Source organism: Odontesthes bonariensis, chromosome 24, assembly GCF_027942865.1.
Source record: "Odontesthes bonariensis isolate fOdoBon6 chromosome 24, fOdoBon6.hap1, whole genome shotgun sequence".
Lineage (NCBI taxonomy): Eukaryota > Metazoa > Chordata > Actinopteri > Atheriniformes > Atherinopsidae > Odontesthes > Odontesthes bonariensis.
Genome location: NC_134529.1, coordinates 29,378,786 through 29,955,501, shown reverse-complemented (window position 1 = coordinate 29,955,501; position 576,716 = coordinate 29,378,786). Strand labels below are relative to the sequence as shown.

At 45.4% G+C, this 576,716-nt stretch overlaps 14 protein-coding genes across 29 annotated transcripts; 5 read left to right on the top strand and 9 right to left on the bottom strand.

The window, feature by feature from the left end:
• Positions 1-66,251: 66,251 nt before the first annotated feature.
• On the bottom strand, positions 66,252-134,810 carry cdk19 (cyclin dependent kinase 19). 2 transcript variants are annotated; one of them, XM_075458852.1, is made up of 13 exons: positions 134,558-134,810; positions 130,061-130,136; positions 101,700-101,810; positions 101,420-101,560; positions 81,758-81,815; positions 80,082-80,213; positions 79,415-79,558; positions 79,171-79,240; positions 79,013-79,085; positions 76,973-77,070; positions 76,810-76,888; positions 74,758-75,003; positions 66,252-71,664 (listed from the first exon to the last, which is right to left on the bottom strand). In XM_075458852.1, the coding sequence occupies exons 1-13, from the start codon at positions 134,683-134,685 to the stop codon at positions 71,539-71,541; spliced, it is 1,482 nt and encodes a 493-aa protein (XP_075314967.1). In that variant the 5' UTR covers positions 134,686-134,810; the 3' UTR covers positions 66,252-71,538. The 2 variants fall into 2 exon arrangements, with proteins under 2 accessions (XP_075314967.1, XP_075314968.1); XM_075458853.1 differs by lacking the exon at positions 134,558-134,810 and adding an exon at positions 102,243-102,286 and having other exon boundaries at positions 130,061-130,084.
• Positions 134,811-135,636: 826 nt separating this feature from the next.
• Positions 135,637-143,193, top strand: amd1 (adenosylmethionine decarboxylase 1). Its single transcript, XM_075458643.1, has 9 exons — positions 135,637-135,952; positions 139,619-139,705; positions 140,111-140,237; positions 140,364-140,466; positions 141,906-141,948; positions 142,241-142,385; positions 142,509-142,601; positions 142,683-142,838; positions 142,958-143,193. The coding sequence occupies exons 1-9, from the start codon at positions 135,843-135,845 to the stop codon at positions 143,099-143,101; spliced, it is 1,008 nt and encodes a 335-aa protein (XP_075314758.1). The 5' UTR covers positions 135,637-135,842; the 3' UTR covers positions 143,102-143,193.
• A 13,221-nt stretch (positions 143,194-156,414) lies between these two features.
• Positions 156,415-166,925, bottom strand: LOC142374766 (P2X purinoceptor 7-like). Its single transcript, XM_075458571.1, has 3 exons — positions 166,653-166,925; positions 157,339-157,493; positions 156,415-157,099 (listed from the first exon to the last, which is right to left on the bottom strand). The coding sequence occupies exons 1-3, from the start codon at positions 166,662-166,664 to the stop codon at positions 156,937-156,939; spliced, it is 330 nt and encodes a 109-aa protein (XP_075314686.1). The 5' UTR covers positions 166,665-166,925; the 3' UTR covers positions 156,415-156,936.
• A 152-nt stretch (positions 166,926-167,077) lies between these two features.
• Positions 167,078-188,550, top strand: rpf2 (ribosome production factor 2 homolog). Its single transcript, XM_075459247.1, has 10 exons — positions 167,078-167,206; positions 170,202-170,334; positions 170,463-170,500; positions 173,025-173,064; positions 173,143-173,224; positions 175,320-175,396; positions 178,786-178,885; positions 178,971-179,073; positions 179,186-179,330; positions 188,137-188,550. The coding sequence occupies exons 1-10, from the start codon at positions 167,184-167,186 to the stop codon at positions 188,320-188,322; spliced, it is 927 nt and encodes a 308-aa protein (XP_075315362.1). The 5' UTR covers positions 167,078-167,183; the 3' UTR covers positions 188,323-188,550.
• Positions 188,551-192,920: 4,370 nt separating this feature from the next.
• slc16a10 (solute carrier family 16 member 10) lies at positions 192,921-247,211 on the top strand. Its single transcript, XM_075458975.1, has 6 exons — positions 192,921-193,384; positions 232,689-232,833; positions 233,753-234,176; positions 240,292-240,435; positions 242,787-243,015; positions 244,218-247,211. The coding sequence occupies exons 1-6, from the start codon at positions 193,111-193,113 to the stop codon at positions 244,445-244,447; spliced, it is 1,446 nt and encodes a 481-aa protein (XP_075315090.1). The 5' UTR covers positions 192,921-193,110; the 3' UTR covers positions 244,448-247,211.
• A 9,089-nt stretch (positions 247,212-256,300) lies between these two features.
• On the top strand, positions 256,301-260,756 carry mfsd4b (major facilitator superfamily domain containing 4B). Of its 4 annotated transcripts, none has more exons than XM_075459558.1 (4): positions 256,301-256,783; positions 258,434-258,602; positions 258,722-258,838; positions 259,234-260,756. In XM_075459558.1, exons 1-4 carry the CDS (start codon positions 256,511-256,513, stop codon positions 260,529-260,531), a joined length of 1,857 nt encoding a protein of 618 aa, XP_075315673.1. In that variant the 5' UTR covers positions 256,301-256,510; the 3' UTR covers positions 260,532-260,756. The 4 variants fall into 4 exon arrangements, with proteins under 4 accessions (XP_075315673.1, XP_075315675.1, XP_075315674.1 ...); XM_075459560.1 differs by lacking the exon at positions 256,301-256,783 and adding an exon at positions 257,873-258,078; XM_075459559.1 differs by lacking the exon at positions 256,301-256,783 and adding an exon at positions 257,873-258,090.
• An 898-nt stretch (positions 260,757-261,654) lies between these two features.
• Positions 261,655-337,299, bottom strand: rev3l (REV3 like, DNA directed polymerase zeta catalytic subunit). 3 transcript variants are annotated; one of them, XM_075459632.1, is made up of 32 exons: positions 336,643-337,299; positions 309,844-310,033; positions 309,650-309,724; positions 306,603-306,763; positions 304,304-304,445; positions 304,112-304,206; positions 303,134-303,238; positions 302,396-302,480; positions 294,786-294,922; positions 293,484-293,612; positions 290,391-290,628; positions 288,522-288,664; positions 283,924-287,647; positions 282,760-283,637; positions 282,554-282,642; positions 282,328-282,453; positions 281,229-281,433; positions 281,017-281,131; positions 280,713-280,828; positions 279,767-279,885; positions 278,823-278,941; positions 278,389-278,530; positions 275,039-275,283; positions 271,463-271,571; positions 270,862-271,068; positions 269,357-269,466; positions 266,017-266,131; positions 265,653-265,790; positions 265,256-265,446; positions 264,651-264,897; positions 263,871-264,086; positions 261,655-262,592 (listed from the first exon to the last, which is right to left on the bottom strand). In XM_075459632.1, the coding sequence occupies exons 1-32, from the start codon at positions 336,779-336,781 to the stop codon at positions 262,452-262,454; spliced, it is 8,991 nt and encodes a 2,996-aa protein (XP_075315747.1). In that variant the 5' UTR covers positions 336,782-337,299; the 3' UTR covers positions 261,655-262,451. The 3 variants fall into 3 exon arrangements, with proteins under 3 accessions (XP_075315747.1, XP_075315749.1, XP_075315748.1); XM_075459634.1 differs by having other exon boundaries at positions 281,017-281,128; XM_075459633.1 differs by having other exon boundaries at positions 282,554-282,639.
• Positions 337,300-341,285: 3,986 nt separating this feature from the next.
• traf3ip2a (TRAF3 interacting protein 2a) lies at positions 341,286-350,389 on the bottom strand. 2 transcript variants are annotated; one of them, XM_075458740.1, is made up of 10 exons: positions 350,287-350,389; positions 349,827-349,918; positions 349,268-349,723; positions 348,025-348,163; positions 347,721-347,905; positions 347,561-347,649; positions 347,416-347,484; positions 347,234-347,338; positions 346,986-347,060; positions 341,286-342,354 (listed from the first exon to the last, which is right to left on the bottom strand). In XM_075458740.1, exons 2-10 carry the CDS (start codon positions 349,840-349,842, stop codon positions 342,208-342,210), a joined length of 1,281 nt encoding a protein of 426 aa, XP_075314855.1. In that variant the 5' UTR covers positions 349,843-349,918; positions 350,287-350,389; the 3' UTR covers positions 341,286-342,207. The 2 variants fall into 2 exon arrangements, with proteins under 2 accessions (XP_075314855.1, XP_075314856.1); XM_075458741.1 differs by lacking the exon at positions 350,287-350,389 and adding an exon at positions 350,004-350,251.
• Positions 350,390-350,579: 190 nt separating this feature from the next.
• Positions 350,580-355,790, bottom strand: LOC142374879 (putative G-protein coupled receptor 139). The gene is made up of 2 exons (XM_075458742.1): positions 353,376-355,790; positions 350,580-352,131 (listed from the first exon to the last, which is right to left on the bottom strand). The coding sequence occupies exons 1-2, from the start codon at positions 353,452-353,454 to the stop codon at positions 351,074-351,076; spliced, it is 1,137 nt and encodes a 378-aa protein (XP_075314857.1). The 5' UTR covers positions 353,455-355,790; the 3' UTR covers positions 350,580-351,073.
• Positions 355,791-355,852: 62 nt separating this feature from the next.
• fynb (FYN proto-oncogene, Src family tyrosine kinase b) lies at positions 355,853-435,035 on the bottom strand. 6 transcript variants are annotated; one of them, XR_012768828.1, is made up of 14 exons: positions 434,854-435,035; positions 408,140-408,208; positions 381,542-381,798; positions 377,267-377,363; positions 373,354-373,452; positions 372,333-372,436; positions 371,906-372,055; positions 369,177-369,341; positions 367,514-367,693; positions 365,721-365,797; positions 363,374-363,527; positions 361,663-361,794; positions 357,805-360,250; positions 355,853-357,414 (listed from the first exon to the last, which is right to left on the bottom strand). XR_012768828.1 is itself a non-coding variant. In XM_075458736.1 (13 exons), exons 3-13 carry the CDS (start codon positions 381,786-381,788, stop codon positions 360,042-360,044), a joined length of 1,614 nt encoding a protein of 537 aa, XP_075314851.1. In that variant the 5' UTR covers positions 381,789-381,798; positions 408,140-408,208; positions 434,854-435,035; the 3' UTR covers positions 355,853-360,041. The 6 variants fall into 6 exon arrangements, 4 of the variants coding, with proteins under 4 accessions (XP_075314851.1, XP_075314853.1, XP_075314852.1 ...); XR_012768829.1 differs by having other exon boundaries at positions 357,866-360,250; XM_075458736.1 differs by having other exon boundaries at positions 355,853-360,250.
• On the bottom strand, positions 425,521-427,161 carry LOC142375146 (RNA-directed DNA polymerase from mobile element jockey). Its single transcript, XM_075459075.1, has one exon. It carries the CDS (start codon positions 427,159-427,161, stop codon positions 425,521-425,523), a length of 1,641 nt encoding a protein of 546 aa, XP_075315190.1.
• Positions 435,036-443,175: 8,140 nt separating the features above from the next.
• Positions 443,176-538,593, top strand: ccn6 (cellular communication network factor 6). 3 transcript variants are annotated; one of them, XM_075458609.1, is made up of 9 exons: positions 443,176-443,253; positions 443,492-443,758; positions 471,330-471,576; positions 503,563-503,612; positions 504,130-504,355; positions 533,481-533,760; positions 534,238-534,474; positions 535,985-536,178; positions 537,860-538,593. In XM_075458609.1, the coding sequence occupies exons 5-9, from the start codon at positions 504,338-504,340 to the stop codon at positions 538,139-538,141; spliced, it is 1,011 nt and encodes a 336-aa protein (XP_075314724.1). In that variant the 5' UTR covers positions 443,176-443,253; positions 443,492-443,758; positions 471,330-471,576; positions 503,563-503,612; positions 504,130-504,337; the 3' UTR covers positions 538,142-538,593. The 3 variants fall into 3 exon arrangements, with proteins under 3 accessions (XP_075314724.1, XP_075314723.1, XP_075314722.1); XM_075458608.1 differs by lacking the exon at positions 443,176-443,253 and having other exon boundaries at positions 443,351-443,758; XM_075458607.1 differs by lacking the exons at positions 443,176-443,253; positions 443,492-443,758; positions 471,330-471,576; positions 503,563-503,612; positions 504,130-504,355 and adding an exon at positions 519,041-519,833.
• On the bottom strand, positions 462,534-504,738 carry LOC142374786 (solute carrier family 22 member 6). The gene is made up of 10 exons (XM_075458606.1): positions 504,084-504,738; positions 491,876-491,979; positions 491,549-491,703; positions 490,490-490,658; positions 490,202-490,325; positions 474,413-474,519; positions 471,350-471,561; positions 471,116-471,224; positions 469,321-469,533; positions 462,534-467,128 (listed from the first exon to the last, which is right to left on the bottom strand). Exons 1-10 carry the CDS (start codon positions 504,432-504,434, stop codon positions 467,059-467,061), a joined length of 1,614 nt encoding a protein of 537 aa, XP_075314721.1. The 5' UTR covers positions 504,435-504,738; the 3' UTR covers positions 462,534-467,058.
• A 1,183-nt stretch (positions 538,594-539,776) lies between the features above and the next one.
• Positions 539,777-558,187, bottom strand: tube1 (tubulin, epsilon 1). 2 transcript variants are annotated; one of them, XM_075458859.1, is made up of 12 exons: positions 557,989-558,187; positions 557,757-557,830; positions 551,336-551,388; positions 551,206-551,260; positions 550,811-550,926; positions 549,747-549,868; positions 544,213-544,400; positions 543,939-544,111; positions 543,061-543,201; positions 541,969-542,109; positions 540,711-540,885; positions 539,779-540,299 (listed from the first exon to the last, which is right to left on the bottom strand). In XM_075458859.1, the coding sequence occupies exons 1-12, from the start codon at positions 558,011-558,013 to the stop codon at positions 540,141-540,143; spliced, it is 1,422 nt and encodes a 473-aa protein (XP_075314974.1). In that variant the 5' UTR covers positions 558,014-558,187; the 3' UTR covers positions 539,779-540,140. The 2 variants fall into 2 exon arrangements, with proteins under 2 accessions (XP_075314975.1, XP_075314974.1); XM_075458860.1 differs by lacking the exons at positions 557,757-557,830; positions 557,989-558,187 and adding an exon at positions 551,791-551,835 and having other exon boundaries at positions 539,777-540,299.
• Between the last annotated feature and the right edge of the window lie 18,529 nt (positions 558,188-576,716).

The following is a 576,716-nucleotide window of genomic DNA, read 5'->3' as shown; positions in this document are numbered from 1 at the left end:
TTCGGTTATCAGGCCCCTCTCTGTGGAACCAGCTGCCAGTTTGGGAGGCAGAGCCTTCAGTTATCAGGCCCCTCTCTGTGGAACCAGCTGCCAGTTTGGGAGGCAGGAGCCTTCAGTTATCAGGCCCCTCTCTGTTGAACCAGCTGCCAGTTTGGGAGGCAGAGCCTTCGGTTATCAGGCCCCTCTCTGTGGAAAAAGCTGCCAGTTTGGGAGGCAGAGCCTTCAGTTATCAGGCCCCTCTCTGTGAAACCAGCTGCCAGGTTGGGAGGCAGAGCCTTCAGTTATCAGGGCCCTCTCTGTGGAACCAGCTGCCAGTTTGGGAGCCAGAGCCTTCAGTTATCAGGCCCCTCTCTGTGGAACCAGCTGCCAGTTTGGGAGGCAGAGCTTTCAGTTATCAGGCTCCTCTCTGTGGAACCAGCTGCCAGTTTGGGAGGCAGAGCCTTCAGTTATCAGGCCCCTCTCTGTGGAACCAGCTGCCAGTTTAGGAGGCATAGCCTTCAGTTATCAGGCCCCTCTCTGTGGAACGAGCTGCCAGTTTGGGAGGCAGAGCCTTCAGTTATCATGCCCCTCTCTGTGGAACCAGCTGCCAGTTTGGGAGGCAGAGCCTTCGGTTATCAGGCCCCTCTCTGAGGAACCAGCTGCCAGTTTGGGAGGCAGAGCCTTCAGTTATCAGGCCCCTCTCTGTGGAACCAGCTTCCAGTTTGGGAGTCAGAGCCTTCAGTTATCAGGCCCCTCATTGAGGAACCAGCTGCCAGTTCTGGAGGCAGGAGCCTTCAGTTATCAGGCCCCTCTCTGTGGAACCAGCTGCCAGTTTGGTAGGCAGAGCCTTCGGTTATCAGGCCCCTCTCTGTGGAACCAGCTGCCAGTTTGGGAGGCAGAGCCTTCAGTTATCAGGGCCCTCTCTGTGGAACCAGCTGCCAGTTTGGGAGGCAGAACCTTCAGTTATCAGGCCCCTCTCTGTGGAACCAGCTGCCAGTTTGGGAGGCAGAGCCTTCAGTTATCAGGCCCCTCATTGAGGAACCAGCTGCCAGTTTGGGAGGCAGAGCCTTCGGTTATCAGGCCCCTCTCTGTGGAACCAGCTGCCAGTTTGGGAGGCAGAGCTTTCAGTTATCAGGCTCCTCTCTGTGGAACCAGCTGCCAGTTTGGGAGGCAGAGCCTTCAGTTATCAGGCCCCTCTCTGTGGAACCAGCTGCCAGTTTAGGAGGCAGAGCCTTCAGTTATCAGGCCCCTCTCTGTGGAACGAGCTGCCAGATTGGGAGGCAGAGCCTTCAGTTATCAGGCCCCTCTCTGTGGAACCAGCTGCCAGTTTGGGAGGCAGAGCCATCGGTTATCAGGCCCCTCTCTGAGGAACCAGCTGCCAGTTTGGGAGGCAGAGCCTTCAGTTATCAGGCCCCTCTCTGTGGAACCAGCTTCCAGTTTGGGAGTCAGAGCCTTCAGTTATCAGGCCCCTCATTGAGGAACCAGCTGCCAGTTTGGGAGGCAGGAACCTTCAGTTATCAGGCCCGTCTCTGTGGAACCAGCTGCCAGTTTGGGAGGCAGAGCCTTCGGTTATCAGGCCCCTCTCTGTGGAACCAGCTGCCAGTTTGGGAGGTAGAGCCTTCAGTTATCAGGGCCCTCTCTGTGGAACCAGCTGCCAGTTTGGGAGGCAGAGCCTTCAGTTATCAGGCCCCTCTCTGTGGAACCAGCTGCCAGTTTGGGAGGCAGAGCCTTCAGTTATCAGGCCCCTCTCTGTGGAACCAGCTGCCAGTTTGGGAGGCAGAGCCTTCAGTTATCAGGCCCCTCTCTGAGGAACCAGCTGCCAGTTTGGGAGGCAGAGCCTTCGGTTATCAGGCCCCTCTCAGTGGAACCAGCTGCCAGTTTGGGAGGCAGAGCCTTCGGTTATCAGGCCCCTCTCTGTGGAACCAGCTGCCAGTTTGGGAGGCAGAGCCTTTGGTTATCAGGCCCCTCTCTGTGGAACCAGCTGTCAGTTTGGGAGGCAGAGCTTTCAGTTATCAGGCCCCTCTCTGTGGAACCAGCTGCCAGTTTGGGAGGCAGAGCCTTCAGTTATCAGGCCCCTCTCTGTGGAACCAGCTGCCAGTTTAGGAGGCAGAGCCTTCAGTTATCAGGCCCCTCTCTGAGGAACGAGCTGCCAGTTTGGGAGGCAGAGCCTTCAGTTATCAGGCCCCTCTCTGTGGAACCAGCTGCCAGTTTGGGAGGCAGAGTCTTCAGTTATCAGGCCCCTCATTGAGGAACCAGCTGCCAGTTTGGGAGGCAGAGCCTTCAGTTATCAGGCCCCTCTCTGTGGAACCAGCTGCCAGTTTGGGAGGCAGAGCCTTCAGTTATCAGGCCCCTCTCTGTGGAACCAGCTGCCAGTTTGGGAGGCAGAGCCTTCGGTTATCAGGCCCCTCTCTGTGGAACCAGCTGCCAGTTTGGGAGGCAGAGCCTTCAGTTATCAGGCCCCTCTCTGTGGAACCAGCTGCCAGTTTGGGAGGCAGAGCCTTCAGTTATCAGGCCCCTCTCTGTGGAACCAGCTGCCAGTTTGGGAGGCAGAGCCTTCGGTTATCAGGCCCCTCTCTGTGGAACCAGCTGCCAGTTTGGGAGGCAGAGCCTTCAGTTATCAGGCCCCTCTCTGTGGAACCAGCTGCCAGTTTGGGAGGCAGAGCCTTCAGTTATCAGGCCCCTCTCTTAGGAACCAGCTGCCAGTTTGGGAGGCAAAGCCTTCGGTTATCAGGCCCCTCTCTGTGGAACCAGCTGCCAGTTTAGGAGGCAGAGCCTTCAGTTATCAGGCCCCTCTCTGAGGAACGAGCTGCCAGTTTGGGAGGCAGAGCCTTCAGTTATCAGGCCCCTCTCTGTGGAACCAGCTGCCAGTTTGGGAGGCAGAGCCTTCGGTTATCAGGCCCCTCTCTGTGGAACCAGCTGCCAGTTTGGGAGGCAGAGCCTTCAGTTATCAGGCCCCTCTCTGTGGAACCAGCTGCCAGTTTGGGAGGCAGAGCCTTCAGTTATCAGGCCCCTCTCTGAGGAACCAGCTGCCAGTTTGGGAGGCAGAGCCTTCGGTTATCAGGCCCCTCTCTGTGGAACCAGCTGCCAGTTTGGGAGGCAGAGCCTTCGGTTATCAGGCCCCTCTCTGTGGAACCAGCTGCCAGTTTGGAAGGCAGAGCCTTCGGTTATCAGGCCCCTCTCTGTGGAACCAGCTGTCAGTTTGGGAGGCAGAGCTTTCAGTTATCAGGCCCCTCTCTGTGGAACCAGCTGCCAGTTTGGGAGGCAGAGCCTTCAGTTATCAGGCCCCTCTCTGTGGAACCAGCTGCCAGTTTGGGAGGCAGAGCCTACAGTTATCAGGCCCCTCTCTGTGGAACCAGCTGCCAGTTTGGGAGGCAGAGCCTTCGGTTATCAGGCCCCTCTCTGAGGAACCAGCTGCCAGTTTTGGAGGCAGAGCCTTCAGTTATCAGGCCCCTCTCCGTGGAACCAGCTTCCAGTTTGGGAGGCAGAGCCTTCAGTTATTAGGCCCCTCATTAAGGAACCAGCTGCCAGTTTGGGAGGCAGAAGACTTCAGTTATCAGGCCCCTCTCTGTGGAACCAGCTGCCAGTTTGGGAGGCAGAGCCTTCGGTTATCAGGCCCCTCTCTGTGCAACCAGCTGCCAGTTTGGGAGGCAGAGCCTTCAGTTATCAGGCCCCTCTCTGTGGAACCAGCTGCCAGTTTGGGAGGCAGAGCCTTCAGTTATCAGGCCCCTCTCTGTGGAACCAGCTGCCAGTTTGGGAGGCAGAGCCTTCGGTTATCAGGCCCCTCTCTGGAACCAGCTGCCAGTTTGGGAGGCAGAGCCTTCAGTTATCAGGCCCCTCTCTGTGGAACCAGCTGCCAGTTTGGGAGGCAGAGCCTTCAGTAATCAGGGCCCTCTCTGTGGAACCAGCTGCCAGTTTGGGAGGCAGAGCCTTCAGTTATCAGGCCCCTCTCTGTGGAACCAGCTGCCAGTTTGGGAGGCAGAGCTTTCGGTTATCAGGCCCCTCTCTGAGGAACCAGCTGCCAGTTTTGGAGGCAGAGCCTTCAGTTATCAGGCCCCTCTCCGTGGAACCAGCTTCCAGTTTGGGAGGCAGAGCCTTCAGTAATCAGGCCCCTCATTAAGGAACCAGCTGCCAGTTTGGGAGGCAGAAGCCTTCAGTTATCAGGCCCCTCTCTGTGGAACCAGGTGCCAGTTTGGGAGGCAGAGCCTTCGGTTATCAGGCCCCTCTCTGTGCAACCAGCTGCCAGTTTGGGAGGCAGAGCCTTCAGTTATCAGGCCCCTCTCTGTGGAACCAGCTGCCAGTTTGGGAGGCAGAGCCTTCAGTTATCAGGCCCCTCTCTGAGGAACCAGCTGCCAGTTTGGGAGGCAGAGCCTTCGGTTATCAGGCCCCTCTCTGAGGAACGAGCTGCCAGTTTGGGAGGCAGAGCCTTCGGTTATCAGGCTCCTCTTTGAAGAACCAGCTGCCAGTTTGGGAGTCAGAGCCTTCAGTTATCAGGCCCCTCATTGAGGAACCAGCTGCCAGTTTGGGAGGCAGGAGCCTTCAGTTATCAGGCCCCTCTCTGAGGAACCAGCTGCCAGTTTGGGAGTCAGAGCCTTCAGTTATCAGGCCCCTCATTGAGGAACCAGCTGCCAGTTTGGGAGGCAGGAGCCTTCAGTTATCAGGCCCCTCTCTGTTGAACCAGCTGCCAGTTTGGGAGGCAGAGCCTTCGGTTATCAGGCCCCTCTCTGTGGAACAAGCTGCCAGTTTGGGAGGCAGAGCCTTCAGTTATCAGGCCCCTCTCTGTGAAACCAGCTGCCAGTTTGGGAGGCAGAGCCTTCAGTTATCAGGGCCCTCTCTGTGGAACCAGCTGCCAGTTTGGGAGCCAGAGCCTTCAGTTATCAGGCCCCTCTCTGTGGAACCAGCTGCCAGTTTGGGAGGCAGAGCCTTCAGTTATCAGGCCCCTCTCTGAGGAACCAGCTGCCAGTTTGGGAGGCAGAGCCTTCGGTTATCAGGCCCCTCTCTGTGGAACCAGCTGCCAGTTTGGGAGGCAGAGCCTTCGGTTATCAGGCCCCTCTCTGTGGAACCAGCTGCCAGTTTGGGAGGCAGAGCCTTCGGTTATCAGGCCCCTCTCTGTGGAACCAGCTTCCAGTTTGGGAGGCAGAGCCTTCAGTTATTAGGCCCCTCATTAAGGAACCAGCTGCCAGTTTGGGAGGCAGAAGCCTTCAGTTATCAGGCCCCTCTCTGTGGAACCAGCTGTCAGTTTGGGAGGCAGAGCCTTTGGTTATCAGGCCCCTCTCTGTGCAACCAGCTGCCAGTTTGGGAGGCAGAGCCTTCAGTTATCAGGCCCCTCTCTGTGGAACCAGCTGCCAGTTTGGGAAGCAGAGCCTTCAGTTATCAGGGCCCTCTCTGTGGAACCAGCTGCCAGTTTGGGAGGCAGAGCCTTCAGTTATCAGGCCCCTCTCTGAGGAACGAGCTGCCAAATTGGGAGGCAGAGCCTTCAGTTATCAGGCCCCTCTCTGTGGAACCAGCTGCCAGTTTGGGAAGCAGAGCCTTCGGTTATCAGGCCCCTCTCTTTGGAACCAGCTGCCAGTTTGGGAGGCAGAGCCTTCGGTTATCAGGCCCCTCTCTGTGGAACCAGCTGCCAGTTTGGGAGGCAGAGCCTTCGGTTATCAGGCCCCTCTCTGTGGAACCAGCTGTCAGTTTGGGAGGCAGAGCCTTCAGTTATCAGGGCCCTCTCTGTGGAACCAGCTGCCAGTTTGGGAGCCAGAGCCTTCAGTTATCAGGCCCCTCTCTGTGGAACCAGCTGCCAGTTTGGGAGGCAGAGCCTTCAGTTATCAGGCCCTTCTCTGAGGAACCAGCTGCCAGTTTGGGAGGCAGAGCCTTCGGTTATCAGGCCCCTCTCTGTGGAACCAGCTGCCAGTTTGGGAGGCAGAGCCTTCGGTTATCAGACCCCTCTCTGAGGAACCAGCTGCCAGTTTGGGAGGCAGAGCCTTCGGTTATCAGGCCCCTCTCCGTGGAACCAGCTTCCAGTTTGGGAGGCAGAACCTTCAGTTATTAGGCCCCTCATTAAGGAACCAGCTGCCAGTTTGGGAGGCAGAAGCCTTCAGTTATCAGGCCCCTCTCTGTGGAACCAGCTGCCAGTTTGGGAGGCAGAGCCTTCGGTTATCAGGCCCCTCTCTGTGCAACCAGCTGCCAGTTTGGGAGGCAGAGCCTTCAGTTATCAGGCCCCTCTCTGTGGAACCAGCTGCCAGTTTGGGAAGCAGAGCCTTCAGTTATCAGGCCCCTCTCTGTGGAACCAGCTGCCAGTTTGGGAGGCAGAGCCTTCGGTTATCAGGCCCCTCTCTGAGGAACGAGCTGCCAAATTGGGAGGCAGAGCCTTCAGTTATCAGGCCCCTCTCTGTGGAACCAGCTGCCAGTTTGGGAGGCAGAGCCTTCGGTTATCAGGCCCCTCTCTTTGGAACCAGCTGCCAGTTTGGGAGGCAGAGCCTTCGGTTATCAGGCCCCTCTCTGTGGAACCAGCTGCCAGTTTGGGAGGCAGAGCCTTCGGTTATCAGGCCCCTCTCTGTGGAACCAGCTGTCAGTTTGGGAGGCAGAGCTTTCGGTTATCAGGCCCCTCTCTGTGGAACCAGCTGCCAGTTTGGGAGGCAGAGCCTTCGGTTATCAGGCCCCTCTCTGTGGAACCAGCTACCAGTTTGGGAGGCAGAGCCTTCAGTTATCAGGGCCCTCTCTGTGGAACCAGCTGCCAGGTTGGGAGGCAGAGCCTTCAGTTATCAGGCCCCTCTCTGTGGAACGAGCTGCCAGATTGGGAGGCAGAGCCTTCAGTTATCAGGCCCCTCTCTGTGGAACCAGCTGCCAGTTTGGGAGGCAGAGCCATCGGTTATCAGGCCCCTCTCTGAGGAACCAGCTGCCAGTTTGGGAGGCAGAGCCTTCAGTTATCAGGCCCCTCTCTGTGGAACCAGCTTCCAGTTTGGGAGTCAGAGCCTTCAGTTATCAGGCCCCTCATTGAGGAACCAGCTGCCAGTTTGGGAGGCAGGAACCTTCAGTTATCAGGCCCGTCTCTGTGGAACCAGCTGCCAGTTTGGGAGGCAGAGCCTTCGGTTATCAGGCCCCTCTCTGTGGAACCAGCTGCCAGTTTGGGAGGTAGAGCCTTCAGTTATCAGGGCCCTCTCTGTGGAACCAGCTGCCAGTTTGGGAGGCAGAGCCTTCAGTTATCAGGCCCCTCTCTGTGGAACCAGCTGCCAGTTTGGGAGGCAGAGCCTTCAGTTATCAGGCCCCTCTCTGTGGAACCAGCTGCCAGTTTGGGAGGCAGAGCCTTCAGTTATCAGGCCCCTCTCTGAGGAACCAGCTGCCAGTTTGGGAGGCAGAGCCTTCGGTTATCAGGCCCCTCTCAGTGGAACCAGCTGCCAGTTTGGGAGGCAGAGCCTTCGGTTATCAGGCCCCTCTCTGTGGAACCAGCTGCCAGTTTGGGAGGCAGAGCCTTTGGTTATCAGGCCCCTCTCTGTGGAACCAGCTGTCAGTTTGGGAGGCAGAGCTTTCAGTTATCAGGCCCCTCTCTGTGGAACCAGCTGCCAGTTTGGGAGGCAGAGCCTTCAGTTATCAGGCCCCTCTCTGTGGAACCAGCTGCCAGTTTAGGAGGCAGAGCCTTCAGTTATCAGGCCCCTCTCTGAGGAACGAGCTGCCAGTTTGGGAGGCAGAGCCTTCAGTTATCAGGCCCCTCTCTGTGGAACCAGCTGCCAGTTTGGGAGGCAGAGTCTTCAGTTATCAGGCCCCTCATTGAGGAACCAGCTGCCAGTTTGGGAGGCAGAGCCTTCAGTTATCAGGCCCCTCTCTGTGGAACCAGCTGCCAGTTTGGGAGGCAGAGCCTTCAGTTATCAGGCCCCTCTCTGTGGAACCAGCTGCCAGTTTGGGAGGCAGAGCCTTCGGTTATCAGGCCCCTCTCTGTGGAACCAGCTGCCAGTTTGGGAGGCAGAGCCTTCAGTTATCAGGCCCCTCTCTGTGGAACCAGCTGCCAGTTTGGGAGGCAGAGCCTTCAGTTATCAGGCCCCTCTCTTAGGAACCAGCTGCCAGTTTGGGAGGCAGAGCCTTCAGTTATCAGGCCCCTCTCTGTGGAACCAGCTGCCAGTTTGGGAGGCAGAGCCTTCAGTTATCAGGCCCCTCTCTGTGGAACCAGCTGCCAGTTTGGGAGGCAGAGCCTTCGGTTATCAGGCCCCTCTCTGTGGAACCAGCTGCCAGTTTGGGAGGCAGAGCCTTCAGTTATCAGGCCCCTCTCTGTGGAACCAGCTGCCAGTTTGGGAGGCAGGAGCCTTCAGTTATCAGGCCCCTCTCTGTTGAACCAGCTGCCAGTTTGGGAGGCAGAGCCTTCGGTTATCAGGCCCCTCTCTGTGGAAAAAGCTGCCAGTTTGGGAGGCAGAGCCTTCAGTTATCAGGCCCCTCTCTGTGAAACCAGCTGCCAGGTTGGGAGGCAGAGCCTTCAGTTATCAGGGCCCTCTCTGTGGAACCAGCTGCCAGTTTGGGAGCCAGAGCCTTCAGTTATCAGGCCCCTCTCTGTGGAACCAGCTGCCAGTTTGGGAGGCAGAGCTTTCAGTTATCAGGCTCCTCTCTGTGGAACCAGCTGCCAGTTTGGGAGGCAGAGCCTTCAGTTATCAGGCCCCTCTCTGTGGAACCAGCTGCCAGTTTAGGAGGCATAGCCTTCAGTTATCAGGCCCCTCTCTGTGGAACGAGCTGCCAGTTTGGGAGGCAGAGCCTTCAGTTATCATGCCCCTCTCTGTGGAACCAGCTGCCAGTTTGGGAGGCAGAGCCTTCGGTTATCAGGCCCCTCTCTGAGGAACCAGCTGCCAGTTTGGGAGGCAGAGCCTTCAGTTATCAGGCCCCTCTCTGTGGAACCAGCTTCCAGTTTGGGAGTCAGAGCCTTCAGTTATCAGGCCCCTCATTGAGGAACCAGCTGCCAGTTCTGGAGGCAGGAGCCTTCAGTTATCAGGCCCCTCTCTGTGGAACCAGCTGCCAGTTTGGTAGGCAGAGCCTTCGGTTATCAGGCCCCTCTCTGTGGAACCAGCTGCCAGTTTGGGAGGCAGAGCCTTCAGTTATCAGGGCCCTCTCTGTGGAACCAGCTGCCAGTTTGGGAGGCAGAACCTTCAGTTATCAGGCCCCTCTCTGTGGAACCAGCTGCCAGTTTGGGAGGCAGAGCCTTCAGTTATCAGGCCCCTCATTGAGGAACCAGCTGCCAGTTTGGGAGGCAGAGCCTTCGGTTATCAGGCCCCTCTCTGTGGAACCAGCTGCCAGTTTGGGAGGCAGAGCTTTCAGTTATCAGGCTCCTCTCTGTGGAACCAGCTGCCAGTTTGGGAGGCAGAGCCTTCAGTTATCAGGCCCCTCTCTGTGGAACCAGCTGCCAGTTTAGGAGGCAGAGCCTTCAGTTATCAGGCCCCTCTCTGTGGAACGAGCTGCCAGATTGGGAGGCAGAGCCTTCAGTTATCAGGCCCCTCTCTGTGGAACCAGCTGCCAGTTTGGGAGGCAGAGCCATCGGTTATCAGGCCCCTCTCTGAGGAACCAGCTGCCAGTTTGGGAGGCAGAGCCTTCAGTTATCAGGCCCCTCTCTGTGGAACCAGCTTCCAGTTTGGGAGTCAGAGCCTTCAGTTATCAGGCCCCTCATTGAGGAACCAGCTGCCAGTTTGGGAGGCAGGAACCTTCAGTTATCAGGCCCGTCTCTGTGGAACCAGCTGCCAGTTTGGGAGGCAGAGCCTTCGGTTATCAGGCCCCTCTCTGTGGAACCAGCTGCCAGTTTGGGAGGTAGAGCCTTCAGTTATCAGGGCCCTCTCTGTGGAACCAGCTGCCAGTTTGGGAGGCAGAGCCTTCAGTTATCAGGCCCCTCTCTGTGGAACCAGCTGCCAGTTTGGGAGGCAGAGCCTTCAGTTATCAGGCCCCTCTCTGTGGAACCAGCTGCCAGTTTGGGAGGCAGAGCCTTCAGTTATCAGGCCCCTCTCTGAGGAACCAGCTGCCAGTTTGGGAGGCAGAGCCTTCGGTTATCAGGCCCCTCTCAGTGGAACCAGCTGCCAGTTTGGGAGGCAGAGCCTTCGGTTATCAGGCCCCTCTCTGTGGAACCAGCTGCCAGTTTGGGAGGCAGAGCCTTTGGTTATCAGGCCCCTCTCTGTGGAACCAGCTGTCAGTTTGGGAGGCAGAGCTTTCAGTTATCAGGCCCCTCTCTGTGGAACCAGCTGCCAGTTTGGGAGGCAGAGCCTTCAGTTATCAGGCCCCTCTCTGTGGAACCAGCTGCCAGTTTAGGAGGCAGAGCCTTCAGTTATCAGGCCCCTCTCTGAGGAACGAGCTGCCAGTTTGGGAGGCAGAGCCTTCAGTTATCAGGCCCCTCTCTGTGGAACCAGCTGCCAGTTTGGGAGGCAGAGTCTTCAGTTATCAGGCCCCTCATTGAGGAACCAGCTGCCAGTTTGGGAGGCAGAGCCTTCAGTTATCAGGCCCCTCTCTGTGGAACCAGCTGCCAGTTTGGGAGGCAGAGCCTTCAGTTATCAGGCCCCTCTCTGTGGAACCAGCTGCCAGTTTGGGAGGCAGAGCCTTCGGTTATCAGGCCCCTCTCTGTGGAACCAGCTGCCAGTTTGGGAGGCAGAGCCTTCAGTTATCAGGCCCCTCTCTGTGGAACCAGCTGCCAGTTTGGGAGGCAGAGCCTTCAGTTATCAGGCCCCTCTCTGTGGAACCAGCTGCCAGTTTGGGAGGCAGAGCCTTCGGTTATCAGGCCCCTCTCTGTGGAACCAGCTGCCAGTTTGGGAGGCAGAGCCTTCAGTTATCAGGCCCCTCTCTGTGGAACCAGCTGCCAGTTTGGGAGGCAGAGCCTTCAGTTATCAGGCCCCTCTCTTAGGAACCAGCTGCCAGTTTGGGAGGCAAAGCCTTCGGTTATCAGGCCCCTCTCTGTGGAACCAGCTGCCAGTTTAGGAGGCAGAGCCTTCAGTTATCAGGCCCCTCTCTGAGGAACGAGCTGCCAGTTTGGGAGGCAGAGCCTTCAGTTATCAGGCCCCTCTCTGTGGAACCAGCTGCCAGTTTGGGAGGCAGAGCCTTCGGTTATCAGGCCCCTCTCTGTGGAACCAGCTGCCAGTTTGGGAGGCAGAGCCTTCAGTTATCAGGCCCCTCTCTGTGGAACCAGCTGCCAGTTTGGGAGGCAGAGCCTTCAGTTATCAGGCCCCTCTCTGAGGAACCAGCTGCCAGTTTGGGAGGCAGAGCCTTCGGTTATCAGGCCCCTCTCTGTGGAACCAGCTGCCAGTTTGGGAGGCAGAGCCTTCGGTTATCAGGCCCCTCTCTGTGGAACCAGCTGCCAGTTTGGAAGGCAGAGCCTTCGGTTATCAGGCCCCTCTCTGTGGAACCAGCTGTCAGTTTGGGAGGCAGAGCTTTCAGTTATCAGGCCCCTCTCTGTGGAACCAGCTGCCAGTTTGGGAGGCAGAGCCTTCAGTTATCAGGCCCCTCTCTGTGGAACCAGCTGCCAGTTTGGGAGGCAGAGCCTACAGTTATCAGGCCCCTCTCTGTGGAACCAGCTGCCAGTTTGGGAGGCAGAGCCTTCGGTTATCAGGCCCCTCTCTGAGGAACCAGCTGCCAGTTTTGGAGGCAGAGCCTTCAGTTATCAGGCCCCTCTCCGTGGAACCAGCTTCCAGTTTGGGAGGCAGAGCCTTCAGTTATTAGGCCCCTCATTAAGGAACCAGCTGCCAGTTTGGGAGGCAGAAGACTTCAGTTATCAGGCCCCTCTCTGTGGAACCAGCTGCCAGTTTGGGAGGCAGAGCCTTCGGTTATCAGGCCCCTCTCTGTGCAACCAGCTGCCAGTTTGGGAGGCAGAGCCTTCAGTTATCAGGCCCCTCTCTGTGGAACCAGCTGCCAGTTTGGGAGGCAGAGCCTTCAGTTATCAGGCCCCTCTCTGTGGAACCAGCTGCCAGTTTGGGAGGCAGAGCCTTCGGTTATCAGGCCCCTCTCTGGAACCAGCTGCCAGTTTGGGAGGCAGAGCCTTCAGTTATCAGGCCCCTCTCTGTGGAACCAGCTGCCAGTTTGGGAGGCAGAGCCTTCAGTAATCAGGGCCCTCTCTGTGGAACCAGCTGCCAGTTTGGGAGGCAGAGCCTTCAGTTATCAGGCCCATCTCTGTGGAACCAGCTGCCAGTTTGGGAGGCAGAGCTTTCGGTTATCAGGCCCCTCTCTGAGGAACCAGCTGCCAGTTTTGGAGGCAGAGCCTTCAGTTATCAGGCCCCTCTCCGTGGAACCAGCTTCCAGTTTGGGAGGCAGAGCCTTCAGTAATCAGGCCCCTCATTAAGGAACCAGCTGCCAGTTTGGGAGGCAGAAGCCTTCAGTTATCAGGCCCCTCTCTGTGGAACCAGGTGCCAGTTTGGGAGGCAGAGCCTTCGGTTATCAGGCCCCTCTCTGTGCAACCAGCTGCCAGTTTGGGAGGCAGAGCCTTCAGTTATCAGGCCCCTCTCTGTGGAACCAGCTGCCAGTTTGGGAGGCAGAGCCTTCAGTTATCAGGCCCCTCTCTGAGGAACCAGCTGCCAGTTTGGGAGGCAGAGCCTTCGGTTATCAGACCCCTCTCTGTGGAACCAGCTGCCAGTTTGGGAGGCAGAGCTTTCAGTTATCAGGCCCCTCTCTGTGGAACCAGCTGCCAGTTTGGGAGGCAGAGCCTTCAGTTATCAGGCCCTTCTCTGTGGAACCAGCTGCCAGTTTAGGAGGCAGAGCCTTCAGTTATCAGGCCCCTCTCTGTGGAACGAGCTGCCAGTTTGGGAGGCAGAGCCTTCAGTTATCAGGCCCCTCTCTGTGGAACCAGCTGCCAGTTTGGGAGGCAGAGCCTTCGGTTATCAGGCCCCTCTCTAAGGAACCAGCTGCCAATTTGGGAGGCAGAGCCTTCAGTTATCAGGCCCCTCTCTGTGGAACCAGCTGCCAGTTTGGGAGTCAGAGCCTTCAGTTATCAGGCCCCTCATTGAGGAACCAGCTGCCAGTTTGGGAGGCAGGAGCCTTCAGTTATCAGGCCCCTCTCTGTTGAACCAGCTGCCAGTTTGGGAGGCAGAGCCTTCGGTTATCAGGCCCCTCTCTGTGGAACAAGCTGCCAGTTTGGGAGGCAGAGCCTTCAGTTATCAGGCCCCTCTCTGTGAAACCAGCTGCCAGTTTGGGAGGCAGAGCCTTCAGTTATCAGGGCCCTCTCTGTGGAACCAGCTGCCAGTTTGGGAGCCAGAGCCTTCAGTTATCAGGCCCCTCTCTGTGGAACCAGCTGCCAGTTTGGGAGGCAGAGCCTTCAGTTATCAGGCCCCTCTCTGAGGAACCAGCTGCCAGTTTGGGAGGCAGAGCCTTCGGTTATCAGGCCCCTCTCTGTGGAACCAGCTGCCAGTTTGGGAGGCAGAGCCTTCGGTTATCAGGCCCCTCTCTGTGGAACCAGCTGCCAGTTTGGGAGGCAGAGCCTTCGGTTATCAGGCCCCTCTCTGTGGAACCAGCTTCCAGTTTGGGAGGCAGAGCCTTCAGTTATTAGGCCCCTCATTAAGGAACCAGCTGCCAGTTTGGGAGGCAGAAGCCTTCAGTTATCAGGCCCCTCTCTGTGGAACCAGCTGTCAGTTTGGGAGGCAGAGCCTTTGGTTATCAGGCCCCTCTCTGTGCAACCAGCTGCCAGTTTGGGAGGCAGAGCCTTCAGTTATCAGGCCCCTCTCTGTGGAACCAGCTGCCAGTTTGGGAAGCAGAGCCTTCAGTTATCAGGGCCCTCTCTGTGGAACCAGCTGCCAGTTTGGGAGGCAGAGCCTTCAGTTATCAGGCCCCTCTCTGAGGAACGAGCTGCCAAATTGGGAGGCAGAGCCTTCAGTTATCAGGCCCCTCTCTGTGGAACCAGCTGCCAGTTTGGGAAGCAGAGCCTTCGGTTATCAGGCCCCTCTCTTTGGAACCAGCTGCCAGTTTGGGAGGCAGAGCCTTCGGTTATCAGGCCCCTCTCTGTGGAACCAGCTGCCAGTTTGGGAGGCAGAGCCTTCGGTTATCAGGCCCCTCTCTGTGGAACCAGCTGTCAGTTTGGGAGGCAGAGCCTTCAGTTATCAGGGCCCTCTCTGTGGAACCAGCTGCCAGTTTGGGAGCCAGAGCCTTCAGTTATCAGGCCCCTCTCTGTGGAACCAGCTGCCAGTTTGGGAGGCAGAGCCTTCAGTTATCAGGCCCTTCTCTGAGGAACCAGCTGCCAGTTTGGGAGGCAGAGCCTTCGGTTATCAGGCCCCTCTCTGTGGAACCAGCTGCCAGTTTGGGAGGCAGAGCCTTCGGTTATCAGACCCCTCTCTGAGGAACCAGCTGCCAGTTTGGGAGGCAGAGCCTTCGGTTATCAGGCCCCTCTCCGTGGAACCAGCTTCCAGTTTGGGAGGCAGAACCTTCAGTTATTAGGCCCCTCATTAAGGAACCAGCTGCCAGTTTGGGAGGCAGAAGCCTTCAGTTATCAGGCCCCTCTCTGTGGAACCAGCTGCCAGTTTGGGAGGCAGAGCCTTCGGTTATCAGGCCCCTCTCTGTGCAACCAGCTGCCAGTTTGGGAGGCAGAGCCTTCAGTTATCAGGCCCCTCTCTGTGGAACCAGCTGCCAGTTTGGGAAGCAGAGCCTTCAGTTATCAGGCCCCTCTCTGTGGAACCAGCTGCCAGTTTGGGAGGCAGAGCCTTCGGTTATCAGGCCCCTCTCTGAGGAACGAGCTGCCAAATTGGGAGGCAGAGCCTTCAGTTATCAGGCCCCTCTCTGTGGAACCAGCTGCCAGTTTGGGAGGCAGAGCCTTCGGTTATCAGGCCCCTCTCTTTGGAACCAGCTGCCAGTTTGGGAGGCAGAGCCTTCGGTTATCAGGCCCCTCTCTGTGGAACCAGCTGCCAGTTTGGGAGGCAGAGCCTTCGGTTATCAGGCCCCTCTCTGTGGAACCAGCTGTCAGTTTGGGAGGCAGAGCTTTCGGTTATCAGGCCCCTCTCTGTGGAACCAGCTGCCAGTTTGGGAGGCAGAGCCTTCAGTTATCAGGCCCCTCTCTGTGGAACCAGCTGCCAGTTTGGGAGGCAGAGCCTACAGTTATCAGGCCCCTCTCTGTGGAACCAGCTGCCAGTTTGGGAGGCAGAGCCTTCGGTTATCAGGCCCCTCTCTGAGGAACCAGCTGCCAGTTTGGGAGGCAGAGCCTTCGGTTATCAGGCCCCTCTCCGTGGAACCAGCTTCCAGTTTGGGAGGCAGAGCCTTCAGTTATTAGGCCCCTCATTAAGGAACGAGCTGCCAGTTTGGGAGGCAGAAGCCTTCAGTTATCAGGCCCCTCTCTGTGGAACCAGCTGCCAGTTTGGGAGGCAGGAGCCTTCAGTTATCAGGCCCCTCTCTGTTGAACCAGCTGCCAGTTTGGGAGGCAGAGCCTTCGGTTATCAGGCCCCTCTCTGTGGAAAAAGCTGCCAGTTTGGGAGGCAGAGCCTTCAGTTATCAGGCCCCTCTCTGTGAAACCAGCTGCCAGGTTGGGAGGCAGAGCCTTCAGTTATCAGGGCCCTCTCTGTGGAACCAGCTGCCAGTTTGGGAGCCAGAGCCTTCAGTTATCAGGCCCCTCTCTGTGGAACCAGTTGCCAGTTTGGGAGGCAGAGCCTTCAGTTATCAGGCCCCTCTCTGTGGAACCAGCTGCCAGTTTAGGAGGCATAGCCTTCAGTTATCAGGCCCCTCTCTGTGGAACGAGCTGCCAGTTTGGGAGGCAGAGCCTTCAGTTATCATGCCCCTCTCTGTGGAACCAGCTGCCAGTTTGGGAGGCAGAGCCTTCGGTTATCAGGCCCCTCTCTGAGGAACCAGCTGCCAGTTTGGGAGGCAGAGCCTTCAGTTATCAGGCCCCTCTCTGTGGAACCAGCTTCCAGTTTGGGAGTCAGAGCCTTCAGTTATCAGGCCCCTCATTGAGGAACCAGCTGCCAGTTCTGGAGGCAGGAGCCTTCAGTTATCAGGCCCCTCTCTGTGGAACCAGCTGCCAGTTTGGTAGGCAGAGCCTTCGGTTATCAGGCCCCTCTCTGTGGAACCAGCTGCCAGTTTGGGAGGCAGAGCCTTCAGTTATCAGGGCCCTCTCTGTGGAACCAGCTGCCAGTTTGGGAGGCAGAACTTTCAGTTATCAGGCCCCTCTCTGTGGAACCAGCTGCCAGTTTGGGAGGTAGAGCCTTCAGTTATCAGGGCCCTCTCTGTGGAACCAGCTGCCAGTTTGGGAGGCAGAGCCTTCAGTTATCAGGCCCCTCTCTGTGGAACCAGCTGCCAGTTTGGGAGGCAGAGCCTTCAGTTATCAGGCCCCTCTCTGTGGAACCAGCTGCCAGTTTGGGAGGCAGAGCCTTCAGTTATCAGGCCCCTCTCTGAAGAACCAGCTGCCAGTTTGGGAGGCAGAGCCTTCGGTTATCAGGCCCCTCTCTGTGGAACCAGCTGCCAGTTTGGGAGGCAGAGCCTTCGGTTATCAGGCCCCTCTCTGTGGAACCAGCTGCCAGTTTGGGAGGCAGAGCCTTTGGTTATCAGGCCCCTCTCTGTGGAACCAGCTGTCAGTTTGGGAGGCAGAGCTTTCAGTTATCAGGCCCCTCTCTGTGGAACCAGCTGCCAGTTTGGGAGGCAGAGCCTTCAGTTATCAGGCCCCTCTCTGTGGAACCAGCTGCCAGTTTAGGAGGCAGAGCCTTCAGTTATCAGGCCCCTCTCTGTGGAACGAGCTGCCAGTTTGGGAGGCAGAGCCTTCAGTTATCAGGCCCCTCTCTGTGGAACCAGCTGCCAGTTTGGGAGGCAGAGTCTTCAGTTATCAGGCCCCTCATTGAGGAACCAGCTGCCAGTTTGGGAGGCAGAGCCTTCAGTTATCAGGCCCCTCTCTGTGGAACCAGCTGCCAGTTTGGGAGGCAGAGCCTTCAGTTATCAGGCCCCTCTCTGTGGAACCAGCTGCCAGTTTGGGAGGCAGAGCCTTCGGTTATCAGGCCCCTCTCTTAGGAACCAGCTGCCAGTTTGGGAGGCAGAGCCTTCGGTTATCTGGCCCCTCTCTGTGGAACCAGCTGCCAGTTTGGAAGGCAGAGCCTTCGGTTATCAGGCCCCTCTCTGTGGAACCAGCTGTCAGTTTGGGAGGCAGAGCCTTCAGTTATCAGGCCCCTTTCTGTGGAACCAGCTGCCAGTTTGGGAGGCAGAGCCTTTGGTTATCAGGCCCCTCTCTGTGGAACCAGCTGCCAGTTTGGGAGGCAGAGCCTTCAGTTATCAGGCCCCTCTCTGTGGAACCAGCTGCCAGTTTGGGAGGCAGAGCCTTCAGTTATCAGGCCCCTCTCTGAGGAACCAGCTGCCAGTTTGGGAGGCAGAGCCGTCGGTTATCAGGCCCCTCTCTGTTGAACCAGCTGCCAGTTTGGGAGGCAGAGCCTTCGGTTATCAGGCCACTCTCTGTGGAACCAGCTGCCAGTTTGGAAGGCAGAGCCTTCAGTTATCAGGCCCCTCTCTGTGGAACCAGCTGTCAGTTTGGGAGGCAGAGCTTTCAGTTATCAGGCCCCTCTCTGTGGAACCAGCTGCCAGTTTGGGAGGCAGAGCCTTCAGTTATCAGGCCCCTCTCTGTGGAACCAGCTGCCAGTTTGGGAGGCAGAGCCTACAGTTATCAGGCCCCTCTCTGTGGAACCAGCTGCCAGTTTGGGAGGCAGAGCCTTCGGTTATCAGGCCCCTCTCTGAGGAACCAGCTGCCAGTTTTGGAGGCAGAGCATTCAGTTATCAGGCCCCTCTCCGTGGAACCAGCTTCCAGTTTGGGAGGCAGAGCCTTCAGTTATTAGGCCCCTCATTAAGGAACCAGCTGCCAGTTTGGGAGGCAGAAGCCTTCAGTTATCAGGCCCCTCTCTGTGGAACCAGCTGCCAGTTTGGGAGGCAGAGCCTTCGGTTATCAGGCCCCTCTCTGTGCAACCAGCTGCCAGTTTGGGAGGCAGAGCCTTCAGTTATCAGGCCCCTCTCTGTGGAACCAGCTGCCAGTTTGGGAGGCAGAGCCTTCAGTTATCAGGCCCCTCTCTGTGGAACCAGCTGCCAGTTTGGGAGGCAGAGCCTTCAGTTATCAGGCCCCTCTCTTTGGAACCAGCTGCCAGTTTGGGAGGCAGAGCCTTCAGTTATCAGGCCCCTCTCTGTGGAACCAGCTGCCAGTTTAGGAGGCAGAGCCTTCAGTTATCAGGCCCCTCTCTGTGGAACCAGCTGCCAGTTTGGGAGGCAGAGCCTTCAGTTATCAGGCCCCTCTCCGTTGAACCAGCTGCCAGTTTGGGAGGCAGAGCCTTCAGTTATCAGGCCCCTCTCTGAGGAACCAGCTGCCAGTTTGGGAGGCAGAGCCTTCAGTTATCAGGCCCCTCTCTGTGGAACCAGCTACCAGTTTGGGAGGCAGAGCCTTCAGTTATCAGGCCCCTCTCTGAGGAACCAGCTGCCAGTTTGGGAGGCAGAGCCTTCAGTTATCAGGCCCCTCTCTGTGGAACCAGCTGCCAGTTTGGGAGGCAGAGCCTTCAGTTATCAGGCCCCTCTCTGTGGAACCAGCTGCCAGTTTGGGAAGCAGAGCCTTCAGTTATCAGGCCCCTCTCTGTGGAACCAGCTGCCAGTTTGGGAGGCAGAGCCTTCAGTTATCAGGCCCCTCTCTGAGGAACCAGCTGCCAGTTTGGGAGGCAGAGCCTTCGGTTATCAGGCCCCTCTCTGTGGAACCAGCTGCCAGTTTGGGAGGCAGAGCCTTCGGTTATCAGGCCCCTCTCTGTGGAACCAGCTGCCAGTTTGGGAGGCAGAGCCTTCGGTTATCAGGCCCCTCTCTGTGGAACCAGCTTCCAGTTTGGGAGGCAGAGCCTTCAGTTATTAGGCCCCTCATTAAGGAACCAGCTGCCAGTTTGGGAGGCAGAAGCCTTCAGTTATCAGGCCCCTCTCTGTGGAACCAGCTGTCAGTTTGGGAGGCAGAGCCTTTGGTTATCAGGCCCCTCTCTGTGCAACCAGCTGCCAGTTTGGGAGGCAGAGCCTTCAGTTATCAGGCCCCTCTCTGTGGAACCAGCTGCCAGTTTGGGAAGCAGAGCCTTCAGTTATCAGGGCCCTCTCTGTGGAACCAGCTGCCAGTTTGGGAGGCAGAGCCTTCAGTTATCAGGCCCCTCTCTGAGGAACGAGCTGCCAAATTGGGAGGCAGAGCCTTCAGTTATCAGGCCCCTCTCTGTGGAACCAGCTGCCAGTTTGGGAAGCAGAGCCTTCGGTTATCAGGCCCCTCTCTTTGGAACCAGCTGCCAGTTTGGGAGGCAGAGCCTTCGGTTATCAGGCCCCTCTCTGTGGAACCAGCTGCCAGTTTGGGAGGCAGAGCCTTCGGTTATCAGGCCCCTCTCTGTGGAACCAGCTGTCAGTTTGGGAGGCAGAGCCTTCAGTTATCAGGGCCCTCTCTGTGGAACCAGCTGCCAGTTTGGGAGCCAGAGCCTTCAGTTATCAGGCCCCTCTCTGTGGAACCAGCTGCCAGTTTGGGAGGCAGAGCCTTCAGTTATCAGGCCCTTCTCTGAGGAACCAGCTGCCAGTTTGGGAGGCAGAGCCTTCGGTTATCAGGCCCCTCTCTGTGGAACCAGCTGCCAGTTTGGGAGGCAGAGCCTTCGGTTATCAGACCCCTCTCTGAGGAACCAGCTGCCAGTTTGGGAGGCAGAGCCTTCGGTTATCAGGCCCCTCTCCGTGGAACCAGCTTCCAGTTTGGGAGGCAGAACCTTCAGTTATTAGGCCCCTCATTAAGGAACCAGCTGCCAGTTTGGGAGGCAGAAGCCTTCAGTTATCAGGCCCCTCTCTGTGGAACCAGCTGCCAGTTTGGGAGGCAGAGCCTTCGGTTATCAGGCCCCTCTCTGTGCAACCAGCTGCCAGTTTGGGAGGCAGAGCCTTCAGTTATCAGGCCCCTCTCTGTGGAACCAGCTGCCAGTTTGGGAAGCAGAGCCTTCAGTTATCAGGGCCCTCTCTGTGGAACCAGCTGCCAGTTTGGGAGGCAGAGCCTTCGGTTATCAGGCCCCTCTCTGAGGAACGAGCTGCCAAATTGGGAGGCAGAGCCTTCAGTTATCAGGCCCCTCTCTGTGGAACCAGCTGCCAGTTTGGGAGGCAGAGCCTTCGGTTATCAGGCCCCTCTCTTTGGAACCAGCTGCCAGTTTGGGAGGCAGAGCCTTCGGTTATCAGGCCCCTCTCTGTGGAACCAGCTGCCAGTTTGGGAGGCAGAGCCTTCGGTTATCAGGCCCCTCTCTGTGGAACCAGCTGTCAGTTTGGGAGGCAGAGCTTTCGGTTATCAGGCCCCTCTCTGTGGAACCAGCTGCCAGTTTGGGAGGCAGAGCCTTCAGTTATCAGGCCCCTCTCTGTGGAACCAGCTGCCAGTTTGGGAGGCAGAGCCTACAGTTATCAGGCCCCTCTCTGTGGAACCAGCTGCCAGTTTGGGAGGCAGAGCCTTCGGTTATCAGGCCCCTCTCTGAGGAACCAGCTGCCAGTTTGGGAGGCAGAGCCTTCGGTTATCAGGCCCCTCTCCGTGGAACCAGCTTCCAGTTTGGGAGGCAGAGCCTTCAGTTATTAGGCCCCTCATTAAGGAACGAGCTGCCAGTTTGGGAGGCAGAAGCCTTCAGTTATCAGGCCCCTCTCTGTGGAACCAGCTGCCAGTTTGGGAGGCAGGAGCCTTCAGTTATCAGGCCCCTCTCTGTTGAACCAGCTGCCAGTTTGGGAGGCAGAGCCTTCGGTTATCAGGCCCCTCTCTGTGGAAAAAGCTGCCAGTTTGGGAGGCAGAGCCTTCAGTTATCAGGCCCCTCTCTGTGAAACCAGCTGCCAGGTTGGGAGGCAGAGCCTTCAGTTATCAGGGCCCTCTCTGTGGAACCAGCTGCCAGTTTGGGAGCCAGAGCCTTCAGTTATCAGGCCCCTCTCTGTGGAACCAGTTGCCAGTTTGGGAGGCAGAGCCTTCAGTTATCAGGCCCCTCTCTGTGGAACCAGCTGCCAGTTTAGGAGGCATAGCCTTCAGTTATCAGGCCCCTCTCTGTGGAACGAGCTGCCAGTTTGGGAGGCAGAGCCTTCAGTTATCATGCCCCTCTCTGTGGAACCAGCTGCCAGTTTGGGAGGCAGAGCCTTCGGTTATCAGGCCCCTCTCTGAGGAACCAGCTGCCAGTTTGGGAGGCAGAGCCTTCAGTTATCAGGCCCCTCTCTGTGGAACCAGCTTCCAGTTTGGGAGTCAGAGCCTTCAGTTATCAGGCCCCTCATTGAGGAACCAGCTGCCAGTTCTGGAGGCAGGAGCCTTCAGTTATCAGACCCCTCTCTGTGGAACCAGCTGCCAGTTTGGTAGGCAGAGCCTTCGGTTATCAGGCCCCTCTCTGTGGAACCAGCTGCCAGTTTGGGAGGCAGAGCCTTCAGTTATCAGGGCCCTCTCTGTGGAACCAGCTGCCAGTTTGGGAGGCAGAACTTTCAGTTATCAGGCCCCTCTCTGTGGAACCAGCTGCCAGTTTGGGAGGCAGAGCCTTCAGTTATCAGGCCCCTCATTGAGGAACCAGCTGCCAGTTTGGGAGGCAGGAGCCTTCAGTTATCAGGCCCCTCTCTGTGGAACCAGCTGCCAGTTTGGGAGGCAGAGCCTTCGGTTATCAGGCCCCTCTCTGTGGAACCAGCTGCCAGTTTGGGAGGTAGAGCCTTCAGTTATCAGGGCCCTCTCTGTGGAACCAGCTGCCAGTTTGGGAGGCAGAGCCTTCAGTTATCAGGCCCCTCTCTGTGGAACCAGCTGCCAGTTTGGGAGGCAGAGCCTTCAGTTATCAGGCCCCTCTCTGTGGAACCAGCTGCCAGTTTGGGAGGCAGAGCCTTCAGTTATCAGGCCCCTCTCTGAAGAACCAGCTGCCAGTTTGGGAGGCAGAGCCTTCGGTTATCAGGCCCCTCTCTGTGGAACCAGCTGCCAGTTTGGGAGGCAGAGCCTTCGGTTATCAGGCCCCTCTCTGTGGAACCAGCTGCCAGTTTGGGAGGCAGAGCCTTTGGTTATCAGGCCCCTCTCTGTGGAACCAGCTGTCAGTTTGGGAGGCAGAGCTTTCAGTTATCAGGCCCCTCTCTGTGGAACCAGCTGCCAGTTTGGGAGGCAGAGCCTTCAGTTATCAGGCCCCTCTCTGTGGAACCAGCTGCCAGTTTAGGAGGCAGAGCCTTCAGTTATCAGGCCCCTCTCTGTGGAACGAGCTGCCAGTTTGGGAGGCAGAGCCTTCAGTTATCAGGCCCCTCTCTGTGGAACCAGCTGCCAGTTTGGGAGGCAGAGTCTTCAGTTATCAGGCCCCTCATTGAGGAACCAGCTGCCAGTTTGGGAGGCAGAGCCTTCAGTTATCAGGCCCCTCTCTGTGGAACCAGCTGCCAGTTTGGGAGGCAGAGCCTTCAGTTATCAGGCCCCTCTCTGTGGAACCAGCTGCCAGTTTGGGAGGCAGAGCCTTCGGTTATCAGGCCCCTCTCTTAGGAACCAGCTGCCAGTTTGGGAGGCAGAGCCTTCGGTTATCTGGCCCCTCTCTGTGGAACCAGCTGCCAGTTTGGAAGGCAGAGCCTTCGGTTATCAGGCCCCTCTCTGTGGAACCAGCTGTCAGTTTGGGAGGCAGAGCCTTCAGTTATCAGGCCCCTTTCTGTGGAACCAGCTGCCAGTTTGGGAGGCAGAGCCTTTGGTTATCAGGCCCCTCTCTGTGGAACCAGCTGCCAGTTTGGGAGGCAGAGCCTTCAGTTATCAGGCCCCTCTCTGTGGAACCAGCTGCCAGTTTGGGAGGCAGAGCCTTCAGTTATCAGGCCCCTCTCTGAGGAACCAGCTGCCAGTTTGGGAGGCAGAGCCTTCGGTTATCAGGCCCCTCTCTGTGGAACCAGCTGCCAGTTTGGGAGGCAGAGCCTTCGGTTATCAGGCCACTCTCTGTGGAACCAGCTGCCAGTTTGGAAGGCAGAGCCTTCAGTTATCAGGCCCCTCTCTGTGGAACCAGCTGTCAGTTTGGGAGGCAGAGCTTTCAGTTATCAGGCCCCTCTCTGTGGAACCAGCTGCCAGTTTGGGAGGCAGAGCCTTCAGTTATCAGGCCCCTCTCTGTGGAACCAGCTGCCAGTTTGGGAGGCAGAGCCTACAGTTATCAGGCCCCTCTCTGTGGAACCAGCTGCCAGTTTGGGAGGCAGAGCCTTCGGTTATCAGGCCCCTCTCTGAGGAACCAGCTGCCAGTTTTGGAGGCAGAGCATTCAGTTATCAGGCCCCTCTCCGTGGAACCAGCTTCCAGTTTGGGAGGCAGAGCCTTCAGTTATTAGGCCCCTCATTAAGGAACCAGCTGCCAGTTTGGGAGGCAGAAGCCTTCAGTTATCAGGCCCCTCTCTGTGGAACCAGCTGTCAGTTTGGGAGGCAGAGCCTTCGGTTATCAGGCCCCTCTCTGTGCAACCAGCTGCCAGTTTGGGAGGCAGAGCCTTCAGTTATCAGGCCCCTCTCTGTGGAACCAGCTGCCAGTTTGGGAGGCAGAGCCTTCAGTTATCAGGCCCCTCTCTGTGGAACCAGCTGCCAGTTTGGGAGGCAGAGCCTTCAGTTATCAGGCCCCTCTCTTTGGAACCAGCTGCCAGTTTGGGAGGCAGAGCCTTCAGTTATCAGGCCCCTCTCTGTGGAACCAGCTGCCAGTTTAGGAGGCAGAGCCTTCAGTTATCAGGCCCCTCTCTGTGGAACCAGCTGCCAGTTTGGGAGGCAGAGCCTTCAGTTATCAGGCCCCTCTCCGTTGAACCAGCTGCCAGTTTGGGAGGCAGAGCCTTCAGTTATCAGGCCCCTCTCTGTGGAACCAGCTGCCAGTTTGGGAGGCAGAGCCTTCAGTTATCAGGCCCCTCTCTGTGGAACCAGCTACCAGTTTGGGAGGCAGAGCCTTCAGTTATCAGGCCCCTCTCTGAGGAACCAGCTGCCAGTTTGGGAGGCAGAGCCTTCAGTTATCAGGCCCCTCTCTGTGGAACCAGCTGCCAGTTTGGGAGGCAGAGCCTTCAGTTATCAGGCCCCTCTCTGTGGAACCAGCTGCCAGTTTGGGAGGCGGAGCCTTCAGTTATCAGGCCCCTCTCTGAGGAACCAGCTGCCAGTTTGGGAGGCAGAGCCTTCGGTTATCAGGCCCCTCTCTGTGGAACCAGCTGCCAGTTTGGGAGGCAGAGCCTTCGGTTATCAGGCCCCTCTCTGTGGAACCAGCTGCCAGTTTGGGAGGCAGAGCCTTCAGTTATCAGGCCCCTCTCTGTGGAACCAGCTGCCAGTTTAGGAGGCAGAGCCTTGAGTTATCAGGCCCCTCTCTGATGAACGAGCTGCCAGTTTGGGAGGCAGAGCCTTCAGTTATCAGGCCCCTCTCTGTGGAACCAGCTGCCAGTTTGGGAGGCAGAGCCTTCAGTTATCAGGCCCCTCTATGTGGAACCAGCTGCCAGTTTGGGAGGCAGAGCCTTCAGTTATCAGGCCCCTCTCTGTGGAACCAGCTGCCAGTTTGGGAGGCAGAGCCTTCAGTTATCAGGCCCCTCATTGAGGAACCAGCTGCCAGTTTGGGAGGCAGAGCCTTCAGTTATCAGGCCCCTCTCTGTGGAACCAGCTGCCAGTTTGGGAGGCAGAGCCTTCGGTTATCAGGCCCCTCTCTGAGGAACCAGCTGCCAGTTTGGGAGGCAGAGCCTTCGGTTATCAGGCCCCTCTCTGTGGAACCAGCTGCCAGTTTGGGAGGCAGAGCCTTCGGTTATCAGGCCCCTCTCTGTGGAACCAGCTGCCAGTTTGGGAGGCAGAGCCTTTGGTTATCAGGCCCCTCTCTGTGGAATCAGCTGTCAGTTTGGGAGGCAGAGCTTTCAGTTATCAGGCCCCTCTTTGTGGAACCAGCTGCCAGTTTGGGAGGCAGAGCCTTCAGTTATCAGGCCCCTCTCTGTGGAACCAGCTGCCAGTTTGGGAGGCAGAGCTTTCAGTTATCAGGCCCCTCTTTGTGGAACCAGCTGCCAGTTTGGGAGGCAGAGCCTTCAGTTATCAGGCCCCTCTCTGTGGAACCAGCTGCCAGTTTAGGAGGCAGAGCCTTCAGTTATCAGGCCCCTCTCTGAGGAACGAGCTGCCAGTTTGGGAGGCAGAGCCTTCAGTTATCAGGCCCCTCTCTGTGGAACCAGCTGCCAGTTTGGGAGGCAGAGCCTTCGGTTATCAGGCTCCTCTTTGAAGAACCAGCTGCCAGTTTGGGAGGCAGAGCCTTCAATTATCAGGCCCCTCTTTGTGGAACCAGCTGCCAGTTTGGGAGGCAAAGCCTTCAGTTATCAGGCCCCTCATTGAGGAACCAGCTGCCAGTTTGGGAGGCAGAGCCTTCGGTTATCAGGCCCCTCTCTGTGGAACCAGCTGCCAGTTTGGGAGGCAGAGCCTTCAGTCATCAGACCCCTCTCCGTTGAACCAGCTGCCAGTTTGGGAGGCAGAGCTTTCAGTTATCAGGCCCCTCTCTGAGGAACCAGCTGCCAGTTTGGGAGGCAGAGCCTTCAGTTATCAGGCCCCTCTCTGTGGAACCAGCTGCCAGTTTGGGAGGCAGAGCCTACAGTTATCAGGCCCCTCTCTGTGGAACCAGCTGCCAGTTTGGGAGGCAGAGCCTTCGGTTATCAGGCCCCTCTCTGAGGAACCAGCTGCCAGTTTTGGAGGCAGAGCATTCAGTTATCAGGCCCCTCTCCGTGGAACCAGCTTCCAGTTTGGGAGGCAGAGCCTTCAGTTATTAGGCCCCTCATTAAGGAACCAGCTGCCAGTTTGGGAGGCAGAAGCCTTCAGTTATCAGGCCCCTCTCTGTGGAACCAGCTGCCAGTTTGGGAGGCAGAGCCTTCGGTTATCAGGCCCCTCTCTGTGCAACCAGCTGCCAGTTTGGGAGGCAGAGCCTTCAGTTATCAGGCCCCTCTCTGTGGAACCAGCTGCCAGTTTGGGAGGCAGAGCCTTCAGTTATCAGGCCCCTCTCTGTGGAACCAGCTGCCAGTTTGGGAGGCAGAGCCTTCAGTTATCAGGCCCCTCTCTGTGGAACCAGCTGCCAGTTTGGGAGGCAGAGCCTTCAGTTATCAGGCCCCTCTCTGTGGAACCAGCTGCCAGTTTGGGAGGCAGAGCCTTCGGTTATCAGGCCCCTCTCTGTGGAATCAGCTGTCAGTTTGGGAGGCAGAGCTTTCAGTTATCAGGCCCCTCTTTGTGGAACCAGCTGCCAGTTTGGGAGGCAGAGCCTTCAGTTATCAGGCCCCTCTCTGTGGAACCAGCTGCCAGTTTAGGAGGCAGAGCCTTCAGTTATCAGGCCCCTCTCTGAGGAACGAGCTGCCAGTTTGGGAGGCAGAGCCTTCAGTTATCAGCCCCCTCTCTGTGGAACCAGCTGCCAGTTTGGGAGGCAGAGCCTTCAGTTATCAGGCCCCTCTCTGTGGAACCAGCTGCCAGTTTGGGAGGCAGAGCCTTCAGTTATCAGGCCCCTCTCTGTGGAACCAGCTGCCAGTTTGGGAGGCAGAGCCTTCGGTTATCAGGCTCCTCTTTGAAGAACCAGCTGCCAGTTTGGGAGGCAGAGCCTTCAATTATCAGGCCCCTCTTTGTGGAACCAGCTGCCAGTTTGGGAGGCAAAGCCTTCAGTTATCAGGCCCCTCATTGAGGAACCAGCTGCCAGTTTGGGAGGCAGAGCCTTCGGTTATCAGGCCCCTCTCTGTGGAACCAGCTGCCAGTTTGGGAGGCAGAGCCTTCAGTCATCAGACCCCTCTCCGTTGAACCAGCTGCCAGTTTGGGAGGCAGAGCTTTCAGTTATCAGGCCCCTCTCTGAGGAACCAGCTGCCAGTTTGGGAGGCAGAGCCTTCAGTTATCAGGCCCCTCTCTGTGGAACCAGCTGCCAGTTTGGGAGGCAGAGCCTACAATTATCAGGCCCCTCTCTGTGGAACCAGCTGCCAGTTTGGGAGGCAGAGCCTTCGGTTATCAGGCCCCTCTCTGAGGAACCAGCTGCCAGTTTTGGAGGCAGAGCATTCAGTTATCAGGCCCCTCTCCGTGGAACCAGCTTCCAGTTTGGGAGGCAGAGCCTTCAGTTATTAGGCCCCTCATTAAGGAACCAGCTGCCAGTTTGGGAGGCAGAAGCCTTCAGTTATCAGGCCCCTCTCTGTGGAACCAGCTGCCAGTTTGGGAGGCAGAGCCTTCGGTTATCAGGCCCCTCTCTGTGCAACCAGCTGCCAGTTTGGGAGGCAGAGCCTTCAGTTATCAGGCCCCTCTCTGTGGAACCAGCTGCCAGTTTGGGAGGCAGAGCCTTCAGTTATCAGGCCCCTCTCTGTGGAACCAGCTGCCAGTTTGGGAGGCAGAGCCTTCAGTTATCAGGCCCCTCTCTGTGGAACCAGCTGCCAGTTTGGGAGGCAGAGCCTTCAGTTATCAGGCCCCTCTCTGTGGAACCAGCTGCCAGTTTGGGAGGCAGAGCCTTCGGTTATCAGGCCCCTCTCTGAGGAACCAGCTGCCAGTTTTGGAGGCAGAGCATTCAGTTATCAGGCCCCTCTCCGTGGAACCAGCTTCCAGTTTGGGAGGCAGAGCCTTCAGTTATTAGGCCCCTCATTAAGGAACCAGCTGCCAGTTTGGGAGGCAGAAGCCTTCAGTTATCAGGCCCCTCTCTGTGGAACCAGCTGCCAGTTTGGGAGGCAGAGCCTTCGGTTATCAGGCCCCTCTCTGTGCAACCAGCTGCCAGTTTGGGAGGCAGAGCCTTCAGTTATCAGGCCCCCCTCTGTGGAACCAGCTGCCAGTTTGGGAGGCAGAGCCTTCAGTTATCAGGCCCCTCTCTGTGGAACCAGCTGCCAGTTTGGGAGGCAGAGCCTTCAGTTATCAGGCCCCTCTCTTTGGAACCAGCTGCCAGTTTGGGAGGCAGAGCCTTCAGTTATCAGGCCCCTCTCTGTGGAACCAGCTGCCAGTTTGGGAGGCAGAGCCTTCAGTTATCAGGCCCTTCTCTGTGGAACCAGCTGCCAGTTTGGGAGGCAGAGCCTTCAGTCATCAGGCCCCTCTCCGTTGAACCAGCTGCCAGTTTGGGAGGCAGAGCCTTCAGTTATCAGGCCCCTCTCTGAGGAACCAGCTGCCAGTTTGGGAGGCAGAGCCTTCAGTTATCAGGCCCCTCTCTGTGGAACCAGCTGCCAGTTTGGGAGGCAGAGCCTTCAGTTATCAGGCCCCTCTCTGTGGAACAAGCTGCCAGTTTGGGAGGCAGAGCTTTCAGTTATCAGGCCCCTCATTGAAGAACCAGCTGCCAGTTTGGGAGGCAGAGCCTTCAGTCATCAGGCCCCTCTCTGTGGAACCAGCTACCAGTTTGGGAGGCAGAGCCTTCAGTTATCAGGCCCCTCTCTGAGGAACCAGCTGCCAGTTTGGGAGGCAGAGCCTTCAGTTATCAGGCCCCTCTCTGTGGAACCAGCTGCCAGTTTGGGAGGCAGAGCCTTCAGTTATCAGGCCCCTCTCTGTGGAACCAGCTGCCAGTTTGGGAGGCGGAGCCTTCAGTTATCAGGCCCCTCTCTGAGGAACCAGCTGCCAGTTTGGGAGGCAGAGCCTTCGGTTATCAGGCCCCTCTCTGTGGAACCAGCTGCCAGTTTGGGAGGCAGAGCCTTCGGTTATCAGGCCCCTCTCTGTGGAACCAGCTGCCAGTTTAGGAGGCAGAGCCTTGAGTTATCAGGCCCCTCTCTGATGAACGAGCTGCCAGTTTGGGAGGCAGAGCCTTCAGTTATCAGGCCCCTCTCTGTGGAACCAGCTGCCAGTTTGGGAGGCAGAGCCTTCAGTTATCAGGCCCCTCTATGTGGAACCAGCTGCCAGTTTGGGAGGCAGAGCCTTCAGTCATCAGGCCCCTCTCTGTGGAACCAGCTGCCAGTTTGGGAGGCAGAGCCTTCAGTTATCAGGCCCCTCATTGAGGAACCAGCTGCCAGTTTGGGAGGCAGAGCCTTCAGTTATCAGGCCCCTCTCTGTGGAACCAGCTGCCAGTTTGGGAGGCAGAGCCTTCGGTTATCAGGCCCCTCTCTGAGGAACCAGCTGCCAGTTTGGGAGGCAGAGCCTTCGGTTATCAGGCCCCTCTCTGTGGAACCAGCTGCCAGTTTGGGAGGCAGAGCCTTCGGTTATCAGGCCCCTCTCTGTGGAACCAGCTGCCAGTTTGGGAGGCAGAGCCTTTGGTTATCAGGCCCCTCTCTGTGGAATCAGCTGTCAGTTTGGGAGGCAGAGCTTTCAGTTATCAGGCCCCTCTTTGTGGAACCAGCTGCCAGTTTGGGAGGCAGAGCCTTCAGTTATCAGGCCCCTCTCTGTGGAACCAGCTGCCAGTTTAGGAGGCAGAGCCTTCAGTTATCAGGCCCCTCTCTGAGGAACGAGCTGCCAGTTTGGGAGGCAGAGCCTTCAGTTATCAGCCCCCTCTCTGTGGAACCAGCTGCCAGTTTGGGAGGCAGAGCCTTCAGTTATCAGGCCCCTCTCTGTGGAACCAGCTGCCAGTTTGGGAGGCAGAGCCTTCAGTTATCAGGCCCCTCTCTGTGGAACCAGCTGCCAGTTTGGGAGGCAGAGCCTTCGGTTATCAGGCTCCTCTTTGAAGAACCAGCTGCCAGTTTGGGAGGCAGAGCCTTCAATTATCAGGCCCCTCTTTGTGGAACCAGCTGCCAGTTTGGGAGGCAAAGCCTTCAGTTATCAGGCCCCTCATTGAGGAACCAGCTGCCAGTTTGGGAGGCAGAGCCTTCGGTTATCAGGCCCCTCTCTGTGGAACCAGCTGCCAGTTTGGGAGGCAGAGCCTTCAGTCATCAGACCCCTCTCCGTTGAACCAGCTGCCAGTTTGGGAGGCAGAGCTTTCAGTTATCAGGCCCCTCTCTGAGGAACCAGCTGCCAGTTTGGGAGGCAGAGCCTTCAGTTATCAGGCCCCTCTCTGTGGAACCAGCTGCCAGTTTGGGAGGCAGAGCCTACAGTTATCAGGCCCCTCTCTGTGGAACCAGCTGCCAGTTTGGGAGGCAGAGCCTTCGGTTATCAGGCTCCTCTTTGAAGAACCAGCTGCCAGTTTGGGAGGCAGAGCCTTCAATTATCAGGCCCCTCTTTGTGGAACCAGCTGCCAGTTTGGGAGGCAAAGCCTTCAGTTATCAGGCCCCTCATTGAGGAACCAGCTGCCAGTTTGGGAGGCAGAGCCTTCGGTTATCAGGCCCCTCTCTGTGGAACCAGCTGCCAGTTTGGGAGGCAGAGCCTTCAGTCATCAGACCCCTCTCCGTTGAACCAGCTGCCAGTTTGGGAGGCAGAGCTTTCAGTTATCAGGCCCCTCTCTGAGGAACCAGCTGCCAGTTTGGGAGGCAGAGCCTTCAGTTATCAGGCCCCTCTCTGTGGAACCAGCTGCCAGTTTGGGAGGCAGAGCCTACAGTTATCAGGCCCCTCTCTGTGGAACCAGCTGCCAGTTTGGGAGGCAGAGCCTTCGGTTATCAGGCCCCTCTCTGAGGAACCAGCTGCCAGTTTTGGAGGCAGAGCCTTCAGTTATCAGGCCCCTCTCTGTGGAACCAGCTGCCAGTTTGGGAGGCAGAGCCTTCAGTTATCAGGCCCCTCTCTGTGGAACCAGCTGCCAGTTTGGGAGGCAGAGCCTTCAGTTATCAGGCCCCTCTCTGTGGAACCAGCTGCCAGTTTGGGAGGCAGAGCCTTCAGTTATCAGGCCCCTCTCTGTGGAACCAGCTGCCAGTTTGGGAGGCAGAGCCTTCGGTTATCAGGCCCCTCTCTGAGGAACCAGCTGCCAGTTTTGGAGGCAGAGCATTCAGTTATCAGGCCCCTCTCCGTGGAACCAGCTTCCAGTTTGGGAGGCAGAGCCTTCAGTTATTAGGCCCCTCATTAAGGAACCAGCTGCCAGTTTGGGAGGCAGAAGCCTTCAGTTATCAGGCCCCTCTCTGTGGAACCAGCTGCCAGTTTGGGAGGCAGAGCCTTCGGTTATCAGGCCCCTCTCTGTGCAACCAGCTGCCAGTTTGGGAGGCAGAGCCTTCAGTTATCAGGCCCCCCTCTGTGGAACCAGCTGCCAGTTTGGGAGGCAGAGCCTTCAGTTATCAGGCCCCTCTCTGTGGAACCAGCTGCCAGTTTGGGAGGCAGAGCCTTCAGTTATCAGGCCCCTCTCTTTGGAACCAGCTGCCAGTTTGGGAGGCAGAGCCTTCAGTTATCAGGCCCCTCTCTGTGGAACCAGCTGCCAGTTTGGGAGGCAGAGCCTTCAGTTATCAGGCCCCTCTCTGTGGAACCAGCTGCCAGTTTGGGAGGCAGAGCCTTCAGTCATCAGGCCCCTCTCCGTTGAACCAGCTGCCAGTTTGGGAGGCAGAGCCTTCAGTTATCAGGCCCCTCTCTGAGGAACCAGCTGCCAGTTTGGGAGGCAGAGCCTTCAGTTATCAGGCCCCTCTCTGTGGAACCAGCTGCCAGTTTGGGAGGCAGAGCCTTCAGTTATCAGGCCCCTCTCTGTGGAACCAGCTGCCAGTTTGGGAGGCAGAGCTTTCAGTTATCAGGCCCCTCATTGAAGAACCAGCTGCCAGTTTGGGAGGCAGAGCCTTCAGTCATCAGGCCCCTCTCTGTGGAACCAGCTACCAGTTTGGGAGGCAGAGCCTTCAGTTATCAGGCCCCTCTCTGAGGAACCAGCTGCCAGTTTGGGAGGCAGAGCCTTCAGTTATCAGGCCCCTCTCTGTGGAACCAGCTGCCAGTTTGGGAGGCAGAGCCTTCAGTTATCAGGCCCCTCTCTGTGGAACCAGCTGCCAGTTTGGGAGGCGGAGCCTTCAGTTATCAGGCCCCTCTCTGAGGAACCAGCTGCCAGTTTGGGAGGCAGAGCCTTCGGTTATCAGGCCCCTCTCTGTGGAACCAGCTGCCAGTTTGGGAGGCAGAGCCTTCGGTTATCAGGCCCCTCTCTGTGGAACCAGCTGCCAGTTTAGGAGGCAGAGCCTTGAGTTATCAGGCCCCTCTCTGATGAACGAGCTGCCAGTTTGGGAGGCAGAGCCTTCAGTTATCAGGCCCCTCTCTGTGGAACCAGCTGCCAGTTTGGGAGGCAGAGCCTTCAGTTATCAGGCCCCTCTATGTGGAACCAGCTGCCAGTTTGGGAGGCAGAGCCTTCAGTCATCAGGCCCCTCTCTGTGGAACCAGCTGCCAGTTTGGGAGGCAGAGCCTTCAGTTATCAGGCCCCTCATTGAGGAACCAGCTGCCAGTTTGGGAGGCAGAGCCTTCAGTTATCAGGCCCCTCTCTGTGGAACCAGCTGCCAGTTTGGGAGAAAGAGCCTTCGGTTATCAGGCCCCTCTCTGAGGAACCAGCTGCCAGTTTGGGAGGCAGAGCCTTCGGTTATCAGGCCCCTCTCTGTGGAACCAGCTGCCAGTTTGGGAGGCAGAGCCTTCGGTTATCAGGCCCCTCTTTGTGGAACCAGCTGCCAGTTTGGGAGGCAGAGCCTTTGGTTATCAGGCCCCTCTCTGTGGAATCAGCTGTCAGTTTGGGAGGCAGAGCTTTCAGTTATCAGGCCCCTCTTTGTGGAACCAGCTGCCAGTTTGGGAGGCAGAGCCTTCAGTTATCAGGCCCCTCTCTGTGGAACCAGCTGCCAGTTTAGGAGGCAGAGCCTTCAGTTATCAGGCCCCTCTCTGAGGAACGAGCTGCGAGTTTGGGAGGCAGAGCCTTCAGTTATCAGCCCCCTCTCTGTGGAACCAGCTGCCAGTTTGGGAGGCAGAGCCTTCAGTTATCAGGCCCCTCTCTGTGGAACCAGCTGCCAGTTTGGGAGGCAGAGCCTTCAGTTATCAGGCCCCTCTCTGTGGAACCAGCTGCCAGTTTGGGAGGCAGAGCCTTCGGTTATCAGGCTCCTCTTTGAAGAACCAGCTGCCAGTTTGGGAGGCAGAGCCTTCAATTATCAGGCCCCTCTTTGTGGAACCAGCTGCCAGTTTGGGAGGCAAAGCCTTCAGTTATCAGGCCCCTCATTGAGGAACCAGCTGCCAGTTTGGGAGGCAGAGCCTTCGGTTATCAGGCCCCTCTCTGTGGAACCAGCTGCCAGTTTGGGAGGCAGAGCCTTCAGTCATCAGACCCCTCTCCGTTGAACCAGCTGCCAGTTTGGGAGGCAGAGCTTTCAGTTATCAGGCCCCTCTCTGAGGAACCAGCTGCCAGTTTGGGAGGCAGAGCCTTCAGTTATCAGGCCCCTCTCTGTGGAACCAGCTGCCAGTTTGGGAGGCAGAGCCTACAGTTATCAGGCCCCTCTCTGTGGAACCAGCTGCCAGTTTGGGAGGCAGAGCCTTCGGTTATCAGGCCCCTCTCTGAGGAACCAGCTGCCAGTTTTGGAGGCAGAGCATTCAGTTATCAGGCCCCTCTCCGTGGAACCAGCTTCCAGTTTGGGAGGCAGAGCCTTCAGTTATTAGGCCCCTCATTAAGGAACCAGCTGCCAGTTTGGGAGGCAGAAGCCTTCAGTTATCAGGCCCCTCTCTGTGGAACCAGCTGCCAGTTTGGGAGGCAGAGCCTTCGGTTATCAGGCCCCTCTCTGTGCAACCAGCTGCCAGTTTGGGAGGCAGAGCCTTCAGTTATCAGGCCCCTCTCTGTGGAACCAGCTGCCAGTTTGGGAGGCAGAGCCTTCAGTTATCAGGCCCCTCTCTGTGGAACCAGCTGCCAGTTTGGGAGGCAGAGCCTTCAGTTATCAGGCCCCTCTCTGTGGAACCAGCTGCCAGTTTGGGAGGCAGAGCCTTCAGTTATCAGGCCCCTCTCTGTGGAACCAGCTGCCAGTTTGGGAGGCAGAGCCTTCGGTTATCAGGCCCCTCTCTGTGGAATCAGCTGTCAGTTTGGGAGGCAGAGCTTTCAGTTATCAGGCCCCTCTTTGTGGAACCAGCTGCCAGTTTGGGAGGCAGAGCCTTCAGTTATCAGGCCCCTCTCTGTGGAACCAGCTGCCAGTTTAGGAGGCAGAGCCTTCAGTTATCAGGCCCCTCTCTGAGGAACGAGCTGCCAGTTTGGGAGGCAGAGCCTTCAGTTATCAGCCCCCTCTCTGTGGAACCAGCTGCCAGTTTGGGAGGCAGAGCCTTCAGTTATCAGGCCCCTCTCTGTGGAACCAGCTGCCAGTTTGGGAGGCAGAGCCTTCAGTTATCAGGCCCCTCTCTGTGGAACCAGCTGCCAGTTTGGGAGGCAGAGCCTTCGGTTATCAGGCTCCTCTTTGAAGAACCAGCTGCCAGTTTGGGAGGCAGAGCATTCAATTATCAGGCCCCTCTTTGTGGAACCAGCTGCCAGTTTGGGAGGCAAAGCCTTCAGTTATCAGGCCCCTCATTGAGGAACCAGCTGCCAGTTTGGGAGGCAGAGCCTTCGGTTATCAGGCCCCTCTCTGTGGAACCAGCTGCCAGTTTGGGAGGCAGAGCCTTCAGTCATCAGACCCCTCTCCGTTGAACCAGCTGCCAGTTTGGGAGGCAGAGCTTTCAGTTATCAGGCCCCTCTCTGAGGAACCAGCTGCCAGTTTGGGAGGCAGAGCCTTCAGTTATCAGGCCCCTCTCTGTGGAACCAGCTGCCAGTTTGGGAGGCAGAGCCTACAGTTATCAGGCCCCTCTCTGTGGAACCAGCTGCCAGTTTGGGAGGCAGAGCCTTCGGTTATCAGGCCCCTCTCTGAGGAACCAGCTGCCAGTTTTGGAGGCAGAGCATTCAGTTATCAGGCCCCTCTCCGTGGAACCAGCTTCCAGTTTGGGAGGCAGAGCCTTCAGTTATTAGGCCCCTCATTAAGGAACCAGCTGCCAGTTTGGGAGGCAGAAGCCTTCAGTTATCAGGCCCCTCTCTGTGGAACCAGCTGCCAGTTTAGGAGGCAGAGCCTTCGGTTATCAGGCCCCTCTCTGTGCAACCAGCTGCCAGTTTGGGAGGCAGAGCCTTCAGTTATCAGGCCCCTCTCTGTGGAACCAGCTGCCAGTTTGGGAGGCAGAGCCTTCAGTTATCAGGCCCCTCTCTGTGGAACCAGCTGCCAGTTTGGGAGGCAGAGCCTTCAGTTATCAGGCCCCTCTCTGTGGAACCAGCTGCCAGTTTGGGAGGCAGAGCCTTCAGTTATCAGGCCCCTCTCTGTGGAACCAGCTGCCAGTTTGGGAGGCAGAGCCTTCGGTTATCAGGCCCCTCTCTGAGGAACCAGCTGCCAGTTTTGGAGGCAGAGCATTCAGTTATCAGGCCCCTCTCCGTGGAACCAGCTTCCAGTTTGGGAGGCAGAGCCTTCAGTTATTAGGCCCCTCATTAAGGAACCAGCTGCCAGTTTGGGAGGCAGAAGCCTTCAGTTATCAGGCCCCTCTCTGTGGAACCAGCTGCCAGTTTGGGAGGCAGAGCCTTCGGTTATCAGGCCCCTCTCTGTGCAACCAGCTGCCAGTTTGGGAGGCGGAGCCTTCAGTTATCAGGCCCCCCTCTGTGGAACCAGCTGCCAGTTTGGGAGGCAGAGCCTTCAGTTATCAGGCCCCTCTCTGTGGAACCAGCTGCCAGTTTGGGAGGCAGAGCCTTCAGTTATCAGGCCCCTCTCTTTGGAACCAGCTGCCAGTTTGGGAGGCAGAGCCTTCAGTTATCAGGCCCCTCTCTGTGGAACCAGCTGCCAGTTTGGGAGGCAGAGCCTTCAGTTATCAGGCCCCTCTCTGTGGAACCAGCTGCCAGTTTGGGAGGCAGAGCCTTCAGTCATCAGGCCCCTCTCCGTTGAACCAGCTGCCAGTTTGGGAGGCAGAGCCTTCAGTTATCAGGCCCCTCTCTGAGGAACCAGCTGCCAGTTTGGGAGGCAGAGCCTTCAGTTATCAGGCCCCTCTCTGTGGAACCAGCTGCCAGTTTGGGAGGCAGAGCCTTCAGTTATCAGGCCCCTCTCTGTGGAACCAGCTGCCAGTTTGGGAGGCAGAGCTTTCAGTTATCAGGCCCCTCATTGAAGAACCAGCTGCCAGTTTGGGAGGCAGAGCCTTCAGTTATCAGGCCCCTCTCTGTGGAACCAGCTACCAGTTTGGGAGGCAGAGCCTTCAGTTATCAGGCCCCTCTCTGAGGAACCAGCTGCCAGTTTGGGAGGCAGAGCCTTCAGTTATCAGGCCCCTCTCTGTGGAACCAGCTGCCAGTTTGGGAGGCAGAGCCTTCAGTTATCAGGCCCCTCTCTGTGGAACCAGCTGCCAGTTTGGGAGGCGGAGCCTTCAGTTATCAGGCCCCTCTCTGAGGAACCAGCTGCCAGTTTGGGAGGCAGAGCCTTCGGTTATCAGGCCCCTCTCTGTGGAACCAGCTGCCAGTTTGGGAGGCAGAGCCTTCGGTTATCAGGCCCCTCTCTGTGGAACCAGCTGCCAGTTTGGGAGGCAGAGCCTTCAGTTATCAGGCCCCTCTCTGTGGAACCAGCTGCCAGTTTAGGAGGCAGAGCCTTGAGTTATCAGGCCCCTCTCTGATGAACGAGCTGCCAGTTTGGGAGGCAGAGCCTTCAGTTATCAGGCCCCTCTCTGTGGAACCAGCTGCCAGTTTGGGAGGCAGAGCCTTCAGTTATCAGGCCCCTCTATGTGGAACCAGCTGCCAGTTTGGGAGGCAGAGCCTTCAGTCATCAGGCCCCTCTCTGTGGAACCAGCTGCCAGTTTGGGAGGCAGAGCCTTCAGTTATCAGGCCCCTCATTGAGGAACCAGCTGCCAGTTTGGGAGGCAGAGCCTTCAGTTATCAGGCCCCTCTCTGTGGAACCAGCTGCCAGTTTGGGAGAAAGAGCCTTCGGTTATCAGGCCCCTCTCTGAGGAACCAGCTGCCAGTTTGGGAGGCAGAGCCTTCGGTTATCAGGCCCCTCTCTGTGGAACCAGCTGCCAGTTTGGGAGGCAGAGCCTTCGGTTATCAGGCCCCTCTCTGTGGAACCAGCTGCCAGTTTGGGAGGCAGAACCTTTGGTTATCAGGCCCCTCTCTGTGGAATCAGCTGTCAGTTTGGGAGGCAGAGCTTTCAGTTATCAGGCCCCTCTTTGTGGAACCAGCTGCCAGTTTGGGAGGCAGAGCCTTCAGTTATCAGGCCCCTCTCTGTGGAACCAGCTGCCAGTTTAGGAGGCAGAGCCTTCAGTTATCAGGCCCCTCTCTGAGGAACGAGCTGCGAGTTTGGGAGGCAGAGCCTTCAGTTATCAGCCCCCTCTCTGTGGAACCAGCTGCCAGTTTGGGAGGCAGAGCCTTCAGTTATCAGGCCCCTCTCTGTGGAACCAGCTGCCAGTTTGGGAGGCAGAGCCTTCAGTTATCAGGCCCCTCTCTGTGGAACCAGCTGCCAGTTTGGGAGGCAGAGCCTTCGGTTATCAGGCTCCTCTTTGAAGAACCAGCTGCCAGTTTGGGAGGCAGAGCCTTCAATTATCAGGCCCCTCTTTGTGGAACCAGCTGCCAGTTTGGGAGGCAAAGCCTTCAGTTATCAGGCCCCTCATTGAGGAACCAGCTGCCAGTTTGGGAGGCAGAGCCTTCGGTTATCAGGCCCCTCTCTGTGGAACCAGCTGCCAGTTTGGGAGGCAGAGCCTTCAGTCATCAGACCCCTCTCCGTTGAACCAGCTGCCAGTTTGGGAGGCAGAGCTTTCAGTTATCAGGCCCCTCTCTGAGGAACCAGCTGCCAGTTTGGGAGGCAGAGCCTTCAGTTATCAGGCCCCTCTCTGTGGAACCAGCTGCCAGTTTGGGAGGCAGAGCCTACAGTTATCAGGCCCCTCTCTGTGGAACCAGCTGCCAGTTTGGGAGGCAGAGCCTTCGGTTATCAGGCCCCTCTCTGAGGAACCAGCTGCCAGTTTTGGAGGCAGAGCATTCAGTTATCAGGCCCCTCTCCGTGGAACCAGCTTCCAGTTTGGGAGGCAGAGCCTTCAGTTATTAGGCCCCTCATTAAGGAACCAGCTGCCAGTTTGGGAGGCAGAAGCCTTCAGTTATCAGGCCCCTCTCTGTGGAACCAGCTGCCAGTTTGGGAGGCAGAGCCTTCGGTTATCAGGCCCCTCTCTGTGCAACCAGCTGCCAGTTTGGGAGGCAGAGCCTTCAGTTATCAGGCCCCTCTCTGTGGAACCAGCTGCCAGTTTGGGAGGCAGAGCCTTCAGTTATCAGGCCCCTCTCTGTGGAACCAGCTGCCAGTTTGGGAGGCAGAGCCTTCAGTTATCAGGCCCCTCTCTGTGGAACCAGCTGCCAGTTTGGGAGGCAGAGCCTTCAGTTATCAGGCCCCTCTCTGTGGAACCAGCTGCCAGTTTGGGAGGCAGAGCCTTCGGTTATCAGGCCCCTCTCTGTGGAATCAGCTGTCAGTTTGGGAGGCAGAGCTTTCAGTTATCAGGCCCCTCTTTGTGGAACCAGCTGCCAGTTTGGGAGGCAGAGCCTTCAGTTATCAGGCCCCTCTCTGTGGAACCAGCTGCCAGTTTAGGAGGCAGAGCCTTCAGTTATCAGGCCCCTCTCTGAGGAACGAGCTGCCAGTTTGGGAGGAAGAGCCTTCAGTTATCAGCCCCCTCTCTGTGGAACCAGCTGCCAGTTTGGGAGGCAGAGCCTTCAGTTATCAGGCCCCTCTCTGTGGAACCAGCTGCCAGTTTGGGAGGCAGAGCCTTCAGTTATCAGGCCCCTCTCTGTGGAACCAGCTGCCAGTTTGGGAGGCAGAGCCTTCGGTTATCAGGCTCCTCTTTGAAGAACCAGCTGCCAGTTTGGGAGGCAGAGCATTCAATTATCAGGCCCCTCTTTGTGGAACCAGCTGCCAGTTTGGGAGGCAAAGCCTTCAGTTATCAGGCCCCTCATTGAGGAACCAGCTGCCAGTTTGGGAGGCAGAGCCTTCGGTTATCAGGCCCCTCTCTGAGGAACCAGCTGCCAGTTTTGGAGGCAGAGCATTCAGTTATCAGGCCCCTCTCCGTGGAACCAGCTTCCAGTTTGGGAGGCAGAGCCTTCAGTTATTAGGCCCCTCATTAAGGAACCAGCTGCCAGTTTGGGAGGCAGAAGCCTTCAGTTATCAGGCCCCTCTCTGTGGAACCAGCTGCCAGTTTAGGAGGCAGAGCCTTCGGTTATCAGGCCCCTCTCTGTGCAACCAGCTGCCAGTTTGGGAGGCAGAGCCTTCAGTTATCAGGCCCCTCTCTGTGGAACCAGCTGCCAGTTTGGGAGGCAGAGCCTTCAGTTATCAGGCCCCTCTCTGTGGAACCAGCTGCCAGTTTGGGAGGCAGAGCCTTCAGTTATCAGGCCCCTCTCTGTGGAACCAGCTGCCAGTTTGGGAGGCAGAGCCTTCAGTTATCAGGCCCCTCTCTGTGGAACCAGCTGCCAGTTTGGGAGGCAGAGCCTTCGGTTATCAGGCCCCTCTCTGAGGAACCAGCTGCCAGTTTTGGAGGCAGAGCATTCAGTTATCAGGCCCCTCTCCGTGGAACCAGCTTCCAGTTTGGGAGGCAGAGCCTTCAGTTATTAGGCCCCTCATTAAGGAACCAGCTGCCAGTTTGGGAGGCAGAAGCCTTCAGTTATCAGGCCCCTCTCTGTGGAACCAGCTGCCAGTTTAGGAGGCAGAGCCTTCAGTTATCAGGCCCCTCTCTGAGGAACGAGCTGCGAGTTTGGGAGGCAGAGCCTTCAGTTATCAGCCCCCTCTCTGTGGAACCAGCTGCCAGTTTGGGAGGCAGAGCCTTCAGTTATCAGGCCCCTCTCTGTGGAACCAGCTGCCAGTTTGGGAGGCAGAGCCTTCAGTTATCAGGCCCCTCTCTGTGGAACCAGCTGCCAGTTTGGGAGGCAGAGCCTTCGGTTATCAGGCTCCTCTTTGAAGAACCAGCTGCCAGTTTGGGAGGCAGAGCCTTCAATTATCAGGCCCCTCTTTGTGGAACCAGCTGCCAGTTTGGGAGGCAAAGCCTTCAGTTATCAGGCCCCTCATTGAGGAACCAGCTGCCAGTTTGGGAGGCAGAGCCTTCGGTTATCAGGCCCCTCTCTGTGGAACCAGCTGCCAGTTTGGGAGGCAGAGCCTTCAGTCATCAGACCCCTCTCCGTTGAACCAGCTGCCAGTTTGGGAGGCAGAGCTTTCAGTTATCAGGCCCCTCTCTGAGGAACCAGCTGCCAGTTTGGGAGGCAGAGCCTTCAGTTATCAGGCCCCTCTCTGTGGAACCAGCTGCCAGTTTGGGAGGCAGAGCCTACAGTTATCAGGCCCCTCTCTGTGGAACCAGCTGCCAGTTTGGGAGGCAGAGCCTTCGGTTATCAGGCCCCTCTCTGAGGAACCAGCTGCCAGTTTTGGAGGCAGAGCATTCAGTTATCAGGCCCCTCTCCGTGGAACCAGCTTCCAGTTTGGGAGGCAGAGCCTTCAGTTATTAGGCCCCTCATTAAGGAACCAGCTGCCAGTTTGGGAGGCAGAAGCCTTCAGTTATCAGGCCCCTCTCTGTGGAACCAGCTGCCAGTTTGGGAGGCAGAGCCTTCGGTTATCAGGCCCCTCTCTGTGCAACCAGCTGCCAGTTTGGGAGGCAGAGCCTTCAGTTATCAGGCCCCTCTCTGTGGAACCAGCTGCCAGTTTTGGAGGCAGAGCATTCAGTTATCAGGCCCCTCTCCGTGGAACCAGCTTCCAGTTTGGGAGGCAGAGCCTTCAGTTATTAGGCCCCTCATTAAGGAACCAGCTGCCAGTTTGGGAGGCAGAAGCCTTCAGTTATCAGGCCCCTCTCTGTGGAACCAGCTGCCAGTTTGGGAGGCAGAGCCTTCGGTTATCAGGCCCCTCTCTGTGCAACCAGCTGCCAGTTTGGGAGGCAGAGCCTTCAGTTATCAGGCCCCTCTCTGTGGAACCAGCTGCCAGTTTGGGAGGCAGAGCCTTCAGTTATCAGGCCCCTCTCTGTGGAACCAGCTGCCAGTTTGGGAGGCAGAGCCTTCAGTTATCAGGCCCCTCTCTGTGGAACCAGCTGCCAGTTTGGGAGGCAGAGCCTTCAGTTATCAGGCCCCTCTCTGTGGAACCAGCTGCCAGTTTGGGAGGCAGAGCCTTCGGTTATCAGGCCCCTCTCTGTGGAATCAGCTGTCAGTTTGGGAGGCAGAGCTTTCAGTTATCAGGCCCCTCTTTGTGGAACCAGCTGCCAGTTTGGGAGGCAGAGCCTTCAGTTATCAGGCCCCTCTCTGTGGAACCAGCTGCCAGTTTAGGAGGCAGAGCCTTCAGTTATCAGGCCCCTCTCTGAGGAACGAGCTGCCAGTTTGGGAGGAAGAGCCTTCAGTTATCAGCCCCCTCTCTGTGGAACCAGCTGCCAGTTTGGGAGGCAGAGCCTTCAGTTATCAGGCCCCTCTCTGTGGAACCAGCTGCCAGTTTGGGAGGCAGAGCCTTCAGTTATCAGGCCCCTCTCTGTGGAACCAGCTGCCAGTTTGGGAGGCAGAGCCTTCGGTTATCAGGCTCCTCTTTGAAGAACCAGCTGCCAGTTTGGGAGGCAGAGCATTCAATTATCAGGCCCCTCTTTGTGGAACCAGCTGCCAGTTTGGGAGGCAAAGCCTTCAGTTATCAGGCCCCTCATTGAGGAACCAGCTGCCAGTTTGGGAGGCAGAGCCTTCGGTTATCAGGCCCCTCTCTGAGGAACCAGCTGCCAGTTTTGGAGGCAGAGCATTCAGTTATCAGGCCCCTCTCCGTGGAACCAGCTTCCAGTTTGGGAGGCAGAGCCTTCAGTTATTAGGCCCCTCATTAAGGAACCAGCTGCCAGTTTGGGAGGCAGAAGCCTTCAGTTATCAGGCCCCTCTCTGTGGAACCAGCTGCCAGTTTAGGAGGCAGAGCCTTCGGTTATCAGGCCCCTCTCTGTGCAACCAGCTGCCAGTTTGGGAGGCAGAGCCTTCAGTTATCAGGCCCCTCTCTGTGGAACCAGCTGCCAGTTTGGGAGGCAGAGCCTTCAGTTATCAGGCCCCTCTCTGTGGAACCAGCTGCCAGTTTGGGAGGCAGAGCCTTCAGTTATCAGGCCCCTCTCTGTGGAACCAGCTGCCAGTTTGGGAGGCAGAGCCTTCAGTTATCAGGCCCCTCTCTGTGGAACCAGCTGCCAGTTTGGGAGGCAGAGCCTTCGGTTATCAGGCCCCTCTCTGAGGAACCAGCTGCCAGTTTTGGAGGCAGAGCATTCAGTTATCAGGCCCCTCTCCGTGGAACCAGCTTCCAGTTTGGGAGGCAGAGCCTTCAGTTATTAGGCCCCTCATTAAGGAACCAGCTGCCAGTTTGGGAGGCAGAAGCCTTCAGTTATCAGGCCCCTCTCTGTGGAACCAGCTGCCAGTTTAGGAGGCAGAGCCTTCAGTTATCAGGCCCCTCTCTGAGGAACGAGCTGCGAGTTTGGGAGGCAGAGCCTTCAGTTATCAGCCCCCTCTCTGTGGAACCAGCTGCCAGTTTGGGAGGCAGAGCCTTCAGTTATCAGGCCCCTCTCTGTGGAACCAGCTGCCAGTTTGGGAGGCAGAGCCTTCAGTTATCAGGCCCCTCTCTGTGGAACCAGCTGCCAGTTTGGGAGGCAGAGCCTTCGGTTATCAGGCTCCTCTTTGAAGAACCAGCTGCCAGTTTGGGAGGCAGAGCCTTCAATTATCAGGCCCCTCTTTGTGGAACCAGCTGCCAGTTTGGGAGGCAAAGCCTTCAGTTATCAGGCCCCTCATTGAGGAACCAGCTGCCAGTTTGGGAGGCAGAGCCTTCGGTTATCAGGCCCCTCTCTGTGGAACCAGCTGCCAGTTTGGGAGGCAGAGCCTTCAGTCATCAGACCCCTCTCCGTTGAACCAGCTGCCAGTTTGGGAGGCAGAGCTTTCAGTTATCAGGCCCCTCTCTGAGGAACCAGCTGCCAGTTTGGGAGGCAGAGCCTTCAGTTATCAGGCCCCTCTCTGTGGAACCAGCTGCCAGTTTGGGAGGCAGAGCCTACAGTTATCAGGCCCCTCTCTGTGGAACCAGCTGCCAGTTTGGGAGGCAGAGCCTTCGGTTATCAGGCCCCTCTCTGAGGAACCAGCTGCCAGTTTTGGAGGCAGAGCATTCAGTTATCAGGCCCCTCTCCGTGGAACCAGCTTCCAGTTTGGGAGGCAGAGCCTTCAGTTATTAGGCCCCTCATTAAGGAACCAGCTGCCAGTTTGGGAGGCAGAAGCCTTCAGTTATCAGGCCCCTCTCTGTGGAACCAGCTGCCAGTTTGGGAGGCAGAGCCTTCGGTTATCAGGCCCCTCTCTGTGCAACCAGCTGCCAGTTTGGGAGGCAGAGCCTTCAGTTATCAGGCCCCTCTCTGTGGAACCAGCTGCCAGTTTGGGAGGCAGAGCCTTCAGTTATCAGGCCCCTCTCTGTGGAACCAGCTGCCAGTTTGGGAGGCAGAGCCTTCAGTTATCAGGCCCCTCTCTGTGGAACCAGCTGCCAGTTTGGGAGGCAGAGCCTTCAGTTATCAGGCCCCTCTCTGTGGAACCAGCTGCCAGTTTGGGAGGCAGAGCCTTCGGTTATCAGGCCCCTCTCTGTGGAATCAGCTGTCAGTTTGGGAGGCAGAGCTTTCAGTTATCAGGCCCCTCTTTGTGGAACCAGCTGCCAGTTTGGGAGGCAGAGCCTTCAGTTATCAGGCCCCTCTCTGTGGAACCAGCTGCCAGTTTAGGAGGCAGAGCCTTCAGTTATCAGGCCCCTCTCTGAGGAACGAGCTGCCAGTTTGGGAGGAAGAGCCTTCAGTTATCAGCCCCCTCTCTGTGGAACCAGCTGCCAGTTTGGGAGGCAGAGCCTTCAGTTATCAGGCCCCTCTCTGTGGAACCAGCTGCCAGTTTGGGAGGCAGAGCCTTCAGTTATCAGGCCCCTCTCTGTGGAACCAGCTGCCAGTTTGGGAGGCAGAGCCTTCGGTTATCAGGCTCCTCTTTGAAGAACCAGCTGCCAGTTTGGGAGGCAGAGCATTCAATTATCAGGCCCCTCTTTGTGGAACCAGCTGCCAGTTTGGGAGGCAAAGCCTTCGGTTATCAGGCCCCTCATTGAGGAACCAGCTGCCAGTTTGGGAGGCAGAGCCTTCGGTTATCAGGCCCCTCTCTGTGGAACCAGCTGCCAGTTTGGGAGGCAGAGCCTTCAGTCATCAGACCCCTCTCCGTTGAACCAGCTGCCAGTTTGGGAGGCAGAGCTTTCAGTTATCAGGCCCCTCTCTGAGGAACCAGCTGCCAGTTTGGGAGGCAGAGCCTTCAGTTATCAGGCCCCTCTCTGTGGAACCAGCTGCCAGTTTGGGAGGCAGAGCCTACAGTTATCAGGCCCCTCTCTGTGGAACCAGCTGCCAGTTTGGGAGGCAGAGCCTTCGGTTATCAGGCCCCTCTCTGAGGAACCAGCTGCCAGTTTTGGAGGCAGAGCATTCAGTTATCAGGCCCCTCTCCGTGGAACCAGCTTCCAGTTTGGGAGGCAGAGCCTTCAGTTATTAGGCCCCTCATTAAGGAACCAGCTGCCAGTTTGGGAGGCAGAAGCCTTCAGTTATCAGGCCCCTCTCTGTGGAACCAGCTGCCAGTTTAGGAGGCAGAGCCTTCGGTTATCAGGCCCCTCTCTGTGCAACCAGCTGCCAGTTTGGGAGGCAGAGCCTTCAGTTATCAGGCCCCTCTCTGTGGAACCAGCTGCCAGTTTGGGAGGCAGAGCCTTCAGTTATCAGGCCCCTCTCTGTGGAACCAGCTGCCAGTTTGGGAGGCAGAGCCTTCAGTTATCAGGCCCCTCTCTGTGGAACCAGCTGCCAGTTTGGGAGGCAGAGCCTTCAGTTATCAGGCCCCTCTCTGTGGAACCAGCTGCCAGTTTGGGAGGCAGAGCCTTCGGTTATCAGGCCCCTCTCTGAGGAACCAGCTGCCAGTTTTGGAGGCAGAGCATTCAGTTATCAGGCCCCTCTCCGTGGAACCAGCTTCCAGTTTGGGAGGCAGAGCCTTCAGTTATTAGGCCCCTCATTAAGGAACCAGCTGCCAGTTTGGGAGGCAGAAGCCTTCAGTTATCAGGCCCCTCTCTGTGGAACCAGCTGCCAGTTTGGGAGGCAGAGCCTTCGGTTATCAGGCCCCTCTCTGTGCAACCAGCTGCCAGTTTGGGAGGCAGAGCCTTCAGTTATCAAGCCCCCCTCTGTGGAACCAGCTGCCAGTTTGGGAGGCAGAGCCTTCAGTTATCAGGCCCCTCTCTGTGGAACCAGCTGCCAGTTTGGGAGGCAGAGCCTTCAGTTATCAGGCCCCTCTCTTTGGAACCAGCTGCCAGTTTGGGAGGCAGAGCCTTCAGTTATCAGGCCCCTCTCTGTGGAACCAGCTGCCAGTTTGGGAGGCAGAGCCTTCAGTTATCAGGCCCCTCTCTGTGGAACCAGCTGCCAGTTTGGGAGGCAGAGCCTTCAGTCATCAGGCCCCTCTCCGTTGAACCAGCTGCCAGTTTGGGAGGCAGAGCCTTCAGTTATCAGGCCCCTCTCTGAGGAACCAGCTGCCAGTTTGGGAGGCAGAGCCTTCAGTTATCAGGCCCCTCTCTGTGGAACCAGCTGCCAGTTTGGGAGGCAGAGCCTTCAGTTATCAGGCCCCTCTCTGTGGAACCAGCTGCCAGTTTGGGAGGCAGAGCTTTCAGTTATCAGGCCCCTCATTGAAGAACCAGCTGCCAGTTTGGGAGGCAGAGCCTTCAGTTATCAGGCCCCTCTCTGTGGAACCAGCTACCAGTTTGGGAGGCAGAGCCTTCAGTTATCAGGCCCCTCTCTGAGGAACCAGCTGCCAGTTTGGGAGGCAGAGCCTTCAGTTATCAGGCCCCTCTCTGTGGAACCAGCTGCCAGTTTGGGAGGCAGAGCCTTCAGTTATCAGGCCCCTCTCTGTGGAACCAGCTGCCAGTTTGGGAGGCGGAGCCTTCAGTTATCAGGCCCCTCTCTGAGGAACCAGCTGCCAGTTTGGGAGGCAGAGCCTTCGGTTATCAGGCCCCTCTCTGTGGAACCAGCTGCCAGTTTGGGAGGCAGAGCCTTCGGTTATCAGGCCCCTCTCTGTGGAACCAGCTGCCAGTTTGGGAGGCAGAGCCTTCAGTTATCAGGCCCCTCTCTGTGGAACCAGCTGCCAGTTTAGGAGGCAGAGCCTTGAGTTATCAGGCCCCTCTCTGATGAACGAGCTGCCAGTTTGGGAGGCAGAGCCTTCAGTTATCAGGCCCCTCTCTGTGGAACCAGCTGCCAGTTTGGGAGGCAGAGCCTTCAGTTATCAGGCCCCTCTATGTGGAACCAGCTGCCAGTTTGGGAGGCAGAGCCTTCAGTTATCAGGCCCCTCTCTGTGGAACCAGCTGCCAGTTTGGGAGGCAGAGCCTTCAGTTATCAGGCCCCTCATTGAGGAACCAGCTGCCAGTTTGGGAGGCAGGAGCCTTCAGTTATCAGGCCCCTCTCTGTGGAACCAGCTGCCAGTTTGGGAGGCAGAGCCTTCGGTTATCAGGCCCCTCTATTAGGAACCAGCTGCCAGTTTGGGAGGCAGAGCCTTCGGTTATCAGGCCCCTCTCTGTGGAACCAGCTGCCAGTTTGGGAGGCAGAGCCTTCGGTTATCAGGCCCCTCTCTGTGGAACCAGCTGCCAGTTTGGGAGGCAGAGCCTTTGGTTATCAGGCCCCTCTCTGTGGAATCAGCTGTCAGTTTGGGAGGCAGAGCTTTCAGTTATCAGGCCCCTCTTTGTGGAACCAGCTGCCAGTTTGGGAGGCAGAGCCTTCAGTTATCAGGCCCCTCTCTGTGGAACCAGCTGCCAGTTTAGGAGGCAGAGCCTTCAGTTATCAGGCCCCTCTCTGAGGAACGAGCTGCCAGTTTGGGAGGCAGAGCCTTCAGTTATCAGCCCCCTCTCTGTGGAACCAGCTGCCAGTTTGGGAGGCAGAGCCTTCAGTTATCAGGCCCCTCTCTGTGGAACCAGCTGCCAGTTTGGGAGGCAGAGCCTTCGGTTATCAGGCTCCTCTTTGAAGAACCAGCTGCCAGTTTGGGAGGCAGAGCCTTCAATTATCAGGCCCCTCTTTGTGGAACCAGCTGCCAGTTTGGGAGGCAAAGCCTTCAGTTATCAGGCCCCTCATTGAGGAACCAGCTGCCAGTTTGGGAGGCAGAGCCTTCGGTTATCAGGCCCCTCTCTGTGGAACCAGCTGCCAGTTTGGGAGGCAGAGCCTTCAGTCATCAGACTCCTCTCCGTTGAACCAGCTGCCAGTTTGGGAGGCAGAGCTTTCAGTTATCAGGCCCCTCTCTGAGGAACCAGCTGCCAGTTTGGGAGGCAGAGCCTTCAGTTATCAGGCCCCTCTCTGTGGAAACAGCTGCCAGTTTGGGAGGCAGAGCCTTCAGTTATCAGGCCCCTCTCTGTGGAACCAGCTGCCAGTTTGGGAGGCAGAGCCTTCAGTTATCAGGCCCCTCTCTGTGGAACCAGCTGCCAGTTTGGGAGGCAGAGCCTTCAGTTATCAGGCCCCTCTCTGAGGAACCAGCTGCAAGTTTGGGAGGCAGAGCCTTCAGTTATCAGGCCCCTCTCTGTGTAACCAGCTGCCAGTTTGGGAGGCAGAGCCTTCGGTTATCAGGCCCCTCTCTGTGGAACCAGCTGTCAGTTTGGGAGGCAGAGCTTTCAGTTATCAGGCCCCTCTCTGTGGAACCAGCTGCCAGTTTGGGAGGCAGAGCCTTCAGTTATCAGGCCCCTCTCTGTGTAACCAGCTGCCAGTATAGGAGGCAGAGCCTTCAGTTATCAGGCCCCTCTCTGAGGAACGAGCTGCCAGTTTGGGAGGCAGAGCCTTCAGTTATCAGGCCCCTCTCTGTGGAACCAGCTGCCAGTTTGGGAGGCAGAGCCTTCAGTTATCAGGCCCCTCTCTGTGGAACCAGCTGCCAGTTTGGGAGGCAGAGCCTTCAGTTATCAGGCCCCTCTCTGTGGAACCAGCTGCCAGTTTGGGAGGCAAAGCCTTCGGTTATCAGGCCCCTCTCTGTGGAACCAGCTGCCAGTTTGGGAGGCAGAGCCTTCAGTTATCAGGCCCCTCATTGAGGAACCAGCTGCCAGTTTGGGAGGCAGGAGCCTTCAGTTATCAGGCCCATCTCTGTGGAACCAGCTGCCAGTTTGGGAGGCAGAGCCTTCAGTTATCAGGCCCCTCTCTGTGGAACCAGCTTCCAGTTTGGGAGGCAGAGCCTTCGGTTATCAGGCCCCTCTCTGTGGAACCAGCTGCCAGTTTGGGAGGCAGGAGCCTTCAGTTATCAGGCCCCTCTCTGTGGAACCAGCTGCCAGTTTGGGAGGCAGAGCCTTCGGTCATCAGGCCCCTCTCTGTGGAACCAGCTGCCAGTTTGGGAGGCAGAGCCTTCAGTTATCAGGCCCCTCTCTGTGGAACCAGCTGCCAGTTTGGGAGGCAGAGCCTTCGGTTATCAGGCCCCTCTCTGTGGAACCAGCTGCCAGTTTGGGAGGCAGAGCCTTCAGTTATCAGGCCCCTCTCTGTGGAACCAGCTGCCAGTTTGGGAGGCAGAGCCTTCGGTTATCAGGCCCCTCTCTGTGGAACCAGCTGCCAGTTTGGGAGGCAGGAGCCTTCAGTTATCAGGCCCCTCTCTGTGGAACCAGCTGCCAGTTTGGGAGGCAGAGCCTTCGGTTATCAGGCCCCTCTCTGTGGAACCAGCTGCCAGTTTGGGAGGCAGGAGCCTTCAGTTATCAGGCCCCTCTCTGTGGAACCAGCTGCCAGTTTGGGAGGCGGAGCCTTCGGTCATCAGGCCCCTCTCTGTGGAACCAGCTGCCAGTTTGGGAGGCAGAGCCTTCAGTTATCAGGCCCCTCTCTGTGGAACCAGCTGCCAGTTTGGGAGGCAGAGCCTTCAGTTATCAGGCCCCTCTCTGTGGAACCAGCTGCCAGTTTGGGAGGCAGAGCCTTCAGTTATCAGGCCCCTCTCTGTGGAACCAGCTGCCAGTTTGGGAGGCAGGAGCCTTCAGTTATCAGGCCCCTCTCTGTGGAACCAGCTGCCAGTTTGGGAGGCAGAGCCTTCGGTCATCAGGCCCCTCTCTGTGGAACCAGCTGCCAGTTTGGGAGGCAGAGCCTTCAGTTATCAGGCCCCTCTCTGTGGAACCAGCTGCCAGTTTGGGAGGCAGAGCCTTCAGTTATCAGGCCCCTCTCTGTGGAACCAGCTGCCAGTTTGGGAGGCAGAGCCTTCAGTTATCAGGCCCCTCTCTGTGGAACCAGCTGCCAGTTTGGGAGGCAGAGCCTTCAGTTATCAGGCCCCTCTCTGAGGAACCAGCTGCCAGTTTGGGAGAAAGAGCCTTCGGTTATCAGGCCCCTCTCTGTGGAACCAGCTGCCAGTTTGGGAGGCAGAGCCTTTGGTTATCAGGCCCCTCTCTGTGGAACCAGCTGTCAGTTTGTGAGGCAGAGCCTTCAGTTATCAGTCCCCTCTCTGTGGAACCAGCTGTCAGTTTGGGAGGCAGAGCTTTCAGTTATCAGGCCCCTCTCTGTGGAACCAGCTGCCAGTTTGGGAGGCAGAGCCTTCAGTTATCAGGCCCCTCTCTGTGGAACCAGCTGCCAGTTTGGGAGGCAGAGCCTACAGTTATCAGGCCCCTCTCTGTGGAACCAGCTGCCAGTTTGGGAGGCAGAGCCTTCGGTTATCAGGCCCCTCTCTGAGGAACCAGCTGCCAGTTTTGGAGGCAGAGCATTCAGTTATCAGGCCCCTCTCCGTGGAACCAGCTTCCAGTTTGGGAGGCAGAGCCTTCAGTTATTAGGCCCCTCATTAAGGAACCAGCTGCCAGTTTGGGAGGCAGAAGCCTTCAGTTATCAGGCCCCTCTCTGTGGAACCAGCTGCCAGTTTGGGAGGCAGAGCCTTCGGTTATCAGGCCCCTCTCTGTGCAACCAGCTGCCAGTTTGGGAGGCAGAGCCTTCAGTTATCAGGCCCCTCTCTGTGGAACCAGCTGCCAGTTTGGGAGGCAGAGCCTTCAGTTATCAGGCCCCTCTCTGTGGAACCAGCTGCCAGTTTGGGAGGCAGAGCCTTCAGTTATCAGGCCCCTCTCTGTGGAACCAGCTGCCAGTTTGGGAGGCAGAGCCTTCAGTTATCAGGCCCCTCTCTGTGGAACCAGCTGCCAGTTTGGGAGGCAGAGCCTTCAGTTATCAGGCCCCTCTCTGTGGAACCAGCTGCCAGTTTGGGAGGCAGAGCCTTCAGTCATCAGGCCCCTCTCCGTTGAACCAGCTGCCAGTTTGGGAGACAGAGCCTTCAGTTATCAAGCCCCTCTCTGTGGAACCAGCTGCCAGTTTGGGAGGCAGAGCCTTCAGTTATCAGGCCCCTCTCTGTGGAACCAGCTGCCAGTTTGGGAGGCAGAGCTTTCAGTTATCAGGCCCCTCATTGAAGAACCAGCTGCCAGTTTGGGAGGCAGAGCCTTCAGTTATCAGGCCCCTCTCTGTGGAACCAGCTACCAGTTTGGGAGGCAGAGCCTTCAGTTATCAGGCCCCTCTCTGAGGAACCAGCTGCCAGTTTGGGAGGCAGAGCCTTCAGTTATCAGGCCCCTCTCTGTGGAACCAGCTGCCAGTTTGGGAGGCAGAGCCTTCAGTTATCAGGCCCCTCTCTGTGGAACCAGCTGCCAGTTTGGGAGGCGGAGCCTTCAGTTATCAGGCCCCTCTCTGAGGAACCAGCTGCCAGTTTGGGAGGCACAGCCTTCGGTTATCAGGCCCCTCTCTGTGGAACCAGCTGCCAGTTTGGGAGGCAGAGCCTTCGGTTATCAGGCCCCTCTCTGTGGAACCAGCTGCCAGTTTGGGAGGCAGAGCCTTCAGTTATCAGGCCCCTCTCTGTGGAACCAGCTGCCAGTTTAGGAGGCAGAGCCTTGAGTTATCAGGCCCCTCTCTGATGAACGAGCTGCCAGTTTGGGAGGCAGAGCCTTCAGTTATCAGGCCCCTCTCTGTGGAACCAGCTGCCAGTTTGGGAGGCAGAGCCTTCAGTTATCAGGCCCCTCTCTGTGGAACCAGCTGCCAGTTTGGGAGGCAGAGCCTTCAGTTATCAGGCCCCTCTCTGTGGAACCAGCTGCCAGTTTGGGAGGCAGAGCCTTCAGTTATCAGGCCCCTCATTGAGGAACCAGCTGCCAGTTTGGGAGGCAGGAGCCTTCAGTTATCAGGCCCCTCTCTGTGGAACCAGCTGCCAGTTTGGGAGGCAGAGCCTTCGGTTATCAGGCCCCTCTCTGAGGAACCAGCTGCCAGTTTGGGAGGCAGAGCCTTCGGTTATCAGGCCCCTCTCTGTGGAACCAGCTGCCAGTTTGGGAGGCAGAGCCTTCGGTTATCAGGCCCCTCTCTGTGGAACCAGCTGCCAGTTTGGGAGGCAGAGCCTTTGGTTATCAGGCCCCTCTCTGTGGAATCAGCTGTCAGTTTGGGAGGCAGAGCTTTCAGTTATCAGGCCCCTCTTTGTGGAACCAGCTGCCAGTTTGGGAGGCAGAGCCTTCAGTTATCAGGCCCCTCTCTGTGGAACCAGCTGCCAGTTTAGGAGGCAGAGCCTTCAGTTATCAGGCCCCTCTCTGAGGAACGAGCTGCCAGTTTGGGAGGCAGAGCCTTCAGTTATCAGCCCCCTCTCTGTGGAACCAGCTGCCAGTTTGGGAGGCAGAGCCTTCAGTTATCAGGCCCCTCTCTGTGGAACCAGCTGCCAGTTTGGGAGGCAGAGCCTTCAGTTATCAGGCCCCTCTCTGTGGAACCAGCTGCCAGTTTGGGAGGCAGAGCCTTCGGTTATCAGGCTCCTCTTTGAAGAACCAGCTGCCAGTTTGGGAGGCAGAGCTTTCAATTATCAGGCCCCTCTTTGTGGAACCAGCTGCCAGTTTGGGAGGCAAAGCCTTCAGTTATCAGGCCCCTCATTGAGGAACCAGCTGCCAGTTTGGGAGGCAGGAGCCTTCAGTTATCAGGCCCCTCTCTGTGGAACCAGCTGCCAGTTTGGGAGGCAGAGCCTTCGGTTATCAGGCCCCTCTCTGTGGAACCAGCTGCCAGTTTGGGAGGCAGAGCCTTCGGTTATCAGGCCCCTCTCTGTGGAACCAGCTGCCAGTTTGGGAGGCAGAGCCTTCGGTTATCAGGCCCCTCTCTGTGGAACCAGCTGCCAGTTTGGGAGGCAGGAGCCTTCAGTTATCAGGCCCCTCTCTGTGGAACCAGCTGCCAGTTTGGGAGGCAGAGCCTTCGGTCATCAGGCCCCTCTCTGTGGAACCAGCTGCCAGTTTGGGAGGCAGAGCCTTCAGTTATCAGGCCCCTCTCTGTGGAACCAGCTGCCAGTTTGGGAGGCAGAGCCTTCAGTTATCAGGCCCCTCTCTGTGGAACCAGCTGCCAGTTTGGGAGGCAGAGCCTTCGGTTATCAGGCCCCTCTCTGTGGAACCAGCTGCCAGTTTGGGAGGCAGGAGCCTTCAGTTATCAGGCCCCTCTCTGTGGAACCAGCTGCCAGTTTGGGAGGCAGAGCCTTCGGTTATCAGGCCCCTCTCTGTGGAACCAGCTGCCAGTTTGGGAGGCAAGAGCCTTCAGTTATCAGGCCCCTCTCTGTGGAACCAGCTGCCAGTTTGGGAGGCAGAGCCTTCGGTCATCAGGCCCCTCTCTGTGGAACCAGCTGCCAGTTTGGGAGGCAGAGCCTTCAGTTATCAGGCCCCTCTCTGTGGAACCAGCTGCCAGTTTGGGAGGCAGAGCCTTGAGTTATCAGGCCCCTCTCTGTGGAACCAGCTGCCAGTTTGGGAGGCAGAGCCTTCAGTTATCAGGCCCCTCTCTGTGGAACCAGCTGCCAGTTTGGGAGGCAGGAGCCTTCAGTTATCAGGCCCCTCTCTGTGGAACCAGCTGCCAGTTTGGGAGGCAGAGCCTTCGGTCATCAGGCCCCTCTCTGTGGAACCAGCTGCCAGTTTGGGAGGCAGAGCCTTCAGTTATCAGGCCCCTCTCTGTGGAACCAGCTGCCAGTTTGGGAGGCAGAGCCTTCAGTTATCAGGCCCCTCTCTGTGGAACCAGCTGCCAGTTTGGGAGGCAGAGCCTTCAGTTATCAGGCCCCTCTCTGTGGAACCAGCTGCCAGTTTGGGAGGCAGAGCCTTCAGTTATCAGGCCCCTCTCTGAGGAACCAGCTGCCAGTTTGGGAGGCAGAGCCTTCGGTTATCAGGCCCCTCTCTGTGGAACCAGCTGCCAGTTTGGGAGGCAGAGCCTTTGGTTATCAGGCCCCTCTCTGTGGAACCAGCTGTCAGTTTGGGAGGCAGAGCCTTCAGTTATCAGTCCCCCCTCTCTGTGGAACCAGCTGCAAGTTTGGGAGGCAGAGCCTTCAGTTATCAGGCCTCTCTCTGTGGAACCAGCTGCCAGTTTGGGAGGCAGAGCCTTCAGTTATCAGGCCCCTCTCTGTGGAACCAGCTGCCAGTTTGGGAGGCAGAGTCTTCGGTTATCAGGCCCCTCTCTGTGGAACCAGCTGCCAGTTTGGGAGGCAGGAGCCTTCGGTTATCAGGCCCCTCTCTGTGGAACCAGCTGCCAGTTTGGGAGGCAGAGCCTTCGGTCATCAGGCCCCTCTCTGTGGAACCAGCTGCCAGTTTGGGAGGCAGAGCCTTCAGTTATCAGGCCCCTCTCTGTGGAACCAGCTGCCAGTTTGGGAGGCAGAGCCTTCAGTTATCAGGCCCCTCTCTGTGGAACCAGCTGCCAGTTTGGGAGGCAGAGCCTTCGGTTATCAGGCCCCTCTCTGTGGAACCAGCTGCCAGTTTGGGAGGCAGGAGCCTTCAGTTATCAGGCCCCTCTCTGTGGAACCAGCTGCCAGTTTGGGAGGCAGAGCCTTCGGTCATCATGCCCCTCTCTGTGGAACCAGCTGCCAGTTTGGGAGGCAGAGCCTTCAGTTATCAGGCCCCTCTCTGTGGAACCAGCTGCCAGTTTGGGAGGCAGAGCTTTCAGTTATCAGGCCCCTCATTGAAGAACCAGCTGCCAGTTTGGGAGGCAGAGCCTTCAGTTATCAGGCCCCTCTCTGTGGAACCAGCTACCAGTTTGGGAGGCAGAGCCTTCAGTTATCAGGCCCCTCTCTGAGGAACCAGCTGCCAGTTTGGGAGGCAGAGCCTTCAGTTATCAGGCCCCTCTCTGTGGAACCAGCTGCCAGTTTGGGAGGCAGAGCCTTCAGTTATCAGGCCCCTCTCTGTGGAACCAGCTGCCAGTTTGGGAGGCGGAGCCTTCAGTTATCAGGCCCCTCTCTGAGGAACCAGCTGCCAGTTTGGGAGGCACAGCCTTCGGTTATCAGGCCCCTCTCTGTGGAACCAGCTGCCAGTTTGGGAGGCAGAGCCTTCGGTTATCAGGCCCCTCTCTGTGGAACCAGCTGCCAGTTTGGGAGGCAGAGCCTTCAGTTATCAGGCCCCTCTCTGTGGAACCAGCTGCCAGTTTAGGAGGCAGAGCCTTGAGTTATCAGGCCCCTCTCTGATGAACGAGCTGCCAGTTTGGGAGGCAGAGCCTTCAGTTATCAGGCCCCTCTCTGTGGAACCAGCTGCCAGTTTGGGAGGCAGAGCCTTCAGTTATCAGGCCCCTCTCTGTGGAACCAGCTGCCAGTTTGGGAGGCAGAGCCTTCAGTTATCAGGCCCCTCTCTGTGGAACCAGCTGCCAGTTTGGGAGGCAGAGCCTTCAGTTATCAGGCCCCTCATTGAGGAACCAGCTGCCAGTTTGGGAGGCAGGAGCCTTCAGTTATCAGGCCCCTCTCTGTGGAACCAGCTGCCAGTTTGGGAGGCAGAGCCTTCGGTTATCAGGCCCCTCTCTGAGGAACCAGCTGCCAGTTTGGGAGGCAGAGCCTTCGGTTATCAGGCCCCTCTCTGTGGAACCAGCTGCCAGTTTGGGAGGCAGAGCCTTCGGTTATCAGGCCCCTCTCTGTGGAACCAGCTGCCAGTTTGGGAGGCAGAGCCTTTGGTTATCAGGCCCCTCTCTGTGGAATCAGCTGTCAGTTTGGGAGGCAGAGCTTTCAGTTATCAGGCCCCTCTTTGTGGAACCAGCTGCCAGTTTGGGAGGCAGAGCCTTCAGTTATCAGGCCCCTCTCTGTGGAACCAGCTGCCAGTTTAGGAGGCAGAGCCTTCAGTTATCAGGCCCCTCTCTGAGGAACGAGCTGCCAGTTTGGGAGGCAGAGCCTTCAGTTATCAGCCCCCTCTCTGTGGAACCAGCTGCCAGTTTGGGAGGCAGAGCCTTCAGTTATCAGGCCCCTCTCTGTGGAACCAGCTGCCAGTTTGGGAGGCAGAGCCTTCAGTTATCAGGCCCCTCTCTGTGGAACCAGCTGCCAGTTTGGGAGGCAGAGCCTTCGGTTATCAGGCTCCTCTTTGAAGAACCAGCTGCCAGTTTGGGAGGCAGAGCTTTCAATTATCAGGCCCCTCTTTGTGGAACCAGCTGCCAGTTTGGGAGGCAAAGCCTTCAGTTATCAGGCCCCTCATTGAGGAACCAGCTGCCAGTTTGGGAGGCAGGAGCCTTCAGTTATCAGGCCCCTCTCTGTGGAACCAGCTGCCAGTTTGGGAGGCAGAGCCTTCGGTTATCAGGCCCCTCTCTGTGGAACCAGCTGCCAGTTTGGGAGGCAGAGCCTTCGGTTATCAGGCCCCTCTCTGTGGAACCAGCTGCCAGTTTGGGAGGCAGAGCCTTCGGTTATCAGGCCCCTCTCTGTGGAACCAGCTGCCAGTTTGGGAGGCAGGAGCCTTCAGTTATCAGGCCCCTCTCTGTGGAACCAGCTGCCAGTTTGGGAGGCAGAGCCTTCGGTCATCAGGCCCCTCTCTGTGGAACCAGCTGCCAGTTTGGGAGGCAGAGCCTTCAGTTATCAGGCCCCTCTCTGTGGAACCAGCTGCCAGTTTGGGAGGCAGAGCCTTCAGTTATCAGGCCCCTCTCTGTGGAACCAGCTGCCAGTTTGGGAGGCAGAGCCTTCGGTTATCAGGCCCCTCTCTGTGGAACCAGCTGCCAGTTTGGGAGGCAGGAGCCTTCAGTTATCAGGCCCCTCTCTGTGGAACCAGCTGCCAGTTTGGGAGGCAGAGCCTTCGGTTATCAGGCCCCTCTCTGTGGAACCAGCTGCCAGTTTGGGAGGCAAGAGCCTTCAGTTATCAGGCCCCTCTCTGTGGAACCAGCTGCCAGTTTGGGAGGCAGAGCCTTCGGTCATCAGGCCCCTCTCTGTGGAACCAGCTGCCAGTTTGGGAGGCAGAGCCTTCAGTTATCAGGCCCCTCTCTGTGGAACCAGCTGCCAGTTTGGGAGGCAGAGCCTTGAGTTATCAGGCCCCTCTCTGTGGAACCAGCTGCCAGTTTGGGAGGCAGAGCCTTCAGTTATCAGGCCCCTCTCTGTGGAACCAGCTGCCAGTTTGGGAGGCAGGAGCCTTCAGTTATCAGGCCCCTCTCTGTGGAACCAGCTGCCAGTTTGGGAGGCAGAGCCTTCGGTCATCAGGCCCCTCTCTGTGGAACCAGCTGCCAGTTTGGGAGGCAGAGCCTTCAGTTATCAGGCCCCTCTCTGTGGAACCAGCTGCCAGTTTGGGAGGCAGAGCCTTCAGTTATCAGGCCCCTCTCTGTGGAACCAGCTGCCAGTTTGGGAGGCAGAGCCTTCAGTTATCAGGCCCCTCTCTGTGGAACCAGCTGCCAGTTTGGGAGGCAGAGCCTTCAGTTATCAGGCCCCTCTCTGAGGAACCAGCTGCCAGTTTGGGAGGCAGAGCCTTCGGTTATCAGGCCCCTCTCTGTGGAACCAGCTGCCAGTTTGGGAGGCAGAGCCTTTGGTTATCAGGCCCCTCTCTGTGGAACCAGCTGTCAGTTTGGGAGGCAGAGCCTTCAGTTATCAGTCCCCCCTCTCTGTGGAACCAGCTGCAAGTTTGGGAGGCAGAGCCTTCAGTTATCAGGCCTCTCTCTGTGGAACCAGCTGCCAGTTTGGGAGGCAGAGCCTTCAGTTATCAGGCCCCTCTCTGTGGAACCAGCTGCCAGTTTGGGAGGCAGAGTCTTCGGTTATCAGGCCCCTCTCTGTGGAACCAGCTGCCAGTTTGGGAGGCAGGAGCCTTCGGTTATCAGGCCCCTCTCTGTGGAACCAGCTGCCAGTTTGGGAGGCAGAGCCTTCGGTCATCAGGCCCCTCTCTGTGGAACCAGCTGCCAGTTTGGGAGGCAGAGCCTTCAGTTATCAGGCCCCTCTCTGTGGAACCAGCTGCCAGTTTGGGAGGCAGAGCCTTCAGTTATCAGGCCCCTCTCTGTGGAACCAGCTGCCAGTTTGGGAGGCAGAGCCTTCGGTTATCAGGCCCCTCTCTGTGGAACCAGCTGCCAGTTTGGGAGGCAGGAGCCTTCAGTTATCAGGCCCCTCTCTGTGGAACCAGCTGCCAGTTTGGGAGGCAGAGCCTTCGGTCATCATGCCCCTCTCTGTGGAACCAGCTGCCAGTTTGGGAGGCAGAGCCTTCGGTTATCAGGCCCCTCTCTGTGGAACCAGCTGCCAGTTTGGGAGGCAGGAGCCTTCAGTTATCAGGCCCCTCTCTGTGGAACCAGCTGCCAGTTTGGAAGGCAGAGCCTTCGGTCATCAGGCCCCTCTCTGTGGAACCAGCTGCCAGTTTGGGAGGCAGAGCCTTCAGTTATCAGGCCCCTCTCTGTGGAACCAGCTGCCAGTTTGGGAGGCAGAGCCTTCAGTTATCAGGCCCCTCTCTGTGGAACCAGCTGCCAGTTTGGGAGGCAGAGCCTTCGGTTATCAGGCCCCTCTCTGTGGAACCAGCTGCCAGTTTGGGAGGCAGGAGCCTTCAGTTATCAGGCCCCTCTCTGTGGAACCAGCTGCCAGTTTGGGAGGCAGAGCCTTCGGTCATCAGGCCCCTCTCTGTGGAACCAGCTGCCAGTTTGGGAGGCAGAGCCTTCAGTTATCAGGCCCCTCTCTGTGGAACCAGCTGCCAGTTTGGGAGGCAGAGCCTTCAGTTATCAGGCCCCTCTCTGTGGAACCAGCTGCCAGTTTGGGAGGCAGAGCCTTCAGTTATCAGGCCCCTTTCTGTGGAACCAGCTGCCAGTTTGGGAGGCAGAGCCTTCAGTTATCAGGCCCCTCTCTGAGGAACCAGCTGCCAGTTTGGGAGGCAGAGCCTTCGGTTATCAGGCCCCTCTCTGTGGAACCAGCTACCAGTTTGGGAGGCAGAGCCTTCAGTTATCAGGCCCCTCTCTGTGGAACCAGCTGCCAGTTTAGGAGGCAGAGCCTTGAGTTATCAGGCCCCTCTCTGAAGAACGAGCTGCCAGTTTGGGAGGCAGAGCCTTCAGTTATCAGGCCCCTCTCTGTGGAACCAGCTGCCAGTTTGGGAGGCAGAGCCTTCAGTTATCAGGCCCCTCTCTGTGGAACCAGCTGCCAGTTTGGGAGGCAGTGCCTTCAGTCATCAGGCCCCTCTCCGTTGAACCAGCTGCCAGTTTGGGAGGCAGAGCTTTCAGTTATCAGGCCCCTCTCTGAGGAACCAGCTGCCAGTTTGGGAGGCAGAGCCTTCAGTTATCAGGCCCCTCTCTGTGGAACCAGCTGCCAGTTTGGGAGGCAGAGCCTTCAGTTATCATGGTCCTCTCTGTTTAACCAGCTGCCAGTTTGGGAGGCAGAGCCTTCAGTTATCAGGCCCCTCTCTGTGGAACCAGCTGCCAGTTTGGGAGGCAGAGCCTTCAGTTATCAGGCCCTTCTCCGTTGAACCAGCTGCCAGTTTGGGAGGCAGAGCCTTTGGTTATCAGGCCCCTCTCTGTGGAACCAGCTGCCAGTTTGGGAGGCAGAGCCTTTGGTTATCAGGCCCCTCTCTGTGGAACCAGCTGTCAGTTTGGGAGGCAGAGCTTTCAGTTATCAGGCCCCTCTCTGTGGAACCAGCTGCAAGTTTGGGAGGCAGAGCCTTCAGTTATCAGGCCCCTCTCTGTGGAACCAGCTGCCAGTTTAGGAGGCAGAGCCTTGAGTTATCAGGCCCCTCTCTGAGGAACGAGCTGCCAGTTTGGGAGGCAGAGCCTTCAGTTATCAGGCCCCTCTCTGTGGAACCAGCTTCCAGTTTGGGAGGCAGAGCCTTCAGTTATCAGGCCCCTCTCTGTGGAACCAGCTGCCAGTTTGGGAGGCAGAGCCTTCAGTTATCAGGCCCCTCTCTGTGGAACCAGCTGCCAGTTTGGTATGCAGAGCCTTCAGTCATCAGGCCCCTCTCCGTTGAACCAGCTGCCAGTTTGGGAGGCAGAGCTTTCAGTTATCAGGCCCCTCTCTGAGGAACCAGCTGCCAGTTTGGGAGGCAGAGCCTTCAGTTATCAGGCCCCTCTCTGTGGAACCAGCTGCCAGTTTGGGAGGCAGAGCCTTCAGTTATCAGGGTCCTTTCTGTGGAACCAGCTGCCAGTTTGGGAGGCACAGCCTTCAGTTATCAGGCCCCTCTCTGTGGAACCAGCTGCCAGTTTGGGAGGCAGAGCCTTCAGTTATCAGGCCCTTCTCCGTTGAACCAGCTGCCAGTTTGGGAGGCAGAGCCTTTGGTTATCAGGCCCCTCTCTGTGGAACCAGCTGTCAGTTTGGGAGGCAGAGCTTTCAGTTATCAGGCCCCTCTCTGTGGAACCAGCTGCCAGTTTGGGAGGCAGAGCCTTCAGTTATCAGGCCCCTCTCTGTGGAACCAGCTGCCAGTTTAGGAGGCAGAGCCTTGAGTTATCAGGCCCCTCTCTGAGGAACGAGCTGCCAGTTTGGGAGGCAGAGCCTTCAGTTATCAGGCCCCTCTCTGTGGAACCAGCTGCCAGTTTGGGAGGCAGAGCCTTCAGTTATCAGGCCCCTCTCTGTGGAACCAGCTGCCAGTTTGGGAGGCAGAGCCTTCAGTTATCAGGCCCCTCTCTGTGGAACCAGCTGCCAGTTTGGGAGGCAGAGCCTTCAGTCATCAGGCCCCTCTCCGTTGAACCAGCTGCCAGTTTGGGAGGCAGAGCTTTCAGTTATCAGGCCCCTCTCTGAGGAACCAGCTGCCAGTTTGGGAGGCAGAGCCTTCAGTTATCAGGCCCCTCTCTGTGGAACCAGCTGCCAGTTTGGGAGGCAGAGCCTTCAGTTATCAGGGTCCCCTCTGTGGAACCAGCTGCCAGTTTGGGAGGCAGAGCCTTCAGTTATCAGGCCCCTCTCTGTGGAACCAGCTGCCAGTTTGGGAGGCAGAGCCTTCAGTTATCAGGCCCTTCTCCGTTGAACCAGCTGCCAGTTTGGGAGGCAGAGCTTTCAGTTATCAGGCCCCTCATTGAAGAACCAGCTGTCAGTTTGGGAGGCAGAGCCTTCAGTTATCAGGCCCCTCTCTGTGGAACCAGCTACCAGTTTGGGAGGCAGAGCCTTCAGTTATCAGGCCCCTCTCTGAGGAACCAGCTGCCAGTTTGGGAGGCAGAGCCTTCAGTTATCAGGCCCCTCTCTGTGGAACCAGCTGCCAGTTTGGGAGGCAGAGCCTTCAGTTATCAGGGTCCTCTCTGTGGAACCAGCTGCCAGTTTGGGAGGCAGAGCCTTCAGTTATCAGGCCCCTCTCTGTGGAACCAGCTGCCAGTTTGGGAGGCAGAGCCTTCAGTTATCAGGCCCTTCTCCGTTGAACCAGCTGCCAGTTTGGGAGGCAGAGCTTTCAGTTATCAGGCCCCTCATTGAAGAACCAGCTGCCAGTTTGGGAGGCAGAGCCTTCAGTTATCAGGCCCCTCTCTGTGGAACCAGCTACCAGTTTGGGAGGCAGAGCCTTCAGTTATCAGGCCCCTCTCTGAGGAACCAGCTGCCAGTTTGGGAGGCAGAGCCTTCAGTTATCAGGCCCCTCTCTGTGGAACCAGCTGCCAGTTTGGCTTCAGGAAGCAGACACCTTCTCCACTTTTAAGACCAGGCTTAAAACTTTCCTTTCTGATGAAGCTTATAGTTAGGGATGGCTCAGGTGATCCTGAAACATCCCATAGTTAAGCTGCTATAGGCCCAGACTGCTGGGGGGCTCATCTGTCACACCTCTGTTCGCAGGGCTCTCAAGTCTCACGCAATGAGCGTGAGACACACGCATTTCAACAAGTTCACACGCTCACACGCCACACATGCCATTTCTCACGCTGAGAAATGATCAACTTCGTCGCACAGAAATTCTAATGGCCGATACTATAAACGAGTCAATGGCAGGTTTCTGTGCGCTCTACAGCTCAGAACTATAGCTCTGGTACAGCTGTCTTGATTTAGCAACCCATCGGCAAATCACAAAATAGAATTTCTCAGCCAATCAGAAAACAGAATTTCTTGTTGCCGGGTGTGAAATAGCTTTCAGCTGCAAGCACGTGTCCCATGAATGCACAGAGGACATAACCTATTATGCTCTGAATGCGTGCAGAAGTTGTAGACGAGCTGGAGGTGGAAGAGAACCGTCAGGATCATCAGCAGGTCATATCTTCATTTATTTTAATCTTTTATTAGTTACTATAGTTTACCTACTTGTAAAAGACCAATACCTGCCGATTAAAGTGTTCGTTGGAGTAGTAGACCTAAATATTCAGCACACACCCTTTGACATGAGCAACTTAATGAAAAATGAAAAATATGTAGGAGTGTAATTAGGCTTCCGTGGTTAATTTTTTTCAAAGGTGACTGGTATGAACAGATTCCCAATAAGGCTATCTACAATTGCCAAACTGGTATTAGTTCTGCCACACTGAAATGTTGATGCAGAGAGGGTTTTTTCCATGGTGGGGCTCAATAAAACCAAGACCAGGAACACTTTGTTTCTGAATGGAACTCTGTCATCCATCATGACTGTGAAAATGGCTGACATTGAGCCACAGTGCTTTAAATGGGAGCCCCCAATATCAGTCATCAAGCATCAAAATCTGCCACAAACACTTACAACAACACTCATAAACAAACACACAAAGAGAGGGACTGCTCAAGGGGCCCATTTGGGGTTATGTTTGTTTTTCTTAATTTAATTTGTCTGTTTTTTTGTTTGTTAAGACTTTGCATACCTAAAACAATTTATTTTAAAATATAGCAGAATTTAGTGTAAAAGTGAAGATTTGTGATTTTGGTATAAATAAAACAATTTCTTTGTTCTTTAAGTAGCTAGTTTATGGCGATGGGATACTGCAAGGGACCCCCCCCCCCCCCCAAAAAAAAAACCCCGAAAGAAACCCCCCCACGCACATGGCCCGGCCCCTGCCCCGCCCGAATCTCACTCCAAGCAAACTTGAAAACTTGAGAGCCCTGTCTGTTCTCTTTCATCTCCATGTACACATGACATCCTTGTTGTCATTAACTTGTGTTTCTCTCAGCAGGTATCCTTGGCCTGGTGTTACAGTGTTTGTTGTCCCCTCTTTTGTGTCCTCTCAAACCCCAGCTGGTCGAGGCGGATGGCCACCCTTCCTGGTTCTGGTTCTGATGGAGATTTCGTCCTGTTCAAAGGCAGTTTTTTCTCTCCACAGTCGCCTCAGGCACGCTCAGGACGGGAGATTGGATCAGAGAGAAGTTTCAGTGCAGTCTGTTGGTTTCCTTAGCTAGGCTACTTTTTAAAGTTAGCTTTGTATGAATTTGACTAATTTGGCATGTATTCAGTTTGATTGGATTATGATTGCATTAAATTGAATTGCATTGTAATTGGCTTGAAGTGGCTGTAGCTCAGGAGGAAGAATAGTCATCTGGCAATTAGAAGGTCGTGGTTTGACTCCAGGCTGCCCCGGGCCACATGTCGAAGTCTCCTAGGGTGAGAGACTGAACCCCATGTTGCCTTCTAATGCATCCATTGATGTGTGTAAAAGAGTAAAAAAAATCCCTGTTTACCGTTGTTTGACTAAGACATGCTGTAGTGTAAAAGCGCTTTGGGTGGTCAGCTAGACTATATGAATACATTTTGAATTTTGAAGTGCCTTGAGATGAAATTTGTTGGGATTTCACGCCAAGTGAATAAAAGTGAATTGAATTGAATGTTATTTTGAAAGGTAAAATATAATTCTTTTTATTCTAATTCTGTAGCTCCCCACCCTCAACGGGCTGGTGAAGGTACAGACACTGTCTCCACCACGCAGCAGTGTCTGAAGAGGAGTACACCAAGACATCATCCCAGCATCCCACGCCAGCCTTCAAGCTGCTCAAAGATTTGGCTGCTTGCACTGTAAGTAAGTAAGTAAGTAATTTTAATTTCTAGAGCACGTTTAAAACAGTTTCCACTGACCAAAGTGCTGTACATATGATATGGCTAAAAAAAAAAAAATAAATAAAATAAAAAAAAAATAGAAAAATAAAAGCAAATCAGAACAAGCAAAATATAAAAGCAAACACAAAAAGAGTAAGAAAGACAAATACAGAAATACAATTGACAAATAGACAGCACTAACAAATAAATAGCAACAGAACAGAAGACACTTGAATATAAAGCTAGGAAGCAGGGAAGGCCAGGGAGTATAGGTGGGTCTTGAGCCTTGATTTAAAGGTGGTCACAGAGGGAGACAGTCTAACATCTGGGGGGAGACAATTCCACAGACGTGGGGCTGCTACTGAAAAAGCTCTATCGCCTTTTTGCTTGAGGCGGGTGCGGGCCACAGAGAGAAGACCCTTGTCGGCAGATCTAAGGGACCTGGATGCTGAGAGGGGATGGAGGAGGTCTGAGATATATGAGGGAGCCAACCCATGCAGTGCCTTATATACAATCAGCAGGACTTTAAAGTGGATCCTAAAGCTAATGGGGAGCCAGTGTAAGGAGGCCAGTACAGGGGTGATGTGTTGATATTTTTTGGTGCCAGTTAGCAGCCTTGCAGCTGCATTCTGTACCAATTGCAGACGAGAAAGTTGGGACTGGGGGAGACCAAGATAGAGGGAGTTGCAATAATCTAACCGGGATGTAACAAATGCATGAATTACTGTTTCTAAGTCCTTGGGAGACAGGGAGGGTTTGAGATGGGAAATAATTCTCAGCGGATGGAAGCTACTCTTGATAACAGAGCTAATCTGCCTTTTAAAACAGAGCTCTGAGTCAATGGTGACACCTAGATTTTTGGCATGTGGCTTAACAAAAGGGGAGAGGTGGGCTAATTGTCCTTCGATCAGGGGCCTAGCTTTAGGAGGGCCAAAAATGATGACCTCTGTCTTACCATCATTTAGCTGAAGGAAGTTACTACTCATCCAGCGCTTAATATCCTGGAGACAATCCAGAAGAGGCTGAATGGAGTTATCAGATTTTAGGGGCAGGTATAGCTGGGTGTCATCGGCATAAAAGTGAAAAGAGATGTCATAACGCCGGATGATGTCGCCAAGGGGGAGCATGTATAAACTGTATCACTGTAAACCTCCAACCAGGGAATGCTGCAGTTTTTACACATGCAGAAATGATTCGGTTGATCAGGTTCAACACAAATTTATGTTGCAGTTAATGCATGATTTAATTGTAATGATAAATTTCAGGTTTCCTATTTCAGGAGCCATCTGCGCCCGTTTTAATGATTTAAACTCATTTCCTGGACATAAACAGAGCCCAGCATCGACACATCTACTCATATATGTCATCATGCTGGCATCAGTCTGACTCATACCAGCTGTAAACATCATGTGTACTGTGTGCAATGCATGAATGACCTACCAGCAGAAGCTTGAGAATTTAAAGCTGACTTGGGGCTTATTTTGATTTTCTTGAAGTTAAAAAAAACTGGTTTCCTTCTCTAAAGCTAAAAAATTGAAATCAGATATCCAAAAGAGTAAATGTTAACCAACATACATTTAATGTGAGGGAAAAAATGATGAAGGACATGATAATCTTATTGCTGAAGTCAGTGAGTGTGCCCCTCCATCATGCTGGAGTCCATGCAGATGCCCCCATTTGTCTAATTACAGCTGGTTTTTAGTTTGTGACTGATTATCACTGTTTGGGTAGACCAAACACTTTACTGTTAATATATGCAATATGATATCACTTTATGCTTATTCAATTTTTCGCGTTTCTGCCAGGCGTTACTACAGACTGCCATCACATCTGTTTGGGCATGATTTGGAAGTTGGGTGAAACTATAGGTGTTGGTAGGACTAAAAGGAGTAATCAACTGCAGCAACCAAACTAGAAGATGCTGTTATGTCTTCATAGATCAAATCATTTGTCCTTGTACTAAACTGAATCCCTCCTTTGCTACACTGGCTGGCAGCTACAACTCCAAAGGTGACCATGTAGATTGAGTTGGGACTTTCTGTGTGTGGGAGCATGTTCTTCAGGAGCTCCAGCAGCACCCAACGCAGCACCAGAGTTTCTATCTGTATTAACACATCATAACGCATTAACACCCCAGGCTGATCCACGTCTCTGCCAGCACTGGCTTCACTTGTCGTTCCAGCCTGTCCTCAACAGGACTGAATGTAGTCCTTACCCGACACAGCTTGAGTAATATCTGTACCCAAGTGATCAAATCATCCTGCGGAATGAGTTTGTGTCGAACCTTTTAACATGAGTGGGATCAGGAACAGGGCCCAGTTTTTACAGTTTGTAGTTCTCTACACAGAGGACTGATTATACAGATGATCAGATCTGTCTCACACACACACCTTTGTCTTCAGAAGATACACAACGCTCTGAGCTAAAGGGGATTTACTTTCCTTTTTGAGTAAATCTGTCTTTGGGCTGAGCCTGATGCAGGAACATGACATGAAAAGCCCCCCCCCCAAAAAAAAACAACTTGAGCACCTCTAAAGATTTGAGCTCGTTGATAACTTTGAATCAGGGCCTGTGTTGAAATCACATTTGATGTATAAATGGTTGTTTAGCAAAACATTCTCATTCTTAATTGGATTTCATCAAAAACAAAAATGTTTATGGGTGATTGATACTAATATACTTATTACTGTACTATACTAATTTTGCATCAAATTTCCTACTGTAGTGGAGCTGATACAGAATGCTTTGTGGCGTCTGATCAGGAGCAGACTGAGCAAAGCTTCCATGAGCCCTCTGATTGGTTTGTTAGCCATATGGCTCATTTACAGTCATCATTAGCAAAGAGCAGGTGATGCATACTTCAAAGCTCCAAAAAGAATCAGCTCCTCAGACCTTCCCAACAATCAGCAGACATGCAGCTAAAACTCGGAAAAGGAAAATGAAGTCCACAGACCAGGAGAGAACTGGGTGCTTTCACAGTCATCTCCTCAGTCCTGGAGAGGAAACGCAACTTAATGTGGAGGATGAAAATGTCCGACACTAGAACAGAAATCTAAAACCTCTGTTTGAAAGCAAAAGAGCCTCAGGAAGCTTCAAACTCTAAAAAGGTTCCTGCATCTTCATGATAAAAACAGCACTCAGAAAGCATGGACTGAAGTGAAAATACCTTCCTGGCAGCCATTAGCAAAACTGTGGAAAAAAACTTCCAAAAAATAGATCATCTCACTGGAAGAGTAGATTTCATTAGAATACAGCAACATCCCACTCTGTAAGATGATGAACAATCAACATGGAAGCTTCAGCTTCTGTCATGACTCATAGTCCATAATATATTTGGAAATCTGTGGAAAGATCTGGAAAAGAAAGAAAAAGCAACAACAGTCTCAGCTGTGTAATGGCCAGAGATCTGTTGGGAGTGAAACACACTTAACAGTAGAGGCAGTTCATTATCCATGTTTTTCAAATGTTGCAGTCGGACTAAAAAGCATCTTTCATACGGAGCAGTGAAGAAACACTCACATCCCCGAACAACTCCTTCATAAAAGGAAGTGATTGAGACAAAAGAGCTTTTATTATAGAGGATATAAAATAAATATACATGACTTTTTTCATTTAACAGTCATTTGTACAGTGAAATCTGGTTCGCTAAAAGCATCTGAATAAATGTTTCCTGCGCTGGGCTATCGTTCCCTTATCTACAAACGCTAAGAAAAGACGGTACAATTGGGTCATACGTATATTTTGAAGTCATGTGTACACAAACATACACACACACACACACACACACACACACACACACACACACACACACACGTACACACACGAACACAACACAGAGGAGTGGAAAGACACTCCAACCTGCAAAGCATGTTCTGCTGCAGCTCACTGAGAGCTTTGGGAGGAAACACAAGAAGATCAATTAAAAAGTGATCAGTAAATAAGAGCTGAGAGACAACACTGGCAAAAATGTCCTCTTCATTAAAGATGTGAGAGATGGTTAGTGACTTGGCACCGAGGGGATCTCAGAAGTTGAGCTTTGCAGGTGGAGCATCTGTCGTCTGTACAAACGGTGGGACAATAAGTGCTTATGTTCTCCATTGGAAATAGACAGGCACATGCAATACTATTAAAAAACTGTGAGAGGAAAGAGTGGCCTAGAAGTGCACTAGATTTCATAATAGTGTGAACTAATATTACTCTGTCCATATCTACACACAGGAGCATCATCTGCTCCAGAACCTTTAGAGCACTGCCAGAACTTTAGTGTCTAAAGCAACACATTAAAAACATTAAATACTGTTTGATTTACCACTACATTATTGAGAAATAACAGTGCATCAAAAGACCATTACTGTATCAATATCTCAATGCAAAATGTATTTTTATGTACAGCATTTCCAAACAAACTTCAGTAATATGTGAGGAAAACATCTGCGAGCAGAAATCAAGCTCTAATCCTCCATCAGGAGTCGTTGCAGCTTTCACAATGACTTTATGCAACATGATATGAAAATCAAAAGAAAAAAGGCAAACAGAGAAAGTGTGAAAAGACTTGTTGATGAGGAAAAAAAGGCACCATCCACTCAAATGAAAAACATGGACGCATGTCAGCACCGTGGCAACACTGACACAGAGGAATATCTGTGTGAGAAAGTTCAAATAAGTCACAAGAAGCCGGTGAGTGATCCAAAACAACGACATCACCTTCATGCTCCCGTACAGTGAGGTGCCGTGTACACATTCAGTAACTACCAGCCGTTTCAGGGAGGGAAACAACCAGAAAAGGACAAGAAATGCAACCTAGTGATGCCTGCTTTGTCCCACAGGTTCTGCTCCAGAGCTACTATATTAAAGGCAGAAGAACATTTACAAAATGTGTATTATTCATAGATGTATGGAAATAATAAATATGATTGTATATGTATGTGTATATATATATATATATGCATTTCTTTACAATAGATCATTTTGAGTACATTTTAAAAATGTGACAAAAAGGACAGAGCTGTTTTGAACTGCTGTACTCCATATTACACAAAGAGTGAACACACGTCACCCATCAAACACATTCAAACCTAAGCACAGGGGAAAGCTTCTTTGCATAGGAGTTGTTTGACAGAAACTTGTCACTCACTCGAGCCTTGCGCTCAATAATACTTATGAAACCTCGCTTTATGGAGGTGGAAATATACAGCAAAGTGTCTTCACCAATCTTTGCTGCCGCTCACTTCAAATTCACACAATAAAGGGAAGAAAAGCTCTGAATAGCTGCTGGTTCTGATTGCCCCCCCGGATCTGTGGGCTACACTGTCAGAACACATGGTGAACACGTGATGAAGAGCTGTACACGTTAGGTGGAAAAGTACTTCATTAGAATTCACATGGTGCTCAAGCTGCATTTCTGGGTCATTTTACATGTCCAATGGCTCAAATAAGATGCTGTGACATTCCAGCAGCCGCTCACAGCGACACAGCTCAGAAAGAAGGAACTGTGTGCTGTGTGTTTGCATGTCAAAGTGACACAGAGCTGGAGTGAATGTTTAATGTAACCATTAAAACTCTGTTAACCTCCCACTGCTAACAACTAAAAGCAAAGCCTGGAAACAGCGTGCTCACCACATGGTTCGAATGTTCCTCATGTCACCATTAAGTGTTGTAAAGTTTGAAATAAGGTTTGAATGCCAGTGTTAAATCTAATTTGATGAGGAAGAAAACAAACTGCAAAACTGGAGTGTTGCTCCCCCCAAAAACCCTGCACTGTGGGGCTCTGAAGCTCCAACGCTCAGGGAACACTGAGGTTCTTGTACAAAAATCAACTAGAAATACCCCCCATCCAAATATGGGATTTTGGAATGAAAACTGACAATGAAACCTTTTAGCAGAACTCACACAGTGAGAATGGAAGTGACCCCAAACCGACTGGAATAATCCTCCCGGCTGCTGTTAGTTCCAGCAAAGTCTGAGTGCAAAGCTGGGAGACATTTTCAGCAACAGAGAATTCTGGACACAATTATATGATCATATGATCATCTTTACTCTGAAACATTTGAGTTATGCTGTTCAACAGAGGTCCAGTTCCATTTTCAGCCACAAGGTGTCAGTGTTTCCTTATCCCACTGCAGGTCACTGTCTGTAAAATATTACATTTTTTTATTTCTACGTTTTATTTGTCTTTGTCTGTGAGGGGGCAAATGCAGATATAGCAAATGTCAAATCACTGGGTGCGCTCTTTAATACAGTCTTCATAATGGCTGCTCGTGTGACTGAGTGTGGTCAGCAAGGAAGTGGTCAGCTAACGAAAAGGTGTCAATATTATTTTCAAATAGCTCCAGAACAGAATCATTACTTGAGGGTTTTTTTTTTAAAGAACATGTATTTATGTCTAAAAGGTACATTATAAAAATCCTTTTACTTTGGCATATATCTGAGGTGCCACAGCTATTTAACAACTGCTGACTAAAAACTCTAAAAGAAAATTCTGCATTAATGGGTTCTGAACACCTTCACGTTCAAAAACAATTTGGATTAGATTATAGATATTTTTGTAATTAATAAATCTTTAATCATTTTCATGACTTTTCATCATATTCTGAATTAGTGGGGGGTCTCTGCTGCATTTAGCTGCAACTGTTGCTAACAAATAAAGGTTAAGAAACCCTGTGAAATGTTGTGGAGCAGTTCCATGGAGCAAAACATTGAAATACTAAAGTAAAGTACAGGCACCTATGTACTGCAATTCAAGAAAAAAAAGAACCTTTCATGATTTCTTTCATTGCTTTTGCGGTCCACTCTCAGGCTGAAGCCTCTTAGCTTAGCTTAGCTTAGCTTTGCACACAGTTCAGAAACAGAGGAAACATCTAGCCTGACTACAGTCAAAGTCAATAAACCACTTGGCATGATAATGTTCTGAACTTATTTTACTCAACCAGTAACTAGTAAAATAGATTTGTGTACCAGATCATGGTCTAAGAATTAGTTAGAAGAAATAGACAGTAAATGGTCACTTTCATGTCTGTTTTTTTGCAGATAACATAATGTACCATCTAACTTCATGATCCTTAGATGTGTAAGTGGTTGGATTTGTTGACCTCTGTCAGGTTCGATGCTTCCCCTCTTTCCGGCCTTGATGCTGGGAAAAGCTAAGTAACTACAGCTAGAAACCTCCTATGAAGAATACACACACGACTAGGGTTGCCACCTGTCCAGGATTTTCATGGTCTGTCCAGGAAAATAAAAATAAAAATCCTGGACACTGAATGTCCCGGATTTTTGTACATGATGCGCAAAATGTGTATTTCAGTTTAATTGAAGTGTGCCTACGTCCATAATACACAGCCTTATTGGCTCTACAAAAATGACGTAGCTCTACGGCACTTAGATTTACTATCTAAGTGCCTTGAGATGACATTTGTTGTATTTGGCGCTATATAAATAAAAATGAATTGAATTTAATTGAATTAGCCTAACATGGGTGGTGGTGGTGGGGGCACGCACCGTGGAGGTTCATTAGAAATGGTAAGGTGGAGACGGAGAGTGTGTGTGCCCCCAGGTGTCCACAACTAAAAACTGTTGAAAATATAACAAAATAATAAAGGTCTGCTATTAAATAAAGCAATTAACTAAACAAATAACTAGAAATTGTCATTCTTACTCATTTTAGCTATACAATTGTCGCTTAGAATGACGGTTTTTATCTTGGGTTAGATGTGCGAAAGGCGCTGTCGCTTACAAACATAAAGGTCGATTCGATGGTCAAAATGTCCAGGATTTTTGTCAGACACAGGTGGCAACCCTACACACGACTGAAATAAATCTTTCATCTTTGCAGAAATAAGTATTTCCCAAGAGTCTAACTGTTCCTTTAGCTGCTCACTTAAGTTGAATAAACTTTGTTTCACAACTGAGGTTTGGTCATGGAAGAACAAGGCATACAGGGCAATTAATATGTATACATAAATATATAAAAATAGATATATGATCGAGGAAGTTGTGATGTAGTGAAGAACGCACCCATTGTCTTGAAATGCGCTCTAATCTAAAAAAGAGGGGTGGATGTTCAGTTAGTTCCAGCTTTCAGCAGATTGGTTCAGCGCTCAGTGCAGATCGAGTAAGTAAAAGCATTAACAACATACACACTCTACACACACACAGGGCAACAATAGTAACAATCAAACTCTAAAAAAACAATCTGGCATCTGGCAGTAACAGTACACTTAGCTGCCCCGTACATTATGCGCACGTTTGTTAAAGTTTGGAGCGTCCACCAGCACCTCCTAAACATGACAATCCTCAGAGCTGCAAGCCACAAACCACAAGTGTCATCAGAGGGAAGCCAGCTCTGAAAGTGGCGGAGTCATCAGAATATATACAGAGTGGAGCTGTAAGAAGACCAAGCAGTGGTCTTCTCTTGCTTTGCAAATCCAAATCCAGAAAAAGTTGCCTTTCTAGAAACCCGAAAATAAGAAGATTCCAAGAAATTGCGCTTTAAATATTTCCCTGCAATGACATCAGCTAAAGAGCTGATTTTTTTCCTTGTAGAAACATGTGTCTGTCTACTTTATTTCTAAAAGGACAGGATTAGCTCAAACTAACCTCTTTGATTATCCAGTAATGATACACTAGAGATGATGGTAAAGGGCTTTTCCTCCTGTTTTTCATTTCATCCCATGGCTTCCACATGTAACAATCTTTGTAATGACATCAACTATCAAGCTAAACTTGAAAAGTCTAGCAAACAAGCAGGAGAAAAGAAATCAGCTAGAAAAAGGTGCCATGTAATATACAGATGTGGTTCTTCACTGGTTTTGTAAGTGACATGATTCTCAGTCTGTGGGATGCCTTCACACAAAACTAGTTTTCTGGTTCGATTGTTTTGGTTCCTATCTGTGTTAGCCTTCATGTCCCAGTGTTGCTGAAGGCTTACAGGGAAAAGATGAAAGGTGAGGGCAACTGGAAATGGAGGATGGCTGAGTTGGAATAATGTAAAGACGGGGTTGAGCTGCTGAAGATGAGGAGGAGCGGACTCCTCTGCTGGTTCCACGGGCAGCCTCAGTAACGGTGCGTCTGGTGCGAGTACTGAGCGCTCTGCTGGGAAGAGGAAGAGTATCCCATGGTACTCTGAGGCTGAGAGGAACCTTGGACGTTGCTTTGGTAACCAAGGCGGGAGCTGGAGTGCTGACGGAGAGACAGAGACAGGTGGAGAAAAAGACACAGTGCTCAATCTGACATCAGATTAGACAGTCAGCGTGCAATCCACACGGATTATTCTGCTGGGAAATATTTCAGTCTTGCTTCATTTTACAGATCCAGTACTTTTCACATTATTCTCTCTAACCCCCCCTCCTAAAAATGAACAGTTAATCACTCGATTTTTAATTTGGTACAGAATATAAGAAAAAAGGATAAAGTGTTCCACAGGAACATTGTTGCTATATTCAAGTTTTTAATAAAACAACTGAATTTGTATCATTGAATCATACATTGTATCCATCTTGTATCCAAGGAACTCCATTAGGTTTGTTTGTTTGTTAAACTACAATCTGCTAAACTCAGACAAAGCTAAAGTTACAGCCTCAAAGGAAGGCTAACCATGCAGCGGCAGTAATGAATAGGTCCATTCTAAATGTGTATGAATAAAAAGGAATAGATGAATGGTTGTCTGTGTCTCTGTGTTGGACCTGGGCTGGACAGGCTGGACCCCATCTCTCACCAGTGGCACAGAGACAGATGATGCTGATGATGGTAAGCAGCTGATCATGTTGCTGACTAACACCGAGGCACAACCACTGAAGCACAGCCACTCTGGCGGCCTGGCCTAGCTTGGAGAAACATGTCTGTTTTCCCGTAAATGGTGAATGGACTGTACTTCTAAAGGCCTTTTCTGGTCCAGCTGACCACCCAAAGCGCCTTCACCCCACCCATCACGCACACGCTCATACAGCCCACCTGAGAGTTCTGCAGGCTCCACCGTGCTTTTCTGTCATCTACCACACACTGATGGAGCCACTGGGAGGCAACGTGGGCCTCAGTGTCTTTGACCTGTGGCCTGGGGAAGCCGGGAATCAAACCATTAACCTCTTTGATTGCTCTTCCTCCTGAGCTTGAGCTGTCTATGATGCAGTCATCAGATTTGAAAACTGCTACTTTATTTTCCTGGCTGATACGCCTTTCTGTGCTAATCACAGAACAACTTCACAAGCTAACAAAGGACGAGCTCTCAGAACAGCCAGGTGTGGGGGTTCTCCCCGGGTCCTCCGGCTTCCTCCCACCACCCAGAAACATGCATGTCAGGTTAACTGGTGACTCTAAACTGTCCTTAGGAGTGAGTGGTTGTGTCTGGTTGGTCTCTGTGTGGCCCTGTGATGGACTGGTGACCCGTCCAGGTGGACCCTGCCTCACACTCAGTGACAGCTGGGAGAGGCTCCAGCCCCCCCGCGACCCTGCATTGGATTAGACGGGTATAGAAAATGGATGGATGGGATGCCTGCACTGGGGAAAGTTTACCTAAGTAAAAGTCAAACGACTGAAATCTTACTGAAAGTCCATTCAACTTTTTCTTTGTGGCAGCTGTAGCTCAGGAGCGTCCGTCCTTCAGTCTGAAGGTTGCTGGTTTGAGCCACATCTTCCCTGGTCCAAGCATCCCCACTTTCCCCCCAATGTGTTTTTCATTTGTGTGTCCCTTTGGAGAAAGGTGTCTGCTAAAAGAATGGGATGAACATGTAATTCTCCTGATTTCTTCTACAGAAATATGGATACTTCCCAGAGACTGTCACCAGACTCCTGCTGCTCCGTGCAGTTCCATATACGACATGCTGCATCTACTCACAATTAGTCAGAGGATGACAAGAGGCTGTCCAAATCTCAGCCCTCAGGTGAACTGATTCCATGTGCAGACTCCACAGTCACATGTGCAACAACTGCTACTTTTTGGGAGAATGATGGTGCCCAGTAGAATGTTCATATGTATGTACTGATCAATGAGGGGAAAGTAGGACAGTTAAAATGAACTGCTGGCCACCCTGCTGGTGTGTTAGTCCGCTCTACTCGTTCATGTGTGTGTGTGTGTGTGATATAGCTCAGCCTGGGATCCAGCCTCCATGTGGCCCTGCTGAGACAGAGGCAGGAGAGGTCACCTCCATCACACTGCAGCACTGACACATGATCGCCCTGACTTTGCACCTCCAAGCTGAAATTCATTTCTTTTAGTCAGTGTCTGTATGTCATCTCACTGTCCAGCACTCCGAGCTCCCTTCTCTGTTTGACCCTGTGATAAGAGTCGAGCCGCTGATAAAACAGACGCCTCAGGAGAAAACAAGCTCAGAAAACAGAGCTACGCAGAGATTTGATATCAACTCTGTCAGCAGGACGATGTGGAATGGAGTTCTTATCAGCTGGACAACAGACTGCTGTTATCAGGGGTATATGTTTCTCAACAATAGCCCTTTCACTGGTGAACAGTAGCTCCTTCAGCTTCTGATTGCATCAGGTCAGGGATGTAAAAGTGACCAGAACTTGGATCAATGAGATCATAAACAAACTTTTAATAGATCTTCAATAACACTATGCATATGACTTACTTTAGTATGGGACACTTTTTTATACACCAATCTTGCTGACAAAGATATTGACAGATAACGGATATGGTAATTGATATGTGGAATTAAGGTGACATACTTAAATCACTTGTGTTCGGGGACCCTGACAAGAGCAATGCTGTGGACTTATACTGAACGATGTGGAAATGTCACCAAGTAGTCTGCTGTTTGAGCTCGTCACCGCTTCTGAAAACTTTTTCTTTTGTTGTCAAATCTTCAAAAATGAAAGGAGACAAATGTAAAAATAATTCTGCAACAAGTGGAGAATGATCTGATCTTTAGCTCTCAGCCCATTGGTCCTTCTGAGGATGACAACATTTACAAACTGATTATAACATGGAGATAGGCTCCGCCCCCCGCCACCCGACGGACAGATGGATGGATTATAACATGGAGATAGGCTCCGCCACCCGACGGACAGATGGATGGATTATAACATGGATCTCTTTCAGTAAAGAAGGACTTTTAATGCAATGCTGCTGAAACGAGTGAATTTAGTCAACTGTTTGTGGACTATTCTTAGAAGTGGATAAAAACCCACTTGGGGTTCTGATGAGTACCTCTGGCAACAGGATGGTGACAGTGGAACTGTAGAAAATGTGTATGTGTGAGCGCCACAATGGGATTCCATAGCACAGAGGAATGGGATCCATCAGCCTTATTCCACACTGACCTGGTACTCTGACTGCAGTACACCCGTCCCTGAGGAGGCCCCAGAGGGCCCGAGCCGAGGTTTCTTGTTGGGCGGACCCTGATCTTGGCCATGCTGCATACCCCCACCTGCAGTGGCCCCAGCGGCTCCGGTGGTGCCATTGGTTTGTGCTGAGCTCTGCTGGGAGGGGGCCTGCTGGCCTGCTGTCTGCTGCTGGTTCTGGGCCTGAGTCTGGCCTGTCGTCTGCTGGTGCTGCTGGGTCTGGTTCTACACAAAACACAACCATGGAACACTTCATGAGAGAGAGTGTATTTTGGCAGGAACCAGATGAAAATCCCCACTCAAAAACTAAATCCGCAGGTACTCACCAGGTTGTAAAACAAAGTAAATCTGACCTCAGATGAACAACAACAACACATGACATATCACACTGTGTCATTATGTATTCAGACAAAACACAGAAGCAGTGTGTGAAAAATGTAGATCAAAACTAAACTTTAAAAATGCCTTTAAGAGGTCAGTCCGACCAAACCTGTACAAAACTGAGATCTCAACTTAAATGACAGCACAGGTAAAACAGTCGGGGATCCCATCACTTCTGCATGTATGCACTCAACTGGACTTTGATGCTGCTGGGCACTCTGTACACGATCCAAGGCTTCATCTTATTGTAAAGACAGTAAAGTAGAAGTCTATATTAATCCAGCTCAATTTCCCAATAAAGCTGTTCTCGTTCACATATTTTTCTATCTCTTTTGACAGATGACTAAACACATGACTGGGACTGAGAATGCAATGCAGTAGTGGAAGGGTGCGTCCGTTTCATGGAGATGAGCATTAGGGAGGAGGTTTTGTCATGCTTGTTGTCAGCAGATGATGTCAGGCTGGACATGGAAGTGAGGAGTCCATGTCATGTGCCTGAATCGCTCACCTGCATTATTTTCTGCAGAACTCCTGCATGTGATGCCATCACAGCAACACTCAAACGCATTCATGGTGATCTCAGAAGCTTTCCAGCACACCTGTCTCTGGTACAACTTTCCAACAGCTTGTCAACTCATTCTTTTATTAGTTCCCTATTTTGATCATTTCATATTGTTATTGATGTATTTTCCTCAATATGTTTCACTGCAAGAAAATAACTCCCCTTTGGTTTATTATTAATATAACGCTGGAATAGTTCCCAAAACATCCACATTAAAGCCTGGAGCCTGAGACAGAAATGAAAGTTACTTTTATCCACACTCATTTTTGAGAAAGTTACAAATGGTGTTTAATAGCATTATAAAAAGGACTGATCTTAATCCATCCACTGGTTGGGACTTCTGCCAGCCCGACAATAGGAAGCAGCCTGAGCCTGACCACAGATGTTCTCCCTCACGCGGTGCTGTGGAGGTTGGCACCGTTGCCTCACAGCAGGGGGTTCCTGCTTCTCATCTCTCCCTGCGGATGCATGGGTTCTCTCCGGATACTCCAGTTTCTTCCCACAGTCCAAAAACATGCATGTTCAGTTAATGGGTGCCTCTTGAGTTGATTAGAGACAGATAATTAGGACTCTGCTGGTGTACCGTTTCTGACTGGACTGCAGACGTCAGCCTCATAGATGGACAGAGAATATTGAAATATTCAGTCTTGTCCCTATTTGTTGCAGTCGGTGTTTGAGCCTCTGTGTTAGGTTTGGTAGACATGTTTCTCCAAAGAACATGGAAGTTGTGTCTCTTTGTGCTGCCCAAACAGCAGCTGCCGCAGTGAAACCCGGGTGCTGTGCACCCGCTGAGCCCAGATGATAAGAATGTATAACACAGGGTCATTTGACACTGGGCCGACTGCTGATTAGGCACTTTCACACTGCTCTCAGGAGCCAGGTGTTAGTGAGGGATATTGGGTTTTTTGGACCGGTTAAAGAGTAAAAAAAGTTGAGTCTTAGCCACACTCTTGGCCAGAGCGACAATAATCACTCGATGAAATATTCTTAAAGTTCCTAAGGATGGAAACGTGGACTGTTATTCTCTTCATGTGCTGTTGATCCAGTTGTGATATTTTTATCTCAGTCAGTGTCACGTTATAAATTACCTTTTCCGCTTTCTCCTCCGGCTCATCTTCATTGAGAAACTCTCGTTTTGGGTAAGGGATCTGACATCCAGAAAACACACTGGAGAAAAACATCCAGCGATCAGTCACAGCAACATACTGCACCACTCCGGCTCCACAGCAAGACAAGGTCACAAAATCTCACTCTGTGGTTGGTAACGGGTCCTCCAGGAAGTAGGGGTCCTGCAGCGCCTGCTCGGATGTGATTCTCTTTGTGGGGTCCATGGTGAGAAGTTTCTGGAGCTGATGGCAGAGAACATACAGTGTCAGTAGAAAGGTTCCTGAGTGTTGGCCAACAGTTTCAGTTCTCAGTGAATGTTGACCCTAATATAGAAATAATGAAAAAGACGTGTCGGTGTTCAGCAGTAATCTCTGCGGTCGGTCCCAGGGTTGTTGTTTCAGGTCCATCTGTGGGACACCATTTTCAGACTGCACTAAATCATCTAATTCAGGTAAGAAAACTGGGTGTTTTATAGTTGTAATGCTCTTCTAAAACATCAAATAATCCTCAGGTGAAAAACCTGTTGCTGTGGGCTGCATCAGGCGCCGACTGAGAGTCCAACCATCAACCCTCACCACTGTGCCGCCCAGTAGAGAACAGTTCGATATGCCGTAAGCTTTTACTGGGGCACAGGCCCCCCATTACTCTCATCACATCACATCAGGCCTGCAGCGTGTATGAAAAGTGCAATAAAATATGTCACCTGAACTTCCCTGCCTTAGAGCTGCTGCTGAAACTGAAACAACCAGTAAAAATAGAAATGGAGCCGTAAAAAGTGTTTCTGCTGTAAAAGCAATACCAAAATCCATGAGAAATCATGAAATGATTGTGTATTTGCAAAATACTAACTGAAATATGGGACCAGATTTGAGCACAAAGTGTGAAGCTCTCAGCTGGCCCTCAGTCTACAGAGTGACTGTTCCAAGTTGCATCCTGCAGCCGGCATCCTGCAGCCGGCATCCTGCAGCTGGCAGCCTGCAGCCGGCAGCTGGCTGCCGGCAGCCGGCAGCCTGCAGCCGGCATCCTGCAGCCGGCATCCTGCAGCCGGCATCCTGCAGCCGGCATCCTGCAGCCGGCAGCCTGCAGCCGGCAGCCTGCAGCCTGCAGCCGGCATCCTGCAGCTGGCAGCCTGCAGCCGGCATCCTGCAGCCGGCATCCTGCAGCCGGCATCCTGCAGCCGGCAGCCTGCAGCCTGCAGCCGGCATCCTGCAGCTAGCAGCCTGCAGCCGGCATCCTGCAACTGGCAGCCTGCAGCTGGCAGCCTGCAGCCGGCATCCTGCAGCCGGCATCCTGCAGCCGGCAGCCTGCAGCCTGCAGCCGGCATCCTGCAGCTAGCAGCCTGCAGCCGGCATCCTGCAACTGGCAGCCTGCAGCTGGCAGCCTGCAGCCGGCATCCTGCAGCCGGCATCCTGCAGCTGGCATCCTGCAGCTGGCAGCCTGCAGCCTGCAGCTGGCTGCCTGCAGCCGGCATCCTGCAGCCGGCATCCTGCAGCCGGCATCCTGCAGCCGGCAGCCTGCAGCCGGCAGCCGGCAGCCTGCAGCACACTGGACTGCTGCCTGGGCATCACTCGCTGCATAATCAACGTCACAGACAGCTTAGTGCTCACTGCACATTGGATTCTAAGTTCCACTGCACTGTGTAACATTGGTGATCATAAAAGCTAAGTCCTCTTCTGCTGCTGAAACTGAAACAACCAGTAAAAATACAAATGGAGCCGTAAAAAGTGTAACATTGGTGATCATAAAAGCTAAGTCCTCTTTCCCAGTTTCCCACACAGTCAACTTGTTCAAACTTCTGTGTGACAACCTAATCTGTCAAGAAGAATTCCTCTCACAATGCTTCATCTATAAACTAAAAAAATGGACATTTTTCTGATTTGTGCAGATTACTTTTCTGAAAAAGTGTGTTTGTGTCCCCCCGAGCCTCCCCCATTCCCCCACGCCTGGTGTTCTGGTTTTTCATTAGTTAAGTTTTGGTTTTCCAGCTTGGCTGCGTTTTGGTTTTTTTGTTTGAATAAGGTCACCAGTTAAGTTTCCATGTCTGCTGCTCTGCATGTGGGTCCTCATCATCCACATCACAGCATCACCAAACCACTGCAGCAGAAGGTTGGGGGCAGAAATGAAGTGATAATGATGGTGTGTGTGTGTGTGTGTGTGTGTGTGTGTGTGTGTGTGTACACTTACCAACAAGAAAACCTTGCTGTCTGGTTTGACTTTATGTTTCTCCATGTATTTAATTAAGCTGCTGTTTGCGTACCTATGCGATAAAAACAATGACACCATATGAGATTTTTTGTTTGTGAGAGTCAAATGACGGTTGGATCATCATGGCATTGACTCACGTTGTCCTCCTGAAGTCTTTCTGCAGTGTGGGGTACTCTGGCATCTTCCTAATGTCTTCCCAGTCTTTATCTGTGGAACACAGAAGATGAACAACAGGAAAGGCTTGAGGAAACACTGTGGAACTGTGTGAACCTTCCCTGTGTGTCAGTAAGCTGCTGATTGTTGTCGTTATTACATGTTAAGTGTGTAGGAAGGGTGAAGTTAGCCTTTAAAATCAAACAGCTGTGTGCACTGTGTGCAGACCTGCAGGGAAACCCATCACACTGAATATCCGGTCCAGTTGGTCGTGATGGAATGGGTTACTTGTCTTGATATCTTCCTGACGACAGTGAAAGATGGGCTCTGATGTTAGCAGTTCCGCAAAGATGCAGCCAATTGCCCAAATATCTGCATACAGACACACACAGGCACCACTTAGTGGTTGTATTCTTGAGTCATGCCCAAACAAAATCCGTAAAATGGCGACTTATCATTTTAGCACTTTGGTTTTAAGGCTAAGCTAACCCGCTGCTTGTTTAGTCTTGCATCTAATGGACAGACATTCTAAGTATCGAATTTATTTCCCATTCACGTTTCCTTTAAGCAGTTCTGTACCTGAAACTTTCCCACTTCTCATAGATCCACCAAAAGCCCAGTGAGGGCTGGAACACTCAGAGGGTGTGAACACTGACCGACTGTTTCTCTTCCCAGTTTGATAAATATAGACTTTGACACACACTGATGAACACCATGGATCATATGAGCACTTAGGCCTTCTCAGCCATCACTGTCAAAGACCTTGGGAGGGAGCCCGACCCCGTCAGTCCACATGCTCCAGCTCCAACCAAACAACAAGGGATCGAAGAGAGGTGCACAGAGTTTGACCTTTAATACAGGGCTCGCCTTCACGTGGGACATCCATGCCACTCACCGATAGCTTTGGTGTAATGCCGGGCACCCAGCAGCAGCTCGGGGGCCCTGTACCAGAAGGTCACCACCACAGGGTCCAGGTCTGCCAGCGGCTTGAGGGGAGAGTTGAAGAGTCTGGCAAAACCCATGTCAGCTGGAGGAGGTGTGTGGAGAAGACAGATGCAGTTAGCAAACAAAGACTTTATCAGAGAGTGATATGGGTGGAATCAAGGCTGGCCCCAGTCCAAGGCTTCTGTCAGGGCCACAGACAGCACCACAGGCCTCCTCCCATGCACAGAGGAATCTCACTTCAGACCAGCAGCTTTCACACATGAACACCAAAGATGTTCAGGAAAATGTGCGGAGGATTAGCTTTCCTGGTGGGGGGTGGGACTGACTCTGTGGGAGTCTCTGAGTTTCCTCTGAGGCTCCTTATTGTGTTGATATGTGTGTTCTGTGTGTATCTGTGCGTATCCACGGCAACGAGGACAAACTCTCAACAGGACACACACACACACACGCACACGCACACACACGCACGCACACACAGGCACACACATGCACACACACACACACACACACACACACACACACACACACACACACATGCAGGCACGCACACACACACACACGCACACACATGCAGACACACACACACACACGCACGCACACACACACGCACGCACACACACGCACACAGGCACACACATGCAGACACACGCACGCACACGCACGCACACACACACACACACACACACGCACACAGGCACACACATGCAGACACACACACGCACACGCACACGCACACGCACACACACACGCACACACACACACACACACAGGCACACACATGCAGACACACACACGCACACGCACACACACACACGCACACACACACGCACACGCACACACACACACAGCAAAAGCTCCGGAACATTTGCTGACACCTTCATGCAGCGTCTCACCTGCTGGTGTTCAGCAGATAACTTCACTATGAGCCTGGGTGGAAAATCCTGCAGAAATGTTGTGAACACTGGATTTTTCTCACATACCACCTCTCCAGAACATCTCTACAACATTCCAGGTGTGTGTGAATGCGGCTACTGATATTATTCCCTCCTAAGAAGTCATGAAGTTTTCCACTAAACGTGACACTTATCAAGTGACTCACTTCAGTTTACAACAAAAATGATCATTAAGATCAGATCTTATCTTACTCTGCAACATGTAAAAGTGTGAGCTCATTTGATTTGTCTGAGATAAATGAATATTTGCCATTGAAATACCTGTCTGGGGCTTTGTTTTCTCTGTTGATGCTGGGATCTCATATCTGTTCCTGTTGCCAAAGTCAGAGCAATCAGCCTCACAAACAGCAACAAGAGGTTTGCAGATTTTCTCTAGCTCAAGATATGGTCTTGGTGGTTCAGCATTGTGAAGCTGCTGTAAAAACAAGTAAAATCTTCCCCAACACTAGTAGTGGAACAGTAGTGGAGTCTGGCTTTACTGGAACAATATAGGGTCTGAAAATAGGCTCAGTCCCTGGAAAGCTGCTTTATGTAACCTTCAAAGGGAAGGTTCACTGCTGCAGCCCCTCGACACACAAAGAAGTGAACAACATCATTGATCTTTCTGGAAGATTAGACCATCATCTATAAACTGTATAATATACAAATCTGAATAAATTCATTTTTTTCTCACCAATTTTAACTCTTCCTCGTTCAGGACCTTCTCCCATCACCAGGATGTTAGCTGGTTTCTGTGTGAAACAGAAAAAGAAAGAGTAAATACCATTTATAATACACCTCTACTTACAAGTGTAATGAGTGCAAAGTAAGTCTACATGTCACACATACACTGCAGCATATTAACAAGATTTTTCTTCTGCCTATCCAGGAAGCTGGTGTCAGACAGCAGGGCCTGTCATGATGTGGCAGCCTGGAGCCGATAAGTGAAGGCTCTTTCCTCAGTGACCAGCACAGGCAACTTGGCTGTGCTGGGACTCAAACCACTGACCTTCAGATCAGAGCTAAGACTAACCTGTAGTCTATACTAAACCACATGACTATTTGACCATGTCTGTCAAAAATGTATGAGTACACATAAAGCTCAGCACCCCACACACAGATGTGGAGTGAGGTCACACACACAGGCACAAGGCTATGTTTGTCTAGTCATAGTGAGAGACCAAAGAAAAAAAGCTTGTGGGAATCAAAAGTGTGTTAACCTACTGACAAGACTATAAAAACAATACAGCAGCTATGAAGAAAGATCTGCTGTAACACTGTTCTATATGTTTGATTGAAGGAGCTCTTGGGGGAACTATTTGCCTTTATCACTGCTTCAGTTCAATTATGTTTTCTTTATATAGTGCCAAATCACAACAAATTCACATATACAGTCCAAGCCAATTAGAGTCCAATTCATTGCATCATAATCCAATCAAATCCAATTCGTTGAATTCAATATTAGTCCAATTCATACATACAGAGATTCAAAAACGATTTCCTAGCAAAGGAAACCAAAACTTCTCTCTGATCCAATCTCCTGTCTTGAGCATGTATGAGAGTACTGTGGAGAAAAACAACTCCCTTTGAACAGGAAGAAACCTCTGGCAGAACCAGAACCAAAACCAGGAAGGGTGGCCATCCGCCTCCACCAGCTGGGGTTTGAGAGGACAGAAAAGAGGGGACAACAAGCACTGTAACACCCGGCACAAGAGAAACACAAGTTAATGACCACAATGATGTCACATGTACATGGAGAGGAAAGAGAGCAGAGGGAGGAGAGGTGCATCATGGGAGCTCCCCCAGCAGTCTAGGCCTATAGCAGCTTAACTATGGGATGTTTCAGGATCACCTGAGCCATCCCTAACTATAAGCTTTATAAAAAAGGAAAGTTTTAAGCCTGGTCTGAAAGGTAGAGAGGGTGTCTGCTTCCTGAAGCCAAACTGGCAGCTGGTTCCACAGAGAGGGGCCTGATAACTGAAGGCTCTGCCTCCCAAACTGGCAGCTGGTTCCACAGAGCGGGGCCTGATAACCGAAGGATCTGCCTCCCAAACTGGCAGCTGGTTCCACAGAGAGGGGCCTGATAACTGAAGGCTCTGCCTTCCAAACTGGCAGCTGGTTCCACAGAGAGGAGCCTGATAACTGAAAGCTCTGCCTCCCAAACTGGCAGCTGGTTCCACAGAGAGGGGCCTGATAACTGAAGGCTCTGCCTCCCAAACTGGCAGCTGGTTCCACAGAGAGGGGCCTGATAACTGAAGGCTCTGCCTCCCAAACTGGCAGCTGGTTCCACAGAGAGGAGCCTGATAACTCAAGGCTCTGCCTCCCAAACTGGCAGCTGGTTCCACAGAGAGGAGCCTGATAACTGAAAGCTCTGCCTCCCAAACTGGCAGCTGGTTCCACAGAGAGGGGCCTGATAACTGAAGGCTCTGCCTCCCAAACTGGCAGCTGGTTCCACAGAGAGGGGCCTGATAACTGAAGGCTCTGCCTCCCAAACTGGCAGCTGGTTCCACAGAGAGGGGCCTGATAACTGAAGGCTCTGCCTCCCAAACTGGCAGCTGGTTCCACAGAGAGGAGCCTGATAACTGAAGGCTCTGCCTCCCAAACTGGCAGCTGGTTCCACAGAGAGGAGCCTGATAACTGAAAGCTCTGCCTCCCAAACTGGCAGCTGGTTCCACAGAGAGGGGCCTGATAACTGAAGGCTCTGCCTCCCAAACTGGCAGCTGGTTCCACAAAGAGGGGCCTGATAACTGAAGGCTCTGCCTCCCAAACTGGCAGCTGGTTCCACAGAGAGGAGCCTGATAACTGAAGGCTCTGCCTCCCAAACTGGCAGCTGGTTCCACAGAGAGGAGCCTGATAACTGAAAGCTCTGCCTCCCAAACTGGCAGCTGGTTCCACAGAGAGGGGCCTGATAACTGAAGGCTCTGCCTCCCAAACTGGCAGCTGGTTCCACAGAGAGGGGCCTGATAACTGAAGGCTCTGCCTCCCATTCTACTTTTAGAAACTCTGGGAACCTCAAGTAAACCTGCAGTTTGGGAACGAAGTGCTCTGTTAGGAAAATATCTTACAATGAGATCTTTAAGATATGATGGAGCTCGGTCATTAAGAGCTTTATATGTTAGGAGAAGAATCTTAAATTCTATTCTGAATTTAACAGGGAGCCAATGAAGAGAAGCTAAAACTGGAGAAATATGATCTCTGCTGTTAGTTCTCATCAGAACTCTGGCTGCAGCATTTTGGATCAGCTGGAGGCTTTTCAGAGAATATGTGGGACAGCCCAATAATAAAGAATTATAGTAGTCCAATCCTGAAGTAACAAATGCATGGAGCAGTTTTTCTGCATCACTCTGAGACAGGATGTTCCTGATTTTAACAATATTACGAAGATGAAAGAAGGCAGTCCTGTTTTATATGCGAGTCAAATGATCAATTCTGGTCAAAAATAACTCCAAGGTTGAGGAAACCCTGAGGAACTCCATGACTTACTCTGGTGTGTGAGGAAGATTCTTCATTTACAAGAACAAACTGAAATCTATCAGATAAATATGACTTAAACCAGCCTAATGCACTTCCTTTAATCCCAATAACATGTTAAAGTCTCTGTAATAAGATACTGTGATCGACCGTATCAAATGCAGCACTGAGATCCAACAGGACAAGCACAGACACAAGTCCGCTATCAGAGGCTAAGAGGAGATCATTGGTAACTTTCAGCAGTGCAGTTTCTGTGCTATGATGCACTCTGAATCCTGACTGAAACTCTTCAAACAGATTATTACTGTGAAAATGATCACAGTGTAAATACATCTGCTGATACAACTGGACACATCGTTGTCAGTTAGGGGTTGGCAGGACTCGGATGCGGACTTCAAAGGTAAAAGCAAACTTTGTTTATTTTCAAAAACAACAAAAGTTAAAACAAGGCGTGGCTGAGCCGGATGATGAAACTAAACTGTGGAAAATTAAATATGGCTAAGGCAAAACAAAACAAAGAACATGACTTGACATAACATGAAATAACTTAACATGGTTGATTTGGCGTAGCGTGAAAGTGCATGGTGAAAGGATTTCACCCACTTAAGGGGAAACCTGGAAACTAAATACCGAACAGGGTGATTGGTAAATGAATGCAGCTGAAGACAATGAACACAGGTGACGTGAGTGAACTAATGACCAAAACATGGGGACTGAGGAAAGAACAATGGCAAAACATGGCAAAACTTAACTAAACATGAACTTAAAACTAAGACGTGACATAAACTAACACACGATAAAACACAAAAGAACTAAAGACATGGGGAAAACCCCGTGGACATGACAATCGTCAGGTGACTAACTGACTAGCTACCACTACTCCATGTCTCTCCACTCTTGAGCCACAGCCATCTTGAGAACCTATCTGCCCCTTTGGTGGTGTTGCGGTAGGCTCTCCTCTTCTCCTTTGATGCCTAAGCTACTTCAGGCTCTGGGCAGGGAACGGGCCGCAAAGCCTCTGCATCCAACCTCCACAGGGCGGCACCTCGCTAAATCCGGCCTGCTGACAGTGGCTAACCAGCCCTGCGTACTTGGAAAGCTTCCTTTCAAACATTTCTTCCAAGTGGTCTTCCCATGGAACTGTCAGCTCCAGCAGCACGACTTGCTTGGTCGACTCAGACACGAGGACAATGTCTGGTCAAAGGGTGGTGACAGCGATGTCGCTGGGAAACTTCAGCTGCTGTCCGAGGTCCACCAACAGCAGCCAGTCTCTAGCAGAGGTCAGGATACCTGCCGTTGATCTTCTGAAAGGGCCTGCGTGCTCCCCAGCTCTGACGAAGACGATTTTTTTTGTTGGAGGGACGAAACTGCTTTGCCCACACTGCTGTCCAATGCTAATAGCTTCAGCGATGGTCTTAAAGGCTTGGTCATGCCTCCACTGGTATCGTCCTTGTCCAAGTGCCATTGTGCAGCAGCTGAGTGTGTGCTGTAGGGTACCTCTCTTGGAACACAATGGACATGCTGGTGTTTCTGCTATGCCCAATGTGTGCAGTTTAGATGGGCTTGGGAGCACAACACAAAGCTGAGCTGCAACTATTTTTTCAAGAACTTTAGACATAAAAGGGAGATTGGATATAGGTCGATAATTAGCTAACACTTCTGAATCAAGAGTAGGTTTTTTAAGTAAAGGTTTAATTACAGCAACCTTAAAGGTCTGAGGTACATATCCTGTCAACAAAGACAGATTGATCAAATCCAATATGGAAGTGTCAATTAATGGGAAAACCTCCTTGAACAGTCTGGTTGGGATTGGGTCTAAAACACAAGTTGATGGTTTAGAAGAGACTATTGCTGTTGTTAGTTCAGAGAGATCAACTGGGCAGAAGCCGTCTAAATATAAATCAGGTTCTAAAGATACTTCTAAAGCTGCTGTACTTGATGATACATCACTGATAATAGTGGGAAGGACTCCATCAATCTTCTCTCTGATAGAAACAATTTTATTGATAAAGATGCTCATGAAATCATCCCTGCTGAGAGTTAAAGGCTTCAGACACAACGTGACAGCAGCCATTTTGACATGGAATAAAAGGTAACACTGATATTGATTTAGGCATAGGACAGGACAAAACCTCTGTTAATACAATTGGTAACATCTCCTTAACCAATATTTCACATCAAAATCACTGCTGTGTAAAATGTGTATTCATTCTATCAGCGAGTGACAAATGTTTTAATGTGCATTTTGATGACATGTAAAAAAATATAACCTTTATCAAACATAAAGGTGTAATGAGCCGAGCGTAAAGGCCAACTCGTGTTTTCTGCACGTGTGTGTATGTGTGTGTGAGAGCTGATTGTGGCTCTGTGCACGTGGTTCTATTCTTTCTACAGTTTGGATTGTCTTTTCATGCCTGTGTATTAACAGAGCCACAGTTTCACACTCCAGTCAGGTGGTTTGCCAACAGCTTGTCTCCAAACAAAGGAAATATCTGCAGGCATTTTCATCTCTCCAGGGTTTTCCACAATACAGTATCTCACCTGGAGTCTAACACCATCCATGGGTCCTTATACTTTTATTACAGAAGTGTAGAATTGTGTAACTTCTGCTGCAGACTCTTTCATCTAAACAAGTTCTCCTTTTGTGTTTATGTTGTCAGTTTTTGAGTGGTAAGTTGATCCATGCCCATGCGTAGCAGCAGGCACAGTTTATGCATTCACGAGTGTTTGAGATACATGCTAATAGCTGAGTAGGCATACCGTGGACTGGTGCAGATGATGTAAAATACATTACTCAGGCCTTATGCATCAGCAGGCAAGGAAACTATGAACTGACCTTAAAAGCTGAGACTTTGTCTAAATGTTAAAGTTATGAGCTTCTACATCAGAACAATACATTTTGAATCAAACTCAATTTTTCCATACAGCTGATGGGAATTATAGAGCAGAGGTGACATTTGCTGTTAGTTTGTCACCACATGCAAACCCTTTCAAGTTAATGTACACAGAGATCAGTACAACATACCAACAAAGAAAAAAACAAACTGACATTTCATCTAATTTCTCCAATTAAACATAAACTAGATATTAAGCAAACCAAAAGATTTTCACTAGATTTGTTTCTGTAAAGCATATCAATCAGCGAAGGCACAGGATCCACAGAGAAATCCACAAAAATATATCATCGTCTGTGTTTTGTCATTTGAAAAGCCGTGCACCAGCATGTGTAAGTGTGGTAGATACTTGGACCACAGCACAGACAGAGAAGACAAGATGGAGATGAACGCATTGGGACTGATGTCTTTTTGCTTTTTGCCAATCAACACACATCTGCCATTTAATTTGGAGTAACAAATACTGCACTGTCACTAGATCACCCTGTAAATAAGAAAAAAGAGCTTATCGCTGCACATTTAATCAAAGAGGAAACGTCATTAGAGGTTCACAGTTGCCTCCTCGTGCAAGAGGATTCAGTATCTGCTTATCGTCAAACAGTCTGTTGAATCTCCAAAGGTGTCATTTTAACCCCCTGGCTCAGTAGACTAAGATCTGGCTGGCAAATACATCTTGTTGCTATAGAAACTGTACTAATAAGGGGGTCTATTGCTTACACCAACAACGCGGCACACCACGATCATCAGCAAACACAAAGACAAGCATCTCTAAAAAATCTAAGGAGCTCCTCTTTCAAATTCTAAACAGGCCTAAATGAATTCATTTGTCTGGCCTGAGCATATTCATTTACCTCTTCAGTGTTCTGTATAAGACCTGAAAAACTTCTCCAAAATGCAAAATGAACATTATCCAACAGCTGAGGAAAAGAAGCTCATGGGTGGAACTGAACAAGAGGCACAAAACATTAGCAAAATGACATGAAAACATTGTCAAATCCCGTTGTTACTCCACTGAAATACAGTATGTATAAAAAATCTGTTCAGAAATATGCACTTAAGTTGGAACTTCCTCTTAAATTCAAGCAGTAAATTTTATCACTAGAAAATTCCTAAAGAAATTTTGATGGGTGCCAATCTACTGCCCGTCCAATAATTAAAAAATGTTTAGTTTAGTTAAAGTCGAGAGTCTCCTGTCATATATAAACTTTGAATGAGGTCTCTGCGATGTCGTAAGGCTGAGTTATGGCTACTCCAAAATAGGGCAGTTTCTGGCATTTAGGCAAAAGTGCCTTCTATTTCTCTCCTATAACCATGAGTTTTAATCCTGATGCAGATGCCTGGAACAATCCCTTTAAAGTTGAGAGTCTCCTGTCACATATAAACTTTGAATGAGGTCTCTGTGATGTCGTATGGCTGAGCTTTGAGGCCTCCAAAACAGGGCTTTTTTTTTTTAGCATTTTTGGCTCGTTAAGTGCTTTTTAATAGATTTTTCAATGGAATTTTGGGTCTCTGCAAGACCCAAAATTCTCTGAGACAGGTCTTCTGAAGATAGTTTGTAGATATTAGATGAATTTGTAGCGGCGAACTGTCCCTTTAAAGAGGCGAACTATCCCTTTAAAGCGGCGAACTGTCCCTTTAAAGCGGTGAACTGTCCCTTTAAAGCGGTTAACTGTCCTTTTAAAGAGGCATTCTGTACCTTTAAAGCTGCGAACTGTACCTTTAAAGCGGCAAACTGTACCTTTAAAGCGGCGAACTGTCCCTTTAAAGCGGCGAACTGTCCCTTTAAAGCAGTGAACTGTCCCTTTAAAGCGGCGAACTGTCCCTTTAAAGAAGTGTTCTGTACCTTTAAAAAGGCGAACTGGGCCTTTAAAGCGGCAAACTGTCCCTTTAAAGCGGCGAACTGTCCCTTTAAAGAGGCGTTCTGTACCTTTAAAGAGGCGTTCTGTACCTTTAAAGCGGCGAACTGTCCCTTTAAAGAAGCGTTCTGTACCTTTAAAAAGGCGAACTGGCCCTTTAAAGCGGCAAACTGTCCCTGTAAAGAGGCGAACTGGCCCTTTAAAAAAGCGTTCTGTACCTTTAAAAAGGCGAACTGGCCCTTTAAAGCAGCAAACTGTCCCTTTAAAGAGGCCAACTGGCCCTTTAAAGCGGCAAACTGTCCCTTTAAAGAGGCCAACTGTCCCTTTAAAGGGGAACTCCGGGGCATTTGAAGCGTGTTTCCATTGCTAGAGGTTGTCAAATAATGCTAGTATGACACAGAGAGATGCGTATCTGCGCTCCCTGTGTGGAGATTGCTCTGTCCGCACAGCATGTCATGCGAGGCTAATACGTGGTGGCTAAGGGGCAAGCGCTAACCCTTCCACGTAAAACAACAACTTGCACACTGCAGAAACGTCACACCACTTTATAACCCATCCGACAATAAAGTCACAAGCCTTACCATCAAAACCATATGCATGGTTCTCACATTACTGGCATGGGGACGTTACAAAACAACTTTATAAACAGCATGTCACTCACCGGCTGGTTGTAGGCTCGCGCATGTGAAAGCCCAAAAGAGTCGATGGAGAATAATCCCATATACAAAACAATTATATTCTCTAGAAAAACTGCGTTCAAGTATTTAAAACATTACAACAATACATGCCCAGTAATATTGTTGTAATGTTTTAAATACTTGAACGCAGTTTTTCTAGAGAATATAATTGTTTTGTATATGGGATTATCCTCCATCGACTCTTCTGGGCTTTCACATGCGCGAGCCTACAACCAGCCGGTGAGTTACATGCTGTTTATAAAGTTGTTTTGTAACGTCCCCATGCCAGTAATGTGAGAACCATGCATATGGTTTTGATGGTAAGGCTTGTGACTTTATTGTCGGATGGGTTATAAAGTGGTGTGACGTTTCTGCAGTGTGCAAGTTGTTGTTTTACGTGGAAGGGTTAGCGCTTGCCCCTTAGCCACCACGTATTAGCCTCGCATGACATGCTGTGCGGACAGAGCAATCTCCACACAGGGAGCGCAGATACGCACCTCTCTGTGTCATACTAGCATTATTTGACAACCTCTAGCAATGGAAACACGCTTCAAATGCCCCGGAGTTCCCCTTTAAAGGGGCAAACTGTCCCTTTAAAATGGCGAACTGTCCCTTTAAAGCGGTGAACTGTCCCTTTAAAGAGGCAGATAAGGCATCTGGAAGGCACAATATGGCTCCAGAAAGGCTCCATCTTGGATTTTTCCTCCTAAGCAGTCTCTGTCAGCCCTGAGCAGGCTGTTAAACTTGTTGCTAGGAGACCGCTCGTTAACAGTGCCTGCTCAAACTGACAGGTGCATGAAATGACAGAGACTATTACATGTTAAAAAGGGAGCTTTTTTGAATTGAGCCTACTTTCTCGAACAAACGGTCACAGCTCGAAAAGTAAAGCTCGTATCTGAATCATTTTTGTACCGTGAGCGTCACAAGGAACGGCCGAATCCAGCGGTGTAATTTTCATTTGGCTACCCCCTCGGGCTCGTTTTAAATGGCAGTTTTAAAATCACATTTAAACACTGATTTTAGGATTTTAGCCATTTATAATGGGATTGAGGGACGGAACTTTGCGCTCAGAGGCAATTTGTGATAAATCTGTGTGGCAGAGGTCAATGAGTGTGACATTGTGTGAAAGAGGACAAAAATACCTACGTTTTGTGATAAAATTTGTCCAGATCGGCCAGATATTTCAGACATGAGAGAGTTTTGTTTGACGAATCCGTGATTAATGATTTTTAGAGTGAGGGCTTGAGTGCGAGAGACGCCAGATCTGAGATTTTGGCACCCTCAAACGTAAACTGCCGTCGTGTCAAAGCCGTATTGAATATATTCAAACCCTTCGATTCAGTTATAGCCGAGAGTCTCGTGTCACTTACAAACTTTGAATGAGGTCTGTACGATGCTGTATGGCTGAGTTATAAGGCCTCTAAAAATGCCTTTTTCAAGCTCGTTAAGGGTCCAAATCGCCATTTTTTGAGTTTTTGATGGGGATTCCTTGTTTAAATTTTCCGACGTTTTCCCATTTTTCCGGAATTCCTTTTGACTAATGAGAGAGAAAAGTCATTGCACACTATTCCCGATCAATGCGCACCTAACGGTGCACTTTTTATGTCGGTGGGACCATCGCTGCCAGACTAGTAGCGCGCCGAACTTTAGGACGGAAACCGGAGAATAATAATCTGGCACAATAGTAAGATGTTTGCCTATGCCTTTGGCATTGGCACCCATAATTAACAAATGGTTAGTTTGATTAATGGATCAGGGCCAAGGAAAACCTTTTCTGTCTCACTGTGGACAGTAAAGTCAGTCCTTCAGGACATGAATAGTTGTCACCAAACCATCTACATCTTTGTCTCAACAGCTGGGACAGCTCTGGAGCCACAGGAACACTCAGGCTGGATTCACATATGCGTTTCAGTTGAATTTAATTGGATTGGATTGAATTGAATTTAATCTTTTTTTTTAGCGGGAATCGAACCAGTCAGACTTGTCGACCTTCTGGTCGAGATGACCCGCTCTAACCACTGAGCCATTACATATTGTTGATATCTTCCTTATTAAGTTGGTAAAGCACGTGGGTTGTGGGTATATCATTTCCCTTTGGGATATTTTAAGTGCATGTAGACGCCTTAATCTGACAAGAAATTGGATCGGATCGGGTTAAGACCCCGAGATAACTGGGTTGAAAGTCACTCTAAACCTGCTTGTAGACGCTGAAGCACGTGGTGAATCAGACTTTGCGTTCTGCGCATGCTCCAGATGTTTTCCCGGGGTCGTGACCCGGAAGTCAAAGGAGACGATATTCCTGTTGTTGTCGCCGTCAGAAAGAAAGAAACAACGCGATGGAGAATGCTCCGTTGGGCATCGCGTTTGTGCAACAAGCAGCTCATCACAGACCAAATGTAGAGGGACGTAGCTTCATCTGGCTCTGCGTTCTCCATCTTTCTCCAATGCCTGAGTTTGTTGTTGTTGTTGGTGGTGAAGAGGTCAACAGGAAGTGGCTCTATTAGCAACAGTTAAAATGGGTACAGCGCCACCTATCATACCGGGGTATGACACGCTTTGTGCCAATGATTCGATTCATTCACCGCCATATATCCAAGGAGAATTACCCTCGCTCAAATAAGGAGCAACTCAGTCTGATTGTAATTTAGCCAATAATCCGATCCTTTCAGTGCCATGTGACCCCACTGACTGAAAGCTAATCAGTTCACAGATGCATCATAGCAGCGACGCTGCGGCAAAATCCTCTTGTATTGTTTCCAGCAGCCAAATGATCAGTGACATGCACATGCACAATAGTACATTACTGTAAAAAACAGTAACCTTCAGAAAGGTTATCTGCTAAGTCAGCAGCTTGACTCAGCTTGCCATGTAGGGTGGTGCACTCGGCACTAGCAGGAAGCTCTTACATAACACTTGAGGGGGATGGTGAGGGAGGCATTCCAAGCACCTCTGGTGTGGGGGTGGCTGGTGAGACAGTGAGAGAGAAGTGGAAGAGTGGCAGGACAAGTAAATGGGGGATGGGCAATATGCACTGGTGCAATTCAAAGCACAATGCCGGAGTCCAGAGACATAGAACGTGCTACACTCCAGCACAAGCAGACGCTTATGTAACAGCACAAGTACTACGACCACGAAAGATGTACTGATAGGATCACCACAGCAACACAAAGATCACATGGCTACTTTGTCACTCCTCCTCTAGCATTAACAATAACACAACCCCAGGCAAGATTTCATCTAAAGCTTGAAAGCAGTTAGAGAATGCATTTTCCAAAAGGAAGATAAGTACGTGCTATTAACTCGCCCATCTCTTTTCATTTATTATACATACCCACAAAGAGAACTGACAAAGTGCCAGCCACCTGCAAAAAAAACATGATAATCTGACAATATTAAGAACTCTAGAGTATGAATTATACAAGCGAGACTCTGAATAGTTCTGTGGCCACAATGGCAGGAAGCCCTGGCAATGATACAGTAACACAATGACACTGAGCTCCATATATCAGTGCAGACAGACAGAGGCCGCAGGGAAAATAACTATGAGGGCCGGAAGTGTTGGTGCACAGATAAGACTGGTGTGACCTTCAGGGACCAAAACAGCCAAACTACTACTGTGGGAGAATTTCTGTTCTAGGTTTCTCTTTTCATCACTTCACTGTGACTGATTTCAACTCATTTCACAAGAGGTTTCAAACCGAAAGCCTGGACCAATATAGAAAATACAATGTGGGATCTTGACACACTGAACAGCCTTGTGAATGCTGTTAGTAGCACAGGTGATTTTTCCCTACAATGACAAGTCAAACAACACGCAGTGAAAAGACCAACATGTGAACCTCTGCCACGGCGTGTTGTCCCCAGCAGGCATTACGGTTAAAAAGAGATTGACAAGTAAGGGTATGCCTTTTATAGATAGTGTTGCACTGAGCTGAGCTGTGAGCAACTTGAACTGTTGACGCCATGCTGTTACAGTGTGAGTGTTTTTCCACAGCAGTGAAGTGAAGACACACAGCAGCCAGTTCATTCAATTGAATTTTCTCATTTCTCTCTACAGTTGCTTAAGCTTGATCTATTTCATACTGTATTACTTGTAAAATGATCTACTTAGTAAACAGTGATGAAAAAATATTCATAGTCAGTTGCACAGAGCTGCTTTTACTGGTGATTAACGCTGCTGATTAACCTTTTACAGACGCTTTTACAGAAGCTTTTAAAATCCATTTAAAATGCTTTTAAAATCCAAGCGTTCTGCTGAAGTAATTTAATGGCATTATGACACAAGAGGCCTGTCTACAATAAAAACAGAGGTGGGAATCATAACATGTTTGTTTCGAATGCTTTCAGGCAGTTTATTTTCTTGTATTCTCTGCTTAACTGGATGACCTGTGTATTTAACATAAGTCCTGTCAGCAGAAGACAAATTAAGATTGTTGGGACCCCCTTGAAAACGAGGTGATTCACCTCAAGGGGTTTATCCTAATAAAGAAATTTGAATTAAGATTCAGTCAAAAGTTGGCTGAGTTTATCCCATGCAACCAATTTTATTACAACAAAATGCAACTAAATATCTTACTTGTGTCAGTGTTATCAATGTAAAACATTAGTTTGGAGGTGTGAAAATTCATTTTTGCAACAGGACAACAAAGTGTATGACACAAAACATATCCTGGACTTAGAACTCAAAATCTGTAAAAGACTTGCTTAACTCACCAACTGGATCCTTCAAATCTGAGAGTCAGCACTTTTTAAACTCACAAGATATCATTTCAGCTAAGTGATAGCCCTCCAAATACAAAAAACAATGCAATAAAAAAAGCTTAATGATTTATAAAGGTACATTTTATTCAAGCATTTAATGCCCAAAGGGAGTCCACTTAGAAAATGCCCTGTGGATTGTTCCAAGTCATCAAATATAGTGCAAAAGACTGAGTGCTCTCCATCATCAATGTAGATTTACATTGCGTGTTATCCAATTCCCATATGACCATCAGGTATTGGTGGGGATTACACAAATATGGACAATCTGATTTAGCATGTACAGAAATGTATAGTACTGGAGATGCCTGAACTGTGTGAGCGAATCTGCCCTCTTAACCCAACTTATTCACAAGCAACAGCTCAGCTAACTCTCAGTCAGACCCCTGAAATCTATCTGAGGCAACCTCTGTATGGACCATGAGACATCAGAGTAATGAGAGCAGTGATCAAAGTTCTGCCTCACAATCTGCTGTGTTTGGTTCCTTTTTCCTCCGAGGCCCAAATGGCCTTCGGTATGAATGACAGATAAGAGTAACAGAGGCCACTCATACAGGTGGGAGTTTACAGTGGACATTCAGATATGAGACACAGAAAAAAAAATCTCAGTCATTGCTAGATCCTCGCCGTATCACCTCATGTTACCTCAGCCATATGTGTTCTTGTTCTTGTTTTTGTTCTTGTTCGTGTTCCAGTTCTCAGTCTGGTTAACCCTAACCTTTGGCAAGTCTGAAAATGGCAGAGGAACTCCTGGACATGAAGCATTCCAGGCCTTGGCTCTCCTCTTCGGATATTGCTATGTGGTATATTGCTATCAAGGGGTCCGGCACTCCATACTCCCGGAGCACCCCCCTTGGAGAAGTGACACGGTCGAACGCCTTCTCCAAGTCCACAAAACACATGTAGACCGGTTGGGCGAACTCCCATGCACCCTCCAGGATCCTGCCGAGGGTATAGAGCAGGTCTACTGTTCCATGGCCAGGACAAAAACCACACTGCACCTCCTGAATCCGATATTCGATTATCCAGCGGATCCTCCTCTCCAATACCCCCGAATAGACCTTACCAGGGAGGCTGAGGACTGTGATCCCCCTATAGTTGGAACACACCCTCCGGTCCCTATTTTAAAGAGGGGGACCACCACCCCGATCTGCCAGTCCAGAGGCACTGCCCCCCGATGTCCATGCGATGCTGCAGAGGCGTGTCAACCAAGACAGCCCTACAACATCCAGAGCAGCGGCGGTTCTTTCACACCACTGATTCCTCTTCTCTTCTACTCACACTCAGCGGCGGTTCCTCCATAGGGGCGATTTGTGCGACGCACTACCAAACACGGAGGTTTTTTTTTTGTTTTTTTTTTGTATCTAGTTGCGAAGGTGGGACTGATCTGCTGTAGGCAAACTGGTTGTATATGTCATTGTCCGATCAGATTAAGGTCGCGCCTGGTGTTGCCACGCCAATTTGGGGCGATTTCTGTCAGGGTCGAATTTGCACCAGAAATCTCTCATTGACATGAATGGTACGTCAGTTTTTTTCAAAAATCATGCTCCCAATACATTTTCTATTAGGGTTTATGTGCTCGCACAAATGACGTGCTTTTGTCATATGTCTGTTGCGCGGGACCATGAACATTCTACGAAGAAGATGGCGAGTGTCGAGTGCAACAATACGTTAGTGTTTCTGAAAGAAGTACCCTTTAGTCGTCGTGCTAATGCGGAGAAGGAAGTTTGGAAGAATTTTGTGGGATTTTCGAGCTAGCCTTGCGAGGCAAAGATGAAACCCAGGGCTCCACCAACCCTGGTATTTTTCGAGGTAGTATTTGATGTAGCTAAATAACTTAACCTTTTGTGCTCAGTCATTGATTCGTAATGATTTAAATCTTTTATATAATGTTGACAAAAATAGCAAAATGTATAATGACGCATTCATTGTTAATGGAGCAGTATTATATTTAAAAAAGAGAGAAATCTCACATAAGTAAGCTGCACTTAACCATGTTTGACAATTGGTTATGCTTTTCTAAGTCATATTTTCCAAAACTTCAATAAACACTTGACTTGGATTTATATGCTGTCATTTTAATTACATTCTTTAGAATGAAAATTGAATGAATCTTATCATTAAGAGCTTATGTGTTTACTTATTTCATAGAATCCTGGAACAATATGAGGAAAATAAATAAATAATGGTTAAGGTGTAATATTAACTGATTGGCAAATTATGCAAAAAATAACAAAAAATTATTACAATAAATTATGCTACCTAGACAAATATTCCTCAGTCCTATGGACTTTTACGGTACTTATGGACATGACGGGGGGAAATTGCAGAGTCACTTTGGTTATTTGGCAGACCAAATAACCCCTCGACTCTGCGTTGTGTTCATTTAAGGAAGACAAGGAGTTTCTGGACGATTGGACATTTTATTTCCTGCGGGGGAACATAACAGGTTTGCATCAGTGCAATCGGTTCAGCTTCGCACAGCACACTCTGATGCAGCTTTCACAGACTGGAATTGCACTACCTAAAAAATATGTCAGGACCCGCCACTGATCCAGAGCCTTGAGGAACTCAGGACGGACCTCATCCACCCCCGGGGCCCTGCCACCGAGGAGCTTTTTGACCACCTTGCCAACCTCAGCCCCAGAAATGGGAGGCCCCACGTCCGAGCTCTCCAACTCTGCTTCCTCATCGGAAGGCGTGTCGGTAGGATTGAAGAGGCCCTCGAAGTAATCCCCCCACCGACTCACGACGTCCCTAGATGAGGTCAGCAGAGCCCCGCCCTCACCATACACGGTGTTGACGGTGCACCGCTTCCCCCCCCTGAGCCGCCGGATGGTGGACCAGAATCTCTTCGAGGCCGTCCTGAAATCATTCTCCATGGCCTCCCCGAACTCCTCCCAAGCCCGAGTTTTTGCCTCAGCAACCGCCGAGGCCGCGTTCCGCTTGGCCTGTCGGTACCCATCAGCTGAGTCCCACTAGCCAAAAAGGCCCGATAGGACTCCTTCTTCAGCTTGACGGCTTCCCACACCACTGGTGTCCACCAGCGGGTTCGGGGGTTGCCGCCACGACAGGCACCGACCACCTTACGGCCACAGCTCTGGTCAGCCGCCTCAACAATGGAGGCACGGAACATGGCCCATTCGGGCTCAATGTCCCCCACCTCCCGGGGACATGGTTGAAGCTCTGCCGGAGGTTGGAGTTGAAACTCCTTCTGACAGGGGATTCCACCAGACGTTCCCAGCAGACCCTCACAATACATTTAGGCCTGCCAGGTCTGACCGGCTTCCTCCCCCACCAGTGGAGCCAACTCACCACCGGGTGGTGATCAGTTGACAGCTCCGCCCTCTCTTCACCCGAGTGTCCAGGACATACGGCCGCAAGTCCGACGATACAACCACAAAGTCGATCATCGAGCTGCAGCCTAGGGTGTCCTGGTGCCAATTGCACATATGGACTCATTTGGGACTCCAAAAAGGGTGGGTACTCTGAACTGCTGTTTGGTCCATAAGCACAAACAACAGTCAGGACTCGTCCCCCCACCCTAAGGTGGAGGGAGACTACCCTCTCGCTCACCGGGGTAAACCCCAATGTACAGGCGCACAGCCGGGGGGCAATAAGTATGCCCACACCTGCTCTATGCCTCTCACCACGGGCAACTCCAGAGTGGAAGAGAGTCCAACCCCTCTCGAGGAGGCTGGTTCCGGAGCCCAAGCCATGCGTCGAAGTGAGTCCGACTATATCTAGCCGGAACCGCTCAGCCTCGCGCACCAGCTCAGGCTCCTTCCCCAACAGAGAGGTGACATCAGTAGCCGAGGATCAGACCGCTTAGGTCTCTGCCTTCGGCAGCCACCCAGCTCACAATGCACCCGACCCCCTTGGCCCCTCCCACGGGTGGTGAGCCTGTTGGAAGGGGGACCGACATCATATTTTTGGGCTGTGCCCGACCGAGCCCCATGGGCACAGACCTGGCCACAAGGCGCTCGCTGCCGGGCCCCACCCCTGGGCCTAGCTCCAGGGGGAGGCCCCGGTGACCCGCGTCCGGGCAAAGGAACGTGTTTTCCAATCATTTTATTCATCATAGGGGGTTTTATGAGCTGTTCTTTGTCTGGTCCCTCATCTAGGATCTGTTTTCCTTGGGTGACCCTACCAGGGGCTTAAAGCCCCGGGCAACATAGCTCCCAGACTCATTGGGGTACGCAAACCCCCCCACCACGGTAAGGTAACAGCTCATGGTGGAGAATCAGCATCTCCAAATCTGAGACCATGGTCCTCGGCCGGAAAAGGGTGGAATTCCCTCTCCGGGTCGGGAATGAGATCCTTCCCCAATGACTGAACCTTACCAATATCCCTTACCACCCACTGTTAGTAGAGGAAAATAAAATAAAACACAGAAATAGGATAAAGAAAAACTAAATAAAAACAAAAACAAGAAAAGAGGGAGGGGCATCTAGTCACTTTCTGGGTAAATAGTAGTTCTGTCTAGATATTCAATAAAGGGCTGCCAGGTTTCGTTGAAAACATTACCAGAACCCGCAAGTGAGAATCTAAGTTTCTCAAGTTTGATATGAGTTAGGACCTCCTTAAGCCAGCTATTGTGTGAAGGGGGGAGAACATGTTTCCACTTAAACAAAATCAGGCGTCTGGCCAATAGGGTTGTAAAGGCCAATACCCGGCGCTTTGTCACAGGGAGATTAGGTTAGAGCCCTGCACTCCCGCGGGAGTCCCGCGGGACTCGCGGGACCCAACGCAAAGCAGTGCGGCGCGGGACACATTTTGAAAGCTCATTGCGGGCACGGGCGGGAGGGGGAGAGCCCAGTGCGGGAGCGGGCGGGAGCGGTGATAAGCTGCAGTCCCGCAAACTAAAAACGTGTTTAATATAAAAGCTATAATGATCTCCTGCTGCTGAAAACAACTGAGAAGAAATAAAGCCTAACTAAAAGAAGTTCAAAAGCGCGATCCATCTCTCCTTTTATTCAGGAGATGCGCATTGCACAACGACGAGGGACAGGGCATGGTTAACCTACTTAAATAATAATTGGATTATATGTTACATTTTCAACATTCTGGGTTTAGAAAAGGTAGGGTAATTAATAACACATATTGTTTTCATTCCACATGTTTGCATTTAAATCAATGTAACGTGAGCTGTAGGCTTAGATATTTATGCTCAAATCCACTCAAAGTAGGGGGCGGGGCTCCATCACGCTGTGTTTAAAATCATATCAACTAAAAATATATACTTTTACTTCCAAGAATGGAAATGTGAGGAGTGGCATATAACATATGTACAATGTATTATTCTTAATATTCGCGGTAGATTTTGGTAGGTATGTTGGGTAGGCTTATTGCTGTAAAGCCTCAGCTGCTTGTGCCATCTAATGCGCTCCTGCACTATGTGCCCCACGTGAAGGATCGGACAGTGTGTGCAGCTAAGATCATGTTTCTTTCCTCAAGCCAATGACAAGAACGTCCGTGAGAAGTAACGCGAACGTCTGAATCATACGGGAATTGCGGGCGGGAGCGGGACAAAATATGACAGGTGCGGGCGGGAGCGGGACTAAAAATCCTATCTTTTTGCGGGAGCGGGCGGGAGCGGGCGGGAGCGGGCGGGAGCGGGCGGGAGCGGGAGTGCACAATGCGGGAGCGGGCGGGCAGGCCTCTAGATTAGGTGTTGTAAGTGGGGGGGAACCAAACAGGGAGGTAGCTGAAACCAAGAGAAGGGGACAAACAAGAGGAGGAACCATCATGGAAGGATAAGCTTCTACACAGCAAGTACCAACAACAGATTGAGAAAGTGGTTGATATCATGAAATCATATCAGTATCTAGAAAAGCCTGGTCTGAAAAACAGTAGGGACTAATCATTGCAGCTCAAGAACACGTCCTGAGCACAAGTGTAATAGAGGTGCTACCACACTAGACTCGACCTCAGGTGCAGCCTGTGCAAAGAGGCCTCCGAGATGGTCCAGCACATAGTAGCGGGATGTAAGATGCAGAATGCTCCAGCATAGCCATAACCAAGTGGCAGTAATGGTGTGCAGGAACAACTGTTCCAATTCAGGGTGGGAGTTACGTCCATAAGTAATGGAGGATGACCGCGCTAAGATCCTGTGGGAGTTTCAGATCCAGACATTTTGGCATTGACAAACTACAGAAGAAGGCAGAAGTGATTTTATCTGATTCTATCTATTGTTCTTATTTCTTTCTTTTTTGTTTAAAATTTAAATCGTGCTTTTTATTTCTACTGTTTTAATGTCTCTGTAAAGCACTTTGAATCGCCTTCTAGTTGAATTGTGCTGTACAAATAAACTTGCCTTGCCTTGCCAAGAGGAGCTGGAGAGTGATGTCTGAGTTCCTCAACCTGTTATCCCCTCTACCCAACTTTGGTAAGATAATGAATGGATGGATAGATACATTAGCTGACAGAACAAGCTGGCTAATGAATTAATTAGAATGCAGCACTAAACTATCTGATGATGACAGCAACTATCTGGTTAAAAAAAACAAAAATTTGGCAAACAGGAAAGACTTCCAACAATTACAAAATGTCTTCATTTTTGCAGCAATGTTTTTTTCTCCTATTTGTTTGTGTGCTTATTATTACCACATTTTTATCCATGTCCACCTAACGACAGCCTAGACAAGCTGATAACACCATATGTGGCTGCTACAATGCAAATTTGAATATAGCTGCTCACCAGATCCCTGTGGAGTACCCAGTTGGCATGGAGGTAATGGATCCCATCCAGAATCTGATACAGGAGAGACTTCACCATCCCTCGGGGCAGCTGCATGGGCTTCTTGTTGGCTTTAGAGGCGCGGTGGAACTTGATGATGTGCTATAAAGCAAAGGCACAAGGCAAAGGTACAACATTTTCTCTAGTTGTAAGGAAGCCCTGTTGACAATAAAATAGCAAATTAATGTGTTAAAATTGGAATTAATGTGTTATGTTTCTGCAGCAGTGCAGAAAGACTTACCCAAAGATCATGTTCAGCATAATCGAAGAGGAGCCACACCTTTCTGTCGCTATGAGACAGGAACACTTTCTGAAGGGCTATCACATTTGGATGCTTCAATTCTCGTAAAAGCTTCAGGACACACAAGCGAAACAATATAGTTATTTGGAAGGGTAAAAAACAGACATAATACAGTTTTGTGCACTGTCATTTTAAAATTTGAGCAACAGTGATGTCAAACTAGCAAATAAAAAGAAATTAAGAGTTTTTTTCTTTTTCATTAATTCAAAAACTAAATGTTTGAAAAAATACCTTAAAATTTTTTTTGAATACCTTAAGAAATTTGTAATCTCTAGTTTTAGGACAAAAGACTGAGGAATAACTGCAGTACTTTACAAAGCAAAATTAATAATGTGCAAAAATGTGAGAAAAATTCTGAATGTGACGATGTACTCTCTTCTCAAGCTGAAGAGAAATATAGGCAGATCAATTACACTTCCTTGGAATAATTGTGCACAACAGCAAAAACAGATGGAATAATGTGATGGGTACTTATATTAATACCATTTAAAGGCTCTTGTCCAAAAATCATCATGATTACTAATTTCCTGTAAAACACAAAGAGCAATTATTACCTGAAATGACACAAACCTGCAGTTGATATACTGTATGTCTCATTGAATATGCCAGTTCTCAAAGGACTAAAGCACAACATACCCATTCTGTTTGCATTGTTAAACAGTGTATCTTACTGCACATGCTGATATGCTCCTGGGTAATGCTCCAAGATTATTGAGAAAGTTGTATTTAACCAGCTCAACGACTTTCTGAATGAAAGTAGAAGTCTTGATAACTTTCAATCAGGCTTCAGACGTCATCACAGCACTGAAACAGCTCTGGTCAAAGTGTTAAATGACATCAGGTTGAATACTGATTCTGGTAATGTTTCAGTCCTGGTTCTATTGGACCTCAGCGCTGCGTTTGATACTGTAGATCACAGAATCCTGTTGCACAGGCTGGAAAACTGGGTTGGAATTTCTGGAGCGGTCCTTAACTGGTTCAGGTCCTACTTAGAAGGCCGGAGTTATTTTGTTACAATTGGCAGCTATGAATCTGAGCGAGTGGCCATGACTTGTGGAGTCCCCCAGGGGTCAATTCTTGGACCTCTTCTGTTTAACTTGTATATGCTCCCTTTGGGTCAGATATTGCAGAACTTTAACATGAATTATCACAGTTATGCAGACGATACACAGCTTTATGTGTCTCTGTCACCAGACGACTGCAGCCCAGCAGATGTACTGTGTCAGTGTCTGGAGGAAGTAAACACCTGGATGAGAGAGAATTTTCTACAATTAAATGAAGACAAAACTGAGATCATTTTGTTTGGGAGCAAAGAGAAGAGGGTCAGCGATGGTAATTATCTTGAGACTCGGGACCTTACAATCACTGACCAAGTTGGTAACCTCGGAGTGTTGATAGACTCAGATCTGACTTTCAGCAGCCACATCAAAGCTGTCACCAAGGCAGCTTTTTACCATCTCAGAAACATCAACAGAATTAAAGGTTTCCTCTCCCAAAAAGACCAGGAGAAACTCATCCATGCATTCATCTCCAGTAGACTCCATTACTGGAATGCTCTTTTAACTGGACTTCCCAAAAAGAGCATTAAACATCTGCAGCTCATCCAGAACGCTGCTGCTGGAGTTTTAACCCGGACTAAGAGATCTGAACACATCACACCAGTTTTAAAATCTTTACACTGGCTTCCAGTCAGTCACAGAATAGATTTTATGATTACAATTAATTGAATTCCAATTGGCTTGAATTGGACTTTACTATCTAAGTGCCTTGAGATGACATTTGTTGTATTTGGTGCTATATAAATAAAAATGAATTGAATTGAATTGAAATTTTAAAAGCCTGCTGATGGTTTACAAATCCCAAAACTGTTTAGGCCCAAAATACATCTGTGATATGTTCAGAGAATATAAAGCCAGCAGAGCTCTTAGATCCAAGGACTCAGGTCAGCTGGTCCAGTACAGAGTCCAGACTAAACATGGAGAAGCAGCATTTAGCTGTTATGCTGCAAACAAGTGGAACAAACTGCCAGTGGAGATTAAACTTTCACCAAATGGAGACATTTTTAAATCCAGGTTAAAAACATTTCTTTTCTCATGTGTCTATGCATGAAATCTGCACGATATCTTTTAATTTATCTGGACTGTTGCTTGTTTTTAAATTAATTTAGATTATCTTATTTGTTTCTCTTTATATTCTTTTAAGTATTTTTAATGCTTCTTACACTCCCTGCTGTGGTGCTTTTATTTTATGTGAAGCACTTTGAACTGTTTTGTACAGGAAATGTGCTATAAATAAATTTGACTTGACTTGACTACACACTGTACTGCAGCATTCAAGTAGCAATACAAACAGTATGCTACATACTAGTATTGCTACATTGGGCATTTACCTTTTTTTTTCCAAAGGTAAAAAAAACCCATATTTTTCTACCTTTGAAACTTATTAATTGATTCATCCTACTTCCATTTGCACTGAACCATCTGCTGACCCAATACACTCAGTCCATAATCAATCATGGCCTTTAGACAGGTCTCCATGTCTGCAGGGTATTACAGTTAGGAGGGAGACAAAATTAAAACGGTGTGCAATGAAACCCACCCTCTTCATGAATTATTCATTAGTACACGAGACTTATAGTACCTCATATCAAGAAGGGTGCAAAGAACAGACAACTGAGATGATCAGTTTCTCAACCTGTCGAATTAAAACATTTAATTTCCCTCTGGGATAAATAAAGTATTATCCCTTTATTTATTTATTCCCTCTGGTATAAATAAAGTATTTTTGAATTTGAATTGAATTTGAATTGAATTTAAATATCTCTGAAGCTATCAGTAACTGGGGATTTTATATACAATATGGTCATGCAGCAATTTTAAATCCATAGTTACTGCACTGCTACCTTTCAGTTTTTATCCGCACTATACATGTTCTGTACATATACTGACTCACCACATGCATTTCACATTGCACTATGGGGAATAACTTCTGTCAAAAATATCCCAAAAAAATGGTCTAACATGGGAGACTCAATTGCCCAATTAAACTAATAAGAACACAATCAGTAAAGAATGGTGTTTAATTGATAATTCATGCAGCAATTGTATGTATAATGTAATTGCTACTTTGAGAGTATCTTCAGCTGATTAAATACATCATAGCTGAAACCAGGTCAGTGTCTCACAGGAAAGTGTCAATAAATGTGCTCTTCAAAAAATGTCATTAATCCCTCGGGCTTGTAGAATTTCAGAAAGGTCTTATTTTTCCTGGTTATGGAACAATAAAACAGAAAATCTGATAAGTGATCTTGAAGGAGGCTGATTTTGTTCTCGTCTTTGTGCTTTGTGTTTGTGTCTTACATCTCATTTCCCTTGTAATTAGCCCCTTTTACACAGTAGATGCACTTTAAAAGAAGACAAGCTCATTCAGCTATTGACCACATCAGCATGTGCTTTCAGACAGAACGTTAATTGGGGGTCCTAGATGCAGGAACCCATTGGATTACAGTAGTAGCTTTTCTTATTATTAATCCGTTTCCGCTGCAATTGAAGTCTATGGCAGCCCCATGAACGCAATGGTAAAAAGTTGTGAAATTTGGCACACGTAATCAGCCAAGTGCCAAACATAAACCCAAGAATTTTCATGCCCCAAGAGCGAACTCTCTAGCGCCACCAACACGCCAAAGTTCAAAGTGCATTCAGCCTAATAACTTTGGACTACTTGGTCCAAATTTCACAAATGAGGCATCATTGGAATCCTTGGATCATGACGAGTCCTATGACGTCAATTTGCGTATGCCTAGATTTTCCGCCATTTTGAATTTAATCAAAAAGCTTAAAAAAGCATTTCAGGTCACAGAGATTGTCCAATTTTCACGAAACTTGGCACATAGACTCTTAAGACCAAGCCGCACAAAAGTTATCCAAGGGAATTTTTAATTAGGCTTCCGTTTTCCAATAAAAGCCAATCAAACTCGAGGTTGACGCCGCCAAACCGGAAGTGAGGCCATATCTTGGCAACCATTTGATGTTATGACGTCAAACTTCTAACAGACTCAAGACTGCTAAGGTAAGAGGCCCAAGAAGTTTGGTGACGTTTGGCCTATAGGTGGCACTATAAGTATTATAAATTTATTTTTGCTCACATCTTTGGATCCCTTGGTCCAAATTTCACAAATAAGGTACCAATGGAATCCCTGGATGCAGACGAGGCCAACACACCTCATGACGCCATGAGCGCCATCTTGGATTATCCGCCATTTTGAATTTAATCAAAAACCTTCAAAAAGCATTCCAGGCCACTGAGATTGTCCAATCTCCACGGGACTTGGAACATAGAATCTTCAGACCCAGCCGCACATAAGATATCATGTGGATTTTTTTATTTCACTTCCGTTTAACTGCAGCACCCAATCAAACTGTACACCGACGTGCAAATGGGACATTTGGCCGTATCTCTGAGATGCATTGATGTATCGATGCCAAACTTGGTGCATGGACTCATGACGCCTTCCTGAGCAGCCCAAGCCTTGCCTATTGTGCCATTCTGCTAGGACCCCCACATCGCTGCTTGCAGCTATATTTTGGTTCTGTGACTACAGCTTTGACCCACCATTCCTTCTCCACACCTCACAGACAGAATATCAAAGCACAACGAAGGCACAGCAGCCGCATCTACAACATGTGGCGTGGAAAGATGCCTTGTCTTGAACTACAGAGATTTACACAGCAAATAAGTGGAACAGCCATAACTGATAGCCTATAGTCATGCTAATAGCTCTTTGCTTTTGCTAAATACTAATGCTAGGAATGTTAGCATGTAAACAAGTATAAATCTCACCAAAACAAAGCATGGCTAAGAGGAAAACATCTGTTAGTTTTGCAGCTATATGGTTTTAAATCAAAGGGAACAAAGTTGTTAGATTAAAGATGAGATGATAGTTATCTCAAATGATCCTCTGGAGAAAAAGAAAGGCTGCATCAGATTTCATGTTTTTTTTAAAAGGAGATATCTACCACATGAAGTCATCTCTGTGTATGTTCTTTGCATTTCTCGATAAGCTTTTATTCCATCTTATTTAAACTTGAGAGCTATTTTACGGGGAATTGAGGTGCAAGGCCCACTTTGAAGTTATTCTAATCAGTATTTTTTTCTTAAAAGCCTTTAATAGAGAAACATAAAACAACATATTGTAACGTCCAGATGGACCTGTTGAAAGGATATCAGCGAACAGCTGCTTTATTAAACAGAACTGGTTACTGTGGGCCGTCACCACGCCAAAACAAACAGCAACCGTAAAAAAAGAACAACAGTGCGTCCTCCCCCGGTCTCCTGCCGTCACTCACACGGGGGCGTGACTCTCTCCACTCACAGGCCCATCTCAGCCCTAAATGCATTCAACATAACCCACACAGACAAGAACTACAGAACATTCTCAACATTAACACAGTCAGAACTAAACATAGATGCAGGAACACTGCAATATTAGGGGCGGCCGTGGCTTTTTTATTTTTATTATTTTTTATTTATTTAAATATGCACAATGATAAAACAATAAAATACATTTACTAATACAAAGGCCAAAAGAATGTGCAGGAGAGGAAAGGAAGCCCAATGGCTTATATAAACCCCCCCCCCCCCAAATACAAAACACTAAATTAAATCAACCAATAAAAGAAAAGAAAAGGCAGAAAAGAAAAGAAAAGAAAAGAAAAGGCTCAGTGGTTAGAGTCAGTAGTCCAATAACCAGAAGGGTGGCAGGTTCCATTCCCACTCTCGCCACTCAAAGATTGGTGGAACTGACAGCTGGAGGGGTGTCAGTCCACCTCACGGCTGAGGTGCCCTTGAACAAGGCACTGTACCCCCATGCTCCCCGGGCGCTGTGAATGGCTGCCCACCGCTCCAGGTTGGCATCTGTCTCTGTGACCCTGTGCATGTGTGTGTCAACAGGTGCCAACCTGGATGGATTAAAAGCAGAGGACAAATTTTGTGTGTATGCCTGACCAATAAATTTAATCTTAATTTCTCTTGTGACTGCGTCAGATTTAGGCAATTTATTATCCAATGGATTTTTCCATATATGTAACTGTGTGAAAGTATTTCAGAGAACCAACAAAGAGGTACTTTATAAGTCTATTGTTTAGGCATTAACATCATGTTGCAAAGAATGGCAGTTTTGTGAAAGTAGTAATGCTTCGAGTGGTCAGATAGACGTGAAAAGCGCTATACAAGTACAGTCCATTTATCATTTCTCTTGTGTTACTGGATCTGATACTGACTGATATGCTGGTGTGATCTAAAACAGATAAATACACAGAAACTTTAGAGCTGTATCTCTCCTGTTAGGCTAAAAAACATGGAAAAGCACTTAATCTTTAAATCTATTCAAAAACGCTTGTTGGGATGTCTGTAAAAATGATACCTTTGTGAAAGGATCCAGCAACATCTCACAGATGTGTACTGTGCTTAAACACACAAGACTGAACAGCTTTACTGAGAGTTTACATGCTGGCATGGTCACATATGTGGGATAAAACATCATTTATTCTGTTCAGTTGCTGTGGGTTCATGGGTGCAAAAACTTTGAGAGCAAAGAAGTAGTTTAAAGTTTAAGCAATAGCAGTCAAAAACACCTCGGCAGCAATCTGCTGAGCCATTATCAGAAACAATACAAAAATGTTTCCCTACTTGGTCTGACATATTGGGAGCAACAGAGAAGAACGAAAGAAGCTGATTCTTTGAACTCATCTGAAAAAACATAGAAAACCAAAATGACCAATCCTGGGACAACGAGACTAGGGTTGCAAAATTCCCGGAATTTTCAAAGACGGAAACTTTCAATGGGAATTTAAGGGAATTAACGGGAATTTATGGGAATTTGTGGGAATAAACTGGGAATTTTCAAAATTGAAGGTTGGCTCTTCTAGGGAACTTAAATATAGTTGAGGAAAGTATATTTTAGCATAATCATGACTTGAATCTGAGGCCCTTGCACCTCACCCCTCAGACATCAATGATTACAGACCTGTTGCACTGACATCCCACATCATGAAGGTCCTGGAGAGACCCCTGTTGACCCACCTGTGTAAGCAAACCAGCACATATCAGGACCCCCTGCAGTTTGCTTATCGCCATGGAGTTGGAGTTGAAGACGCTATCATACACCTGCTTCAACAAACCCACTGTCATCTGGATAAAGCAGGCAGCACTGTGAGGATCATGTTCTTTGATTTCTCCAGTGCATTTAACACAATCCAGCCTGATCTGCTTCGTCTGAAACTCCAGAAGACTCAGGTGGAGGCCTCAACAATCACCTGGATTAATGACTACCTGACAAACAGACCACAGTTTGTCAGACTGAAGAATTGTGTGTCTAACCAGGTGATCAGCAGCACAGGAGCACCACAGGGGACTGTACTCTCACCATTCCTTTTCACTCTGTACACTTCAGACTTCCAGTACAAGTCAGACTCCTGTCATCTACAGAAATATTCAGATGACTCTGCAGTTGTCGGGTGTATCAGAGATGGACAAGAAGCTGAGTACAGAGAGCTGGTGGACCGCTTTGTGGCATGGTGTGGGAACAATCATCTCATCTTGAATGTTAACAAAACAAAGGAGATGATTGTAGATTTCAGGAGAAACAGGGTCAGATCAAACCCTGTTTCCATCATGGGAGAAGAAGTGGAGGTGGTTGAGGAATATAAATACCTTGGTGTTCATGTGGACAACAGACTGGACTGGAGACACAACAGTGAAGCCATCTACAAGAAAGGACAGAGCAGACTGTACTTCTTGAGGAAGCTAAGGTCCTTCAAGGTTTGCAACAAGATGTTGCAGATCTTCTACAAGTCTGTTGTTGAGAGCGTCATTTCCTCTTGCGTCATCTGTTGGGGCAGCAGCATCAGAACCAGGGACCTAAAAAGACTCAACAACCTGATAAGGAAGGCTGGTTCTGTTCTGGGGACGACTGTGGAACCTCTGGAGACAATAATGCAAAGAAGGATTTTGCATAAAATCAAGAGAATTATGGACAACCCTGAACATCCTCTCCATGAGACTGTTATCAGAAAACAGAGTCTCTTCAGTCAAAGGCTTCTTCAGTTTGGATGCAAAACGGACCGCTACAGGAAATCTTTCCTGCCCACAGCCATCAGCATCTATAATAACTCTTTGATTTAATTGAGCTACATCAACATTTAATTTCCCTCTGGGATAAATAAAGTATTTTTGAATTGAATTTGAATTTGAATTGAATTGAATTTAGCCTCCATCATCCTCCAAATCCCACCATCATCAGCCGCCTTTGAGCGCAACTGGTCACTGTTTAGCAACACCCACACAAAGGTTTGCAACAGGCTCACAAATGTGAAAGTGGAAAAGCTGGTTGGCATTGGCGCAAACCTAAGGCTCTTTGAGCCTGACACAGAGCCATCCTCAACAAGGCTGGAAAGTGACACTGAAGAGGAAGACTCAGTTGGATGTTGAGGAAGGGGACATGTTGTTGGATGTTGATGAGGCCCAGGAAGAGTCTGTTGACTAAGCAAAAATGCAGAGGATTGCTTGAAGGAAGATTTGCATGTTTAATGGGACGTTTTGGAGGAAGAGTGGCATTTTTCATTTAACATTTTGAATGGGACTTTGTGGAGATTTTTGGATGGGGGGGTTGCATTTTTGAATGAGCGGGGTTAGGGGATGGGTAATATTGAACCCAACACTCCTGTTTTTGTTCATCCATGAAACAAGTAATTAGAACGTGTTCTCCTCTATTTACAAATAAATCTGTTGAAATATCTGTTGAAAACATTTTGTATGGATGTTTTCTTATGACTTCTGTTTATATTTATGCTTGGATATAATATATTCCCAGTTAGTTCTCCTAAATTCCCATTAGTTCCCATAATTCCCATTATTCCCATGGAAAGTTTCCAATATGGAATATATTCAAAATTCCCAAGCTTAACTTCCCATGGAAATTTACCGGAAACTTTCCGGAAATTTTCCGGAAATTTTTCGCCCCTTTGCAACCCTAAACGAGACTGCAGGCAATCATGACACAGCTGTAATACAGCTAGCTGGGAAAATGTCTCATGTGCAGAAAATCTTGTGACTCACTTTCATGCACTATTAGGTAAAGAACATTTAGGTCATTCTTCAGTTTGTGGTGAGATGGAGGACACGTTGTGAACAGACTGGCGAATGCTGCCGTCATACTGAACTGTTTTTCAGAATTCAAAATGAAACCTTCCACAAAGTGTAACTTCACAGAGCCACTCGACCCATAACTTCAAGTTAACATGGATCACTTTGACTTAGTGTTGTTATTGCATTCTATTAGACATCATAGTCAGCTCAATTTATTTTTATTATTTATTTCTATTTGATATATTTCTCTTTTTTATGCTTAGTTAGTTTTAGTATAATTATTTGTATATTCTGTTCCTTTTCATATTCTTTAAATGATTCTGATGATTCTGAAAATCCAAACATTCTAGCGTTTGTGAATAATGAGATGTTGCTCATTTAATAAGAACAAAATTCTTTCTTCAAACATCATAGCCCATAAGCATGATGGTTACCCTGCTTACCACTGGTTAAGTAATTGAATATATGTGTGCTGGGCTTTTTGGCTCTGTTCAAAGCAGAAAGTTGATCTACTTCTTTTTATTAAATGAACTCCTACTGAGCAGAACAGAGGTGTGGTGGTTAGCTGTTGCCTTTCCAGTTTAAATGTCAGCTGAAACCACACTATGTTGAGTTTTCCCGCCTGTCTCCAGCTCCCTGCCAAGGCCCTTAAACACTCGTTTCTAAACTGACAGTAGGTGTGAGTGTTGAACTGGTGACCTATCCAGGATCCCACCACTTGCCCAATCACAGCTGGTATGGGCAACTCGGAATTGGATGATACGGCCATAAAATTGGATTTAAAGGGATAGTTTGCCTCTTTTGACATGAAGCTGTATGACATCCCATATTAGCAATATCATTTATGAACATCTTCTTACCCCCTGCTGCGTCCTGTGAGCGGAGTCCCAGCTGAGTTTTGGTGTTGATGAAGGTAGTCCGGCTAGTTGGCTGGGGTTTAAAAAATAAAGCGTTTTGCTTCTCAAAAAAATATGCGTTCAAAAGAGTAATACATTTGCATCACAAAATCGTTCTCGATGAAAAAGTCAGAGCTCACAATCGCTTGGCGCTATTTTTGCCTCCCTTGATATCAATGCATCCAATGTAAACTGTGCAGACCGAAGTGCAGACCGAGCAGTCCCCTGCTTCTGAGCAGCAAACACCGTAACAGGTGCGGTTGTCGCTAGGTGGCTGGACGCATTGATATCAAGGGAGGCAAAAATAGCGCCAAGCGATGTGAGGTCTGACTTTTTCATCGAGAACGATTTTTTGATGCAAATGTATTACTCTTTTGAACGCATATTTTTTTGAGAAGCAAGACGCTTTATTTTTCAAGCCCTAGCCAACTAGCTGGACTAGCTTCTACCCGTGGACGCCAAAACGAGGCTGGAACTCGGCTCACAGGACGCAGCAGGGGGTAAGTCAATATTCATAAATGATATTGCTAATATGGGATGTCATACAGCTTCATGTCAAAAAAGGCGAACTATCCCTTTAAGGAATTCCAAATCCTAAATAAGTGTCATAAGACGACTAAGTTAATGGCTTTCAAATTTGTAATTATTTTTGACAGTTCAGGACCATGGACAGGGCACAAAACGGGACATTAAAGCCTATTGTATTACATTATGCAATAAGAAAAACATATTGAACCCAACTATCTCCGCTCTTGTAATTAATGTGATGAGTGCAGGCTTCTATATCATTCTCAAATCTGCTTAAAATTGAAAAAAAGGGAATCTGACATGTGAAGAAGAGAGATATTCAAAATAATACAATATACAAAAGATTCCGGTGCAGAGGGTGTTGGAAGATTGACTTTCAGGCTTTATTCATTTTGTAGAGCACTTTGTAAACATGTTAACAAAAGTTCCAAATAAACGATTATATATACTCATATCATTTTTCATCAGTATTGCAGTTGAAGATCATTCTAAATTCCCTCCAGCAAAATGAGAATACTATGGACGCAGTCTACAGCTTTAATGAGGAAGATCTCATGGATATCACAGATCCCTTTTTCTAGGGAGTCCAGAGGTCCGTTTCACGTAGCAGGTTCAGTGAAAACTCTGAGTTTATTAACCCTGAAATGAGGGAAACTCTGAGTTTTCCGTTTCACAAAGGGAGGTAACTCAACCCAGAGAAATAGGGGTAACTCTAGCCTGTTTCACAAAGAGAGGTAACTTAAGCTCTCGGTCAGTTACCGTAGTAACAGACTCTCTGAACCTAACCTGGTCGGGACCAGGTTTTACTCAGTGAACCTGGAGTTTCTCTCTGTCTCCGCCCTCTTTCAGCCATTTGATTTCCTCATTCATTCAGTCAGCAGAGCGAGTTCTTCTACTTCTAGAAGTCCATCAGGCACAGCAGGAGGCGACTTTTTCCACCAACATGTCCTTTTGACAACGATCCCGGGGATGAAGGTGCAGCATTACTGCGCAGAGAATTAAATATTCATCAGGAGATGGTTATCAGACCATCATAGATGTTTTAGCATTTCCAGACAATTATCTTTTTAAGCGGCACCATCAGAATTTTGTTGGGACAAAAGAAAAAAAGATAAATTCCAATATTCTGGCTTAGGGCCAGCTCCTCTGCCTCCATTAGAGGTGGCGGTGCTGGGCACCACCCGTTTTACGGGCATCTGCCTTCTTTCTGTTGGCTCAGTAGAAGTCTGTGTTAGTTTAATAGGCTTAATTATTTAACAGAACATGATTTAGCTGAGAAGACATAGTTTATGTGTGTGAAAACAGCATTATGTTGGGGATAAAACAACTGCACAGTCAAATAGCCACTTAATATTTATTTTACAGTGTAAAACATGATCAGAATGAGGTACCTCCATGCTGAGGTCTCACCTGTTTGAACAATGTTTTTATATTTCATCTTAAACTGCTGCCAAGTGCGCTTCTCCCCCGCAGGATTGCACCTAAATGAAATAAAAGAATGGGCTACCATTCAAGCAGTTTCCCTGTAATATTATTGTGATTGCAAAGGACTACATTTAAACTTACGCTTTTGTTGCTGCAGCAGTGTTGCACTTATTTCCAAAAACGTGTTGAAACTCGCCGTATGAGCGCATTAAGATTTCCAATTGGAGGTTGGTGAAAAACGTAGCCCGCCTCTTCCCCGTTGCCATGGTGACTCGTCGAATCGGGGCTCCATTGAGGCTTTTTATAGTTGTGGTGCACGTGCTAAACTCAAGGTGAACCTACTCAGAGTTGACTAAACTCACTCAAATCAGCGTTTCTGGAACCGAAAACTCAGGGTTTTCTATCTCAGAGTAGATCAACTCAGAGTTCAGGAATAGACTCAGAGTTGGTTGAACCTGCTTTATGAAACGGACCTCTGGCCAAGAAAGAGCAGCAACACAACCCAAATACAAGAGACAACCACAGTTAAAGCATAGTTACAATAAAAAACAGACGACATAAAACAAACTAAGAAACTCACCAATATTAGAATGAATTTAAAACAGTAACAGATTAGTGACTGCATCAGGTCTTTCAATATCGATTAAAAATGTATTCAAATAAACAAGCTTTTGAAGTACGGTGTTTTGTGAACTGTTCCAGTCTGAAGAAGCACAATACTGAAATACTATTTTCCCACTCTCTGTACGAACACGGGGGACGGTCAGTGTGTCCAGGTCCTGAAAGCGCAGAGCATAAGGACCATCAGAATTTTGTTGAAGATACACTCACAGCTAAGGCAGGAGCACACCTAGACTCACTTTTTAAATCAGTTGAGTATGTTCCCAATATACCAAAGGCTGAGTCCTTGCTGCAGCTGTCTCGGGGGCCTGCGTTGCATGTTGTCCACACTGTCTTCCCATTTTCCTGTTTAATACTATGCAATCATGGCTGAAAATTCCCCTAAAATATATATATTTTTAAAAACATTTCCTATTAGTTAGTATATTCAGATGGTTTCCTCTGGTAGTCAAAATTGAAAATAAATTTTCCACGTTTACAACCCATTCTCTGCTACCAGTGCTTCCTCCTCCTCTTCACAGCAGCTAGCACAGTCAAATAAAGACGCGCAGCAAAGCTCCTTCACTCCGGTTAGGACGTCCATCGTACTCAGAGTCGTCGTCAGAATCTGATAAATATCCTGCCATGTTGCACAAAACTAGCAGAAGCAAACTCTGTGTGAAGTTAGCGACCGTCACAGAGCACGGAGTAAATAAGCTGTGCTGCAACGGCGTGATGACGTCATCCCAGTAGACACGTGTGTAGAAAGCCCCCTATAAGCCCCCCGATAGCACCGGATAACAACAACACAGCAGCTCTGAGCTAACAGTGCAATAGTACGCGTTCATTCATTCATTCATTGGTCTTAAAGTATTGGTGAAATAAAGACAGATAATGCCTTATTCAGAGGCTGTATTGTCTCTGTTCTCTCTGTTATATGGGTATACGCCGATCTCCAGTGATATAAATATCTTCCGAAGGACGCCGACTTTCACCAAACTGTTATCAGTGAGTAGATGAACGGATTTTATGCCAGAAATAAGGTCCAGGTTTAAAAAAAAAAAAAAAAACGAACTTCCCCTTTACCTTATCACAACGCAGTAAATCCCAACAGCAGTTTCTTTACAACAAACCAGGATTTTAACAAGGCTCATATCCTTGTATCTCACATGGCACACTAACACCACACTAACAGAGCCTTTGGAGAACAAACAGTCCACAAGATGCTATCATCTTGCTCCTGATGAAAGACTAATGAACTTTCTCATGTGGCTAGTAAGCAGCAAAGTCCACTGCAGAATGTTCTGTGCCTGGTTCAACACTGCAGCTCTGTGTGCAGAGGGAACAGTAAAAGCCCTTTGCTTTCAGAATGAATAACCATTGTAGCAGAAACAGCACCCATGTGGTGTTCTTTAACATAAATACTGGTAACTGGATCAAGTGATCAACTTTAACCTTCAAGTGTGATAGTGCAGGATTGAGCAGAATTAATATCAATGCACTATTTACGCGGCCGTGGCTAGAGTGGGTCGCCCAATAACTGGAAGGTTGGCGGTTCGATTCCCACTTTTGCAACTCAAAGATTGGTGAACTGACAGCTGGAGGGGTGTCAAAACAATATGCGTTCAAAAGAGTAATACATTTGCATCACAAAATTGTTCTCCAGGAAAAAGTCAGACCTCACTTCGCTTGGTGCTATTTTCTCTCCCTTCGTATCACTGCACACTGTGTAGACCGTGCAGACCGAAGTGCAGACCGAGCAGTCCGCTGCTTCCGAGCAGTAAACACCGTAATAGGCGCGGCTGTCGGCAGGCGTCAGCAGGCAGTGATACGAAGGGAGAGAAAATAGGGCCAAGAGATTGTGAGGTCTGACTTTTTCCTGGAGAACGATTTTGTGATGCAAATGTATTACTCTTTTGAACGCATATTGTTCTGAGAAGCAAAACGCTTTATTTTTGTGGCCCCAGCCAACTAGCCGGACTACCTTCATCAACACCAAAACGAGGCTGGAACTCGGCTCACAGGAAGCAGCAGGGGGTAAGAAGATGTTCATAAATGATATTGCTAATATGGGATGCCATACAGCTTCATGTCAAAAGAGGCGAACTATCCCTTTAACTAAAACAGCTCTGCAAAAACACTCTGCTGTACGTTTGTTAGAAGAGTCTGAATGGAAACTCCTGCTTTTGACTGATAGCAAAACACCAACCTTGTTCCCGAGCAACCATGTGTTGTTTATTTCTACGCCCTCTACAAATACAACTAAAATATGTCCCTACTTATACACTGATCAGCATGCTTAGGAAAAATGGCCGATGTGGGCCAGAATAAACATGGAGGATGAATCAGTAAAGATGAAGCCTCAGATTTTTTATAGCTGTCTCTTTAAGGTGAAAGGCAAGGCCAATTTACTACTGTGTAATTTTCTAGGAGTAGATCATCACTATCTCAGGAGTGATTGTGCACTTATCTTGACAAATACAAAAGCTCACAAACAAAATAACATCCTTTAGTCATATAAGCCAGCCATGTGCTGCTGTGTTGGAGGGGAAATAGGGAAAAATTATGGGGAAAGGACATTTCGCAAAACAAAAGCCATTGTGACACAGCAAGGAAAACAAGACTCATGTCATGGGAATAACAAAACACATGGACAATGTTTCAATTTATGAAGGCTAAACTTACAATAATGAAGGGAACAGATGTGATACAGCAGCAGTTGGGTGGAGGTACCTCCATGTTAATGTTAAAAAAACACTGACAGACATTTAATTTTAAGGACATTGTGGGCAATGATGAAGTGACTTGGATAGGAGTGATGGGGAGGAACGGCCTCCCTGATCTGAACCCGAGCTGTGTTTTGTTTTTGGACCTCTGTGCTAGTCATGGACTGTCCATTATAAACACAAAATTTGAGCACAAGGTGGTTTATAAGTGTACCTGTTACCAGGTCATCTTAGGCCAAAGGTCGAAGATCATCAGCATGGTGGCCTTATGTCTTGAACACTCAGGTGAAGAGAGGGGCAGAACTGTCAACTGATCACCACCTGGTGGTGAGTTGGATCCGTTGGCAGAGACAGACCTGGTAAGCCCAAATGGGTAGCGAGGGTAAACTGAGAATATCTGCACGAGGCCTCTGTCTGCTTCCAGGAGATTTTTTTCTCATCTACCGGGGGAGGTTGGTGACATGAAATCTGAACCGATCATGTTCAGGACGTCCATTGCGAATGTGGCTTCCAGAGGACCCGCTGGTGGATGCCAGTGGTGAAGAAAACCATCAAGCTGAAGAGGGAAGCCTTTCGGGCTTTGTTGTCCCAGAGGTCACCTGATACAGCTGGTAGGTATCGAGTGGCTAAAAGGACTACAGCGTTGGTGGCTGCTAAGGCTAGAACATGGGAGGAATTCGGTGAGACCATGGAGAAGGACCTTCGGTTGGCCTCAAAGATGTTTTGGCAAATCATTCGGCGGCTTGGAAAGAGAAAGCAAGGTCGATCCCTGGTTGTAAATGGTAAATGGTAAATGGACTGTACTTGTATAGCGCTTTTCTAGTCTAGCTGACCACTCAAAGCGCTACTAACTACATGCCACATTCACCCATTCACACACACTCATACAGCACGTCTATGCCTATACACACACTACGTGCTTTCTAATCATTCACACACACATTCATAAACCGATGGATTTATGGGTAGGCAACGTGGGGTTCAGTGTCTTGCCCAAGGACACTTCGACATGTAGCCCGGGGAAGCCGAAGTCGAACCACCGACCTTCCGATTGGTGGGCGACTGCTCTTCCTCCTGAGCTACAGCTGTGCTTTGCCTGAGTAAGGAACTACTGACCTGAACTGAGGATATCGTTAGAGGGTGGAAGCAGCACTTTGAGGATCTCCTCAATCTGGCCAGATTAGTCTGTAATAAGTCTGAGGACTTGGGAGAAGACTTGCCCATCACCTTGGCAGAGTTGGCTGGTAATCAAAAAGCTTCCTGGTGGTAAGGCACCTGGAGTGGTTGAGATCCGCTCCGAGATGCTGAAGGCTCTGGACATCGTGGGGCTGTCATGGCTGACATGTCTTTTCAATGTTGCATTGATGGGTGGGATAACGCCAGTGAAGTGGCCGACCGGGATAGTATTTCCCATTTTTAGAAAGGGGAAATGGAGAGTGTGTTATGTACTACGTACAACTACTGGCGCATCGACTCGCACCACCATAAATGACCGGCACGAAACTGTGACGTCATCAACACCGCTCGCGCGAGCCATCGCAGCAACCATGCTACAGCCTTCATGTGTGGCCTTTCAAACAGTTGACAAATATCTGTCTGATAAAACAGACTAATTTGAACTCATACATACATACATACATACATACATATGCTGGATGAATTAGATATTGATTTGGACTCTTCTACTTAGACAACATTCACATTAACAGGCTGAAGTGTTTCAAATCTGATAAACTGATCAACATAACTGCTGATTATACTCATTTCAGATTTTTTCAGGGCTGTGTGGACACAGAACTGTAATCCTGAATTCTGATTTGTGTCACTTCAGTTTGTGGTTCTAGATAATATATCTGATCCAAGGCTGTGCAACATGAGTGAGGAGGCTCATAGCAGATTCTAAACAGCTTTTTAATGAGCGTTGTCATCATAAACCTAAAGCATGATTACAGCACTGCTAGCAATAGCTGCTAAAACAGCAAAGCTAGTCGTCTAGCTTTACTTATAATTCTCAAACATTTCCTTTAAAGCTGGACAAATGTTTGCTGCTCTCTAAGGCTGAAACATGAGGCGGTAATGATATGTCATGTCTCAACCTGTGAATACTACATCATTAATAATACTGTATACTGTGTCTTGTCAATATTCAGACCACTCTATACTGCAGTTACAAGGTTGCTATCAAAGTAAGAAACTAAACTCAACAGGTGGCTTCCTCTCTGTCTGATGCAAAACAAAACTAGGAAATTCCTGTTTTCATTCTACCTACACCCCCTGCATCAACAAGCTCCACCCTAATGTATGCAACCTACACAGAAAAGATCACCTCCAACAACTAGTTAGCAGAGGATTTACCTAAGTCACTGAAGCATTATCTAAACACAGACTGTTTCTGTGACAGGGATTTAAAGGTTGTGAAACCTCAGTGGGCCAAGTTATGTAATATGTTGCCCATGTTAAAGCTAAGTGAGGGAATGCAGCAGGCCCTCCACTGCCACAATAGCCAATAAAAAAAGAAGCAACACGGTGTAACAGGTAAACAAGAAAAAACACATTCAAAACCCCCAAACCATGCTGATGAACCATTATTGCAGCAGATGCCTCCATGTGGAGGAGGATTAGAAAAAAAATTCAATATCATCACTTGGATAAACAAAATGTTGCCATAATAAACCTCTTGCTGTAAATCTGGCCAGTCAGCATTCACACTTAAAGAGTATATGATAAGAATGATTAATCAGAAACCAAATCAGAAAAAACACTACCATACTATTTGGTAAAATGTTTTATGTTTGATTCTGTCACTTTTTTTTTAAATTTCTGCTTCATCATAGCAGGCTTTAAAAACATGTGTATACATGATTTAAAAAAGGAGTGAAGTGGCAATTCCCATCCATCCATCCATCCATTTTCTATACCCACTTAATCCAATGGTCGGGTCCTAGGTACAATTTAGAGACACCAATTAACCTAACATGTATGTTTTTGGACGGTGGGAGGAAGTACCTGGAGAGAACCCGGGGAGAACATGCAAACTCCTGTGTGGATGGAACCTGGAACCCTCTTGCTATGAGGCGACAGTGTTAACCACTACACCACCACACAATGCATTCCCACTGCACATTTTTCCTTTATAAATACAAGTTTGTGTGTGGGAAAAGACGTGTGTTTTTTGTGGTTACACAATGTTTCAAGCATCTGGTCCCTGAAGTTTTTGACCATTGCCTGAGTAGATTTCTGCTCACCACCCAAAATATCAATCTTTATGCATCCAGCAAATCAAAATGCAACTCATGGTGCTCTACAAAGCAAAAAAAGAACACAAGCAAAAAATAAAAACAAAATATCAAAATTGTTAAAATAGATTGTACACTATCCACTTGTCTGAGAGTAACTGGTGATATGATAATTTGGAGCTAATGTAATAGGCTGCCACAGGCAAAGTGCACCACTGAAACAGAGGCAACAGTAAAGAATTTCTGCATCATTACTTCAACCGTTTCTTAAAAAATTCAGACTGGCTGCATTGTGCTGACCTCATGAAATAACATATTTACACTTTTTCAAATGTTTCCAAAATAATTTGTATACTATTGTCTACTTTTTACCTCATAATACTGCCAGTAATATAAATTGCTGCAACTTTATAATGTCCAATAAGCTTCTGGATAAGTATTAATAGTGCTAATAGTACTAATAGTGGCTTTAATACAATTACTTATTGTAAGCTAAATATCAACAATTTATCTATGAAATGTAAAAATATACATTTATCATCATTTAAACAAGTTCAATATAAACTAAATATACCCAAATTAACTAAAAGGCTACTTTTTAATTGACATTCCTGATGAAAACTAGCCTGATGTCATCAGGCATCCATAAGATAACGCACATAAAAAGACAGAATGCTGCTTCCTGCATTTGCTGGAAGTGTCTCTTCACAAAGATACAAAAAATGTAGGCACTTTTGAATGAGAAATTTACACAGAAGCAACTTGCTGACAGACTGAGTTCAAAACCCAATTGTAAGAATTAGATTGTTGAGCGGGTTGGCTTTGGTCTGGGAAAAATATGGGTAAATATGGGCAAATTTTGAGTTTGAGTTGAATGATAAGGGACAGGTGCAAGTATTCAAACTGTCCCAGAGAGGCAAGAATATGTCAGACTTGTCTGAGCAGTAAACTCATGCATAATGAAAAGGTTCTTAGCATCATGGTTCTTAGCTTAACATAAACAACAGGATTAATTAGCGATGCTGCTAGCTCTTAAATATTACTGTTGTTTGAGAACTAGATAAAGTAAAGCTTTACAGATTTTAATAAACGTTCAGGAAGTGTTTTTTTTGTTTTAGTTTAGATGATGGAACTACCCATTAAGTTTAGAAAAATTGTTTTGTGTCACGCCCATGGGATTTCCCCCATGTTTTTAGTTATGTTTTATCATGTTTTAGGTTATGTTTTGGTTCTTGAGTTCATGTTTTGCAGGGCTCTCAAGTCTCACGCAATGAGCGTGAGACACACGCATTTCAACAAGTTCACACGCTCACACGCCACACATGCCATTTCTCACGCTGAGAAATGATCAACTTCGTCGCACAGAAATTCTAATGGCCGATATTATAAACGAGTCAATGGCAGGTTACTGTGCGCTTGTACAGCTCAGAACTATAGCTCTGGTACAGCTGTCTTGATTTAGCAACCCATCGGCAAATCACAAAATAGAATTTCTCAGCCAATCAGAAAACAGAATTTCTTGTTGCCGGGTGTGAAATAGCTTTCAGCTGCAAGCACGCGTCCCATGAATGCACAGCGGACATAGCCTATTATGCTCTGAATGCGTGCAGAAGTTGTAGACGAGCTGGAGGTGGAAGAGAACCGTCAGGATCATCAGCAGGTCATATCTTCATTTATTTTAATCTTTTATTAGTTACTATAGTTTTCCTACTCCTTGTAAAAGACCAATACCTGCCGATTAAAGTGTTCGTTGGAGTAGTAGACCTAAATATTCAGCACACACCCTTTGACATGAGCAACTTAATGAAAAATGAAAAATATGTAGGAGTGTAATTAGGCTTCCGTGGTTAATTTTTTTCAAAGGTGACTGGTATGAACAGATTCCCAATAAGGCGATCTACAATTGCCAAACTGGTATTAGTTCTGCCACACTGAAATGCTGATGCAGAGAGGGTTTTTTCCATGGTGGGGCTCAATAAAACCAAGACCAGGAACACTTTGTTTCTGAATGGAACTCTGTCATCCATCATGACTGTGAAAATGGCTGACATTGAGCCACAGTGCTTTAAATGGGAGCCCCCAATATCAGTCATCAAGCATCAAAATCTGCCACAAACACTTACAACAACACTCATAAACAAACACACACAGAGAGGGACTGCTCAAGGGGCCCATTTGGGGTTATGTTTGTTTTTCTTAATTTAATTTGTCTGTTTTTTTTGTTTGTTAAGACTTTGCATACCTAAAACAATTTATTTTAAAATATAGCAGAATTTAGTGTAAAAGTGAAGATTTGTGATTTTGGTATAAATAAAACAATTTCTTTGTTCTTTAAGTAGCTAGTTTATGGCGATGGGATACTGCAAGGGACCCCCCCCAAAAAAAATACCCGAAAGAAACCCCCCCACGCACATGGCCCGGCCCCTGCCCCGCCCGAATCTCACTCCAAGCAAACTTGAAAACTTGAGAGCCCTGTGTTTTGCCATTTGCTTTTCCCCTCACTTCACATACCAGCTCATTAGTATCACTCACTTCACCTGTTCTTTGTCCCCAGCTGCACTCATTCACAATCACCCAGTTCCCTATTTAGTTTCCAGGCTCCCCTGTCCTTTTGTCAGATCTTTACCTTGATTACCTAATTTTCACCCCTCATGCCATGAAGCCACGACCCTAAGTTAAGGTCTTTTTTTCATGTATCATGCCAAGTCTTTTGTTTTTGTTAGTCATAGCCATGTTTATGTTTTTTGTCCCACAGTTAAAGCTGCGGTCGGCAACTTTTTTTTAGTCATATTAGTCCATGTCCTACCCACCACCCCGCACGACAGTTTTGTATGAAATGGAGCCTATCAAAGCCCACACTCCATTAAAAGTTTCCCTGTGTGGCATAGAGGAAGGGACATCAGACTTTGTCAGCTAAGAGGTATTGTCATTATACAAACTTTTCCTTGGTTTCTAGAAATGTGCAGTACTTTTTCCTGATTATGGGCTGTTATTGTGTGCACCTCTTAAGACTGAATTCTCCTTTTCAAGCTGGCAATCAACAGTTGATTCTCTCATTGACTGTAAGTGTCTACAAAGCTGAAACATGACACTGATGTGTGACGCCAGGCTTCATGTAACTACGTGGAAAGCACACTGAAGAGGATAAGTGTCAGTAAACTAATCTGAACAAATGGGTGATGTGTACATTTTTGCTTTCATGCTCAATCTTTCTATCCTAAAGGGTTACATCAGCATGGAAAAAAGAGCAGTTTTGCTGCAAAAAAAACCCTGCAGCCAAACCAGCCTCTGTCCACCCTTCCAGACTCAGCTTCACTGCATGTGGCATGCCAGCTGCACAACTGCAAAGTTTGCTAAATGAAGCGTGGAGGCCGTTTGGGAGACACAAAGGCTCCTTTGTTCAGCCAAGAAAGTCTAGAAGCTTTTTTAAGCTTGTAATGTTCAGGAGACAAGTGAGGTGAGGCTTGATCTGATAAAAAACAATGAAAGCGGAAGTGATTCCTGCCTGCATTCCTTCCATCCATGTATGTGAAAAATGGAGGTACACAGAGTCATGTCTGCATGCAGCTTTGAAAACATTCAGTGTGAAGCCTGATGTTTGCCATGAAAGACAATCCAGATCAATTCAAGTCATTTGACAACTTTAGTCATGAGTAAAATAAAATAAGATGACAGGCATAAAGACGTGGTCATCACAACTTAAAAAACAAAGCTGTTTTCAGAGTAAAACTAGCACTGCTGTGAAATAACCCTGCCTCCTTTTACTTTGAATTAGGTGCGTGCAGCAGGAGCTTTGAGCAACAACTAAAAGAGGTCTTGACCAGTTGCACCTATTTATAGATTGCTCACTCAGTTGGCACACTGCGGGTGCCATAGCAGTGGCTCCCTCCTCCCTGGAGAACTTTTTATGAGGAGATCAAACCAGACCCCTGCTTAACCACACAAAGTCACAGTGCAGAGCATGGCATGGCAGGTGGAGTCATTTCAGTGTTTATGCAAGCTTTGGTGTTGTGTAGAGCCAAGGGACTACTATTTAGTCTGTTTGAGACCTTGGAACATTAAAGTCTGGTTTGACAGAGGAAGAGGTGAGCTGAGAAAAGAGGAAATATTGGGCTGATGTGTGAGCAGACGATCAATCAGGCTGAGTTCAACGTGTATGAGGAAAAACATCATGTTACAGTAAAGTTCTTTCAGCAAGGATTAGGAAGACAGTACATGACCAAATACATTTCATTGAGACCTACACATGCGCTGAGTTTGAAAAATCAGCATTTCATTAAAATAGTTGAATGGACTGCCAACTAAACCTGTCACAAGTAACATTATTAAAACTTGTATACCTTGTCTGTCATATTTCAAGTTATCTCCATAATCACTCTTCTTTATTTTCACATTCTGGCATAATCATCTCTGTAAGAGGTGATCTGCAGCAACACATCAGCTGACACTGATCACTGATTTGTTTTGGATCTTTAAATCACAGGTTCAGCTGCTCAAATGCACAACCAACATCTGCTGTAATCACACTGAACAAACTCAACACTTTTTTATGTGTCTGGTTTCCCTTCAAATGATTCCGTCTTGCTTTTAGCTCACATTGTGCATAACCATTTAACCTTTGAAAATAACTTTGCATGAAGGCAAAATATACAGATCATTTTCAGCGGGCAAATTCCCCTGATCAAGCCAGACTTCAACAGATCATTTTCTCCTAATTTCATATTTTCACTTCATCTTTCTAAGTGCTAAAACATGGCTCTGGGCCTCTTTATCCAATATTACCCAAGGTGGTGGAGTGGGGAATGGCTAAGAACTGTAAGTATTTGTTGTTCATCAACAACGCAGGAATGCTTTGACCTGAGAGTGGGGCTGTGCCATTAATCTTGAAAATAGTTATTTTAATGCCATGATATTAAGCAACATCTTTAGATTTCCTGCAGCAGAAACAGGCCATCATCAGCAGAGCTTTTATAAAAGGGTTAACTTTTTCAAAGCTCAAAAATCAAAGTATGTCAGCCGTGAATAAACGAGACAATTCTTTATGTGGAGGAGTGACACAGACTAAGCGTCAAATAATGTGAAGCATCAACAACTTATGTTTCCAAGGGTGTGGCTCACTCCCCTCCTTATTACAGTCAGAACCAGAGGAAGAGACCGCTGGGCAGGCATGAAATCGGACCCCAAAATAAGTCAATCCCTGGTCAGTCCTTATCAGTATTGGAATCATGCACTGTAAGTACAGGTCAACTGATGTGAACCATTACAGCTTCAATCTGATCACTTTAAACTGGAACAACTGACATAAACTTACTGTTGGAGAAATCTTTAGTTGATAGGTTTTACTGACACTCACATAGACATACAGCTCAGCTGTTTGTGTGTCATCAGTTTGTGTACATTATATTCCATGGGTTATGTGATCGCCAGCTGACACGCAGTAGGCTAACAGGCTGATTTTCAGTCCCAGTTTCTGATGTGTTTAGCTGTTTGACAAAAGAAACAGGATTTCAGCTGTATTAACATACACTTACATTTGACTGTTTCCTACATTTTTTGGGCCGTATGGTGGCGTGGTGGTTAGCACTGTTGCCTGACCACAGGAAGATTCCTGGTTCTAATCTCAGCTGTGTTCTTTCTGTGTGAAGTCTGCATGTTCTCCCCTGTATGCATGAGTTCTCCTAACACAGACCAAAAACATGTATGTCAGGTTAACTGGTGATTCTAAATGGACCCTAAGGGTGAATGTAAGTTTGCATGGTTGTTTGTGTGGTTTGTCTCTGTGTTGACCCTGTGATAGACTGGTGATCTGTCCAGGGTGTACCCCACATCCTGCCCAGTTGGGAAAGGCTTCCAAAAAAAATGGAACTTTGGAGCATATTCAGAGTGAACAGGCCCATTTGAGCCAGAGAGCCACTACAGGGGCAAACTTGAATACATTCTTTACTTTACTCATGACTTGTTCACTATGCTGCTATTGTTACGATTTGGAGAGAAGAGGACACAACTGTAGACAGGAAACTAGAGGCTTGTGGAAACTAAACTGAAGGTTTATTCAAAAACTCAAACCAAAAACATGCCAGAGCCAGAAAATCATAAACTAAACAGTGAAAATAAAAACAAAATAAAAAAACAAAAAGCTGAGACTGAAGCGAAGACTCTTGCGAAGGCTTGGGAACTGGTGAAAGGAGGCAGAAAGGCGAAGGAACCAGCAAAACAGAGACGCCTCTGGGGCCAGGCAGAAGGCCGGAGGAACAGGCGAAGACTGGTAAATGGGCAGGCAGGATGTCTGGAGACGAAGGAGCAAGGATCTCTCTGGAGGACGGCCAGATGGGCAACCAGATGTCCCACGACGAAGAAGCAGACAACCTGGCGGACTGTCAGGCATGTAGCAATGAATGAGCAGGGACCTCTCTGGTGGATAACCTGCGGTCGATCGGATGTCCAGCGATGAAGAAGCAGGGACCTCACAGGTGAACAGCCAGGTGAATGGCAAAGCAGTCGGCCAGGTGGACAAAAACTGGCAAAGGCACAGGAGCTGGTTGAGCCAGCAGCTGTGGAAAAAACTTGGGAGCTGGCGAAACAGGGCCTGGACCAGGAACTGGAGAAGGCTGTGCCTTGGACAAGTCTGTACCCCAGGAGAAGTATGGGCCCCTCGAGAAGTCTGTGGTGCAGGAGAAGTCTATGGCACAGGAGAAGTTACTGGTGCTGGACCTAAGGTAGAGAGGTCAGTGCTGAAACTGGTGCAAGAAGTGGAGGAGCGTCTGGCTGAAGCCCTTGGGGGGCACAAACTGGAGGTGTGACATTTACCTGGGTCTGACAGGAGCGCAGACTGGGGCTCTGGCGAAGACTGTGGCTATGGCATGGATGCTGGTTCTGGCTTGGTTGTGGACGCTGGGTCTAGCTCGGACGTGGGCTCTGGATGTGGCTCAGATGTGGGCGCTGGCTCGAATGGTGCAGAGGTAAGAAGGAAAGTCTTGGAGCCTCGCCTCCCTCTGGAGTATCTTCCAGAAGACTGCTCCTCACATCTCAGCAGGAGCTGGTCCCGGTCTATCCTGGCAGCCTGCCGGTGGAAATACTCAAAGAGAGTGACCATCTCTTAACCTGTACTAGCCTTTGGCTGTGGTTATAAAGAAGACAGGTGCTGTGATTCTGATGAAGATGTGAGGGAAAGCTTTTGGGAAACCCGCCTCCTTCTGGAGCGTCTTTAATTATATGGTAGTTTGAGGGAAGTGTCACGATTGACCCCTTGGAAGCAGAAAGAGGGGTGTTTAACTGGATCTCCATGGAAAATGCCACACCAGACAGCACATAAACAGGAGAGCCAGAAAGCAAGGACTCGGGAGAGCCAGGCAACAAGGAGACTGATGAGCAGAACAGGAAGGACATTCTAGCAGGCTCTACATTGCGTATCTCCGCAAAAGCTGCGCTGTGCTTCGCCCTAGCTTCCTCCTCCACCTCTGCCACATCCAGAGAAGAGGAGCCATGGTCTCACTCGTCTGCCACCCTCAGTCTTGTCCATGGTCCAGAGGGTCTATCCACACAGTCATAAAAAGCTTTCACAGCCACTGCATTACTTGAAAGCCTCCTATGAAAGCGGATCCACTGGGTCTATGTCTGGTTAGATCCTTCTGCTACAGTTTGGTGGTGGTGGAGAGAAGAGAACCCAAATGCAGACAGCAAACTGGGGACTCATGGAATCTAAACTGGAGTTTTATCTAAAAACTGAAACAAAAATCGAAAGGAGTCAGCTGAGGCGGTTTGGGCATCTGGTTAGGATACCACCTGGTCGCCTCCCTTGGGAGGTTTGGAGGCACGTCCCACTGGGAGGAGGCCCTGGGGCAGACCCAGGACTCGTTGGAGGGATTATACTGTATGTCCCTTCTGGCCTGGGAACGCCGTGGGATCCCCCAGGAGGAGCTGGAGAGTATTGCTGGGGAGAGGGATGTCTAGGTTTCTCTCCTGAACCTGTTGCCTCCGCGACCCGACCTCAGATAAGCGGACGAAAATGGATGGATGGATAGAATGAATGGATGAAACAAAAAACACGACAGAGCCAGAAAACCATAAACTAAACAGTGAAAACAAAAACTAAATACATAATAAACCGGATGGCGAAAACAGACAAGTGATGAACAGAGCCATAGAGAACAACCAAGAAGACAGCAAGAGCGAGGATCCGACAATGACTGAGACAAACCAAGGAGCATAAATACTGTAGGGAGCTGATGAGTGAGACTGATTTATCAACAGGTGGGTGTAAAGCTGAGGAACAAACAGCGGAACTGAGGATGTAAAACAGCGTAAACTAGAAACTAAACGGAGACCAGGGCACAAGTACAACTGAGTACAGACAAAAGCAAGAATAACAACAAAGACAAACCATGAGAGGGACTGAAAACAACAAGGCAAATCAAGAATAGACTACTACAAACAGAGAATAAATCCTAATCCAAACCAATAACTCAAAACACTAAGAACACAAACAATAAAACAGAATCAAACAAAACACAGAAAAAGCAAGACAAGGAAAACAAATCCAAAGTCGTAAAATTCGCAAACCCTGACAGTACCGTTCCCACCCCGCACGTCCCTGAACAAAGTCCAGCCGAGCACAGGCAGGTGGACAGGTTCCAGGCGAAGAGTCTGGCAAAGGCTAAAACCAACCTGACCTCTAAATTAGAGGTTGAGTCTTGCATCATGGTTGTAACACATTTCATTGGAGAATTTTCTGTTAACTTCTATGTCTCATTTACATTTTCATCCAGTGCACAACCTTTCTACAACCTGTATAAGTTTAACTGTAAGAACATGTGTGAGTCAGAAATAAACACAGTCAAACTGTGTGAGCTGTGTCTGCCTCGGTTTGGTGCCAGTCAACTCACTAAAGATGTGACATTTGTGGTGTAATCCTACATATATCCAGACCTCTGACCTTACATAACAATCAGATGCTCATCAGTCTAAGGGATGAGTTTAAAACTTGACTTATAGTTAAATGTCACATGGTGTGTTACTTCACTCAGTCTCAAATACAACAAATTAAACTGCAGTGATGTTTATATAACCAGTTTATTGTAATTTAAACGTACATGATGTTCAGAGAATCCAGAGAAAAAGCTCCTCATCATCCTGCTGCGTGAGCTTTAACTGTACAAGTGGCACCCATGAACTGAAAGCAGGATATTGAGTTTAAAACACTATAAATAGACATTAAGTGTAAAGCTGTAGCTGTCTGTCTATCACGCAGCTCAGCAGCACCATGAGTGAATTGTTAATGGAGAAAAGGACTTTTTACTTCCTTTCTACACTGCTGTGCAATGAACAAACACATGACAACAAATCATTCATCAAATTTAAGAGCAATTTTAATCAAAGGATTTTCATTTTGAAACTGGCCTTGTTTAGAAATGAATTAATCATTTCTTAATGTTTCCTTTTTTTAATCCCCTTTAAGTTCTTACATCATCACACTGTCTGATATAAAAATGTATCTATATTCCACTGAGTGGAAGATTCAGTATAAAGAATGAGTTATCTACGTGTTTTACATTCATGGCTGTCTTTGTACCCACTGGATAAACCCAACACACATCAGCTACGTCCACATTCTTATGTGCTTGAATTCTAAAGTTTAAATGATGTTTGACTGCACAGCATGACTCTGTAATGACTGAAGTCTTCCAAAATGGTAATATTACTGAATATAATGACTGTGTAAGACCTTGGTGACTGAAGGTAGTACTTACAGCAATTTCCCTGCAGGCGGACATAGATATTCCAGTGCCTTCTATTTGTTTCAGTGCATATTCCTTTTCATCTTTCCTGTGGAGATATAAAGAAAAGAAAAATGAAAATAGGAGTTACAGCCTCAATTCATTTTAGTATCAGCAGGCATTTTGTAACATATCTCCACATCTCTTGACTACTGCTTTGGCGTTTTGGGATTTTATTTTCAAGCAGGGGGTGTTCTGGGAGGACGGGGACAGTAGAAGGCATAAAGAGCCCGTGAAGGTTCAAGGGCCATGGAGGAATCTGTGTCATTAGAGATAGCCTTTGGCAGTAAAGAGCCATTAGTTCCTTGCAGTTGTGCTCTGTGTTAGCCTCCCTGCCCCTCCAGGCTTTGATTATTACCGTATATGAATTCACCTTTGATGTAACGACAGAAACTCAAACTGCAACTGAACTAACTGCAGCTCACATCTGGATATTTTCATTTTTTCACTGCTTGGATAGTCATTTGCCCTTGAATATCACATTTCTGAGTAAAAACTACTTAAAAAGTGAGAAGTGATCCAACAGGGTCTGAGCACACTCAGCAGGCAAATATTGCTAGCTTGAGAAAAGCAGGGTTCTTGTGGAGTGAAAAAGAAACACAGCCCATCAAAAACTGTGCGAAGAGAGATGATTCAACTGCAAACACAATCTGTGGACAACATCCAATGACAACTTGATCTGGTGAGGAGTCTGCACACATCCAACGGGTCCTCGTGGTGCTCGGATCAAACCTTCTTCAGCTTAATCTACATCACAGATAGTCACAGATTAACTGGAGCTCTCAGGCCCACATATTTTATTGTTTGGTCTGTAAACAGAGTTTTAGCTATGAGATCAAATGTCAGTGTTTTTTGCCACTTGATGGAGAGTTTCTCTGTAGAACCCTTGTGCTTGGTGTTAATCCATCTGTAGTTTCAGGACAGGCACTACAAAGTGTCCCCACAAACACCAGTTGAATGCAACTATGTACATCTACTCAGATACTGATCACACTGAGGTACTTGCATTTAGCTTAAAATTTCATTCATTCAGGAACAGAGACTGTGCCCTTCCCGACAACTTCATTTTAACGTTGTACGGTTTCAGCTTCTTTAGGATATTAATGTCTAAAAAATAACTGTTGATTTTCAATATTTGGTATGTTTGTAGTATTTTCAGGTAAATGTAAAATTTCAGTGATTTGCAAATCAGTGTGTTCTGGTTTTCTTTTGCATTTTTCTGAACACTGTTGTGCCAGTTGAGCCTCATGTTCTTCTGTTTGTAACATTCTCATGTATCAACAAACCAACCGTCGATGGATTTTGAGAAAAAATAATCCGCATACTAATTCATTTTAAAACTATTGTAAACTAAACTCCGATAGGTCAAGACTGAAAACAGCACAATGTTCTCAAAGCTCTCAACAGAACACAAACTGTCAGCAGCACACTGCTCTACAGCGTTGAAACGTAAACTGTCTGCTGGTGTGAGCTGGGTGAGACAACGCCAGAGCCATCAAACATATGATTAAATTGGAGATGTTTTACCACAGTTAATGTTGGCCCTGAGCAGGTGTTATCAGGATTCACCCACAGTAAGTCATTTAGGAGGTCAGATATTAGCCGCAGAACTGGTGGCAAAAGGTATCCCACGCATCACTGACAGTTGAAACTACGGTAAAAGAATCCTCAGAGCTTTGAGTAAGGGATGACTCATCAACATACCGTGCCATGGTAAAGGTCTGGTTAGGGTTAGGCACAAAAACCACTTGGTCAGGAGTACTCGGCTGAAGTTCCAGAGCTTTGTTTGAGTTGAAGTGGTAATAATAAAAATCACATGGTTATCTTTATGGATTAAAAGGCCAAAACTATTGGTTTAATACATCAAACAAAGGGATTCACCTGTGATGGAGTCTCATGATTTGTAGGCCCATCTATCCACACTGAGAACCTCCCTAGACCAAATCTGTGGCTCTGTATATTCTTTATTTGCTGCCATCATAATTACTATTGACCAATGCAGGTATGTACATATGTTGTAATGATGTCATCAGTCACGTCAGGAAAACGAGAGCATGCTTATCGAAACACACGATGAGCTGCTTGCACAAATGACATGTTAGCAGAACGTCTCAGTCCACCATGACATTGGGACAGGACTGACATTCAAAAACTATGCTGACCGCAATGAAAGTTAAACATATAGTGCCATTCCAGCAGGACATTTCTCTTATAGTATGGCTGCTGCATTTTACAGGAAAGTCTACCTTTACAACTACAAGTATTTCTTTAACAAACCAGAGTTGCACCATCATGTGATAGATCTCCTATAACACATACACTGAGGCCCGAGGAAGGCTGTGAGGGGCCCGTTGTGAAGTGAACACGTTTGCTTTAACACCAATAGAAAAGTGTTGATGTGGATTCTCAGTCATGCAGGTCATGGTAATCATAAGAGCTTGAGTAAGGACAGCTGAACTTTTCTAATAGAAAAGGAAAATATGACCCTCATACAAGAACAAAGCAACAAAACTTCTGATAAAACTACAAATATGGCATCATACTTCACTGTTTAAAGTTGACATATTTATATTTCTGGCTTCTTATGGGAAGATCTCCAGACTGTATTCACATGGAGCCTCTCCTGGGATCAACTTGCTACAGTGGCATATTGCTCAAGCTTTAAGATGGAAGCCACTACACATTAAAAAACCCGTGGTACCTTACAATCAGGTGGGATGTTAGGATCATTATTTTCTGGGGTTTGTATTCATTGGTGGCTCGATCCAAGCCCCTTCACCTGTTTAAGTTTCCTTGGGCAATACACTGAACTCCACACAGCCCCTAACGTCTTCATGAATGGCACTAATAATAAATATTTTAGCCATTTCAGGGTTCCCGGTGTCAAACCACTTCAAATGTTGGAACTGTTCCAGTCCTTTCAGGTACTACAGCTGTAGAGAGGGCAGCTATAGACTTCACCTTCTGATCTCTGTTATACCTGCTGTGTAGAGGTGAATACAGAAATGCACCGCGGGCAGTCCTACCTCAGCTTTACAGCTCAAACTGAGATGATATTAGAAGTGGGACGGCAGTCTGAACTGTAAACTTACCAATGACTTTACGTTAATGTCTTTACTACGGAAGAGTATTAGGGCCAGGCATAAGAAAAAATATTGATATTTTGCCTGTCGAGAATAAAGTCGAATTTTCGAGAAAAAAGTCAACTCCTCTGGTCCATCATCTAATTACTTTATTTTCGACATGTCGACTTTATTCTCGACAGGCAAAATATAAATATTTTTTCTTATGCCTGGCCCTACTACTCTTCCATACTTTACGTTACCCAAGACTAAAGCTTTCTTTAAAAAGAGTAAAAAACAGCATTTCATATGGATCAATCTCATCTGTCTGATACTCAATCCCCTTCATAAGTATTTAGACTTGTGCAAATAATAATGAACTTATAATAATGACACCAACAGTGCTTCATTGTATCAATATAGATTCTCCTACAGCAGTGACAAAGACATGTTATTCAAAATGAAAATGTCACATGCTCAGTATTCAGTCCCTGGTATGGTGGCTAAGAGGCTTGCATAAAGTTTTTTCCAACAATATACTCATTCTTCTTATCAATAACATTCAACCGTTTAGGTTAACAGTGGAAAATCTAAGAGAACTTCATGTTACCACACCAGACCATTTCATGTGGAGGTGTAGCCATAGAACCAGGATACATTTGAACAAAGTTATTACTGAATGATTTGCTTTATTTCTGTTCCACAAGAACCAGTCTCATGTAGATCAACCACATCTGGCCGTACATCACACCTCAACATCCTTTTTAGACCTATGCAAATGTTAATAATAGAGTTTCAGTTTATAATGGATAACAAAGCCATGTCTAATTGTTAGACAGTCCAATATAACAGATTGTTACATACAGGCTGGAGATTCTCCAGTCTGAGGAACACACAGAAGGCTTGGTGGGGACAAACTCTCATTTGCTACAGTCTCACAAATTAAAATATAACAAACCACTGTGTGCCTAAAGGAAAAGTTTGCTATAGCACGCTGACATGTTGAAGCAGCAGCAGCGTCCTGCGGCGCGTTGCTGCACGCGGAGGGCGTGCTGCGTCGGTCTCCATCGCAAAGAAGAGGCTCGTCAAGCATAAACGGCACCGCAGCCTTAACGTGTTGTTTGGGGGTGTTGTGTAAGAGGTGGCAGAAAGGGAGGAGGTGCGTGTGCGCGCGCGCGCGCGCGCGCGCGCGCGTGCGTGTGTGTGTGTGTGTGTGTGTGTGTGTGTGTGGAGGGAGGGAGTGTACCGTTGGAGAGTGAGTGCGTTACATGAAAACAAAAACACAGAGACACGGGTTATCGCTTCGGGGAGGTTCAAATCTAACGTCCCATTCAATACGGTGTGCTGTGAAAACGCGTCCTGCATCAGTTTCATGCCAGCACAAACAACATGCTCGCGGTTCTCTTACCCGTCTTTGCGCTTAGCTTTATAAACGTGCCCGTAGGTGCCTCGACCCACTTTGCAACCTTCATATTCGAACAGATCTTCTACTCTCTCCCTCTCGGCTGCCAGCTTTGTTTTGAAGTCGTAATCCATTCTAACCCATAAATACGTCTTAATTTACAACAAAATAAAATATTAATTATTACATGCATTAATTAAATAATCTGGTCGTTTTATTCCCCCACCATTTCCTTGTTTGGGATTTTGGTCTGCTCCGCTTAATGTTCACTGGCTCGTTGACGTTTCTAATTGGCGCATTAGGCTCGGCGGATAATGTAGTTCTTTTGAGTAGTCACTGCCATTCGCCCACTGGTAAAAACAAAACATAGAAAACTACAACCCGCGTTTCTCGCTGCGGTTTGTTGCACTTTGCGTACTCCTGGAGCTCTTCAAGAAATGCCGCTCCAACACTTGAGTTTCTGCACGTCTGCTAGGCTTACAGAGGTGCTAATATAGCAAGAGCCAGACTGCTGATGTGCCCTCTTCTCACGTAATAATAATCACAATAATAATCACAATACACGTACACGATTTTGAAAAAAGCATTTTCATAAAGAATGGTTTTATGCATTTATATTTGTCCCATACACGGATAACATTCTCTGCCAGGAACAGCTGTGTAGTTGTGCAGTCTTATTCAATCCAACACAACAACAACTACCTAGCTAAATATATATATATATATATATTACATATTATATATATATCTATATCTATATTACATATAGATATATATAGCCAGGTAGTTGTTGTCGTGTTGGATTAAATATGACTGCACAACTACGCTTAATATATATTATATTTATTCAATATTTATGTTCATAATTTCACAAAAAGTCAAAACATATGTGATGGAAACATCGCATTTACACAGTGGTCATAAATCTGAAGGCGGGATGTCGCTTGAGGAAACCCCTCACTGAATTGTGAGTGGCAGGTCTTTGGGCCAATCATAATTAATAAGACAGGGCCCTACGGCTTGACGTAGAACTGACGTAGGGACGCTACGATATAAAAACACCGCGCGACGTACAGTCACGGCTTTACACAGTATGGCCGGCGACATTAGCTAGCACTCGCTAACGGTATTCTCTGCAAAAGGGAAGACGGTAACTAAAAAATAATCAACACCTGGATTGCTTAAAGGACTGTACCTCAATAAACTATAACCAATCGAGGACGATTTAATTAAGCTACTAACGTTACAACCGACGTTTAATACTTTTTTGTTGGGTGTCTGTTGTCTCATAATGGAGGATCACGGTGCACATTTCTTCGAGGGGACCGAGAAGCTGTTGGAGGTGTGGTTCTCTCGGCAGGATGAGACCAAAGGAACCGGGGACCTCCGCACCATCCCAAGGTTTGAGTCCTTTCAATGTCTCGTGTATAGTGTCAGTCAAGTGCAGCCTGTGGAAACGCTGGCCATATGCTTGGCTTCGTTATTGCTCTACTTTGACGAGAGTTGGTTAAAAGCAATGAAATCCAGTTTTCCGGAGACATTCGTTATTACCTCATCATTATTAGCTAGCTAGGAAACCAATAATTTTGTGCCATTGGGGGCCACAATCAGTAAGTTGGCTAACACCGTCAATTGAAAATGGCCACCTCCCCCTCAACTGTGGCTCTCTCAAGCTGAGTCATTCATTCTTCAGTCTGTTCATTTCTGAATATTACCATTTCTCTGTCCTCCTGTGTTTTATTGATTTTAATCTTTAGTCTAATATCAGTCCAATAATGTTTCAACTCTAATTTGACAGCAACCGTGTGAGCAGTTTGTAGCTGGCTAACTTGTGCTACTTCCTGGAAGAAAATAGTCAGATTTCGCTGTCCTGTGATCTTACCTGGTCTACAACCGGAAAGGAACCATTCGTTACTCTAAAGTTTTCACTCTTTCATCATTGACGTTTGTCATTCGGTTTTGTAGCAACATTAAGCTGAAGCTCGGTGTTTTTCACTTTTAACCCCTGCGTGCACACGCGTTTTCTTGCCTTCGCATTGCCTACGTCGTTAGGGCAGATTATTTCATTGTGCTAAAGATGTACAAAGCTACGCATCTTTAGCTAAGCGAGGTTTGCTAAATGTCCTTAAAGTGTTTCGCTCTGTAAACCAGTTTAAACGTGGGGGGCCGGGAGCGTGTCAACCATGTGGTCGCCTTTCGTCACCGCGTCCGTCATTGATGGCAGCAGCTATCACCACCAACCTTGTCACTGACATCCCAGACTGAGAGAGGATCTGTGTTATGTAATTAACTGAGGAAGAGCTCAGGTTGTGGGATGTTCTCCCATGTGGAGATGAAATATGGTCGTTTAAACTGAAGGATCGCATCAACTGCAACTCTTAGTCATTATTTAATTTATTTTTTTTAGTTTCTATGGAGTTTATTTCTCCAGTCATCTACTGCATGCCAGCCACAAGTTTGCTTTAAAGGTTTGAATGACACTACCTGCTCCCCCTGCCTGGCTCACGTTTCTAGCCATGCGCACGCTCTCCTCCCAGTTCCTCTGATTGGTCAGAGGTTCCCACTCTGATTTGCTAAGAGACACGAGGCAAGGATCAGAGAAAGGAGGCCGTGATGGGACATTCAGAGAAATCTATATGGAGGGTAAAAAGGCGTTTTAACCCTTGCCCCAATTCAGCAACACAAAATCCATGTCCTACACAGGCCCGAGGCTTTCAGAGAGACATTTCAATCAATTCATCATCAACCCTAATTATTGCTAAATTAATCCCATGTGACAAGACTGATCAGCATAATGCAGGTCTCACTCTATCAAATGACTTGAGTTTCTATAAAGGAGGCGGGGGGGGGGGGGGGCAGCTTGTTGGAACTGAGGAGCTCCTAGCTCAGTTTTGTTACTGTTTTTATATGATTAGCCTGTGGCGTGATTGACCAACTCTGTGACCCCTGAGCAACTGTTTAGTTCATTTACCAGATCAAAGAAAAATGCATGGCCTGTCAGGTAAATGGAGACTGTCATTGATTTATAGCCAGAAGGCAGATTAGCCAGCTTAGATGGTTGTAGACGGTGGATCAGGTTTCCTGGACATTAGCCAGTACCCATATTAGTCTACTAAGAATCAGATTCACAAATGTGGAGCTTGCTCACATTACCTCTGCTGCCCTACCTCAGGGCTCTCTGGCAGCTTATGCAGTCTATAGCCTGAAGTGACTGCAAGGCGACCGTCACAGTGTTCTCTCAATGTTTCCAGAATGTGGTCAACCTGCTGGTTTTTTTTGTTTTGTTTTGTTTTTTTTAAACATGTTGTCGATAGTGACGGATACCGTAATAGTCTGTTGGTTTAACCACGTTCTGAATTAAAATCTCTTTAGGTTATTTCATTAGTTAAATTCTTAGAAAGTTTGATCCAGCTGAGTTACCAGAAATAGCCTCTGGTGTACATTTCATGCTGAAATGGGAGTGATCGAGGTCTCCGATAACATTGCCCCCCCCCCCTTCTGGACTGAAGCTAGAAAGCTGGGATGTTACAATGGCTCAATGTCACGGTGAAGGAGTTTACCCAATGATATTTGAATGTTCCAGTCATGCCCAATGACACGTTATGGCTCTGTGATGGACTGCAATGCTAAAACATCATATCTCGACATAAAGTCTGAGGCCCTGAGAGCAGGTCCCCAGATATGTGGCCGTCGGTTGGATAGCAAGGCCCAGGTGGGCCTGTTGTAATGGAGTGAGAAGCAGCAGGCAACCTGCAAGCCTTAGAGAACCTGTGCTGAAACCCCAGATAGAGCAACGGAGGGTGGACGGCTGCATTCAGGGGGCCATCTCTGTTTTACACGGCTGACCACAGCCTGGGCAGGTGTGATGCATGCAGGGTCCAGCAAGGAAGCTTTCCATCTGATGTGTTGAATAATGAAAAAGTGAACAATGCTCAATAAAACAGCATTTAGGCCTCCACAGGCCAGGCCAGCTGTGTTAAGGAGGCATTACACTAATAAGTCTGACTTCGCCAGCTTAGTGCCACATGAAAGCACAGGACTGATGGGCCCTTGTTGGGCGTTGGTGCCATTTGTGAATGTTCCGAAGTGGGGAGTCGAAGTTGACCTGAGTTATGCCTCAGGGGAAGCAAGGAGGGGAGTAACCAAGGGGAACCCTGGTGTAAGGATGAGTCGGCATGGCGGGACACGCCCCCGTACCCAGGGATGCTGCCGCCACCCAGTGGATTCTGCTGCTCCAACTTGATGTGATTCAGTTCAATTTTATTTATATAGCGCCAAATCCCAACGAATGTGTCTCAAAGCACTTCAAAGATGCAGTCTGATTCCAGCCAAACATAATCCAGTTCATTAAAGTCCAATCACAATCCGGTCCAGTTTGAAAAGTTGCCTAGCTAAGAAAAGCAACCGTTGCTTGGAAACGTCTCTCTGATTCAATCATGTGTAAACGCACACTGATGTGCAGCTGAGCCACCTCTGATTGGCTCACACAGATGACCTAAGTTACTCACATGTTTAACTTAACTCGTTCAAATATGGAATCATTTGTGTTGCAGCTGTAGAATGCACCAGAGGTCACCAAAGCTGAGTTGGTCTTCATTGTGCTGGGGAGCCCTGTGAATGGGAATGATTTTAGCATTATTCTTTCTTTACCAGTTCCTTTTAATCTGCTCAGTCAATGAGGCACTTTTCAGAGGCTGCAGCCTCTATATTGCTGTGAGATTGTATTTGGGGGGGTAACTGCAGTATGGGCTGCTGGTACGGTCCCCACTGAGCTGTGTCCGTCTCATGAGCCTTCTCTCTCCCAGGCCTTTCTTCCAAGGTTGCAATGAAAATGTGACGCAGCTGTTTTTACACTGCAGCTGTCTTTGAGTGGTGCTGGTGGGAGGAGGAGGAGGGGCAGCAGCAAGGAGCAGCCTTTCAGTTGTGGACCGTGGTGTGTGTGTGTGTGTGTGTGTGCACTCGCTCTCCCAGCCAGTCGTCCCTTTTTATATCCAACAGCTCATCTGCCAACGTTTGCCTTAAAGACACAAGTTAAAATCCTCAATCTTTCTATTTCTTTTCTTTTAGGTTTGAGTGGGACAAACTTTTGGAGAATGTGCATTGTTTGATCATAAGTGTGACAAAGACTGACAAGCAGGAAGCTTATATACTCAGGTAAGTGCTTTGTGTGCTTGCAGGACATCTCTGTGTTTTTGTGCCGACTCGGAGACTGATGGAATTAGACAGCAGTCACCTGTAAGCTGCTTCCCACTGAGGGCAACATTCCTGGCCTCAGTTGGAAGACACAGCCCTGTACTGTACTTGTTCCGCTCTGAATCCTAGCTGAAGCTGCTCAGGCTCCATTTGCTGCGCTCACACTAACAGAGCTTTAATGCATTGTCACATGTGGCTGAAATGTCTGAGAAGTTGAAACTAGTTTCCAGATTTCACCTTTGCTCTTTTTGTCTGCATCTTAAGAAGTGTTTAGCATTAGTTATGGTCTGAATATTCATCTATGAGAACCATCAATTATCATGCTTCAAACCTTCACACTGCCCCCCCCCCCTTTATCTGTCACAGTGAGAGTAGCATGTTTGTCTCCAAGAGACGTTTCATTTTGAAGACATGTGGAACCACCCTCTTACTGCAAGCACTGGTGCCTCTGCTGGAACTTGCCAGGGAGTACTGTGGCTTCGATACCATCGAGGTTAGAACCAAAGTATTTGAAAATTAATAAAAAAAATCTTTGAAAGCTGATATTCATAATGTCTGAATCTCTGTAGCTCTTCAAGATCCAAGTGTATTCATCATAAATGGTGCGTTTGCTTTGCAGAATTTCTTCTACTCCCGCAAGAACTTTATGAAGCCGACCCATCAAGAGTTTCCCCATCGGAACTTCCAGGAGGAAGTGGACTTTCTCAGCCAGATTTTCCCAAGTATGCCAAATTCCATTTTTGGCCTTTGTGTCTACTTAGCCTAAAACATGCAGAAACGCATTGCAGCAGGTGCTTTCCTAACCCAACCAGAAGAACACCAGCTCCACTTTGTCTCCAGCTCTTCCACATAGTTTCCTTCCCCTCGGTGTGAAAGTACAGCCGTGTTCCTCTCACACAACTAGAGGTGTGGTAGTCCGGGTGTTGGCAGCTAGTTATGGGTTGGATTGTGACGTAGCTCACTCTGACGCCTCCATGCTTCAATAGTTTGACTCACAGAACTTTTGTGTGCAAACATGTACAGTTTCTGTTAGCAAGTTTAGCCGTTGCCATGTTGAGGGGAATCTGAAGCACAGTGGGACATCAGATGAAGGAGTAACTGTGCACAATGTCACTCTACAAGCCAAATCCCCTGGTTTCCCAGTCCACAGGCAAAGGAAATCTTTACCCTGAGAGGAGTTTCTCAAAAAGCTTAGTTTTAGTGCTCAAAGCTGCTTTTATATGTGGACAATCATTTAAAAGGCTCAGGGAAATATTTGGTCACCTGTATACAGGCCGCCTTCTTTAAAAGCCCTTTGTTTTTAAAAATATTGTTTTCTGAAGATGTTGGCAGAAAATGCTGTTGTACCTTTAATTGGAACCTGTTTCTGTTCTTTTTCATACACATTCAGGGTGTGATTTTACTAATAAAAGATTTTAAAGTTGAATACGGCTGACATTTGCCAGCAAATCATTCATGCTTGATGAGATGTGGAGAGGATACTGAATGATTGGTCTTGGGACAATGTCTGACTGTCTCTGCTCTGTGTAAGGAACACTGTTGGCCCACATGTTGAGGCTTCTGTCGGGGACGGATCTGATGCCTGTTAACCGCAGTCGATTTACTGCTGCACTTTCCCATAAGCGTTCTGTTCGCCTGCCCCTCCGTACAGCGCTGTAGAAACTCTGTAGAGCTGAACCTTCTCATGCAGGCATTGATCCTGGATCATAGTCAGCCATTGGTGGTGTTCCAGAAGTGGGTTCTGCTGGTACTCGGTGTGCGTTCGGTGTATAAGAGCCCTTAAAAAGCAGCGAGGCACTGAGTTGGAGCTGAATCTTTGTTAGTGACAGCGTCTCCCTGGACCTCTGGTGCAGTCTGCTGGTACTGGAATATCTGGGCTCTGGACCAAGACTTTGTTTAGGACTCAGTCATCGTTTGAATGCAGATGTATTTTTGGCAGATTATGGTCAATGAATTTTCAGAATATATTAGCAAATAGGTCCAGTTTTTCATGCGGCTGCAGCCCAACCTTGCAGGAATGTGGCTATTATTCAGACAGCAGACCCCCCCTTCAGATTAAGAAAAGGCATACAGTATGCATACAGTATGTAGGTGTGACACTCTGAAATGTTTCCATTCTGTGTTTTAACCATGCTTTCACTCATCTACCCCACCCTCCTAGATGGTGCAGCCTACTGCATGGGACGTTTGAACTCTGACTGCTGGTGAGTAACACAGTCCTTACAGGCTGCAACTGGGTAGACTGCATGCCTACAGTGTTGCTGCTAGGAGCGCATACGTGTTCTACAGAAATGTGCTGCTGAGGATATGTTGTAGAGATCTCCATGTTCCTCTCAGAACAGATGAACCCACCAGCAGCTAGTTGTAATTGTGCTAACTGCTGCATCCAGTACAGCCATGAGATGCTGGTTGAAAAGGTCTGTGCTCCGGGTGCTCATGTTCACGGGTATTACCTCGCCGTGCCGCCCTGACGTGTTCCCGGCCTGCCGCACACAGGTACCTGTTTACCCTGGATCTGCCAGAGTACTGGGAGAACAAGCATGCAGATCAGACGCTGGAAGTTCTGATGAGCGACCTCGATCCAGCCATAATGGACCAGTTCTATATGAAAGATGGTGTTTCTGCAAGTGAGGTCACTCGTGTGAGTAGTTTCTGACAGTCGCTGACGCACACGTGTGGGTTCAGATCAGAGTCCAGACGGGCCCGTGCTCAGAGAGGCTGTGAGATTAAATGAGTCCTTTTTTTTTTTTTTTTTTTTCTTCAGATGAGTGGAATTCGTGACCTGATAGCAGGTTCAGTGATCGACGCCACAATGTTCAACCCTTGTGGATACTCAATGAATGGAATGAAGACTGACGTGAGTGACCATTCAGTGATTGTGCATCTGTCGTGTCAAATGTTCCCACTTTAGCAATGTGGTTCTGCCCGTCGTCCACAGGGAACTTATTGGACCATCCACATCACACCAGAGCCAGAGTTCTCCTACGTCAGCTTTGAAACCAACCTCTCCCAGACTTCTTACGACGATCTGATCGGGAAGGTTGTGGACGTGTTCAAGCCAGGAAAATTTGTGACAACCCTTTTTGTCAATCAGGTGTGTGACAGATCCAGATGTTGTTGTTGCCTTTATTCCAAAGCATCCTGGTTTTTTTGGTTTTTTTTTTTTGGTTTTTTTTTTACTCATTTTGTTTTTTGCCCCCACCCTTCCAACAGAGCTCCAAATGTCGCAGTGTCTTCTCTTCTCCCCAGAAACTCGAGGGCTACAAGCATCTCGACCGCCAGTTGGCCCAATTCAATGATTACAATTTTGTCTTCACAAGCTACACCAAGAGTCGCCAGCAGAACCAGCAGAGCTGAGGGTTGAGGATGAGGAAGAGGCGCAGAAAGAAAGGAGGCCCTTCCGGGCCCTCCCCGAGCGGCCCTCTTCGTCCTCCTGTAGATAGCTTGTCGTCTTCCCTGTCCACCCCCCCCCTCCTCTGCTGCTGGCGCTGCTCAGAGTTCCCTGGCAGCGCCGCAGTCTCTAGTTTAACCTCCAGTTTGAGTTGTTTGCGTTGTTGTACATGTGACTTAGATCTCTTGCATGAAAGCTCTTTTCTCTGTCTTGGTAATCTAGCTCACTCTTGCTGTGATCTTGAGGTGCATGTAGAGGAATTAAACACGCTCTGTTTGACACTGTCCACCTGTGCCCAGTCCAAAGGTCCATTCCTGCAGGTCTCCCCCCTCATCCCCCACAGACAAGGCTTCCGCCCACACTAGGCCAGGGCCCTGACATGCTCAGATCAGTCGGCCTCTCGCAGCTCACCACAAATTGTCCTTAATTTGGTCCTAAACTCTTGATTCTGTCGGGTGGTATTTATCAACCTCTAACAGCTAATGAACGCACTTTAAAACGCCTGTTTCGCATTTGTTTACTGCTGGTACGAAAAGAAGGCCAGCCCTCTTGTCTCAATTTTGAATGTATAGGTCACTGAACTTTTGGCTTTGTCGGGACATTTGGGTTTCTTCTGCCATGTTTTGCTGTCTTGTATCAAATGTTTTCATGGCGCTGGTCATCATGTGGTCCCTGGTTGCTGTACATGGCACTACAGCAGTAGATCTGTGCTTTGCTGGGCTGTGGAGCTCCTCCCTGCACTTTACCCATCTGTGCTTCTGAACTTCCACTAAGATGGACTTGTTGTTTGCATGTGAATCGGTTCCAAACTTTACCATGCACACTTGATTTTAAATCTGAAAGGAGGGTTCTATCTGGAAGATTGTGGCCCCCCTTGACTTGACTTCGGATTTTCCACGTGCACGTGAGCTGGTTAAATGGGAAAGTGCAGCGCAGGACATCCGAACGGACCCGTCTGTTGAATGTACACGTCTCCGGAGGGGAGGTCTGGAGCAGGTTGAGTTGAATGTAGACTCAGGGGCGTCCCACCCCCCTCTTCCCTCTGCACACACTGCGCTCCCAATGCCCTCTGCTGACCAAACGCTGTTCAGCTGGCAGCAGGAGGACCGGTCTGTGGCCCCAGAATGGCGACCCTGTGGGGAGCCAGCTCTCCTGGCTGCACACTGGTCCACTCTGAATTGGGGAAAGTGTGAATCGGACACTTTTTCTCAGTTGTCCAGCAAAGCATTTTTCTTTTTGGAACATAATATCCATCCTCTGTCTGTTTCCGCCCCATACAGAAATCTGTAAACGCACAATAGAGGCCCACCAGTCTGAGCATGCCAGGGTGATCCCGGATCATTCCACATGTAACTGCTGCCTAACCTGCCGTTTTATAACATTTGTGCCCCCACAATTTTGTCTTTTTCTTTTTTGTAGTGACTCAGTTGAAAATATGACTCCCCTAGCAGTTTCCCCCCCACCCCTCCCTTTGTTTAGATCAATGCCTTTTGTCCATTGAGGGGGAAAAGTCCTGTGACACTACAGTGCATGTGACTTGTAGTAGAGATTTGCTTGACAGTGTAGCGTAGCGCCGTCCCTTCCTCCTTGTTGGTCAGCATCCTTCACCGTTGCCAGGTTTGATCAGCTGAGGGCACGCTACATCCTGATGTGGTGCAAATGTGGGGCTTTTTTCTTTTTCCTCAGAGGTTGAGCTAACTTGGAACTAATCCCACCCAAAGCACTTGAAAGCTGGTCTGTTCCCTTGTTCGTTTTTTGACAGGCGAGCTTTGTTCTGTCAGACTTTTGCAATGCTCCCCGTCAGAAAAGGTGGTTTTAATTTGTCCCGAGGACGTGAGGGAGCCCCCACCAGCTCTCAGAGCTCCGCCTGTCTGACCCGTGTGGAGATTAAAGCCCTTTAGACGCTGCAGATGCTGCTGGGACTCGTAGATGTGGTTCCTGTAAGAACTGGGACTCGGTTTGTTTTCCCTCTTGATTGGCCACTGTGGCTTTTTGGAGTGGGTTCATTCTTTTCCAGAGGACCAGTGTCTGTTTCTACAGGAACTGACTTCTGCTGCTCTGCTGTGACTGTTACAGCCCACCCACCCATTAGGATACTCTTAACACCTCCCGTTGTTGGGTTCCATACATTTGAACCTTTTTGATGGGTATCATTGCTTTTTTTATATAGTGAAGTCAGAATGCATTATTGCATTTGAATGATGGAGGGATTTCTTTTTTCTTTTTTTCTTTTTTTTTTTTTTTACAAAACATTTTGTATTTCTGCTGCGGACCAATTTCTTTCTTTTTTTCTTCTGATTTTTGTCCAGATGTTGTAGAACCAGTACTTCACACTAGTTTGTTCGAACGTTAAGGCAATATTTAATTCAACTTTTTTTTGGTCTTGTGGACTAAATGGCATTCATGTGTGTATTTGACTTTCCCCTTCTGTGAGTCCTCAGAGGAAGGGAAAGTCTCCCGGTTCAGAGGTTGCAGTTACACAATCTGTCAGGATGTACTGAAGGACATACTTTGCTGTTCTAATTCTTTTTGCTGTTCTTTAGATGGTCAAGATGCGCTAAATATATCTGTGCTATGAGCTTGATGCTTCAATAAAAACCTTATCTGTGCAGTCCGTGTGTATTTTTGTGCAGAGAACTTGTAAATCATGTTTTATATTGAGAATTTAGTTTCAACCATAGAATTTCGATGAGTACTGATGACGCAACATCACCGCGCACTACACATGATCACTCATCTTTACAGGTGTTCTAATGACCATTCATTTGTAGCTGTGAAAATAAAAATGCTGCACACCAGTTTCCACCACAAACAGCATCCCACTTGTATGATGGTGTTTCAGAAGGGAGTGAGGCTACAACGTGGGAGGAGGTCTTGTTTTGCCCATTCTCCTGTGCCTGGTCGCCCATCTTCAGGTCGAGTACCTGAGCACTCCCTGATTTGGTGGTCACAGAGATAACTGATGGTGGACTATAGCCAACGTTCCCCTTTGAGCACACCACGTCAAGTCTTTTATTGTCAGATACACAGAACAACAGAGTCGGACTGGGCACTGAAATTCTTAGGACAGGACATCATACAGCAGCTACCATAACAAGACATAACATGTCATGACATAAGTACTCAAAAACAAACGGTAACAATAAATGGGCAATGTGGATACTACAATATACATTTTACGCTAATTACAAGAGCTGTACTGAACATATAATAGCCTATGCTAATCTAAGACCTATACTAACCTAGAACATAAGGTAAAATAAAATATTGTGCAATATTCCAAGTTGCAGTGCAAACAGCAGTGGAGGTAGGCATGTGTAAAGTGTCGAGTGTGAAAGTGATGAGAGTGCATTATAGTCCATTTAGAAGCCTGGTGGCCTTAGGATAGAAACTGTTCTCCATTCTGTGTGAGACCGGATGCTTCTGTACCGCCTACCAGAAGGCAGCATGGTGAACAGTCCGAAGGATGGGGGGTGGCAGTCTTTTAGGATTCTGCCAGCTCTACGAAGACATCTTGTGTGGTAGATGAAGGGTTGGGAGTTTCCTACCGATGATGCACTCAGCAGATCGGACCGCACTGCGTAGGGCCTTACGGTCCATGGCTGTGCAGCTCCCCAACCACACTGAGATGCTACCAGTCAGGATGCTGTGGGACCGGCTGTCCCACACGCAGTTCACATGTTCTTGGTGGACCTGGTCCCTGGGCTCGAAGGGTCTTTCTCGAGTCTATCCCAGCTGCCATTGGGCAAGAGGCAGGATAGGTTGCCAGTCCATTACAGGGCCACACAACATGGCACACTCCTATACACTCACTTCTGGGATTAATTTAGGAAGCCAGAGGACTGGAAGAGAGCCCACATGTGCACAGGGAGAACATCCAAATGCCACACAGAAAGAAACCAGCTGGGGTCTGAACTGGGAACACTTCTGCTGTGAGGCAGCAGTGCTAACCACTGTGTAGTCCCTCTTCATAATGCGCATGTAGAACAGCAATCTGAGGTAGAACCCCGGTACAGTTTCCACTGTTCTATTCTATGCTTGAGCCAGCCATAACACCTGTTTTAAGGAGACTGCATCTAATGACCTGGTCACTTCAGGCAGCTCGTCCCAAAACTCTGGACCCCTCAGCATGTAATATTCTGCCAAAGCAGAAGGATAGGAAAACTCCTCTTTGTACATCTAGTCTAAGCTACTGTTTAAGCATTGTATGTTGGAAATGGCCAAATGTAAGCATATTTAGCTTTTTGTGCAGTTGGGAGGGCTCATGTACAATGTAGAACAAATGAAGCCACAAGGTCAAAATGATAGAGTGGCAAAGAAGAATACCTGAATAAATATGTTTGGGACTTTCTGCCATAACCTTTGATTCCTGAGCCAAATAACAGCAAAATAAGGTAGAATAAAATGTTGTTACTGCCTGCTTTCCATGAGTGGACAAACACCCAAAAGGTCCGTCTCAGGTAGACAGAGGGTGTGTTTTGTTGAGAAAAGATAAGGTCCACTTTAATCATGGGCTGCTTTAGTGACTCAGAGGCAGACAGAAAGTTAGCCCACAAGGATAACATTTTAAATCTTTTATTTTGATAGTAGGACATGTATAACATAGCTGCGAACTTCTTTTATGTTCAGCTGGGCTCTTTGTTTGAAGCTCAAGCTTAAAAGGCCTTCCATTGGGATTTTACTGGAAGTTCGGGGCCCCTCATGCTGCTGCTTGACCCATTCTGAACTTTTTCTCCAATAATTTTATTGCTTTACAAAACAACAACATTGCTTTAAAATAAATGGAGATTTTCACAATGTCTTATATTGACAGACTACCTTTTATTGAAGACAAGTTGTGAAACACTTTGACATTAATATCATTAATGTTTTATGGCAGTGCACTTGTAATAAGAAATCTCCATCCAACAATTCAAGTATTGTGCAACAATTTTAATGTTTTAAAGAAAATAGAAAAATGTTTTAACACTAGTTTCTGGTTAATTTGTTTTTGGTTTTAAAACTTATTTTAAAGCTTCAAATAAGTTATCCTTTTATATCCATCCATCCATTTCTAATACCCGCTGAATGCGTCGGTCGGGTCGCAGGGGGGCTGGAGCCTATCGCAGCGAGGCAAGAGGCGGGGTACACCTTGGACAGGTCGCCAGTCCATCACAGGGCCACACAGAGACAAACCAGACAAACAACCAATTTTAGAGAGATTAATTAATTAATTAACCTAACACACATGATTTTGGAGAGTTGGGTAAGCCAGACTACCTGCACATACACAGGGAGAATATGCAAAGACCACACAGAAAGGCCCCAGCCTGGAGTTGAACCTGCAACCCTCTCGCTGTGAGGCACCACCACACCACACCACCCTGCAGCCCTCCTTTAATATCGAAGTGTTAAATACTTTTGAATTGGCCACCAACCTTCATGTTATTGGACGACCAACTCTAACCACAGAGCCACAGCCGCCCAATTAAGGTTGCCACCTTTCAGAAATGAGAATAAGGGACGCCCTGCACAGCTCCTCTGGGCCTGACCACTGCTGCAGCAGGGGTTTATTTTCTGAGTGTTTCTAGTAAAGGGGTGATCAAGAAAGCAATTAGTCATACTTAAATCTTGAAGTCAGGTGAAGTCAGGTCATCCAGTTCAGTTAAACCACACGAATAAAAGAATTGATGTAATGATTACTGAACACTGTATTCCTAAAAATATGAACATTTTGACGTAGAATACACATAAAACTTTTTAATCAAGGAAATGTAGCCTATATGTTAAAAAATAAACCTTTTTTCTTAATATTTATTTATTATCTGTTAATCCATTAATGTGATTTGTTCTTTAAACGGCCAAATATAATATTTATATTGGCTAATACTACTGCATATTAAATAATGAATAATCAATGCGACTTTAAAAACTCAACATCCTAAACAATTAATCAAAGCACAACAGTCTTCTGAAGTAGGCCATGCTCATGCATGTACTGACATCTTCTGCAAAAGTACAACCAGATTAGAAATGGAATGAATTTTACTCATTTCCCATACCGTATCAGTCTCAGGAGGAAGAAGTGTGACACTGATGCTTGTGCCTTTTACGTTTTGACTTGTCTTCAGTGTTGCGCTCCTGATGCTGATCCTGATGCTGATCCTGATCCTGATCCTGATCCTGATCCTGATGCTGATCCTGATGCTGATCCTGATGCTGATGCTGATCCTGATGCTGATGCTGATGCTGATCCTGATCCTGATGCTGATCCTGATGCTGATGCTGATGCTGATCCTGATGCTGATGCTGATGCTGATCCTGATGCTGATCCTGATGCTGATCCTGATCCTGATCCTGATCCTGATCCTGATGCTGATCCTGATGCTGATGCTGATGCTGATCCTGATGCTGATGCTGATGCTGATGCTGATCCTGATCCTGATCCTGATCCTGATGCTGATCCTGATCCTGATCCTGATCCTGATCCTGATCCTGATGCTGATGCTGATGCTGATCCTGATGCTGATGCTGATGCTGATGCTGATGCTGATCCTGATGCTGATCCTGATCCTGATGCTGATGCTGATGCTGATGCTGATGCTGATCCTGATGCTGATCCTGATGCTGATGCTGATCCTGATCCTGATCCTGATGCATGCGCACTTATGTCAGACAGTCCGCCGCGCGACACTGAAAACACGCGCCTGAATATTTAGCAATTTGCCTTGTGATGGTCCCTCCTTCTCCCACTCATTTCTGTACTTCTGTAAGCGTTTTCGCTTCAGGGGAAACGCTGTTGAATCCGGTGTAGCGGACATTTTTAAAAGATGCGGGAGTTGTAAGTAACTTTGGTAACAGCGCCCCCCGCAGGTAGCCAGGAACAGAAGACCGGAAGTCCTGCGAAAATCCCGCCCATACAGTCAACGACTTGTCGGAAGTACGGACTTCTGAGTACAGAAGTACGCTCATTGTGCATTTGGAACGGAAGCGTACTTGATTACGTAAAAGACGTTGACGTTGCCGCCAAAAATATAAAAGTATAAAAAACCGAAAACGATTGTTTTTAATTTTTCTGTTCCTCGCTGCCCGTGTGATTTCAACAGCAAAGAAAAATCAAAACTTCTAGAAAAGATTGAAAATGGACCGAGCTGTGCTTGCAGCTTCTGTTGGAGTTCTTTATTTTAAAGCTGAAGAGGCAGAGGAGGCAGAGGAGGCAGAGGAGGCAGAGGAGGCAGAGGAGAAGAATCTTCCTCACACACCAGAGTAAGTCATGGAGTTCCTCAGGGTTCTGTGCTTGGACCCATTCTTTTCACTTTATACATGCTTCCATTAGGTAACATTATTAGACAGCATGGCATAAATTTCCATTGCTATGCTGATGATACTCAGCTGTACTTATCTATAAAACCAGATGAACCCAATAGGTTGGTCAGACTACAAGCATGTCTTAAAGACATAAAGACCTGGATGACTCAGAACTGTCTGCTTCTAAATTCAGACAAAACTGAAGTCGTTATCTTTGGACCTGAGCGCTTCAGGGAGAAATTGTCTAGCTATATAGTTACTCTAGATGGTATTTCCTTGGCTTCTAGTTCTACAGTGAGGAACCTTGGAGTTATTTTTGACCAGAACTTATCATTTGACTCGCATATAAAACAGATTTCTAGGACTGCCTTCTTTCACCTTCGTAATATTGTTAAAATCAGGAACATCTTGTCTCAGAGTGATGCAGAAAAACTAATTCATGCATTTGTTACTTCAAGATTGGACTACTGTAATTCTTTATTATTGGGCTGTCCCACATATTCTCTGAAAAGCCTCCAGCTGATCCAAAATGCTGCAGCCAGAGTTTTGATGAGAACTAACAGGAGAGATCATATTTCTCCAGTTTTAGCTTCTCTTCATTGGCTCCCTGTTAAATTCAGAATAGAATTTAAGATTCTTCTCCTCACATATAAAGCTCTTAATGACCGAGCTCCATCATATCTTAAAGATCTCATTGTAAGATATTTTCCTAACAGAGCACTTCGTTCCCAAACTGCAGGTTTACTTGAGGTTCCCAGAGTTTCTAAAAGTAGAATGGGAGGCAGAGCTTTCAGTTATCAGGCCCCTCTCTTGTGGAATAAGCTGCCAGTAAATGTCCGGGAAGCAGACACCCTTTCCACTTTTAAGACCAGGCTTAAAACTTTCCTTTTTTATAAAGCTTATAGTTAGGTCTGTTGAATCTGATAGTGTATCTGCTAGTGTGTCTTGTCCTGCCTCCACCTCTGGTACCCTCTATACTTTCATTACCCCCTACCCGAACCAGGGTTTGAATCCCATTCCTGCTTATCTTACCTCTTTTATTTCTCCCCCTACCCGAACCAGGGTTTGCATCCCCACCCCGCTGTGACTGGTGTGCAGTTGGTGAGAGGCTGAGGTAGCTTGTGGCTGTAAAAAGATGGTTGTTGTGGTGTGAGGAGCAGATCTATATAGGGAGTATAGGGAATTACTCACTGAGTCTGGTCCTTTATTTTATTATTTATTTTTTCGTTAGCACAAGTTTCTTGTGTTTACCTTGAATAGGGATGGCTCAGGTAATCCTGAAACATCCCATAGTTAAGCTGCTATAGGCCTAGACTGCTGGGGGGCCTCATCTGTCACACCTTTCCTCACTTTACTCTCTTTATGTGCATGTGACATTATTGTGGTCATTAACTCGTGTTTCCCTGTTCCAACAGATATCCTTTGAATGGTGTTACAGTGCCGCCGCCGCTGCGGCCCTCCCCCCTCCCCCCCTTTCTGTCTTCTCAAACCCCAGCTGGTGGAGGCGGATGGCCACCCTTCCTGAGTCTGGTTCTGCCAGAGGTTTCTTCCTGTTAAAAGGGAGTCGTTTCTCTCCACAGTCGACTCAGGCACGCTCAGGCCGGGAGATTGGACCGAAAAACAAAAAGTTTTCAGTGCAATCTGTTGGTTTTCTTAGCTAGGAAATTGTTTTTGAATTGGCTCTATATGAACGAATTGGATTATTTTATGAATTATGATTATTATTAATTAATTGAATTCCAATTGGCTTGAATTGGACTTACTATCTAAGTGCCTTGAGATGACATTTGTTGTATTTGGCGCTATATAAATAAAAATGAATTGAAATTGAAAATGAGCAGAATATAGGCTGTCACATTTCTTTCTTTATTTTATTTTCTATTTTCATTTTATTTTTTCTTGCCATGCCATGACTTGACCTGATCACATCACACACTCCTGTGCAGTAGGTGGCGATATACAAGTCTAAATTGTGAACCGCCATTAACTAAAAGAAGAAGAAGAAGAAGATACCACCCTGGAACCAGCTCCCAGAATTTGTCAAAAATGCACCCACCATTAACATTTTTAAATCAAGACTAAAGACAGAGCTGTTCTCCGAGGCCTTCACATAACAGCATTTTAATCCCTTTTCTTTAAAAGCAAATGATCTGTTTTAATGTCTTATCTTAAGGTTTTTAATCTTCTGTGATTCATGTTGATATGTTTTAATCTTTCTTATTCTAATAGGGCTCGGGCACGTGAGCGGCGGCCATACTGGAGGCTCAGAACTGTTTTGTTTACATTGTTTTCCACTGCGCGCAGACGTACTCCCGCCTGGTCTCGGAACTTTCTTCGTTGGTTTATCTATTTTACTTATTGTCTTTGCCACTATGGTCGCACGTTGCTGTGTCGTGGGGTGCAATAGCGTAAGCCGTGACAGGAATGGGGGGGAAATCGTAAATGGTTTATCTTTTTACCGGTTTCCTGCTTGGAGGCGCACCCACGGAGACCAAGTGTCCGAGATAACAAAGCGTCGTCGACTAGCATGGATCGCTGCTGTAAGACGACCAAGCATAACTTTCCACTCAATCCCGGTGTCGATGAGAGTGTGTTCTCTGCATTTTCATTCTGGTAAGTTACAGACTTTTGTGTGCTGAGGTAAAGATCCCCGCCTTCACAAGAGGACACTGTCAGTTGGAAGCAAGGGATGTCTCAATGGGTTAAAAGCGGAGGACAAATTTCGTGTGTATGCATGTGTACATGACAATAAATCTGATCTTAATCTTAATTTAATGTGGAAAATACAAGGAAAATTGCCCATCTCCAAATTCACATGGAAAGGGCGATTGGAACTGTCAGAAACAATACACCTTTTTGTCAGCAAAAGTACCTATCAACATAGTTTTGCCATGCGAAGGTGAAGACAAAACATTCTTTGACAAGATTGTGTCTGTATGTTGTACTCTGACCACCATGAGCAGGAGTGTTGTGCAAAGTTGAAGTCGTCTGAAATAAATATGCTTTGAGATACAGCCAAGTGTGTGTGTTTCATTATTTATTTACAAGTAGAGTAACATGACAAAAGTGTCATTATAATTGAAACTGTTGCAAAGTATAAGCACTGACACCACATACTATATACGCAATTATGTCCGAAAGGGTGAACTTAGGCAGTAAATCTTCGTCGACAATCCATTCCTTGCTCGGTATTTCATAAGGGTCCAGTCCGTTTATAACGCCAATCTTCTGTATGTACCGATCTCTGGCTTCCTTCTGTAATGTATCCCGGCATATCCCACATCCTTTCTTCGATTTTAACATGCTTTTCTCTCACTTTTCTCTCACTGTTTGTTCCTTGATCTCTGTCTTGCCTCAGGGTTTGTTTACGATAGATTGTGCCTCCAATATGGCGACCATATCCCAGAATGCAACGCGTGTGCCCGAGCCCTATTATTTAAAGGTCCCATGGCATGAAAATTTCACCCTCAGAGGTTTTTTAGCCTTAAAATGAGTTCCTCTAGCCTCCTTAAGTCACCCCAGTGAGTAGAAATTGCGAAATGTATTCACTGAGCAGTACAGCATTTCCTCCGTGTTTTGAATAGAGCGCCTCCAAGTGTCTCGTTGACTCAAGGCTCCTGGTATGACGTCATGCCAGGATAGAGCTCATCAAAATTTCCCACCCCCTCTCTCCGCCACGCCCTCTGTCTCCACCCACACCTGCATTACCTTACCCGCCCAACTCATGTGGAGTAGACCGAGACTCGCCAAAGAAAGAAGACTCGCCACGACTGAAGACAGTCACAGAAGATACAGCAATGGCTTCCAAACGACGTTACCATGCGAAATGTACAGTGCCAGGATGTGAAGATGAAGAGAAGAGTCTGTTTGCGCTTCCATCCTCTGTCCCTTTGAAAACGGAATGGCTTAATTTCATTTACGAGGGACGGGTGCCCATGCATGTTCCAAAGAGCGTCAGTGTTTGCGCGACACATTTCAGAGGAATGCTTTCACAACTTGGGACAGTACAGGGCAGGTTTTGTCCTACACCTGAAGTTGAAGCCTGGATCAGTGCCAAGCCTTGCCGGTCCATCAGCTACCCACACCGATCAAGTAAGTCATAATTATTTGCTAGCCGCTAGCACTTTATGGGTGCCAGCTAACTAGCCAACATTAGCTGTGGAGGTATTTATCCATGAAACCTACACTGCGCTACAAAACCAATACTCTGTTAAACTGGTTAGATTTGGAAAATTGGTTGTAAAACAAGACATTTGTCTTTTGACCAAGTATCTTACGTGTAGGGGACTACATACAGCATGAATACTTAGGTAAGCAAGTCTAGTTATGTTCTGCGGCTAGATACGTCTGTTACACGGAAAATGACGCCCGACGAAAACAGTTCATATTTTGTAAGCCTTTCTTTAGATTGGTGACTTTATATTTTGTAAGCATTTGTTACGGTTTGGTGACCTTTTTTTTTTTTTTTTAACGTCGAGTCGTTTCTGCATCTTTCGTGTGGGATACGCGATCGGGTGTTGTGGCTAGGTGAAGGATGTTTAGCAAACGTTTGCTGACTACCCTCGAACATACACCATTATGTATCTGTCAATTCGAACACAGTTTTGACTTCAAATCTGTCGTGACTCGTCAGTTTATCACGAGTGTAATGCTCGGCTTTCGAACCATGAGATGTGTGCTCTCTGTCTGCATCAGGTTCACTCTTCACTGGCCAGCACATCAAGTGCTCACGTCCAGACATCCCGGAGCAGGGATGCTGCCTGCCTGCCAGACTGACCCCATTGTCACTAGGACTGCAGCCACACCGAAGAATAGCCGCTTTCGGACAGACCGTTCTAAGAAAGTAGTTATCAGAACTACCCTCCTCGAATTTCGTTCTGATAACTATCCTTCCCCAGCGGAACTGTTTCAGTCTGCATTCGCACATGAGTCGGGACCTGATAGGGACTGATGCGCTGCGCGCAGCCGTCTGCTTCAGTGACGTGTTAGCCGTTAGCCGTTTAGCGCTACATTCAAACACAAAACAAAACGGTAAAAGTAAGGAGAGTAGAAAAAACACCACCAAGAAGCTAATATGGAGAGCGGGGAGGCCACTGTGTTTATGGTCTGCATGATGGTGATATTAATCATGGACAATCACATCAGGCGTCTAATATCGAGGCTGGAAAAGCTCACAGAGAGTCAGGAGACGATACTTTTTCATTTCATGAAGGAAGAAAGGAGAGCAGAGCGCTGCAGACAAATGAGACCAGTGTAAGTTTAACTTATTAAACACCCGCCGGTTGTGTCTGTGTCTATGAGGAAACATTTCAGCCGTGATAGCATGACATGGGGCCTAGCTACCGACCACCACACACCTCCGTTAGATTCGTTCTATAAGAACTATGAAAAGACCCGACCTCGGAGAAGGAGCTAAATAGTTATAGGAACTAAGGGAGAAAGCCCCGAGTTCCTGTATGTCCGAACACGGGAGAAAGCGGCCCCGCGGATTAAAAGGTTATTAGAACTGCCAAAGGTTCCTACAGTCCGAAAGCGGCTATTGTTGTCTTTCTCTATATTGGAATGCTTTGCAGGTGAGATGTTTTAACTTGTAGTTGTTGAAAGTTTTTGTTGTCTGAAATGTCATAATTGAGCCGGGTTTCTCCAGCACTATAAGGCACGAAACACCTAGACCAGGTCCCCTGAAAAGATTGTCTTGTGAATGTAATTTATATTTGATTTACCAAAAAATGTATACTTTTAGGGGGTTTTCAGATCATAGTTCCTATGAAACTTCACAATATATGAAAAGCTTTTTCCAAAATGCTTTATACCTACTTTCAAAAATATTGTTTTATTTGTTACTACCATTAAAAGCAGCATTTAAATGTTTCAACATGTTATGTAAATCTCAGCTAATAGCACTTTTCCTGATGCTTGAAATCAGATTTAAAAAAAGTAATGAGAACAGCTTTTATAGCATTTTGGAAAAGAGCTTTTCATATGCTCTCCCATGATGATGCATGTGTCTCTACCAGCTAACCCCCACCACCATGACAAATGAAAATTCTGTGAGAAACACCGTTTACACATTGTTTCTTGTACTTTCAGACGGTACTTGGCGGCGATCCACTTTAATGAAAATGCGAACCGACCACAGGCCCAGACAGCAGACGGTGTACCTCTCTTCAAAATCTCCTTTCCCAAATCCAAGAAGGGAGAGTGCAGTCAAACGTCAAAAGACTAAGCCAACCTTTGGTAAGACCTCAAAAGTTCAAGAATTCAAGTCCAACTACTTTTGCCTTTATCAAATTTACTGAGGTTAATTCCAACAAATAGGAATACAAAAAATGTGAGAAATATAAATCTAAACAAACTTAAATATATAGAACAAATATAAATATATAAATAGATATAAAAATAAACATTGAAATGTACAAATGACTAACTGAAATATACAAATGTTGTGCGTGTACAGTGTGTATGAATGTTCTGTGTGAAAAGGGTATGTGGATGTCCTGATGGACCTAATTTTTCACACGCGAGGCAGTCTAAACCCGGTGCAGTGTCCTTCATCATCGGGGTACTCGGCACGGATACGCAGGACCACACAGGCAGGAATGACCACTCTGATCCGGCGACCCAAAAAGCCCCAGCACCACGCCACGAACTGCCTGTAGGCCAAATACCTGAAGCGCCTGGAAGAACAGATAGAAAAAATGACACTTGCAGAGAATGTTGTTGTTCTTCTGTTATTGCTATGTTGTACATATTTACATATTCCTATGGATTATTCTTGATTGTGTTTTAATGTCTTGTAAATAAATCTACAAACACTCTTCATACTGTCTGCATAGTTGAATTATCAGGCTCTGTTGGGTGGGTATACTGTAAACTCTATGTATGTGGCTATGAGTAATTATTTTACAACGCTTACCGATGCGTTCTTCTCAGGCTTAAACTGCCAAAATGGTGCCTGTAGACTCGCCCAGCGGTTTGTAGCGAATATACATTGAGACAGACCGGCTCAAACCCTGGATGATCCAGCATACATGCTGGCTCTGCCGCCACTTCTCCTAGTAGTGCTGTGACCTAATAAAGATTAGAACTAGACATGGTAAGTGTCATTTCAGGAACAGGTGGATCGAAATGTTTACAGTGTTACCTGAGGGATCTCCATGCAGCATCTACTCTCCCTTTCTGTGGGCATTATCTCGCAAATTCCACATTGACACCTATTATCTGCAGTTTGTTGCTGAACTGCCTGCGCCTCGGCTTCAGGGTCCGATTCCGGGTCGAAGGCGTTTGCTCACCTGCCATTTCTTTTTTTCTTTTTTTTTTCCTACTAGCAGCTAACATGCGCATAGCCAAAACAGAGAATCAGACACGCCCCCATTCAGCCATGACACACCCCTCGCGCTCCTCCTTGCTTCTCATTAGGAAAACAGGGCACTGGAGAACGCGCTCAAATGCGGCTTTCTTTAGAGGCCAAATCTGCGTTTTCCGGGTGAATTTTGAGAACGCCTGGGGGTATAACATCCTGAAGCCTCCGAAAGCCCATTTAAAGCGCCGCTACTATACCATGCCATGGGAACTTTAATGTTTTTACCTTGGTGTTTTAAGTTTTTTAATTCTCTTTTGTTCAGTAGCGGCTCGTGGTCTGGAAAATAGGCGGGGCAGATGATCTGCGTTATCAAAATGCAAGCTTTTATGGAGCATACGCAATAGGACAATAGTCTATGCAACCATACGCAGGGGGGGATGTGCGCACTCGCATAAAAGTCTGCCATACAACAAACACAAAAGCCCCATGAAAATGAGCGAAGAGAAAGTTTGTGAAAGGAATTAATACTGCCTACATTTCAATTAGAGGGAAACTTGTCGCAAAGCATTACCTAGGATGGCTAATTTCATGGCACAATTCAGATGCGCCTTGCTGGACTCGTGTTTTTTTGCCTTTTCCGAAAAATGCTTCATGTCACACACACCGACAGTACTCCACATATCCCCTTGTCCCCCGTGCCAGGCGATTGGAAGAGCAAGCATGGGAAAACAGAACATTTTATTCCTATTGGAACAACCAGAGAGCCAGGGCTTTTTGTCATACCACGCACGGGAAAACGTCCGATTGAAAGACCTACCCTTATCCATTGTTTGCTTAACTATATTAATATCAGGTTTATGGGGGCCGAGGTTTTTAATAGCCAATTTTGTTCCCAAATCTAGTCTTTCAAATGAGTTCTCCAAGAGAAACTCAACGCCATTGACTACAGGTTTGATGCTAGCAGCCATGGTTAAAACTTCCCTCACTGTAGCCTACTATCAGACTGACTCGCTCCTGAGCTTGTGCAGAGTAATATAGCAGTAGGTGGGACAGTGTGTAGCAACGTTTTTAGCTAGTCTTGGGGAAACCTAAGCTAGCAGACAAGTAACCTACTGTACATGTAAGCTGTCAACACATTGTTTACTGTCTCAACATTGCTTTGCTCATCAAGCTAAGATATTTCATTAAATCACTCCCAGTTTCCCATTTAGCAAAGACTTCGTTCACAATCACTTAAACTTTGTAAGATAGCAACTATAAAGTAAAATCTTTACATACCACAAACGTGAATCCGGATTAAACAGCCATATCCTTCATCAAATCCGACATAGTTATCCGTTTTATCCAACAAGTTTGTAGGGGAATTTGGCGGCACTGAAGTTCCCACTGGCTAGATGGGCGGAGTAATATTTCTTAAACCCTTTGAGTCCTTTCCATGTCCAGGGCAGATCATACACCTGCCCCAATAGCATCTATACAGGCGCGCTAAATGTAACATGATATTATGCTACGTAGGGGCCTACAGTGATTCTGATTGGTAGAATGTGCTCGAGAGTTCGGCGGGGCCGGGCTTAGCTGAGGGCAGAACAGGCATCTGCCCTGGCCAGTGGCCAGAGATCTAACGTTAAGCAGCCACACTGGAGGTAGGCTATATTTCAGCGAAAATAAAAACAGATTCCACTCGCAAAGTCCGTCACAAGCCACAATATGGTGTAATACGATTCCCACTGTGATTGAAGTTGAAATAAATATTTTATCTATAATTTATAATTATTTATATTTTATCTATAAAAGAAAGGTTGGGGGTGTGGAAGGCGGGGCTCTGCCCATCCTGCCCAAATACAGCGGCCGCGGCTGCTTTTGTTACGTTTATTCTTCTTATTCTTTTTCCTTTTTTAATGTGAAGCATATTGAATTGCACTTGTGTCTGAAATGCGCTATATAAATAAACTTGACTTGACTTGACCACCCTCGAGAAGTTGAGATAGAAGTAGAACTAACCGCTGTGAGGAGCAGCTCAGGGAACGACTTGTGCTGTGATGTCTATGTGATAACGTGTATTAATAAATCATAATGTCCGTTCAGGGCTTGTCCTTTTTTGGTGTCTTTATTGTACACAATACCCAACTGTCACAACCTGTTCTCAGACTGCTGTCTGTCTAATCCTGTCCCACTCAGGTGTTATAATAGGCCGTAAGGTGAACCTCGAAAACTCCTTCAGAACACCAGGCTTGTTCCGCGCTCTCCGAACCAAACACGCTTCAGCTCATAAAAAGATTTGAGTTATGTTGAGGTTTAAAAAAAAGTTTCGCCGCTCAGAACACAGTACTTTTTTAGTTCGCAACGTTTAAAGGAATAACTAGTGCCTGGCAAGGCGTATGTACATATTCGGCAGGCGTAATAACAGTTTGGCTCGCGAGAGGTGCCACGGTTGAGACGTCATCAGAATGGACGAATCGGATAGCTGGTATGTCAGCTGAGCTGGTAAACAGAAACAGCACCGCAGCAGCAGCGCGATCATCCAGCAGTACCGAAGAAGACGAAATTTCGACCGAAAGATTTGTTACATGCACATATCTTCTGTTAAGCATGAGGAAACACAGAATTTCACCTGCACAAGGTGGAATGGAAGGAATCAGAAGGAACGAATAAAGAAGCACTTGCTGAGTTCTTATACGATGCGTGGCCACATGCTGATCTTACAGCAGTGGGAAGAAACCTCAGCTTGTACATAGCACAGCAACACCAATGTCACTGTGTGACTGTACTGGAAGGTGTGCAGTCTGTTCATGCTGTGGAAGACCTGCAGTGTGACCATGAAGAATGTGACACTGGTGTTTTTGCATGCACAACATGCTGCACAGGAACATAAGACTGTCATTATTAAGAGCCCTGACACTGATGTAGCAGTCATTGCTGTGAGTCTGCAGAAAGATTTGCCATGCAGCTTGTACTTTTTCACAGGGACGGGCAACAGAACACGCATAATGGACATTACCAAGGTGTCATCAGCCCTCGGAGCCAGTGTGTGTTCAGCCTTGATTGGGATCCATACATTCACTGGGTGTGACACCACAAGGCAAAAAGAAGACATTTGCTGTGGCATGCGAGAAAGATGTCTACCTGAAGGCTTTCAGAAATCTGGGGACTGAATTTAACTTGGACCACTCTACATTTGCATTACTTTGCAAATATGTATGCCATTTGTACGATCAGCCAGCCGCAGAAAACATCAATGAGGCTAGGTACAAAGCTTTCTGTATGGCATCATCAGCCTTGCCAGAATTATCTATCTCCCCAACAAGTGATGCCCTCCACCAGCACTGCAAAAGGGCAAATTATCAGGCTAAAATAATAAGGTCATGTGTAAAGCAAAAGATTGGACTCATTTGAATCGGTGGTGGAGGAGGACACTGAACAAACTGTTATCCATCATGGATAACCCCACCCATCCTCTCCACCAGCTGCTGGTTAGACAGCAGAGCTCATTTTCCAACAGGCTCATCCAGCTCCGCTGTCACAAGGACCGTTTCAGGAAATCCTTCCTACCAGCAGCCATCACCATATACAACACCTCCCCTCTGGCTGGAAGAGAACTTCAACCTCAATAGGCTTCAAGTCTCTCCTAAAAAACAATAACAAAAAACAAAAAATACTGTAGATTTGTACATAGCAAATGTTTATTCACTATTTTTATTTATTTTATATTACTTTATTTTATATTTATTTTATTCTATTCTATTTGCTTGTTTTTTACTACTTTAATTGTTTTCATATACTGTATGCTGCTGCAACAAAACAATTTCCCAAATTGGGATTAATAAAGTATTAATAAAGTAGACTTGTGCAGGTGTTCCAGCTGTTCAAACACCACAAAGGAAACAGAGGATAAAGAAGATGACAGCTGCCCTGACACTGACAGTGAGGAATAGTGTATGTGTGTGTGCGTGCGTTTTTTTTTTTTTTTTTACCTTTATTCTATTCCATATGTATCATTCCTTTTATTATGGTTATGTATATAAGTTTATGCCGGTTGATGTGTATGCCCTACTTGTTTTGATTTTGTTATGTGTTGTATAGTTATTAGTGAATAAATCAGTAAATGAATACCTGAATGGTAAATGGCTAAATTGGCTCAATTCAGAAACACATGAATGAGCATTATCGTTGATAATTATTATTTTATGTTCACTTTAAAATGATATTTTGCGAGATTCCTTTCTGTAGGTTAGATAATGACAGCACCAGGCAGGTTGTCATTTTTCCAGTTTGTTGTCGTAAATCGGCAACGTGATTGGTCCAGCACGGTCACGTGGTGTCTTGTGACGTCAAAATCGTCATTCAGCCCTGCGGAAAATATCTTCAGAAAACGTCTCGGTTTAAAAAAAGTACAGGATACTGTGACGCGAAACTTTTTTTATATGTGCAAAATAAGTTGGTCATTTTTATCAGCTAACGGGCATGTAGTTCGGAGAGCACGGAGCGAGCCTAAACGAAAACGGGGTTCACCTTACGGCCTATAAGTTCCGGTTTATCAGTATCTCTATAGGTGACACAGGTAGGTTATCCCTCTGGTGGCATGGGGGTAGTACTGCATATAATATTCAGGATACTACATCCCTCCCCTCTTAAGTTTAAAGTATTCCAGTGAAATTATATACTGAATCTCCATAACAACCTAAGGTTTCTTACAATAACTAAACCATGTTACTGTACGTCTTTTACAGGTTAAAGGGCAAATGCCAAGAAACAACTGAAATAACTATGGCAAGGCTTGTTTACAAATGTTTTTTTTCTTTTCCTTTTCTTTTTTTTTTTTGTTACATCTTTTTTTTCCTTCTTTTTTTTCTAACTAGGAAGGGTGGGTAGACTGCCAAACCTTCCAGTGCATATCCCAGAGCATATTCTGACTCTTTCTTGAGGGATGTCACTTATAACAAACAAAGTCTCTCAGATATGCAGCAGTCTGTCTGGTGCGTACAGATCTGCGTAGCACAGGTGTCTGTTCAGCTCCTGTCTCTGGCAAATGTTCAGCTGGAGGATGAACCTGGGCTGGCTCAGCAGGCTGCTCAGTCACTTCCCCTCCTACGGCTGTGGGAACGACCGGGTCTGCAGGCACGACCTCCACTGCTTGCTCTGGCAACTGCAGGCTTTCTTTCAGGCTCTCCTCTCACCTCAGGACTGGACATGTCGTTCGATGATGCGTGACGCTTGCGAATCTGGTCGACGTGACGTCTCAACATGCGTCCATCTCCTGTCTGTACCGTGTAGGTTACGGGTCCAGTGTTCTCATCTACTACTGCTGGTATCCACTTCGGTCCATGGCTGTAGTTACGTACGTATACGTCATCTCCAGATGCAAAACTTCTCCACTTACTGTGTGTGTCGTGATGTTCTTTTTGTTTGAGTTGTCTTTTACGCATCTTTGACTTCACATCAGGCAGCAGAAGATCCAGTGTGGAACACAGTCGTCTGGACATGAGCATTTCAGCGGGTGACAAGCCAGTAGTACTTTGTGGTGTAATTCTGTAGTTGAACAGAAATCTGGCTATTTTTGTTTCCAGTGTGTCTCCTTTTGTTTTCTTAATTCCTTGTTTGAATGTCTGCACAGCTCTTTCCACGAGCCCGTTGGATGATGGGTGGAAAGGTGCGGATGTTTTGTGCTGTATTCCATTCTGTTTCAGGAATGCCTCGAACTCTTGACTGGTAAAGCATGTTCCGTTGTCAGATACTATGGTCTGGGGTAGACCATGTATACTAAAACATTGTCTCGACTTTTCAATAGTCACCTGACTTGTTGAACTGTTTGTTGGGTATACATCAATCCATTTGGAATGTGCATCGACGATGATCAGGAACATCTTTCCAAGGTAAGGACCGGCATAATCGATATGCAGTCTGCTCCAGGGCGTTTCAGGCCACTCCCATGGATGAAGCGGCGCCCCTGCAGGACACTTCCTGTTTTCTTGGCAGGTGTGGCAGGACTGAACTTCCTTCTCGATATCGGAATCCATTCCTGGCCACCACACAAATGAGCGTGCTAAGCCTTTCATCCTGGATATGCCTGGGTGTGTGGCATGCAGCTGTTTCAGTATCACACTCCTTCCTTTCATCGGAACGACCGCTCTCAACCCCCAGAGTACACATCCATCTCTCACACTTAGTTCCAGCTTTCTCTTACTGTACGGTTTGAACGCTGTATCCACCTCCTTTGGCCATCCTTTCAGGCACCAGAGTAACACTTGCGACAGTGTCTCATCTTTGACTGTCCACTGCTTCACCTGAGCTGTGGTGATTGGTGGATCGTCCATCACATCCAGCATAAGGACTTGGTCGGCGTCGTCCTCTTCCTCCGTCTGTGGCAGAGGCAACCTGCTCAGTGCATCTGCGTTTGCATGTTCTTTTCCAGGTTTGTAAATTATTTTGTATTCGTATGCTCGTAACAGGATTGCCCATCGCTGCACTCTCGGTGAACCCATCTGAGGAACCGGCTTCTTTTCATGGAAAAGCGATATCAGCGGTTTGTGGTCAGTGCTGATTGTAAACATTCGTCCATAGATGTACTTGTGGAATCTCTTTATTCCGAAGATGATGGCTAAGCTCTCTTTATCCAGTTGTGAGTATCGCTTCTCGGCTGGTGTCAGCGTGCGTGACATAAAACCTAATGGTTTCTCACTGCCATCTTCCATGACATGGGACAATACGGCACCTACTCCGTATGGTGAGGCGTCGCATGCCAGTAACAATTCTTTGTCTGCTGAGTAGTGACTCAGGACTTTGGCTGATTTCAGCATCTGTTTGGACAATCGAAAAGCATCTTCCTGCTCTTTGTTCCAGGTCCACTGGGACTCTTTTCTCAGCAACTGATGCAGCGGAGCTAAGCGTGTGGCTAGGTTAGGGAGAAACTTGTTATAGTAATTCAGTAAACCAAGGTAAGCTTTCAATTCGGTCACTGTGGTTGGCTGTGGAGCCTCTTCAATGGCTGTCACCTTGCTTTGCACTGTGTGCAGGCCTTCCGCATTGATAATGTGACCTAAGTACTCCACCTCGTTTCTCAGGAATGTACACTTGCGTCTGTGAAGTCGCAGGCCGGCTTCCTTCAGTCTCCTCAGTACCTCGTCCAGCGTTTTTAGATGCTCAGCTTCATCTTCCCCTGTCAATAATATGTCATCTAAATACACAGCTACTCTAGGCAGGCCCTGTAGCAAGCTTTCCATGGTTCTCTGGAAAATTGCTGGAGCAGATGACACTCTGAAGGGAAGCCTATTGTAGGTGAACAGTCCACGATGTGTGTTGACTGTTAAGTATTTCTTGGATTCTTCATCCATCACAATCTGCTGATAAGCATGACTTAAATCTAGCTTGGAAAACTGTTTCCCTCTGGCCAGGGTATTAAACAAATCTTCCACTCGGGGAATGGGGTACTGCTCTAGGGAGGAGGCGTTGTTGACTGTTAATTTGTAATCACCGCAGATCCTGGCAGAACCATCCGGCTTCAGGACAGGTACGATGGGTGCTGCCCACTCAGCATACTTTACTGGTGTTATGATGCCCTCTCTCTGCAGTCTATCAAGCTCCTCTTCAACTTTTGCTCTCATGGTATACAGAACTGAGCGGGGTCTGTAGAACTTGGGACAGGCTTCAGCTGACACTCGAATTGTTGCTTTCATGCCTTTTAACATGCCTAGCTCTTCTTTAAAACATCTTCATGCTTTGAAAGTACTTGCTGTAGCCCTTGTTTCTCTGTTCTCACGTCTTATCTCATCCCATTTCAGCTTCAGTGTCTCCAGCCATGCTCTTCCTAGCAAACTAGGTCCAGTACCTTTCACTACCACTAGGGGCAGTGTCTTCACTTGCTGGCCATAGATCACTTCCACATCTGCTACTCCTACAACTTTAATTTTCTCTCCTGTGTAAGATCTCAGTGTAAGCTTGGTTTTATTTAGTTGTGGGCGCTTGTTTTCTTTCCACATTTAATTAAAGTTTGTCTCATTCATGACACTCACGCTACATCCAGTGTCAATCTCAAAGTTTACTTTCTGCCTATTCACCTCCATCTTTACTTAAATGGCTTAATTCTTTTGGTTGAGGTTTCTGTTTTAATGCAAGCTAACGTAAATGTTTCCTCTTGCTCTGATGAACTATCATCTTGCCTCTCCCATACCTTGTGTGCTTTCTGTGGGCGTGCGCGTCGCTCTTCTCTGTTTGGTTTCTTTTCATCTGGTCGTGAGCTCCCTTTATTTTTATTTCGACAAGCTTTGGCGATGTGCCCTACTTTTCCACAAGCGTAACACTTTGCTTCTTTAAACTTGCACTCGCCTGCACTGTGTTGCTTTCCGTTACATCTGTAGCACTCTTTCTTTTTCCAATCACCCTTTCTCTCCTTTCCCTCAGTTTTCACGCTGTTGCAAGCCAACGGGGCTTTGGATTGAAGGTCTTGTACATTCTTACTGGCGGCTTCGGCAGCTACGGCAATTTTAAATGCCTTCTCAAATGTTAACTCAGTTTCAGACAAGTCGTTGAATCCTATCATCATTGATTCCGTAAACGAGGCGATCCCGTAACATTTGTAGTGCCAAAGTTACAATCCTGAGCTAGTCGTCTCAGCTCGGCTACGTATGCACTCACAGTTTCACTAGGCGACGGGCACGAGAGTCGAATTTGTATCTCTGCACAATCTCACTTGGTTTAGGATGGAAGTGGTCTTTCATTATAGTGACTATCTGGCGGTATGTTTTCGTGCTGGGCTTATCTGGACTCACCAGGTTCCGTATGAGCTTGTATGTGGCTGGTCCCACAACGCTAATGAGGATAGCTCTTTGCTTATCTCCATCATCAATTTCATTAGCTTCGAAAAACTGATCTAGAATCTCGCAGTACTCTTCCGAAGTCTGCTCCTTCAAATCAGATGCTGACAGATTTCCTACCGTCACATTCATCTTCGTTTCACGTGCTCTGGTCCTGCGTCCACCCTTTTTGTTAGCACCGTTTCGTCTTTCGTTCCAAACAATCCACCGTCCTCCTCCTTCAAGCACTTGTCATCGTCCTTGTATTCTCGTCGCCAATATGTGATAACGTGTACTAATAAATCATAATGTCCGTCCAGGGTTTGTCCTTTTTTGGTGTCTTTATTGTACACAATACCCAACTGTCACAACCTGTTCTCAGACTGCTGTCTGTCTAATCCTGTCCCACTCAGGTGTTATAAGTTCCGGTTTATCAGTATCTCTATAGGTGACACAGGTAGGTTATCCCTCTGGTGGCATGGGGGTAGTACTGCATATAATATTCAGGATACTACAGTCTACTTTTGACACTAGGTGGCAGTGCTGAGCACGTGGCGTGATATCAACCGCCGCCAAAAGACGAAGAAGAGATACTGTTGTGAACCACGCTGAGGTTCACGTGGAACACATAACATCGCCGGTGCTCGAGAAGCTGACAGGGACACAGTTAAAATGACGCAATTAGACGCTATAATGTAAGTAGGACAGTCCACTGTGTTAAAATGTTGGTGCGTGTTTCCTCCAGAGTGTCCGTGAAAGTAGCTGTGCTAAGATAGCCTGTTGCTAGCTCCGCGTGAGTGTGCCCGGTAGCTAACGTAGCTCAGGTTACCAAACTGTGTCAAGTTCCAAAACCTGTGGAGGCTACACATTGGACCTTGTTCCATGTGTATGCAAGTCAATGATGGTCAGCTCTGATTTACAATAACTCGGAAACAAATGAACAGCCCGAAGAGGTGGTTGTTGGCGATTCTACCAGAACAATGAGTCTGGACTTGTGCATCCATCCATCCATCATACATCCACATCGAACAGGGTCCAATGTGTAGCTTCTAGAGGCTTTTGAACATGACACAGTTCACTTCAGCGTGTTTCATTACCGCTAAAATATAGTTGAGGAAGTTCTATGAAGCAGACTGCAGTTCAATGACTAAATGTTCAACGACGCTGAAGTTTGCTTCTGATTGCAAACTAAAGGGATGGAAATAAAGGGTCATTTCACTGCTTTTTCACTTGTAGATTACATTAAATGAGGTCCTATAGGAAAACCTTAGACTGCTCAAACCTGGATAGGATTATTCTACAGAGGGTACAGAGTCTTTGTAATTAGTGAAATTAAAGTGCTCCTTTTTGTTTGCATGAGGATCTCTTTCTGCTCACCAAGCAGGAAAAAGAAAAAAAAAGTTCAGTTTACTTTTGAATTACTTACATTATTCTTCATCACTTGTGGGGATTTAGCACTCTTCAGTTTCCTCAAATAACAGACGTTGCTGGGCTTTTCCTACAGCTGAAGCAATGTTTATTGCCCTAGGACAGGTCCCCCTCTTCACTCACTGGGTCTACATGATGAGATTAATTCCATTACAGCTATAGTTGGGTTATGCTCCTTATTTGGGCAAGGGTAATTCTCCTTGGATATTTGGCGGTGAATGAATCGGATCAGAGGCACAAAGCGTGTCATACCCCGGTATGATAGGTGGCGCTGTACCCATTCCAGCTGTTGCTAATAGAGCCACTTCCTGTTGACCTCTTCACCACCAACAACAACAACAAACTCAGGCATTGGAGAAAGATGGAGAACGCAGAGCCAGATGAAGCTACGTCCCTCTACATTTGGTCTGTGATGAGCTGCTTGTTGCACAAACGATGCCCAACGGAGCATTCTCCATCGCGTTGTTTGTTTCTTTCTGACGGCGACAACAACAGGAATATCGTCTCCTTTGACTTCCGGGTCACGACCCCGGGAAAACATCTGGAGCATGTGCAGAACGCAAAGTCTGATTCACCACGTGCTTCAGCGTCTACAAGCAGGTTTAGAGTGACTTTCAACCCAGTTATCTCGGGGTCTTAAAGGTGGGGTAGGGGATCTTTTTCTGGAACATTTTTTTACATATTGCTTGAAATACTCTTCACACCCCCATTGCAACCAATTAATTAAAAGTTTTGACACAAATATGAAAAGTTTTAGTGGCCTCTAGAACGTACAATCTAGGAAAAACACTATCCAATCATTGTGAACGGACTGTTCACAATGATTGGATTCTGATGCCGTCTATCAAACTGCAACCTGCCCCCCCCCCCCCCCCCCCCCCCCCCCCCCCGTGCGCGTACCCTGCTCCGTGAACGAATTACGCGTCCAGAAGCTTGGCAGGAAGCTAAACTACAGCCAGCTTGGCTAGCACCTAGCATTATTAAACGTATAGTTAGCATATACTAAATACTAAATACGGCAACGATCGATGCTTGCTGTCAGAACAGCGCTCGTGCACCTTCGTGCTCGTGCGCGTTCATATACTCTAGAGGCGTGCCTTCGGGGGGAAAGTGAAGAAAAGGGTTGGGACTTTTTACCTGTGTATTTTCAAAATGCAGCTTCGCTGGACTCAAAATCCAGGATCTCCTACCCTACCTTTAATCCGATCCAATTTGTTGTCAGATTAAGGCGTCTACATGAACTTCTTGTAATTTAGCCAATAATCCGATCCTTTCAGAGCCATGTAACCCCACTGACAGTTACACCCATTAACTTAAAGCTTGTGGCTCTCTCCAACACCTTGTTCCCAGTGAAGAGTGGAGTAGTGATAGATGGTCCACAATCATCTCCTTGGTCTTTTTAATGTTCAGGGCCAAGTTATGGTATCAGACCATGTTGTAGTTCCCTTCTGTAAGCTGACTCGTTGATAAGCCCGAGAACTGATGAGATTTGTTAGGAAGAGTGCACAGCAGTCAGAAAAGTGTGCAGAGCAGTGGACTGTGCACACATCCTGGATGAGAAGAGTGGATGAAGTGTGCCTGCCGACTCTGACACATTGTGAGCGCTTTGTTAAAAATTCAAAAATCCAATTGCACAAGGTGATGTTCAGTCAAAGGTGGCGCAGTTTGGACTGGAGTTAGGCAGCATTGTTAAAAGTTGAATGAATGTCGATAAAGAGCAGCCTTGGATGGATGTGTTCCTGTGCTCCAAGTGTTCAAATCACAAATGATAAACGTCTGCTAAAGTTCTACTGTCCAACCTGCCACATTTAACAGAACAGTCCGACTACAGTCTGACTTTCCAACACCTCTCAGCATCATTGTCAGGAAGGGTGTCGGGATCCAGTCCAGAGAAATGTTGAAGCAGTTCCACTTATCTTTATGAGACACGGCTCATCAGAGGGACTGATGCTGAAGCTTGTTCCACTTACTTCTAAAAATTTGGAACTTACATGAAATATGTAAACAATTCCTACCATCTTCTCCAACAATGTAAATGTGTGCAGGATATTAAATGTGATAAATTGGCTCAATAATGTCTATCATCATCCAACTGGAAATCAGAGTTTGATGGAAAGGTGTGACGATTCTCAGTGAAATTAAAGCAGACTGGCTGCTAATTAAAGCTGGAGCTAGCCCTAAACCTGTTTTTTCTCATAAAACAGGGATCTTTCTAAATGACAAAGGTTTTTGGTTTTCATAGTAAGCCCTCTGTATCCTCAGAAAACCAAAGACAAAGCGCTCAAAGCGCTTCTTGGAGAGCAGAGCACCCAAACTGACTGAGGATGTGAAGAGTGCCATGATTATGAAAGGAGGGAACACCAGTCTCACCATCACACAGGCCCTCAAAGACATAGTGAGTAAAGATGATTAAAGCACTGTAGAGATCTCCTGTTTGTCACACAGATTATGAAAGCGATACAGAAGATTTCATCCAGAACAGTGATTGTTGTTTTGTGATCTAAATATGTCCATTTTTTTCAGTATTCACTGAAGAAACCCAATGCTGTGCTGTACAAGAAGTAAGTGACCCCAGAACATGATTCCTACAACACTTTGTTGAAATGTTGCTGAAGTTGTTCTTTTTGGACTGAAGCAGCTGCACAGGCTGATTGCAACAGATCACTTAAGATGTTTAGCTAAATGAGCCACTAAAATATAGAGAACCTCAAAAGTACAACAGAACCATTAACTGAAGGTATTGAGATGAGAAGTCAAGAGGTTTGATTTGGCGTTGAATCCTGAATTTAAAACCTTAAAGGGATAGTTCGCCTCTTTTGACATGAAGCTGATGAAGGTCGTCCGGCTAGTTGGCTGGGGCTTAAAAAATAAAGCGTTATGCTTCTCAAAACAATATGCGTTCAAAAGAGTAATACATTTACATCACAAAATCGTTCTCCAGGAGAAAGTCAGACCTCACACTCACTTGGCCCTATTTTCTCTCCCTTCGTATCACTGCCTGCTGCTGCCTGCCGACAGCCGCGCCTGTTACGGTGTTTACTGCTCGGAAGCAGCGGACTGCTCGGTCTGCACAGCAGGCAGTGATACGAAGGGAGAGAAAATAGTGCCAAGTGATTGTGATGTCTGACTTTTTCTGTAGCCGCTGAGCTCTACCAGCCGCTGAGCTCCACCAGCCGCTGAGCTCCACCAGCCGCTGAGCTCCACCAGCCGCTGAGTTCTACCAGCCGCTGAGTTCTACCAGCCGCTGAGCTCTACCAGCCGCTGAGTTCTACCAGCCGCTGAGCTCCACCAGCCGCTGAGCTCCACCAGCCGCTGAGCTCCACCAGCCGCTGAGCTCCACCAGCCGCTGAGTTCTACCAGCCGCTGAGCTCTACCAGCCGCTGAGTTCTACCAGCCGCTGAGCTCTACCAGCCGCTGAGTTCTACCAGCCGCTGAGCTCCACCAGCCGCTGAGTTCTACCAGCCGCTGAGCTCTACCAGGCGCTGAGCTCTACCAGCCGCTGAGCTCTACCAGCCGCTGAGCTCCACCAGCCGCTGAGCTCCACCAGCCGCTGAGTTCTACCAGCCGCTGAGTTCTACCAGCCGCTGAGCTCCACCAGCCGCTGAGCTCCACCAGCCGCTGAGTTCTACCAGCCGCTGAGCTCCACCAGCCGCTGAGTTCCACCAGCCGCTGAGTTCTACCAGCCGCTGAGTTCTACCAGCCGCTGAGCTCTACCAGCCGCTGAGTTCTACCAGCCGCTGAGCTCCACCAGCCGCTGAGCTCCACCAGCCGCTGAGCTCCACCAGCCGCTGAGTTCTACCAGGCGCTGAGCTCTACCAGCCGCTGAGCTCCACCAGCCGCTGAGTTCCACCAGCCGCTGAGTTCCACCAGCCGCTGAGTTCCACCAGGCGCTGAGTTCCACCAGCCGCTGAGTTCCACCAGCCGCTGAGCTCCACCAGCCGCTGAGTTCTACCAGCCGCTGAGCTCTACCAGCCGCTGAGTTCCACCAGCCGCTGAGCTCTACCAGCCGCTGAGCTCCACCAGCCGCTGAGTTCTACCAGCCGCTGAGTTCCACCAGCCGCTGAGTTCTACCAGCCGCTGAGCTCTACCAGCCGCTGAGCTCCACCAGCCGCTGAGTTCTACCAGCCGCTGAGCTCCACCAGCCGCTGAGCTCCACCAGCCGCTGAGTTCTACCAGCCGCTGAGCTCCACCAGCCGCTGAGTTCCACCAGCCGCTGAGTTCTACCAGCCGCTGAGTTCTACCAGCCGCTGAGCTCTACCAGCCGCTGAGTTCTACCAGCCGCTGAGCTCCACCAGCCGCTGAGCTCCACCAGCCGCTGAGCTCCACCAGCCGCTGAGTTCTACCAGGCGCTGAGCTCTACCAGCCGCTGAGCTCCACCAGCCGCTGAGTTCCACCAGCCGCTGAGTTCCACCAGCCGCTGAGTTCCACCAGGCGCTGAGTTCCACCAGCCGCTGAGTTCCACCAGCCGCTGAGCTCCACCAGCCGCTGAGTTCTACCAGCCGCTGAGCTCTACCAGCCGCTGAGTTCCACCAGCCGCTGAGCTCTACCAGCCGCTGAGTTCTACCAGCCGCTGAGCTCTACCAGCCGCTGAGCTCCACCAGCCGCTGAGCTCCACCAGCCGCTGAGCTCTACCAGCCGCTGAGCTCCACCAGCCGCTGAGTTCTACCAGCCGCTGAGTTCCACCAGCCGCTGAGTTCTACCAGCCGCTGAGTTCTACCAGCCGCTGAGCTCTACCAGCCGCTGAGTTCTACCAGCCGCTGAGCTCCACCAGCCGCTGAGCTCCACCAGGCGCTGAGCTCCACCAGGCGCTGAGCTCCACCAGGCGCTGAGCTCCACCAGGCGCTGAGCTCCACCAGCTGTCACATTGTTTACTTTGACCTTTGCTTCTTTACCGCTGCTCACGTGAAAAATGGGCCTCCACAGCTCAGTGTGTCCTCGGTATGAACTCCCAACATTTCTGTGTAATTAATGGTGTGCAGTAACTCCTGATAATTAGAGCAGAACCCACAGATTAGGGTGCTGATGACAGGAACTCTGCTGAATGCGGTTGATGTCAGTGTGATAAAGCCTGTGTGTGCTTTTCAGAAAGAATATTACACGGCCTTTTGAGGACTCAACATCCCTGGTAAGTGTGCAGTGTCACAGCAATCCTTCATGAATGCTTTGTTTTTGCCAGTTTTGAATGAAAATCCCTCTTTTTCAGGAGTTTTTCTCTAAGAAGACAGACTGCTCTCTTTTTCTCTTCGGCTCCCACAATAAGAAACGGCCCAACAATCTCATATTTGGTGAGTCCGAAAGGTTAACATCCAAACACCAGCTGGTGTGGAGTTTCTGACTCCGTGTACCATTGTCTTTACGGTTGGACCTGTCAAAGTTGTAGTCTGGTGCTCTTAGTGGAGCACCGCTAGCATCTAAGAGTGGCAGATGCTTTGTATCGGACCCCCCTGTCATGTTTTAGTGGTGGTCAGCACACGGCTCTGTGCATCTCTGCCATCTTGTGGTGGTAGTAATGTGTTGCTACCAGCTGCTGGTCAAAATGGCTTCAGATCAAGGCAACAGTCTCATAAACTATTCAGTGACTGAGTTTAATAATAACCCTTTGACAGTGGGAAATCATTATCCACCCTTAGACCATTTAAATAATGCTGGAGAGAAAGGATTTTCTGAAACCTTTGTGGCTGAGTGGAGGGGCTTCATACTGGGAAGGTTTTAGTGTACACCAGCCTTTCTTTTTTTTTTTTTCAGCCCTTTGTGCCTCTGTCATTACCGCTCACTCCTTCTAACCCAGGGGTTCCCAAACTTTCTCTGAAAAGAGTTTCTGGTTTTGAATTGATTTATTTCACCCATTGTAATAATCTAAACTTCCCTTTAAAGAATAAAGTAAACTGCCATGACAGCTTGTTTTAGAATGAGAAATAAACAACAACCAGCCTTTACAGTGTAATTATTTAAAGTGTGGGCTGCAGTCATCGAGCATGGCTGAAAGCATGTCCACAGCACAGGGAAGTATCAATTCCTCCGTTGCTGTGGGCACTTTTATCTGAGGCGGGTTGAGCATCTGCCAGCACGGATGCAGCTTTAGTAAGAAATGGCTGCTGAGCACTAGCCTGGCGACGCCATCCTACATACTTCCGCCCAAAGATTTTGGCTCCGCACATAGTCTGGCCAAATCCCCCTACCTCGGTTCGCTCAGTGTTTTGCCAATCAGCAAACAGTTGAGAGTGGTGACGCAGAACTCACGCGCGGAGTCCATTGTAGTCCATATAATTGTAGTTCAACCGCAGCGGAAATAAACATGGCGACGGAAGAAGAAACGCTAGAAGCTATCCATGAAGTTGTCTCAACTCTGGAGATCATTACACAATTAAAATGAGAGCAAGAGGAATGCCTCGTCAATTTTGTTAGTGGCAAGGATGTCGTAGCTCTCCTTCCAACTGGCTTTGGGAAAAGTTTGATTTCTCAAATGGTACCGGTATAATGAAAGCGGATGTGGGAAGCGTGATTCGCGAGCTAGAGCCTCGCGAGAGTAAGCATGAACCTCGGCGCATAACCAACATCATTTCTAAACATTATGATTGGTTAAGGGAACTCCGTTACTCAAATGAATTTAAGTTGCTGGGTAAGGTCCCGCCCTCCATGGAAACGGATTCCTCTTGGGTTTTCCCAGACTGTTTGACAGAGTCAACAGTCGGCTTTCGCCCAGGCTAGCTGAGCACGGCAGTTTCCGGGTCTTTGTCTGTAAACTCAACTAGCTCCTCTCTGCTCTGGATGTTTGTCTCCAAGTGGCATCTTAGCTTGTTGGGCTTCAAGCTGTCACAAGCTGGTGCTTTAAGACAGACGACACACTGCGGTCTCTCCTCATTCCCCACCGCTGTGCAGGTGAAGCCAAAGGCCAGATGCATGTCGTCATATCTGCTTTTCTTTGCCATGGAAGCACATTTGGCAATGCTTCATCCTCTGGTTTGCATTTATGTGGGAGCCCCATCAAAACTTGTCCATGTTACTGTAGCACTGTCAATTATTGATGGATTCATGCATTTCACCTGCAATTGCTCTGCCCCCAGTTTGGGAACCGCTGCTCTAACCTGATGTGTAACCTCATGGTTTATTAACATGTTCGGTATGTTGGTCATAGAAAACCTGAACTGTCAAGATTTCCTTCTGTGTAACTCAGCAACATATTGCAGTTAGTGTCCTGTACTCCACATTTGGTCATTTGACGTGACGGTTGTGCCTGGCCGTATCGCAGAGCCATGTCATCAGCACGAGTCCACTGCTCTCTGTGTATTCAGAGGAAGCAGAAGCTTGTTCTGCAGTGGTTCATCTTTGAGGCCTCCAGCTCAGCTGCTGCTCATGACTCTTTCTTCTGCCTGTTTGCAGGTCGTCTGTTTGACTTCCACGTGCTGGATATGATCGAACTTGGAATCGAGAAGTACGTCTCCCTGAGTGAGATAAAGGTATTGTCTCTAATTGAAACCTATTTCCGCGGTATTAACTCTGTTACTGCTGCTGCTGCACATGGCTGTCAGCTCCTTGAACACTGCTGTGGACCAGCAGCAGGGGAAATGGCCTGTCTGTAAAACATTAGCAGAAACTCCTGCTGATCTCAGTGAATGAGCACACACACAAACGGGAGTGATGAAAGGTTTTTAACTTCACTGTGTTTCTGTTTGTGCTGTAAGACTGAGCAACCAGAGACTAATTAGAGACGTGACATTAGTATAAATCTTCCATCAGCTGCTGGGATTGGAGCACAACAGCACGTAGTAGTGGCTTATATGTTCCTGTTCAGCCAAACTCTGGTAAGAGGCTGAAGCTCAGCTGAAAAAAAATCTGATTTATCTCGACCACATTTGCATTTACCCAAATGGAAATCAGTTTAATTACTACCACATGGTGTTCATATTTCTCTTCACTTTGAATCCCTCTTGTGCGCTCAACAAGAATCTTATGGGCAGTTACCTAAATGGACTGTACTCGTATAGGACTTCTTTTAGTCTGGCTGACCACTTAAAGCACTTTGACACTACAGGCCACACTGACCCATTCACTCACTCACACAGCACGGCTTGGTCATTATGGGCAGCACAGTGCCAGGGGCGTATCTAGCCATTTTGGGGCCCTAGGCAAAATATAGACATGGGGCCCTCATTTTTTCAATACACACATAAAACAAATTACTATCCCAATACCCTTACTTTAAATTGAGATTAAAGAATCGCAATAAACCAATACTGCACTGCCACTAACAATGGTATCAACTCTCCACAGTAAAATCAGTTTCAGATTTCTCCAGCATTTGCCAAAATTATATGTTTATTATTCAGATCAAACGAGAGAGAGAGCACGAGAGAGAGAGAGATTAGAATTTCCATGACACAAGTAAGTTACATGTGAAAATCAAATAATGTTTTCACTGCCAGAGATACAAAATGATCTTATGCTTAACAGAACTAAAATACAAAATGGACATGAGTAAAACCACCATTTACATTTACCAATTAAAGGACCAACGAAAAGATTTTGTGTGTGGACAGGAATAACAGTGGTTCAGTGTTTGCTTTGAAAGCAAAATCAAGCCATAGGAATGATTTAGAAATTTGAGGACTTCCCAGCACTTTACAAAATTCCAGCATTATCCTAGAAGTAAAGCCCTCCCTCAAAGGCCTGCCTGCCAAAGTATTTTGTGAGTGTATGTGTACAGAATAACAACAATATATCAACATATTGAATTGGGGATTTTTTAAAAGGCTTAGACAGGCTGGATATAGATAGTTAGATACTGTAGCTGGCTAGTTAGATACAGGCCTACACAATTTAGTAACTAAATGTGTATTGATACTTCAAATAAGTATTTGATACGTTTTGCTTTATTTTATAACAGCATTTAACCTACAGAAATAAAATGCAGATGATGGTGTGTTCACCTACCTCCACATATTTTACAGTCATTAAGTCCGCTGTGGGCAATACTGAAGTCACTGTTGCATACAGTGCACCTCGCAAGGTGTCATCATTCTTCACCTTCTCTAGACATGGATATAGGCCTATAGTATATTCTGCTGTAAAATGAGTCTTATATTTTTGTTTTTTACTCGAGGATTCACCCTCTGCCATTTGGCAGGATGCACAGTTTTGTGTGGTAACTTAGGTGACTGTCAGAGTGTAAATCGAAGCCCTCCCACATCGAACGTTTTTGGCTTATTTTGCTGACTAAACCAATCAGCGCGCCCTCTGACAGGCAGTCGCCCTGAACGCTCGTTGAACAGAGCATCACTTTGGACAGACACGCACAGGTTTCACAAGCAACCTCTCACACCCCTCTCTCTCTCGTGCCGGCGCAGTCGAAACGCGCATGGTGCACGAGTTATTGTATTGCCTGCACACTCTCACTCGCATTGAAAAAAAAAAAAAAACACTCCCTCGCACTGGGGTGGCAGACCCCTTTTCAGGGGTGGCGGCTGCCACACCGTGCCGCCCTGGTAGTTTCGCGCGTCTGAGAGTCTCTCAGAGTCTGTTACTACGGTAACTGACCGTGAGGTTAAGTTACCTCTCTTTGTGAAACAGGCTAGAGTTAGCCCTCTTTCTCGGGGTTGAGTTACCTCCCTTTGTGAAACGGAAAACTCAGAGTTTCCCTGATTTCAGGGTTAACCAACTCAGAGTTTTCACTAAACCTGCTTCGTGAAACGGACCTCTGGTCAATCATGGAGCATTATAAATAAATATAGCATTATAAATAAATATCCAAGTCAAGTATCAATGTTTTTTGAATGATTACCTTCTCTCTTTCTCCCTATCTTCTTTTTCTCTGTCTGTATCCCTGTTACTCTTCATCTGTGTCCCTGGTTTGCCTTCAAGCTCCTCTGATTCACACCTGTCTCACTCATCTCTTCTTCATGTGCTTTTCCTGCCCTTTATCAGGTCTCATTCTCTCATTTTTTCAGCAGTGCATCTGCAATTCTTTTGTTCTCTGTCCGTTTCTTTCTTTTAGCATTACCACTATCATAACTCCGCTTCATTTTTCACCGAGTCGCATACAGTTCCCTCGCTTTGATTTGAAATCACGTTATGTCGCACATTGCTACGTCATCATATTCTGGACTAGTCCAATGCACAATGGATGGGGGCATGTGTGCTTGGACAATTATTATTTAGGCATTAGTTCGGTGTTATGCTGATATTTCTGTTTTTTTTTTAAATAGAAATATGTTTTTTTACTTTACATAAGTAACAAATTAACATTAGTTTTTTTGTGTATTTACTTTGGCTGGGACGGTCAGATTTGGGGGCCCCTATGAAAGACAGATTTGGTTGGGGCCCTAGGCAAATGCCTAGGTTTGCCTAATGGGAGTTACGCCACTGCACAGTGCTTCCTTCTATGCATTCACGCACCAACGGATGCTTCAGTAAGCAGCATAGTGTTCAGTGTCTTGCCCAAGGAGGCTTTGACATGTGGCCCGGAGAAGCCAGGACTCAACTGCTCTTCCTCCTGTGCCACAGCTGCCCGAGCTAATTTAAGTGTATATTAAAGCGTCTGAATTCCACATAAAGCTGCTCTCATTCACATATTTTTCTATTTCTTTAGTCAGAAACTGGGCCTGAAAATCAGCTCACTGAAAGCATTTCCAGACGGTCGCTCTGCTCTAATAAAATCCTGATTTTCGAACCACAGAATCCCCATTAAAGCAGCTTAAAGACGCGTCTGTGCAGAGAATTCTGCTGAGCTTACATGTACAGACAAAGTGCTAAGTTTTCTCACACGGTCCGCAGTATCATGGTATCATTACCAGCTCAGCTCAGCTGGCTGCCAGCTTACAGAGTGTAAAGTTGTGGTTTTCTGTTTCAGGCCAGCAAGTGCCCTGAAGGGACCAAACCGATGCTTGTGTTTGCAGGAGAAGCTTTTGATACAGACAACGAGCACAAACGCCTGAAGAGTCTGCTAATAGGTTTGCACAATACGGAACGAGTAGAGAGAATAATGTCGTTAGGCAGCTAGTCTGAGGCCTTGTACATGTCTGCTGTGTGTTTCAGACTTCTTCCGGGGCCCCACTGTGTCTGCAGTGCGACTGGCCGGTCTGGAACATGTGCTGCATTTCACTGCCGTGGAAGGGAAGATCTATTTGCGCAGCTACAGGTACGGTTTGATAAAAAGCATGCTAACATCCCAGTTAGAGTGAATTTAGTACACACAAGGCAGTTTGATATTTTCTCTGCTGACATCTCAACAACAGCTCTTGTGACTACAGGTGCCTGTTAAAGAAGTCTGGGTGTCGGACACCACGGATCGAGCTGGAAGAGATAGGGCCGTCATTTGACTTTGTATTAAGAAGAACACACTTGGCATCAGATGACTTGTTCAAGCTTGCTCATAAACAGCCCAAAGCCCTGAAGGTAAGTGTCAGCCGACAAAATCCTGAGTTCTTCCAAGGGTTAGGGTCTAACCCAGGGGGGCCCAACCTTTTTTGACCCAAGATCCAAGTAGCCAACCTCCCGAGATCTACCAGTCCAGTGTCAACATGGCAAACCCACACACATCATTTCCAGCCTGCAGCAACTAACCAAAACTAACCTTGATATGAACCAAACAGAAAAATAAACCAGATACAAAACAGGTAGATCTCTGAGTTTGAAGAAATTCAATTCAATTAAAAACTTTATTTATTATTTGGGCAATTAAAGGCACATAGAGCAGCTGGAAATCCCTTCCTACCCTAGTGGGAGACCTGGCACTGGGAGAAGGAGGCCGCTTCTCTTTGTCAGGAGTGTAGGAGCTGGATGCAAGGCGTAGGCAGGCTGCAAGGTGGTCATCAGTCATTGTTGATCTGTACTTGGACTTGATGATTTTCATCAGTCATTGTTGATATGTACTTGGACTTAATGATTTTCATGTGCGAGAAAGCAGACACGCACAAATAAGTTGATCCAAAAAGAGCTGTCAGGTTCAAAGCACATCTTCTGAGGTGGGATACTTTCCTCCACCAGTAGTTTCCAGAACACTACATGCTCTCCAGGTTGAGCGGATGTTGATCTGGCTTTGATCTCAATGTCAGAATCTCATCCTCAGTAGCGGAGCTTTCCAGGCCGAAAAGTGATTCGACTTTGGCGGCAATGTCATCAACATCTATTCTTGCACCAAATGGATAAGACATGTAGCTGGCTACAGGCTCGATGGATGCAAAGTCAGTAAAACGCCTCTCAAACTCTGACGAGATGCTCTGAACACGCTCCTCATAACGTGCACTGTCCAGCTGTGTCACACCTTTACCTTGATGTTGTAGTTGTGCTTGCATGTGAGGGAAGCTGTGCAGGTTACCAGCTGCAGCCTGCTGGACATCAGCTGTAGCTTTTAAACGTGTTCACTGAACTCATCATGTTCAAAACATCTTTACCCTGGAGCTCTAAATTTAATTCATTGAGCTCGCCAGTGAGATTTGTGAGGAAAGATTCGTCTAAAAGCCACTGGTGGTCCTCTAGCTTTGTATGGTAATCCACATGTTTTGAAAGCCTCAGGAAGTCCTTGATTTCAGGCTGCAGCTCTGTCAATCTGGCCAAAGGTTTACCTCTGCTTAACCATCTAACATCCGTGTGAAGCAGCAGGTCTGTGTGCTCAGCATCATTCTCCTCCAAGTGAGCATGGAAAAGCCTTCTCTGCAGACTCCTGGCACCAACTGAACACACAATCTTCATCACAGTATCCATCACTTCTTTCATATTTAAAATCTTTCCACACAACGCTGGCTGGTGAATTATCCCATTGGCGCCTAAAGCACCTGCAAAAAAGGCTGCTCAATGCCTAAGCCAGTTTTTAGAAAGGGTCCCCAATGCCTGAGGGTTTTTTTAACTAAAGAAAATTAACTGAAAACACATAAGAAAAATTCAATATCTCAGCCTCTGAAACACATAGACATGAAATAAGTTGCATTTAAAAGGTTAAATTTTCTGCTTTTATTCTATCATGTTCACTCAGCATTAACACCAACACATTTTCATTAAAAAAATGAAAAAGATGAGTTAATACACACACAAACACACACAGACACACACACCTGCCCACTACTACACAACATTATTTTCTCAGGGCGTGGTGCATGAAGCACTCGCGGTGCAGGGGGATATTGCACAGCCTGCATCCCATCAGTGTAGTCCCTGGGCGCTTGGTGTTCTCTTTGGCACACTCCCTGCAAGTCTTTCTTTTTTCATTGATCTTGGCCAGATCATGCACAGTAGAAGCTGTAGATGTAGATGGGCTGGTGGGGAGCAGCTGGTGGGGAGCACTTCTTTTGGTCACGGGGACGCACAGCTCCATCGTCAAGTCCTCCAACCAGGCTTTGTAGCCAACCTTCCTGTATTTCCAGGCATCTCCTCCAGCAGATCTGGTTGCCACAAAGGAATTGTCGCATGTGACGGACAAAAAATAAAAAAAACAGCCTCCTCCACCACTTCAAAGACCTGTGTTCCAGTGTGTAGTACCCTACCATCTGGTCGAGCAGGTCTACACCCTTCATATGTTGCTGGTAGTCAGCAAGGCAGGCTGGCACCTCAACCTCCACCTGACGCTGATCCTCGACCCTCCTTTTCACAGTCCCCAAAGCCATGGGGTCATGGTGGTTGGACAGGGCCATCACTGCCTTGGTGTCCTGCCACACACACAAGGTCAGCTTATCCTGTTGAGCCACCCGATACTGATGCCTAGCCATGCCAGCCTGCTTGCTGAGCTCTTTGTTTTTTGGTAGGCCCCTTCTGTTTGCACGAACCGTGCCACAAGCCTCAACCCCCCTCACGTTCAGGTCAACGAGCAAGGGCACACTGGTGTAAAAGTTGTCCATGTAAACAGACAGGTGTGATCCATATTATGGGCTGACCATAGTATGGGCTGACCAGGTCGGTGACGATACGGTGCGCCAGGTTGAGCTCCGCCTTGCCCTCAATGGCCCCCGTATAGACCTGAAAGCTGGTGACGTAGCCAGTTGTACTTTCTGCCATGACCCATACCTTCACTCCCCATTTGACTGGCTTCATGGGGAGGTACTGCCGGAAGGCCAGCCGCCCTTTGTACTTTACCATGGACTCATCCACGGTCACAATACCATTCACCTCATAAAGGGCCTGGTATTGGTTCAAGAGGAGGTCCAAGAAGCACCGCAGTTTCCATAGCCTGTCTGACTTGTCCACTGCAGGATCAGTGTTGTCTTGGAGATGTAGCTATCTAAAAATATGAGTGAAGATTCAAAATTCAATTTTTTTTCGCTGGCTGGATTGTATTACTTTTTTTTATATCAATGTTGGACATTTGGTTCATGTAGTTTTGCTTTATGATTCAGGATAATACCCAATGCTGCTATTTATTATACTACTATTACTATACTATAACTAATCATCATTACTATTATTATTATTATTATTAGTAGTAGTAGTAGTAGTAGTAGGCACCACTTCAGCTACATTACTGGCCATGATAGAGACGTCATTGCAAAATAATAATATCAGCAATAATAATGAATGATAAAAAAAAACCTGCAATATATCTTGCAATGTGCAGTTATACTGTAAACTTCAGTGACACGACTTCTAAAACATCATAGTTGTCATACTGTAGTAATTCGCACCGGGCTCTCTTTTTTTTTTTACATAAAGGCAACGCCACTCAAATAAGAATGAGAAGTCGTCAGAATGAAGCGCAAGAATAAATAATTACCTCCAGATCATGTCGAAACGATCTCGTGCCATCACTCGGGCTACATTTGTCTGATACAGCCACTTGCTCTGCCTCCAGTAATCCCGGCGAGTTGGTAGTTTGATTATTCCAAAAGTTAGGCAAAGACCGATGAAAGATTTCATCTCCTGCTTTGACACGGGGCTCTACTTCGAATTGGATGGTGTGTGGCCGCGCGCCTGATCCGCATATAAGTTTGTCTGTCACCAACATATCCCAAACTTCATCACTGAAAATATGCGAGAACACATCTAAAGGACTCGCATCTTCAGATATTGGCACCTTCAGCCCCGGTGTGCGAGTAAACTTTTGTTGACGTCGGGGGCGAAATCCAGCAGTCTGCCAGTCAACTTGAAAGCCAACAAATTCCTCGTCCTCATCCTCTCCAAACAAATTCCACTCCTGCTCTTTATCTAAGGGATCTTCCGGCACATCTCCTACTATATCTTCCTCTAATAAATTCTGTTGATCATTCCCTTCCAACTCCAGATCACTTCCATCGCTGTCACAGTGTGTCTCGTTAACCGCAGCCATTGTAACCGAGCTGTCAAATTAGCTACAAACGCACTATTTATTTATTTTTTTGACGTTGACATTGTTTGACGTGTTATTGTCGACGAATCACATAACATATTTTTGGTCACATGGTCTTGAAAAATCGAAAAAACACACACCTGTGTATTTGAACCAATTATTGTGCATTACATGCTGCATGCGTCTTGAAAATAATGATAAATGAACAATGTTGCGCTACGCAACAACCGGCGTTAGGGACAATGTTGCGTTATGCAACAACCGGCGTTAGGGACAATGTTGCGTTATGCAACAACCGGCGTCAATGGGTTAAACAATGATGATTCAGGAAATCCAGGAAACATTCACTGTCTTTGCACAGTGCAATGAACCCACTGGTGCAGCCCAACATAGCAGGCGCCCCATCAGTTGTGATGGAGATTAGCTTGAAGAGCGGCAGTTTTGTCTCTCTAACAAATCCCATGAAGGCATTGAAAACATCCTCACCTCTGGTGTGTCCTTTTAATGGCCAAATGGTGAGCAGCTCTTTCTTGGTGCTCATGTCTTCAAAAATCATCCTGATGAAAACAGGAGGGAAAAGCACTCACACGTCCCCGTATCCTTCCTCAGTTGCTCCTCCACATCCACAGCCATTCCCTCACATCGCCTTGTGGTAGTATTGCGGGAGAGTTGCACTTCTTTAATAGCCTTCACGATCTCTGTTTTATTTTTAAAGTCATCAAAAAGGCTATCCGCTGCCTCCAGAAAGGCTTCCTTCATAATTTCACCGTCTTTGAATGGCTTCTTGTGTTCAGCAGAACGTGACTGACTCGATAGGAAGCAATAGTTGCGGCCTTACCCTGGATCTTCGGTTTGGTGAAGACTGACTGCCGTGCTGCAAGCTGTGCTTTCTAATCCCGCACTTTTGTGGCGCGCAAAGGCGTTTTTGCGGGGAAATCTCTCTGGTAGCTCCTGTGTACCGTTTTGAAACGCCGCTCCAGATTCCCCTCGCAGTTGACTTGGGGGCAGTACTGATTTAACCCAACCCTAACCCGCTTTAGTAATAAAAAACAGCACAAAACTAAAAAAAATATTCCATTTGTCTGACTTCTGAACAGTTTACAAGCTTCAAATAAACTTTTGACTCCTTTTTGTTTTTCCCATTTTCTTTTTTTTATTAAAATAAAAAGAACAGAGGGATGTAACAGAAATGTACATGGTATGTTGGGACATCAACATCTGGGTTTCTTTAAACAATTAAATAAAATAATCAAGAAACCGAGCAACATTAAATATACTTTCCAAAATTTTGTGTATCTCTAATCAGAAGTGTCTTATGACTGGACAATCCCAGAATATATGCCAGTGATTTGCATCCTGGCTCCCACACAGTCTCCAGCACCTTAAATCCTCTCCTGTGAAGTGTGTTTTCTGCTTTGGGGTAATAAAAAATCTAATTAGACATTTCCATCCAAATTCTCTCCATGTATACGAGTTGGTGCATTTCCATTGAAAGATGCAATAGTTGTACCATTCCTCCTTTGAGATTTCAAAATGACCTTCATTTTTTAACATACTCTATGGAGGGAGATTTTTTTGTCATGAAGCCTTTATACAGTCTAGATATAATACCTTTGTTTAACTTTGACATATAGGCTCCTAAAATTTCTTTTAGCACTGGGTCATCCATATCTGGTGGGTATTTTTTAGTAACTTGGTCAAAATAATGACGTAGTTGTAGATACCTATAGAAGTCTTGCTTTTCCAAATCATATTTTTCTTTTAAAGTTTGAACATTTTTTAACTGTCCCTTATCTGTTATTGAGTAAAATGTTGTTATTCCTTTGGCTATCCAGTTTTTAAATCTAGAGTCCAACTCATTAGGCCGATTTCAGACCAGAGCGTGGCGTGGCGGCAGCGAAACGACGGCAGTCTTACGCCGGTTATCAGGCGGTGTGTTCAACTTGGCTTTTCACACCGGGGCCGCGGTAGTTCCGCTCCAGCCCTGTCTGCATTCCCCATTCATTTCAACGGGACACCGCCGGCCGCTGCCGTCCAAATTCCGCTCGAGTTCTATTTTCCAAAAGCGGCGCGGGACGGAGGCGTCTCCGAGCCGCTACCGCCGCGTCGGTGTGCAAGGACAGATCTCCAGATTTCCATGTATTTTCACCTCCGCCGGTGAAAATCGCTTCCGTTCCGCCACGCTTTGCCGCTGGTCTGAAATAGGCCTTAGGCTTGAAATCTGGGTCATAAGCGCACCATCTAAGTATTCTTAGTTTATCTAATAGTTTATATTCCTCCCTAACAGAGTTCCAGATTTTAAGTTGGAATTTTATCCATGTGTTTTGTGTGCTGTTTATTATTTTTTCTAAATCTTTATTGCCTAATACTGCCTGAATTGGAGGGTCCTTAATTAGTGACAATTCAATATCTTTCCACCTGGCATGGTAGTCTTGATTGTACAAATTCAACAATGGTCTGATTTGAGCTGAGTAGAAATAATCTTTCAGATGTGGTACCGCCATACCTCCTTCCTCCTTTGGCAGTTGTAACGTTTTGAACCTAACTCTGGGTTTTTTCCCTTGCCAAATGAACCTGGAAATCATTTTATCCCACTCAGAGAATTGCTTTGTGGACATTTCTGTGGAGAGAGCCTGGAACAAAAAAAGGAGTCGTGGGAGAATGTTAATTTTTACTGATTAAATTCTTTGGGTAAGACTCATGAAAGGGTTGGAGTTCCATCTCTGTATATCTGATTTTATTTTGGTCAAAAGGGGATCATAATTAATCCTTGCCAGTGTGGAAACATCTTTTGGAATCAGCACACCCAAATATTTCAGTGAAGTCTGGTCCCATTTGAGATTAAATTTATCTTGCAGTTGTTTAGGTGGAGTATAGTTTAATGTCAAAATCTGGGTTTTCTGAACATTTAGTTTATATCCTGCATATTTACCAAAAGTATCCAACAGCTTAAACAGTTCAGGAAGTGAGCTCGAGGGTTCCCTTAAATATATCAGAACATCGTCTGCGTATAACGCAGTCTTGTGTTGTTCTCCCTTTATGGTGATGCCTTTGATGCCATCGGTCTGTCTTATCCATTGACCAACGGGTTCAATATAAAGTGCAAAAAGCAATGGCGACATTCCGCAACCTTGTCTTGTGCCTTGTTCTAATTTAATAGTGTCCCCATAGGTACCCATTTATTTTTATCCGTGCAGTTAGGTTATTGTATAGTGTGCCAATTCCTTTAATAAACGATTTGTGGAATCCAAATCTCTCCAAAACTTTATATAGAAACTTCCAACTCACAGAGTCAAAGGCCTTCTCCGTGTCCAGACTGACCAATAAAGCTTGTAATTTATGTTCCCAGATACGACTCAATATGTGTAACGAACGTCTAATATTATCATGGGTCTGTCTCTGTGTGAGATAAACCCAGTCTGGTCAGTGTGGATAAGTTGGGGAAGGACCTTTTCGACCCTCTTGGCAAGAATTGAGGTGAATAGTTTGTAATCGGTGTTAAGAACTGAGATTGGTCTATATGACCCGGAATCCAGTCTGTCTTTTCCTTCCTTTGGAATAACAGAGATAGTAGCCTCTCTCCACGATGGTGGGATTTTTCCCTCTTTTAAAGCTGCGTTAAATGTCTGGAGAAGGCTAGGTATTAACTCAGACCTAAAAGTTTTATACCATTCGGAAGCAAAACTATCCGGGCCAGGTGATTCGTTTGCTTTCAGCCTAGAGATCGCCTTATTCAACTCCTCCTCTGTTATTGCAGTTATTAACTTTGTATTTTGGTCTTCCGACAAGGTAGGTAAGTTGAGAGAATCTAAGAACTGACTGATTTGTTGTTCACCTTCCAAATGTGGCTGTCTATATAATTGTTTGTAATACTTTTGAAAAGTCATTTTTATTTTGTTTTGCTTATATAAAACCGTTTTAGAGTCTGGGTCTCTAATTTTGTAAATCGTGCTATCCGCCTGTTGCTTTTGAAGTTTCCTCGCCAGAAGCTTTGCAAATTTTGAACCAAATTTGTAATATTTTTGTTTTGTATAAATCAACTTTTTTTCTATTTCTTGTGCGTACAAAATATTTATCTTATTCCTAACTCCCTTTAGTTTTGAGATGAGAGTTGGATCTGACTCCTTTTTATGTTTTGTCTCAATCTCTTTTAATTCTCTGTTTAATTCTGATAATCTTAATTGTCTTTCTTTCTTTTTATACGCACAAAAAGACATCATTTTGCCCCTAAAAACGGCTTTCAGTGCATCCCACAACATTTCTGAGTCGACATCCCCATTATGATTTTCTTCAATGAACATTTTTATTTCTTCTTTCATTCGTGTTTTAAATTGTAAATTGTTTAGAATACTTGAGTTTAACCTCCATAGTGTATTTCCAACTTTTGACTCCTTTATATGGTTGTTTAATGGCCAATCTAAAGAACTTACAGCAAGTGAAAACCCGCCCCAGAGTTCACATGCAAACTTAACCTTGGTTTTACGTGAACAAGTTGTTTTTCTGTTTCTATACTAATTATTTGTCTGTTTTTAAACTGCCAACAGTCTCATCAATGAAGCATCAACACTGCTAAATCCACTCTAAAATATGGACTAGTCTGATGGGAGAAAAACACATGTTTCTTTTGTGATGATTGAAAATGTAATTAGCTGGACAGGGGGGGTCATGTGGATGGCTAAATGCAAGGGCTTAGACCCTGTTCATTTCAGATCATCCTTCAGTCCCAGTTCTACATGATCTACTTCCACCACTGTGAGCCTTTAAAGCACTTTCACCTTCCCTGAACTCTGGGATGGTGGTGCCTGTGCTCCAGCCAGTGTTTTGTTTAAATGAATCGATTGTCTCTGGTATTATTTCATTTAACTGCATGTTTGAACAGATCATAAAAATGTCCCCAAAGTATGTGAAGAAAAACTAACTCATTACTTGCACTCTTTTCCACTGCTCCAGCCAAAGAAGAAGAAAAATATTTCCCATGATACTTTTGGTACAAAGTTTGGCCGGGTGCACATGCAGAAGCAGGATCTCTCCAAGCTGCAAACACGGAAGATGAAGGGCCTGAGGAAGAGGAAGGGCGAGGTGGTTGCTGAAGAGCAGGACGGACAAGTCGCCAAAGTGGCCAAAGGAGAGAGCTGAACCTGCATTTGGACTTGTGGAAACATCCCCTGCTGCTTGGATTGTCTGCAGGACTCAGCAGCCCCCAGGCTGATGGAAGACATGTTTTCATCCAGTTCTCAGCTAAAAGTCCCGAGCATCACGCTTGAATTCATTTAAGATTTGGTCAAATCTCACTTTGTGTCATTTTTTTTTTGTTTTCTCTAAACGGTAAAATGTCATTTCTCTCACATAAAACTCTAAACTTTGTTCCAGGCTTTTGTATTTCTTTTAAGAAGAGAGGTTTGCTTGATTAAAGGGACTCCTCCTAAGCAGAGTTTATTCCTTCAGGAGTTCCTCCTCTTAATGGGTGTTGAAGCAAAAATTACTCAATGATTCACATTGGCAACATTAAGCTCTTAGATTGAATGTAAGGCTATAGTTATTGTGGAATAACGGGCACATAAGTGTTCTGCGTAAACTTGATCTCATAGAAGCATGTTTTGCTTAAAAACAAACAAAAAAAAAAACAAACAAACAAAAAAAAGCCTTCAGAATTCATTTCAAGAAAACTGAACTTTGGAGTGATCTGGCTTGAAGTTCAGATTTGCTTTACACCTTTAAAGTTAGAGCAGACTGAAGGCCCCATAGCCCTGAGACCACCTGCATCTCTTTTTAGGTTGGAACCAAGCCATTTCCCCCTTTTTACTTTAATGTCATCAGCACTTGAGTTGCACAGCTTTGTTCAAACTGTGTACATCATGTAATCTGCACCATCTCACAATTTTCTGAAAAGAACCTTGTGATGTTAGACATGTTTGTCATGCCCTGTCCTCAAGTGGCCCCAAAAATGTAAATCTCAATTGAGATCAGGTGACAAGAAAAAACTGGCAGCTGCCCTTGGTCTTTAAGCCGTTCAACCCCCGGGCCCCGGACCGGTACCGGGTCGCACAGAAAGAATAAGTCTGAACAACGTTTTATTTTGAAAAATAACTGAATTCTCTCCGTTACATCCATCTATGACTCACTCTTGACACGTGTCAAGATGCTTGTCTTGGTCATGTAATACATTAATGCAAATATTAAACCCACAAGCTAGCAAAATGAGTAAAAAACTGTCTTTGGAAAGTTTCTTTGCAAAGGGGAAAAGACCCAGTGAGGAGACAGAAGAAGAGCCTATGAGCACTAAGATAAAGAAAGCTGCATTTAACAGACAACACCAGGAGACCTACTTAAAATATGGATTTATGGTGACGGGTGATTCCCACGCACCAAGCCCGCTCTGCATGCGGCGACCGGCTCTCCGAGTTCCATAGAAGTACACAGTGGATTATTATTATATTTACAAAATACCAGTTTTTGTGATGGTCGTATCATTTTACTTTGTTGTATTTATCCGGCACACCTTAAAGACCGGTCCGTGAAAATATTGTCTGACATTAAACCGGCCCGTGGTGCAAAAACGGTTGGGAATGGTGCTTTAAAGCATTGAGGTAGGTTTGGGCTCAGCATGCTTCTGCAGTACGAATCTTTCTTCAGAGATTTCAACAAGCTGCTTCTCCAAAGTCAGCAGTGAGTTGGTTTACTGTCGGTGTCCATTCATCCATTATCTTCCACTAATTTGAGGTTGGGTTTTTGAGGCAACAGGTCCAGGACGGAAACGGTGAACATCTCCCCAGTGACACTCTCCAGGTCCTCCTGAGGCCAGATGGGATACGTAATCCTTCCAGCGTGTTCTGGGTCTGCCTCAACCCTCCTCCCAGTTGGATGTGCCTGAAAAACCTCCAAAGGGAGGCGACCAGAAGACATCCTAACCGGATGCTCGAACACTTCAACTCACTCTTATTGATGCGGGGAACAAAATTCAAGTGTTTTATTTGTCACATAAAACAGTGGCTCTACTCAAAGCTCAGTCCAGATGGTCTCGCTCCTCAGCTTATCTCTAAGGCTGAGCCCGACCACCCTTCTAAGGAAACTTCATTCAGACACTTGTCCATCTCTTGCTCCAACTTGCCATCACCAATGAACTGGGTCCTGAGACATGTGTACTCGTCCACTTGAGACAAAGACTCACACCTGACCCAGAGAGAGCACCCAGTGAAGAGGTTCCCAAACCAAACACTCTCCTCTCCCTGACTAGCCTTCTCCAAGTCCACAAAGCACATGGAACACATTTGATGGTCAAACACCCATGACCCCCCCAGTAACTCTGCAAGGGTGAAGGTTTGATCCACTGTTCCATGACCTGGGTGAAACCGCACTGCTCCTCCTGAATCCGTGGTTCCACAATCTCCCCAACGCCCTGGAGGAAACTTTCCTGAGGAGGCTGAATAGTGGGATCCCCTATAGTTGCAGCACAATCTCCAGTCCCGCCTTTTAAAGATGGGAACCACCACGATAACTTGCCACTCCACAGGACTTGTTCCAGACCTCCGTATGACTCTGAAGAGGTGTGTCAGCCAAGACAGCCTCACAATATCCAGAGCCTTCAATACCTCAGCCACCTCTGCCAAGATGATGGACAAGTCTTCCCCCAAGCCCTCAGAGTCTGATGATACGACTACAAAGTCCACTATCCATCATTGGCCTAAGGTGGCATGGTAACAGATACACTCATGAACCACACACCAAAAATGGGATTTACAGCCATCCAGTGGGACAGCAGCATCAGAGCCAGAGACTCAAAGAACCTGAAGAAAGTGCTAAAGAAGGCTGGCTGTCAGTTATGGGTTTGCAGTGCACGGATGCGGAATCCAGAGGTGAGAAGTAAACTTGTTTTATTCACAAAAACAAGGTTAACAAAGGGCCGGATGAAAAAACTGGACTATGGGGACAAAAGCATGAATATGACTGTGACCAGAAAAAAACAATGACTGGGGATGGCATGAACAAAAGTACTTAACTTGGACGTTGTGGCGTGGCATGAAGGGTGAAGACGAAGACAATGAACAGGGGACGTGAGTGAACTAATGACCTGGGATGGGAAGTGAGAAAAAAGCAATGGCAACACTTAACTAAACATGGACTTAAACTAAGACATGACTGAGCATGATCAAAAACACAAAAGCAAAAACATGGGGAACCCCATGAACGTGACAGCTGGCTCTGCGCTGGAGCCCCTGCATCCCCTGGAGCCCTCGGAGCCCTCGGAGCCCTCGGAGCCCCCGGAGCCCCCGGAGCCCCTGCAGCCCCTGCAGCCCTCGGAGCCCCTGCAGCCCCTGGAGCCCCTGCAGCCCTCGGAGCCCCCGGAGCCCCCGGAGCTCCCGGAGCCCTCGGAGCCCCCGGAGCCCCTGCAGCCCCCGGAGCCCCTGCAGCCCCTGCAGCCCCTGGAGCCCCCACAGCCCCTGCAGCCCCTGGAGCCCCCGGAGCCCCTGGAGCCCTCGGAGCCCCTGCAGTCCCTGGAGCCCCCGGAGCCCCAGGAGCCCCTGGAGCCCAGCCCCTGCAGCCCCTGGAGCCCTCGGAGCCCCCGGAGCCCCTGCAGCCCCTGCAGCCCCCGGAGCCCTCGGAGCCCCTGCAGCCCCTGCAGCCCCTGGAGCCCCCGCAGCCCCTGCAGCCCCTGGAGCCCCTGGAGCCCCCGGAGCCCCCGGAGCCCCTGCAGTCCCTGGAGCCCTCGGAGCCCCCGGAGCCCCTGCAGCCCCTGGAGCCCCTGGAGCCCCCGGAGCCCCTGCAGCCCCTGGAGCCCCTGCAGCCCCCGGAGCCCCTGCAGCCCTCGGAGCCCCTGCAGCCCCTGCAGCCCCTGGAGCCCTCGGAGCCCCTGGAGCCCCTGCAGCCCCCGGAGCCCCTGCAGCCCCTGCAGCCCCTGCAGCCCCCGCAACCCCTGCAGCCCCTGGAGTCCCTGGAGACCCTGCAGCCCCTGGAGCTGATTATATAAAGAACAACACTGACGTCCTCTTCACAGCATGAGGCTGAAACGGTGTCATCAGTGGGAGGCTTCTTCAGCTTCGATGCAGGGAAAGATCCTGGAGCTCCTTCCTGACACCAGCAATAAGCTTAAAATGATTGCTTGATAAAATACTGCAACTATATAATTTCCTTTTGGAATACATGAAGTATTTTTTTTATTTCATGAATGACTGACTGCTGCACAAGCTTGTGATCAGAGGGCCAGTGTCACCGGTGTCTGAACACTGCCTCACTGAAAGGGTCCAGCTGAAGGAAATCTGACCTCTGATACAGATACATTAATGTGGCTGCTGCTCTGACCTTTAGACCTTTAGAACTTTTAGACTTTTAGACCTTTAGACCTGCACACCCTGAAATCTTTTTGATCTATCTGAACTTCTTGTGTTTTTAAATGTTTCTGGCTAATTGAAATTCTGAGAACTTTGTCCTGGTTTTCAAACCCTGCGAGTGTGTCTTTCTGCTTGTCAGTAATTTATTCTATTTCTGCAGATGAGAGGGGGGGGGGGCTGTTTTTAGGGTCAGCTCCTTCAGACCCCCTGCAGGGTCAGGCCTGCTGAACATCAGGGTCTGTGGCCCTGTTTTTAATGCAGCAGGATGTTTTCTGCCTGAATGTCAGACGCTGATGCGGTGGGTGAATCAGGGCGTCCAATCAGCTGCAGGGTCCCCCAGAGCTCCGCCCCTCCGCGCGCTCTATTTATAATAGTGCATAGCAGCTTTTTGACAGTTCCACATGCTGCTCCCCTGCACCCACAACCCTCAGCTCCACCTGATGGAGGCAGCCCTGTCCTGACCGCAAAGCCTGCAGTCGTTCCTCAGAGCACCCTGCGTGTTTCCTGGCTGTCAGAAGCACCTCCGCAGCCTTCTTTTACCAGATATCTGAAATACATCTGAAATACATCAGAAACATAGCAAAGTGACAGAAGAAGAATGACAGAGGAGAACGGAATATCAGAGGGAGATGCAGCCGTTCCAAAGGAGATGCCCGCCGAGGACCAGCCGGAGGACCGGGACCGCAAAGTCAACTTAACGGAGGAGGCCGAGTTTGTGCACCCGGAGGGCGGCTGGGGCTGGGTGGTCATGCTGGCCTCCATGTGGTGCAACGGCTCGGTGTTCGGGATCCAGAACGCGTTCGGGATTCTGTTCCTGTCCCTGCTGCGGGAGTTCGGCTCCGAGGAAGATGAAGACCTCCGCTTCAGGACATGTGAGTACAGCTGAGCTTCCCCGAAGTCCCCCGCTCTCCTGTCACTCAACCTCTGGGGACTTTAGTCCTGAGACGTTGAAGCCTGTCGGAGTTGAACCAGCGACCCTGGCGCCGCTCACCGTTAGGTGTACCGCTTCATTTCCCCCCGTTAGAGGGGGCAGCTGAGCCCGCAGTCAGTTAGCTGCCCCAGCCAGGGGGTAATATGATCTGCAGCTTCCTGCTGAGGCAGACGGGAAACAGAGTAAAACGGTTAAATGTGGGAGCTGCTCCTGAACAGCAACACATCCTCTCTGAGCGTTACACCGGGGGGCTGAGCAGCAGCACAGGGGGTCTCAGTCAGTCATCGTGGCTTCCACACAGGCTTAACGGCTGCTGAGCACACGTGGAGATAAGAGACAGAAACTCCATCTTTCTCTGCCTTTACCTCAGAGTGTAGATCACCATGTGGAGGGAAAGCCCCTCTCCCTTCTGTGCGCGCGTGCGTGTGTGTCCCATGAACAATGAGCCCGTGCTCGCTGTGAGTGGAACCACCTGTTGAAGAAGTGCATGAAAAACAGTGTGCGTATCCATCTCCTGAATATCTCACACACACTGTCCTGGTGTTGCTATTAGACTCATTCTGGGGGTCTTTTCTGCTTTTCTCTTTCTTCTCAAGCACAGAACTCTTGAACAAGGCATATTGAGTTATTGAAGTTGTGCCACTGTCAGTGCTCTAATACCTTTAAAAAGCAGCTTCTTTTAATTGTGTTCATTTAATAAGACAAGAGGTGAGGAACATCAGTGCAGCCACAAAAGAAAAGACTTATAAACCAACAAACAAATGAGACGAGCAAGAAGCAAATATTACTGAATCTATGGAATAATCAAGTAGGTTCATTAGTCTGGCGGTTTAAACAAGAAGAAGAGCACACTGCGTTTAGAGTCAGTTCATATTCAGCACCTTATATAATCATTCTGAACTCTCCAAACCTTTGGACCTGCTATCTTTGCTCAGTCTTAACATAATCTTGACCACTTCTCTGATATCCGGCTGAGCACCTGCTAGAACCCATCAGGACCAGTCAGTGGACTTCTTTCAGACCTGTAAATATCCTGTAGATACCCTGAAAATACCCTGTAGATACCCTGTAATTACCCTGTAGATACCCTGTAAATACCCTGTAGATACCCTTTAAATACCCTGTAAATACCCAGTAGATACCCTGTAGATACCCTGTAAATACCCAGTAGATACCCTGTAAATACCCTGTTAATACCCTGTAGATACCCTGTAAATACCCAGTAGATACCCTGTAAATATCCTGTAAATATCCTGTAGATACCCTGTAAATACCCTATAGATACCCTGTAAATACCCTGTAAATATCCTGTAGATACCCTGTAAATACCCAGTAGATACCCTGTAAATATCCTGTAAATATCCTGTAGATACCCTGTAAATACCCTATAGATACCCTGTAAATACCCTGTAAATATCCTGTAGATACCCTGTAAATACCCAGTAGATACCGTGTAAATACCCTGTAAATATCCTGTAGATACCCTGTAAATACCCAGTAGATACCCTGTAGATACCCTGTAGATATCCTGTAAATATCCTGTAGATACCCTGTAAATACCCTGTAAATATCCTGTAGATACCCTGTAAATACCATGTAGATACCCTGTAAATACCCTGCAGATACCCTGTAAATACCCAGTAGATATCCTGCAGATACCCTGCAGATACCCTGTAGATACCCTGTAAATATCCTGTAGATACCCTGTAAATACACTGTAGATACCCTGTAAATATCATGTAGATACCCTGTAAATACCCAGTAAATACCCTGTAGATACCCTGTAATTACCCTGTAGATACCCTGTAGATACCCTGTAAATATCCTGTAGATACCCTGTAAATACCCTATAAATATCCTGTAGATACCCAGTAGATACCGTGTAAATATCCTGTAGATATCCTGTAGATACCCTGTAAATACCCTGTAAATATCCTGTAGATACCCTGTAGATACCCTGTAAATACCCTGTAGATACCCTGCAGATACCCTGTAAATACCCAGTAAATACCCAGTAGATACCCTGTAGGTACCCTGTAGATACCCTGTAGATACCCAGTAGATACCCTGTAAATACCCAGTAGATACCCTGTAAATACCTTGTAAATACCCTGTAAATACCCTGTAAATACCCAGTAGATACCCTGTAAATATCCTGTAGATAGCCTGTAGATACCCTGTAAATACCCAGTAGATACCCTGCAGATACCCAGTAGATACCCTGTAAATACCCTGTTAATACCCTGTAGATACCCTGTAAATACCCAGTAGATACCCTGTAAATATCCTGTAAATATCCTGTAGATACCCTGTAAATACCCTATAGATACCCTGTAAATACCCTGTAAATATCCTGTAGATACCCTGTAAATACCCAGTAGATACCCTGTAAATATCCTGTAAATATCCTGTAGATACCCTGTAAATACCCTATAGATACCCTGTAAATACCCTGTAAATATCCTGTAGATACCCTGTAAATACCCAGTAGATACCGTGTAAATACCCTGTAAATATCCTGTAGATACCCTGTAAATACCCTGCAGATACCCTGTAGATACCCTGTAAATACCCTGTAAATACCCAGTAGATACCCTGTAGATACCCTGTAGATATCCTGTAAATATCCTGTAGATACCCTGTAAATACCCTGTAAATATCCTGTAGATACCCTGTAAATACCATGTAGATACCCTGTAAATACCCTGCAGATACCCTGTAAATACCCAGTAGATATCCTGCAGATACCCTGCAGATACCCTGTAGATACCCTGTAAATATCCTGTAGATACCCTGTAAATACACTGTAGATACCCTGTAAATATCCTGTAGATACCCTGTAAATACCCAGTAAATACCCTGTAGATACCCTGTAATTACCCTGTAGATACCCTGTAGATACCCTGTAAATATCCTGTAGATACCCTGTAAATACCCTATAAATATCCTGTAGATACCCAGTAGATACCGTGTAAATATCCTGTAGATATCCTGTAGATACCCTGTAAATACCCTGTAAATATCCTGTAGATACCCTGTAGATACCCTGTAAATACCCTGTAGATACCCTGCAGATACCCTGTAAATACCCAGTAAATACCCAGTAGATACCCTGTAGGTACCCTGTAGATACCCTGTAGATACCCAGTAGATACCCTGTAAATACCCAGTAGATACCCTGTAAATACCTTGTAAATACCCTGTAAATACCCTGTAAATACCCAGTAGATACCCTGTAAATATCCTGTAGATAGCCTGTAGATACCCTGTAAATACCCAGTAGATACCCTGCAGATACCCAGTAGATACCCTGCAGATACCCTGTAAATGCAGAGCCAATTCAAAAACAATTTCTTAGCTAAGGAAACCAACAGATTGCACTAAAATGTTCAGTCTCTTCGGGGAAAGACGCAGCTCAGGGGCCAGAGAGGGACCCTGAAGTCCCTGGTTGACTGGCCGGGGCCAGCGGATGATCAGTGCTGTCCAGCTCCAGGTGCAGCTGTGGTCGACGTGCCTTTGAGCAGTGGGTGTATAAATGGGTGCTGTAAGCATGGTTTCCCGTTGCTCTGGGGCAGTGGGTGTATAAATGGGTGCTGTAAGCATGGCTTCCCGTTGCTCTGGGGCAGTGGGTGTATAAATGGGTGCTGTAAGCATGGCTTCCCGTTGCTCTGGGGCAGTGGGTGTATAAATGGGTGCTGTAAGCATGGTTTCCCGTTGCTCTGGGGCAGTGGGTGTATAAATGGGTGCTGTAAGCATGGCTTCCCGTTGCTCTGGGGCAGTGGGTGTATAAATGGGTGCTGTAAGCATGGCTTCCCGTTGCTCTGGGGCAGTGAGTGTATAAATGGGTGCTGTAAGCATGGCTTCCCGTTGCTCTGGGGCAGTGGGTGTATAAATGGGTGCTGTAAGCATGGCTTCCCGTTGCTCTGGGGCAGTGGGTGTATAAATGGGTGCTGTAAGCATGGCTTCCCGTTGCTCTGGGGCAGTGGGTGTATAAATGGGTGCTGTAAGCATGGCTTCCCGTTGCTCTGGGGCAGTGAGTGTATAAATGGGTGCTGTAAGCATGGCTTCCCGTTGCTCTGGGGCAGTGGGTGTATAAATGGGTGCTGTAAGCATGGCTCCCCGTTGCTCTGGGGCAGTGGGTGTATAAATGGGTGCTGTAAGCATGGTTTCCCGTTGCTCTGGGGCAGTGGGTGTATAAATGGGTGCTGTAAGCATGGCTTCCCGTTGCTCTGGGGCAGTGGGTGTATAAATGGGTGCTGTAAGCATGGCTTCCCGTTGCTCTGGGGCAGTGGGTGTATAAATGGGTGCTGTAAGCATGGTTTCCCGTTGCTCTGGGGCAGTGGGTGTATAAATGGGTGCTGTAAGCATGGCTTCCCGTTGCTCTGGGGCAGTGGGTGTATAAATGGGTGCTGTAAGCATGGCTTCCCGTTGCTCTGGGGCAGTGAGTGTATAAATGGGTGCTGTAAGCATGGCTTCCCGTTGCTCTGGGGCAGTGGGTGTATAAATGGGTGCTGTAAGCATGGCTTCCCGTTGCTCTGGGGCAGTGGGTGTATAAATGGGTGCTGTAAGCATGGCTTCCCGTTGTTCTGGGGCAGTGGGTGTATAAATGGGTGCTGTAGGCATGGCTTCCCGTTGCTCTGGGGCAGTGGGTGTATAAATGGGTGCTGTAAGCATGGCTTCCCGTTGCTCTGGGGCAGTGGGTGTATAAATGGGTGCTGTAAGCATGGCTTCCCGTTGCTCTGGGGCAGTGGGTGTATAAATGTGTGCTGTAAGCATGGCTTCCCGTTGCTCTGGGGCAGTGGGTGTATAAATGGGTGCTGTAGGCATGGCTTCCCGTTGCTCTGGGGCAGTGGGTGTATAAATGGGTGCTGTAAGCATGGCTTCCCGTTGCTCTGGGGCAGTGGGTGTATAAATGGGTGCTGTAGGCATGGCTTCCCGTTGCTCTGGGGCAGTGGGTGTATAAATGGGTGCTGTAAGCATGGCTTCCCGTTGCTCTGGGGCAGTGGGTGTATAAATGGGTACTGTAAGCATGGCTTCCCGTTGCTCTGGTACAGTGGGTGTATAAATGGGTGCTGTAAGCATGGCTTCCCGTTGCTCTGGGGCAGTGGGTGTATAAATGGGTGCTGTAAGCATGGCTTCCCGTTGCTCTGGGGCAGTGGGTGTATAAATGGGTACTGTAAGCATGGCTTCCCGTTGCTCTGGGGCAGTGGGTGTATAAATGGGTGCTGTAGGCATGGCTTCCCGTTGCTCTGGGGCAGTGGGTGTATAAATGGGTGCTGTAAGCATGGCTTCCCGTTGCTCTGGTACAGTGGGTGTATAAATGGGTGCTGTAAGCATGGCTTCCCGTTGCTCTGGGGCAGTGGGTGTATAAATGGGTGCTGTAAGCATGGCTTCCCGTTGCTCTGGGGCAGTGGGTGTATAAATGGGTGCTGTAGGCATGGCTTCCCGTTGCTCTGGGGCAGTGGGTGTATAAATGGGTGCTGTAGGCATGGCTTCCCGTTGCTCTGGGGCAGTGGGTGTATAAATGGGTGCTGTAAGCATGGCTTCCCGTTGCTCTGGGGCAGTGGGTGTATAAATGGGTGCTGTAAGCATGGCTTCCCGTTGCTCTGGGGCAGTGGGTGTATAAATGGGTGCTGTAGGCATGGCTTCCCGTTGCTCTGGGGCAGTGGGTGTATAAATGGGTGCTGTAAGCATGGCTTCCCGTTGCTCTGGGGCAGTGGGTGTATAAATGGGTGCTGTAAGCATGGCTTCCCGTTGTTCTGGGGCAGTGGGTGTATAAATGGGTGCTGTAAGCATGGCTTCCCGTTGCTCTGGGGCAGTGGGTGTATAAATGGGTGCTGTAGGCATGGCTTCCCGTTGCTCTGGGGCAGTGGGTGTATAAATGGGTGCTGTAAGCATGGCTTCCCGTTGCTCTGGGGCAGTGGGTGTATAAATGGGTGCTGTAGGCATGGCTTCCCGTTGCTCTGGGGCAGTGGGTGTATAAATGGGTGCTGTAAGCATGGCTCCCCGTTGCTCTGGGGCAGTGGGTGTATAAATGGGTACTGTAAGCATGGCTTCCCGTTGCTCTGGTACAGTGGGTGTATAAATGGGTGCTGTAAGCATGGCTTCCCGTTGCTCTGGGGCAGTGGGTGTATAAATGGGTGCTGTAAGCATGGCTTCCCGTTGCTCTGGGGCAGTGGGTGTATAAATGGGTGCTGTAGGCATGGCTTCCCGTTGCTCTGGGGCAGTGGGTGTATAAATGGGTGCTGTAGGCATGGCTTCCCGTTGCTCTGGGGCAGTGGGTGTATAAATGGATGCTGTAAGCATGGCTTCCCATTGCTCTGGGGCAGTGGGTGTATAAATGGGTGCTGTAAGCATGGCTTCCCGTTGCTCTGGGGCAGTGGGTGTATAAATGGGTGCTGTAAGCATGGCTTCCCGTTGCTCTGGGGCAGTGGGTGTATAAATGGGTGCTGTAAGCATGGCTTCCCGTTGCTCTGGGGCAGTGGGTGTATAAATGGGTGCTGTAAGCATGGCTTCCCGTTGCTCTGGTTGTTCCTTTGATCTGGAGCTTACTCTGGGTTGGTACTGTGGACACAACAGATAGCTTAAATGCACAGGTCAAATTCCTCTGTTTGTGTAACGGCGTGCTGGCAAATAAAGATCCTTCTCTACAAAGTTTTAGTTTTCAGAACCTCACCTGTCCCTGGGATGACAACCGCTGTCAGTTCTGGGTTCTACAGAACCGGCCTTTTTTCCCACAGGAAGCAGAAGGCGTTTGCCACTTTTCGTGCTTTAGAAGATCTCATTTTGAGGTTAAAGGTAACTCACTGACACATTTGATGTGGCTTTGACTTTACTCTCTTGTTTAAACACACATGTTAAGCTCAGGAAGTTTTTCAATATATTCTTTTACCAGACTTCCTTTTTAATCTCTGAGTATTCTCTCTCTGTTGGGTCTGCATCTCCTCTCATGCAGCCCTTCAGTGGAGCCCCAGTTCCTCACCTCAACACTGAGCTGCATTCCCTGTAAGAACTCCATTTCCACTTTTGCTTTCTTCTTCTGCAATCTGTGTGAGAGCTGCATCTTTTCCAACTGTCATGCAGCTGTCAGCTTCCATCCCACCTCTCCCAGTCTGGCTGTCAGTGCTTCTGAGAAGCAGAAACCACCCTGCAGAACTCTCAGCCATCTGCTCTGTGTTTAACACAACTTCTATGAAGACCTTGTTATGAGCCTGGGTGATCATTGGAGTCAAACCTTCCACAGATCAACAACATATCCAGATTTCCACCAACGACCCAGTTTGGGGTGCTGAATGGCTGACACTCGCACATTTCACAGGATGTGAAGTCTTGATATTTCCTGCTCCGCTCTGCTTCCTGACAGAAGCACACATTCATCTGCGTGTTTCTCTCTAATGTGTTTGCCTGCTCTCGAGGAGAACACCAAGTGCTACTTCAACCGAGACGTCCAGCCTGTACAGCAGCTCTTCCTGTTGTGAGCGGAGAGGAGAGGAGAAATAATTGGTCACTTGACTGCTTCGACTGTGAGACTGGTGTAAAGGAAGTTCAAGGCATGGCGGAGAGCTCCTGGCTCTGACGGGCAGGATGAAGAGCCAGAGAGTTGTGATAAGAATAGATCCATGCATCAATCACCTTCCTTCCCACCGGTGTTTAAATGAGCAGGTTTATGCACACACAGCATAGAAAGCTCTCAGAACAATGTGTAAACACACCTCCTCTCAGTTTCCATCATCTCTGCTTATTAGGAGCTTCCCAGGGCTTAGACTGTTACGGATTATTGATCCTGGGATTGATAAACAGTTCCTGAAAGCAACAATCAAAATCTTGGTGTCTAAATAGAATAATACCCTCCAACACAGATCTTTGTTGATGTGTCTTTGTTGTTTTTTACTTGTTGGAAAAGTTAAATGGTGAGTTACTGAGTCATGATAAATGAATCAGATGACTGGATCAGATGGCTTTGCTTTAGAGCTACTAAAGAGAATAAATGTTAATGTGCAGTTTATCTGCCAGCTCACTCAGCTTGTGAGAACAGTCGTGTGCCGTCTGCTTTTGCAGGGCTTTCTCATCCCTGCACAAATAACCCTGATGATGTCATCTAATGGGCATGCTCTATATGTCTGAAACACAGCAGTGTGAGGAGGCCCTCCGACTGTAGGTAAACTCTGGTGGTTTTTCCTCTTGGCAGCAATGAGCTCCGGTACTGTTGTGTGTGTGTGTGCTGAGGGAAAACAAATGGAACACAAACACATGAAGAAAGCGCTTCAAACCTGTGGATATCCTGACTGGGCAACAAATAAATCTGGACCAAACAACACAATTACATTAGCTAAGCAGAACACGAGCAAACCTGCTGTAATTCCATGTGTGGTTTGAGGCTCTGAATAATCACTAACATGATCTTCTGATGCATTCAAACTTCAGAACCGGTTTATCCAAAGGCCAAAACAGCCCAAAACAAACTGAGTGGCATCATGTATGTGGTGCAGTGCAGTGTACAGACCTTGATATGACTAGTGTCCATGCTGCTGGCAGTTCTCACATCCATTTACATGCTGATGACACCATTCTGTACACATCTAGTCCAACTCTGTCCAGACTTCCTTGCAACAGAACTTCAACAGTGTCCAACATGCATTCTCTGACCTTCACCGTCTTCTAAAACCAAACCAAACCATGATTTTCAACCGTAACTTACCTCAGACCGCGTGTCATCTCCATACCTGCTTCCTGTGTGCTACAGCATTACAACTTGTCGGCTCTTAATATATTTAGCTATCTGGCTTGGCAGTTCATTCACGTTTGACATTGACATCAACACAGTATTCTCGAAAGTCAAATCAAGAATTGGCTTCCCGTACCGCAACAAATCATCCTTAACCCCTTCCACAGAGCACACGGAGATGAGAGGGGGGAGACACGCCTTCAAACTTCTCTTCTCCATAAGCCACCACATCTCCTCCTCCGCTGTTTCAGTCCCCCTCTTCATCCCCTGTGGCTCCGTCTCCATATTTCGGGGATGTCTGTTGATCTTTCCTCCGTGCTGGCGGCTGCGGGGCGATCAGCTGATCGCTGGTGTAGACAGTCCTAGCATGGAGTTGACTCTCTCCACCAGCCTTTTTAGAGAGGGCGTAGTTTGAATAAGTTACTGAGAGAAAGTGGAAATAATAAAAAACAAAGAAAAAAGCAGAAAAAAAGTAGGAGCGACCACAGCAGGCATCACGCCCGTGCTCACACAGCATCACTGTCCAGCACGCTCAGCTCATTAGCTCTTTTACACAAAGAAGTCAAAGTTGGGATCTCAGCTGTTTCAGGTGATTTTTGCTTTGTCACAAGTCCTGAAACTGATGTAGCAAAAAGCTGAAGTTTCCCTGAAAAGATTTATATCTAAAGTATAAGATTCACCCAGATGGTTTGTTCAAATCATTTAACTCCGGTTGATGATTTGGTTGATTTGATTAGCTTCAACACTGAGTGATGTAATTGAAATTGTATTGATAAAAGAGTATCGAATATTAATTTGTCATAACTTGTATCATGTAACTTTTCGGCTTTTTACACTTTGTACTTTGAGTAGAAAGAAAAAAAGCTTTTATACCTGAAGGTCTTGTGATTTGTTGGTAGAACATGAATTAGAAGCTGATACCTGTAGGGCTGATGATTCATTTCTCATATGAGTCATATTTTTCTGCCTTTATCCCGCAGACTCTGCTCATCTTCTCTGTTGGGAAAGAGGAACTGCTCGGACAGCCATATGCTGACTTAAAATCTCACTCGTGTGAATATTGAGTTTGTCTTAAGACAGCAGTTTCTCTTCCGTAAACATTAACACTGCTGCCCTCTGCTCTTCCCCTCTGCTGGCCATTATGTTTTCATAGGTCTAATACATATTCCTATGAGGTGTATATACACATACATATCCTTTTTAGCTTGTTTTTTATTACTTGCTACACACACACACACACACACACGCACACACATATGTGTGTGTGTGTGTGTGTGTGTGTGTGTGTGTGTGTGTATGTGTTTTCAGGTGGATCTTTGCACCAGTGCTGCTCCATGTCAGACATGTCAGAGGTTGAAAAGTCTGTATTAAGATGACTCAGCTTTTGCTTTTATTACAATTTTACAAAGATCCAAAGTCTTTAATGTTGACATTCTGTAGATTTTTAGTGTTGTAAACGACACTGCTGTGACATACATCAGCCCTGCCACTGCAATATTCCATTTTCATTGAAATAGGACTTCTGTGCATGGTTGATAACATTTATTTCCTGCAGTGCAACAGTCTATCAGCCTCCTATCTTATCCTGTCGTATCCCCTATGAACTGTCCTCCTCATATCAGACTTTACTTTTCTCATTTAGAAACATACTTACATTTAGAAAGAATATGATTAAAAAGTAGAAACACAGATTTCCTTATCACATTATATTGATAGATAATGTTTAAAGCTTGCAGTTGTAGTTTTCTTCTTTATGTTGACTGCATAATTCTCTGATTTGATGACTGTGTCTGGGCCTAAATGTAGGTAGTTACACATTGAGAATACATCCAGCTCTGTAATTTAGAGAGAGACAAACACCCGCATACCAAAGCGCATGCTGCAACATGCATCCTGCTCTTTATTTCCAGCTCACATGCAGCTGAAGCCACTAATGTTGACATATTATCTTTAGGTCACATGACATGATTTCATTGTGTAAGAAAGCAACGCATTTCTCTCCATGATGATGCTCTGTTCTGATATACTGGAAGCTCAGGCTTTTTGTTCTGGCTGTGCGCTGCCACAGCTCTGTCCTGGTTGGGTGGAGGATATCAGCTGGAATCAGAATAAAAATCTCTCACTGCCTGTTCTGCTTTCCTGAGAAGACCATAATAAAAATGTTCCCTCCTGATTGGTTAACCAGAAAGGTGTGTTAGTTTATCTGAGAGGCCTGGTCAGAAGGGACTGACAGCCTCTGATTATCTGGTCCTTATAGCAGTAAAAATATTATTTTGCTTTCCATGTGACACAACATGTCTTTTATTATTTATGGCAGTTCTCCGACTGATTGCTTTCATACTTAATCCTGATTTTTATCTGTACTTTCATATCATTTGAGTCATCTATCATGATAAGGCAGCCCTACAGAGCTGTGTGTTGAAATGCTTACCCATAATGGGATTTAAATTTGAAAAAAATCAGTACTACAAACTTGTGCTGCACTGGACATACATGAATTTTACAGTGGGCATGTTTTAAAAAGAGCAGTTTTGTCATGGCCGACATCACAGCTCCAACACCTTCAATCATCTCTTTCCTCCTGCCACAAATAATGCTCAAAATGTGAGAAAGTGTAGATCACAATCGACCAATCAGAAAGTGAGGTGCAGGGGCGGGAACATTCGGTCCATGGACAGGCCACACATGTCAGACGAGTGGCCTTCACATCTGCTGCTGGCTCCCACCGTGTGGGAATGCCAGATGGGGTTATCGTGCCATAGAAGGCACTCTCCCGTCAGCTAATGTTAGACCTGCTGGAGACCTTTGGACTTTGGAGAGACTTTAGAGTCCTTGATTTTGCTGTTTGGACGACTCTGCCGAACGCTGACGTCAGCAACCAGTCATCATCTGACCGTATTTTGGTTGAGTTTAGTTTTTTCTCTGTATGAAATTGGAAACCTAGAGGGAAGTGAGAAGTATGAAGCTGGTGTTTTAACCCGCTATGTGAAGCTCACACAACATATTGTTTTAGTATCAGTGCCTGTGAGAGGCTGTCTCAGTGAGTGGGAGGTAGTTGGGCTTCAGTATTTGTTTGATCATCCTGCCTCTGCTCACATTAGACTCAGTTTCTTTTTAAAGTCTGCTCTATAGAACCAATTTAGCAAACACATTAATGGGGACAGAAAGCTTGTTGCCCTTTGTGCTGCTGCTTCACTCCTCTCCTGTAATGAGCCATCATAAATGACACCTGTTGATAATAATGTTACCACCTCTTGTTGTTGAATGGCTGCTCATCCTCTGAGGCAGAACCCTCTGAAGTCGGATGAGATCAGAGTATTGATGCTCCATGTTAGACGTTCCTCTCTCCTTGCGCTGTGTTGTTCATGTAAATACAGCCCAACTTCGACTTTAAAACCACCTCAAAATTGGACTGAATCTCACCAGAAAAGGACACAAAAGTTAATCATTGACTGGCCATTTGATCTCAGTGAGCTACCATCAGAGTGGAGGTGAAGGCTGTTCAGAGATAAAGTCGAAAGCAGGAACACACGTTTGAAGCAGAGCACCTCATCAGTGGCTTTCTGTGCACCACACACATCATGGGGTAAAACATACTTTATGCATCCAAAACCTTAGATATTACATGGTCAGCAAATACAGTTGTTGAGCTCTGATTCAGCCACAGTAAGAGCTGGATAGTGGAGGTGTCATAGTGCAAATAAAACATTAGTGGCTCTTAATTACCATTAATTGCAGATCTCAGTCAGTTCTGTCGTGGAAATTTCGTCTGAACTCCCTATTAAGATTTTGCTTACCTTCCTATTACATCTGATGAGAAGTGAAATAGAGACTTTCAATGTTTCTGCCGGCCGGCCACGTGTTTATTTTCTTCTGCAAAAGAGGTCAGTCCTCACCAGTCAGCGTTCATGGTGAGAAGAGACCCAGCACAAAGGGAATCAAAAGCATTTATACAGGAGGAAGGGGCTTTGTTCTTTCAGGTGTGTATTTCTTCAACTGTCTCCTTGCCACACCCCCTGGGGGAAAGTCTCGCACTTTGGGGAGATGCAGAATCCGGAGACAATGGTCATTTAAATGATTATTGTCTATGTGTTAATCAACAGACACATGGTCTGCAGACAGTGGGTTTTACAACAAGGTGTCATTTAAAAGACAAGTGGTTAGCAGACATCGAATTTACCATAACACTTCACACTTATCACAAATCTGTTAAATTGACATATTTTAGTATCACTAAAATATCCCTACCCAGATGCCACAGGGGTGAGGAATCAGCATCCAGTCCAAGCAGGCTCTGCCCATCACAGAGTGTGCAGGTTCACTCTTTAGTCCTTCAGTCTGCCGTACGGCTCTTTACCCGCTCTCTGCAAGTCAACATTTCTGCACACTGATTAAAGCTGTCCACATCCGGTCCTCCAGGGCCGCGGTCCTGCAGGTTTTAGGTGTTTCCCTGCTTCAGCACACCTGATTCAGATCAATGCATCATCAGCAGGCTGCTGCAGAACTTAACAATCTGTTGAAGAGATCCATTTCACCTGAATCTGGTGTACAAAATGTGTGCTGGGAGCACCGTCTCAGCTGGAATGATTAATGGCAGCCAGTTGAGTTGGTGGCTTCTGCACCAAGCTTACCAATGCTCTCCTCTGGCTTTCTGCTGTGCAGAGTAGTCTGTTCCATCCTTCAGATCCAGCTGAAGAGCTTGACAAAGAGCTGCGTTCCCTTCATGTTCCACATTGAAAAAGGGCCTCGATCTCGAGCTTGCTCATTTGAACGCATTCATGCACCACACGGGTATTTACAGACACACAGCAGATGAGAAGATATTTTGCTCCGTTGCAGTGCTTTCAGCATGTCAACTTACGGAACAGTTAAGTTATTCAACAGTCTGATATTTGAGAACTATGTACAGATATCAATCACTACACTGCACCCTAAATGTCAGTTTAAATTCAGTTCAATTCGGTTTTATTTTTATAGCAGCAGCTCACAACACATGTCATCGCAAGGAACTTCAGGTTACAGTCAGCCCCCCTAAGGACTTTTTAGTAAATGATGAAGGATTTGCTGTGTGTGCGTTCAACACTTTGGTTGTGTGTGTTTAACCACAGGAAAACATTTCGAATCATCCAGCTCCTGCTTCTGTCTGTGATTTGCTGACTCTATGAGACTTAGTACTGCTTAAGATCCTCTGGAAGGACCCCACTAATGCTTCCCAAAGCTCCATGTGTCACCAAATCAGACCGGCCTTTGCTCTCTGGGACCTTCAGCTGTCTGGAGGTTTCAGTTCGTATCCTCTTTTAAATATTCTCTTCCAACTTAATTTGGTTAAATACAGAAGGAATTTAAAAAAGGCTTGATCCTAATTCAGATTCAAGTCTGGAAATAAGGAGTTAAAACTCACCGAGGGGTGTGTCCAAACTATTTCTTCTTACCATCTGTGTATTCTGCGCTTAAAAAGTGGGTGGATGGGAATCTCCCCCAATCACCAGCCAGCTTCAGCAGACCACCCCTCGGACATGAAACACAACTCTCATTAAAGCTTTTTCATATGGCCCTCTTGTATCCACAGAACACACGAGTCATCCCAAGCGTGCATATTTGTGTCTTTTCTCAGTTTAATGCCGGCCATAAATGGCTCTGTGGCTGCTGTGTGACTGTTTCACTGTGCACTATGAAGCCAGAAGGCACATATAGGACACCAGTTCTATCACACAAGTAATTGCACCCCTCACTGCCTCTCCCCCTCCACGGTCTCCAGTGGAGCAGCCTGTTACAAATGGCTTCCAGCTGCTGTTAGATGGAGACAGAGAACTGATGGTGTGTAATACACTCGTGCCCAGATGTGTAACTGAAGCACGAAGAGGCCCGGGTTAGGGTAACTATAATCTTTCTGACTGGACAACAGCCGCTGTGTAGTCACAAAGAAGAAAAACATTGAAGACTTTCAGTTTGTCAAGGTGCTGAGGAGACCAGGCTTTACCTCCAGGAACCTGTGGTATAACTTCCATTCAGGCTGTAACTTCTCCTCTGTCACATGCTTATTTTAAGGTTGCAAAAGATGGCAAAACCCTATCAAACTGGTCACATGTAAACTGAACTGAAACCACGGAAATGTGCCAGTCATACCATCCTAGATCCTCAGACACAGAAACATAACAAGTATTTAAGCATGATTCACATTTTTGAATAGATTTCAATTTAAATCCATTCAAATCCTTATGAACTGAGTTCAAACTCCTGTTTTTTGCAGCATACCTCCTTCTGTGGAACTAAACATGGATTCATTTTGAATTCAAGTTGTTCTGGTATTATACGTTGATATCTTGTCGAATTGAGATCAGTGTAATCAGTGTAAACACTGCTCTGTAGCTCTATGTCAGATGAGTAGATCTCACTCTGACGCCATCTAACAACTTCCTCCCATGTGCTGTTTGGTACTGCCGCCTTAACATATTAATGAACATATTAATCCTAGTTTGGTTCAGCTTCAGCAGCTTTTCGGTTTCTGAACATGCTGTTCTTTACGTGTGCTTTTTGAGGAACTTCTTTTGTTGTTCATCCTGGCAAGAACTGGCAAGTTCCTGTGTTTGAAGCTGTTCTGTCACTGTTGCTCTCCTCAGGAGAGACATCACCGGTCGTTCTCAGCCATGCTTAACGCAGACCACAGCTGCTAAAGCCATTAACCAGAGTTAGAAAAGCTCTGACTGATGGCCAGGCCATCTGAGAAGCACGAAGTTCTCCATAAAACTTTTCTCTTCCTGATCTCTCATGTGAACACCCTGTTGTGTTGCTTCGACATGTGGAAGCCGGGGGTCAAACCCCCGACCCTCCAATTGGTACAGCTGTTCCTGAGCTCCAGCTGTCCCCAGTGGTCCAGGGCAGTGTTCCTTTCTTCTGCCTGTGGAGATGCACTAACCTTAGATCCAATGGGTTCCAAGGCACACCAAACCCAGCAGCTCCATTAAAGCAAATGCTGGATTCTACAACGGACTGATGAAAACAGTTAAGTTGCCTTTGTAGCCAGATTTATCATTATACAGAATGTCTGCAATGATCATTGCTGTTAAATCCTGAAAATCATTAAAGAAGAGTTGTGCTGTGGGATTGTGAACACGTGGATGAATCAGAACAGTATTCTGTTTTATCTCTTGAATTCAACTGAATTCAGTTTTATTTAGAAAGCACCAAATAACAACAGATGTCATCTCAAGGCACTTCAAAGATACAGGCCAATTCAAACTAATGGAAGTCTAATTCATTCTTATACAATCATAATACAATCAAATCCAGTTCATGAAATAGGCCTGTGCTCCGGATTGTTGGCCATGAAATCAGAGGACTGATCCAAACCTTTTGCTCCTTACTTATGCTCACCCCAGTGCAACAGGCTGGGACTTGGGGCAGACGTCTTTGGTGTGAAGTCAAGCCTTTATTCTTTCTTTTCCATGTTGACTCTAGTCTAAGCTCCTATAGTCTACAGATTCCAAGAATTTGCCAGTGGGTCATGCTGTTTATTTGATCAATCTAGCTGCCAGCTTACAACAAAATGAGTCAAGTATGCCTGTCCATTAGCTGTTTCCATTAACTTTGGTTAATAGATGACTCATCAACAAGCTGTTTCTGTAATGCAAGTCTTCTTAATTAATTCCCAAATGACAGAAAAGTCATGGGGGAGCCAGTAAGGCCATTCTCTGTGCTACTCCCCGGGTCATGTTTGACCTTTTTGGTCAATGGTTGGCAACAAGCAAGACGAGGGGATTCTTCTTCTGTATTGTATGTAGAAAGATTAACAAATATGATAAAAAATATTATTTTACTATTATTAGTTAGCTAAGAAGAAACCCTTTAAATGATCAGGCAAAATGAGTCAATAAACAACTGTAGCCATTAGTTAAAAGTCATTAAAAAACAGTTCATGATGATGATGATAAACTGTTCAAAGATCATGCCAAAAACTGATAGTGAAAATAAATACAATTAAATGAAAAATACTTTACTTCAAAGGGAAAGGGAAATTCTATAATATTTATTATATTCTTAATAATAAACAGTAAAACTGAGTGGTTGGAGCATTAATGCAACAAACACACAATTAAAAGTGTTGAAGAATGTTCAGTGTAAAGAATACTGGTGGATTAGGACATGTGTGGGGCTGATATAAGCAGGGTGTTTGTGGACCCGGTCGTGTCCCAGTGAAACCCAAAGAGTGAGTGTTCCTCTCAGAGGTGTCACCTGTGTCAGGCAGCTTCTTTCACTGGAGCTTCAGTCATTGGAGGGTGACTGGGTTCAGAGCACAGTGCTTCCTGGAAAGTCTTTAACTAAGCAGACAGACTACTTAAGGCAACTCAGTGTCCAGTGCAGAGCCTGCAGCTAGCCATAGATGTCACTGGGGCAGAGAGATCACTGATATTACATTTTTGAATGTCTTTGTCTGAAGCGTAAATGCCTTTAAATTGAGACAGCCAGCAGACCACAGCAGCAATTTCCTGTTGTCTTTGAGGCTTTCTTTGCCCTTTTTCCTCACTGCTGTTTATTACATTATGTAGCTTAAAGCAGACTATCCCCACAAATATGAGACCAAGTAGAATGAACTCGGTTGATTTGTGGGTCATTTCTGACTATTGTGCTGTCCGGGCTAATTCTGACGAGTTCATTGGCTTGCAACGGAAACCAGAGCAGGACATTAAACAGTTGCACGGTAACTGAATATAGGTCATTCATTTTTATTTTTGCATGTACATTAAACTCAGGACTGTCACTGCTCTTTTTCCACATCTTTAGGTAGAGGTGGCTTAGCAGTCTGCACTGGAAATATCTCACTAGTTTACAGTTATTCAGTGCCACTCCTTCAGAAACAGAAAAATGCCATGAAATTTACAGACACTGGAGTATCCTAATGATTCTGATGGCTCGAGCTGGTTTAGTTCCCCGCAGGAAGTTGGTTGTCTATCAGCTTTTTCTTTTGCCAGCTGTACTGCAGGTATCTATCAAATTCAGAGAGATAGCTCCAAATCTTCTTAAAGAAATAGCACATTTGCATTTGTCCATACATATTGTACATGGATGCAACATGTGTATCTTAAGACTACTGTGATCACCTGCAGTGTTTCAGCTATGCAGGTTCTTTTTCACGCCTGACATTATGCACCAACAAACCAACAAACTATACATACATGTAGTTACAGTCAGCTTTCTACAGATAGTGTGTGATCAATGTGAGCTGTTTGGGTACTTTGGCTACCTCCCACCATCCAAGAACAAGTATGTTTGATTAATGAGTGAATCAGTGAAACTAAATTGACCCTGGGAGTGAGTGTGAGCGTGCATGGTTGTGTGTCTCTGTGTGGGCCTGTGATGGACCTGTTCAGGGTGTACCCCGCCTCTGGCTTAATGCTAGCTGAGATAGGCTCCAGCCCTGCCGCAACCCTGAATTAAATCAAAATCAAATCAAGTCAAGTCAAATTTATTTATAGCACATTTCCTGTACAAAACATTTCAAAGTGCTTCACATAAAATAAAAGCATTGCAGCAGGGAGTGTGAGAAGCATTAAAAATACATAAAAGAATATAAAGAGAAACAAATAAAATAATTTAAATGAATTTAAAAACATCAACAGTCCAGATAAATTAAAAGATATCGTGCAGATTTCATGCATAGACACATGAGAACAGAAGTGTTTTTAACCTGGATTTAAAAATGTCTACATTTGGTGAAAGTTTAATCTCCACTGGCAGTTTGTTCCACTTGTTTGCAGCATAACAGCTAAATGCTGCTTCTCCATGTTTAGTCTGGACTCTGGACAGAGCCTTCAGTTATCAGGCCCCTCTATTGTGGAATAAGCTGCCAGTAAATGTCCGGGAAGCAGACACCCTTTCCACTTTTAAGACCAGGCTTAAAACTTTCCTTTTTGATAAAGCTTATAGTTAGGGATGGCTCAGGTAATCCTGAAACATCCCATAGTTAAGCTGCTATAGGCCTAGACTGCTGGGGGGCCTCATCTGTCACACCTTTCCTCACTTTACTCTCTTTATGTATATGTGATATTATTATGGTCATTAACTCGTGTTTCCCTGTTCCAACAGATATCCTTTGAATGGTGTTACAGTGCCGCCGCCGCCGCCCCCTCCCCCCTTTCTGTCTTCTCAAACCCCAGCTGGTCGAGGCGGATGGCCACCCTTCCTGAGTCTGGTTCTGCCAGAGGTTTCTTCCTGTTAAAAGGGAGTCGTTTCTCTCCACAGTCGCCTCAGGCACGCTCAGGCCGGGAGATTGGACCGAAAAACAAAAGTTTTCAGTGCAATCTGTTGGTTTTCTTAGCTAGGAAATTGTTTTTGAATTGGCTCTATATGAACGAATTGGATTATTTTATGAATTATGATTATTATTAATTAATTGAATTCCAATTGGCTTGAATTGGACTTACTATCTAAGTGCCTTGAGATGACAGTTGTTGTATTTGGCGCTATATAAATAAAAATGAATTGAATTGAATTGAATTGGACTGGACCAGCTGACCTGAGTCCTTGGATCTAAGAGCTCTGCTGGGTTTATATTCTCTGAACATATCACAGATGTATTTTGGCCCTAAACTGTTCTGGGATTTGTAAACCATCAGCAGGCTTTTAAAATTCAATTCAATTCAATTCAATTCAATTCATTTTTATTTATATAGCGCCAAATACAACAAATGTCATCTCAAGGCACTTAGATAGTAAGTCCAATTCAAGCCAATTGGAATTCAATTAATTAATAATAATCATAATTCATAAAATAACCCAATTCGTTTATATAGAGCCAATTCAAAAACAATTTCCTAGCTAAGAAAACCAACAGATTGCACTGAAAACTTTTTGTTTTTCGGTCCAATCTCCCGGCCTGAGCGTGCCTGAGGCGACTGTGGAGAGAAACGACTCCCTTTTAACAGGAAGAAACCTCTGGCAGAACCAGACTCAGGAAGGGTGGCCATCCGCCTCGACCAGCTGGGGTTTGAGAAGACAGAAAGGGGGGGAGGGGGGAGGGCCGCAGCGGCGGCGGCACTGTAACACCATTCAAAGGATATCTGTTGGAACAGGGAAACACGAGTTAATGACCACAATAATGTCACATATACATAAAGAGAGTAAAGTGAGGAAAGGTGTGACAGATGAGGCCCCCCAGCAGTCTAGGCCTATAGCAGCTTAACTATGGGATGTTTCAGGATTACCTGAGCCATCCCTATTCAAGGTAAACACAAGAAACTTGTGCTAACGAAAAAATGAATAATAAAATAAAGGACCAGACTCAGTGAGTAATTCCCTATACTCCCTATAGAGATCTGCTCCTCACACCACAACAACCATCTTTTTACAGCCACAAGCTACCTCAGCCTCTCACCAACTGCACACCAGTCACAGCGGGGTGGGGATGCAAACCCTGGTTCGGGTAGGGGGAGAAATAAAAGAGGTAAGATAAGCGGGAATGGGATTCAATCCCTGGTTCGGGTAGGGGGTAATGAAAGTATAGAGGGTGCCAGAGGTGGAGACAGGACAAGACACACTAGCAGACACACTATCAGATTCAACAGACCTAACTATAAGCTTTATAAAAAAGGAAAGTTTTAAGCCTGGTCTTAAAAGTGGAAAGGGTGTCTGCTTCCCGGACATTTACTGGCAGCTTATTCCACAATAGAGGGGCCTGATAACTGAAGGCTCTGCCTCCCATTCTACTTTTAGAAACTCTGGGAACCTCAAGTAAACCTGCAGTTTGGGAACGAAGTGCTCTGTTAGGAAAATATCTTACAATGAGATCTTTAAGATATGATGGAGCTCGGTCATTAAGAGCTTTATATGTAAGGAGAAGAATCTTAAATTCTATTCTGAATTTAACAGGGAGCCAATGAAGAGAAGCTAAAACTGGAGAAATATGATCTCTCCTGTTAGTTCTCATCAAAACTCTGGCTGCAGCATTTTGGATCAGCTGGAGGCTTTTCAGAGAATATGTGGGACAGCCCAATAATAAAGAATTACAGTAGTCCAATCTTGAAGTAACAAATGCATGAATTAGTTTTTCTGCATCACTCTGAGACAAGATGTTCCTGATTTTAACAATATTACGAAGGTGAAAGAAGGCAGTCCTAGAAACCTGTTTTATATGCGAGTCAAATGATAAGTTCTGGTCAAAAATAACTCCAAGGTTCCTCACTGTAGAACTAGAAGCCAAGGAAATACCATCTAGAGTAACTATATAGCTAGACAATTTCTCCCTGAAACGCTCAGGTCCAAAGATAACGACTTCAGTTTTGTCTGAATTTAGAAGCAGACAGTTCTGAGTCATCCAGGTCTTTATGTCTTTAAGACATGCTTGTAGTCTGACCAACCTATTGGGTTCATCTGGTTTTATAGATAAGTACAGCTGAGTATCATCAGCATAGCAATGGAAATTTATGCCATGCTGTCTAATAATGTTACCTAATGGAAGCATGTATAAAGTGAAAAGAATCGGTCCAAGCACAGAACCCTGAGGAACTCCATGACTTACTCTGGTGTGTGAGGAAGATTCTTCATTTACAAGAACAAACTGAAATCTATCAGATAAATATGACTTAAACCAGCCTAATGCACTTCCTTTAATCCCAATAACATGTTCAAGTCTGTGTAATAAGATACTGTGATCGACCGTATCAAATGCAGCACTGAGATCCAACAGGACAAGCACAGACACAAGTCCGCCATTAGAGGCTAAGAGGAGATCATTGGTAACTTTCAGCAGTGCAGTTTCTGTGCTATGATGCACTCTGAATCCTGACTGAAACTCTTCAAACAGAGTATTTCTGTGTAAATGATCACAAAGCTGAGCTGCAACTATTTTTTCAAGAACTTTAGACATAAAAGGGAGATTGGATATAGGTCTATAATGAGCCAACACTTCTGAATCAAGAGTAGGTTTTTTAAGTAAAGGTTTAATTACAGCAACCTTAAAAGTCTGAGGTACATATCCTGTCAACAAAGACAGATTGATCAAATCCAATATGGAAGTGTCAATTAATGGGAAAACCTCCTTGAACAGTCTGGTTGGGATTGGGTCTAAAACACAAGTTGATGGTTTAGAAGAGACTATTGCTGTTGTTAGCTCAGAGAGATCAACTGGGCAGAAGCCGTCTAAATACAAATCAGGTTCTAAAGATACTTCTAAAGCTGCTGTACTTGATGATACATCACTGATAATAGTGGGAAGGACTCCATCAATCTTCTCTCTGATAGAAACAATTTTATTAATAAAGAAGCTCATGAAATCATCACTGCTGAGAGTTAAAGGAATAACTGGCTCAGCAGAGCTCGGACTCTTAGTCAGACTGGCTACAGTGCTGAAGAGAAACCTGGGATTATTCTTATTCTCTTCTATCAATGATGAATAATAAGCAGTTCTAGCTTTACGAAGGGCTTTCTTATACATTGTTAAACTATCTTTCCAGACTAACTGAGACTCTTCTAAATTAGAGGAACGCCACTGTCTTTCCAGTTTTCTTGCAGTCTGCTTTAAAGCACGCAGCTGTGAATTATACCAAGGAGCCAACCTCTTCTGACTGATTACCTTCCTTTTCAGAGGGGCAACATTGTCCAGTGCTGTACGCATTGAAACTATAGTTCTGTCAACAAGAGAGTCAAGTGTTGCTGGAGTAAAGTTTAGGTAGTCGTCCTCTGTCATATCTGCACATGGCAGTGAAGAAAAGGATGATGGAATTAATTCTTTAAATCTGGTTACAGCATCCTCTGATAGACACCTTCTATACGTAAATTTCTTCTCAGAAACTGTATAGTCAAGTAATGTAAACTCAAAGGTTATCAGAAAATGGTCAGATAAGACAGAGTTATGAGGGAACACTGTTAACTGTTCACTCTCAATGCCATAAGTCAGCACAAGATCAAGGGTGTGATTAAGGCAGTGAGTCGATCTTTGAACACTCTGAGAAAATCCAGTAGAGTCCAATATAGAATTAAAGTTCATATTCAGGCTGTCATTTTCAACATCCATCCATCCATCCATTATCTATACCGCTGAATCCGTCGATCGGGTCGCGGGCGGGCTGGAGCCTATCCCAGCAGTCAATGGGCGAGAGGCGGGGTACACCCTGGACAGGCCGCCAGTTCATTTTCAACATCTACATGAATATTAAAGTCACCCACTACAATGACTTTATCTGTACTCAGCACTAACTGGGATAAAAACTCTAAGAATTCAGACAGAAACTCAGAATAAGGGCCAGGTGGACGATACACAACAACAAACACAAGAGGTTTCTGGGATTTCCACTTTGCGTGGGAAAAACTGAGAATCAGAGATTCAAAAGAGCTCAAACTAATCTTGGGTCTGGGACTGATTAGGAACCCTGATCTGAAAATAGCTGCCACTCCTCCTCCTCTGCCTGTGGTTCGAGGAACGTGAACATTTAAACAGTCAGAGGGAGTTGCTTCATTAATGCTAATTCTGTGACTGACTGGAAGCCAGAGTAAAGATTTTAAAACTGGTGTGATGTGTTCAGATCTCTTAGTCCGGGTTAAAACTCTAGCAGCAGCGTTCTGGATGAGCTGCAGATGTTTAATGCTCTTTTTGGGAAGTCCAGTTAAAAGAGCATTACAGTAATGGAGTCTACTGGAGATGAATGCATGAATGAGTTTCTCCTGGTCTTTTTGGGAGAGGAAACCTTTAATTCTGCTGATGTTTCTGAGATGGTAAAAAGCTGCCTTGGTGACAGCTGCTGAAAGTCAGATCTGAGTCTATCAACACTCCGAGGTTACCAACTTGGTCAGTGATTGTAAGGGCCCGAGTCTCAAGATATTTACCAACGCTGACCCTCTTCTCTTTGCTACCAAACAGAATGATCTCAGTTTTGTCTTCATTTAATTGTAGAAAATTCTCTCTCATCCAGGTGTTTACTTCCTCCAGACACTGACACAGTACGTCTGCTGGGCAGCAGTCGTCCGGTGACAGAGACACATAAAGTTGTGTATCGTCTGCATAACTGGGATAATTGATGTTAAAGTTCTGCAATATCTGACCCAAAGGGAGCATATACAAGTTAAACAGAAGAGGTCCAAGAATTGACCCCTGGGGGACTCCACAAGTCATGGCCACTCGCTCAGATTCATAGCTGCCAATTGTAACAAAATAACTCCGGCCTTCTAAGTAGGACCTGAACCAGTTAAGGACCGCTCCAGAAAGTCCAACCCAGTTTTCCAGCCTTTGCAACAGGACTCTGTGATCTACAGTATCAAACGCAGCGCTGAGGTCCAACAGAACCAGGACTGAAACATTACCAGAATCAGTATTCAACCTAATGTCGTTTAACACTTTGACCAGAGCTGTTTCAGTGCTGTGATGACGTCTGAAGCTTGATTGAAAGTTATCAAGACTTCCACTTTCATTCAGAAAGTCGTTGAGCTGGTTAAATACAACTTTCTCAATAATCTTAGATATAAAAGAGAGATTAGAGACAGGTCTGTAGTTGTTCATCATAGAGGCGTCTAGAGTTCTCTTCTTTAGGAGTGGCTTAATGGCAGCTGTCTTTAGTGACTTGGGAAAAATGCCTGATTCCAGTGAGCTGTTAACTATTCGTAGGAGATCACTTTCTACTGAGGTAAAAACAGTTTTTAAAAAGTCGGATGGTATTATGTGCAAGTTGTTGATTTCAGATGCCCAACTGTTTCCTCTAGGATTTTTAAATCAACAATATTAAATTGTGACATAACGTCAGAGTTATTTCTAGGTTTTAGACACAGATTAGTTGAATGTTTTGTCTAATTGTTTTGATTTTTTGGCTAAAAAAGTTGGCAAATTCGTTGCATTTCTCTGTGGAGAGGAGGTCTGGGTTTTACTGTTTAGGAGGATTTGTGAGTTTTTCAACCATAGCAAACAGAGTTCGAGAATTGTTGACATTCTTATTAATCATTTCAGATAAATGCAGCTGTCTGGCCTTGCACAGCTCATTGTTATAACTACGCAGGCTTTCTTTGTACAGCTCATAGTGAATCTGAAGCTTTGTTTTCCTCCACTTACGTTCAGCTTTCCTGCATTCTCTTTTCAGGTTTTTGACCGTAGTGGTGTTTCTCCATGGGGTTTTCTGTTTGCTCTTGATTCTTATCGGTGCAACAGCTTCCATTACATTCAAAAATTTTTAGGTGAAATGATCCAGCAGTCCTTCAACCGACTCTGCGCTCATTGTTGGTAACATAGCTATGGCCTCCCTAAACTGAGCATTAGATGGATGGATTTTTGTTTGCTTGGTATGTTCAGGACTGAAAGTGCAATAAAATTTGGATCTTACCAAGAGCAATCTGCTACAACCACTCATTATACTCATTTTCATTTTTTTTTCTTTTGACTTTTGCAGATTTCAGTTGATTTAAATTCAAATCAATTCAGTTTTTTTTTATATTCGATCAGTTCAGTCAAATCTTGAATGCAAGTTGCAGTAGCTCCTGTTGCATTGTATGTATTTTCTTTTTTTGTGATTTATACTCTACTTTTTAGCAAAATGTTGTTTTTTTAGATATTTTTCTGCACTTGTTTGAAGTGGATTCTCCTTCTTTATTTGACACTTTTCCACATCTGAGTTACCATGGCAACAGAAGACTCGTTTACAAATAGGAGCAGCTAATTGACCTTTCCAAAGGTCAACTAAAGCCTGAAAAAGACCCCAAATCCCCAATGATTTGAAGATGAAATGCTGTGTATGTCGGACAAGAGCTAGATAGAGAAACAGGTGGAGGACGTTCAGATCTTCGGTCTTCCCTCGATACTGATGAGGAATGTCAGCCATCCATCCATCCATCCATCCATCCATTATCTTCCGCTTGTCCGGGGGTCGGGTCGCGGGGGCAGCAGCTTAAGCAGAGAAACCCAGACGTCCCTGTCCCCGGCCACTTCCTCCAGCTCTTCTGGGGGGACCCCGAGGCGTTCCCAGGCCAGCCGAGAAACATAGTCTCTCCAAAGTGTCCTGGGTCTCCTCCCAGTGGGACGGGCCCGGAACACCTCACCAGGGAGGCGTCCAGGAGGCATCCTAACCAGATGCCCGAGCCACCTCATCTGACTCCTCTGGATGCGGAGGAGCAGCGGTTCTACTCCGAGCCCCTCCCGGATGACCGAGCTTCTCACCCTATCTCTAAGGGAGAGCCCAGACACCCTGCGGAGGAAACTCATTTCGGCCGCTTGTATTCGCAATCTCATTCTTTCGGTCACTACCCACAGCTCGTGACCATAGGTGAAGGTAGGAACATAGATTGACCGGTAAATCGAGAGCTTGGCCTTCTGGCTCAGCTCCTTCTTCACCACGACGGGCCGGTGCAGAGCCCGCATCACTGCAGACGCTGCACCGATCCGTCTGTCAATCTCCTGCTCCATTCATCCCTCACTCGTGAACAAGACCCCGAGATACTTGAACTCCTCCACTTGGGGAAGGATCTCATTTTCAAACCGGAGAGGGCATTCCACCCTTTTCCGGCCAAGGACCATGGTCTCAGATTTGGAGGTGCTGATTCTCATCCCAGCCGCTTCACACTCGGCTGCGAACCGCTCCAGTGAGAGCTGAAGGTCACGGCCCGATGACGCCAACAGAACCACATCATCCGCAAAGAGCAGAGACCCGATTCTGAGGTCGCCAAAACAGACCCCCTCAACGCCATCTGTCAATAAAAATTATGAACAGAATCGGTGACAAAGGGCAGCCCTGACGGAGTCCAACCCTCACAGGAAACATGTCCGACTTACTGCCGGCAATGCGGACCAAACTCTGACACCGGTCATACAGAGACCAAACAGCCCATATCAAGGGGTCCGGCACTCCATACTCCCGGAGCACCCCCCACAGGACTCCCCGAGGGACACGATCGAACGCCTTCTCCAAGTCCACAAAACACATGGGCGAACTCCCATGCACCCTCCAGGATCCTGCCGAGGGTATAGAGCTGGTCCACTGTTCCGCTGCCAGGACGAAAACCACACTGCACCTCCTGATTCCGAGATTCGACTATCTGGCGGATCCTCCTCTCCAGTACCCCAGTACCTCCCTGGTAAGGCCAATAGACCTTACCAGGGAGGCTGAGGAGTGTGATCCCCCTATAGTTGGAACACACCCTCCGGTCCCCTTTTTTTAAAGAGGGGGACCACTACCCCGATCTGCCAGTCCAGAGGCACTGCCCCCGATGTCAACGCGATGCTGCAGAGGCGTGTCAACCAAGACAGCCCTACAACATCCAGAGCCTTGAGGAACTCAGGACGGACCTCATCCACCCCCGGGGCCTTGACACCGAGGAGTTTTTTTACCACCTCGGCAACCTCAGCCCCAGAAATGGGAGGCCCCACGTCCGAGCTACCCAACTCTGCTTCCTCATCGGAAGGCGTCTCGGTAGGATTGAGGAGGCCTTCGAAGTATTCCCCCCACCGACTCACGACGTCCCTAGTTGAAGTCAGCAGAGCCCCGCCCTCACCATACACGGTGTTGACGGTGCACCGCTCCCCCCCCCCTGAGCTGGATGGTGGACCAGAAACTCTTCGTTCTCCATGGCCTCCCCGAACTCCTCCCAAGCCCGAGGTTTTGCCTCAGCAACTGCCGAGGCTGCGTTCCGCTTGGCCTGTCGGTACCCATCAGCTGCTTCCAGAGTCCCACTGGACAAAAAGGCCCGATAGGACTCCTTCTTCAGCTTTTATTGCTTCCCTCACTACTGGTGTCCACGAGCAGGTTCAGGGATTGCCGCCACGACAGGCACCAACCATCTTACGGCCACAGCTCCGGTCAGCTACCTCAACAATGGAAGTACGGAACATGGCCCATTCGGGCTCAATGTCCCCCACCTCCCCGGGACATGGTTGAAGCTCTGCCGGAGGTGGGAGTTGAAACTCCTCCTTACAGGGGATTCCGCCAGCCGTTCCCAGCAGACCCTCACAATACGTTTGGGCCTGCCAGGTCTGACCGGCTTCCTCCCCCACCAGCGGAGCCAACTCACCACCGGGTGGTGATCAGTTGACAGCTTCTCCCGAGTGTCCAGGACCAGAGTTCGCGTTAACCGACAATTGTCCGTCATTGACGGATTTTTTTCAGCTATGACGGAAAAATTTGAAGGCCGTCCGTCATTTTGACGGATTTGACCATTACCATTACCAATAATAAAAAAAATAACAATAAAACACACAATTGAAATCATAGGCAAGTTATGACATTTTTCTTACTCTTCATAAGTTTCATTGCCGTCACCAACTTTCAATCTGAGCCGCAGCTTTGGTGTTCAGTGGGCCGATACATTGTAGCCAGCTGCGCGAGGGTGTTCTGATAGCCAACCGTCTGTAACTTTGACAGATGATGAATCATAAAAGTAGCCTACCGGTAACCTCACACCCGACCTGGTGGTGGCAAGCTCGTGCATATTAATTAGCAATTTATTAGCGATTGATTAGCTGTCATCACGTTCAGATGCTCTTGCCGGCTTCTTATCGCTTCATTGGGAGACAAGTGGCGCTGGTCATTCCAGTCTCCAGCGTCGCAGCCTTCAGAATAAAATTAAAACCTCAATGAGAATTCGTCTGTCGGAGGCAAGGACGCAAAATTTAATGACAATCGCCTCGGCAGCAGTCTCAATTGATGCGTTCGATTACACACAAGCGAGCTCCCTATTCAAATCAATGCGGGCCAGAAGGAAGGTTTGAGCTACAACAGGTCAATTCCAGATTACCACTGCAACCATTCTAAGTGGACTGTTCATATTTCACTTCAATTGTTCTAAGTGGACTGTTCGTATTTTCACTACAATTTTCTTCGTTCGACGTTATAAAATAACATGTTCATATGCCCAACAGCCGCAATGTTTTTAGCAGCGAAAAAAACGAGTTCACAAGTGACCGAACGTCAATTTCTGAAGAAATGCATAAATAAAAAAAATATTAGATAATACACACTTGTTCTGTGAATTATTTTTTAAATGAAAATAAGTCAATAAAACACGAGTTATTATAAGCATTAGGATATAGCCTGTATATGTATATTAGCCTACCATTTAAAAGCCTGTATATTACCATTTAAAATAAAATGACGGATAATAATGGACAATGACGGAATTTTTACGACCCTGTCCGTCAAAATGACGGACAGTGAAAAAGTCTAGCGCAACCACTGTCCAGGACATATGGCTCCAAATCCGACGATACAACCACAAAGTCGATCATCGAGCTGCGGCCTAGGGTGTCCTGGTGCCAAGTGCACATATGGACACCCTTATGCCTGAACATGGTGTTCGTTATGGACAGTCCGTGACGAGCACAGAAGTCCAATAACAAAACACCACTCTGATTCAGATCGGGGGGGGCGTTCCTCCCAATCACGCCCTTCCAGGTCTCACTGTCATTGCCCACGTGAACACGTCTGCTACATTTCCTACTTTCCAACAGTTTGTCAACTGCTCCACCAGAGAAAATAAAAGTTGGGATTTATTCTATGCAAATGTAAAATATGCATGCAGCTCCTCTGCCCATCCTCTACTGGGAAAATCCCACCACAATCTGGTTCTCCTCACCTTCAACTATGCACCCATTGTTCAGCAGCAACCTGTCACTGTACAAACTACAAAACATATCTCAGGAGGATGAAGAAGATCTGCAGGGATGCTTTGAGACCACAGACTGGAATGCAGTCTGTGAACCACATGGAGATAATATCAATGCCATGACTGAATGTGTGAAAGATTACTTCAAGTTCTATGTGCTTAAGTATTATTCCCACAAGGATAGTAAGGTGTTTCCCCAGTGCCAAACCCTGAAAAGGCTGCTAAACATCCAAAAGAAAGCCTTCATGGAGGGAGGCAGGGAGTGTTGAGGACTGTTCAAAAGCAGCTGGAAAATAATGTAACAGAGAGCAAGGAGTTGTAAAGAAAAAAGCTTAAAAAAAGCAAGCGCCAGCAGAACAATGTGAGAGCTGTGTGGTCAGGGATGTAAAAGATCACAGGCTTTAATGTGAAAGAGGATCAGACTGATGGAAGCCCGGATAGAGCCAATGAGTTGAACGTATTCCAATAAGTTCTGTTCAGATCAACACTCAGCATGTTCCTCCCCTGCCTCACAGCTAGACCTAACACCTTACCTGTACCCACATCACACCGCCATAAAGTCACCTTCCACCTCACTCATGGATCTTAAAACAATCTCACAAACATCTTCTCCCACATCAAGAAACATTGGACCTCCTCTGCCACCCCCTCCAGCCTGTCTGTCTCCAGCAGTCAGGTGAAGAAGCAGCAGGAAAAACTGAACCAGAACCAGGCTGCAGGTCCAGATGGTGTCAGCCCCAGCCCTGAGTCAGGAGAAAGTTCCAGCGCTGTGGAAGACGTCCGGCCTTGTTCTACTACCTAAAAAAGTATTCTCATTAATCTGCCCCCAGTGACTACAGATCAGTTGCCCTGACATCCCACGCAGTCAGCTGCAGAAAATACAGGTGGATGCCAGGGAACAAACTAATAAAGAAGGCTGGCTCTGTGCTGGGGACTGCTCTGGACCCCTTAAAGCCTATTTTAAAAAGAAGAATGTTGCAAGTTAAGGAACATGAAAAAACAGCACTGACCCTCTATGAGATAGTGTTGAAATAATAGAGTTTAGAGTTTAAAAAAATGACTGCAACAATATAACTTACCTTTGGGACAAGCAAAGACTTTTATTTAATCTCAAGGCACCTCAAAGATATAGTAAATTTTAGTTCAATTGCTTAAAATCCATATTAGTGCCATTAACTTAATGCCAATTCATAAAAAGCTTTCTAGCAACAAATGAATCAAAACAAATCTGTTTGATTCAAACCTCGATTCTGTGCCTCCTGAAGCCAAATGATCAGCTGGTTAAGGAATAGCAGGGCTTTAATCACTGAAGGCTCTAGCTCCCGTTCTGCTTTTAGGAGCTCTACAATTCACAAGTCCACCTGCCATCTGAGAGCAAAGAGTTCTGTTGGGAAACCATGAAATCTTTAAAGGATTATGAGAGAATTGTGCTCTCTGCGGATAGCGACGGAGTAGCATAGCGAGGCCTTAACGCTGCAGCTGTCTGTCATCCTGTTTCTCTGAGCTCTCTCCGGCAGTAAAGTCAAATCTGATGTTTATTCATGTCCCTTGTCTCCCTCTTACACCTCTCTCTTCTTTTACTTTATCTGTAATGACAACAGTTCAGGCCCAGGAATCTGCATAACAAAGGTTGGTGGACTTCAAAAGGAGTCAGAAGCACATTTTTTTAAGGTTCACAAACTTAAGGTTCCAGAGTTGCTTTGAGATATGATGGAGCCTGGCCACGAAGCTTGACTAAAATTGAATCAAATTTCCAAATCTGGGTTAGGATTCCCCGGCTTCCTCCCACTGTCCAAAAACATGTTAAGTTAATTGGTGTCTCTAAAAATTGTCCTTAGGAGTGAGTGTGAGCGTGTGTGTGGTTGTTTGTCTGGTTTGTCTCTGTGTGGCCCTGTGATGGACTGGCGGCCTGTCCAGGGTGTACCCCGCCTCTCGCCCAATGACCGCTTGGATAGGCTCCAGCCCCCCCGCGACCCGACCGACAAATTCAGCGGGTATAGAAAATGGATGAATGGGTTAGGATTCCAATTATTTTGCTTTTAGTGTAACAGTAGTTTGCATGTTATTGTCAGCAATAATAATGATATAATACTCTGACAGCATGGGCTGACATGGGATTCATAGACTAAAGACATAGCAGTTAGAGCAGCAGCAGCCCTGAAACCTGAAACAGTGCTCTCTCATTACTCATGTCGAGAGCAGACAGCGAAAACACTCCAGCTGCTCTTATCATTCCCACAAGTTTCATCTAACCCGGCTCAGAACTTAGAAAAACAACTTTTTTCTACTGTACATATCTGAGATCATGTGTACTCCTGGTATTTAGGAATACAGAATATTGCAACTTTGTAAATGAAGAATGATATGAGCAGAGTGCTGAAACACCTGTGTGTATAAGCACATGTCTTATGTGTTTTTCCATCCATCAACTCTACATATGCTTCTTTTCACGTTTAATGATAGAATCTTACTGACCATTTTCTGAACCATCAAACACTGTTTGGTTTTGCTGAATGGCAAAAAAAGATTCCATCCAGCAGGGCACTGCTGCAGTGTGACTCGGTAGGGTTTAACCTTAGACTGAGAGAAGAGTGCTGACTGAGCAGTAAGCAGGTCCAGCAGATGTTTCCTGTGGTCGGTCTGCAGTCTACATTCAGCTAGGACTACCTCTATAGTATCGTCTTTATACGCCATTCAGCTGAAGATGTGACATACTGTAGAGAAGGACAAGACAGGTTCAAATGGGTTTCCCACTGCCCAAGAAAATACAGTCCAGAGCACAACTCATATAGATGTGATCAGGACTCTCTCATGGTAATCTACAGCATTTATACATTCTGTCACCTGATCAGCTAAATAATGGGGTTGGTTTGTGCTGATTCTGAAACGGAGACTAATCATCCTCAGTCGGTTCGGTTGTGAGAAATGTAGGGGTGCTATTAGGTCATTCTGTCATTCAGCACACACAGAAAATCACTGGTAAAATCCTTCCTCCCCCTCCGTAACATTAGCAGACTGAGGGCCGGGGTGTCCCAGGGTGACATGGAGATACTCCTCCATTCTTTCATCTCACCCCGCATTGATTACTGTAACGTTTCATCACTCAATAAATTGGTCCTTCACCATTTACCATCCATCCAGAATGCAGCTGCTAGGTCAAATAATATATATAATATATTCTCATGGCCCCCCTGCTCCGCTCTATGCACTGGCTTCCAGTCACTGACAGGATTTAAAACACTCACCATCACTTACAGGGCTCTACATGGACAAGCACCCACTTACCTCTTAGGTCTCATTCACATCCAGACCGCCTCACCTAGATCCAGTCCCCAGAACCTGTTCTAAGAGTGTAATAAATCATCCAGGCTTTTGTTTTGCTGTGCAGACTTCCTGTGTTGAGGCCTCCGATCCCTGAACACTGATTGGAGTCTCTGCACAGGGTTAAAAAGGGGTAATTCTGATGTGTGTCAGTCCTCGGACGTGTGAACTGAGTGTCACACTGTTAGTGACATACTGTTAGTGACACACTGTTAGTCACACACTGTTAGTGACACACTGTTAGTGTCACACTGTTAGTGACACACTGTTAGTGTCACACTGTTAGTGTCACACTGTTAGTGACACACTGTTAGTGTCACACTGTTAGTGACACACTGTTAGTGAGACACTGTTAGTGACACACTGTTAGGGACACACTGTTAGTGACACACTGTTAGTGAGACACTGTTAGTGAGACACTGTTAGTGAGACACTGTTAGGGACACGCTGTTAGTGACACTGTTAGTGTCACGCTGTTAGTGACACGCTGTTAGTGTCACGCTGTTAGTGTCACGCTGTTAGTGACACGCTGTTAGTGTCAAACTGTTAGTGACACACTGTTAGTGACACACTGTCAGTGACACACTGTTAGTGACACACTGTTAGTGACACACTGTCAGTGTCACACTGTTAGTGACACACTGTTAGTGACACACTGTTAGTGTCACACTGTTAGTGACACACTGTTAGTGAGACACTGTTAGTGACACACTGTTAGGGACACACTGTTAGGGACACACTGTTAGTGACACACTGTTAGTGAGACACTGTTAGTGAGACACTGTTAGTGACACGCTGTTAGTGTCACGCTGTTAGTGTCACGCTGTTAGTGACACGCTGTTAGTGTCAAACTGTTAGTGACACGCTGTCAGTGACACACTGTCAGTGTCACACTGTCAGTGACACACTGTTAGTGACACACTGTCAGTGTCACACTGTCAGTGTCACACTGTTAGTGACACTGTTAGTGACACACTGTTAGTGACACACTGTTAGTGACACTGTTAGTGACACACTGTTAGTGACACACTGTCAGTGTCACACTGTCAGTGTCACACTGTTAGTGTCACACTGTTAGTGACACTGTTAGTGTCACACTGTTAGTGACACACTGTTAGTGTCACACTGTTAGTGACACACTGTTAATGACACACTGTTAGTGACACAGTGTTAGTGTCACACTGTCAGTGACACACTGTTAGTGTCACACTGTTAGTGACACTGTTAGTGTCACACTGTTAGTGACACACTGTTAGTGACACACTGTTAGTGTCACACTGTTAGTGACACACTGTTAGTGACACACTGTTAGTGTCACACTGTTAGTGACACACTGTTAGTGACACACTGTTAGTGTCACACTGTTAGTGTCACACTGTTAGTGACACACTGTTAGTGACACACTGTTAGTGAGACACTGTTAGTGACACACTGTTAGGGACACACTGTTAGTGACACACTGTCAGTGAAAAACTGTCAGTGTCACACTGTCAGTGACACACTGTTAGTGACACACTGTTAGTGTCACACTGTTAGTGACACACTGTTAGTGACACACTGTTAGTGTCACACTGTTAGTGTCACACTGTTAGTGACACACTGTTAGTGACACACTGTTAGTGAGACACTGTTAGTGACACACTGTTAGGGACACACTGTTAGTGACACACTGTTAGGGACACACTGTTAGTGACACACTGTTAGTGAGACACTGTTAGTGAGACACTGTTAGGGACACTGTTAGTGTCACACTGTTAGTGTCACGCTGTTAGTGACACGCTGTTAGTGTCACGCTGTTAGTGTCACGCTGTTAGTGACACGCTGTTAGTGACACGCTGTTAGTGTCAAACTGTTAGTGACACACTGTCAGTGACACACTGTCAGTGTCACACTGTCAGTGACACACTGTTAGTGACACACTGTTAGTGACACACTGTTAGTGACACACTGTCAGTGTCACACTGTTAGTGACACACTGTTAGTGACACACTGTTAGTGACACTCTTAGTGACACACTGTCAGTGTCACACTGTCAGTGTCACACTGTCAGTGGCACACTGTTAGTGTCACACTGTTAGTGACACTGTTAGTGTCACACTGTTAGTGACACACTGTTAGTGTCACACTGTTAGTGTCACACTGTTAGTGACACACTGTTAGTGACACACTGTTAGTGACACACTGTTAGTGTCACACTGTCAGTGACACACTGTTAGTGTCACACTGTTAGTGACACTGTTAGTGTCACACTGTTAGTGACACACTGTTAGTGTCACACTGTTAGTGACACACTGTTAGTGACACACTGTTAGTGACACACTGTTAGTGAGACACTGTTAGTGTCACACTGTTAGTGACACACTGTTAGTGTCACACTGTTAGTGTCACACTGTTAGTGACACACTGTTAGTGTCACACTGTTAGTGACACACTGTTAGTGACACACTGTTAGTGAGACACTGTTAGTGTCACACTGTTAGTGACACACTGTTAGTGTCACACTGTTAGTGTCACACTGTTAGTGACACACTGTTAGTGACACACTGTTAGTGGCACACTGTTAGTGTCACACTGTCAGTGACACACTGTTAGTGTCACACTGTTAGTGACACTGTTAGTGTCACACTGTTAGTGACACACTGTTAGTGTCACACTGTTAGTGACACACTGTTAGTGACACACTGTTAGTGAGACACTGTTAGTGTCACACTGTTAGTGACACACTGTTAGTGTCACACTGTTAGTGTCACACTGTTAGTGACACACTGTTAGTGACACACTGTTAGTGACACACTGTTACTGTCACACTGTTAGTGACACACTGTTAGTGACACACTGTTAGTGACACACTGTTAGTGTCACACTGTTAGTGACACACTGTTAGTGACACACTGTTAGTGACACACTGTTACTGTCACACTGTTAGTGACACACTGTTAGTGTCACACTGTTAGTGACACACTGTTAGTGACACACTGTTAGTGTCACACTGTTAGTGTCACACTGTTAGTGACACACTGTTAGTGACACGCTGTTAGTGTCACGCTGTTAGTGTCACACTGTTAGTGACACACTGTTAGTGACACGCTGTTAGGGACACACTGTTAGTGTCACACTGTTAGTGACACGCTGTTAGGGACACACTGTTAGTGACACGCTGTTAGGGACACACTGTTAGTGACACACTGTTAGTGACACACTGTCAGTGTCACACTGTTAGTGACACACTGTTAGTGACACACCGTTAGTGTCACACTGTTAGTGACACACCGTTAGTGTCACACTGTCAGTGACACACTGTTAGTGACACACTGTTAGTGACACACTGTTAGGGACACACTGTTAGTGACACACTGTTAGTGACACACTGTCAGTGTCACACTGTTAGTGACACACTGTTAGTGACACACCGTTAGTGTCACACTGTTAGTGACACACCGTTAGTGACACACTGTTAGTGACACACTGTTAGGGACACACTGTTAGTGACACACTGTTAGTGACACACTGTCAGTGTCACACTGTTAGTGTCACACTGTTAGTGTCACACCGTTAGTGTCACACTGTTAGTGACACACCGTTAGTGTCACACTGTCAGTGACACACTGTTAGTGACACGCTGTTAGGGACACACTGTTAGTGACACACTGTTAGTGACACACTGTCAGTGTCACACTGTTAGTGACACACTGTTAGTGACACACCGTTAGTGTCACACTGTTAGTGACACACTGTTAGTGTCACACTGTCAGTGTCACACTGTTAGTGACACACTGTTAGTGTCACACTGTTAGTGTCACACTGTTAGTGACACACTGTTAGTGACACACTGTTAGTGTCACACTGTTAGTGACACACTGTTAGTGTCACACTGTTAGTGTCACACTGTTAGTGAGACACTGTTAGTGACACACTGTTAGTGACACACTGTTAGTGAGACACTGTTAGTGACACACTGTTAGTGACACGCTGTTAGTGTCACACTGTTAGTGTCACACTGTTAGTGACACACTGTTAGTGTCACACTGTTAGTGACACACTGTTAGTGTCACACTGTTAGTGTCACACTGTTAGTGTCACACTGTTAAGGACACACTGTTAGTGAGACACTGTTAGTGACACACTGTTAGTGAGACACTGTTAGTGTCACACTGTTAGTGACACACTGTTAGTGAGACACTGTTAGTGTCACACTGTTAGTGACACACTGTTAGTGTCACACTGTTAGTGTCACACTGTTAGTGACACAATGTTAGTGACACACTGTTAGTGACACACTGTTAGTGTCACACTGTTAGTGACACACTGTTAGTGACACACTGTTAGTGAGACACTGTTAGTGTCACACTGTTAGTGTCACACTGTTAGTGACACACTGTTAGTGACACACTGTTAGTGACACACTGTTAGTGTCACACTGTCAGTGACACACTGTTAGTGTCACACTGTTAGTGACACTGTTAGTGTCACACTGTTAGTGACACACTGTTAGTGTCACACTGTTAGTGACACACTGTTAGTGTCACACTGTTAGTGACACACTGTTAGTGTCACACTGTTAGTGACACACTGTTAGTGACACACTGTTAGTGACACACTGTTACTGTCACACTGTTAGTGACACACTGTTAGTGACACACTGTTAGTGTCACACTGTTAGTGACACACTGTTAGTGACACACTGTTAGTGACACACTGTTACTGTCACACTGTTAGTGACACACTGTTAGTGTCACACTGTTAGTGACACACTGTTAGTGACACACTGTTAGTGTCACACTGTTAGTGTCACACTGTTAGTGACACACTGTTAGTGACACGCTGTTAGTGTCACGCTGTTAGTGTCACACTGTTAGTGACACACTGTTAGTGACACGCTGTTAGGGACACACTGTTAGTGTCACACTGTTAGTGACACGCTGTTAGGGACACACTGTTAGTGACACGCTGTTAGGGACACACTGTTAGTGACACACTGTTAGTGACACACTGTCAGTGTCACACTGTTAGTGACACACTGTTAGTGACACACCGTTAGTGTCACACTGTTAGTGACACACCGTTAGTGTCACACTGTCAGTGACACACTGTTAGTGACACACTGTTAGTGACACACTGTTAGGGACACACTGTTAGTGACACACTGTTAGTGACACACTGTCAGTGTCACACTGTTAGTGACACACTGTTAGTGACACACCGTTAGTGTCACACTGTTAGTGACACACTGTTAGTGACACACTGTTAGTGACACACTGTTAGGGACACACTGTTAGTGACACACTGTTAGTGACACACTGTCAGTGTCACACTGTTAGTGTCACACTGTTAGTGACACACCGTTAGTGTCACACTGTCAGTGTCACACCGTTAGTGTCACACTGTTAGTGACACACCGTTAGTGTCACACTGTCAGTGACACACCGTTAGTGACACGCTGTTAGGGACACACTGTTAGTGACACACTGTTAGTGACACACTGTCAGTGTCACACTGTTAGTGACACACTGTTAGTGACACACCGTTAGTGTCACACTGTTAGTGACACACCGTTAGTGTCACACTGTCAGTGTCACACTGTTAGTGACACACTGTTAGTGACACACTGTTAGTGTCACACTGTTAGTGTCACACTGTTAGTGTCACACTGTTAGTGACACACTGTTAGTGACACACTGTTAGTGTCACACTGTTAGTGACACACTGTTAGTGTCACACTGTTAGTGTCACACTGTTAGTGAGACACTGTTAGTGACACACTGTTAGGGACACACTGTTAGTGAGACACTGTTAGTGAGACACTGTTAGTGAGACACTGTTTGTGGGACACTGTTAGTGACACACTGTTAGTGAGACACTGTTAGTGACACACTGTTAGTGACACGCTGTTAGTGTCACACTGTTAGTGTCACACTGTTAGTGACACACTGTTAGTGTCACACTGTTAGTGTCACACTGTTAGTGTCACACTGTTAAGGACACACTGTTAGTGTCACGCTGTTAGTGTCACACTGTTAGTGACACGCTGTTAGTTTCAAACTGTTAGTGACACACTGTCAGTGACACACTGTCAGTGACACACTGTCAGGGACACACTGTTAGTGACACACTGTTAGTGACACACTGTTAGGGTCACACTGTTAGTGACACACTGTTAGTGAGACACTGTTAGTGACACACTGTTAGTGACACACTGTTAGTGTCACACTGTTAGTGTCACACTGTTAGTGACACACTGTTAGTGACACACTGTTAGTGACACACTGTTAGTGACACACTGTTACTGTCACACTGTTAGTGACACACTGTTAGTGACACACTGTTAGGGACACACTGTTAGTGACACACTGTTAGTGACACACTTTTAGTGACACACTGTTAGTGTCACACTGTTAGGGACACACTGTTAGTGACACTGTTAGTGACACACTGTTAGTGTCACACTGTTAGTGAATGAGTGCATGCATACAACAGCAACACTGCTCACTAGTTGCAACATCTCTGTCTACTAACCAGCTACTGATTTCCTTAGCAGCTTATCTGTTGGGAACGTGAGATGATGATAACTGCCTAATAACTCCCCACATTAGGTGGTCTCAATAACTCCTCTTGTCTGGCTCTGTGTCTCCTGCAGCATGGGTGGGCTCCCTCTCCATGGGGATGATCTTCTTCTGCTCTCCCATCGTCAGCGTCTTCACCGACGTTCTCGGCTGCAGAGTGACTGCTGTTGGTGGTGCGGCCGTCGGCCTGGTTGGCCTGCTGGCCAGCTCCTTTGTTAAGTAAGAAATGGATTGAATCAGTCATTTCATGGAATCCTTCCTGTCCATGTTTACTTTGAAGCTCAGAGTCAGCATCAGTTCTTGACTTTGGAAACTGATGTCACAGCTCAACTTCTTTTAGTAGCTGTTGATTACATCGTGTGTCCATTGTCAGAAAGGTTGCATTTAAGAAGAGGAGTGAGAACTGTAGCATCTGCATTGATCTTCAAAAACAAGCTTCTGGATAAACACTGGGATGTCACTGATTCCGTAGAATCTGCTGGTCTACGTGGGAGAAAGCAAAGCCACAAGCCATGTTACCATGTTATCACTTTAGGTGCACTGCGTAATAAAACTGCTTATGGAGTGACTGTTAGACAGACGTTCACAGAGGACACTGCTGTGGAAAGGACTCAGTCATGGGACTCCTCTGCTGGCAAGTCTTTTCTCAAGCCAACACTCCACTCAGGACTTTGAAACTCATTTTAAAGCAGCATTCTGAACGTATTGGGACACAAACATGAATGATTTTGTTTGGTATAATGTGTCAGAGTTGAAATGATAAAAGTCATGCAGAAACGTTGTATCATTTGAGCAGATGTGTCAGTTTCTATGAGAGCTTTCTGATTTGAGTACCTGTTAAATGTCATTTTATTTTCGTGTTTGTTTCAGCAGTAATGGGTGTGGTACAGTGAAGGGGTTAGCTGAGGATAGTGGCGTCTGTGCCTACATCAATACAATGACATTTAGTCTATATTTTATTGTTATCTAAGCAAAAGTGTCTTTTTTTCTGGTTTAATCTTGTAGTTTTCTGGTTGATGGAGCTTCTTTGACACCAGAAAATCCTAATGGTTTTCTGGGGGACTTCTTGTTGAATGATTTTTGTTCAGTTCTGAGTCAAGGCTGGAGCGTGATGCATCCTTTTGTCCCTTTCTCACAGGTCCCTGGGCCTCTTGTACTTTACCTATGGCATTGTGTTTGCCTGTGGCTGTTCTTTTGCCTACCAGCCCAGTCTAGTCATCCTGGGCCACTACTTCAAGAAGCGCCTGGGTCTGGTGAATGGCATCGTGACTGCTGGCAGCAGCCTCTTCACGATCACACTGCCCTTCGTGCTGTCGGGTCTACTCGAACGTGTGGGCCTCCACAACACCTTGCGTGTTCTCTGCATCTTTATGTTCATTCTGATGCTGGCTGGCTTCACCTACAAGCCCCTGCTGCCAGTCAAATCTACAAATTCCCAAACAGGAGGATCACGTATGAGCCAGATCTTCAACACCAACATCTGGAGGTCTGTGGGATATCGCATCTGGGCCTTTGGCATACCAGCCGCCCTCTATGGCTACTTTGTACCCTATGTTCATCTGGTAAGTTGGTGTTTTCCGCTGATCATTGGTATTCTATCCTTATTAAACTTGGTTTCACTGACTTTAACATATACTTTATGTTTCTGTAACATTTGTGTTACTGGAATACCGGCAGTGAATAGCCATGGTGTGATATAGATGTGTGGTTTTGGATCCGTTTGGTTTGGTTTTGGAGTTAGGATGAGAGGGTAGCTAGGAATCTGCAATAATAAAGTTATCAAAACACATTCCAGTGCTATGATTTATATGAATGTGAAAGGTGAGAGGAAGGGCAGCTGAGACCACAGCCAGAGGAATTCTGACTCTTACCACTTCACGATTTAGAAGTATAGTGTAAATATGCAGAGTGCCTCTGTGTCCCTTACATAATGTATACTCAGAGTATACTCTGACAAAATGAGACACTTCAGAGCTTAGAAAAACACGTCTGAAGCAGTTTCCTGGACTTCTCCACACACTAGTGTTAAATCGGCTGTCCAGTTTTTTTTAAACTCAAATACAGTAAATAGATTTTTTTGTTGGTTCATGTATAAACATCTTATTTCAACCATTTCAGCTCTTGAACCATAAATGTAAAGTTTGCTTTTAACTAGACTTTGAGCCTTTGCATTTAGAATAACTGAACACAAAATGACATAAAGTTTCACCATCTGTTGACTGAACTATTGCCACGTTGAGTCGTTTGATACTTTAAGTTGACATTATTCACACACATGTTTCTGTGTGAGAAGATAGTGCTTACAGAGCCTGCATCACCTGCCTGTAAGTCCACAAACTGTACATGTCTTTCACATCACCTAACATTAATGCTATCCCAGCTGTCATTGGGCGAGAGGCAGGGTCGCCAGTCCATCACAGGGACAAACGACCATGCATGCTCACACACACTCCACCAATTCAATGGGGCCCAGAGAGAACCCACACACACACAGCGGAGAACCTGCAAACTCCACACAGAAAGGCCCCAGCTGGGAGTTGAACCCAGAACCCTCTGGCTGTGAGGCGACGGCTGACCACCACACCACGTGCAGCCCCCAGTTCAACAATATTATGAAAAAAGGTGTTTTCTTGTTACTTCTCCTCCCCCGGGTTGACTGCTTTTGGAAAAATAATCCTTTAAGACAAATTCAATCCTCTTCAGAAATAGGGAGAAGAAATCTTCGACACAGAGATATCTGAGAAATTGATGAGACATATTCAGTCTGTATGGTTAGATACCACAAGACACAAATGATTTAGCAGTGTGGGCTGCCTGACCTTTGTAACATTTAAATGGAATCCATGTTTACCTGCCCCTGCGACCCCACCCACGGATTCAGCGGCTACAGAAAATGGATGGATGGATGGAGATGTTTACCTGATAATATTACGCGTAGACACTTGAAACTGTGAAGCCGTGTCTCATCAGTTTCTGCGCTCCTCCACAGCAACATGTGTCCACATTCAGCACTTTAGCTGTGTGGTCCTGGTGAATGTAGCCAAATCTGAGAAAAAGACTCAACCTGCCACTCTCGTTTCAAAGCCGACATGGATCTGCAAACCGCTGCCAGAATCCCTGAGGCAGTTGTATTTGTCCTATAAGATGGGCCCTGTGACTCTGAGGAAAACATTGTTTTGGGAGAGGAGCCTGGTTGTGTTAGACATACTCAGGAGGTGACTGTTTATTTGCACCCCACACACACACACCAAAAAAAATCAAAAACAAAACACACACACAAGTTCCACTTGGATTTAGTTCTTTCAGGCAGCTCCCCCACTTCCCCAAGTGACTTAGGAAAGACTTGGAAGGAAAGCCCTTAGTTCTAACTGTACATTCTCAGGCTTTCAGGAAGGGAGTCCTATCAGGCCCCAAATCCTCTTCATGATTTTCTGTGCTTGTGTGTGTGTGTGTGTGTGTGTGTGTGTGTGTGTGTGTTTCCTTGGACAAACTGCTGAATGTAGGCCTTTAGAGGCGCACCGCACCAGCATCAGGATTATCTTTCCTTTTTCCATATCAAGCTGTATATCTGAAGTCTGTAAAAGAAGAAAGTTCATTTTGGGATGCACGCTTTTCAACTTTCTGCTGATTTGACAGAATACACTGACCTTCAGATATGGTTCAGTTCACTTTGTAAAAAGGTGAAAGCTTTTCAGTGCACAGTCCCTGTGCTGAGTCTCCATGTCTGAATCCCTACATGTAATCATTGGCAGGATATCAGTGTGTGGGCCTGGTGCACAGTAGGGCTCTTTCCACATAAAAGACACAATCTTACGGCAGGTTTGCTCATTTCGATCTTCATGTTGTCCTCAGGTGATCAGCTTGATTCCTGCTACTTTTTCTTTTTTTCAGACTGGTGTTTAACAAAGACTCTGTGGTCTTTGATATAGTGACATCACTATCACACCAAGTGTGGATGAATCAGCTGCAGAAAGAAATCTACGGCTCCCAGATGTTTCAGGAAATGATTTAAAGTCGATCAGGGTTATTGAAAGACAGACTTCTTAATTGTTGGTTTTCATCTTTTCATTGCTGAAAATAAAAGATAAAAATCACTCGCTTCAGCATTAGTTCAAAGTATCCATCCAACAATATCAGATTTTAGTGACAGTCAGAGTTGAGTCATCTACAGCCACAAGATATATTTCTGTTTGAGAAAGGTTCAAGTTTCACCTTTTTCTTTAAATACTTTAGTAGTTTCACTCTCTCATTGGCTACCCCCCCCCCCCATTTATGTTGTATGTTGCTTTGGATGAAAGTGTCTTCTAAATGAATGAATCTGAGATGACTGACATTATAGGAAATATAAGAAATGTAGACGAGTGTAGCCAAAGGGCTCAGGTTAGATCAGCTCAGTTTGTATGTATTGCTCTGGAAGGGTTGTGGAGCAGCTGCCAGGCTGAGTTACTTCACCTGAGGTTGAGTTCTTGAAAGCACAATCGTAGACATGTACACAATCAACATCCTACTGGACTCTTTAATGCAACTCTGATAAACAACTGTGCACAGTTTGACACAAATATATATATTTCATTCAGATTTCAAAGCTATTTCTAGTCACACAGGTGATTGGTGGGAAGAATCCCTTTGTGCTCTGTGATCCTTGTCAGTGTGTATGTGTTAGTGTGTGTAATGTGAGAGTGCAGCAGTCTGCAGGCTTCAGACCAACCGCTTCATGACTCACAACGGCACGACGAAGGCTGAGGTGTGATTACTGCAGAGCTGTTGCATCATCATTCTTTACTTAGTGACCATCTTTATGGCCTTTTCCTTCTTTACATTTTCATTTTTCATGCTGAGCATGAAAATTTTCATATGAGACAGCACCACAGTGCAACTTGTAGCAGTAGGAAGCCTTTACTTAGAAAGTCCTCACATCTGTCCAGTAAACGTAACGGTGTGACATCACAGCAGTGAGCTAAACCTGAGGGGCGCTGTTCACCTCACAGATCTCATCATGAGGTGGTGTATATGTCCGCTTTGCTTGGTCACGTGTTTACTGTGTTATCTTATTCCTCTGTTAAAAGAAACAAGTAAATTAAGCAGCAGCTAAGTGTAAAAATCCAAAACTAAGTAAGGAATGATGATTAATATCAAAAGGTGAAATAAGTAGGGAAAAACACATGATAACTGAGACAGACACTCAGCACAGAGAAACAGACAACCTGACCGGGCTGGGGCAGAGGGCAGCAAGGAGAAGCTGGTGAATCATGCAGGAAGTGAAACTTATGGGATGACATAGAGACAACAGACACACAGGCCTTATGAACACCACTGCTGCAGCCTGCCTGGAGGTGGAACGAGCTGGCAGGACTCCACACAGCAGGGTTCTTCCTCTATCTGGCTCTCAAACCTAGGGCCTCATAGATTAGTGCTCAGGAGTAGGGACATGGCCACAGCTGATAATCTGCCAAACCAACATCTGGCCTGCATTCCTTCCTGTCTGAAGTAGAGCTGCTTTTACTTTCTATGACAATGGAAGACAACTAACGTATGGTGGTTAGGGTGAAATGTGGAGAGTTGGATGCAACAAACTCCTGCCTGGGCAATGGCTGCTACAATACAGAGCAGAAGGAAACACCAGTCTTTTTTGGAGAAGTGGCCATTTGGCCTCAGTGCTGCCAAAACCTTCAGACTTTCACTTAGGATCAGACTCAGGTTTCTGCAACAGTATTCAGAACACTCAGTGGGTCTACATGATGAGAGTAATTCCATTACAGTTATAGTTGGGTTATGCTCCTTATTTGAGCAAGGGTAATTCTCCTTGGATATATGGCGGTGAATGAATCGAATCATTAGCACAAAGCGTGTCATACATGACACACACCCACCTGGCCTTCAGCTCAGTGCGCTCCACAACAGCACGGGTGCTTTGATGCGTATATGTGTGCAGTCTATTGCTCCAATTATGATTGGCAGTCCAGCCACGGCATTCAATTAAATTAAATTCAATTCATTTTTATTTATATAGCGTCAAATACAACAAATGTCATCTCAAGGCACTTAGATAGTAAGTCCAATTCAAGCCAATTGGAATTCAATTCATTGGCATGAAAGTCCCTCTTAATCTGTACTTGTTGGACAGCGGTGTATGGGAATCTGATGTACCATGGGTGATAAACTGATGAGAGCTTTGATGACCAAGGGGAGCGCACGACTCACAGAGGACTGGGACACCCCCGATCTGTCTCCAATCTCCCTCTGAAAGCTTCCAGTGGCCAAAAATCCAAGGGTGGTGAGGACCTGGACGTGTGGGGGAACTGGGTTTGATCGGCGTGTTTCTCTCTGGAGTTGTGGCTCCACAACATATTTGTAGCAGCACAGTCCTTGGCAGTCTAATCGCTTCCCATTGACCTTGTTATATACAGAGTCAAATTAACCTTCAATTAGTGCATGATTTAAGTCCAACAGAATAATGTCAACATCATTATGGGGTATAATGTATATATCTATTTATGTTTGCTTCAAAGTAATTAAATATACAATCCATTAGTCAAGCAAACTTGATTGGAATAACAGCGGACTATTTTAGGAAACTCCTACGACAGGTCTGGATCACTTGTAAATTCTGTTCGTACCTGAAAGAAAACGTAAAATATGAAAAGATTGGTGAATGCGCAAATTCTCTTAAATCACTCGTACGCACGATTTAAGAACAAATCTGTGCGTACGAACGGTTGCTGCATGAGGCCCATTGTCTTTGAACACATTTGTGGACAAACTGGAGATCCTCTGAACATCTCCTCAGAGACTCAGCCTGTCATAGAGGCTGCTTTAGGACCAGATCATGGTTACACTCACCTGTTAACTTGACCTGTTGATTTGACATGACATCATTATTTTCCTTTACCTCATTACCAGCCCTATATTTCCACTGTCCCAACTTTTTGTTGATGTGTTGGAGGACTGAAATGCCAAACTGCACGTATGTTTACAAATAGAATTAGGTTGACAAGACAAAACATGAAGTATCTTCAGTTCATATTGTCTGAAAAGCAATAAAAGCCAAAGTTTTTGCTTTTTATTTCTTCCTTTCAGTTCCCATACTGTCCCAACTGTTTGTGATGTGGGGTCGTATTTCTGATGTCTTCATAAGTGTGTTTGTGTGAGTGGGGATGCTGATATGCGTCAGTTGCTCTTGTAAAACAAATAAACGTGAATACACTTGTAATCACGTTGATAAGTCAAGGTACTTTACATTTTACATTCACCCATTAACACTATTTTCTGCAGAGTTTTAACTCATTAGTTTTCCTACACATAAATGGCATTCATACCTGTCACATAGTTAATTTTCTAAAAAAGTATTTCCATTCTAACAGGAAAAATTGAAACAATATATATGCGTTTCTCATTGAATTGTGGAGATATTCTTTCTATTCATCCTGCTGTAAGATCCTCAAACCACTGCCTTCCCCATAGTGTCAGGCTAGTTATTAAACTGACAAATGCAACTGAAAGGAATTAGAGCAGTTACAAGCTCCTTCACTCAGAAGGCCTTCCATTGGAGTTGCTTTAACACTTCTCTTTTCTTCTCAATTCTTCATAATAAGATTGAATTATATGGGATTTATGGTGCAATGCTTCTGCAAACACAATGAATTACAAAGTGGTCATTTGTTCATCTGTTGTCTTTAGATGAAGCATGTGGAGGAGCGTTTTGGATCAGACACCAACAAAGAGGTTCTGCTCATGTGCATTGGCATCACGTCTGGGGTGGGCCGACTCATCTTTGGCAGGGCGGCAGACTACGTCAAGGGAGTCAACAAAGTATTCCTGCAGGTGAGTGTGTGGCCTCAGTGGTCAAGCAAGCAGACTACACATACATGTAAAAGCTCAGACCAATGAAACTCTCTGAAAAGGTTTTAAATGATCACATGATGGTTAGTTACCAGGAGATCTTCAAAAAGAGCTTAAGGGGGTCCTAAAAGGCTTTTGATTGAACTAGTCTTAAATTCTGAGATAAAGTCCAGATCAGTAATACATTTAGACATGTAACATCCCTAAGTGTGTAAGAAATTTGATCAAAATCTACCAACAAAAAGAGAAAAGACAAGGACAAAGTTGATTGAATTTAAAGAAGTGTATGAAGCTTAAAACCATGTGCTTGTGAGTCTTTGATGGTGTACCATAATCATTGTGCACATTCCTGAAACTGCACTGGACCATTCAGGTTTTTTCTTCTTTTGTCATGGAACCACATTATGCACCAACAGTGAAAAGATACTTTACTATGATAAATAAAGATGAATTTTAAGAAAAAACCCTCATGACAGATGCAGTGTAGAGACCCAAGACAACAATTCAGTTCAGAGCAATTGTATTCCATTTATTTATGTGGCGCCAAATTACAAGAAAAAAGGAAACCAACAGATTGCCTTCCGAAACTTGTCTTCAGTCCAATCCCTGAGCGTGCCTGAGGCGACTGTGGAGAGAAAAAACTCCCTTTGAACAGGAAGAAACCTCCATTAGAACCAGAACCAGGAAGGGCAGCCATCCGCCTCGACCAGCTGGGGGCTGAGAGGACAGAAAAGAGGGGACAACAAGCACCGTAACACCAGGCCAGGGATACCTGCTGAGAGAGAGAAAAATAAAGTGGACATGGCATGACCATTTCAACAAATCCAAACCGTTTCCCAACTGTGTTGCTGTCCAGAAATAAACAAACCACATCCACATCCAAGATTGCTGGCTCATTGGGGAAGCTGAAAAGGGTCAACTCACTTTCACAGCAAAAACAAAGTACCGTGCTCTGAAAAATACTTGAATTTAACAGGGAGCCAATGAAGAGAAGCTAAAACTACAGAAATATGATCTCTCCTGTTAGTTCTCATCAGAACTCTGGCTGCAGCATTTTGGATCAACTGAAGGCTTTTCAGAGAATATGTGGGACAGCCCAATAATAAAGAATTACAGCAGTCCAATCCTGAAGTAACAAATGGATGGAGCAGTTTTTCTGCATCACTCTGAGACAAGATGTTCCTGATTTTAACAATATTACGAAGGTGAAAGAAGGCAGTCCTAGAAACCTGTTTTATATGCGAGTCAAATGATAAGTTCTGGTCAAAAATAACTCCAAGGTTCCTCACTGTAGAACTAGAAGCCAAGGAAATACCATCTAGACAGTTTCTCCCTGAAACGCTCAGGTTCAAAGATAACAACTTCAGTTTTGTCTGAATTTAGAAGCAGAAAACCTAAAGGTCAACACTATCAGAGAGAGCAAGAAAAGAAAATGTACAAGCAAGAGACAAGAGTAAACACCGCCCTGCCTTTTACCGTCTGCAGAGAACCCTGAAGAGAACTCAGAGAAAAAAAATTGTTGCTATTACATTGGTAAATATTAACTGGTTAGCTTGTATTGCAATTACTATATTCTTATATTATCTATAAGAAATGACATAGTTATAATAGGTAATACATCTTTATTAAATATCAATGATCAAATATATAACTTTTTATTTTATATTATTCTTTTATATATTTGATACATAGTTTCATCAATGGTTTAAAGAAATATGCAGGCCTTGGGTTAGGCTAACCTCATGTTGTATCCTTTAACATGACCCTATATTATCCCATTTTTGGTTGCTTCTGATGGTGTCTTTGCTGACTTCTCCTGCATGACAACAAAGTCTTGTGTATGGCTGTGCATGTGCAGGGATTAGATGGAGTTACATCTCTAAATGGTGGGGAAAGCATTAGAGCAAAGAAGTTCCAGACAAGTGAAATGTTTAATGATTAGATTTAACTTATTCCTTTATGTGATCTCGTACAATACTGAATCTATATTGATATTTTGATCGATCACATAGCTCATATAGAGGAAAGAAGAATAGAAAAATACTTTATTCATCCCCTAGTGGGGGAAATTAAAAAAAATATGCATTCCTAACATATGCACATTTGTTTGTTCTGATTATGGCATTTTCTCAATTGAGGTTGAAATTAGATTTAGTTTCTAAATATTTGTACTTAGGAGACACAACTCTTCTGAATTAGAAAATTCAAATTATCATGAATGACTTGATAAAAAGTATCAAACCGTCAAGCTAGCAAAAATATAATGAAATGAAATGAATTGCAATTAAATAAAATGAATTTAAAAAATGAAATAAATCCTTCCTCCCTTCTAGGTGGCTTCCTTCTTGGTTATCGGCATCATGTCCATGATGATCCCCCTGTGCAACATCTTTGGCGGCCTGATTGCTGTGTGTCTGCTGATGGGGCTGTTTGACGGCTGCTTCATCTGCATCATGGCCCCTATTGCCTTTGAGCTGGTTGGGGCCAAAGATGTGTCCCAGGCCATCGGCTTCCTGCTTGGCCTGATGTCTGTTCCCATGGTTGTTGGTCCCCCTATTGCAGGTAAATTCTAGTGACATTGTAGTGACATTGACATTGCAGGCAATCCAAGTCATCAAAATATTCAAGTCTGAAAAATGAATAAATCCTGTCAGTCCTTGTGTTATAATCATTTTTTTCATATTTACTGGTAATATCTGATCTAATTAAAAAAATTGGACAGCTATTAGTTCATTCTCACAGATACTGTGAAGCACCATCTGGGGTTTATTTTTCCTGAACGTGCAGGCTGAGCAGTAGAAAAACTCTGTTCACTCAGTGCATGAACATGGAACATGCTTGACCTTCATTAATACTAGAACATAGGTGTGCATTGTGAAATCTTATAGGCTTCCCATAGTTCTTTAAGTTCTATATTCATATCAGCAACATGTGCTTTAGCTCATGTGAGCAGTTTTTAACCCCAAACACAAGGAATTCATTTTCCTTTGAAAAATATGTGTGTGTGTGTGACAGATAAAAAGAGATGCTCATTCTTTCTGGACTTCTTGAGGCTGAAAACCAGGAGCACACTATACTTGTGGGGTCTGATATCATTGTGAGGACCAAAATGTTGCACCTTACAAGTTAATGGTTCAGGCTGGAACTGGATTCGGGTTAGGATTAGTCCTGCGGATGGGTCGGGTAGAATAAGAGGCTGTCTGTCAAAGATAAAAACAAGGATATATGTTCAAGTGGATAACCTTTATATTAAATATCTAACCAGGTTCTTTTGAAATGTTTGTATATTTATTGTTTACTCGGGATTCATGTTAACCAACCGGCCACATGTGAAAAGTGTTTATATCACAGAAGCTTTGTGTGAGCTTCAGTTTTACAGGTGATGAATAATATTGATGTTCGACAACAATGTCTTTGCTGCATTGTTACAGGAGCCTGCTTTGTATTTAAGTGTCAACTTCCACTCAGTTATGTTTAGTCTCAGCATGAAATTTCAAGTGATTCTAAACTCAAGACAGTTGCATTAGCATCTTTCAACCAGCTAAGAATAAACTCACAGCTCTCCCCCCAGATAACCCAGTTTATTTTCGGCCATCACATGATCCAGAATGAACACATCATGATTGTGGGTCAAAGCATAAAGCTGAATCCCAACTGCGCTGCCCTGTGAACGCTTGCTACCCCTCAGGGGGTCTTACGGGGTTTCATTCACTTCAGAGCCATGATGACAACTGTGTTTTTTCTCTTCCTGTATGTGATTGCAGGTTTCCTCAGGGACAAACTCGGCAGCTATGATGTGGCCTTCTACCTGGCTGGTATCCCCCCCATCATCGGAGGGATCTTGCTATGTTTGATCCCCTGGGTGGAGGCCAAGAACAAGAGAAGAGAAAAGGAAAAGGCCGTGACCACGGAGAAGGACGCCACCCAGAATATGATTGAGCATGAGAAGGCTCAGGAAGATGTGAAAAACAAAATTGGAGATTCTGTCCTCTAAGTGCCCCCCTGAACAGACTGAAAGAGACACTTGCGGGGTCAGTCTGAGGCCACCACTGACCGGCAGTGTTCACATGCTGTCTGTTCGTGTTCAACCAAAATTGTAATGACTGCCTTCAGTAGGACTAAATTCCAAAGCAATGACATACTGTACATCAAAGTCCTATGTTGAAGTACAGTGGAAGAAGAATGGGATCTTAAAGAACTATGCATTATATTAAAACTACTTGATTTTCAAAATGACTGAAGGGACAGCTGAACTCACCATAAAGCTGCTCATTCTTAAGATGAGTCGTTAATCACTTTTCCTACCAAAACACCATCCCCCTTCACATTCCTTGTGCTTATGTGAGCCTAAACTACTATTTACAATCACTTCTTAACACTATATAGTTTTGTATGTAGGTGGGATTTAAAATAGAACATTGATTGACTAAAACCAAGAGAGGAAGGCTCCCATGAAGGTTAAGAACTTGATTTACCTTTATTTTTATCCGTACAGATGTGTACAAAGGGTTTCCTCCAGGGTTAATCCACCCAGGATCACTCAGCCAGTCTTAAAGCATGTCAGAACTGCACATATGGATTTAATAATCTATTCACAGTGTTTTAAAGGGACATTCGGTAACTGTCATTTCAGGGAGGTGGTCGGAGAAATCAGGGTTTTTATCTTGGTCTGGGGTCTAACCTGTAAAGATGAGCAGGCACTTGAAGGGATGGAGCTTGTGGAATTCCATTCCATCTGAAATGCTGACACAGTCCTAAAGCTCCATCCAGGAAAGCAGTCTTAGCTTGTGGTGTTTAACTGAATGTTTGCACCACTGAAGCACAGTATGAACTGAAATGATAAATTAGCTCCTACCTTTTAACTCCCACTGATTAATTATGAAAAACATGTCAACAAAACAGAGTGTGCGTTGGGGCCCACAACCCATGGGGCCCCATTGTTCCTAAAACTGGTACTGAGACTAATTCAACAGGTTGCTTGCATTCAGACTGTGTCTGAAATTGCTCTTCAATGTTTTGCATTCATAGTTTGCCTTTTTAAATGTCTCTCACTTAAAAAAAAAAAAAAGAAATTCATAGACAGTTTTGCAACTGCCTAAATTGTTCAACTCTTCCTTTAATAACTGTCACAGCCACCATAAATGCAGCTGCGGTCACTGTTGTGATGTTACTCTGGTTTCATATATCCATGGTGTTTTGGTGCATGTCCATAGTGACTGATTATATCCTTCACATTATGGAATTGCTTTTAAAGTGAGTAGAGGGAGTTATTTTGAAACTTTTTCGTTATTTGACATTTATGATGCCCTGATTCACAATCTAAAAACTTACATGGTCCAGGCCATAAAGCAGCTGTCACCAAGGCAACAACACATCACCTGCTTGGATGGATGCTTTAAGAAGCCCCAGAAGTCTTGAGCATGTGTCCACTGCCATCAAACATTTACCCAGCGTATCTTATCACTTCAGAGACTCAGCCTGCTCCATTTGTATGGCACTGTGACTAATAATTGACTATATGACCATCAGGAGAGTTAAGTCCAGTTGATCATCAACTCTGTGCCTTGTCCTTTAACCTTTAGGAGGAAGGTGTTGGTTGTATTTATTTTTTGCTTTGTTAGGGAATATTAGTCCATAATTGACAGATGTTTGTCGAGGGTTAGGGGTTTCTTTTGCTGAAGGCCAAATGGTGTTCATCGTGTTTGCTTACCATCACACGTCCCCGAATCCTGCAGATAGTGGAAGCATCTGAACATGTGACTCTCACTGCTCACAGCCATAGTGAAAAACTTTTTTGAAAACAGTCTTATCCACATGTTGCTGTAGACTGATGTTTTTTGTCATACAACCCCTCACATGTTGTGTGCCCTGCTATCCCCATCCCTACATCAGAGTGTTAGAGGTGGAACGAGACAATCACTGAGAAAACTTCTAAATCTCAGCATAGTTGAACCTCTCAAAAGCTTTGCTCTTGAACGAAATTTCATTCATCCATCCATTTTCTGTGCCAGTTTTATCCAATTCGGACGGGGGGGGGGGGCTATCCCAGCTGTCGTTGGGTGAGACCCTGGACGGGTCACCAGTCCATCACAGGGCTCTTGCAAAATTGCGAAATTGCTGCACAAAACCAGAGATGCCTTTTTTTAGTGCAAAGAGTAAGTCAGACCTAGCATTTGCATGTTTTCTCATACTCTTACACATATTAGTATTTAAATGTTTTATTATGCTTACTCATTACTCTATTTAGAAATTTCTTTATAAATGCTTCTTGAAAGCATCTGTGCCATCCAAAGAGACATTTTGCTACAAAAAGACTTATTTTTATTCGGTGATGACTTTAGACCAAAATCTTTGGGAATGTAATCTTTCTTTAGAGTCCACAGAGCTTTTCTGGGACCGTTGGAATCTTTGTAATTTCTTTGTTAATAGGATTTTATGGTTTACTTGCTTTTTATGGTTTGATTTATTGGTATTATCTGTGCACATGGATGCATTTGGCTGGTCTTTGCCATCCTTGTCCTATCTCAGCACATTTTGTTTAATCTTCCGCTTAAGCTTAAGCTTTGATCAAAATGCTTTTTGTGATATCTGATAATTCATACTGTATCCTGCATGAGTAACCATCACTTAGTTTTCCTTTTCCTTTATTTGTCTCTGCAGAATGTGTGTTAAACGACATTATATGATTGTATGTAAACTCAATCAACTTTTAATATTCTTAAGACAGTACAAAAAAAAGAAGAAAAAAAACAACAAAACTGACTTTCTTATGTGCATCTCTTTGTGTGTGTGTGTGTGTGTGTGTGTGTGTGTGACACACTGTGACTGGCTTCTTTATGTCAGGGTACATAAACACTTAGTACTTGGCTACTTACTTTGATGACATCCTTTTCTTTTGCTTGAATGTGTCTCACCAAAGTTGGCAGCGAGCTGCAGTAGCTATTTTATAATCTTTTTCCCCCTTAAAACTGTGAATTTTGAAAGATTTTTCTGTATTGCTGTTGAAGCTGTGCTGCTTGAGTAGATTATCTTTGTATTTTTGACAATTTTTAATATCTTTTATGACGAGTTGCCATTACAAACACAAGAGTTGGTTACAAATAGGAGCAGTTAAAGGGATAATCCGGAGTAAAATGCACTTTAGATTAATTTACGGGATGATTGGGAGTACATACGTTGAGTTGACATCAAAATCATGTCATTCGGATATGTTTTGAGAATTTCGATTTGACCGTTTTTAGCCAAAAGTCATTAGCCTGAAAGTCAGAGGGGCATATCATCTCGCCGCTACAAAACGCTATTTTTATACCTCTTCTACAGCTCCAAACAACATAACACTTACGTGGTAGTGAGTAGAGGATCCCTAAAGCCAAACCGAAGTGTCCCGAGGTCTTCATGTGGTCGGATATAGAGTCCAGAATTAATTTAATCAAGCCAGTACCTGCTCTTCTCTGCTGCTGAATCAGAGCCTCTTCCGTCAACAGGAGGCTACCTCACGCGAGACATCACGTCACGTGAGTCCGTAGGAGTTGATTGCCGAGTGTGGAGTAACACGCTCTGGAAATTCACAATTTCGTTGCCGTTTTTTTACAAACATAGTCCAGTATTTCTTTCGAAAGTGAAATGAAGTTGTATGCAACAGCAAAGCCTAGCTTACTAACAGGTTGGAATTTTGAAATGTCACGTGACGTCATGTCTCTCGTGAGGTAGCCTCCTGTTGACGGAAGAGGCTCTGATTGAGAGAGTTCACACACTACATGTCTGTCTATAAAATGTTGTTTACTCAAAATGAAAATCTATATACAGTTTTCCAACAGGGACACATTATAGAAAAAAAATGGCCCAATCCCATTTCACCCCTTGGCCCTACCCCTTCCCCCTTCCCCTCCGTTTTGCGCGTTCACGTGTAGGGGTAGGGGTGTCCCAAATCACGTTAAGGCCGAGACGTAGGGGTAAGGGGGAGGGCTGAAACGTAGGGGTTCGGCCAGGCAGACTCCGTTCAAAGGGGTATGATATATTTCCCAGAGTACAACGCGACTACCGGGAGAACTTGAGTCTTTCTAAAAATGGCAGAAGCAGCAAAGAGAGCACCACACAAATGTAAGTACCTCTATTTTTTTTGCCATAATTTAACTGTTGTTATCACAACCAACTGGTGTATTGTGTGAGTTTAACATGGTGGCAATGTGTAGTTGTTTTCTGTTATAAACGCACATGGGAAAAGTCGCTATTTACATGGAGTAATCGGTCAATGCATGTGAAGGTGCTGCGACAGTCGTAAAACAACACACTTGTCGTTTTTGAAATTGTAACTCGAGTATTTACAAGCAATGTAGTTGGTTAACCATAGAGAAGTTCCTTTTGAGCGTCATTTGAGGGTCATTTCGCTACCTATTATCACAAGTATTCATATACGTGACTGTGATTCACAGGGACTCAAGCTGAAACAAAGGCCCTGATCCGGTTTCGCGCCGAAAACGAAACCTGTTTCCTAAAATCCAAAGCCTCGGCCAAACAACAGTGGGAGTGAGTAATTTATTTTAGGTCATAGGTCGCTCACAATGGTTTGTTTTAGTGCATTTAAGGCGTTAACTGACGTTATCCCTCGTATTTACAACACAGGAAGCTGATAAAGGAGCTGGGGTGTCCTCCCAGCAGGTCTCCAAAAAATGGGAGAATCTGAAAAAGAAGTACAAGGTACACAGGAAGTAATGTCCTTTAAGTAGAGGAATACTATGTGCTCTTGAAATATCATCAGTGAGCAATGAAATGCATTTATAATTGCCATTGAGTTTTAATTATTTTGCTTCCTGCAGCAGCTGAGAACTCCCTCCACTGGGGGTGGAACTGATGAAGGCCAGGAGACCGCCACGACGTGGCAATATTATGAGGACATGCACGAGCTGCTGGGAGGAAGAGCAGCAATGGACCCTCCGCTCTTGGTGGAAGCATGTGCAGAGGAGGATGTATGCTTGTATGCTTTGGTAAACATACAGCCATGTATTATTTATGTATCTATTGGTCTTTAAGAATGAATGTGCATGGTATGTTTTTTAAAAATACATACATGTATTGTACACACAGCCACCACTACTTAATTCTGTAACACCTTTTTTGTTACAGTGCATGCTATAATGTCATGTTGTGTCTTGTTCCCCCAGAACGATGCTGAGCCCAGCACCTCCGATGCGCCATGCACCTTCGCCATGCCTGCTGCGGTCACCTCACCATGCTCTCGTCCTCCACCATCCCCATCCCCATACCCAATAAGAAGTAGGAAGTCCAATCCTGTAATGGATTTCCTGCTTCAGGAGAGCCTGAAAGAGCAGAAGCGCCACGAAGAGACGGAGCAGAAAACGGAGCGCTTTTTAGCTCTGTTTGAGCGCATGATTGACAAACTGTAAGGTGAGTTGATGCGCCATGCACCTATTGTACACACAGCCACCACTACCGCATTCTAAAACACCTTTTTTTTTAATTTTTTACAATGGATGAAAGTGCATGCTATAATGTCATGTCGTGTCTTGTTCCCCCAGAACATCACTGAGCCCAGCACCTCCGATGTGCCATGCACCTTCGCTGTTCCTGCTCCGGTCACCCCACCATCTTGTTCTCCATGATTGCACTGTTGCCCGTTTATATTCATATTGTTATTTTATTGCACTGTTGTCTTTTTATGTTCATTTCATTTCTGTTTATATTCCATATACATATTTGCACCACCAGACATTTTAAGCTGTTATTTGCACTATTACTATTAAAAGAAATTAAGGACAAAAGGTTTGTGAGCATGATTATCACATCAACATCATATGAACGACTGGAACGGATATTGGTATGAAGAGATTTATTATACAAGGGATAACAAAAAAATTGGGGTACATTCTCAAACAAAAAAATAACATCTTAACAATTTATTTTAAACAAGTCTTCAGTGTTTCAGCATTTAAAGTCACAAAAAATATATACATCGCACAGCTCTACAGTGAGACCTGGGCTGCTAATCTGTCCCTTGTTGCATTTCCAGGCCTGGCATAAAATTTTGATTTTTAAAAAAAAAAAGCCAGCATTAAAAAAGCCACCAAAACCTTTATGCATTGCACATCAATACTGTGACACCAGGGCTGCCAATCTGTCCCGCATTGCATTTTCACTCGCCTCATTAACTGCAAGGGGCTCTCGGGGAGGTTGGGGATCCAGGTTGTCCTCTGCCACATCCTCATCTGGCTCAAGCAGGTCCCCATTGTCCAGACACACATTGTGGAGAAAGGCACAGGATGCAATAACCTGAGGAGCAAACACTGGCCTCACTTCCAGTGCCTTGAAAAGGGTACACCGCCACCTGGTCTTCATTACCCCAAAGGCTTGCTCAATTATACTACGACCCTTGGCATGGTAGTAGTTGTAGCGCCCCTGTATTGGTCCACTGACTGGTTCCTTGTACGGAGGCATGAGACTGATGGGTGTGTCTAGACATGGGTAGCCACCATCCCCAAGGAGAACGTAGCCTGGTGGAGGGTACCGCCTCGGCTTGTAGCAGGTGCTGTTTTTCATGACCCTCGTGTCATGAACGGAACCCGGGTAACCAACAAAGATGTCCAGGAATCATCCAGTGGAATCACAAATTGCCTGCAGGTTGATTGAATAAAAGCCTTTGTAGTTCAGATAGTCAATTCAGTGCCGTGTTGGTGGCTTGATTCTAATGTGGCTACCGTCTATTGCACCCACAACATTTCTGAATGCAGGGCTCCCAGATAGCAGGACAAATCCTTGGCCAACTGCATCCAGCTCTCCAGCCTGGGGGAATGCAATGGCACGCCGTGGGTTTTGGCATTTGTAATTCGCCACTTTGTGGACGACTCGGTGCACCGTGGATTTGGGAACGTTAAACACACGAGCCACCACGATGTAAGAGAGTCCATGTGCCAACCAGTATATATAGATCAGGACCTCCAGTTGCCCGCCCCAACCATGGTCCTGCTCTCTCTGTAATAGCCTTTGGACAGCGTTTACGTTTCTTCTGCTGAGGCGAAAGTCCTGCTTTAAGTCCGCCTCAACATTGAACCACAACCTTAGAACAGGCATGTTGTGGTCCAATGGGCAATAATTTGTAGGATGACCCGTCTGCTGGAAAGAAAAACATGGAAAGATCAGGCTTTCATCTTCCCAAACCAACACATTGATAGCACACACAATGCAGTGCATTTATTTATGTCATCAAATCTGAACCTGGTACAAAGAAAACCACTTCAAAAACGCATGAGCTGCATGTTTATCCCAAACGGAACGAGGCGAGTAACAAAGGCTAAACGTTAGCTTATGCTTTCAGCTAGGTTAGCCAGGTTAGGATACTACTCCAATCAATAAATCAGCAAATCCAACGAGACAAGCAAATTGTTTCTATATTACACGATATCATAAATGTACAGTTAGAAGCACTTTCATATACACACACACATTATCATTTTCACACGCCGGCTCTGGAAGCTACCAAAAAGACGCCATTTATGCGGGCTGGAAGTGCTCACTCACATGCGTTATTTACATTAATTTTTCATTCTACATACCGTAACAAGTTCCAGCAATGCTCCCAGATGTCGAAGACGCCTTCGCCTGATGGCACTCTGTCGATTCGACGCAGATATTTCTAAAAATATACGAATATCCCAGGAGAGCGCGAAAACCACAGCAGCAGGCATGTTTGTTTATTTCTGGCTAAAGCTGTCGCTTTTGGTTACGTAACAACTGACGGCGCGGACTTATGACGTACGTGAGTGAGAAGGGCTGTCCCAATTCATAGGGGTTACGTTTCAAGCCCTACGCCTTACAGCTCTGTTTGAAGGGACGAGGGGTAGGGGGAAGGGGTAGGGGTAGAAATATGATTGGGCTGAAAAGCTTGGACCAGTCTGTGTTTATGTGATGACCTTCAGTCACAGAAGCTTCCCCCTGGTTCTAACTTGCTGCGCCCCTGTCTTGTGCTTCCAGGGGATGAGTATCTCTGTTCTGGGCCCCACCTTCGAGGATCTGGCAGTGAATTCAATTTATCCATCCATCCATCCATCCATCCATCCATCCATCCATCCATCATCTTCCACTTCTCCGGGGATCGGGTTGCGGCGGCTGCAGCTTGAGCAGAGAAACCCAGACGTCCCTGTCCCCGGCCACTTCCTCCAGCTCTTCTGGGGGGACCCCGAGGCGTTCCCAGGCCAGCCGAGAAACATAGTCCCTCCAACATGTCCTGGGTCTTCCCCGGGGCCTCCTCCCAGTGGGACGGGCCCGGAACACCTCACCAGGGAGGCGTGGTGAGGTGTTCCGGGCTCTACTCTGAGCCCCTCCCAGATGACCGAGCTTCTCACCCTATCTCTAAGGGAGAGCCCAGACATCCTGCGGAGGAAACTCATTTCGGACGCTTTTATTCGCGATCTCATTCTTTCGGTCACTACCCACAGCTCGTGACCATAGGTGAGGGTAGGAACATAGAATGACCAGTAAAATTATGAACAGAATCTGTGACAAAGGGCAGCCCTGACGGAGTCCAACCCTCACAGGAAACAGGAATGTCCGACTTACTGCCGGCAATACGGACTAAACTCTGACACCAGTCATACAGAGACCGAACAGCCCCTATACTCCCGGAGCACCCCCCACAGGACTCCCCGAGGGACACGGTCGAGGTCCTTCTCCAAGTCCACAAAACACATGAACTCCTGAATCCGAGATTCGATTATCTGGCGGATCCTCCTCTCCAGTACCCCCAAATAGACCTTACCAGGGAGGCTGAGGAGTGTGATCCCCCTATAGTTGGAACACAACCTCCGGTCCCCTTTTTAAAGAGGGGGACCACCACCCCGATCTTCCAGTCCAGAGGCACTGTCCCCGATGTCCACGCGATGCTGCAGAGGCGTGTCAACCAAGACAGCCCTACAACATCCAGAGCCTTGAGGAACTCAGGACGGACCTCATCCACCCCTGGGTCACTGCCACCAAGGAGCTTTTTGACCACCTCGGCAACCTCAGCCCCAGAAATGGGAGGCCCCACGTCTGAGCTCCCCAACTCTGCTTCCTCATCGGAAGGCGTGTCGGTAGGATTGAGGAGGCCCTCGAAGTATTCCCCCCACCGACTCACGACGTCCCTAGATGAGGTCAGCAAAGCGCCGCCCTCACCATACACGGTGTTGACGGTGCACCGCTTCCCCCCCCCTGAGCCACCGGATGGTGGACCAGAAACTCCTCGAGGCCGTCCGGAAATCATTCTCCATGGCCTCCCCGAGCTCCTCCCAAGCCCGAGTTTTTGCGTCAACAACCGCTTGGCCTGTCAGTACCCATCAGCTGCTTCCAGAGTCCCACTAGCCAAAAAGGCCCGATAGCTTGACGGTTTCCCTCACCACTGGTGTCCACCAGCAGGTTCGGGGATTGCCACCACGGTCCCTATTTAGTTTCCAGTCTCCCCTTTCAGTTTGTGAGATCCTACCCATCTTTCACCCGTCATATCCCTCATGCCATGCCACATTGGCTCGCTTAAAGCTAAGTATTTATCCATGCCTTGTCATGTGTTTTGTTTTGTATTAAGTATTTATTCCACAGTTTACGTTTTTGTCATCCGGCTCAGCTGCGCTTTTGTTTAACTTTTGTTTTCTTGTGAAATAAATCATATTTTCTATTTTGAAAGTCTGCATCTGTGTCTTACCTCACCACCCCCACCCTGACACACGACAGGCACCGACCACCTTACGGCCACAGCTCCGGTCAGCTTTCTCAACAATGGAGGCACGGAACATGGCCCATTCGGGCTCAATGTCCCCCACCTCCCCCGGGACATGGTTGAAGCTCTGCCGGAGGTGGGAGTTGAAACTCCTCCTTACAGGGGATTCCACCAGCCGTTCCCAGCAGACCCTCACAATACGTTTGGGCCTGCCAGGTCTGACCGGCTTCCTCCCCCACCAACGGAGCCAACTCACCACCGGGTGGTGATCAGTTGACAGCTCCGCCCCTCTCTTCACCCGAGTGTCCAGGACATACGATCGCAAGTCCGACGATACAACCACAAAGTCGATCATCGAGCTGCGGCCTAGGGTGTCCTGGTGCCAAGTGCACATATGGACCCCCTTATGCCTGAACATGGTGTTCGTTATGGACTAACAGCCAAATGCAGTTCCTTTAATCCCAATAACATGTTCAAGTCTGTGTAATAAGATACTGTGATCAACCGTATCAAATGCAGCACTGAGATCCAACAGGACAAGCACAGACACAAGTCCGCTATCAGAGGCTAAGAGGAGATCATTGGTAACTTTCAGCAGTGCAGTTTCTGTGCTATGATGCACTCTGAATCCTGACTGAAACTCTTCAAACAGATTATTTCTCTGGAAATGATCACAGTGTAAATACATCTGCTGATACAAATGGACACATCGTCAGTGATGTTTCTGGAATCATTGGGTGTTTCGGGTCTTTCAACATCATACACCCTCATTCACGGGACCCAGCCGGGGTTGATCAGACCTCAGCTTGTGTCCAGGTGACTGACTAGCTACTAGCTACCACAACTCCATGGTTGTCCACTCTGAAGAACAGCCTGGCTACAGTGCTGAAGAGAAACCTGGGATTGTTCTTATTCTCTTCTATCAATGATGAATAATAAGCAGTTCTAGCTTTACGAAGGGCTTTCTTATACGTTATTAAACTATCTTTCCAGACTAACTGAGACTCTTCTAAATTAGAGGAACGCCACTGTCTCTCCAGCTTTCTTGCAGTCTGCTTTAAAGCACGCAGCTGTGAATTATACCAAGGAGCCAACCTCTTCTGACTGATTACCTTCCTTTTCAGAGGGGCAACATTGTCCAGTGCTGTACGCATTGAAACTATAGTGCTGTCAACAAGAGAGTCAAGTGTTGCTGGAGTAAAGTTTAGGTAATCGTCCTCTGTCATATCTGCACATGGCAGTGAAGAAAAGGATGATGGAATTAATTCTTTAAATCTGGTTACAGCATCCTCTGATAGACACCTTCTATATGTACATTTCTTCTCCCTTTTTTCTTCTTTCTCACTGGGTTCATGGCCAGCATTGGAATGTCCATGGGTGCAGGTAGGACATCCAGGGATGCAAGACATGTCTACCTGAACAGTAAGGAAAGAACTCAAACATATATATATGTGTGTATATATATATACACACACACACACACACACACACACATATATATATATACACAGTTTCGCTTCGGGACCTACGATCTTTTTTGTCCAAACACTAGATGCCGCCGTTTCCTCTCACTCAAAGTTACCTCTACTTCCTGGAGCTTTGACCACCTCGCACGTCAGCTGGGTCAGAGATGCACAACACATACAGAGGCTATGCTGTGCTCCAAGTTCAGGACACCAACGATGTCTACAGCCAACAGTCCTTTTACAGTTATATTACAACCGCAGTTTAACCAGAATTAGTTAAAGAAACATTTATTATCACACGCATTTTGACTATGATAACAGGAAAAGTAGAAGAGCAATACATAACAGTAGAACAAGAAAAAAAGAAAAAAACAACGAACAAATCAAACATGTCGTTACAAGTGGTGACGACTACTGTGGTGCTCAGCCAGAATGAATATTGGCCGGTTTTCAGATGTTCAAATGGATCTTACAGAGCCATCGAAACAATCGGCACTGCTGGACAACCACAATGTAAGATTAATATAATGAGTTAGTTTCCGATTTACAGCGGCCACACTCCCAAATACGTTAGATGACAACAAGGCTATAAAACCGCGGATAAAGCCACCAGCTCGGTACTTTTAGCACACAGAGCAAGCCTTCCTTCTGAATACACGATCTCTGACAGCTTCAGCTGCCGTACTTCGACCGTTGACATGAGAGAAGTCTCCTCCGCGTTAGTGATTCTCCTCCTTCCTTTTTCCTCTTCTTCACTCAGACCACTGTTTAAAATGACCGAGTTACTTTGAAGTATAAAACCAAAAGTAACCCTCAAACAGCAGGCACCGGAACCAGAAGAGGCCGATAGAGGATATATTCCGGCAGCCATTCTCACCGGGAGACAGGTATGTCCTCCTCCGCCGCGCGAGACACTGGCATTCAGAAGAAACACGTCCGCTTCGCCAGCACGAGGGAGGAGGATGGCACCGATGAGCAGGAGGAGGACACTCTGTTTGACCAGGGGAAGGATGCAGGGCGAGGGCTGAAGAGCGCGCTTAAGGCGGATAAACACGCAACCAAACCGGGATGCGCCGACCGGGTGGAGGTGGTCGGCGGTGGACAAAGACCGGGCGCCCGCTGGGTGGTCACCCTCGCGCTCTGTGGATCTTTCCTGGGCTTGGTATGTTTTAGGAACGAATTGCAGGACATTAGACAAACCCTGAGTGGTTGTGTGCGCCATGCACCTGTGAGGCCCTCGCTTTGATAAATGGAGTCCGCGAGGCCCCTGTCTCACCGCTGAGGACCCCAGAGCCCTCTAGGATGACTGCTCTGCCACTAAAGGCTGAGCTGACCCAGGGGCAGTGGAATCCCCTTTCACCCTCCAAAGATGGCTCGCGAGCTGTAAAATCTGAGTTATCAGGAAAGCATTTTGAAGGGAATCCTGCACAGACAGGATTTCCTTAACTGCAAAAGTTGTTCTTTAATCCACCTGCACATACAGCAGGTTAGGGGAGGCAGGGCCGCTGACAGGTTTGGCTGGGCCGGGACAAAATTCTCTGAATGGGCACCCCCCGTAGCAACCCACCCACACCCACCTCTACTTTCCCAGTCTCTCATTTATTGCGGATAAACCAAAAGGATTATTTACCACTTTGCCTGGATATGGATATGGACTGAGTCGAGTTATGGCTTTCAAAATCCTACCACAATAAAACTCACGCTATTTTATTCATTTAGAGCTCATAAACTGCACATTTCATCAACCATTTTTCACTTGACCAAGGGAATCATGTTAAGGGTACTTTTATTTATCGCCAGACCCGCATGTATGTCCGCTGAACTTTCTGAGAATGCGGAGGCAGCGGGTGCGTGGAGGCAGCGGGTGCGGAGGCAGCGGGTGTGTGGAGGCAGCGGGTGCGGAGGCAGCGCGTGTGCGGAGGCAGCGGGTGCGCGGAGGCAGCGGGTGCGCGGAGGCAGCGGTTGCGCGGAGGCAGCGGGTGCGGAGGCAGCGGGTGCGCGGAGGCAGCGGGTGCGGAGGCAGCGGGTGCGGAGGCAGCGGGTGCGGAGGCAGCGCGTGCGGAGGCAGCGCGTGCGGAGGCAGCGCGTGCGGAGGCAGCGCGTGCGGAGGCAGCGCGTGCGGAGGCAGCGTTTGCGTTGGCAGCGTTTGCGGAGGCAGCGTGTGCGGAGGCAGCGGGTGCGGAGGCAGCGGGTGTGTGGAGGCAGCGGGTGCGGAGGCAGCGGGTGCGGAGGCAGCGGGTGCGGAGGCAGCGGGTGTGCGGAGGCAGCGGGTGCGGAGGCAGCGGGTGCGGAGGCAGCGGGTGTGGAGGCAGCGTGTGTGCGGAGGCAGCGGGTGTTCAGCTCCATACAATCTGAGCAAAGCTGCCAACTCGGTTTGGATCCATTTGTTTCCCAACGTGGAATCAGGCCACGTTGAAGCCATGGGAAACATTTCTATCCTGAAGAGGGTGATCTCCAGTAAGTGGACATGTGAGTTGATGCATATCACGTTGTACGGCCTCCTCAGATCTGAGGTCAGAAAACGCTGCTACAGCAACGCTTCTGTAGATGGGTTTGTTCAGCCCAGCCAGCAGTAGCCTAAATGTGTCCTCAAAAGGGGACACATTATAGAAACAAAGACTTTTCTTTGTCCTGGAGAGCTAATACGGTGCTCTGAGTCACTGCCAGCTAAACAAAGGTGGGAGTTACATTACATTACATTACATTGGGGTCATTCTGCAGACGCTTTTATCCAAAGTTGTTTATGTGAGGACCTCCAGTCATTCTTCCCTCTGGTTCTAACCGGTTCTGGGCCCCTCTCTTGTGCTTCCAGGGGATGAGCATCTCTGTTCTGGGCCCCACCTTCGAGGATCTGGCAGTGAATGTGAACAAGAACATCAGCAACATCTCCTACATCTTTGTGGGCCGCTCTGCAGGCTACATTGGTGGATCCCTGGTAGGAGGCCTCCTCTTTGACTGCATGAACCCCCATCTTCTTCTCGGTAAGCCCTCAGTCACATGTTGCCCCTGCAGAGGGTGATCTGGGCTGCTGCAGGAGAGATGAGCATGAGGGAAGGTGTCTTATCACTCATCTAACCAAAAGCCTTTTCTCTTCTTCCAGGTTTTTCTATGCTGGTCACAGCGTTTGGAATGTATGCTATTCCATTCTGTAAGCAGGCTGTGCTCCTCACGGGGTTCATGTCCTGCATTGGGATGTCCATGGGTGCTCTGGATACAGGTAGGACACCTAGGGACGCAAGACATGTCTTAACTGAACAGGAAGGAAAAAAACGGTAGAACTCTAAAATGATAAAAGGGCTAATTCCAGCTTCAGGCCCAAGGGTCCAGGTGACTCTGCTTCCTCTGATGGTGGCTGTGTGCAGTAATAAAGCACATGCTGTGGTCAGAGTGAACAGGAAGTAACTGATCTGCTGCTCTGGAACACATCATCAGCACACAGTTCAGGGTTCCACTCACTGTGACCTTTGTCAAAATGACTCAAGTGCATTTCCCCCTCGTCTCTGTCTTGCAGTGGTAATATTTCCCCCTTGTCTCTGTCTTGTAGTTGGTAACATTTCCCCCTCGTCTCTGTCTTGGAGGTAGTAACATTTCACCCTCGTCTCTGTCTTGCAGGTGGTAACGTGCTCATTCTGAACACATGGGGTGCGCAGGCGGGCCCTCACATGCAGGCTCTTCACTTCAGCTTTGCTGCCGGGGCCTTTGTGTCTCCCATCATAGCCAAGCTGCTGTTCGGTGCAGATGGAAACAGCAGCTCAGTAGTTACACCAACCAACTCCACCCTCCCGGTCACCAAAGCCCCGGATACTCACACCGCCATCCGCTACATCCACAGCAAGAGCAGCACCCTCAGGTCCATGTGGGCCTACATCGTGATCGGCTCCTTCCTGATTCTCATCTCCTTCTTCTTCTTCGTGCTCTACTCCCGCAGCAGCTCGGCCCGGGACAGACCCCGCGCTGCGTCAGGAAGGCCCCTGCTGGCTCAACACCACCTGGCTCTGGTTGTCCTGCTCTTCTTCTTCTTCTTTGCTTACGTAGGTGCTGAGGTAACGTACGGCTCCTTCATCTTCACCTTTGCTAAGGACTACGCCCGCATGCCTCAGGCCCAGGCGGCCGGGCTCAACTCGCTCTTCTGGGGGACCTTTGCAGCAGGTCGCGGGCTGGCCATCTTCTTTGCGGCCTGCATGTACCCGGGCACCATGATCCTGCTCTGCCTGGTGGGCTCCACAGTCTCCTCTCTTCTTCTCTGTCTCTTCAGCAACCAGAGTGTGGCCCTGTGGGTGTGCACCGGCCTCTACGGGGCGTCCATGGCCACCACCTTTCCCAGCGGCATCTCCTGGTTGGAGCAGTACACCACCGTTACAGGCAACACGGCGGCAGCCTTTGTGGTGGGCGCGGCTCTGGGTGAGATGGTGCTGCCTGCACTCGTAGGCTTCCTGCTGGGAAAGTTCCAGAAGGAACCTCTGCTGATGTACGTGTCCCTCATCACAGCCACGTTCACCTCCATCATCTTCCCAGTCATGTACAAGCTGGCCTCAGCACCAAGTGGCCAGAGCAGGAAGCCCTGCGCCAGGGGCCGAGCGGACGCAGACGACAGTGAATACCGGCAGGCGCTGCTGGACTCAGGGGCCAACGAAGAGGAGGAGGAGGAGGAGCCAGAGGATGAAGCTGAGCAGTGGAACGATGGAGACTTTGAGGTCATTGAAATGGACGACACATCAAGTCTGGTGAGTTCACCCGGCAAGGTGCCGTCTCCTCCAGACGTCACGGGCCCGACGGGCTCCTCCGCTGCGTCAGACAGTCCGCTGGCAGAGCCGGGGGACGGAGCGGCGCTCTCAGACACTGCCGCCCTGATCCCAGACTCCCCCAGACACAAAGCATTGCTCTCTCTGAGCAGGGAGAAAAGAGACTGAAAGCTGGGACTGAAAGTGCTGCTGGTCCAACAGGGAAGAGCCATGACTCAGCACATTTGTTCCCTGAAGACTGAGGAGCTCCATCATGTCTGCACTGTGGCAGGTGTACTCTGCATGGAGTGCACCGCTGGATCTGCAGCTTCAGCAGCTTCAGCAGCTCCAGCAGCTTCAGCAGCTCCTGCAGCTTCAGCAGCTTCAGCAGCTTCAGCAGCTCCTGCAGCTTCAGCAGCTCCTGCAGCTCCAGCAGCTTCAGCAGCTCCTGCAGCTTCAGCAGCTTCAGCAGCTCCTGCAGCTTCAGCAGCTTCAGCAGCTCCTGCAGCTTCAGCAGCTTCAGCAGCTCCTGCAGCTCCTGCAGCTTCAGCAGCTCCTGCAGCTCCAGCAGCTCCAGCAGCTCCTGCAGCTTCAGCAGCTTCAGCGGCTCCTGCAGCTCCTGCAGCTTCAGCAGCTCCTGTAGCTCCTGCAGCTCCTGCAGCTCCAGCAGCTCCTGCAGCTCCTGCAGCTTCAGCAGCTCCTGTAGCTCCTGCAGCTCCTGCAGCTTCAGCAGCTCCTGCAGCTCCTGCAGCTTCAGCAGCTCCTGCAGCTTCAGCAGCTCCTGCAGCTTCAGCAGCTTCAGCAGCTCCTGCAGCTCCTGCAGCTTCAGCAGCTCCTGCAGCTCCTGCAGCTTCAGCAGCTCCTGCAGCTCCAGCAGCTCCTGCAGCTCCTGCAGCTTCAGCAGCTCCTGCAGCTCCTGCAGCTTCAGCAGCTCCTGTAGCTCCTGCAGCTCCTGCAGCTCCTGCAGCTTCAGCAGCTCCTGCAGCTTCAGCAGCTCCTGCAGCTTCAGCAGCTCCTGCAGCTTCAGCAGCTCCTGCAGCTTCAGCAGCTCCTGCACCACAGACAGTAAGCTGTGGTTGGCTGCATCCTCAGAGCGCCACTGTTCTGGACTGTTTGAAATAAACTTCTGTCCATGGTGAGGTCCAACATGAGGCTGGTGAGAGAACACAAGTCCCACAGATGTGTAAATACTGGTGGATGTTGCAGGTGTGTGTGATGTGTTTGTTTCCAGTGGATCTCTGAATCCAACATGTTATCACTGTGAATCTTCTCTTAAATGTTAAATACTGATGATTGAAAGAAAGGCTTTCGATAACATAGAATTTTTTTTATTGTATCAATTTCAAACCTCCACCCAGAACATTAAAAACAAGAGAATCCAAAACACACATCCTTCATTATCTCCATTTTTTACATTTATACAAATGCACAGATCCTGTGGACACCTGTCGGGTCAACTGAAGATAGACTGCTTTGCGCCATAAAATGGACACGTACAAGGAAATAATACTCTGTGTGACAGAAATGATCAATAACGCAGTATTGCAACAGTCCCAGATTTGAAAAAAAAGTAAAAACTGATTAGGTTCCCACACTTTAAAGTACGATGTGTCACTGCAGCTTAAATGAGCATCGGTACAATCAGGTCCCAAGAAAGTGAAAGAAATGGCACCTCTTAAAAGAATGCATTCAAATATTTGATTGAGTTTTTTTTTAATGCCAATGCTCAGTCCGACCACATGGATGTGTCGGAATCTCTTTTCCAAAGCCTGCAGTCCATATAAAAGTCAGTTAGTGTTCTGAATGCAAACCTTCCTGCTGCTCTGCGTGCACAGTGCAACATGTCCCATTCTGATGGACATGGAGCTGCTCCAGGTGGCAGCTGATGACAGTACAGGAGCACGGTGGCACACAGCGCCTCTGTACAGACGGTGTGCGCACGCACAGAGAAAACAGATCAACGTTAAGCAGACACATGAAGAACCCACCAGGGCTCAGTCCAAGCACCAGTGAAACTATTACAACTGAACGGACCAACACTGAGATGGAGGGGGAGGGGGGCAGCGAATAGCACCAAATCAGCAGAGAGCTCCAGCATTCAGGAGCCAATCAGAACTGCTCCAGCAGCTGTCGGAGGTAGGGGGCCTTGGAGAGCTGCCTGTTGACCCGGGACAGCTTGTAGAGGACGGGGCAGTCCAGAGACACGCAGGGCACCTGGCGCTCTGCACAGCCGCTGCAGTTCCTGCAGATCTGAGCACAAACACACACATCACTCCGTTTACATTCAGCCCAAAGTACTGCAGCATCTTAGCCTGGGAATTCCCATGCTGCTCTGCGGGCGACATCATTCTCACTGCAAAGGCAGCCTGGAAACCACCGCCCTTATTTTTGCCTGAGTTAGGGAACCAATCATAGAACGGGGGGGCAGCAAGACGATGACGACGTCTATGCGCGACACCGAAGCTTGTAGAGTGTTAATCCAACATGGCAGCGGACACAACGTTACCGTTCGATGCAGCCTTAGAAAGTGTTTTAAGTAGCTTAGAGCGCAAGTTTACTTTTATTTTACTTTTTTTCTTCTTCTTCCTAGTCTAATTTCTGTCGTCATCTGGTATAAGTGATACAATTGGCTATGAATCGCGCACAAAGCAGCATGGGAAGAACCAGACGCCATTGGATAGACATTCGTAGCGCCCAATAAACGGCTCTAGGCATTCGTAAACCACGCCTCAAATACGAGAAAATGCCCACCTAGTTCCCAGACCACCATCTCATCGAGATTGTGGACGCGTCAGCCAGGCTAGCAGCATCTGACATCACCCAGTTACTAATATGTCTTTTAAAAAGCCCTCAGAAGACCTAGAAGACTTGATTTGTTTGCATCTCCCATTCAGGCATTTTCAAAGGACTTCTAAAAGCTTGAGGAGAAGACAACTTGACTTTAGAAATCTTGAATGACTCACATGTGACCTCACAGACTCTTTCTGAGCTGAAGAAGCCGTTTGGTTCAGGGCTGGAACACCTTTAGAAACCAGGAGTAGTCGGGTTGTCTTCCATTCAGGATGACTGAGACTCTACCCCAACATTAGATTTGCTTACCCCCCCCCCTCCCCCCATATGTTTATGTGCACATTTTCTCAACACATGGGGCTAGTTTCAGAAGGGTTTAGAAAGCTAGTTGTAAAGTCTCATTCTTCCATTCACATGTCAAACTGAGACGTGAAGCTGGAGTCAGGCTGAAGTTCTTCCGTTATTCATCACGCAGTTACCCACCTCTACTCAAACCTGAGCCACAGAGCAGAAGGATGGACACCCTCTGTCACCTTTGTCTCTTTGTTAGCATGTGCTCAACCTTAACTGTTAGCTAATGCTGTGACATCACAACCACCCTGGAGGTCAAACCCGGTGCAGAACAGCACTCCCTGCACAGACTGAGGACGGACAACTCACTACTCTTTAAAGTCTTATGCTCCTGTTCTGCAGAGTTCTAGTCCCCCCACCCACCCAGGCAGACAGGCAGGCTCTCACCTTCAGCAGGTGGTCCTGCTGACTCTCCCACCGTCTCATGTCCTGGTAGAGTGTAACAGCAACTCGTTGGGGCTCAGTGCGGCACCGCGAGCACACACCCAGCTGGGTCAGCTCATCACAGACGGGGCAGTGGAGTGTGGTGAAATACTGGGAAATGGTTCCCTTCCGTCCAACGTCCTCTCCAGCCAGCACAGAGGAGCAGGAGGCCTTCTGGATCTGCAGAGGATAAGGAACAAGTCCACATCAGCACAGCTGGAAACCCCAGGGCTGTGCAGGGTGTCCCCCTCACAGCGTGCAGCAGCAGGACGGTCTGCTCAGGGCACCGGAACAATGTGTGGAACTGGGACAATGATGGTGGTGGGCAGCTGTGCCAGCAGATGGCAGCAGCGCTCCGTCTGAGCCCAGCAACACAAAGACTTTGATGAGTCTGATTGGACCCTCAGCAGGAAGCATCCTGCTCCTCAGTCTTTGTTCTCAGAAAAAACAAAGCCCACCCAGTCTGCTTTACAGCGTGGAAGCTGGGACCATCAGTCAAACACACATCCCCATTCATCAACAATTAGTGATGAAGATGATGAAGAAGAAGCAGACTGTTAGAAAGTCATTTAACACAATAATATATTCATAAAAGATAAATATCAGAACAAAAACAACATTTCCCTTCGGCATAAATCAAGGATTTTTCCAGGTTTGATGTCATTTATCATCTGTCAGTGCTTTTAAATGGCAGAGGCATTATGGCATAATGATTTCTACGTGGTGGAAACTCCTCCGTCTCACCCTGGGGAGCTGCTGGTACCAGCTGAACACGTCCACTCCGACCAGCTGCAACATTCTGCCCAGTGGAGGCAGGATCTGCTTGGTGATGTAGTAGGTGGCATTCAGGCGCAGGCTGGGGTCCTGCAGCACCTCCATGGGCCAACGGACCAGCTGAATGAGGGGAACGCCAGGCGTCCCATACACCACCACGTAGGGCACCCGCTCGCCCACGCGCGGCTCCAGCCGGCGGTCGTATGACATCATGCGTCTGAGGACAAGCAAAGGCAGAATCAATCTCTTTATTCTGCCTCTAAATCACATCAATGACTGATATTGCCTCTTAACTGTGCCTATAAAATCAGATTTTTGATTTCCCATTAAAACCTGGGTTGCCTAGCAACAGACTCAGGTACTGTACATCAGGCTGCTGCAGCCAGACAATGAAGACTGTAATCACACTGTACTGTAACTGTCGCTGACAGCACACACTTATACTATGTTGCTCTTTAGCAGTGCACACGCACACATGTACACACTCATACGTGCACACTCACACGTGCACACATGTGCACACACACACGTGCACACTCACACATGCACACATGTGCACACACGTGCACACGCACCTGGTCAGCTCCAGCGCTGGAACACAGGCTCCGGGCCGGTACGAGCCGCTGCCCCGGTACTCCTTGGCAAAGGTCAGGTCCTGCATGCTGGCCCGGCCATCTAAGACCTTCAGACACTGACGCTGCACAAACTGCTTCACCTGACTGATGTCCCGTGTCTCAAACAGCAACTTAATGGAGCGCTCCAGAATCTGGGAAGCCGCGGGGAGAGTCAGAAGATGCAGAAACAATAAAGATCAGTGGAAGTAGGACTCATCTGAGAGCAAACTGCCAGAGTAAGAGTGTTTTTAATCCCAACTGGAAGGAGCGCATGAAGGGCTGAGCAGGATCATTCTGACATGGCTGTGATTGGTGCAGAGCTAGAGTGACAGTGGAAGGGGGGGTGACAGCCGGTTACCTTGGAAACAGCGGGGCATCCGTCGCGGCGCACTGTTTCTATCCCTTTTGCGTCAAACACAGGCTCCTTCTGGTCAGGATTCTCGTACATATAACCCACATAACGCTTCTTTGTCTGAAGCACGCAGGGCAGGTACACCTGGGAGGGAGACACACGCACGCACACACACGCGCACACACACACGCGCACACACACACACACACACACACACACACACACACACACACACACAGACTGTTTAGAGCTGGAAACAGTCAGTTCACTAGTGAATGATGCAAATCTGAATGCTTCCCACAGACACTACAGAGAGGCGGCTGCTGGTGTGTGTGTGTGTGTGTGTGTGTGTGCGTGCATGAAGCTTTACCTTCTCAAACTTGAGCTTGACCGGCTTTGGGTTGGTTGCAGTCACTGCCTCAGCAATCTCGTTGCCAATCTTGAAGGCCTGCTCTTTGGTGGCTCCCTTCAGTAGAACAAACATGCTGGGAGAAGAAGAGCCGCTCATCAGAAATGGGATCAGAAACCGGCCCCTCAGGACCTCTTTCACTGCTTCAACTACTCTATGTCTTTATATCCTCAGGTTACACTGGTGGTTATTTTAAATATCTATCCAACAACAACATATTCATTAACAGTGCAGTCAGAATAACACTTTTTCACACAACAACTGTAATGATCAAAAGAAAACATCTAAATGAATAAGAAAGTTCTGAGAGAAATTCTTCTTCTTTTGTCTTTAATCCTGATGGATTCCATTTCGATCCTGCGTGCAGGACGGTGTGAACATAAAGGTGGAGGAGCAGAAACAGCATCATGTGTGGTGGGGCAAACGGACGACTCCATCTGGGAAATGTCCTCCACATACCGCAGGAAACCTGACCGCTGTCCAGGGAAAGCACTGCATTTCCATGACTTAGTGTTGAGTTGTACGCTCCTAAAAGAATCTGTGAACAGCTTTCACAACGTTGAAAGGGTGATGTAATAAACCTGAGCGTTCCTCTTCTTAGCATGTCCTCAGTTTGCTGGAGGCTCCCATCAGTCAGAACACAAAGTATCAGCCGGTAAAAAAGAAAAGCTACTGAAATGCTTTTTCTCCAACACCAGCCTCACTTTTCACCAGGGCTTGAAAACGAAATTATTTTTCAATCGCTCCGTTCCGAACGGTTCAGGCATGCTTAACGTTTTCGTTCTTGCGTTCCGCCACCAACATATCGTTCCTGAACCGGTTCGGAACGTAAAATATCGTTCGTTCTTATCGTTCCGGCAGTGTTTGGCGGGCCTATCAAGTCTACGTGTGTGGACTTTACCTTAGAATAGACGTACTCATTAGTATTTGCCCTTGATTTACACCGTAGCTCTATGCCCAAAAATAATAAATCACCGGCAGCATCCAAAAACATTCAGATGGGCTAAAGCTGCGTCGACGTCACTTCCTTGATCTGGGAGCTTCAAAGTAAGATGAGGGTTGATCTACTACTGTAGACAACAAAGTATATGCTCTATTCTACATGAATTTTTATGAATTTTTATGTTGTAGAGTTGTGGATTTATTTTATCAATGGAGAAATTGAGCAGCCTTGCTTTGTTGTCTACAGTAGTAGATCAACCCTCATCTTACATTGAAGCTCCCAGATCAAGGAAGTGACGTCGACGCAGCTTTAGCAGCAGAGAAGCTATCAGGCTTGTGTTGATAGTAATAAACTCCTGGACTATGTACAAACTTCCAAATGCATCGTTTTGTGAGTACAGACCATATTTGTACTACTGTAGAAGTTTGGTGTCATGGCATGTGATTTTAGTGTGGTAATTTTGGAGATACTGCCAGGGTACGTTAGCGCTTGTACTAAGCTATTCGGGATAACTCAGTAACTCAGCTGATGTTCAGCCAAGATCGGAAAAACTTCGGGTGGGCTACTTGGTTGGATGTCACGGTTCAAATGACCCTAGGGTGAATCTACTCCGAACCATCACTTTAACTAGAGGATAACTAGTGGATAACTAGACTAACTAGTAGTGGATAAAGGAAGTGATTCGTGACAGCTGCCTGCATTGAGCCTAGCGGGCAGCGAAGTGAACGCACAACCGGAAGTAGTCTTTTTTCCCCCTGACAAAGGCTACGCTTTTGTGAAATTTTATAAAATATATAGAGAACAAACAAAAAACGTCATTAACCGGTTTTGTGGATTTCAGAATAACGTTTCTGTTCCGGAACAGTTGAAGACCATTTCGTTTTCGTTTCCGTTTCCGTTCCTCGTAAAATTCCGTTCGTTTTCGGTTTTCGTTTTCGTTCCTTGAACCGGTTCGGAGCCCTGCTTTTCACTTCATCAGGAAGTAAAGATTAGCAAATATACACTACATTTCCAAAAGTATTGGCTCATCTGCCTTTACACACATATGAACATCAGTGACCTCCCATTCTTCATCCAGGGGGTTTAACATGACGTCGGCCCACCCTTTGCAGCTATAACAGCTTCAACTCTTCTGGGCAAGCTTTCCACAAGCTTTAGGAGTGTTTATGGGAGTTTCTGACCATTCTTCCAGAAGCTCATCTGTGAGGTCAGACACTGATGTTGGACAGAAGGCCTGGCTCACAGTCTCTGCTCTGATTCATCCCAAAGGTGTTCTGTCGGGTTGAGGTCAGGACTCTGTGCAGGCCGGTCAGGTTCTTCCACACCAAACTGGCTCCTCCATGTCTTTATGGAGCTTGCTTTGTGCACTGGTGCGCAGTCATGTAGGAACAGGAGGGGGCCATCCCCAAACTGTTTCCACAGAGTTGGGAGCATGAAATGGTCCAACATCTCTTGGTATGCTGAAGCATTCAGAGTTCCTTTCACTGGAACTAAGGGGCCGAGCCCAGCTCCTGGAGAACAACCCCACACCATGATCCCACTCACTCCTTCTACTTCCTGGCTGAGCTGCTGTCGTTCCCACTGGCTTCCACCCTGTTATAACACCACTGACAGCTGACTGTGGGATATTTAGCGGGGAGGAAGTTTAACCACTGGACTTGTTGCACAGGTGGCATCCTATCATGGTACCAGGCTGGAATCCACTGAGCTGCTGAGAGCGAGCCATTCTTTCACAGATGTTTGTAGCAGCAGTCTGCATGCTGAGCTGCTGGAGTTTATACACCTGTGGCCATGGAAGTGATGGAACACCTGAATTTAATCATTTGGATGGCTGAGTGAATATGTTTGGTAACATAGTGTGTGTTCTTCATTTTGTATGAATATGTCCTTCAGTCTGTTAGTGTCAGGTTTATCCACAGGCTCTGACTAACCAACTGTGACCCACAGAACAGCTCCGTCCCTGAGTGGAAGACTGGCATCCCAAAGAAGACCTGACCTCATGTCAAATATTCAAACTGATGAACTGTCCATTTCTGCATTTAGCTCTTTTTTGGTCTCCCAAGCTGAAGTCATACAGTTTATTTTCAGTTCCTATAACAGTGCAGGAACTAAAACTCTCTAAATGATTAGCTGTCACATAAAAGTCCCAGCTCTTCTGATACTGGGTAAATACTGGCTCAGAGCCAGCAGTGAAAACACTCAGAACGTAAACTGAGAAGCATCACACAGCACTAGAGAGTAGGCTGCGTTAACACAGGTGGAGAGGCGCTCAGTGACCGGGAAGCATATTCACCTGGAAAGCCCAGGCAACAGAGCCACAGACTTCCAAAGAGGGAAAAAGGTGCTACCACAGCTCACCTGTCGGTGTCTCCATACACAACACGAGCTCCCCATTTCTTAGTGTCATTCACCATCTTGATGGCTCTTTCCAGGGTCTCTCTGGCTTTGTGGACAATGCTGTCTCCCACCTAGAGACAATCGATTTAAAGAGACAATGTAATGTCAGTCTGCATCATCAGAGGTTAACTGCAGTATCTATGTGGGGTTTCAAACATTCTGCTTCTTCCAAAGCCTAAATATTCAAGTATGGCCTGTGCTGCTATCAAAGCTGTCACCCATGTCCCAACTTCTCCTGCTAATATGCCTAAAATGCCACAGAATAGCAGTTCCAGAGCAGTTCATTTTCTGACTGGTCTGGTTACTGGCACACGTCAGAAGCCATGCCAGTAACTTCAGCTTGTTCTGCTAATTTACATTTCAAATGGACGCCCAAAGGAATGGAATATCTGAAAATCTAACTGAATCCCAACATGTTACAGATTTTATTACATAAAATCAAAGTTAATTTGGATAAGTGGAGCAGGTTACAACAAACTCTGTGGGGAAAGATAAACACAATAAAGATGATAATAGCTCCACTGATAAATGATATCATGGAGTAACGCTGGAGTGGGAAATTCATTTTTATTGAAAGAGTTATTATCAGAAGCAAAAGGCAGAGCAGATTTGAGCACACAAAATGTACAATAAATCTCAGAAAAATCTAAAGCATTCCTCTTTGTTGGTAAACAGACTACATGTTGAGCTCAATGGTTGGGAAATGGTGATACAATTTATTCAAAGATGATTTGATCTGATTGAAAAAGACCTGGTCATTTTTGGAAACACTAACCCTATACTGTGCTATTTGCAACTTCCAACAGTGTAGCATAAAGCATCCTTGTGGTATGAAGAATGATGAATTATGGGAGAACACCATTTCCAAAAGCAGAAAAATGACAGGTGAGCCAGTGGGGAATTAATCCAACATAGAATAATCAATCTGTATCCTTCTGGATGGCATAAAAAGGCTTTAAGCACGGATGCTTTATGCTGGACACGTATGTGCATGCATTATGGGAATGTTCCAGTGTTTCCTCTTTGGACAGATGTTTTGGACTGTATGGGCCAATGGTTGAGGTGTGATATGCCCAGATCACCCAGGCTGTGTCTCCTCGGGGGCAGGGCTGTCCTACCACAGCTGCATAAGTTTGGAAGGAGAATATTGATGTGTGCTTTAGTCACTTGTGCCTGACTAACTCTTAAGTTTTGGAAAGAGTCTCAAACTGTGACACTGAAAATGTGGACTGAACAAATGATGGACATGGTGATGGCTGCCAGAAGGTGTTGGGAAGGCTTAACTGTAAAAATGAGATGGTTTATATGTCCAAAGATTAAATCATGACATGATAGCATCTACTGGATGTCTGCAACTGAATATGAGCCTGTTACCTCACTCTGTGTCAGAGTCTTTGAACTGTTCTGTTAAGCACTAAAACATTCTGAATTGTAAAAAGAAAACTTGGCAGACTGGTGGAGCTTACCTCCACGCTGGGCATGCGTCCAGAGTAGTTGGCTGCCGTGTAGCCGAAGGTGACGTTGGCAATGAGCTTGAGTCCGAGCTGCCGGGCGTCCAGCAGCTTCATCAGGGCTTTGTCCTGTTTGTAGCTTTTCATTGACTGCTTCACCATAATCCTCGTGCTGAGGATCTCCTCCAGCATGCTGGGCAGAACACCTTTACGCACCGACGGCTGAACACAAGCAGCACGCATTTAAATCCATCTACCCATTTCAAAGTGGGATCATTTTCTGATGTCAGCTGGAACTTATATTGTAGACTAAATGCTGATAAAACCCTGGTGAAAAGTTCATCTACAATCATCCCTGCTGTGGAGCATTAGTGTGTTCTCACACACTCCATTCTACACTAATGCTGACATTTCAACCAAGCTGAATTTTATCTCTTATCATCATTCCACATCAGTGCTGCTGTGTGGTCACCATGTGACACAGAGTGCAGAGAGCATGGCTGTGCTGATGGAGGCAGTTACATGTGCTTTCAGTAGCTGTGCTCGTCCTCAACAGGAGCTGGTGAACAGTAAGACAATCTGGGGGTCTTTAAAAGGGAGTCAGAGGGTGCTGTACCTTCACAAAGGCGAAGCCACTGGGAGACACGCTGATGTCATCACGGAGTTGGTAGAGAAGCTCTGGTGGAACCCTGAGAGAGGTGCAGCCGAACTTAAACTCATCAGGCCTGAAACAGAAGCGTGGAATGTTCCGGTCAGAAGCAACTAATACGGAGATATTCTATTAACTCAGAAATCCTGCTTCTGTCTGCCAGGCACTGCTTTTTTTCACATAACTTTAGAATAGCAGACATATACACGTTAGAAAGAAGTCTTAATAACGGAAGTAACTCTGACTGAGTGTGTGCTGCCCTGAGCAGTGTGTAACATGCTGAGCTCTCAGCTCTGAGCTCAGCATGTCTGTTCCCTTCAGAATAACGAGGGAAGGAAGGCATCGCTCTTGAATCAAGTTCTTGAAAAAATAGTTGCAGCTCAGCTTTGTGATCACTTACACAGAAATAATCTGTTTGAAGAGTTTCAGTCAGGATTCAGAGTGCATCATAGCACAGAAACTGCACTGCTGAAAGTTACCAATGATCTCCTCTTAGCCTCTGATAGCAGACTTGTGTCTGTGCTTGTCCTGTTGGATCTCAGTGCTGCATTTGATACGGTCGATCACAGTATCTTATTACACAGACTTGAACATGTTATTGGGATTAAAGGAACTGCATTAGGCTGGTTTAAGTCATATTTATCTGATAGATTTCAGTTTGTTCTTGTAAATGAAGAATCTTCCTCACACACCAGAGTAAGTCATGGAGTTCCTCAGGGTTCTGTGCTTGGACCGATTCTTTTCACTTTATACATGCTTCCATTAGGTAACATTATTAGACAGCATGGCATAAATTTCCATTGCTATGCTGATGATACTCAGCTGTACTTATCCATGAAACCAGATGAACCCAATAGGTTGGTCAGACTACAAGCATGTCTTAAAGACATAAAGACCTGGATGACTCAGAACTGTCTGCTTCTAAATTCAGACAAAACTGAAGTCGTTATCTTTGGACCTGAGCGTTTCAGGGAGAAATTGTCTAGCTATATAGTTACTCTAGATGGTATTTCCTTGGCTTCTAGTTCTACAGTGAAGAACCTTGGAGTTATTTTTGACCAGAACTTATCATTTGACTCGCATATAAAACAGGTTTCTAGGACTGCCTTCTTTCATCTTCGTAATATTGTTAAAATCAGGAACATCTTGTCTCAGAGTGATGCAGAAAAACTGCTCCATGCATTTGTTACTTCAAGATTGGACTACTGTAATTCTTTATTATTGGGCTGTCCCACATATTCTCTGAAAAGCCTCCAGCTGATCCAAAATGCTGCAGCCAGAGTTTTGATGAGAACTAACAGGAGAGATCATATTTCTCCAGTTTTAGCTTCTCTTCATTGGCTCCCTGTTAAATTCAGAATAGAATTTAAGATTCTTCTCCTCACATATAAAGCTCTTAATGACCGAGCTCCATCATATCTTAAAGATCTCATTGTAAGATATTTTCCTAACAGAGCACTTCGTTCCCAAACTGCAGGTTTACTTGAGGTTCCCAGAGTTTCTAAAAGTAGAATGGGAGGCAGAGCCTTCAGTTATCAGGCCCCTCTCTGTGGAACCAGCTGCCAGTTTGGGAGGCAGAGCCTTCAGTTATCAGGCCCCTCTCTTGTGGAATAAGCTGCCAGTAAATGTCCGGGATGCAGACACCCTTTCCACTTTTAAAGCTGCGGTTTGCAACTTTTTTTTAGTCATATTAGCTTGAACTGTCATGGGATTCTGGAAGTAGAATATTAAACACGCTGTTTAGGAAAAATAACGAAATCTGTAGCTCCCTCTGAAGCCTGTAATCATGCTTGCAAAAACCGAGCGCTCCCGGCTGTTTTTAACCAATCAAGTTAGGGTGGAGGAATCCTACCTGTCAATCACAGCTTGTGCACACGCTGCTGAGCGCGAGTCTGCCCCAGCTTGTGTGCGCTCACACTGGTGTGAACTCACGTGCACAACCTCGTCCACAGAGGGGGAGGGGTTTGGGGGGCGATTCGGAGCTTGTTAGAGGTTGGGGGAGGGACCTGAAAGTTGTATCAGTTCGAATTTTCCGACTTTAGACTCGGAATTTTGAAAACCTGCCGACTGCAGCTTTAAGACCAGGCTTAAAACTTTCCTTTTTGATAAAGCTCATAGTTAGGGATGGCTCAGGTGATCCTGAAACATCCCATAATTAACACATTGACTACCAGCGGTTTTTACAGAATTATGTCGTAGACTCCCAGCGTTGTAAACCATTTTTTTGACGTTTTTTGTACAGTCACACAGCATACTATGTGATAGGGCCACTGAAACATGTTATGGCTCGTTTGAAAGCTGAGACTTTAAACTCTTTGTGGGTCAAAACTGCGTGTCTCTAGGTGCCGCCATTAGTGAGCTATCCTTAGCTAAACCAAGGCGGGTCTCCACCAAAATCAACAACAAACTGAGATCGGGGCTTTTGTGAAATGTGCGCTCTTTCAGCCTGTGGCACTTTAGATACTTACATATCCGGGTCAGAGGATTTGCGTGTCGCATGTTGCAAAGCTAACCAGTTCATAAGACCGCCTCCTTAGACTTGTCGCGTGTCTTCTTCTCCTTCTTGTTGTTTGTTTATGTTACTTTACCGCCACCCTCTGGAAACCGACACGTGCGATTGGACACAATGCGGAAATGCACAACAATCAATCAGCGTTATCAAAATTGTTCTTGAGTTGACGCAAAGCCATTGGCGTAATGATCAAAATGTTCAGATGATGACACCAGTTTTTGACTGCCATCTATGTCAGTTCTGTTCATCACATAATTACAAAAATCACACAGAATGTGCATTAGAATGTATAGATTCAGAATCCATAAAAAAAACGTAAAAACGTATTTTTACCATGTGGGAGCCAACGCATGGGCAGTAAAAACTTAGTTTTACGTGACTTGGGAGTCAATGTGTTAAGCTGCTATAGGCCTAGACTGCTGGGGGGCCTCATCTGTCACACCTTTCCTCACTTTACTCTCTTTATGTATATGTGACATTATTGTGGTCATTAACTCGTGTTTCCCTGTTCCAACAGATATCCTTTGAATGGTGTTACAGTGCCGCCGCCGCTGCGGCCCTCCCCCCCTCCCCTCCCCTCCCCCCCTCCCCCCCTTTCTGTCTTCTCAAACCCCAGCTGGTGGAGGTGGATGGCCACCCTTCCTGAGTCTGGTTCTGCCAGAGGTTTCTTCCTGTTCAAAGGGAGTCGTTTCTCTCCACAGTCGCCTCAGGCACGCTCAGGACGGGAGATTGGACCGAAAAACAAAAAGTTTTCAGTGCAATCTGTTGGTTTCCTTAGCTAGGAAATTGTTTTTGAATTGGCTCTATATGAACGAATTGGATTATTTTATGAATAATTATGATTACAATTAATTGAATTCCAATTGGCTTGAATTGGACTTACTATCTAAGTGCCTTGAGATGACATTTGTTATATTTGGCGCTATATAAATTAAAATGAATTGAATCGCTGCTGGGAGCACCTCCTGGGAGACGTGCAGCAGAATAGGCTCAATACACGCTGTAGGTGTGAGGGCATGTCGTGTCCTTACGTTCCCAGGCTGTCCACATGGCCAAGGCAGGTGGAGAAGCAGTAGTTGTATGCAATGATGATGGATGGATAGAGCGACTGGAAGTCCAGCACCACCACAGAGTTACTGTAGAAGCGGGACTCGGGCTCCATCACTAAGGGGATGCACTGGGGTGCCCGCTGCTGGGCTCGCTGCTGCATACTGGGGGTCACAGGGATGTAGTTCAGGGGCTTGGCCACACGGAGCATCATGGACTCAACGCGGTACTGAAAAAAAGGTAGAGGAAGAGCACCATGAAGAACACAGCGCTAGATACTTGAAGACAGTCCATCAAGTGAATGCACAACAATGAATATTCTAACTACAGCAGCAGACACGGGGCAGCGTGATTAAGCATTGATTTGGACTTTTTCTGCCTTTATTGGACAGGACAGTTGAAGATAGACAGGAATCAGGGGGCAGAGAGGGGGGGAATGATATGCAGCAAAGGCCAACCGGGGCCAGCTGTAGCCTCTGTCCATGGGGCGGCTGCACAACCCACTGTGTCCCCGACCACCCCAGAAGCTGGCAGATTTACGATGAAACCATGAAACTAAAGAAAAGAATGAAACATCAGATACATGGAAGAGCTTTAAAATGGTGCGCAGATATTTGGACATCTGATCAGTTTCTGGCCTCAGTTTACATGAGTATCTGGGATTCAATGATGAGAGACTTTTGTTGAATACGTTTTCATTTATTCTGCTTTTGTTCTACTGAAATAAAATATTTAGTCATATAGTATCTCAATGAATGGGTCTGCGGGTGCGGGTGCGGGTGGGGTATCGGGTGGGAGTGGCAGAGACAGGCAGCGGGAGGTAATGGTCAGAATTCAGCGGGAGCCAGCACAGGGCTCCAAACATGAGCCCATCTCCACTCTATCTGGCTCCATCTGCTCAACATCACCATGTTCAGCATTCTTAGCTTCCTGTTGGTCAGCTGTGGCTGTCCTGTGGCTGTCCTGTGGCTGCCCTGTGGCTGACCTGTGGCTGCCCTGTGGCTGTCCTGTGGCTGTCCTGTGGCTGCCCTGTGGCTGACCTGTGGCTGACCTGTGGCTGACCTGTGGCTGTCCTGTGGCTGACCTGTGGCTGACCTGTGGCTGTCCTGTGGCTGACCTGTGGCTGTCCTGTGGCTGTCCTGTGGCTGTCCTGTGGCTGACCTGTGGCTGTCCTGTGGCTGACCTGTGGCTGACCTGTGGCTGTCCTGTGGCTGACCTGTGGCTGTCCTGTGGCTGTCCTGTGGCTGTCCTGTGGCTGACCTGTGGCTGTCCTGTGGCTGACCTGTGGCTGACCTGTGGCTGTCCTGTGGCTGACCTGTGGCTGTCCTGTGGCTGTCCTGTGGCTGTCCTGTGGCTGACCTGTGGCTGTCCTGTGGCTGACCTGTGGCTGACCTGTGGCTGTCCTGTGGCTGACCTGTGGCTGACCTGTGGCTGTCCTGTGGCAGACCTGTGGCTGTCCTGTGGCTGACCTGTGGCTGAACTGTGGCTGTCCTGTGGCTGTCCTGTGGCTGTCCTGTGGCAGACCTGTGGCTGTCCTGTGGCTGACCTGTGGCTGTCCTGTGGCTGAACTGTGGCTGTCCTGTGGCTGTCCTGTGGCTGTCCTGTGGCTGTCCTGTGGCTGAACTGTGGCTGTCCTGTGGCAGACCTGTGGCTGTCCTATGGCTGACCTGTGGCTGTCCTGTGGCTGTCCTGTGGTTGTCCTGTGGCTGACCTGTGGCTGTCCAGTGGCTGTCCTGTGGCTGACCTGTGGCTGACCTGTGGCTGTCCTGTGGCTGTCCTGTGGCTGACCTGTGGCTGTCCTGTGGCTGACCTGTGGCTGACCTGTGGCTGTCCTGTGGCTGACCTGTGGCTGTCCTGTGGCTGACCTGTGGCTGACCTGTGGCTGACCTGTGGCTGTCCTGTGGCAGACCTGTGGCTGTCCTGTGGCTGACCTGTGGCTGACCTGTGGCTGAACTGTGGCTGTCCTGTGGCTGTCCTGTGGCTGTCCTGTGGCAGACCTGTGGCTGTCCTGTGGCTGACCTGTGGCTGACCTGTGGCTGTCCTGTGGCTGTCCTGTGGCTGTCCTGTGGCTGAACTGTGGTTGTCCTGTGGCAGACCTGTGGCTGTCCTGTGGCTGACCTGTGGCTGTCCTGTGGCTGTCCTGTGGCTGTCCTGTGGCTGTCCTGTGGCTGTCCTGTGGCTGAACTGTGGCTGAACTGTGGCTGTCCTGTGGCTGTCCTGTGGCAGACCTGTGGCTGTCCTGTGGCTGACCTGTGGCTGTCCTGTGGCTGACCTGTGGCTGACCTGTGGCTGTCCTGTGGCAGACGTGTGGCTGTCCTGTAGCTGTCCTGTGGCTGTCCTATGGCTGACCTGTGGCTGTCCTGTGGCTGAACTGTGGCTGACCTGTGGCTGCCCTGTGGCTGTCCTGTGGCTGTCCTGTGGCTGAACTGTGGCTGTCCTGTGGCTGACCTGTGGCTGACCTGTGGCTGTCCTGTGGCTGACCTGTGGCTGAACTGTGGCTGACCTGTGGCTGACCTGTGGCTGACCTGTGGCTGTCCTGTGGCTGTCCTGTGGCTGACCTGTGGCTGAACTGTGGCTGTCCTGTGGCTGACCTGTGGCTGTCCTGTGGCTGACCTGTGGCTGACCTGTGGCTGTCCTGTGGCTGACCTGTGGCTGTCCTGTGGCTGACCTGTGGCTGACCTGTGGCTGTCCTGTGGCTGACCTGTGGCTGAACTGTGGCTGACCTGTGGCTGACCTGTGGCTGTCCTGTGGCTGTCCTGTGGCTGTCCTGTGGCTGACCTGTGGCTGAACTGTGGCTGACCTGTGGCTGACCTGTGGCTGTCCTGTGGCTGACCTGTGGCTGAACTGTGGCTGACCTGTGGCTGTCCTGTGGCTGAACTGTGGCTGTCCTGTGGCTGACCTGTGGCTGACCTGTGGCTGACCTGTGGCTGTCCTGTGGCTGAACTGTGGCTGTGGCTGTCCGTGCCAGGAGGTCACCACAGCTGCTGCTGCAGGAAGCACGGTGGATGCACTCTTTAACTTCACTTCACTTGAGATGTTCTCCTCACTCACACACAGGTATGCACACACTAAAACACTCCACAGGGCACAGTTAATGGATGATGCATCCCTTTAATGTCCTGAAACATCACAGTTTATGCTACTTATTGGGACTCTCACTCGTCTCTGCACCTCAGTGATGAACGGGATCATGATGATCACCATTTGTGGCCCGCTGGCAGTCAAGTGTTGCAGCATTTTTCACTTAGAAAGCATCTTCTTGGACTGAACTGGTTATAAGGAATTAAACTAAAGAATTGTGTTTGCGCGCATGCACGTTGCTGTGTGTGAGTACCTGTGATCCCCGGGTCAATACGTGAAAGAACTGAATCCCAAACAGTCTGGCCAGCTCGCTGGTTCTGCCAATGATGTCCTGCTGCTGCAGAAGCTGCATGGTTCCACACACATGGCTCACATAATGGTCCACCATCTTCCACCTACGGAAACACACACACCAGGACCATCAGAAAGGACAGGGAAATCTAGGTAAAGCAAGAGGCAAACAAACTGCTACAGCTTCATTCAATTCTTTGTTTTCAAGCAGAGGTATCATTCTATATAACTGTTTGTTTTACTTTGAAAAAAAATCCATTTCAATTCATGTGGAAAAAAAACACCATCATACTGTCCAAACTAAGGTGCTTAAAGAATGAGAATGAGCTGAGCAATTCAACCTGAGCCCATGGAAGAGCTGAGTGTGACTGGAAGTGGACTGATGCTGAGGTGTACCTGTATAAGTCTGTGTTGTGGTCGAACCAGTCGGACAGCGTGCGGGGGCTGTGCAGAGGGAAGCGCTGGTGCAGCACGTGGAAGGCCACATTCTCAAAACTGTAGTTGTTTAATGTCACCTGCAAGGAAAACAAAATGCATCTTCAGACCTTCTCCTTGTAGTAACTCACATCCACAGAATGTCTTATCATTTGGATATTCACATGTCCTGAATGTTTCTGTCCAACTTGTGTTTTAGACCCAATCCCAACCAGACTGTTCAAGGAGGTTTTCCCATTAATTGACACTTCCATATTGGATTTGATCAATCCGTCTTTGTTGACAGGATATGTACCTCAGACTTTTAAGGTTGCTGTAATTAAACCTTTACTTAAAAAACCTACTCTTGATTCAGAAGTGTTGGCTCATTATAGACCTATATCCAATCTCCCTTTTATGTCTAAAGTTCTTGAAAAAATAGTTGCAGCTCAGCTTTGTGATCATTTACACAGAAATAATCTGTGTGAAGAGTTTCAGTCAGGATTCAGAGTGCATCATAGCACAGAAACTGCACTGCTGAAAGTTACCAATGATCTCCTCTTAGCCTCTGATAGCGGACTTGTGTCTGTGCTTGTCCTGTTGGATCTCAGTGCTGCATTTGATACGGTCGATCACAGTATCTTATTACACAGACTTGAACATGTTATTGGGATTAAAGGAACTGCATTAGGCTGGTTTAAGTCATATTTATCTGATAGATTTCAGTTTGTTCTTGTAAATGAAGAATCTTCCTCACACACCAGAGTAAGTCATGGAGTTAGATAGTTAGTTAAAACAATAGCCAATATGAAAAGTCTACCAGTATCCTCTGCAAAAGGACAAAAGGTCGGAGAGACGAGAGGGATGAAGAAGAGGAGGCAACAAGCTAAACTGAGGGGTGTGTGGGGCCATGCAGGGACACCTGCCTCAGTCTTCATCACCCTCCACAGGTTCAGGGTGATGCGCCCAATGATGTTGATCTCAGTCATGGTGTTGGCTCCGTACTCATCTCTCTCTGCAGCGAAGCGGTTCTCTTTAGAGTCACCTAAAGACACACAGACAGCCAATCACAGAGGAGGACAGAGGCTGGGGCTGTTCATTCAACTCACACACGCACGCATGCACGCACGCACACACACACACACGCACACGCACACGCACACACACACACACACACGCACACACACACGCACACACACACACACCCTACTGATCCTAATTTATTAATGCTGAATTCGGGGATTACAGAAAACACACAGCCAGATTCAGTAATCAGCTACAAAATTAAAGCCCTTTGATCAGATTGGAGAGGTTAAAAGCAGTGAAACACTGCAGGCTGAGCTCTGCTGCTGCTCTGAGCTCTGCACAGCAGCCATCTTCTCATAGAAGAAACAATGGTTACTGTAATTTCTTGCTCTTCTCTGGCCTCAGCGTATAAACATCAAGAGAACCCATTGAGCATCAAACATGAAACTACTGACACTGATCACTGTGCTGCCAACTCACAGTTTTACGTTTTAAAGATATCCATAACCACCATCTTAAAAGGAACTTCTTGGGTGAAACTCAAATAAATGAAAGAGTTTTGGGAGACCACTGAGAAGATATGATCAAATTTTCAGAAAAATAAACTGTGATGTGATTTAGATCATGGACATTTGTTGCACGTAACACCAATCTATCTTTACCCTCTTATGCTCTGTTGCTCTCAACAGTCAAATAAAGGCCAACTGCTCAGAAACTCCTCTGGTAAGAGGGTGTCCTGCTTGAGGTGACAAAAACAAAAGATGTGCTCTGAGACTGGACCCCTGACTTTCACTGGTACATGAGCAATGAGTGGAGACCATGCCCCAAAGGGACGACCCCTGGTACCTGGCACCCGTGACAGCTGCTGACACAGGTCCACTCCGAGCTCTGCTGCTCGCTGAAGAACGTAGCCCCATGAATGCATCTGGACCTCGTAGCCCACCAGAATGTCCGGGTCAAACCTGACGGAACATGGTCATGTCAGCACAAAGTCAGGGTTCACCTTTAACAAAAGCACGCAGCTGTTTATTGCCTCTGCTCACAGGAATGAACAAATGATGGTGCGGGGCACTTTAAAAACAAAAGGGATATGTGGACAGCAGTTCTCTGTGTTGCAGGTAATGGGAGGTCTACACACACCAACACATACCTCCTCACGATGGTGATCAGCTCCTGGAACAGCATCTTCTCCTCACTGGCATACGTCACCTTCAGCCCAGCGATGCCTGACCTGACCAGCAGCGGCGCTGTTTCCCTGCGACCTGCTGATGGGGTTCAAACAGATTCGTTATCAAGGATTCTTTCTCCTACAAGAGAATCTGTCAACATGAATGAAATGCAAAGTAGAATCCAAATACTCACATAAGACTTCACCTTGGCCACAGCTTTGATGGTCTTTGTCCACCACAATGGCACCCACCAGCTGGGTGCTGTCCACCTCCAGCAGCGGAGCATCAGAACTGAAGCAGTAGAATAAGGCACATATGGGGTCAAACTCTGGATCAGGTTCCAGGTCACGGCGCGTTCTGGCATGGAGCTCCATTCCCATTAGTGTGAGGTATTGGACCTGGAGAGTAAAAACGTAGAAACGTAGAGCAACAATGAAGAGTAGTCTTCAGCCTTATGTGTGGAGGTTCTGGTTCTGGTTCACGCAAAGAAAGCGGGCTGATGCCTTCAGAGAGTTAGCAGAGGAACAAGCACAGGAGGTCCCCTCCATCTTCATCATTTCCATTCTAATACGTCCAAGTTGTACTTTCAGGCAGTCTGATTGCATTTTTGTTGGCAGGGTACTTGAACACTTCACCCATACCCAGTAACTATTTTATTTAGTTAGTAACCGCATCTTCATCTGATCCTGTTATCTAACCTCTGTAACACAGACACAGAGTTTAAAAGCACCGTGATTAAAGTGATCAGTCAGTGTTTACATCAGAAACCAGGAGTTCTGCATCGCTCAGTCCTGACCATCAACTTTCTCCTTTTCTACTCTTTTCCCACACAGACAGGTGCAATGTAGTGAAATAACAAATGAAAAAGCTTCAAGGGAATGTGAGGGTTTTAACTCCACCTCACATCCAGCCTATATGAAGAAAAGCTTTTTCATTATGGGTTCATCTGGTTGCAGTGGCTAAGATTCTGTGGACACCAGAGAGTTTTCCCACCTGAGCTGGTTAGTCAGTCTGAATCAGACCGGTTGGTGTCAGATTTAACGACAGCAGCAAAGGTGGCACAAAGACTCTTCAAAGTTTCCAGTCTAACTTTGTTGGAAATCTGTTTTTATTCCATGGGCTGTGCAGAGAGGGACATGACACCCAAAACATCACATTTGAACAGATTGGACCCTCATCAGGTTACGTTTTTCATGTGATTAAGAAAGAAAGTGAAGCAAAGGGAAAGTGCAATAACTCCTCCGCACATTTGGTCTGAAGCACAGAAGCATTGAGTGTGAGCAGCATCTCACCTCATGCAGAGCTTTGGCATCCTGCAGATTCTGCATGCTGACTTTAAAGCCATAGGAGTTGGCTATGCTGGGCCCTTCAATCTGTGAATGATCTTTCTTTGGCACATTCAAAGCAGAAAACTGGTTCTGGGGAGGAAAACAAGTACACAAGAAACACTACAATGAGACAAATAACAGAGGAAAGGTTCTAAACTAGGAGATGCTGTGGAAAGTCCCACAGCCTGACCTTCATCTGTGTGGTCAGTAACACCCTTCTGAGTGGATCAGCCTGGCTGCGTCTCCTCTGCTGGAGTCTCTGACAAACTGGATCCTCTGCTGAATGAATAATAAGAAAGAAGTGAAGGGATGCTGACAACAGGACAGCTGTGCCACAGGCACACTTCTCAATCATGCAGACATGTTCACTTCACTCCAGAGCTGCCGTTCTCTCACCCTCGCATATGGGTGTGCTGCATACTGGTTCCAGGCCGTCCTGGCTTCTCCGTCCTTTCCTTAAAAAGGGGGTGCTGTACAGGAGATGGGGGCTCGTCCTGTCCTCCTCCCTGTCACTGGCATGCAGAGGAGACGGAGTACCCTTCCCTCCTCGTCTCCCCTGTAGACCAGAGAGCCTGGGTGACAGAGCTTCTGGGGAGTTTGTACTGGGCTTGCTCTTGTTGAGGGGGTCTGGTTCTGAGGGGCTCAGTTGATGGGACTGCTGCCACGGAGGCAGCTCTGGTGACTCTGGTGAGGTCATTGGAGCATCATCATCCCCTTTTTTGTTGTTTCTGTGCTCAGGATCCAAAGTGTCCTCATGTGAAATGGGGCTGCACTCTGTGGGTGGACACAGCGGGCCTACCATGAAGGACAGCTCCAGCTTCCTTCTCCTCTGAGCCCTGCTACTCTCCCACTGCTCAGCCTTCACTGCTGGGCAGCTGGGAGCAGCTGGCTGCTCACTTCTCTCTGGGTTCCTCTCCTCCACGTCAGGCCCAACACCCCCCTTCTCCAACCTTCTCCTCCCTTTCTGCAGACTCTCATATTGCTTCCTGGCTTCCAGCCACAGCTGTACGCACGTGCGGCTCGGTGGGATTCTGCAGGGCAGAAGGACTATCTTCTTGTCGCTGGCTGAGGATGGGTCGAGCTCTGCATGTTCTTTAGTTGGCCCTGTGGCCACAGCTCCCTGGGGAGAGGAGGTAATGGAGGTGGCAGGGTGTGTCATGGCAGAGAAGGCAGTCTTCCAAAAGTGGAGGCCCTCCAAAGACAGGTCTCCACTGAATTCTGCAAGCTCCTTAACCAACCTGGTGCTCACTGTTAGCTTCCGGCCTCCAACCTCCCTGCAGAAAAGACATGAGGAATAATTAGTTACACTCAATAAACGACCGTACTTCATCCCAGAATTACATGAAATGTTGAAAAGAATCGGCCGGAATCAGGCTGAACTGAACTGATCCATAATGGACTGCTCAGAGAGGTTGAGGACATGGGGGCAGTAAAAGTTCTCTCCCTCTCTTTAAATGTTACCTCCCTCTTCCCCTGAGCATGTCAGCATGAGAGCTGTTAATCTGGAAACTGAAATGTAAATTTTAAAACTGAAAGTGATTGGTGGTGGTGTAGCCTTACATGGGTTTTCCTGGGGCGTCAGAGGGGTCACTGCAGAAGGGCTCCAGGAAGGAGGCCTCAGACATCTCCAGCTCCAGCAGAGTGCTGAGGATCTCCTCCCGGCTGGGAGGGGACATGAGGGGCTTGAGAACGTGTGCTCCACCTGCCGCCCCCCGCTGCAGCTGGCTTGTCTTCACCTGCGACAGTGAGCTGATGGAGCGAGGAGAACTACTGGGTGTGGTGGAGGTAAAGCCATCGATCCCATCCAGAAGCTCGCCTGTGGCTGAGTCCTCGTGGTAGACGAATGATGCGGAGCTTAAAGGGTCCGAAGCTGAAAGGAACAGCTCTTTCCTCTCACAGTGAAAGTCCTGAAAGGGGCTGATGATGTGGGCTTTACTGAAAGTCAGGTCCCATTCTCTGATCTTTGATATAGACTCCCCGTTGTCAGATCTGTCAAGCAGGTCTGGGCTGGCAGGCCTGGCTTGGCACACCTCAGAGCCTTTGTGGTTCTGGGGCAGATCTGGAAAACCCAGGGCCTGAGCAGATAAGGCTTCCTGACTGAAGTCACTGAGGAACTTGACTGGTAGATTCTTATCAGTCAGGACAAACTGACTGCTGCTGTACGGACTGGAGAAGTCTCTCTGATGGATAGTGTTTATATCAAAGGTGTAGCTGTGTGGGAGTTCTGGTGACAAGCTGTCCTCCATGAAGTTGCAGCTGTCCAGGCCCGGGTCTGACAGCGGCAGGGGGCAGTTGTCCGACAGGCTGCCCTCCTGTTTAACTGACACATTTGGCTGAGCGCTGCTACTCTTGCCTTTCCTGTTTCTGGGCTTTTTGTCCTTCAGAGGGGCAGACTTTGGGGCCCTGGGTTTCCGAGGAGTGGTGGAAGGGGTTCTTTTGGATTTACTGCTTTTAGTTGTGGGGCTTGAAAGTGCTGCCGCCTGAGCCATAGCAGTGGCATGACTGTCTGTGCCAACCACCTTAAGGGCCTGTCCCTGCTGCCTCTTCTTGAGAAGCTGCTTAAGGACGGTCAAACCAGAGGAGCTCTCAGAGAGAGGAGGCATCTCCCCATTCCTGGGACCTGAGTGTGGAGAGTCTCCTTCGAGCTGGGCACCTTTACTGTGTTCCACAGAGGGCTGACCAGCTGCTGGAGGTGGGGGAGCCATGCTCTCCTCCTGGGAAGCCTCTGCCTTTACCACAGTGGTCTGGCAACCTTGTTGCTTGGTCTCAGCTGGCACTGAAATGCTTTGGTTAGCCTCCATGATGGAAGTCTCGCAGTCCTCGACCTTTGGTTCTATAGTTGTAGATGTGCACTGGGCCTGGCTGTTGCTTTCTGTGGCGACTGGCTGCTGAAATGGGGGAATCTCTTGAGAGGAACTCTCTGATGGAGGTGACTGGTCCACAGGGAATAGAAGCTGGGAGCTGTCTTTACTTAAATCATGGCTGAATGTGGGATTGCAGCTTTTCTTTTTCCGAGACCTTTTGGGTCTGGTGGCTGTAGCAGAACTTTGAGCTTTCTTGGTCTGCCTTGGAGCAGCAGCGCTACCTTTTGTTGATTTCCCTTTTTTGGGCTCATCTACCTCTTGAGGCTGAGCAGCGGACTTGCTTCCTCTTCTTTTAGTATGGGTGGACTTCTCAGGTTTAGCAGTGTGTTGCATACTTTGGGCTCCTTTGGTGGAAGACACTGTCACTGGCTTGTGAAAAGCAGAACCAAGGCAAGGGTCACTGAGAGGATTTATCAGCTGCTCTGAACTGCGATCATTCATGAGAGCGTCACTCGGGGACCAACAACGTGGAGGGGTTGATTCTGTGGGGCTAAGGGATCTATCCGAGAGGTAGCCCAGTTCTACCATGACGTCTGTATACTCGCTGTCATGGTCATCTGCGAGCTCACAGTAACATGGCTGAGGAGACGGTAGAGAGGGCAGAATGGGGCCCCTTCGACAGCCTTTTGTTCTTTTGACCCGTTCACCCTGTCTGATCCGAGGTTTTGAGGACTGGTTGACCAATTTCTTGTTTGTGCTGTTGATCTTGGCCTTTCTTTTGGGGTGCTTTTTGGCTTTGGTCTCAGTAATAGGAAACCGCCCAGCAGTGGACTCTGGGACTCTGGGCCAGAACTCCTTGAGAGGAGCCAGTTTATGGTACTGCTCCAGTTTACCTGGTGTTAACACCACTAGCTGCTCTTCTGCACTCACTTTGGACATCTTCACCAACATGTTTTTCTGTCCTTTGAACCTGTTGATGATAATGTACTTAATGATGACAGGAGGTTCTTTCTTGCGCCTTTTCTGGTATTTCAGCTCTTGCCCACTCGGGACACTGCTGTCCTTGAGTCTTTCTTTGATAGTGGATGGGTTTTTAGAACGAGTGGCCCCTGAGTGTTCTCCGTCCTCCCCATCATAAGTCATCTTGCGTTTTGCCCTCAGGGTGTATTTACTTCCAGGCAGTGCTGACGGCTTGGTACAGGTAACCTCAGCAGGTAAATCTTGTCCTGGGCTCGGTCTATCCTCTGGTGAGTCTTTGGCTTCCTCAGAAAAAGAGGAAACGCTAGTGTTGGGGATGATAGACTCTGATACATTTTCTGTCTGTTCATTTAAAATCGTCTTTTCAGCTTCAATCTCTTCTTTTATGACTGGCTCTGCTCTTAAGTTTGGCTCATCTCTAAGTGACACACTCACATGCATTGTTTGCTCCAGGGAATCTGGCACCTCTGCGGCCACAGGACAAGCAGGCGTGGCCAAGGCGAGGCCAGTGTTGGCCAGACTCTCAGAGGTAGAACTTTGGACTATGTTTGCTTTGTCTCCATGTCCTGTCATCCCTAATCTTTTCTTTGCCAGTTTGAGCTTAGACCTGCGGGACGGGGACATCTCCAGCTTGCCGCAGGTATCGGCCATCTTTTTGTTCCCAGTTTTCTTTCTACTGAGGCAGTTTGAGAGAATGACACTGGGGAAGAACTTGTAATGCGCTTCCTGCTGAGCCACAATAGTCCTCTCCGTCTTATTTTCCTGATAATCCTCATACCTGATTTTGAGTTCACCAACATCTCCTTCCTCACTTTCCTGGCCCATTTCTTCCTCCTGCGGATCAAGAAACTCTCCCTCCTTCAGGGGTGAAGAGGCTGAGGTAATGCTCCTCAGGATGGGGCTTTTTCTCTCCTTCATGCTCAGCTCCACATCCGTCTTAGCTGAGCAGTTTCTCAGCTCGGAGTAACAAAGGGAGAAAGTCCTGTTGTTCTGAAGAATTGACAGACAGTTTGTTTCTACATTCTTTATGCTGCCGTACTTCTTCCCATTCTTGGTGACCTTTCCATTACCAAATGGGAAACTGTCAAGATCAGTCTTATTCAAGCTTATTGAAGTTTTCTTGTCCAGGCTGTACAGGGGTCGTATGTCTTCTTTGTCCAAGCAGGCGGGAGGCACCTCAGGGTGACTGGCCACTTTGCAAGGAATCGGGTGCTTTACTGGTAGGATGTAGGGGATTTCTTTATTAACCCTGAACCCTGCTGAACATTCAGTGCTGCTGTCCATGTTGCTTTTTAATTGAAAGTGCTTGTCAAGTGGTTGCTCTGAGTCTAAAACATGAACTGGTCTGTGCTCAGAATGCTTGCACTCTAAAAGGATCTCAGCTGAAGAAGGTGGCTCCAAGTTGACCGTCTCTCCAGCGTAGGGATTTGTTTTCCCCAACAACTGTTCTGTGACTAGGACTGAAGACTGGGACATGGAGCCACTGTCTGTTAAGGAGGAATCTATGGATACAAAAAATGAGAAGGAGGTACCTCATTTAACTGCAAGAAATCAATGAATCCAACAGAAACAGTGCAGGAACTTTCATACTAGTTCAAGCAATTCAAAGTGCTTTAAAGGTGACTGACAAGCGGATAATAGAACAGGTCTAATGTAAAAACTACTTAAAGACTTAAAAACTGAGGAAGCATAAACTTGTTGTTCACTTCCCTTCTTCCTTTACAACCTAATTGGATGAAGTGAAGTTTATCATTTCAGTCTCTTCTGAACACTGATGAGTTGATTCTGTCTTTAAAATGGAAACATACCTGCTGCTGTTCATCAGAGCATCTATTCTATCAAACAGTGGTTAATTTCTTTGCTATATGTTTACTTTATAAGCTGTGGGAGTGCTTCATGTCACCTCATCTTCATCATTATCACAGCTCTGTTTGCCACAGGTTAGTTTCCTTTGAAAATCAGCTGAAAATCAGTTCAAAGAGCTGCAGGAAGCAGAGTATGATGAGCTGCTAGCTGAGCGGACACAGGCAGGACCACAGTTTTAATTGTTATCAGGCAGGCTCACACACACACACACACACACACACACACACACACACACACAATAAGATCTATCGATTAGATAAAAAGACAAAAGGGGGTATATCTCCACGTTGTGTTTGTGCACCAAGCAGTCACACTGTCTCCAAACATGATTGCAAAATGTGACCAAGTGGTCCTTTAGTTTCCACGTATTGATTTAAAAAAAAAAAAAAAAAAAAAGGTACTTGATGCAAAAGCTTGCAGTAAAACACCAAAACTAAATTTCTATTTGCACACTAGGAGAGGCTGACATTTCCCTGCTGCCTCAGGACATTTCAGCAGGAGGTGACTCACCACTGCTCTCATCTGCTGCCCCATCCAGCTGGGGGATGGACAGGTTGGCAAACAGAGAGCTATTCCCACTCCACTCCATGTCTTCATCAGAGGATTCCTGCTGATCGTCACTGAAGCCGTCCTCTGCGTCCTTCGCTCTGGGCCTGTGCGCACACAGGAATGACAGGAGCTCAGATTGTAAGAATGCATGCAAACAGCTCACCTGTTATCTAACTGCTCAGTATTTGCACTTCAAATGGAGCACAGACACATTGCGAAGCTTCTAATGACCTCCTGTACATCATGTTTAATGCTCTGCATTGCTCTTTACATTCTCATCTACATTAGGATTTTCATTTTTTCATGCAGTTACAAAAACAATACAGGACTTCGAGAAACAATCATTCTTTGAAACAATGCATTTTGAACAAAATAATTCAAAACTATCAAAGAAGTAGAGACAAGTGTTTCAATAAAAAAGTCCTTATATTGTAACCGATCAGCAGCACTATGGTAACAGAGCTTCTTCCCTTAAAGGCACAATGTGCGATTTTTATGCCAGGAGGTGGCGATATAGAGTAAAATCAACCTCCGTTCAACCCCAGGCAGTAGAAGAAATCGCTGGTCTGGCGCTGGCCCCGCCCCCGCCGGCCCACCCCGCTAGCATCTGCCATCTCGTTAGCCTCTCTGAAGCCACTAGCAGAGAGTCTCTATTATGAGGAGAGGGAAAACTGGCGGCTATTTCCGGGTGGTACTGCACTCTAGGGGCGCCAACGAAGCAGTGCAGAGCACGCCGAACTCTATGGTGGTACTATGAAATCCACCTTAGATCCAGCCATTGCTTTGGATATAATTTTTTATATTTTTTCATTTTAATTTTCCTAAAGGCAGGATAAATTATCCTTTCAAACGGCACTTGGTTTGATTTTTTTAGACTCACTAGATTTGTTTAAAATACACATTTATTGTCAGTATTGCATCCCGAGTGACGTCACGCATGTGGCATCACTTTACGGCATGGTCAGTCCTAGCGCTGAGCTAGCAGAGAGGGGTTAGCTCAAATAGTTACAGATTTCAGCACAGCCCTTTTACATACTCTCTGACTGGCCTCTGGTTTAGCTTTGGTTGTTGTTAGCGGCACCAGGTTAGCACTCTGGCACAGTGGACGAGTGCCGTAAAGCAGCCGGTCGTAATCAGCCGTGCGTTCTTCAGATTCCGTTAGCTAGATGCTAGCGGAGACTGACTCGCAAATGCCAGACCTGTAAGAAAACAGAAAGCTATAACTCCCAGGTTATTGTACTTTCGATATAAATCCACATCCCTCTGTCAGAAATCACAGTATTATTTTCAGGTTTCAGCCGCTAGCGGGGACATTTTTTGAGTTATTAGCGCCAGCCCTACGGAAAATGGTCATTCTGCACTCGCTCGCCAGCGCCCCCAGAGAAAATCAACTGAACTGCAGCCAAATTTTTTATAATGGGGCGAATAGGAAGTGGAACGGCTGTCTGTAAAAGGGCTGTGCCACTAGCACCACAGATTCTACCTGCTCTGAGGAGGAGTGAGTGGGGTGGGGGCGGGGTGGGTCAGCGGGGGCGGGGCCAGCGCCAGACCAGCGATTTCTTCTACTGCCTGGGGTTGAACGGAGGTTGATTTTACTCTATATCGCCACCTCCTGGCCAGAAAAACTGCCGGTCCGGCGCTATCAGTTTAGCCTGCTAATTCTGCAGTAAAACTCAGCTATGCTGCGTATAAACTTTGGTTAGGACATGCCAGTAGGATTATTTCTGCACACTCTTATGGTATGTATAGGTGTTTTTTGTATGCAATACACTTCAAAATGACATAAAAATCGCACATTGTGCCTTTAAAGTAACACAGAGATGGACTGGCCTTGGTGAGGGCGAGCTCTCCGGAGGCCTGTTGTCCCACCGCTGGGACATTATCATGCTGAGCTCGGCCTCCTCCCTGTCCAGCTCTGGCTCTGCTTCTTCCTCATCGCTGTTACAGTGGTAGCTTCTGGCACCAGGAGCAGAGTGGGACTGGGAGTTCTGCCGAACTGTGGTCCTGTGGAAGCCATCGTCCTCCAGGCCTGCCAACAAATCAATGATGGCGTGGTCTTGGCTGCAGTCTGCATGGACAAAAACACAGCAGTTAGAGATCCTGAACCACCAATTTTAAGCAGATCTCTAAATCATCAATTAAATCTATGGATATAAATAGGCCATGGTAAGTTTTGCCCACTGCATACTGTATCTTAGCCATGTCACATAAAGTTATTTTCACAACTGAGCAAATTAGAAATGCAATCAGGGTAAGCTTGATCTGTTGTAAGTGTGGCCTTTCCATCACCACACCATTTTCAGAGTGCTGGTTTCACAGAGTCGAGTGGGAAATCTTTACCATGACAATGTGGAAATAACATCAGTGTAAAAGATAACAAAGCAAACCATTTGTAGCTTTTACTAAACATTGTCTATATTTTGTTATATATTATTTTATTCATGCAAAATGGACGTACAGTTGCTGTGGCGACAGTAATTCAATTAAATTCTGTTTATTTATATGGCCCCAAATTACATCAAATGGAATCTCAAGGCACTTGAATAATACAGTCCAATTGATTGTAATCCTAATCCAATCAAATCCAAATGATTCAATTCAAAATGAGTCCAATTCATACATACAAAGCCAATTCAAAGGGATTGCACTGAAAGTTCTCTTTGGTCCAATCAGGTGTGAACTCCACTCTGGGAGTTTCTTCTGTTGAACCCAGGCCATGAGACGTTTAGCTAGAAGCAGCTCTTGGTTGCAGTGTAACAAAACCAATTCAATAAATACAGGAATTTAGATTTGACATATGATTGGTAAGAACTCAACAAGCACAGTTAACTCAATCATTAGAGCAAACGATGTTGGTTCTACTAATGAGAGCACAATGTGTGTGTTCAGAGGAGCTTTGGCTTGCTCACTGTGCAGAAGTATTTCAGCCTTTTTTTCCCCTTTGTAAAAATGTGCTCACGTCCAAAGAGCATTTATAAGTGGCAATAGTGAGGTGACGCATGTCCACAATGACAGCTGCGCTACAAGATTAAGACAACTAAATCAATCTCATCATTAGGTCACCTCACGGCCCTCATTGTCGGTGTTATAGTTTTTGTCTAAATTTTTTTTATTTAATTTCTAGCGCAGATCTGACCGTTCAAATTGATGAATTGTCTAACAAAAAGACACCGTTTCCAGAAAAATCCTGGTGAGTTTCATGCCAAGCAACATTCTGAAGAGAGTAAAGGCCCCGCAGCCAACACACAATGAAACAAGCTTTTCTTTCACGTTGGGCACTTCATTTGTGTTGAAATTCAAAAGCAGAAAATAGAACGATAATAGTTTGAACATCCATCTACCTGTTAAGTTTCAGCACTTTCCAAACATAAACTGGTGGGGCATTAAATGACTGGCTCAAACCCTTTTCACACATCAGATATGGAACATTAATGTCTTCATCAGTCTATTAAAGTGACAGCAGTCAGTAATTCAGACATTAATGTTCCTTTAGACACATCTGTGAAAGCTCCGATGATGTGGTGAATGTGGGATATTTTGGGAGGCTCACCTAAGGCTTTGGGCTTTTTGACCTGGAAGGTTCCCTCCTGACCACTGACACCCACAGATACAGCCTCGCTAACTACTCCCAGATCAAAATGACAGAGAAGGTTTGGGCCTTTCTGATTAGAGCTCCCACCTTATGGAAGTCTTTCTTAACTGAAGTCAGACACACCAAGTCTGTAGCTACCTTCAAATTCCTCCTTAAAATGTTCCTCACTGAGAAACCCTTTGAAACATCTGACTAATTCATCTCATATTTTATCGTTGTGTTTTTGTTAACACCCATCTGGCTCGTCATTCACCTTCTCTCCTTTGTAACATTTAGAAAAGAGCTGTACAAATAACAATTTATCATTACTTTCCTCCATGTTGATGCTTATTGAGCGATCAGAGTGAAAATGTGAGGGTTCAATTGCTGTTTGTCAAAGTGATGCCTACATGTTACAGGTCCAACCCGGTCAGACGGCCATCGGTACATGTTACAGAAAAGCACCGAGGAGGTGATTCAGACATGACAACGCATTAATGGAAAGCAATGGATGTCTCAAAGGGACTGATGAAGGCTTTCATTCTCAAATGCTGATACACAAACAGGGTCAACATAAAAACACCTGCAACCTCATCACACCATTCAACTTCTGAAATGTGCAAAGCAACAAGAGCTGCTTTCTGCTGCTCACAGACAGGCACCTTCTGGATTCTGGGGCGCTTTGCCTCGGGCATCCAAGTGAATGCTGGCCCACTGGGGGCGGCTGTCTGGGGTGGCCTCAGGTACAGGTGGAGTTTACAGGGCGAGCCTGTGATGGGCTGCCTGGTTTCTCTCTTCATGCTCCATGGGGGCTGCTGGTTGCCTGGGTCTAACGGCCTTTCCTGTCTGCTCCTGATCTCTGGAGTGGGGGTGGTTGCAGCTCCCTTCTCCCATTATTAACCCCAATTCATGTAAACCCTTTGCCATATATTTTGCATGTCCACCCACTCATTCACTCGCCTGCTCACTCTACAGTTGCCAGGTCACTTTGTGGCTTTAATAATAATCAGTTAAGCTTCCATTTGCTTGTTGTTGGTGATTCCTTCCACAGATGCAGCAGCTGCTTGTCTGTTTTATGGTTCTATCTTCTTTCTCTTCTCCTAACTTTCCCTCTTTATTTTCAATTAAAGTTTTATTAAGAGGGGGAATAAAAGAAAAACAAAACTTTACAATGTTGCTGTAAACTATGATGAGAACTGGCTCTGTTGTTTCGGCTTTGTTGATGCCTGTACCTCTGAGTACTGTGAAGAGATAAAGCTCTAATTCAGGAGAGGAGAAAAAGTGGAGCAGCAGCTGATAGAAAGAACACCTTGCTAGCTTCTAAGCTACCATGGGTTCAGTGGCTACTATACCTAATAGGGGTGAATGGGTGGATGCCTGGGAAAGGGGAAGAAAAGTCTGACTGTTCTCCAGAAGGCTCAGGATGGCTTCTTCATCAACAACAGCCTCGGCCGGGACTTTTCCACTTCTCCTCACAGATTCTGTACACCGAAGCAAAAGAGAAGAATACTGTTAGCATTTCTGAAACACCTCGGTTTAATAGCTGCAGAGTTTGATACAGAAAGCTAAAGAAAAGATTCAGAGCCACAGCACGCTGTAGCACTGAGTCAGTGTGTGGCATTATGATCTGTGGCAGTCAGCATGACCCTGGAGGTGACTGGGTGCTTGTGGGGCCTGCAGATCCGGCTAATCCTATTCCCAGTTAAACAAGGAAAGACTGTGGAGGCTGTGGAGGTGGAGATGCTTGGTGTGCATGTCAGCAGGGTTCTGACAAAGCTGATAAAAAATACATCATTGTGTCTGTTTTAAGAAGCTGATTTAGAGCTCAAAGAAATCCTGCAAACACAAGTTCAACATGTGTTTGAGTGTTGGTGGTGCAGAAGGTCCAGAACTCTCATCATCTCATCACTGTGTTGAGCACCAGGAGAATTCTTCTGAAGCACAAACTGATAGTTAACACATGGCTCAGATGACTCCAGCACAGCTGAGTGATAGGATGGTAGTGATCTAAAAACAGGGCCAGGAAAGCTGGCCGAGCGTACACAGCACAAACACAACCTTTTCTCATGTGGGAAAGGGATAACCATGAAAGCTTTGGTTGGGAGAGGAAATACTTTGACAGGGTGTACTGATCATCCTGAAATACGATAAAGATTTATTTGGATTAAGATGATTTCCATTGTGAAAGGCATCATCATCATTATTATTATGATTATCATCCATCCATCCACTTTTTATACCCGCTTAATCCAATGCAGGGTGGCGGGGGGGCTGGAGCCTATCCCAGCTCTCAGGGTTCACCCTGGACGGGTCACCAGTCCATCACAGGGCCACACAGACACAAACCAGACACACAACCACACACGCTCACACTCACTCCTTCGGTCAATTTAGAGTCATTATGATCATTATCATGAATAGTATTATTCTTATCATGAACTGCTGATTGTGATGATTAACTCAAGTGAAATAGAGAAAAGGTTGTCTGTCCTGCTCCAAGCATGGCAAATCATCATGCCATCATTCTTCATTTGATAGCAAAGTTACACAGAAATGTAACACTGATGATGTAAAAGAACTACATCAACCTTAATATTATCTGACCACTAATGACAAGATGTGGCACTTTGCTTTGGAATGGTTATACCACTTACCTGGTTGTGAGTCCCTGTGTGCCTCCACAGCATTAGCAGGGGTACACAGCAGTCTGTCGGGGCTCAGGGGCTCAGAATGCAGAGTAAGGTCACCGGGGAAATCCTCTTGATCCTCATCAACAGATAACTCTTGTGTCCTGAACATATAAAGACTTATTTTAGGACAGCTTATTTGGTTCTTTTTGTCTGATCCAATGCCAAAACAAATCAGTGTTAAAAACCCTTCGGATGTGCTATAGCACAGACTGTGCTACAACAACAGGCTGAAATCAACTGAATCATCATTATTATTATACTGAAACGCTTTAATCCAAAGCGTACACTTTATCTGTCACTGCAACATTATCTTTGAAAGGCCTAGGTGGATGAACGTTCACAAATATGAGCAGCAGAGGTGCAGCAGCAGCAGCAGAGGTGCAGCAGCAGCAGAGATGCAGCAGCAGAGGTGCAGCAGCAGCAGCAGAGGTGCAGCAGCAGAGGTGCAGCAGCAGCAGAGGTGCAGCAGCAGCAGCAGAGGTGCAGCAGCAGCAGAGGTGCAGCAGCAGCAGCAGAGGTGCAGCAGCAGCAGAGATGCAGCAGCAGAGGTGCAGCAGCAGCAGCAGAGGTGCAGCAGCAGCAGAGGTGCAGCAGCAGAGGTGCAGCAGCAGCAGAGGTGCAGCAGCAGCAGCAGAGGTGCAGCAGCAGCAGCAGAGATGCAGCAGCAGAGGTGCAGCAGCAGAGGTGCAGCAGCAGCAGAGATGCAGCAGCAGAGGTGCAGCAGCAGCAGCAGAGGTGCAGCAGCAGAGGTGCAGCAGCAGCAGCAGAGGTGCAGCAGCAGCAGAGATGCAGCAGCAGAGGTGCAGCAGCAGCAGCAGAGGTGCAGCAGCAGAGGTGCAGCAGCAGCAGCAGAGGTGCAGCAGCAGCAGAGATGCAGCAGCAGAGGTGCAGCAGCAGCAGAGGTGCAGCAGCAGCAGAGATGCAGCAGCAGAGGTGCAGCAGCAGCAGCAGAGGTGCAGCAGCAGAGGTGCAGCAGCAGCAGCAGAGGTGCAGCAGCAGAGATGCAGCAGCAGAGGTGCAGCAGCAGAGGTGCAGCAGCAGAGATGCAGCAGCAGAGATGCAGCAGCAGAGGTGCAGCAGCAGCAGCAGAGGTGCAGCAGCAGCAGAGATGCAGCAGCAGAGGTGCAGCAGCAGCAGCAGAGGTGCAGCAGCAGCAGAGGTGCAGCAGCAGCAGAGATGCAGCAGCAGAGGTGCAGCAGCAGCAGCAGAGGTGCAGCAGCAGAGGTGCAGCAGCAGAGGTGCAGCAGCAGCAGCAGAGGTGCAGCAGCAGCAGAGATGCAGCAGCAGAGGTGCAGCAGCAGCAGCAGAGGTGCAGCAGCAGCAGCAGAGGTGCAGCAGCAGAGGTGCAGCAGCAGCAGCAGAGGTGCAGCAGCAGCAGAGATGCAGCAGCAGAGGTGCAGCAGCAGCAGCAGAGGTGCAGCAGCAGAGGTGCAGCAGCAGCAGAGGTGCAGCAGCAGCAGCAGAGGTGCAGCAGCAGAGATGCAGCAGCAGAGGTGCAGCAGCAGAGGTGCAGCAGCAGCAGCAGAGGTGCAGCAGCAGCAGAGATGCAGCAGCAGAGGTGCAGCAGCAGCAGCAGAGGTGCAGCAGCAGCAGAGATGCAGCAGCAGCAGAGATGCAGCAGCAGAGGTGCAGCAGCAGCAGAGGTGCAGCAGCAGAGGTGCAGCAGCAGAGGTGCAGCAGCAGAGGTGCAGCAGCAGAGGTGCAGCAGCAGCAGAGGTGCAGCAGCAGAGATGCAGCAGCAGAGATGCAGCAGCAGAGGTGCAGCAGCAGAGGTGGTGCAGCAGCAGAGGTGCAGCAGCAGCAGAGGTGCAGCAGCAGCAGAGGTGCAGCAGCAGAGATGCAGCAGCAGAGATGCAGCAGCAGAGGTGCAGCAGCAGAGGTGGTGCAGCAGCAGAGGTGCAGCAGCAGCAGAGGTGCAGCAGCAGCAGAGGTGCAGCAGCAGCAGAGGTGCAGCAGCAGAGGTGCAGCAGCAGAGGTGCAGCAGCAGCAGAGGTGCAGCAGAGATGCAGCAGCAGAGGTGCAGCAGCAGAGATGCAGCAGCAGAGGTGCAGCAGCAGAGGTGGTGCAGCAGCAGAGGTGCAGCAGCAGCAGAGGTGCAGCAGCAGAGGTGCAGCAGCAGAGGTGCAGCAGCAGCAGAGGTGCAGCAGAGATGCAGCAGCAGGGGTGCAGCAGCAGAGGTGCAGCAGCAGAGGTGCAGCAGCAGAGGTGCAGCAGCAGAGGTGCAGCAGCAGAGATGCAGCAGCAGAGGTGCAGCAGCAGAGGTGCAGCAGCAGAGGTGCAGCAGCAGAGGTGCAGCAGCAGAGGTGCAGCAGCAGAGATGCAGCAGCAGAGGTGCAGCAGCAGAGGTGCAGCAGCAGCAGCAGAGGTGCAGCCTGCTCGCTGCAGAGGACCTTCTGATATGTGCCGTCATGTTTGATCAGCATCTCTTCAGTGCGGCTCTTAATCAGTGGAAGTGCTCTGTGTGCTGTGTCTGGGGCTGCACGGCTTGTCCTATAAAGTGTGTGTGGGTGTGTGAGCAGCTAAGTACTCTGTGTCAGTGTGTAGAAGAGGGAATATGAATGGAAAACGGGCAAGCAGCCAACTGGGCTCTGTGTCCCTCCAGCTCTCAGCTCCAAGCTGTCCATCACGCTCCCTTACCCATGCTGCCCTGCTGCCACTGCCACAGTGACTGGGAAAAATTCAAACGTAGACCTAGCAGGCAGCAGCCGCCTACAAGTGGAACATATTTCAGAGGGCTGGTCATAGAAAAAAGCTCCAGTGTATATGCTACTGCTCCAGGACTTTTAGACCCGACCAAGGCTGAAGATCCGGGCCTCGGGTCCCAGAGGTTGCACCTTTAAATCCTGCGAGCAGGAATGAAATGTCCTGAAGCTGCATGGCACGTCCCAGCAGGATAACTCCAAGCTTTGAAACGCATTCTGATGAAATGCATGGTAAAAGGTGGATGGACAGGAGAAGAAGACCACGTCTGAGTCCAGCAGCTGCCCAGAGAAATGAAGTGAATATTCCTGGTGATTCAGTCCGGACAGAAGCAGCAGCGGGGAGGGATAAACTGTCTCTGACTCTGAATGAGGAATGAGCAGCTCCGGCAGAGATGAGGAATGATGAAAACACGGCTGTGAACATATGAAATGACTGTTTTTAAACGGTAAGTAAGATCTGAACACAGACTCTGTTATAAGGAGAGGCGCTCCAGAGAGTCGGCGTGCATATGCCTCTTAATTACTCTGTTAGCTAACGACTTTGGAGATGGCAAGGGAGGGAGCCTGGCAGGCGTCGAGGGATTACTGCAGCGATTAACACATTTCACCATGAAGCCACACCCCCTTTGCTTTCATCACTGGCTCAGCTTTACTAAAGAAGCCTGAACAATGGAGCTGATCCAAGTGAAACAGCAGTCAGAGAAGTGAGAAAAGGAAGAGTACCTGCTGCTGTGCATCACTGCCATGATGGAAGAGGCTTGTTCAGCCCCGACCCCTCCCATTTAGAAATGCTTCCATTTTTTACATGTGACGAAGGAGGATGTTTCAGTACTGGCTTCTTTTCTCCACCCTGGAGAATGGTGTTTGGTCACAAACACAACAGTGGCTACAAACCTTTATGAGATGGAAAATAAGCATTTCTCTCTTTATTTGGGTCATAAGTTTAGCCCAACTTTCACTGGATGTCTGACACTTTCAGTTTAATCAATAATCCTATGAGAGTTGATGGAATTCAAAAACCATTTATAGGCTAATAATTCTGATATAAATGATCATGATACTGATCCCTTAGATTAATTATTATTAGCATTCTTTGACCTCGTTAATAATTAAAAATGAAGAGTTTACCAGCTGACCGAATAATCAGTCTAATTGATCTATGCAGTTCTGGTCAGCAGAGAAGGTAGGATCCACTGGTCTGAAGGGAACCTTGATGATTCATTTAGGCCTTTTCTATCTGAGGGCACTATGAGCAGATCCATCAGGAAGTAAAGATTAGCAAATATACACTACATTTCCAAAAGTATTGGCTCATCTGCCTTTACACACATATGAACATCAGTGACCTCCCATTCTTCATCCAGGGGGTTTAACATGACGTCGGCCCACCCTTTGCAGCTATAACAGCTTCAACTCTTCTGGGCAAGCTTTCCACAAGCTTTAGGAGTGTTTATGGGAGTTTTTGACCATTCTTCCAGAAGCTCATCTGTGAGGTCAGACACTGATGTTGGACAGAAGGCCTGGCTCACAGTCTCTGCTCTGATTCATCCCAAAGGTGTTCTATCGGTTGAGGTCAGGACTCTGTGCAGGCCGGTCAGGTTCTTCCACACCAAACTGGCTCCTCCATGTCTTTATGGAGCTTGCTTTGTGCACTGGTCCGCAGTCATGTAGGAACAGGAGGGGGCCATCCCCAAACTGTTTCCACAAAGTTGGGAGCATGAAATGGTCCAACATCTCTTGGTATGCTGAAGCATTCAGAGTTCCTTTCACTGGAACTAAGGGGCCGAGCCCAGCTCCTGGAGAACAACCCCACACCATGATCCCACTCACTCCTTCTACTTCCTGGCTGAGCTGCTGTCGTTCCCACTGGCTTCCACCCTGTTATAACACCACTGACAGCTGACTGTGGGATATTTAGCGGGGAGGAAGTTTAACCACTGGACTTGTTGCACAGGTGGCATCCTATCATGGTACCAGGCTGGAATCCACTGAGCTGCTGAGAGCGAGCCATTCTTTCACAGATGTTTGTAGCAGCAGTCTGCATGCTGAGCTGCTGGAGTTTATACACCTGTGGCCATGGAAGTGATGGAACACCTGCATTTGATTATCTGGATGGCTGAGTGAATATGTTTGGTAATATAGTGTGTTTGTGATAAAACAAGAGATCAAATGTGTGTAATTGCAAGTTCAACATTTGGGGAGCCCAATGCTTTTGATAAAATGAAATGAATCATCATAAGTTTTCATGAAGAAGAGGTGTTGCTGCTGGTAGGAAGGACCTGGTGTATCTCTCTGAAGAAACCTCAAACTGATCACACACTGTGTTCTGACACACTGTGTGTGGAGGGTGGGCAGTGTTGTTCTTTGTGTTCATTAACTCGTGGAGCATTGTTCTTTTTACAGTCATGTTTAAGGGTTCCAGAGCAGCCACAGCACAGAGCCAGCCCTCTTTATCAATTTGATAGATTTATTTATGATCAGTAAACTGAGAACATTACAAAAGCAGCCAAAAGACAGAATGAGAGTGATAACACATGGCAGCAGAATGTCTGAGTCAGACTGAAACATGTGAGATCATGAAAATAAAAAAGTGAAAAAAGTGAGAAAGCAGCAGCTGCAGCAGCTTAGAGCAGCAGCAGCAACAGCTTAAAGCAGCAGCAGCTGTAGCAGCGGCAGCAGCTTAAAGCAGCAGCAGCAGCAGAAGCAGCAGCTGCAGCAGCTTAAAGCAGCAGCAGCTGTAGCAGCGGCAGCAGCTTAAAGCAGCAGCAGCTGTAGCAGCGGCAGCAGCTTAAAGCAGCAGCAGCAACAGCTTAAAGCAGCAACAGCTTAAAGCAGCAGCAGCTGTAGCAGCAGCAGCAGCTTAAAGCAGCAACAGCAGCAGCAGCAGCAGCAACAGCTTAAAGCAGCAGCAGCTGTAGCAGCGGCAGCAGCTTAAAGCAGCAGCAGCTGTAGCAGCGGCAGCAGCTTAAAGCAGCAGCAGCAACAGCTTAAAGCAGCAGCGGCTGTAGCAGCGGCAGCAGCTTAAAGCAGCAGCAGCAGCAGCAGCAGAAGCAGCAGCTGCAGCAGCTTAAAGCAGCAGCAGCAACAGCTTAAAGCAGCAGCAGCTGTAGCAGCGGCAGCAGCTTAAAGCAGCAACAGCAGCAGCAGCTTAAAGCAGCAGCAACAGCTTAAAGCAGCAGCAGCAGCTTAAAGCAGCAGCAGCAGAAGCTTAAAGCAGCAGCAGCAACAGAAGCTTAAAGAAGCAGCAGCAACAGAAGCTTAAAGAAGCAGCAGCAACAGAAGCTTAAAGCAGCAGCAGCAGAAGCTTAAAGCAGCAGCAGCAACAGAAGCTTAAAGCAGCAGCAGCAACAGAAGCTTAAAGCAGCAGCAGCAGAAGCTTAAAGCAGCAGCAGCAGCAGCAGAAGCTTAAAGCAGCAGCAGCAACAGAAGCTTAAAGCAGCAGCAGAAGCTTAAAGCAGCAGCAGCAGAAGCTTAAAGCAGCAGCAGCAGCTTAAAGCAGCAGCAGAAGCTTAAAGCAGCAGCAGCAGCTTAAAGCAGCAGCAGAAGCTTAAAGCAGCAGCAGCAGCAGAAGCTTAAAGCAGCAGCAGAAGCTTAAAGCAGCAGCAGCAGAAGCTTAAAGCAGCAGCAGAAGCTTAAAGCAGCAGCAGCAGCAGCAGAAGCTTAAAGCAGCAGCAGAAGCTTAAAGCAGCAGCTTGCAGCAGCAGCAGCAGCAGAAGCTTAAAGCAGCAGCAGCAGCAGCTTAAAGCAGCAGCAGCAGCTTAAAGCAGCAGCAGCAGCTTAAAGCAGCAGCTTAAAGCAGCAGCTTAAAGCAGCAGCTTAAAGCAGCAGCTTAAAGCAGCAGCAGCAGCTTAAAGCAGCAGCTTAAAGCAGCAGCAGCAGCAGCAGCAGCAGCAGCAGCAGCAGCAGCAGCAGCAGCAGCAGCAGCAGCAGCAGCAGCAGCAGCTTAAAGCAGCAGCTTAAAGCAGCAGCAGCAGCAGCAGCAGAAGCTTAAAGCAGCAGCAGCAGCTTAAAGCAGCAGCAGCAGCAGCTTAAAGCAGCAGCAGCTTAAAGCAGCAGCAGCAGCTTAAAGCAGCAGCTTAAAGCAGCAGCAGCAGCTTAAAGCAGCAGCAGCAGCTTAAAGCAGCAGCAGCAGCAGCTTAAAGCAGCAGCAGCAGCTTAAAGCAGCAGCTTAAAGCAGCAGCAGCAGCTTAAAGCAGCAGCAGCAGAAGTTTAAAGCAGCAGAAGTTTAAAGCAGCAGCAGCAGCAGCAGCAGCTGTGAGTGTGTGTCCCATCCCTGATCTGCATGGACAGACACAGAGCTCCACACTGAGCTGCTCTCTATTCTCCTCTGGTCCTGTTTGATATCAGAGCCAGTGAATAGAAGCCATCTGGATGAGATACTGCAGCACACATGGCTGCCAGGCCAACTGTACTTTTATTTATAACAGGAAATACTTCCAGGCTGTACATCGTGGGAGTAGAAGGGAGGGGTGTGGAACCTCAGCAACATCAATTTCACCCTCTTTACTCCACTCCATCTGCTCTGACTTCACTTTCTCCATCCTTCCCATCCAACTTCATTTCCTCTCCCTCTCTGTCCAGAGCAGAGGGAGGAGGCACACAGACACAGATGTGATGTTCAGTACAGTTTCATACAAACAACTCAAGGTGGGAGAAACCTTGGACTAATGTGGTTTCCTCAAAGGCTGGGAGCATCTTGTTCTCCTTTTAATAATCCATGATCAATAAACTCCAAAGCAGTGCCATCTTCTCTACATTTCCTCAGGGAAATTAGACAACTGCCCAACCCTGATATTCAGTTATCATTTACACCAAAGTGTGTGTGAAGAACATTACCACAGGGACAAGTTAGAGGAAGGATGAGGAACTTACACGTCAAATTTGTTTTCCATCAGGATCTCCTTTAGCCTCTTTGTGAAGATTCTTTCGCTCTCCGTTGCAGGGACAAAACCACGATCTGGAACACATCAGACAAATGACTCCAACACTGCATCTGCCATTTCTGCAAACAATCCCTTCCCATACAGCGAAATTCTTCCAGACAATTCAAACTTTTTGCTTCTTCAGAGCTCTGAGGAACATTGTGTGCTTGCTGTCAGTGAACAGCAGTTAATCACAGGATTAACACGTGATAGTACTCCTCAAAACCAGGATCTTTTGAAAGCTTTTCTGTAAAGGCTGTGATCGGTGTAAGATGGCCATTATCATTTCTTCGGTCTTCACTTATCAGAAGAGGGAACACTTTGGGCTTTGAGGTACGTCTGAAAGCAAACATTTAATCAGCCTGTGACTATTTATCACCCTGTTTCCCTGACAGCTTCCAGTGTGTGGGGACAGCTCTGAGTTAGGCAGGACCACAGAGTTAGAAGAAAAAGTTGCATCAACAGTCACACTCTGACAGAGAGGATGCTCTGACTCCAGGGAGTAAAGAGTAAAGACTTAAGCACGATGAAGACAGCCACACAAGAGTTTAGAGTTCCTTAAAACAAGCTCTGCCCTGACTTGTGAGTCTGTGATTAACAAAATATCTGTAAACACAAAGAACTTCTTCAGCTAACAAACAGAGATGATGCTATTGCCAACAGATGTCAGCACTGAAGCAGTCCTCACCTTGTGACTGTGGGCTTTCTATCTGGGAGGTCTGGTTCTTCTCTCTCCTCCTCTGCTTCTCATCCTCCCAGATGGCCTGTAGGCCGGGATTCCTGCCGATCTGATCTGAACACAAAGGAGGAACAGGGCACACAGTCAGCTCAGAGCACCAACGTACTTCTTTTAAAGTCATTTTTTCCCTCTCCATCAAGCCACACTGGCCAATTACACCAAAACCAGGCCTTAAACTAACTACACATGCTGAAGTTTTAGCAGCAAATGGAAGAGTAAGAGTCAGGAAACACACTGCCTGCCATTTTGTGGGCTGTCCTAGACTCAACATGGTTTATACAGTCTGATCTGAGTCTTTTGAGCTTACTCACAGCTACTTACAGCCCCAACACAAATGCTGCTTTTCACACTCAAATACAAGGTTCAGCAAAGCTGGTAACCTGAAATGCTCATTTAAAACTTAATCAGCAAACGTGCGGCTTCAAATTCCTCTGGATTAGTCTTTACATTTATTCACACACCCAATATATGAATGACTTTGTCTGAAGGGACAAAGGTCGAATAACAATGCCTCATTTGATCAATAACATGGATCATTGTGACACTTTATGTATACAAAGCAGAAGGCAATAAATCTGTGAATATTTAGGATTTCACTTCCACAGCAGGTGGCTAAAACAAACCTCATTCTGTCCTTTTACTTCATGATATAAATGAAATGAGAGTTTTGCACTTTCTGCATCAGACTGCACCCTCTGCTCAGTTTCATGCTAATCTCTCCCCCTCTGCTCCCCTGTGGCAGGAGGTGTTCGGGCAGCTCCACTCTTCCTGTTTGGGCCTGTTAATGGATTCCATGCTGAGAGGCACTCACAGGGAGCCAACCTGAGCAGCAGCACCCGATCACTGTTCCATTCATTTGGGCCTACTACAATACTGGCAAAGACTCATACTGTGGAGAGGTGAAGATGGTGTCCTGAGTGCACTTACTTTCAATATCAAGACGGTTGAGGATGTCTACAGCTACTGCGTCCACCTCCAGCTCACACGTGCTCTGCTTCTCCACCTCATCCAGGACTAAGGAGCTGTAACCAGTCAAGCATCAGAATGAGGTGAATGTGTCTGCAGGCTCTGAAGTCAGGGCACTTACTTTGTTAAAGATCTGAAGCAGCTGGAACTCACCAGGGTAAAGTGTTCTCCTCCCAGCGCACAAACGTGCCCCCGAGGGTGTTGTCGTTGGGCTTTGAGGTACAAGGACTCGTCCAGGGGCTGAGGCTGGGACGGCAGCTGGAAGTCGCTCCGTCTGGGTCTGCCGTCGCTTCTTCTGTTAAAGGCACACAGACAGAGCAGCATCCATGAACTGCAGTGAAGTATTTCTCTGAGGCGATCCGATTTTCTGGTGATGAGACCTTAGTAAAGCTGAGAAAATGTGGCCTGATCGTTTGCTGATGGGTGACCTTTGATCTGGGCCCAGTGGACGCTGACAGTGGTGCTGGACTGATGTTGGCTATGAGCTGATGTCACTAAACAAACGCATTGTTGACATGCAGCTCACAGAATTTGTTGAGTTTCCCCACCTCAGAAATATTTCTCTGAGATTGCTGTGCTTTCAGCAGATCTTCAGCACAGCTAGCGCTTTTTGTTTGGTAGTTCTTTTAAGGGATAACAGCATACACGATTAAAGAAATCCTTCAATTAAACCAGTAAATACAACTGTAAACTCAGCAGAATAGTTTTACTGTGTGATAGTAAATATACTCCAAATATCTTATCAAGATGTAACGGCTGCACATTTGCTTGGCTTTATTTGGTACTTTAAGACAGTTTTGTCTCACGGAAGAAGAAAATCTTTTGCTATTGTGGAAACTTTTCAACATGAGTGTTGCAGATTCGAGTGCTCAGGTTGAGTAACGGACTTCTAAAGACACCAAGGGTTCCATTCATCTTAAAATGGGCCATTATACCAGCTCAGCCTCTTTTATCATTCTAGTTGATCCCAGATTAAGGATTTACTTTCAAGCTACAGCTTGAAGAGAGATTAAAAATGTAAACAGGTGTAGCTATTATCTGGGGCATTTTGGTGTCTGCGTTGTTCGGGGCATTAGAGGCTTTTTCCATTGAGTGCATCAGAAAAGAGGTGGATCAAACATGAGAATCCTGCTTTTATTAGAAGAGAGTAAAGCGTGAGGATTTCCTTAACCCATTGAGGCCGGGAAAGCATTGCCGCATTTCTACCTTTAAAGCCGGGGGCGCTGTTGCGTTATTCTACCTTTAAGGCCGGGAAAGCGTACACGTCTTTTTTCATGTATAAGGTTGTTTTGCACCAATTATTGACCTCTGCGCCAATTAAATGCATTATAATAGACACGTGAGAGTGTCGTCATGTTCCTCGTGTCATTGTTTTGAAGTTAAGTTACATCGAAAAAAAAAAAAAAAAGTTAAGTTACATCAAACAAGCATGGAGGACTTTCAGTGGGAAGACATTTCAGACGGGAGCGATTGTGAGGAGTGTCTTGGCTTTGATGATGCTGATGAACGTGCTGACCCAGTTGATGCAGATTTATGGCTAGCACATATGTTTGAGGATGATTTTGAAGGGTTTGAATGTGAGTGGAAGACTGACAATTACCGCCGTAATCGACGGAGAGATTTCAACCGCACACCAGCGGTGAAAGTTGATTTACCTGCAGATGCCACACCGTTGCAGGCATTTAATCATATTTTTACTGAGGAGCTTTGGGCGCATCTCGTTTCCGAGACGAATAGATACAGTGAGCAGGTACTTCAGACTCCAGCTTGGGCAAAGATGGCAAGGTGGTCACACGTAACTGTGCCGGAGATGAAAACGTTTATTGGAATGTGTATGGGCTTCTTATGCTGCCAGTACGAAGAGATTACTGGCGATAAAATAAATAGATAAATAAATAATTTAAATATAAAATTTAATTTTATTTGATTTTATTACTGTTTTCTAATTGAAAATAGCACTGTTCCTGCACTTTACTTTTTACATTTTCTATTTTCGTGAAGGTGTATGTAAATAAACTAAATTTCCAAAGAAAGCCACAGGTGTAAGCTCTCAAATACTTTTTGAATTTTGTTTCTATCTGCTACAGAGGCTGAGAAATCAATCATTTAGTAGGCGTTGACGCAATTGCTGAATTTCCAGAAAAACTTCAGGTTTTAGGGGGTCTTTCTGAAATCGCCTGTGCGGGGCCTGTGCGGGGCCTGTGTGGGGCCTGTGCCGGCTCTGTGCACAACATCTACACAACACAGCTAAAAAACAACAACAGTTTTCAGTTTTTCAGCTCCACTGCAACAAAGAATGTTACAACAAGTCATTCCTGCGCACAGCAATAACCCGACACAACAGCTACTGATAATGACTCGTGATTATCTTATACTGCAACAATAAGGTTTCCTTTTAAATATTAATAAAGGATCTTTGATTTCAATTCAATTGAATTTGATTCTCTCATACCTTTGTTATTGCTCTTGCGGAACTTAACAGCTCCCAGGTTCACCAGGTTCATGCCGTACAGGTTGTGATCTATGAAGAGCTGCAGCAGGTAGGGGATGTGACCCTCATGGGGCTGATAACTCTTGTTCATCACTGCTCCGCTTTGCAACAGCTCACACACTCTGTAACAAACAAGATCATTCAATCAAAAATACAAATATACTGGCTGATAGTCCTGAAGGTTCTTAAAAATTTTTTCTACAACCATAAATCAGAAGGTGGGGAAGGTATGCAGAACTTATCATTTGACTCGCATATAAAACAGGTTTCTAGGACTGCCTTCTTTCACCTTCGTAATATTGTTAAAATCAGGAACATCTTGTCTCAGAGTGATGCAGAAAAACTGCTCCATGCATTTGTTACTTCAGGATTGGACTACTGTAATTCTTTATTATTGGGCTGTCCCACATATTCTCTGAAAAGCCTCCAGCTGATCCAAAATGCTGCAGCCAGAGTTCTGATGAGAACTAACAGCCAAGATCATATTTCTCCAGTTTTAGCTTCTCTTCATTGGCTCCCTGTTAAATTCAGAATAGAATTTAAGATTCTTCTCCTTACATATAAAGCTCTTAATGACCGAGCTCCATCATATCTTAAAGATCTCATTGTAAGATATTTTCCTAACAGAGCACTTCGTTCCCAAACTGCAGGTTTACTTGAGGTTCCCAGAGTTTCTAAAAGTAGAATGGGAGGCAGAGCCTTCAGTTATCAGGCCCCTCTCTCTGGAACCAGCTGCCAGTTTGGGAGGCAGAGCCTTCAGTTATCAGGCCCCTCTCTGTGGAACCAGCTGCCAGTTTGGGAGGCAGAGCCTTCAGTTATCAGGCCCCTCTCTGTGGAACCAGCTGCCAGTTTGGGAGGCAGAGCCTTCAGTTATCAGGCCCCTCTCTGTGGAACCAGCTGCCAGTTTGGCTTCAGGAAGCAGACACCCTCTCTACCTTTAAGACCAGGCTTAAAACTTTCCTTTTTGATAAAGCTTATAGTTAGGGATGGCTCAGGTAATCCTGAAACATCCCATAGTTAAGCTGCTATAGGCCTAGACTGCTGGGGGGCCTCATCTGTCACACCTTTCCTCACTTTACTCTCTTTATGTATATGTGATATTATTGTGGTCATTAACTCGTGTTTCCCTGTTCCAACAGATATCCTTTGAATGGTGTTACAGTGTTTGTTGTCCCCCCCTTTCTGTCTTCTCAAACCCCAGCTGGTGGAGGCGGATGGCCACCCTTCCTGAGTCTGGTTCTGCCAGAGGTTTCTTCCTGTTAAAAGGGAGTCGTTTCTCTCCACAGTCGCCTCAGGCACGCTCAGGCCGGGAGATTGGACCGAAGACAAGTTTCAGTGCAATCTGTTGGTTTGCTTAGCTAGGAAGATGTTTTTTTTAATTGGCTCTATAATATCTAAATAAAACTGAATTGAATTGAATTGAATTATTTTGTCCCATTCTTCCTGCAAACAGGTGGAAATGTCGTATGGAAGTGGTTTGGATTCAGTAAAGATGATGAAGAACAGATTAATACAATGTGGAAACTAAATCACCTGGAAAGGTTTCAACCCAGCGACTGTGCAGAAAGTATCATCTCATCATCAACATCTCATCATTTATCTCACAGCATAAACAAATTCTATATCGAGGTGGATTAATATAGAAAATAATATTGGGATCATTTTTGTCATATCGCCCATCCTCAAGTTCAATGATTTTCTCACATATTTGTGCATCTCCTCTGCCCATCTTTGCTCCTCAAATAACTCTCGTGGATACTGCTTTGGGACCATATCATGGCTGAAATCACCTGCTGACATCATCTGTTTGACTTATCTAGCATTGGAAAAAATATGTAAAAAATGAACATAGCAAAAAATAAAAACAAGCTCAAGATGATTAAAGGGGAACTCCATCCATCCATCCATTATCTTCCGCTGGTCCGGGGGTCGGGTCGCGGGGGCAGCAACTTGAGCAGAGAAACCCAGACGTCCCTGTCCCCGGCCACTTCCTCCAGCTATTCTGGGGGGACCCCGAGGCGTTCCCAGGCCAGCCGAGAGACATAGTCTCTCCAACGTGTCCTGGGTCTTCCCCGGGGCCTCCTCCCAGTGGGACGGGCCCGGAACACCTCACCTGACTCCTCTGGATGCGGAGGAGCAGCGGTTCTACTCCGAGCCCCTCCCGGATGACCGAGCTTCTCACCCTATCTCTAAGGGAGAGCCCAGACACCCTGCGGAGGAAACTCATTTCGGCCGCTTGTATTCGCGATCTCGTTCTTTCGGTCACTACCCACAGCTCGTGACCATAGGTGAGGGTAGGAACATAGATTGACCGGTAAATCGAGAGCTTGGCCTTCTGGCTCAGCTCCTTCTTCACCAAGACGGGCCGGTGCAGAGCCCGCATCACTGCAGACGCCGCACCGATCCATCTGTCAACCTCCTGCTCCATTCGTCCCTCACTCGTGAATAAGACCCCGAGATACTTGAACTCCTCCACTTGGGGAAGGATCTCATTCCCGACCCGGAGAGGGCATTTAAAGGGGAACAAAATAAAGGGGAACTGTCCAATCTAAAGACACCTCATCGAACAGAATCTAAAATATAAGCTACAGCAGTCCACAACAACTCAGAAACTGAAAATGGTCCCTGCAGCACAACACAGGGAAGCTGGAAAATGTTCATCTTTCTGCAAAGTTCAAAGTTCACAGCAACCTTCACACACCAAACACACCAGTTATCTATCATTAAACTTGAATGAGCAAAATAATGCATGGACAGACTTTGATCAGGAAATAAACAGCTTGCCAAATATGTTTGTGCTGTTGGCCTCTGATGTGCTTAGTAAGAAGTTCTTCAGAAATAAGCTGGATTCATGACACTGGTTAGGACAGTGGGGCTTTTTGGACCTTTTAATGACTCTCTGCTTCCGTTGCCTTCCTTCACATAGTTCTAATACCAGTTTGTTGAGGGCAAAGAACCCCCAATGACTCCTGCTCTTATTAAACTGCATCTATCAGTAGAAACCTCACCTTTTGACCATCTGAGGATTGTAAAGATAGATCTTCATAAAGTGCTTCTCCTTGGCGTGATAACCATAGAAAGGCCTGAAAGACAAGAAAATGACCAGACCATACATTCAACATGTTTCCATGGTTTCCCACATTTCTTTATTCAAAATGTGTTAAGGGGATTTGTATTATGTTTCTTACAGTTAGTCACTTACATGCCAGAGACCAGTACCACCTTGAAAATGTGCTGGGTGCTGGAAGTGGGGTTTCCCATGGCAACATTGAGGGCCCTGTCAATGCTGAAGGCCACCTGCCGCAGGTAGCGCTCTGGCTGCTGTCCGTAGCCATCATATGGCACGTAGATGTATGGGAACACACCGTGGAGGTGAAGACACGTCTTCTGGCCTGCAACACACCAAAACAAGTTTCAAACCACAGGCTCATTAATGCATGTTTCTAGTGTTTAGAAGCCTCCAATCAGAAAAAATGTCATCACCTACACTACTCACAAAGAGTTAGGGATATTCGGCTTTCGGGTGAAATTTCATGATTATCCTAAAATGCATTCTAAGCTTTACAGGTGAACTTTAGGTGACCTTCTGTAAACTTTTGAATGCACATGTCCAACTGTTCAGTGATTCAGTACTTTCTACACAAGTTGCTGTTCTCTAACAAGGAGAAACAGCTGTTTGATCCTTGAATCGACCAATACATTTCCCGCTTCAATTAGAACTGGTATTTAAACAGTCCTCCTCACCATGCTGTTCCTATTTTGATATCATGAGACCAAGACGACCCCAAACAATTGATCAACAGTCCCAATTTAACAGCACATTTAAGGGAGGTGAGAGGCACCCAAGTGCCACATCAGACCATTCAAAAGCATTTCCATCAGCCTGGTCTGCGTGTTAGACGACCTGTAAGGGTCCCTGAGCACACCACCAGGCACAGGTATCATCTTCCTGCATGGGCCAGGCAGCATTTACCCTGGACGAGGGACCAGTGGGACTCAGAGCTGTTCTCTGATGAAAGTCGATTCACGTTGAGCAGAAATCATGTTGGAGATGTCGAGGAGAGCGCTATGCATCAGCCACTGTTGGTGGAGCCTTTGGTGGTGATGGTGGTGTTGCAGTGGGGGCAGGTGTGTCCAGTCAGTACAGAACTGCCCTATACTTTGTGCATGGTGCAGTGACCAGCCCATACTACCTGAATAACATCATTTATCCAGTCATTGTGCGCCTGCATGAACAACACAGGCCTAATCTCATCTTCCTGGACGTCCGTGCTCAGGCTCATTGGGGTCGCATCGTTAGGGAATGGCTGCTGGACACTGGGGTACCTCAGATGGGGTGGCCTGAGTCCCATGGAAAACCTACGGGATCAGCTGAGTCGCCGTGTAGGGGCTCGTAACTCTGAACCCCAGAACCTCGATGACCTGAGGGCCGCCCTTTGAGAAGAGCGGGACGCCACGCCTCAGCAGACAATAAGTCCACTTGTGAACAGCATGAGACGTCGTTGTCGAGCTGTAACTGATGCTCATGGGCACATGACAAGTTATTGAGACATTGCCATTTTTGTTGTGGTGTACCCACCACTGTTGTTGGCTTTTGTTTCAATAAATTGTTCGAGATGAGGAAACCACCAGTGCATGCTTTTACTTAAATGCCCTCCTTTCAGGATATAATATAACTGTAGTGTGAACTTTTTACATTTTCCTGAGCTGTGTGCAGCTTGACTGAACAGCTGTGTAAATAAGGATATCAAAGGCAGAGAGTCATCAAATCAGAGCTTCTCTCTCTGCTTAAATTGCGCTGGTAACAGGTGGACCAGCAGATGGACAGGAGGGGGCACTTCAGGGGGAGAGTGCAGACTCCTGTCGGACTTGTCTGCAGAGACATGCTGCCATCACAACCACCTTCACTGGTGACTGAGTGCAGGAGAGCTATATTCTTGTGCTATGCTGTGATAGATGCCACAGCCACATGCAATGCAATGCCACAACCCTCTCACTGCATGAAAAGAGGGATTTGTGGATGTATGTGGCCCCTTACATGTCCGCATACGTTAAGCCCCTGCATTTGCGGTGGTAAAAGTGAAAACTTGGCCCAAGTTGTCGCAAATTGACCTGGCAACTGCTCCCCCATGCCCCCCTCCCCTCCCCTACTTAGGAGAGCCTTTAATATGTAAATGCCAGTGATCAGGTCAGGAGCTGCCACAGTCATTTTCAAGTGGGGTGGGGTGAGGTGAGGTGGGGGGTGGGCAGGCCTGTTTCTACACGTTCATCACTATCACCTCCAACTCCAGCCAAGTTTGTTGCTGTGTTGTCTTGAAAAAGAAGAGGTGCACGCTGTCTGCTGGTGACAGGTGATGCATATCTGTTTTTTTTTTCTCCCAAACACCTCTTTTGTAATACCGCTTTTTGTGGGCAAAATTCAAGGATTCAAGGATTCAAAGGTTTATTATCATATGTGCAGTTAGAAACGTGTTTCCCTGAACAATGAAATTCTTTTCTTTGTTGCCCGCACTGGATGTCCAAATGTATAATAATAAAGATAAGATAAAGATAAAATAAGCATGCAACAGCAATATTCTAAAAGGCTTCTTAAATAAAATAGAAATATAGAAATAAAAATATAGAAATCTGGCCTGTATACATAATGTGCAGTAGTGCGCTCAGTGTTTTATTGTGTATGGCTTAATTCGGTGTCACAATGGTCACAATATCGCCGAGGTCTTTTCTTTGTCCTTGCAGAGTCCATTTTTGTGTCAAAACAGTGCAAATTGCCAGCTGTGGTCCGACAACATTAAATAGCAAAAGGACGGGAGGTTGTCTCGCGAGTATTCCGTGTAATGACGTCTACGCATATGATTGGTGGAGCTTAACGGCTCGCATAAGCTCTCGTTCAATCACGTATGAGAAACATTGTGTCGTGCAGTGTAAACAAAAAGTTTAAGGAGCAGATCTGGCGGCAACAAGGCAGACAGAAATCGCTGAGGTCCCGTGCTGTGAAAACTGCCCTGGTTTGCGGAATACAATGGCTGGAAGACTACTTCCTTTCAACTCCCCAGCAACTCTCTGCGGGTCTACAGGTTTGTGTGTTTTTTTCTACTTGCACATGACCATTTGATTGTTTAATTTTAGTCTTGTTGACACTGTACAGCACTTGGGACAGTTCTCGCTGATTTTAAATGTGCTGTATATTAAACTTACTTACTCACTTGCTTACAGGCAGATAAAATGAAAGTCCTGTTGAATGCTATGACCGGAATGTCTCGTATGGTGGCCAGCACTGTGGATACGGTCGTGGAGAGGGTTCTGGAGGGAATGGACCAGAGATTCGCTAGGTTGGAGGCAAGATGGCCGTCGAGAACGGACTGGAGTTACATTCCAGAGAAGTTGAAGAGCGCACCCCCAAGAGAAGGCGGATACAGAATCCGAAAATCGCGGTAAGAGTAGGTTATTGACTGTGGCTTTAGGCTAAACTCAACTTAATTGTGTCCATCACGTGAAAACCAGTGTGAGTTGCTTTATTTAAAAAAATGAATTTCGTGTTTTCAATTTATAGGAAGCAGTTCGCCGCCTGCATAACTCACCGTGGCATTATAATCCAGGTCAAGGGTAAGAATAAGTGAATGTTCTCCCAATATCTAGTTGAGTTGGACCCGATGTTACGTTACGTCAATGCAGTTTTTTTTATTAACCATAGGACTATTGTTTTTACAGGCTACTGTCACCTCACAATATGGATGTAACGAGTCGCTTGAAGGAGGCGGTGTCAAACAGTCCGAACTTCAGAGAGGTAGACGGGGACACTATCGAGGGTGAGCGGCGCTGACTTTTACCACGGCTCTGGCACTGATACTTTTAAGCACTGGTCATTTTATTCATTCCTCTTGTTGTTTTTTTCAGCAGCGTGACGGACCTGTGTGCTGTGCTACAGGCGCGTCTTGAAGCCAACCCGAAATACTCACAGTCTCACCACAGAAGAGTGAAAGAGAGTAAGAACATATACGCTGTCAATATGACTTTCGTTACTTTATAGACAAGTTGTCAATATGCTGTGCATGGATAGACTATGTTTTGATTATTTATTGGTTATTCCAACAGCTCCCAGAAGCCAGCTTCTGATCCAGGATGAGGACGTCTGACAACTCCCGCAGACCCTGCAGGGACCGGAGTAATGCGGATTCCAAACGGCGGCGTTTAGGCTTATTGTGTATATTGTAGGCTACAGCAGTGTGTGTATATAGTTTTCAATTCTTTATTATCAATATGGTTCTTATTACAATGTAAGCTATGTACATTGTGTGGTGTGGCAATAAAAGCGCTTTAAAAAAAAAAAGTTTCCTTTTTCATTTCCTCAATAGATTCACATCATTCATGCCTGCATTAGCCTAGTCATAGTGCAGCTTATAAGAATGACGTGAATATATGAAGTACACAAACATCCCAGGAATATTAGTAATCATAATCACAATTATTAATCATAATTGCTGAGTGATATGCCCATATAAAGTATGCATATATTAACCTTATTGGCCAATGGGCGGTCAGCTTTACAGGAGCTTTTTTATGTAATCACGTGCCTTTTTCGTCCAATACCAGCGAGGCCAGTGAGAGGTCCAGGCACTCTCACAGCGGGGTGCTAATCGCTGGGCCATTAGCACCCCGCTGTGAGAGCCCGCCGCGAGTCGGGTTCGTTTCCGACGATTTTCTCGCTCAACAAACTTAAAGTTTGTCTGCCTGCAAGCGCCCAGGTGCGTCCGAAAATTAGGCAAATTCGCGGATGTTCACTGCCGTCCACAGTGACACAAATCCCTCTTTTCGTGCAGTGTGAGCAGTACTGTTTAAATGGATGGACCCAAAATGGAGCCTCCAAAAGAGGAAGAAATATTTCCAACATCTCAGCACTGACACGTGACTGCTTGCAAAGAGGGTGATGCAAGACGGGATGTGATGCAGGAGGCAGCGAGAGCCTCAAAACACGGCTGGTGTAAGCCTGACATCCAGTGCATGCCAGTGCATGCCAGTGCATGCCAGTGCATGCCAGTGCATGCCAGTGCATGCCAGTGCATGCCAGTGCATGCCAGTGCATGCCAGTGCATGCCAGTGCATGCCAGTGCACGTGTGTTACAGCTCACAGACAGTGCTCTTCCTGTGGATCACAGCAACTTTGTGTGTGGGGGAAACCCACCACACCAAGACCACAACTCTGAGACAACAGGGAAGAGTACCAGAGCACATTAGTGCCCAGCTACATCGTGGCTCCATGATAAAATATCAAAGCATGAGCAGACCCTCTGAGGTCTACAGTATTCCAATGAGGTCACTTTATCTATTTACGACACACCATCATTAATATAAAAAAGAAGGAAAATTTACTGTATTCTCGTTCCGAAATGTGAAGATCTACTGCTCTACACCTTTACATCACGGTAAACTCGGTTTCTGTGCGAGTTGGACAAAACAAGCACTCTGAAGAAATCCCCTTTTTCATAAAGAATTTTATATATGAAAAAAACCTTGCTTATAGCATAAATAAATAAATAAATGATCAGCCGCAGTCTGGCCTAGTTTCTTTGTCTTTGTGTGAGGAGGCCCAAAGGCTGGCAGCAACCCCGGTGGCGGAGCAGCAAGGTCCGCATACGTCTGTCTGTCCTGCCCAGGCAACATGGAGTCACTCGCTCTCCATCACACATACACGCTTACACAACAAGCAGCCAATACTGGCTCCTGCTCAGTTGCTAGGCAACAGCACTAGCAAAGCAAAAACCCTTGACAGACAGCGGAAGAACAGAGTGATTTGTTTCCCCCACCTAGCGGGTCGAGAGGCAGAGAGAGCTGGAGTGCAGGACAGAGTGAGAGGAAGGAAGACCACCATCAGAGATGTGTGTCGTGTCTCGTGAACTCTCAGAACGGGGCAATCTGTTGGTTTCTTTAGCGAGGGTACTTTTTTATTTTCCAAATTGGCTCTGTATGAATTGGATTTTACTGATGAATTGGAGGGCTAATACCGTTTACAAATTCAGAATTAAAAGAAAAAGAATAAAATTATATCAAAGAAAGAAGTAGAATGATTTAAAAGTGAATAAAGCAGTGAGCAGCACGAGGAAGCAGAGACACATCAGAGTTCTTTTTTAGCAAGCTTCCCAACATTTTTAAATGCAAGCATCACATTTAAAGAAGAGCTAATGTTTTTCAAAAAGATAAAAACTTTTCATGTCTTTGTATTCGATTCAGTTCAGTTCAAATGATTGGAAACTGACTCTATGCATTTACCTGTCAGAGTTTCTGCTTAATCCTCTCAATATGTAAGACTAGTACTGTACTATGATTGAAGGCTGCTCATCAGCTAAATGTGTGGTTGTGTGATAGAATTTCACATTGTAGACTTCACTGACTAGACAATCAGTCTACTCATGTAATGCATTTAGCTGCCATCTCCACTGGCATACTTTATTAATCACAAGGCAATCTTCTGACAGGCCATTCAAATATTGCATAAATCCCCTACATGGTTACAGAATATGGTGATGGTTTCACTTTCACTACATTAGCTTTGGCTGGTGTAATCAGTAGCCCCTTTCACACTGCCGAATAACCCGCGTTTAATTCGCGAATTTAGCGTGTCCGCTGTTGTGTTCACACTGCCGACACGGGCTGCCGCGTCAACTCGACTCGCCTTTCGACCCGCGTCGGACCCTAGTCTTTTTGCCGAGCCGAGTTTGATGTGAACACAATCGACGCGGGTCGGACGTGGGCGTGACGTGAGGAGTTTAAAAGACAGAATGGACAACTGATTCAGAACAACAGCGACAGGTGAGGAAAAGTTTTACTCTGTTTTAGCCTACATCAAGTTGGAGACATTTTTTAATATGGCCAACTGGTGAGACAAGGAGGTCCGCGAGCTCCTCAGCCCCCGAGCAGAGGACGTTATTTTCCGCCACACGTCGGGGACAGTGAAGGATGGACCTCTGCTGGAAGGGCTGGCGAGAAAGATGGGAGAGCGCGGTTTCCCACGCAGCAAGACGCACCGTAAAGTAACATCTCCATGAACTGCATTGCAAAAATGAGTTTTCAAGGTGTCCCGCCATCGTTTGTTTGAAAAATTTGATGCAGACAGGTGTATTTAACACTACCTCCGACGCATGGCTTGTGCCTACGTCATTGTACACGCCCAGCATTTTATGTGTTTCGTGTGACGCTCTGCCACTAGGCAACGCCCCCTGAACTCGGCTTCAGGCGACACGGGTCACCCTGACACGCCAAGCGTTCACATTGCTCGACGCGGGTTGAAGGTGCAATTTGGACCCGCTAAGGTAGCGGGTCGCAGTGTGAAAGGGGCTAGTGACTAACAAACAACCTCCTTCTAGCTGCATCACTGCTTTTGATAGTATTTTAAAATCCTGATGATGAAACTGACAGAATGACAGACAGATCTGACTAACAATAAGAACCTATCACATCTTAGAGGCAGTGTAGCTTGTGTGTAATTAAGGGGTTCAATCTTTGGTGTCTGATGTGTTTGGCACGTGCTCCAGCTTTTACAGACTTTTTACAGGATTTCACCTGCTCTGCTGACGGGGGCTATAACCAGGCTCTATACTTTGGCCATATCACACGTCTCTAACACACCCAGATTTCCATGGACAATGTGTCAAACTTGGAATTGTTTCCATTGCTGAAAAACTTGTTCACAGCCACAATTCAATAAGAGAAATAATAAATCTACTATAATAAGAAATATTCATACTTTCTAAAGAAAAATCACAATATGGTGCTGAAAGATTAAGGGTGTTCCAATCAGCATTTTTCATTGAATCTTCAATCATTGATTGCTGGAAGCAGGACCAGCTGATATAAATCCAAATCACCTCTGATTCATAATGTGACATCATTTACTAATGCTCCATCTTTAACAACATTCTATGATAAGCATTAAAAGGAAAACATAATGGGAAGAAAAATCTCTTAATAACGAGTTTGTTGTGTTCTTATGTACTACAGATCCTGAGGAAGAAGGGGGCAGAGTGGAGTCCAGGAGCAACTCCATGATGCTGAATGCAGAATTGTTTGGACCACCTGCTCCACTTTGGCTTAAGTTGCAGGGGAAAAAAAAGAGCTGTGTGTATATTACCAACGATATATTGGTATAGCACCAGTGGTTGAGAAATATTTTAAGCATTCACTTTCCATATGCTAATTAGCTATGTGCTAGTTTCAATAATAAAACTGTGCCCAAGTGACTGGAGCACCTGCACTGAAAGACATACATTCCCTTTCCTGTCCGCTGGAGAAATACCCAAATGTATAGATCCAGTATGCAGAACCTGCCCACTAATTTCAAGCTATTTCAAGCTGAAAAAAACGGGAGCAGAAGAAAGGGATCCCTATTTATCCAAAGGGGCCTCACGGCGTACAGGTGATGGGTTCCAGAAACACTCCTCTACACACTCCTAACTGAAAGCTTCCCAACAAACTGGAGTTTACTAGTTATCCAAGACTCATCAGCAGTCATCACAGTCCAAAAGCAGCATTTGGTTATGCTTGTTGTTGAGTCGAAACCAAGCTGCTGCTTCAGACAGACAGCTGCCACAGGGGGTAAAAAAGAAAGGAAGGAAGGAAGGAAGAAGAAGTGCTGGTGCTCAGAAAAAAGAAACACGGAAAGAACTGTGGGAAATCCAGGACAGACCACTCCCAAAAGTATAGTAGATGCTTATCATCAACATCCATAATGAGGTGGCAGAATAAAAACTCCCCCAAGCCAAACACAGGCTGATACGTCCTTCAGCTCAAATGTTCATGAAAATCTAGGGAAATTAATATGAAAAATGGAAAATATCCACACTGCTAAGAGAATAAAAGCCCACTCAATCTGAAACACACACAGACTGTGTGTCTGTGCTGGCAGAGTCTCCGGCTCACTGAGCAGCTCGGCAGAGCAGATAAGACAGAGAGTAGGAGTCGAGTGGTGGAGGATGAATTTATGGCACAGTCTGTGGTGCAAACTACCTCCAGGCCTCAGAAAATGAAGGTGAATACTGTTTTTTATTGATACAAAGAATTTGATGACAGATTTAAATTAGAGTTCCAGGTGAAAAGTGACTTTGGATTTTGAAATGGTTGCTCCACGTTTCTTTTGCCATGTCCCATATACAGATGAATTTTAATAAACATTGACATCTAATTTTTGCCAAAAAAACTAAGTGATAATTTGGTAAATTTGGTCAACATTAGCTTAGCGGAAATATACAAATCAAAGTGTCAACAGAAACCTTCATGTCCTAAAGTGAGAAGATCTGCTGGTTCCGTTATGCTGTTGTGGGCATTTTGTTTAAAACATTTGGCCTTTGAGGGTCATTGTAGAGGAAGCATTGATGGTACAGATGAAGAAACGGACACCTCTCCACAGACTATGGTCACTGTGGTGACCTCTCATTTTCAACAATTCAGTCTGGTGCTGGTCTGAATAAACATATGCCGACACAGAACGTACTGAGTTGCTGACCACAGAACATTTTTAAGCCCGTCTATGAAATGTGAAGGGCTTGAAAGTTTTTCTGTGGCACTCTGTTCTGCATAACAACAGCAGCCAATCAGTAGCTTCACTGAAATGTTCTCAGTGCTGGTGACAACTGTCATGTACCCAATGACATCCACATCATTCCATACTATTTTCACTAGATGTTAGCCAAGTACAGCTGCAGTACAGTCATACACAGCTATATACAGGAGGAGAGAGGTTCCAGAGTGTGTCTGTGGGTGAAAGCAATAAGATCACACTCAGAGGGAGGGGAGTGAACAGAGGACGATGACAACACTGTAAATCACACTTTTTAAAGGATTCCCTCCCATCCTCTGCAATTCAAATTAACTGCTGGATAGGACAGAAGGGGTGGAACACAAAGGTGAACAGTCAGTAATTGCTATAGGCCCAGACTGCTGGGGAGCTCCCATGATGCACCTCTCCTACCTCTGCTCTCTTTACTCTCCGTGTACATATGACATCATTGTTGTCATTAACTTGTGTTTCTCTTTCTCGCACAGCAGAACCAGTCTTGCGAGCTGTCAAGTTGAAGCTGACCACATGGTGACTTGGACAGCATATTATGCCAGATCCAAATTTAACGGTAAATTTAAAGGTAATGAGACATCATTCTGTATGAATAGGAACAAAGACATCGATGTTGGCTACAGCGTGACGCTGGTCAGCCTGGTCTGTGACGGTGCAGGCCAGTCCTCCTGCTGTTCGTTGCTGTTCTTGTCTGTGCCTGGCTGGTGAGAATGGACTGCAGATGGAGGCAACACACTCCACAGATTTGAACTGGGATACAGATAAAAAAAAGGGGGAAAAAAATAGGTAGGAAGTAGGGAAAATATGAGAATAATGGAAGACAAATGGGGAATTCTCCATGGACACAATGACAACGCACAACTCTGATCTCAAACCCTATGTGTGAGTCCAAGAAACTGAAAAAAAAAAAACTCTCCAGCCATTCACTTAACCACCTGCGACATCTGCATTTGGGAATCTTTCTTATCCATATCAAATGTTAACTAAAGGAAAAAGAAAACAACAAATAATACAAGGAATTAAAGACATTCGTAGATATAATCAATCGTCTACGGTGGAATTTAAAGAAGTCTCTGAAATGACTCAGAAATCAGGTTAAGGGAGGCACCAGAAAACTTTGACAGGCATATGAAGGAAAACTCAGGAAGATGCTGGATATTCAGTTGTAGAGAGTAGAAACATCCAGAGGGAATCATTAAAAAGACTGCACCTGTTTGACATCTGAAGCTCACAGCCCATCAAGCCCATGCTGCAGCTCTTCTTGTATAGCATGGTCCTCTCACTGCAACACATATGCCCACCAAAGAGACCACCGAAACACAAAGGGAACATCTTCCACTGCTTAACAACGGCAAAGATGCCTTTGAGCTAGGCACTTAAGTCTTAAAACAAAGCTCATCATCAGCATGAGGTACAAGCAGGTGGTTTGAACGGTGAAATCAAAATAAGTAAAGCCGGATTAAAGAAAATAGGGTCAAAAAGATCAGATCATGTCAAAACATTAGGGCCTGCAGATGTCATTCTACCTCAACAGAGCTCTGAGGAAGGGCAGAGGACAAATGAATCACTCAATCTGGTCAGGATAGGACGAGTGAAGAGTGACATGTTAACTAGAACTCAAGAGATTTCCTCCAGGCTGTCATCACTGCACTCCAATCAAGATTATTTGGATGTGATCACTAAGAGCACACTAATGTCCTACAGATTATTTTATTATCTATGTAAAGCACTTTGTGTTGAATTTTTTTAAGTATGAAAAGTGCTTTAGAAATAAATATTGATTGATTGATTGATTGATTGATTATTCATTCAAAAGTAAACAACATGTGGGGTGGCCGTGGCTCAGTGGTTGTCCAATAACCGGAAGGTTGGCGGTTCCATTCCCACTCTCAATACTCAAAAAGATTGGTGAAACTGACAGCTGGAGGGGTGCCAGTCCACCTCCTTGTCACGGCTGAGGTGCCCTTGAGCAAGGCACCATACCCCCATGCTCCCCGGCTGTGAATGGCTGCCAACCGCTCCAGTGTATGGCATCTGTCTGAGTGTGTGACCCCCTACATGAGCATGTGTGTGTCAACAGGTGTCAACCTGGATGGGTTAAAAGCGGAGGACAAATTTCGTGTGTATGCATGTATGCATGACAATAAATCTGATCTTAATATATATTCGGCAACTGTTGGGAAACAAGCCTGAAACACTGGAATGTGTAAGACCTAAATGCTGCGTTTCATTTTCATCAGAAGTTGGAACTATGTTGGAATGATGTCACACCCAAGTTTACTGCATTCCAGCTGCACGACAGGAAATATGCTGCTCACTGGCTACGCTCGAGGCTATTAGCAATACAAACGGATTAACGAGGCATTGTGCTTTTTTTCAAATATTTCAAAGGTAACTGTTTTACACTCTTGCTCATTTATAATTTGCTTGCACTGTGGAAATCCATTTAAAGTTTGTGGAACATTTAAACAGAAACAGCTGGAAAGCTAGTAAACACAAACAAACATGTCTAGAGAGTAATTCTAAACCCTGGTTGTGATTACAGCAAGGACAGGAACGAACTGAGAGAAAAGAGCCTGCACCAGAGAGTCAGACAGGCAGTGAGGACGGAGGAGCAACCTCAACAGCATGAGCACCTTTAGAAGGCTGAAAGTTTAGGACAGGGCCAGGAGAGCGTGCACGTACCCTGCAGCAAAGCACGAGACGGCGAGATGATGAAGGACAGATGCACGAGTGAGGAGGAGAGTGTGCTGCAGACAGAGTGGGATCAATTCAATTACAGATGTACACTCGCCACTGGAGGCTGCCTGGTCAAATGTTTTCATTAGTAAAAAAAGACGTAAATCACAGATATGACACAAAACTATTTCATTTAACAGATTAAGTTTTTGCTTGAGTGTTAAACATATCCAAAACAGGAAATCAAATTACTGTAATTCTTGGTAATTCTTATTTTTCTAATAGCATTCCATTCTATTCTATGAATACCTACACAGGTCTGAATATACAAAATGATGAACCAATAGGCAGAAACAGGAGTCACTGTTTGAGAGCAAACTGAAAGAAATGGGATTTCCATCCAGAAAAAGCCAAAGTAAACCATCACTGACACCCAAAGGGAAGAAAAGCAGGTGGGCTGAAGAGAAGCCGTCGTGGACTGTGGATGGTTCGATGGAAGTGAGATTCAGAGATGAATCACCAATCTGGAGCTTTAGTTTGCTCCGATGAAGCATAGAGAGATGACTGGCTGAAGAAAACGGGCCCATTCCCACCATCACTGATGATACGGGCTGATGTCAGGTAAAGGACCTGGGGAGATGGCAGCCATTACCTCTGCAGGAGATGTTCAGGTGGACTGCATCTCTCCACAGAGCAAGGCTTTTCCTCAGGTAAGACATCAGCTCAATAACGTGACCAGCAAACTCAGTCTGAGGAAAGTCCATCCTGCAGAGCTGATCTGGAACCGACTGATGAAGAATGGAGTCTTTATTAGAGCAGAAAAGACTCAGCATCTGGAACTAAGCGCCAACTGATTTTGTGCTTCAGGATTCCATCACAGACATCCCAAGTCTCCCGGAACTTCCGGGAGTCTCCCTGATATTGATAGTTAATCCCGGATGCCCGCGAGTCGGATAAAATATCTCGGATTTTAGACTATGCGAGGGAGTGTTTTTTTTTTTTTTTTTTTTCAATGCGAGTGAGAGTGTGCAGGCAATACAATAACTCGTGCACCATGCGCGTTTCGACTGCGCAGGCACGAGAGAGAGAGGGGTGTGGGGAGAGGTGTGAAACCTGTGCGTATCTGTCCAAAGCGATGCTTGTCAGAGGGCGCGCTGATTGGTTTAGTCAGCAAAATAAGCCAATAACGTTCGGTGTGGGAGGGCTTCGATTTACTCTCTGACAGTCACCTAAGTTACCACTCAAAACTGTGCATCCTTGAAAAAGGTGAATCCTTGAGTAAAAAACGAAAATATAAGACTCATTTTACAGCAGAATATACTAAAGTATACCGTTGCTTCAGTATTGCCCACGGCGGACTTAATGACTGTAAAACATGTGGAGGTAGGCTAAGTTGAACGCGCCATCATCTGCATTTTATTTCTGTAGGTTAAATGCTGTTATAAAATAAAGCAAAACGTATCAAACACTTATTTAAAGTATCAAACACATTTAGTTACTAAATTGTGAAGGCCTGTATCTAACTAGCCAGCTACAGTATCTAACTATCTATATCCAGCCTGTCTAAGCCTTTTAAAAAATCCCCAATTTAAACGAGTTTTTGGAACTTGGGATGTCTGCCATCATTGTGTGTCACAAATTTGTTTTTACTTCACAATTTACAGCAATGTTTTGCTTTGCAGAGCCTGAATACTCAGCTGGCTGATGTGTTATGGTGTTATGAGTGAAAGTGAGAAGTGAGATCCAATGGACCCCAAACCTTCAGAGAAACAATCCTACTGAACATTCTGCTGTCGGACACCAGCGTTTGTGATACATTTATCATGACTCTGTGGTCGTAGGTAGCTACCCTTGTTAGAGCAACGAACATGAAGTTTTATAATGAGGCGCTACGGTAACAAACGTTACCTGCTGCACCACATTAAGCTTGGCTGTTACATGCGAATCGTTGTCAGATGATTACAGTTTGACTCTTACTGATGTTGTTTTTGGGAACAGAGTATTTTCTGTGAGCATTTGCGATCCCCTTCAGCTGAAAATGTGGGTCCTGCGTAAACTGTGGGGTCTGACACAGAGACCTGCTTTGTGAAGTAAAGCCTTGCTTTTTTTTTTACAGCTCGTTGAAGCGCAGCAGAGTTCTGCACAGTCTTTGTCCAAATGAACACAACGCCGAAGGTAAAAGAATGACAGAAACCACTGCAGTAATGCTTTACTTTACATACTTGTCAAGATTCATCTTTATACAGGCTGCATTTCTGTAAACCACAATGGCTGAAATGATTCTCCAAGTTATCCAACTTTTCTTTCTGTAAAAGAAAAAAAATTATTTACCTTTTTAACTTTATTGACTAAACTTACAAAACAATTAAGAAGAACCCCTGACAGCATAACAACAATGCTTATCCAAATCTATGCATAATAAAAGGTAGACACAAAGAGTGTGACATGTGTATATATATAAAATATTCAGTTAAACCAGTTTCCAGCCAGTTTAAAATTCTAATTAGTCAAACTGAAATGAACAAGTCACCAAAAGCCATATCATGTGGTTGCATTCACAGCTAAAGCTGAGAGGGTCACTCAAGAAAGTGCCCACCCTTTACAAGTGTACGTTTCCAGAAAGCGTGACGACTACTACCCCAGGGCTTCAAAAACAATATTTTCCAGTGTAATGATTTTTCATTTGAAAAATCAGACATCGATTCATAAAATCCTCAGATCAATTTTTAATATATGCCATTTTCAGCCACACCGACAGCAGCACCATCCCACCTGCAGGCAGATGAGTGGAGCAGTTCGGATAAAGCACATATGCCTACTGAGAGGAGAAAATATTCGTTAATAACATACCTGATCAAAAAGTTACCCCTTTAATTTCCAAGCCAAATTTGTACTGAAACTGTATTAATGTAATCAATATTGAATTGAGCCAGAAATTGACATTAATCCCTGTACTATACTGCCTTTCAATTGGTCCACATTAATGACTGCATCTACATGATGTTCAGGTTGCCAGTGTGTGAGGACGCATAATAAGAAAGTAGGGTGGGTATGGAAAGTCTCACCCCAACTCCCTCCCAGTGGGTTTTACAGGTTGTATTCCAGGACATTGGGCCTCATGCAGCAACCGTTCGTACGCACAGATTTGTTCTTAAATCGTGCGTACGAGTGATTTAAGAGAATTTGCGCATTCACCAATTTTTTCATATTTTACGTTTTCTTTCAGGTACGAACAGAATTTACGAGTGATCCAGACCTGTCGTAGGAGTTTCCTTAAATCGTCCGCTGTTATTCCAATCAAGTTTGCTTGACTAATGGATTGTATATTTAATTACTTTGAAGCAAACATAAATAGATATATACATTATACCCCATAATGATGCTGACATTATTCTGTTTGACTTAAATCAGTGGTTCCCAAACGTTTTTCGCCTGAGTACCCCCTGAGCCTTCTTGTCACACCACGAGTACCCCCTCACACATACAACGCGTGCGATGATTCTCCAAAAGTAGAGCAACACAGTGGTTATTACATGAAAATCATTTTATTTAATATCCTTAAAGGGATAGTTTGCCTCTTTTGACATGAAGCTGTATGACATCCGATATCAGCAACATCATTTCTGAACATTGACTTACCCCCTGCTGCGTCCTGTGAGCAGAGTTCCAGCTGAGTTTTGGAGTTGATGAAGCTAGTCCGGCTAGTTGGCTGGGGCTTAAAAAATAAAGCGTCTTGCTTCTCAAAACAATATGCGTTCAAAAGAGTAATACATTTGCATCACAAAAATCGTTCTCGGTGAGAAAGTCAGACCTCACATCGCTTGGCGCTAGTTTTGCCTCCCTTGATATCAATGCGTCCAATGTAAACCGTGCAGACCGAAGAGCAGACCGAGCAGTCCCCTGCTTCCGAGCAGCAAACACCGTAACAGGTGCGGTTGTCGCTAGGTGGCTGGACGCATTGATATCAAGGGAGGAAAAAATAGCGCCAAGCGAAGTGAGGTCTGACTTTTTCATCGAGAACGATTTTTGTGATGCAAATGTATTACTCTTTTGAGTGCATATTTTTTTGAGAAGCAAAACGCTTTATTTTTCAAGCCCCTGCCAACTAGCCGGACTACCTTCATCAACACCAAAACGAGGCTGGAACTCTGCTCACAGGACGCAGCAGGGGGTAAGAACATGTTCATAAATGATGTTGCTAATATGGGATGTCATACAGCTTCATGTCAAAAGAGGCGAACTATCCCTTTAACTTGAACATAAAATTCTCAGGCTTTCTCTCTCTTTTTTTTAACCTCAGTTGAATTCAACATAAGAATAAAAAACATTTTCTTGAAATATAAATAATTAACCAGAATAGTATAAATACTAAATCAAAACAATCTTCCTTTGTTATCTAACTTAAACAAGTAACATTTCTCTTTTTTTTAAGAATATATGAACATAACTCATTTCTCTCTCTTTTTAAGAATACATTAACAGGCCTAACTCATGTAACATTCATCACAAAACTGGAGTCTCCTTCATAAACAGTCCTCCATAAAAGACGCCTTAATAAAAAAATTAAATAAAATAAAAAACTCCCCGTGTGCCGCGTACCCCCTGCAGTACCTCCGTGTACCACTAGGGGTACGCGTACTTAAATTATGCACTAATTAAAGGTTAATTTGACTCTGGATATAACAAGGTCAATGGGAAGCGATTAGACTGCCAAGGACTGTGCTGCTGCAAATATGTTGTGGAGCCACAACTCCAGAGAGAAACACGCCGATCAAACCCAGTTCCCCCACACGTCCAGGTCCTCACCACCCTTGGATTTTTGGCCACTGGAACCTTTCAGAGGGAGATTGGAGACAGATCGGGGGTGTCCCAGTCCTCTGTGAGTCGTGTGCTCCCCTTGGTCATCAAAGCTCTCATTAGTTTATCACCCATGGTACATCAAATTCCCATACACCGCTGTCCAACAAGTACATATTAAGAGGGACTTTCATGCCGTGGCTGGACTGCCAAATATAATCGGAGCAATAGACTGCACACATATACGCATCAAAGCACCCGTGCTGTTGTGGAGCGCACGGAGCTGAAGGCCAGGTGGGTGTGTCTCCATACAGCGGGGGGCAAACTGCTCTATAGCCCAGAGAAGGCATGCCAGATTTGCGCAATATTGCCATGATGAACGAGGGTCTCCCACTACCTGAACCAGCCCAGGCAGACCAGAAGCTGTGGTGCCAGAAGACCCCCCTCATGGACCACCCCATCAAAGAGCCATCATGATGAGGCAACAACTGATTGCACGGCTTTAGTTGCAGTCATCGAGCGCCTGGCCATGGTGAGACGTTTTTTTAAGCCATTTTCATATCAAACCATTTCTTCTTTATTTCGGTGACATTACGAACTACAGGTGACACAGAATTAACAGCACTTTAATAACTTCCCATTTCTTGGCTTTAGCAGGTCCCGTAATTCCACTGCTGACACTGCTGAAAATGACAGATTTTCCTTTTTGGATCTCTGAAAGCAGAACTTCAGTCTCAGAGCCCCTAAAGTTGTTCTTTTTGTGCCTTGATGCCATTTTCATGACTCAGCACTTCCTGGCACAGGAGAGAGGAAGCACAGCCTTATATGGTATCATTTTGGGCGTGGAGTATGCAAATCTACTATCCTCGTGCACGTGCCCTTAAATAGGCACGGGTGGGATTCATCGTTTACGCAGGTCGTTTACACACTTTTTCTGAAGTTAAGAGCGTTTGTTGAATCTGACGTGGCGTGTTCGTACGAGACCTTCGTACAAAAAAAGTGAGAGAAATTTAGGATAAGAATACGAAAATGTTTTTGCATGAGGCCCAATGAGTGAAATGCATCTTACACCTCGCTAAGTATTCTATAACAACAAGGTCGCACATTCATATCGGAGAGACAGCGTTTCTCGTGGAGGATTTCCAGATTTTTAGCAAAACAAAGTTGGGGAAAGGAAATCTTGAGCCCCACAATCCTTTCTGCAAGAGCTGCAGAGATGCTACGCCTTTCATCGTGATGTGGTTGGAACTGGTTGGAGCACAATTGTTCCCACATGCTGGAAAATTCTGTCTGTATGTTTCTGTGTGTGTGTCCACGCCAGCTCACTGATCAGCCATCTCTCACCAGATAACAAGAGATTTCCCAGCCCTGCATGCCCTCCTTTTCTCAGCCTCTGGAAATGTGATGCTGAGGGCTGTCTTGCTTTCCACCACACAGCAGGAGAGGCACGGATGGCGGGTCAGCTGCTGCACAAGACGAGCAAGGCTCACACACATATATGCTCTCCCTCTCTTCATCTAAGTGCCCTGCCCTCTCCTTCGTTCCTACCCACACAAGCACACTAAATGTAGCTCTGAGAGCAAATTATAGCCAGAGAACAACGAGCGGCGACAGAAAGAGCAGACTGAAGTGCTCAGGGGAATGAGGTTCTAACTGTTTTAGAAGTAGGATTGGGCAGATAATTAAAAATCATCATTAATGCTACATCAACTTAATCAAGAAAATGCTATTATTGTTAGGGATGTCCCGATCCGATCACATGGTTTCAGACTCGATCGGAATCGGACGTTACATCCCGATCAGGGACCGGATATGTAGCCTATGTATATATGTATATTTATTCTCATTATTTATTTTATCAGAACTATAATATTTCAAAACAAATGGGAAAAAATAACAGCTTAGTATTTCCTGTTATGTGGTGGTACAGAGTCAGACCGTCTCACCTCCACACAGAAACATGCAGCATGACGTCACTTTGCTGCCGTAAAGCGAAGCAGAACACGGCAGCAGCTTGAAGCTGGGGGCCGAATGTCTGCGAGGTGGAGGGATTTTAAAGTGGAGGACAAAAACGTTGCGATTGCAAACTGTGAGATATGCAAACTTGGGATTTCAAGAGGTGGGAAGGACATGGCTAACATCCTTGATGAGAACAGGAACAGGCTCACACCTGACAAGGTAGAGATGTTGGTTTTCATCAAGAAAAACATAAATTTCCTTCTGTGAAGCCAGAGGAAGAGAGGAAGAATTAGGAGTGCAGTTAAAGCACATTACTGGCCTAAGTGGCCTTACTTTCTAACACTGTGGTACTTTTATCTGCTTATTTGTTTCCATGCCTGCAGGTAGTTCAGGCTGAGCTGCTGCTGGTTTTTATATTAGACATTGTTGCACTAAACTACCATGTGAAGAATTTGTTTATTACTTGATTACTTTTGTTGTTCAAGCTACCTCACAGAAGTGCTCTGTTTACAAGTGTTAAATGATAGAATAAGTGAAGAAAATAAAGAATTGGGGACCTCCTGGATCTGTTTCTTCGCTATTCTACATTTTTTTAATGTACTGTAGAAGTATCGGATCGGGACTCGGTATTGGCAGATACTCAAAATCAAATGACTCGAAGGCAAAAAAAAACTGATTGTGACATCCCTAGTTATTGTACTCCACTGTGTTTTCTGTTCCAGCACAGCCCTGGTTCTGGCATGTTTAGTTCAGCTCAAGAGCCTTTGCTTCCCAAGACAGAGACGAGAGAGAGACAACAAGCTGTAGAGAAGGTAAAAGTCATCTGTAAACCTGTGTGAGAATAGTAAGCAGCAGAGAGCTCTCCTTTGTCTCCAGAATGTGATGGGCTGCTTTCCTAGTCCATTTTGCTGGGAAGCAGCACAGTAATGGGTTGGATGTCGCTCACTTGACCCTCTGTCACTCCTCCCCCTTTAATTCCATGCTACACTACTAAGGTTCATCAACACTGGCGGCTAGAAATATCTTGGTTCCAAGACACATTGTCATGCAGATAATGATGACTCTGCATTAAAGCAGCGATAGACCATCATTAAGGGTTTGCAGCCTAAAGTCCTGCTACACCATCAGACTCCCTTCACAGTCAGGTTGTTACGTTATGTCCAACTTCTGGAACAGTTCAGAGAGCCAGAAGAAGACAAAAAGAAACTTTGACTTGTGCAACCTTGATACATGTTGAATGGATCTTACAGTGCGTTGCCATGGTGCCCATTTAGACATGAAGCCAACACCTTCAGATTGCATGGAATTGATAAAAGGATCTTATGAAGAATATATCATTAGCTGGAGATGTCCATCATGACGTTCCACAGAGTAGCTAAGCAGCAACAAAAACAACTACCCCCCTGACACGCACACACATGCTATTTTTAGAGCAGGGTTTCCAGAATGCCCAGTGCTACAGATGCACCAGCCAGTCTCACACTCAGGCCTCACTAACAGCCATACTGAGGGGCATGGCGTGGCACTTTTTAAAGCACCCCCACCCCAGCAGTGATGTAAGTTTTCCTGCCCTGCCAAACTCTCTTATTCTCTTTCAACAAGGTCTTAATCACCAATGAAAGCCTGCAGAATTCTCCTGCAGCAGAGGGAAGTCCCCCGCTCTCACAAGCTGGGGCTGCTCTCTTTCTCTTTCACTCTGTGGGCACAAAGAAGACAGGAAGTGCTTGACACTGAGCAAAGGACCTGAAATGATCCAACAGCCCGTGCCAATAAAGGCCTTTCTCTGAAGACCATAAAGAAGCACATCACAGGAACGTGTTCTGGAAATTAGAGGACACCGACAGAGCGAAAACCTCTGCAAGCATTTCACAACAAATGCTGGCCTTTTTCTGCCGCCATGGCCCGGGTCACGCTACAAGATTTTCAAACCAAATTGCAGAAAGAAATGTTGGAAGTTTGCGGACTTGTTGAGTTGTTCATGAGTCAGTCATCAGTCAATGACAGCACAAAAACCAAGGTCATGGGACACAATAGGACGAAAGCCAGAAAAGAGAATATAAGGCATAACAAACAAGATGGAGGGCAAGGTGATAAACAAGAGACTGAGCAACATTTGGTGAAAACCCATATACTTCTCATGTCTCCTGCATAGGGCTGGGTGACAAGGATAAAAAACATATCTGGGTATTTTTAAGCTAAATGGCGATACCTGAAATATTAGTTTTTTCATACAGATCGGGCCACATGTTCAGAACCGGTGGAGGTTTCTTCCTGTTCAAAGGGAGTTTTTCTCTCCACAGTCGCCTCCTGCACGCTCAGGACGGAGGGTTGGACAGAAGAGAAGTTTACGTGCAGTCTGCTGGTTTCCTCAGCCAGGAAACTGCTTTTGAATTGGCTCTGTATGAATGAATAAAGTGGACTAATTTTGAATTTAATTAATAAGATTTGATTTGATTATGATAACAGTGAATTGCACTCCAATTGGCTTGAATTGGACTGTATTATTGAAGTGCCTTGAGATGACATTTGTTGTGATTTGGTGCCATATAAATAAAATTAATGCAATTAACTAATAAATCAACAGCAAGAAAAGATTCCAAGTCAAACATGCACACTATCAGCCATCTTTCCATCAGCTCCAGTGTTCCTCCTGTCCCATCTGATGAATGAATGAATTAAAGCTGCAGTCGGCAACTTTTTTTTAGTCATATTAGCTTGAACTGTCATGGGATTCTGGAAGTAGAATATCAAATAGGCTGTTTAGGAAAAATAACGAAATCTGTAGCTCCCTCTGAAGCCTGTAATCATGCTTGCAAAAACTGAGCGTGTTGGAGCTATTTGTTATTTTGTATATTTGCCTCACTTATTAGTTAGTTATCTTTTGGGGGTTTAGTTTGGGGAATAAACCTTTTTTGGTTGTTTATGATATTTAGTATTGTTTGAGTTAATTTGGGTATTTAATTATGCTTTTATTCTGAAAGCACTGGGTAGCTGGGGCGCACTGGAGAGTTTACTTAGATGAGCAGGCAATCACAGGTGGGCAGGCACCTGAGGGCAAATAGGTTTTTACCAGGGCAAGAGAGGCGGCAAAGGCCATTGTCATTTGTTTGTTTGCTTGTTTTTGGAGAAATAAACCGAAAGAAACGTGGTTTTTTGCCTGGACAATGGACTCAATTACCTGCGTAAATTCACTCCCATGGTGTCTCAGTGGCCGTTTGATTTCATTTAGTTTATTATGGTTTTGACATCTTTTTTGTTTTTTGATTATCGACACAAGAGGACGAATAGCCACTACAGAGCGCTCCCGGCTGTTTTTAACCAATCAAGTTAGGGTGGAGGAATCCTACCTGTCAATCACAGCTTGTGCACACGCTGCTGAGCGTGAGTCTGCCCCAGCTTGTGTGCGCGCACACTGGTGTGAACTCACGTGCACAACCTCTTCCACAGAGGGGGAGGGGTTTGGGGGGCGATTCGGAGCTTGTTAGAGGTTGGGGGAGGGACCTGAAAGTTGTATCAGTTCGAATTTTCCGACTTTAGACTCGCAATTTTGAAAACCTGCCGACGGCAGCTTTAAGTTGACCGACACCAGGCTACACAGGGAAGGAGAGGTGCAGTGTCAGGCCTGCGCCCTTGATTGTGACACCTTTGGATACCTATAGGAAGCCAGAGGGAGCGATTCTAGCTATCAATCAGTCTGACTGGGCCACAGCAGCAGCAAGGACAGCAAGGCAGCCGCTGCAGTCATCAGCTCCTTCAAGGCCAGCTGCGGTCCGCTCTGTCTGAGGCTGGTTCTGTACATCCACCCTGCAGTACAACGCAGACAATGACCTCAAACTTCTTTTTAAAACCTGAATACTATGAAAGAGAAAGAATAAGAAGCACCTGTATGACAACAGACTGTATCGGGGAATAGTGCAGTGGAACTGGGGTGGAATGTTCTGTCATCAACCAGCTGTGTGTGGTGGAACAGTCCTAAGCAGGGGTTGTGTGTGCGAGGAGGAAGACTCCATTCTTACTTCATTATTATCAGTATTTTCTGTAATCAGTGCTGGCTATAGAATCAATGTGATGTTCAGCTGCCAAGTGGCACAGAAAATAAAATCTGCTCCCTTCATTTTGTCAAGGAACTTTCCAGGGACGGCGTCTCCAAAAAGTATCATCTCAAAGAGTGGACATCTTGATGTAGATCAACTCTTACATTTTGGTGGGGGTTGTTTGCTTAACAGCCCCAAAATGCCTACATTTGGCACAGACATCCTGCCATGAAAAGCCCCAGAACTCTCACTGGGCTCTGATACAGCAAGCCAACAATCAACCAGCGGGAACATCTGGAGCACTGCGAGCGTCTGTCTGGCTGGCCTTTTCGTTGGGTAACACACCCTCAGCTCTGTTCCCATCGGACCCGTCTGTTAAACTGCAATCAGGTGGGAGTGAGACAGATCGCTGAGTGGCAGTGCAGCACTGATACACGACTTTAACTGGGTTATTTTTCAGTCCATAAAGCCAAAATGCTTAAAGAAAAGAACAATCCAAATGAGGTGAAACGCAGCCTCCCATCAATCCATTGTCATCTGCTTATCCGAGGTCGGGTCGCTGCGGCAACAGCTTCTACATTCTAGACTTCCAAAGACTAATTCATTCTTTCCTTATGTTAGGTATAATATGCTTAAAGCCTCCGGCCACATTTATACATGAGTTATACAGGCCCGTGTACACAGGAGGGGGAAGACTTATATAGAAATACTATATCAACAAATATACATCTCAGTCTATCATAAAGTAATTACAGACAACTGGAGCAGCAGCTAAATGATAAAGCATGATAATTGAACCTATATATCCATCAGCAAGAGAAGAAAGTAAACAGTTAAGGGGACGATGACCTTGTGCCTGATGGGCCTCAGAGTCCCTTTGAGTCAGCTTATTATGGTGTCAATAGCCGCTTTCGGACAGACCGTTCTAAGAACGTAGTTATCAGAACTACCCTCCTCGAATTTCGTTCTGATAACTATCCTTCCCCAGCGGAACTGTTTCAGTCTGCATTCGCACATGAGTCGGGACCTGATAGGGACTGATGCGCTGCGCGCAGCCGTCTGCTTCAGTGACGTGTTAGCCGTTAGCCGTTTAGCGCTACATTCAAACACAAAACAAAACGGTAAAAGTAAGGAGAGTAGAAAAAACACCACCAAGAAGCTAATATGGAGAGCGGGGAGGCCACTGTGTTTATGGTCTGCATGATGGTGATATTAATCATGGACAATCACATCAGGCGTCTAATATCGAGGCTGGAAAAGCTCACAGAGAGAGTCAGGAGACGATACTTTTTCATTTCATGAAGGAAGAAAGGAGAGCAGAGCTCTGCAGACAAATGAGACCAGTGTAAGTTTAACTTATTAAACACGCGCCGGTTGTGTCTGTGTCGTATGAGGAAACATTTCAGCCGTGATAGCATGACATGGGGCCTAGCTACCGACCACCACACACCTCCGTTAGATTCGTTCTATAGAACCATGAAAAGACCCGACCTCGGAGAAGGAGCTAAATAGTTATAGGAACTAAGGGAGAAAGCCCCGAGTTCCTGTATGTCCGAACACGGGAGAAAACGGCCCCGCGGATTAAAAGGTTATTAGAACTGCCAAAGGTTCCTACAGTCCGAAAGCGGCTAATGGTTCCAGGAGGAATTCCTTCATATGGCAGAAGAGTTTCCCAGCAGAGGGAGGGAGAGGCCCACGCTTTTATCCAGCCCTGTGATTGGCCTCCATATTTAGGTCAATCGGTCACGCAGTGTCTCTCTCTTGGCTTGAACAAACCCAAATAAACACGCAGATGCATATGTCCGAGCAAAAAAAGAAAACAGTATGTCTGTTGCTGTAGCAGGTCCAGGGGCACATTAGTGCATCTGGGCTGAGCTTGTCAGCATAGAGAGTGGAGATCAATGCAGTCGAACCTCAAAGGTTGCAGCAACTCTAACGGCGTGAGACAAGACAGACTGAACCCTGAACATCAGAAATGCTACATGTGAATGAGCATGCAGTAATAACATATCATATTATTTTTATTCTCCTCTTCCTTAACTGTTCCAGGAATGGGTTGTTTCCAGCTGAAGTACGCTCAAACTTAGCAGGACAGACACTGAGTGCTTCCAAAAAGGGGAGCTGAAAAGCAGGAAATATGGCATCAGATTACACGGGCTGATGGGTGGGAGTGTTCATGGCTTCTGATGGGTGGGAGTGTTCATGGCTTAGGTCAGGAAAGGACAGGGAACATGAGGCCTGGGGTTGTAGCCAGAGCCACATGGAGAATGCACTGTTGATTACACCAGGCTAAACACAGTAATGAGATAAAGGCTGACACACATTAACCAAAACTGCTCAGGTACCCCCCCCTCCAAACCAGTCGACAAATGAGGGCAGAGCGAGATATTAAACAGCAAATAGCTCCGAGGAGGTGCGGCCTGTTTCTCAGCAAGAAAGACATCCCTCTCTGCTTCAATGTGTTCCAGATGGTGATGCAGTTTTATTTGTGGAAACACCGTCAAGCAAGTGATGCATAAACTGAACAAGGGAAGAGTTAAACTATGTGAATGTGGAGGTACAGAACACATCCCAGACATGTACGCTGTCCTTGCTGCAACTTGACACAACACAAAGTCTGGAGCAACAAAGCCAACTACTGAGTCTGAACGTTCTTTACCTTCCACTGGAATCCTGCTTCTGAATGTCACAGATAAGTTAACCATTAGGAAAAAAACAGTTATAGACATTTAGAAAGGCTTCAAGCCAGTGTGTCCGAGCAGACCTGTGTTACAGAGCTGCGTTACAGAGCTGTGTTACAGAGCTGTGTAACAGACCTGTGTAACAGAGCTGTGTAACAGACCTGTGTAACAGACCTGTGTTACAGACCTGTGTTACAGACCTGTGTTACAGACCTGTGTTACAGACCTGCGTTACAGATTAGAGCTGACACCCTGACTCTGACCCACTGTCTCTGCTCTAAAGCCTTAAATCCCAACAGGAGATGCATCCTGTTGCAGGAAAAGGAGGAGAAATGACACATGGGAGACCAGTTTCACTGCATTTTCTTCCACTGGGGACTCAGTCTTCTCAAAATATATGGTCAGTGTCATGCAACAGGGTGAAAGTGGAGGCAAAAGCCGTGTTAATGCAATGCTATGAGGGGGCATCCTTCTGCTGTGTGGGGATGAAGGTGCTCCGAGTGCTCAGCTTTAAGGAAGAATGTGTTCAGGGTTAGGGTTAAATGTTGGTGTCCTCTCTGCCCAGTAGAATATGTGTGGATGCCCTCTATGACATGAGATTTGGCTACAACAGGCTATTTTCCAGGCTTGTAATATTAATATGCACAATATGGGAGCCTGTTTTTATTTCTCATGACAACCACTGTTCCCCTCTGACACAGTCTTTTTTTATATATACAGGGAACACGACAGATCACTGACACAGGAGCCTGAAATGAGTCTGATGTTCTGTCAGATACACGAATCATTTCTGCCAGCAGACATTGGTGTGGTCACCTTTGGGGACTGGCCTTTCTTCCCACCCATTTCCCGGGGTCTTTGTACGGCCTCTCCTAAAGGAGGACGGGGTGGCAGCACGCTGCCCACACTCCACAGGTTGTTGTGAACACAATGAAAGCCAAACAGAGCAGAGCAGGACATGTGGCAGCACCTCCGCACCATGATGTGGCCGAGGCAGCGACAACAAAGCAGCGCCGCGAGGGGGGGAGCGGGGGGCTGCCACCACTACAGGCAGCCCGTCTGCAGCAGCAGCGGCGGTGCGGTGCTACAACGTGGCGACACCCTCCGACACCTCCCTGTCACCCCGCAGCCGTTACATTCCCTTTAAACAAAGCACCGCGGGCCGTGTCTGTGCACGCGCGTGTCCAGCAGCAGCCACAGCCAGGGATGTGCCGCGTGCTGCTCAGCTGCCGCGTGCTGCTCAGCTACCGCTACCTTCAACAACACAGACACTGATGGAGCTGACCAACCTGCTGGCGTCGATCCGAATATCCGCACCACCGGCACCCTCTTCACGTCGCTGTCCCTAAAGTCAGAGTAGCCGACGTCCAGCTCCTTGATGGGGCTGGCCAGGTAGTAGTCTGCGGTGACGATGCGCACGGAAAACATGACTGCGCTGTCCGTCCGAGTGGGGCACACCGACCAAAAGCCCACCGCTACTGTTCGATGTCCATAAGACGCAGGGACCAGCTGAAACCAGCCTCAGGTTGAGCTGTCACGGCGGTAAAACGACTTCAGAGCGCGTGGGGGGGCTCAGTGGCGTCCCATGAAAAAAGGCGAACAAAGATGACCGAGGCTTCACACCGCGGCTTCAGTCCGCCCCGACAGCCGCTCTCTGCCGCCGCGGAGAGCTAACCTCGACGAGGGCGGGTTGCTATCCGAAGCCCCGCCACTGCTGGCTCTGTGGGGTACTGATAAGTGTAGCAGTCCCGTGCTCTTAGCTCTCACTGTGGTGTTATTGTTTTGGGCCAGGAAGACGCTGGTCAGGCTTCCGGTATGTGGCGTTATCTTTCCAAATCACGTCCCAGAACTAGTCCCAGCCAGTCCTAGATTATCAGACAGCCCCTTGCTTGTGCTCGCTCGTCTTCCATAACAGGCTACGTCAAGTTAGCTAAGCCAAGACCGTGTAAATTAACAGAATGAAGAATACTACATCCGAATAGGTATTTCAAAATAAAAGACCCTGTTGTTCAGTCCCGAGCGCAAAGCTTTCTATATCTATTTCCATGTGAAAGGCTCAGAGTTAACAGTTCCCAGGTCTACTGACTGTTTACTGTTGTTGAGAACAGAAATATAGAATAGTTGTTTTACGAGACAACAACTAATTAAATAAGACCTGCAGATAGTTAGATTCTGTTTTCAGTTGAGAAAAACCTTTATTCCGTCATGAGGAGACGGGTGGTGTTTTTCTCCTGATTTGAAATGTTTGAAAAAACACTGGATTCATTTTCATATTCATTTTGTATTGTTCTCCGACTATTATTTCAAGTTGAAGTGATATCCTGTGTGATGCCTTCAGAATAACAGCACAAACATATAAGATGTATATACATAATATATACCTGTAAAAGAGTGAAGACACCCAGTTGGTAGTTCAAATATGGTCGACTGAATCAGAGGAGGCTGCAGGGTGGTTAGCATCGTCCCCTCACAGCAGAGGGTTCCTGGTTCGGATCCTTGCTCCTCTGTGTGGAGTCTGCACGTTCTCCCCGTGTCTCCCATCGCCCAAAAACATGCATGTCAGGTTAATTGGTGACTCTAAACTCCTCCTAGGAGTGAGTCACTCAGTGGGGTTACATGGCACTGTAAAAATCAGATTATTGGCTAAATTACAATAAAACTGAGTTATTAAGTGCATGTAGACACCTTAATCTGACAAGGAATTGGATCGGATCGGATTCAGACCCCGAGATAACTGGGTTGAAAGTCACTCTAAACCTGCTTGTAGACGCTGAAGCACGTGGTGAATCAGACTTTGCGTTCTGCGCATGCTCCAGATGTTTTCCCGGGGTCGTGACCCGGAAGTCAAAGGAGACGATATTCCTGTTGTTGTCGCCGTCAGAAAGAAAGAAACAACGCGATGGAGAATGCTCCGTTGGGCATCGCGTTTGTGCAACAAGCAGCTCATCACAGACCAAATGTAGAGGGACGTAGCTTCATCTGGCTCTGCGTTCTCCATCTTTCTCCAATGCCTGAGTTTGTTGTTGTTGTTGGTGGTGAAGAGGTCAACAGGAAGTGGCTCTGTTAGCAACAGCTGGAATGGGTACAGCGCCACCTATCATACCGGGGTATGACACGCTTTGTGCCTCTGATACCATTCATTCACCGCCATATATCCAAGGAGAATTACCCTTGCCCAAATAAGGAGCAACTCAGTCTGATTGTAATTTAGCCAATAATCCGATCCTTTCAGTGCCATGTGACCCCACTGAGTGTGAGCGTGGGCGGTTGTGTGTCTCAATTCAGAAGTGTTCACAAATTATTTAGATGAGGGGGAAATACTTCTGAATCATACATGATGATGGGATTTTGTATGAATCTTCGATTATGATAGTGCTATCAGCAGTAACCGTAGGCCATTTTATGAGTTATTTTTCAAACTGGATGAGGAACCAAAGGACCTTTATTGTGGAACCGGAAACAGTATTGTGGAACATTTTGCATCAAAATAAGGATGCGGCACAGATCAGAGAGCTGGAAAGCGTCACTTTCCTCATTGGTCGTTGGTTTTGGAACACGTTTCTCATTGGCTACAAGCTTTTCAGAGAATCAGAGGGAAACGAGCTTTTATTTTATCACGCGAGGAAATTATTATTAAAAATTGTCAGGTTAACCCCACAAGAGTATTTTATTTTGTAGAAATGCTTTAAGAAGAATACCTGTTCATCCCCAGGCATGCTGTATCATTCTGTAATATTACAGTGAAAGAACAAAAATACTTCCTATTAAGTACAATGAGATCAACAGAACTGGTGTTACTTCTTAAATATGTTCATCACTTATTAATATTTTTCATAAGAGCCCCAGATCCGTACAGGAGGCTCCTGTTCAGGGTCTCCGCTACCACTACGTATCTATTTCTGTGTTCCCGGAGCTGTGTTTGACAGTTTGTTTTTACCTTCTGTTACCAGACACATGTCACATATTATGTTTGTTAAAGACATCATTTGATATTGTGAGATATCAATCCTGCAGACTACCAACAGCAAAACTATAACTTGTCATTTTTGCACTTCTACAAACAGCTCATAACATAAAAGAAAGTGCAACTGGAATAAATGATGAAATAATGTTTACTTGTGTTAGAAAGTAAATTTCTGCTGTTCTTCCACTTTGAAACCCTTAAAAACATTGTTTACCATCCAGAGTGACGGGAGACGGAGACCCCCTGTGGCAGTGGTGCTGCTGGCCCTCCACCCATCCACAGGTTCTTCTGTACTCCCCTCAGACAGCTGGAGACCCCCTGTGGCAGTGGTGCTGCTGGCCCTCCACCCATCCACAGGTTCTTCTGTACTCCCCTCAGACAGCTGGAGACCCCCCTGCTGGTGGCAGGCAGTAGTGCAGGATGTACTGAGCTCACTGTTTTCTCTTCACCTCAGGGAAATCCCATTCACTGATGAAACGTGTTTCCTTCACATTTTCACACGGATGCAGCTGGGCTTCTGCTGACCTTGAGTCAGAGCCTGGCCCTCTTAATGAACCAATCAGCAGGTTCTGCCCAGGCTTGCCAGTAGCATGCCTGAGGTCTAAGAGTGCATATGAGAGACACATTTAACATCAAACTAATCTAAAGATATCACATCCACCGTGTCTAATGCAGTGTTTGGTGTGAGCTTTGATCTAAAGGGCTTTACAGTGCATGGACTGCAGACACTTAGTATGGATGCAGAGCCATTTCTCACTCAGATAACTCCTCTGTTGTCACAGTTAGTGGTGAAGAAGGTGAATTAAGGAGGAAAAGCAGTCCAATTCTTGTACTTTTTCATACTTCAGTCATACATTCTGGCATACTTTTAGTCACAGCACATGATCACATCTGCCGATGAAGATCGACTTTGATTCAAAATCCCAGAAAGAGCTACCAAGTAGCCCGGCATGTGGTTCTGTTTCTCCCTGTCTGCATGCTCCAGTGCATTACATTCCTAAATCTGAGAATGCTGTGAAGGGCAATGAGTTTTAGAAATAAAGAAATGGAGGGATCAGTTTGAGAAAGGCTCTTTTCTTTTAAATCAGGAGCAGAATGAGCTACAGTTTTTGTGTTTTATATGATTAGTCCAAATGTGGAGTGAAGAATTAGACTGGGGAAAAACCTCCTTCAGTGTGAGCTGAGGGATGCAGAGGGATATGCTCCAGTAATGAAAAAGCTCAATTCATCACAGATTCGAATCATCTGTGTACTTCCAAAGAGAAATGAACTTCAAAAAGGGAACAACAACCTGTTTTCCCAGTTTGTCCATCTGTTTTATTTAAGGAAAAACATTTTTCATTGGTTTTCTTCTCTCTTCTGTCTGTGTTTTGGTGTTTAAAGGGAAAATAAATTCCATCCATCCACATGGGATCCACATGCCCATAAAAGCAACCAGCACGTTGTTGCTGAGCACAACACAAGTAAACCACTAATTATTTGTCTTTTTCAGAGATAATTCAGCCCATATGTACAATATTAATCTATTTCGAGGTATTCAATAAGACATGACTCAAGGCTGTTTAGTGTCATGGATAAACAGTGGATATAAGGAAAAAGTGAAATTAGCCAATATATGATCTATATTTTACAGCCAGAGGGGATATATCTGCGTTTGGCTGCTTTGAACTCACCGGATGAGGCCTGCGAGTCCTGGAACACAAACAAACGGTTTTTTACTGGTCCTGACTGCTTTCATGGTTACAGAAAACACTGTGGTGCAGGGGCTGATGAACAGCTGGACATGAGCAGAGCTCCACACACGCACACACACACACACACACACCTCATCATGATATTCTGTCAGCCTTGGTGAACAGGGTGTGTTTGCACTGAGCAGGTGTGCAGCATACGGACAGGATGAGTGTGCCTCACACTGATGTTTCATGGTTCCTGATTCTTTCTATACGCACTCAAAGTAAGTCATCATTTAGACTGAATTCATCTTTTTATTGCAAATAAATATCTAAATATATCATTTGCAAAGGAAACAGGTGACTGGTGCTGAGAGTGTTTTTAATATCTGCGACATGCTGCCACCTTCTGGATAATCATACGCTTTACAAACGGTTGAAATTTAAAACTTGTACTATATGATTATTAATTAGCTTTTTAATCATTCTACAAGAACATCGATGAGATAATGAAAAGTAGCATACAAAGAATGTGAGAATGAACAGAAATTCAATGAAAGATAGAAATCAAATTGCGTTTCAAGCCACTTTGTGTTTTCACTTTAAAGTGGAATTAGCTTATTGGTTTAACATATCAAACTTCATGTAATTATTGAGCGAAAGTCTCAAAGCCATTAAACTTTAAGGTGACCATAATAAAATGATCCAAATGTGTTTAATAAAGATCGTCTCTCTTTGAGACGAAAGTGTTATCAGTTCTGGAACAAAAGTGGGGTTTAAATTTATTTTTAACTCATTGTTTGGGCTTTTTGGCCCTTAAATTCGGCTCTTATTTCCCGCTGTCCAACAGCAACAGCAGGCAGCTGACTTTATGGACACTCTGGGACCCGTCCATTACCTTACTGTGAGATGAGCATGCTAACCACCACTGTAACCTCATTGGATTGATTTAAATCAAATGTCAAGCAAAGACCATGTCACACCAGGAGCCCTGTTTGCCACTGTAATATAAAAATGTTTCTTCTTAATTCTTCTTTCATAAAGACTATGGACCGAGAGAAGAAATGAATAGTAGATCACAACAATACATCAATCAGTCCAAAAACAACCGACAAAAAGAAAGCTAAAACTGAACCGCACAGCACCCATCAAGGTATTTCTTACAAAGAAGTGTTGAACGCTTGAGAAAATGAGAAAATAGATGTTTTTTCTTTGATTCAGAGAGGACGAACAGTGAGGGTAAGGTCAGCGCGTGGCTGAGGGATGATGTAGCGCTCCTCCTTGAGAAGGCGCAGCAGCAAGTCCTGGGTGTCCCTTGGCCAGTGGTAGATCCTGGTGCTCTGGAGCCAGCTGGGGACATGTTTCTGAAATACAGAGGGAGCACAGAGGCTTAGCAGGCTGTAGGAATGATGGTCCTTTTACCTTTTACCTGTAATACAGCAATGACTCCAGACAGCTGTATCTCTCTAAGCCCAGCGCTGATATGTTGATTAAAAGGAAGCAAAGATTTCTCTTTAAATGATGAAATGAAGAAGATATTCTCATTCTGCTCTCCTGGTGTAATCTGGCATGTATAAGATTTTATACAACACGGGGAGAAAGAAGGTATAAATAACAAGGGAAAAAAATGACAGACAACCAAACTCTTATGATTATTTCATACAATACAAATGGAATCCTCAAGATCCAGAGTAAAGTGAAAAAAGAAAAAGCACACGTTGCTTTATCACAGGAAACGCACCTCAGCCCAACAGAACATGTCAAACTGTCAAAAGTATTCTACTCATCTTACAAATCTGGTCATAGAGGAGGCATAGCCACCCTATTATCCCAAAGACTTCCCTTTGAGAAGACCTCAGAGATGAAAGATACCCAAGGAAGATCTCAGGGAAAATAGAAGATACTGAAGTATCGATACTGAATGTTTCTATTCCAGCTGGCAGTAATATGGCAATGTACAGTAAAATATTTGACCTGATGTCTGAAGCAACAGGCGTTCTTATATGCGGAGGGGATTGGAACATACGAATCAATCCAAGGCTAGACTCCTTGAAAACTTTCATACAAACCGCAACTTGTAAAAAAATGAAGATTCTCACGTCGGACGTTGGGGTGATGGATCTATGGCGAGATGTTCACCCAACAGAACTCTTATCCACACCATGTGTACTCGGGAGTAGATTACTTTTTTATTCATAAGAGAGATCGTCATAGAGTCCATCAGTGTGAACGTGGTAATACTGACTTGTTGGATCATGCCTCTCTTCTGCTAACAGTCCAAATCAGCAACAGCCCAAGAAACATCTTATGGAAACTTAATTCAAATTTTCTAACCCATATGCAATTTAAAACACAAATAAAGAAAGAAATAGAACAGTTTCTACAAGAAAATAACAAGGGAGAAGTTACCTCAGAAAGGGTTAGGGTTACATCAAAAGCTGTTTTAAGGGGGAATATAATCTAGTGTGCAAACAAAAATAAAGAAAGACAAGAGAGTCTAACAAAATAAAGTGGGAACTGGAAGAGCTCGATACGAAACACAAAAGGGACACAACCCCGTTACAATTAAAGGAAGTTAGGAAGGAGATAAACAAACTGGTCCACCCAAGAAATATACAAAACCAAAGTACTACGAGATGGGCCCCAAATTTACTAAACTGTTCGCGAGAAAAGGACAAAACAAAAAGCAGACGGCACTATACACAAAACCAGGGAGCCAGTTACAAAGAAGCTCGGGTAGAAAAGAGAGGAAATACAAAGCAAGAATATCAGAACTCTTCTCTACCACAATTAGAGGAAGAAAATATTCCACGTTTTTTCAATTCTCTTAACTTACCTATCTCAAATGAGCAACAAAATAATAAACTGACAACAGAAATAACAGAGGAAGAATTACACCAAGCTGAAAGCCACCAGGATTCTCATCTGAGCGGTACCAGGCCTGCAGGACCCAACTAAAAGCATACCTCCTTCATATATCCAATAATGCTTTAAAAGAAGGAACGATTCCCACAAAATGGAAAGGGGCCCTATTTCAGCCATACCCAAAGAGGGAAAAGATATCTCTATCTCAATTCTCAATATTGATTATAAATTCTACACATAAATTCTTGCAAGAAGAATTGAAGAAGTTCTCCCCCAGCTCACCCATAAAGACCAGACCGGATTTATCCTACAGAGACAAACAAATGACAATATAAGACAAAGTTAAAATATCAAATTAGAACGTGGCACAAGAAAAGGCTTCTTTTGGCTCTCTTCATAGAGCCCAATGGATCAGGCCGAAAGACGGCATCAAAAATGTTCATTTAAATAACGATGAACACAAGGTGGCGCTGTATGCAGCCCACATTCTGCTGGACCTAATTGAACCTTACAAATCTCTCCCTGAATTATCCAAATTATTAGAACAATTTGGTAAATATGCAGGATACAAACTAAAGATCCAAAAAAAAAACAACTGTTAAAGCTAAATTACAGCCCACCAACAGAGCTACAAAACAGACTCCATGCCAGATGGAACCAAGAGGCAATAACATATCTTGGAATATTGCTGCCAAAAGAAATAACCACAACTAAAGAAATAAACTACAACCCACTCCTGCATGAGACATAAGCAAGTATATTGAGATGGAATTCCAACCCATTTATTAGTTTAACACAAAGAATAGAAACCATTAGAATGAATATCCTTCCTAGATTCCTGTTTCTGTTTCCAGCTCTCCCTGTTGAAATTAAAACTCAGCTATTTAACGAGTGGGACAAAATTCTCTGGAGATTTATCTGGCAAGAGAAAGAACCGAGAGTAAGATTCAACACATTGCAACTCCCAAAAAAAGGAGTCGGAATGGCAGTCCCACAGCTGAGAAATTACTTTCACTCAACACAGATCAAGCTCTTATTAAATTTATGTGACCAGGAGTATAATGCAAGATGGAAGGATGTGGAAAAGACTTAAATCAAGGATTCAAGCAGTACTGGGTAATAAGGAAGTAGCACAAATAATAAACAAATTGACAAATCCATGGCTGAAGTCCCAGCTTAAAACCTGGAAGGCAATGAAAACATAAATAATATAAATATAAATGACTAGATAAATGATGGATAATCAGATGGTATGCATACGAGCCAGACTTCAAACCCAACCAGTTAGAGTTGAGATTTAAAACCGGACAAGCAGAGGGACCGCAACGTTCTTACAAACAAGGGAGTATTAAAAGACTTCCAAACTGTAAAAAGAGAACATTCTTTTATAGACACCTGCAATTACGTAATTATTTTGAGAAACGCAATAAAAACCATCCAATAGATCTGGAAGATGCAATACTAAATGAAATCCTAAGGTCATACTCGTGTAAAACTGCTACCTCAAGATTGTACATGGTCTCCTAACAGAAAAATCCTACTCCATGGACTGTAGATTAAATAAATGGGAAAAAGAAGGAGACTTTGAAACAACAAAAGAAGAATGGCATAACTACTGCGAGCGACAGTGGAAATGCACCAATGCATGTATGTGGAGGGAGTTTGCATGGAAATGTTTAAGAAGATTTTTATTTCTCCATTAAACAGGGGAAGACCCCCTATGCTGGAGAGGATGTGGGAACCGGGACGCAGCCCACCGGCACACATTCTGGGAATGCCCAGGGTGACGTCATTTCTGGCCAGACGTACATAAAACAATGGAAGAAATATTTCATATGAAGATACCCAAGCATTTTGAAACTTTTATCTTAGGTAAGTCAGACTTCATCACCGGAAACGCCAATAATCATCTATTTGTAATAATGATAAGTGCAGCTAAGAAAAACCTCCCCAGACCCTGAAGATCCCACACTGAGAGAAAGGGTGGATATTTCTAATGGAAAAGATCCCACACTGAGGGAATGGGTGGATATTTCTAATGGAAAAGATCCCACACTCGCTCAGTCTGCGAATGGACAGACTCAATGAAACATGGTCAAAGTGGATCTCCTTTTCGGAAAAGAGACAGTCAAACTGAAGGGACACGACAGAATGGAACAACAACTAAAGCAGTGGTAGAAAAATAACGGGCTGACACTCTTATTAATGAACAAGAAACTTCATGCCAGCCTGACCACACTAAAATAGCATGTCTGATAGTCTAACCTCCCACCAAAGTGCTGATATTTCCTATTCTACATCCCTGTTGTACTGTTCAATGAAAGAACACGGTTATCCATCTCCTGCCCCATCCTCATTTATCAATACAACATGTAGGCAGGTGGGTGTGTGTGTGTGTGTGTGTGTGAGAATGGATGAATGGGATGAGAAAGGAAGTGCAAAGGATGGGTCTGCAAAGATATGTACAATAGCCTAATTTCATCTGCACTTTCTTTTCACATTTATTTATTTGCATATACTATATTCTCTGGGATTATTTTCATACTAACTTTTTATACACGTGTATATTTTAAAACATGTTTATACATATGAGAGCGTTAAAAAGCAGGGGGCAGAGACAGAAAAGAGAGCTATCAAGGTTAAGATGGTTAAAAGTTGAATCAGTATTGCCAAAACTTATCTTGTTGGATTACCTGTAAACAATGACAGTGTCTTGATTGTATGCAGTACCTCTGAAAATAAAACTAAAATATCAGCTTTAACATCTCTGTGAACTATGAAGGTGAGAGCCGAGGCGTAAGAATGTGAACAGGATCCCACACACACACACACACACACACACACACACGCACACACGAAACTGTCACAGTTTCCCGTTTACGCTTCACCCTAAATCCACCCGTTAAATAAAAGAAAATGAAGGACCAAAGAAAGAGTCCCTCACACATAAAACTTTGACTACGATGGATGAGCGGTCTGAGCGCTCCTGGTGTTTCTCCTGCAGAGGCATGCTGAAAGGGTTTTGTTGTGGCTTGATAAGTGGCACTGCTTGTCATGATAAAGGGTCAGTGCACTCAAATAAAAAAAGAATCTTGTTATTTTGAAACTGCAGTAAATGTGTCCGTCTCACCTTGGTTGCGTTCGGAAACAACACAGGAACCAGTCTGAAGTTCAGGCAGCCTTGTTGGATGTACTCATTTTGAATCTGTGCCAGTGGAAGGGACACACAGTTTTTATACAGTGCAGTTTATCTGCAGGTGATACGGGGTTAAAATCTTTGTCTTGATGGGATTGATTGCATGAATCCTGCCGCTCCCATACCTGTGACATGCTGTGAGTGTGGCAGCGTGCTGCAGCAAAGCTTCTCTGCCAGCTTACCTGGTTGTGGATGTACTTTGTGTGCAGGCCGTGTTCATCATCTCCACCTCCCTCCACATCCTCTTTGTATTTTGGGCTGATAACCACGATGATGAGCACAGATTTCTGTCACATGACATTTCTCTGTCAGCTTTAAGAAAACATTCTTTTTCCGATGTGACCAGTTTTCTGCTCAGACTTACATCATTCAGATAGCTGTCCATCCATTTGGTGATGCCCATTCTTCTGATGGGATTATCAAACATGTCAATCTATGAGAAGGCAGGAAGATTGTGAGTGTTTGGATCAAATCTCTGCGAGGCAAAGGTTGATAGAGATGTGACTTACTGCTGGATTGAACCCCTGATTGATCAGAAATCTGATGAAAGGGATTATGTCATTGGCTGTATCCACTGAGTATGTGATGAAAACATTTCCTGGTGAAAAAGAAGTCAGTGAAACATCCTTAACAGAGATGGGGAAAACGTTTGCTCAGGATGGGACTTACTGCTCTCCTCAGGCAGGCTGATGGTCTTCCTCACCTCCCTTGTGACTGCGCCTGGTCCTGCCAGCAAGGAGCAACCCACACTGACCTCATGCATTACATCCCTGGGAAGCGGCTCTCTCTGAGGCCCAGATCCATGAGGGACTCTTGGAGCACCTTTAGATTGAAGCTGATTTTGGGGGCCATTCCTGTGGAGCAATAAAAAAGATGAAATAAATGAAAATGAACAATCAATCAGTCAGAGATACAGGACATGCAGAATTTGGAATGGAGTCAGTGAAGAGAATATCAGAGTATAGCAACAAACCGTTGGTGGTAGAGTTGAAGCTCCCTGTGTGGACCCGCAGGATTCTCATACCTGTGATGACGGTAATCATTTTTGTGAACAGGAGCTGGAGGGCAACATGCGCAGTGCCTTACACAGCTGCCTTGCACTGGAACTGGACCTGCAGAGAATAATGAAGGAGCAGGCTTAAATTCTTTGGTTAGTAGCAGCAATACCAGCAGCAAGACAGACAATACAACGATTTATCTCAACATCTGTGACAGATCAAGCTCTGAAGGTTTGTTTGGTGCGCATCATGTTTCTGTTGTATTCCAGCACAGTATGGTCTCACTGGGGGTCGAAGCTGAGTGTTTGTTTTACTGTCGCATCAAATGTCCCCCATCATCACACTGATATGTTTAGTCTTACAGAAACCTGGCTGCAGCAGGAGCATCATGTTAGCATCATGTTAGCATCATGTTAGCATTATGTTAGCATTAATGAATCAACTCCCTCTTGACTGTTTAAATGTTCACGTTCCTCGAACCACAGGCAGAGGAGGAGGAGTGGCAGCTATCTTCAGATCAGGGTTACTCATCAGTCCCAGACCCAAGATTAGTTTGAGCTCTTTTGAATCTCTGATTCTCAGTTTTTCCCACGCAAAGTGGAAATCCCAGAAACCTCTTGTGTTTGTTGTTGTGTATCGTCCACCTGGCCCTTATTCTGAGTTTCTGTCTGAATTCTCAGAGTTTTTATCCCAGTTAGTGCTGAGTACAGATAAAGTCATTGTAGTGGGTGACTTTAATATTCATGTAGATGTTGAAAATGACAGCCTGAATATGAACTTTAATTCTATATTGGACTCTATTGGATTTTCTCAGAGTGTTCACAGACCAACTCACTGCCTTAATCACACCCTTGATCTTGTGCAAATAATAACTTTCCTTTTTCAAAATAAATTTGGTGTAGCATCCTGACTCTCTTATTTGTGTGTGGTGGCTGCCTTCTTCCTGAACCGGACTGGGAGCTTTTCCACGTGTAAAAGTGGCAGACCAAAACTCTATATCTTTGGATATCTGAAAAATAACAGGCCTCTCAACCTGAGATCAATTTTGTAAGCTAGAAAATACAATACAGTTAAATACAATACTTCAGTGCGCTGAGTAGAAGTGATGAGTTGTTTGATCTGATTGAAACATCAGCACACCTGGTTTACTTTCCACTGCTGACCCTGACAGTCACCGCAGAGGGCATCATGTTTCCACTGGGTAGCTTTTGCACTGACCTGCCGTATGTGGTGCTGGGTACCGTGACGGAGCATACGGGTCACAGTTTGACATGAGTGGTAGGGGGGGCTCCCAGGACCCCTCGACACAGTGGCCCGAGGCCCAGTTTGAAGGGCCTGCCGAGCCTCTGCTGTGATCAGCCTTGAGGTCCCGTTCACCCAACAGTGTCAGCCTGACATCCTGAGGCCACACGTGTCCTGGGGGGGCTGCAGCGGGGGGCATAATGTGAGGCTTAGAAGGAGCTGGTTCCTGCTGGTAGCGGCCCTCAGCGAGTCTTCTCTGTCCCCTGCTGCCTGCTTCCCTCTGAGCAGGGTCACAGCTAAAGTCTTCAGGCTTTCTGCTGCTCTCTTCCTGTCCATTACAGAATTTACAAGGAGGAAGCCATGCCAAGTCAACACTGGAGGATGCCATGGTCTCATCCGTCTCAACAGGAATACTCTGATGAAAGCAAGGTCCTGAGAGCAAGAGCCAAAAGTAAGATAAGTTTTCACCTCACTGGGAGTGACATTTGATAAACTCGGCAGAGCGCTGGGAGCCTGAAAAGCTTTTGTTCACTACCTTTGACGGAATCCATTTTTCTTTTCAGGGAGTTGTCTCTGGCCTTTGCTGTAGTGAAATTAAAACAATGTTTGAGGGAACCAATAGGACGCCTGAAAGACACAAACAACACAATATCTTCCATAAGACCAGCTGCACTGCAGTCTAAAAGGTGAACGAATATAAAGTGACACTTACCGAAAAGGAATATCTAACAAGAAAATGACGGATGGCAAACTGTTAGGATTAACATGAAAGAAGTAGCATTTGCAGCGTCATTAATCTCTGTCCCTGACCTGGTGTGAAACTCCAGATCTACCTGCTCAGGTTGGCTGGCTGGAATGTAACATGATCCAAACTAGTACAAAGGTCACAATCACACGCCTGGAACTATGTCAAGCATGCCGTCTTAAGGTGAAAGTGAGTACTTTTTGCTACAAATACATGTACAGAGAACAAAGCCAAATACGATTGTACTTACTTTCATTTAAAACTCCCTATTCCTCAGCCACAGCACAAACAGGAAATATTTCTCTTCCTGTCTGAGACAAAGCTTGGAGCTCTGGTGACACATTTATGCAAATATTGCTGGGCATTAAATCCAGGACTGCCAATCAGGTTGCTTCTTCAGTAAAGCAGATAGATCACCAGCCAGTCAAGTGAACGGTTTCCTTGGAAAACATTTGGTCTCCTCCTCTGCGTGCTTGGGGAAGCCATGAATCAAAATCAGCCAAAAAGAAATCACAAGATTCAATATGTACAAGAATATAATGTGCTGTTTGAATTCATTTTATTATCAACAGTGTTATAAATGTGTACTGAAACATTTTCAAAGCTATAGAACATGTGCTTGTTTCACAACAACACATGAGCTCATCTTAACTTTACAGAGAGGGACAGAGTCCGACACTGAGTGGCATGCTAACTCAATCTGGGGAGAACATGAAGGTAAATTGTCACCCTGAAGCCAGCTCAGATCAAATGGATTCATCCTCCATGAACCTTTATTTTTCCTGAAACTTTTATTCAAACTTTCATGGCAACAGATCAAATAGTTGTATTTACGTATGTCAATCCGAACCAAAGAGATCGACCAACTGTCTGATGTTGCTGTCCCCAGGGTCACAAACATGCAGCGACTGAAATGATTAGCTGTCATGGGTGTAACCAACAGTACAAGTGATGATGCCAGGACAGTGTTAGCAGATAATGGGAAACTGGTTAGGGATGTAAGGAAGTCAACCTTGGATTAAAGCTGTTTAAAAAAATCATGTCTTCAGTTTGAGAGTCTGATCTTTGTCTATTTGCATCCCCTTCTCCTCTGTGTGTTTGAGACCCGTCAGCACCACAGTCACCGGATTGCTGGCTGGTGGAGCCCTGTGATCCACCACGGAGAAGACTTTCATGGTGGTGTAGGTGAAGAGAGAACTCAGCTCACGGGCCTTCACCTTGTAAGTCAACAGCTGAACCAGCTCCCGGCGGAAGCGGCGGCTGACCATGCAGTAGAGCAGGAAGTTGGTTGTAGAGTTGAGGTTCTGCAGCATGTTGGCCACGTCTCCGGCCACATTAATGGGAAGGCTGTAGTCATTCCTGTTGAAGTTCTCATCATTGTACTTGGTCCTCAGTATGCAGTATGTGACGAATCGAGGAAGGCTGAGCACGACAAAAGCTATGGACACAGTGCTCAGTAGCAGAATAGTTCTCTTCAATGTACCCCTGGTGCTCCTGCCATATATGGTGCGCTGCTCCTCCTTGGTGAAGAGGTTGCTGGCCCGGCACAGATGGTACCCAATGAGATAGTTGAAGATGATGACTAACACAATGGGGATTCCTCCAGAGAGGAAGGTAGCAAGCCAGACTATAACAGTGGAATAAGTCTGACTGCGGTAACGACACCGAGGCAGTGTCACGTTCTGCCCGTCCACCGTTAAGTTCACAGGTTTGACGATGTTAATCCAGCCCATTGGCACAGACGCCAAGTGGGACACCAGCACAATTGCCATACAGATCAATTTAGTGACCCAGGACTGGGAGAAGTGCTGTTTGGCAGCTGTGCTGCTGAGGACAAGGAAGCGCTCAATAGTGAATACCACCACTATCCAAGACGAGCTGTAAAGAGAGCCATACTGTAGGAATCCCAGAATACCACACCAAGGGTAGGAGTGCCAGAAGGGCTGCAGCATCCAAAAAGTGAGAGTCAGATCAATGAGGATAACCCACACCAGGTAGAAGGTGTCCACAATGGCCAGACAACTCAGATAAATGATGGCTGAGTTTGACATCCCACATTTACGGAAGCAGATCATATAGAATGTGAAGAGGTTTGCTGGAGGGGAAACAAGAAGAAAAAAATATAGAATTAAAAATGATTGAATCATTTTTTTAGAGCTGCATCATTTTTTCCACCAAACAAGCTGAATTACATCATATGGTATAGACCCAGCACCTTTAGTCCGTAATATCATCTCTGATGAGAACAGCCAAGCAGCTGTAATTCTGTCTGACATGCAAGGCTGACTTAACTGAAGTAAAAACAATCAGCTAAAAGCAACCAGAGGGAAATTCTTTCTGGGTTTGAAACTCATCAAACTCTTCATTTATCATTCCTAATGATCCCATTCAAATCTTCCTCAGCACAGTCTTCATACACAGTTAGTGGTTAGAAGCCAGTTCCCACATGTTTCAATGGGCAAATAAAGGCTGTGCTCTGTTCAAAGGCCAGAAGGGATACATAACCCCTCCAGCGAGCTCTGGGTCTGCCACAGGTTCTCTTCCCAGGTGGGCAGGGAGAACCACTTCATCTTACTTATCATGATGTGGAGAAGCAGCGGACTCTCATTCCGGCTGCTTCACACTCAGCTCATGGAGTCAGCCCCTCCAAATCTGAGGCCAAGGTTCTCATCCAGAAAAGGGTGGTGCTTCATCCAGATCTGGAGTGGGTCTTAGCCTCAAGCAGAGGAGTTTAAATATCTCCGGTGCACGCTGAAGGTCCTGGCTTGGAGAAGCCAACAGGACCACATCATCTGCAAAAAGCAGATATAACCCTGAGGTTCCCAAACCAGACACCCTCCTCTTGCAGACTGTGTCCAGATCCTACCCATGAGATCAGATACAGGTTTGGGTCAGCTCTGGTGGAGTAGACGCACTGTAAATGAGCTCGACTTTGTATAAAGGACGTGCACACTGCTGCTGCCGATGTTACAACTTAGTGAACTTAGTTAAAAACAACAACTTACCCACAATAGTAACTACATTATCCTATAGTATCCTACACTTCCTCATTATCCCCCACAGAACCCCTCAAGGGACATGGCTGTAAACCTTCTCCCAGTCCATTAAACACAGCGAATGATCAGACACCCATAACCCCCCCCAGTAAGGGGTAAGGGTAAAGATCTGGTCCACTGTTCCAAGACTTGGACAAAAACAGGCTTAAATACCATCTACTCTAGATATGAGATGTCACATTTAATTGAGTTATTTAGTCATAATCAGATTATAAGATTATATTTAGCTGAACCTTAGTGACCCTGATGAAACTTTAAACCAAACAATTAACACATCACAAACCTGGAATACCCATGATGCAAAGTAATGGGTAGTAGATCTTCTGAACAGTGATGAAGATGGTGATGCTGACTCCCTCCATGATTCATTCACCGCTCACATGCAATACCTGCAACAAAGCCACTGGAAACCCACGGGACAGATACTGGTGAGGAGCTACTGCTGGCGTGATTTCACTGCTGGATTTATGCAGAGGACAAGGGCATCATTTCAAATTCTAAGTGAGGAAATGAACAAGCTGTAAGCTGGGGTACTAATGTGTTTGCACTCGATTTTTTTTGTTTAAGCCTGCGCGCAGAGATTAGCCTGTGACTAAGCAGTGACTCACAGAGCTTGATTTGGCTAATGTATTGAACTGTATAATCCAGCTGATGGTCCACAGCAAATACAGGGTGGATGCTACCTTAGTATCACACATGAAAAGTAAGCCGTGCAAATTTCTTTCTTTTTCTTTTTAGTCTACCAGGAAAATGTGTGTCCTGTGTTACATATGAACAGTGTTGTGTTTATCACCCAGAGCTCTGTTTACCCCTTTAAAGTACCGTCCTCAGCAGCCCACCAATTATCTGAAGAAATACAGACGACATGAAATCAACAGAGGAGTTCCATTGCTACTTTCTTCTTCTAAAATGGATAGAATCAGACCTACCTGATGTCTATGAGACCTTTGCTCTGTACTCCCTGTAGCTGTAAAGGTGGCATAAAGGGGACTTCGACACAGGTGCATCCCAGCTCGTTATGGCTCCACAAGGACAAGGCTTTGATGATATGAAGGAGGGACCATCTCAAGCTGGTGCTTCTATCCAGACTCAGGAGGGGGAGTCACACCACCTGACATATAACTGATGTGAAGGCGTTGCTCCCAAACACTAACTGCTGATAGCACCAAATCAGACTGAATGAATGACTGAATGAATGACTGAATGAATGAATTTTATTGTCATGATAATGCACAAGGTACAATGAAACTGTGACTGAAGGGAATTGAGGTGCATGTGTCTCAGATTGTTTGCTGTATGTTTGGGAAGAGAACCCGTCAGCCAGACACAAGGAGACCATTGCTGGAATGATTTGTAAAAAGTATTCTTCATGATACAGGCTTACGTTTCTTTGTCCTCTGGGCACCAGGAACTGAAAACAAAAGTTACACGAATGAAGAGGGGAAAAAAAGCCACAATAAACCAGCTGGAACGACAACAGCAATAATGGTGGTGTGATACTGCAGAGCTGTCAAGCCATAATGTTTTCTGGGTTTTTGTGTCTTACAAACGTAACACCTCTGCAGCCCTAATGTTAAGAAAGACCGTACAGTGTGGCTCATTTTGTTCTCCTTTGTCAAAATCGAATAAATTTCAACTGTAAAAATTTGAAGAGGTTAATGGTTAATGGATCTTACCAATAAATTACAGTTTTCTTAGGCAGGAAATGTCCAGATGTTACAGCTGAGACAGAGGGAGATGATGAAAAAAAATATTTAGGCATAAGTGGAGAAAATTATCCATTTGCCATATTGACAGTCTGTTCAGAAGCACACTAGCTTCTCTGTGAGCTAAACGCTAATAACAGCCTGGAAATGCTTTGGAATTTGTTTAGCATCAGAGCAGCTCCATTGGCATCACACACACACACACACACACACACACACACACACACAGGGGGAAATTTAAAAAAAGGTGCCCTCTCCTCTTTTGCTACAGAAACCAGTTCCTGTTGTGCAAGTAACTGTCAGTAACTCCCACCTTCACAAATTCACAAACACACTCACCTGAACCCAAGATGAAAAAACCTTCCCTACCTGTCCGGCCTTAACCCCCAAAGACTTCAAGTAAGATGAAAGACATTTATACTCCTTCCTTTCGTAGCCGCATTGTGACACTACATTTGATCTGATCCAAAGATTTATTATGGAATAGAAAGTGCATATACTAAAAAATAACAACTTACTTCTCAAATAAGATGGATCATCTGGAAGCTTTCATGGTTCCAGGATCATTACATTGTTGAACATTCATGTAGGTGAAAAGCATTGGCTGTGTGTTGGTGTCAAGCTGAAGTCTGACTGGAGACAGCTGGAGGAATCCCAGAGAATGGGCTTTGATTTAAAGGCCGTCATTACTGCAGCATGGCTGAAGTCTTTGTTTACGACCAGAAAAATGGTTTTCTTCCAACTTTCATTTGATCCAGTTTTCTTGTGTTTTTCAGTAAAACAATTGGCTGTGGGAAGCCTGTGAGCGATTTTAAGGAATAAAAAAACAACCCTAACCCAATGAAGGGGTTGGGAGATCCAAACCTGCTTTCCAAAATGTCTCCACATCAAAATGAGCCATTTGTTTTTTAGTGATGTCTTTTAAAATGTGCTTTTCACTGCAGTATGCCACATAAGAAAGCCCACCAAAGGGTGCTTTTATTGGCACACAAACACACACACACACACACTCTCTCTCTCACACACACACACACACACGCCAGTTACTCTTGGAAAGAGTGTAAAATGTTTATTGTTTTTTTCTGAATTCCAAATGTCAAAAATCACTGAATTAACAAAACAAGTAATGTTAAAAAAGAAAATGAAAGATACAAAGGAGGGAGGTTAGCAACACATAAAATGATTTTGCTGTACAACTGAAAAATGAAAGTGGCCATGAGACTATCTGCATGAATCCCAGATCAGCTCAGTCAGTTCAGTCAGTCCCACATCAACACTGCTTCAACTGCTGCCTGAATGTCCCCAGAGCTTTCCTCAACACACACACCCTTCCAGAACAACAACACAGCAGGTAAAACCAGGACTGAATACAGGTGTGTTAGTAAAACAGAAAGGAGGAAGTGGCTCAGGAGGGAAGCTGCTCTGGGATCGGCTGCTCTGTGATCGGCTGCTCTGTGATCGGCTGCTCTGGGATCGGCTGCTCTGGGATCGGCTGCTCTGGGATCGGCTGCTCTGGGATCGGCTGCTCTGGGAACGGTTGCTCTGGGATCGGCTGCTCAGTAGGGAAGCTGCTCTGGGAACGGTTGCTCTGGGATCGGCTGCTCAGGAGGGAAGCTGCTCTGGGAACGGTTGCTCTGGGATCGGCTGCTCAGTAGGGAAGCTGCTCTGGGATCGGCTGCACTGGGATCGGCTGCTCAGGAGGGAAGCTGCTCTGGGATCGGCTGCTCTGGGACCGGCTGCTCTGGGACCGGCTGCTCAGTAGGGAAGCTGCTCTGGGACCGGCTGCTCTGGGATCGGCTGCTCTGGGAACGGTTGCTCTGGGACCGGCTGCTCTGGGAACGGTTGCTCTGGGATCAACTGCTCAGGAGGGAAGCTGCTCTGGGATCGGCTGCTCTGGGAACTGTTGCTCTGGGATCGGCTGCTCAGGAGGGAAGCTGCTCTGGGATCGGTTGCTCTGGGAACGGTTGCTCTGGGATCGGCTGCTCAGGAGGGAAGCTGCTCTGGGAACTGTTGCTCTGGGATCGGCTGCTCAGGAGGGAAGCTGCTCTGGGATCGGTTGCTCTGGGAACGGTTGCTCTGGGAACGGTTGCTCTGGGATCGGCTGCTCAGGAGGGAAGCTGCTCTGGGATCGGCTGCTCAGGAGGGAAGCTGCTCTGGGATCGGCTGCTCTGGGACCGGCTGCTCAGTAGGGAAGCTGCTCTGGGATCGGCTGCTCTGGGAACGGTTACTCTGGGAACGGCTGCTCTGGGACCGGCTGCTCTGGGACCGGCTGCTCTGGGACCGGCTGCTCTGGGACCGGTTGCTCTGGGATCGGCTGCTCAGGAGGGAAGCTGCTCTGGGACCGGCTGCTCTGGGATCGGCTGCTCTGGGAACGGTTGCTCTGGGATCGGCTGCTCAGGAGGGAAGCTGCTCTGGGATCGGCTGCTCTGGGATCGGCTGCTCTGGGATCGGCTGCTCTGGGATCGGCTGCTCTGGGATCGGCTGCTCTGGGACCGGTTGCTCTGGGATCGGCTGCTCAGGAGGGAAGCTGCTCTGGGATCGGCTGCTCTGGGACCGGCTGCTCAGTAGGGAAGCTGCTCTGGGACCGGCTGCTCTGGGATCGGCTGCTCTGGGAACCTCAGAGGTCTTCTCAGGACATGCAGGAAATGAGCTGGAGGAGCCACAGTGGCATCTGACACACATGCCTTCCTAAATAAACTCCACACACACCAACTGCCTGAATGTCCCCAGAGCTTTCCTCAACACACACACCCTTCCAGAACAACAACACAGCAGGTAAAACCAGGACTGAATACAGGTGTGTTAGTAAAACAGAAAGGAGGAAGTGGCTCAGGAGGGAAGCTGCTCTGGGATCGGCTGCTCTGTGATCGGCTGCTCTGTGATCGGCTGCTCTGGGATCGGCTGCTTTGGGAATGGTTGCTCTGGGATCGGCTGCTCAGTAGGGAAGCTGCTCTGGGTACGGTTGCTCTGGGATCGGCTGCTCAGTAGGGAAGCTGCTCTGGGAACGGTTGCTCTGGGATCGGCTGCTCAGTAGGGAAGCTGCTCTGGGATCGGTTGCTCTGGGAACGGCTGCTCTGGGACCGGCTGCTCTGGGACCGGCTGCTCTGGGACCGGCTGCTCTGGGACCGGTTGCTCTGGGATCGGCTGCTCAGGAGGGAAGCTGCTCTGGGACCGGCTGCTCTGGGATCGGCTGCTCTGGGAACGGTTGCTCTGGGATCGGCTGCTCAGGAGGGAAGCTGCTCTGGGATCGGTTGCTCTGGGAACGGTTGCTCTGGGATTGGCTGCTCAGGAGGGAAGCTGCTCTGGGATCGGCTGCTCTGGGATCGGCTGCTCTGGGATCGGCTGCTCTGGGATCAGTTGCTCTGGGAACCTCAGAGGTCTTCTCAGGACATGCAGGAAATGAGCTGGAGGAGCCACAGTGGCATCTGACACACATGCCTTCCTAAATAAACTCCACACACACCAACTGCCTGAATGTCCCCAGAGCTTTCCTCAACACACACACCCTTCCAGAACAACAACACAGCAGGTAAAACCAGGACTGAATACAGGTGTGTTAGTAAAACAGAAAGGAGGAAGTGGCTCAGGAGGGAAGCTGCTCTGGGATCGGCTGCTCTGTGATCGGCTGCTCTGGGAATGGTTGCTCTGGGATCGGCTGCTCAGTAGGGAAGCTGCTCTGGGAACGGTTGCTCTGGGATCGGCTGCTCTGGGAACGGTTGCTCTGGGATCGGCTGCTCAGTAGGGAAGCTGCTCTGGGAACGGTTGCTCTGGGATCGGCTGCTCAGTAGGGAAGCTGCTCTGGGATCGGCTGCTCTGGGATCGGCTGCTCTGGGATCGGCTGCTCAGGAGGGAAGCTGCTCTGGGAGCGGCTGCTTCGGGAATCGTCTGCTCTGGGATCGGCTGCTCAGGAGGGAAGCTGCTCTGGGATCGGCTGCTCTGGGATCGGCTGCTCAGTAGGGAAGCTGCTCTGGGACCGGCTGCTCTGGGACCGGCTGCTCAGGAGGGAAGCTGCTCTGGGATCGGCTGCTCTGGGACCGGCTGCTCAGTAGGGAAGCTGCTCTGGGACCGGCTGCTCTGGGATCGGCTGCTCTGGGAACGGTTGCTCTGGGAACGGCTGCTCTGGGACCGGCTGCTCAGGAGGGAAGCTGCTCTGGGACCGGCTGCTCAGGAGGGAAGCTGCTCTGGGACCGGCTGCTCTGGGATCGGCTGCTCTGGGAACGGTTGCTCTGGGATCGGCTGCTCAGGAGGGAAGCTGCTCTGGGATCGGTTGCTCTGGGAACGGTTGCTCTGGGATCGGCTGCTCTGGGATCGGCTGCTCTGGGATCGGCTGCTCTGGGAGCCTCAGAGGTCTTCTCAGGACATGCAGGAAATGAGCTGGAGGAGCCACAGTGGCATCTGACACACATGCCTTCCTAAATAAACTCCACACACACCAACTGCCTGAATGTCCCCAGAGCTTTCCTCAACACACACACCAACTCCAGGGAGACGAACGTTCTTCCACCTGAACGAGCTGAAAGAAGCCAGGAGGACATGTGCAAAATCCTTACATGCTCGTCTGTGATCTCCACAAATGTGACCAAAGATTTATTAAAGAAGCAGCAGCAGCAGCCTAACAACCTGCTGTAGGGAAGCTTTGGGGTGGGGGGGCAGAAAGAATGAAGACAAGAAGCTGGTGAGGGGCTCCATCATGCTTGTTGGAGGATCCCTCTGCAAAAATCAGCAGTAAAACAATGACCTGGCGAGTTTTCTTCCACATTATGAAAAATAAGAAAAGATATATTGAGGCCTCCAATTGAATGTAGAAAATAAAACAGGAGCTCAGGGTCCATGCACAGAGGAAGTGTCTGCTCAGGTGCTCCACTCTTTTTATCCTTAATATCATTTGTGTGACGGAGAAAATAAAATCTTGAACAGAAGCATCTAAAACAAACTCATCTTATTTACAGTGAATATTTCATTGCATTCGCACAACTCCGGTGGACTCTGCTCATCCTCCAGCTGAAAGCATCGCTCATCATCATGTCTGCGGAGTCCAGACATCAGCGTCAGAGACCACCCTGTTCAGGGGGGACTGAAATGCTCGAGCTCAGCTGGGGAAGCTGATCCTTAAAAACCAAAAGGCCTGGATATTTTCAGTATGTTTGTTTCTACATTTTTCTGTCAGCACTTTTTGGGCGAGTCCTGTCCCACCCTCAGCCCACCCTGAGCCCACCCTGAGCCCAGGAACCGGGGTGGGGGGTTTACAGATTATCCCCAGGCTGGTACTGTGGCTCGGTGGCTGTGAAGTAGTCCTCCAAGAAGGCCTGCAGGTACTCGAAAGTGGGCCTCTCCTCTGCATCCTTCTTCCAGCACTGCAGCATCAGCTCATGTAGCGAGATGGGGCAGTCCTGGGGGCAGGGCATCCTGTACCCCCGCTCCACCTGCTCAAGCACCTCACGGTTGTTCATACCTGAAAATCAGATGTACACACACAGTGGGTCAGAGCACCCAGGGGCTGCTGAACTGACAGCCTGACAGCTCCATGGAGACACACCGATTTATTCCTGATGACAAACACACACATCTGTGGAATACTATAGCCGCTTTCGGACTGTAGGAACCTTTGGCAGTTCTAATAACCTTTTAATCCGCGGGGCCGTTTTCTCCCGTGTTCGGACATACAGGAACTCGGGGCTTTCTCCCTTAGTTCCTATAACTATTTAGCTCCTTCTCCGAGGTCGGGTCTTTTCATAGTTCTTATAGAACTAATCTAACGGAGGTGTGTGGTGGTCGGTAGCTAGGCCCCATGTCATGCTATCACGGCTGAAATGTTTCCTCATACGACACAGACACAACCGGCGGGTGTTTAATAAGTTAAACTTACACTGGTCTCATTTGTCTGCAGCGCTCTGCTCTCCTTTCTTCCTTCATGAAATGAAAAAGTATCGTCTCCTGACTCTCTGTGAGCTCTTCCAGCCTCGATATTAGACGCCTGATGTGATTGTCCATGATTAATATCACCATCATGCAGACCATAAACACGGTGGCCTCCCCGCTCTCCATATTAGCTTCTTGGTGGTGTTTTTTCTTCTCTAATTACTTTTACCGTTTTGTTTTGTTTTTGAATGTAGCGCAAAACGGCTAACGGCTAACACGTCCCTATCAGGTCCCGACTCATGTGCGAATGCAGACTGAAACAGAAGGACAGTTATCAGAACGAAATTCGAGTAGGATAGTTCTGATAACTACGTTCCTATAACTAGTCTGTCCGAAAGCGGCTAATGAGTTCTAACACCTAAACTCAGTGGGGAGCAGCCAGGATCTGAAAACGTTTTGGTCTAAATTACACCTCTGAATCATCAAGGAGCAGAAGTTAGTGCTCAGGAATAAGTCAGTTTGGATTGCATTCATCTCCAAGCTGCTTGCTCAGCTCAGTGTGTGCTAAAGCTGCTCCTCTGGTTAAACCTGTGGGCCCCTCCCTGCATGTGGAACCGCACGTGGCCCCCTCCCTGCATGTGGAACCGCACGTGGCCCCCTCCCTGCATGTGGAACCGCACGTGGCCCCCTCCCTGCATGTGGAACCGCCCGTGGCCCCCTCCCTGCATGTAGAACCGCCCGTGGCCCCCTGTCTCCACAGGCCAGCCGAAGCAGCTGAGGGTTATCTCTCATTGTGGCCACCCAGGCAGAAAGCAGCCTTTTACCCCCATAAACAGCAGAAGGGCCGCCTGCTGTCACAGTGAAAGCCCCCTGTGTACTCTGTGTGTACTCTGTGTGTACTCTGTGTGTACTCTGTGTGTACTCTGTGTGTACTCTCTGCTTATCAGGCCACTTAATCAGACAGTCAATATCTGGAGCTGTTTTTCACCCTTTCACCCCCCTCACCTGGGTACGGCACCCGGCCCTTGGTCACCAGCTCCGTCAACAGGATGCCAAACGACCACACGTCTGACTTGATGGTGAACTTCCCGTACAGCGCAGCCTCTGGAGCGGTCCACTTGATGGGGAACTTTGCACCTGAGGGAGCAGGGAGACCACAGCAGCATGAAGAAAGGAAGATTTTCTGTCAGGGTTCTACAAAGTCTGGCTGAGAAATCCCATTTCAAATAAATACATGAAAGAACTGTGTGAAACTAACCTTTAAAAGCTTTTTTTTTTTTTTTAATCTCATATAATGTGTTTGTACAGAAAGCAAAGACAGAAAGGCTTCAGCTGTGTTTGAGACCCTCTGAAACCTTAGGCTGAGTGAAGTGGAACATCAAGCGGAGATCAGCCCTACGTGTGCAGCAAAGTGACTTCATCTGTGAAAAGGTGTGCTCCAGCCAACGAGCAGGGAGAGGATATTTACAGTGCAGTGGGCGTGAACACATCCTGAACCTGACGTTAGCAGCACTGCTGGCAGTAGTGTTGCGCGGGCCGATGATTTTTACGGCCCGCCCCAACCCGACCCATCACGCAGCCAACCCAGCCCGCCCGACCCGAAAGATTACACAATGATTTTTAACCCGACCCCACCCGACCCGCTTAAAAAAAAAAATTAAATGAATAAGTATTTATTTATGTAGGCCTATTAAACACAAATGAACTGTCTGCGGCCGCGCAAGGGGGTGCGTAATGTCATAGGCTGCCAAAAGCTGCGCGCATTCACCCTTAATTTCCCTTGCATCAATACAGTTGCTACTCTAAAGTCTTGACCGCAGCACATCCATCTGACGATTATGGTTGTAATTCCACTTTTCGTTGCCACATCAGACACCCAAGCTCTGTGCATGTCATATGAATTTAGAGAGAGAGAGCTTCACGTGAGTAGGCTGCCTGTTTGCTTGCATTCTGCGGTGTTCAGCATTGGTGCTGTGCGCAGGGGGAGAGAGAGCAAGTACACAAGTGCAGACGCTGTCGATTGGCATTCTGCTGTCTCGGATGTGCGTAGGTGTGATTTTAACGGTGTAATTATGATGTCTGTGATCTGACCCGACCCGACCGCAACCCGTGGATTCTAAGAAAATAATGGCCCGACCCCACCCGGCCCGCGGGCTAGCCCGAGGGTCCCGTCGGGCTCGGGCCGGCCCGCGCATCACTAGCTGGCAGGCTTTCAGTTTGAGTGGAAATAAATGCATTGTCCTTCTTTCAGTCCCAGCTGGTGTTGATGTCCCACTACAATGGTGACTGCTAAGCTTTTTAATACAAGGTGAACTCTCTGATGCCTCCTCGGGAGCTTTCATGCACATGTCAGCTGTTGTCATGACAACTGAAAGCTTTAAAACAAGTCAAACTTATTTTCAAACTTCCAATGAATGAAAATGGCATCAACTTCCTGCTGTTTACTGCTTATGGTAATACAAGTCCAGCCCTGAAACAGCCTTTATTCAGTCTGACCATCAGGCTGCTGCTGTCTGATCTTAGGTTACTTTCCTTTCCAGCAGAAAAGCCTGTTATTATCTTCTCTCTGTTCCTGTGCAGCAGTGAGTTATTATTTGGAGCTGATCGAGGTCTCGCTGACTGCTCATTTTTTAAAATCTCTTAGAGAGTTTCTCTTCCTTCCCGGTAATGTAGTTAGACAACACATGAGTGCGTGAGAAGCGAGCGTGAAACCCACCTTGCCGAGCCGTGTATTCATTGTCCTCGATTAACCTGGCCAGGCCAAAGTCGGCGATCTTGCACACCAGGTTGTCCCCCACCAGGATGTTGGCGGAGCGCAGGTCTCTGTGGATGTAGTTCATCCTCTCGATGTAGGCCATGCCTGCTGCCACCTGAAGCACAGCACAGAGCCACACAGAGCTGACTCCAGTCCTGCTCTATACAAGGCTTTTCTCTAGTTCCATCAAAGTATTGCTGAATGTTGTCTGGCAACACCGTGCATGAGCCCAGCCTTCATCATTCACATTCCCGGGCCTGATTAATCCCTGCAGATACCAAGGTGGAACCAAGTCATTGTTTTGCAAGTCACAAGTTAGTCTCAAGTCTTTGCCCTCAAGTCCCGAGTCAAGACCGATAAGTCTCAAGTCACGTCCCAAGTCCTACCATTTCAGTTTCGAGTCCTTTTAACAACAGAGAAATAATATTTCCACAGATCATGTATGCTTTTAAGATCTGTATTTATTTATCAAATCTTTTTTTGCAAGAACATTGCTCAGACACATTTGAAATAAACAAATGCAAATGTAATTTCCTCATAAAGTGCAGACATTGTATTTCCACAGCTTATTGCACTATAATTAGTTGCACAGCAGTTTCTGTCCTGTATCGTTTTAACTTTTTACCTTTTCAAACATGTCAAAACTTTATAAAATATATCCTCTCTCCTCCAAAAATATCTGCACTCTATTAATCTGCCCTAACTCTTCCAAAGTGTTAATCTTCATCACAAAATATCCTCAGTTGTGCAAAACAGTCTTTTTAGTTTTCAGGGGGGAGGGGGGAAATGAACATGACAATGAACAGGGATGTGCTTTTCTATAACACTAAGAACGCTTTCGAGAAACGCGATCTTCTTTTACAGCGCTCTTAACGCTCTTCTTAGCGCTAAGAAGGTTTCGGGAAACCTGGCCAATATTTGTACTGTTTTACCTTGCCATCAAACTAGCCTGCTATATAGCTAACAATTGAGTTACTTAGCCGATAAATTAGTGTTGGCTTTCATTCAAACTTACCGTTCTTTGTGCAACTTCAAATGTCGAACGAAGTTGGAAGTTGTCGCGTCTGTCTGTAATCTTCGACCCGCATGTTTTACGCACTGCAATTCGTTTTTTGTTGACCACCTCATAGATTTTATACCCAAACGAAACTATTGGTATCATTTTTGCCTACTGGCATGTTGTTCTCTGTCCTCTTCATTGGTTGTCCTGTAATTTGATTAGTTGGATGCTGTCAGATCAAAACAACGTGGATCTAATTTGATTGGATAGTGTGCCGACAGCGCGCCGGCTCTCTCACACGCACACAGAAGCACACGTGCAAATAGAGATAGAGCCAGAATGTCAAAATACTTTTTAATCTTTGGGTTTGGGGAAAGTAGCAAGTCTTTTCAAGTAAAAAGGATCAAGTCCAAGTGAAATCACGAGTCACTGATGTTAAAGTCCAAGTCGAGTTACAAGTCTTTTTAGATTTTGTCAAGTCAAGTCTAAAGTCATCAAATTCATGACTCGAGTCTGACTCGAGTCTAAGTCACATGACTCGAGTCCACACCTCTGGATACCACACGTCAAAAACCCCGCCTGGTTTCAAGACAGCTTCACCATAATCTTCTCTTTTCGAAGGGAAATAAAAGCCAACCAACAGGAAGAAGAGAAAACACTGGACTGCAGAGCTCAGAGAGCAAACATTATGTCCAGCAAAGGCTGTTTGGCTCTGTCAGAAAAGTTAGCAGACAGCACTTTAGAAATCTTTTTTTTTTCTTTTTGAAATCAACTTGTTATTGATTCCATTCAACATTTAACATCTAACACACATGTTTTCCACACATACAGATCATGCAAATACTTTCCCCAGGGATCATAAACATTAGTAGTATACTACAGATGAGTACATCCTCATTTTCATTCCCCTCACACTCAGACATCTAAAGGTTCGGCTGGTTAAATGGAAGCCTAACCTGCAGCCGGTCTGCCTGGGATAGGCTGCCACACTCTTTCTGGGGATCAAGGATTTCTCGGGTGTGATTCGTTTGCTTTGCACTACTTGAATGTGTCCTACTTTGTGGCATATTGTGCCTGCTCCAGTGATTGTTGAATGAGCATGATAGCATTGCGTCCGTCAGAGGAAGTTGGAGCAGTGGTTGATTTCTATGGTAAAACAAGTGAAAGAAGTGCTGTGGAACTCCCTTTAACAACACGGTGACATGCTTGAGTGAGTTTGGATTAACAGCAAATGATCAAAAGAGAAGCTATCATTATTACAGCCCCTGCAGCTGGTGCAACTGAAGGAAATATCACATCACAGTATACCTGCGCTGCCATGTCCACCAGGTTGGGCAGCTTCAGAGCTCGTCCCTCTCCGTCCTTCAAGAAGTCCAGCAGGCTTCCTGCAGAGCACCCAAATGGGTTGGAATGTTAGTCCACATGCAGAAAACACAGCCACTCATTCAGTCTTTACAGACTGATAATAATTCTTGAAAGTGAAGGTCAGAGTCATCAGCTGTCATGGCTCCATGTCAGCAACAGCAGGGAGTTCAGACTGAAGCCTGTGATGATCACCATAACAACTTCATTCAGCAGATATTTCAAACCTACTCACTAACTAAGCAGACAGGATGCAGCAGGCTGTGCATGTGACGCACACACTCGTGCACATCAGTGTCTGTTCATGCACACCCAAAGCTTTCTGCACTTCCCTTTCTAAAAGCATTGTTCTGAAGGTCTTAGTGATCCTCAGCCTCTTCCTCATACAGAGCAGTTACCGTTATGATGCCTCGGTTTGAATGTGCAAAACACATCTAAAACACATCAGCAAATAAATCAGCATATAAAGAGCGCCACAAACGCTTCATTTCTGCTCCGACAAAGGACCAACAAAGAGGACAAAACTGAAAAGGTGTCAACAAGGGGACGCACTGGGGATCAGAGTGGGGGACAACCACTCCACCACTGTCCGCTGTGATGTCCACTGACCGCTCTACTTAAGTTAAAGCAGTGTAGAAAACCCTTTCAAATACAGAACTCTCCTATTTTCTCTCCTTTTCTTCCCGAAAACCTAACAGATACTTTTTTTATTTTTTTAAATATGCAGCTATTCTAATGGTGGGTTGTGGTGCATTTCAGCCACAAATGTCTGGACTCAAGGTCAGATAAGCCAAAGATCTGCATGCTGCCGGCTCAGGCCAGCCGGCGGATCCACAGGATCCACAGTTATTCCACAGGAGATGAGATGTGTTTAAGCCCCTGTTTGAAGTCCTCTCATGTAACCGAGTAAAACACACCTCTGTGTTATTTGCCTTTGATCTCCTTAAATAACACTAATACCAACTGACGTAACTGAGGCTGCATTGACAAAATGCAAAAAGTAAAAAGCTAAAGTGCGTTTCCATGGCAACCTGGGACATGACTCTGTAATTGACCTTACAGCACCATAATGATCAGAGTTTGGAGGTTGCTTCAAATCTGGGGAACCTCAGTTTGTACAGAGCAGACAGAGAATCTCTCCCTTTTAATCTCATCACATGGTGAGTACATACATCTGTAAAAATAGGTGCAGGTTATAGCTGTTAGTACTATGTGGTTGACTCGAGCCTTATTTAATCCTACAGTATTATTAATATCTTGTTTAGACTTTTCATGCTATTTCCTGTCCTCCGCCTGCTGTAACGGTTCCATTTACTGGCTGCTGGACAGAGAAAGGGTGATTAAGCTGACATGTAAATTCAGCTATCAGATTTAGATTCAAATAGATTGTTGCATCTCTCGAACAGAAACAAAGACGGTGCAGAAGGAATGCAGAAATGTAGCGAGCTGAGCTAGCATTGTGAACCTGCCAGCGGGAGCTTCAGGCCTCAGCTCTCTGAGGAGAAAGGTCAAGTCCAAGCTTTAGCTCCCGCACAGCTGCCCAGTAGGCGGTGGTGCGGTGAACAGTGCCGTCTTACATGGCTGCTTCTGGGTCTTACAACTTCTGATGAACAGTCGAAGAAGAATGTTTCCTCTTTAATAAAACACAAGCAGCATTGCACAGGGCTGCATTTTGGAATGACAAAAAGAGGAAAAAACCCAAAGAAGCTTTTGATAAGTGTAAATGTGTGTGACTCCACCTTTGCCCATGTACTCTGTGACGATGTAAATGGGCTCCTCGGACACCACGGCGTAAAGCTGCACCAGCTTATCGTGGCGGAGCTTCTTCATGATCTGAGCCTCCTCCAGGAAGGACTCCGGGGACATGGTGCCAGGCTTCAGTGTCTTCACCGCCACTTTAGTGGTGCCGTTCCACGTTCCTGGTGCACGCACACACACACACACACACACACACACACACACACACACACACACACACACACACACACAGGCATCAGAACAGCAGGAACAGCAGGAACAACACTTCATATTTAAATGATGTCATTTCAAAGCCAGAGCCGACAGCCCTGCGGTGGGACCCGAGGACATGGCCAGTAGGGGAAGGGTCTCGCTTTGAAATGACGAGGAGGTAAACATGCATCACAGAATGAGACTGGGAGTCAATGTGAGTACTCATTGAGATCTAATTCTTTGTGCTGAGACTGGACTGAAGAAGAATTAACTGGCTAAAAGCTTTAGAGAGAACCTTGCTTGGAAATGGATTAGCTGTTTAAGAGATATTCTTAGGGTGCCACAATGGGAGCAGATAACTGGAACTGACTGGAACACATGGCTCCACCGCCAATGTGCACCGTCTGCAGGAACAGTGTCAAAGCACATAACAGGATATGTAATTAGTCCCAGAAAGTAGTACTCCACTAATCTCATTGTGTGAGTCAGACATGCAGGAATATTAGTGGTTCCCAAAGAGGAGGGCACAGCTCATCAGCCAACGGTCAGACTACGAATGTTTGAGGCCTTAACTCTAGAGTAGGCTCAGGGATCAGGGCAGACTTGTGCGGTGGTGCAACTGTGCCACACCTGGGGTAAAAAAGAGCCGGGGGCTGAGGGGATCTGGGAGAACCCGTTAGCCGTCCAGCGGGAACACGACATGCATACAAACAAATGTTTCAAGAACAGGGTGATGATTTGGTCATGATCTGAGACGGCAGGAAAGGATCAGGATTTTCTCCCCCAGCATGTTTCCAAAAGGATCAGTGATCAGAGGCTTTCCTTCTTTGGAAGTAGCCTGGCTTACTGCAGAAACTGACTGTTACATCAGAAATGTGTCATCATAACATGTCTATCTGTGTTTGTATCACATTTCCTTCATGAAGGCAAATTTAAAACTTCCACACCTAAATGCTGGGAAGGCATCTGGTAACAATTTAAATGGGGTTTCCTTACCATAAAACACATCAGCAAAACATCCCGTCCCCAGCTTTACATCCAACTTAAGTGCGTCTCTGCAGATCTCCCAGGCATCATGACTCAAGCCCACAGTGTCAGGGATGTAGTTCACACACACGCCCGTTAAATTAAAGCACAAACCATCCGCACTCTCTACAGGGGGAGGGAAGGCACACAGGGTTAACTGTTAGGGAGAGGATCATGCACTGAGGCGCACATGGATGGAGGCCATCTTTCCTCTGAGAGCAGAGTCTCCTGACACACTGGATATCATTTGGGATGACTGTTGGAGGCAGTAGTCAGGTACCTGGGGTACTGCTGCATCCTTAAAATAGGAATTCTATTGATCCTATTTGCTCCCTGGACAGATACTATCCCCAACGTTTGGAGTGTATCTGGTGTCTCTGCCCCCATCCATGTGACCTCAACCTCTGGAGGCGACTGGATCCGTACCCATCCAGACCTCCCCAAACTGCCCGTTCCCGAGCCGCTTGATCAGCTGAAGCGACTCTCTTGGGATCTCCCATACATCTTTGGTTTTGACAGACAGGTCGGCGAGGCGAGGCATCCCTTTGTGGCAGGGAACCACCAAGCGACAGCAGAGACCCGCCGCTCGCTCTGCACACGCCACACAGCAACACAGAGACATGTACTGAGAGTTAGCATAGCACCCTGCGGGGGAGAGAAGAAAGCCTGAGAGCGACACAGAGCGTCCGGATCATCAGATCAGCCGTGGTGCTGCTGCTCATACAGACCTCTGCACAAAGGAAAAAGCCTACGGGGAAGCAGAATGATGCAGACGGGCTGTGACAGTTCCTACACCTAAACTCACACCAGCTGGAGTCCATGAAAACAACAAGTACATCAAACGTGTTAGGTTAAAAAGGAGAAGTGGAAAGTTTGAGAAAAAAGCCTGATGAGGTAATCAGGACAGTTCGACTTCAAAGCAACAAATAAACGAGCATCACTACAAGTCTCTGCTCCGACTCACTGTGTCCTACATATGCTTCATGCTTTATGATGATGACAGCAGTTTATGTTCCTGCAGGTAAAATACATCTGTAGTTAGGTCAAACATGAAGCTGGAACACGATGAGCAGCATTATCAACATCTCCGGCTTTACTCTGGAGAAAGCACTTCTATTTGTCCAGGATTGATTAAAGCAGTGGATTAGTGTCGAGCGTCCGCTGGTCCCTTCATGCTGATGTCTAAAAAAACATCCCCACGCACCACTGATAAGGCCCTGACGTGTTTGCACAGAGCAGTAAAGACATGATAAAGGCCTCATCTCTCCCAGGGGGCCGAACAACAGCCTGTCACCTGGAGCCTGGGCTTTACTCACAAATCAATACAGCTCTGTGCTCACTCTGCTGGCTGTCATAAAAGCTGTCGATATCTGGAGCGTACCCACACAGCGGGCGGAAATACAGAAACAGACGATCGCTTCAAAAAAAGAAAAAACTGGACTTTACATTCAAACACTCTGCTTTGTAGTCCCAAACAAACCTGAGCACCTTTCTTTTTAAAGTTGGAAACGCTGGGTGTGTGGTGTTGCATCCATACAAACGTCAGCTGCTGTCAGAATCCTTTGATGTAAAAGACACTACTCTTAGACTTTAAAGCACAGCCTTTAACTTTCACTGAAGCAGCAGATACAGAACAAAGGTTCCCTTCATTTCCCGGTGACTCCGTTTGTTTTAAGCATGTCAAGATGAGGCAGCCTGAGTGGAGGCAGGAAACAAGAAATACTGGATGTGTGGATGATATTTCGGGTAATATTGATTATTTTTCCAATAATAAAACAGCTGGACTATGCACTTGTGTTTTAAAAAGAATAGTTTTTGCTGTCATCACACCACATCAAATATTTCAGGGTTAGCTGATGCTAAAGGACACAGACGCTGTTGTTTTCTAACTCCTTCAGCTGATCAGAAGAGCAGTGACAGAATGCGATGCCACATCTGCTCTGCAGCTCTATGAGCACAGGAAAGATGAAGGAAAGCAGGAAGCCACGCAAGCACAAGCCCTGTGAGAGAAGAGGCTTATTAGGGTTATTCAGGACGCTGTCTGGTGGGCTCCACTCCTCATCTAGAGAGGTGATAAATGCAGAGGGATGGTTAATGTGCAATGTCAGAAACAGAGAATCCATGTTGTTGATTTTAGGCTATAAAGATCAATCCATCAACGTGCCAACTGCAGCGTGTCATTTGTCAGAGAGTGGGAGTGCTGGTAAACACACACATCTGCTTCCACATTACTGATGCACTCAAGAGAAACACCAGGAGACCCAAAACAAGCTCACTCTGTATATCTCATGACCAGAAATGTGTGACAAACTCACAGTGATGCAAAGCAACACTCGCACAGTGTCTCCACCGGCTCCACAGGGACATGAACAGAATGCCTTTCAGCTCACTGCTCACAGAAACCAGCTGGATCTAAAATCAATGTGGATGCAATGCAGCTACTCTGACACATGTTAGCTTTCAATGTCTTCCCTCTTCTGTGGCACAGCCTTAGCCACCTTTTATGTGAAAATATGAAAACAGAATGCAGTTCTATCTTTTAAAGTGTCTGCGTAATGCATTGGGAGTCGAATGGAAATCAGATTGATGTTTGGACTGGTGGAAATGGGTGCAGTGTGAACGCTGCATTTCCTGCATGACTCGCTCTTGTTGAAACTTGAACCTGTTTAGCTACAATAAAACATGCACATCGGGCAGGCCCTGAGCCAGAAGTGCAACTAAAGTGGGAGAGAAACAACCAAAGCGGCTCACACAGTGCCAGGCTCCACTCAGAACTGCTTTCTGCACATTTTAAAGGTGGTCTGATGAAGAGCAAGCGGGCTGCAGACTTCACCTCGGACCAACAAAGCAGTCACAGGTGGAGCTGTGCAGACTGAGCCCTTCGTAACATCAAATTAAACACTGTACTGTTTACTGCTGGTTTCTGGTGTCAGTTCCTAAAATAAATAAAAGCACATTCTAAAATGAAATGAAACTAAATCCATGAGGAAATGACCCAAAAGCTCTCCTAAAAAGGATCATAATATGAGAAAAAATGAATGAATTCCTTTAAGATAAACTTTCTATCAATTCTAGTAGTGTTGTTTTATGTGGTATATCTATATATCTATATATTATCACATAGATGCTATTTCCATGAAAGGCTGCCTTTTTACCTGAGTAGTGCTGAACCAGTTGCTGCAGCGTGTCAAACTGAGCCCTGGTGGTGATGTAGTAGCCGCCGCTGTCCAGCTTGCGGATCTTATAGTGCTTGACGTGGTCGCCTTTCACATCATCCCAGTCCCGTATGGACAAGGAGAAGGCCCCTGGGGGACACAGATCAGGGTGTGAATCCCTCCTCACCACTTTCAGCACCCTCTGTTACAGAAACAGCGTGTCTGTCACCCAAGAAGCAGCCGTAGGTGCGTAGCTCCTCAGGCTGCCCGGAGCAGGCCGCCCGGAGCAGGCCGCCCGGAGCAGGCCGCCCGGAGCAGGCCGCCGTGACGGCTTCTTACCTACAGTTAATAAACCTGGGATGGCATGAACACCAACTCCCTCACACACAGAGACCTGCAGGTTTATGTGAGTCTGTGGACTCTTTACCCTTTGTGGTTTCACTCTCTCGGATGAGATAGGTGCCCCGAGGGTTGCCTGTGGACAGCAGCTGCCTCTCGGCATCCTTACGGCCCAGTTTACCAAAGTACCAGCTGGAACAAAAAGAAGATGCATCAGCTCAAAGAGCACGGCTCCACTTCAGAGTTTGCTCAAGTCATACCTGAACTCAATGGGCTGTAATGTTTGGGTTATACCTGCGGCTCATTCTGAGATGAAAAAGAAAACTGCAGGATTTCTGGAACTTAAACTGGCTTCATCTACATACCTGGCAAAAAGGCATTCTAACTAAAATACACACAAATAATAAGAAACACATGCAGTACATGTGGATCCATGCTGCTCAGGTTCATCCTCCTCCAGCGCCACCCTCAGGACAAAATGTGCATTTCAGGGCCATCCTGGGCCAGGACCAGCTGTGTTCTCCAGAGACCACTGAATCTGTCTCACACTCATACAGAGGATGCAACATGCACTGCAGTGTCAGCAGGTGGCCTGTCAGACTGCTCAGCTGAAGCCTCAGCAGACCGCTGGAGTAATGACGAAATATTCATTACAGCTGCAGGTCAGAGCTGAGGTAATGTGCACACATGGAGAGCAGGTGTTGCACTAACAGTGTGTGCTTCATACAGGCAGATGTGTGCAGGTAAGCGGGCCTGAACCCACCCGTGTGTGACCCCAGCACGCTGGGGTGAGTCTGCATCCCAGAGAACTGACTCTAAAGCATTCACAGAATATTCTGACTAAAGCACTAAAGCACTCACAGGGTGAAGAGCACGCTCTCTAATGAAACATCAAACTTTCTGACTTGTGTCACACATGGTAATGTATGTTTCTGTGCTGTATTCAATGAGCTGTGACATGAAAAAAGTCCCAAACAAGTTGGATACATCTTCAGAAAGGAAAAAAGAAAAAACTGCGACCAGCAGAGGAGACGGGACAGGACAGAGGGTCGGCTCACACCGACTTATCCACCCACACACACACACACACACACACACACACCACTCACTCTTCAGCTTGGATAGAGTCCACCGGAGCCACGTAATTACTGGGAATGTAGCCGCTGCCCCCGGTGGTGAGCGAGCGAGCATCCCACCAGTCTCCTTCCCTGAAAAAGAGAAAATTTCACGTGAGCCCACACGCTGAGTTCCTCTGGAAGAAGAGACCCTCAGTCTGACCACTCCCTGCTGCCGCCCATGTGGCCAGCACAGAGTTCGCAGGGAGTCTCTGCATCCACCCACACTAAAACCACAGGAAATACATCAATGAGCTAGGAGTTGAAACAAAGGTACATCACGTGTATCAGGCAGCTTTACATGTGGTGGCAGATCACGGAGCTAAGTCACCTTCTCTTTTTCACAAATGTTTTCAGAATCTGAATTTCACTTTGACACAGTTCCATTTATATTTAGAGTGGAAACAGCTTGTAGTGTCACTGAATGCTTTATTTGTTGCCTACAACCAGACAATGATAGGGTGGAGCTGCCTCAGTGTTGTTAGCATCTGCAACAGTGGAGAAAGGACACATTCAGCCTTCGTGTTGTGGACATGTTCAGCGTTTCTCAGGAGAGGAAGCACTGCCAGCACAGCTCAGGCGACAGGGTTTCAGCTCCAAGTAGCTTTTCAAAGTTTGGGACAGCATTTAACCTCAACACCAAGCTCAATAAACACACGTACACACATTTAAATGAATATATGAGTGACACTTAAAGAACTTAGAATTAGCAGAAGGGCTGACGGAAGACTTTACAACTCCAAGCTGTGAGGCCATACAGCTGCAAGTGCAGCAGGATCCGCTCATGATACAACTCAACAACATTGCACAGAAATAAAAGCTTCAGTTGTGTTTTCTGTGAGATCTAGGGAAGTTAAAGCTGGGGACAGGCAGACAGGGGATTCCTTCATTCATTCCGAATAAAGCCACCATGGTGACTGCCTAGGGACATAACAGGCAAAAACAGACATGCCTCCCTTTGTTCAGAGGATCCCTCAGGAGGGGAGGGAAAGACGGAGTCTCAGCAGTCTGCCTTCAGAGGCTGAAAAGAATGTTGGATAAGAGGATGTGCTGGTGTGTGGAGCAGGGTGGGTCAAACCCCCTTAAAGCATCCCTCCACTACCACTAAATTAGAGAAAACAAAGAGTTTCTCTCCCCCGTCTCCAAATGTATTCAAATGCTCTTACCCTGCGGTGACTGCTGATGAGAATAGAATTAAACACAGGTCTGTGTTAAACTTGATGAGCTTTCCCAATGCCAGAGTGTTTATTCAAAGCCTGCCGATGGATGGCATTCCATCAAAACAGGGTCTGGTTTCTGGTTCGGCACCCCGAACCCTTGATAAGGTCTAACAAAGCCTTACAATATACACCCTCATGGGGAGTTCTAATGTTCAGGGATGCATTCCTGTTTCCTGGGAAATGGCATCATGGACCTAAAGAACAACAGTGCATTCCTGGGAATGCCGCACCTGAGCATCCGTCAGTGACTTCCTGCCAGCTGACAGGCTGGAGCAAAACAGGATTTCAGCCTTTCTAGCCGCTCTGCGGCCAGCAGAGGTCAGTGGAGGCAGCCGGTGTGCGAGGCATGGGTGGAGAGGAGGGTGAAGATGCGCTCCGTCTGGCTCCTGCTGAGGAAGAGGAGGGGGCAGGGCCTTCCTGCTTTGGTGGGGGCCGGCAGGGGCCGAGGCGTGCAGAGGAATGCATGAGACGCCGGCTGAGAGAGGATGCTGGGTGGGTGTGGTGAACTGCTGGGCCAAAGGCTGAGGCCACAAAGCCCTCATGCAGAAGTAAGAGTGTGAAAGATTCATCGAGAGATGCCTTTCATGGCATCTGCATTGGGATTTATCATTTTGGGTGGAAACAGCATAGTTTAGAGGAAAGTGTCTGACACAGTAATGCTGCCATAACTCCCAGCATGCTTTACTATGAATGGTGGGGAAGTTGTCCACCCTGGGTGCCTCTTTACCCTGGATTCAGTATTCAGGCTCCACAGACTTTACAATAACCAGGTGGTAGAAATACTATCTACCTACCCCAACAACATACAGGTCCAGCTGTTATTTCCTATGAACTGTTGTGGAAAGAACTGCGCACCTGCGCAGAATGATAAAGATAGTAAAAAACTGGGAAAAATAGAAGTTCCAAAATCTTTGTATCAACGAGTGAAAACTCAGCTTCACCAGAATTCTTAAGAAAAACCCTCTTGGGTTGTTGTTGTGGTATTATTGAGAAGAAACTATCATTTAGATGTTTTTGTACCATCAATCATTTAGTCTTTTTCAGCGTGAATATGAGAAGCATTAACCATCCTTTCAGTAATCATTTGAAACATTTGATCTGAAAATACCATTTTTCTGATGAACTTTATCCCTATTGATGGAAAATGACTAAACGATGCTTTGAAATCCTTTCAAACTCACTGGAAGGCTTTGTTTACGTCTGTATACCCCTTTCATTGCTTCCACAGGCAGAACACAGCTGGGCTCTGAAAAACATCTGCATTCCATCGAACTCATCACACTTTAGAACTGCAATTCTTTCATTGTTTGTTTTTGTGAATAAATGAGCACTTAATCAATTTAGACTAATGTCTGAAAACTGACTGCCAAAGGAACAGTGTTGACATACGTGTAAAAATGGAATGTGCACTCATAGCGCACCCTGTAGGTTCAACTGACAGCCAGCTGTTCGTCTCACTGAAACCATTTCCAAAGGAAGAAATAAGAAATGAAGAAGAGTTAAAGACATGAAAACACTTTGATGAGGTGTGTGTTGGGAGATGAGAGCAGCTTTACTGATGGAACTGTGGCAGGAATAATAAGCAGGTCTGCTGTGTTAGAAACCAGGTGCTGTGATAGAACACATAAACAAGTAACTGTGTGCCCATCTCCCCCAACAAACTGGGAAGGGATGACAGGAAGCGTCCCTCTGCAGTGCACTTCTGCACAAGGACGGAGCGCAGTCCCAGCAGCCTCTCTGCCTTCTCAAATGTCCCTGCATGCTGCAGAAAGCTGAACAAACAGACAGGTAGCTGTGGCTCCCTCCAGCAGAAAGAGAAAAGCATCCACAGGCTGAGGCCAGGACGGCTAAAGAGCTGGCAGATGATTGGGCCTCCTCTCTGATCCACACACACACACACACGCACACACACACACACACACACACTCACACACACACGCTCACACACACGCACGCACACACACACAGGCACACACGCACGCACACACACACACACACACACACACACACTCACACACACACACACACACAGGCACACACGCACACACACACACACACACACACACACACACACACACACACGCACACACACACAGAAATAGTTTGCCGTTTTGCTGACTGGAAGAAAGACGAGCCAACATCACTGTGGGTGTAACTGGGCACTTCCTGTTCAAGTTCAGAGGAAAGTCTGAAGGAACACCACCCTCATCACTGTTGGCTCTGCTCCACCCTCTTTAAACTGGAAATAAACTTAGTTTACTCTGATTGTCATAAAGTATGTCCAGACTGCTACTTTTGCCTCCTTAGAGGGACCCATGTAAAAGCCTCTGCCAATCCTGAGTCCTTCACTTTGGATTCAAGCCTTTGTCCATCTAAGTTTCATCCAATTCAGCACGGTAGTCTGTGCATATCCTGCTGACTGACAGACAAACAATAAAAAAGAATTCAGTCCATCCTAGTGTTGGGGCAGACGGGCTGGTTTTAACAGCAGAACATGACATTTATGGTTTTACAGCTCCACAAACTTATTTTAGGCTCCAGCCTTTTCTGGATGGTCAAACCAAAACTTCCCTGCTGCCACTTGGACCTCAGCTGAATGGTGAAGCATGTCTGCTCCCCTCAACACAGATAAAATGCAACATTCCTCCAGAGTGCAGACAGTGGGATAAGCAGCGGAAGTGACTTACGTGCTGTTAATAATCTGGAACCTTTCTCCTTTCCTGAAGCTCAGGTCATCTTCTGTTCGAGCCTCATAGTCATAAAGGGCCACAAAAAGAGTGACTCCTGCAGGAGGAAAAAGATGGACAAAATGAGCTTAAACATGCACATTCAACTAAAGAGAACAGCATCAGAAGAGTCAGTGAGCTGTGCTCAATTAAAGACAGCTCAACAATTCAACTAATGATGAAATTTAGTGGTTGCTGCTGTCTGGTTCTCCTCTTCATGATGCTTCAACATGTTCAGCAGGAGGCAGATGTGGACAGATGTGGACAGATGTGGACTGCAGGCTCACACACTCTGTGTGTATGACGCTGCTGCAAGTCCCGCAGAATGAGGTCTGGCGTTGTCCTGCTGAAATAACCACGAAGCTCCCGGGAACAGACGTCACCTGGATGGCAGCATCTGTCTCTCCAGAACTTCAACATCCAGCTCTGCATCAGTGGCACCTTCCCAAAGATGAAGCCCTCCCTGCCATGGACCCTGATGCCCCCCCACACCATCACAGACGCTGGCTTTAAACCTTTCTCTGAGAACAGCCTGGATGCTCGTTCTCAGCAGTTTGTCCCAGAAGCAGCTGAAAGGTGGACTCATCTGCCCACAGAACACGTGTCCACTGTCTTTCTGTCCATCTGAGACGAGCTGGTGTCCAGAGAATTCCACAGATGTTCCATTAGATCAGCTGAGCTGGGTGCTACGCTTAAGCTCATTTATCGATTGGTCTCAGAATCGTCTGTTGGGATGCAGCTTAATTAGTTGCATAAGGTCATGGGACTAGCTGTGAATTTCCATTTTGGAAATGACATTAGCAAATAAATCAGCTGATAATCAATAAGATGTCTGATGCAACTGCAGTACTGCAGGGGTGTTTCAGGCTGTGGAAAACAAGCTGGGCAGCTGCCTCAGATCATGTTGAAAGGGAATGTCTCCTAGCAAGAACAAGCCAAAGCCCTCTGCTGCTCTGCCACTGTGTGGCTTTGGATTCTACAGCACAGAAAATAAGCCACACTTTAACAGGAGAGATGTCTCCTGTTAAATTGAGTGGAAATGCTGAGTTCCTCTGAAAAGCAGCCTGGGCTCAGCCAAACATAAAGGATATCCTGAGAGAGAATATTTTCTAGCTAAACAATGAGCCCAGTGCACAAAGGCTTGCGCTGATGCCAGCCGGACGTGCCTGACAGGGCTGCTCTGGGGTCTGAGGTGGAGCTGCAGCAGCCTGGGAGCTGAGAACTGTCAGGATTTTAGACGCACGGAGAATCGCTCACAGTGTGAACTTTTCCATGAGGAGGTGTGTGGGCTACCATGATTGTCTCAAATATCACCTGTGTGTCAGCATCTTGTACTGCATTTGTCCTGACATTTGATTCTCCAAGGTTGCTCAGAGGTGAAAGGGGCTGTTTCAGTGCAACCACTGCTCTGTCCCAGCTAAGCTGAAAGATGACCAGCACAACCAAAGTATGATCTGTGGCCACCGTGTCGCTCTGAAAAAAGAGAAGGTCACAATATGTTGTTCTGCTCCGTGTGCTTTCCTGCAGGTCCAGCCATCCACCCGACTGTCCCAACTTCACTGCCAATCAGAAGCTTTGGTTCGCTAATCAATCCAAAATCATCAAGGTCACACAGGAAAAATAAAGCTAAAAACTGTTGTTGAAAAGAGCACTGACGTAGCATGTGGTACTGGTGTAGCATGTGGTACGGTCAGACTCAGCACTGGTGTAGCATGTGGTACGGTCAGACTCAGCACTGGTGTAGCATGTGGTACTGGTGTAGCATGTGGTACGGTCAGACTCAGCACTGGTGTAGCATGTGGTACTGGTGTAGCATGTGGTACTAGTGTAGCATGTGGTACGGTCAGACTCAGCACTGGTGTAGCATGTGGTACGGTCTGTCTCAGCAATGGTGTAGCATGTGGTACGGTCAGACTCAGCACTGGTGTAGCATGTGGTACTGGTGTAGCATGTGGTACTGGTGTAGCATGTGGTACGGTCAGACTCAGCACTGGTGTAGCATGTGGTACGGTCAGACTCAGCACTGGTGTAGCATGTGGTACTGGTGTAGCATGTGGTACGGTCAGACTCAGCACTGGTGTAGCATGTGGTACGGTCAGACTCAGCACTGGTGTAGCATGTGGTACGGTCTGTCTCAGCACTGGTGTAGCATGTGGTACAGTCAGACTCAGCACTGGTGTAGCATGTGGTACGGTCTGTCTCAGCACTGGTGTAGCATGTGGTACTGGTGTAGCATGTGGTACTGGTGTAGCATGTGGTACTGGTGTAGCATGTGGTACAGTCAGACTCAGCACTGGTGTAGCATGTGGTACTGGTGTAGCATGTGGTACGGTCAGACTCAGCACTGGTGTAGCATGTGGTACGGTCAGACTCAGCACTGGTGTAGCATGTGGTACTGGTGTAGCATGTGGTACTGGTGTAGCATGTGGTACGGTCAGACTCAGCACTGGTGTAGCATGTGGTACTGGTGTAGCATGTGGTACGGTCAGACTCAGCACTGGTGTAGCATGTGGTACGGTCAGACTCAGCACTGGTGTAGCATGTGGTACGGTCAGACTCAGCACTGGTGTAGCATGTGGTACGGTCAGACTCAGCACTGGTGTAGCATGTGGTACGGTCAGACTCAGCACTGGTGTAGCATGTGGTACTGGTGTAGCATGTGGTACGGTCAGACTCAGCACTGGTGTAGCATGTGGTACGGTCAGACTCAGCACTGGTGTAGCATGTGGTACGGTCAGACTCAGCACTGGTGTAGCATGTGGTACTGGTGTAGCATGTGGTACGGTCAGACTCAGCACTGGTGTAGCATGTGGTACTGGTGTAGCATGTGGTACTGGTGTAGCATGTGGTACGGTCAGACTCAGCACTGGTGTAGCATGTGGTACTGGTGTAGCATGTGGTACGGTCAGCACTGGTGTAGCATATGGTACTGGTGTAGCATGTGGTACGGTCAGACTCAGCACTGGTGTAGCATGTGGTACGGTCAGACTCAGCACTGGTGTAGCATGTGGTACGGTCAGACTCAGCACTGGTGTGGTACGGTCAGACTCAGCACTGGTGTAGCATGTGGTACGGTCAGACTCAGCACTGGTGTAGCATGTGGTACGGTCAGACTCAGCACTGGTGTAGCATGTGGTACGGTCAGACTCAGCACTGGTGTAGCATGTGGTACTGGTGTAGCATGTGGTACGGTCAGCACTGGTGTAGCATGTGGTACGGTCAGACTCAGCACTGGTGTAGCATGTGGTACGGTCAGACTCAGCACTGGTGTAGCATGTGGTACGGTCAGACTCAGCACTGGTGTAGCATGTGGTACGGTCAGACTCAGCACTGGTGTAGCATGTGGTACGGTCAGACTCAGCACGTGGTACGGTCAGACTCAGCACTGGTGTAGCATGTGGTACGGTCAGACTCAGCACTGGTGTAGCATGTGGTACGGTCAGACTCAGCACTGGTGTAGCATGTGGTACTGGTGTAGCATGTGGTACGGTCAGACTCAGCACTGGTGTAGCATGTGGTACGGTCAGACTCAGCACTGGTGTAGCATGTGGTACGGTCAGACTCAGCACTGGTGTAGCATGTGGTACGGTCAGACTCAGCACTGGTGTAGCATGTGGTACTGGTGTAGCATTGTGGTACGGTCAGACTCAGCACTGGTGTAGCATGTGGTACGGTCAGACTCAGCACTGGTGTAGCATGTGGTACGGTCAGACTCAGCACTGGTGTAGCATGTGGTACAGTCAGACTCAGCACTGGTGTAGCATGTGGTACTGGTGTAGCATGTGGTACGGTCAGACTCAGCACTGGTGTAGCATGTGGTACTGGTGTAGCATGTGGTACGGTCAGCACTGGTGTAGCATGTGGTACTGGTGTAGCATGTGGTACGGTCAGACTCAGCACTGGTGTAGCATGTGGTACGGTCAGACTCAGCACTGGTGTAGCATGTGGTACGGTCAGACTCAGCACTGGTGTAGCATGTGGTACGGTCAGACTCAGCACTGGTGTAGCATGTGGTACTGGTGTAGCATGTGGTACGGTCAGACTCAGCACTGGTGTAGCATGTGGTACTGGTGTAGCATGTGGTACGGTCAGACTCAGCACTGGTGTAGCATGTGGTACGGTCAGACTCAGCACTGGTGTAGCATGTGGTACGGTCAGACTCAGCACTGGTGTAGCATGTGGTACGGTTGTTGGTTGCAAACATGTTCACCACTGTTTGCAGGTGACTCCCCTCACCTGTGCCACCGCGGGTTCTCAGGGTCCCAGTGTGAGAGGAGGTGCTGACCCCTCCGAACACGGTCATCCCCTGCCCGACGGGGGTGTGGAAGTTGTTGTAGTTGGGAATGGCGGTGACCCCGAAGTTAGGGTAGTGCTGTGGCGTGGGGTCAGCCCCATAGCGATACCCGGCTCCCTGGGAGATGCTGGTGTCCCGGTCGTCTGTAAGTTTGGTTGCCTCCTTATCCTTGCATTGCACACAGCCCATTATCTATAATCTGTTCACAGCGAGAGATGGGACAAAGAAAAAACACGAGACTCAGTTTAGAAGAGACAGCTGGTTCAGGGTGGTACACACTACTTTGGACTGGAACTGTCAGAATGTGATAACACCAACGATAAGAAAGGAAACGTGGTAATTAGCTTGGCAAAGGGAAACAAATGAAAAGAACCATGGTTCAGGTAATAAACTCAACAAACATCCCCCCAGCTCCAGCAGTGGAATGAGCCACAGAACAAACACAGCTCAGCTCAAGGTTTCCCTTTACTCTGGCATCATCTCTGGTCTGGGGGGCAGGGACTGTTGGATAGCCTGACACACAGCTCGGACTGAAGATGACTCACACAGACAGTGTGTCTCTTTCACGGCCAGCAGGGATAAGGGCTCCAGTCACAGTGAGAGGGGAGATGCAGGGGCATAGGGCAGTGCTGGAGGACACGGTGCCAGCAACTGAGTGCTGATTTAATCAGAGCCCAAAGTCACCACGAGCACAAATTAATTCCAGTCTTAACCCGACCAGCACCAATTCAAAGCCTCCAACTCCATCCTTTCTTTCCCCTTTCATGCCCCGTTAGACATGAAGCCAGTAGAGGTGAACATCGACCAACATGAGTGGCCACTTGCAGAGATGAGAAACCAGAACATTCTGATAGTGTACCTTCACAAAGAAGTAGGATTCACAATACACCGACTAAGGGCCAATGGTCGATATGCGAGCAGCTGCTCACAGTTTAGTGAACTCCCCAGCAGTCATCTAATTGTGTCCCTAAAAAAACCAAAAAAAACCTGTTTGAATGAACATCAAACAAAAAAAAAAACAGCAATAAATGCATCTCCAATCTGGCTGTTTGATGAAAATCTCTCATTCTCTGCTGGTTCTCTTTCTCACCGCAGCCTTCGGTCTTCTCAGACAGATGCATGGGCTTCCCCTCACAGCAGCAACACATGGAGTATCACAGTGTTACCAGCCATCAGCCACTCTGTTAAACTTTCTTAGCAATGTTGACCTTTGCAGAACCAGAGAGATCCAGAATCCAAATGTTGGACGCTATCATGCCAGCTGTGTGCACCACCCACAAGTGATCAAAACATCATGACACAAAGCTCTCAGCACCACCCACAGCCCCCTGCAGGACGGTTGGGACAGAGTCCCATCGTTCTCTCAGTAGCAGTCTAATCAAACAATTCAGATGTGATTAAAGTCACATTCCAGACTTTATTTTCATACATGTCAGTTCCACCATGCAGAACTGACACTTTATATACACAGTCCCCCTCATTTCCCATCATCAAGGGGGTGGCAGTGAAGATGGAGGCAGATTAAACAAATTGCTGGTGGAAAGAGAAAAAAGTGAGGGCAGAGAAGAGAAGAGAGTGTCCAGACAAATGACCACAATGAGTTTGGTGTCACATGATGTCTCTGCCGGGGGACATCATCGTCTCTGTCGTCCCTGCAGGCACCATACTGGTGCCACGCAGCCTCCCTCAGTGGGTGGGGGCTCAGCTAGTTACGGACAAATGGAACAACGTCCCCTTACGTACCCATCCTCAGTCCGGCACCTCCTGCTTTATGTATTCCTGTCCATACAAGCTGCGAGCATGCGGCCCACAGCCTCAGGCCGTGACCTCTATCAGGCCCAAACATGTCAGCAGCTGCCTGGCAGAGAGCTGTGGCACTGCACGGCCAACACTTCAGCCATGATATGTACACATTACTCAGTCCATGTATCCAGCTACACTTTCCCCTCTAAACACACAGTGAAGTTAAATCATCAGTCACTGTTCACTGATGAAGAACCCATGTGCAGAAGAGAAGGATTCATCTGTATAAGACCAGCCTGGTAGACTGCTTACCTACAGTGCTAACTTAGAACCGTTTTTAAAAGAAAGGTTCATTATTAGTTCGTCACAGCATTAATGGGGCTGACTTTTGATTGAAATGATCAATCGTGTCTACACTGATTCCGTGGCTAAATTTTCTCTAAATAAAGTGTCCTGGCTAAGATTATCCCATTTTCATTTATTATGAGACTTACAAAGAAAAGCTATGTGTGTTCAACCAGACTTTGCGTAGAACAAGGGAGAGTTATTTTTCTGAAATCATCAAAAAGTGCAGTAACAACTCGTGTCCCGTTTGCTACAGTAAACAGATTAACAAACCCTCCAGTTTCACTGCCTTTAGAACTCATTTCTACATCTAAGTGTAATGAGTTTGCAATATTCTTTAATGACAAAGTTCAAGGCATTAAAAATGCAATAATTTCCACAACACAAATAACTACTCTGCAGCCAGCTAGACACCTAGAGCTGACACATTTCACATCTGTTACTGACTAAACAGTCGAAGAGATCATCTGCAGTCTGAGTTCATCAACGTGCTGCCTTGATGAGTTGCTCACTAGATTCCTAAAGTCTGTGCTGAGCAGTTTGTTACCAAAACTTGCTCATCTAGTCAACATCTCACTCCAGACTGGAACATTTCCAAAGGCCTTAAAAACTGCTGTCATTAAGCCTCTTCTAAAGAAGAGCAATCTTGATGCCACTGTACTGAACAACTACCGGCCCATATCAAACCTGCCATTCTTACGCAAAGTCCTAGAAAAAGTTGTATACCAACAGTTTAGTGACTTTCTCCTGTCTAACAATGTTATTAGTTCTGCTGGACCTGAGTGCTGCCTTTGACACAGTTGACCATGCGATCTTATTACAGAGGTTAGAAGACTGGGTGGGAATCTCTGGTCGCGCTTTAAATTGGTTCAAGTCCTATCTGGAGGACAGGAAATATTTTGTTGAAATAGGTAACTGTGTCTCCGACCAAATAGCTATGACCTGTGGGGTTCCCCAGGGGTCAATCCTGGGACCCCTATTGTTCAATCTGTACATGCTTCCACTAGGCCAGCTAATACGCAGCTATAATGTGTCCTACCACAATTATGCAGGTGACACTCAGATCTACGTGTCACTGACGGCAGGAGAACACGGGCCTGTATATACATTGTGTCACTGCATCGAACAGATCAGTGTGTGGATGCAAAACTATTTTCTCCAGCTAAACTCAGACAAAACTGAAATCATTGTCTGTGGCCCACAGAAACAAAGAGAAAGTGTTATCAGTCACCTTGAGACTCTCTCTCTAAAACCTAACTATCAAGTTAGAAACCTAGGGGTAATATTGGACTCAGACCAGTGGCCGTATTCACAAAGGATCTTAGGGCTTAAAGTAGCTCCAAACTGGCTAATTTAGGAGAAAATCCTAAAAATAATCTATGTGTCAGTCTTAAATTTAGGACTCCTAATTTTTTTCACTAAGAGCAATTCACAAAAGATTTTAGGCCTAAAAGTAGCACCTAACTCTAAGAGAGCTTAAAACTCCAAACTCAGTAAGACCTATTCACACAGAATCAGAAAATGGCTGCAGCGAGACGAAATGTTTTGGAGGCAATGGAGGACTGCGAATTGATGAAGAGATATAGGCTAAATCGTGAGGGTATTAAACTTGTGGTAGAAATAGTGCGGGATCCAATAATGTCCCCGACTATTTAGCAACAGGAAAAATGCAACTTTGCAATGCCGACGATTTAGGAATATCACAACCATCAGTCAGCCGTGCCATAAACCAAACCATCAACGCGCTCTCTAGGCCACATATCATACAATAGTTTATCTGGTTTCCTTTGGACAATCAGCAACTACACAGGATCAAAGCCAACTTTATGGCAATTGCAGGTGTGGTCGGTGCTATTGACGGGATGCATATAAAAATAATTACGCCATCAATAGACGAGGACGTGTTTGTCAATCGAAAGAAAGTCCACTCTATCAACACGCAGGTTGCTTTTGATGCAAATTTTAACATTCTTGATGTTGTTGCAAAGTGGCCTAGATCTACCCATGATTCACGGGAAATGCTGAGGTATATTTCTTCCCATGCCTCCCGCTTCTTTTAACGGGTAACCCCAGAGCCAAATTCCCCCTTAATAACCCCTCTCCTCTCCAGCACAAACTGGACCAGCAGTAACAATTGGTCCTGGGACCAATCGGGCTTTCGCTTGCGTTTGACAGTGTCTTCACTTGTTTCACTCATCATGAAAGAAGACTTGAGCGGCTGATATCTAAAGGGTTTAAATTCTGGAAATATGCTCATCGGATAATGGATAATTGATCATTTGCAGGGTGCAAATTAATTACCTCGTTGATTTAATGCAATTGACGTATTTGTATTGTTTGCTGTCTCTCTCTCTCTTTAACGTGCATATTGTAGTCTGCACAAACTTGTCATCATGCGTGTATTCTGCTAACTGCACTGTCCATAACTATTTGATAGGAGTTCATTTGTAGCCTTGACTATTTCCTCGTTTTCGTTGATTTAGTGGGTTCGTTTGTGGGATGTTGCGGAAGAGTTTCGCCGAGATCGCCTGTCCTCAAATAACCAATCACCGTACTGAGCGCTTCTAAAGTCGTGCACGAGAATCGACGTAATCCATAGCAACGGTGTGTCACTCTTGGTTAACTCTTAGTGATTTATCCTTAGTATGAATAGGTCTCAGCGGCTTTGTGAATTACTTTTCAGGAAATACTAAAATATAAAATGTTTTAGCGCGAGTTTGGAGTACTCCTACCGGTAAGATAAAAAGCTTTGTGAATACGGCCACTGAACTTTAACAGCCACATTAAATCAGTAACATCAGCAGCTTTTTACCATCTAAAAAACATTGCCAGAATCAAAGGAATAGTGCCTAAACCAGACTTAGAAAGACTGATCCATGTGTTTGTCTCCAGCAGGTTAGACTACTGTAACGGCCTGCTCACTGGGCTCTAAACGGGCTATAAGACAGCTGCAGTACATCCAGAACGCTGCTGCTCGAGTCCTGACTAGAACCAGGAAATACGACCATATTAGTCCAGTGCTCAGGTCTCTGCACTGGCTTCCTGTCGCTCAGAGAATAGACTTTAAAACGGCTCTGCTTGTGTACAAGTCTCTTCATGGTCGAACACCAAAGTACATCTCTGACATGTTAGAGCCATATGAACCAACTCGGGCTCTGAGAACCTCAGGGAGGGGTCTGCTGCTGGTGCCCAGAGTCAGGACTAAACAAGGTGAGGCTGCATTTCAGTTTTATGCCCCTAAAATCTGGAACAGTCTTCCAGAAGATGTGAGACAGGCCTCAACTCTGACAATGTTTAAGTCCATGCTGAAAACAGTTCTATTTAGCTGTGCATGACACCTGAAAGTATTTTATCTGCACTATTTGCTTTTAATTTGATAAATTAATGATTATTTTTATGTTTTTTGGAATGATTTTATTTGCCTTCTTGTGATTTTATGTAGCTGTAAAGAACTTTGAATTGCCTTGTGTACAAATTGTGCTCTCCAAATAAACTTGCCTTGCCTTACAGTATAATCCATATAATCCCATAAAAAAGTTCAGCAACTTCTGTCTGATCTGAAATCAGTATATGATGGCAGATCTGCAGCTTTGATAGAAACACGGTTATCAGTCAATACTTTGTGGGAAATACTATACCAATATATAATCACAATATATAACAATCTTCATAAAAAGTGTAACCATGTGTTTTTGTGACCCAATTCATGGACATATTTCTGTTTTTCAATTAAATGGGAGGATGATTCTCCTCGACTCCGCCCTAATTCAGGCGGCTTCAGCCTACTGCTCACTGTGGGGCCCCTGAGGCTCCCAGGCACATCACTGAGGAAACGCTGCCCACATAACAGCGATCTCTCCCTGAACACCCCTGCTGCCTCCAGGTCAACCTTCACCTAATTAGGATGCAAACTCCATTTTCCACAGAAGCAGGTTAGCCAACACAGCTGATCTGAGACACATCAGGGGTTTGGGAATGAAAGAGAAAACCTGGGTCAGACTTTTTATAGCTGACCTGGAAACTAGCAAGAGCTCCGGTACAGCTTGGGGAAAGAACTCATGAACCAGGGACAGGAACTCGGGGCTTTCTCCCTTAGTTCCTATAACTATTTAGCTCCTTCTCCGAGGTCGGGTCTTTTCATAGTTCTTATAGAACGAATCTAACGGAGGTGTGTGGTGGTCGGTAGCTAGGCCCCATGTCATGCTATCACGGCTGAAATGTTTCCTCATAGACACAGACACAACCGGCGGGTGTTTAATAAGTTAAACTTACACTGGTCTCATTTGTCTGCAGCGCTCTGCTCTCCTTTCTTCCTTCATGAAATGAAAAAGTATCTCCTGACTCTCTCTGTGAGCTTTTCCAGCCTCGATATTAGACGCCTGATGTGATTGTCCATGATTAATATCACCATGATGCAGACCATAAACACGGTGGCCTCCCCGCTCTCCATGTTAGCTTCTAGGTGGTGTTTTTTCTACTCTCCTGACTTTTACCGTTTTGTTTTGTGTTTGAATGTAGCGCTAAACGGCTAACGGCTAACACGTCACTGAAGCAGACGGCTGCGCGCGACGCATCAGTCCCTATCAGGTCCCGACTCATGTGCGAATGCAGACTGAAACAGAAGGATAGTTATCAGAACGAAATTCGAGGAGGGTAGTTCTGATAACTACTTTCTTAGAACGGTCTGTACGAAAGCGGCTATGTCAATAAAGCAAAGTAAAAACCAATCATCCCCAGGATTGATTAGCTCCTACCTGCTCTCCAACTGGGCCCTCAGGTGCAACACATAAGCAAGCATAAGAGTTTGCTTTCAGTTCATTTCCATGAAATATGCTGGAACAGGGTGGAGAAGGCAGAGAATCTGGGGTTGACAATCTTATTTCCACTGTTTTTTTAAACTTTTTATTCATTTTTCAAACAGCCTGTGTCTTTAGGACACAGTTTATGATTAATTTCAGTCTGCAGCATCATCTCTTGAGTTGGATTATGAGCTGCAACCAGTCCTCCTGCTGGCATGCTAATCTGTAGCTGCTGGAGGAAGCAGAGAGGCTGAGCTCAGATCACAACAGCACAGGCCACAACTAAGTCTGCTCCCATACCTCTCTCCTCCCGGTCATGCAGCTCTCCTGGTATTATGTAGAAGGCAGCAGCTCCTGTGCTCCCTGCTGCAGCCAGTAAAAATAAATGGAGGTGGGGCCAGCAGTGACACTGTTCAGGGTGAGTGTCAGGATAGCTCAGTGTCACATGCTGCTGCTGCTAAACATTTTGGTGGAATTAGTGAGTTTAGGAGTGGGCTGCACGGTAGTGTGGTGGTCCCGACAGGGGCCTTTCTGTGTGGAGTCTGCATGTTCTCCCCGTGTATGTGTGGGTTTTCTCCAGGTACTCCGGCTTCCTCACACCCCAAAAACATGCATGTTAGGCTAACTGGTGACTCTTACGCATCTGGTGTAAAACTGTGAGAGCATTTTCTGCAACCATCAAAGGGAAATGTGGATCTTTCTCACATTATGTACACACCTTTGAGTTTTATTCTGGGACACACACTCATTTCTGTGTGAACTGTATGTTCAGAGAGACTGGACACAAGGATTGGAGATCTCTTTCAGTTATTATTCACTTTAATACAGAAAGTTTAAGGGTTGGGCAAAAATTAGTATAGACTGAATTGGTTTTCTAAAATGAGTTCATATAATAGAATCCTAATGGCATTAAATGAGTATTAGTATAGTATTTGTATTCTGCATACTGTGAGCCAGTGTCAGCTCTTAACATTTAGCTTCTCCAGGTCGCTGTGATCACACCAAACTGCACCTAAGCCTGAAATGCTGTTTCAATTATAGGCCTTTATTTTTATGACTTAATCCTTTACAGGAAATTCTGAGACACCGACACTAGACAGACAGACAGACAGACAGACAGAGAGACAGAGACAGACAGAGACAGACAGACAGACAGACAGACAGACAGACAGACAGACAGACAGACAGACAGACAGAGAGACAGACAGACAGAGAGACAGACAGACAGATAGATACTTAAGCCTGTGACAGTCTAAAATCTATTCATCCATGTTTCAGTCTTTTGAGCGTATGAATATATTCTTATTCATTTCACTCACTAAGCTCTCAGGCACTAATCAGGCACTGATCAGGCAGGTGGCATGGTGGGGGGGCACAGAAGAGACACCATGCAGGGGGAGTAGATGTGTCCTCTGAGCCAATGAAAATGTGCCGTTGAATTGCACAATTTCTAATGGCCAGCAGGGGGCAACAAACTGGTTGGGTGAAGAAGTCAGATTGTTGAAAAGAACTCGATTTCTCCCTTTTCCTGTGTTCATGGCTTCCATCTGAAGTCTTCTTCAGTACAGTACCAGTTTCATTTTCTAATGTATGCTTTGTGATGCGGTTAGCTTGTGATTCACATGTGACTGCTGTTTGGAAAGTCTGTTGAATCTCAATCACATGCATCCTTCACTCATAATGCCGGATTAGAAAAAAAAAAGAAAAACAAGCAACAAACACCGAACTTGAGTCTTCTAAAGGTGACAGCTGGGGCGGCAGTATCTCAGGAGGAACAGCTGTCGTGTGCCAATCGGAGGGTTGGTGGTTTGACATGTCGACGTTTCACTTGGCAAAACACTAAACTCTATATTTCCTACCAATGTGTCCATCAGTGTAGGAATGTGTAGCACTGTGTAGCCTGGAACATTGTATAGACTAAGACTTGCTGTATAAGTGTGTATGTGAATGTGACTTTCAGCGCTCAACCAGACTAGAAAAGTGCTTCATAAGTACAGTCCATATACCATTTGGTTGACTCAGCCCTTAAAGATTCCTCCTTCAGGTCTTCAAGGAACTAGAAAACCACACAAAAGCCAGACTTAAGTGGGTCTTAGAGGGTTTTTGGACCAATGTAAAAGGGCTGGTGTATGCAAGCTGCAATACAAAATGGGATTTGCTGCAAACAGGTGAATGAGAAGTTAATAAGGCAGTCAATTAATGGTGCTGATTATTTGCCAATCAATATGATCTCAAAATTCAAGCAGACAAGAGACTGCAGACAGAGACTGCAGACAGAGACTGCAGACAGAGCGCTAACAGGAAAGGAGGAGGATCACACAGCTGGTTAACAACAGATGCTGTAATCCTGGACCTGGCTGCAGGAACAGCTCTAACAGCTCTCTGCTCAGCTTTAAGACTATCCGGGCAGACAGAGACTGCAGACCAGTGGTTGCGCTAGACTTTTTCACTGTCCGTCATTTTGACGGACAGGGTCGTAAAAATTCCGTCATTGTCCATTATTATCCGTCATTTTATTTTAAATGGTAATATACAGGCTTTTAAATGGTAGGCTAATATACAGGCTATATCCTAATGCTTATAATAACTCGTGTTTTATTGACTTATTTTCATTTAAAAAATAATTCACAGAACAAGTGTGTATTATCTAATATTTTCTTTATTTATGCATTTCTTCAGAGATTGACGTTCGGTCACTTGTGAACTCGTTTTTTTCGCTGCTAAAAACATTGCGGCTGTTGGGCATATGAACATGTTATTTTATAACGTCGAACGAAGAAAATTGTAGTGAAAATACGAACAGTCCACTTAGAACAATTGAAGTGAAATATGAACAGTCCACTAAAGGTTGCAGTGGTAATCTGCAATTGACCTGTTGTAGCTCAAACCTTCCTTCCGGCCCGCATTGATTTGAATAGGGAGCTCGCTTGTGTGTAATCGAACGCATCAATTGAGACTGCTGCAGAGGCGATTGTCATTAAATTTTGCGTCCTTGCCTCCGACAGATGACTTCTCATTGAGGTTTTAATTTTATTCTGAAGGCTGAACCCACGCTCAGCTGCGACGCTGGAGACTGGAATGACCAGCGCCACTTCAGCCAAAGCTCAGTCGGGAAACATGTCTCCCAATGAAGCGATAAGAAGCCGGCAAGAGCCTCTGAACGTGATGACAGCTAATCAATCGCTAATAAATTGCTAATTAATATGCACGAACTCGCCACCACCAGGTCGGGTGTGAGGTTACCGGTAGGCTACTTACTGAAGGAAATGGACACAAATAAAGAAATACTTTTACTTGGAGATTTTAACATTAATAAGAAAAAAGCTTAAAGATCTCACGAATCACTTTAACCTCACCCAATTAATCCAAGGCCCCACCAGAATTACACCATTATCTCAAACACAAATTGACTTAATATTTAGTAATAAGCCAGAGAGAATAACAAAAACTTTTAATTTTTTAACTGGAATATCAGACCATAATTTAACATTGATATCAAGGAAACTAACAAAACAGAAGTTTATGTATCGACAGGAAAGCAGAAGAACCTCAAGTATTATACCAAAGAGGCTTATTAGTGAATTTGAAAATCAGTTCAAGCAACAGAGTTGGAATGAGATCCTGTCTACTAAAGAGCTTGAAAATGCTTCAGAGAACCTAATGACTATTATTAATAGAATGAAAGATGATTTTAGCAAAAACGTTACATTCTCAAGAAAAAAAACAAAATCTCCCGTGGCTTAGTGATCAAGTTTGGGACTTAATGCGTCAAAGGGATCATGCATTGAAAATTTCACTTAAATCTGGGTTAGCATGTGATAGGACAACTTTTCAGCAGCTACGTAATAAAGTTGTTAATGAACTGAGAAAGGCCAAAGCTAATTTTTTTATTAACATTATAAATGACTCAAAAGAGAACGCCAAGAAAACATGGCAAAATATTAATAGAGCTCTTAAGAAAGACAGCAATAAAAAATGCACTGGGTATGAATTGCAAGTGCAGGGGACCCTCACCCAGGACAAAGTCCAAATTTCTTCTATGTTCAATAGTTATTTTATTGATTCAGTTCATGATCTAGCATCAGGTTTTGGTTCAAGAGAGAAAATCATTACAGTAGTGAAAGAGGATATTCCATCCTTTAACATCTTAGAAGTGTCAGAAGTGTCTGTAACTAAAATCCTAAAGCAGCTCAAAAATTCCAAGGCAAAAGATATTTTTGACTGTGACTGTGCATTTGTTAAAAAGTATGCAAATATTCTCTGTTCTCCTATTACTCATTTGGTCAACCTATCCATTACACAAAATTACTTTCCTACTGCCTGGAAGACAGCAGTAATAACCCCTATCTTCAAATCTGGGGATGCAACCAATGTTGCAAATTATAGGCCAATCAGCATCCTCCCAACCATCTCTAAAGTTACTGAAAGGGTTGTATGTGACCAGTTGATAGCCTACTTGGAAGGCCACTCCCTACTGCACCCTATGCAGTTTGGATTTAGAAAAAAATCACTCAACGGAAACGGCCCTTTGTTACTTTATGGAGCAAATTAAATCTAAGCTTGATGGAGGTGGTGTAGTTGGTGCTGTCTTCCTGGATTTTAAGAAGACATTTGACACAGTAAATCACAATGTTTTGTTGTCTAAACTCTCACAGCTTGATTTCTCTACTGATGCTTTGTCATGGATGGAATCTTATTTAGTTTCAAGAAAGCAGTGTACAAGAATTATTGACACATGCTCCACCCTGTCTAATAGCACAACTGGAGTGCCCCAGGGATCGATTTTAGGACCAATTTTATTTAGTCTATATATTAATGATTTACCCTTGATTTGCCCAGACGTTAGTATGCAAATGTATGCAGATGATACAGTTCTTTATGTCCATGCCAAAACAAGACAACAAGCTGCGTTAAAACTTACATCAGCCCTAAACAAAGTGTCAGATTGGCTAACATACAACTGTCTTACTCTGAATGTTAGCAAGACAGTAGCCATGTATTTCTCCATCAAGAGGTGTGATGTAAACCAGCAACCTGACATCTTTGTTAAGGGGGAGGGCATAAAAACTGTGGACAATTTTAAGTATCTGGGTGTTATCATTGACTCTAATTTATCATTTAAAAAGCACATTAAGAAGACATCAAAATGTGTCAGGGCTAGTTTAGTGAACTTTAGGCATATTAGACACCAGTTGCCACTTCCTGCGGCTAAACTGTTTTTACATTCAATGATTTTTTCACATCTGTCATACTGTTCTACTAGTTGGTCACAGGCAGGTGTGACCACCATACAACCATTAGTCACTCTCTACAAAATGGCTCTTAAGGTTCTGGACAAAAAGCCAAGAAGGTATCATCACTGTATTATAATTTCAAAGTACAACTTACTGTCCTTTGATAGTTTTATCTGTTTTGCTGATATGTGTTTAATGTATAAAATTATTAATGATCTTGCACCACCACCTCTTAAGCAATGTATATCACTCTGCAGAGATAAATTAAAAGTCTCAAGGTCCTCTGTGAGAGGTGATTGTTATGGGGGTTACAGGAAGACTTCTTTTGGTCAATCAGCTTTCTCTGTTAGTGCAGTTAAAAAATGGAATGTAATTCCAGTTCATATCAGGAACAGTACAAGTTTTAACCAATTTATACGATCACTAAAGACATGGCTAAAGGCTGATCAAAGATGTGACCATTAATCAATGTGCTGTATTGCAGTAAGCACTGCCATATGGTATGTGTATCATTTTGTGTGTGTATTGCTTGTCATATGATAATGTGATTGTATATGGTTTTATGTTTTAGTATGATGTTGTTGCTGCTTCTAGTGTGTGCCTTGTAGTGGCAACAGTAGGGCATGTATTGTCTATGTTTTTAACGTGTGTGTGTATGTGTGTGTGTTTTAGTTCCCTGCCCAGGAACCACAGATGTAAATTAGCTTTTTAGCTAACTCTGGTACTAGAACTGTCTTGTACATGGCCCCTGTCAAATAAGCTAATAAACTAAACTAAACTAAACTAAACTTTTATGATTCATCATCTGTCAAAGTTACAGACGGGTGGCTATCAGAACACCCTCGCGCAGCTGGCTACAATGTATCGGCCCACTGAACACCAAAGCTGCGGCTCAGATTGAAAGTTGGTGACGGCAATGAAACTTATGAAGAGTAAGAAAAATGTCATAACTTGCCTATGATTTCAATTGTGTGTTTTATTGTTATTTTTTATTATTGGTAATGGTAATGGTCAAACCCGTCAAAATGACGGACGGCCTTCAAATTTTTCCGTCATAGCTGAAAAAAAATCCGTCAATGACGGACAATTGTCGGTTAACGCGAACTCTGCTGCAGACAAAGCGGTAACAGGAAAGGAGGAGGATCACAGAGCTGGTTAACAACAGATGCTGTAATCCTGGACCTGGCTGCACGAACAGCTCTAACAGCTCTCTGCTCAGCTTTAAGACTATCCGGGCAGACAGAGACTGCAGACAGAGCAGTAACAGGAAAGGAGGAGGATCACAGAGCTGGTTAACAACAGATGGTGTAATCCTGGACCTGGCTGCAGGAACAGCGGCAGTGATTTTATATTGTTTTTATGTAAAGTGTCTTTGAGTATGTAGAAAAGCGCTTTTTAAAAAAATAAAATAAAATGTATTATTATTTGTTTTAATATTCTAAGAAAAAAAAACCTTTAACATGTTCTCTTATCTGAAAATCTGTTTAATAAACATGTGCTTTAAGGCATTTAAACGAACGTGCTGGAGATTTTTTAAAATTTTGACGTCAATATATTCACTTTAACTACAAATGAATATTGGCTCCAAATATCAGTTATTGGCATCCTTGACTACTAATAATCGGTATCGGCCCTGAAAAAAGCCATATCAGTCTATCTCTACTATGAATAGGCACAAAGAAACCACTGGTGTTTAAAGAAGCCCGGTAGTGGTGTAATTTTGGCCTTGTTGGTCGCAGAAAGCAAATCTTCCAAAGGTGTTGTTCATAAATCATTTTAATTCAATTCTAAAGAACAGTTCTTTGTCAAGTACAAATGAATCTATTACTACATGAAGCAAGAGATGTTAGCGTTTGAGGAAAAAGAAATGACAGTGCTGGGCTTGCAGATCAACATTTCAAGTGCAGCTTTTAAGTTATTTTAACGAAACACAAAGGAAAGCCCGACTATCAAGACATCCTATCATTGATGTGCATCTCCTGAGGCTGCAGCGATACTGAATGAATACCCCACAGGAAACAGAGGAAACAAAGCATTGTTACTGCGCACTGCTGCGATTTCACCAAGTCCACAAGATCCAGAGAAGCACAACAAGAACAAGTGGGGTCAGGCTCATGCTTTCCATTTAAAAAAGTAGATCCAGAATCCTACAGCTTATACACCGAGGAACAAAAAGATTACGACCACGTGTGTCTAACAAACACTTCCACTCCATCCCCCCTTGGGCCACAATGCCTTGGTCCATCCATACTAGCAGTAACATTTTTACATACAAGCATAGAACATATTATACTAATCTTTAAAAATAAAAAAGCCAAAGAAAACACACAAACGCAGAGGAAGAACAAGCAAAAGGTCAAATCTGACAGAAAAAAGCTATGCAACTCAACTTGTGGGTGGTGCACCGTCCTGTAAATGTGCAGATGCACAGCAGGTGCACCACTGCCGGGCAGAGAAGATGCAGCCTTAGATACAGCTATGTCAGCAGCATCATTACGCGCTGCTTGCAGGATGTGGTTAAACGTTTCACAGACACACTGAGGAGGGTAAAGTTTCCATTCACTCTGTGAGAATAATGTTATCAGAGAGCTGTGTAATAATATGGCTCAGTCCCAAAATGCAGAAAACAGAAACAGAGTCCTGATGAAGAGTCTTACACCAGGTCAACCACTGCTTCAATGAATGGGGCATCTGTGTTCTGTCCTATTCTCTGCCTTTCATAAATGCAGATTCTTTTCTGTAACCCCCCCCCCATCCAGTTAGATTTTATTAACTTCAATTGTCCCATCTTTTTTTTACTGCCACTTTTTTAAGATGAAAAATAATGTTATAATTTTGAATGTCTATTTACTTATAAAGCATCTAAGACCATTTACAGGGCTTTCACATTCATATTAAAATGAAGTTGTCACATTAATATGGCTCAATAGCTAGTTATGTTTGTGATATGCTATTGTTTTAGTACAATTTTAGTACAGCGTTTCATCTTTTAACCTACACCAACAGACGTGTGCACATCACTCCTGTTCTTAACTCCCTCCATTGGCTTCCTGTCCTTTATAGAACTGATTTTAAACTTTTAATGTTTGTTTTTAAAGCTCTTAACGGCCTCGCCCCATCGTATTTATCTGAGCTTTTAACAGTCCTGGTAGAGCTCTGAGGTCAACAGATCAGTTTTTGCTGGAAGTGCCCAGGTCAGAATACAAAACCTGGGGTGACCGAGCCTTTTCCCAAAGCTGCCCCCAGGCTCTGGAATAAGCCCCCGTCCAGCTGCGTCTTATTTCTGACCTGGGCCTCTTCAGATCTGGGCTAAAAACCTACTTGTTTAGGATTGTTTTTAATACCCAGTAGTATGAGGGCACTTTTACTTTAATCGATTTTGTTGTATTTTGTTGCTTTCACTGTTCTTTTATTGTTTTTATTTGTTTTTACTTATTCTTCTCTTTATTTATTACCTGCTGTAAAGCACTTTGCTACACCATAAGGATTATCTGTAAAGGGCTGTAGAAATAAAGTACATCTCCATGTATAAAACACAGAATGATTAATACACATGTACTTGTTTAAAAAGGCTCGAGTTGTGTTGTGTTAAAAACTCATTTGTTAAAGAAGGCATTTTTCAGCTGGGGTGCTATAGAAATGCTGCATGTCGGAACAATGATGACTTGGTGTTTTAAAGTCTGCTGCCATAAAGTGGAAAACTGAGGAAAACAGTATCATCAAATATTAGCAGAGTATGAAGGCAGGATAGCTGTGCTAAAACCTGGATTCATGGCGGCCACTCATCACTGACCTAACGCACTGATATGTCTCTCCAGCCCAGTTGCTATGTTACCACATTCCAGAGCACAGCGAGTACGTGGGGTCTTTGCTCTGCTGCCAGCCCCAAGCCAACAGAGTGTGGGGTGTGGAGGCCATGATGACTGAAGAGCCTGTGAGGGATGGAGGACGACCAGGGATGAGCTCGACAGGATCTCAAGCATGTGCAGCAGCCTGGGTGAGGAGATCATGGTTCCCCCACACAGAGCAGCAGCAGCACCCAGACTCTCCAAAGAGGATTGTGTTGGGGCGTGGATAACCTTAAGAGCTCCTCGCTCTTCGTCTTCGTCGAGGAGGGGTGGTGCCTTTACCTTCACCACCTTTCCCACACACAAAGAGGCTCGCTTATAAAGGAGCCTGTCATTGTTGTAATTACCCTGCTTTTCACTTACTTTTCCTTAGTGCTTTCTCTTTGCTTTGTTAGTGGCTACCATTTCCTATTCTTCTGATGGCTACAGGGCAACTTAAACACAACAGCAACTCATGTCCCATCGAGTGGTACAAAGTAGTAATACAGGAAGTGCGCTGGAACCTATCCCAGCTGCCATTGGGCAAGAGGTAGGGTAGACTCGGGACAGGTCACCAGTCCATCACAGGGCCATCGTTGAGCCAAACGGGACAAACAACAATATACAATCAAACTCAATTCCAGGGTTGAAAATCAATCGTTACCTTCACATGCATGTTTTTCGGAATGTGGTTATTAGCATTTTGTTTTCATAAACATCTGATGCCAAAACCCTTCCAGGCCGTCATTAAACTACAGGAGTGTATGTGGGATAAAAATGAAGGCAAAGTTCCACCCAGCACAAGGCTTGTTCGGTATACCCGTACTAAATTGGTACCGGGGTACTGAGGCATTTAAAAAGGTACTATACTGCGCTTGGATGAGACCGGTACTTTTTAAAAAAAAAATTTATTAATGTCACCGCATTGTATTTAGAACCGAGGTGAGCGAGCAGCGTGGAGCGAGAGAGCGAGAGAGAGAGAGAGAGAGAGAGAAAGAATGGCAGCTGCTGCGACCTTCACCACGCCGCAACTCGTAGATAAACCAGGCGCAAAGTGATATATGGAGTTACCTCGCTTTAAAACAATCAGCACGGTGAAGCCATCGACACCGAAGCACCACTGTGCAAACGCTGTTACCAAACATGTCTGACCGAGGATGGAAACACTTCCAACTTTGCCAAACTTTTAAATGCATTTTAAATGTACCTGTTACTCTTAATTGAGATTTGAATATATCAGAAGGTTATTTTTTAATTAAATATTTATTTTCTGTCAAAGTTGAACATGACATGTGACGCTATACAACTGATCCAGATAAATACGGAACAGGTATTCTAAATTAAAATCCTATATCTGACCGGTCAACTGTTTGCTCTCCAGCAGCGGCCGTCTCTCTTGCTGTTTGGGAGCTCTCTTCCGACATCTCAGCTGATGTAGACATTCATCACACACGTTGGATAAGAAACACAGGAAAAATGTTGCTCTGAAGTCGTTCGCTTGCTTCAGTGAGGAGTTGCCGCTCTCTTTATTAAACATTGACCGGGAACACAACTATAACCAGAGGTGGAAAGAGTTCTGAAAAATTGTAATTAAGTAAAAGTATCTTTACTTTGCCTAAATTCTACTCAGAGTAAAAGTAAAATGACCCATCTCAAAATTTACTTGAGTAAAAGTACAAAATTACTTAATTTCAAATGTAATTTGAGTAAAAGTTACTTAATTACTTTCAGTTTCTTAATGCAAAAAAGGATGAGTCATGAATCAAATTCAGTACAAGTTGTTTTAATCTATTTCGAGGTGTATTAAAGTGCACATCCACACTTCCAAAAGGTCAACTGGGCTCAGGAACATACTTCCTCACAAGGACACAACTTGTACCATAATTATGGACAACCCTGAACATCCTCTCCATGAGACTGTTATCGGAAAACAGAGTCTCTTCAGTCAAAGGCTTCTTCAGTTTGGATGCAAAACAGACCGCTACAGGAAATCTTTCCTGCCCACAGCCATCAGCATCTATAATAACTCCTTGATTTAATTGAGTTACATTTAATTTCCCTCTGGGATAAATAAAGTATTTTTGAATTGAATTGAATAAAGTGCAAACAATTTTCAGTCCTATTGTCCAATGGACAACACTATGATAAGAATAAAGAAATTTAAACTACAATCAAAGTATTAAAAAAACAGAATGCACACAAAATTAGGTGCCCACAGGATACCACAAATCAAACTAAAATGCCACAGGATCCCACTATTCACAATAAAATGCCACAGGATCCCACATCTCAAAATAAAACAAAATGCTCACAGGATCCCACTATACAAAATACAGTGCCCACAGGATCCCACAAATCTGCCAATAATCTGCAACTTTAGACCGGAAAAGCTCTTGTTCAATTTCAGCAGCAGCTGATTTTCGAAGTTTTTTGCTGTAAGTCTTGCTCTCTTTGCTGTGAAGAGCAACCCGGCTGAACTAAAAAGCCTCTCACAGGCAGCTGAGGCTGGAAGGCCTGTGTTGAGTTTCAGAGACAGCTTCTTAATGTTTGGGAAGGAGTTCAGCAGGTCCATGCTCTCCGACACACAGGCAAGGTACCCCTCCAATTCCCCAGAACCCTCTGACCTGCGGGACTTCATTGTGGAATAACAATAAAAAATGTTTATGTTTTGATAAAATGCCGAGATCCAAATATCCAAATACTGACGTCGGAGCCCAGTCCACTGACTCAGTAGCCAACAACACGCTGGGGCAAAGCCCAAACGTAGCCCGTATTCCATTACTGGTGATTGGCATTTAACAACATAATACTTTACTGTACTACTACAAAACAGTTAGATTTCGCGCATACCTTTGACGAAGTGGTCACCGCAGACACGAGCATTTGCAGATTCAGTTCCTCCAGTCTGTAAACGTCTAGTTAGCTATCCACTTTTTACGGCGTTGTTCTGTGAGTTTTTTCCATTTCTCACCTCTATGGGCGATTACCTTAGGTACTCGATAGTAACCCTTTCCCTTCTCTCGGTTAGACCGATTGCAACATCCAAAAACGGCACAAAACTGAGGTATTTTGGGCAAAAAAAGTGGCAGACAAAACACAGTGTTTTCAATGGGACCCAGCTCCAGTTGCCCACCACTTAGGTTCGCGCGCTTAGAAAATACAGAAGCGACGTCAAGTGAAACCCAGCTATTGACTTTCAGTTCCGGGACAGATGTTTAAATTTCCGCCCGCATTTAATTTTTCACCATAAATATTTGTTTTACTCAGTAACGTGAGGGGTTTAAAATGTAGCGAAGTAAAAGTACTTGGGTCAAAATGTACTCGAGTAAAAGTAAAAATTACACATTTCAAAAACTACTCAGAAAATTACAAATTACTCACAAAAAGTACTCAATTACAGTAACGTGAGTAAATGTAATTCGTTACTTTCCACCCCTGACTATAACACATGTACGTGTAAAGATTGTCTATAGTGACAGACATCGCACTCTATCATCTACTCAACAAAAAAAGTTAGCATTTTCCGTGCTCAAACGGAACATGTGCTCGACATAACACACTACTCTGTTTCGTGTCTGACTTCAAAAAACCAAGATATTCCTCCACACCACCAAACTTTTCGGGCCCTTCTTATCAACAATGTCATCAACAATGTCATCCCTTACACCTTGGGCCGTGTCTTCTGTTGTTTCTTCTGAGGGAGCGCTCATTTTATTCTTTTATACAGCTGCAGCAGCACAAACATGCTACGACTAGCTGCTGGCATGGCTCTACTCCAGCCACGTGATTGGTTCAGCACGGCGCAACCATCGTTGTCATTGGCTATTCGTATTGTCTGTCAAAAGATGGGCGAATGTAATCTATCGAAAAGTATATCGATCATGTTTCATATCTCTATTGAGGAAAAGTCATTCCTTGATAGCTATCGTTTTAATCGCCCAGCCCTAAAGCCTGATTTATGGTCGTCTACAGAGTGCGACGGAGACCCTCCCGGAGACGCTCTCTGTCGCTTTCGTGCGTCGGCCAACATTCCTATCTATCCGTCGAGGCGACGGAGACTCGCGGAGACCGCGAGGGTTGTGATTGGTTGGCTATCAACATCATTTCTGTAATCACTTTTCCAGTTTAGCTCCTTCCTCTCAGAACAACAACTTGCTGTGTTTACTGTGTGCTGGTCAACATTTGGTCAAAATTATTTGCATTTCAATTTCAATAAACTCCAACTCCAACAACAGTCTTTCTCTCACGGTCGCCATCGTTCACTGTGAGGAGTGGAACGGAGCCGGAAGGTGAACAATCAATCAAACGCTTTCTTGATACACGACGTGAGATTGGGTCGTTTAACGTAGCGACGCCTACTGATCGGGAGGTGAACTGCCTTGTTGTATCCGACAGCCCGACGGAGAACTTGGAAAGGTTTAGTGACCACGAAGTCAGATTGACGGATAGCGACAGAGAAGCATACCGAGGCCTTAACACACCCCCGTTCCACTTTCTGCTTAACTGGTAATATATTTGCCACTCCTCTTTGAAGGGTCTTTATCTGGTGTATAATGGACATATTTTCAAAGACCTCAGTAATATCATGCGTTGTGTGATAGTTGAGCAAGATGGATTTTAGTTTTCAGTGCTTTATTTGTCTTAATGTCTATCAACAGACAGGACGAGGTGCCATTCTCCTCCACCCATCAGCAGCTGTAAAGCAGCTGAGCGTTGGGCCTTTCCAAGCAGTCAAAACACTATGGTTAAAGTAGCATCAACTCCTGCAGGGCTGCTCATAAACTGCTGGCTCATTCCCTGAGGACCCCATGGGCAGCATATGGCTGCAGCCCAACAGACGCCCTATCCCTGCCCCCTTTCTAATTAAACCCACTGCACCACTAAACCGCCAAAATGTGGGGGACTGATGAAAATTGTGGCCGATTACGGCTCCATACAGAGCAATCCAGTGCAACATTAAAAGTGGTTTCTTCTTGGTGTTTAAAAAAAGTGAAGCACTTAATAACCCAGAGTCAGTAAATTAGTAGATAACCCATAATGACAAAGATGAGCAGGAACACAGAGCTTTGACAAATCAAAGTGCAGTCCATGTGTTGAATTTAGATATCTGCAGCTCTGTGTAGTGAACTCCATGCCTCATGAGATTTAAAGGTCTCTGCCAAAGCAGTTCTCTTGGTGGGATCAAGGATCTTCTTGGTTGGTTGGATTAGATTAGGCTTATTTGTAAAACAAAAATGTTTCTGTATGAGGTTTTCAGCCTTGCCAAGACTGCATGAAAGACTACATTGTTGGCCTCTTTGCAACCATGTCCATATTAAGCTCATCCAAGAGTGAAGGAAAGCCTGGTACACCCAGAGCCTCCTCCAGCTCCAGTCACAACATATCACAAAGCTTTAAGTCTAAAACTTGTCAACAAGGATCTACATCTGCTGTTGTTCAGATTGTTTGATTTTTCTTCTTTTTTTTTTCCCCCACTGCCAAATAAAATAAACTTGAGCTCATTTTTTTCTGGCCATATGGTGTCTAAATGTACAGACAGGAAGTTCTTCTACAGCAAACTGATGAAGTCTCCTAGTTTTTGTGATTATGCTTTTGTGCTATAACATGTATGACACATTAACAGGAAAGACAAGAAGGTGTAGTGATGGTGTAGTGATAACGCAACATAACTCACACTTCCCACCTGTCAAGAGGATGTAGAAAAATGGGACGAGACGAAAATCATTTAACAGCTCCAACGTAGTCATTAGCATGCTTGGTTGACAGTGGGCTCTTAGGAAATTCAGTTGAACAGGATTAGGTTATGGTACTGTACTGTACAATCTGTATCGTATGATCAAACACACACACACACACATCCTGAAGGCAGCATGACAGCACACAGCAGAAGCAGCAGAATTCAACACACTGAACCAAGACTTAATCAAACAAACAAGCAGCATGAGTTGATTAAGTGAGAGGTCATCAAACTATGTTTCCTACAACCACTTAGTTCTACTCGTTAAAAAAAAAACAAAAAAAAAACAGTAATATTTTTGATAAGTCACTATAATTTCAATGTTTACTTTTACTTTCATCTTTCCTTTTGTGAAGCCGTGAATAATAATGATGAGATATCCCATAAGCCCTTGCTCTTAAAAAGTATAAGCCCTCTGGTGATTGTCTCTCCGAGATTCCTTATTGTGGGTCACCACACTTTACCATAAAAATATAAATGTGGTCATTTGGATGTGGATGCTGTGCTGCTGGAATGATTTCTGCTGGTAATTCTGGCACCATTCTTACAACTGCTATGATACATAACTATGCTGATAGAAAAGATGTCTAAGATGCAGGTGGAAACAGAAAGGAGAGAAAGAGGAGGAAGTTCAAGTAATTTTTCCCTTCCATCTCCTCGATAGTGTGCGTTTTTATCTCTTGGACATAACTGCCTTAAGGATATAAAGTGCATTTCAGACAAGAAAGTAGTACCATATTTTCCGGACTATAAGTCACTCCGGCGTATAAGTCGCATCAGTCAAAAAATGCATCATGAAGAGGAAAAAAAACTGAAATCGCACCGGACTACAAAGTAAGATTAACCTCTGCTTTTCCCCAGTCCCTCACAAGTTTCTCACTCACTCCAAACTTTCTTTCTGCTGCTCAATTACCGTTTTTGGCTGCATATTTTACCACCTGCAGTTTGTAATCTGCAGAATAGGATTTTCTTTTTGGCAGCATTTTATTTGTGTTCATTCTCAGTTATCTTTAAATGAATGTTTCAGTTAATTTTTTCAGTGGTACAGGAGCAGCATATAGTTCTCTCGCGGCTGTAGAAAGCAATGTTTACTCCTTGGTTCATGTCAGTCAGTATGAATTAACATTTAAAAACATGTTCAATTATTTATATTTTGATATACAAGTCTTAGGACCAGCAAAACTCTGAAAAAAAGTGCGACTTACGGTAATGTATTTTATTGTATTGTTATATAATTTTTCAAATGTATTAATTTGGAGATCAGTTATTGCAATGATACATGCATGTAAAATGTAACAAAATGGACTTACACTTTACTGTTTTTACGAAAAGATAGAACTTTGGAACATGTACAGAGCACCAAGGTCCATTTGAGTCTAGTTGAGTGTGTACATGTTGGAGTGATTTGTCACCCAACTGCATTGTCTGGGTGTTTAGTCCAGCTCTGAGAAGCTCAACTTTGCTAAGTCAGACTAAGAACTTTACATGGATTTAAAATCCAGTTTTGGTCAGACTAAGACCATAATTAGTTGTGTAAACGTGTTTCCAATCAGTGAGAGTGAGATTTAAAACGGTAAACAGACTGTAGGTATATAGCACTTTTCTAGTCTAATTGACCTAGCTGTTACACAACAAAGCACTTTCTCAGTGTCTCCCCCAAGGACACTTCGAGGAGATCTGATGGCCTAATGACACTATGCTCTTTTTATTAGGCACGACATTGAACAGTCACCAAGTAGCCAAGGGAACATTAATGTTTTATGTTCAAAATCACCAAAAGCCACTTTAAGACTAGTATACAAGCACAGAGAGTCACCGTTTAGTGGGGTCGATTGTAAGCTCAGTGGTGGGTACACTTCCCTTTGCAGCCCAGATCGTGTACATATTTTTAGTTTGGCAGAGAAAGAAATGTAAAAAGTGAAGCTCAACAAGGTTCATTAGCAGCACCACTTCTACCCACAGACTGCATCTTCATACCATCAGGCAGACCAGGAATCACAATGGAACCACAGTCTGAGGGCAACACTGACGTTTCAGTGCATAGCTGCACAGCCCACACTGGTGTACTCATTATCATGAAGGCAACCAACCAGAGGAAGAGAAGTGCCAACAGTCAGCTCTGGAACTCTGCAGCTCTGCAGGAAACACAAGTATGTATAAAAGTCTGAAATAATGCGGGGATCGTTACCTCTCTACAGTCTCATTTCACTTCCAGACAAAGAGGAGTGTCAGTTATACAACCTGATCGGAATGAGTGACTCATTTGCCATTTCGCACCAGCCTACGATACAACCAAACAGCAACAGCAAGCCCCCCCCCCCCATTTCACCACCACCACGCACTTAAGAAAAGGCTGAGTCACAGCCCAAACTGTGACTCCGATCTGCAACAAACCTCCAACGCCATGCACCAAGACATGTAGAAACACTGCTGGAAACAGTAGCACAAAAAAAAAAGAAGCTATTAGTACGGTGATGACTGAGCCTGCATAATAAATACACCTGCTATGAACGGCACATACTCAGGTGACTCCAGTTTCCAGCCAAAATCTCCTTGTTCAGCTGTTTCCATGAACCTAACCAACTAAGGGATGAAATCTATTCCCAAAACCCGATTTTCATTGAAAGTGTTGTTGGTCGTTCTGCTTTGTCAGGCTGCTGAAGTCATATTGTTGCAACCCAATTGTCACACTTTAGACTAAGCTAGATTGAAATGCACCTGACCAGTCAAGACCCAATGTTTCTTTTCATCAAAACAGATTGCAGAAGAAGTCAAGTTAATAACAAGTTGCTGTGTAAACCACTCAGTGGGGTCACATGGCACTGAAAGGATCGGATAATTGGCTAAATTACAACAAGAATGAGTTGAGCGACGGTAATTATCCTTGGATATATGGCGGTGAATGAATCCAATCAGAGGCACAAAGCACGTCATGAAGAGCAAGATGAAGCTACGTCCCTTTTTGGTCTGTGATGAGCTGCTTGTTGCACAAACTCGATGCCCAACGGAGCATTCTCCATCGCGTTGTTTGTTTCTTTCTGACGGCGACAACAACAGGAATATCGTCTCCTTTGACTTCCGGGTCACGACCCCGGGAAAACATCTGGAGCATGCGCAGAACGCAAAGTCTGATTCACCACGTGCTTCAGCGTCTACAAGCAGGTTTAGAGTGACTTTCAACCCAGTTATCTCGGGGTCTGAATCTGATCACGAGTAACCTGATCCAGTCCAATTTCTTGTTAGATTAAGGTGTCTACATGCACTTAATGACTCAGTCTTATTGTAATTTAGCCAATTATCCGATCCTTTCAGTGCCATGTAACCCCACTGACTGTGTTCTTGACTGACCTGTGAATCATAAGGTCACAGATACCTCCAGTCTCTGAAACTCCACTGAAGAGCTGAATGGTATTCTTTGTCAAATATTCCCACATTTTGGTGTTTTCTCTTGTAAATCTCCTGCTAACTTAATCAAACAGGAACACAGAGCTTTAACAAACCAAAGTGCAATCAAGGCTCTGTAAGCAGCTTTCTTGGGTTCAGCACATCAATGAGCAACCAAACACTAAAGCAGTGAAACAGCTGTTGGCTAAACCATTCTAGTCAGGACAAACCCTGAGTGGAACTGTTAACCCAGAGCTACAGGAGCCTCTGTTGGAATATGTTCATTTAACAAGCGATTTAAGTTCATTACAAACACACCGATCTTGCCATAAGATAGTTTCTTGTTTTTGAGATGATGCAGGGTGGATCCTTTTGCTTTATTTACAGAAGAAAATATGGTCATGAACCTACCGTTCAATACAATTTTCTGAGTGAAAAATCACATGATATTTTTGACATTTTTGTCTTGCTTCCTTTCTCCAAAGCAAAATGAGATGTGGATTTAAGGGCTTTGTGTGGTAAGGTAAAACGTAAATGCACTCCAACTCTGCACTGTGAACAGGTATTCAGTAGGTGTAAACAACTACAGTCAACATTACAGCGGACCCTGATTCAATTAGACAAGCAATCACTGGAATCTGGACCAGACCCAGATCAGAAGGAGGATAAAAAGCTATCTATGCTCCTTTCTAGCACTCTTCCATACATGGTGGATGCTCATTAGGACTGCTCAGTGCTGATCATTGATCATTGGGGACTTACATATTGAACGCATCATGAGCAGTGAATTAACTCATTTTATGAAACAAATGTACTAGCACCAGTATACACTGTGACTGAACAGCTCCTGTAGCAGCCCTGAAACTCTACTCTGACTAACAGAAGCTAAAGGTGTGTTCCTGCTGACCGTCCAGAACCAATCTGACACGGTCCTGTTCTGTTCCACTCTAACCAAGCAGGGACCCGTGGTTCCAACGCTGGGGTTAGGAAAGACCTGAAACATCTTTCATCTGCTGCAGTTTTACACACACAGCTGAGGAGGGGATGCAGCATGTACCGACTGACCTCATTAAGTCCCGGGGGAATGCTATGGGCTGACCTTACTGCTGCACTGCGGATTGAAGATGGCAGCAGCAGAAATGGAGGCTTGGGTCATGAAGGAGTAGAACACTTCATCGTGAGCTGGTTGTATGACCTGAAACTACAACAGTGTGCCACTCCAGTGAGAAAAAGACGCTTTGTGTGTGTGTGTGTGTGTGTGTGTGTGTGTGTCAACCCAATTATCTATGACCCATATCCTTTTAAAGACAATGAAAATCCTGCAGAATCAGCAGTTCAGCCATGTGTACCTACAGTATCTGCACATGGCACTGCACTTGTATGTGAATAAGCATGCCATGAAATCATCATGTATGTGGGGTTACAGATGTGTGTGAGACGGTATGCGTTCATGGAGTATGAAGAGTCCTACCTCTGGTTTTCAGCGTATCAGGGTCTTTATTTCCTCCACATTGCTTTGCGTGCCGCCAAAACACAGGCCCTGGGGGACACAGGACACTCAATTATTCATGTTGCATTCAAGACAACATTTTAGAAAAATGAAAAAGCCCAGCTTTGGGCTGGCATCAAGGCATGTCAGGCTCAGTCTATTAGCAGTGCTGCTGTGACCTATTCTCAGTGTGATAAAGACAGAAGAAGTTAATGAACACAGATTTGTTCAGCTTGGATGAAAAAAAAGGAATATATACATATATATATATATATTTATTTCTGATAATGAATAAATAAATGAAAATAACTCTTCCTGGCACAGAGACATGTCAGCACTGTGACCGTAACGTTTCATTTGTTAAACATGGTCCCACTTCACTGCCTCCACAGCATCCATTCATTTATGCAGGTGTGAGTGGGACAGTGTTATTAAACACAGCCTTTCACACAGAAGCTTGAAATGAATGCATACTCATACGGGCTCTTTGAATATTCAAAATGGAGAGTCAAGAGGAAAGTTTTATAAATCTCTTTTTTTTTTTTTCAATTAGCAGCTGAAATAATACTTCATTCCATTCTGCTTTTCTACACTTCAGTCGTCACTAAAACATAAGAGTAATTCAGTTTGAGTAAAGAGTGCATTCAGCTGATGGCCTTTCATTCACTCCAACAGCAGAAGAGCTTTGTAAGTCTGGAAGATAAAAGGTGTGGGAACAAAACATCAGAATTTAACTGGAAAGCACATTTCTGATTGGTTCCATGTCCTCTTTACAAGATTAATTTCTATCCAGTAGGCATGGACCAACTTTACAGAGGTTGCCAGCTGTGTCACTGACAGCAGAACCAACAGTGGGGTCATTGTGTGTCAGGAGGAGCAGGGTTAAATGCATGGTGTGCCTCCTAACTGCCCTTTATTCACAAATGACACACTCTCACTGCTGCCAAATATGCTCAAAGCCATTAGCTGCTGATTTGACTTTAAAGCTCAGCCTTGCTAATCTAATTTAATCTGTCTCGGTGGCTTTGCTGATTGCTGGAGCGGAGCAGTAATGACACTGCAAGAGAAAGCAGGCTCTGTAGATGCGATGCAACTGTTGGTTCAGCAGCAGACACCAGTGTGGTGGTGGTGCTGCTACAGTTTCTGCTTTGTGTTTGTGGGGGTCTCTTAGGTGAGAACATCCTGTTATTGGTTGAATTGGGCCTCCAAAATCAGACTGATGTACAAGATCAGTCACAGTGAAGCAAGGTGTGATGGCAACCAAACTGAAAACTATGCATTGGCTTGTGCCTGTCTTGGTCTATGGCAGTGTTTCTCAATTCCGGTCCTCGGGATCCACTGCCATGCATGTTTTCGATGTTTTCCTCCTCCAGCACACCTGATTCAAATGATCAACTCGTCATCAAGCTCTGCAGTGGCCTGATTAGGAGCCATTCATTTGAATCAGGTGTGCTGGAGCAGGGAAACATGGAAAACATGCAGGGCAGTGGGTTCCGAGGATCGGAATTGAGAAACACTGGTCTATGGCAATGCAAACACTATACAGAAACCTGATGGGGCTACAGGTGCCTGCTTGGTTGCACACACACTCTTACCATTTTTTAAAGTACTACTTTGCTGAATGGCAGAGATGTGAATACAGACAGAAGGGTGATGGTGAGGTCACTGCTTTGGCCGAGCAAATCAAAATCAAATCAAATCAAATTTATTTATATAGCACATTTCATGTACAAACAATTCAAAGAGCTTTACATAAAATAAAAGCATTGCTGCAGGGAGTGCTGCAATGTTGGAGTCTGTCCTTTTGAGCAGGTAACAAAGGACAGACAGAAGAAAACCGACGGGAAATGAAAGAAAGACAAACAGATGAGATAATGAGGACAACAGGATGAGAGGAAGTCGCGTCTGGTCTGACACTCTTCCTTTCTTGAGAAGTCTATGATGTTGCACTCATTTCTATGAATAACAATACACCTACAGACAGAAGGTCTGAAAAGTAGCATTAAAATGAACTCCAGCTACAGCAGGATGAGTAAATTATCACAAGTGTTCAACAGGAAGCAAAAATGCTTTTTCTGTAGCAGGTATTTCACTATTATTTGCACAGAAGAATAGTTTGTCCCAAAATACTGGAGTTAACCTCAGTGTGTGTATGTTAAGTCTTCATTAGCAGCAGAAGATTGCCTTTTGGCTGACCCATGTCTGCCCTCACCCTGCGGGCCCCTGTGGGCCCCTGTGGGCCCCTGACTCTCCTCCTGATGGCTGGTGCACTCATGGTGACGGGCTCCCAGCAGGCTTTGCTGCGAGTGTGAGAAGCCTTTTCAGTAACAGCCCTTTCTGATAAAACTCCATGGCATGCGTCTGTGTGGATAAAGTTATTCGGCCTCACAGAGCTCTGCTGCTGTTCCAGTGGGCTCCTGAAACAGCCCAACACTCCCCAGGATCTATGGAGGGAGCGGATTCAGTGAGCTGAGCCGAGTTGCCCCTGTACCAGTGGGCAGGAAGGCAGGCACCCCATGCAGTGCTCTGTACTGTGCAGCCTGGGTTCAAGTACAACTACCAAGCTTTGTGTCCATTCTTATTTCATTTTTCCCAGTTCCCTTGGTTCCGGTTATTTTTATGCATGTCTGTTCAGGTCACTGTAGTACAGTTACAGCTCCCTGAAATCTGCCGTATTTCTTGTCCTGCTCCTCATTCGCCTTCTGCTATAAACACAACAGCTGCTGTGACAATAGCTATTTGATTATGTATCAATATACATCTTGAAAAAACAGAAGCCACATTTTCCTTTCCAACCTTCTGTTCACAGCACCCACAATGCAACACTCCAGGATAAGGCTGGGGTTGGATGGCCATTTGGGTAAGTCACACTGGTGGTGGTTGATGTAACCTGGAGCTTTTAGCTCCTTTAGCAGGGAGTTTTATTTCCTCCTTACTCCAGATTAACAGTAGACTTCAGCTCCTTCTGGTGGAACACACACTTTATGGCATCGTATTTCGGTTTAGTCTCGTAACTCCCATTAAGCCAGGGTACATGAGATGAAGCAAAGGGGAAAAAAGCAATCCTGATTTATATTCACATCTGTGGCTAAAGCTCATAGACTCTATCCAAGTGTGGCAGTGACTTGGTCATTTGTTTGGTCATGCTCCAACCAGAAGGTCTCGGATTCAATCCCCAGCTCAACGTGTTCAAGTCCAATCCAATCCAATCCAACTTTATTTGTATTGCGCTTTAAAAACAGCACAGTTGGCCAAAGTGCTGTACACATATATCAAATACAAGTGAAACATGAAAACCATAAAAAAAACAATAAAAAGTCAGTAAAAGTCAACACCTCAGACTGAGTTAAAAGGCAATGGACTTAAAAACATGAAGTGTGTCAGCCTGCCTGAAGTGCAAAGGTAAGTCATCCCACAGTTTGGGAAGTGACTGAGAAGGCACGGCCCCCTCTAAGTTTTCTCTTAACTAACATGAACTGATCTGCTGACCTGAGAGAACGTGAAGGAGCGTATTGGCTGAAGCAGGTCATACAGATACTGGGGGGCAAGGCCATGAAGACAATTACTCCAGAACTGGAGTAATGTGCTCACATTTTTTTGTACCAGTTAGGAGCCGAGCAGCAGCTTTCTGAACCAGCTGTAGGTGGTGATGCTGGACTTAGCCCAGAATACAGGGCATTGCATTAGTCGAAACGAGTTGTGATAAAAGCATGGATTCAAATCTCAAAGTGATGCAAAGAAAGAAACGGTTTAGCTTTAGTAAGTTGTCTCAGTTGAAAAAAAGATGGACTTGGCCACTGAATAACCTGTGCATCAAATATGAGATTTCAGTCCAGCCTTACACCGAGGTTCGTTGCAACTGGAGTCAGATGTTGACCTAACAAGCCCAAGTCAACAGGTACTGTGGAGCTATCTGTAGCCCAAACAACAGAACCTCAGTGCAGAAAATCCATTAACATCCATGCCTTAATTTCTGAAACGCACTCGAGTAGGGGATTTGCAGAAGATCCATTTTCTTGCTTCAGTTGCATATAAATCTGACCTTCAGCATAAAAATGGAACAAAATACCATATTTCCGGAGAATTGATCCAAGAGGAAGTAAGTACAGGAAGAAGAGAAGAGGCCCAAGAATAGAACCTTGAGGCACTCCACACAAATATCAAAAGGGGTATCAAGTATGTTCCTGGGTATTGGAATAAAGTCTGAATGAATGCAGAGCCCACACCAGTCTATTCAGGTGACCTACGCTGTTAGGTTTATACAACTGTGCTGCTCTGATGTTACACCCATAAAGCACAGGTTGGTGATGGCATCTCTTTCCCACTCACTTGAGTTTCTTTGAGCACTTCGAATGTGGGAACTGTAAAAAGCATTTACTAAAAGTAACTCCAGTTCTATGAGCACATGTTGTAGCCCATGCTGAAGGTATGCTTTTTTATTCCTGCACTGTATAAGAGACAGAGTCCAAACTGCAGTGACAAATAGCATCGGAAACACTGTGGAAAAGGTACTGTTTACTCCAGCAATAAACAACAATGAAGTAACGGTCATTACATCATAACTACATCCAAACAGAGTACAAGTCCCTGGAATTAATGAACCTTCAAAGAGCTCGTCAGAAACTCCAGAGCAGACAATCACGCACCCAAACATACCAGTCTCTGATCTCTAGTATCTTTTTAATCATTCAACTAGTTACAAAAAGGACAACCAGGCCTTAGAACAGGACGGAATTTTGCTTTTGACATTAAAATGTTTTCTCATATAAATTGTACTCAGAAACCTCTGTGACATAATCCTTTCAGCTTTTTCTGCAATGGCCTAAAATTCACTCTGGTTTTCGACACTTGTTCAAGCAATTTGAAGTCTGGATCCAGTTCCTACAATGCAACAAACATGATAGGAGTATTTAGAAGCCTTTAAGCTTTTAAAAGTTTTCTGCATCGACTCTGGGTCAATGCGAAACTCTGTAATAAACTTTCTTACAGTGTTTGATGCTGAAAAATTGAGCTGAAATTGTTCAAGAATTGAATCAATGAATCAACAAAGGTTTCTGTGATGCTGTGACTGTGTTTTCAGATGCACTCACTGTAGTTCCACAGGCCTCATCTGTGCAAACAGCAGCCCCCTCCTCTAACATCCCGTCCTTCCTCAGTGACTTCTGTCAGCTCTCGCAGGATGAGGGGAAACAAGCAGGAGGCCTTACTGAGCAGTTCTGTGGAAGTCACTGTTGTGGCGACAGAGACGCACTCCTTCAGTGGCTGGATCACCAAGGAACTCTGAGCTGTATTCACCATTATATCCCAGTGCTATCGAGGCCCGAGCCAAGCCGGAGGCACCCTGCTGAGAGGTGAACCCAAGTCCCACAGTGGTTGGTGACTGCTTTCTCTGTGCCTTGTGCAGTTTGACATAAAGCTCGCAGTCAGCCACCTCCTCCTTTAAAGGCTCATCTCAAAGGGGTAAGAATGCCATTTCCATAAGAGTTACATTTGAAACGCTTCAGACTACAGTCTTTGCACACATTGCAGACTGTGTGGTGGTTCACTGTTGTTAAAAATATAAGCTACTGTTTTTGATTGACAGATCATTACTGTAGGGCGCTGCCAGCTTTGACTTAGAGGCTGACGGGCAGACCCTGCTGAGGAGCAGATTCAAACGGACAATAACGGCAGTCTCACTGCACATTAGGTCCCAGTTCCTCTGTTGGAACTGGGTGCCTGCATCTCCACTACATAGGGAAGGGTTTGCAATGTCGCTGAACACGAACCTAAAAAAACAAGGGTTTCTCTTCAGTTGGGCTGAGCGATTTTATCAATACTGATATACATATATATATATATATATATATATATATATAGTCCTTTGGACCGGAAGGACATGGTTTACATGCTTTCAAAATATAGTCGCCGCCAGTGACAACGTAGGCGCTGCTATTAAAGAATATTTGGATGCAGGACATGGATATGACGTGATACTGGATATGCTGACGGCAGTTCACAACATAAACCTGAGTCTGCGTACGCTGAAGACACATTTGTTACATGTTTGCTTGTTTCCGTTGGTCTGGCGGTGTTGTCCTTCCGCCATGATTCATGTCACATCACACTGTCCCTTTAAAATCTTTCAGAAAATGATGGAAGTGTATTGAATCGTATCAAGTCATTGGCTGAATATGCTGCATCGCTCCAGCCCTACTCTTCAGATCAACAGTGAAGACTTCAGATGCCCTGAACTGCTGAAGACAGAATGAACAAATAATTGTATTCACGATGAAAAGAGAACTCCTGAAAGAGGAAGAGGGAGAACATTGCCAGATACTGGCATGTCACAGACAGAAGCAGTACACAGGTGTTCCGATATGATAACAAAACACGAGTTTCAATGAACACATCATTCCATACGTCTTTGATAGCACTGACTACAACACTGTTTGATGCCGGTGCATATCACCTGTGATGTGATCATTACAACTTCCACATGTTATATATGCACATGTATATATTGATTGGAATTTTAAGTTTGTGGCATCAAAATGAAAAATAATAGACAGAAAAATCTAGAAAGGTCTGGCTCTACTGTATTAAACTCTGAGGGCTTCTAGAAAGAGACCTTCATGTGATCACAAAGACTACGGATTCTGTCGCACATGCATTAAAGTATGGTGAAGAGAACAGTGAACAGCCAGGAGAGGGGGACTGAGTTCAGCTGCCCTTTCAGTGCCTTCTTACAGCATGGGACAAACATTGCTTCTGGGATGAGGCCTGAGGAGGACAAACATGCCACGCTAAACCAATTATCTTCCTTAACATTTTACTCTTCATGCTTCCAAAATCAACCAAAAAAATACAGCAAACTGATATAAGAAGTTCACATTCATGTGCACACACACTTCATTTCACTTTGACCCATTAAGGTGCTCCTTTATTCTCGTTTACATTCATTTACCAGTGAGTATGAGAGGAAGAGTTACTCCCTAAAAATGGATGCTTAAAAGCACCATGACAAATCTCACAAGAAAAATTAGATGCAGCAGTGCAATGAATGAAAAAGTTGCACTGCATATAAATACCTATATTTATTGCAAACACACGTGCAATATCACAGGCTTTTAATAGTGTCCAGGTCAAGGGTGCCAGCATGCAGCCACTGCCACAATGAGCAATCATCTATGTTGGCACGTAAAACTGCGGCTCAGTCAAATGGAGAGCAGGGTAACACAGAACAGACAGTTTAGGAGACTGGAAACTGCAGGGGACAGGAGGCTGACAAAGATGAAAGCTTTAAGCAAGAGTTCCACACAGAAAACACAAGTCTCAGAGTGGAAGTTCAAAGAAACAATTGCTTCCATCGGATGCAGCACAGCAAGGCTTTGCTGCAGACAGAACACAGTCTTTGTCACACATGTTAAAATTCTGTATGAAAAGTGACCAGGCTACAACACACATACAGTAAGCACTGACACTGGTAACACTGTCATCAGTCTGTTTCCCACCCGAATAAACACACGCCTATTAAACAATGAAGTGCAGCCAGATGTGTATCCCACCTGTTTCTGCAGGAGAAAAACAAAGCCCACCATTACCACATGTGACCGGCACTGCACCGCTAATGTTCAGTGGAGAAGCTGAAGAAGTCATGAACTGACCCGCTCAACGGGGTGGGGGTAGGGGTGGTTCTCACTCTGACCTGCATTTAAAACCTGAGAGCCCTGAGCTAGCAGCTAGCGATCGGAGCAGTTACCACTCCTAAAAGTAAACATGGCTGAGGTGAAACACACCAAGACCTACCATTTTCACTCAGAATGGGAAGAAGATTATATTTTTGTTTATTCTCTTTCAAAGCCAGTGTGTTTGATTTGCAATGCAACGGTGGCGTTGGCAAAGAAAGAGAATCTGGAGCGGCGTTTCAAAACGGTACACAGGAGCTACCAGAGAGATTTCCCCGCAAAAACGCCTTTGCGCGCCACAAAAGTGCGGGATTAGAAAGCACAGCTTGCAGCACGGCAGTCAGTCTTCACCAAACCGAAGATCTAGGGTAAGGCCGCAACTATTGCTTCCTATCGAGTCAGTCACGTTCTGCTGAACACAAGAAGCCATTCAAAGACGGTGAAATTATGAAGGAAGCCTTTCTGGAGGCAGCGGATAGCCTTTTTGATGACTTAAAAATGGCAAATAAAACAGAGATCGTGAAGGCTATTAAAGAAGTGCAACTCTCCCGCAATACTACCACAAGGCGATGTGAGGGAATGGCTGTGGATGTGGAGGAAGTCTCAGAAGATGTGCTTTGAACCTGACAGCTCTTTTTGGATCAACTTATTTGTGTGTGTCTGCTTTCTCGCACATGAAAATCATCAAGTCCAAGTACAGATCAACAATGACTGATGACCACCTTGCAGCCTGCCTACGCCTTGCATCCAGCTCCTACACTCCTGACAAAGAGAAGCGGCCTCCTTCTCCCAGTGCCAGGTCTCCCACTAGGGTAGGAAGGGATTTCCAGCTGCTCTATGTGCCTTTAATTGCCCAAATAATAAATAAAGTTTTTAATTGAATTGAATTTCTTCAAACTCAGAGATCTACCTGTTTTGTATCTGGTTTATTTTTCTGTTTGGTTCATATCAAGGTTAGTTTTGGTTAGTTGCTGCAGGCTGGAAATGATGTGTGTGGGTTTGCCATGTTGACACTGGACTGGTAGATCTCGGGAGGTTGGCTACTTGAAAAGTAGATCTTGGGTCAAAAAAGGTTGGGCACCCCTGTTCTACATATTGGTTGTCAACATTAGTTCTACCCACACAATTCTGCTTTGGTTGACACAACAGTCTATTAGATCTGGCTCCTGAAGAATTCCAGTAAGATCAATATGAATGCAATGTTTTTAAATAGATATCGTCAAATATTATCTGCAGCTTCCCACCTGCTGCGTGCTTTAAAGCAGACTGCAAGAAAGCTGGAGAGACAGTGGTGTTCCTCTAATTTAGAAGAGTCTTAATTAGTCTGGAAAGATAGTTTAATAACGTATAAGAAAACCCTTCGCAAAACTAGAACTGCTTATTATTCATCATTGATAGAAGAGAATAAGAATAATCCCAGGTTTCTTTTCAGCACTGTAGCCAGTCTGACTAAGAGTCCGAGCTCTGCTGAGCCAGTTATTCCTTTAACTCTCAGCAGTGATGATTTCATGAGCTTCTTTATCAATAAAATTGTTTCTATCAGAGAGAAGATTGATGGAGTCCTTCCCACTGTTATCAGTGATGTATCATCAAGTACAGCAGCTTTAGAAGTATCTTTAGAACCTGATTTGTATTTAGACGGCTTCTCTCTAGTTGATCTCTCTGAGCTAACAACAGCAATAGTCTCTTCTAAAGGCCCATTTATGCCCTACGGAACCGGACGAAATTCGTCTGTCCGGTCCATACGTTGCTCCCGGAACTTCTGTTTATGCCTCCGTCCGTATTGCGCACGTCCGTAAGAAATCCTCTAGAGGGCGGTATATATTGAGTCATTGTCGGCCGCGGGTTTGAGAAACATGGCGTCAATTGAGGAAGTTGCAGTCATACAAATATATATACCCCCTGACCATCTCACAAATCCTCTCCTCCATTACCTGGCATTTTTAAATCTTAAAATTTTTTAATCTCCTACTCTTCATTCTTCTTCTTCTTCCTCCATAACTTCCGGAGCCAACACGCTCCTGACTCTCTGCTGCCCCCACGAATTCCTCTGGTATTGCTCCGTTTCGCCCGGAGCTCACCGGATTGCTAAGCTCTTGACCTACGGACAAACTGACGGATGAAACGACCCCCGGAACCGGGTGAAAGCGTCCGTTTCCGTATTTACCGTAGGGCATAAATGGGCCTTAAACCATCAACTTGTGTTTTAGACCCAATCCCAACCAGACTGTTCAAGGAGGTTTTCCCATTAATTGACACTTCCATATTGGATTTGATCAATCTGTCTTTGTTGACAGGATATGTACCTCAGACTTTTAAGGTTGCTGTAATTAAACCTTTACTTAAAAAAACCTACTCTTGATTCAGAAGTGTTAGCTCATTATAGACCTATATCCAATCTCCCTTTTATGTCTAAAGTTCTTGAAAAAATAGTTGCAGCTCAGCTTTGTGATCATTTCCACAGAAATAATCTGTTTGAAGAGTTTCAGTCGGGATTCAGAGTGCATCATAGCACAGAAACAGCACTGCTGAAAGTTACCAATGATCTCCTCTTAGCCTCTGATAGCAGACTTGTGTCTGTGCTTGTCCTGTTGGATCTCAGTGCTGCATTTGATACGGTCGATCACAGTATCTTATTACACAGACTTGAACATGTTATTGGGATTAAAGGAACTGCATTAGGCTGGTTTAAGTCATATTTATCTGATAGATTTCAGTTTGTTCATGTAAATGAAGAATCTTCCTCACACACCAGAGTAAGTCATGGAGTTCCCCAGGGTTCTGTGCTTGGACCCATTCTTTTCACTTTATATATGCTTCCATTAGGTAACATTATTAGACAGCATGGCATAAATTTCCATTGCTATGCTGATGATACTCAGCTGTACTTATCTATAAAACCAGATGAACCCAAAAGGTTGGTCAGACTACAAGCATGTCTTAAAGACATAAAGACCTGGATGACTCAGAACTGTCTGCTTCTAAATTCAGACAAAACTGAAGTTGTTATCTTTGGACCTGAGCGTTTCAGGGAGAAATTGTCTAGCTATATAGTTACTCTAGATGGTATTTCCTTGGCTTCTAGTTCTACAGTGAGGAACCTTGGAGTTATTTTTGACCAGAACTTATCATTTGACTCGCATATAAAACAGGTTTCTAGGACTGCCTTCTTTCATCTTCGTAATATTGTTAAAATCAGGAACATCTTGTCTCAGAGTGATGCAGAAAAACTAATCCATGCATTTGTTACTTCAAGATTGGACTACTGTAATTCTTTATTATTGGGCTGTCCCACATATTCTCTGAAAAGCCTCCAGCTGATCCAAAATGCTGCAGCCAGAGTTTTGATGAGAACTAACAGGAGAGATCATATTTCTCCAGTTTTAGCTTCTCTTCATTAGCTCCCTGTTAAATTCAGAATAGAATTTAAGATTCTTCTCCTTACATATAAAGCTCTTAATGACCGAGCTCCATCATATCTTAAAGATCTCATTGTAAGATATTTTCCTAACAGAGCACTTCGTTCCCAAACTGCAGGTTTACTTGAGGTTCCCAGAGTTTCTAAAAGTAGAATGGGAGGCAGAGCCTTCAGTTATCAGGCCCCTCTATTGTGGAATAAGCTGCCAGTAAATGTCCGGGAAGCAGACACCCTTTCCACTTTTAAGACCAGGCTTAAAACTTTCCTTTTTTATAAAGCTTATAGTTAGGTCTGTTGAATCTGATAGTGTATCTGCTAGTGTGTCTTGTCCTGCCTCCACCTCTGGCACCTTCTATACTTTCATTACCCCCTACCCGAACCAGGGTTTGAATCCCATTCCCGCTTATCTTACCTCTTTTAATTCTCCCCCTACCCGAACCAGGGTTTGCATCCCCACCCCGCTGTGACTGGTGTGCAGTTGGTGAGAGGCTGAGGTAGCTTGTGGCTGTAAAAAGATGGTTGTTGTGGTGTGAGGAGCAGATCTACATAGGGAGTATAGGGAATTACTCACTGAGTCTGGTCCTTTATTTTATTATTTATTTTTTCGTTAGCACAAGTTTCTTGTGTTTACCTTGAATAGGGATGGCTCAGGATGGCCACCCTTCCTGAGTCTGGTTCTGCCAGAGGTTTCTTCCTGTTCAAAGGGAGTCGTTTCTCTCCACAGTCGCCTCAGGCACGCTCAGGCCGGGAGATTGGACCGAAAAACAAAAAGTTTTCAGTGTAATCTGTTGGTTTTCTTAGCTAGGAAATTGCTTTTGAATTGGCTCTATATGAACGAATTGGATTATTTTATGAATTATGATTATTATTAATTAATTGAATTCCAATTGGCTTGAATTGGACTTACTATCTAAGTGCCTTGAGATGACATTTGTTGTATTTGGCGCTATATAAATAAAAATTAATTGAAATGAATACATCCTTAAGGTATTTATCACAAATACATATTTCTAATTTAAGCAAAGCTAAGGCTTATTTACAATTGGTTGGATTACATTTACCATCTCTAATGATAGACTCGTTCATGTCAACATACAGACTGATGGGTTACTGTAGTTAACACATTTGCACTCGCTGCAAATGGGAGGATTCTTCAACTGCAGAACATCATCTTCAGATCACACATCCATCAACCACAACATTAGAACCATCTCCAGGTCTACAGGTACTGGGGGAGAAGCATTGCTTTAAGATTTGTTCAAGGGATCTTGTTGGTTGTAAAAGATAACTTGTTAAATGAACAAAAAATAAACATTCATGCATCATGGTGGAGAAGCAGGGAGTCGAACCACCGACCTTCTCCAGCTGCCCAATAAAACTGTCAGGAACTCGCAGTTTTATGGTTTTCTTTCAGAATTAAATCATTCTGCTGTATCAGATTCATTCATTTGAGTTTGGTCAACATAATCTACTAGAGTTGATCAAATTAACACATTGACTACCAGCAGTTTTTACAGAATTATGTCGTAGACTCCCAGCGTTGTAAACCATTTTTTTGACGTTTTTTGTACAGTCACAGCATACTATGTGATAGGGCCACTGAAACATGTTATGGCTCGTTTGAAAGCTGAGACTTTAAACTCTTTGTGGGTCAAAACTGCGTGTCTCTAGGTGCCGCCATTAGCGACCTATCCTTAGCTAAACCAAGGCGGGTATCCACCAAAATCAACAACAAACTGAGATCGGGGCTTTTGTGAAAGGTGCGCTCTTTCAGCCTGTGGCACTTTAGATACTTACATATCCGGGTCAGAGGATTTGCGTCGTGTCGCATGTTGCAAAGCTAACCAGTTCATAAGACCGCCTCCTTAGACTTGTCGCGTGTCTTCTTCTCCTTCTTGTTGTTTGTTTATGTTACTTTACCGCCACCCTCTGGAAACCGACACGTGCAATTGGACACAATGCGGAAATGCACAACAATCAATGCAGCGTTATCAAAATTGTTCTTGAGTTGACGCAAAGCCATTGGCGTAATGATCAAAATGTCCAGATGATGACACCAGTTTCTGACTGCCATCTATGTCAGTTCTGTTCATCACATAATTACAAAAATCACACAGAATGTGCATTAGAATGTATAGATTCAGAATCCATAAAAAAAACGTAAAAACGTATTTCTACCATGTGGGAGCCAACGCATGGGCAGTAAAAACGTAGTTTTACGTGACTTGGGAGTCAATGTGTTAATCTATTATGGGCTTGGTCTCAATTTGTTTTCATTATTAACTGATCTGATGTCTATAGTTCAAATTACTCTGGACTCACAGAAGCTGTGTAGTTTCAGTTCGATCTGTTTTCATTCATTCACCAAGACTTGCACAGAAAACACTTGTTCATACAAAACGATTTCAAATAGTTTCAGAGAAGAGTATGCTGACTCAACCCATTCGGCCGTGGCTCAGTGGTTAGAGGCGGTCGTCCAATAACCAGAAGGTTGGCAGTTTCGATTCCCACTCTCGCCACTCAAAAAGATTGTTGGAACAGACAGTTGGAGGGGTGTCAGTCCAACTCCTTGTCACGGCCGAGGTGCCCTTGAGCAAGGCACTGTACCCCCATGCTCCCCGGGCACTGCGAATGGCTGCCCACCGCTCCAGGTTGGCATCTGTCTCTAAAGACTCTAGCATGGTTGCCGCGTCTGCTAGCGTGAGCGGTGTTGATGCCGTCACGATTTCGTGCTCGCAATATATAGTTGCGCAAATCGATGCGCCAGTCGTTGCAATTTTCTCCGTCACAGAGGTGTCGCTGCTACGTGAAGGTTACCACTACTCTACAACCACGAAAGTGGAGAAGAAAACAATGCCGCTGTCAAGAGCAAGAATACTGTAATTAATGATACTGCTGCAGTATTCGGATCATTTTGAAGGTTTGAAGCCCCCGGCATCAACAGAGTCTCTGCCCTCTTCTTTGCCTTCATGTATCTGTCCTGTAGCTTCTTCCACACATTCTTACAGAACTCTCCCTCTTTCCCCAAAGTTCTGCCCATCTCTGTGCAGCAGTTTGGGGAGTTTACGTGCTCCCTGTGCTGTTTCACTGCAGTTTCGTACAGCTGTCTGTACAAACGCACCTTCTCACTGAGCCTGGTCTCACAACAGTCCATCCGGACTGTCGTTGTTGGCGCCGCCAAGTTACAAAAATCGACTGGTGCACGACAACGCGCTGCGCCGTCTTTTCAAGGGAAGCGCCATGCCTGAAACGTCATTTTGACGTCACAGTCCGCCACCGCCGTGACAGACGCGTCAACTATAACTCCGGCTTAAGAGAGTGTGACCCTGTGCATGTGCATGTCAACAGGTGCCAACCTGGATGGGTTAAAAGCAGAGGACTAATTTTGTGTGTATGCATGACATATAAATCTGATCTTAATCTTAATCTGTATGGACCAAACAGAACTTCTTAAAACTGAGAGAAACCCATTTGATAGTGTAGAAATTTGTTCCATGTCTTATGTTGATTGAACATTTTCTTATTTGATCAGTTTTTAAAGGATTTTTCGGCACAAGTGGCCTCTATTGAAAAGCTCAACAGGAAATGAGGGCAGAAAGAGAGGGGGGGGGGCATTCAGCAAAGTGCCTCGCGCCGGGAGGGCTGCATCGAGGAGCTTGGGCCTCTGCATATGGGATGCCAGCTCAACCAGCTGAGCAAACCAGAGTCCCCAACATGGCCGTTTTTTTTAAACCATGCCCACAACAGGCCACCATGTCCACCACAGAGAAACAAACGGCTCGTTCACAATCCCCTAACATGAAGGTTTGTGTGAGAGGAAAGCAGAGCACCTGGAGAAACAGCAGCACAGAAAGCTTACAGCATGCTGCTGTCTGTGTGTGTGCTGATCCAACACACAGCCATGCTGGGGCCTGGCATACAAGCTGTGGCTGCTCTGTACAATGGTCTGCTAAAGACACTCTCATTGGAAAAGAAAGCTTTTCTTTTATTTCCTCATTTCATTTCACTATTTGCTCACCTACGTGTTGTACTCATGATAAAATGTGAACTTTACACTCCAGCCACACACTGAAAAAGGCTTGCATCAGGGGGTTTCCTCCTTCAGAAGCTCCTTCACTTCATTCAAATCAACCTGAAAATAACATTTTATTTGTGGAGCTGCAGCTCAGGATTTTTATTTTGTTGACTAATCTGATGATTGATCTTTGAACCAAAAAGAAAAAAAAAGGTGATGTTAGAAAATTGGGACACGTTTCATTTAAAAGGTCCAAAGTGAGCATTTTTCTACCAAAAATTCCTAAGACTTTGAATGGACCATGAGCAGAGTTTTCCATTTGCTTTCCATCTGCTTTCCTTTCTGTTCAGTGAGTCGTATTTCTGTAAAGCAGCTGTAAAGCTGGCTGCTCACTCTACACACATGGCAGAAACCCACCGCCGGCACGCCTCTGCTTCAGCAGCAGCAGAAACGTTCAGCTTGGTTGGTGGCTGGCAGAATGAAGGACTTCTGCTCGATTTATTCAGAAGTGGGCTTTTAAATATAGAACAAGGCCCCCAGTGCACTCTGGAACTCCTGAAAAAAGCTAAATGGACTTGAGAGCCAAATGGAATTGGAGAGCTTTAGAAAAAGAGGGGAGATTAAAAATGGAAAATGTTGGGCATAATATGAGAGTAAGCTGGACCTTGCTTGTGCCCCAGACGTATACGAGCAGCTGCCATTCCTTTCATAGGAAATTACGCCACACTCAATATCATTCAGCTGACTCTGCAGATTTCAAGCGCACCAGAATCCAGCACAAAGCAGAGCTGTGGCAGGTGGAAGTGCAGGGCCGCAGATGCACCATGCGATCAGTGTGCCAGGATGTGTGCTACAACTGCTTTCTGTTTCATTCTTTGGATGAAACATCTGCTGGGGCCCTGCTTGGATGCTGTAAAAACTGCAGAGGTGATCACATGATGTGGACCTGTGCCGTCACACGTCATCGCAGCTCCCCAACGATGGCTCAACGTTTACTCATCCCACACAACTCAGCCACAGATGCAGGAAAAAAGAGAGGAGAAGCAGCTCTTTTCTCACACTGACACAAAGTGCAGCATTGTTGTGGCACCTCCGGCCTCTGAGCGTTCAGTACGACGCTGAGGACAGAGGGTCAGCTGACCCGCTGCAAGCCCCCTGTGATGACATCAACTTCTGCAGCCTCATTTATAAAACACACTTACAAACAGAGCTGGAACTAAAGAATAACGGCTAAGTAAGGATCTATAAAACGCTTACTTTGATGGGGAAATTAAGTTGATTTCTAAGTCTGGACTTAATATTTTTCAGGTTGTAGGGAGACAGCAGGCTTTATGTATGAACATTTTCTTTAATTATATCCACAGTCAAGTCTTTCCAAACACACTCCCTGGATGTGTGTTGCTTTTGTTCAATCACCTACTATAAGGTCCATCAGTAGTTTAAGTTGACTTCGGCGCCATCTGAAATCTCCATCTTGGTGATTTATTCTGTCAAAAGGTAGCATTTTCTTTTTTGGTCCATGGCCACACTTGGCTAAAGCCTCATTTCCTCTGACAGAATCAATATATAAACCATACCATACCATACCAACTTTATTTATAAAGCACTTTATACACCCACAGGACCAAAGTGCTATACACAATCATAAAATACAATATAATCATAAAATAGAAGGGTCAAATATAAAAGCAGTACTAAAGTAATTAAAATGTAAACACAATAAAAAGAAGTCAAACATCTCAGATTGTGCCAAAAGCCAAAGAAAAAAGATGGGTCTTAAGAAGGGATTTAAAAACAACAAGTGAAGAGGCCTGTCTTATGTCCAAAGGAAGGTCATTCCATAGCTTAGGAGCTGCCACAGAAAAAGCACGGTCCCCTCTGAGCTGGCGCTTTGTCTTCGGGACCCTCAGAAACAACTGGTCAGCTGACCTGAGGGAACGGGAGGGTGTGTAGGAATGTAGCAGCTCAGACAGGTAAGGAGGGGCAAGGCCATTAAGAGCTTTAAAAGCAAATAAAAGGATTTTAAAATGAATCCTAAAATATACTGGCAGCCACTGTAAAGAAGCTAAAACAGGGGAAATATGGTCAAATTTTCGTGTACCTGTTAAAAGGCGTGCAGCAGCATTTTGAACCCTCTGAAGCTGGGAAATGCATGAATCACTGACGCCTATATATAGTGCATTACAGTAATCCAGCCGTGAGGTCACAAATGCATGGATTGCTGTTTCAAAGTGCTGTCTAGGAAGAATGGGTTTTACTTTGGCTAGCTGGATTTTACAACAGCTCTAATGTGAGCTTCCAGCTTAAGACCAGCATCCATCTTGACTCCTAAATTTGTAACAACCGGCTTGACATACTGAGCCAAGGAGCAAGCATCGGACAGAGAATGTTCACTGGAACTGCCAAAAATCACTACCTCTGTCTTATCTTCATTAAGTTTCAAGAAATTTAAAGCCATCCAGGCCTTCAAATCTTCCAGACATAAGAACAGAGACCGAAGAGAGGTGGAGTCTGCTTTCTTTAATGGTACGTAAATCTGTGTGTCATCCGCATAACAATGAAAAGCAATCCCATATTTCTTAAAAACAGAACCGAGAGGAAGGAGATACAACAAGAAGAGAAGAGGGCCTAGAACAGAGCCCTGTGGGACACCACACGACAGTGTAGCAGAGGAGGACCTATGGCCATCAAGACAGACACAAAAAGTATGCTTGGCCAAATAAGATTTAAACCAATCTAGGGCTATATGACCAATGCCCACAAACTGTTCCAAACGGGAAAGTAAAATTCTGTGATCAACTGTGTCAAAAGCAGCTGATAGATCCAACAACACCAAGACAACACAGTCACCAGAATCAGTTGCTAAAAATATATCATTAAAAACTTTTAAAAGAGCTGACTCTGTGCTATGAAATGATTTAAAGCCGGACTGAAAAACCTCTAAAATATTATGTTCAATGAGATAGGCCATTAGCTGATTACAGACTACCTTCTCAAGAATCTTTGAAACAAAAGGCAGTTTAGAGATAGGTCTATAGTTCGCCAAGACAGCAGGATCCAAGACTGGTTTCTTAATTAGAGGCTGGACAACTGCATGTTTCAAATTTTCAGGAACAACACCTGAGGACAAGCTACTATTTACAAGAGCAAGGACTGAAGGACCTATAGTAAGAAAAACATCATTGAATAATCGAGGTGGAATAGCATCATCCGGAGAACCAGTTGGCCTTAAGTGACTAACTACCTCCTGCAAAGATTGCAAGGTCACACATTCAAAGCTGTGGAAAACAGCAGAGCAAGGCACAAAAACTGAAGGGTCATGAACAGAAGGTATGATCTGGGCCCTAATAGAAGTGACTTTCTCAACAAAAAAGTGTAAAAAGCTTTCACATACAGCGGGTGAAGTCTCCACAAAACCACCATGTGGGGCATTTAGAACAGAGTCAATAGTTTTAAATAAAACAGAAGGATTGTGACTGTTTGATACAATTAGATCCGACAGGTGCCTTCTTTTGGCGTCTTTTACAGTCCTTTGATAACAGCGCCAGCATTCCTTCAATATTTGGAACGACACCTGCAATTTGTCCTTTTTCCATTTGCGTTCAGCTTTGCGACAGTTCCTCCTGGCAGCCCGAGTGTCATCATTTAACCAGGGTTCATGTTTGGATTTTGAAAGTCTAATTTTTAATGGTGCCACCGAATCCAGAGCTGCTTTAATGGTAGAATAAAACCAGTTGCTGAGATCCTCGGTTTTATTTCCCACAGTCTCTGGGATGGTACAGTTCTGATTAAAAACTAAAGAAAACTGACCAGCAGTAGAAGGGTTAAGAACACGACAGAACCGAGCTGCAGCGCATGGTTTAACTTTAGTACAGGACAGCTTTATCTCAAATAAAACAGGCATGTGGTCTGAAAATAATGGGTCAGCAATCACTAAGTTAAAAAACAGTAGACCATAAGATAAAACCAGATCAAGAGTGTGCCCATGCTCATGCGTAGCACCAGTCACAGACTGCACAAGATCAAAAGTATCAATAACATTAAGAAAAGACTGAGCCATAGGTGAAGTAGGACAACAGACATGAATATTAAAATCATTCCTTGGCATGATATCAGCCAAGAAATCAGAAAAATCATTTATAAAATTTTTTGTTGTACTTTGGTGGCCGATAAACCACCGCACACAGCACAGTGTAGGAGCTGCCAAGTTCAAATAGGCTAAGCTCAAAGCTACTAAGCGGGCTGGAGGCAACTGTTTACAAGTAAAACAACTTTTAAAAACAGTCACTATTCCTCCTCCTCGACCCGACATCCTTGGAGAATTAAAGTAGCAGCAGTTCTGCGGTAAAAGTTCATTAAAAATGCTGGACTCACCCAAACCACCAGTAGGTAAGCTACAACAGAACCTGCTTAGGAAGCAGTGCGTTTATATCTGCGAGTTTCTTTATGAAGACGCTCCCCGACTCCTTGCAGATGGGAACTTTTCTTCTACTCCACCTCATGAAGTGTGCAGGGAGCCACACTTTATCTCTGTGTAGACATGTTGGTAGGTTTATATATTTAGGGTTGTTGTTTTGCTTTTTTTACCTTTCTGTGATACAAGCATTGATATAAAGAGGGTAGCGCCTCCCACCGCAGCCCTGAGAACAGCACAGCACCAATGGGCTCTCCCTCCCTTCTGAGCTGGGGTGCACCATCAGTGTGCAACACCATCAGTGTGCAACACCATCAGTGTGCAACACCATCAGTGTGCAACACCATCAGTGTGCAACACCATCAGTGTGCAACACCATCAGTGTGCACTAGGGCTGGGTATCACCAGGTACCTCACGATATGATATTGTCACGATAACGATAATATCACGATACAGCGATTCTCGATATATTGTAAGAAATTTCATCCACGATACATCACGATAGGAGAGGACAGAATGGAACTTTCATTAAAAACATGAATTTAATGTACATTTTGATTACACATTATATCCAATTTACATTTTGCAACCTATCAAAATTTTACTTGCCTATGCCTTAATGCAAGAACAGAGCAGCATAGAACTTTAAAAAAAAAAAAAAGAGTTAATATTAAACAGGGCTCGAGAGTTTCTCGGCTGGCCTGGGAACGCCTCGGGGTCCCCCCAGAAGAGCTGGAGGAAGTGGCCGGGGACGTCTGGGCTTCTCTGCTCAAGCTGCTGCCCCCGCGACCCGATCCCCGGAGAAGCGGAAGATAATGGATGGATGGATGGGCTCAAGAGTGTAACCAATTTGGTCGCACATGCGACCTATTTTCTCTATGGTGCAACTAAAAATAATCTGAGGTCGCACAGGTGCGACCAGTGCAAAAAGTTAGTCTAGAGCCCTGTTAGAATCTACTTAGAGCGGCAGTATGTTTAAATATCGATATTTGGCGCCAGTGTATCGATAACGTCCCGCAAGACGAAATATCGCGATATATCTTAGTACACCATCAGTGTGCAGCACCATCAGCGTGCAGCACCATCAGTGTGCAGCACCATCAGCGTGCAGCACCATCAGTGTGCAGCACCATCAGCGTCCAGCACCATCAGCGTGCAGCACCATCAGCGTGCAGCACCATCAGCGTCCAGCACCATCAGCGTGCACCATCAGTGTGCATCATCAGCGTGCAGCACCATCAGCAGCACCATCAGCGTCCAGCACCATCAGCGTGCACCATCAGTGTGCACCATCAGCGTGCAGCACCATCAGTGTGCATCATCAGCGTGCAGCACCATCAGCAGCACCATCAGCGTGCACCAACAGCGTGCACCATCAGTGTGCACCATCAGCGTGCAGCACCATCAGTGTGCACCATCAGCGTGCAGCACCATCAGCGTGCACCATCAGCGTGCAGCACCATCAGTGTGCAGCACCATCAGCGTGCACCATCAGTGTGCAGCACCATCAGCGTCCAGCACCATCAGCGTGCAGCACCATCAGCGTGCACCATCAGCGTCCAGCACCATCAGCGTGCACCATCAGTGTGCACCATCAGCGTCCAGCACCATCAGCGTGCAGCACCATCAGTGTGCACCATCAGCGTGCAGCACCATCAGCGTGCAGCACCATCAGCAGCACCATCAGCGAGCACCATCAGCGAGCAGCACCATCAGCGTGCACCATCAGTGTGCACCATCAGCGTCCAGCACCATCAGCGTGCAGCACCATCAGCGTGCACCATCAGTGTGCACCATCAGCGTCCAGCACCATCAGTGTGCACCATCAGCGTGCAGCACCATCAGCGTGCAGCACCATCAGTGTGCACCATCAGCTGCAGAAATACGTTGCATCAGGCTCATATTGAGTTGAAGTCATTTTCAACAGCAAAAGCTGTCCAGGTCTAGTGGGTCAACAGCATGGACTGAGGCTGTAGGGTCTGTTGCTATGGGAGACGATATGTGGGGCGTCCCCAGAGGCATCACATGTACACTGGATCCCTGGATGGATCACAAAGACAACCTGTGGCTGAAAGGTGTCCTGCTGGAGAGTTTGAAGGTGAATAAGTGCCTGCTGTTACAGAGCTATGAGAGGAGTGATACAATCTGACAGTGTTGTCCTCACTGAGCCATGGCTCAGCCTACCATCTGCTGTCATGCACACTGGGAGCGGAAAGTTCTCCTCGGGTGAGGAAAGTTCTCCGCGGGTGAGGAAAGTTCTCCGCGGGTGAGGAAAGATCTCCCCTTTGAGGGAGGAGTAAAACTCCTGCAGACTGAGCTGAAGTGCTCTGGCAGCAGTGTGTCAGACTGCAGGTCAGTGAGCTCCATCTGAGCATCACTGGCACATTATCCACACTGCAGCGGAAGGGAGAAGAAACCGTGTGCATCTCACTCTCAACTGTTTTGAAATTGCCTTGAAAACTCTCCATGCAGAGCTTCTGACATGGATGAGCACTAGTGGAGGCGATCAGCTGATCTTGGGGCTTCCTTTAGTGTTGGCAGGTGGGTGAGAATGTTTTCCTCCACTTGGTTTGAGAAAAGCTGCAACTTCCTCATGAAAGCCTTCCCTGCGCTGTACATTTCATGCAAAAAAGTTTAACATTCAGTTCCTTCATCAGTGCAGTCACATCCACAGCAACTCCCAGGTCTGCCAGCCAGTCTTCACCTGAGAGCTGTGGGAGGTCGAGTCCTTTCTCCACACAAATCCTGGATCTGGTCTCTCAGGTCCCAGACACGTCTCAGCACTTTGCCCAGGCTGAGCCACCTGGCAGCGCAGCGATAGCTCATGTCACCATGTTCGGTCTCATTTTCCTCCAGAAGAGCAACAAACTGTCAGATTTAATGCTTTCGCTCTGATGAAGTGAACTATTTCAGTCCCAGCATCAACAACTTGGTTACTTTTTACATGGTTCAACACTTCCTGATGTAGAATACAATAAAAAAAAAAGTGCATTTCTGCTCAGGGTTCATTTCTAATTAATCCTGCATTCTCTTTAAAAGTGCACCATTTTCCCTGTCAGACTTGGACCACCGTCTGTCACACCTGCCAGCTTGTCCCATTTCAGTCCTAACCTGTCCAAACATGCATTTACCTCTGGGAACATGTCCCTGCCGGGGGTTGTCCCTTTGGTTGACTGCATGGCTGCCAGCTCCTCCGTCATTTCAAAGTCTGCAGTTATCCCACGTCAGAAGATGAGTCGCTGGGCAGTGTCACGTGCATGGCAGCTCTCATCCAAAGCCAGAGTCTGTTCTTCAGCTGAAGCTCCACGTTTCCCGCGACGTCCCCCCCGCCTCCTTACTGTGCGCAGGGAGAGTGGCACCTTCTCAAATGCGCCCTTTTTCTCCGGGCATATCAGAGTCCAATAAGCACTTTTTTTTTTCTTGGCGTGAGCTGACATCTTGAGGGTAACCCAGCTAGCATCGCTTGGCGCTGTTCACTGAAGTGATGTCAGCAGTGTGCGTCCATATGGAAGTAATACGGATGTAAGGCCTTTCAGAATAAATTTAATAGTTTCTAAAATTCATGATTGATCTAGCGTGGGCCGGACAGGGACACACAAAGGGCCGGATGTGGCCCCCAGGCCGTAGTTCGCCCAGGTGTGGACTACACCCATATTAACTGGATTATTAAAAGAAAACTGGAAACCATCAGCACACCGCTGGGAGTTATGCACTCGAGTTGGATGGGCTTTTGGCTGCTCTGCAGCTCCAGATGGAACATGTTGCAGAAGGACTGGAAACTAACTGGGTTAATATTTTTGAGTGCCTTCAAATCCAAACTGAGAACACTTGAGGCCTACTCCAGTACATGTACTTGTTTTTCATAAATTAAATTAAATTAAATTAAATTAATTTGTTACTGTTTTTACTGTGTAATTTGGAACTGTGTTTTGTATTTGCTGCTGCCTATCTTAGCCAGGTCTCCCTTGAAAAAGAGCTTCTTAATCTCAATGGGAACTTCCTGGTTAAATATAGGTTATAATATAATAATAAAAAACATATATCTAACCCTAACCCAAAGCATTTCAGTTGAACTGCTTTGGTTACATGATGAGCTGGTTGCAGGTGCCTCACACTTCCCCTCAGGTGTTTCACTCTGCTTTTATTCATACGCCCTCTGCTTTGGGACATTTGTAGGATGTTGGTCTGGTCCCTGCAGTTTTTCAAGCACCTCGCTGTGTACTGTCAGCAGTAAGTTACACTTCCTCCCGATGCACAGTTAGTCCAGTGCACGTTGTTCTGTGGTCATGCTGATGAGGAGCAGGGAAGTTCAGTCAGCACTGATCCTTGGTCTTTTTCATTCAAACACACTCTGCACTGCGAGTCGGATGGTTGGTGCTTAGTTAACTGAAACACTTGTAATACTCCAATATGCAGAATTAATTCCCAATCAGCTGAGCTTATGGCCCTCAGGATAAGTCCTGTTATACTTCAGAAACAGAAGGCTCGTGGTTCAGTTATTCCTTCATCTTTCACTGCCTCAGAGGCCTGTGTGTGATAACCAGCCTGGTCTGGGCTCCTGCCGGCACAAAGTTTATGTCTGTCCGTCAGTGACACGCTGACCCAAAGGGTAGCCTGTCCATAAGCTGTTCATCTAAAGAATCCTGCATGCTGAATGGAAAGGAAACACTCACTGTGTCCATGCACTGTCGCTTTAAAAGAAGCAGCACAGAAGCCTTCAGTTAAAGGGGATATCTGCTGCTGTTCACTGAAAACATGCCACCAATAAAAGATTCCATTTAGCACAGTTGAGTTCTAGATTTCAGCCTGCCTTTCACCACACACCATATAATCAACATCTGGCTGTGGGTTAGGGCAGTGGTTTTCAAAGTGGGGGCCGCCAGGGGGCGCTAGGGGGGGCCTCAGAAAATTGGAGTGAAGATAAGAAAAAAAAAATCAAAAATCAAAAAACAGAATTTAAAGCTGCCGTCGGCAGGTTTTCAAAATTGCGAGTCTAAAGTCGGAAAATTCGAACTGATACAACTTTCAGGTCCCTCCCCCGACCTCTAACAAGCTCCGAATCGCCCCCCAAACCCCTCCCCCTCTGTGGACGAGGTTGTGCACGTGAGTTCACACCAGTGTGAGCGCACACAAGCTGGGGCAGACTCACGCTCAGCAGCGTGTGCACAAGCTGTGATTGACAGGTAGGATTCCTCCACCCTAACGTGATTGGTTAAAAACAGCCGGGAGCGCTCGATTTTGTAAGCATGATTACAGGCTTCAGAGGGAGCTACAGATTTCGTTATTTTTCCTAAACAGCCTATTTAATATTCTACTTCCAGAATCCCATGACAGTTCAAGCTAATATGACTAAAAAAAAGTTGCAAACCGCAGCTTTAATTTAAATACAATTTATAATAAAATATCATATGGAAATGTTATTTGCCATGCTTGTCTTTCTGATTGGCTGCCAGTCAAAACATCCTAGACATGGCGGTTTGCGCCTGTTCTCAAGCTGCTCTGCTCCTCAAGCTAGCATGTAGGTAGCTTAGCCAAAATGGACAGATTTTTGACTAGGAAGAGACTGAAAGAACTGGCCGACTAAAATCAGAAAATAGGATGCAGCATACATTAAGTTTGGCTTTACAGCCATACAGAAAAATGGCGTCCTCTGTCTGGAGACCCTCTCAAATGAGTGTTTAAAACCTTCGAAACCTCAGCGTCACTCGATACAAAAACATCCGGCAGATTTCTTCAGACGTAAAGAAGAGCATTTAGTCAGGCTGCATTCACACAGCGAGCTGCTGTCCGTGAATAAAAGAAAGAAAATACCTTCTAAAAGTTGATGTTTCTTTACATATTTTGTAGCATTGTCTGTGGTTTGCAAAGGGGGCCAGAAGCTGATACTGTTTGGGGGGCCTTGGCATGGAAAAGTTTGCAAACCCCTGGGTTAGGGTCAGGGTTAAGGGTGGAATTCAGCCTTAAACAATGATACAGCACACTGGATCCCGTTTGGTTTGTGAGACCACTGTCAGAGACTCTGCTGGCAGCTTGGGGACAGATGCTGCGCTCATATCTGCTGCACCTGCGGCAGCATCACAGGGACGTTACACCGGCAGCTTCTCCTCACACTCAGTGCAGCTGGTGAGCTTCATGCCTGCTTGCTGGTTCCTCTAAAAACCCAAGGCAACAACAAATAGGCAGTAACAGCACTCTTTCTTGCAAAATAAATGTTTACAACAGATCTCACTGCCTCACATTTCACCTACAATACAACTGAAAATGAATGAAAAGAAGCAGCAAGCCTTCCCATCTGTCACACGCACCAAACAGAGGTTGATTCAGGAAAAACAAACTTCTTACCAATCACACTGATTGCAAACAAATGGCTGCAGCTCAGCCCTTGCCGAGGCAATGGATGGAGGGATGTCCATGAACGATTTAAAAGAAAACAGAGGTGATGAGAGTATTTAACCCCAATTAAAGCGGGAAAGGGGGAAAAAGTGGCCCTGCACAATGAAAACACAGGTCAGCCCCTCAGGAGTTCTTATCTATCAGCACAGTCCTTATAGGCCTGATTACAACTTGTTCAGAAAAAGGTAAGGTGAGAAAACCAGAGTTCAGCACCATGGTGCCCCCCCAGAAATCAGAAATCAGACCTCAGACAGAGACACAGCTCGGTCAGTAAGTTGATCCGGACGGAACAGCAACACAACAGAGCCCGGTTTCCCTGCAGCAAAGCACCGCCAGTGAATCATGTGAGGCTGTGTCCTTCATCTGACTCCAGTGAGCATCAGAGGGACATGTTGATGGTGATGATGGGGGAAACCGGGGGGGGGGGGCTTGGTAAACAAGAGGATCAGAAAAGAATGCGTCAATGCTGGGAGGGATCCCATACGATACAAATCTCTCATTTTCTCACAGTGATTACGAATAACCAAGTCCTTTAATGAGCTGTGGGTGCTGTGTCAGTAACAAAGACCGGGGTGGGCTTCTCTGAATGCACGCGGGGCATCGCGTTCACAGCCCACGCCTCGGAGACTGCCGTTACGAACGAACCAGTGCAGCTAGCTAACAGGCCACCTACGTTAACGTTCAAAAGCGTCAATAATAAGAAAAACTGGTAAATCAAAGCAGTTCCCTTGGCTTGGGAGCCAGGAACGAAGTGAATGATGGGTAACAGAGAAAACAGCATCACTTACCGGTTCAAGCCGAACTAAGAACGCAGAGCTGTGTGCTCCATGTCTGCCAGGATGCACCCACCGGAGCGGAATGAGCGGAATGAGGGCTGCGCCGCTGCCGCTGCCGCTGCGCCGCTGCGGGGCCTGATGCTGTGTCGCCGCGTCGCGGCCGCTGCGCGTGGCTGCGCGTGATGCCGTTACCTCAGGGCCACTGCTGCTGCCTTCAGAGGCTGCCGGAAATCACACTGATGAGCATATTTATGAGAATGTTCTTTTTTACTATGTTTTCTGGTTCTTAATACCAGAACTATAGGAGTTTGTTTTTAAGGATGGTCGGCAAAATTTTTGGGTTAAAAGTTCTACATCTAACAAATGTATTTAAACTACAGCTGTGTCATTTAAACCGGAAGGGTCTCCTGAGGAAGCTTGTCCTCGTTATTTACCAGTTTTGGAACTTTTTTCAACTTAAAATGATCTCACTAAGCGACCGCAAAGTTTTTCACTCTTCTTTTTTTGTGTTGCACTCTGTCCTGATGGCTCCACATATGGAGCTTTTCAAAGGTAATGGAACAGTGCACGACGGAGCCGGTTCCTGTAGTGACACAATAACCGGCCAATCAAAGGACAGGACCGGGTCAGGGGTGTGCGTGTGCGTGTGCGTGTGCGTGTGTGAAAACAGACCTCGGTATAGATGATGTACTACTTCAAAGTTAAGGATAACAATATATTCACTAGAAAACACGAGAACTGGATGGCTTTAAACTTTAAATGTAACGTTTAAACTTTAAATGTAATGTTAACTCTGAATGTAACATTTAAACTCTGAATGTAACGTTTAAACTCTGAATGTAACATTTAAATTCTGAATGTAACATTTAATTTCTGAATGTAACATTTAAATTCTGAATGTAACATTTAAACTCTGAATGTAACATTTAAATTCTGAATGTAACATTTAAACTCTGAATGTAACGTTTAAACTCTGAATGTAACATTTAAACTCTGAATGTAACATTTAAACTCTGAATGTAACATTTAAACTCTAAATGTAACGTTTAAACTCTGAATGTAACATTAAACTCTGAATGTAACATTTAAATTCTGAATGTAACATTTAAACTCTAAATGTAACGTTTAAACTCTGAATGTAACATTAAACTCTGAATGTAACGTTTAAATTCTGAATGTAACGTTTAAATTCTGAATGTAACGTTTAAACTCTGAATGTAACATTAAACTCTGAATGTAACATTTAAATTCTGAATGTAACATTTAAACTCTAAATGTAACGTTTAAACTCTGAATGTAACATTAAACTCTGAATGTAACGTTTAAATTCTGAATGTAACATTTAAACTCTAAATGTAACGTTTAAACTCTGAATGTAACGTTTAAACTCTGAATGTAACATTAAACTCTGAATGTAACGTTTAAACTCTGAATGTAACATTAAACTCTGAATGTAACATTTAAATTCTGAATGTAACATTTAAACTCTAAATGTAACGTTTAAACTCTGAATGTAACGTTTAAATTCTGAATGTAACGTTTAAACTCTGAATGTAACGTTTAAACTCTGAATGTAACGTTTAAACTCTGAATGTAACATTTAAACTCTGAATGTAACGTTTAAACTCTGAATGTAACATTTAAACTCTGAATGTAACATTTAAACTCTGAACGTAACATTTAAACTCTGAATGTAACATTTAAACTCTGAATGTAACATTTAAACTCTGAACGTAACATTTAAACTCTGAATGTAACATTTAAACTCTGAATGTAACATTTAAACTCTAAATGTAACGTTTAAACTCTGAATGTAACGTTTAAATTCTGAATGTAACGTTTAAACTCTGAATGTAACGTTTAAACTCTGAATGTAACATTAAACTCTGAATGTAACGTTTAAACTCTGAATGTAACATTAAACTCTGAATGTAACATTTAAATTCTGAATGTAACATTTAAACTCTAAATGTAACGTTTAAACTCTGAATGTAACATTAAACTCTGAATGTAACGTTTAAATTCTGAATGTAACGTTTAAATTCTGAATGTAACGTTTAAACTCTGAATGTAACATTAAACTCTGAATGTAACATTTAAATTCTGAATGTAACATTTAAACTCTAAATGTAACGTTTAAACTCTGAATGTAACATTAAACTCTGAATGTAACGTTTAAATTCTGAATGTAACATTTAAACTCTAAATGTAACGTTTAAACTCTGAATGTAACGTTTAAACTCTGAATGTAACATTAAACTCTGAATGTAACGTTTAAACTCTGAATGTAACATTAAACTCTGAATGTAACATTTAAATTCTGAATGTAACATTTAAACTCTAAATGTAACGTTTAAACTCTGAATGTAACGTTTAAATTCTGAATGTAACGTTTAAACTCTGAATGTAACGTTTAAACTCTGAATGTAACGTTTAAACTCTGAATGTAACATTTAAACTCTGAATGTAACGTTTAAACTCTGAATGTAACATTTAAACTCTGAATGTAACATTTAAACTCTGAACGTAACATTTAAACTCTGAATGTAACATTTAAACTCTGAATGTAACATTTAAACTCTGAACGTAACATTTAAACTCTGAATGTAACATTTAAACTCTGAATGTAACATTTAAACTCTAAATGTAACGTTTAAACTCTGAATGTAACGTTTAAATTCTGAATGTAACGTTTAAACTCTGAATGTAACGTTTAAACTCTGAATGTAACATTAAACTCTGAATGTAACGTTTAAACTCTGAATGTAACGTTTAAACTCTGAATGTAACATTTAAACTCTGAACGTAACATTTAAACTCTGAATGTAACGTTTAAACTCTGAATGTAACGTTTAAACTCTGAACGTAACGTTTAAACTCTGAACGTAACGTTTAAACTCTGAATGTAACGTTTAAATTCTGAATGTAACATTTAAACTCTGAATGTAACATTTAAATTCTGAATATAACGTTTAAACTCTGAATGTAACATTTAAACTCTGAATGTAACATTTAAACTCTGAATGTAACGTTTAAACTCTGAATGTAACATTTAAACTCTGAATGTAACATTTAAACTCTGAGTCCCTTGTTTCAGCATGTTGTCTTTTTTTGTCTTGTTTTTCTGGTTCTCCAGATGATAAATTCCAGAATTGTTCCTTAGAGCTATTTTAGGAGTATTTGTATCTTTTTGCAACTGTTCTAAAAAAGTTTGTAGTAAAATAAAAAGGAAAAAAAAAGTTTGTTGTGTACTAAACACCGGGGCGCCACCTCTTGTCTGCATGTAGGATTGAACCAGTCCTCTTTTGGTTGACGTTACTGTTGATGTAAGTAGTCAATCTATGACTAAGCTAAAATGATATTGTACAGAATAAATGCATTCTATGGTTCAGACATTTTTGCCTATGTATTTTATTATTTAAATCTATTTAAGTAATTGATGTTACAAACAACTGCTAAATCTGGGTTTCATCTATCAAGTCATTTGAAGCAGGAACCTTGTTGCTGCGAGGAGACAATGCTGACCACCTCACCACCATGCAGCCCCACATGGGTTTCAGTATAACAGAAATACATTTTAGCATCTCAGTTACATTCTACAAATCTCTCATTTTCTCACAGTGATTACAAATAACCAAGTCCTTTAATGAGCTGTGGGTGCTGTGTCAGTAACAAAGACCGGGGTGGGCTTCTCTGAATGCACGCGGGGCATTGCGTTCACAGCCCACGCCTCGGAGACTGCCGTCCTTACGGACGAACCAGTGCAGCTAGCTAACAGGCCACCTACGTTAACGTTCAAAAGCGTCAATAATAAGAAAAACTGGTAAATCAAAGCAGTTCCCTTGGCTTGGGAGCCCGGAACGAAGTGAATGATGGGTAACAGAGAAAACAGCTCTGTTAAACTCTGAATGTAACATTTAAACTCTCAGTAACGTTTAAACTCTGAATATAACGTTTAAACTCTGAATGTAACATTTAAACTCTGAATGTAACATTTAAACTCTGAATGTAACGTTTAAATTCTGAATGTAACGTTTAAACTCTGAATGTAACATTTAAACTCTAAATGTAACGTTTTAACTCTGAATGCAACATTTAAAGAATGTAACGTTTAAACTCTGAATGTAACGTTTCAACTCTGAATGTAACATTTAAACTCTGAATGCAACGTTTAAACTCTGAATATAACGTTTAAACTCTGAATGTAACATTTAAACTCTGAATGTAACATTTAAACTCTCAGTAACGTTTAAACTCTGAATGTAACATTTAAACTCTAAATGTAACGTTTTAACTCTGAATGTAACATTTAAAGAATGTAACGTTTCAACTCTGAATGTAACATTTAAAGACTGTAACGTTTCAACTCTGAATGTAACATTTAAACTCTGAATGTAACATTTAAACTCTGAATGTAACGTTTAAACTCTGAATGTAACATTTAAACTCTCAGTAACGTTTAAACTCTGAATGTAACATTTAAACTCTGAATGTAACATTTAAACTCTGAATGTAACGTTTAAACTCTGAATGTAACGTTTAAACTCTGAATGTAACATTTAAACTCTGAATTCAACGTTTAAACTCTGAATATAACGTTTAAACTCTGAATGTAACATTTAAACTCTGAATGTAACATTTAAACTCTGAATGTAACGTTTAAACTCTGAATGTAACATTTAAACTCTCAGTAACGTTTAAACTCTGAATGTAACATTTAAACTCTAAATGTAACGTTTTAACTCTGAATGTAACATTTAAAGAATGTAACGTTTCAACTCCGAATGAAACATTTAAAGAATGTAACGTTTAAATTTTGAATGTAATGTTTAAATTCTCATGAAGAGAGAAGATAGAAACACCAGAGATAACTCAGATCTCTAAAAGTTCTGGTTTTGTGATGGGATAGCTGCCCTGCTTATATCTGTGACATGATAAACAGCAGAGTGAGCTGCAGAGTAGGCTTTGCTTTATTCGTACAAAGCACATGCTTATTTTCAGTCTCTTTATTTTAGACTCCTAAAAAATCTTTGACACCATGGATTCATGTACGGAGCTTTGTTACTTGTCAGTTTTGGGGAAAATTTGAGAAGTGGTTATCACTCTTTACCTTAGCTAATGGAAGTCCACTTGGCTTTGAAATCAGAGCTATCAGACAGGGGTCCTACAGCCAGCTGTTTCCACTGAGCTGATTAACCGAAACAATCTGCACTGCACAGATAGGAGCTTTTTGCCCAAATATTTTGCATTATGGAAACTTTCATTTCCACGAATTCCAGTGGAAAAAACTTGGTGAGATTAAAATAAATTCATAATTCTTAAACAAGGTCCACATAGAAATGCACATAGATTCTGCCGGTGTAATGAATTATTACATCATTCAACTGTGAGACTCCTCCCGTGTGTCGTCAAGCAAATGTGACACTGAAATCGTCAGTCACTTATTTTTCAAACTCTCATATTCTCAAAACTTTTGGATTTAGATCATATTATTGCTCTTCCAAAGTGTCTGAGAAAATGAATTGCAACACAGGTTCGTATCCAGGGATAATGTTCTCAAATTTCCGTCCACTGTTTACGTTACAACTTTAATATCTGTTTGAATCTGAATGAAATTAAGAAACACTTCAGAACTTTCCAAACTATCTAAGTAGAAGCCATCTTGGAAAGTTTGTTGTGTAAGGAATGATTGGCATCTTTTCTTCATCAACTTCAGCTGTGGGATTTTATCTGTCTTTTTCACTTATAGATGGTTTGTCCCTTGTTTCAGCATGTTGTCTTTTTTTGTCTTGTCTCTCTGGTTCTCCAGATGATAAATTCCAGAATTGTTCCTTAGAGCTATTTTAGGAGTATTTGTATCTTTTTGCAACTGTTCTAAAAAAGTTTGTAGTAAAATAAAAAGGAAAAAAAAAGTTTGTTGTGTACTTAACACCGGGGCGCCACCTCTTGTCTGCATGTAGGATTGAACCAGTCCTCTTTTGGTTGACGTTACTGTTGGTGTAAGTAGTCAATCTATGACTAAGCTAAAATGATATTGTACAAAATAAATGCATTCTATGGTTCAGACATTTTTGCCTATGTATTTTATTATTTAAATCTATTTAAGTAATTGATGTTACAAACAACTGCTAAATCTGGGTTTCATCTATCAAGTCATTTGAACCAGGAGCCTTGTTGCTGCGAGGAGACAATGCTGACCACCTCACCACCATGCAGCCCCACATGGGTTTCAGTATAACAGAAATACATTTTAACATCTCAGTTACATTCTAAATTAATTAAAGTACTGCTGGATTTTAAAGCTTTTGAAATGATTCCAAACTCAGCAACAAGAGGTGTAAGCTTACAGACATGACAGTTTGACCTGTGACCAGGTGTAATTCCCTGCATATGATAACAAATAAGCCTGAGTTTAAAATACAGGAAAAAAAATAAATCACTTTTCAAGATAGTATCATAAGTTTCAGAACACCAAAATTTTCCCAGTTATTTATTGCAATGCAAGTCGTTCAAGTCCAATGAATAGCTTGAAATTGTACAAAGGTAATGATGTTAAAACAAAAGGTTAGGTTATCCAAAACTGAAAAATATTTATTATTCCAGAATGAATTATTTTGAGGGAACATGAAATGGGTTAACAATTTAAAGCTGTTCTGCAGCTCTGGAGGTTGATCAAGCCTTTAAAGCAGGTGCTACTAATTCCTACAGGTGTTCCAACTTCACTTCATTACCCCCCGTCTACATAAAAGCAGTGTTGGAACACACTGTGGTACCATACCCTCCTGAGCATCAGTTGAACTGTATTGTACTGCAGAAAGTAGTGGTTTGCTACAAAAATGGCGAGAAGAAGGCAATTAACAATGGAAGAGAGACAGACCATCATAACACTTAAAAATTTAGGTTTTTCCTACAGAGAAATTACATAGAGAGTCAAGGTGTCAATACAGTTTCCTTCACCATCCAAAGGCTCTCAGAAACTGGGGGAAACTCTGACAGGAAGAGGTCTGGCAGACCCAAAGCCACAACTGAATCAGAGGACAAGTTTCTGAGAGTTAACAGTTTGCCTGATTGGCAGGTCACAGTACAACAGCTTTAATAGTGGTCGTGGTAAGCCAGTCTCAGTTTCAACTGTGAGGAGAAGACTTTGAGCTGCAGGTTTGACAGGGTGCGTTGCAACAAGACAGCCATTGCTCAGACGTCAGAATAAGACAAAGAGGCTTGCCTGGGCCATGAAGCACCGCCAATGGACTACTGAAGACTGGAAGAAGGTATTATGGACTGATGAATCAAAATTTGAAGTCTTCGGTTCATCACGCAGGATCTTTGTACGCCGTCAAGTAGGCGAAAGGATGTTTCCACAGTGTGTGTCATCAACTGTCAAACATGGAGGAGGAAGTGTGATGGTCTGGGGCTGTTTTGCTGGATCCAGGGTTGGTGACTTGTACAGAGTGAGAGGCACCCTGAACCAAAACGGCTACCACAGCATTCTGCAGCACCATGCAATACCCTCTGGTATGCGCCTAGTGGGTCAGGGCTTCATCCTACAGCAAGATAATCACCCAAAACATCCAAGTCCAAGCTATGCCAGAACTACCCCTGGAAAAAAGAACAAGATGGTAAACTTGAAAACATGGGGTGGCCAGCACAGTCTCAAGACTTAAACCCCATCAAGCTGATTTGGGATGAACTGGGCAGAAGAGTGAAAGCAAAGCAACCTACAAGTGCCACACATTTATGGGAACTTCTGCAACAGAGTTGGGAAGAACTTTCTGAAGAATATTTGATTTCTATTGTAGAAAGAATTCCACGAGTGTGTTCAGCTGTTATATCAGCCAAAGATGGCAAAATACATTTTGGTCCATAAATTGATCTCTTTTTTTTTAGCTCCAATTGCTTATTTGTACTATGCTTTCATTTAATTTCAGAGTGCAAGGAAACATTAAAGTAGTAATTTTCAATAAAAAACGGGAGAAATTGGGGTGTTCTAAAACTTTTGACCGATATATAAATATGTGTGTGTGATCAGTAAATGTTGTCAGATATTACAGTATTAAAATTCTTCATATATAGTTTCGTTTTGTTGATGAGCTATAATTGCACGTCTGTGTAGGTGTTCCTTGCTTTTAACATTCATGAAATACTTGACATCTACCTTTACATTTAAGCAAAGATGAGATATCATTATGGAACTGCAGTGAAGCATTACCCAAGCCTCCTTTTTCGTCACCTTATTTGACCGTCCTCTCACTGCAGTACCAGTTGCTTTGTGATATCTTTATCCAGTGATGACAGTCATGCTGCCCTGTGCCAGTTTCCCACAGCTCATAAGCAACAGCTGTTCCTGTTTGGCAGAATAACGATTCAATCTGACCAGTGATCAGTTGCAAATATGGAAGCAGTCCTTAAATCATGGTAAACTTGGCAGCAACTGCAGACTCAGTTTGGTGGATGTCTGTGTCCTTCGGACGCTATTTACATCCCCGCATATTCATTTATAGGGGCGTCAGCCGATGCCCCCGTGATATGGATATACGCAGATCTAAATAGCGAAGGACACAGACATCCACCAAACTGTTATCGGTGAGTGGATGAACGTATTTCATACCAGAAATAAGGTCCGGGTTTTTAAAAAACAAACTTCTCCTTTAAGACTTTATGTGCAGACAGAGCGCTAACAGGAAAGGAGGAGGATCACAGAGCTGGTTAACAACAGATGCTGTAATCCTGGACCTGGCTGCAGGAACAGCTCTAACAGCTCTCTGCTCAGCTTTAAGACTATCCGGGCAGACAGAGACTGCAGACAGAGCGCTAACAGGAAAGGAGGAGGATCACAGAGCTGGTTAACAACAGATGCTGTAATCCTGGACATGTCCCTGAGAAGGAGCGTCTCTGCACCCCAGATGTTGAACTGCTGGCTGTGAGTTTCTTTCCATGTTGTCCACTGAGAGAGTTCACCTGAGTTACCTGCTGACGCTGTGTGTGATATCATCAAAAACAACATCCCAATCCATTCATGTTGATCTGAGGTTTTCTACCACACCTCTCTCTCTTTATCAGCTTATTCTATACTAGCCGTGGCCTAGTGGTTAGGGAGGCGGACTTAAGATCAGAGGGTTGCAAGTTCAAGTCCCGCCATTACCTCTCCCTACACCTCTATTCATGGCTGAAGTGCCCTTGAGCAAGGCACCTAACCCCACATTGCTCCAGGGCCTGTAACCAATACCCTGTATCTAAATAGATGTAAGTCGCTTTGGATAAAAAGCGTCAGCTAAGTGTAATGTAATGTAATTTTACTCAGTTATGGATCTATAACAATAATTGCAGCAGTATCTTTTACCACTCGAGGATGAATGAAGTATCACTGAATTAAATTAGACTGAACTTAATTAAACTTTTCCGTATGAGTTTATAAAGTTATGACAGGAATTAGCATTAGATTTGAATGATCCGATACATGTTTTGTACAGCTGGTTGTTTACTGGAGTAGAAAAAGAAGAACAACACTTGGGGAAAATACACTTTTGCAGCGTCAGTGAAAAATCAAATATTCAAAAGAGTAAAATAAGGCAACAATACGAACAAACAAAAGCTATCTCACTTATGCAGAGTTCACGGCTCAGACTATCTCCGCAGGTCAGAACGACTTTCTGTTGTCATTTCCAACAGCGTCAATGCTGTTGTCTAGGACACTAAGGGCCTCTGTGTTGGTAAACACCATCTCAGCCAGAGGTCCAAGGATGGAGTGAAGAGAGGGACAATCAGACTGTCCAATCAGAGAAATCTTATCCATATCCCTTGCAAGAACACAGCATCCAGTTCAACTATAACTAATCTCAAACACGCAGTACTCAATGTCAGATCTTTAAGTAACAAATCATTCCTGATTAATAGTTTTATTTCCTCTCACAATCTTGATTTTATGTTTTTAACTGAGACGTGGCTCGACAGAAACACAGCAAATGCAGTCCTGATTGAGTCTAGTCCACCTCACTTCAATTTTGTGTCTGAAACACGAGAAAACCAGAGGGGTGGGGGTGTTTGTGCCATGTTCAGGGACAATATACCCACCCACAAGCTGTCATTTGGGGTTTTTTCATCATTTGAGTATGTGTCACTCAAAATGGAGATGAAACAATCTTCCATACTTTATATCACCATTTATAAACCACCACAGAATTGTTTTATTGATGATTTTACTGAACTACTTTCAATTGTGTGCACTGCTTTTGACTGTTTAGTCATAACAGGGGACTTGAATGTGCATGTGGACGTAGCGCATAACAAGGAAGCTAAAGAGCTCACTGCTGTCCTTGAAATGTTTGGTCTAACTCAGCATGTGACTGAGCCCACCCACAACAGAGGGCACACTCTAGATGTGCTCATTTCAAGGGGTGTTGTTATTTCAAACGTGAATGTCGTTGATGTTGCTTTATCTGATCATTTCTGTGTTTTCTTCGACCTATCTACTTTACCCAAAACACCAGCTGGGTCTGCAGTTGTTCGGGGAAGACTCATAAATGACAGAACAGGGACACAGTTTATGGAAATGATTAGGTTTGAGAACACCCCGTGTTCTGATGCTGATGATCTGTTGAACTCTTACACATCAAGTCTCTTAAATGTTTTGGATACCATTGCTCCTGTCAAGGTTAGAATGGTTAAAAGTAGGCAAAGGGCGCCATGGAGGAAAGAAGAGTCGGTCAGGGCACAGAAAAGGGAGTGCCGGAGAGCCGAACGGAAATGGCGCAAGTCAAAGCTCCAGGTTCATTATGAGACTTACAAAGAAAAGCTATGTGTGTTCAACCAGACTTTGCGTAGAACAAGGGAGAGTTATTTTTCTGAAATCATCAAAAACTGCAGTAACAACTCTCGTGTCCCGTTTGCTACAGTAAACAGATTAACAAACCCTCCAGTTTCACTGCCTTTAGAACTCATTTCTACATCCAAGTGTAATGAGTTTGCAACATTCTTTAATCACAAAGTTCAATGCATTAAGAATGCAATAATTTCCACAACACAAATAACTACTCTGCAGCCAGCTGGACACCTAGAGCTGACACATTTCACACCTGTTACTGACAAAACAGTCAGAGACCATCTGCAGTCTGAGTTCATCAACGTGCTGCCTTGATGAGTTGCTCACTAGATTCCTAAAGTCTGTGCTGAGCAGTTTGTTACCACAACTTGCTCATCTAGTCAACATCTCACTCCAGACTGGAACATTTCCAAAGGCCTTAAAAACTGCTGTCATTAAGCCTCTTCTAAAGAAGAGCAATCTTGATGCCACTGTACTGAACAACTACCGGCCCATATCAAACCTGCCATTCTTAGGCAAAGTCCTAGAAAAAGTTGTATACCAACAGCTTAGTGACTTTCTCCTGTCTAACAATGCTTTTGATACTTTCCAATCAGGCTTTAGGCCCCACCACAGCACTGAGACAGCTCTGATCAAGGTGACAAACGACATCCGCCTGAACACAGATGCAAGTAAAGTCACAGTCTTAGTTCTGCTGGACCTGAGTGCTGCCTTTGACACAGTTGACCATGCGATCTTATTACAGAGGTTAGAAGACTGGGTGGGAATCTCTGGTCGTGCTTTAAACTGGTTCAAGTCCTATCTGGAGGACAGGAAATATTTTGTTGAAATAGGTAACTGTGTCTCAGACCAAATGGCTATGACCTGTGGGGTTCCCCAGGGGTCAATCCTGGGACCCGTACTGTTCAATCTGTACATGCTCCCACTAGGCCAGCTAATACGCAGCTATAATGTGTCCTACCACAACTATGCAGATGACACTCAGATCTATGTGTCACTGACGGCAGGAGAACACGGGCCTGTAGATACATTGTGTCACTGCATCAAACAGATCGGTGTGTGGATGCAAAACAATTTCCTCCAGCTAAACTCAGACAAAACTGAAATCACTGTCTGTGGCCCACAGAAACAAAGAGAAAGTGTTATCAGTCACCTTGAGACTCTCTCTCTAAAACCTAACTATCAAGTTAGAAATCTCGGGGTAATATTGGACTCAGACCTGAACTTTAACAGCCACATTAAATCTGTAACATCAGCAGCTTTTTACCATCTAAAAAATATTTCCAGAATCAAAGGAATAGTGTCTAAACCAGACTTAGAGAGACTGATCCATGCGTTTGTCTCCAGCAGGTTAGACTGCTGTAACGGCTGCTCACTGGGCTCTAAACGGGCTGTAAGACAGCTGCAGTACATCCAGAACGCTGCTGCTCGAGTCCTGACTAGAACCAGGAAATACCACCATATTAGTCCAGTGCTCAGGTCTCTGCACTGTCGCTCAGAGAATAGACTTTAAAACGGCTCTGCTTGTGTACAAGTCTCTTCATGGTCAAGCGCCAAAGTACATCTCTGACATGTTAGAGCCATATGAACCAACTCGGGCTCTGAGAACCTCAGGGAGGGGTCTCCTGCCCCAGGGAGGGGTCTCCTGCTGGTGCCCAGAGTCAGGACTAAACAAGGTGAGGCTGCGTTTCAGTTTTATGCCCCTAACATCTGGAACAGCCTTCCAGAAGATGTGAGACAGGCCTCAACTCTGACAATGTTTAAATCCAGGCTGAAAACAGTTCTATTTAGCTGTGCATGACACCTGAAAGTATTTTATCTGCACTCTTTGCGCTTTAATCAATTAATGATTATTTTAATGGGTTTTTTAAATTTCTTTTTAAAATTTTATTTAATTTTTTATATCTTTTTAATGATTTTATTGCCTTCTTGTGATTTTATGTAGCTGCGAAGCACTTTGAATTGCCCTGTGCATGAATTGTGCTCTATAAATAAAATTGCCTTGCCATTGCCTATTTACAGCGAAACTGAAAAAGGCTCAAACTGATCACACAGTTGTTTCAACACTGTGATGTCGAGGATGGTCAGTGTTGTTCTTTATGTTTGTCATGGTTGTGTTATGGGAGGACCCAGGTAAAGTTAAAGGATTTATTTACAAAGATAAACAAAAGGCGCAGCAAAGCTGGAGTAAAGAAAAAATAAACTGAACATGAAACTAAGAAAATAACAAAACAGACTTAAATACTTGCGGAGGGAAGTGACGGGGAAAAACCAGGGACCAGGGAAAGGAGTGTGACCAAAGGCGAGGAATGCAGACTAGGATACAGATCAGGGGACAAGACAAGACAAGACAAGACCAAGGTATTGACGAGGATCCGGCGAGGAGTGGTTGAACTAGAAAGACATATAGGTGATTACTGGAGCAGCAACTGGTGGCTGATTGGTAACGGGTTGCAGGTGAGAGTGAATGAGAGGAGGAGACAGACTGAGGAGGGCGAGAGAGAGATGGCACAGGGGGCGAGAGAGAGCACACTAAGAAGGAATACACAAGGAGAAATAAAACATAACAGAATACTGATAAGCAGAACTAAGGTGAAACAAAGACTGAATCCAAATAAAGAAAACACCAAGAGCACGGAATAAAAATACCAATAACTAAGTACAAAAACATAACCAAAAACCCAGATCCTGACGATGTTCCCCAACTTGTGCAGCATCCTGTTTTTTCAGCTCCAGAGGCTCCAGAGCAGTTCCCAGCACAGAGCCAGCCTGCTTTCTCAGTTTGTTCAGTTTCTTTGAGCCTCTGGCTCTGATGCTGCAACCCCAACAGATGCTGCAAAGCAGATTGAACTCTGCACCACAGACTTGTAGAAGATGTGAAACATATAGGTGCGGACACTGAAGGACATGAGCGTCCTCAAGAAGTGCAGTCTGATGTGTCCCTTCTTGTAGATGGCCTCTGCGTTGCATATTCTGTCCAGTCTGCTGTCTAGGTAAGCTCCCAGGTCTGTGTTTCTCTTCTACTTCTTATTGTTGGATAGAGATAATGGGCCTGTGATGGCCACACCTGCAGCCACATAGTCGCTTGGACTGGGCTGAAAGGAAGCACTCCACTGCAATCCCAGATTGATTGGGTGATACCAACTAGAGGGGGGAAGACTATGGAGTCTTTTAATTTTTGCATTAGTTCTTTTTGCTTTTGTGATTTGTTTGTTTTGTTAACTTGGTTTAGTTATTAGGGATTTAAGTTGATTCTTGAGCTAACTGTGTTGATTTACTTTCGTTAGTTAAATTTATGTTGATGTTTCCCTTCCCTCTTCCTCAGTGTGTCATGGTCTGATCAGCCAACATTTAAGTCCCCTTTGTTTGTTGTGTGTGAGGTCAGTTTTGTTTGTTTTGAACTGTTAGCTTAAGGTTATGTTAAAATCTTGATTTTTGGCTGTGAATTTAGTTTCCTTATTTGACCTCTTTTAAGGGCCCTGTAACTATTGTTTAAAGTTCGTTATTTTTTGGGAATAAACCCATTTTCCTTAAATTATTTCTGTGTCCTCGTGTTTGACCGGCTCGGTCCCTCACAGGGCCTCATGCAGCAACCGTTCGTACGCACAGATTTGTTCTTAAGTCGTGCGTACGAGTGATTTAAGAGAATTTGCGCATTCACCAATCTTTTCATATTTTACGTTTTCTTTCAGGTACGAACAGAATTTACAAGTGATCCAGACCTGTCGTAGGAGTTTCCTAAAATAGTCCGCTGTTATTCCAATCAAGTTTGCTTGACTAATGGATAGTATATTTAATTACTTTGAAGCAAACATAAATAAATATACATTATACCCCATAATGATGTTGACATTATTCTGTTGGACTTAAATCATGCACTAATTGAAGGTTAATTTGACTCTGTATATAACAAGGTCAATGGGAAGCGATTAGACTGCCAAGGACTGTGCTGCTACAAATATGTTGTGGAGCCACAACTCCAGAGAGAAACTCGCCGATCAAACCCAGTTCCCCCACACGTCCAGGTCCTCACCACCCTTGGATTTTTGGCCACTGGAACCTTTCAGAGGGAGATTGGAGACAGATCGGGGGTGTCCCAGTCCTCTGTGAGTCGTGTGCTCCCCTTGGTCATCAAAGCTCTCATCAGTTTATCACCCATGGTACATCAAATTCCCATACACCGCTGTCCAACAAGTACAAATTAAGAGGGACTTTCATGCCGTGGCTGGACTGCCAAATATAATCGGAGCAATAGACTGCACACATATACGCATCAAAGCACCCGTGCTGTTGTGGAGCGCACGGAGCTGAAGGCCAGGTGGGTGTGTCTCCATACAGCGGGGGGGGAAACTGCTCCATAGCCCAGAGAAGGCATGCCATATTCACACAATATTGCCATGATGAACGAGGGTCTCCCACTACCTGAACCAGCCCAGGCAGACCAGAAGCTGTGGTGCCAGAAGACCCCCCTCATGGACCACCCCATCAAAGAGCCATCATGATGAGGCAACAACTGATTGCACGGCTTTAGTTGCAGTCATCGAGCGCCTGGCCATGGTGAGACGTTTTTTTAAGCCATTTTCATATCAAACCATTTCTTCTTTATTTCAGTGACATTACGAACTACAGGTGACACAGAATTAACAGCACTTTAATAACTTCCCATTTCTTGGCTTTAGCAGGTCCCGTAATTCCACTGCTGACACTGCTGAAAATGACAGATTTTCCTTTCTGGATCTCTGAAAGCAGAACTTCAGTCTCAGAGCCCCTAAAGTTGTTCTTTTTGTGCCTTGATGCCATTCTCATGACTCAACACTTCCTGGCACAGGAGAGAGGAAGCACAGCCTTATATGGTATCATTTTGGGGTTGGAGTCTGCAAATCTACTATCCTCGTGCACGTGCACTTAAATAGGCACGGGTGGCATTCATCATTTACGCAGGTCGTTTACACACTTTTTCTGAAGTTAAGAGCGTTTGTTGAATCTGACGTGGCGTGTTCATACGAGACCTTCGTACAAAAAAAGTGAGAGAAATTTAGGATAAGAATACGAAATTGTTCTTGCATGAGGCCCATTGTTCGTTTTTTTGCTGTTCCCCAGGAAATCCACACCAGGTGGTCAACCAGTTCCCTAAAATCGACCTAATGGGGTTGAACCGAAGTTAATCTCTCTGTCATGAGGTGTGGTGTAGAGGTGATGAGAGAGGACCCCGATGCAGATTATAAATGAAAAACTTAATTTATTCAAAGAAACTATAATAAAAAGCGTGGCAAAGCTACAAAAACCGAAACTGCCAAAACAAAGAAACCTACCTCTGACTAAGAAAAAAACTTGACTTGACCTGGTAACACCTGCTAACAGCTGGTAACAGCTGGTATCACCTGGTAACACCTGGTAACACCTGATAACAGCTGGTAACACCTGGTAACAGCTGGTAAAAGCTGGTAACAGCTGGTAACACCTGATAACAGCTGGTAACAGCTGATAACACCTGGTAACACCTGGTAACACCTGATAACAGCTGGTAACACCTGGTAACAGCTGGTAACAGCTGGTAACACCTAGTAACACCTGGTAACACCTGGTAACACCTGATAACACCTGGTAACAGCTGGTAACAGCTGATAACACCTGGTAACACCTGGTAACACCTGATAACAGCTGGTAACACCTGGTAACAGCTGGTAACAGCTGGTAACACCTAGTAACACCTAGTAACACCTGGTAACAGCTGGTAACAGCTGGTAACACCTGCTAACAGCTGGTAACAGCTGGTAACAACTGGTAACACCTGATAACAGCTGGTAACAGCTGGTAACAGCTGGTATCACCTGGTAACAGCTGGTAACAGCTGGTAACACCTGATAACAGCTGGTAACACCTGGTAAAAGCTGGTAACAGCTGGTAACAGCTGGTAACAGCTGGTAACACCTGGTAACACCTGGTAAAAGCTGGTAACACCTGGTAAAAGCTGGTAACAGCTGGTAACAGCTGATAACAGCTGGTAACACCTGGTAAAAGCTGGTAACAGCTGGTAACAGCTGATAACAGCTGGTAACACCTGGTAACACCTGGTAACAGCTGGTAACACCTGATAACAGCTGGTAACACCTGGTAATGTTGTGGAGAAATTAGAGTCGAATCCCGCGTTGGTCAGCCGTCCATTGGGGAGTTTATTGAACAAACCGTCACAGCAAATGTGCATACAGAATGTACAAAATGTCCGACGAGCTCATCTAGTGACACCCTTTTATACCGTTTTATCATAACAAGTGTACGTGGCCCTCTCCGGAGGCGCCTAGCTTTCGCAGTTTATCATAAACACGCTCCTTCTAACTATCAACAATATTCTGAACCAGTCAACAAGGCCCAGGATGTAACTAGGCCAGAAGTCATGAACATGTCATGACATCCTTCTCCCACATAGTCCCCCCTGAAATCACTTATCAGTGATTTAATAAAGAAATAATCTAAAATGAAAGAAAATCATCCCACATAGTTAATTAAGAATTAATTAACATAATCAACACTAAATTATTCTAATAATTCTACAATATCAATCAACGGGACCATTTTGAATACATGAAAAGGAATATATATATGTGTCTACTCGAATCATATTAAATGATTAACTTAAATTACACAATATTGATTTCAACAACACTATAAGTTTTACATTGCCATCACACCTGTCCACCGTTCGCAGTGCATAGGTGCGAAAAACCCACCGGCTGCTACTTTCGTAACTCATGTTCTTATCTTGGGAAAACTCACCTACGGCCCCCCCCACTGGCGACCGACCACTTTACCAAGGTCGCACTCCGAACAGCTGACCGACACAACTGGCAATGCACATATTAGTGATCAGTTTCGATTGATAATACACATAGACTGAATACACCACCATCAATTCAGTTAATCACAGTTTTGTACCAAGTACAATACACAAAATTATGGATAATCACACAACAATAGTAATAAAATGCAATGTAATGCAGCTCCTCCAGTCCCGTCCCATCTCCTGTGCTCTGGTGCCGTCTGCTTCTGGCCGAACATCCGTCCGGCTGGGTCTGGAACTGCTAAGCTAACTCTGGGAGGAGAGGTCGCCAGTACGTCACTCCCAATCAAAGAGATCTTCAGCATCTCTTCTCCCTGTCAGGCTATACTTGGTTCCACCCTCGAAGAAAGAAACTTGTGAACCGCCCGTTGATAACCTTCATTCGTTGACCCGCTCTTCCCATGCGTTGGTCCTCAGGCCTGGTCTCGCATGGTCATCTGCCTCCAGATTCCTTCCGCTGTTTGTTTGAACATCACTTGCAGCAAACACCTTCTCAGAATGGGTATAATGCAACACACCAATAGGGAAACCATCCTCACTATCAACAATATTGCTATTCCCGCCTTAACTGTCATCGCTCCCCCTTCTCCCAAAATCCCAAACAGACCAGTCCACCACCGTTCACCTCCACCAGCATCACACGTCAGCTCCTCCCTCCGTTCTCTGAACTCCTTCACGGCCGTTGTAAACGTTCCATCAGCTGCAGTGTTCCCGGGTGTAAATGTACAACATTTTCCCAACCATCTGGCCAACACCATTTTCCCTTCTAATATACCTTCTAAAACTTGTCTGTTCTACCAAGCCATCATATTCGTCTCATGTAGTTGTTCTCCAAAGCCTGCAAACCCTTCACTCGTGTAGCTAAGAATTCCCTGTTGGTTGTATTATATGTAATTAGTCCATTCCCCATTTTGTTAAATATGATTCCCTGCAAACCAGCCTCAAATCCAGCTGCAATCTCCCTGCGTGCTTTGAGATCAACGGAATCCCTTTCGGCTGTAATATAGCATCCCAGTAAACGTGCTTATCCCTGATGTAGCCATCACCAGATCTTTTAACTCTCCCTTTTTCCACAACCAAACCTCGCATCTCGTTCACCTTGTCATACACTAACACAACTGATGTGTTCCTACTCACCAGTGCCCAAAGACCTATCCACCTGTTGGCTAACACATTTAACAAAACATCATCTCCACACATCCAGTAACTCTCAGCTACCGGGTGTGTCTGATCCCCAAAAAGATATAGAGTTAAAATGATCATTTCTGTATTTTCACATTATTGATCCAAATAAATAAATCCCAATAAATCTTGTTTTCATTTAACATTAGTACTACCTACGCGAGTTCCAAAAGCATCCAAACTCACCATCGTAATCTACTCTATAATCAGTGGGAGGCCCATCCTGTGATGTACTCAGATTAAATTCTGCACAAGAAGACTCAAATTTGTGGCCCTCCCTTATTTTGAAAATAACTATGTAATTTATTTGGCCCGAACATCAATCTGCACTTAATACCACACATAGGAAACAATAACCGTTTATCCTCCTCCGATGTGAACCTACCTTCTCTGCATTCCCGTTGCTGGACCACCGCACAGTCCCTGAAGGTAAGTGGCTCTGGAACAACAACAGGCAATGCTCCTGGAGCGTCTGCGCATATGAGACACTCCGTCGCTGTCAGTTCCCTCGTAGTGTACCATGCCCAACTATACCACATATCCTGTGCTGCCTTAACCCATTTTCCACAGTTGCACTGTTTTCCTGACTTTACCTGTGCATGTACACTCCGTCTGTTCTTGGATTAACATGATTATTCTATCCTGTAGTGCTAATGGTAGCAAATCCCCCTAGTCTTTCCCGAAAAATCTTTCTATTCTTACAACCATTGTGAACACCTCCTTCTGACCCAATCTGACATGATCTTACCAGATTGCCCCTTTGTCGTGGCGTCCAGAGGCGGTGATTTGGTCGTCTCCTCCACCGGACCCATGATCCACACTTCCTCAAAACGTTTCTTCCATGAACTTAAATTCAAGCTTAGCAGATACCTCTTCACGACTAGCTCTAGTGTGTATTGCTGGCAAAGTTCGTGGCGTGGCATGGTCTGAGTGGGTGTGTATTGTTGCATCATACTCATCTGACCCAAGCTGGCTACTTTCTCTGCGGGGTGGCTTCATCACGGGACCCTTCCAGCCTCTCCTGGATGCGGGATCCCGTCCAACAACTCCAGGCTTCGTTCTCCTGAGCCCATGCTGTCGGCCAACACCCACACCTGGATGCTCACAGTGTCAGAAATCTTAACCTCTTCCTTTTGTTCATCCTTTCCCTCGGACTCAACTCCGTCTGTGTCTTTAGTCCGAACCTTAGTGCAGTGATTCAAATGGTACCATGTGTTGCTACCTTCCACTTGAACTGCTGTTGATGTTGCTCGCACCATTGTGTACGGTCCTTTCCGTCTTGGCTCAAGCCACTTCCTCCGGAACACTTTGATGTGCACCTGGTCGCCCGGCACCACTGGCCTCTCAACCAGCTGTTTGAGACTCAAGTCTCTGAACTCCTCCTGTAGATAGATTGTTCTGTGGATTGCAGTTAGTTGCTTCATGTACGCTGTCCACTCTGTTTGCACCTGCTCAAGTGGGAACTGAGGTGCCGGCCTGGGTCGACCCGTTAGCATTTTATGCGGTGTTAGTGCGTGACTCTATGAGTCTGCATACGAAAGCTCATTAGTGCAAGCGGCAAAGCATCTAGTTAGTTTAGTTGAAGCACAGATTAAATTCAATTTCACTTTCCAGGTTCCATTGATCCTCTCATGCATCCCTTGACTCTGTGGATGATAAACGGCCCCACAGCGCTGCTTGATACGCAGCTGCTGCAGAATGCCTCTTGCACCTTTATAAACAAACACTTAACCATTATTTGAGCTAATCTCTGATGGAAAGACAAACAGATGAATCCATTCCCTTACCAAAAAAATTTACTACTATTTATCCAATATGTATAACCAATATCCTTGTGATGGCGCGACCTCTGGCTCCAGTACCACCATTGGTGCCAAAACAGCAAGCTGGCACTTTGATGCTACTTTCGCTGCTTCATCAGCCGCGATATTACCTTTATCAACCATTTTGTGACCTCTATGATTATTTGACATTGTATCACTGCCAATTTACAATTTTCATGACCGCAATCCGCTCCTTCATTTGGACCTCCTGTCGCGCTGGACTTCCGTCTGACCTCCTGAACCCTCTCTGCTTCACAACTGCTCCAAATGAAGAGAAAATATCATGAGCATATGCAGAAACTGTGTACACATTCGTAACCTTACCTTTCACCAGTCAACATGCTTCCGTTAGTGCCTTCAGTTCAGCCAACTGTGCCGAACATGGCCGTTCACACTTCTCAGCTTTCACCGTCACAAAGTTCTCCACCTTCCTGTTTCACAACTGCAAAACCTCATGATTACCCAAATGATCTCACAACATGAACCATGCACAACATAAGTGACATCAGCCTGCACAAGTGGAGTTGCTCCTATGTCAGGTCTCAGTTTAATGTATCTCACAGCTTCTGCCACACGCTCATGTGGTTCTCCTTCAAACTCACGTGGAATGACATCTGCAGGATCCGATGTAGTACACTTCTGTATTCTCACATCTGGACGTGTCAAAAGATGCACAACCTGCAAACATCCTGTCCGAGTCACAACATACCTACTCTGATTTATTAGTTCTGAAATCTTATGGTGTCTATTGGAGACATATAAGAAAAATGGCTTCTCATAGACTAATGTTGCCCGTTTTGGATGACTTCTGCTAATTTCGTTTCAAATTTTCAAAGTTGTGCTTTCAACCTTTGATCTTTGGATTTTTCATGATTCTTTCCAGAGGAAGCGCATTTTATTGCATAATCCTCCCAAAAGAAGATCATACTTGTTGTATTTTAATTTTACTTAATATTCATTAGTTATTTATTTATTTATTTTGGACATGGCGCTTTTCTTACTCCCTCCAAGTGGGATGGAGAGATATCAGTAATTCCCTATGGGCTAAATAGATACTCTAATTCAGACTATCAATGCTAAAATTTAAATTAGAAACTTTGTTCCGTTCAAATTTTAGAACTTCGTAATAGTGGCACATTTAAATTTTAAATTCAGAAACTTTGTTTTGTTGTGTCCTAGTAACAGTGACCTATTTAAATTCAAGTTTTAGAAACTTAGTAGTCGTGATACATTTAACTTAAAAACTTTGTTTTGTTTTGTAATGATGACACACCTGAGGGCGGTTTTTAAACCCTTTTGAGTACGTCTGGTGTAAGTGTACTTCTTACCTCTATATGTCAATGTAAACCAATACTGGGATTCCTCTGCCAGAGGAACGCCTTGGACCTGCCGGGCCACTTGCTCCGCCCCCCAGGGACTGGCCACGGTCCTGCCGAACACTCGGGTTTCTCGGTGCTCTCGGACAGCTGTAAACAAAGTGTCCCCTCTCGCCACAGGCCCAACATGCCCCCGAGGACCTTCGTCCTCCAGGTGCACCTCTTCTTGACCTTTGACAGGGTCGACGATGGACTTGCCCCTGTGATGGCTGTTCAGCGGCCCCCGCTGTCATGGCCTCATTTCGTACCTCTTGCTTCGCTTGCAGTTCTTCTAACTGCAACCGTGCAAGTTCCCTTTGCATATCCTTCTCCTGCTCCTTCCGTTTCAGTTCTTTTCTGTATTTGTTTACTGCATGCACCACGTGGTCTCGGAATTGTCCATGTGACACTGAATTCAACCCCACCACATCCTCCAGCCGCCCCTGAACTGGGGCAGGCAGAGCCTCTTTGATGGAAACTCTGAACAATGTCACCCAAGCTGGGCTCTTCTCGATTTCTCCCTCAGACTCTTGTCTCCATTTCTTCAATTGTTGTGCAATGTACACAGCTGGACTCTCTGTTCCTGACAGTGGCTCCCCCTTTAATGCTTCCAGGTCCACTCCCACAGGAAACTCAGCTCGTAACGCTCTCCAGAGTGCAGCTCGATATGCATTAAAGTCAGTTCCATCAGCTCGGTGGCTCAACATCCAGTCATTCTCACTGTCTCTCAAAATGCCCTCCATGATAGAAGTTCCAAAACACAGTGCCCACACTGCCTTAATGTGTCCCACAGACAACAGTTTATCCACAGTCTCTTGTTCAAAAGCTCTTATCCATCTACTTGCACCTGTGTGAATGTCCGGCAATCGAGCAACCAGCCCCCCTAGGTCGAGCGTCTGCCACGGCACATACTGTCCCTGCGTCATTTCTATCAAACTCGGTGCTGACGCCGTTGGACTCTTATGTTCTTCAGAAGATGCCTTTTGAACTGGAGATGCCAGTTCTGGTGATCTTTGGTATTGTGGGAGCTGTCCCCTTGCCTGATCTGAATTACAGACGGCGTCTGGCTCAGGAGCTCCATGACTGCTTGATGTAGCTATTTGTAGTTCTGGACGTTCATGAGATATTTTGTGATCTTTTATTTCAGAATCTCCTTGTATGTTTGCTGCTCCCGGCAGTGTTGGATATAGCTCTGCATTTTTAAAGAAATGTAAAACTTTTAATTCAAGCTCTCTTTTTCCCTGTCTCTTTTTGCTTTTGTCCTTTGGTTTGTAAGCTTTAATCCTTTGTTCCATAATCTTACAGGTAGTTACATTGAAAGTGCCCCCTTTTGGCCAGGGTGAAACGTTATTTTTGTTCGTTTTTCCCATTTTAGAGATATCTTTTTAACATCTTTGGAATGTTCAATTGTTGGTGTTACATCCATTGTTTCACCTAGTTAGTTCCCTTCTATTGTCTTTTGACTTTTTCTTTTTATTTACTTATCTATTTTCTAAATTTCCCTTATTTATTATTCGTATTCCCCCTTTTTTTTTTTTTTTTTTTTGAAAGTCAATTTAAATAAAACTAATTATTTAACTCTGATCAATGCTAATTTAATGCTCGGCTAAATTTAGCTTAGATGCAGCTAATTATTGGATTGGATGTTGTCAATGCTAATGTTAAGGTTAGCCTACGTTAGCTTTAAAAGCTTATGCTCTAGGTTGTTTTTTTTTTTTTTTTTTAAATTAAACCAATGTTAATTCAATGTTAGGCTAATTTAGCTTTTTGACTTCCGGTTTGGAGTTCGGTTACTATTATTGCTAATGTTAACGTTTGCCAACCAATGCCAATTGATGTTAGCTTCCTAGCTGTTGCTAATAAATGCTAACCTATTGCTAATTAAGATTTCAACCAATATTTGCCTTATTGCTATTGCTAATCAATGCTAATTGTCTTTCTGATCAATGCTAATTATGGCTAATGAAATGCTAACAAATGCTACTAATGCTAACCAATGCTAACTATTGCTAATCAATGCTAATTGTATTTCTGATCAATGCTAATTATGGCTAATGAAATGCTAACAAATGCTACTAATGCTAACCAATGCTAACTATTGCTAATCAATGCTAATTATTGCTAATCAATACTACTTATTGCTAATCAATACTTGCTGTATTACTAATACTACCCAATGTTAATTTATTACTAATCAAAAGCTCAGTTAATGCTTACTCTGTATGAAGTGACTCAGGCTAAAGGCGTTGCCCCAACTTCTGCTCACATCCGGATGCTTCCGATCCAATCCACACACAATGTCCTCCACCAATCCAGATGATCCAATGTACGTCACAGCTACGTCAATTCTGACCAATGAAATAAAAATATTTTTTGACCAATGAAATCTGAACACACCTCTAAATCTAACTCCAGTGAAACACGTCTACGACAGTAACTTCTAACCAATAAAATATGAACACACCTCTAAGCCTGCCTCCAATGAACCACGTGAATTTCTAACAAATCAAATATGAACACACCATCACATCTGCTTCCTAGACTGTTATTAACTCCTCCCAAGCATAACAATTGAACCAGACATAACAATTGAACCACACCCCAACTCAAAATGGCGTTTGTCACACTTATATTACAAGTTGAGAAAAAGGAGGAAATACAAACTTTCAGCTGGACAGAGAAGAAATACAATTTAACACAGAAATAACAGTTGCACTATTCTTCACCTCAAAATGGCGTTTGTTAAGAAAGAGAGAGAAATACAATTTAACACGCTGTGGACAGGGAAACTACAAATCAAAAGATACAGAAACAATGCATAAGCGAAAAACTTTTTTTATCAGGAATGTCACATTCAACTTGACTAGAGACAGCAACCTTCTCCTCCAGAATTGCGAAACCCTCATTACTCGACTGATAACAACTCCGCAATTAGCACATTACCTAAAAAAAAACTAATAATTATTACAGTTCAACCATAAATTGCCCCTGGAAGACACAAGGAAAGAAAGTGTGATCACACACGAACATTTGAAGCAGCAGGAAACTCTCAAGGCCAGAGCACGTGCCCACACACCAGCCGCGGGAGCGCGCAGCACCCTCTGTCCCCCTGAAGGCCAAAACACCTTCACTCGCCTGTTGAGAATAGAACTTTCGAAACTTAACACCAATCACAGCAGTATTCAATAATAACAAGATGCACTCAACGAAAATATAGAGTCTTAAAGAAAGAAACCCACAGCGTTTAAAAATAACAGCACATTTCGGCAAAAACACCTTATTTCCCCAAGTTATTAATGCGGCAACTATCACAATTAAGCAGATTATACCAGTGAAGCAAATTATGACCATAAAGCCAGTTATAATAATGAAGCAAATCTGAGTGTAAATTAAAATACTACGAATACTCAAAAGTCAAGGGATGATATGAGTCAGAACCTTTTCTCTTTTCTTCTCTTTCTTGATTCACACAAACATCAGATTTCACACACACATTGACAGACAACAGAGACCGGTCCCACACACTCAAGTCAGTCGGTCAAAAGTTTTGTGTCAGTCACCGTTCAAATCTTCACATTTTTAAATTATCAATTTCTTTCATTTAGACTTTTAATTTTTCAGGAGATGTTGGTGTCGGCAATATATGGAATACAAAATGTGTTTTCCCTACAAGCCTTGTGATATGGTCTCTGACCAAAGCAACAGATGCTGACGTGTACTTTACCAGCTTCGCTGTGACCTCTTAATAAAAATCTCCTATGGCCAATTTCATAAACGAATTTGACTTTTCTTCTCCAAATGTCTTTATACTGAGGTCTCGGATACTCCAAAGAGTTCTAAGCAGATATATAAAATGATATAAACATATATACTTAAAATGTGCCCGTATAGAACTGGAATTGACTTTTTCAGAGTTTTCTTGAACTGCCGTTTTGATTCCACCTCCAAACTTTTATGTTCGCAAGTCAATCAATTACCAGCATTCGTCTACTCCTTGACTAGTGAAAATAACTTTCACATATATTAATGACTAATGCGAACCATAGTCCCACGGTAGCCCGAACCCCCAATGCATTAAAGGTCGGCCGTCGGCTTTATGACATCACTATGAACGGGTGATTTCCACCCTGCCCGCTCTAAAAGCGTATCTATTATTCCAGTTTAAACTCATCGATTTATTTCCTGCCCGAGCATTAGCGACTAGCCCTTCTTAATTACCACAAAAAAACAATACAACAACACAAGCCAGACCAACTGCTCACAGCTGTCTGCTTTACAACTCACATAAGCTGCTGTTTACCCAATTTTTATCTCAATTAAAACACTTGGCTCCCCTTGGCCCACAATTTCAACAATTTCAGCAGCCCCTCTGCGCAGAAGTAAACAATGGAAGGGCTTACCGTGTGCAGGATCCGTCTCTCTCCTGTGTTCTTTTAAATTTGGGGAAGCCGAAAGAAGCCGTCAGCTGTGCTCCACTAACCGAGATCAACTGCGTAATGGTAGGAACAAAATCCCACCTGCCGGCTTGTAACAGCTGATGTCGGCTGTCGGGGCACAGCGAACACGCTCCGCCGGGATCCAGATGCAAACTCTCACGAATTCGGGGTCACCATTATGTTGTGGAGAAATTAGAGTCGAATCCCGCGTTGGTCAGCCGTCCATTGGGGAGTTTATTGAACAAACCGTCACAGCAAATGTGCATACAGAATGTACAAAATGTCCGACGAGCTCATCTAGTGACACCCTTTTATACCGTTTTATCATAACAAGTGTACGTGGCCCTCTCCGGAGGCGCCTAGCTTTCGCAGTTTATCATAAACACGCTCCTTCTAACTATCAACAATATTCTGAACCAGTCAACAAGGCCCAGGATGTAACTAGGCCAGAAGTCATGAACATGTCATGACATCCTTCTCCCACAGTAACAGCTGGTAACACCTGCTAACAGCTGATAACAGCTGGTATTACCTGGTAACAGCTGGTAAAAGCTGGAAACACCTGGTAACAGCTGGTAACACCTGGTAACAGCTGGTAACACCTGGTATCACCTGGTAACAGCTGGTAACACCTGGTAACAGCTGGTAAAAGCTGGTAACAGCTGGTAAAAGCTGGTAACACCTGGTAACAGCTGGTAACACCTGGTAACAGCTGGTAAAAGCTGGTAACAGCTGGTAAAAGCTGGTAACACCTGGTAACAGCTGGTAACACCTGGTAAAAGCTGGTAACAGCTGGTAACAGCTGGTAACATCTGGTAACAGCTGGTAACAGCTGGTAACACCTGATAACAGCTGGTAACAGCTGGTAAAAGCTGGTAACACCTGGTAACAGCTGGTAACAGCTGGTAACACCTGGTAACACCTGGTAACACCTGATAACAGCTGGTAACAGCTGGTAACAGCTGGTAACACCTGATAACAGCTGGTAACAGCTGGTAACACCTGGTAACAGCTTGTAACAGCTGACAACAGCTGGTAACATCTGGTAACAGCTGGTAACAGCTGGTAACACCTGGTAACAGCTGGTAAAAGCTGGTAAAAGCTGGTAACACCTGGTAACAGCTGGTAAAAGCTGGTAACAGCTGGTAACAGCTGGTAACAGCTGGTAAAAGCTGGTAACAGCTGGTAACAGCTCGTAACACATGGTAACAGCTAGTAACACATGGTAACAGCTAGTAACAGCTACAAGGCCAAACCTGACTTAACCAACTTGATTTTAACATGAATGACGTGAGGATCTGACAATGAGTGCATGACGACAAGAGGAGGGTGATTGGTGAGTGAGTGCAGCTGACGATAATGAACACAGGTCAGAGGGAACTGAGGAAGAAGGTGAAGACATGGCAAAACTAGAGACGAGACAGAAACTTAAAACAATGGCACTCTCCCCTTAAATGTGTTATTGAAATGACAAAAAAAAAACTGTTTAAGTTTCCCCAAGCTGACGCTTAGTGATTAGCTGTCAGTCCACTTGTACTTTCTGTGCTCATCAGTGTCCCATCTCCATCCCTGGAAGTTTTACTCTCACTCTCACACACACGTCCTTCGTCCTCCTCAACAGTCTTGTTTGTTTGTGTGTTTGTTTGTTTGCTGAGGCAGCAAACAAATCCCACTTGTTTCCGTTTCCAAGAAACCAAATTTTACTCCTAAAACTCTACACGATAGTTGGAATCTCACTTTCAATCCCTAATGTGATGACAGTGAAAAGGAGAAGAAAAAGTTCCACTCAATCCCACACCAGAATGAGTGATAACTTCATCATTCCACAGCACAAAACATTCATGCTCAAACACGGTCAAGTTGTTCTACCCTCTGGCCAGCTAAATTGTTAAATTTCTTTTGTAACTTTTAACAAGCTTTCATTTTGCATTGTGGGAAGCAGTCCCAAACATGACATGATGCAACCACTTTTCCAAAATGCTTTTAAGGAGGTCTGACGGATGGAAAGAAGCACTACACCAGAGACTGTCCCACATGGAAATAAACCTGAGTCCCATCAATCCCACCCACTTCTGTCTGACAACCCTTCACGCTATCAGCCAACGCTGGTTAGGGGTGGGCCCCAAAAAATACACGGTAAAGGGAATATATTAATCATGTGACCTGAACAATGTGAAACCTCTCCATGGCACCATTCCTGGGCCTTTATTTTGGTCACAGACAGGGTCTTCAATGGCATGCCCAGTTAAACTGGTGAAATTACAGGACAGCGTTAACATCTCAGATGATAAACATCACAAGGAAAGACTGTAAAGGCTGTGGAGGTGGAGATGCTTGGTGTGCATGTCAGCAGGGTTCTGACAAAGCTGATAAAAAATACATCATTGTGTCTGTTTTAAGAAGCTGATTTAGAGCTCAAAGAAATCCTGCAAACACAAGTTCAACATGTGTTTGAGTGTTGGTGGTGCAGAAGGTCCAGAACTCTCATCATCTCATCACTGTGTTGAGCACCAGGAGAATTCTTCTGAAGCACAAACTGACAGTTAAAGCTATGGTAGGTAATCCTAGAGAGCTAGCAAGAGAGCTAGCAAGATTCGAAAGTGTCCCCTCCTCTAAGCTCCACCCCCCCCCCTCCCCATTCCGTCAGTGCTTCATCCAAAGCCGGTAGAACCGCGTGCGCACACGGAGCAGGGAGCCGACAGAGGGGGGGTAGGCAGAAAGCAGAGGCATCTGATTGGTTTTTTGTAGGCGACCAATCCGAGATCAGCGTCAGCTTTTTCTCAGTCCTGCAGCTGCCACAGAGGTCTGATTATTTTCGTCCCTTTTTCTAAATACATCTTGTATAGATTTCTCTCAGGATAGACGGACCATTTCACCCAGTATTACAAAATGTGTTTCTGAACAGGATTACCAACCATGTCTTTAACACTTGGCTCAGATGACTCCAGCACAGCTGAGTGATAGGATGGTAGTGATCTAAAAACAGGGCCAGGAAAGCTGGCCGAGCGTACACAGCACAAACACAACCTTTTCTCATGTGGGAAAGGGATAACCATGAAAGCTTTGGTTGGGAGAGGAAATACTTTGACAGGGTGCACTGAACTTAACATTCAAGCTCACAGTTTTCATATTTGGATAACACCTTAAAAAACATGTTCAAAGCAGGAATCATACCTCTGCAACAGACTTTTTTGTGGTGCTCAAACTAAGTCCACTTCACTCTCTGGATGAAGCAAAGACAGATGTTAAGTACCAGAATTAGTTCTGTCAGTGGCTGCTCTTGGGTTTTTCCTGCCAGTGTACCAAACAGCCATGGAGCATGGAGCAGGCACCATGAGTTACTTTGTGTTGGAAAAGGCCCGGAGTTAATATGTAAATGTTTCAGTTTGACAACTTTCTAAGTCAAGATAAGTATGTTACAACATGTCCTCTGGCCACAAGATTCTCAAGTTTTAACAACGTCAGACAAGCTTCTGTTTGGACAGGTTTCAGGTGGCAGCAAGTCTTCTTTTCATTTTGAAAACTTTATTTTTCCAATTTTTGATAGCTAGATGTTTGTATCAAGCATCTTCATCTTTTTTGAAATTTGATTTCTAACAATCTGATGTATTTGACGGTTGTTCTAAAAAAGGTTGTTATTCTGGACACCATATTTAGCACAAAGAGAAGGTTCCTCTTCTTTTTGTGGTCAGTTTTCATTCAGGCCTCTTCTACTTTGTAGGGGCTGCTACTGATGTTGCTTCAGCACACTGTATTATCCCTCCCTCTTAGACTTTTAATTGTATGTCTTTTATTTCTTTTACTTGCTGCAACACTAATTCCCCTGCGGGGACACAAATAAAGCCGAATCTGAATCTGAATCTTAAAATACGGAGCTTTTGCAACCTGACAGAAGAACTTAAATACAAATACATTCTCCTCACACACTTTTATCCAACAAATAAGTCAATAAAACACAGCATATCATCAGAAAAATAATATGTAAATACACAATGTCATAGTCGCACATATGAGTCACTTCAACGTTTCCACATAATATATCAAGTATTTATTGAGGAGCTGTCAAAAAAGATGTGGCAGTCACTGTGAGCCAGGGAGCGCTTCCTCAGCCTGTGCTGCAGGTTTTCACTGGAAAAACATGCCCTTCACGTTATCTCATTCTGTGAGAACATGAACATGTTTGAGCATCAGTCAGGAGAGACTCACTCACTCAAAAGAACTGAACTGGGATTTAAGTTTGTTAATGGTACATGACAGATTGATTCATGTACAATAACACTGATGAGCCAACACAATGGTGAAGCTACACAGGAAAGCTGGTTGATAAATCCTAAAGGTGTTGGATGTGGTGGAGCTCAGGGCTCCCTGCAGGGCTCCTGCACTTTGTGCACAGGGGGGCTGTCAGAATGAATCAGGAGAGGCTCCGTAACAATTACTGACATCGAATTAGAAGAATGAAACTGTCCAACAGTTTTACTGGGAGCTGGAAAATGCTTTCCTTTATTTTCGCCGCTCAAATGGATGTAAAAGTATTGTAGCGTATAGGGGTATGGATGAACACATTTCCCATGATGCTCTGCAGGTAGAGGTGCAGTGAGGGCCTTTTAATTGTGTTTTAATGCTATAAGTTGTTGTAGTTCAGTTTGCAATCATAGTTAGATTGCTATGTTAGATATTTTGGATGGTGTTAGGATAGTACCATGAGTAAGAGTTGTATTCATCTTCATCACTTCCTCATTCTGTGACAGTGCATTTGGTCGTAATGTATATATAAAAGCATGTGTCCAAAGAAAACAGCTTCCTGATTTCCTCTGTTCCAAGTCATAACCTGAGCTTGCCACAGTATTCTGTGGCTGTATGAAGGCAAAATTCAAGTTGCAGAGGAATAATATTGAATTGATATGTAAAATATGAAATAGAGACAGTTGTAAAGACAAATTAGCAGAAAACTTCCATCAGTACCTGCAGCTGTGCTCAGCCCCATAGAGCCTTTTTTGTCCCCCATGTGTCCTTTCACCAGATTCTGTAGCACCTAACTGGTGAGGAGGGTTCTTCTCGGGGGTGCGGAGACAGCGATAAAAGTCCATTAAATCAGGCAGACACTTATCATATACGTCTTCGAACATGAAAATTATTAAAAACAATTTTAAAAAGTGATTTGTCAGATGATATTATGTCAGTGATGCACTATTACTTTGCTCTGTGGCCCTTGAGTGACCAAAACAGCACCATATAATGAAGTATTCGCTCTCCACATGATTCTGACAGTTATTCAGTCACAGTCACATGCTGCAGTCATTGCAAACAAGTGTGTGTGAATCAAGCGTAAATGGGGGCAGCTTATGGGCAGTCATTAGGTTTTGCACATCCTTCACAACACCAGCTTCTACCTGTACAGTCTTGAGGACTTGTGTTGGACCACATAGATGGGTGTGAAGACTCTTCACTGTACAACTGTATCACTGATATATGGACTTGATTCATATTCATTATGACACTAATTTCATTCCAATGTCAGAAACATGTAAGCTGACAATAACAAACTGGATCAAACAGCATATAAAACATAGAAAAATATAACGAGAAAGTGTAAAAAATACTTTCCTGCTAAAAATGATTTAAGGAGTCAGAGTGTGGGTAACTTGCAGAGACCCATCAGAACAAAGTCTAGTTGAAACTTCCACTGGAAGTGTAGATGTATGTGAAAAACTCTAAAATACTGAGTTCCTAATGACATGTGGTGGCGGCCTGCTGTTCTGGTTGGGCTTTACTCCGTCCTGGTGACGTTCTTCAGGGGGGTGTCGAAGATGACCGTCTTCACATCGCCATCCTCCTCACTAACATAGAAAACAAGAAGGGAAAGGGTTTGTTTCAATGCAGCTGTGGAACAACAGCAGTGGAAGACTTTTTCTTTGTGAGAAATGAAAATAACTTGATATTCAGTTTCTGTTGAGGAGCACGTCCCTCAGCCACAACAGAAGGGTCATTGTTCCCACCATCTTTACACCCCAGCTTACACAAACCTAGTCTTTTCCCAACCTTTCTTATCACAAATCATTGCATAGGATTGTCTTATTACTCTTTCAAAGACCAATCGCATCATCACAAAGCTTCTCTTCATAGATCATTTCTGCTGTAGCTTTGCAGCAGTGGGTATAGATTGAGGCCCACATTCTCTTCGTGCCTGGAACAAACTCTGTTTTGGGGTTAAAGTCACTCTCTGTAGTTACCACTGAGGCATGGTGTTAATTTAACACCTTAATGAAGTGGACTCTGTGTTTTTTCCTGTTGCAGATGTATTCATGTGACTTTCCCTTTCAGTGTGCAATTCAGGGAGGAGAAAATTGGAGTGATTTTCAAAGCTTTGCACTCAGAACACACTGCAGTTCTGCCAGTATGTACCCGTAGAAAAAAGCTTGATGTGGCTGTGACAGTTGTCAGAGGACACACAGATGTTTGACAACACAGGCAGAGGGAGAGAGTGAATGAAGGAAGAGATTCTCCATTCATGTAATATATTTGAAATGAAAAAAAAGATTGCAATGTATTATTTGCAAAGCTATTTTATCAATCTCTACTGGCTGGATTAATCTAAAAAGACAACTTGGAATTTCTAATTTGAAAGTCACGCCTGCTGCACCAGAACGTTTTGCAGCTATTTGTCTTTTGTTCTTTTCTTCATTTGTGTTGTTATTTCAATGGACACTATAATTTCTTTAGGAATGATATCATTGTGCCTGAGTGCAGAGGATTACAACTCGTTTGGGATCCTGAACCGGGTGCACCCTGGACAGGACACCACAGGGCCACACAGAGACAAAGGAGACACATAACCATACACGCTCACACCCACTCCTAGGGCAATTTAGAGTCACCGGTTAACCTAACATGCATGTTTTGGGTGGTGGAAGGAAGCCAGAGTACCCGGAGAGAACCCACGCATACACAGGGAGAACATGCAGACTCCACACAGAAAGAACCTGGTAACCTTTGCTGTGAGGTGGTGGTTCATATAAATGATATGAATGAAACACCAAACTGATTGGAACAGAATATCAACATGCAACGTGACAGTTCTGAATCATTCTAGCCCTCCATCTCAGAAGACTTATTTTTTGAACATCTATCTCCTATGCCTGACAATGAAAGGCTGTTACCTGATAAACCCGTGGCTCTGAAAAAGGCTTTGAGTCTTTCACAACTATGGCAGTCATGCATCACTCTCCCTGCCTATGCAGCACGTGTTGAGGTGTTTTACATCAATAAAGAACTTAACGTGCTCAGAGAAATGTGATTCCGAGGCTTCTGAAAAATTTAGAACCCATTCTTATTTTAGATCCCTGTCTGCTGAGTCTTTCAATGATTCCCAGAACAGGTGTAGTAAAGTGTTTTCTTTGGACATTACAGGCAACTTCGTCAAAGCTTTTGTTAACACAACCCTACCCTCTAATCAAGATTGCATTTCGGAGGCCTTGGTCTTTTCAGGATGGGTTTTCGGCACTTCTTGTCTCAGATCGGTTCACTTTTTCCTCAGGAATGCACACAAGCCTTTTTCACAAACCTTCCACCATACATGTGTTGACTTTTTATCTATTGTGCTTCAACACAACAGGGAGGCTAAATCCAATCCTGATAGGTGGACTGTCCAGATTGTGTTTTGCTTGCTTGCAGAGAAATGCATCAACCAGGAATTTGAGGGAGATGCTCAACAATTAAAACAGCTGAATATGAACCTTTGTAGGGCTCAATGAGGGAAAGTTCCCCATCTGAGGGACTGAAGGTTCTGAGGAGATTTGGTTTCCAATAATGGTGTTTCTAACATCTCTAATTCACCTTCTTTGGGTCCCATGATCCCAACAATTCAAATGGTGCTTCCAACTGATGTGAAGACAATGGGAAACATTTTATTTGTGTATGTTTTTGATATTCTCATCGGGCTGATTTTGACAGTTTTGACAGAATGATATGGGACAGTCTTGGGTCTAAAAGATTGTCAGTAATAGAGGAAGTAAAAACAGTAAAGCCAAACCTGAGCCTGACTCCCTCGACGTCTTCAATTGTGTCAGGTAGGGGCTTGTTGGCCGTCTCGGGGAGCAGCAGGGTCAGGGCAGAGCCCAGCAGGGGGCAGAGGCCAGACAGAACCATGGGGGCGTGAGGACTGATGGATCTCAAAAGGTACATCATGGGAGCCAGGACACCTCCAATCCGTGCACACATGGAACCTATACCAATTCCATTTTGTCTGTACATTAGAGTGATGAGAAGACAAAGGCACCAGTTATAGCTCAACATGTGATGGCTTTGCAGTTACACCTGTAGTTCGGTTGTTTGTCTTTTTGCTGAGCAGCATTTCATCTCCAAACAAAAAGGAGTCAGGCAGGGAGCTCAGAGGAGATAGTAGCCATCTGGGCTTGGATTTTTCCAGTGATAAACCCATGTTACTGCTGCCACTTCCAGCAGACCTGCTTGAGTTACAAGGACGAGGTGGAGTAAAGTGACCTTTAACCTTGTAATTGCCAGAGCAGAATATGGACATTCATGTTTCTCATAACTATTGATGCCTCTAATCTCAGTGTTTCTTCTATGCTCACATCTGTAGGCTGGAGGGATGTTAAGGATTCCAGCTTTCCTCAGGCAGACTTCAGTCCCCAGAGAGATTTTTTTATTTCATTTTCTCACTCAATGTTTTGTCAGGTTCAGGCATAAAAAATTGGCAGCTTCTGTGCAATAAAAGTACATGTCAGTGTTAGGAAAAATGCAATCCTGTATTTTGCTCATAAAGCCTCACGCGTTGAGGAGACATAGAGCTTCATTCTCTCTGAAATGCTGGGCTTCTCCTTCTCTGCCGTTAGAAGAAATGTCAAATGAAATCTTAACTCATGTCAGTGGCGTTTGTTTTCAGAGAGCTGGCAAACTTAATGATATTGTCAGCCCTCAAAAAGAAGCTGTCTCCTTTTCCCCTCTTCCTAACTGCTGTTAATAATAGAAAGTTTGCATTCCGTATCATTAATGTTACTTTTAGATATATCAGAGAGAATAAGCCAGTTCTGAGGCTTCACAGAGAAGGGTGGAAGGCAGTGAACCTTTGTCTTCTATGCTTGGAACAGATGAGAGCAACACCTTTACACATAGTAACTGTTGACAAGGATGGTGACGGCATCAGTCACAAAATGCAATAAATGACCACCTTAAAATGTTAATGCAGTCCAACCACAGCAAAAAAGCTTTATTCTTGGTACTCGCTTAGCAAATCAAATGACTAGAATTAGACTAAAAGAAACAAATGTTCGTGCATTTCTACGAATGAACACTAGGAGCCAGTACAGTGTTATCTCCACTCCACTTGCCTGCTTTGATCTGTTTTAATGGCTATGTTCTTCTGTGCCATCTCAAATCTAATTTATTTTTGTAGTTATATGAATATTAATTTCAGCATTGTGATAAATATAAATGATAAATCAGTGGCCTGGATAAAGACTTCAGGTGGAAGTTGCTGGAGCTGTTTGTGTTTCATAAAGTCCTCCACATACAGTAGCTCTGAGTGTGTAACAGCTGACTGCTTTGAGTCAAATGGTTGTGTTGGCATCGCATTTCATTCCCAACGTAATCACAGCTGGCTGTCTTTCAAAGTGGATTCTACCTCAGGCTGCAACTTACAAATGACATAACCTGCTCCAAGGTCACGCAGAGATGTTCCCCGCAAGTTTCTTTTCAGAAAAGAATATCTAAGGTGGCTGCATTAAGACTGTATGAGTCAGGAACACGCATGCATGGAGGGGTGTGTGTATGGAGGGGGACTGTGTGTGAGTGGCCACAATATTCACCTGATGACAGTTGGGAACACCTCAGCTGAGTAGACGTAAATAATAGACAGAGAGGCTGTGATTCCAAACTTTCCAATCATGGCCAGGACTGTTTTCAGAACAGACAGTTCTAAAGGAAAGGTAAGAAAAGGTGATGAAACAGCTTGTTATGGAATCAGGACCGATGGAAAAGTGATTTTTGGTAAAGATTGTGTTTACCACCTCCTGTTTGCAGATGAACATGTGTGTACATACCTTGGGGGACGAAGATGGTCAGAAGGCAGGCAGAGCCCCCCACTGTGAGGAAGGCCAGCTGAGAGATCTTGCGGGAGCGATTGAGGGTGAACAGGGTAATGGTGCGTGCGGGCATCTCTACCAAACCAAAGATCATCTGGGTCAGGTAGATGTCCATTCCAAAGTCAGAGATGTTGAGGGACAGGCCATAGTACACCAGGACATTGACAAACCTGAAACATGTGGAGGTAAGGGCACAAAACATGACTTGAAGCAGAGTTTAATGCCTTTTTAGTGATGAAACCAACATTACATCACGTTTCTTTTCACCTTTGTTGTTCCCATTGCAACCACTGGATGGTGCCAAAGATGAGGATGCTCAAACCCTCCACATAATGGCTTTCATAAGCCTCCTGCTTTGATGAATGAACAGACCTTCACTGTTTAATAGGAGTCGGTAGTTTAGAGGATTGTGCTGCAGCACTGGTTTGATGGATGTTACATTTTTCTCTGTGATGCAAAGACTCCAATACCAATTCCATTTTGTCTGTACATTAGAGTGATGCGCAGACAAAGGCACCAGTTCGAGCTGTTGTCAGCTCTGTGATCGCTTTGCAGTTACTTAAATTGTGTTTGCATGCTTCTGCATGCTCCAAAAACAGTTTACTGTAAGTGAATAGGTCAGTTCAATAAAGCTTCCTTCTATGTGGCCCTGAGTTTTTATGATAGAATATCACAATGTTTAACTTTTACAGCTGCCAGAGCAACAAAAGACTAAACAACAAAATGTGTGGTTTTCTGGGATGCTGTTGGATGGACAAAGACACAAATGTTGATGGAAAACATTCCGTGAGATATTCAGGAATCATGTCAGATCACGCACAACTGTTCTTTGCCATAGAAATTAATGACTGGTTTATTTAGTGCATTGGTTTAAGGGGGAGCTACGGGCCTCTGTTAAGTGCTTGTTACCAAAATGCAACATGCCAATGGCAACATACTTCAGCTAAGCCAGTGTGCAGTACTTACTACCGGCTCAACCTGTTATGGAAACAACTTTGTATATTGTTAACTGTTATTTTCCATTTACCTCATGGTGAGTTTTCTTTGGTTTTCTCAGTGAGATGCTTTTATCATAAAACATTACAAGTTCTGCTAGCTCACCTTTTTAAATTCAGTGTCTATAAAAAATATAGAATTATCTCCAGCTGCTCCATTATTCTATGAAATTCAATCAGAATTCATCTGATTGTATCATTACTCTTCAGTATTCTGAAGATATTCCCATAACAGTTCATAAGCTCTAATAATGTCATTGCAAGAGTTACCTTTATCATTATTATCAAAAGTGGCATTGAAATGTTTGTTTGGATTCTTTTTCGAACCGTCTACGTGACTACGTTTATGTGCTGATTGTTCCAACTGGTTTTGGCAGTTTTCAGACCAGGGGTTGACAAAGATGGCAGAAAGGGAGCGGAGAGTAGAAACTTGCCAGGAATGTAGAAAGGCCACAAACTCCAGCCCCTCCTGTTTTAAACAGGAGCCAGCGAACCTCTGCTGTTTGGGTTTGTCATTGTAAAACACAGGAGAAGCGATGGAAAAAAACAGGTCAGCTACTGTACTTCTTCTATTCAGGGTCAAAAGTTGTTTTCCATCATGGGCAGCACAGTTATTTTGTCTGATAAGTTAATCACTGCATCATAGATTCTAAGTAGTAAGTAAGCTCTGAAAGCCAGACACAAGAAACAGAGCTTTGTGTGGCTTTTAATCAGAAAAAAGGGGCATTTTCAGGGGCATTTCTGTATCTGGTAAGAAGTAAAATCCCGTCATCGAATCAAGCCTTTGTTTCACTGTGTTCTTTTGGAGGGACCTACTGAAGGGGGAGACTTTAGACGATGGAAGAGAAATGTATCTCTTCATGTGCAATGCACTAAGTTCCTAAAACATTTAGCAATAATCAAAATACGTTGCTTTTTAAAATAGCTTCCCTGAGCTACACTGTGGCATTCACCGCCACAAGCACTGAGGCCCGTTTGGTATTCTGTGAATGGACAGCTTGTTAATGTGATACTGGGGATGGAGGAGGGGCCGCATTCACAGAAGGCAAAGGGAGAGAATCCATGATCCAACTGGATGGCCAACGCTCTTTATGACTCCTTTGACATGACTCTCTGTCTAAACTGTGAGATGGACGGGATTAGACAGGTGGCTTTGTCACCTGCTCACGTGAGGCTGGATGACACACAGCTCCTGTCATGGTGACTGTAATGACAGGGAGAGGTTACAGGGCGATGAACAGCAGGTGGAGTGCCTGCTGTACCTGCTGTACCTGTCCAAGCTGGCAACTTCAGACTGGGAGGATCGCTTTTAACTGGGGTTTAGCCAGGAACCAAATACTTCTAAAGATATTTAACTGTGCATCAGTGCTGCCCTTACATGAAAATAGCACTGTATGTCTTTATTATCCAAACAGCAGATAGCAAGTTTGAGTTTTTTGTGGTGATAAGGAGCTCTTGGAGATTTTCCAGAGTGATAAAACACACTGGTGGTGGATGAGTTCCATAACAGGGTAACAGCACGGAATGTGGCCATTCAATCTAAAGTTGATATGATCAAACAGTGGTGATACAATAAAAGCAGGGCCAAGTTTCTCAGTGTGGCATTCATCGTCATATGCAACACAGAAAGTGACACTTGGAATTTCAGCCCAGTTAGTGGCAGACAGCTGCTCCCTTTGAGTTGAATCAGCTTTTGGTTTACTAGAATAATGCTGTGTTCTTTGGTTGATTTGTCTGACTTATGGCATCCTAAAATCATTTTCTAAAAAGTAAACATTCATTTTCTAAACATTTAACAAGTGCAATGTTTTCTTAAAGTAAGTTTTTTTTTAAGTCTTTGAACCGCAGTCGGAAAAATAATCAGGATCCCATGTAACATCATAACTAATGTGAAATACAGATGGAACCGCCATAACAACCAAACCAGGACTCATACTAACAAGTAACCCAGATTTGAACTGATTGGAGGAAGGTTGATTCTGATACGTAATGAAATAAAAGGGGATTAAGTTCTGTTCGTACTCACCAGAGATAAAAGACAATCAGAGACTGCTTCCTCATTTTTGGGGTCCGAACAAGGTCGAGGAATGAGTGCTTTTTCTTCATCGTGGTTTTCTCTTTAGTATTATAGACCTGGTGAAATATGAGGAAGACAGTTTGTATCAGCCTTTGCAGTTAGGGTGATAGAGGGCTGTTTGAAAAGGTGGCATATTCAAATGATAGACTTTCATAAAAATACTAACAATGCAAAGTCATAATGGCTACTTCTGTAAAACAGTTACTGTGTGACACAGTGAGTGCTTTCTGTCTTTAAAGCAGTTCCAACAAATCAGATATTTGCTGCGTGTTTATGTTAGTTTGTACTTTGTTTAGGGTATCTTCTCTTTTGCACGCTTCCAGTGTCAAAGCTCACCGGAGTACTCACAGTGCCACAACTGAGTGCACGGAAGATGTAGCATGAACAGCATGTTTGCAGAGCAACAGCTCCAGATGTGTGTGTGTGTGTGTGTGTGTGTGTGTGTGTGCCCACATCAGAGATGTTCTGGTACAGTACTGGTCGCTGGTTATCAGGGCGTGCTTCCAGCCCAGGACAAGAGAAAAATAGACTTGAAGTGTTGAACAGGTTTTGGGTTGTGTTTGAACGTGGAAGCCCTTTAAGCCCCATTTCCACTCTGCAGTCCGGTACGGGTCGAAACAGAACGGTTCGCTTATTTCAGTGTTTCCACTACCACTAAAGCGTACCGGTCCCATGGAACCCGTTCCCATGTCTGTAACCCTTCTGCTTGGGGTACCCAGCACACAGGACCGGTTCCAGGCTCTGCTCTCCGGTGTTGGTGAGGAGGCTGTGCAGCGGGAGCTCGATGGCGCTGTGCCAAACCAAAACGTTTTCCAGCTGATTGCCGCAGAAATGGCTGTTTTGGTGAGTGGTTTCAACCGGACTCTCAGTGTGGCATTAAGCTGAAGAAGCTTCGGAGCGATCGACATAGTGACGCGCACTCCGCCCACCCCTGAGGGTCCCCTTTGTACAGTGGGAACGCAAAGCTGACCCCAAAGCGACCCGACCCGTACAGTACCGATACGAAGTGACCCGAACCGTACTGACAGTGGAAACGAGGCTTATGTGGAGAAGAACTTGCCTGAATTGGTTTTAAACAAAATATGAAACTGAACACTACTTCTGAGCAAAGTCGAGACAAGAACGTGTGAAAAACACGTGGCATTGATCAGTGTTGGTCAAGTTACATGGAAATAGTAATTAGTTACAGATTACTTCTCCAAGAAAGTATTCCAGTTACTTTACTGATTACTTATTTTCTAAAGTAATTAGTTACTTTACTGATTACTTTACTTAGTTACTTTTCAAAAATATGATGCACAAACTGAGTACGCTATAAAGCAATAGACCTTTCAGCCTAGTTTTATTCTTTCTGCATATTCCATCATATAGAATTGAATCAAATGAAACGGTCTCTTTTTCAAAAACACCTGTCGCTCCAAAGTCTGTTTGCACCTGTTCAGCAGCAGAGGGGCCGTCGGAGGTTTGCCCGGTGGAATTGGATGTGGTGGCCGCAGCGGCCATGTCAGTGGGGGGTCCGGGGGTTTCTCAATGAGTTTCACATTCCTGTGCTGGCTTGCTAGGTGCTTGCTCAGATTTAAGGTGGAACGTTTCGCTGTAGATCAAATGTTTTCCCACGCAGTGTGTACAGCGGACGCTAATGTTTTTGTCCCTTTTTACCAAGTCAAACTCAAAGTAATGTCGGTACTGCCAAGCAGTAAACGCTGCATGGTCCTGCTCTCTCCCGCTCCATGTTATCTCTTGTTGATCTACACGTGCACTGACGTTGCACCACTCATACGTGATTGTCATGAGATACTCTCACAAACAAAATCAGGGTTTAATAACGCAGTAACGCAGCCTGTTTGTGGGAAAGTAGCAGTAATCTAATTACTGTTTTTGCAATTGTAACCCCTTACTTTACTCGGTACTTGAAAAAAGTAATCAGTAACATTACAATCAGTAACAACGATTACAGTAACACGTTACTTCCCATCACTGGCATTGATACATGAAGGTATATGGGGCTTTCCTTTAACTTTAGAAGAGGGGTGTCAAAGGCGGAGATCATCATGAGTTGACATCGTTACAGTTTACATGTCAGAAAACCAATGGGTTTGCTCTCTGGTTTGTACTCATAATCACAGTGTTTAGATGTTTACAGATACAGGCTAACAGAACTCTATTTGACCCAAATTATGAGAATAAAAACAAGTAGATGTATACATATATTTTAATGTTCAAGGCAGCCATGATGAATTTTCAGGATTAACTCTCTGAGACAGACATCCATCCTTAAACTGTTACAGTTGAAATTTTCCACTGGGAACTTCAAAGTAGTGTGTTACTTCAAAAGTAACACACCATTACTGCAGAAACTAAGGCTACGGCTACACGAAAACGAAACGAGGGTTTTTTTGAAAACGGGTACGAAAATTATTGCGACCACACGGGGAAGCTTCTGTGTCCTCATGGAGAAGATGAAAACGATGCAGTACACACTAAACACCTCTAGGTGCGCTGTAAGCCACCCCCACCGGTTACACCAGAACAATAGAAGAAGCAATGCGCATGCGTGTACGCCCCTACTTCTACCAGCGCGAAGCTCGCGTTGTTCCTTCAACAACGCCGCTGTAGTTAGCAGTGTCTGCAGCAGTGCTGCTATCAATGTTGTGGGGTCCATGATGATCGCTGTCTGTCCTTGTTGTGTTGTCTTCTTCTTCCAGATTTTGAATGGAAGCCGCTTTTTGTTCTGGTCACTGACGTATGTGTATACGTCACTGGCGTTGGCCATGTGGCTGTGACGCAGATGTAAACAAATCCGTTTTCGCTGTAACAATGGAAACGAAACGAGGCCGTTCTCAGATCTTCCCACTCTGGAACCCGTTCTCAAAAACTATCGTTTTGGGGTAGTGGGAACGCCGGCTCCGTGTGGCCGCGACAGCCAAACGATAAGAAAAAGTATCGTTTACAGTGAAAAACGTTTTCATGTAGCCGTAGCCTAAAAGGCTGTGGAAGATGATCACAGCTCAGAACAAAAGAAGGCATCTGATGTATTTAAATCTTTTACAGTACAACCTTACTGAAATGGTACATGATGACCATAATAAACTATGACATCCTTGTCAAATGAACACTTTGGTAGTGAAGATGTACTTATGTATGCTGAAACCCCAACTGATTCAGTGTGACTGAAACATGTGCTGTGACTATCTGTTCTCTTAAAGGGATAATCCGGCGTAAAATGCACTGGATGATTGGGAGAACATACGTTGAGTTGACATCAAAATCATGTCATTCGGATGTGTTTTGAGAATTTCGATTTGACCGTTTTTAGCCATTGGTTTGAAAAAAAAGACACCTTATTTCCTTATTGTGAATATCTGTCGAATATCCAATGTCAAACCAACTTCACCACGGTCTTAAGCGGCAGCTGCAGCAGCAACATTTCCGGAAAGGTACTGGCTTGATTAAATTAATTCTGGACTCTATATCCGACCACATGAAGACCTCGGGACACTTCGGTTTGGCTTTAGGGACCCTCTACTCACTACCACGTAAGTGTTTTGTTGTTTGGAGCTGTAGAAGAGGTATAAAAATAGCGTTTTGTAGCGGCGATACTCGATGCCCTCATCACTTCCAGGCTAACGACTTTTGGCTAAAAACGGTCAAATCGAAATTCTCAAAACATATCCGAATGACATGATTTTGATGTCAACTCAACGTATGTACTCCCAATCATCCCGTAAATTGATCTAAAGTGCATTTTACGCCGGATTATCCCTTTAAACATGTGTCAGACAACTGAAAGCAAGCCAAAATTCTCACTATTGCTACTGTATGTAAACTCCACTACACTACTGTAGTCTGCAGCCATCTTTGTTGCAGCGGCAGTGGAATTTACTGAGAATGAGCGGAAGACTGAACAGAATTTACTTCTGTTAATGGTATGGAAATACAGAAAATTGTTTATCAAAGCAAGAAAATTCATAGCAACAAAAAAAATGTTTTGTCACTGTGTCAATCCACTGGAAGATTAAGCTTTACATGTGCTCATAAACACCCACTTGTGTTGAGACAACAAAACAAACAGCTTTGAAATATTACATGAACTGACAGTTGCTTTGTTATCAATGTGGAATATCAAATCATATCACGACAGGAAAGAAAACAACGTCATTTGCCAAAAACTTGATCCTAATACGGTAGCACTCATGCCTAAAACGAAAGTTACGAATGTAACTACGGTTCTATGAATTCTGGATGACCACCAGAGGGCGGTGCTTTCTGCACTGGATATCTCCATCTCACATATGTGCAGGTCGAGTTATTATATCAACAAAGTCACCTGTGACCATGTGATGACGTAGGGTGCACGCCTCAGTATAAGACCCGCACGTCATCACGCAATCTGTTCCTACAGAATCTTCTCGCCCAGATTCCGAGTGAAAGACAGCTCTGGCGGTCATCCAGAATTCATAGAATTGTAGTTATATTCGTAACTTTTGTTCTATTTCAGTCCTTCTGACCGCTAGAGGACGGAGCATTCAGCACTGGATGACTCATGCCAACAAGGTCACGAGGAATGCTTACCGCATTAAGGCATGGAAGCTGTTGATAGAACAGCTGTTGCCACAGCAGGTAGAGCAGCCACATTGACTTATAATCACAGTGTTTAGATGTTTACAGATACAGGCTAACAGAACTGTATTTGACCCAAATTATGAGAATAAAAACAAGTAGATGTATACATATATTTTAATGTTCAAGGCAGCCATGATTAGAGCAGCCACATTGACTTATAATAGCGAGCAAAGGTACATGAGGATTCCCAGGTCGCTGCAGCACAGATGTCCTGCAGAGAGACCCCTTTCAAGGCTGCCCATGATGTGGACACACTCCGAGTAGAGTGGCACAGCACGTGACCAGGCACAGGTAGGCCCTGCGACCTATAAGTATATAAAATCAAATTGACAATCCACTTGGAAAGCCTCTGTTTCGACAAAGGTTGACCATGTCTACAACCCCCATAGCAAACAAACAGTTATTCAGATTTACGAAAAATGGCTGTAGCCCCCACATATGCCTTGAGTGCCCGAACAGGGCAAAGCTGCTCTGACAGCTCCGTTGCTTGCTGTGATGAGCTTGGTGGACTTAATGCTGCCAACTCAATTGCTTAGTTTACATGTGAGGGAGGCACCCTCTTTGGCAGGAAGGAGGGATTGGGTAGGAGAGTAACCTCCGACCCATCCGGATACCAACGCATACACATCTGGCTCACTGACAGGGCGTGGAGTTCACCCACTCACTTTGCTGATGTGATTGCCAGACATTTGCAGACAGCCACCTGAGTTCTGCCTCTCCTATGGGTTCGAATGGGGGCTGACACACTGACGTCAAAACCAATGTCAAGTCCCATGATGATCCTTGACGTCCAATGCCTCTGTGCGCCCCTCAAGAACTGACTAACCAGATAGTGTGACCCCACTGTCTGGTTATTTACTCTGGCATGTCCTGCTGAAATGGCCGCCACATATACCTTTAAGGTTGATGCACATCATTTTGCGTCCAATAATGACTGCAGGAAATACAGAATGATGGCCACTGAGCAGTTTTCCGGCACCTCACCCACTGGGAGAAAAGCTTCCACCGATTAGCATAGAGTGACCTAGTGGAGGGAGCCCTGGAACTTACCTAACACCATGTGGATCACTGACTGGTCACAGGATGCCAGGAGTTGGTACTGGCTCCCAATGGCCAGACTCAAAGCTAAAGGCAACCCGGATTCGGATGCCATACACGTCCCCCCCAGCTTTTCTGGTCTCCTTGGGAGGCAACATGGTTCCCCCTGGAGTAGTTTCAGCAATACTGGAAACCATGGCTGCCCTGGCCAGTTGGGGGCCACCAGTAGCAGTCTGTGGCCCTTCTGTCGCACTCTTTGCAGCGTCACACGAATGAGCGGAATTGGAGGAAAGGCATATAGAAGGTGGGGTGGCCAAGCATGAGCCAAGGCATCTTGTCCCAGAGGGCTGGTCCCCCCCCATCAGTGAGTACCAAAGGGGACAATCTTTTGTGAGGTAAAAACGTCCACCTCTGCTCTGCCATATTGGCTCCAAATCATCTCCACCACCTCTGGGTGGAGTCTCCAGTGGCCCTGTGGCAGCCCTTGGCGGGAGAGAAAATCCACCACACTGTTCTATACACCTGGGAGGTGTACGGCCCTGAGGCTCAGGAAGTGGGGAAATGCCCACGTAAGGAGCTGCTTTGACACCTGCAGCCCCTGCTTGGACCTGTTGCCACCCTGATAATTTATGTAATATACTGCTGAGGTGATGTCTGTGCTGACGAGAACATGCCGTCCCTTCAATACTGGGAGAAAATGTTGCAGTGCAAGATATATTGCTATGAGCTCGAGCACATTTATATGTTCCCACCTGTGCTGTGCGCTTCATCTGCCCTTGATGGTCCTGCACTGCCAGACGGCACCCTAACCAACAGAGAGGCATCTGTCTCCACCCTTTTCTAAGAAAGGAAGGCTCTAATTGACAGTGAGTCGAGAGTCACGCCCAGGTAATCTACCTTCTGACTGGGTGTAAGACTGCTCTTGGAGTAATTGACTGTAAGGCCCAGCCGGTTCACATGTCCAAGGAGCCAAGCAGTGTCTCTGACTGCCTGCTCTGCAGTTGGGGAAACAATTAGGCAATCCTCCAGATATGGCAAGATTGTCAAACTCCTGGCTTGTATGGGAGCAAGGGCTGCTTCCACGCATTATTGTCGTCATCCTAATTCTTCTCACCTGTGCATCATTGTCTCCCTCTCTGTTTAGTGTATTTGTACCCCAGCCTTTGTCTGGTTCGTTGCGTGTTCGTCTTGTCATTTTGTCATTCGTTCAAGCATTTACTTCAAGTCTAGCTTACACGTTATTTGACCCCTTTGCATGTTTTTTGACCAGAGAATTTGCCAGACGATTTTGTACCTTTGCCTATCTACTCTTGCCTACCCGTGTACCAGACCTTGGAATTTTTAAACCGACACTGATTTTGGAATACTGTCTATCTGAGTCGTGCATTTGAGTCCACCAGTTCGAAGCGTGGTAAATACGGCTCATGCATGCCGCTATATTATAAGCCCTAACAAGGAGATCATCGGTCAGCCAGCACTGAGGATGGGGACAGCGGGCCATCAGGTCTGAGAGCCTCATCGGGTGAGACTAAGAGGCTATGGTAAAAATCGACTGGGGCAATACGATACCAACCCAGAGCTGCCTGCCTCCTGCATGGCCGCCAAATTTCTGCAATCACTGGTGTGATGAGACAATAATTTTGGATCTTCCCAGCAGCGCTGGAGCTCTTCAATATAGGGTTTGCGAAGGAGGGACTATGAAAGCTGCAGGCTGTGGCGTCTGCCTAAAAAAAGCACTCGAAGGAGCTGCTGGGATGGGAGCGTCATCCAGCCCCAGGTGTGCTAAAGCCATCCGAATTGCTGGTTGAGCAATTCGGATGGCGAGCCAAATTGACCTGCTTTCAGATTTTCCTCAATTGTGAGAAGATAGAAGGAACACATTGCGTGATGACGTGGGGGTCTTATACTGGGGCGTGCACCCTACCTCATCACATTGTCACAGGTGACTTTGTTGGTATAATAACTCACCCTGCAGATATGTGAGATGGATATATCCAGTGTTGAAAGCACCGCCGTCTGGCAGTCGTTCTTTCATATAAACTACTGAAAACCTTTCATATAAACTACTGAAAACCTTTCAAATAAACTACTGAAAACCTTTCAAATAAACTACTGAAAACCTTTCAAATAAACTACTGAAAACCTTTCAAATAAACTACTGAAAACCTTTCATATAAACTACTGAAAACCTTTCAAATAAACTACTGAAAACCTTTCATATAAACTACTGAATTACCTTCATATAAACTACTGAAAACCTTTCAAATAAACTACGGAAAACCTTTCAAATAAACTACTGAAAACCTTTCATATGAACTACTGAAAACCTTTCAAATAAACTACTGAAAACCTTTCATATAAACTACTGAAAACCTTTCAAATAAACTACGGAAAACCTTTCAAATAAACTACTGAAAACCTTTCAAATAAACTACGGAAAACCTTTCAAATAAACTACTGAAGACCTTTCATATAAACTACTGAATTACCTTCATATAAACTACTGAAAACCTTTCAAATAAACTACGGAAAACCTTTCAAATAAACTACTGAAAACCTTTCAAATAAACTACTGAAAACCTTTCATATAAACTACTGAATTACCTTCATATAAACTACTGAAAACCTTTCATATAAACTACTGAAAACCTTTCAAATAAACTACGGAAAACCTTTCAAATAAACTACTGAAAACCTTTCATATAAACTACGGAAAACCTTTCAAATAAACTACTGAAAACCTTTCATATAAACTACTGAATTACCTTCATATAAACTACTGAAAACCTTTCATATAAACTACTGAATTACCTTCATATAAACTACTGAAAACCTTTCATATAAACTACTGAAAACCTTTCATATAAACTACTGAAAACCTTTCAAATAAACTACTGAAAACCTTTCAAATAAACTACGGAAAACCTTTCAAATAAACTACTGAAAACCTTTCATATAAACTACTGAATTACCTTCATATAAACTACTGAAAACCTTTCATATAAACTACTGAATTACCTTTCATATAAACTACTGAAAACCTTTCATATAAACTACTGAATTACCTTCATATAAACTACTGAAAACCTTTCATATAAACTACTGAATTACCTTCATATAAACTACTGAATACCTTTCAAATAAACTACTGAAAACCTTTCATAAAAACTACTGAAAACCTTTCATATAAACTACGGAAAACCTTTCATATAAACTACTGAAAACCTTTCAAATAAACTACGGAAAACCTTTCAAATAAACTACTGAAAACCTTTCATATAAACTACTGAAAACCTTTCATATAAACTACTGAATTACCTTCATATAAACTACTGAAAACCTTTCATATAAACTACTGAAAACCTTTCATATAAACTACTGAATTACCTTCATATAAACTACTGAATTACCTTCATATAAACTACTGAATTACCTTCATATAAACTACTGAAAACCTTTCAAATAAACTACTGAAAACCTTTCATAAAAACTACTGAAAACCTTTCCTATAAACTACTGAAAACCTTTCAAATAAACTACTGAAAACCTTTCAAATAAACTACTGAAAACCTTTCATATAAACTACTGAAAACCTTTCAAATAAACTACTGAATTACCTTCATGTAAACTACTGAAAACCTTTCATATAAACTACTGAAAACCTTTCATATAAACTACTGAATTACCTTCATATAAACTACTGAATTACCTTCATATAAACTACTGAAAACCTTTCAAATAAACTACTGAAAACCTTTCATATAAACTGCTGAATTACTTTCATATAAACTACTGAATTACCTTTCATATAAACTACTGAAAACCTTTCATATAAACTACTGAAAACCTTTCATATAATCTACTGAATTACCTTCATATAAACTACTGAAAACCTTTCATATAAACTACTGAATTACCTTCATATAAACTACTGAAAACCTTTCATATAAACTACTGAATTACCTTCATATAAACTACTGAAAACCTTTCATATAAACTACTGAAAACCTTTCATATAAACTACTGAAAACCTTTCATATAAACTACTGAATTACCTTCATATAAACTACTGAAAACCTTTCATATAAACTACTGAAAACCTTTCATATAAACTACTGAAAACCTTTCATATAAACTACTGAATTACCTTCATATAAACTACTGAATTACCTTCATATAAACTACTGAAAACCTTTCATTTAAACTACTGAAAACCTTTCATATAAACTACTGAAAACCTTTCATATAAACTACTGAATTACCTTCATATAAACTACTGAAAACCTTTCATATAAACTACTGAAAACCTTTCAAATAAACTACTGAAAACCTTTCATATAAACTACGGAAAACCTTTCAAATAAACTACTGAAAACCTTTCATATAAACTACTGAATTACCTTCATATAAACTACTGAAAACCTTTCATATAAACTACTGAATTACCTTCATATAAACTACTGAAAACCTTTCATATAAACTACTGAAAACCTTTCATATAAACTACTGAAAACCTTTCAAATAAACTACTGAAAACCTTTCAAATAAACTACGGAAAACCTTTCAAATAAACTACTGAAAACCTTTCATATAAACTACTGAATTACCTTCATATAAACTACTGAATTACCTTTCATATAAACTACTGAAAACCTTTCATATAAACTACTGAATTACCTTCATATAAACTACTGAAAACCTTTCATATAAACTACTGAATTACCTTCATATAAACTACTGAAAACCTTTCAAATAAACTACTGAAAACCTTTCATAAAAACTACTGAAAACCTTTCATATAAACTACGGAAAACCTTTCATATAAACTACTGAAAACCTTTCAAATAAACTACGGAAAACCTTTCAAATAAACTACTGAAAACTTTTCATATAAACTACTGAAAACCTTTCATATAAACTACTGAATTACCTTCATATAAACTACTGAAAACCTTTCATATAAACTACTGAAAACCTTTCATATAAACTACTGAATTACCTTCATATAAACTACTGAATTACCTTCATATAAACTACTGAAAACCTTTCAAATAAACTACTGAAAACCTTTCATAAAAACTACTGAAAACCTTTCCTATAAACTACTGAAAACCTTTCAAATAAACTACTGAAAACCTTTCAAATAAACTACGGAAAACCTTTCAAATAAACTACTGAAAACCTTTCATATAAACTACTGAAAACCTTTCATATAAACTACTGAATTACCTTCATATAAACTACTGAATTACCTTCATATAAACTACTGAATTACCTTCATATAAACTACTGAAAACCTTTCAAATAAACTACTGAAAACCTTTCATAAAAACTACTGAAAACCTTTCCTATAAACTACTGAAAACCTTTCAAATAAACTACTGAAAACCTTTCAAATAAACTACGGAAAACCTTTCAAATAAACTACTGAAAACCTTTCATATAAACTACTGAAAACCTTTCATATAAACTACTGAATTACCTTCATATAAACTACTGAATTACCTTCATATAAACTACTGAATTACCTTCATATAAACTACTGAAAACCTTTCAAATAAACTACTGAAAACCTTTCATATAAACTGCTGAATTACTTTCATATAAACTACTGAATTACCTTTCATATAAACTACTGAAAACCTTTCATATAAACTACTGAAAACCTTTCATATAATCTACTGAATTACCTTCATATAAACTACTGAAAACCTTTCATATAAACTACTGAATTACCTTCATATAAACTACTGAAAACCTTTCATATAAACTACTGAATTACCTTCATATAAACTACTGAAAACCTTTCAAATAAACTACGGAAAACCTTTCAAATAAACTACTGAAAACCTTTCAAATAAACTACTGAAAACCTTTCATATAAACTACTGAAAACCTTTCATATAAACTACTGAATTACCTTCATATAAACTACTGAAAACCTTTCAAATAAACTACTGAAAACCTTTCATATAAACTACTGAAAACCTTTCATATAAACTACTGAATTACCTTCATATAAACTACTGAAAACCTTTCATATAAACTACTGAAAACCTTTCATATAAACTACTGAATTACCTTCATATAAACTACTGAATTACCTTCATATAAACTACTGAAAACCTTTCAAATAAACTACTGAAAACCTTTCATAAAAACTACTGAAAACCTTTCCTATAAACTACTGAAAACCTTTCAAATAAACTACTGAAAACCTTTCAAATAAACTACGGAAAACCTTTCAAATAAACTACTGAAAACCTTTCATATAAACTACTGAAAACCTTTCATATAAACTACTGAATTACCTTCATATAAACTACTGAATTACCTTCATATAAACTACTGAATTACCTTCATATAAACTACTGAAAACCTTTCAAATAAACTACTGAAAACCTTTCATAAAAACTACTGAAAACCTTTCCTATAAACTACTGAAAACCTTTCAAATAAACTACTGAAAACCTTTCAAATAAACTACGGAAAACCTTTCAAATAAACTACTGAAAACCTTTCATATAAACTACTGAAAACCTTTCATATAAACTACTGAATTACCTTCATATAAACTACTGAATTACCTTCATATAAACTACTGAAAACCTTTCAAATAAACTACTGAAAACCTTTCATATAAACTGCTGAATTACTTTCATATAAACTACTGAATTACCTTTCATATAAACTACTGAAAACCTTTCATATAAACTACTGAAAACCTTTCATATAATCTACTGAATTACCTTCATATAAACTACTGAAAACCTTTCATATAAACTACTGAATTACCTTCATATAAACTACTGAAAACCTTTCATATAAACTACTGAATTACCTTCATATAAACTACTGAAAACCTTTCAAATAAACTACGGAAAACCTTTCAAATAAACTACTGAAAACCTTTCAAATAAACTACTGAAAACCTTTCATATAAACTACTGAAAACCTTTCATATAAACTACTGAAAACCTTTCATATAAACTACTGAATTACCTTCATATAAACTACTGAAAACCTTTCATATAAACTACTGAAAACCTTTCATATAAACTACTGAATTACCTTCATATAAACTACTGAATTACCTTCATATAAACTACTGAAAACCTTTCATATAAACTACTGAAAACCTTTCATATAAACTACTGAATTACCTTCATATAAACTACTGAAAACCTTTCATATAAACTACTGAAAACCTTTCATATAAACTACTGAAAACCTTTCATATAAACTACTGAATTACCTTCATATAAACTACTGAAAACCTTTCAAATAAACTACTGAAAACCTTTCATATAAACTGCTGAATTACTTTCATATAAACTACTGAAAACCTTTCATATAAACTACTGAATTACCTTCATATAAACTACTGAAAACCTTTCATATAAACTACTGAATTACCTTCATATAAACTACTGAAAACCTTTCATATAAACTACTGAATTACCTTCATATAAACTACTGAAAACCTTTCATATAAACTACTGAAAACCTTTCATATAAACTACTGAATTACCTTCATATAAACTACTGAATTACCTTCATATAAACTACTGAAAACCTTTCATATAAACTGCTGAATTACTTTCATATAAACTACTGAAAACCTTTCATATAAACTACTGAATTACCTTCATATAAACTACTGAAAACCTTTCATATAAACTACTGAAAACCTTTCATATAAACTACTGAATTACCTTCATATAAACTACTGAAAACCTTTCATATAAACTACTGAAAACCTTTCATATAAACTACTGAATTACCTTCATATAAACTACTGAAAACCTTTCAAATAAACTACTGAAAACCTTTCATATAAACTGCTGAATTACTTTCATATAAACTACTGAAAACCTTTCAAATAAACTACGGAAAACCTTTCAAATAAACTACTGAAAACCTTTCATATAAACTACTGAATTACCTTCATATAAACTACTGAAAACCTTTCATATAAACTACTGAATTACCTTTCATATAAACTACTGAGAACCTTTCATTTAAACTACTGAATTACCTTCATATAAACTACTGAAAACCTTTCATATAAACTACTGAAAACCTTTCATATAAACTACTGAATTACCTTCATATAAACTACTGAAAACCTTTCAAATAAACTACTGAAAACCTTTCATATAAACTGCTGAATTACTTTCATATAAACTACTGAAAACCTTTCAAATAAACTACGGAAAACCTTTCAAATAAACTACTGAAAACCTTTCATATAAACTACTGAATTACCTTCATATAAACTACTGAAAACCTTTCATATAAACTACTGAATTACCTTTCATATAAACTACTGAGAACCTTTCATTTAAACTACTGAATTACCTTCATATAAACTACTGAAAACCTTTCATATAAACTACTGAATTACCTTCATATAAACTACTGAAAACCTTTCATATAAACTACTGAAAACCTTTCATATAAACTACTGAAAACCTTTCATATAAACTACTGAATTACCTTCATATAAACTACTGAAAACTTTTCATATAAACTACTGAATTACCTTCATATAAACTACTGAAAACCTTTCATATAAACTACTGAAAACCTTTCATATAAACTACTGAAAACCTTTCATATAAACTACTGAATTACCTTCATATAAACTACTGAAAACCTTTCATATAAACTACTGAAAACCTTTCCTATAAACTACTGAAAACCTTTCATATAAACTACTGAATTACCTTCATATAAACTACAGAAAACCTTTCAAATAAACTACTGAAAACCTTTCATATAAACTACTGAAAACCTTTCATATAAACTACTGAATTACCTTCATATAAACTACTGAAAACCTTTCATATAAACTACTGAAAACCTTTCCTATAAACTACTGAAAACCTTTCATATAAACTACTGAATTACCTTCATATAAACTACAGAAAACCTTTCAAATAAACTACTGAAAACCTTTCATATAAACTGCTGAATTACTTTCATATTAACTACTGAAAACCTTTCATATAAACTACTGAAAACCTTTCATATAAGCTACTGAATTACCTTCATATAAACTACTGAAAACCTTTCATATAAACTACTGAGAACCTTTCATATAAACTACTGAATTACCTTCATATAAACTACTGAAAACCTTTCATATAAACTACGGAAAACCTTTCATATAAACTACTGAAAACCTTTCAAATAAACTACGGAAAACCTTTCAAATAAACTACTGAAAACCTTTCATATAATCTACTGAAAACCTTTCAAATAAACTACTGAAAACCTTTCATATAATCTACTGAAAACCTTTCATATAAACTACTGAAAACCTTTCAAATAAACTACTGAAAACCTTTCATATAAACTACTGAAAACCTTTCATATAATGAAAACCTTTCAGTAGTGCATATGAATATGAGAGATTTTCACATGTGTGTATGCAGGCTAATTCTGAATAATGTCTGGTGGTTCCCCATAAGAATTTCTGATTATAAATCTGCTATTGTTGTTGGAAAATGTATGACATGGCTGTGCAGTTATTGATAGGTAGCTACAAAGAGCGTTGGCTCTCCATGGACGTGGCAAATTTTCAGCACTAGTTTTGACAGTTACGTGGATTTATTAAAGCTGCCGTCTGCAACTTTTTTCTAGTCATATTAGCTTGAACTGTCATGGGATTCTGGAAGTAGAATATTAAATAGGCTGTTTAGGAAAAATCCCGAATTCTGTAGCTCCCTCTAAAGCCTGTAATCGTGCTCGCAAAAATCGAGCGCTCCCGGCTGTTTTTAACCAATCAAGTTAGGTTTATTATTTATCTATTATCTGAGCAGAACAGTCACCAACCACGTCTTCCATGCTGAGCGTGAGTCTGCCCCCAGCTTGTGTGCGCGCACACTGGTGTGAACTTACGTGCACAACCTCGTCCACAGAGGGGGAGGGACCTGAAAGTTGTATCAGTTCGAATTTTCCGACTTTAGACTCGGAATTTTGAAAATCTGCCGACGGCAGCTTTAATATGTTGCCATTTTGAAAAGATGGAACAAACTTAAGTATTTAGTAGGAAATAATAAACATCTTTACCTGACACATCTCCAGATCTTTACTGAGAGGCTTTCCATTCATCTGTGCTGCTTTCAGGATCACTTCCCATGCTTCCTCTCTCCTGTCATTGGCCATTAACCAGCGAGCTGATTTTGGCAAAACCCTAAAAATTAGGGGAATGAGGGCAAATTGCTTAGGGGACAATCTTAAAAACAAATGCCCATTCCTTAATCTTGTGTGCTTTAGGTTTAAAGTTACTTTCAGGAAAATGAGTGACCGTTTTTCTGGTCCTGTAGTACAGGCAGAGTGGGGGTGCTGCCAACTCACCAGATGTAGACAATGAAGAGAAAGCCAGGTGCTGATATAGCCAGCTGCAGCTTACGCCAGTCTCTTATGAGGTATGCCACTCCAGCCAGTAAAATGTAGCCAAAGCCAAAGAAGTAGTCTGTGATTATACCGGCCAACATCCGCTGTTTTAATCCTGTCCATTCTGTGCCTGTGTGGGAGGAAAACATCACTACATCAGTGTGTGTACACAATACAGAGTAGTGATGAGCTGCAACACTATCAACCCGAGCAAGTGAGTGTATTACATTAATAATCTCATTGCAGTACAGTGTTCTGATGGTAAAATTTGGTTCTTGGCATTAATGACAAAGAGCTAAGGCATTGGTCTTATCCCCACGACACACAGCATGTGTTGGAATGTTGGAATGTGCAGAGAGTTACAGTATCAGGTTAACAAATGAAGCACAGATTCTAACATTAACAGTTAAAGGACTGTCTTCATTGATATATCAATGTAAACAATTTTTATTCATTTTACCAATGTGTTGTAATGCTGATAGCATCACTTAATATTTCTATTCTTCTCCAGTGTAAAGAGAAGGCATCATCATAGATTGATGTCTAACTATGAAACCATGTACCATGATGCAGTTCTTCATATACCATTAAAATTTCCCTTTCATAAAAATTAACACCAAAATTTGGACCTTTCAAATCATACAAAACATATTCACTTTTCATTTTGTACTAGAAATATGTCAGTGATTTTCATGATGGTAAATGACCAGTTTACATCCTAAGACTGTTATCAGCAGACACACATTTCTTTTTCCGTTTCTGGAATCAGATTGGATGCTTCTATGACCAGTTGTAACTCATGTTATATTTTTATATCTTTTTATTTCTACGCTTAACATGATATTGTCCTGTGATGGACTGGCAACCTGTCCAGGGTGTACCCTGCCTCTCGCCCAGTGACAGTTGGGATACACTCCAGTCTCCCCTCGACCCTGAGTTGGATTAAGCAGGTATATATGGATGGAGGACATAATTGTGTCTCTTGTGTTTTGTCAGTGAGCAACATTGCAGAGCACTGACCTAGGACAAATGCATTCATGATAACACCAGAGATGGACGTTCCAACCATAAAACGAAGGACAGCGTAGACATAGAAATTAGGGGCAAAAGCAGTTGCAACTCCAAAAGTTGCTTGTATTGCCAGGCTAATGAGGATGATGATCCTGCGACCGTATCTGCCAAAAAAAGACACAAGATATTAGAATTTGGTCATTCCATGTCAACTATGCTTGAATAATTGTACATATGCAAAATCTACAGGAAGCAATACACAAAAATAAAGCATATAAGACGTTACATAAATGCTTCAGCAATGGTCTGAAGATAAAAGGACAGTTTGTAACTTACTTATCAGCCAAATGTCCAAACACAACGGCTCCAACAAGCAGACCAAACATGTAGATGGAAGAGCCCAAATTGTTCAGGCTGGCGTTATCACAAACCAGGTCCCACTGAAAGAAGGAACAACAGAAAGTTTTATTATAAGATGTTAGATTTTGTTAAAGCTGCTCTCTGAGTCTGGGGCCATCACTCAAACAGCTGCATGCCGTACTGTTGGGCAAAGGTGGTGATCACTGTTCAGCTTTAATGACTGCTCAGATAACTGGGACATCTGTCTTGCACTAGTACAGTCATCAGAAAATGACTGTACTTTTGAAAAGTGAAAGTTACCCCTTGACTTTCCTTGCAGTACGAGGTCAGACCTATAGTCTCCCTCCCCACCCCGAACATCTTTAAAAGATTATATATTGGATCTCTGACATTCATGGCCCTGAAACGATAAACCTAAGTAAACAGTGCTCCTTTTGGCTTTCCCCATAGCATTATTGTCAAGTCATATATTGGAAAAAAAATCCAAGTTTAAAACTGCAATAGAATTTGCTGAGAACCGTCAGGGTCTTGATGGGATTAACCTGTTTCACGTTCATTAGCTTTCCTCTCAAAAAGCCCCACTACTGATACAACGGACTGCTTCTGCTCTGATCTGTTCAACACTTCTGAATGGTTGATGTAAAAATATTCCGGCAGTTTATAGCTAGATACTGTTAGAACACGGGCTCAGACATCTTTCCATCATGTTCTTGTTGACTTCCAGATCAATTGCAGATCTCTCCCTTGCTGTCAAGTTAATGCAGTCACAGTGTGCGACCTGTTCATTTCCACGTGTGCATTGTCCAATTACATCATTTTAGTCATGTAACTTGTGTTGGAAAATCTATTGCTCCTCCTTAAGAATGTGCTGTGTGTTGTTTTTCTCTCTTACAAACAATGGGTGCCTCATCCTGTGTTTTTCACATGATTTACACATGTTTATCTATAAGTACAGTTTCCTGGTTGCATCATCTGCTTGCGCAGTTGAGGTGGCTAAGTCAGCAAGTAAGAATCTTTTCTGTCCCATTGTAGTGCTCGCAACACTGACGGCATAATTCACTTTCTTATATGTGTTCTGTTATCTGTTATGTTGTTGGTTCATCGTCTTTAATGTTATGATGCATTTAATAGTTGCGGTCTCTTTAAGAGATCCGGTGACGTTTCATGATAACAGCTGTTCTGTTGATGCGCGAGCTGTCAGTTGGAACTGTCAGTTTTTGTCAGTTGGAACTGTCAGTTTTTGTGAGTTGGAACTGTGAGTTTTAGTCAGTTAATAAACGCGACTCACAGAGTCTTAATGTGAGAAGTTTTCGGCTCATCTTTTCGCCTAAAGGCAACTTCCACACCATGCACATTTCCCACCTTTGTGTAATACTCCACCTCTGTATGTATGTGTACTCATGTAAGTTTAGGCTGCGGCTACACGAAAACGTTTTTCACTGTAAACGATACTTTTTCTTATCGTTTCGCTGTCGCGGCCACACGGAGCCGGCGTTACCACTACCCCAAAACGATAGTTTTTGAAAACGGGTTCCAGAGTGGGAAAGTTTGAAAACGGCCTCGTTTCGTTTCCATTGTTACAGCTAAAACGTTTTTGCGTCAGTCAAACGTTGACGCTGTGAGCCAATTTTAACACTTCTCTATTGTCTCACAGTGTGGCGTGACACAGTGGCATGTGTACTGCATCGTTTCCATCCGTTTTCGTCTGGACCTGAGTCTTTACAGCAGCGCGTTGCCGTGTGGTCGCAAGAATTTTCGTACCCGTTTTCAAAAAAAACCTCGTTTCGTTTTCGTGTAGCCGTAGAGACAACTGTTGTTACTCTGTTAATCTCCTTCATGAAGCATAATAAATCTGGGAAACCTTGGTACAGACTCACTGCGCTCTGTTAACAGAAGCCCCTTTCACACTGCCGAATAACCCGTGTTTAATCCACGAATTTAGCGTGTCCGCTGTTGCGTTCACACTGCCGACCCGGGCTGCCGTGTCAACTCGACTCGCCTTTCGACCCACGTCGGACCCTAGTCTTTTTGCCGAGCCGAGTTTGATGTGAACGCAATCGACGCGGGTCGGACGTGGGCGTGGCGTGAGGAGTTTAAAAGACAGAATGGACAGCTGATTCAGAACAACAGCGACAGGTGAGGACAAGTTTTACTCTGTTTTAGCCTACATCAAGTTGGAGACATTTTTTAATATGGCCAACTGGGGAGACAAGGAGGTCCGCGAGCTCCTCAGCCTCCGAGCAGAGGACGTTATTTACCGCCACATTTCGGGGACGGTGAAAGATGGACCTCTGCTGGAAGGGCTGGCGAGAAAGATGGGAGAGCGCGGTTTCCCACGCAGCAAGACGCACCGTAAAGTAACATCTCCATGAACTGTATTGCAAAAATGAGTTCTCAAGGTGTCCCGCCATCGTTTGTTTGAAAAATTTGATGCAGACAGGTGTATTTAACCCAACCTCCGATGCATGGCTTGTGCCTACGTCATTGTACACGCCCAGCATTTTATGTTTTTCGTGTGACGCTCTGCCACTAGGCAACGCCCCCTGAACTCGGCTTCAGGCGACACGGGTCACCAACACGCCAAGCGTTCACATTGCTCGACGCGGGTCGAAGGTGCAATTTGGACCCGCTAAGATAGCGGGTCGCAGTGTGAAAGGGGCTAGAAATTTCCACCACAAACTTGGATTCCATGAGCGGTTGTCTGGAACGGGCGATTGGTGACTGAGATCCTGGAGGATTCTCTCCAGCCTCCAACCTCTCCAACCTAAGAGTAGCACTGTCATCAATGATCAGCACACTCACCTCTGCTTATATAATAGCTGATGAACCTAAAGAAGTTATCATTTCAAAAGGCATGTTGCCCACCTGACCTCCAGGTGGGCAACATGCCTCCTTGCATTATGTTCCATGTGTTCTCACCATTATAGTCTGTTATAGTACTTAGAATATTGCTATAGGACTTTTAAGTGTATTGTGTTACCTTTTCTTTGTTTGTTATGAAAGAGTGTGCTTCAATGGACACACTTGGAATTATCGTTACCTTTCAGGATGCCATAATAATAATAATAATAGACCAGTTTTATATAGCGCTAATACTCAACGAAGTTGTATAGAACATACGGGCTCCGGGGGAAAAGTAAATAACTTGTGATTTTAACCAACCGAAGTTTCTCCCTCTAAAAATTTGAGTTTTGGAGGGAAATTAATGTGTATAAATCGTCAGCAATGGAAAATTATTTCGTATTTCACCATGGCTGTGGATCTGCGAGCGAGGAGAGCTGCTGAGCCGACACAGGAGATCACATGATCTACAGTCATTGGATAACGCACTCCGTCTGCCGTGGCAAATTTGCATAAACTTCGAGCGAGCCCAACTTTTTGACGTGCCGCAAGTCCCCCGCTCGCCGTGCCGGAATCCCAGCATGCTTTGCGAGCACGGCGACAACGATCGGCCGGATTTCATTGAAAATGAATTGAATGCGTTGGATACGGCTTGACGTGCCGGAATAGTGGACGCCTAGCGTCACAGCAGGCCGCTCTGCAGGCTGAATGATGGCTGAAGGAGGCGAGCCCCCCGAACTTTTCCCCCTGTCTGATTTTTTTGTTGCCGCGTAGTCGTGCACCAGTCAAAATTTGCGCAGAGAACGACAAACAGGATGGACCGATTGGAATCCTGACTCAGTGAAGAAGTGCAGTACAGGCACCTGTAACACACTGCACTGAAACAACACAGTGACCACGTCCACTCCCAGAACTCGTTGACGGAGATTGGCAGAACTTTAGGGAATTTGCTGTTGTTTCATTCACTGGTGTTCACTGGAAGTGACTTTGAGTATTATGAAAAGCGCTATATAAAACCGATCTATTATTATCATTGCATCCTGAAAGGCAACGATAATTCCCAAGTGTGCTTTGGCACATTCCCTCCCCAAGGGAACCGGTCCTGTGTACTAGGTACCTCAAGCAGAAAGGTTACAAAAATGGTAACGGGTACCATGGGACCAGTACGCTTTCATGGTAGTGGAAACACTGAAATAAGCGAACCGTTCTGAACCGACCCGTACCGGACTGCACAGTGGAAACGGGGCTTTAGTGATGCCTGTACAGATGCACTTCCTCACTGAAACCAGGCCTGAAACGTCATTTTGACGTCACGGGCCGCCACCGCCGTGAGCGATGCGTCAACTATAACTCCAGCTTACGTGCCGCACCACCTTTCATGGCGCGCGCCAGGTGGAAATACGTCATTTAGACATTACGCGCCGTGGCAACCAAAAAACAAGCTTAAAGGGGAAGTTAACTTTTTTTTTTAAACCTGCACCTTATTTCTGGCATAAAATATGTTCCTCTACTCACCGATAACAGTTTGGTGAAAGTCGGCATCATTCGGACGATATTTAGATGACTGGAGATCGGCGTATATCCATATAACGGGAGAGAACAGGGCAATACAGCCTCTAAATAAGGCATTATCTGTCTTTATTTCACCAATACTGTGGCGGCGCGCACCGTTCTAATTATTTGGAGAATGAGCAGTATGTTGATAAAAGCGATGCATTTCCTCAGCTGATTCTTACTGTTGCTGGCCAGCCCGTTTCTTTCTTAGTCGACTCCGGAGCAGCGAGGTCTGTCATCTGCGTTTCCTGCTAACAAGCTGAAAATGCATGGAAACCACATCTGTTCTGTGGATGCATCAGGCAGGTAGTGAAGGAAAAGTTAACCATTCCTCTCCGTTGTGTTACCTCGCATGGACAATCAGTGAAGCATGCTGTTCAACTTTCTGAATTGTGTCTGATCAGTCTGCTGATCGGATAATCGGATTGTCTTAGATTGTCTAACCTCAGCATCAGAAGGCCTGAATGTCACCGACCTCCACCAGGATGCATTTGGTGTTCAGTTTGAAGCTCAGAAATCCTTATGTGTATCAATGGAAAACTCAGCACACACATTTGCAACATTGTTTCTCCAGTAGACGCCGGTTTTAAGTCACCTTTAGATTTACGTTGCACTGCTTCTGTGTCTAACGGGCCTGACAAACCTGATGAAGAAAACTGGTTTTGAGTACAAAAAGAACCTATTGTGACCACTGATCTGTTCTGGAACACATGTCTGCTTTGTTGCTAACTCTTACACCGGCCCAGGACAAACTTTACATTCTCTGAACCTTGTGTTTCACTCTCAAAACACGACAAGACAAATGGCAAGACTTTGTGAAACAGTGTGAAAACACGTGTGACTGGACACCTATTCCAGACAAGCACACTTTGTATTCAGCCTTTAACAGATCTCATGAGTCTCTCCTCCACACCACACCAACAGACAGACAGATACATTCACACACTTCTCATTTCCTTTCAGCAGCAGCTGCAGCAGCATCCCTGCTCTGCAGGAATTGCCATCACAACTTTGGGCCCCACACAGATATGATGTTGGGCTGATAAAGAATTGTGAACCTGTAGTGATGACACAGAAATCTGATTACAGACCTTGTCAGCCTCAGTATCCATGGAAACCTGAGACCATTACTGGTATTGTCCTTGTGTTTGAATCTTTGCTGAAAACTGGTGTGATTGTTCCATGTCCAAACTCCCCTGTGGGGACCCGCTCTGCCCTGTGAAACAGATTAAGGAGGCGGGACGAGCCACAGACCTGCAGGCTGTGACTGCTGCAGCGCAGCCTCGTGCTCCTGATGTTCAACCCGTGCACTATTCTTTCTCAGGCTCCTCCCACAACAAAGTTCTATTCAGTGATTGATTTAGCTAATGCTTTTTTCAGTGTCCCTGTGCATCCAGACAGCCATCACTGCTCTGCTTTCCCCTTTGATGGAAGCCTGCTCTGTGTCAGGGCTGCTGTGAAAGCCCCACAGTTTTCAGTGCTGCTTTAAAATCTCTCACACTCACTGCTCTTTTACAACATGTTGATGATCTGATTTTCTGCAGTCCCACAGCTGAACAATGTGAAAAGGACACGGTAGAACTTTTAAAACATCTTTGTGCTCATGGAAATAAAGCTCGCCGATCAAAGCTTCAGTTTGTCCAACAGCAGCTTACATTATTGGGTCATGTAAAAGCCATTCAGCGTTTACCAAAACCTCAAACTAAGAAACAGCTGATGCCCTTCTGGGGCATGTGCTCCTATTGTAGGCAGTTTATTCCAAACTATGCCTCTTCAGAAGCCCCTCTTAGTGCTGTGACTCATGGGAAAGGTCTTCCTCCATCATCTCAGTGGACAGCGGAGGCAGAACAAGCTTTCACAGCCCCACTTTGGGTCTGCCTGATCCCACCAGACCTTTCACACAAACAGCAGATGAAACAGATGGTTTTTGGACTTCTGTTGATCTTCAGGATCGTGGAGGGAAACTTGGACCTGGCTTCCTTCTCCTGCCAGCTGGATCCTGTTGCTGCAGGACTCCCACGCTGTCTCACAGAAGGCTGTTTTGGCCTCTCGGGATATTGTTGGTTATTCTGATCTTACTCTTCTAGTTCCACATGCCGTGGCTCTCATTCTTCTTGAACAGAAGACTTCTAATCTCTCTACAGTCGAATGGCTCAGATATAATACTGTTGCTTGACCTTCCAAACATTTCTGTTCATAGATGAACAGTTCTGAACCCAGCCACTCTGCTTCCTACTCCTGAAGCAGCAGTGTTCTCCACCTCCAGACCTTAGAGAAACATTTTATTTTTCCCTGCAAGGGGGGAAAGTAAGGTTGGTTCTGCTGTATGTACTGCATATGATATTCTTGAATCTGCTCCACGACCATCTCACTTCTCTGCAGGCAGCCGAGCTTGTTGCACTTACTGCTGCATGCAGAGGGGCTGCTGGTAAGTCTATTACCATCTACACAGACTCTTGTTGTGCTTTTGGAGTTGTGCATGATTTTGGAGCCTTATGGAAACATAGGAAGTTCTTGAAATCTGATGGAAAACCTGTCCTCCACCATGATAAAGTTTCTGCTCTTTTGGAGGCTGTTCTCCTCCAAAAATCTATTGCTGTTTGTAAGTGTCAATCTCATACTGTCTCATACTGATCTCCTAATCTCAGACTTTGTTTCTACAGGAAATGATTGAGCAGATGCGGCTGCTAAGCAGACAAGCTCTGCCTCTCAGAACATGTCTCACTTCTCCACTTCTTCTCTACTACTGACATCTCTGCCAGATACTTTGTCCTCTGTGGAGAGCTTTGCAACACAGGAGGAAAAGAACCCGTGGAAGTCCAATGGAGCAGTTTTCTCTGAAAATAGAAAACAATAGAAAAGAAAAATCACAAGCCCTGTTTGCCCAAGCAATTTCCCCTCATTATGCTAAGTTAACACATGGGTTAGACAATGTGTCAGAAGGAGGGATGTTAGATGCTCTGACAAAACTCTGGTTTACAAAAGGATTTTCATCCTATGCATGATCTGTGCCACTAACAGTGCAGGAAAAGGGACCTTCCCAGGCAGCTCACCCACCACCCACTCGCCCATTTGACCACCTCATGATGGATTTCATTGAACTCACAGCTGCAAAGCGTAAGAAGTACTGTTTGGTCATGGTGGACTTGTGGTCCAAATGGGAAGCATTTCCAGCAAAACACGCAAACAGCTATGCTGTAACAAACATCCTAGATCCCAGGTAAGATAAGTTCTGATCAAGGTTTTACATTTTGTGGAAACAGCCTCTGATGAAGTGGGAGCCTTCCTGGGAATTGTGAGGAAATGGGTTTGAATTGGATAGATGCACTTCCAGTAGTGCTAACCTACATGAGAATGAGGCAAAGAAACAGAGTGAAAATGAGTCCATATGAGATCTTGTTTGGACGTTCTCCTGGACTGGGAATGGATCCAGGAAACAGACCACTTCCATCCACATCACTCTGTGATGATGACATGTTACATTATTGGAAACAATTGTTTGCAGTGTTGTCACAAATCTCTCAACAGGTAAAAGCTGCCCTTCCTGATCCAGCTGAGGGACCCCATCACAACCTCGAGACTGGGTGATTGTCCCAGAATTCCGAAGGAAGCACTGGACATCCAAAAGGTGGCCGGGACTATTCCAAGTGCTGCTAACCACTCACACAGCTGTTAAGGTCGCAGAGCGAGCCTCCTGGATTCACGCCAGCCGCTGTAAAAAGGTCCCAGATCCTTTTGACAACCCTTCCTTATGTGTCCATCAGCACCAGGGAGGAGACGCACAAGAAATTGAAATGGCTGATTAATGGTCTCTTTGCCTCACCGCTCATCAATATACAAAGACGTAAAGCGGTGAGAGAGACACACTCACACGCATACACGGAAGACCTCTGCACATTGCACATAACTTGTTTCAGGTGAGGACTGCGATGGAACGTTCCCAAAAAGACTAGAAAACGAAAACAATGGTGTTCGGTTTTTGGATTTGTATATCTTTGATTATGTTTGCAGTTTTGATTCTTGCTCTAACTTTGGTGGAGATAGCAAGCTTATATTTACTCACAAGCGTTCCTTACCGTCGAAGGGGCCTACAGATGTTTCACCATAACCCTGGATCTCACGTAATGTTTGGTATCAATTGGCGAATTACATCTGTGTCCAAGACAGCGACAATGGCGATGAGCCAGGGAAGTTCAAAGGTAGCGTTCTCTAACTGGAAATACCGGCGCTAACCCAACCCCAAGCCCAAATGCAGCTAGCGTGAGCCCCAGCGAAGGAGACGGAGCCACTCGAAAACAAACAACACTCGATTTTTCGGGTCAGAATTTATTTATTCATTTATTTATATGCATCATATGGCAGGCTGCAATCTACTGAGTTCAAATAAATACCGAATGTTCTAAATTACTGTATTAAGTGTTTTTATATCTTCTATATAGGGAGTATAGGGAAATATTTACTGAGTCTGGTCCATTTTTTCTTTTATTTTTCCTTTAGCACAAGTTTCTTGTGTTTACCTTGAATGAATTCAATCAGTTAATATAAACATAATTGATGTTAAAGATGTTATAGAACATAACAGCGTTATAGAACACAAAAAATAATGCCACAGTTACTTTGCTGAGTAACTAATTACTTTTACATTGTGGTAACTGAGTTACTAACTCAATTACTTTTTGGGAGCAGTAACTAGTAACTATAACTAATTACTTTTTGAAAGTAACTTGACCAACACTGCTGGTGACTGTGGAGTACAGGGAACTCATTGTCATGTTCAAGAAACCAGTTTGAGACGATATGAGCTCTGTGGCATGGCGCATTATCCTGCTGGAAGTAGCCATCAGAAGATTGTGGTCGATGGACATGGTCAGCAACAATACTCAGGTAGGCTGCGGCATTTAAACGATGCTCAATTGGTACTAAGGGGCCCAAAGTGTGCCAAGAACATATCCCCCACACCATTACACCACCACCAGCAGCCTGAACCGTTGATACAAGGCAGGATGGATCCATGCTTTCATGTGGTTTACGCCAAATTCTGACCCGACCATCTGACTGTTGCAGCTGAAGTCGAGACTCGTCAGACCAGGCAACGTTTGTCCAATCTTCTATTGTCCAGTTCTGGTGAGCCTGTGTGAATTGTAGTCTCAGTTTCCTGTTGTTAGCTGACAGGAGTGGCACCTGGTGTGGTCTCCTGCTGCTGCAGCCCATCTTCTTCAAGGTTCCACGTGTTGTGCGTTCAGAGATGGTATGCTGCATTCCTTGGTTGGAACGAGGCCTTATTTGAGTTGCTGTTGCCTTCCTATCATCTGGAACCAGTCTGCCCATTCTCCTCTGACTTCTCACATCAACAAGGCATTTTCATCCACACAACTGCCGCTCACTGGATATTTTCTCTTTTTCTGACCCTTCTCTGTAAACCCTAGAGATGGTTGTGGGTGAAAATCCCAGCAGATCAGCAGTTTCTGACATACTCAGACCAGCCCGTCTGGCACCAATAACCATGCTACGTTCAAAGTCACTTAAAGCTGCAGTCGGCAGGTTTTCAAAATTGCGAGTCTAAAGTCGGAAAATTCGAACTGATACAACTTTCAGGTCCCTCCCCCAACCTCTAACAAGCTCCGAATCGCCCCCCAAACCCCTCCCCCTCTGTGGACGAGGTTGTGCACGTGAGTTCACACCAGTGTGAGCGCACACAAGCTGGGGCAGACTCACGCTCAGCAGCGTGTGCACAAGCTGTGATTGACAGGTAGGATTCCTCCACCCTAACTTAATTGGTTAAAAACAGCCGGGAGCGCTCGATTTTTGCAAGCACGATTACAGGCTTCAGAGGGAGCTACAGATTTTGTTATTTTTCCTAAACAGCCTATTTAATATTCTACTTCCAGAATCCCATGACAGTTCAAGCTAATATGACTAAAAAAAAGTTGCCGACCGCAGCTTTAAATCCCATTTTCTCCCCATTCTGATGCTCGCTTTGAACTTCAGCAAGTTGTCTTGACCACCTCTACACGCCTAAATGGATTGAGCCATCTGATTGGCTGATTAGCTGTTTGTGTTAACAAGTAATTGAACAGGTGTACCTGATAAAGTGGCTGGTGAGTGTAGCTTGCTATGAATCCAAACCTGAATCTAAGAATGAATTCAAACGCACCTTAGGCAGTGTTTCCTTGACATGTGTAATACTACTGTCCCTATCAGGTGGGGAGCAAATAGTACACAGCCTCTCCAAATTTTATTTTTACTTATTGCCCATACGATTCTTCCTCCATGTCTTGTCGGATTTTTAATGGCACTTTGCATTCTACACGCCCAATCCCAGATATGTATTGGATGTGTGGAGGGCACGGCAGACTGTACTCTAGCCTGCCAGGAAACTGGACGGGCAGGTGTGCTCACATCATGTCAGTATATGATGTTCATATAGCGACTGACCCTTTCACTACTACCTCTCACTCAAGCGTTCTTTAAAACCTCCTTTTGGCAGCTTTGACTCTCTGGATTCATAGTATCGGCATCCCCAGGGGGGTCCCAGATGAGTAAGCTAGAAACCAGATAGCCGCAGGCTTTGAATCAATTTTCTTCTGGCCTACGATTAATAAAAATGTGGGCTGGATCAATTATCTTTATTACAACCAGCAGAGATGTATTAATTATACTTATGATGCAATTGAAGGTTTGGCTGCACAATTAGCACCAACATCTCTTCTGACATGGCAGAATAGGCTAGCCTGGACATGTTACTGGATACTGATACTGCATCAGATGGTTCTATAACCAGAGCCTTGGAAGGCCTCCGTTCTCCCAGTGAAGAGTTAGCAGAAAACTCAGGTGTGGATACTTCCCTTACAGTTTGGTTTGATTCAATGTTCGGTGAATAGAAAGCCTTGATTCTTTCACTTATTGCAGGCATCCTTATCGGGTTAAGCATACTAGCACTGTGCAGCTGCTGCATTATACCTTGTATCAGAGGTCTTATTATGCGCACAATAGATAAGTCTTCAAGTCTTCTTCTAGATTCAAATCTCTTGCAGGTTTCTGATGTGTTTGAAGAGTCTTATGAAAATGATGATTAATTGCTTTCTTATTACTTGCTTATTGTCTCAATTAATGATGACGTGTTTTAAATCTTTTTGAATGAACACATTTGATGTTTCCCAGGGACATTTTATTTACTTATTTGTCAACTACATTTGTATTCTCTGTTTTGAGAGATGAATATTAACATATGTAATGTTGTTTTTCTCCCTGTTTTTCTATAAGTGCAGTTCTCTGGTTGCATCGGCTGCTTGCGCAGCTGAGGTGGCTAAGTCAGCAAGTAAGAATCTTATTTGTCCCATGCACATTTCCCACCTTTGTGTAACACTCCACCTCTGTATGTATGTGTACTCATGTAAGTTTAGACAACTGTTGTTACTCTGTTACTCTCCTTTATGAAGCATAATAAACCTGGAAACGTTGGTGCAGACTGCGCTCTGTTAACAGAAATTTCCACCACAAACTGCATTTGGTTCTCTCACCTCATGCTCACGTGTTACAAACATACCCTGCGAGGGCATGTAAGGAGGCTCAGAAGATGCCTGCACTGCATGTGTCCATCTTTCAACCCTCATCGCATTCAGCCCTGTCTCAAATATCAATAGGGCTCACTGTAATAAACTACTAAGCCTTTCCACATTCTGCAGCTGCATGAGGTCATTATGTTGAACACATCAAGAGAAATTGTGAATATTCAGTAAACTCTAAACTTGACTTGAAAGTGTCAGAGAGGTTACTAGTTTTCACTCACCTCAGTTACTATGGTGCTTTGGAATGTCTCTGTGCTGTACTTCCAGCCCCCCTGGCAGCTCATAGTTGGACTTCCATCTCCAAGAGCTACAGCACCACTGTGGTTTAGGTTGATGGTGCAGGACAGTTCAGAATGGTCTTCAGGGGAGGTCAGAAGGCTGAAGTTCAAAGAGGCTGGAGCGCCTACCGAGGACCATGCCGATCGGCATAAATGAGGAGGAACAGCCCCGGTGAACACGGAGACCAGCATATGGAATGCCAAAAAGATCTGAGGTACACAGATCCACACATACAAGATCTTCTGGAACTTCCCAAAGCCTCCAATAACACTGAGAATTTCATCAAAATTCATTTCTCTGGATGCACACTTAGAATGTGCCTTTTTGTAACTGATCTGTTCTAATTCCGCTGGTCCCAAAGTGCTTTTAAAATGAAACTGCCTTCAGTGCTAAGCAGATAAAGACAGATAAAAAATAGAGAGCTCAGCTGCAGTCAAATGTTGGTTACAAAAGGCTGGAATTATTTTCTGTGGCAGGCAGATGATTAACAAGAAGAGAAAGTTTCCTCATTCGGAAGCAGTCACACCTGTGTTGTGCTCCTCTCTGACAGCGACCTGTAGCTATTTGTAGTGAAGAGTGAGGCTGTCTGAGTGTGATCTAACCTTGGAGTGATGGGAGTGGACTTAAAGCAAGAGGGAGGCGTTTATTGGCTGTGGGAGGAGTCATTGTGTGATGGTCGGCTTGCTCTTCTTTTATCTCTCCACCCCTACTTACAAAGTTTCATAAGATTAAATTAGGTAACCTTTTTTGACTTTAAACCAAGAGTTTGTGGCAGTCTCACTGACACAGGCATGCCTGATTCAGTGGAAATTTATGGGCAAGCGAAGGAAAGGGAGAGCAAAACCACCTTCACATTGACAACAACTTCTCATATTTGCATAGTTCTTGGAAAATGCACAGGCTTCAAACTACTATTGTATATTTCTTCAGGACTTCAGTTGTCAAACTTGTTCTGTTGATCCAAACTGAAAGACAAGCAAATTACAGATAGATTATTCAGTTATTTTGCTGCTCCTGAATGCCATGTGGGTGGAGTGAGAGTCGAGCCGGTGACATAAAAGGAGCAGCCAGTAAACAGGGAGAGATCTAAGCTGCTTTCACAACTATGCACCTCATTAACTGCCATTTTCTTACCTTATAAGATTGTTCTTAGACTGAACTCAGGAGGGATTATCTCTCTGGACAATCCTTGTGGATACTATATGGACAGTGCTATCAAAACCATTCACAAAAATGGAACAGAGCCCCTGGGGGTAATCTGAGAAGCCTCCATTCTTTGATCCAGCATGGTGTTCTGGTGTTAAGTCGCTATATTGTTAACTTAATTCTTGGATCCTATTCAAAGAGTGCAAATTAGTGGTGCATAAGACACCGCAGGAAAGAATGGTAGCTGAAAATATGAATAAACTCAGGCAGGGAAAGAATATTACAATTTTCTATTTAATCCAAAACAGGAAATACAGGACAGGGCTCTTTATACTGTGAATACAGTGTTAACACACTGTATTACGTCAGTCCCATTTTGAAAAAAAACTATGAACCTTACTTTTTTCATAGCAAAACAGAAATGATGGGTTTGTAATAACTTTTCAAAAGCTATAAAAGACATCTGCTAGTCCCATACAGTCATCACCAAATATCACGTGTCACATATTTCACACCATCTGTGAAACCTGCACTGCTTCTCTTTGTGCTCTATATATTCGAGCACCATCTTGTGGTTACTTCAGCCTAATCAATCCAGTTAAAACAAAAAAAAAAGCAAACAAAAAATCCTGTTTAGAAGAAAGTTGGATTTAGTGCTTTCTCATGGTACTTCAGTTCCCAGTCCATTGAAAGTGAAGATTAATACAGTCGCTTACCTTAACAAAAAGGTTTGAATACTTTGCAGTTGCTCACTGAGCAAGTGCAAAAATCCAAGCAAAATCAACAAAGGAAATTGTTAGAAAATCTGAAGAGACTAGAATGTTTGCATCTCTTATTTGCAAAAAAGGCAGGTGTCTTAAGATACTTTAACCCTTTTCATGATGTGGATCCACCTTCATGACTTTTCTTTGAATTCCAAGAAGAAGAATTTTCTGGATCTCTGTCCACGGCCAAACCATAGCCTGGCCAAAAATCCTTTGACAGTCGTGGATGGAAACCTCTTGCAGCTTGTTTTATGTTCCTTTAAGTTAGATTTGTGCTTTAGTGTCAGACTGACACTCAACCTACAGCGTAGCCGTGCACTCTAAACCATAACCGGAAGCTCTGCTGATAACAAAGTATTTTGAGGTCTAAACTGTAAAGTCATGCAGATACACAATGCATAAAGTTGTTCAGAAATGTTCAGACATAGCTCAAAAGTAGGTGAAAACGTTTAGAATGCTCTGTGAAGGAGATATCAGTTGTAGTCTTAAAAAAGCGTAACCTCAGCGTACAAAACCTGGAGAGTTGAGGACAAAGTATTATGAACTGATGAAACAAATATGAACCTATGAAAATGTTGTATTGAAAAGGCACCATGATATTAAACAGAAAGCCAGAGATTCAGTCGTGTTTCTCAGGATGTCCTGACTGGCAGCAGGATGGTAGTCGAGCAGATGATGGATAAGGTACACGGTACATGGGTGCTGTAGGGACAAACAGGAGTAAATAATTCCTCAGCATGGCACAAATTATGAGCTCAAGTGTCACCTGATAACTTGAAGGAGGTTTGTTTGGGGGATAGAGAGGCACCGATACAAAATTAAATTTAGGAGCAACGTATATCATAGGATTACTTTTGAAAGCAATAAAAACAAGGACCTTTACATATAAGAATGGGTACCTGGTGAGAATGTCCCTTTTGATGTTTATGTATGTCAGATATGTGTCCTCCAACTCTCCATTAAATTGTTGCTTGGAGATCTGTCCTTTGCACAGAACGTTATGGGGAGGTGACAAATGGTTAAAAGCAATGGATGGATAACAAGGGCAAAAGTCTCATGGGTCAGAAGAGGGTCAAGGAAACGGGGGGCTTTTTTCAAGTAGACTGACCAGGAATAGAGGCCAAAGAATTCTAATCGAATCCAGCCACACTTCACACTTCACACAGAACTCCACACAAAAAGATTTGAACCAGGAACCTTCTTGCTGCGAGCTGAAATAACATCATGGTTGTGTTCATCAGAGCTACCCGGCCTGAAAGCCTTGCTGCTAATGAATGATCTTAAAATTGTCAGGTTTTCTTTTTGTAAAATGAATAAACAAGTAGATCAAACAAAAATATTGAAAAAAAGAAAGGTTTCTGTGTTAACATGTTCACTGAGGTTTCATTTAGCCTGTGGTGTGTGGCCTTTGGTGCTGCTGCAGCTCAAAATGGCAGCATGTGGGAAGCCATTATTCACTTTCATTCATGAGGGTCCAGCCTAACCTTTGCTAAAGAACATAACAAAAAAACAGAAGCACCTTTTGCTAGCATTTGAAGAGTTCCACTTTGAGCCTGCCCACAGGAACCTTAACTCAGAAACCTTTCTATGCAAGAAAATGCTATTTGATCATATATAACGGTTGATAATGTCCTCATTAGAGTTAATTCAACGACAACATCCAGAATTTTACAAAGCAGCCTTTTTCATTTCTGTTTTCTAAAACAGTTCTTCTTTAAAATGAAGAAGAAAAAAAGAAAATTCAAAATGAAACGATTTTATACCTTTTTCACAGTGAAAAAAAATCTGAATTTTGTGTTTTCTAAAAAGCAAATTTCTCTTTTTTTTTGTCTTTATAAACACATTTCTGAATGATAAACAAAACCAATAATCCTGCTGAATCAAGAAGCTGTACTCTAACATTTCAACAAAGACACAAACAGCTCCAATATCCTGCTTACTTATTTTATTATATTAACCTTGAATAGAGCTTTATTTTCCTGGGTGAACCATTGTAAAGCCTCTCTGCTAACTACCTCTGCTAATACCATGTGTATCGTCGGAGTGACAGGTTTACACCCAACAAAGCTGGAATGTAAGACTAACTGTCCTCTAGGTCGAGGCATGCAAGATCACACAAAGAGCGCAATTATGGTCTTTAAAGGTGTGAAAGGCCCAAGGCAGTTCCCCCAAGCAATAGAGAAACAAATGGAAAATGCAGCAGCTCCACTTTCACACGCCGTTGCTCAACATAATTTGTATTGCAACAATTTGAGAAATACAACTCATTGGCATTCATATCAAGTGAACAGACAGGAAGCCTGACAACAGATGTGTATTTGCTTTGATGCGACATTATTAACAGTCACTGATGAGAGTCATGTGACTGATTTACCAGTGGTTTGTCTGGTTTGTGGTCCGGGACCCTCCAAGTCTGCATGCCAAAAATGGGAAATGTCTCCAGTTTGTTGTCATAAAACTTGTCTTAGATTCATTAATTTTTTTAATTTCCCCCATTGGGGGATGAATAAAGTTTTTTTTCTATTCTATTCTATTCATCAGCTGTTTGTGTGTGTGTGTGTGTGTGTGTGTGTGAGTGTCATTTCTTACAGTGAATGCAGTCTTAAACAGCAGCTTCTGAGACGGAAAGGAGAAACGATGAGTATGCACAAAAGACACGTGTGAGCCTATTGGAACTCATAAACTGCAGTTTCTAAAGGAAGAAATCTGCGGTGGGAATGTGTGTAGCCCATGCATACTTCAGATTGTTCGTACACATGTTTTCTGATGCAAGCCAACCCTGATAAGTTGAATTGAGACATAATGAGAGACAGAATTTGACAGAAAATAGGTCCGGAGAGCTTATTGTTTATACATACGTCCAGAGGCGCCGCTAGGGATTTTGAGCCCCATGAAAATAATTTTTACTGGGCCCCCAAACAGCCGGCCAGGAGGTCGGGTAAAATTTGTGATGCTATTCTACATAAAACTATGCATTTTAATGGTATTTCTGACTATCGTTCCCATATTTGTGTAAAAAGATAAACATGACAGTTGAGGTAGGTAACACTGAGCACAAGGAATCCAATGGAATTCATTTATTTGCTGCAACACTGATACTCTGATTCTAAACTCTTAATTAGGCTACCTGAAAAATACAAAACATAAACGTAATGTTTCCAAAACAAATAAAGTTGTTACCAGTAAATTGTAAATAAAATATATTTTTGATTATAAGTTAGTAAATAACTTAGTGTCATATTATTTTTTGTCAGTATTATAATTTTATTAGGGCCTCTCTGGGCCCCTCTTAATCATGGGCCCCTAGAATCCTTCTCCTTTTACCCCCCTTTTCGGCGCCCCTGCATACGTCTGTATTAATAAGGACATTTTACCATTCACAAGCCCCACCGCAGTGTAAAAGATTCAGTCTAAACAGACTTCTTATTACTCTGGTTAATGGTGTCGATGTTGTACAAGATGTTGAATAACTTCAGGTGCCATTTGTGGTTTTCAATGGAAAGAATATATTAAGGGAGTGTCCATCCATTCTTGTATAAGAGTGGGCGTATGAATCAGGCTTATGCATGAGCGTACCATGGCACTATGAGTGAGCGTTATAAAAGATGACCAGGGGCATACGTGACTCTATAAACCTGACAAGAGGAATGCATATTTCTGCTTTGGAGCATGAACAAACATTCAGGACTCCAGAGATCCATGTGTGGGTCCAATCGTGGCTGGTATGCCATCTGACATAATCATTAGTCAGTCATGTTGGCAGATGTATCACCGGCTGTGTTCATATTGCTTTACAGGCCTTTCACAAAAAAGACGTTTTCCTAACTCTGCTGCCACACAGCCCACAGGTGGAACCTTGTGTGTTGGTGCAGAAAAGGATCAGAGGGAACACTTACATACACAACAGTACTTAATAAGTTGGATTCATCAGAGAGAATTCCTTTTGCGTTATGAAAGGTCAGACCTTTACTGTGTTTCAGGTGTGATGATGATGATGATTTTCTTGAACATAGGCTTCATCCTGAGGACCTTCCTGATATCAGGTCAATTTGCCCAAGGACCAGCAGAGTAGCTGTCATTTTCCTGAGTCAAATCATCATATTGTCCCACTATGTAAAGTGTTTTTCTTAGTTTTAAAGTTAGAGGATTTTTACACTACAAACCCTTTAACATATTTCATCCACGACTCATCTGATCTCTGTCTGACAGTTCAAGCTGTCATGAAGACAAGTCTCTCTATCACATAATTAACGTTACGCTGTGATACAGTTAGCTCCTGGTGAGTCATTCAGTTTAGATAATCTGGCTGTTGAAGAGGACTGGCAGTTTGCCACGATAACTCAGAGAGCTGGCTGTTCTCACCAGTGCTTACCCACATTCTGCTCACTTTCCTGACCACATGGTGATATTCTTCCCCATGCTATTTGTCACACGTTAGCTGCATTTGCCATGTTTTGCCCTGTGCTTGGTTTCTGGGTCTGAGGTGGGGTTGAGCAGGTTTTTCAGGAAGCCTGGGGCGGAGTTTGGTTCAGCTTCTGCACTCACACCTGTTTTCCATCTGCGCTCGTCAAGACGCCTTGATAAGGATCTGCAGGAGCAACCTGCCATTGCCAGATTCTTCTCATTGCTACAGTGGCAATCTGGCTGACTTCTGTGCTCATTTCCTAGTGAAACTCTCTATGTTCTTACCTTGTGCTCCAGGTGTCTGTTCCTCAACTAAACGATTTAGCTCGCTGCTCGCCATCTACCTTTGACTCAGTACCTTCTTCAGCACAGCCAGCACCCCCCCCCCCTCCACTCTGGAAACCCTCAGTCAGGAAAAACCCTCATCTTCTCTTGGATCTTCTCTCTCCGGCTCACGCTAACCACCTCCCCCTCCTCTCAGAGTTATCTGTTCACCTGGATCCGCTCATCGCTGCACCAACCTTTTCATAAACCTGGTCTTTACTCCAATCTCCCTGAGATATTCTGATTGGGGGTCACCCCTGCTTTTGCCGTGACACACGGACCCTTATTGTCTCCTGTGCTCTCATTGGCTAATGCTCCTCAGTCACCATTTCATTCTCTGCTGACTTCCTGAAAAAGCTAAATCTTCAGTTGTAGACAGGAAGGTCTTTTCAAGCCTTGAAAATCACATCTCTGAAGTTTTCACACATAGTTGGTGTTTAGTGATCGGCTGTTGAAGATTTGCCTCAAAGGGGTCTGTGACGTTGAAATCATGTAGTCTGAACTCACTTAAGAAATGAGACGTTGAATACAACTGGTACATCACAAATGCTTCAAAAGCATTAACATCAGCACCTCTCTGACAGCCTGGTGGGAATTTCTTAAAATTACAAAGTCCTCACTTCTCCCGTGTAAACTTACACCCATCTGGAACAATCCTGACATCCTGCAAAACAAAAAAATGCTAAACTTTACTCCATGGAAGAACAAAGGAATAAAACATCTGGAACATGTTGTCCAAAATGGAAATTTTATTTCATTCGATGCGCTCATATCACAACATGGGTTAGGAAGCAATAAATTTCTAGAATACCAACAACTTAAATCTATAATAACTAAGAAATATATCCTCCAACAACCAGACTTACAACTCCCCATTAGGGTAGCAGAATTTTTAAGCTTCTGTGCACCAAAACTGCTATCAAAAATATATAAATTACTGTCTAAGATGGATGATACAATTTCTTTACCATCCTCAAAATGGGAGGCAGATCTATCCCTCAGTTCTAATTCTAACCATAACTTCTGGCCACAAATATGTTTGAACACCTTCAGAATGACTCGAAATCCTAATTTGCAGCTCATACAATACAAAATCCTTCACAGAACACATTATACAGGACAAAGGATGTTCAGGATGGGTCTAACACACTCAAATATCTGCTCACATTGCACAGATAACACTCCTGATAATTATGCACACGCTTTATGGTTTTGTGCACCTGTCCAGAAGTTTTGGCTTGAGGTCTGTGAGGACCTATCAACATGGCTAAAGTGTAGTATTCCTGCATGCCCCACACTGTGCATACTGGGTGACTTGGACAACATCAACATGGAAATTAACTCCGCACACATGGTCCTCACAGTGCTATGTATCGCAAAGAAAACTATTCTCATGAACTGGAAAGCAAAGAGGAATCTGTGTATTAACCAGTTTAGAAACGTTCTTTTAGATTATATTAGCATGGAAACAATGTCTGCCTCCTCAAAAGATCAACTGGCTGAATTTCATTCTCTCTGGTCCCCGCTGATTAGCTTTATCACATAGTGGGGGTGATGTGTTGCTGTCCCGCCGCTCTGGGCGGTCGGTTGTGTGCTGGGGGGGCTGTGTGGCTTCGGGTTTCTGGTGGTCTCTCGGGTCGTGGGGGCCGGGTTGATCATTGCTGGGGGGGGCTGTGTGGCTTCGGGTTTCTGGTGGTCTCTCGGGTCGTGGGGACCGGGTTGATCATTGCTGGGGGGGGCTGTGTGTCTGGCCTACTTGACAGTTTGGGGGACTTGTGGGTGGAGCTGTCTTGCGGTGTTGTGCGTGGTCTCTTGGTGGACATGGGCGGGGTGGTCGCTGGCTATGGGTCGGGTGGCCGCGCCGCTCCGGCGTGGGTTGTAGTGCTGGGCCTGGGTCCTGGTGTCTGGGCGCTGCCTTGCGCCCCGGGGGGTGCCCTGCCTGTGCCCGGGGGGTCTGGTTGCCCTGGGCACGCCGCCGTGAAGGTGGGTCGGTGCGGGTCCTGGTGTCGGGCTGGTTGCTCTGGGGTCTCTGATGTGCCTGCAGGCTGTTCTTTGTTAGGGTGGGGTGGCGTGCGGTGGGGTGTGGCGGTGCTTCTCCCCTGTTGGGGGCGGCTTGGGTGGGCCTGGGTGATGGTGGGTCTCAGGCCCGGGCTGCTATGACTGGAGTGATTGTGTGGTTTGTTTGTTGTTTATTTGTTTTTGTTTGTTGTGTTCTGTTTTGTTTTGTTCTTTTCTTTATTTGTAGGGGCCGTCTGGGGAGGGGCGGGTGGGTGCCTTCGGGTTGCCAAGTGGCTCCCCGCATACGCTGCGGGCCCCGGACCTGGTGAACATCGAGCCCTCCTGCTCTGTGGCGGATCCCAGGAAACAGGGGTGCCTGTTGCAGCCATTCCTTGGCTGCCTTCTCCGGGGGAGCCTTTCTCCCCCGGTCTTCTAGATCCCCATACCCTCTCCCTTCTGGCTTCTGTACACAGCACACATTCACACACGTAGGGTTTGAGGGCGGGTGTGTTCTGTGGGGGGCAGCGGATGGGTCCACGTAGGTGGTCCCATTTGCTGCACTCTGCAGCCCCCCGCCCTTGTTTTAATTACACCTTAGACATTACCAATCATGAGACACACACACACACACACACACACACACACACACACACACACACACACACACACACACACACACACATTAGGTTTTGGGGGGCGATAGCACTGAGTGGTATCTGGTGGGCGGGGCTCTTTGGGTATGTAGGCTGCCCGGAGGGCCACGCTCCCAGTTCCACAAGGTTGCTTGCCCCTCAATTTTAAATGCTCACTATTAGAAAATATCAAAGAGCCAGAGGGGAGAGGGGAGGGGTCTTCCCGCACCCCTGTTGCCTGGTTGCTGCCTGGGGCGGGGGGGCCAGGAGGAGGAGTTGTCCTGCTGGTTTGGGGTCTGTGGTGGCTGGGGGGCTGCTGGCCCCCGGATGTGCCCGCTACGCCACACTCCAGCGGAGGTGGGGGATGGATGCATGTGCTATGCGAGTGTTTGTGGATGTGTTTTTTTTTTTGTTGTTTTTTGTCTTATATGATTTATGGGGTGACTGGATCTGGGTCCTGCTGTCCTCTGGCCTGCTTGTGCTGTTCCTGATGGGGGGGTGGCGCTTGGGCTCGCGGGTGCCGGTTCCGGCGCACGGCCCATGTCTGGGTGGCGGGGCCCTGGCGGGGCTGGTAGGCTGCCGCCTCTGGTCGCCGGGGGGGCTCTGCCCGATGCTTGTGGGGGCTCTGTCTGAGAGCTTCCTCTGCTGTCTTCTGGGGGGATGCGTGGTCGTCCCTATGATGGGCTTCCCGGGTTCTGTGCTCCTTAGGGGCTGTTGGTGGCCTGGGTCTGGGGGCCCTCTCGGCCTGCTTCTGATTGCTGGGGGGGGGGGGGGGGGGGGGATTGTGCCATTATACACTGATATTTAAGCATGGTTATTTAAGATGGTGGGACCATCTACGTGTATTGCATGTTCATGCACACACACACACACTCACATTCATTAAGCAGCTCACTAAGCAGTTGTTGTACTGTCCTGTGGTTTAAGGTCACCTGTGTATCATATGAGATTGCTGCTGCTTGTGTTTTTTTGTTTTGTTTGTGTGTTTGTTCTCTACTTGTCTGCTTACAGGTGCTCCTGGTGCTTCTAAGGTTGGATTCCCCACAAAAGCCGTGAATCGTCTTCAGTTTTGTTTTTACAGGTGTAGCAGCTGGTTGTCGGATTTTTCATTGTTTTTTATGTTTGTCTGGAAAAAGTGTGTAAACGACCTGCGTAAACGATGAATCCCACCCGTGCGTGTCTAAGTTCACGTGCACGAGGATAGTAGATTTACATACTCCACGCCCAAAATGATACCATATAAGGCTGTGCTTCCTCTCTCCTGTGCCAGGAAGTGTTGAGTCATGAGAATGGCATCAAGGCACAAAAAGAACAACTTTAGGGGCTCTGAGACTGAAGTTCTGCTTTCAGAGATCCAGAAAGGAAAATCTGTCATTTTCAGCAGTGTCAGCAGTGGAATTACGGGACCTGCTAAAGCCAAGAAATGGGAAGTTATTAAAGTGCTGTTAATTCTGTGTCACCTGTAGTTCGTAATGTCACCGAAATAAAGAAGAAATGGTTTGATATGAAAATGGCTTAAAAAAACGTCTCACCATGGCCAGGCGCTCGATGACTGCAACTAAAGCCGTGCAATCAGTTGTTGCCTCATCATGATGGCTCTTTGATGGGGTGGTCCATGAGGGGGGTCTTCTGGCACCACAGCTTCTGGTCGGCCTGGGCTGGTTCAGGTGGCAATATTGCACCATGAACGAGGTATTGAGACACACCCACCTGGCCTTCAGCTCAGTGCGCTCCACAACAGCACGGGTGCTTTGATGCATATATGTGTGCAGTCTATTGCTCCGATTATGTTTGGGAGTCCAGCCATGGCATGAAAGTCCCTCTTAATATGTACTTGTTGGACAGCGGTGTATGGGAATGTGATGTACCATGGGTGATAAACTGATGAGAGCTTTGATGACCAAGGGGAGCACACGACTCACAGAGGACTGGGACACCCCCGATCTGTCTCCAATCTCCCTCTGAAAGGTTCCAGTGGCCAAAAATCCAAGGGTGGTGAGGACCTGGAGGTGTGGTGGAACTGGGTTTGATCGGCGTGTTTCTCTCTGGAGTTGTGGCTCTACCAAGCTGCATATTTGCAGCAGCCAAATTAACCTTCAATTAGTGCATAATTTAAGTCCAACAGAATAATGTCAGCATAATTATGGAGTATAATGTATATTTATTTATGTTTTCTTCAAAGTAATTAACACATTGACTCCCAAGTCACGTAAAACTACGTTTTTACTGCCCATGCGTTGGCTCCCACATGGTAAAAATACGTTTTTACGTTTTTTTTATGGATTCTGAATCTATACATTCTAATGCACATTCTGTGTGATTTTTATAATTATGTGATGAACAGAACTGACATAGATGGCAGTCAAAAACTGGTGTCATCATCTGGACATTTTGATCATTACGCCAATGGCTTTGCGTCAACTCAAGAACAATTTTGATAACGCTGCATTGATTGTTGTGCATTTCCGCATTGTGTCCAATCGCACGTGTCGGTTTCCAGAGGGTGGCGGTAAAGTAACATAAACAAACAACAAGAAGGAGAAGAAGACACGCGACAAGTCTAAGGAGGCGGTCTTATGAACAGGTTAGCTTTGTAACATGCGACACGCAAATCCTCTGACTCGGATATGTAAGTATCTAAAGTGCCACAGGCTGAAAGAGCGCACCTTTCACAAAAGCCCCGATCTCAGTTTGTTGTTGATTTTGGTGGATACCCGCCTTGGTTTAGCTAAGGATAGCTTGCTAATGGCGGCACCTAGAGACACGCAGTTTTGACCCACAAAGAGTTTAAAGTCTCAGCTTTCAAACAAGCCATAACATGTTTCAGTGGCCCTATCACATAGTATGCTGTGTGACTGTACAAAAAACGTCAAAAAATGGTTTAGAACGCTGGGAGTCTACGACATAATTCTGTAAAAACAGCCGGTATTCAATGTGTTAATTATACAATCCATTAGTCAAGCAAACTTGATTTGAATAACAGCGGACTATTTTAGGAAACTCCTACAACAGGTCTGGATCACTCCTAAATTCTGTTCGTTCCTGAAAGAAAACGTAAAATACGAAAAGATTGGTGAATGCGCAAATTCTCTTATATCACTCGTACGTACGACTTAAGAACAAATCTGTGCGTACGAACGGTTGTTGCATGAGGCCCATTGAGTGTATGTACACCATTAAAGTCGGCACTGAGTTGTCAGTTTTACACCTGCTTCGCTCGGTTTTTCTCCACAGTGAGGGGACAACTATCTGGTGTGAATAAACTTCTTTGAAATTGTTAATGGATAAAGAAAGCAGGGACTTGGTTAGAACAATCAATCGTGAGTCCCACATGGCAGAAGGTCGATTTTATGCAGTGTGAGAAGATCTGGCTGCAGGAAAGTCGATTAGAATGTGTTGTCAATATACTTTACTAGATTCATATCACCCATTAATCCTGAACCAGAGGGCTCATATATTATCCATTATGATAATACACAAATGATAATATGATAATACACAATACAATCCTTGGAGACGTGGTCTGGACTGAGGTGGAGGGTGAGCCGACTGTTGTTACAGACGTATGATTTCTAAAATGGCTCAAATATTTGGCCTCTAATAAAAAATCAAGTATTGCTTGAGGAACAGAGAGATAGAGATACATTGAATACTCTCAAATCACGCACTAACCTCCACTTGGATTTCTCTATTTTACACCTCTTAATATTTGAGTGTCACACTCCCTGTGTGTTCTAAACAATAACTCTGCAGATTGATCCAAGTCCGTTAAATTCAGTTTTATTCATATTGCTCCAAATCACAACAAATGCCATCTTAAGAACCTTAATCCCTCATTGGTTTTACTGGCTCCCTCTTTGTCTTCTGGCTAATTTGGAGAAGTTTGGAATTCTTTTGAACTCTATTGTCTCGTGGGAAGCAGAGTTTTATTTTGGACCATGAATTGTTTGGTACATGTGTGTCAGCTTCTCCTTCAGCACATCACTTTTCACCTGATTTGATCTGATCTATGGTGGGCTCTTTGATTTGCTTTGACAGCCTGTGGTTTTGCTGCCTTTGATGCATCCCACAGGATTCTGATCGTTGTTGCATCATGTAATTAAAAAGCACTGATAAAGGCAAGGCAAGGCAAGGCAATTTTATTTATAGAGCACAATTCATGCACAGGGCAATTCAAAGTGCTTTACAGCTACATAAAATCACAAGAAGGCAATAAAACCATTAAAAAGGAATAAAAAAAATAAAAGAAAGAAATTAAAAAAGAAAGAAATTTAAAACCCATTAAAATAATCATTAAGTAATTAAAAAGTGAAGAGTGCAGATAAAATACTTTCAGGTGTCATATGCACAGCTAAATAGAACTGTTTTCAGCATGGACTTAAACATTGTCAGAGTTGAGGCCTGTCTCACATCTTCTGGAAGACTGTTCCAGATTTTAGGAGCATAAAACTGAAACGCAGCCTCAGCTTGTTTAGTAAACAGTTTGTATGGATTGTACCTTTCAACAGGAAACTTTTGCTGAGAGCAGGGCCTCGACACTGCTCGAACCACATGTTGTTTAGGAACAGAATGAACTCTGTCTACACAATGATAAAGATGTAGATAGAGATTAGGATTGGGCCACATACACACAGAATGATATCAAGAGGTATAAGAAGATCTCACAAACTAAGCTCATTGGGAATATCCGTGCATGCTGCCATGTACATGTCTCTGTGTCGTTCTGATCAATAAATTCCCCATAAGAGGCTGCAAAGGTGCGTCCGACTCCTTTTTCTCCACAAAGAACTGTGGGCAGTCAGTAGCCTGGGAATTCCCATGCTGCTTTGCGCTCGATTTCATTCTCACTGCAAAGTCAGCCTGGAAACCACCGCCCTTATTTTTGCCAGAGTTTGGGAACCAATCATAGAACGGGGGGGGCAGCAAGACGATGACGACGTCCATGCGCTACACCGAAGCTTGTAGAGTGTTAATCCAACATGACAGCGGACACAACGTTACCGTTCGATACAGCCTTAGAAAGTGTTTTGGAGTAGATTCAACCTGGGGTCATTTGAACCGTGACATCCAGCCAAGTAGCCCACCCGAAGTTTTTCCGATATTGGCTGAACATCAGCTGAGTTACTGAGTTATCCCGAATAGCTTAGTACAAGCGCTGACGGACCCTGGCAGTATCTCCAAAATTACCACACTAAAATCACATGCCATGACACCAAACTTCTACAGTAGTACATATATGGTCTGTACTCACAAAACGATGCATTTTGTACATAGTCCAGGAGTTTATTACTATCAACACAAGCCTGATAGCTTTTCTGCTGCTAAAGCTTCGTTGACGTCACTTCTGGGATCTTGGAGCTTCAATGTAAGATGAGGGTTGATCTACTACTGTAGACAACAAAGCAAGGCTGCTCAATTTCTCCATTATTAAAATAAATTCACAACTCTACAACATAAAAATTCATGTAGAATATAGCATATAGGCCTACTTTGTTGTTAATTTAAGTAGCTTAGAGCGCAAGTTTACTTTTATTTTACTTTTTTTTTCTTCTTCCTCGTCGAATTTCTGTCGTCATCTGGTATAAGTGATACAATTGGCTATGAATCGCGCGCAAAGCAGCATGGGAAGAACCAGACGTCATTTTATAGACATTCGTAGCGCCCAATAAACGGCTCTAGGCATTCGTAAACCACGCCTCAAATACGAGAAAATGCCCACCTAGTTCCCAGACCACCATCTCATCGAGATTGTGGACGCGTCAGCCAGGCTAGGCAGTCAGAGTAACGTGTAAAAAATAAGCAGCTTTTCCATGTGAAGTCATGAAGGAGTGTTGGCTCTACAAGGATGAGCGCTATATGAGAGCGACTTCTTCTTATTATCGGTGTGAATAATAATGGAATGTGACCTCAGACACATGTCAGGCCATATTAAGTGGGACCATACAGCTTTAGCACACAAGCTGTGAACATATCTATTGAGAAAAAGTTTGCTAAAATATATCTATTTTTTCATTTGCCTGATGCTATGAAACAACATCCAGCATAGATTACAGATTTAACTTTATGTTGCAAATGTGAGCAAAGTCTTCAGAGCCAGAATAAACAAGTGGGCTGACCCTGAAGGCCTCGGAGCCACCCAGCAGTTCTGAAGACAAATATTTCCCCTTTGGACCAGTAAGGCGAGGAAAGGTGTGTTTGCAGAGGACACAGAGGGGTGCTTTGTCCCCTTCAGCTCGCCAATCTCTCCCCACCCTATCCCACACCATTCCACTCTCTCTCTCCTTCTCAGTCATTCCTCCCTCAAGCCCACCTTCAGGCTCCCCCATCCCCTGGTCTGCTCTCTCCTGGAGCTCACACAAACCTTCACACTGAAGAGATGCTATCACTTCTTTGCTGTTATCTCCTGCTCATCTTTGCTCAACAGGTAAGAGGAGCATTCTCCTTTTCCATTCTCATATTTGCAACAGATCAGGTCTCTGATAGAGAGAGGCCAGGCTGTGTATCACTTGGCACGTGTCTTTGATGAAGCAACAGGACAATCCTGAGCTGAGATGCTCTGGAGCTGCTGGATGCAAAAAACCCAAAAATCTTTTTAGCAGTGGGATCTAATGTACTTATTCCTACACAGTGTAGGATTTCAGGGCTCAGTTTCAGTCTTTATGTTAGACTTATGAGCTGGTGGGAAAACAATCATTAAAGAAATCAATGAATAAAAATGGAAAAACAACAACAACCAATTTTCTGTTGTCTTCAAATTAAAAGCTCCCACAGACCCTTTCACACCAGGAAATGAGCTCATTCAGTAAACCTGGCAGACAGGCGCCAGATTTTTGGCATAACCCTCAGTGACCCATGGAACCCAGCCAAAGGGACGGGAGCACAAGTGGCACCATGTAGAGGTTTCATCCAGGCAAAGAAGAAATATGAGAGAAATGGCAGCGTTGGATGCAGGAATATTTCAAAGTTACTGTGCTGTAACTCCTCTAAGCTGATGGAGCCTTCACCACTGCAGAGCTGTAAGGCTGCTACTTCAAGATTCAATTCTCAGTTAAGTTAACTTTGAGCAACGAGCCATTTCCAACAAGCGACAACTGCAAGGAAAGCTTCACAGGACAAACAATTATTGCCCGGCCCAAAACTAACTTACAGCTAAAGTAAAACTGAAAGATACGAAGACACAATGTGCAACATTTTCTATCATTGGTATAAAACCTTAAGTAAGTACATTTTAGATAGTTCTGCACAAATGTAACAGGTCTTCCACAAAACTTAAGAAATAGCTTACACATGCTGCTTCTAAGTTGAACAAAAGAAATAAGAGAAGAAAATATGGCCTGAGCTATCTGGCTCTTTCAATGAAATAGACATGCAATCTTAATCTAACCTTCAGAGTCAGAGCAGAAAGTAGTCCCTGATCACAGAGAGGTTAGTTAGCATTTAGTTGGAGGATTCTTTTATCTGACACAGATGTGGTTCAATTACTTAACCTAAAGACATTTTAGCATACTGACTGTCGTACTTAGAAAAAGCCCCATTGCATCTACAGTCTTTGGATCATAGAGGGCCATGGCACTGAAGAAGATTTGTTAGGTTTCGGATTCACACATAATACTTCAATTTAATTTAATTCAATTCAATTCAGTTTATTTATACAGCACCGAATCTCAACAAATATCATCTCAAGGCACTTAAATATTACAGTCCAATTCAAGCCAAATACAGTCCAATTCATTGAAATCATAATCCAATCAAATCCAATTAATTCAATTCGTACTTAGTCCAATTCATTCATAAAGAGCCTTGTTGGATGTATACACTCATCTTTGGTTTCCGTTTTCTCATTTTCTGTTGCTAATCAGAAATTAATCTAGATTATCACTCCTCACAAAAGAGAGCAGTGTCTTTGTCCAGCTTTAACAAGTGGTAAAGTATCTACTGTCTAATCTACTGCATAAAACTTATTTTGCTTAGAGCAACAACAGGGAAAGCAAACTAATTCAATTCAAGAGCAATTTCACATAATCCAGTTCAGTCCTATTCCAAAATAACTGTATTTATGAGATTTGACTCAAACCCATCCAAGTTATGCAACAGCAGGGCAGGCCACAGTGGAGAGGGGAAAAAAAGAATTTTCCTAAATCTTGTTTATAGCAATCATAGAAAATGCAGCAGATCATTACAATCTCACATTGGCATTGGCCAATGTTTGCACAAAAAGTAAGAAACAAGGCAAGTTCTAGGGAACCCACTTTTAAAGAAAAACTAACTAAACGTAACATTTAAGGCTAAAATTAAAATTAAGATAATTTTTTTTTTTTGCTTTAAAGTCTTGAATGTGCTGCTTTAAGCTAGGTCTCGAAATATTTGACAAAAAACATTGACGTTGGCTGTTAAAACCCTTTAAAGTCTCCCATTACGATGTCTGCACTGTCAACTCTAAAACTCATGTCCAACACCAGCCTTTTTCTGCCCATCAGAAAGAGGGATAGCTATGAGGGATACTTCATGGAATTGCACCATAGCAACCAAACACTTCTCTTGTCCCTTTGTTCACAGAGAGAAAATGGAGATGCTTCTTTGGCTGTTTATGTTCATTGACAGACATGCATCTGATCTGATCTTAATCAAATGTCCTGATATTTTGTTTGTTACAGATGTGAAACATTCGATGTCATTCAGAATTACAGCTTTGTGGGCTCAGACTTGATCCTTTTAGTATTTCAGCCCCTATTTGTTCCTCCAAATTTGTAGAATTCTGTACGTCCTGGTAGCTTAGTTATGTTTGAACAGGCTTAAGAAACTTAGAGAGGAGGACACTCAAGCCTGGTTTATAGTCGGTAACGCAAGACGCAACGCAAGACGCAACTCAAGTCCTTGCGCGGTTGCAAGCCCCCCTCTTGCGTGCTTGCGTATGTCACCTCAATTTTCTAAACTTTACGCAAGACGCAAGCGCAAGCCACTGGCTGTGGTCGAAACCGCCTACTACTTGATCGATCTGACAGCATGCAGAGCGTTTACACACAGTGCACTTCACTCCTGCCCGAGCTGAAATCAGCCGGCCTGAAAAGCTGATTTCCCTTAAGCTATAAACTCTGTAAATATATAACTTTAGCAACATTTGAAACATTTTCAGGCGAGAAAGTAGTCGTTTAGACCCCCAAAGTGTTGAAAATCTGACAAAATACCGGCTATTTACAAGAAGAAGAAGCATGAATCCACTCGAAGAGGTCCTGGCGGTGAATTTCCTTTCAGCCTTTAAGGCTGAGTTATACTTCTTTTAATTGCCCTTGCGCTTGCGTCTTGCGCGTATGTTAATAGCTCGAGACGTTTATACTTCATTTAGCTTTGCCGGCGCTTGCGTGTGCTGCATGGCGATTCACCGCCAGGACAGTGGGTGGAGTAGCGGGTTTTTTCAATGACAAGCCTACTATGATGAAAGGAAATTCACCGCCAGGACCTCTTCGAGTGATTCATGCTTCTTCTTCTTCTTGTAAATAGCCGTTGATTTTATAGGTATTTAGGAACATGTTATTACTCTACGTCTAGATTTGATGTAAAGCCATCTTCCCAAATGATCCTGGGCATTTAGCCATCCACCCCGGAGTCTGTCAACCTTTGTGGCTTTTTTTTTTGTGCTTTTTAAAAAATTTTTTTTTTATTTTGCTTTCATTTAAAAAGGAGAACAGACATAACAATAACAACAACAGTAACAACAGCCCGCCTCAGACACACACAATGAAATTAGAAAAAGATACTGTGACATTAGCAAGCACACATACATATAGCAGCCCAGTAGTAATGTCTAAATACAGGTAGACCCAGTCCTCCCTCTGATTTGGCCTTTTGTAGATGGGCTTTTGAGATCCTGTGGTTCTTATAATTCCAAATGTATGGCAAAATTATGGAGTCCAGAGGTCCGTTTCACGTAGCAGGTTTAGTGAAAACTCTGAGTAGGTTAACCCTGAAATGAGGGAAACTCTGAGTTTTCCGTTTCACAAAGGGAGGTAACTCAACCCCGAGAAAGAGGGGTAACTCTAGCCTGTTTCACAAAGAGAGGTAACTTAACCTCACGGTCAGTTACCGGAGTAACAGACTCTCTGAACCTAACCTGGTCGGGACCAGGTTTTATTCAAGAAACCTTGAGTTTCTCTCTGTCTCCGCCCTCTTTCAGCCACACACGCCATTTGATTTCCTCATTCATTCAGTCAGCAGAGCGAGTTCTTCTACTTCTAGAAGTCCATCAGGCACAGCAGCAGGCGACTGTTTCGACCAACATGTCCTTTAGACAACGATCCCGTGGATGAAGGTGCAGCATTATTGCGCAGAGAAATAAATATTCGTCGGAGATGGTTAGACCACGCATAGATTTTTGCATTTACAGAAAATTATCTTTTTGAGCAGCACCATCAGAATTTTGTTGGGACAAAAGAAAAAAAGACATAAAAGACAAATAAATATTTGTATGAATAGGCTTAAAAAAGACATATATAGGCCTTTTATATTTTATAAAGGCACTCGTGTCTTGGGGGTGGATTCCCTCCGGGGATTCCCTCAGCCACTGCCCTCCCGTTAGAGGTGGTGGCCACCACCCGTTTTACGGGCATCTGCCTTCTTTCTGTTGGCTCAGTAGAAGTCTGTGTTAGTTTAAATAGGCTTAATTATTTAACAGAACATGATATAGATGATGACTCTAAATTGTCCTTCGGAGTGACTGTGAGTGTGTATGGCTGTTTGTCTCGTTTGTCTCTGTGTGGCCCTGTGATGGACTGGCGGCCTGTCCAGGGTGTACCCCGCCTCTTGCCCATTGACCGCTGGGATAGGCTCCAGCCCCCCCGCGACCCGACTGACGGATTCAGCGGTATAGATAATGGATGGATGGATGGTATAGATGAGAAGACATAGTTTATGTGTGTGAAAACAGCATTATGTTGGGAATAAAATAACTGCACAGTCAAATAGCCACTTAATATTTACTTTACAGTGTAAAACATGATCAAAATGAGCCTCCATGCCGAGGTCTCACCTGTTTGAACAATGTTTTTATATTTCATCTTAAACTGCTGCCAAGAGCGCTTCTCCCCTGCGGGATTGCACCTAAATGAAATAAATGAATGGGCTACCATTCAAGCAGTTTTCCTGTAATATTATTGTGATTGCAAAGGACTACATTTAAATTTACACTTTTGCTGCTGCAGCGGTGTTGCACTTATTTCTAAAAACGTGTTGAAACTCGCCGTATGAGCGCATTAAGATTTCCAATTCGAGGTTGGTGAAAAACGTAGCCCCTCCTCTTCCCCGTTGCCAAGGTGACTCGTCAAATCGGGGCTCCATTGATGCTGGCTTTTTAAAGTTGTGGTGCACGCGCTAAACTCAAGGTGAATTTACTCAGAGTTGATTAAACTCACTCAAATCAGCGTTTCTGGAACCGAAAACTCAGGGTTTTCTATCTCAGAGTAGATCAACTCAGAGATCAGGAATAGACTCAGAGTTGGTTGAACCTGCTACGTGAAACGGACCCCAGTTCTTTAAAAAAGGCTGATGTGAGGAAAATAGGAAGGTTCTGACAAAGGTAAAGGAACCTGGGAAGGGAGACCATTTTAATCGAGTTAATACGCCCGATCATAGACATAGGCAAGATCTTCCAAGCCTCTATATTTCCCTTAAGCCTAGCCACATACTCTGAGAAATTTAATTTGAATAGGAGTCTGGGCTCCTTGGGTATTGTCAGGCCAAGATATGTAAAGTGATCTTTAACCAACCTAAAAGAGATGTTTTCTAGGAAACCGGGCTTGTAGGTGTTGGAGAGGGGCATAAATTCGCTCTTTGCCCAGTTAATTGTATACCCAGACAGCCTGAAAGAGGTGATCCGTTCTAGCAGAAGGGGAACAGATTTTACTGGATTTTTTAGGCCTAATATGACATTGTCTGTGTACAGGCTAATGAGCATTTCAGTACCTCCCACTTCCAAGCCCACAATTTCCGGATGGGCTCTTGTCATTAAGGCGAGGGGCTCCAGCGCGACAGCAAAGAGGGCAGGCGAGAGAGGGCAGCCCTGCTGTACCGAGCGACGCAAAGGGAATGGTGACGATCTATCGAGTTACATCTCGAGCACATCGAGTTAGCCTATCAGTCTCACCCAAGATACAACAGAGTCACCTGTTGAGTCAATCTGTGCAGGGATTCTAACATATATGTTAGAATATAACATATCGGCCACTCGACCTAGTCGAAAGCCTTGTGTGCGTCCACAGACAAAATTGCTGCCCCACTGGTCTCAACGCGATCGGCATACATAACATTAAGAAGGCGTCTGACATTGGAGAAAGAAAATCTACCGGGGATGAACCCTGTCTGGTCAGGATGAATTATAGACGACAATTTTTCCTTTTTTCCAGAATACACAGAATGAGGTGTAAATATTCTTGTGCGAACACATATGCTAAGTTGACAATAGGTGAATGGCGGATGGTGGACTTGAAGGAGAAATGAAGGCTCGTGACACAACAATCGACTTGAAGGGTGTTGAGTGTACGAGGCAGTTGAGGAGGAGGCTTTGTTGGTGGAGGTGGGTGAACTTGAGGGAGAAGGAATTTGCGGGTACGCATCGTCAGTAGTGTACCTCTGGGTCATGGGGTGTTTCGGCCTTCAACACTATACACCCTCTCCAGAGGCGGCCAGCTGCAGGGTGATCAGTCCTGAGCTTGCGTCCCAAGCCCAATTAGACATCTCAGGGGACTATGCATGGCAGGGGCGTCCAGTTCCCTGAGTCAGGCCTAGGCTGGCTGACCGCATACCTCCTGCTGCACTACTTGGGGGCCCAACTGGGGTCGTTCCTCTTCAGCCAAAGCCACTGGCTGCTCCTTTCGGCTACCTCTGATGCGTCTTTGACGGCTGTGCGCAGGCTCTGGCCCCTTAAGCCTGATTCTTACTCGGCGCAACCGCGCAACTGTTCTGGCTCGAGAACCATTAATGACGTCATCGAAAGCGCCAGCCCCTTCACAGTTCCTTCAGCTCATAAGCGCAGTTTGCGCCGAGTATGCGTCACATTTGCAGTTCTCTCCAGACCAGCGGGCGTCACTGTTGAGGAAACAAGCTGAAGAACCGGACGAAGAAAAGCATACACAATGCCACCTGTGGTGTCACGTCAGCAGAGGCTGGCACATCTGATGCAGATGCGGAATGAATTTACTCTGGGTGTAGAACTGTATATGTATCTCAGAGCTAAGCGGCTGCGGCAAAAACAGAAGAGAAGGTGGAATGTTCGTCCTATGCAACAAGACGAACTTTGTCAAACGTTGTCCTTTGGTACAATGTTGTCCCAGTGTAACTTCATAGACGTGTCGTACAGATGTTTGTAGAGGCGCACCCTCTCGGTCACCGCGGTCTCTGCAGTGTTCATGTTTCCTTTCTCTTGGTCAGCTGTTTCCGGTTGAGCTCGCGCGAAGTCAGAAAAAAAGTTGTGTGCGCGCCCTTGCGACGTGCGAGGATTTTTTAGCTTGCGACGGGGGCGTGGCGGAATTTTGGGTCACGTGACCGTTTGCGCCATTTGCGACCAGCTAGTAAGAATGGGTCAAAGCGAGGTTGCACCGAGTAAGAATCAGGCTTTAGTCCAGGGCTGGACTGACAGTCTGGCATACCGGGCATTTTCCCGGTGGGCCGACGCCCCTCGAGGGCTGGTGATGTCGTTTTTTTTTTTTTTTTTTGATTAATGTAAAAAAAAAAAAAAAAGTGACCTGCGGGCGGCCCACGATTTCATGTTGACGTGGCTAGTCCAATGAAATCTCTCAGCACCTCTTTGGCCCGCCCCTCCCCTCACCGTTGACACAGGTCATCAATCCTACCATTTGAGCTGAACGGACTAGGAGAGAACAGGCAAAAACCGAAATGGACTAACAAAATGTGTGAAGCTTACTGACATGTTTGCAAGTGCTTCCAACACGACCACAGCACCGGGTGCTGGGCCATCAGGTGCAGGGCCAGGGCCGTCAACATCAGCAGCCCCCAGTGCACGAGTGTCCAAGTACCCCTGACTGCAGACCGCAGATCGGGGCGGAGATCAACGTTGAGGGGGCGGGGCTCAACGTTGAGGGGGCGGAGCTCAATGACTCCTTTGCGGGTGCCATCTGGTGGCGGAGACCATGCAGCACATTCACAAACAGCAAGCAGCACCGAGTTGCCTAAAATAAGGAATGAATTATAACTGTATATAAAACAATTATAATAATACATATTAGATATATAATTATATATATGAAACAATTATATATATTAGATAGATAATTATATATATATAAGCACAGAGTTTGACCAATCAACTATCTGCAGACTGAGATCAGCTGATTATCTGAGTCAAGACTGTCCTACTGTTGCCTGTTTGGGACAAAAACCTGCAGCTGGTGATGGAAATTGAATCATTTTGAACCATTGTCTCAAAGTGGTTCACTACCCGAAGCTTCATTCAATTCCCTTGGGTTACATATACTGGCAGTAGCGATTGTTGCACCAAATAAAGCAAATATGATACATCTCTTCTGTATATAATAACACAATAATTTAAAAACAATGTGAAAAATTTTGGTTTGTCATTCATATTTTCTTTGGGAGTGTGCTTGGTTTAATAAAGAGGGTGCTTGTGTTGCTTCACGTGTTTTTATTCAAGAAAAATAGTTTTTGCACAGTAGAAGGGCTCAAATGGTTTCTTTTTTTTTTTTTAGACAATTTTTCCAGTGAGTTTGAAGCATGCTTCAAAGCTTTGGTGTTGTTTATTTTTAAAAAAACGAGTGTAGGGGCATAGTACTATGAATTATTTTATGAGACACACATCTCTCTTTTTTTAAATAAAAAATTGACAGTTCTCGTTTATTTTTGAAAACCAGAAGTTACCACATGCTGTTGAAAGTTAGCGCTGAGTTTCTAAGTCGTCTCCGTGGTGTAAGATAATAACTAAGCTAATAACTAAGAACACAGTGTATCGTCACAGAGAGCATAGCATATTTTAAAATGAAAAAAATGTTACTTTCTTCCTTGTCTGTCACAAATATTGCAAAATAGCACATTAAAAAACAAATCTACTTATTCTCCTCCACACAGTCTTCTTCTGCGGTTCAATGTGTTGTTCTATGTTGAGCATCAACGTTGAGCACCGCCACCAGATGGCACCCGCAAAGGAGTCATTGAGCTCCGCCCCCTCAACGTTGAGCTCCGCCCCCTCAACGTTGAGCTCCGCCCCCTCAACGTTCCGCCCCCTCAACGTTGATCTCCGCCCCGATCTGCGGTCTGCAGTCAGGGGCTACTCCGAGTGTCTCCGTAGAACAGTGTAGGCCAAACACAGGAAGAAGCTATCGAGGTGGATTCAGAGGAGAAGGAGGAGACAGACGTGACCCAGGGACAGATTGAGGAGGTCAGAATAGCCAGCCCGGTAAGCAGTAGGCTAATGTTAGGCGAAATGTTAGCAGAATGACAGCATGTTTTTTTAATGGGAGGACTGAGGACAATAGCAGAATGGATACCTCCGTGTGCGTGGAGACTTAAATGAGGTATTTCTAGATAAACGACTGTAGGCTACATCTTCACTACATCAGTATGGGGGGAATTGATCATGCTGAAATTATTTCTTATTTTATCCAGTCAGGCTGGAGCACGAATAAAAAGCCTAGCCTGTTTTTTGCACAACCTTGTTGGTTAGGAGGTGGCACTGACTGTGGTGTGTGTGTGTGTGTGTGTGTGTGTGTGTGTGTGTGTGTGTGTGTGTGTGTGTGTCTGCGCGTGCGCGTTTCTGTCACAGAGATCATTCAGTCTTTATTTTCAACTAATGCCATGAGTAGATTTACTTTATTTGAAGGTGTAAAAGTGACATACGCCTGTCATTAGCATTACAGTACTTAAACCATCATTAATGTAGGCAAGGCTATAACGTATCTAGTGCCATTCCATTTTGTAGACTTATGTAAAGTTGACTGGTGTGCAGATATTGCAAATATACCCAATGACATCAGTCATAGATATCAAGTGTGTCATTAATGTTTATGACACTCATGTAGACACCAAAGTGTTCAGTGTTATTTTAGCTTGTTATAACTATATTGTTTGCAGGTGTTACAGGTTACAGTTGCCCATGTAATATTAGAGAAACATTGCTTTGCTGAAATGGATTGGTAGGTAACCGATAATACGAAATTAATATTCCTGCCTCGCTCATTTTCGGTCATTTTCAACCCTCCGCTACATCAAACACAGACTGAGGAGTTGCCTTTCTGCCAGCAAACTGGAAGTCTTTATGTTGATGGCCACCGAGAAAGATGTTCTTGTGTCCCTTGATACTGACACAGTGATTGACAGAGTGGCAGAGAAGAGCGATTTAATGAAAAACCTGCTTTTGTAAGGTGAGGAGATTTATTTAAATGAATACATTTGTGTTAGGATTTAATTGCATTTTTCACAGAAAGTGATGAGATTACTTGTGTGATCGTATAAATATTCATGGTGGGCTGCCATGGCCAAAAAATGCCCGGGCCATTTTTTGGTCCCAGTCCAGCCCTGCCTAAGTCCCTCAGAAGTTTTGTGGCAGATTTTCCCACAAAGCCTCTGCACCCAACCTCCACTGGGCGGACTTCAGTATTCCAGCCTTGATGTCGAGCTTCTGCGGCCAACTCGGAATACCGCAGGTGTTTCCACTCGTATGCCTCCTCTATGGAGTCCTCCCAGGGTACAGTGAGCTCGACCATGTATACCTTCTTTAGGGAGGGTGACCAGAGCACCAGATCAAACAAATACTTGTTTAACCGACCAGCTAATATTTTGGTTATTATTTTCCTGTCCGAATTCTGAAGTGCAATAGGTCTGTAGCTGCCCGGGTCTGTTTCCTCCCTGCCCTTCTTCAGAATGAGGGAGATATTGGCCTCATAAAGTGATTTTGGTAACATTTCGTCCCTCTTAGAACTAACCATCATCCTGAGCAAAAGCGGAGCAAGGATGCCACCGAACTTCTTATAGAATTTGCAGTCGAAGCCGTCAGGTCTGGACGCTTTGCCTGATGGGAAGGACTTAATAGCAGAGATTATTTCTTCCGGTGTAAAATTGAAGTCTAGGTCTTCCGTGGCCGCATCACTAAGTTTAGTTTGGGAGCTGCTGGGCAGTACAGTAGTCACTACTAACTGTGTTACCGCTATCTCCCCCCTCCGCTACATTATATAAACAAAACAACTGTATCGTACCGCAATAATTAAGTTATTAGATCAGGGAATATGACTAAAACTAGCACTAGAGTGAGGGAACATGACATCACTTTAAATGGGCCTTCGTAATGGCAGATATATGTAAACAATGTACAAAGAGATGTCCCAGTGTTGTGAGTGGCTAACCAGCCGCTTTGAAGAAACAGTTGCCTCACCCCGGTGTGGTCATGAGTTGAGTGAAAGGTGTTAGTGTATGGGCTCATTCCCCCTTGTATGGGCCGGTCAACATTTGGTCAAAATTATTTGCATTTCAATTTCAACAAGCTCCAACTCCAACAACAGTCTTTCTCTCTCGGTCGCCATCGTTCACTGTGAGGAGTGGAACGGAGCCGGAAGGTGAACAATCAATCAAACACTTTCACCATAGACGTCGCAAGATTAGGTCGTCTAACGTAGCGCCGCCTACTGATCGGGAGGTGAACTGCCTTGCGTATCCGACAGCCCGACGGAGAACTTCGAAAGGTTTAGTGACCACGGAGTCAGATTGACGGATAGCGACGGAGAAGCATACCGAGGCTTTAAACGAAGAGCTGGGCTGAGTACCGTAGGCTGTGTTTCACACCTCCGTCACGCAGAGCCTGCATCACATCTCGGAAGGCGCGACACTGGGCCATCACCTCGCTGGTATAATCCGGGAAAATCAGCACCTTACATCTTTTATACTCCAGCTGCTGCTGTCTGCCACGGCGGATAATTAGTTCTTTATCCTGAAAGTGGTGGATACGTGCCAGGATGGAGCGAGGTTTAGTGGTGCGCCCGGTCAACTTTAAGTGGATGCAGGAAGTGATCGGTGCCAAGCAGTTTGGCGATTAGTCTGGAGACAAACTCTGTGGGTTTTCCCTCTTCTTCGCCTTCTTGTATCCCCACGATTTTGATGTTATGTCTCCAGCGGGCCTCCAGACCCTGCACTTTAGCGCGAAGCACACAGAGTTACACACAAAGCTCAGAGGGTCTGGCCTCAAGTGTTAGCATGCGTGCATCAAGTTCAATGGCAGACTGCTCCTGGCTAGCCACACGAGCTTGTAGCTCCGCCTGTGAGGCTGCAAATGAAGCTTGGTCTCGAAAGTATCGAAACGCTCATTAATGCAGCGCAGGATCGATTCAGATATCTCCTGACATATAGCATAAGTCTTGTCTGGTGGTGTGTCTGGCTGGATGGGGTTCGTTGCCGGTCCCTATGTTAGCACTAGCACTAGCTCTCGTTGCGGTGGTTTGTCCCTCCGTGGTTTTGGGCCTGCTGGGAATGCTCGGTTTCGGCATTGTTGCGTATTCAACTCAATAAAGTTCTTAGGGAAGCATATATATTCACTTTCACAGCTTGTAAGCAGAAAGATGCGGTATTAAAATAGATTTTCAAAGTAGCGGAGAGGACCACATGCGAAACACGTCTACATCCTACACATGCTCACCAGCGTCCCTATGGAAGTTTTTCTGTGCCATCAGAGTTTGAATATGAATTTCTAATATGGAATTTTTACAGCATCAAAATCAGACTTTGAATTTGAAAAACCAACAGTGTAAAAAAAAAAATTCAGTGTAAAAAAATTCAACTTCAAAAACTTCAGTGGAAAAAGAACCAGACTCAACATCTGGGTAAACAGGGAGAAGCAATAGATCCCTGTCTCAATTCATCCAACGGCAGGCAAACAAGTTACGCTCCATTGGACAGATCAGCCATGTCCACCAACGCGGGTGATGGCGCTTCGGTGAGTGAGTTTACTTTATTTGCCATTTGTGTGAATAAAATTGAGTAATAGATATTACTCAATATCTATTGAGCTGATCTGATGAATTGAGACAGGGATCGATTGCTTCTCCATGTTTACCCGGATGTTGAGTCTGGTTCTTTTTCCACTGAATTTCTTTTTTTACACTGTTGGTTTTTCAAATTCAAAGTCTGTTTTTGATGCTGTAAAAAATCGATATTAGAAATTTGTATTCAAACTCTGATGGCACAGAAAAACTTCCATACGCCCCCCCACCTTTATGGCTTTGTTAAATAAAAGGAAGGCATCTAGTCATTTTTACTTTAAACAATAAGAGGAATGGGAAGTACCAGTATCAACACAGCTTATAGACAAAAGTCAAAACCTGATGCGTAGTCTGTCATAGGGGGTGTTTTCAATTTGTCCCATAACATTTCACATTCAGTTACTGATGGTTGGTTTTAATTACTCTGTTAGATTAGTGCTGCTTTGACAACAGGAGTGCAGTTGAAGGTATTTGCCTGGGGCAGTGTTGATCAAAAAGGACCCATGCTGACTGGAAAGTACAAAGTAGTTGTCCACAAGCTGGCTTAGAGCTGAAATACTAGTAGTGATTTGAGTTTAACTTTCCAGCCATATACATACAGCTTAACTGGTAAATGATACTTCTAAACCAGTGTTTGATGCACAATTAGACCAATGGGATTACAAAAGCCACATCCATCCAGATCGCATTGTACAGAAAAACAAAGTTTTTTTCTGTTTTGGCTGTTAATCACCCAGTTTGCAGGTATAAAGTCCAAATGTTAGTGAGCTGATGTGTCAGAGGATACTGAGCGTGCTGTACGGATGACAGATCATTCTTTCATGCAAAGCAGCAGTAAAAAAGTGAAAAGTTTAAATCAGTGTCAAGAACACCTAGGGTGTGAAAAATATCTGGAGTGCAGAGAATTCATGCATGATTGATAGCACTTTGAAGCTAATATTTCAAACAGTTCAACTAAAAAAAATATGGCAAAACTGCCAATTCAATCCATCAGAAAACGGTCATGAACTTATATCTGCAGGCAGCTCCAGGGTGGAAAGAAGATCAACTGAAATAATTCTTGCTGTTTTTGGCCCCTAACGCAGTGCTTCAGCAGGGCCCAGGACAATGGGCAGCAGCTGGCTCCTCGAGGAGGGAGGGCTGTACCCGAAAGACGACAGTTCTGCCAGTGGCCCTGCAAGTGTGGGGCGAGACCTTACTGTGCTCCAGGTGTGAGCTCTGTCCTGGATGGCTGTGGATGCTGCAAAAGCTGTGCCCGACAGATCGGAGAGCCATGCAACGAGAGGGACGTGTGTGACCCGCACAAGGGAATGTACTGCGACTTCTCAGCAGACCAGCCAAGATACGAGGTTGGAGTGTGTGCTTGTAAGTGTCTTTTTTAATCAGACATTAAGTCACATGCTTCTACATTTCCCGCTTAAACAATAGCTCTCCTTTACTCAAAGCTTGGACAGTGTGGTGTATGATGGCAGCAGCTCAGGGCAGCTAAATGTAAAAGGGAAAAAGTTAAGGGTAAAAATGTTATGTCTAGGAACTTAATTAATCAAATCATTTTCACAGACGTGTGACTCTCAGCACCTGCTTTCAACTGGCTCAGCTTGAAAGGAATTCAAAGACATGTAGGTGTGAAAAAGCCTGAGGTTTTTTTCTTAGATTTATTACTCGGCGTGCAGCTTCCAAAGCAAAACATTTCTGATGTAACCTGAAATGTGTCTGGTTACATCAGACACTCAAATATGCTGGTAAAAATGAGTGAGACTCAGAGAACTCCTTCTGATAGAAATCTTAAGCTCCACAGGAGAGGCACACAGAGTTCTGACTTGTTTCCCCTCATTCCTTCAGACATGATGGCAGTTGGTTGTGACCTGAATGGAGCCCACTATGAGAACGGAGACGCTTTCCAGCCCAGCCCCCACTATAAGTGCACATGCATTGCTGGAGCCATCGGTTGTATGCCTGCTTTCATCCAGAAACCCGCTGGTCTCTTAGGCCCCGCCCCGCTGATGGGCAACATGCCTGCCGGCCTCCGCAGCAGTCAGAGCCAAAACAAGCACCGGCAGGACACTACCTACATGTCAGGTGTGTGTTTAGAGAGTCAACCTCTGAAGCAGGATCAAACGCTGCTAATGCTAACGTTAGAGTTCAGGATAGCTGGATGAGGGGGAGAGGGACAAAGTGAGCTGGAACTGTCTGTGATTAGATGGCCTCATTAAACAGGAGAACAGATTGATGGATTCCTTTACATCGGAGGAAAAGGGCCAAAGATTTAAATGAGAAAAAAAAAAGTACATCATCTCCACATCTGTCTGATGCAGGGAAACAAAAGTGGCACCCGGAAAAAATAACCCATGGTTCAGACACCGACTGACCCAAACAAAAGTAGTGCGCTCCAGTATTTTGTGGGCCCACCTTTAACATTGATAACAGCACATTGGATTTGGCATTGTTAAGATAAAATTGTCTGAAGTAACAACACTGATTTTATTTCAAAGTTGCATTCATTTTTCACCAACATCTTGTACTGATGATGGCGGTTTGGACCACTATGTAAAGTCTTCTCCAAAACATGCCAAAGATTCTCAGGGGGGGGGGGGTGATATATTCAGCTAGCAAACTGGCCTCATAATTGGGCCCTCAACGCTGCTGAACCTCTGAAAAAAATCCAGATCAAAATTCTGCTCGCATATTGTAGTTCCAGTAGGCACTAGGCATTATGGGTGAAGCACTTCAACCACTGCTCTTCTTACCCTGACGCATGCATCACTCTGGAACCCAGGGTCAATCAGGACTCATCGATCCTTTCTTATCCACTTATCAAGAAGTTCCCAGGCCAGAAGGGATGTAGAACCCCTCCAGTGTGTTCTGGGCCTGCTCCCAATTGAACATACTCATTCAATTAAATTTTATTTATATAGCGCCAAATACAACAAATGTCATCTCAAGGCACTTAGATAATAAAGTCCAATTCAAGCCAATTGGAATTCAATTAATTGTAATCATAATTATTCATAAAATAATCCAATTCGTTCATATAGAGACAATTCAAAAACAATTTCCTAGCTGTTAACTTCCTTCGATGACATTTAAGACATCTCTGCTAACGTTATTAAGTATTTTCTTCTGACCACATTTCTCCCTCACAGCTTGTGGTTCACCACTTCCTCTCCCGGATGCAGTAAAGCACTAAATAGTTCTTAACCCAGTTTTAATAGTTTCAGCAATCTCCAATCTCAGACCAATAATTTGAGCTATCTGAAAGAGGAACATTTTCCACAGTCACATGAGGTTTCTTCCGTTGTGTTTATTAAAATAATCACAAGCTGCTGAGGTGTCGCCTGCGGAAACACATCAATCACTACAACACTTCTCCAGTGGGAGGCTCTTACCCGTTTGGAAGCCAGACTGTTGCTTCTTTTTGGCATGGTGGTGTATGAGTTGAGGAACAGACACGATAACTGAAACCCTTCTGGAATTAAAAGTGTTGACTGAAAAGCAAATGGTTCTGTGGTGTAAATATAGGTCACGGCTACATTTACATGATCGTGTAGGGTGTTAATGACACAGTGCCTTTTAACTATAACACTGAAAGCTTACAGGGATCCTCCTTTAGCCTGGAGGAAGAACTGTTTGATCCAGACCACCCCCTGGAGCCCCTGCTCTAAGACCTGCGGCCTGGGCATCTCTGTGCGTGTCAACAACAACAACAGCAAGTGTGAGATGAGGAAGGACCGCCGCCTGTGCCTGCTGCGCCCGTGTGAGAAAAGTGTGGTCAGAAGTGTTAAGGTAATGAGGTGAACTACAACCCCCAAAATGTGTAGATGCTGTGTCTAACTCAAATCAAACAGAATGCAACCAAGAGACATTTTACTATTCAATGAAAAATGCCAGTTCATCTTGAATTGGGTATAAAAAGAGCACCTTTGAGAGGCAGAGTCTCAAAGAAGTAAAGATGGGCAGAGGCTCAGCAATCTGAAAAAAAAAAAAAACTTGGGGAGCAGTTTCAGAATAAGCTCCTTTCTATAGAATTGTGAGGACTTTTGAATATTCCATCATCTGCAGCAGTTTTTCCTCAAAGCCTGCTGTCCTGCAAGTTTGCCATGTTTCCCTGCTCCAGCACACCTAATTCAAACGAATGGTTCCTCATCAGCCTTCTGCAGAGTTTAACGAGCTGAGCCATTTATTCGAATCACGTGTGTGCTGGAGCAGGGACACATGGAAAACATGCAAGGCTGTATGTCTTGAGGACCAGCGTTGGGAAACACTAATCTACAGCACATAATATCATCAAAAGATTCAGAGAATCTGGAGACATCTTCGTGAACAAGGGAATATTAGAAGCCCCTGATCTTCCATGACAGGTCTGATTCTGTCCTGGAATCACTGCAGGGCTCAGGAAAACTTCCAGGAATCACTGTCTGTAAACACAGCTCAGCGTAACATGCACAGATGCACGTTAAAGCTCCATCAGGCAGAGAAAAAGCCACATGTGAACATGATCCAGAAACTTCTCTGGACCAAAGCTCATTTAAAATGGACCGAAGAGACGTGGCAAACTGTTCTGTGGTCAGACGGATCGGAATTTGAAATTATTTTAAGTAATCGTGGATGCCATATCCTTTAGATTAAAGAAGAGAGGGACCATTCATTTAATCTGTTCTAAAGCCTGCGTTTCGGATAATAAGTGGGGGCATTAGTGCCTCTGGAACTGGAAACCTGCACATCTGGAAAGGCTCCATCAAAGCTAAAAGGTATAAACAGGATTTAGAGCAACATCTGCTCCCATCCAGACGACATCCAGTCTTCTTCTGGGAAGGCCTTGCATATTTCAGCAGGGCAAAGTTAAACTACATCCTGCATCTATTCCAACAGCACGGCTTCATAGTAGAAGAGTCCGGCTGCTGGACTGACCTGCCTGCAGTCCAGACCTTTCACCACCTGAAAACATTTGCAATACAAGAAAGAGCCAGGAATCCTGTATCAGACAGGAATGGAACAACATTCCTCTCCCAAAGGTCCAGCAGCTGCTCTCCTAAGTTGCCAGATATTTATAGATGGTACCTATTATGGTTAAATGAAGGGGCTATGGTATGGTATGGGAATAGTAAACATGGCCCTGGCCCAAATTTTTTGAGACATATTGCTGCCACTATCCATTTGATAGATTCCTAAAAGAGGCTGAAGCTCCTTGAGGCAGTGTTCGAGTCCCAGCCTGTGGCCCTTTGCTGCATGTCATCCTCCTCCCTCTCTGACCCCTAGTGCCAAAAAAATAAATATTTAAAAAAAAAATTCAAGATCAGCTAACATTTTTCATCAAACAGTAAAATGTTTCACTTTCAACATTTGATATGTTATACATTTTATCTGGTGAACGAAGTATTGCACTCAGTTTTTAATTGCCTTTTTACAGGGTTTTAGGTTTCCATACCCCAAACAAAAAGGTACCAATTTGTGTTTTTACTTCTAGGTACCAAAGGAAAAGACATGCCGACCAAAGTTCCAAGCAAAGAAGGCAGAGAAACTGACACTCTCTGGCTGTACCAGTACTAAGAAGTTTAAACCTACTTACTGTGGTGTTTGTACAGACAAGCGCTGCTGTGTCCCCAACAAGTCCCGCATGATCAAGGTGAACTTCAGCTGCAAAGGGGGCTCCAACACACAGTGGAAGATGCAATGGATAACATCATGTGTATGCCAGAGGAAGTGCAATGATCCAGGCGATATGTTTTCTGACCTGCGGCTACTTTAATGGAACCATTGAAAAAGTCCAGAGACAAAGGCATAGGACTCCAGCCCTGCTGTGGAAAACTGGAACACTTACTTTGGTGATCAAGTTCTCTTTGGCAGAGGTGACGTGCCTAAAGAAAATCCAATGCCAATGTTGACTCCAAAAATCTGATTTGACAAGGAAAAGAATTGATGGAGATCATTCCATAAATTAAGCAAATGTTGTTAGTTACAATAAAAACTGTTTTTGAACCATGTCTTCCGGATAGATATGTAGAAATAACAGATCAATCGGCAGGTGTAGTAGCTCCAACACCAGGGCCCATGCAGAGTTCCACCTGTATTGCACAAATGTGCATACGCATTCTTTTTGCCAGATTAGAAAAGCTGTAAATGTGGTTCCTTTTATCCAATTTTCAAACACTGAACAATTATAAGCACATGGACAAACCTGATTTGCTTCTCCAATTTAAGTCTAAATATTAGGGCTGGGCAACGAAAAATGAATCCAAAAGTAGTGTATAGCTTTTAGCATTTAGTTTTATTTTAAATGTGCTGCCATATGAATGAAAGTGCCATAACATTTGTTGTGCAAACACACTTTTAACATCAGCATCTTTCTGTAGTTTTTATGTAGAAGCCTCGCTCCACTGTCTGTTTCCTTGAATGACTTGCTGCTATCAGTTGTGTGTTTTGCCTTTAAGTGATATTTTAGACTGGAACTACTACGCTGAGAAGACAGTTCAACTTGGCAGTGTTTACAGATGACTTTGGTTCTGTCGACTCCGCCGTCTGGAAGAACTTTAACATGAAAATGGCCGAGTAAAAGTTCCGTACCCTTCTCCATGTTTGGTGGATCCGCCGATTACTTTCTTTTCCTGTTCCACAGCAGACAGCAGCAGACTTTTACAAAATAAAAGCCTGTGAGCAGCAGACTTTTACAAAATAAGCCTGTGAGCAGCAGACTTTTACAATAATAAAATAAATAATAAAACAGGGGTGGTCCGTGGCGTAGTGGGTTGAGCAGGCGCCCCATGTACAGAGGCTATAGTCCTCGCTGCAGCTGGCCCCGGTTTGAGTCCCGCATCGGACGGCCCTGTGCTGCGTGTCGTTCCCCCTCTCTCTGCCCCCTGCTTCCTGTCTCTCTGAACTTTCCTATCCATTAAAAGGCACAAAAACCCACCCCCCAAGTTTTTTTTAAAAATAAAACCTGCGTTAATGCGAGATAAAATATTTATCGACGTTAATTAATTAGCGAGTTAACGCGATAATAACGAGTTAACTCGCCCAGCCCTACTAAATATATAGATTTAGACACTTCCCTAATTATTCATCCGTGTATAAAAACTAAATCAAAACTAAATAGATATGAAGATGAAAGTAAAAGTAAAGAAGAAGTGCAATTTTATCCAATGTTAAACTGAATCTCTCATCAGTGAAACGGTGTCTCAGTTTTGGAATGTAAAAAAGAAATCTTCAGATTACAGAAGAGAGAAAACATGCATCAGCTGACAAAGCGAGCGCTTGATGTGTAACTCGCACAGCACAGAGCCTGGTGTGGAGCTGCACACATGGATCATGAGAAGCTGCAGCTCTGAAGTAAAGCAGAACAATCTCCCAGTCTCAGCATGACTGACACTCACAGCTGCACTTATTTCTACCACAATTTCAAAAAGGAGTAATCCTAAAAACAAAGTCTGAGAATTACTGTGGCAAAATAGTTGCTTTTATGTTCCATTTTGTCAAAACCTTTGGCAGATAAGGTTTAAAATGATTGTACGTATGGCCTGCACACATTTGACATTTACAAATACCAGTTTATGTGTATGAAAAGGCATAACAATGGTTTACATGAATATGGGCCTCATTCACTTCAAAATAGGTCATCTCAGGGGAGAGCGGCACTTATATTGTTATAGAATTTATAAAAAGCAGATACAAAAATATGTTTGTGTAAAACTTTTTATATAAAAGAAACAGAGAGACAGGTTCATACATATGACCTCCAACAGAGTGGACCTTTATCTGGCGATATGAAGTCTGGGAGCATCCGGTATGAGCCTGGCCTTCGTGGCATCCAAATGATGATACTCTTCAATAAGTGAGCTGAGGGAGGACATGGCCTCTGAGAACACACTCTCCTCCATCCCCTCTACGTGCAGGTAGTGATGCAAGTGGGCCTGCAACAAGAAAAAGAGTCATGAAGTAAAAGAAAACACTGTGGGTTTGTTTTCCTTCTGCCAGAGAATCAAGTTTTCAGAACAAGATGTGCGTGGAAAGCACAGAGCTGCATGATAACATGATAAAGTCATGTTTGGGGTAGAGGAAAGTGAAAGGTCAGAATATTTCCTAAGATAGTGGTGACGATCCTTTGGGGACAAAACGTACAATCCAGAAACTGTTGCAATAACTGCACAAAAGTGTTCAACTGACCAAACAACATCTGAGTCGCCACCGTTTAGGACATCATTTTCAAACAGATACACAATCTAATGGACTATTTGCATGTCTAAAAATAAAGACTAGCACTACTGAAATGCTCCCACTTGATATGGTCCACCCTGAAATGTTCAAGCTGAGTGAAACTGCACCTTCTTCCTGTAGAGCCTGGTGAAGCGCTCCCTCAGCTCCACGAATGTGGGCTTCACACAGGTGTTGTTGGCCAGGGCCAACAGGGAGTGGGAGTGACCCACAGGAGGCACTGAACACAGCCCCGTCTTCCAGCCTTCCTGGTTCCACGAGACAAATGGCAGTGAAGGCCTCAGTCTGGGGGTGAAGAGGATGAAACTAATTGTTTGGAGTGTAAAAAAGCCCCTGTTGTGGATAAAAGGACTAGCAGTAGTTTGTTCAGTTTGTTACAAACGTTGGTTTATACAAGTAAAGGTAGAAATGATCATAGCTGTAGAGTGAATCATGCATTCAAAGTCACCATTTCTCTTTTGTCAGGACTAACAATATTTACTGGATAAAGCATCCTGCTAAACTTTCATCTTTATGGAAGTAAACACCAGTGTAACAAACAGCAGCATATGCTGCAACATGTTCAGTTCCCCAACCATCCATTTATTCCCTTTATCCTGCTTAGAGGTGATGGAACCCATCTTAGCTGCTACTAAGGGCGGCCGTGGCTCAGTGGTCCAATAACCGGAAGGTTGGCGGTTCGATTCCCACTCTCACCACTCGAAAACATTGGTGAAACTGACAGCTGGAGGGGTGTCAGTCCACCTCCTTGTCACGGCCGATCTGCCCTTGAGCAAGGCACCGTACCCCCATGCTCCCCGGCTGTGAATGGCTGCCCACCGCTCCAGGTTGGCATCTGTCTCTGAGTGTGTGACCCTGTGCATGTGCATGTCAACAGGTGCCAACCTGGTTAAAGCCGAGGACAAGTTTTGTGTGTATGCATGTATGCATGACCAATAAATCTGATCTTACTCCATCACAGGGCTAACGTAAACTACACCAGCGCATGCTAATGCAGATATGTAGTCAATTAGCATCACTTAATAAGCCAACATACACGTCCTTGGACTGTGGGAGGAAACCAGCACAGGGAGAACATGACGACTCCGAACAGAAAGAGATTCTTTTCCTCCTATTTTACATCTTTAAATTTCACACACAAATAGGCAGTGTGACACCAGCCTGTGTTTCAGTTTCTCTTGAAAACAAGCTCTGACTCTGAGGGCAGCGTGGTGAAAGAGCAGAAGCGAGCTGGCTGCTGAATGGACCAGTCATGAAGCGCTGCTGCTGCTGAATGGGGGTATTATTGGGAAGCATGCGTGTGAAGGTCATCTTTGGGTCCATTGGGGTGGGTGTAGGAACTTGTTGGCTGTTTAGGTGTGTTCTGACCTTTCTATGTTCCTGCGGAGATCAGACACGTGCACGTTGCCCCTGAGCATGAGCGCACAGGCCAAGTAGAGACAGTTCTTGGGGTCGGCTCGGATTAGCTGGTGGTCTTTACTAAAGGCGTCGCTGAACATCTGATCCAATCTGGAGGACACAGTTAAAGTACACAAAAATGTCAAGATGAGAGGATTGTTTGAAAGTCTTCTACATGTTCAAGTCCAACGACTCTGTTCCTGACAGATAAACTAAAGAGGCCTTTACATGAACTCAGCTGAAGCTCTGCGAGTGGCGAGGCCAAAGAGGCCAGCGTTTGACAAAGAAGAATTTCTTCACCCTTATTTATGAAGGGATGTGGGCAAGCATGATATTTTCAAGCAACGCCCTGCTCTGCATTCACAAAGTCACATGTATTTACTTCTGAGAGCTATTCAGTCCAAGCGCCACGCTTTCTGACCAATGAGCAGCTCTGCCGGGCTCACACACGCCTTTTTAAGGCAGCTGTTGTTGGGTGGGAGCAAAGTGGACTGGTGTTTTTTTTCCATCTCAGCCCTGGAATTCCAAACTTAAAGTCGCCACCTTTGATGTACAACAATGAAGGCTAGAGTTCAGGCGTTTCAGATCGCAAGCCTCTCGTTCCAAGTAAATGACTGATTAGAAGAACTGCAAAGTTTTAAATGAGCAAAAGGAAAATAAGAGAGCAGCTGTTACTCCTTCTGAATACCACTGTGGGTAACATAAGGCAAGCACATGGAAATGTTTGCATGTGTTAAAGTCCAAACTTGAGTTTTACCATGTTGTCCATACATCAAAAGATTTATCTAATGCAGAAAAATGATACGTTTCTTACGATCAATATCACTTACATTATTTGTCACTTTTATTTGCCAAATCCTCATACATGCACACGTCACCAAATTGTTCCCATCTTGATTGTGACAGTAACCCTGTTGCCTATCCCCACCGTAACACACTAACCATCAGTCCCATAAAGCTGCTGGCGCCTCCCCATATTTTGTGCACATCTCAGAGGAGTTCACGTGAGCTGCACAGAACAACAGAGGTAAAAATAGCTGCCCTGACAGCCAGAAAGCAGACCTTCTGCTGGGGACGCTGACATCTGCCAGGGTGTAGAGGGGCGTGAGGCTGGGCACCAGGTAGTGCAGCCGAGGGAAGGGAACCAAGTTCATGGCAATCTCATTCAGATCCATGTTCAGGGAACCCTCGAAACGTGCCGAGCTGGAACAAAAGAAAACAAACCCATAGTGATTAAAGTGTGAAGTACATATTTTCACTTTAACTCCATCCAAATCAATATTTTCAATTATTTAAAAATACAAAACAGGGCTGTGCAAAGGTCCGATGCACAAAAGGAAACAATTCTCACATAACAATAAGACCAGTGAAGAGAAAACATTTTTTTTTATTTTGTTCCTTTCCTTGGTATAAGGATGCATGTTTGGATAGTTTTTAAAGAAAGCTACAGACTTTCATTCTAAACAGTTATGTTTAAACCTCCTGTATCTTTCTTTTTCTCTTGATGTAACCCATACTGAATCCAAGAAGTTTAGACCAGGACTCTGGTGGGGCCGGGCCATCTGAGATTGGACCCCTAGTGGCGCAGAATAGTTCTTGATGATTAAATTCAGGAGCAGTCAGATGCCTTTCCTTTAGTAGTGTGAGGAACACCGTAATTACAGAAAACTCTGTGCACTGAAGAGTATTGCATTTCAAAACTCACACTTAACAATTAGATGAGAGCCAATTCAAAGAAAAACGGAGTAAACATGAATACATATACTTTCATACAGGGTATACATACAGGCTTTTTTAAGTGTTCCGAATAAGAAATGATCTGATACAACTTCAATCGTGTTGCTAAACACACTCCAGATAAAGCCAACATTGACATATGATGAGCCTTTCATATCCACACATAGGACCCTACTGTGTGAGAGCAGAAAGTAGCATCGTACCTCGTTATATTAAGCAGCAGGTTAGCCACGATGTTATTCATGGCATCGAAAGGCTTCTCTGCCCCACAAAGCCCACCCTGTCCGGAGATGACTGTGCTGTCTCTCTTGATAGTCAAGCCTGGTTTTGCACCGTGGGACAGAAGACTAATCTTGTTCACAATGTCCACCAAAGACTGCAGTAGAGGGAAAACATACACAGTTTGGATTTGTACATGCCATGCTGCACACACGTCTACAGAGAGAGGGAAAGCACGAGACGTAGAAAAGGTCAAACCTGGTTTTCCACCGGCAGGACACAGTCAGCGTGCTCTGTGAGCTCTTTCATGGCAAGGACGCTGTTGTACGGAGAAGTGATGACATCATCCTCTGCAGACGGGTACATGGAGGTGACGATGCGACACACATCAGGGAACTCCTCTTCCAGCAGTCTGAGGACTCTGGTCCCCAGTCCGGAACCAGTGCCTTAAAGCAGTCAGTGCAGGGACACAGCAACTGTTAATGTCTGCCTGAGAACTAAAAACCCTGTTTTCAGAAACTGTGTTCGTATTAAGAAGCATGTCTCTGACATCACTAATATCTGTTTCATCCAGCACATTGTGGAAATGTGTCAGAGAGCAGATGTTTTACAGGATCTTCACATCCAGATTACACATCCATTGCTCACAGCTCAGGTAAAAATAAAAATAAAATAAAACATTTAAATCCAGGCAGGTCTCTGCAGACACCACAACACACCCCTGGTGTGACACAGGTGAGGACTGAAAGAGAACATGACATCCGTTTGAGAACAGATGTCATGTTCTTCTTTCTTGTGAGGAGTTTCACATACGATAGCTTTAACTACACAGCTAAAAATAAATAAAGGGAACACTAAAATAATACTTCCTCAATGAATGAACTATTCCAGTCGAAAATCCTTATTCATTACACAGTGGAATCCGTAGCGAACAAAGCAACATAAAAATGATCCATGTGAATCTAAATGATCCCATGGAGCTCTGGATTTGGAATCCTACTCAAAATAAAAGTGGAAATCACATCAGGCTGATCCAACTTCAGTGGAGTCAAAATGAGGCTCAGTAGAGTGTGTGACCTCCACCTGCCTGTGTGGCCTCCACCTGCCTGTAGGGCCTCCACCTGCCTGTGCGGCCTCCACCTGCCTGTGCGGCCTCCACCTGCCTGTGTGGCCTCCACCTGCCTGTACGGCCTCCACCTGCCTGTGCGGCCTCCACCTGCCTGTGCGGCCTCCACCTGCCTGTGTGGCCTCCACCTGCCTGTACGGCCTCCACCTGCCTGTACGGCCTCCACCTGCCTGTATGGCCTCCACCTGCCTGTGCTCCTGATGAGGCGGCGGATCTTCTCCTGAGGGATCTCCTCCCAGCCCTGGCTTAAAGCATCACTCAGCTCCTGGTGCAACGTGGCGTTGGTGGATGGAACCTGACACGATGTCCCAGATGTGCTGGATTGGATTCAGGTCTTGGGAACGGGTCGGTCCATAGCATCAATGCCTTCATCATGCAGGAGCTGCTGACACACTTCAGCCACATGAGGCCAAGCGTTGTCATGCATCAGAAGGACCCCAGGGCCCACTGCACCAGCATGTGGTCTCACACTGGGTCTGAGGGTCTCATCCCGGTACCTAATGGCAGTCAGGGTACCTCTGGCTAGCACATGGAGGGCTGTGCTGCCTCACACCATCACTGACCCCCCGCCACACCGCTCATGCTGGAGGATGCTGCAGGCAGCAGAACCTTCTCCACGGCGTCTCCAGACTCTGTCCCGTCGGTCACATGTGCTCAGTGTGAACCTGCTCTCATCCCTGAAGAGCACAGCTCACATTGATGTGCCATCCTGGACGAGCTGCACTACCTGAGCACCTTCTGTGGGTTGCAGACACCGCCTCATGCTACCTCTGGGGGTGAGAGCACTGACAAAAAGCAAAAGTGCCCAAAACATCAGGCTGAAAGGATGAGAACAGGTGGTCACCACCTGCAGACCCACTCCTTTACAGGGGTGGTCTTGCTAACTGCCTCTCATCAGCAGAGCTCTTGGATCCAAGCACTCAGGTCAGCTGGTCCAGTCCAGAGTCCAGACTAAACATGGAGAAGCAGCATTTAGCTGTTATTCAATTCAATTCAATTCAATTCAAATTCAATTCAAAAATACTTTATTTATCCCAGAGGGAAATTAAATGTTGATGTAACTCAATTAAATCAAGGAGTTATTATAGATGCTGATGGCTGTGGGCAGGAAAGATTTCCTGTAGCGGTCCGTTTTGCATCCAAACTGAAGAAGCCTTTGACTGAAGAGACTTTGTTTTCCGATAACAGTCTCATGGAGAGGATGTTCAGGGTTGTCCATAATTCTCTTGATTTTATGCAAAATCCTTCTTTGCATTATTGTCTCCAGAGGTTCCACAGTCGTCCCCAGAACAGAACCAGCCTTCTTTATCAGGTTGTTGAGTCTTTTTAGGTCCCTGGTTCTGATGCTGCTGCCCCAACAGATGACGCAAGAGGAAATGACGCTCTCAACAACAGACTTGTAGAAGATCTGCAACATCTTGTTGCAAACCTTGAAGGATCTTAGCTTCCTTAAGAAGTAGTCTGCTCTGTCCTTTCTTGTAGATGGCTTCACTGTTGTGTCTCCAGTCCAGTCTGTTGTCCATATGAACACCAAGGTATTTATATTCCTCAACCACCTCCACTTCTTCTCCCATGATGGAAACAGGGTTTGATCTGACCCTGTTTCTCCTGAAATCATCTCCTTTGTTTTGTTAACATTCAAGATGAGATGATTGTTCCCACACCATGTCACAAAGCGGTCCACCAGCTCTCTGTACTCAGCTTCTTGTCCATCTCTGATACACCCGACCACTGCAGAGTCATCTGAATATTTCTGTAGATGACAGGAGTCTGACTTGTACTGGAAGTCTGAAGTGTACAGAGTGAAAAGGAATGGTGAGAGTACAGTCCCCTGTGGTGCTCCTGTGCTGCTGATCACCTGGTTAGACACACAATTCTTCAGTCTGACAAACTGTGGTCTGTTTGTCAGGTAGTCATTAATCCAGGTGATTGTTGAGGCCTCCACCTGAGTCTTCTGGAGTTTCAGACGAAGCAGATCAGGCTGGATTGTGTTAAATGCACTGGAGAAATCAAAGAACATGATCCTCACAGTGCTGCCTGCTTTGTCCAGATGACAGTGGGTTTGTTGAAGCAGGTGTATGATAGCGTCTTCAACTCCAACTCCATGGCGATAAGCAAACTGCAGGGGGTCCTGATATGTGCTGGTTTGCTTACACAGGTGGGTCAACGGGAGTCTCTCCAGGACCTTCATGATGTGGGATGTCAGGGCAACAGGTCTGTAGTCATTGATGACTGAAGGATGAGTTTTCTTTGGTACCGGAACCAGACAGGATGTCTTCCACAACAGTGGTACCTTCTCTTGGGTCAAGCTAAGGTTGAAAAGGTGTTGCAGAATCCCACAGAGCTGCTCTGCACAGGCCTTCAGGACTCTGGGGCTGACACCATCTGGACCTGCAGCCTTGTTCAGGTTCAGTCTCTCCAACTGCCTCCTCACCTGACTTCTAGAAACAGAAAAGTGGGAGGGGGAGGCAAAGGGGACAGCAGCATCTCCTGATTTGGTTGAAGACAAACTAGTGGAAGCAGAAGAATCCATGACTGAGGTGGAGGTGGAGATGTTACAGGAAAGCTGTGGGTCAGAGGAGGGTGGGATGTCTCTTTGGCTGGGAACAGGAGGGGAGGATGGTGAGCTTGTTCCTGAACTGAACCTGTTGAAGAATGTGTTCAGCTCATTTGCTCTGTCCAGACTTCCATCCATCCGATCCTCTCTCTGCTTGAGGCCTGTGATCTTCTTCATTCCTGACCACACATCTCTGATATTGCTCCTCTGCAGTTTACTCTCAAGCTTCTTTCTATACACCTCCTTGCTCTCTCTGATCTTGACTTTGAGCTGCTTCTGTATACTCCTCAGTAACTCCCTGTCTCGCTCCCTAAAGGCTCTTTTTTTCTTGTTCAATAGTTCCTTTAGCTCACTGGTGATCCAGGGTTTGTTATTAGGGAAGCATCTCACTGTTCTGGTGGGGATGGTGTTGTCCACACAGAAGTTTATATAGTCAGTCACACACTCAGTCATGGCATTAATGTCCTCTCCATGTGGCTTACAAAGAGAAATCCAATCGGTTGTATCAAAACAACCCTGTAAGGCTTCTTCAGCTTCCTGTGACCACTTTCTAACAGTCCTTTTTGTGACAGGTAGTCTCTGGACAAGGGGTTTATATGCTGAACAGAGAAAAACAAGGTTGTGATCAGATTTACCCAGGGGAGGTCTTGATTTGGAAATGTATGAATCCTTGACATTTGTGTAAAACAAATCCAATGTCTTGTTTTCTCTGGTAGAGCAGCTGACAAACTGTTGAAAAGTTGGCAGTGTAGCAGAGAGTGAGGCATGATTAAAATCACCAGATATTGCCACAAAAGAATTGGGGTGTTGTGTCTGTATCTTAGCAACAACGGAACTGATGACATCACATGCAGTGTCGGCAACAGCTGAGGGTGGAATGTAAACAGCCACCAAAACAACACTGGTGAACTCTCTTGGCAAATAATATGGAGGAAAACTTACTGCCAATAGTTCAATGTCAGGACTGCAGAGACGACTCTTCACAGTAACATGTCCTGGGTGACACCATCTGTTGTTGACAAGCACTGCCAATCCACCCCCTTTCCTTTTCCTGCTACTCTTTAAATCTCGATCTGCTCGTACAGTCAGGAAGCCCGGCATGATGATGACGGATGGCAGAGATGGTTTGAACTTCTTCTTTCTTTCTCTCCTCTTTGCTCCTGCTCTGCATCCACGACGCCTCCTTTTCAATTCCAGTGGGATTTCTGGCTACAGTTGTCGAATTATTTCTGCTTTTCCAATGTTAATCAGCTGCTCCCTGTTGTAAACCACCCTGTTGCTATGGTTATGCATCATAACAAAAGAGCAAAATATACAAAAGTATTGGGGAAAAAAAATCAATCCAGCTGCACAGCATCCAAGGCAGGAAGGAACAGTTGTCCAAAAAATGCAATTTCTTCCAAGAAAAAAACAGGAATGAAAATTAGAAAAAAAAGAAAATCTCAATGTGAGGTACAGAGCTACTCCAACGTGCTGCCACCCTCAGCGGCGCATTCTAGAACTTTATGTTATATTTAAATTATGCTGCAAACAAGTGGAACAAACTGCCAGTGTAGATTAAACTTTCACCAAATGTAGACATTTTTAAATCCAGGTTAAAGACATTTAGTTTCTCATGTGTCTATGCATGAAATATCTTTTAACTTATCTAGACTGTTGCCTGTTTTTAAATTCATTTAAATGATTTTATTTGTTTCTCTTTATATTCTTTTATGCATTTTTAATGCTTCTTGCACTCCCTGCTGCAATGCTTTTATTTTATGTAAAGCACTTTGAACTGTTTGTACATGAAATGTGCTATATAAATAAATTTGATTTGATTTTGATTTGATTTGCACCTGTTGTCTGTTCCATTTGCACAGCAGCAGGTGGAACTGATCCACAGTCAGTGCTGCTGCCTAACTGGACAGGTTGGTTTCACTGAGGTGGGATTGATTTGGAGTTCCACTGTGTTGTTTAGGTGTCCCCTTTACTTTCTTGAGCAGTGTACTTAAAAGTTTTTGCCAAAGAAATTCAGCTTTGCAGGGGATAAATCTGAAATATATGGAAACAATCTGGAGTCAAATCTGTTTGTTTAGGTGAGGGTGGTCAAAGTGTTTCAGTGCTGACCTCCTCCCATAGAGTGAATGAGAAAGAAGCACTGCAGACAGTCGCAGTGCTCTGCTGCCTTCCTCAGCTTGTCCATTATCAGTTCCCCGTAGGCTGAGCCGTACGTCATGTGTCCCACTGCCCTGCATGAAAAAGGTTTGCTCATCACTAAAATCTGAACAAAAGCTTCAATGTTGTATCATGTTGATTCATTTACAAACTAAAACTGTAAAATACTCAACATGAAATTTGAACTTTCCACACAATGAATGAACAGAGGCCAATTAAAAGGTTGTGTATAGTGTGAAGGCTTCCCAGCCTATGAGCTGTGATAATGGGATTATCTGACTTTAACACGTGTTGAGCTGCTCTGGTGCCCTATGTGCAGGCATTGAGATGACCAAGGACAAAACCACTCACGGTTCATGCTAAATGAACAGAACAAAAAATATGGGGTAGAGACAACATTATTTTCTTAAGACTCACACGTGGAAACGAAGCTAATGGTCGCTCACAATTAAAGTGTCAGTTTGTTTCTTAAAAGAAAAGCTCAAATCTGCCACCCTGCACCTTCAGGATGAACGAGCTTGTTGTTCAGAGGTATCAAAACGCTGTCACAGCTCTAACAGAACTGTCTCGTGTGAACTCCCATTTATCATGCTGAGAATTCCTTTCCCAGTGACTCACCAACCACACTGCTTCACGTGGACTTTCTTTTTTTTTTTTTTTTTAAAACACTGTCGACTGTCACGCAAAATAAAACCTACAGGGAGTATGAACACCACCCTGCCTGAGAAAGGGAACAACATACAGCAGTAATCAGATTACTGCTGTGTTGCCTTGTTTCTTTTAGCTCCCTGAAAAACAATGTTTCTGTATGTAAGTAGATATGAATTCTTCTTTATCCCTTGCAGAAAATTCTGAACAGTCCTCCTCTCCTTTTCTGAGCAGCACAGCATCAGAACCCAGTATGTATAACAGCACGTGTGAATGATTGTAAAATAGCTGTGGTATGTTAAAAATGATGGCGTGCCACATTTGCTCCGCCCACTGCGAAGGACTCCTGCGGCGAGTCTGTCTCTCACCAGTTGTTGCCTGAACCCGACACGTCTGTGAGGAGCTGAGTGCTGTCGAACACCTCTCTTAATGGGCCCTGCAGGATCTGGCTGACCACGCCCTCCTCCATATCTACCAGGACCGCCTGCGGATTCAAAGATGTGAGAATGTGGCCAGCACGTACACTTGCATTGCAGACATTTCATAACTCTTCTTTGTGGCCCAATGACAGTCAAGCCTTTGATCACGCAGGATTCAATCCAAACTCAAAATAAGCTGGAAAAAGAATGTACACCTCATTGGTTTGTATGAGTTATGTATTGATCGGACTGTTTTGTTATGGCTAGTTCTAATAAAAGTTTGCTGTGAAGAGTAGAAGATAAATGTTCTCTCGAGCCGTTATTTGGCAGCTGGTAATACTTACCCTGGCTTTAAGATGCTGGATTCTCCCACCGACACCACAAACACCATCATTGTTCCTGGAAATGTACAGTAAATATATGAAAAGGACAACGCTTATGTATCCACCCTTCTAACAAAGCAGGTGCAATTACCTTGAATCCACATTCCGGAAAAAGCTACTCAGGGCCTCGTCATATAATCCTCTCTGAGGAGAAGAAAGAAACATTAGAGACCTGTTGTGTGAAGCGTTTCTGGGGCACTTTACTCGTCAGCTTTGTTCCACCTTAGTTTTAGCTCGTGTAGTTATGTTCCCTAGTTTCAGAAAAGATTCTGGTTGGAACACCGTTACTGTAACTCAAAGGAAGGCCAAAACCAGAAAAATAAGGCCCAAGCTCTCTCTTCAATCATGTACTGAATAAGCATTTGATCCGACTTTATTTCTTCCTACTTTTCAACCAAGAAGGAGTATTTGTTTCTGATTACATTTGACATTAAATTTGTGAGTCACCTTTTGGTTTAGCTACAGTTATAAAGGGTAAACCAGAATCAGTTTATATGCTTAAGTTGCTGAGAGGGCATTAAGGGTGCAACGGATCAAAAAACTCACGGTTCGGATCGTTCCTCGGATCAGAGTCACGGATCGGATCATTTTTCGGATCAGCAAAAAAAAAAAAAAGACAAGACAAATAAACATGTTTTGTCTTTTTGTTTATTAACACTTTTAAGTTATTAAATTGAAATATATAAAATCAACTTAAAGTCCACAATCAACATCTTCTTTTCAACATAATCAAAGAAAAACAACTTAAAGTGCAACATAAAAACACACCGATAGCGTTTGTGATCGCTTTAGCCCGGTCGGATTGTGAAGGAAGGGGCTGCTTAAACACCGCGGTGATGAGCGGTTGTGCTCAACAACTGTTGTGTGGCTTTCTTGTGCCACAGTGCCTACACACCGTCACGGTTTTATCCACCAACCTCTTTCCTTCATTAAATTTGACAGGGAAGCCAAAATGCTCCGAAACGGGATTTAAATGACGTGGGGCGCTCTTCTGTTCCTCCGCTCGCCATGACCACGCTGTGTTGCAGGTTAGGGGTTTTCTTTATGTTAGCTATCGCTATGTCAGCTACGTGTTATGTCCGTGTGGTAGCCTAGGCGACAGGTTTGTGTGGCAGCGCGAGTATTATGGAAACAGACAGAGGCAGCAGTTATCGTTACAGTAGTCACCGAAGTCTAGCCTACTTTTATTTTCCATGCCCACTGTTCTACATGTTGTACGCTGAGAACAAAAAAATCACAAACGAGCCATAGGACTGTTTGCTTATTGAAGAGGGAACTGTTGCAGACTTTTACCCAGAGCCTGGAAAGTAGCTCTGTCCCTGGAACTAGCAGGAATGGTAACGGCGGTGTGAGGACTGAACATGCGCACATTTTTTTTTTTTCATAAATCAATCCGCGGATCATGTGTGTGCCGAACCGAAATAATTGATCCGAACGGATCACGGATCAATGATGATCCGTTGCACCACTAGAGGGCATGGCAAGTTCTTAAAGCTGCAGGAACTGTAGTTTTGTCTGCTTCCAGCTGTTCTCTGCAGCAAAGCTGCTAAAGTCAGAGAGTTTCACAAAGGTACAACAGCTGCAATTAGCCATTAGATGTGAATGTGAACCGCCAGTGTCTAACTAAAGGGGTGGAGTATAAAAACCAAGCAGTCAGCTCAGCCACGTTTTTACAACCGTGACTGAGCTCACAGCGGTGGATGGTTTGATGGCAAAACCTGTTGCAGCAGGTCACTTTAGTGGCACCAGCAAGTCAAATAAGATTCTAAAATCCCCAAATTCACCGTTTTCATTTCCAAAAGTGACTTTATTTCAAGTTCACGGTGTTTTGAGGTTAAATGTTGTAAAACGTTTGTCCTTTTTTTCTGATTTGAAGGACTTATGGTGTAGGGCATTAAAGAGGAGATGTAATCATTCATTGTCTGCTGCATCTTCAACAAAGAAACTGGAACACTTGGACGAGCCTTGAAACCTGGTTGGAGTTTTGGAATTAAATGTGAACGTTTTTCATGATCAATGTTGTTTCACGTTTAATTTCCTGTTAAAACAAAACTACCACTAATTATTGTATGTGGTTGACCAAAAAAAAAATTGGAATTGGTGTATCTCTAAAGTATGGGTTATTAAGAACAGAGTTACTTTGCACCTGACAGATCCTAAATGATGGTATGATGCAGCTGTGTCAGAAGGTTATCATTCCAGGAATCTGGAGACGTTTCAGTGTAAAGGACGAGGGAGCAAGCCTAAGCTGGACCCCCGTGATCTCTGACCCCTCAGATGGCGCTGCATCAAGAACCCTCATTCATCAACAGCTGATAGAAGCACACGGACAAGGGATTACTGTGGGAAACCTTTGTCCCACGTTACAGAGTGGGAGAAGGAAACGTTGCAGAGTGGGAGAAGGAAGGAAACGTTACAGAGTGGGAGAAGGAAACGTTACAGAGTGGGAGAAGGAAACGTTACAGAGTGGGAGAAGGAAACGTTACAGAGTGGGAGAAGGAAACGTTACAGAGTGGGAGAAGGAAACGTTACAGAGTGGGAGAAGGAAACGTTACAGAGTGGGAGAAGGAAGGAAACGTTACAGAGTGGGAGAAGGAAGGAAACGTTACAGAGTGGAAGAAGGAAACGTTACAGAGTGGGAGAAGGAAACGTTACGGAGAAGGAAGGAAACGTTACGGAGTGGGAGAAGGAAACGTTAAAGAGTGGGAGAAGGAAACGTTACGGAGAAGGAAGGAAACGTTACAGAGTGGGAGAAGGAAACGTTACAGAGTGAGAGAAGGAAACGTTACAGAGTGGGAGAAGGAAGGAAACGTTACAGAGTGGGAGAAGGAAGGAAACGTCACAGAGTGGGAGAAGGAAGGAAACGTCACAGAGTGGGAGAAGGAAGGAAACGTCACAGAGTGGGAGAAGGAAGGAAACGTTACAGAGTGGGAGAAGGAAGGAAACGTTACAGAGTGGGAGAAGGAAACGTCACAGAGCGGGAGAAGGAAGGAAACGTTACAGAGTGGGAGAAGGAAGGAAACGTCACAGAGTGGGAGAAGGAAGGAAACGTCACAGAGTGGGAGAAGGAAGGAAACGTCACAGAGTGGGAGAAGGAAACGTCACAGAGTGGGAGAAGGAAGGAAACGTTAAAGAGTGGGAGAAGGAAACGTCACAGAGTGGGAGAAGGAAGGAAACATTACAGAGCGGGAGAAGGAAGGAAATGTTACGGAGAGGGAAGGAAACGTCACAGAGTGGGAGAAGGAAGGAAACGTCACAGAGTGGGAGAAGGAAACGTCACAGAGCGGGAGAAGGAAACGTCACAGAGCGGGAGAAGGAAGGAAACGTTACAGAGTGGGAGAAGGAAACGTTACAGAGTGGGAGAAGGAAGGAAACGTCACAGAGCGGGAGAAGGAAACGTCACAGAGTGGGAGAAGGAAACGTCACAGAGCGGGAGAAGGAAACGTTACAGAGTGGGAGAAGGAAGGAAACGTTACAGAGCGGGAGAAGGAAGGAAACGTCACAGAGCGGGAGAAGGAAACGTTACAGAGTGGGAGAAGGAAACATTACAGAGTGGGAGAAGATTCGCTGTCCTGACTGTTTTTGTGTTATGGGGATTAAATGTGATATTAAAAAAAAAAAGCCCATTGTCAAGAAATGAAAACATTGAATATCTTAAATTCTTTTTGTCTACAAAGACATAAACATCAAAGTAAATGTAATGGTTGTGTGGAGAGGAAGCTTGGACAGACAGAGCCGAGCGGGAGAAGGAAGGAAACGTCACAGAGTGGGAGAAGGAAACGTCACAGAGCGGGAGAAGGAAGGAAACGTTACAGAGTGGGAGAAGGAAACGTTACAGAGTGGGAGAAGGAAACGTTACAGAGCGGGAGAAGGAAGGAAACGTTACAGAGTGGGAGAAGGAAACGTCACAGAGCGGGAGAAGGAAGGAAACGTTACAGAGCGGGAGAAGGAAACGTCACAGAGCGGGAGAAGGAAACGTCACAGAGCGGGAGAAGGAAACATTACAGAGCGGGAGAAGGAAACGTCACAGAGTGGGAGAAGGAAACGTTACAGAGCGGGAGAAGGAAGGAAACGTTACAGAGTGGGAGAAGGAAACGTCACAGAGCGGGAGAAGGAAGGAAACGTTACAGAGCGGGAGAAGGAAACGTCACAGAGCGGGAGAAGGAAACGTCACAGAGCGGGAGAAGGAAACATTACAGAGCGGGAGAAGGAAACGTCACAGAGTGGGAGAAGGAAACGTTACAGAGTGGGAGAAGGAAACGTTACAGAGCGGGAGAAGGAAACGTTACAGAGTGGGAGAAGGAAACGTTACAGAGTGGGAGAAGGAAGGAAACGTTACAGAGTGGGAGAAGGAAGGAAACGTTACAGAGTGGGAGAAGGAAACGTTACAGAGTGGGAGAAGGAAACGTTACAGAGTGGGAGAAGGAAACGTTACAGAGTGGGAGAAGGAAGGAAACGTTACAGAGTGGGAGAAGGAAACGTTACAGAGTGGGAGAAGGAAACGTTACAGAGTGGGAGAAGGAAACGTTACAGAGTGGGAGAAGGAAACGTTACAGAGTGGGAGAAGGAAGGAAACGTTACAGAGTGGGAGAAGGAAACGTTACAGAGTGGGAGAAGGAAACGTTACAGAGTGGGAGAAGGAAACGTTACAGAGTGGGAGAAGGAAGGAAACGTTACAGAGTGGGAGAAGGAAACGTTACAGAGTGGGAGAAGGAAACGTTACAGAGTGGGAGAAGGAAGGAAACGTCACAGAGTGGGAGAAGGAAGGAAACGTTACAGAGTGGGAGAAGGAAACGTCACAGAGCGGGAGAAGGAAACGTTACAGAGTGGGAGAAGGAAACGTCACAGAGCGGGAGAAGGAAACGTTACAGAGTGGGAGAAGGAAACGTCACAGAGCGGGAGAAGGAAACGTCACAGAGCGGGAGAAGGAAACGTCACAGAGCGGGAGAAGGAAACGTTACAGAGTGGGAGAAGGAAACGTCACAGAGTGGGAGAAGGAAACGTTACAGAGTGGGAGAAGGAAACGTCACAGAGCGGGAGAAGGAAACGTCACAGAGCGGGAGAAGGAAACATTACAGAGTGGGAGAAGGAAACGTCACAGAGTGGGAGAAGGAAACGTTACAGAGTGGGAGAAGGAAACGTCACAGAGCGGGAGAAGGAAACGTCACAGAGCGGGAGAAGGAAACGTCACAGAGCGGGAGAAGGAAACGTTACAGAGTGGGAGAAGGAAACGTCACAGAGCGGGAGAAGGAAACGTCACAGAGCGGGAGAAGGAAACGTTACAGAGCGGGAGAAGGAAACGTTACAGAGTGGGAGAAGGAAACGTCACAGAGCGGGAGAAGGAAACGTTACAGAGTGGGAGAAGATTCGCTGTCCTGACTGTTTTTGTGTTATGGGGATTAAATGTGATATTAAAAAAAAAAAGCCCATTGTCAAGAAATGAAAACATTGAATATCTTAAATTCTTTTTGTCTACAAAGACATAAACATCAAAGTAAATGTAATGGTTGTGTGGAGAGGAAGCTTGGACAGACAGAGCCGAGCTGAGCTGCTCCTGCCTCGGAGCACCTCCAACCAGGTATGACATGCAGATCACCTGCATCATCTCACCAATGATCAATTGCAGCCTGCAAGTTTATTTTATTGTTTCTATCCGTGAGTGACAAAGTAAATATTTACTTTGGATTTGAATAAAATAATATGATTTTCATGCCCTTAAGACATCATGGATGTCAAGCAAGCTTCCATAATCACTGGTGTATCCTTGCTCTTAGCATCTTCTTCAACCAGCCTCCTCTCTCTGAATATTTTAGGGCTTGAGACATTGAGTCCAGTTCTAAAGTCATTTTTGCTTCAGAGGGTTTCTAACTGAATTGAATGACATGGAAGTACTTAAGCAGCAGCCATCATAAGAGCTGGTTAAACTCTATAAATACTAAGGAAAGGAGGCTCAGTGCTTTCTTTTAGCATATGGCACTGAACACTGGAGAATCCTTTATGAAAGACCGGAGAAAACTACATCACACAATTCCTTGTGGCCACGACTTCCATAGTGATGCTTGATTATTAGGAGGAGAGTTGTTGTGAGCAGCTGTTTTTAACATCTTTAAATTGTGTGCCTTTTTGTTTATTTTTAAACAATGTACCTTGACATTTATCGTATTACTTTATTGGACTTTTCTGGCATATATGCCATGTCCTCCGCATAGTAGTGTGATAATCTTTAAAGTAATATATTTAAAGTACTTTTCCAGTAATATTGACAGCTGTAGTTGAAGTGCTGCAGGCCCACAGACAGCTTAGAGTCGGTGTGGTCGGACTCTCACTGGAACAAGAATGTCTCCAACCATCTTTCATTAAACACTCAATGTTTTCCAACGAGGTGAGGAAAAGACAGCATTGGGTCTATTTTAGTTTGAACAATTCGGACTATCCTTCAAACATGTTGCTGTGAACGATTCCTGGGTCACAAAAAGAGTGAAATTCGACTAAATGAGACGCTTTGCACTTACCTTATTGACGTGGGCGTGTTCTCGCAAAGCGAGATCCCAAAACCTGCAGCCAACTTGGTTTCCACACTGTCCAACTGAAAAACACGGGCTGGATTTATTAACCTTAAAGCATTATAGCAACTAACTAAAAGGTGAAACCACGGACGTTCGTTTCCCGTGCGAACTTAAGTATCAGTAAACAAAAGTCGACAGTTATTGTGGGTCCTTTCTGAATAAGCTTTCTTTCACCCACCTTGGACAACAACTGACTGTGTCATAGCAGCTGCAACCCTTCTGCAACGCTAACCTAAGCCATATTCGCTCATCTTTGTCCAGAATTACTCCATAAAACAGAGGCTTGATGATTTTTTTTTTAAAGTTCTTTGCATTCGCGCGTGAACTGTATTTTGTCGAGTGTTGATGACGTCTTGACCATGAAACCGGATGTTAAAGCGTCATCAGGGTCCGTTTAGCCAGAGAGTCTCTGTAAAAGGGCTGTGGTTTAGCTTAGCCGCTGCAGAGTGTGTACGCGCACAGGGGGAAGGAGGGGGAGGGGGAGGGAGGAGCAGATTGCAGTTTGATAGACGGCATCAGTATCCTGTTTTTCCTAGATTGTACGTTTTAGAGGCCACTAAAACTTTTCATATTTGTGTCAAAACTTTTAATTAATTGGTTGCAATGGGGGTGTGAAGAGTATTTCAAGCAATATGTAAAAAAATGTTCCAGAAAAAGAACCCCTACCCCGCCTTTAAATATCACATTTTTTTCATTTTTATTTTATTTTGAAAACAGGAAGTTGGAACACGCTGCAGTCGTCCTCTCCGTGTGTTTACTGTAGAGTCTGCAATACGGGTGCAATGTTGGAGTGGCTTGCGAATGTCTGTCGAATATCCAACTTAAAACTAACTTCACATAAGTATATATATTGAATTAAACTTTCACCAAATGTAGACATTTTTAAATCCAGGTTAAAAACATTTCTTTTCTCATGTGTCTATGCATGAAATCTTCACGATATCTTTTAATTTATCTGGACTGTTGCTTGTTTTTAAATTAATTTAAATTATTTTATGTTTCTCTTTATATTCTTTTGTGTATTTTTAATGCTTCTTAAACTCCCTGCTGCAATGTTTTTATTTTATGTGAAGCACTTTGAATTGTTTTGTACATGAAATGTGCTATACAAATAAATTTGATTTGATATACTCTAATTGTGCACATCTGCACGGCACTGTTTTCCATTACGGCTGTTTTTGCATGTGTGTTTCAAACAGTAAAAGTAGAATTTATAGGTTAATATAAAACTACAAGACGCTAACATCACCTTTCGCTTTGGTCGAATGTCCTTTTCTTCCTCTTCACTTTTTAAGTCAGAAGTGTTGCATGACAGTGACCTATTAAGGTGGTGATGTGCCTCGAGGTAATGATGGCAAAACGAGGCTTCATGAACCAATGAGGCTTTCCAGCCCAAAGGTTCATTAAGCCTGATTCTTACTCGGCGCAACCGCGCAACTGTTCTGGCTCGAGAACCATTAATGACGTCATCGAAAGCGCCAGCCCCTTCACAGTTCCTTCAGCTCATAAGCGCAGTTTGCGCCGAGTATGCGTCACATTTGCAGTTCTCTCCAGACCAGCGGGCGTCACTGTTGAGGAAACAAGCTGAAGAACCGGACGAAGAAAAGCATACGAAGAAAGCATACACAATGCCACCTGTGGTGTAGAACTGTATATGTATCTCAGAGCTAAGCGGCTGCGGCAAAAACAGAAGAGAAGGTGGAATGTTCGTCCTTTGCAACAAGACGAACGTTGTCAAACGTTGTCCTTTGGGACAACGTTGTCCCAGTGTAACTTCATAGACGTGTCGTACAGATGTTTGTAGAGGCGCACCCTCTCGGTCACCGCGGTCTCTGCAGTGTTCATGTTTCCTTTCTCTTGGTCAGCTGTTTCCGGTTGAGCTCGCGCGAAGTCAGAAAAAAAGTTGTGTGCGCGCCCTTGCGACGCGCGAGGATTTTTTAGCTTGCGACGGGGGGCGTGGCGGAATTTTGGGTCACGTGACCGTTTGCGCCATTTGCGACCAGCTAGTAACAATGGGTCAAAGCGAGGTTGCGCCGAGTAAGAATCAGGCTTTACCCGAAGCCTCATTGAAACGGTCTCTCTAGTGACACCTGCTGTGCAAAAGGAATACATGACAGACTAAATTAACCCTGAGTTAGAGCATCCTGCAATATAAAATAAACAATTGTTGTCACTGTGTCTCAATGAAAATAAATGTGTAAAAACTGCATATATGGAAGTATTATTGAGTGCTATGGTGTTGAAGGCCTGTGCAGAGCAGCTCTGTGGGATTCTGCAACACCTTTTCAACCTTAGCTTGACCCAAGAGAAGGTACCACTGTTGTGGAAGACATCCTGTCTGGTTCCGGTACCAAAGAAAACTCACCCTTCAGACATCAATGACTACAGACCTGTTGCCCTGACATCCCACATCATGAAGGTCCTGGAGAGACTCCTGTTGACCCACCTGTGTAAGCAAACCAGCACATATCAGGACCCCCTGCAGTTTGCTTATCGCCATGGAGTTGGAGTTGAAGACGCTATCATACACCTGCTTCAACAAACCCACTGTCATCTGGACAAAGCAGGCAGCACTGTGAGGATCATGTTCTTTGATTTCTCCAGTGCATTTAACACAATCCAGCCTGATCTGCTTCGTCTGAAACTCCAGAAGACTCAGGTGGAGGCCTCAACAATCACCTGGATTAATGACTACCTGACAAACAGACCACAGTTTGTCAGACTGAAGAATTGTGTGTCTAACCAGGTGATCAGCAGCACAGGAGCACCACAGGGGACTGTACTCTCACCATTCCTTTTCACTCTGTACACTTCAGACTTCCAGTACAAGTCAGACTCCTGTCATCTACAGAAATATTCAGATGACTCTGCAGTTGTCGGGTGTATCAGAGATGGACAAGAAGCTGAGTACAGAGAGCTGGTGGACCGCTTTGTGACATGGTGTGGGAACAATCATCTCATCTTGAATGTTAACAAAACAAAGGAGATGATTGTAGATTTCAGGAGAAACAGGGTCAGATCAAACCCTGTTTCCATCATGGGAGAAGAAGTGGAGGTGGTTGAGGAATATAAATACCTTGGTGTTCATATGGACAACAGACTGGACTGGAGACACAACAGTGAAGCAATCTACAAGAAAGGACAGAGCAGACTGTACTTCTTGAGGAAGCTAAGATCCTTCAAGGTTTGCAACAAGATGTTGCAGATCTTCTACAAGTCTGTTGTTGAGAGCGTCATTTCCTCTTGCGTCATCTGTTGGGGCAGCAGCATCAGAACCAGGGACCTAAAAAGACTCAACAACCTGATAAAGAAGGCTGGTTCTGTTCTGGGGACGACTGTGGAACCTCTGGAGACAATAATGCAAAGAAGGATTTGCATAAAATCAAGAGAATTATGGACAACCCTGAACATCCTCTCCATGAGACTGTTATCGGAAAACAAAGTCTCTTCAGTCAAAGGCTTCTTCAGTTTGGATGCAAAACGGACCGCTACAGGAAATCATTCCTGCCCACAGCCATCAGCATCTATAATAACTCTTTGATTTAATTGAGCTACATCAACATTTAATTTCCCTCTGGGATAAATAAAGTATTTTTGAATTGAATTGAATTGAATTGATCACTCAAATGAAATATATCAATGATGTACACTGACTACAGTGCTTACGGAACTGGGAGTGGGAAAGTGCTTATGGGACCGGGAGTCAGGAATAAACTGCAACAGAGCAGTATGGGCAACAAGACAAATATAAGTTATTGGTTTTTATTTTAAAAAATAAGCTTTTTAACAGTATTCGTGTTCAAACGATTCCTTTTTTTTTTTGACACAATCTCGCCAGCTTTCGAAAATACCCTTTCACATGGCACTGAGGATGCCGGAGTGCATAAAAATGTCAGTGCCAGCTGATACAAATGTGGAAACTGGTGCTTTTGTTTGCTCCAATATATGAGTGGATCCTCATGTCTCTCCAAATTAATCTCAGCTAAATAGTGGCCTACTTTAATTGTTGCATCTGCTGTCGCGTTTGAGCTTTACCTGCTCTGTCCAACAGTGCTATCCAGCAGATGCCAAAGGTCACCTATAGTAAAAGGGGGGAAAAACTATTAATAATTGAGATTACATAATATTACTGTTTATTATATATTAGGATATTATATATCCTACTAGGTCCTATATCCTATATAACTATTCTAACAATATTCTAACCTAATTACGATATATTCTAATGCAGTATAATAATAATAATAATAATAATAATGATAGATGATATAATGACTGATATAATAACTGAACTTAAAGGGATAGTTCGCCTTTTTTGACATGAAGCTGTATGACATCCCATATTAGCAATATCATTTATGAACATTGACTTACCCCCCCCCGCTGCGTTCTGTGAGCCGAGTTCCAGCCTCGTTTTGGCGTCCACGAAGGTAGTCCGGCTAGTTGGCTGGGGTTTAAAAAATAAAGCGTTTTGCTTCTCAAAACAATATGCGTTCAACAGAGTAATACATTTGCATCACAAAATCGTTGTGCATGAAAAAGTCAGACCTCACATCGCTTGGCGCTATTTTTGCCTCCCTTGATATCAATGCGTCCAATGTAAACTGTGCAGACCGAAGAGCAGACCGAGCAGTCCCCTGCTTCAGAGCAGCAAACACCGTAACAGGTGCGGTTGTCGCTAGGTGGCTGGACGCATTGATATCAAGGGAGGCAAAAATAGCGCCAAGCGATGTGAGGTCTGACTTTTTCATGCACAACGATTTTGTGATGCAAATGTATTACTCTTTTGAACGCATATTGTTTTGAGAAGCAAAACGCTTTATTTTTCAAGCCCCTGCCAACTAGCCGGACTACCTTCGTGGACGCCAAAATGAGGCTGGAACTCTGCTCACAGGACGCAGCGGGGGGTAAGTCAATGTTCATAAATTATATTGCTAATATGGGATGTCATATAGCTTCATGTCAAGAGGCGAACTATCCCTTTAACCACTAACTCTGATACAACCAACGCACACTCTACCTCTCACCAATACCAAACGGCAACTCAAAACCCTTGAAGTGCCGCGAGGTTCAAACCCTTTTTATGCGGTAGTGACGCTCAAAATGAATCAGTGACGTGTACACTGAATCCGAGGTCTCGTTTGTCATCAGTCACGTGATTTTTACGGAAACGATACAAGCCTCAAACCATGCTCGACACACGCTCCAAGGCCTCGCTTCAAACGCCACATCACTACCTCGAGGTACTGATCTAAAACCAGGGGAAAAACATTTCAGACAATGAAGTCATAACATGAAATATATAGTTTGCTACTTAAGTAAATGTCTTCTTAAATAATGATAAATAGCTTACCACATGATTTCAGTATGCGCACATCATATGTTCCCCAGTCAGATCCAGGCTCCTCTGCGTTTTTGACTGGCCTGTTGACTCGCTCATGTGTTATCTGAAAGTCAGTCAATTTTGTGGAGTCATCCCTAATCTGTTGAAGTGGTGTTGCGGAAATTTTAGTAAGGCACAGAGTCAGTTATTTTCTGAGGAGATAAGATGCTTTTAATAATATCTTGCAAGAGAGAACAACACAGAACAGAGTTCAAAGTTGCTCTGACTCTTAGACGAAAACAAATCAGTTAATATACAGGTTAATACGTAGTCACTCCTTTGATATGTTCAAGACTTTGTTATCTATCTTTCCTCCCTTTCTACAGCCAAGGCACCTCAGTATCGTGCCATCTTCCCTGTCAAACCCCTTAAAGTTGTTAAATCATAAGAGCACAATACCCTCATTGAAAGAGGGAGAAAAGAGAAAAACAAGTGTCTTAAATGAGTTATTACCGGGTGATACAGAGTAACACTCATACAATGTATATGAATTCATTTTTCCCTTACACTCCACCCTTTTGATTATAATAATACCATTATATTAATCAACCCAAAAGAAGCAAGAAAAATAATAACTTTATCAGTAAACATCAGCCTGCATTCACACACAACGTGAGTTTAAAACGCAGGCATCATAGTGATAAAGGGTCCAATGATAAACAATCAAAACATCAACAATTAAACAGAAACATCACCATCCATGTCCAAATCAGAGTCACTAAAAGGACAACCTGAAAGCAAAGGAGTTTGCTGAGTCAGTTGAATCATTTGGTAAGACACAGACTTATCAATGGCGCGCACAATGAGGCCTCGCACACAGGGAATAATACAACATCCACAAAGAGCCAATACCACAATCCAATAATTAACCCTGTGAGGACGGAGAGAATAAGAGTCTTCCATTTGCCAAACATTGAATCAAGCCAACCAGTAAGGGAGGTGTCAACGCCAGAGTTTTCAGCCAGTTCTTCTCTAAGGGAGCGGAGGCCATCCAGAGCTCTGGTTACAGAGCCATCCGGAGCCGTATTATTAGGAATAAAAGTGCAACATGAATCACCCATCAAAGCACACACCCCTCCGCATTCAGCTAGCAACATATCTAAAGCCATTCTGTTTTGCCAAGCCATTAGAGAAGTGGGGCCTAGCTGTTCAGCTAGTCCTTCAATAGCATCATGAGTGTAATTAATAAAACGCTGTTGGTTATAAAAAAGATAACTGAACCAGTCCAAATTTTTGTTAATAGTAGGCCATAAGAAAATGGACTCAAAACCAGCAGCTATCTGATTTCTGGCTTTGTACTCATCAGGGACACCTCTGGGAACTCCAATTGCATCAACATAGACACGATCATCAAAACTGCCAGGAATAGAGCGTTTGCGTACTGAGCGGGTGGGTTGAGGAGCAAAAGGATCAACAGCAATACGGACATTATATACCAACATCACATGGGCACACCTACCAGTCCAATTGGCAGGCAGACTAGAATGTAGCTTACTGTGACGGCCACACAGCCAAAACATGTCAGGGACAGGGCGAGTGGAATGCAAAGTATCATTAAAAATCCAATGAGACATGGAGGGAGAATCAAATAGGCAATAAGTAAAAATACAATGAAAAGCTACTGAATGCTGAGTACTACTCCTTCCCCATGTGACAGGGACGGTAACATTACACATGTCAGGTTACAAACAACAAACAGTTTCTGCCATTGTTCACACGTGTGATGATCACGTCACTTCATCGCAGGTCTCGGTGAGGATGTCTCAATCTTCGGTGTCAGAGGTTACTAGCACTTAACACACCGGTGGAGTACAGCTTTTACTGCTGACTCATTTCTTCGTCCTTCAGGGCGAGTTGGTTAGGCTGATGTATGTCAGGGTGGAAGTCATCTACTGGTTCTGGCACCTTCTTACAGTGACTGGCGTGAATCCAGGTTGCTCTTTCTGCGACTTTAACAGCTGTGTGAGTGACCAGTAGCACCTGGAACGGGCCTTGCCAGCGTTTGGACTTCCAGTGTTTCCTGCGAAATTCCTTCACCACTATCCAATCACCTGGTTGGAGTGGGTGCAGGGGTGTGTCCGCTGAGGCTGGAAGTGCTGCTTTCACTGTCTGTGAAACTTGAGAGAGGACAGTGGAAAGGTTTCGACAGTAAGACAACATTGCATCATCACAAACAGTTGTGGAGGGGAGGGGTCTGGTTACAGGTCCCACTCCCAGGTTAGGAGGTCTGCCAAATAAAACTTCAAACGGGCTGAGGTTCACTCGAGCTCTAATTCTCATCCTCATATAGGTGAGCACATAGGTAATGCTTTTGTCCATGGCAGACCCGTTTCTTCACAACATTTGGCTAACTTGGACTTTAAAGTACCATTTTCTCTCTCCACAGCACCTCCGCTCTGTGGATGATAAGCACAATGTGTACGCAAGCTTATTCCCAGGAACTTACCAACCTCGGTCAATGCTGTGTTTACAAAGTGTCTGCCATTATCACTGCTAATCTTCTCTGGAATGCCCCACCTTGGAATGATTTCTGTCAGCAGTGCTTTAGTTACTGGATGACTGTTTGCATGTTTTGCAGGAAAAACTTCAACCCATTTACTAAACATGTCCACTACTACGAGTGCATATCTCTTTCCTTCAGCTGGTGTGAGTTCAACAAAGTCCATCATTAAATGTTCAAAAGGCCTTTCTGGCGGAGGATGTGCAGCTTGTGAAGTGTGTATTGCTTTCCCTGCATTGTGTGTAGCACAAACCATACACGACTGACAGTATTTCTGTGCAGATGAGCTGAACCCTTTTGTGAACCAATGAGCAGTGAGAGCATTCAGCATCCCCCCTTTTGACACATGGTCCAACCCGTGTGTCAATTTAGCAAAGTGAGGAAAAAAATGTTTAGGAAGACAGGGTTTACCATCAGGTCCCAGCCAAACACCATCTGTATGAGTTGCACCCGCTGAGGACCAAATGCGTTTTTCATCTGCAGAAGCAAAACTTTGCAAAGCATGGAAATCTGTGGGCGTGTCTTCCGCTTGCAAAAAGAGGGAAGTGAAAACAGGAAAATAGTTAGCTGCCTGCTTAGCTGCAGCATCAGCTCTAGCATTGCCACGAGCAACAGGATCATCTGAGTTAGTGTGAGCCGCACACTTACAGACCGAAATTGCTGTAGGCAAAAGGATCGCATCAAGAAGATCAGAAACCTGTGAGGAGTTCAAAATGGGTTTGCCATCTGATTTAAGGAAATGTCTGTGAACAACACCAAAAGCATATCTGGAATCTGTGTAAATGGTGACAGACTTACCAGCTGCCAGCTTACACGCTTCAGTAAGTGCAATGAGTTCAGCAGTTTGGGCAGAGAAGTGTTTAGGAAGGGAGCCAGACAGCAAAGTGTCATGTGAAGAGCATACTGCAAACCCAACACAGTTAGTACCTGTGGCTGGATCACGCAAAGCTGATCCATCTACAGAAAGAATCATGTCAGATTTGGGAAGAGGAATGTCAGAAAGATCAGGTCTGGGTGTACAAACCTGTTCCAGAACAACTACACAGTCATGCGGCTCCCCATCATCAGAAGTGGGAAGCAACGTAGCCGGATTCAGAACAGTACAACGTTTAACAGTGACATTTGGCATATCGAGGAGCACAGAGGTGTATCTGAGCCAGCGAGCAGCTGAAAGATGTGAGGTTTTCTGCTCAAGAAGAATAATGGCAAGAGAATGAGGAACCAAAACAGTCAAATTACTGTAGCCCACAATATCTCAGGAGGCCAGGACAGCTTTCTCTGCAGCTGCAACAGCACGAAGACAACCAGGCAGACCTGCAGCCACAGGGTCCAACTTTGCGGAGAAATAAGCCACTGGCCTTTGTCTTCCCCCGTGTTCCTGCATAAGAACAGATGTCATACAACCACGCTTCTCATCAACTGCCTGTGTGAAAGGTTTATGAGGATCTGGGATACCAAGTGTAGGAGCTGTTTGAAGAGCCAGCTTAAGCTGAGTGAAGGCTGATTCAGCCTCAGAAGTCCATGGAACACGATCAGCTGACTGGAGGCCTTTCCCATGGATAAGAGCACCTAAAGGAGCTTCGAGAGAAGAGTAGTTAGGAATGAAGTTCCTGCAGTAAGATGTTATGCCTAAAAAGGACATGAGCTGTTTTTTAGTAACTGGTTTAGGAATGTTCTGAACTGCAGCAACGCGTTTAGGAGAAAGTAAGCGCCCCTCTTTGGAAATCACATGGCCCAAAAAGGTGACTTTGTCCTGAACAAACTGCAATTTAGAAAGGCTGGCTTTGTGGCCACAAGAATGAAGATGCTTCAGCAGAGTCACTGTGTCTTTTTCACACTGTTGCTTAGATGGGCTGCATAAAAGGATGTCATCCACTTACTGCAAAAGAGCAGAGCCTTGGGTTAGTTGGAGTGGTTCCAGACTAGCTTTTTTAAATAGTGGGACTTTCACAATATCCCTGGCATAACCGGGTAAAAGTCCAAGATTTCCCCTCAAATTCAAAAGCAAACCAAAACTGGCTATCAGGGTGCACAGGGACAGAGAAAAATGCGTTAGACAAGTCAACAACTGAGAAAAACTGTGCATCTGATGGAATTTGAGACAAAATAGTGTGTGGGTTGGGCACAGTGGGAGCACGTGGCTGAACTGCAGCATTCACGGCTTGGAGGTCCTGTACAAAACGCCATTCATCTGGCTGGCCAGCATCTCTAATCTTTCGAACAGGAAATAATGGAGTGCGCACAGGTGAATTTTCACAGGGAACAATGACGCCTGTTTTCTGGGTAATGAAGACAGATCTGTTTCAGATAAAAAGCATGCTTCAAAATGTGATTCTGTAGTGGGAACTAGTTCCACAGCTCTTTGACAATGCATTGTGCTCAAAAAGGTTTTCTTGTGTGCTGACAATCGTTCAGAAAACATCAAATTTGGATCAGCAGGTGAAACTGTCCAATCAGTTTCTTTTTTACAAGTTGCAACAAACTCTCCCACACCCTGCCAGTGCCAATGTGTAGGTTTGGCCAAGGAGATGTGAGGGCGAGTACCACAAACATTAAAAAACTCTAATTGCTCTGGAGTGAGACACACAGCCAGTGCAGCAGTTTGTGAATTCCAAAATAAAGTAGACGTACATATTTTTTCAAAAGGAGTGCAAAACCACTTCTTCTCATAGTCATAGTCAGTCCCCAAAGAAATGTGTGATGTGCAGTGCAGATCAGCAGGTTGCATGAAATCAGAAAGGGGTGAAACTAAAGCTTTTGCTTCCTCCACAAGCTGTTGTGAGGAAGAAGAGCTGGGAAGTTTCCACTCATAAGCATATGTAAGTGCTGATGAGTCAAACTGCACCGCTGTAAAAACCTTCTCAGGCTGCGACATAACCTTAACACCCTCTGGTGTGGAAGTTAAAATAATGCCCAGTTTACACATCAGATCACGGCCCATCAGGTTAATGGGACACAGCTCTGATAACAAAAATGAGTGCTTGAAGGAGAGCCCATCGGGAGTGACACACGCAATGGGTGTTGTCATTTTCTCCTTCACAACTTGACGATCAAATTCCCCTGACTTCACTACTGATGATGTAGCCCCAGAGTCAACCATAAATGTTACTTGTTTCCCCAAAATACTAAGCTGAAAAGTTGGAAAAGCCTTGTAGGCTTCAGATGTCAAGTGAGCATAAGTTCCTATCATCTGAGGTGAACATCTTTGCTCTAGGACAGAAATAGCATGCAAAACTTTACTACGTGAGTCACAGTCAGCAAGCGTCTCTTCATTGCACAGAGCAGGAAAAGTATGTGTGTGTGTTATCAACCATTGGTTGAGGCTCCGCTGGCGTGTGACGTCCAGAACCCGCCTCCCACCCTCAGTCAGCCTTTTGCTCAGTTTCATCACTTCTCAGCTGTGGACAGTCCTTCTTCCAGTGTCCAGTCTGGCCACAGTAAAAACAAACATTCGGGTCATAGTTCAGGTGTGGTACACGTCGACCTCCCCTTCCACGTCCACGTCCACGTCCCCGACCTCGTCCTCTGTTTCCGGTGTGACCTGTCACATCACCAACTGCGTAATACATAGTCATGGCTGCCAAATGCAGCTCCTTTTCAGTCTTACAGGTCTCAGCTTGGTTCTGAGCATGGCAGGCATATCACATTGAGATCTCCGAAGTCCAGATTGTGGGGAGAGGAGTTTTTTTTACTTGCATTAAAAAGTTTTGGGCTGGTACACTGTAGAATTCAACTTCTTCCTTTTCTTCATCTTCAGACTGGTGTGACAGATGTTGTGGGTGAGGATAGATTTCTCCTGTAGTGAAGTTTGGAGAATTCTCTTCCCATAAACCAGATGCCTGTGGTGTGTCTGGCTGTAGTTGCTGTTGTTGTGGCTGTAGTTGTTGTTGTTGTTGTGGCTGTAGTTGTTGTTGTTGTTGTTGTTGTTGTGGCTGTAGTTGTTGTTTTTGTAGTTGTTGTTGTGGCTGTAGTTGTTGTAGTTGTCGTGGAGGGCAGGAGTCCAGGTCCGGATCCGGCACAGCGAGAGCGCTCAGTGTAGGGTAAAGAGGTGCGGATGAAAAGGGAGAAGAAAAAGTGTTATCAGTAGAATATGGTGGTGGCTTGAAAGGAGATTCAGTCTTAGTCAGAGATAAATTATCTTTACGTCCACATACTGCATTATCATCATCATTCCGTCCTGGCATTTGTTTAGCATTTTTCTTTCTTTCTCTCACTTCACTTTCCTTTTTCCAACACTCTATACCTTTCTTACATTCTTCTAATTTTTTCTATTGTTTAACCGTCACTGTTTTTTTTTCTTCATATCTTTCTCACATTTGCAAATCTTCTCTTCTAATTTTCTTATTTCAGACATTTTAAAAGAACCTTCAGGGGGAAAACCACAATTTTTATCCAATTTTATCTTATATTTATTAGTATTATTTTTCATTATACTAAACTAGGATCCCCCCGGGAGGGTCAGAAGCCTGAGACTCATTTCCCATTCTCGGACTTGGAATGGGGGAATATATTCCTTCACTCAAAGGACGTCTCCAATGAGGACTTTAATCTGTACTCACACTTCTTCGGAGTACTACTTCAGTCACACTTCCTCGGACTGATTTAAGATTCACTTACCCGTGAAATCTCTGTCTCGCTAATGACACAACCGGGAAAACCCTCTTTTCCAAATAATAACAGAAAGCAATCTTACTGCCCCAGATTACTGTGTTTCAAAAGATGACCCCAGCGCTGGTATCCAGGAAACGGACCCGTCAGCCCTCTCTCTCCAAAAGGCCTTGGAGGTATGAGGCTGGAGCTTCAGTCCAGGCTGATCAGGCACTGCGGTCCGGTCCAGATTTACCAGTCGAGGGATCCTGTTCGTGACGCCAAGATTGTTGCGGAAATTTTAGTAAGGCACAGAGTCAGTTATTTTCTGAGGAGATAAGATGCTTTTAATAATATCTTGCAAGAGAGAACAACACAGAACAGAGTTCAGAGTTGCTCTGACTCTTAGACGAAAACAAGTCAGTTAATATACAGGTTAATACGTAGTCACTCCTTTGATATGTTCAAGACTTTGTTATCTATCTTTCCTCCCTTTCTACAGCCAAGGCACCTCTGTATCGTGCCATCTTCCCTGTCAAACCCCTTAAAAGTTGTTAAATCATAAGAGCACAATACCCTCATTGAAAGAGGGAGAAAAGAGAAAAACAAGTGTCTTAAATGAGTTATTACCGGGTGATACAGAGTAACACTCATACAATGTATATGAATTCATTTTTCCCTTACAGTGGGTTCTCTACATCTGCAAGGGTTCTCCGTCTTATGGTGGAGCTGGAGACTGGCACAGTTTTTCTATTCATCTAAAAGAAATTTTTCAGAAACAAGAAATAAAGTGTATCCAGTGAGGTGTGGAAAAGAGAACACTCTTTTGTTTCCAATGATAGAAATACAGTTCAAATTCAAAAATACTTTATTGTAACAAAAGGCAAATTTAATGAAGAATTAGAATCAGAATCATCCAACTTGCAGGGTTGCCAACTCTCACGCATCTGCCGTGACACTCACTCTTTCAGGCTTAGTGTCACGCTCTCACACTTAAAGAAATCTCACGCTAGATCATTTTTTCTTTCTGTGTTGATTTTTTTCACTCTCGTTCTATAATTTCCAAATGCTTAAACTCATGATTGGACCACAGCAGAATGTCTAATCCCTCTCTGATCGTTGATTCGCTGGAAACGGCTTGTCATTACATCAGTCTGCCAAGGCGAAATCTGATTGGTAACGCAGCGCTGTCTCACTACAGCAATGTAGTGTTATTCGATTCAAGTGAGCGCGGCCAGTTCAGTGTGAGGGGAAGGACAGAATTTGCTACTTCACTGAGAAGCCGCGAAATCAGTAAGATAACACAAGAAACAGGCTTTCACTTGATGGTACCCTCTCTTCCATTATGTGCATAAAAATGAACGACCTAGTTCTTTACGATGTGATGATTAGATATGCACACACTGATATCTTCTGGGTTTTTTTCTGTCTGTCTGTCTGTCTGTCTGTGTGTGCCTGGTAGCCTTTTGGAGGGGACTGTACTGTATGAGTTGGAAATTGAAGAGAGACACTTTGGATATGGACATTAAAGGCAAAAAAAGAGACCAAGAAAAGGCAAACAAAAAAATGGATCAGCAACCCAGATGAATGGTTATTTTTTGATGGTTAAAAATCTACATATACCATCTCACCTTTGCCTTGAAATTTGTTGAACCAGCCTAGACTAGTTTCTCTGTTAAACAACATTGTCTTTTGAAGGGCAGCTGAGGATGTAGGCTATGAATGAGATGTGGATTTAGGATTTGCCATGTCTAACTAGTCCCCCTAAAATCGACTAGAATGGAAGAAATTGCATTTAAGAAATGCAAAATTTTCTAGAGGAAGGCCCCACACTCTGCACTATTGCATATTCATAAAATGTATACATGTATCTACATCATATCTACACAGATATATATATATATATATCAGTACTGTGGAACAACTTCTGAGACCCGCTGAAATCTCACTTCAAGGTTTTAGGAAAAGTTGGCAACCCTGAACTTGTCAGAGTCAGACTTGAATAAAATATAAGTACACAAACTGGAGAAGAAATATTATAAAAAAAATATTGTATCATGATATAGTGACCAAAACTACCAGGGTTAACTCAAATCTACATTACCTACCGGTAACATGCTATGTGAGCTAGCTAACCAGGCTCGCTATGCTATATGATATATCGCTGTTAGCCTGGGAATTCCCATGCTGCTTTGCGCTCGATTTCATTCTCACTGCAAAGGCAGCCTGGAAACCACCGCCCTTATTTTTGCCAGAGTTTGGGAACCAATCACAGAACGGGGGGGGGGGGCAGCAAGACGATGACGACGTCCATGCGCTACACCGAAGCTTGTAGAGTGTTAATCCAACATGGCAGCGGACACAACGTTACCGTTCGATGCAGCCTTAGAAAGTGTTTCGGAGTAGATTCACCCTAGGGTCATTTGAACCGTGACATCCAGCCAAGTAGCCCACCCGAAGTTTTTCCGATATTGGCTGAACATCAGCTGAGTTACTGAGTTATCCCGAATAGCTTAGTACAAGCGCTGACGGACCCTGGCAGTATCTCCAAAATTACCACACTAAAATCACATGCCATGACACCAAACTTCTACAGTAGTACAAATATGGTCTGTACTCACAAAACGATGCATTTGGAAGTTTGTACATAGTCCAGGAGTTTATTATTATCAACACAAGCCTGATAGCTTTTCTGCTGCTAAAGCTGCGTCGACGTCACTTCTGGGAGCTGGGAGCTTCAAAGTAAGATGAGGGTTGAGCTACTACTGTAGACAACAAAGCAAGGCTGCTCAATTTCTCCATTATCAAAATAAATTCACAACTCTACAACATAAAAATTCATGTAGAATATAGCATATAGGCCTACTTTGTTGTCAATTTAAGTAGCTTAGAGCACAAGTTTACTTTTATTTTACTTTTTTTTCTTCTTCCTCGTCGAATTTCTGTCGTCATCTGGTATAAGTGATACAATTGGCTATGAATCGCGCGCAAAGCAGCATGGGAAGAACCTGACGTCATTTGATAGACATTCGTAGCGCCCAATAAACGGCTCTAGGCATTCGTAAACCACGCCTCAAATACGAGAAAATGCCCACCTAGTTCCCAGACCACCATCTCATCGAGATTGTGGATGCGTCAGCCAGGCTATATCGCTGTGATATATTACAAAGTTAAAAGTTAGATCATAGAGACAGATTCACCCGCTTTCCATCTACATAAACAAGCACATATTAACAGTTTTAAGAGTTTACTTACAGTGTAGGAAGTTAACGTTCTGCCGAAGGAGACGTTTCGCTGTCCAACTTCCAACTTGGAATGATCGGACTTTTCATATCGGGATTGGTTGCGTAAAGCACGTGATGCGGCCATTTCCTTTCTGTAACGCAAATACGTCACTTAACGTTCGTTGACCCTGATCAAAGAACATTAAAAAAAAAAAAAAAAAAAAAAAGGTCCAGAACATTTTGTGACGTGCGAAAACAGTGACGTCACAAAGATTCCCTGAAAACACAAAGGCGTGACGTCACAGTCGTTGAAGTTTATAAGGGCAGTCTTATTCATCGACTTAACAATTTCTTTTAGGACCTGAAAGCTTGGAAGACGACATGTCGGGATACAGTAATCAGTTTACTGAGGAGGCTTCTGTCGAGTCAGAGCACACCAGAGAAGAGGAGATGGAGCAGCTGATGGAAACAGAGAGCAATCCTGAGATTTGGAAGAAAAGTAATGGACAAGACCTCTTAGACATGATGGCCAAAATTAGAATGGATATGCAGGATAGAGCGCATTCTTTCAGAGAGCAGAAGCTGAAGGACGGAGCTGGACTGAGTGTTCTTGAACAGGAGCTGAAAACAGATATAGACAAGATGGACCAAATGAGAATGGATATGCAGGACACATCGCATTCTTTTATAGAGCAGAACATGAAGGGCGGAGCTGAACTGAGTCTTCTTGAACAGAAGCTGGAAATAGAGAGCTATCCTGAGATTAGGAAGAAAAGTTATCGACAAGACCTCTTAGACAAGATGGCCAAAATTAGAATGGATATGCAGGAGACAGAGCAATCTTTCAAAGAGCAGAACCTGAAGGACGGAGCTGGACTGGTTGTTCTTGAACAGAAGCTGAAAACAGAGATAGACAACGTGGCCAAAATTAAAATGGATATGCAGGAGACAGAGCATTCTTTCACAGAGCAGAACATGAAGGACAGAGCTGGACTGAGTCTTCTTGAACAGATGCTGGAAACAGAAAAGGCAAAGAAAATCCAGATCCAGAAGTTAAAAAGAACAAAAAAAATCTCTCTTGGTGAGGATACAACAACAAGCTTATCTTGGAACTTGGCTAGAAACAGGCTTGGAAAAGGCGAGAGTGATGCACGTGAGACCAACTGATACAACACAGTGGCACAAGACAAGAGGAGACGCAGACTCTTATGCACACAGGGATAATAGGGAACAGGTGGAATCATTCACACGACAATCAGACGGGAACACGAGAGGAAGGGCAAGTGACCTGAAACGAGAGGGAGAGTTCATATTTCAAAATAATTCAACTTTCATTTTAACTGGAATTTCAAACATGATTAATCTTTCCTCCACTTCAGGCAAAATTTAGATGGAAAAGATATAAAAATTAAATAAAATTTGATTTATAAATTAAAAAGCTCAATGACTGGACATTATTTTTACAAAAATGTTGTTATTTAGACATTTTGTGTTTGTATCTATGCTTGAAATGTTTACTGTAAGAATGTATGTGAAGCATTATTCATTTATTCAGCAGTTCAAATTAAATTCTGCAATAGAAATAAATAAATGAAGCGACTCTTATGTTATTTTTCCTGCCGTATTGTTGTTATTAAATGCAAATAGACTGTTATGTCAGACTGAAAAGCTTTCATGTTGCATTGTGTGCATGGTGGCTGTACAGTACATCTTATCACAGAAAAGCTGAGTCTGTCAGGTGTTATGTCAGACCTATTGGCTGACAACAGTATGTGTTATTGCTTTTCCAGGCTCTTGATTTATTCTTAACTGTCCAGTCGGGAGTACTTAGGGAACAGCAGAGCAACCGTACACGCAACGACACAGAACAACATGCATGTTCTTTGGTTGAGAAAATGGAGACAAAGTACATCAATGCAAAGATGCTGTGTGAACGAATCACTTTATAAAGTGTTTACTTGAACTTCTGTTAAAAATGTTAAAGTCTGAGTTTTTTGGGGGGTGTTTTTATGGCTAAAATTTGTTCTCCTGGGGTCCTGTTCTGAGCAGCTTAGCTCCCGATCAGAATTCCTCCGATGTTCTCCAAACTGAGAGTGATCCGACTGCTTTCTACTGTAGGTAGGAACTGTCGTGGAAATTTTGTCTGAACTCCCTATTAAGATTTTGCTTACCTTCCTATTACATCTGATGAGAAGTGAAATAGAGACTTTCAATGTTTCTGCCGGCCGGCCACGTGTTTATTTTCTTCTGCAAAAGAGGTCAGTCCTCACCAGTCAGCGTTCATGGTGAGAAGAGACCCAGCACAAAGGGAATCAAAAGCATTTATACAGGAGGAAGGGGCTTTGTTCTTTCAGGTGTGTATTCTTCAACTGTCTCCTTGCCACACCCCCTGGGGGAAAGTCTCATGCTTTGGAGAAGGGTGTAGAATCTGGTAACAATGGTCATTCAAATGATTATTTTCTATGTGTTAATCAAGAGACGAATAGTCTGCAGACATTGGATTTACAACAAGGTGTCATCTAAGAGACAAAAGGTTAGCAGACATCGAATTTACCATAACACTACTCAACTTTTGATTATTAATTAATCACTAATAGGAAACAACCTTAAAAAAATAAAAAAAAGAATAAAATGAAATAATGTAAAAATAAAGGAAAACAATATTGAAATAGAATTTTAAAAAGATAAAAATTAGAAATCATCAACCACTTTCTTTCAATTGAGTAGACCTAATCACTAATAGAAAACAAAACAACCTTAAAGAAAAATAAAAAAAGAATTTAAAAAAATGAAAGGGAAACAAAAATAAAAATAGTCATAACTTAAGTATCTGATTATCACTAATTCACACAGATTGAAAAATATATCATCCTGGCGGTTGTCTACAAGAGAGAAAGTAATAATGGGAATATAAAAACAAACAAACCAAACCAAACCCACACAAAGCAAAACAAAGAAAATAAAAAATAAAAATAAAAATAAACTTTTACAAAATGTTATCATCAGAGTCTGATTTGGTGTCAGGAATGTGAACAGAGGTTGAATTTTGGTCGGCCTTATTGGCATACACATGAACACACGTGGAGGAGTAAATCATCTTTGTTATGAGCACATCAAACAGCCATTTTAACGCACATGGAATTAAGATGCAGTTCAAAAAGAAAATTAATTATTAAAAACCGTGCTGGCCATCCTTGGCCCTAAGATTTTAG

Bases quoted from the DNA above. Each gene is read 5' to 3' on its own strand.
- ccn6 (XM_075458607.1), top strand. From the start codon at position 519,786: ATGCTATCACTTCTTTGCTGTTATCTCCTGCTCATCTTTGCTCAACAG. The intron at 519,834-533,480 runs GTAAGAGGAGCA...CCCCTAACGCAG, and splicing joins TGCTCATCTTTGCTCAACAG to TGCTTCAGCAGGGCCCAGGA. The intron at 533,761-534,237 runs GTAAGTGTCTTT...TCATTCCTTCAG, and splicing joins CGAGGTTGGAGTGTGTGCTT to ACATGATGGCAGTTGGTTGT.
- cdk19 (XM_075458852.1), bottom strand. From the start codon at position 134,685: ATGGATTACGACTTCAAAACAAAGCTGGCAGCCGAGAGGGAGAGAGTA. The intron at 101,561-101,699 runs GTAAGTCTTTCT...TTTGCTTTATAG, and splicing joins ATGCTGAACATGATCTTTGG to CACATCATCAAGTTCCACCG. The intron at 77,071-79,012 runs GTAAGTGTACAC...CTCTGCCATCAG, and splicing joins ACAGCAAGGTTTTCTTGTTG to CTCCAGAAACTTCTCACCAT.
- LOC142374786 (XM_075458606.1), bottom strand. From the start codon at position 504,434: ATGAATTTTGATGAAATTCTCAGTGTTATTGGAGGCTTTGGGAAGTTC. The intron at 471,562-474,412 runs GTGAGTACGAAC...CACATGTTTCAG, and splicing joins CTGATTGTCTTTTATCTCTG to GTTTGTCAATGTCCTGGTGT. The intron at 469,534-471,115 runs GTGAATATTGTG...TCTAATGTACAG, and splicing joins GTGTTCCCAACTGTCATCAG to ACAAAATGGAATTGGTATAG.
- fynb (XM_075458736.1), bottom strand. From the start codon at position 381,788: ATGGGCTGTGTGCAATGCAAGGATAAGGAGGCAACCAAACTTACAGAC. The intron at 377,364-381,541 runs GTGAGGGGAGTC...TTCCTCCTGCAG, and splicing joins GAGAACCCGCGGTGGCACAG to GAGTCACTCTTTTTGTGGCC. The intron at 363,528-365,720 runs GTATACTGTGAT...GCTGTGCTTCAG, and splicing joins TGGTGGACATGGCAGCGCAG to GTGGCAGCAGGCATGGCCTA.
- LOC142375146 (XM_075459075.1), bottom strand. From the start codon at position 427,161: ATGCCTGTTTTATTTGAGATAAAGCTGTCCTGTACTAAAGTTAAACCA.
- slc16a10 (XM_075458975.1), top strand. From the start codon at position 193,111: ATGACAGAGGAGAACGGAATATCAGAGGGAGATGCAGCCGTTCCAAAG. The intron at 193,385-232,688 runs GTGAGTACAGCT...TGTCTCCTGCAG, and splicing joins AGACCTCCGCTTCAGGACAT to CATGGGTGGGCTCCCTCTCC. The intron at 243,016-244,217 runs GTAAATTCTAGT...ATGTGATTGCAG, and splicing joins TGTTGGTCCCCCTATTGCAG to GTTTCCTCAGGGACAAACTC.
- rpf2 (XM_075459247.1), top strand. From the start codon at position 167,184: ATGACGCAATTAGACGCTATAAT. The intron at 173,225-175,319 runs GTGAGTCCGAAA...GCCTGTTTGCAG, and splicing joins GCCCAACAATCTCATATTTG to GTCGTCTGTTTGACTTCCAC. The intron at 179,331-188,136 runs GTAAGTGTCAGC...CCACTGCTCCAG, and splicing joins AACAGCCCAAAGCCCTGAAG to CCAAAGAAGAAGAAAAATAT.
- rev3l (XM_075459632.1), bottom strand. From the start codon at position 336,781: ATGTTTTCCGTGCGCATCGTCACCGCAGACTACTACCTGGCCAGCCCC. The intron at 303,239-304,111 runs GTAAGTGCACTC...CTTTGTGTTCAG, and splicing joins CAACCGTCTTGATATTGAAA to ATCAGATCGGCAGGAATCCC. The intron at 265,791-266,016 runs GTAAAGCTTCAT...TCTCCCTCCCAG, and splicing joins TCAAGCTCAAGTTTGAGAAG to GTGTACCTGCCCTGCGTGCT.
- tube1 (XM_075458859.1), bottom strand. From the start codon at position 558,013: ATGACACAGTCAGTTGTTGTCCAAG. The intron at 544,112-544,212 runs GTTTGACCTTTT...CCTCTACTGCAG, and splicing joins TCCTGCCGGTGGAAAACCAG to TCTTTGGTGGACATTGTGAA. The intron at 543,202-543,938 runs GTACGATGCTAC...CTTTTGTTCCAG, and splicing joins CTGCTGCTTAATATAACGAG to CTCGGCACGTTTCGAGGGTT.
- LOC142374879 (XM_075458742.1), bottom strand. From the start codon at position 353,454: ATGGAGGGAGTCAGCATCACCATCTTCATCACTGTTCAGAAGATCTAC. The intron at 352,132-353,375 runs GTTTGTGATGTG...TTTCCCCTCCAG, and splicing joins TTGCATCATGGGTATTCCAG to CAAACCTCTTCACATTCTAT.
- amd1 (XM_075458643.1), top strand. From the start codon at position 135,843: ATGGAGGATCACGGTGCACATTTCTTCGAGGGGACCGAGAAGCTGTTG. The intron at 139,706-140,110 runs GTAAGTGCTTTG...TATCTGTCACAG, and splicing joins CAGGAAGCTTATATACTCAG to TGAGAGTAGCATGTTTGTCT. The intron at 140,238-140,363 runs GTTAGAACCAAA...TTTGCTTTGCAG, and splicing joins GTGGCTTCGATACCATCGAG to AATTTCTTCTACTCCCGCAA.
- mfsd4b (XM_075459558.1), top strand. From the start codon at position 256,511: ATGTCCTCCTCCGCCGCGCGAGACACTGGCATTCAGAAGAAACACGTC. The intron at 256,784-258,433 runs GTATGTTTTAGG...TTGTGCTTCCAG, and splicing joins GTGGATCTTTCCTGGGCTTG to GGGATGAGCATCTCTGTTCT. The intron at 258,839-259,233 runs GTAGGACACCTA...TCTGTCTTGCAG, and splicing joins CATGGGTGCTCTGGATACAG to GTGGTAACGTGCTCATTCTG.
- traf3ip2a (XM_075458740.1), bottom strand. The intron at 347,339-347,415 runs GTAAGTCTGAGC...GTCATGTGACAG, and splicing joins TGGACAGCTATCTGAATGAT to AAATCTGTGCTCATCATCGT. The intron at 347,061-347,233 runs GTAAGCTGGCAG...CCACTGGCACAG, and splicing joins CAAAGTACATCCACAACCAG to ATTCAAAATGAGTACATCCA.
- LOC142374766 (XM_075458571.1), bottom strand. The intron at 157,100-157,338 runs GTAAGCGTTGTA...CTGTTCTTCCAG, and splicing joins AGCCTGAGAAGAACGCATCG to GCGCTTCAGGTATTTGGCCT.